General features: G+C 56.6%; 44 protein-coding genes across 68 annotated transcripts in view; 22 read left to right on the forward strand and 22 right to left on the reverse strand.

The window, feature by feature from the left end:
• Positions 1–30,265: 30,265 nt before the first annotated feature.
• On the forward strand, positions 30,266–48,542 carry LOC131094778 (uncharacterized). Its single transcript, XM_058042329.1, is given in 30 exon segments — positions 30,266–30,380; positions 30,383–30,459; positions 30,887–31,027; positions 31,247–31,357; positions 31,533–31,671; positions 32,483–32,583; positions 33,086–33,199; positions 33,408–33,518; positions 34,015–34,153; positions 34,564–34,652; positions 34,807–34,938; positions 35,156–35,266; positions 35,592–35,730; positions 36,144–36,232; positions 36,387–36,518; positions 36,736–36,846; positions 37,172–37,310; positions 37,725–37,813; positions 37,968–38,099; positions 38,317–38,427; positions 38,753–38,891; positions 39,296–39,384; positions 39,773–39,919; positions 40,138–40,248; positions 40,749–40,887; positions 41,308–41,396; positions 41,514–41,690; positions 45,831–45,941; positions 46,942–47,080; positions 48,523–48,542. Coding segments are annotated over 30 exon segments (3,483 nt in total).
• Positions 48,543–50,364: 1,822 nt separating this feature from the next.
• Positions 50,365–52,086, forward strand: GKN1 (gastrokine 1). The gene is given in 6 exon segments (XM_058042330.1): positions 50,365–50,488; positions 50,491–50,558; positions 50,698–50,838; positions 50,973–51,083; positions 51,516–51,651; positions 51,998–52,086. Coding segments are annotated over 6 exon segments (669 nt in total).
• Positions 52,087–54,042: 1,956 nt separating this feature from the next.
• On the forward strand, positions 54,043–88,851 carry ANTXR1 (ANTXR cell adhesion molecule 1). The gene is made up of 18 exons (XM_058042347.1): positions 54,043–54,376; positions 60,663–60,734; positions 61,325–61,396; positions 62,699–62,780; positions 63,662–63,695; positions 64,249–64,328; positions 65,121–65,189; positions 65,747–65,827; positions 68,839–68,899; positions 69,708–69,806; positions 73,235–73,304; positions 73,535–73,613; positions 74,250–74,345; positions 78,322–78,363; positions 82,472–82,567; positions 83,590–83,757; positions 86,686–86,766; positions 88,597–88,851. Exons 1-18 carry the CDS (start codon positions 54,225–54,227, stop codon positions 88,849–88,851), a joined length of 1,689 nt encoding a protein of 562 aa, XP_057898330.1. The 5' UTR covers positions 54,043–54,224.
• Positions 88,852–97,510: 8,659 nt separating this feature from the next.
• Positions 97,511–118,690, reverse strand: GFPT1 (glutamine--fructose-6-phosphate transaminase 1). Of its 2 annotated transcripts, XM_058042340.1 has the most exons (19): positions 118,611–118,690; positions 115,341–115,448; positions 114,655–114,762; positions 113,279–113,404; positions 112,855–112,913; positions 112,504–112,638; positions 111,770–111,831; positions 111,076–111,155; positions 108,494–108,599; positions 107,250–107,413; positions 106,648–106,743; positions 106,218–106,315; positions 105,648–105,768; positions 105,295–105,452; positions 103,453–103,567; positions 103,079–103,206; positions 102,728–102,895; positions 102,011–102,172; positions 97,511–100,841 (listed from the first exon to the last, which is right to left on the reverse strand). In XM_058042340.1, exons 1-19 carry the CDS (start codon positions 118,615–118,617, stop codon positions 100,797–100,799), a joined length of 2,046 nt encoding a protein of 681 aa, XP_057898323.1. In that variant the 5' UTR covers positions 118,618–118,690; the 3' UTR covers positions 97,511–100,796. The 2 variants fall into 2 exon arrangements, with proteins under 2 accessions (XP_057898323.1, XP_057898325.1); XM_058042342.1 differs by lacking the exons at positions 113,279–113,404; positions 114,655–114,762; positions 115,341–115,448; positions 118,611–118,690 and adding an exon at positions 113,109–113,168.
• A 784-nt stretch (positions 118,691–119,474) lies between these two features.
• On the reverse strand, positions 119,475–126,463 carry NFU1 (NFU1 iron-sulfur cluster scaffold). Of its 3 annotated transcripts, XM_058042345.1 has the most exons (9): positions 126,400–126,463; positions 125,070–125,176; positions 124,656–124,791; positions 124,053–124,119; positions 123,491–123,605; positions 123,231–123,294; positions 121,516–121,690; positions 120,939–121,026; positions 119,475–120,726 (listed from the first exon to the last, which is right to left on the reverse strand). In XM_058042345.1, exons 1-8 carry the CDS (start codon positions 126,444–126,446, stop codon positions 120,979–120,981), a joined length of 759 nt encoding a protein of 252 aa, XP_057898328.1. In that variant the 5' UTR covers positions 126,447–126,463; the 3' UTR covers positions 119,475–120,726; positions 120,939–120,978. The 3 variants fall into 3 exon arrangements, with proteins under 3 accessions (XP_057898328.1, XP_057898327.1, XP_057898329.1); XM_058042344.1 differs by having other exon boundaries at positions 119,475–121,026; XM_058042346.1 differs by lacking the exon at positions 126,400–126,463 and adding an exon at positions 126,032–126,337 and having other exon boundaries at positions 119,475–121,026.
• An 813-nt stretch (positions 126,464–127,276) lies between these two features.
• On the reverse strand, positions 127,277–134,090 carry LOC131094788 (uncharacterized protein FLJ45252-like). Its single transcript, XM_058042343.1, has one exon. The coding sequence runs from the start codon at positions 131,470–131,472 to the stop codon at positions 130,495–130,497; it is 978 nt and encodes a 325-aa protein (XP_057898326.1). The 5' UTR covers positions 131,473–134,090; the 3' UTR covers positions 127,277–130,494.
• Positions 134,091–135,115: 1,025 nt separating this feature from the next.
• Positions 135,116–180,494, reverse strand: AAK1 (AP2 associated kinase 1). Of its 2 annotated transcripts, none has more exons than XM_058042339.1 (21): positions 180,317–180,494; positions 163,365–163,483; positions 161,877–161,985; positions 159,628–159,770; positions 156,406–156,527; positions 155,014–155,095; positions 153,453–153,585; positions 152,344–152,447; positions 151,341–151,420; positions 150,517–150,671; positions 150,158–150,438; positions 149,778–149,978; positions 148,963–149,183; positions 148,608–148,765; positions 147,803–147,910; positions 146,209–146,304; positions 141,433–141,534; positions 140,476–140,577; positions 139,635–139,745; positions 138,129–138,233; positions 135,116–137,074 (listed from the first exon to the last, which is right to left on the reverse strand). In XM_058042339.1, the coding sequence occupies exons 1-21, from the start codon at positions 180,477–180,479 to the stop codon at positions 136,980–136,982; spliced, it is 2,790 nt and encodes a 929-aa protein (XP_057898322.1). In that variant the 5' UTR covers positions 180,480–180,494; the 3' UTR covers positions 135,116–136,979. The 2 variants fall into 2 exon arrangements, with proteins under 2 accessions (XP_057898322.1, XP_057898321.1); XM_058042338.1 differs by having other exon boundaries at positions 148,963–149,189.
• A 9,737-nt stretch (positions 180,495–190,231) lies between these two features.
• Positions 190,232–200,245, forward strand: ANXA4 (annexin A4). 2 transcript variants are annotated; one of them, XM_058042555.1, is made up of 13 exons: positions 190,232–190,280; positions 193,622–193,675; positions 194,614–194,689; positions 194,962–195,056; positions 195,318–195,431; positions 195,565–195,655; positions 196,345–196,424; positions 196,848–196,904; positions 197,305–197,398; positions 197,866–197,961; positions 198,397–198,455; positions 199,044–199,166; positions 199,418–200,245. In XM_058042555.1, the coding sequence occupies exons 2-13, from the start codon at positions 193,673–193,675 to the stop codon at positions 199,475–199,477; spliced, it is 948 nt and encodes a 315-aa protein (XP_057898538.1). In that variant the 5' UTR covers positions 190,232–190,280; positions 193,622–193,672; the 3' UTR covers positions 199,478–200,245. The 2 variants fall into 2 exon arrangements, with proteins under 2 accessions (XP_057898538.1, XP_057898537.1); XM_058042554.1 differs by lacking the exon at positions 190,232–190,280 and adding an exon at positions 191,209–191,242.
• A 1,107-nt stretch (positions 200,246–201,352) lies between these two features.
• On the forward strand, positions 201,353–214,984 carry GMCL1 (germ cell-less 1, spermatogenesis associated). 2 transcript variants are annotated; one of them, XM_058042494.1, is made up of 14 exons: positions 201,353–201,528; positions 202,002–202,125; positions 203,465–203,561; positions 204,321–204,418; positions 204,891–205,003; positions 205,469–205,534; positions 205,709–205,793; positions 205,966–206,056; positions 206,312–206,452; positions 208,359–208,428; positions 211,557–211,632; positions 212,332–212,477; positions 212,614–212,701; positions 213,725–214,984. In XM_058042494.1, the coding sequence occupies exons 1-14, from the start codon at positions 201,353–201,355 to the stop codon at positions 213,851–213,853; spliced, it is 1,500 nt and encodes a 499-aa protein (XP_057898477.1). In that variant the 3' UTR covers positions 213,854–214,984. The 2 variants fall into 2 exon arrangements, with proteins under 2 accessions (XP_057898477.1, XP_057898478.1); XM_058042495.1 differs by lacking the exon at positions 206,312–206,452.
• A 619-nt stretch (positions 214,985–215,603) lies between these two features.
• LOC131094878 (hexokinase-2) lies at positions 215,604–240,045 on the reverse strand. The gene is made up of 18 exons (XM_058042470.1): positions 239,964–240,045; positions 232,197–232,359; positions 227,440–227,588; positions 227,204–227,323; positions 226,569–226,664; positions 226,354–226,453; positions 225,821–226,004; positions 224,859–225,014; positions 224,503–224,736; positions 223,731–224,035; positions 223,050–223,198; positions 222,315–222,434; positions 222,133–222,228; positions 221,612–221,711; positions 221,326–221,509; positions 220,944–221,099; positions 220,282–220,515; positions 215,604–219,585 (listed from the first exon to the last, which is right to left on the reverse strand). The coding sequence occupies exons 1-18, from the start codon at positions 240,024–240,026 to the stop codon at positions 219,441–219,443; spliced, it is 2,754 nt and encodes a 917-aa protein (XP_057898453.1). The 5' UTR covers positions 240,027–240,045; the 3' UTR covers positions 215,604–219,440.
• Positions 240,046–257,023: 16,978 nt separating this feature from the next.
• ADD2 (adducin 2) lies at positions 257,024–268,284 on the forward strand. Of its 4 annotated transcripts, none has more exons than XM_058042479.1 (15): positions 257,024–257,097; positions 258,228–258,402; positions 259,106–259,244; positions 259,769–259,920; positions 260,807–260,887; positions 260,973–261,122; positions 261,993–262,136; positions 262,210–262,308; positions 263,395–263,574; positions 264,505–264,759; positions 265,291–265,410; positions 265,493–265,582; positions 265,733–265,883; positions 265,962–266,045; positions 266,777–268,284. In XM_058042479.1, the coding sequence occupies exons 2-15, from the start codon at positions 258,229–258,231 to the stop codon at positions 267,073–267,075; spliced, it is 2,118 nt and encodes a 705-aa protein (XP_057898462.1). In that variant the 5' UTR covers positions 257,024–257,097; position 258,228; the 3' UTR covers positions 267,076–268,284. The 4 variants fall into 4 exon arrangements, with proteins under 4 accessions (XP_057898462.1, XP_057898465.1, XP_057898464.1 ...); XM_058042482.1 differs by having other exon boundaries at positions 265,962–266,036; XM_058042481.1 differs by lacking the exon at positions 257,024–257,097 and adding an exon at positions 257,188–257,211.
• Positions 268,285–269,597: 1,313 nt separating this feature from the next.
• On the forward strand, positions 269,598–272,252 carry SNRNP27 (small nuclear ribonucleoprotein U4/U6.U5 subunit 27). Its single transcript, XM_058042466.1, has 6 exons — positions 269,598–269,651; positions 270,250–270,370; positions 271,027–271,136; positions 271,256–271,335; positions 271,418–271,482; positions 271,941–272,252. The coding sequence occupies exons 1-6, from the start codon at positions 269,615–269,617 to the stop codon at positions 271,993–271,995; spliced, it is 468 nt and encodes a 155-aa protein (XP_057898449.1). The 5' UTR covers positions 269,598–269,614; the 3' UTR covers positions 271,996–272,252.
• A 1,046-nt stretch (positions 272,253–273,298) lies between these two features.
• Positions 273,299–278,314, forward strand: MXD1 (MAX dimerization protein 1). The gene is made up of 5 exons (XM_058042477.1): positions 273,299–273,371; positions 273,460–273,556; positions 276,204–276,233; positions 277,224–277,338; positions 277,795–278,314. Exons 1-5 carry the CDS (start codon positions 273,299–273,301, stop codon positions 278,218–278,220), a joined length of 741 nt encoding a protein of 246 aa, XP_057898460.1. The 3' UTR covers positions 278,221–278,314.
• Positions 278,315–285,315: 7,001 nt separating this feature from the next.
• On the reverse strand, positions 285,316–289,450 carry USP39 (ubiquitin specific peptidase 39). Its single transcript, XM_058042447.1, has 12 exons — positions 289,126–289,450; positions 288,763–288,832; positions 288,599–288,693; positions 288,317–288,453; positions 288,061–288,213; positions 287,662–287,887; positions 287,431–287,508; positions 287,293–287,360; positions 286,496–286,827; positions 285,946–286,081; positions 285,782–285,868; positions 285,316–285,673 (listed from the first exon to the last, which is right to left on the reverse strand). Exons 1-12 carry the CDS (start codon positions 289,448–289,450, stop codon positions 285,623–285,625), a joined length of 1,758 nt encoding a protein of 585 aa, XP_057898430.1. The 3' UTR covers positions 285,316–285,622.
• Positions 289,451–289,591: 141 nt separating this feature from the next.
• On the forward strand, positions 289,592–291,452 carry C31H2orf68 (chromosome 31 C2orf68 homolog). Its single transcript, XM_058042504.1, has 4 exons — positions 289,592–289,759; positions 289,851–289,966; positions 290,229–290,368; positions 291,278–291,452. Exons 1-4 carry the CDS (start codon positions 289,647–289,649, stop codon positions 291,398–291,400), a joined length of 492 nt encoding a protein of 163 aa, XP_057898487.1. The 5' UTR covers positions 289,592–289,646; the 3' UTR covers positions 291,401–291,452.
• A 1,146-nt stretch (positions 291,453–292,598) lies between these two features.
• On the reverse strand, positions 292,599–294,379 carry LOC131094945 (vesicle-associated membrane protein 5-like). Its single transcript, XM_058042539.1, has 3 exons — positions 294,338–294,379; positions 293,709–293,840; positions 292,599–293,148 (listed from the first exon to the last, which is right to left on the reverse strand). Exons 1-3 carry the CDS (start codon positions 294,338–294,340, stop codon positions 292,924–292,926), a joined length of 360 nt encoding a protein of 119 aa, XP_057898522.1. The 5' UTR covers positions 294,341–294,379; the 3' UTR covers positions 292,599–292,923.
• An 839-nt stretch (positions 294,380–295,218) lies between these two features.
• VAMP8 (vesicle associated membrane protein 8) lies at positions 295,219–296,353 on the reverse strand. The gene is made up of 3 exons (XM_058042507.1): positions 296,312–296,353; positions 295,700–295,879; positions 295,219–295,418 (listed from the first exon to the last, which is right to left on the reverse strand). Exons 1-3 carry the CDS (start codon positions 296,312–296,314, stop codon positions 295,275–295,277), a joined length of 327 nt encoding a protein of 108 aa, XP_057898490.1. The 5' UTR covers positions 296,315–296,353; the 3' UTR covers positions 295,219–295,274.
• On the forward strand, positions 296,313–302,698 carry GGCX (gamma-glutamyl carboxylase). The gene is made up of 15 exons (XM_058042331.1): positions 296,313–296,319; positions 296,797–297,024; positions 297,405–297,563; positions 297,898–298,063; positions 298,442–298,520; positions 298,596–298,702; positions 299,164–299,327; positions 299,698–299,957; positions 300,142–300,273; positions 300,616–300,767; positions 301,111–301,280; positions 301,391–301,521; positions 301,605–301,752; positions 302,245–302,434; positions 302,517–302,698. Exons 1-15 carry the CDS (start codon positions 296,313–296,315, stop codon positions 302,671–302,673), a joined length of 2,250 nt encoding a protein of 749 aa, XP_057898314.1. The 3' UTR covers positions 302,674–302,698.
• Positions 302,699–303,065: 367 nt separating this feature from the next.
• On the reverse strand, positions 303,066–307,979 carry MAT2A (methionine adenosyltransferase 2A). The gene is made up of 9 exons (XM_058042402.1): positions 307,797–307,979; positions 306,367–306,444; positions 306,167–306,289; positions 305,976–306,088; positions 305,752–305,895; positions 305,453–305,671; positions 305,025–305,207; positions 304,806–304,939; positions 303,066–304,467 (listed from the first exon to the last, which is right to left on the reverse strand). Exons 1-9 carry the CDS (start codon positions 307,885–307,887, stop codon positions 304,365–304,367), a joined length of 1,188 nt encoding a protein of 395 aa, XP_057898385.1. The 5' UTR covers positions 307,888–307,979; the 3' UTR covers positions 303,066–304,364.
• A 1,189-nt stretch (positions 307,980–309,168) lies between these two features.
• LOC131094820 (histone H2A.V) lies at positions 309,169–313,934 on the reverse strand. Its single transcript, XM_058042393.1, has 5 exons — positions 313,746–313,934; positions 311,028–311,105; positions 310,231–310,344; positions 310,030–310,159; positions 309,169–309,487 (listed from the first exon to the last, which is right to left on the reverse strand). Exons 1-5 carry the CDS (start codon positions 313,932–313,934, stop codon positions 309,426–309,428), a joined length of 573 nt encoding a protein of 190 aa, XP_057898376.1. The 3' UTR covers positions 309,169–309,425.
• A 5,971-nt stretch (positions 313,935–319,905) lies between these two features.
• PURB (purine rich element binding protein B) lies at positions 319,906–320,980 on the reverse strand. Its single transcript, XM_058042536.1, has one exon. The coding sequence runs from the start codon at positions 320,978–320,980 to the stop codon at positions 319,976–319,978; it is 1,005 nt and encodes a 334-aa protein (XP_057898519.1). The 3' UTR covers positions 319,906–319,975.
• Positions 320,981–322,269: 1,289 nt separating this feature from the next.
• On the reverse strand, positions 322,270–323,772 carry LOC131094803 (cytochrome c oxidase subunit 5B, mitochondrial). The gene is made up of 4 exons (XM_058042363.1): positions 323,664–323,772; positions 323,488–323,561; positions 322,893–322,992; positions 322,270–322,544 (listed from the first exon to the last, which is right to left on the reverse strand). The coding sequence occupies exons 1-4, from the start codon at positions 323,755–323,757 to the stop codon at positions 322,432–322,434; spliced, it is 381 nt and encodes a 126-aa protein (XP_057898346.1). The 5' UTR covers positions 323,758–323,772; the 3' UTR covers positions 322,270–322,431.
• Positions 323,773–325,169: 1,397 nt separating this feature from the next.
• On the forward strand, positions 325,170–327,588 carry LOC131094802 (calsenilin-like). The gene is made up of 8 exons (XM_058042362.1): positions 325,170–325,272; positions 326,215–326,339; positions 326,417–326,486; positions 326,569–326,639; positions 326,920–327,027; positions 327,105–327,200; positions 327,285–327,347; positions 327,460–327,588. Exons 1-8 carry the CDS (start codon positions 325,170–325,172, stop codon positions 327,505–327,507), a joined length of 684 nt encoding a protein of 227 aa, XP_057898345.1. The 3' UTR covers positions 327,508–327,588.
• Positions 327,589–328,905: 1,317 nt separating this feature from the next.
• Positions 328,906–330,808, forward strand: LOC131094801 (fumarylacetoacetate hydrolase domain-containing protein 2-like). Its single transcript, XM_058042360.1, has 7 exons — positions 328,906–329,226; positions 329,642–329,858; positions 329,940–329,999; positions 330,087–330,249; positions 330,348–330,456; positions 330,524–330,611; positions 330,688–330,808. The coding sequence occupies exons 1-7, from the start codon at positions 329,048–329,050 to the stop codon at positions 330,748–330,750; spliced, it is 879 nt and encodes a 292-aa protein (XP_057898343.1). The 5' UTR covers positions 328,906–329,047; the 3' UTR covers positions 330,751–330,808.
• A 5-nt stretch (positions 330,809–330,813) lies between these two features.
• Positions 330,814–337,573, reverse strand: GPAT2 (glycerol-3-phosphate acyltransferase 2, mitochondrial). The gene is made up of 21 exons (XM_058042358.1): positions 337,397–337,573; positions 336,772–336,888; positions 336,623–336,696; positions 335,729–335,839; positions 335,494–335,622; positions 334,551–334,650; positions 334,250–334,383; positions 334,075–334,174; positions 333,795–334,001; positions 333,490–333,600; positions 333,264–333,349; positions 333,071–333,165; positions 332,886–332,956; positions 332,544–332,793; positions 332,101–332,249; positions 331,941–332,018; positions 331,515–331,646; positions 331,319–331,439; positions 331,185–331,235; positions 331,032–331,087; positions 330,814–330,962 (listed from the first exon to the last, which is right to left on the reverse strand). The coding sequence occupies exons 1-21, from the start codon at positions 337,409–337,411 to the stop codon at positions 330,846–330,848; spliced, it is 2,304 nt and encodes a 767-aa protein (XP_057898341.1). The 5' UTR covers positions 337,412–337,573; the 3' UTR covers positions 330,814–330,845.
• A 254-nt stretch (positions 337,574–337,827) lies between these two features.
• Positions 337,828–344,564, reverse strand: ELMOD3 (ELMO domain containing 3). Its single transcript, XM_058042332.1, is given in 13 exon segments — positions 337,828–338,013; positions 339,187–339,356; positions 339,795–339,922; positions 340,407–340,483; positions 340,950–341,080; positions 341,662–341,784; positions 342,365–342,488; positions 342,594–342,685; positions 342,889–342,951; positions 343,253–343,322; positions 343,578–343,756; positions 343,813–343,992; positions 344,519–344,564. Coding segments are annotated over 13 exon segments (1,569 nt in total).
• Positions 344,504–349,626, forward strand: RETSAT (retinol saturase). The gene is made up of 11 exons (XM_058042359.1): positions 344,504–344,737; positions 344,928–345,110; positions 345,746–345,990; positions 346,444–346,645; positions 346,939–347,136; positions 347,209–347,328; positions 347,945–348,083; positions 348,200–348,309; positions 348,547–348,713; positions 348,980–349,139; positions 349,481–349,626. The coding sequence occupies exons 1-11, from the start codon at positions 344,563–344,565 to the stop codon at positions 349,624–349,626; spliced, it is 1,845 nt and encodes a 614-aa protein (XP_057898342.1). The 5' UTR covers positions 344,504–344,562.
• Positions 349,627–353,875: 4,249 nt separating this feature from the next.
• On the reverse strand, positions 353,876–357,781 carry TGOLN2 (trans-golgi network protein 2). Its single transcript, XM_058042409.1, has 4 exons — positions 357,668–357,781; positions 355,995–357,340; positions 355,403–355,486; positions 353,876–354,908 (listed from the first exon to the last, which is right to left on the reverse strand). Exons 1-4 carry the CDS (start codon positions 357,744–357,746, stop codon positions 354,903–354,905), a joined length of 1,515 nt encoding a protein of 504 aa, XP_057898392.1. The 5' UTR covers positions 357,747–357,781; the 3' UTR covers positions 353,876–354,902.
• A 4,209-nt stretch (positions 357,782–361,990) lies between these two features.
• TCF7L1 (transcription factor 7 like 1) lies at positions 361,991–375,394 on the reverse strand. Of its 4 annotated transcripts, none has more exons than XM_058042392.1 (12): positions 375,179–375,394; positions 375,040–375,100; positions 374,201–374,331; positions 366,639–366,722; positions 366,253–366,385; positions 365,793–365,895; positions 365,338–365,421; positions 364,901–365,044; positions 363,780–363,939; positions 363,367–363,474; positions 363,091–363,151; positions 361,991–362,955 (listed from the first exon to the last, which is right to left on the reverse strand). In XM_058042392.1, the coding sequence occupies exons 1-12, from the start codon at positions 375,377–375,379 to the stop codon at positions 362,579–362,581; spliced, it is 1,647 nt and encodes a 548-aa protein (XP_057898375.1). In that variant the 5' UTR covers positions 375,380–375,394; the 3' UTR covers positions 361,991–362,578. The 4 variants fall into 4 exon arrangements, with proteins under 4 accessions (XP_057898375.1, XP_057898373.1, XP_057898374.1 ...); XM_058042390.1 differs by having other exon boundaries at positions 361,991–362,945; positions 363,099–363,151; positions 375,179–375,379; XM_058042391.1 differs by having other exon boundaries at positions 361,991–362,936; positions 363,096–363,151; positions 375,179–375,379.
• A 2,876-nt stretch (positions 375,395–378,270) lies between these two features.
• On the forward strand, positions 378,271–387,995 carry DBNL (drebrin like). Of its 2 annotated transcripts, XM_058042407.1 has the most exons (14): positions 378,271–378,365; positions 378,655–378,710; positions 380,268–380,380; positions 380,640–380,714; positions 381,226–381,372; positions 381,801–381,878; positions 382,827–382,978; positions 383,642–383,696; positions 384,151–384,219; positions 384,317–384,419; positions 385,892–385,996; positions 387,058–387,161; positions 387,396–387,501; positions 387,820–387,995. In XM_058042407.1, the coding sequence occupies exons 1-14, from the start codon at positions 378,283–378,285 to the stop codon at positions 387,957–387,959; spliced, it is 1,386 nt and encodes a 461-aa protein (XP_057898390.1). In that variant the 5' UTR covers positions 378,271–378,282; the 3' UTR covers positions 387,960–387,995. The 2 variants fall into 2 exon arrangements, with proteins under 2 accessions (XP_057898390.1, XP_057898391.1); XM_058042408.1 differs by lacking the exon at positions 385,892–385,996.
• A 928-nt stretch (positions 387,996–388,923) lies between these two features.
• AEBP1 (AE binding protein 1) lies at positions 388,924–396,841 on the forward strand. Its single transcript, XM_058042334.1, has 22 exons — positions 388,924–389,091; positions 389,574–390,282; positions 390,389–390,838; positions 391,064–391,126; positions 391,442–391,513; positions 391,617–391,710; positions 391,908–392,014; positions 392,186–392,278; positions 392,415–392,483; positions 392,801–392,875; positions 392,950–393,059; positions 393,239–393,378; positions 393,467–393,551; positions 393,628–393,772; positions 393,861–393,949; positions 394,164–394,287; positions 394,361–394,557; positions 394,860–395,039; positions 395,117–395,456; positions 395,546–395,685; positions 395,759–395,858; positions 395,946–396,841. Exons 1-22 carry the CDS (start codon positions 388,924–388,926, stop codon positions 396,506–396,508), a joined length of 4,113 nt encoding a protein of 1,370 aa, XP_057898317.1. The 3' UTR covers positions 396,509–396,841.
• Positions 396,842–396,908: 67 nt separating this feature from the next.
• POLD2 (DNA polymerase delta 2, accessory subunit) lies at positions 396,909–402,226 on the reverse strand. Its single transcript, XM_058042433.1, has 11 exons — positions 402,062–402,226; positions 401,254–401,494; positions 399,355–399,476; positions 398,735–398,858; positions 398,548–398,662; positions 398,200–398,398; positions 398,025–398,105; positions 397,604–397,761; positions 397,371–397,498; positions 397,193–397,294; positions 396,909–397,117 (listed from the first exon to the last, which is right to left on the reverse strand). Exons 2-11 carry the CDS (start codon positions 401,471–401,473, stop codon positions 396,960–396,962), a joined length of 1,407 nt encoding a protein of 468 aa, XP_057898416.1. The 5' UTR covers positions 401,474–401,494; positions 402,062–402,226; the 3' UTR covers positions 396,909–396,959.
• A 701-nt stretch (positions 402,227–402,927) lies between these two features.
• On the forward strand, positions 402,928–405,249 carry LOC131094854 (antimicrobial peptide NK-lysin-like). Its single transcript, XM_058042436.1, has 5 exons — positions 402,928–403,260; positions 404,148–404,272; positions 404,349–404,477; positions 404,557–404,729; positions 405,166–405,249. Exons 1-4 carry the CDS (start codon positions 403,221–403,223, stop codon positions 404,722–404,724), a joined length of 462 nt encoding a protein of 153 aa, XP_057898419.1. The 5' UTR covers positions 402,928–403,220; the 3' UTR covers positions 404,725–404,729; positions 405,166–405,249.
• Positions 405,250–405,690: 441 nt separating this feature from the next.
• On the reverse strand, positions 405,691–411,769 carry GCK (glucokinase). Of its 2 annotated transcripts, XM_058042434.1 has the most exons (10): positions 411,497–411,769; positions 409,454–409,616; positions 409,195–409,349; positions 408,841–408,960; positions 408,657–408,752; positions 408,251–408,350; positions 407,503–407,686; positions 407,155–407,310; positions 406,335–406,568; positions 405,691–406,251 (listed from the first exon to the last, which is right to left on the reverse strand). In XM_058042434.1, the coding sequence occupies exons 1-10, from the start codon at positions 411,539–411,541 to the stop codon at positions 406,107–406,109; spliced, it is 1,398 nt and encodes a 465-aa protein (XP_057898417.1). In that variant the 5' UTR covers positions 411,542–411,769; the 3' UTR covers positions 405,691–406,106. The 2 variants fall into 2 exon arrangements, with proteins under 2 accessions (XP_057898417.1, XP_057898418.1); XM_058042435.1 differs by lacking the exons at positions 408,251–408,350; positions 408,657–408,752; positions 408,841–408,960; ... (1 more) ...; positions 409,454–409,616; positions 411,497–411,769 and having other exon boundaries at positions 407,513–407,589.
• Positions 411,770–413,009: 1,240 nt separating this feature from the next.
• On the forward strand, positions 413,010–418,333 carry YKT6 (YKT6 v-SNARE homolog). The gene is made up of 8 exons (XM_058042422.1): positions 413,010–413,075; positions 413,982–414,102; positions 415,866–415,948; positions 416,130–416,230; positions 416,591–416,695; positions 416,826–416,891; positions 417,179–417,280; positions 417,661–418,333. The coding sequence occupies exons 2-8, from the start codon at positions 413,999–414,001 to the stop codon at positions 417,694–417,696; spliced, it is 597 nt and encodes a 198-aa protein (XP_057898405.1). The 5' UTR covers positions 413,010–413,075; positions 413,982–413,998; the 3' UTR covers positions 417,697–418,333.
• A 1,021-nt stretch (positions 418,334–419,354) lies between these two features.
• Positions 419,355–438,197, reverse strand: CAMK2B (calcium/calmodulin dependent protein kinase II beta). Of its 4 annotated transcripts, XM_058042556.1 has the most exons (21): positions 438,065–438,197; positions 435,410–435,504; positions 433,121–433,180; positions 432,942–432,996; positions 432,787–432,852; positions 430,453–430,525; positions 429,484–429,586; positions 429,093–429,176; positions 428,624–428,718; positions 428,335–428,457; positions 428,172–428,255; positions 427,318–427,360; positions 426,829–426,903; positions 424,712–424,749; positions 424,563–424,634; positions 423,109–423,153; positions 422,850–422,898; positions 420,645–420,720; positions 420,409–420,503; positions 419,908–420,142; positions 419,355–419,838 (listed from the first exon to the last, which is right to left on the reverse strand). In XM_058042556.1, the coding sequence occupies exons 1-20, from the start codon at positions 438,127–438,129 to the stop codon at positions 419,910–419,912; spliced, it is 1,629 nt and encodes a 542-aa protein (XP_057898539.1). In that variant the 5' UTR covers positions 438,130–438,197; the 3' UTR covers positions 419,355–419,838; positions 419,908–419,909. The 4 variants fall into 4 exon arrangements, with proteins under 4 accessions (XP_057898539.1, XP_057898541.1, XP_057898540.1 ...); XM_058042558.1 differs by lacking the exon at positions 426,829–426,903 and having other exon boundaries at positions 424,712–424,752; XM_058042557.1 differs by lacking the exon at positions 423,109–423,153.
• A 2,256-nt stretch (positions 438,198–440,453) lies between these two features.
• NUDCD3 (NudC domain containing 3) lies at positions 440,454–465,003 on the reverse strand. Its single transcript, XM_058042528.1, is given in 7 exon segments — positions 440,454–440,641; positions 441,157–441,345; positions 445,681–445,824; positions 449,893–450,025; positions 463,536–463,828; positions 464,569–464,860; positions 464,862–465,003. Coding segments are annotated over 7 exon segments (1,188 nt in total). The 5' UTR covers positions 464,888–465,003; the 3' UTR covers positions 440,454–440,530.
• Positions 465,004–472,795: 7,792 nt separating this feature from the next.
• On the forward strand, positions 472,796–481,498 carry SLC20A1 (solute carrier family 20 member 1). 2 transcript variants are annotated; one of them, XM_058042523.1, is made up of 11 exons: positions 472,796–472,893; positions 473,053–473,502; positions 473,590–473,730; positions 473,829–473,914; positions 475,121–475,217; positions 476,757–476,876; positions 478,376–478,624; positions 478,708–479,257; positions 479,503–479,688; positions 479,939–480,023; positions 480,842–481,498. In XM_058042523.1, exons 2-11 carry the CDS (start codon positions 473,193–473,195, stop codon positions 481,001–481,003), a joined length of 1,986 nt encoding a protein of 661 aa, XP_057898506.1. In that variant the 5' UTR covers positions 472,796–472,893; positions 473,053–473,192; the 3' UTR covers positions 481,004–481,498. The 2 variants fall into 2 exon arrangements, with proteins under 2 accessions (XP_057898506.1, XP_057898505.1); XM_058042522.1 differs by having other exon boundaries at positions 472,813–472,910.
• Positions 481,499–482,428: 930 nt separating this feature from the next.
• Positions 482,429–487,556, forward strand: LOC131094842 (cytosolic purine 5'-nucleotidase-like). Its single transcript, XM_058042421.1, has 18 exons — positions 482,429–482,517; positions 482,955–483,028; positions 483,114–483,231; positions 483,310–483,405; positions 483,491–483,582; positions 483,673–483,730; positions 483,844–483,937; positions 484,049–484,102; positions 484,204–484,287; positions 484,442–484,483; positions 484,942–485,049; positions 485,200–485,266; positions 485,351–485,521; positions 485,695–485,746; positions 485,829–485,889; positions 486,011–486,187; positions 486,302–486,403; positions 486,504–487,556. The coding sequence occupies exons 1-18, from the start codon at positions 482,429–482,431 to the stop codon at positions 486,549–486,551; spliced, it is 1,587 nt and encodes a 528-aa protein (XP_057898404.1). The 3' UTR covers positions 486,552–487,556.
• Positions 487,557–487,798: 242 nt separating this feature from the next.
• On the reverse strand, positions 487,799–495,594 carry LOC131094899 (cytoskeleton-associated protein 2-like). Of its 2 annotated transcripts, none has more exons than XM_058042493.1 (7): positions 495,507–495,594; positions 492,722–492,788; positions 490,762–490,940; positions 490,219–490,402; positions 488,936–488,999; positions 488,188–488,335; positions 487,799–487,973 (listed from the first exon to the last, which is right to left on the reverse strand). In XM_058042493.1, exons 3-7 carry the CDS (start codon positions 490,872–490,874, stop codon positions 487,964–487,966), a joined length of 519 nt encoding a protein of 172 aa, XP_057898476.1. In that variant the 5' UTR covers positions 490,875–490,940; positions 492,722–492,788; positions 495,507–495,594; the 3' UTR covers positions 487,799–487,963. The 2 variants fall into 2 exon arrangements, with proteins under 2 accessions (XP_057898476.1, XP_057898475.1); XM_058042492.1 differs by having other exon boundaries at positions 487,799–488,098.
• A 124-nt stretch (positions 495,595–495,718) lies between these two features.
• On the forward strand, positions 495,719–503,584 carry LOC131094951 (cytoskeleton-associated protein 2-like). 3 transcript variants are annotated; one of them, XM_058042552.1, is made up of 9 exons: positions 495,719–495,789; positions 496,501–496,566; positions 497,832–497,898; positions 499,680–499,858; positions 500,218–500,401; positions 501,142–501,297; positions 501,621–501,684; positions 502,285–502,432; positions 502,522–503,581. In XM_058042552.1, the coding sequence occupies exons 4-9, from the start codon at positions 499,746–499,748 to the stop codon at positions 502,763–502,765; spliced, it is 909 nt and encodes a 302-aa protein (XP_057898535.1). In that variant the 5' UTR covers positions 495,719–495,789; positions 496,501–496,566; positions 497,832–497,898; positions 499,680–499,745; the 3' UTR covers positions 502,766–503,581. The 3 variants fall into 3 exon arrangements, with proteins under 3 accessions (XP_057898535.1, XP_057898534.1, XP_057898536.1); XM_058042551.1 differs by lacking the exon at positions 495,719–495,789 and having other exon boundaries at positions 496,493–496,566; XM_058042553.1 differs by lacking the exons at positions 495,719–495,789; positions 501,142–501,297 and having other exon boundaries at positions 496,493–496,566; positions 502,522–503,584.
• A 12-nt stretch (positions 503,585–503,596) lies between these two features.
• Positions 503,597–504,950, reverse strand: LOC131094783 (interleukin-1 beta-like). Its single transcript, XM_058042335.1, has 5 exons — positions 504,910–504,950; positions 504,505–504,851; positions 504,231–504,401; positions 503,976–504,121; positions 503,597–503,816 (listed from the first exon to the last, which is right to left on the reverse strand). Exons 1-5 carry the CDS (start codon positions 504,948–504,950, stop codon positions 503,604–503,606), a joined length of 918 nt encoding a protein of 305 aa, XP_057898318.1. The 3' UTR covers positions 503,597–503,603.
• Positions 504,951–506,940: 1,990 nt separating this feature from the next.
• OGDH (oxoglutarate dehydrogenase) lies at positions 506,941–533,189 on the forward strand. 3 transcript variants are annotated; one of them, XM_058042292.1, is made up of 24 exons: positions 506,941–507,011; positions 510,229–510,477; positions 515,068–515,253; positions 515,677–515,767; positions 519,403–519,447; positions 521,817–521,932; positions 523,035–523,189; positions 523,592–523,738; positions 524,195–524,285; positions 525,157–525,336; positions 526,362–526,490; positions 527,038–527,217; positions 527,375–527,527; positions 528,658–528,760; positions 528,969–529,097; positions 530,002–530,152; positions 530,247–530,374; positions 530,462–530,640; positions 530,777–530,848; positions 531,355–531,477; positions 532,013–532,085; positions 532,470–532,633; positions 532,736–532,890; positions 532,974–533,189. In XM_058042292.1, exons 2-24 carry the CDS (start codon positions 510,256–510,258, stop codon positions 533,092–533,094), a joined length of 3,093 nt encoding a protein of 1,030 aa, XP_057898275.1. In that variant the 5' UTR covers positions 506,941–507,011; positions 510,229–510,255; the 3' UTR covers positions 533,095–533,189. The 3 variants fall into 3 exon arrangements, with proteins under 3 accessions (XP_057898275.1, XP_057898277.1, XP_057898276.1); XM_058042294.1 differs by lacking the exon at positions 519,403–519,447; XM_058042293.1 differs by lacking the exons at positions 515,677–515,767; positions 519,403–519,447 and adding an exon at positions 515,886–515,988.
• A 1,716-nt stretch (positions 533,190–534,905) lies between these two features.
• The window catches only part of ZMIZ2 (zinc finger MIZ-type containing 2), a 5,945-nt gene continuing 1,925 nt past the window's right edge, over positions 534,906–538,925 (forward strand). For both annotated transcript variants that reach the window (XM_058042415.1, XM_058042416.1), the window contains exons 1-12: positions 534,906–535,074; positions 535,360–535,474; positions 535,563–535,765; positions 535,855–536,047; positions 536,128–536,382; positions 536,460–536,633; positions 536,723–536,788; positions 536,863–537,034; positions 537,610–537,754; positions 538,233–538,443; positions 538,519–538,624; positions 538,779–538,925. The exon at positions 538,779–538,925 is cut by the window's right edge and continues 11 nt beyond it. In XM_058042415.1, the coding sequence (XP_057898398.1) occupies positions 535,025–535,074; positions 535,360–535,474; positions 535,563–535,765; positions 535,855–536,047; positions 536,128–536,382; positions 536,460–536,633; positions 536,723–536,788; positions 536,863–537,034; positions 537,610–537,754; positions 538,233–538,443; positions 538,519–538,624; positions 538,779–538,925 (1,837 nt within the window). In that variant the 5' untranslated portion in view covers positions 534,906–535,024. The remainder of the gene's footprint in view (positions 535,075–535,359; positions 535,475–535,562; positions 535,766–535,854; positions 536,048–536,127; positions 536,383–536,459; positions 536,634–536,722; positions 536,789–536,862; positions 537,035–537,609; positions 537,755–538,232; positions 538,444–538,518; positions 538,625–538,778) is intronic.

A 538,925-nucleotide genomic window follows, 5' to 3' on the forward strand; every position in this document is an offset into this window, starting at 1 on the left:
TGGCTTACGAAGTTACCAGTGAGTGCAAGCATGGCAATTCTGACTCTTACTGACCTGGCCTTATTTTCCCTTGGGGTGTGACTCAGGCACAGATGCTGCTCTTCCACCTCAAAACGCAAAGAATCCCTCCTGTAGAAAGTCAGCCAAGGTTTTCAGCCAAGCATCAGCTCATGGGGTTTTGTCTTTTCCAGCTTTCCAAGGACCCCAGGTGACTCTGGGATCTTGCATTACCCTGGATGTCCTGAGTGCTGTCGAGCTGAAGTACTGCAATAGCAATGGCAGTGTCAATTTCCCGGTGAGCAAACCTTAGCCCTTAGCCTTCTTGAGCCAAATGGGGGGAAACCTCATCAGCTGCCCAAAGCCAGACCTGATGCCCTTCTTGCCTGGCATCTCCTGATTGAGACCTTCCTGCCTGAAGGTTCAGATGCCTTTAAAGAACAGTGGGTGAGCAGGAGTTTCCAAGCAAGCCCTTGAGCGGGGATTTCCTCTGGCCAGTACTCTAGCATGCGTCAACCTCTAAAGGCAGCAGATGGCAGCTCTCAGATGCAGCAATGATTCACTGAATCCATGAAAGGAATTCTTCTGGTCTCTCCCCACTGCCACAACCTTGATTCTGGGTCCGTTGGATAAAACTGAGTGCAGGGCTGGCACTCCCAAGGGAGGCACCTCTTCTTCTATTGCAGCAGGGATTTTTCAGAAAATGTGGGTATGTCACTGTCTTCCTTCAAAGGCAAAACCTCTGCTTTCCCTTGGCTTTTCAGACTCAGCAGATTCCCAGCGGCATCTTCAATCACACTCAGGTCATCATTGGTGGCCACTCCCAAATTGTGACCATCAACAGGCAATGGCGTGTGGCCGTCATTGAGCAAAGGAACATCAGCGGGTCCTGGAAAACCATCTGGAACTACAACACGGTGAGTGGCAGGGAGGGGGCTCCTTCAAAAGCATCTAAGGAGTCTGGCTGCTGGTACAGCTGGCCCAGGGATGGCGATTCTTCCTTCATTCTGAGTGTTACGAGTCCACATTTTGGGACACTAACACTCAGAATTCATTATGATTTCCATGATGAATTTATCCCATCCTTAACAGTCAGAAAAAATAGAATTGTGAGTGCTGAATATTTTTCTTTTACAGGGTGTCATTGCAACCAAAGTCAGGCAACAGAACGTCTGCTTCATTTCCATCATGAACAGAAGCGAGATGCCCCGCTTTGATAACCTGGCCCGCCTGGCACAAGAGAGCAGGGTAAGGTTCAGGAGGAGGAGCAGGTTCCTGGACCCAGAGATCACTCACCCATTTCTTCCTGTGCTTCTTCTTTCTGGAGAAGATCCAGTAGTCACTAGTGGCAGACTTTCCTTTCACTCAACAGTAATGCTGGTTAGGAATTTATTGTAGGAATGGTTTGCCAAAAGAAACGGCTGGCATTATTCTCTCCCCCACTTATCTGGAGGATGATGTGCTGTGCAATTTGCTGGGCACACCTGTTCTCTGTAGAGACCTTCAGTGCTTTTGTTGTGCTGCCCCTTCCCCTCAAGTGCCCTAGACCTTGAGTCCTGTAGAACAAGCTCTGCCTTTGAAGCTGTCTTCAAGGCTTGCTAGTGGTCCACAGGCCCCCCCAGGGGATTAAAAGATGTCCCAGTTGGCAATCAAACAGTTGGGAATCAAACACAAGCCCAGAGTCCTCCTCCCCAAGCTACGAATAGGCCTAGCAGGATACAGGTGCCAGCAATGAGCTTGCTGACTGCTGTTTTTCTATGTATAGAACCTGATTGGCATTTTTGGAAGACACACCAAGAAGATCACCTTTGTCACCAATGGACTGGTCAACAACCTCTACTCCTATGGAACTGAGATTGCGGCTATGTGCAGCGGAGTCACCACCTACATGGCTACCGAAGTTCACAGTGAGTGCAAGCATGGCAATTCTGAGTGTTACTGACCTGGCCTTATTTTCCATGGGGTGTGACTCAGGCACAGATGCTGCTCTTCCACCTCAAAACCCAAAGAAATCTTCCTGCAGAATGTCAGTCAAGGTTTCCTACATCAGCTCATGGGGTTTTCTCCTTTCCAGCTTTCCAAGGCCTCCAGGTGAATCTGGGATCATGCATTACCCTGGATGTCCTGAGAGTTGTCGAGCTGCAGTACTGCAGTAGCAATGGCAACTGGAACAACCAGTGGAACAACCAGTGGAATGGCAACTGGAACAACCAGTGGAATGGCAACTGGAACAACAACTGGAACAACCAGTGGAACAACAACTGGAACAACCAGTGGAATGGCAACTGGAACCACCATTGGAACAACCAGTGGAATGGCAACTGGAACAACAACTGGAACAACCAGTGGAACAGCAACTGGAACAACAACTGGAACAACCAGTGGAACAACCAGTGGAACGGCAACTGGACCAACCAGTGGGACAACCAGTGGAACAACCAGTGGAACGGCAACTGGACCAACCAGTGGGACAACCAGTGGAACAACCAGTGGGACAACCAGTGGAATGGCAACTGGAACAACCAGTGGAATGGCAACTGGAACAACCAGTGGAACGGCAACTGGAACAACCAGTGGAACGGCAACTGGAACAACCAGTGGAACGGCAACTGGAATGGCAATGGCAATTGGAATGGCAACTGGAACGGCAATTGGAACGGCAATTTCCCGGTGAGAAAACCTTAACCCTTAGATTTCTTGAAACAAATAGGCGGATCCTGAGCTTCTGCCCAAAGTCAAACATGACGGCCTTCTTGCCAGGCATCTCCTCTTTTGAGAGGGTGCAGACACTGAAAGAGAGCAGTGAGAGAGCAGAGCTTTCCATCCAGGCCCTTGAGCATTGATTTCCTCATACCACTGCACTAGTAGGAATCAAATTCAAAAGGCAGCAGATGACAGCTGCAGATGCAGCAATGATTCACTGAATCCATGAAAAGAATTCTTCTGGCCTCTGCCCACTGCCACTGCTTTGATTCGGGGTCCTTTAGAAAAGAATGGGGGAACCAATGGGAATGACCTCAGGGCCAGCACTTCTTCCATTGTAGCAAGGATTTTTTGGAAGATTTGGTGACATCACTGTCTTCCTTTAAAGACAAAATATCTTTTGTTTCTTGGCATTTTAGTCTCAGCAGATTCCCAGTGGCATCTTCAACAACACTCAAGTCATCATTGGTGGCCACTCCCAAATTGTGACCATCAACAGGCAATGGCGTGTGGCTGTCATTGAGCAAAGGAGCTTCAGCGGGTCCTGGAAAACCATCTGGAACTACAACACGGTGAGTGGCACGGAGCAAAATGCACCCATGGAGTCTGGCTGCTGGTAGAGCTGGCCCAGAGATGGCGATTTTTCCTTTATCCACAATGTTTGGAGTCCACAGTGTGTGGCAGTGGAACTCAGTGTTCATTATTGTTTCCACCTTGATTTGATGCCAACATGAATACTTGGAAGAAACTGAATTTTGAGTGCTGAATGCTTTCCTTTTACAGGGTGTCATTGCAACCAAAGTCAGGCAACAGAACGCCTGCTACATTTCCATCATGAACAGAAATGAGATGCCTCGCTTTGATAACCTGGCCCACCTGGCACAAGAGAGCAGGGTAAGGTTCCAAAGGAGCAGCAGGTTCCTGGTCCTGGAAATCATTGTGCCATTTCTTCATGTGCTGCTTCTTTGTGGGCAGGATCAGGTTGTGTCTTGTGGCAGAGATTCCTATGTCTCAAAAGTAATGCAGATTAGGAGTTTGTTGTAGGAATGCTTTTCCAAAATAAAGGGGCTGCATTATTCCCTCCCCCACTTTCCCAGAGGATGTTGAGCTGTCCATGTTGCTGGGCACACCTGTTCTTTGCGGAGCTCTTAAAGGCATTCTTTGCGCTGCCATTTCCCCTCAAGTTCCATTCACCTTTATGTCCTTAGAATGAGCTCTGCCTTTAGAGCTGCCCTTCAAGGCTTGCTGGTGGTCCCACAGGCCCTCCAGGGTATTGAAAGGCCTCCTGAAAAGCAGTTGGGAATCAAAGACCCAGCCCTGAGTCATCATTGCAGAGGAACAGGCCTAGCAGGAGCCACCTCTCTGCAATGAGCTTGCTGAATGCTGGTTTTTGATGTTTAGAACCTGATCGGTGGTTTTGGAAGACCGAACAAGAGGATCACCTTTGTCACCAATGGATTGGTCAGCAACCTCAACTCCTATGGAATAGACATCACGGCTATGTGCAGCGGACTCACCACCTACATGGCTTACGAAGTTACCAGTGAGTGCAAGCATGGCAATTCTGACTCTTACTGACCTGGCCTTCTTTTCCCTTGGGGTGTGACTCAGGCACAGATGCTGCTCTTCCACCTCAAAACGCAAAGAATCCCTCCTGTAGAAAGTCAGCCAAGGTTTTCAGTCAGCATCAGCTCATGGGGTTTTGTCTTTTCCAGCTTTCCAAGGACCCCAGGTGACTCTGGGATCTTGCATTACCCTGGATGTCCTGAGTGCTGTCGAGCTGAAGTACTGCAATAGCAATGGCAGTGTCAATTTCCCGGTGAGCAAACCTTAGCCCTTAGCCTTCTTGAACCAAATGGGGGGAAACCTCATCAGCTGCCCAAAGCCAGACCTGATGCCCTTCTTGCCTGGCATCTCCTGATTGAGAGCTTCCTGCCTGAAGGTTCAGATGCCTTTAAAGAACAGTGGGTGAGCAGGAGTTTCCAAGCAAGCCCTTGAGCGGGGATTTCCTCTGGCCAGTGCTCTAGCATGCGTCAACCTCTAAAGGCAGCAGATGGCAGCTCTCAGATGCAGCAATGATTCACTGAATCCATGAAAAGAATTCTTCTGGTCTCTCCCCACTGCCACAGCCTTGATTCTGGGTCTGTTGGATAAAACTGAGTGCAGGGCTGGCACTCCCAAGGGAGGCACCACTTCTTCTATTGCAGCAGGGATTTTTCAGAAAATGTGTGTACATCATTGTCTTCCTTCAAAGGCAAAACCTCTGCTTTCCCTTGGCTTTTCAGACTCAGCAGATTCCCAGCGGCATCTTCAATCACACTCAGGTCATCATTGGTGGCCACTCCCAAATTGTGACCATCAACAGGCAATGGCGTGTGGCCGTCATTGAGCAAAGGAACATCAGCGGGTCCTGGAAAACCATCTGGAACTACAACACGGTGAGTGGCAGGGAGGGGGCTCCTTCAAAAGCATCTAAGGAGTCTGGCTGCTGGTACAGCTGGCCCAGGGATGGTGATTGTTCCTTCATTCTGAGTGTTACGAGTCCACATTTTGGGACACTAACACTCAGAATTCATTATGATTTCCATGATGAATTTATCCCATCCTTAATAGAAAAAACAGAATTGTGAGTGCTGAATATTTTTCTTTTACAGGGTGTCATTGCAACCAAAGTCAGGCAACAGAATGTCTGCTTCATTTCCATCATGAACAGAAGCGAGATGCCCCGCTTTGATAACCTGGCCCGCCTGGCACAAGAGAGCAGGGTAAGGTTCAGGAGGAGGAGCAGGTTCCTGGACCCAGAGATCACTCACCCATTTCTTCCTGTGCTTCTTCTTTCTGGAGAAGATCCAGTAGTCACTAGTGGCAGACTTTCCTTTCACTCAACAGTAATGCTGGTTAGGAATTTATTGTAGGAATGGCTTGCCAAAAGAAAGGGCTGGCATTATTCTCTCCCCCACTTATCTGGAGGATGATGAGCTGTGCAATTTGCTGTGCACACCTGTTCTCTGTAGAGACCTTCAGTGCTTTTGTTGTGCTGCCCCTTCCCCTCAAGCGCCCTAGACCTTGAGTCCTGTAGAACAAGCTCTGCCTTTGAAGCTATCTTCAAGGCTTGCTAGTGGTCCACAGGCCCCCCCAGGGGATTAAAAGATGTCCCAGTTGGCAATCAAACAGTTGGGAATCAAACACAAGCCCAGAGTCCTCCTCCCCAAGCTAGGAATACGCCTAGCAGGAACCAGGCAGCAGCAATGAGCTTGCTGACTGCTGTTTTTCCATGTATAGAACCTGATTGGCATTTTTGGAAGACACACCAAGAAGATCACCTTTGTCACCAATGGACTGGTCAACAACCTCTACTCCTATGGAACTGAGATTGCGGCTATGTGCAGCGGAGTCACCACCTACATGGCTACCGAAGTTCACAGTGAGTGCAAGCATGGCAATTCTGAGTGTTACTGACCTGGCCTTATTTTCCATGGGGTGTGACTCAGGCACAGATGCTGCTCTTCCACCTCAAAACCCAAAGAAACCTTCCTGCAGAACATCAGCCAAGGTTTTCTACATCAGCTCATGGGGTTTTCTCCTTTCCAGCTTTCCAAGGCCCCCAGGTGAATCTGGGATCATGCATTACCCTGGATGTCCTGAGAGTTGTCGAGCTGCAGTACTGCAGTAGCAATGGCAACTGGAACAACCAGTGGAACAACCAGTGGAACAACCAGTGGAACAACCAGTGGAATGGCAACTGGAACAACCAGTGGAATGGCAACTGGAACCACCATTGGAACAACCAGTGGAATGGCAACTGGAACAACAACTGGAACAACCAGTGGAACAGCAACTGGACCAACCAGTGGGACAACCAGTGGAACAACCAGTGGAATGGCAACTGGAACAACCAGTGGAACGGCAACTGGAACAACCAGTGGAACAACAACTGGAACAACCAGTGGAACAACAACTGGAACAACCAGTGGAATGGCAATGGCCAGTGGAACAACAATTGGAATGGCAATGGCAATTGGAATGGCAACTGGAACGGCAATTGGAACGGCAATTTCCCGGTGAGAAAACCTTAGCCCTTAGATTACTTGAAACAAATGGGCGGATCCTGAGCTTCTGCCCAAAGCCAAACATGATGGCCTTCTTGCCAGGTACCTCTGCTTTTGAGAGGGTGCAGACGCTGAAAGAGAGCAGTGAGAGAGCAGAGCTTTCCATCTAGGCCCTTGAGCATTGATTTCCTCAGGCCACTGCTCTAGTAGGAATCAAACTCTAAAGGCAGCAGATGACAGCTGCAGATGCAGCAATGATTCACTGAATCCATGAAAAGAATTCTTATGGCCTCTGCCCACTGCCACTGCTTTGATTCGGGGTCCTTTAGAAAAGAATGGGGGAACCAATGGGAATGACCTCAGGGCCAGCACTTCTTCCATTGTAGCAAGGGTTTTTTGGAAGATTTGGTGACATCACTGTCTTCCTTTAAAGACAAAATATCTTTTGTTTCTTGGCATTTTAGTCTCAGCAGATTCCCAGTGGCATCTTCAACAACACTCAAGTCATCATTGGTGGCCACTCCCAAATTGTGACCATCAACAGGCAATGGCGTGTGGCTGTCATTGAGCAAAGGAGCTTCAGTGGGTCCTGGAAAACCATCTGGAACTACAACACGGTGAGTGGCACGGAGCAAAATGCATCCATGGAGTCTGGCTGCTGGTACAGCTGGCCCAGAGATGGCTATTTTTCCTTTATCCACAACGTTTGGAGTCCACAGTGTGTGGCAGTGGAACTCAGTGTTCATTATTGTTTCCAGTCCGGCATTATGCCAACATGAATACTTGGAAGAAACTGAATTTTGAGTGCTGAATGCTTTGCTTTTACAGGGTGTCATTGCAACCAAAGTCAGGCAACAGAACGCCTGCTACATTTCCATCATGAACAGAAATGAGATGCCTCGCTTTGATAACCTGGCCCACCTGGCACAAGAGAGCAGGGTAAGGTTCCAAAGGAGCAGCAGGTTCCTGGTCCTGGAAATCATTGTGCCATTTCTTCATGTGCTGCTTCTTTGTGGGCAGGATCAGGTTGTGTCTTGTGGCAGAGTTTCCTATGTCTCAAAAGTAATGCAGATTCGGAGTTTATTGTAGGAATGCTTTTCCAAAATAAAGGGGCTGCATTATTCCCTCCCCCACTTTCCCAGAGGATGTTGAGCTGTCCATGTTGCTGGGCACACCTGTTCTTTGTGGAGCCCTTAAAGGCATTCTTTGCGCTGCCATTTCCCCTCAAGTTCCATTCACCTTGATGTCCTTAGAATGAGCTCTGCCTTTAGAGCTGCCTTCAAGGCTTGCTGGTGGTCCCACAGGCCCCCCAGAGTATTGAATGCCCTCTTGAAAAGCAGTTGGGAATCAAAGACCGAGCCCTGAGTCATCATTGCAGAGGAACAGGCCTAGCAGGAGCCACCTCTCTGCAATGAGCTTGCTGAATGCTGGTTTTTGATGTTTAGAACCTGATCGGTGGTTTTGGAAGACCGAACAAGAGGATCACCTTTGTCACCAATGGATTGGTCAGCAACCTCAACTCCTATGGAATAGACATCACAGCTATGTGCAGCGGACTCACCACCTACATGGCTTACGAAGTTACCAGTGAGTGCAAGCATGGCAATTCTGACTCTTACTGACCTGGCCTTATTTTCCCTTGGGGTGTGACTCAGGCACAGATGCTGCTCTTCCACCTCAAAACGCAAAGAATCCCTCCTGTAGAAAGTCAGCCAAGGTTTTCAGCCAAGCATCAGCTCATGGGGTTTTGTCTTTTCCAGCTTTCCAAGGACCCCAGGTGACTCTGGGATCTTGCATTACCCTGGATGTCCTGAGTGCTGTCGAGCTGAAGTACTGCAATAGCAATGGCAGTGTCAATTTCCCGGTGAGCAAACCTTAGCCCTTAGCCTTCTTGAACCAAATGGGGGGAAACCTCATCAGCTGCCCAAAGCCAGACCTGATGCCCTTCTTGCCTGGCATCTCCTGATTGAGAGCTTCCGGCCTGAAGGTTCAGATGCCTTTAAAGAACAGTGGGTGAGCAGGAGTTTCCAAGCAAGCCCTTGAGCGGGGATTTCCTCTGGCCAGTGCTCTAGCATGCATCAACCTCTAAAGGCAGCAGATGGCAGCTCTCAGATGCAGCAATGATTCACTGAATCCATGAAAGGAATTCTTCTGGTCTCTCCCCACTGCCACAGCCTTGATTCTGGGTCTGTTGGATAAAACTGAGTGCAGGGCTGGCGCTCCCAAGGGAGGCACCACTTCTTCTATTGCAGCAGGGATTTTTCAGAAAATGTGTGTACATCATTGTCTTCCTTCAAAGGCAAAACCTCTGCTTTCCCTTGGCTTTTCAGACTCAGCAGATTCCCAGCGGCATCTTCAATCACACTCAGGTCATCATTGGTGGCCACTCCCAAATTGTGACCATCAACAGGCAATGGCGTGTGGCCGTCATTGAGCAAAGGAACATCAGCGGGTCCTGGAAAACCATCTGGAACTACAACACGGTGAGTGGCAGGGAGGGGGCTCCTTCAAAAGCATCTAAGGAGTCTGGCTGCTGGTACAGCTGGCCCAGGGATGGCGATTGTTCCTTCATTCTGAGTGTTACGAGTCCACATTTTGGGACACTAACACTCAGAATTCATTATGATTTCCATGATGAATTTATCCTATCCTTAACAGTCAGAAAAAACAGAATTGTGAGTGCTGAATACTTTTCTTTTACAGGGTGTCATTGCAACCAAAGTCAGGCAACAGAACGTCTGCTTCATTTCCATCATGAACAGAAGCGAGATGCCCCGCTTTGATAACCTGGCCCGCCTGGCACAAGAGAGCAGGGTAAGGTTCAGGAGGAGGAGCAGGTTCCTGGACCCAGAGATCACTCACCCATTTCTTCCTGTGCTTCTTCTTTCTGGAGAAGATCCAGTAGTCACTAGTGGCAGACTTTCCTTTCACTCAACAGTAATGCTGGTTAGGAATTTATTGTAGGAATGGCTTGCCAAAAGAAAGGGCTGGCATTATTCTCTCCCCCACTTATCTGGAGGATGATGTGCTGTGCAATTTGCTGGGCACACCTGTTCTCTGTAGAGCCCTTCAGTGCTTTTGTTGTGCTGCCCCTTCCCCTCAAGTGCCCTAGACCTTGAGTCCTGTAGAACAAGCTCTGCCTTTGAAGCTATCTTCAAGGCTTGCTAGTGGTCCACAGGCCCCCCCAGGGGATTAAAAGATGTCCCAGTTGGCAATCAAACAGTTGGGAATCAAACACAAGCCCAGAGTCCTCCTCCCCAAGCTAGGAATACGCCTAGCAGGAACCAGGCAGCAACAATGAGCTTGCTGACTGCTGTTTTTCCATGTATAGAACCTGATTGGCATTTTTGGAAGACACACCAAGAAGATCACCTTTGTCACCAATGGACTGGTCAACAACCTCTACTCCTATGGAACTGAGATTGCGGCTATGTGCAGCGGAGTCACCACCTACATGGCTACCGAAGTTCACAGTGAGTGGAAGCATGGCAATTCTGAGTGTTACTGACCTGGCCTTATTTTCCCTTGGGGTGTGACTCAGGCACAGATGCTGCTCTTCCACCTCAAAACCCAAAGAAATCTTCCTGCAGAATGTCAGCCAAGGTTTTCTACATCAGCTCATGGGGTTTTCTCCTTTCCAGCTTTCCAAGGCCCCCAGGTGAATCTGGGATCATGCATTACCCTGGATGTCCTGAGAGTTGTAGAGCTGCAGTACTGCAGTAGCAATGGCAACTGGAACAACCAGTGGAACAACCAGTGGAACAACCAGTGGAACAACCAGTGGAATGGCAACTGGAACAACCAGTGGAATGGCAACTGGAACAACAACTGGAACAACCAGTGGAACAACAACTGGAACAACCAGTGGAATGGCAACTGGAACCACCATTGGAACAACCAGTGGAATGGCAACTGGAACAACAACTGGAACAACCAGTGGAACAGCAACTGGAACAACAACTGGAACAACCAGTGGAACAACCAGTGGAACGGCAACTGGACCAACCAGTGGAACAACCAGTGGAACAACCAGTGGAACAACCAGTGGAACAACCAGTGGAACGGCAACTGGACCAACCAGTGGGACAACCAGTGGAACAACCAGTGGAACAACCAGTGGAATGGCAACTGGAACAACCAGTGGAACGGCAACTGGACCAACCAGTGGGACAACCAGTGGAACAACCAGTGGAACAACCAGTGGAATGGCAACTGGAACAACCAGTGGAACAACAACTGGAACAACCAGTGGAATGGCAATGGCCAGTGGAACAACAATTGGAATGGCAATGGCAATTGGAATGGCAACTGGAACGGCAATTTCCCGGTGAGAAAACCTTAACCCTTACATTTCTTGAAACAAATAGGCGGATCCTGAGCTTCTGCCCAAAGTCAAACATGACGGACTTCTTGCCAGGCATCTCCTCTTTTGAGAGGGTGCAGACACTGAAAGAGAGCAGTGAGAAAGCAGAGCTTTCCATCCAGGCCCTTGAACATTGATTTCCTCAGGCCACTGCTCTAGTAGGAATCAAATTCTAAAGGCAGCAGATGACAGCTGCAGATGCAGCAATGATTCACTGAATCCATGAAAAGAATTCTTATGGCCTCTGCCCACTGCCACTGCTTTGATTCGGGGTCCTTTAGAAAAGAATGGGGGAACCAATGGGAATGACCTCAGGGCCAGCACTTCTTCCATTGTAGCAAGTGTTTTTTGGAAGATTTGGTGACATCACTGTCTTCCTTTAAAGACAAAATATCTTTTGTTTCTTGGCATTTTAGTCTCAGCAGATTCCCAGTGGCATCTTCAACAACACTCAAGTCATCATTGGTGGCCACTCCCAAATTGTGACCATCAACAGGCAATGGCGTGTGGCTGTCATTGAGCAAAGGAGCTTCAGCGGGTCCTGGAAAACCATCTGGAACTACAACACGGTGAGTGGCACGGAGCAAAATGCATCCATGGAGTCTGGCTGCTGGTAGAGCTGGCCCAGAGATGGCGATCTTTCCTTTATCCACAACGTTTGGAGTCCACAGTGTGTGGCAGTGGAACTCAGTGTTCATTATTGTTTCCAGTCCGGCATTATGCCAACATGAATACTTGGAAGAAACTGCATTTTGAGTGCTGAATGCTTTCCTTTTACAGGGTGTCATTGCAACCAAAGTCAGGCAACAGAACGCCTGCTACATTTCCATCATGAACAGAAATGAGATGCCTCGCTTTGATAACCTGGCCCACCTGGCACAAGAGAGCAGGGTAAGGTTCCAAAGGAGCAGCAGGTTCCTGGTCCTGGAAATCATTGTGCCATTTCTTCATGTGCTGCTTCTTTGTGGGCAGGATCAGGTTGTGTCTTGTGGCAGAGATTCCTATGTCTCAAAAGTAATGCAGATTAGGAGTTTGTTGTAGGAATGCTTTTCCAAAATAAAGGGGCTGCATTATTCCCTCCCCCACTTTCCCAGAGGATGTTGAGCTGTCCAGGTTGCTGGGCACACCTGTTCTTTGTGGAGCCCTTAAAGGCATTCTTTGCGCTGCCATTTCCCCTCAAGTTCCATTCACCTAGATGCCCTTAGAATTAAATCTACCTGTTGAGCTGCCTTCAAGGCTTGCTGGTGGTCCCACAGGCCCCCCAGGGTATTGAAAGGCCTCCTGAAAAGCAGTTGGGAATCAAAGACCGAGCCCTGAGTCATCATTGCAGAGGAACTGGCCTAGCAGGAGCCACCTCTCTGCAATGAGCTTGCTGAATGCTGGTTTTCTGATGTTTAGAACCTGATCGGTGGTTTTGGAAGACCGAACAAGAGGATCACCTTTGTCACCAATGGATTGGTCAGCAACCTCAACTCCTATGGAATAGACATCACGGCTATGTGCAGCGGACTCACCACCTACATGGCTTACGAAGTTACCAGTGAGTGCAAGCATGGCAATTCTGACTCTTACTGACCTGCCCTTATTTTCCCTTCGGGCGAGACTCAGGCACAGATGCTGCTCTTCCACCTCAAAACGCAAAGAATCCCTCCTGTAGAAAGTCAGCCAAGGTTTTCAGCCAAGCATCAGCTCATGGGGTTTTGTCTTTTCCAGCTTTCCAAGGACCCCAGGTGACTCTGGGATCTTGCATTACCCTGGATGTCCTGAGTGCTGTCGAGCTGAAGTACTGCAATAGCAATGGCAGTGTCAATTTCCCGGTGAGCAAACCTTAGCCCTTAGACTTCTTGAAACAAATGGGGGGGAAACCTCATCAGCTGCCCAAAGCCAGACCTGATGCCCTTCTTGCCTGGCATCTCCTGATTGAGAGCTTCCTGCCTGAAGGTTCAGATGCCTTTAAAGAACAATGGGTGAGCAGGAGTTTCCAAGCAAGCCCTTGACGGGGGATTTCCTCTGGCCAGTGCTCTAGCATGCGTCAACCTCTAAAGGCAGCAGATGGCAGCTCTCAGATGCAGCAATGATTCACTGAATCCATGAAAAGAATTCTTCTGGTCTCTCCCCACTGCCACAGCCTTGATTCTGGGTCCGTTGGATAAAACTGAGTGCAGGGCTGGCACTCCCAAGGGAGGCACCTCTTCTTCTATTGCAGCAGGGATTTTTCAGAAAATGTGTGTACATCATTGTCTTCCTTCAAAGGCAAAACCTCTGCTTTCCCTTGGCTTTTCAGACTCAGCAGATTCCCAGCGGCATCTTCAATCACACTCAGGTCATCATTGGTGGCCACTCCCAAATTGTGACCATCAACAGGCAATGGCGTGTGGCCGTCATTGAGCAAAGGAACATCAGCGGGTCCTGGAAAACCATCTGGAACTACAACACGGTGAGTGGCAGGGAGGGGGCTCCTTCAAAAGCATCTAAGGAGTCTTGCTGCTGGTACAGCTGGCCCAGGGATGGTGATTGTTCCTTCATTCTGAGTGTTACGAGTCCACATTTTGGGACACTAACACTCAGAATTCATTATGATTTCCATGATGAATTTATCCCATCCTTAATAGAAAAAACAGAATTGTGAGTGCTGAATATTTTTCTTTTACAGGGTGTCATTGCAACCAAAGTCAGGCAACAGAACGTCTGCTTCATTTCCATCATGAACAGAAGCGAGATGCCCCGCTTTGATAACCTGGCCCGCCTGGCACAAGAGAGCAGGGTAAGGTTCAGGAGGAGGAGCAGGTTCCTGGACCCAGAGATCACTCACCCATTTCTTCCTGTGCTTCTTCTTTCTGGAGAAGATCCAGTAGTCACTAGTGGCAGACTTTCCTTTCACTCAACAGTAATGCTGGTTAGGAATTTATTGTAGGAATTGTTTGCCAAAAGAAAGGGCTGGCATTATTCTCTCCCCCACTTATCTGGAGGATGATGAGCTGTGCAATTTGCTGTGCACACCTGTTCTCTGTAGAGCCCTTCAGTGCTTTTGTTGTGCTGCCCCTTCCCCTCAAGCGCCCTAGACCTTGAGTCCTGTAGAACAAGCTCTGCCTTTGAAGCTATCGTCAAGGCTTGCTAGTGGTCCCACAGGCCCCCCCAGGGGATTAAAAGATGTCCCAGTTGGCAATCAAACAGTTGGGAATCAAACACAAGCCCAGAGTCCTCCTCCCCAGGCTACGAATACGCCTAGCAGGAACCAGGTGCCAGCAATGAGCTTGCTGACTGCTGTTTTTCTATGTATAGAACCTGATTGGCATTTTTGGAAGACACACCAAGAAGATCACCTTTGTCACCAATGGACTGGTCAACAACCTCTACTCCTATGGAACTGAGATTGCGGCTATGTGCAGCGGAGTCACCACCTACATGGCTACCGAAGTTCACAGTGAGTGGAAGCATGGCAATTCTGAGGGTTACTGACCTGGCCTTATTTTCCATGGGGTGTGACTCAGGCACAGATGCTGCTCTTCCACCTCAAAACCCAAAGAAACCTTCCTGCAGAACATCAGTCAAGGTTTTCTACATCAGCTCATGGGGTTTTGCTTCTTCTTTTCCAGCTTTCCAAGGCCCCCAGGTGAATCTGGGATCATGCATTACCCTGGATGTCCTGAGAGTTGTCGAGCTGCAGTACTGCAGTAGCAATGGCAACTGGAACAACCAGTGGAACAACCAGTGGAACGGCAACTGGAACAACAACTGGAACAACAACTGGAACAACCAGTGGAATGGCAACTGGAACCACCATTGGAACAACCAGTGGAATGGCAACTGGAACAACAACTGGAACAACCAGTGGAACAACCAGTGGAATGGCAACTGGAACAACAACTGGAACAACCAGTGGAACAACCAGTGGAATGGCAATTGGAATGGCAACTGGAACCACCATTGGAACAACAACACGAACAACCAGTGGAACGGCAACTGGACCAACCAGTGGAACAATCAGTGGAACAACCAGTGGGACAATCAGTGGAACAACAACTGGAACAACCAGTGGAACCACCAGTGGAATGGCAACTGGAACAACAACTGGAACAACCAGTGGAACGGCAACTGGAACAACCAGTGGAACAACAACTGGAACAACCAGTGGAACAACAACTGGAACGGCAATGGCCAGTGGAACGGCAACTGGAACGGCATTGGCAACAACAACTGGAACAACAATTGGAATGGCAATGGCAATTGGAATGGCAACTGGAACGGCAATTGGAACGGCAATTTCCCGGTGAGAAAACCTTAACCCTTACATTTCTTGAAACAAATAGGCGGATCCTGAGCTTCTGCCCAAAGCCAAACACGATGGCCTTCTTGCCAGGTACCTCTGCTTTTGAGAGGGTGCAGACGCTGAAAGAGAGCAGTGAGAGAGCAGAGCTTTCCATCTAGGCCCTTGAGCATTGATTTCCTCAGGCCACTGCTCTAGTAGGAATCAAACTCTAAAGGCAGCAGATGACAGCTGCAGATGCAGCAATGATTCACTGAATCCATGAAAAGAATTCTTCTGGCCTCTGCCCACTGCCACTGCTTTGATTTGGGGCGCTTTAGAAAAGAGTGGGGAAACCAATGGGAATGACCTCAGGGCCAGCACTTCTTCCATTGTAGCAAGTGTTTTTTGGAAGATTTGGTGACATCACTGTCTTCCTTTAAAGACAAAATATCTTTTGTTTCTTGGCATTTTAGTCTCAGCAGATTCCCAGTGGCATCTTCAACAACACTCAAGTCATCATTGGTGGCCACTCCCAAATTGTGACCATCAACAGGCAATGGCGTGTGGCTGTCATTGAGCAAAGGAGCTTCAGTGGGTCCTGGAAAACCATCTGGAACTACAACACGGTGAGTGGCACGGAGCAAAATGCATCCATGGAGTCTGGCTGCTGGTACAGCTGGCCCAGAGATGGCGATTCTTCCTTTATCCACAACGTTTGGCGTCCACAGTGTGTGGCAGTGGAACTCAGTGTTCATTATGGTTTCCACCTTGATTTGATGCCAACATGAATACTTGGAAGAAACTGAATTTTGAGTGCTGAATGCTTTCCTTTTACAGGGTGTCATTGCAACCAAAGTCAGGCAACAGAACGCCTGCTACATTTCCATCATGAACAGAAATGAGATGCCTCGCTTTGATAACCTGGCCCACCTGGCACAAGAGAGCAGGGTAAGGTTCCAAAGGAGCAGCAGGTTCCTGGTCCTGGAAATCATTGTGCCATTTCTTCATGTGCTGCTTCTTTGTGGGCAGGATCAGGTTGTGTCTTGTGGCAGAGTTTCCTTTCTCTCAAAAGTAATGCAGATTAGGAGTTTGTTGTAGGAATGCTTTTCCAAAATAAAGGGGCTGCATTATTCCCTCCCCCACTTTCCCAGAGGATGTTGAGCTGTCCATGTTGCTGGGCACACCTGTTCTTTGTGGAGCCCTTAAAGGCATTCTTTGCGCTGCCATTTCCCCTCAAGTTCCATTCACCTTGATGTCCTTAGAATGAGCTCTGCCTTTAGAGCTGCCCTTCAAGGCTTGCTGGTGGTCCCACAGGCCCTCCAGGGTATTGAAAGGCCTCCTGAAAAGCAGTTGGGAATCAAAGACCGAGCCCTGAGTCATCATTGCAGAGGAACAGGCCTAGCAGGAGCCACCTGTCTGCAATGAGCTTGCTGAATGCTGGTTTTTGATGTTTAGAACCTGATCGGTGGTTTTGGAAGACCGAACAAGAGGATCACCTTTGTCACCAATGGATTGGTCAGCAACCTCAACTCCTATGGAATAGACATCACGGCTATGTGCAGCGGACTCACCACCTACATGGCTTACGAAGTTACCAGTGAGTGCAAGCATGGCAATTCTGACTCTTACTGACCTGGCCTTATTTTCCCTTGGGGTGTGACTCAGGCACAGATGCTGCTCTTCCACCTCAAAACGCAAAGAATCCCTCCTGTAGAAAGTCAGCCAAGGTTTTCAGCCAAGCATCAGCTCATGGGGTTTTGTCTTTTCCAGCTTTCCAAGGACCCCAGGTGACTCTGGGATCTTGCATTACCCTGGATGTCCTGAGTGCTGTCGAGCTGAAGTACTGCAATAGCAATGGCAGTGTCAATTTCCCGGTGAGCAAACCTTAGCCCTTAGCCTTCTTGAACCAAATGGGGGGAAACCTCATCAGCTGCCCAAAGCCAGACCTGATGCCCTTCTTGCCTGGCATCTCCTGATTGAGAGCTTCCGGCCTGAAGGTTCAGATGCCTTTAAAGAACAATGGGTGAGCAGGAGTTTCCAAGCAAGCCCTTGAGCGGGGATTTCCTCTGGCCAGTGCTCTAGCATGCATCAACCTCTAAAGGCAGCAGATGGCAGCTCTCAGATGCAGCAATGATTCACTGAACCCATGAAAGGAATTCTTCTGGTCTCTCCCCACTGCCACAGCCTTGATTCTGGGTCCGTTGGATAAAACTGAGTGCAGGGCTGGCACTCCCAAGGGAGGCACCACTTCTTCTACTGCAGCAGGGATTTTTCAGAAAATGTGTGTACATCATTGTCTTCCTTCAAAGGCAAAACCTCTGCTTTCCCTTGGCTTTTCAGACTCAGCAGATTCCCAGCGGCATCTTCAATCACACTCAGGTCATCATTGGTGGCCACTCCCAAATTGTGACCATCAACAGGCAATGGCGTGTGGCCGTCATTGAGCAAAGGAACATCAGCGGGTCCTGGAAAACCATCTGGAACTACAACACGGTGAGTGGCAGGGAGGGGGCTCCTTCAAAAGCATCTAAGGAGTCTGGCTGCTGGTACAGCTGGCCCAGGGATGGCGATTGTTCCTTCATTCTGAGTGTTACGAGTCCACATTTTGAGACACTAACACTCAGAATTCATTATGATTTCCATGATGAATTTATCCCATCCTTAACAGAAAAAACAGAATTGTGAGTGCTGAATACTTTTCTTTTACAGGGTGTCATTGCAACCAAAGTCAGGCAACAGAACGTCTGCTTCATTTCCATCATGAACAGAAGCGAGATGCCCCGCTTTGATAACCTGGCCCGCCTGGCACAAGAGAGCAGGGTAAGGTTCAGGAGGAGGAGCAGGTTCCTGGACCCAGAGATCACTCACCCATTTCTTCCTGTGCTTCTTCTTTCTGGAGAAGATCAAGTAGTCACTAGTGGCAGACTTTCCTTTCACTCAACAGTAATGCTGGTTAGGAATTTATTGTAGGAATGGTTTGCCAAAAGAAAGGGCTGGCATTATTCTCTCCCCCACTTACCTGGAGGATGATGTGCTGTGCAATTTGCTGGGCACACCTGTTCTCTGTAGAGACCTTCAGTGCTTTTGTTGTGCTGCCCCTTCCCCTCAAGTGCCCTAGACCTTGAGTCCTGTAGAACAAGCTCTGCCTTTGAAGCTGTCTTCAAGGCTTGCTAGTGGTCCACAGGCCCCCCCAGGGGATTAAAAGATGTCCCAGTTGGCAATCAAACAGTTGGGAATCAAACACAAGCCCAGAGTCCTCCTCCCCAAGCTACGAATAGGCCTAGCAGGAACCAGGCAGCAACAATGAGCTTGCTGACTGCTGTTTTTCCATGTATAGAACCTGATTGGCATTTTTGGAAGACACACCAAGAAGATCACCTTTGTCACCAATGGACTGGTCAACAACCTCTACTCCTATGGAACTGAGATTGCGGCTATGTGCAGCGGAGTCACCACCTACATGGCTACCGAAGTTCACAGTGAGTGGAAGCATGGCAATTCTGAGTGTTACTGACCTGGCCTTATTTTCCATGGGGTGTGACTCAGGCACAGATGCTGCTCTTCCACCTCAAAACCCAAAGAAACCTTCCTGCAGAACATCAGCCAAGGTTTTCTACATCAGCTCATGGGGTTTTGTCTTTTCCAGCTTTCCAAGGCCCCCAGGTGAATCTGGGATCATGCATTACCCTGGATGTCCTGAGAGTTGTCGAGCTGCAGTACTGCAGTAGCAATGGCAACTGGAACAACCAGTGGAACAACCAGTGGAACAACCAGTGGAATGGCAACTGGAACAACAACTGGAACAACCAGTGGAATGGCAACTGGAACAACCAGTGGAATGGCAACTGGAACAACAACTGGAACAACCAGTGGAACAACCAGTGGAACAACCAGTGGAACGGCAACTGGACCAATCAGTGGGACAACCAGTGGAACAACCAGTGGAATGGCAACTGGAACAACAACTGGAACAACCAGTGGAACGGCAACTGGAACAACAACTGGAACAACCAGTGGAATGGCAACTGGAACAACCAGTGGAATGGCAACTGGAATGGCAACTGGAACAACAACTGGAATGGCATTGGCAATGGCATCTGGAATGACAATTGGAATGGCATCGGCAACAACAACTGGAACAACAATTGGAATGGCAATGGCATCTGGAACAACAACTGGAACAACCAGTGGAACAACCAGTGGAACGGCAATGGCAGCTGGAATGGCATTTGGAATGGCAACGGCAACTGGAATGGCAATTTTCCGGTGAGAAAATCTTAGCCCTTAGATTTCTTGAACCAAATGGGGGGATCCTGAGCTTCTGCCCAAAGCCAAACATGATGGCCTTCTTGCCAGGCATCTCCTCTTTTGAGAGGTGCAGATGCTGAAAGAGATCAATGAGAGAGCAGAGCTTTCCATCCAAGCCCTTGAGTGTAAATTTCCTCTGGCCAGTGCTCTAGCATGCATCAAACTCTAAAGGCAGTAGATGACAGCTGTCAGATGTAGCAATGCTCCACTGAATCCATGAAATGAGTTCTTTTGGCCTCTGCTGAATGCCACAGCCTTGTTTTTTGATTTTTATTTTAAATATCTCTTCCTCATTTTATAATACATCTCTACTGCCATCTCTCCCTATACCAGAGCACTTATTCTTTTCTTGGAGGGATTTTTGTAAATATATGTTGTGAGACCTAGCTACTTGCATAGTCTTAAATTATTTTGTGTGGCTTTCTTTCCTCAACAGTCAGATAACAACCAACAAATCATCACTGATGGAGGTTCCCACATCTCCATCTCTGGTGGGGGCTCCCATATCTCCATCTCTGGTGTCTCACAAAGCATAAGCATCAATAGCCAAACACAGAAGGCAATTATGGAGCAAAAGAGCAACCATTTGTCCTGGAAAACCATCTGGAACTACAACACGGTGAGTGGCACAGAGGGGGCTTCAAAAAGTGTACAGTGAGACTGGCTGCTCATGCAGCTGGCCCAGTGACTGGGATTGTCACCTTTATGCTACACTTCTGAGTCCATGATATTGGGTAGAAACTCTCGGCATTTCCTATTGTGTCAATACAAACTTAATTCAAATATTAAACAGTTGGAAAAAACTGAATTGCGAGCGCTGAACAATTTTATTTTACAGGGTACCATTGTAACAAAAGTGATGCCAGAGAGAACATGCTACATTTCCACCATGAACAGGAGTGAGATGCCTACCTTTGCTGCACTTGTCAGAGTGGCTGCAGAGAGGAGGGTAAGAATTTAATGGAGAAGTTACTTGGAATGTTGCTCAGTATTTGAAAGTAAACAGATGTGGAAGCCTATTATTTTTGAAGCCTTTTAAACCATTAGGTGTTTAGAAGTGATTTCTATCACACTTAATTATGTAGTTCAATTTATTTTGAATTACATTTTATTTTAAAAGGTTCAACAATAAGAATAAGCTCTTTAAGGTGAAGATTTCTCATTTTTAATTAATGTTGTAGATATCCTGGGTAATTTTCACATAGTTTGCAATGAGTTTTTATACAGACCTTATGACCCAAGAATGTAGATGTGTGGTAAGTTACCCTTTATAATCTTCCACTCCTTGCATGGTAAAAAACTTAATTTCTTTGGTTTACGTGTAGTTGATTAAGAACAAATATCCCAATAAACTCCAATAAACTGGAAAATTTAAATAATTTCTCAAAATGTTAGCATGAGCTCCACCCACTAAATTAACAGACATTTTAAAAATAGTATCAGCATTTAGCATACTCACCTTTGGTAGGCACTGGCTTCCACTGAAGATTCGGAACTGAGTCCTTAAAAAAATCAAGGCTTTAAAGAACAAGAACAACTAGGGTGCAGAAGAAAACCAGCAGAGTGTTATCAGTAAAGGCAAGCTAAAAGATTCAGCTTTAGCTATAGATCATGGCTTGCCTCCCTTAGAACAAGCTCTGCTTTTGCAGCTGCCTTCAAAGCTTGCCAGGGGTCCCACAGGCCCCCAGGGGATTAAAAGGTGTTCCTAAAGGCAGTTTGGACTCAAACAGCCAGCCCTGAGTCATCACTGCAGTGCTAGGCCTAGAAGGGACCCAGCTCCCAAGAGCTTGCTGAATGCTGGTGTTTGATGTTTAGAACATGATTGGCGGTTTTGGAAGACCTACCAAGGAGATCACCTTTGTCACCAATGGATTGGTCAGCAACCTCAGTTCTTACGGAGCAGATGTCTTTGCTATGTGCAGTGGACTCACCACCTACATGACTTATGAAGTTCACGGTGAGTGCAAACAAAGGAATTCTGTCTCTAAGTGACCTGGCCTTATTTTCCCTTGGGGAATGAACAATGCACAATTGCTGCTCTTCCACTTTGAGCTGCACCGAAACCAAGGGCTTCAGCACTTGCACAAAGGGTTTGACATCTCCAAAGCTCAGGACTGAAACAAGGGCAGAGTCTCAGCCTCCTTAAATGACCTGATCTAAACCGCTACTACCCCTTTCTGTGAAGTTTAAGGTGGCTTCAGTTATTGTGTAGGATTTTACACACTGATATCCTCTGCAATGCCTACACTAAGAGAAAGGGTAGCTCTAAGCACCATTGTTCTCTCATTTCTGTATTATAGACCCAGTGTTGTTTCATGACTTCAAAGAGATTCTTTGTCCATTCAATGATTTCTTATACAGCACCTATGGACAACCTAGTTCCCTTCAAGCAACAAAAATGAGCTCTTATTGATTACCTAAGAATATCTTCCCCCTGAACTAATTGTAATTTTTTTTTTGTTTTTTTAAAGTACCCCAATACAATCAACCCTCATGCACTGCACTCAACGTCTTGAGACTTGTGGAGCTGAAGTACTGCCATGGCAATGGACAGCTCGGAAAATCTTACATTTCTTGAACCAAGATCCAGCCTTCAGAGCTGCTGCCCAAAGCCAACCCTGATACTGTTCTTCCCTGACATCTCTTCTTTCAAGAGTTTTGTTCTTCATGGTTCAGAAGCTGAAACAGATAATTTGTTGACTAGAGCTTTCAATTAAAAATCTCTTGCATAGATGACCTCTGGCTTGTTTCTCATTACTCTACCCTTCAATCATCTTTGAAACTTCCATGGAAATATTTTTATTGTCTCCCTTCTGCCCCATTTGAGCCCTTCAAATGCTCTTTTCATTGCCAGCTCCCAACACAGGACACAGACAAAGAGCTGGGCAAGCCCCAGGGTGTGGATGGTACAAACAAGGCATTCACAGTTAGGACCCTCCTTCCCTGTTCAGAGAAAGATGCCTCCCATTAAGAATCTTGATTCAGGTGGCACAAAAGGCAGAAAGAAAGAAGGGCAAAGCATTGAATTTGCCTTTTTTAGGGGAAGGGGAGTCTCTGTGGAATTTACCATGTTGTTCTTATAGAGCCCTCCATTTTCCAGTGCACAGCAAAAACTGTCTCCAGGGCATTGCCTTGAACACTGACGTGGATGAAAATGTGCTCCAAAGATTCATACACAGTATAAACACAACTGTTGATCCCTTGGGACAGTGTTAAGATTCCCACTCATCTCCTCCCAAACGCCTTTAGTTCAGACATGGACATGCAAAAAAAAAAAAAAGAAAAAGAATAAGATTTCTTCCTTAATGCAGTAATGGTACCTTCAAAATGAATGACTACTTCCATTTTTGCTGCCAGGAACATGTCTCTTTCCTGACAGCAAATTCCAGATTCTCTCTATGAGATCCTCCCAGTGTTCAGTAGCATGAAGTGGACACAAATCAAGCTAGGAATAGAGTCATGTTTCTGCTGAGCTGACAAGAGCACTTGACAAAATGTCAATCCCCATCTACTGCTATATTATAAAGTTACAGAATTCCTCTTAACTTGTAAAAATGCCAGAAAAACCTGACCCCTTATCTGACAGTAAAAACCACTAGTCATCCACTAAAAACCAGGTAAACAGGAGAACCCTGAGCATCAAGTGAAAAGTAAAATTGCAGCATTTCAGTTCAAGTCTGATTAACAAACAGAAATTTAAACATGTAAAAGGACGATTCAATCAAGTTATGCTGAGGTTATATGATCACAATGAACTCTCATGGGTGACACACGGGGCTTTTCTCCAGGTACTTTGCATAAATATTTACTTTATCAGGGAATCAGCAGGTAGTGGGAGAAAAGGTAAAGAGTGAAGCAACACCTCTAAAAACCAACATAATTCTGCACGCTCCCATTTGCACTCAGGTGGGCAGGCCATGCTCTAGATAAAGGCAGTGTGACATAGCCTAGAAAACTGTGGCTCAAGGACAGAATTAATCACATTCCATAGTTAAAAGAAAACCCTCAAGCTCCAGCTTCAAGGATGAAACCAGAAATAATTTCATCAGTTTTACTCTTGCTAGACAGCAAGGAGCAGAAAAAACACATGAAAATGTGTGGACACAGAACGAAACTAGAATTTTCTTACCCTTGGGAGGTTTCTGCACAGTGGGACAAGAATTTACTGTAGAAAAAGAATGCCTTGAGCAGAGCTTTGAAAAGGACACAGAGACAAACCTGTACTGAAAGAAATCAGGGGCTTTTATGCAGAGCCCCATAGAGTACCTGCCCTTTTCCCTGGTACTGCTGTCACTAGTTACATAAGCTGTGCTTAATGGCAAGTGCCTGAGCTGCGCATTTGCTACACAAACTGCTCCAGCACTCAGAAGCTGATGGAAGATGTGGAGGGTCAGGGTTCCAAGCGTGATGCATTTCTATAATGGCCAAATTGGCTTGGATTGGTGGAAGCTGGGGACAAAACTGCTTTCCAACTCATGGCTAATGACACTGGAGGGAGGAGGAATTGTACAGCTTGGTTTGTCTTGTGGAGGGCTCAATTTATGGAATTTCCAGAGGCTAAAAGAGCACTTTCTTACAAAACATACATAACCTAGGAAATAAGAGTTTGATGTGTATTTGGTATATTGGAAGCTAAGGACATAACCTGTCTCCATTTGGCGTCCACAAATCAGTCTGATTAGAAGGCCTATAAATCTTCCCCCTTGGTAGTTTATCACTTTCATTCACTGTGTTTGACACCTGGAGTGAAGTATGAAGTGGATGTGAAACATGAAAAGCTGAGTGCTCTGCTCACAGTGCTGGCAGACTGCTGCACCTCCTCTGCACTCACAGAGCTCCAGCAAGGCACCGGGCAGGAGCACAAGGACAGAGCGTGGCCCAGAGCAGCACAAGTGACAGCTGGGCCACCCCTTCCCAAACCAAGTAAGATCCCCTGGCTTTTCCAGGAACAGCTGCAATAATGATCCTTGGCAATGGATGGCAGAGGAGAAGAGTGTTCAGAGACTCAGATCAGAGAGACATTGAGTCCCCATCAGGCCAGTCTGGCACTGCAGAGGAAGCTTTAGTGTGCAAACCCACCCTGAACTGCAGCCAAGGGCACAATCAGCACAGGGGGACGGGCAGAACTGCTGTCAAATATAAACAACTGGGGAGTTGGGAAGTGAGCTCTGCTGGGACTGCTGCTTCCAGAACCTGGAAAGGCACAGCAAAAAAGCAAATCCAAATTACCACAGGCTCCCGGGCCATGGCTCTCTATATCAAATTCAGAAAAAATTAAAATCTACTTCCTCAATAACAGGGGATATAAAATGCCCCATATCACTGCTCCTCCCTCACACATCATTTGCTACCTCTAGTTTCAGGTCCCTTTCTCAAATCAGCCCTTAGTCCATGATCAGGTGCTACTCTCCTGAAGAGGCTCTGTAAGATTAAAGCCATGTCTGACAAGAAGAAATCAGATCCTGAATGAGCTCAGAAAGGAAGGGCAGCAAAAGAACTCAGCAATTCCTATGATTTAGAACCAACCTTGTGATCTCTAAGGAATCACATAACATTTTTAACGCAGCAAGATTACCACCCCCTTGCTTTGAATGGTGCTTTTGGTCAGAGGCACAACTTCAGGCTGAGTCCTTTGACACACTGGCACAAAGCATCACTGCAAGTTTACTGGGAATCTCTGCTCTGCTTCTGATGATCATTGTTGTTCCTTTACAGGTGGCTGCTCAATACACTGAGCTTACCATGAGCACTTTTCTCTCACCTCCCTGTACGCCATGAATTCAATCAGGCAGGTATCAAAGCCTCCTCTTATCAGAGCACTTCCCCAGGAAACTCGTCATGCTTCTGTGAACACAGGGCACCTGCCAATAAGGCAAACCCATTTTCAGATTTAACTTTGGGATATTATGCATAAAAAGCAAGAGTACACATCAATTAGCAGCAGAGCTGGCCGGGCCTGCCATCCAAATGAAGTTCCCTGTAAGTACACCTATCATTTCCCATAAAAGGGAAGGAAGTTGAGATGCTGGAGTGTGTCCAGAGAACGGCAACAGGGCTGACAGAGGGTCTGGAACACAAGCCCTGTGTGGAGGGACCTGGGGGTGTTTAGCCTGGAGAAGAGGAGGCTCCGGGGAGATCTTACCACCCCCTACAACTCCCTGAAAGGAGAATGCAGCCAGGTGGGGTTGATCTCTACTCCCAGGTAACTTGCAATAGGACAAGAGGCCTCAGCACCAGGGGAAATGTAGGCTGGACATCAGGAGGAATTCCCTCACAGAAAGCATGATGGGCATAGGAATGGGTGCCCAGGTAGGTGGTGGAGTCAATGTCCCTGGAAGGGTTTAAGAAAAGACCAGATGTGGCACTCAGTGCCACGGTCTGGTTGACAAGGAGGTGTCAGGTCATTGGTTGGATTCGATGACCTCAAAGGTCTTTTCCAACCTGGTTGATTCTTTGATTCTGTAAAACTTCAACAGAATTCAGAGGAGATGCTTTAAAACATGCTCCTTCAGCCTTGTAACTCCTCCTGGTACACTGTGTGCTGCATTAGCTTTTCAGCAGCAAATTCCTTCACCTGCCCTCAGCAGCAGAACACACCATACACGTGGCATTACTGGAGGAGGCAATTTACCTTTTAGCAAAGTCTCTTGTTGGCCTCCATGACACATTTGCCTAAACAATATAATGGAAAGGACCAATATTTTTCTTTCCCCTTGACTATTTGCACTGTAGGAAGCCTTTCTTCAAACCAGTGCCTCTCTCTAGCAACGCACTTCCCTTTCCCCATATATTGTTTGCAACAAAAAGGGGTTTTTGTTTAACAGGGCTACGTTGCAACCAAGGTTTTCTCAAAGAACACTTGCATCATTGCTACAACCAGCAAGAGGCTTTGGCTTGGCAGACCCTTTCCTACACCACCTCCAGGAGACAAGGTAGGATGGTTGAAAGTGGGGCAAAAGATTGTCAGTGAAACGCACTCGTTCCTACACACAGGAGCAGGAGAAAAGGCTCCAAGAACCGAAGAAACTTTCTCAGCAGGGCAGAGTCGCTCTAAAAGTTCCTTCAAAAGCTGCATTCCCAGGAATGACCCCTTCCCCCATAACAAAGAAGTGTGTACAAGTTCTGAATTCCTGTGCTGGTTTTCCTAAATGCTGTTTTCTGGCTTTGTTTCTTTGATGCTCAGGGACCTGGGCCTACCAATTGTCAGCCAGAGAGAATCACTTCATTATCTCCAGGAACAGACTCCAAAGCTTGAGCCCATGGAAAATACAAGGCCAGCTCCTGGTGAGTCTGCTACTGGAGTTCCAAAATAAACAAGTGCTTGCTGTATACGTTTAGAATGATGCAGTTCTGTTCTTAAGTGACTTTTCCTGGTAAATTTCCAACACAAAGTTGGAAAAATTTCCACTACAATGTTCTCTTATTTTCTCAGTTTAATCAGCTTTTCTTTTTTTTCAGGATCAAAGTTCTTATCAGGCTCAAACTTCTTATAGCAAGATAATTCACACTTGAAAGTTAAGATAAATTAACTGCCTATTACTTTGCTATATCTTCTACATTAACCATTTAAAATCAGGTGAACTAAAGTCTGTTTTAATAGAGATCAGCATAACTATGCTGTTTTTATTTTAACATCTTACCAACATACCAACAAATTGCAATAGTTTATTTTAGAAATAAGCATTGTCATGCCATTAAGTAGAGAATTTAAACTGATTTAGGTTTTGACTGATCAAGAAAAGAACAAGACTGAAAAAGAGATTTCTAAATATGGGCATGACAGCAAAGACTCCAGTGAGGCCCAGGAGACATCAACACCGCAACTCACAAAATGTCTATTTAACTACACAGGTCTAGAAATATTAGGAGTGTAGAAGATTGGAGTCGCTTACTCGAGCCAGAAAAGATCTGTCTCAACAAGGCGTGAGGCCTGAGCTTCATTTGAATTTAAATTGTGAGCACAACCCATAAGCAATCCACTCATTGTAACAAAGTGTCAGGATTTTATCCAATCTTAAATCTGTTTTTCTGCTCATCCTACAGCAGACAGAATATAAAGTTAACACCTGAAAAACTGTGAACAAAAAATGCTCAAGAGTGACTTGAGTATAATTAAAATGCCACCACACAACCTAATACAGGTGTTTTAATTCCCTCATGTATTTTAAGACAAATTGGCGATTTTGAAAGAACCAGATTTCCGAGGGTTTTTTTTTTTTTACGCAAAATAGATATTCTGATTGGACGCATCACCAGCGGGCCTAATACCCGTCTTGTGAGTAAAAATTACCTCAAGAATTGTACAATAACCAAGCTGCAACAACATAAATGTGCCAGCGAAGCTCTGCCGGGTCCGCTGAGGCGCCGTCGCCTCTGAGGGGCTTTCCCGCCCTTTTTCCTCCCACCCGTGCTCATCTCCTCCCCCCACCAACTAATTACCCAAGAATTGTAAATTAACCAAGCTACAACAACATAAATGTGCCGGCGCCGCTCTTGTGAGTAAAATTTACCTTAAGAATTGTAAAATAACCAAGCTGCAAGGACATAAACGTGCCAGCGACACTCTGCTGGGTCCGCTGAGGCGTCGCCGCCTCTGAAGGCCTTTCCCGCCCTTTTTCCGCTCCCCTCATGGCCCGACGCTGCCTCAGCCCCACTCCCTCCGGCCCTCTTAAGCCGTCCCACACTGCAGCAAAAGCATGAAGGTTTGTTCCTTGAGCAAAGGGTGAATTCTGTGCGGGCAGCATAGGGGTTTTCTCGGTGTTTCTCGTTGGGCAGCAGCGAGGGAGGGAAAGCACAGTTCGCCTCTCATAAATCCACACCGGCGTTGCTGCTTATAAAGCAGCCTGTCGTATGCAATGCCCGTTTGGTGTAGCTGCACTTGCCAAAAATACTGCTTCAGGCTTGCTGATTCACATAGTGAAACTGAGACAAGCAAAATGAGGTCTAAATGCTGTGGCACACACAACAGCATTTAGACCTCATTTTTACGCATAATCTCCCACACCTAACCGTATTGCCTTTTAAAACTGGCTTGCAGCTGAGTAGTTTCAGTGCCATAGAGCCGGGATGCTCACAGAATGAAACTGAAAACTTGGCATTGGGCTATGAGGATGGCTTCAAGGAGAAGCCATGGCAGGAACAGCTGAGGGTATGTGGTGGAGGAGGCTGAGGGGAGATGGAACTCTTTAACATCCTCCAAGGAGCTATGGAGAAGGAGCTCTCCCATCTCTCCTGTCTGTAATGAGTGACATGACCCAAGGGAATGGCTGGAGCTGGGTCAGGGGAGGTTTAGGTTGGATATTAGAAAAATGTTCTTCACCCAGAGGGTGCTTGGGAGCTGGAACAGGCTCCCAGAAAAGTTGTGACAGGACCAAGCCAGATGGAGATCAAGGAGTGTTGTCATTGCATTGCAAAAGTCCCATACCTCCTCAGTGATTTCTCATGGGCAGTTCCTCACAGCACTGACTCCTTCTTCTGCACAGCCAACAACCTGCAGCTCTCTTCACAACACAAGCAACAATCCCCAGCTCCCTCCTTGCCCAGCTAACCCCCTCTTTTATAGCACTCCTCCTCATTGGACACAGTGTGGCCTGTTAAGGGCAGGCCTGCTCCTAATCTCTGGTAATTAGTACAGCTGCAACTCCTCAGCAGTGAGATTACCTTCTGCACTATCTTTATTTTGTCACATTCTATTCCCCCACAAAGGAGTGTTTGGACAGTATTACCAGGTGGGACTCCTGGGGACTGTTCTTGTTCAGGCCCAGGAGCTGGATCTGATGATTCTTGTGGGTCCTCTGTGATTCTGGTAAAACAGTTTTCAGTGGCCATGTTGTACTTGGGGCACGTGTTTTTGTGGGTTCTATGGTTACAAAGAACATAAAGTGCAATTTGGAAAGTGTAAAGGCTTTTATTTATTCAGACTAAGTGAAAGCAGGTTTTTTTGTTTGCTTAAAGCCAAGGCTATCTCTGATTGTAAGTTTGATGTAAAGTTTCAGAAGTAATTAGTACATGTCAGAAAGTTACTGCAAAGCATATTTAATATTTTACTAGAAATGGAGGTTTATCTGATAATTATCAGGTCGAAATTTGCAGAAGTATAATCCCCGTGTTTATCAAGTAGTTACAGCAGGAAATAATTTTCAGTGAAATGCAGCAGGGATACAAATCACAAAATAATTTTATTGCCACATTCACTCCTTCCACACCTAATTCTGAAAACATATAAAAGGTGGAGGGTTCACATTGTTCTTCCTACTTGCAGCAGCATCAGCTCTGCAGTCAGGATGCATCTCTCCGTAAGTATGCATGCTTTTCTTCCTTATGAACTGAAACTTTGATTCAAACCCATTCCTTTATCTCTCTTATTGTCAATGCTTTTGCACCACTGGAGCACTGCACTGGGGCATCAAGCCCTTCCCTGTAATGCCAGAGCAGAAGAAATGGAAAAGCTTTCTCCTCACTCTTGTGAAATACCTGTGTGTGCCTGCACAGCTCTGAGAAACAACTTGAGGTTCAGCTCTTGAAAGAGCAAGTGTTGAATGTGTCTACTTTGAGCAGCCTGGGGTAAAGCAAGGGTGCCTCCCTCTGGGGGCACTGATGCAATCCCAAGTTGAAAGCAAAAAAAGGATCCAAGGAGGACCCTTGAACATCAGATTAGGAAAAGGGAAGGAGGACTCTCATGACCAGATTTGTCAGCCAGAGCTGCAGTTACATTTTGTATTTGTTTTTGATTTCAGATTTGGACTGCAGTCCTTCTAGGACTCGTCCTGACTCCAGCCCTTGCTGATAATGTGAGTACAAATGAACAATTCCACAATGCTGCTCTTTCTATGTTCCCTGCTTCATGAGATATCCTTTTTCTTTCACCACCCCTTTGGAGGAAACAAATTGAAATCTTCTCTGACAGATGAAACTCTGACACTCTCTATGTGGTAGAACTTATTCTAGTCTAGCAAAGATTTTTGTTAAAATTTTAGGAGATCACTGACTAGCTTGAAAATCTAAACATGTCTCATTTTTTAATTGAGTCTCAGCAAATAATTGAAAATCAACATCCTTGGGGTAGAAACCGGGGTCCCCTTCACTAGTGGCCAATCACAGATTGTGATGGCACTTAGCAGAGAGCAGCCCTTCCAATGTAGCAGGGATTTTTCTAACACTGTGGGGACATCACTGCCTCCCTTCAGACTAAACATCTTCTTCCCCTTGGCTTTTCAGTCTCAGCAGGCGGGCAACAACTGCCAGGTCTCTGTTGGTGGTGTTTTCCAAAATCTGACTCTCAGCAGTCTGACACGTGTGGTGGTTATTGAACAAAGGAGCAACCAGTTCTCATGGAAAACCGTCTGGAACTACAACACGGTGAGTGGCAGGGAGGAGGCTTGTTCACAAAGCTCGTGAGGAGACTGGCTCCTGGTAGAGCTGGCCCAGGAATGGGGATAGTTTCCTTATTCTGTACATCTGGAGCCCATGATCTGGGGCAGCAACCCTTGGCATTTGTTCCTGTTTTAACAAAGGATTTTCTCCAGTCCCAAGACTTAAAAAACTGAATTGCAAGTGATTAATAACTTTTTCTTACAGGGTATCATTGCAACCAAATTGGTGCAACAGAACACCTGCTACATTTCTGTCATGAACAGAAATGAGATGCCCAGCTTTGAGAATCTGGCCCACATGGCTTCACAGAATGGGGTAAGATTCAAAATATCTTACTGTAGTTGATATTCATTTTTTGTCTGAGACTATTTTACAAACCTTCTTAATCAATGGGTAAATAATAAGACATTTTATTGCTGAGACTTTTGGTAATATTTTGCAGTTACATTATTCTTTATTATCTTGCTGAATGTTGGTATTTGCTGTTTAGAACCAGATGGGTCTTGGAAGACCTAGCAAGAAGATCACCTTTGTCACCAATGGACTGGTAACAAACCTCAGCTCCTATGGAATAGAAATCTCAGCTATGTGCAGTGGACTCACCACATACATGGCTACTGAAGTTCACAGTGAGTGCAAGCATGGCAATTCTGAGTGTTAACTGACCTGGCCTTTTTGTCTCCTGGGGCATGACAAAGGCACAGATGCTGCTCTTCCACTTTGGGCCAGACAGAAACCAAGGGCTTCAGCAGTTGCACAAAGGGTTTGGCACGTTGGCAGATCAAGGGTGGGGTCACAACCTCCATAAATGTTCCAAACTAAACCCTTACAGCTCCTCTCCAGCAAGCTTAATGGGGTATAAATTGGGCCTGGTGTTTTGGCTCACTCTGCACTGCCCTGAAACACCCAGACAACGAAAAGGGTTGTCCTAAGAACTGCTGTCCTTCTTATCAAAGCTTGCTGAGTTGACCCAGGCAGCCACCAAAGCCTTGTGTTAAACCAAGTGCTTTCCTCCCCTGTAAGTTTTCCCCTGGGGCAACGATCCCATTCCCCAGGGTTAATGAACTACACATGGTAGGTTTCTTCCAGAATGTCACAGCCCATGTGACTGGGCCCATGGATTGGCAGCAGCCTCACCATGCAATGCCCAGCCATTGAGACTCTCAGAACTAAGTGCAATAGAGCCCCAATTTCGGCACAGGAAATCCCTAAGGGTGTTCAAGAACAGGTCTTAGTGAGCATCCCTGGCTGAGCCACAGAGCCAGTGCTCTTTAGGCACTCCAAGACAATCTGTCCCTCATACAGATCAAACATTCCCAGAACAGTAATTCTTCAGAACCTGGCTGGCTCTGAGCAACACTACCATCCTCCTGTAGAAGGTCAGTCAATGTCTTAGGCTTCAGCTCAGGGGTTTTGTCTTTTCTTTTCCAGGTGTGCAAGGATCCCAGGTCAATCTGGGATCATGCATTACCCTGGATGTTCTGAGAATTGTGGAGCTGGATTACTGCGGTGGCAATGGCAACTGGAATGGCAATATCCCGGTGAGAAAACCTTAGCCCTTTCCTTTTCATGTATTAAATGCTGGAGTTTCCAGAGCTGCTGCCCAAAGCCAGACCTGTTGTCCTTCTTGCCTGGAATCTCCTCTTTTGAGAGGTTTCTTTTTGAGGGTGCAGATGGTGAAAGAGAGCCATGGGCCAGCAGAGATTTCCATCCAAGACCTTTGAGAAAGGATTTACTATAGCCAGTGCTCTTGCACACATCAACATTTAAAGCCACCTGATGACAGCTGTCAGATGCAGCAATGAATCACTGAATCCATGAAAAGAATTTTTAGGGCCTCTGCCCACTGCCAAAGCTTGATTCTGGGTCCTGTGGAAAAAATTGAGGCTTCCCAGGGGCAGAACTTGTTCCATTTAAGCAGGGATTTTTCAGAAGTTTTGGGGACAAAGTTGAAATGTCTTCTTTCCCTTGGCTTTTCAGTCTCAGCAGATTCCAGGTGGCATCTTCAACAACACTCAGGGCAACATCTTCAATCACACTCAGGTCATCATTGGTGGCAACTCCCAAATTGTGACCATCAACAGGCAATGGCGTGTGGCAATCATTGAGCAAAGGAGCTTCACTGGGTCCTGGAAAACCGTCTGGAACTACAACACGGTGAGTGGCATGGGTGACTTGTTCACAAGACACTGACTGCAGGTAGAGCTGACCCATGGGACAGCGCTTGTTTCCTTATTCGAACCACTTTGAGTGCAAAATTTTGGGTAAGAAATCCCCGCAATCATTCCTCTTTTAACAAAGGGTTTTTTTCAATCCCAAGGCTTGAAAGAAGGAAATGAGAGTGCTCCATAATTTTATTTTACAGGGCGTCATTGCAACTAAAGTCACTCAGCAGAATGCCTGCTACATTTCCATCATGAACAGAAATGAGATGCCCAGCTTCAATAATCTGGCCCGCCTGGCAGAAGAGAGCAAGGTAAGGTTCCAAAGGAGAAGCAGAGTCCTGCCCCTGGAGTTCATTGATCCATTTCTTCATGTGCTTTCACCTTCTGGACAGGATGAGTTGGTCACAAGTGGCTGGATTTTCTTTGTCTGAACAGTGTGTAGGTTTGGGAATTTTCCATAGGAATGCTTTGCAAGAAAGAAGAAAAGGGTTACACATTCCTTTTCTGATTTTGCATTTCCCTGAGAACCTTGAGCTGTGGAGCTTGCTGAAAACACTTTCTCTGAGCAGCTCTATGAGGTCCTTAATTCTTTTGGCATGTCAGGACCTTAAAGACATTTGCAGGCCTTTCAATACAAAATGTATTGGTCAGCTCAGAACTTTGCATGGCAGCTGCTCTGGGCCAGACTCCCTTTCCCTTTGGGATGTGAGAGAGCATCTCCCTATTCCTCAGGCTTTCCCCTAGGGAATGTGCCCAGCCACAACCACATCCCAGCACTGATCCTGCTGAATTCTGGTTTGTGTTTAGAACCAGTTTGGTCTTGGAAGACCTACCAAGAAGATCACCTTTGTCACCAATGGATTGGTCAGCAACCTCAGGTCCTATGGATCAGATGTCTTCTCTATGTGCAGTGGACTCACCACCTACATGACTTATGAAGTTCACGGTGAGTGCAAGCCAAGGAATTCTAACAGACCTGGCATTTGTTTCCCTTGGGGAATGACCAATGCACAATTGGTGTTCTCCCACCTTGTGTCAGGCAGAAATCAGGGGCTTCAGGAGTTGCACAAATGGTTCAACATCTTAGCAGATCAGGACTGTAACAGGGTGGAGTCACAATCCCCATAAATGACCCAAAACAACCCGAACAGCTCCTTCCCAAGAAGCTTAAGGAGGCTGAATTTTGGGGCGTAGATTGTTTCAGCTGACACTGACTCCCCTGTATGCCCAGTCAATAAAAATGTCTCCCTAAGAACTGTTGTACTTCATGTCAGAGCTGACGGATGATTTCAATGTTAGCCCAGGTCTGAGGCATCAGCTCATGGGGTTTTGTTTCTTCCTTTCTTGCTAACCAAGGAGTCCAAGTCAATCTGGGATCATGCATTACCCTGGATGTCCTTGGAGTCGTGGATCTCAAGTACTGCACAGGCAATGGCAATGGACAGGTGAGAAAACCTGACCCTTACCTTTCTTGAACAAAATTGGGGGGGCTTCAGATGCTTTGGGGACATCACTACCTTTCTTCAAAGGCTAAATATCTGCTTTCCCTTGGCTTTTCAGTCTCAGCAGATTCCTGGTGGCATCTTCAACAACACTCAGGGCAGCCAAACACATGTCGTCATCATTGGTGGCCAGTCCCAAATTGTGACCATCAACAGGCAATGGCGTGTGGCAATCATTGAACAAACGAGCTTCAGTGGGTCCTGGAAAACCATCTGGAACTACAACACGGTGAGTGGCATGGGTGACTTGTTCAAAAAACAAATGAGGAGACTGGCAGCAGGTAGAGCTGTCCCAGTGATGAGGCTTGTTTCCTTATTCTGACCGTATCGAGTGCAAAATTTTGGGTAGGAACTCTTGGCCCTCTCTTCTGTTCTAACAAAACATTTTCTCCAATATCAGGACATGAAAAAATGAAATCCAAGTACTCAGTGATTTTATTTTACAGGGCGTCATTGCAACTAAAGTCACTCAGCAGAACACCTGCTACATTTCCATCATGAACAGAAATGAGATGCCCAGCTTCAATAATCTGGTGCACCTGGCAGAAGAGAGCAAGGTAAGGTTCCAAAGGAGTAGCAGAGCTTTGACTTGGGAGTTCATTGATCCATTTCTTCATGTGCTTTCACCTTCTGGACAGGATGAGTTGGTCACAAGTGGCTGGATTTTCTTTGTCTGAACAGTATGTAGGTTTGGGAATTTTCCATAGGAATGCTTTGCAAGAAAGAAGAAAAGGGTTGCACATTCTTTTTCTTTTTTTGGATTTCCCTGAGAACATTGAGCTGTGGAGCTATCTCCTTATTCCTCAGCCTTTGCCCTGGGGAATGTGCCCAGCCACAACCACATCCCAGCACTGATCCTGCTGAATTCTGTTGTTTGTTTAGAACCAGTTTGGTCATGGAAGACCTACCAAGAAGATCACCTTTGTCACCAATGGATTGGTCAGCAACCTCAGGTCCTATGGATCAGATGTCTTCTCTATGTGCAGTGGACTCACCACCTACATGACTTATGAAGTTCACGGTGAGTGCAAGCCAAGGAATTCTAACAGACTTGGCATTTGTTTCCCTTGGGGAATGACCAATGCACAATTGGTGTTCTCTCACCTTGAATCAGGCAGAAACCAGGGGCTTTAGCAATTGTACAAAAGCTTCAGGATCTTAGCAGATCAGGACTGTAACAGGGTGGGGTCACAATCCCCATAAATGACCCAAAACATACCCGAACAGCTCCTTCCCAGAAAGCTTAAGGAGGCTGAATTTTGGGGCGTAGATTGTTTCAGCTGACACTGGACCCCCCTGTATGCCCAGTCAATAAAATGTGTCTCCCTAAGAACTGTTGTACTTCATGTCAGAGCTGACGGATGATTTCAATGTTAGCCCAGGTCTGAGGCATCAGCTCATGGGGTTTTGTTTCTTCCTTTCTTGCTAACCAAGGAGTCCAAGTCAATCTGGGATCCTGCATTACCCTGGATGTCCTTGGAGTCGTGGATCTGAAATACTGCACTGGCAATGGCAATGGACAGGTGAGAAAACCTGACCCTTACCTTTCTTGAATCAAACTGAGGGGGTTTCAGATGCTTTGGGGACATCACTGTCTTATTCCAAAGGCTAAATATCTGCTTTCCCTTGGCTTTTCAGTCTCAGCAGATTCCTGGTGGCATCTTCAACAACACTCAGGGCAGCCAAACACATGTCGTCATCATTGGTGGCCAGTCCCAAATTGTGACCATCAACAGGCAATGGCGTGTGGCAATCATTGAACAAACGAGCTTCAGTGGGTCCTGGAAAACCATCTGGAACTACAACACGGTGAGTGGCATGGGTGACTTGTTCAAAAAACAAATGAGGAGACTGGCAGCAGGTAGAGCTGTCCCAGTGATGAGGCTTGTTTCCTTATTCTGACCGTATCGAGTGCAAAATTTTGGGTAGGAACTCTTGGCCTGCTCTTCTGTTCTAACAAAACATTTTCTCCAATATCAGGACATGAAAAAATGAAATCCAAGTACTCAATGATTTTATTTTACAGGGCGTCATTGCAACTAAAGTCACTCAACAGAACACCTGCTACATTTCCATCATGAACAGAAATGAGATGCCCAGCTTCAATAATCTGGTGCACCTGGCAGAAGAGAGCAAGGTAAGGTTCCAAAGGAGAAGCAGAGCTTTGACTTGGGAGTTCATTGATCCATTTCTTCATGTGCTTTCACCTTCTGGACAGGATGAGTTGGTCACAAGTGGCTGGATTTTCTTTGTCTGAACAGTATGTAGGTTTGGGAATTTTCCATAGGAATGCTTTGCAAGAAAGAAGAAAAGGGTTGCACATTCTTTTTCTGATTTTGCATTTCCCTGAGAACATTGAGCTGTGGAGCTATCTCCTTATTCCTCAGGCTTTCCCCTGGGGAATGTGCCCAGCCACAACCACATCCCAGCACTGATCCTGCTGAATTCTGTTTTTTGTTTAGAACCAGTTTGGTCATGGAAGACCTACCAAGAAGATCACCTTTGTCACCAATGGATTGGTCAGCAACCTCAGGTCCTATGGATCAGATGTCTTCTCTATGTGCAGTGGACTCACCACCTACATGACTTATGAAGTTCACGGTGAGTGCAAGCCAAGGAATTCTAACAGACTTGGCATTTGTTTCCCTTGGGGAATGACCAATGCACAATTGGTGTTCTCCCACCTTGATTCAGGCAGAAACCAGGGGCTTCAGGAGTTGCACAAATGGTTCAACATCTTAGCAGATCAGGACTGGAACACGGTGGAGTCACAATCCCCATAAATTACCCAAAACAAACCCTACCATCTCCTTCCCAGGAAGCTTAAGAAGGCTGAATTTAGGGGTGTAGATTATTTCAGCTGACACTGAGCTCCCCTGTAATGCCCAGTCAATAGAATGTGTCTCCCTAAGAACTGTTGTACTTCATGTCAGAGCTGACTGATGATTTAAATGGCAGCCCAGGTCTCAGGCATCAGCTCATAGGGTTCTGTTTCTTCCTTTCTTGTTTTGCAAGGAGTACAAGTCAGTCTGGGATCCTGCATTACCCTGGATGTCCTTGGAATCGTGGATCTGAAATACTGCACTGGCAATGGCAATGGACAGGTGAGAAAACCTGACCCTTACATTTCTTGAACCAAACTGGGGGGGCTTCAGATGCTTTGGGGACATCACTGTCTTATTCCAAAGGCTAAATATCTGCTTTCCCTTGGCTTTTCAGTCTCAGCAGATTCCTGGTGGCATCTTCAACAACACTCAGGGCAGCCAAACACATGTCGTCATCATTGGTGGCAACTCCCAAATTGTGACCATCAACAGGCAATGGCGTGTGGCAATCATTGAACAAACGAGCTTCAGTGGGTCCTGGAAAACCATCTGGAACTACAACACGGTGAGTGGCATGGGTGACTTGTTCAAAAAACAAATGAGGAGACTGGCAGCAGGTAGAGCTGTCCCAGTGATGAGGCTTGTTTCCTTATTCTGACCGTATCGAGTGCAAAATTTTGGGTAGGAACTCTTGGCCTGCTCTTCTGTTCTAACAAAATGTTTTCTCCAATATCAGGACATGAAAAAATGAAATCCAAGTACTCAATTATTTTATTTTACAGGGCGTCATTGCAACTAAAGTCACTCAGCAGAACACCTGCTACATTTCCATCATGAACAGAAATGAGATGCCCAGCTTCAATAATCTGGTGCACCTGGCAGAAGAGAGCAAGGTAAGGTTCCAAAGGAGAAGCAGAGCTTTGACTTGGGAGTTCATTGATCCATTTCTTCATGTGCTTTCACCTTCTGGACAGGATGAGTTGGTCACAAGTGGCTGGATTTTCTTTGTCTGAACAGTATGTAGGTTTGGGAATTTTCCATAGGAATGCTTTGCAAGAAAGAAGAAAAGGGTTGCACATTCTTTTTCTGATTTTGCATTTCCCTGAGAACATTGAGCTGTGGAGCTATCTCCTTATTCCTCAGGCTTTCCCCTGGGGAATGTGCCCAGCCACAACCACATCCCAGCACTGATCCTGCTGAATTCTGTTTTTTGTTTAGAACCAGTTTGGTCATGGAAGACCTACCAAGAAGATCACCTTTGTCACCAATGGATTGGTCAGCAACCTCAGGTCCTATGGATCAGATGTCTTCTCTATGTGCAGTGGACTCACCACCTACATGACTTATGAAGTTCACGGTGAGTGCAAGCCAAGGAATTCTAACAGACCTGGCATTTGTTTCCCTTGGGGAATGACCAATGCACAATTGGTGTTCTCCCACCTTGTGTCAGGCAGAAACCAGGGGCTTCAGCAGTTGTACAAAAGCTTCAGGATCTTAACAGATCAGGACTGGAACACGGTGGGGTCACAGCCCCCATAAATGATCCTCAGAGCTCCTTCCCAGAAAGCTTTAGAAGGTTTAATTTTGGGGCCAGAGTGTTTCAGCTGACACTGAGCTCCCCTGTAATGCCCAGTCAGTAAAAGTGTCACTCTAAATGTCACTAGCTGTCCTTCAGGTCAGAGCTGACTGACGATTTAAACAGCAGCCCGGTCTCAGGCATTCGCTCATGGCGTTTTGTGTCTTCCTTTCTTGCTTTGCAAGGACACCAAGTCAATCTGGGAGCATGCATTACCCTCAGTGTCCTGAGAGTTGTGGATCTGAAATACTGCACTGGAAATGGCAATGATCAGGTGAGAAAATCTGACCTTCCCTAAACCAAATGGGAAGGGGAACCTGAGCTGCTGCCCAAAGCCAACCCTTATGCCCTTTTTTCCTGGCATCTCCTCTTTTGAGATGGTCCTGCTCAAGGGTGCAGATGCTGAAACAAAAAATTCGGTCAGGACAGGACTCCATCCGGGAGTCTGAGCATGGATGAACTGTGGCCAGTTCTCCTTAGACCCTCTGCCCAACACCACAGCCTTGATTGTGGGTCCTTTAGAAAAGACTGAGTGCAGGGATGGCACTTCCCAGGGGGCTGCACTTCTTCCACTGTAGCAGGGATTTTTCAGAAGCTTTGGGGATATCAGTGTCTCCGTTCAAAGGTAGAACATCTTCTCTCCCTTGGCTTTTTAGTCTCAGCAGATTCCCGGTGGCAAGGGCAACTCACACCTCGTCATCATTGGTGGCCAGTCCCAGATTGTGACCATCAACAGGCAATGGCGTGTGGCCATCATTGAGAAAAAGGCTGGCATTGGGTCCTGGAAAACCATCTGGAACTACAACACGGTGAGTGGCAGGGAGGGGACTTGTTCACAAAGCATATGAGGAGACTGGCTCCTGACAGAGAGGCAGAGGAATGGGGATTGTTTCCTTATTCTGGCCGAGTTGAGTGCAAAATTTGTGATAGGACTGCTTGGAAATTGTTTCTGTTTTAACAGAGGGTTTTCTCCAATTCCAATGAGTGAAAGACCGAAGTGTGATTTTTTAATATTTTCATTTCCCAGGGTATCATTGTAACCAAAGTCACTCAGCAGAACGCCTGCTACATTTCCACCATGAACAGAAATGAGATGCCCCTCTTTGATAACCTGGCTCACCTGGCACAAGAGAGCAAGGTAAGGTTCCCAAGGTGTAACAAAGTCCTGACCCTGGATTTAACTGGGAAATATCTCCATGTGATTGTATCTGCAGGAGAGGGCAAGATTTTCACATGTGGCAGTATTTTCTTCCTCTCAACAGTAGTGGGGCTTGGGAATTTTTCGTAAGAATGCTTTGCTGAAAAAATAGAGGGGCTGCAATACTCTGTCCCCAAGTTCAACTTTGTCTGAGAATCTTCAGCTCTGCAGATTCCTGGGCAAAGCCATTCACTGAGAAGCCCATCAAGGCCTTTCATTCTCTTGGCATGCCAAGATCTCAAAGTTCTTCACAGACATTTCAGTACAAAACTGCATTGGTCATCTCAGAACTTGCTGTTGCAGCTGCTCTTGGCCAGACTCCCTTTCCTCCGGGGTGCAAGAGAGCATCTCCGTATTTCACAGCTTTCCCCTACGGGGTATGCCTAGCAGGGACCAGATGCCAGCTCTGATCTTGCTGAATGCTGGTATTTGATGTTTAGAACCAGTTTGGTCTTGGAAGACCTACTAAGAAGATCACCTTTGTCACCAATGGATTGGTCAGCAACCTCAGGTCCTATGGATCAGATGTCTTCTCTATGTGCAGTGGACTCACCACCTACATGACTTATGAAGTTCATGGTAAGTGCAAACAAAGGAATTCTGTCTCTAAGTGACCTAGCATTTGTTTCCCTTGGGGAATGACCAATGGATAGTTGCTGCTCTTCCACCTCAAAACCCACAGAAACCAATGGCTTGAGCACTTGCACAAAGGGTTCAGCATCTTTGCAGATTAGGATTGGAACAGGATGAGGTCACCGCCCCTGATTAATGAACCAAACCATACCCTTACAGCTCCTTCCCAGGAAGCGTAACAAGGCTTAAATTTGGGCCCAGAGTATTTCAGGTGACGCTGAGGTCGCCTGTAATGCCCAGTCAAGGAAAAGCATTGCCCTAAGAACTGCTGTCCTTCAGGTCAGAGCTGACTGATGATTTCAATGGCAGCCCAGGTCTCAGGCATCAGCTCATGGGGCTTTGTTTCTTCCTTTCTTGCTTTGCAAGGAGTCCAAGTCAATCTGGGATCCTGCATTACCCTCGATGTCCTGAGACTCGTGGATCTGAAATACTGCACAGGCAATGGCAATGATCAGGTGAGAAAAACTGACCCTTACATTTCTTGAACCTAATAGGAGGGGACTTCAGATGCTCTGGGGAAAGAAACTGCCTTTCTTCAAAGGCTAAATATCTGCTTTCCATTGGCTTTTTAGTCTCAGCAGATTCCTGGTGGCATCTTCAATAACACCCAAGGCAACATATTCAACAACACTCAAGTCATCATTGGTGGCCAGTCCCAAATTGTGACCATCAACAGGCAATGGCGTGTGGCCATCATTGAGCAAAGGAGCTTCAGCGGGTCCTGGAAAACCATCTGGAACTACAACACGGTGAGTGGCAGGGAGGGGGCTCCTTCAAAAGCATCTAAGGGGTCTGGCAGCATAGAGAGCTGTCCCAGAGATGGGGCTTGTTTGCTTGTTCTGACCATTTTGAGTGCACAATTTCAAGTAGAAACTTCCTGCACGCGTTCCGGTTTTAAGAAACTTTTTTTACAGTCCTAAGGCTTGAAAGACTAAAGTGCATGTTCTCAATAACTTTATTTTCCAGGGCATCATTGTAACCAAAGTCACTCAGCAGAACGCCTGCTACATTTCCACCATGAACAGAAATGAGATGCCTCGCTTTGACAACCTGGCTCACCTGGCAGAATTGAGCAGGGTAAGGTTCCCAAGGAGTAGCCTAGTCCTGACCCTGGAGTTCAATGGCCCAATTCCTCGTGTGCTTTTTCCGTCTGGACAGGAGAATGTGGGCACAAGTGGCTGGATTTTCTTTCTTGCAACATTAGTGGGGCTTGGGAATTTTTCAGAGAAATGCTTTGCTGAAACTTGAAAGTTTCTGCACCATTCCCTTCCTCATCTCCACTTCCTCTGACAATGTTGAGCTCTGCAGTTTGCTTGCCACAGCCTTTCTCTGAGGAGCCATTTATGGGCCTTGATTCTCCTGACATGCAAATTCTCAAACTCCTACAGAGATTATTCAGTATCAAACTGCATTGGTCAGCTCAGAACTTTGCATGTCTGCTGCTCTTGGCCACAATCCCTTTCCTTTTGGGATGCAAGAGAGTGTCTCCCTATTCCTCAGCCTTTCCCCTAGGGAATATGCCTAGCAGGGACCAGATCCCAGCTCTGATCTTGCTAAATGCTGGTATTTGATGTTTAGAACCAGTTTGGTCATGGAAGACCTACCAAGAAGATCACCTTTGTCACCAATGGATTGGTCAGCAACCTCAGGTCCTATGGATCAGATGTCTTCTCTATGTGCAGTGGACTCACCACCTACATGACTTATGAAGTTCACGGTGAGTGCAAGCCAAGGAATTCTAACAGACCTGGCATTTGTTTCCCTTGGGGAATGACCAATGCACAATTGGTGTTCTCCCACCTTGATTCAGGCAGAAACCAGGGGCTTCAGCAATTGTACAAAAGCTTCAGTATCTTAGCAAATCAGGACTGGAACACGGTGGGGTCACAGCCCCATAAATGACCCAAACCAAATCCTTGCAGTTCCTTCCCTGGAAGCTTAAGATGGCTGAATTTTGGGGCGTAGATTGTTTCAAGTGACACTGAGCTCCCCTGTAATTCCCAGTCAATAAAATATGTCTCCCTAAGAACCCCTGTCCTTCAGGTCAGAGCTGACTGATGATTTCAATGGCAGCCCCGGTCTCAGGCATCAGCTCACGGGGTTTTGTTTCTTCTTTTCTCGCTTCCCAAGGAGTCCAAGCCAATCTGGGATCATGTTTTGCCCTCTATGTCCTGGGAGTTGTGGATCTCAAGTACTGCACAGGCTATGGCAATGGACAGGTGAGAAAACCTGACCCTTACCTTTCTTGAACCAAATGGGGAGAGGGTTCAGATGCTTTGGGGACATCACTGCCTTTCTTCAAAGGCTAAATATCTGCTTTCCCTTGGCTTTTCAGTCTCAGCAGATTCCTGGTGGCATCTTCAACAACACTCAGGGCAGCCAAACACATGTCGTCATCATTGGTGGCCAGTCCCAAATTGTGACCATCAACAGGCAATGGCGTGTGGCAATCATTGAACAAACGAGCATCAGTGGGTCCTGGAAAACCATCTGGAACTACAACACGGTGAGTGCCAGGGAGGGGGCTCCTTCAAAAGCATCCAAGGAGACTGGCTGCTGGTACAGCTGGCCCAGGGATGGCGATTGTTTCCTTATTCTGACCATTTTGAGTGCACAATTTCAAGTAGAAACTTCCTGCACACGTTCCGGTTTTAAGAAAGGTTTTTTTTACAATCCTAAGGCTTGAAAGACTAAAGTGCATGTTCTCAATAACCTTATTTCACAGGGTGTCATTGTAACCAAAGTCACTCAACAGAACACCTGCTACATTTCTACCATGAACAGAAATGAGATGCCTCGCTTTGATAACCTGGCTCACCTGGCAGAAGAGAGCAAGGTAAGGTTCCCAAGGTGTAGCAGATGCCTGACCCTGGAGTTCACTGCCCCATCTTTCATTTGCTTTTTCCTTCTGGACAGGAGAATGTTGTCACAAGTGGCAGGATTTTCTTTCTCTCAACACTAGTGGGATTTTTTCAGAGGAATGCTTTGCTGAAAGAAGAAGGGGGCTGCACCATTATCTTTCTCATCTCCACTTTTTCTGAGGATGAGGTTGAGCTCTGCAGCTTGCTGGGCCAAGGCTCTCCATGAGGAGCCCTTCAAGGGCCTTAATTCCCTTTGCATTCCAATATCTCAAAGTCCTTCAAAGACTATTCAGTACCAAACTGCATTGGTCAGCTCAGATCTTGGTGTTGCAGCTGCTGTTGGCCAGACTCCCTTTGCCTTTGGGGTGTGAGAGAGCATCTCCCTATTCCACAGCCTTTCCCCTGGGGAATATGCCTAGCAGAAAACAGCTCTGACACTTATCTGGCTAATTGCTGTAATTTCGTGTTTAGAATCATATTGGTTTCGGAAGACCTACCAAGAAGATCACCTTTGTTGCCAGTGCATTGGTGAACAACCTGAGGTCTTATGGATCAGATGTCTTCTCTATGTGCAGTGGACTCACCACCTACATGGTATATGAAGTTCATGGTGAGTGCAAGCAAAGGAATTTTCTCTCCTGAGGAATCACCAATGCACAATTGCTACATTTCCACCTCAAGTCAGTCAGAAACCAGGGGCTTCAAAGGTTTCAACATCTTTGCAGATCAGGATTGGAACAGGGTGGTGTCACAGCCCCCATAAATTACCCAAACCAAACCCTACAGCTCCTTTCCAGTAATCTTAATGAGTCTGGGCCCATGGATTGGCAGCAGCCTCACCATGCAATGCCCATCCATTGGGACTCTCAGAACAAAGTGCAATAGAGCCCCAATTTCTGCACAGGAAATCCCTAAGGGTGTTCAAGAGCAGGTCTTGGTGAGCATCCCTGGCTGAGCCACAGAGCCAGTGCTCTTTGGGGACTCCAAGAGAATCTGTCCCTCATATAACTCAAATATTCCCAGAACAGCAGTTCTTCAGAACCTGGCTGGCTCTGAGGAACACCACCACCCTCCTGTAGAAGGTCAGTCAATGTCTTAGGCACCACCTCATGGGGTTTTGTCTTTTCTTTTCCAGGTGTGCAAGGACCCCAGGTCAATCTGGGATCATGCATTACCCTGGATGTTCTGCAAGTTGTGGACCTGCAGTACTGCAGTGGTAATTTCCATGGCAATGGACAGGTGAGAAAACCTTAGCCCTTCCCTTTCTTGAACCAATTTGGGGGGCTCAAAGCTGCTCAAAGCCAACCCTGATGCCCTTCTTGCCTGACATCTCCTCTTTTGAGAAGTTTCTGCTGAGGGGCCAATGCTGAAACAGAGCAATGGGTCAGCAGAGGTTTCTGTTCAGGAATGTAACCATGGATTGCCTCTGGCCAGTGCTCTAGCACGCATCAACCTCTAAAGGCACCAGACAGCAGCTGTCAGATGCAGCAACGATTCACAGAATGCTTAAAAAGGAATGCTTGCACCCTTGATTCTGGGTCCTTTGGAAAAGACTGAGGGCAGTGCCAGCACTTCCCAGGGGGCAGCAGGGATTTTCCAGAAGCTTTGGGGACATCACTGTCTCCCTTCAAAGGTGGAACATCTGATTTCTTTTGGCTTTTCAGTCTCAGCAGATTCCAGGTCACAACTGCCATTTCTCTGGTGCCTGTGTTTTCCAAAACATGACCCTCAGCAGTCAAACCCATGAGGTGATTTTCCAGCAAAGGAGCGAGCAGTTCTCCTGGAAAACCATCTGGAACTACAACACGGTGAGTGGCAGGGAGAGGGCTCCTTCAAAAGCTCTGCTGGGAGCCTGGCTCTTGGCACAGCTGGCCCAAGGACAGGGCACGTTTCTGTATTGTCACCATCCTGAGTCCAGGATTAGGGGTGGAACCTCTCAGCATTTTTTACTCTTGTGAGTCAGAGTCTATCCCCTCTTTTTGGGTGGAAAACCAAACTGCAAGTGCTCAATAAATTTTATTTGCACAGGGCATCATTGCAACCAAAGTGGTGCAAGAGAGAACGTGCTACATTTCCACCATGAACAGGAGTGAGATGCCCACCTTTGATGCTCTCGTCAGGTTTGCTGCAGACAACAAGGTAAGGTTCAAAGTCAGCAGTTGCTTGGAACATTTTGCTGTATTTGAAATTCCTTTTTTTGCCTGAAGCACTGCTGTTTTCAAAACCCTCTTAACCAAATGGTAATTAAAAGCCATTTTACTGGTTATTTTCTGTGATATTTTTTCAGATACATCATTTGAAGGCTTTCAAAAATTACAACATTCTCATTTGGATGCCTTTAGTGCAGGTTAATTTTGAGTCCAAGTCTCAGATTAGTTAGGTTATTTTTACAATTATTCAAATAATTATTTCAACAGATATTTTATACTACCTTAGTAACCCAGACTTTAAATTCTTTGCTAAGTATGTTTCATAAATTCTCATTCTCAAAGGCTAGAAAAATATTTTTCTTCAGAAGATCTAATTGAGAGAGAAAAAAATATTTCAATTTTATAGAAAAAATCTTTTGGTAAGCTTTCAAACTTTTTGAAGAGGACTATACACCATGTTTAAGTTCAGCGATTCACATTGGCACAGACATTATACAAATTATCTCAGCATTCAGGAGATTCACCTTTGCTAAAAGCTGAAGATTCCCTTGAAATCTGAGAACTGAGTCTGTAAAAAAACCACATTTTCAATAGCAGGAAAAAAACACATTTTCACATTTCTGTAGGGCAGAAGGGAATCAGGATGAGACTTCTCCTGCCAGCCAACCTGAGAGGCGAGGGCAGGGACTGAGCAAATGCCTTGGAAGGAGCTCTGGCTCCACAGAGTGGCCACACTCCTCCTCACAGCGCTTTCCTTGTGCTGCCGCTGCCCCTCAGGCTCCCTGCACCTTGGCTGCCTCAGAACCATCCACCTTTGGAGCTGCCCCAGGGCTTGCCAGTGGTCCCACGGTCTCCCAGGGACTGAAAGTTGTCCCTAAAATCAGTTGGGACTGAAATACCCAGCCCTGAGTCATCCTTCCAGAGCGAGGAACAGCCCTAGCAGGAACCAATCCTGGCACTGATCTTGCTGAATGCTGGTTTTTGTTTAGAACCAGGTTGGCCTGGGAAGACCTACCAGGAAGATCACCTTTGTCACCAATGGATTGGTCAGCAACCTCAACTCCTATGGAGCAGATGTCTTTGCTATGTGCAGTGGACTCACCACCTACATGGCTTATGAAGTTCACGGTGAGTGCAAGCCAAGGAATTCTAACAGACCTGGCATTTGTTTCCCTTGGGGAATGACCAATGCACAATTGCTGCTTTTCCACCTTGACACTGACACGAAGTAAGCAACGAACATGCATCCTTGTAGAAGAGCAGCTCTTGTTATGGAGATGTGTATGAATCTACTGAATCTGTGTCAGTTTCTTAATCACAGAGGTTCTTCTATTGAGGTCAAAGCCAATATTCTTTTGAAATATATTCAAGTAATTCTTTTACTCGGAGCAGTTAATCCTCAGGCACCATCCAAGTACTCTGAGCCTCTCTCCAAGCTGATGGTCTCCAACCCTCCTTTGGAAAACATTCTGCAGCTCAGGCTCCAGCTGCTGCATTCTGGCTTAGCAGTAGTTCCACGTCCTCAGTGCTTGCTTTGCTTTAAGGTTGCTTTGGCAGCTGAAAGGGCTCAATGGGATTGAAAAGGCAAGTGCAATGTGCCAGGTTTAAGGGCTGTCAGTGAATGCACAGAGCACTTAAAATCATCTTAGCCAGTGCCTCTTTTTTTAAAATATTTTTGATGTTGTTTGTCTAGGACCTCAACTGAACCAGGGATCATGTATCTCTCTTGATGTCCTCAAACTTGTGGATCTGAATTATTGTGGTGGAAATATCAAGGCCTGAAAACCTTATCTTTCTTCAATCAAGAACAGAGGATCTGAGCTGCTGCCCACAGCAAACCTTGATGCAATTCTTCCCTCACATCTCCTTTGAGAGATGGCCTGGGGATTTAGATGCTGACACACATCAACTGGTGACCACAACTTTCAAATAAAGTCCTTCATTATGTATTAACTCCAGCTTGTTTCTCATTACTCTACCCTTTTTCATCTAAGAACCCCTCCACAAAAATATTTTTATTGTCTCCCTTCTGCCCCATTTGAGCCCTTCAAATGCTCTTTTCATTGCCAGCTCCCAACACAGGACACAGACAAAGAGCTGGGCAAGCCCCAGGGTGTGGATGGTACAAACAAGGCATTCACAGGACCCTCCTTCCCTGTTCAGAGAAAGATGCTTCCCATTAAGAATCTTGATTCAGGTGGCACAAAAGGCAGAAAGAAAGCAGGGCAAAGCATTGAATTTGCCCTTTTTAGGGGAAGGGGAGTCTCCTTTGTGGGATTTGCAGAGTTGTTCTACTCCTAGAATGAGGCAAGGTTGGGATTCCTATTGCTCAAATCTTTGAAATCATGATTATTTCCTTTTCTGTAACAAAAATGGCAGGATGCCCCAGGTTATCCAGGCGAATACAAATCTGTCTTTAGTGTCAGCACCAGCCATGCCACATCCTCAGGTTCTGCCAGACTCAAATCAGCCCTTAGTCCATAATCTGGTGCACACTGGCACAAAGCATCACTGCAAGTTTGCTGGGAATCTCTGCTCTGCTTCTGATGATCATTGCTGTTCCTTTACAGGTGGCTGCTCAATACACTGAGCTTACCATGAGCACTTTTCTCTCACCTCCCTGTATGCCATGAATTCAATCAGACAGGTATCAAAGCCTCCTCTTATCAGAGCACTTCCCCAGGAAACTCGTCATGCTTCTGTGAACACAGGGCACCTGCCAATAAGGCAAACCCTTATTTTCAGATTTAACTTTGGGATATTATGTATAAAAAGCCAGAGTGCACATCAATTAGCAGCAGGTTTCAACATCAGTTTGTGAAAGTTAACAGAATTCAGTGGCAAGTGTTGGTCTGTTGCTTGCTGCATAGATGAAACCTGCAAAGGAAAATCAAATTAAAAGCCCTTCAGAATGGCACACACAGAGCCCAGGGCTGCAAAGGGTGAGGGTGCAAAGGGTTTAAGAGCATTTAAACACTGACTCATTTACAAGGTGATTCAATGGTGTTTACTACAGTTACAACAAAGACCGAAATATAGATTCTAGATAGCAACATTCATACCCTAATCACTGCTCATGCACCCACACAGGCCCAGAGCTGTTTGCATCTCTATCTGTGTGTGCAAAAGGACCTGTTAAAAATTCCCCTGAGTTCACTGGAAGGGGTCAAATGCCTTTGCAGTGGGTGAGGGTTGAGTCTCCAGGAGTGGGGGATTCCAGCCCAGCCTTCAGGAAATCAGATTTTGACTGCAAACCTGAGGCTTTGTGAGCTGCAGGACACATCCCAGTCCACAGGAGAGGCTTGAGGAGCCCAGTGCAGTGCAGGGCAGCTCAGAGGGCCCCTTAGCTCTGCTGTTGATGGGGTCAGGAGACGGTTGTCCTTCATTGCCAGGAGATTTCCACCCTGGCCTGTCCCAGTTGGTAACAATGGCCCCGCTGCACCCAGGCTGTGATCCAGGTAGATCATGTTCCCAGGCTGTCAGGGCTGAGTGATTGTCCCTTGTTCCCTGCCTGGGTCAGGGAGCCAATGCTCCCGACAGAAGCAGTGTCCCTCCCACGTTTGCCTCTCAGAGCTCCCAGAGCAGTCGTGAAAACCAGGCTGGGGCAAAGCCTGGATGTACAGCCAGCACAAAGGCACTGATGGCTCTTTGGGGTTCCCAGATGGGCTTCCCAGCCGCCCCTCTGAGGCCACAGACCATCTCCCCTTTAATCTGATCTCCAAGAGCAATAATCCCCCAAAACCTGGCCACTGCAGCCAGTGCTTTATTGAGAGAAACACTGCTGGGAATCCACAAAGCTCAATCCCTACCTCCTTTAATCTATCCCAGAATTTGGAACATCAAGAAAAGCTCCCAGGAGCACCACAATGGAAGTTCACACCACTGTGGCACTGGGGTTATGCCTGAGCAGGAGAAACATCATACACGTGGCATTGCTGGAGGAGGCAATAAAACCGATTTATTCTTTTTTCATACCAACAGATTCCTACCTCATAATCATCAGACTCCGACAGATCAAAATTTCCAAAAGTAAAATCCCCATATTGATCAAGTAGTTACACCAGGAAATAATTATCAGGGACATGCAGCAGGGAAACAAACGACAAAATAATTTTATTGCAACATTCAGCCCTTCCACACCTAATTCTGAAAACAAATAAAAGGTGGGAGGCTCACATCACTTATTCTGCCTTCAGCAGCATCAGCTCTGCAGTCAGGATGCATCTCTCTGTAAGTATGCATGCTTTTCTTCCTTATGAACTGAAACTTTGATTCAAACCCATTCCTTTATCTCTCAGAAGGGCTCCTGCCTCTCTGGAGCACTGAGGATTTCTCTGGGGACATCGTGCTCCTCCAGAAGGAGCAGCTCAGCCCCTGGGGTAAAGCAAGGGTGCCTCCCTTTGGGGGCACTGATGCAATCCCAGGTTGAAAGCAAAAAAAGGATCCAAGGAGGACCCTTGAACATCAGATTAGGAAAAGAAAAGGAGGATTGTCATGACCAGAATTGTCAGCCAGAGCTGCAGTTACATTTTGTATTTGGTTTTCATTTCAGATTTTGACTGCAGTCCTTCTAGGACTCGTCCTGACTCCAGCCCTTGCTGATAATGTGAGTACAAATGAACAATTCCACAATGCTGCTCTTTCTATGTTCCCTGCTTCATGAGATATCCTTGAACCTTTCATTTTTCTAAAGCCTTGGGGAGACAACCACTTGAAAGCCTGTGTTCTTTCATTTGTTTTTCTAGCACCAGCAGACTGAAATAAGCAAGAAAATCTCCATTAGTGGAGGCTACCAAATTATGACCATCAATAGGAAGTGGCTGGTGGCAAGTATTGAGCAGAAGACCAACCACGAGTACTGGAAAACCATCTGGAACTATGACACAGTGAGTGCAGGGAGGGGCTTGTTCAGAGCAGCTCAAACACTCAGTAAAAACTGGATTTTTACTTTTTTTTTAATAGGTATGAAATTCCAATATTAATGATTAAACTCCATGCGGTCAACAACTTTATTTTACAGGGCTTTATGGCCACCAAAGTGCTGCCAGAGAGAGCTTGCTACATTTCCATAATGAACAGAACAGAGATGCCCAGCTTTGATGGACTTCCCCAGCTGGCTGCAGACCTCAGGGTGAGATTGAAAAGGAACAGTTATTGGCAAGTTGTACTTAATGCAAAGTGAAACCTTGCTATTTCCAAAAGCAACACATACTTTAAAGACCAGATTTGTCACACCATTAATTAGATAGTTTTATCAATTTCAATGACATTTTACAACAATGTGACTTTCAGCTTTTGAAAATTGGAATACCCTTGTTCAGGTGCTTCCAGTGGAGGGGTTTACATGTTTGGCCAGTGTTGTAGCTCAGTTAGATTATTCTTATTGCATTGTTTACATTGTTTACATTATCACAACGTTATTGTTATTGTTGTTGCTATTGTTGTTATTGTTATTATTGTTGTTATTATTATTTTATAACAACTAAAACGAGGAGTGGGCCTGGAGTTGAGCAGAGCAGGGCACTGATCTTGCTGAGTGCTGGTGTTTGCTCCTTAGAACCAGAGGCACCCAAGACCCCCTAGCAAGGAGATCACCTTCACCCTCATCAGGAGAGCCATCCGTGACCTGGAATCTTATGGACCAGACATCTCCTCCACGTGCAGAGGGCTCTCAACTTATGTGGCCTATGAGGTTCAGGGTGAGTGCAAGCAGAGGGATTCTGTCTCTGAACATTTGTTCAATGCACAGTTGCTGCTCTTGCACCTCAGAACCCACAGCACGCAGGGGCTTCAGCAGTTGTTCAAAGGGTTTGACATCTCTGCAATCAGGACTGGGCCAGGGTGGGGTCACAGCCCCCAGAAATGATCCAAACCAAACCCTTACAGCTTAATGGGGCTTAATTTTGGGCTCAGAGTGTTTTGGCCCCCCTGAAATGCCCAGGCAATAAAAAGGGTGTTTCCAAGCACCTCTGTCTGGGCTTCACCCAGAGCACCTAACAGCATCTTTGCCTCATGGTCATTGTTTTTCTTTCCTTGTGTTTGAAGGACCCCAATTCAATCTTGGATCGTGCCTCAAGCTCGACGTCCTCCAATATTTGGCCCTCACCTACTGCCACAACGATAACTTTGTGTAAATCCTGCCTTTCCTGAGCTGCTGCCCAAATCCAGCCCTGCTGGAATCATTCCCTGGCATCTCTTCTTCCAAGAGATTCCTTCCTGAGGATTGGGTGCTGGAACAGATCAGTTGGTGAGCAGAGCTATCCATTAAATTCCTTCATCATGGAATAACTCCGGCCTGTTTGTCATTACTCTACCCTTTTTTCATCTAAGAGCACCTCCACGAAAATATTTTGTCCCATATTTGCCCTTTCACTGCTCTTTTCATCCCAGCAGAGCCAGAGAGCTGGGTGTGTGTGGCACAAACAGGGAATTCACAGTTTGGACCTTCCTTCCCTGCCTGGGGAAAGATTAAAAACCTAAGGGGCACAAAAGGCAGATAGAAATCAGTGAAAAACAACGAATTTCTCTTTTTTAGAGGAAGGGGAGTCTCCTTTGTGGGATTTAGAATAGCTCTGTCCCTGACACAAAGCAAGGCTGGGATTCCTGTTGCTCCAATCTCTGAACAATTACAGCAGCCCAGGGAAGACAGAAATCCTCTTGGCCACCGAGTGTCAGCCTCGAGTTGCACGGCTGGAGAGCCTGGCACAGAGCATTGCATCCCCTGACAGCCCCTCTGAGCTCGCCAGGTGTTGGCATTTAGGGGATTGGGGCTGTTGGTGTGCCCCGAGGGGAATTTGGGATCCCTGCAGCAATAAAAGCTCGGCTGGAGGCACCAGGGGCTCCCCTGCCTGCTGTGGAGCCTGGGGTGCTGTTTGTGGAAGGAGAGGTGAGTGTACATTGATTTATATTCTCCTCTCCTTGGAGCAGGGGGAGGTCAGGCTTTGGAGTTTGGGGATTTGGGGCAGGCTTTGGTGACCACAGGAACTGCTGGGCACTGCTCAGGAGCGAGAAAAGGCAGGGGAGGAAGCTCTTCACTCCTGAGAAGCTGCCCCAAGGTTTGAAAGGTCTTTAAATCCAGATTCTGTCTGTGTGGGGAACAAAGCTGTCCCTGCACGTCTCTTCTGTCTGTATGGGGAACAAAGATTTCTCTGCACGTCTCTTCTGTCTATGGAAATAAAAATGTCCCTGCACTTCTCTTCTGTCTGTGTGTGGGGCAAAGATGTCCCTGCACATCTCTTCTGTCTCTGTGGAAATAAAGATGTCCCTGCACATCTCTTCTGTCTGTGTGGAAATAAAGATGTCCCTGCACATCTCTCTGTGTGGGGAGCAAATTTGAAGTGACAGGATGGAGGGAACGGCCTTGGGGGCAGGGTTAGGTGGGATTTTGGGTTTTGGGAAGGAATTCCTCCCTGTGAGGGTGGGATTGAATTCCCAGAGCAGCTGAAATCCCTGTAAGTGCCCCCAAGGCCAGGTTGGAGCCACCTGGGACACGGGGAGGTGTGGGACCCATGGTGGGGCTGGATGGGCTTTGAGGTCTCCTCCAACCCAAACCATTCCAGGATTCCCTGGGATTTTGGGGAGAAATATTGGGAGAGGGGCTGGGATGGGGTTCCCAGAGCAGCTGTGGATCCCTGGCAGTGCCAAGGCCAGGCTGGACGGGGTTTGGAGCACCCTGGGGCAGTGAAATTGTCCCTGCCAGAGCTGGGCTGGGCTTTGGGGCTTTAGGTCCGTCCTAACCCAGCCCGGGCTGGGATTCCATTCCGTGCTGCAGGTTTTGCGGCCACGAGATGGCATTCTCCGAGCTTCTCTCACCAAGGAAAAGCAGAGCTTGCCGTTTTCAATAATAACAATAATAATTAAAGGGAAGGGGGGGAAGCCACAAACCCTCCCTGCGTTTGCTGAAGCCCGTGACAAAGCGAGAGGAAGAGGAGGAGGAGGAGGAGGCTGCTCCTGGCAAACAATGGTGCTGCTCCCCCAGAGCTGCCGGGGACACTGAGGGTCGAGTCCCTTTAAAAAGAAAAAAAGTTAAATACAGTATTGTGCATCTTGAAATCCGAAACCGAGAAACAGCGGCGCGAGGGAAACAAGGGGGAAGGAAAGCCTGGCAATTCCTGCGGACAGCTGTTGCGAGCGGAGTTTTCAGGAATACAATTCACACCGAAACCTTCCGGGGCTCGCTGGATGGCTTTTGTGGAGAAACCTGGGAAATAAAGCAGCCTCGGAAGAAGGGATTTTTTTTTTTTTCCCCTTTTTCTCCTGCTCTGTGGATATAATGGCCACTGCAAAGCAGAGCGCCTGGAGGTTTGGTTTGCAGTGCGCCTTGCTCGCCGTTTGCACCCTCACCTGCGACGGGCACGGCGGGCGGAGGGAGCACGGAGGTCCTGCCTGCTACGGAGGCTTTGATCTGTATTTCATCCTGGACAAGTGAGTCCTGCCTGCTTTGTTCGGGCTCTGGGCTGGGATGAGGAGATTTCCCTCCGGGTTTGGGGTTTGCGCGAGTCCCCGTGTCCCCAGGGCACCGCGCGGCTCCCGCTGCTTGCTGTGTTATTGCTGTGGTGGCTCCGGTGCCTAAATCCCTTTGTGCTCCGCGATGGCATCGTGATGGGTTTTACAGGGCGGGAGCTTTGAGTGTGCTGAGCTCGAGCGTGTTGGTTAAAGCAGTGCCTAAAGAGCGCAGAACTGGCCCTGGAGAGACCAATTCCAGGGCTGGGATGTGCAGGGAGTGCAGAATTGGCCCTGGAGACACTAATTCCAGGGCTGGGATGTGCAGGGAGTGCAGAATTGTTCCTTCAGACCCCAATTGCAGGGCTAGGAACATGCAGGGAATGCAGAATTGTCCCTGCAGGGAGTGCAGAATTGTCCCTGCAGCACCAATTCCAGGGCTAGGAACATGCAGGGAGTGCAGAATTGTTCCTTCAGACCCCAATTCCAGGGCTGGGAACATGCAGGGAATGCAGAATTGTCCCTGCAGGGAGTGCAGAATTGTCCCTGCAGCACCAGTTCCAGGGCTGGGATATCGCAGGGAGTTCTGCCCATGCCCACAGCTCCCAGAGAGGGGCTGCTCCCCTCAGAGAGGGCTGAATTCAGCTGCTGGGATGGAGAGCAGCCCATTTAAAGAGCTTCATTTGCCCGAGCTGAGTCACACTTTCTTTGTTTCTTCTGTTAATCAAACGCATATTTTGCCTGTTTAGCTGTTTGTGCTGCAGATAACTTCCTGCCTCACTTTTTCATCACTAACTGTGGCAGTGTCACCTCCTTGGCGCTGCACCAGTGCTGCTTTTCGCAGATGGGGATGGAGCAATGTGGAATCGTTTTGTGCTGAGCTTTGGAAAGCTCCTTACTAAAGCATACAGCAATTAAAAAAAGAAAAGAAAGGAAAAAACCTTTAAAAAATCCTAGCTGAAATGGGTGTCCTGATTTTCTCCATCAAGAGCAGTTCTTTCGAAGCAAAGGCTTGGAAATGGTGGAGGTGCTGCCTGCCAGAGCCATGGCACTGACATTAATAACCATAAATTTCAGAGGCAGGAAAGTGTTTGCACGTTGCCAGAAGCGCTCCCAGACGAAGTTTCTGCCTGATCCTCTGGAGTGTTTTGCAGTAGCTCCCACATTCCATCAGCAGAAATTAGACTTGGAATTACATAACCCTTTATTACAAAATCCTGGGCAAAACCCAGCGCTGAGACGCTGCCTGCTCCAGAGTGCCAGTGCTCCTGATGCTCCACCTTTTAATTGCAAGGACTATAAACCTCATAACAGTGATGTCCAGCTTCCCTTGGTTGAAACCATAAATCCTTGAGGTGATGTTCATCTTCCTTTCTCAAGCTGCTTTTCTCTGCTTTATTAAGGTGTGAGATAAGTGTGTTTCCTTTATATATATTCCAAAGCTATAGTTTCAAGGATACAAGCAATATTCTAAAATTATACTTCAAAAGGTTATTATTGCAGAGCTTTTTATGGATTAAGGAGCAACATCCTTAACGCTTTAATTCCAATGCTCCTAAATCAACAAGGGTTAATTGCAAACAAAATATAGGTTCATAGGCTTTTTCCATGGTTTATTTTCCTCAGTTATTGTTAGAATTGGCAGCTATCCCACTGTCACTCTCCACGCATATGGCAATCACAAATACACACATTGACACGAAACACAGCTTTGCATTTCTCAGATGAGCATTCCTGGTGGAAGGAATGGGCAGGAGCTCCCTTCCAGCTGGGACCCCGTGAGTGCCTGCAGCACTCTGTGCTCTGTCTGCTGATTAATGGAAATTAAGGCACGGCTGCTTGTTTGTTAGTTGTTTTCCTGCACAACCCCTGCCAGCCAGGAGGAGAGGAATGTCCTGAGGGGTTTGTCCTGCTCTGACCTGAGCCCCGTGGATCCGTGCTGGCAGCGAGCTGTGTGCTGTGGCACGAGATATCAGCATTTCCTCCAAGGATTGCATCACCCCTCTGAGCCTCCGTGCTCTGGAGGCCTTTCACAATCGCTCCTGCAGGGTTTGGGAGGGCAGAGGATGCTTTTGGGCTCGTTGGTGTTGGTTTTGAGGAGCTCAGTAAAGGGATGCTGCACAGCTTCTTAGGTAAATGGCATCTCTGGGACTTATAGCCCAAACCCAGCAAGCTTAAGGAGATTTTTGGATCAACACCAGCCCCTGAACCAAGTGTCTCCATGTCCTCCTGCCAGCTGCAGAGCCCATGAGACCTTGGTGTCAGAGTTTGGGCTGGATTCTGTGCAATCCCTCCTGGATTGTGACTGGATAAAGCCACAGGTGCAGAAATGGAAAAGTGGAGTCTAAAAAGTGCAAGAAGGACCAAGTCTAGGGAGGCTTGAGCAGCTTCAGGTGCAGCTTTGTGTTCTGGAGCATCCTGTCCCAGCGAGGAGGAGGAGGGCACTGCTGAAGGAGCCACTGCAGGGTCTCTCTCCACACCTGACAGGTACAAAAGGCCAGAGCAGGTGGCCACAGAAGGTCTCACTCTCCTGTTAAAGAGATTGGTTTACTTGGGTTTTGTAGCCATGATTTTTTCTGAAAAATCCTTTCCTTGGGATTTTTCCTCCTGAAAAGCTGAGAGGCCTCAGGAACACAATGTAAACAATGATTATCTGCTGCTGTGGAATGCAACAGGTGGATCTGTGATTGGTCTCATGTGATTGTTTCTAATTAATGGCCAATCACTGTCTGGCTGTCTCAGACTCTCTGGTCAGTCTCAAGCCTTTGTTATCATTCCTTTTCTATTCTTATCCAGCCTTCTGATGAAATCCTTTCTTCCATTCTTTTAGTATAGTTTTAATATAATATATATCATAAAATAATAAATCAGCCTTCTGAAACATGGAGTCAGATCCTCATCTCTTCCCTCATCCTGTGAACACAGTCACAGGGTTTAATTTCCATCTATTGGGCCCTCCTCCAGAAGAGATCTTGGCATCCTCAGGACGAGCCTTTTCTTCAATTGCAAGTTCACAGCATCAGCCATTCAGCTGCAAAGCCTTGGCTCACCGCTCATCTCGGCTCTTTGGGGAATATGAGGAGAGAACTATTTGAAAATTGGCTTTTCTTATCTTACAGTTGGACTCTAGAAACGCTCATCCTGCTCAGAGCTCTTGGCCTGGCTCCCTGTGCAAAGGGAGTGTCATTTACAGTGTGGCTGCTGAGTGACACAGCTCAGGGAGGTGGCACTGCGAGCTGATGCTGCTTTTGTGAGCTTTGCTCTGGCTGCAGAAATCCTGGTTGTGTTGGGTTTGCCCATTTTTGTTGGTTGTTTTGGGTTTGTCCATTTTTGTTGGTTGGCTTGGGTTTGCCCATTTTTGTTGGTTGTGCTGGGTTTGTCCATTTTTGTTGGTTGGCTTGGGTTTGCCAATTTTTGATGGTTCTGTTGAGTTTGTCCATTTTTATTGTTTTTATTGGGTTTGCCCATTTTTGTTGCTTGTCTTGGGTTTGTCCATTTTTGTTGCTTGTGTTGGGTTTGTCCATTTTTGTGGTTTTTATTGGGTTTGTCCATTTTTGTGGTTTTTATTGGGTTTGTCCATTTTATGCCTAGTGAAGAACATGAGAATTCTGAAGTGTGATTCAGAAATTGCATTTGGGCAGGGGCTGCTGCTCCCAGCTCCTCGTGCCTGCCACCAGCTGGGTCAGGAAATGTGGGAATCTCCTCTGAGGTGATTTTGGGAGGGGAATTTTTGGTCTAAAGCAACCAAAACAAGCATTAATTGGTTTCTGATTAACCAACCTTGCCTCTCCAAGCCTTCTGGAGACTGATGTGACCCTTGCTATAAATTCAGGTGGTTTTTATGCCTCACCACCTAAAGACAATAAAAACTTCTTTTCCAGGCCAGTTGTAGGAAATGATCTGGGCCTGGAGTGCCTGTGGAATTCAAGCTCTCTGAGTTATCCCATCCATCCAGGGGGAATTTGCACCTGGGGCTGAGCCCTGTCTGTCTCTGTTCTATCAATTTGGGGGTTGAGTTTCCTGTCTGAGAGCAACTCCTGATGTTGTCACCCCTCACCTCTTATGATTCTAATTTTCCCACTGCCTGTGGTTTAACTGGTTTATCAAGAGCTTGGCTATTGGTGTTCCTTTGTTCCTTTTTAATAAACATGTGTGTGGGGAAGGAGCCCTTGCGCCATGTCCTGAGGAAAGAAAGAAATGAAGAATTCAGCACAAAAAGCATTTGCTGAGGGTCCTGAGCCTGCTCTGCCTCTCCACTGGCATTAAATAAATTATAATAAATAGCAATAAACCACAGCTTTACATCCTGTGGTTTATTCCTGAGCAGCCTGGCTGGGGTGGCTGCAGCAGGTTGGGGACCTGCTCTGCCTCTCCCCCAGCATGAAATAAATAATAATAAATAGCAATAAACCACAGCTTTACATCCTGTGGTTTATTCCTGAGCAGCCTGGGGACCTGCTCTGCCTCTCCACTGGCATGAAATAAATAATAATTAATAGCAATAAACCACAGCTTTATATCCTGTGGCTTATTCCTGAGCAGACTGGGGACCTGCTCTGCTTCTCCACTGGCATGAAATAAATAATAATAAATAGCAATAAACCACAGCTTTACATCCTGTGGTTTATTCTCTGAGCAGCCAGGCTGGGGACCTGCTCTGCCTCTCCACTGGCATTAAATAAATAAAAATAAACAGCAATAAACCATAGCTGTATATCCTGTGTTTATTTCTGAGCAGCCTGAGGACCTGCTCTGCCTCTGCCCTGGCACTCCCAGAGCTGAGCCAGGACAGCTCCTTTGCCTTTTCTTCCTGGAAAGTGAAAAACCATCTCAAACCTTCACCCTTTCTTCCTCAGGCTGCAGACCAATGAATTTCTGTTGGAGCTGGAACGGTTATTTCCCGTGTAAATATTTCTAATTGTGCTCAATGAATTGAATAAGTGATGACACATTTATTTTCCAACTCCAGGAAAGAATTTTTTTTTCCAATATTAATATTCCAGTGTTCACAGATGTGTTTATGCCAGAAGGGGCATTTTGTGCTGAAAGATTCTGATTAACCTATTTTTTTCCTCGTTCTTACAACATAAAGAAGAATAATCCAACCCCATTACATCCTGTGGTTTATTCTCCTGAGGAGCAGAATGAGTTTGTTTTGTCTTTAGCTGAGGTGTGGAAGGATTAACCAGAGCAGCGGAGATGTGGATTGAGGTGTTTTACTCCTCATGGGCTCTGGCACAGTGGAAACTCTGGAGGAGTTCAGCAATCTGTTCCTCCAAGTGCATGTAATTCTCAGAACACACTTGGGCTGCAAGCTCTGTGTAATGGTTTGGAGGTGAGTGGGTGGAATTAATCTAAAACATTGTGCAGAGGCAGCTCCTCGCTCTCACAGGGTTTATTTGTTTGGTTCAGGCTGTGTTAAAGCCCAGCCTAAGTGCCAAGGGCAGCCCCAAACCCTCGATGGAGTGTGCAGCCATGATATTTTCTGAAAAATCCTTTCTTAGGACTTTTCCTCCTGAGAAGCTGAGAGGCCTCAGGAACAGAATGTAAACAATGGTTATCTGCTGCTGTGGGATGCAACAGGTGCATCTGGGATTGGTCTCATGTTGGTTGTTTTTAATTAATGGCCAATCACAGTGAGCTGGATCAGACTCTCTGTCCGAGCCACAAACCTTTGTTATCATTCCTTTCTACTCTTAGCTTAGCTAGCCTTCTGATGAAATCCTTTCTTCTATTCTTTTAGTATAGTTTTAATATATATTATATATTAATTAAATATTAAAACAATAAATTATATATTATATTATATATAATAATTATATATTAAAACAAATTATATGCTATTATAAAATATTAACAATATTTTATAAAATATCACTAGTGTTATAATGTCATAATATAATAAAATATTTATAATTTTATAATTTACAATTATTTATACTATTTCTAGAATATTAATATTTATAAAATGTTATGAATATAATAATATTATAGAATTATAAAAATATAATAAGTTATTAATAATAATTATATGTTAAGATAATACATCAAGTCTTCTGAAACATGGAGTCAACATTCTCCTCTCTTCCCTCATCCTGGGAATTATTTTGATTTTAAGTTGAGTGGGAAATGTCAGTCCCAGCTGGATGTCTCTGGATGGAGTGCAGTGAGTGCTGAACAGAGGAGATGCCTCCCTGGGCAGTGTGGGGCAGAGCAGTGACCCTGACGTGTCTGTCTGTCTGTCTGTCTGTCACCCCTGTGTCCCCAGGTCAGGCAGTGTCCTGCACCACTGGAACGAGATCTATCACTTTGTGGAGCACCTGGCCAGGAAGTTCATCAGGTAAGGAAAGTTCTGAAATCCCTAGGGAAATCTGGGGGTGCCAGCCCTGTGCTGCTCCACGGGGAAATGTGGTGCACAAAGGGCTCACCCTCCGTTCACTGCTGCTCCCCACGCCCCTGTTCTGTGGGCCAGGGGGAGATAAAACAATTCCATGTATTCCTGCCTGCCTTCCCTGGCTCAGACCTGTGGGAGATAAAACAATTCCGTGTATTCCTGCCTGCCTTCCCTGGCTCAGACCTGTGGGAGATAAAACAATTCCGTGTATTCCTGCCTGCCTTCCCTGGCTCGGACCTATGGGAGATAAAACAATTCCATGTATTCCTGCCTGCCTTCCCTGGCTCAGAGCCTCCAGGCCCTGGGTGAGGAATCCCTGGGCACAGGGGATGGGATGTGCTGTGACAAACCTGACCCACGTTGAGCCCTCCCTTGTCCCCGGGTGCATTTAAGCCTTTCTGGCTTTAACAATCCCAGGTTTCACAAGGATTCCCCGAGGTTTCCCTGGGCTAGCAAAGCCCAGGGCTGAACACATTTCCATCCTGCTGGGCTGGGTGTGATTGTGTCACATTAATTCCCTTTTTTCTCTCCTCCAGCCCTCAGCTGAGGATGTCCTTCATTGTCTTTTCAACCAGAGGGACGATTCTGATGAGGTTAACAGAAGACAGGTAAGGAGAGGTTTAAAGTCAACAGCAGCTCCTGTGTGCTTTTGTCGGAGGAGCAGAGGCTCGGTGCCTGTGGAACATCCTCAGGGATGAAAATCCCTTCCCACAAAAGCAGCTTGGAAGGCAGAGGTGCCACCCACACCCCTGGCTGGGGGGCAATGAGATTTCCCCAGGGCCTGAAGGTGTGGCACAGCCAAAGGGAGTTTGGGGTGGGTTTTGTGGCAATACCAGATTGCCTTGTTTGTCAAGAGTGTCCCTGCCACTCCCTTACAGAGCCCCATGTTAATCCCAGAAAAATCTATGGGATGGATTATTTTATTTTATTTTTTCTTTTTTTTTTAAGTTATTTTTCCTTTTTAATATTTTGCATTGTTTATTTTATTTTTTAAATGTTTTATTTTATTTTATTTTATTTTTATTTTATTTTTTAATTATTCTGCCTTGCAAGGAGAGCTGGATGAGGTCCCTAAATCTCTCTTGCTTCCTCTGTTCACTCCACTGCCACGTGGAGCAGGGATATATGTTCCACATGTGTGGGGTGTGTAAGCCAGCATGTGTTTTACATCTCGGATGGCTGGGATCACATTCCAGAGGGGAGGGAGCTGGCCGCCTTCCTGCAGAGCAGTGCACCCTCACTGCAGCCTGGAAATGTCCCTGAACCAGCCTGGGCATCTCCTGCAGGGCAGGGCTGGGAGGATGGACCAGCCTGGGGAGGCACTGGGTGACTCTGGCTCCCAATCTCTGTGCCCTGCATGCCAGGACAGCCTGGGGGCATCACCCACCTGTGCTTGGTGCCAGGACACCTTGGTGGCTTTGCTCCTGGGTGTCACAGTGCCACCAGGACACCCTGGGTCCATCACCCACCTGTGCTGGGTGCCAGGACACCCTGGTGGCTTTGCCTGTCGGGACATCATGGTGGCTTTCTCCTGGGTGTCACACAGTGCCAGCCAGGACATCCTGGTTCCATCACCCACCTCTGCTGGGTTCCAGAACAGCCTGGTGGCTTTCTCCTGCCAGGACACCCTGGTGGCTTTGCCTGTCAGGACACCCTGGTCCTTTGCTCCTGGGTGTCACAGTGCCTGCCAGGACACCCTGGCTCCATCACCCACCTGTGCTGGGTGCCAGAACACCTTGGATGGCTTTCCCCCTGGGTGTCACGGTGCCACCAGGACACCCTGGCTCCATCACCCACCTGTGCTGGGTGCCAGGACACCCTGGTGGCTTTCCCCCTGGGTGCCATGGTGCCACCAGGACACCTTGGTGGCATTCTGCTGGGTGTCTCTCACGGCCCTGCCTTCCTCGCAGGGAGCAGATCCGGCAGGGCCTGGAGGAGCTGCAGAAGGTGCTGCCAGGAGGGGACACGTACATGCACGAAGGATTTGAGAGGGTAACGGGGCCGGGGGCTGTCTCTGCTCCCCGGGGGCTGCACAACCCTTGGGAATTCCTGCTGGGGGAGAGGGACCCCGTCCCTCTGCAGGGCTGGGGCTGCAAACTCTGCTCATTCCTTTATTTCTGCCTGGGGAAGGCGGTGGCACTGAGTCTGTGTCCAGCAGGGTGGGAAGGGGTCAGTCCCACCTGGGCTGGGTGGGCTGAGGCCACAGCTCACACCTGGGGTGCCCAAAGAACTGCAGACCTTATTGCCTTCTCCTCCTGGGCATGGTTCTGACATTTTTACGTATTTTTACAAGCTCAGGTTTTGACATTTTTACATATTTTTACCAGCTCAGGGCTTTCTCTAAAGCTGAGCTCCTGCACTGCCTCCCACGTGGGGATTTGGGAAGGGTTTGAACTGTTCAAGTGCTGCCCCATCCCTGAAATGGGAGCACACGGACTGAGCTGTTGGTGTATTTGCAGCTGGAATAGCTGATCTGGGGCTACTGAGGAATATTTGGCACTGATGTTTAGGAATATTTATTTAGGAATATTTAGGAATCTTTATTTAGAAATCTTTATTTAGGGATATTTAGGAATATTTATTTAGGAATATTTAAGAATTCTTATTTAGGAATATTTCTTTAGGAATATTTAGGAATCTTTATTTAGGGATATTTAGGAATATTTATTCAGGAATATTTAGGAATATTTATTTAGGGATATTTAGGAATATTTATTTAGGAATATTAGCCTGGGATGTTTCTCCGGGGGAGTGAAAGGGGATGGGGTTTTCAGAGAGGAGAGCAGTGAGACACAGCTCTGGGGCTGCTTTGGCTGATGGATGAACAAACCAATTGTTGATTTATTACTGACAATCTTCTGATCTGATTTCAGGCCAGTGAGCAGATTTACCATGAGAATGTTCACGGTGAGAGCTCCTTCTTAATCCACTGAATTTTTTTTTCTCTTTCTTTTTGATTGATAACTTTAACAGATCTAAAATAAAATAAATGCAGCTTTGCTGTGGGAAGGGTGGGGGTGTCTCCTGTTCTTGCAGGGACCGGTGCAAACAACTGGAAAAATGTCCTTTCCTTCCCTGTAATGGATGTAAAAACTTTCTGGTTTGGAAGGGAAGGCTGCAAAGGTTTTATGATGTTCCTGAAATGTTGCTCAGGGATCTTGAAGATTTTTAGGCCCTTTCCCCACTGTCTTTGTTTAAATCCCAATTGAGCTTTTCGTCACCAGCTGGAAAAGCCCCTCTGGATTTCTGGAACTGAGAGCAGGAATAAAACCAGGTGCTAACTGGGAGCAAATTGGGATTTTGGTGGCTGCAGCCTCATTCCCTGGCCTGGAATGCCACCAGGATGTTCTTGAGATGGTTTAGCAAACCAAAGAATATTTTCTGGGGTGGTTTAGCAAACCCAAGGATGCTTTCTGAGGTGGTTTAGCAAAGCCAGCACTAAGGAGGTTTGTGTGTTCAGGTTACAGGACTGCCAGTGTCATCATTGCACTGACAGATGGGGAGCTCCACGAGGATCTGTTTTTCTACTCTGAGAGGGAGGTAAGTGGCTTTGTTTCATGGCCAGGGAGGCAGGGGAACGCCTGGGCTCGCTGCTGGGAATGCAGAGGATGAGCAGAAGCTTTTCCCAGTGAGAAATCTTCACTTTGGTGCTCTGCAGACAGGAATCCAAAGGACAAGCCCCTGAGCCACCCCAGCTGAGGCTGCTCAGGGGGAAGGAGAGGGGTTAAAACCTCCAGTTCAAAATAAACACAGGAGGAGGAATTGTTCACAGCTGAAAACTCTCAGCGTTTACTGGATTGCTCTGGGAAATGCTGAATATTCTCACTTTCACTTTGCTTTTCTCCCCTCACACAAAGTCAGGGGTGCAGAGTGGTGGCTTCTGCCACATCAGAAACTCCCTCAGATCAGCCAGCCTGGCATTGCCACAAGCATCCCCGGGGTTCAAGCACACATTCTCAGCATCCCCAATGTTCCTTTGGATATTCTCCCTGCAGAGATGAGCAATTGGCCCTTGCCAGTCAAACCAGGGTGACCTAAACTTGGCAGAGGGAATTTCTGCATGGGTTTGCTATGGACAGAGTTTTCCCTCTCAGTCTGTCCAAAGTGCAGCATTAAATCCAACAGCAACAACAAGAATTGGGTTTGTAGAGTAAAACCAACATTTGTCCTTACTTTGTACATCTCACAGAACTTTTCTGCTGACCAATCTCATGGCTCCTGCTTAGCTCTAATCACAGTTCTGCTGTCTCTGAGGCCTGCCTTTGCAGCTTTTCTGTGATTTTAAGGGTTCCCCCACCGTTGGTGACCCTGCTGTGCCCCTGTCCCCTGCAGGCCAACCGCTCCAGGGACCTGGGGGCCACCGTGTACTGCGTGGGGGTGAAGGACTTCAACGAGACCCAGGTGAGAACCCAGCCCTGGCAGCCTGCAGGAGGCTCCTGCTCATCACCACAGAGGTTCTCAATGCTCCTTGAGCCCTTCCAACCTCCACAAAGCATCCCCTGGTGTCTGCCTGGCTCCTCTCTGAACACAGGCCCAGTAAAAAAAATCCCTGTCCTGACAGGAGAGCTGGATCAGGCCAATTTCAAGGAATTTTGGAAGAGTTAAGGTTGGAAAATGCCTCCATGATTATGGAGTCCAACCTGTTTTGGGTTTGCCCTAAAGATCATTAGCCCCTGGGTACCAGTGAAAACCATGTTGTGTCTTGTCTCCAAATCCTTTCTGATCCCTGATCTGAGAAATCCCTGATTTACAAACCAACCAGGCTAACAGGACAAACATTTTCCTGCCCAATAAACCACCCGTGGTTTATTCCCTGTGTTGCCTCGCAGGGGCACCCCAGAGAGAGCAGCTGAGCATTGGAGGGTTTTATTTGCAATCTGGGGAAGCGTTAATTACCTGCCTGCAGGCTAATTGATGTCCCCCTCTGCATTTCTGTTGCGTTTGTCCCCCTGTGGCAGCTGGCCCGGATTGCTGACAGCAGAGACCATGTGTTCCCTGTCAACGATGGCTTTGAGGCTCTGCAGGGCATCATCGACTCTGTGAGTATTGTCACCCCCTGGCTGCACTCCTGAGCTTGGGTTTTCCTGTGATCACCAGAGCCCGCTGGAAAATAATTCACTGCATCACTCAGGCCAAGGGGAGCAGCCTTGGTCTGTGCTCAAATGCTGCTTTGGGGTGGAATTTGTCAATAGGGCCCAGTTTCCCCATTCCTGTGGTGCCTGGGGGAGGCTGGGCTAGAGCAGAGTTACAGAATAAAGCAGGGATTGATTAAAAGGATCTCCTGCATGGATCCACCTTGGGCAGCACCAGAGCCCAGCCAGGGCTGCACCCAGAATGAACCAAAATGGGCACAAAATGAACCCAAGATGAACCAAAATGGGCACAAAATGAACCCAAGATGAACCAAAGTGGAGCCAGGATGAACCAAAATGGGTACAAAATGAACCCAAGGTGAACCAAAATGGGCACAAAATGAACCCAAGGTGAACCAAAATGGGCACAAAATGAACCCAAGGTGAACCAAAATGGGCAACAGGTCACAAGGTCTGTCACTTTTACAAGTTCTGCTCTATTTACATATTGGAGTTGATTTCCTAGTTACAGATTTAGGTTATGAAGTCCCATCCTGCTTGTTTTCTCTCTTCATTCCACGATGTTTATGTTCTTGGGCCTGAGATTTGGGTGGTAGTCCTTGGTCCCCAGCTAGAGAAGGAATTGCTTTGTCTTCCTACCCTGTGAAGAGAGTTTCCCCCCCATTTTTCCCCCCCATATTTTTCCCACAATTTTCCCCCCCAGTTTTCCCAGTGCTCTCACATGCACATGGACCCCAGTCCTGCTCTGTTGCTTTTCCTGAGATCTCTGGGACCATCAGGTGCCGCATTTCATTTATTTCATTTACTTCATTTATTTCATTTATTTCAGAGAGCAGCACAACAACAACAGCAGCACAGCAATGCTTGGCTCCCCAGCCCTGCATTCCCTCCACAGCTGTTTTTAATGAATCCCAGCTCTGCCTCCCCTTCCAGTTGTGATTTTTCAACCTCCAGGAGCTGCTCCAGCTGAGAGGGGAGGGAAAATTCCCATTTTGGGAAGGAGGGAAGGGCACAGGGATGGATCCCTGCAGCAGCCTGGGAGAAGGGAAGAGGTTTTGTGGGTGAAAGGAATGGCAAGGAGGGCATCGATCACCCAGAGAGTAACAGACAATCTCTGGATTCCTGGAAAATCAGGTCCCTCTTCCCTTGCCAAAAGGAGCCCTGTGCTGCAATTGTAATTTTGGTCCTTTTGCACTAATTCTGCACTTTGAGTTAGGATGCGTGCTTGGAAACTCAATCTAAATCAAAATAAATATTGCAGTTGGCACCGTGGAAGTGTTTAGGGGCAGATTTAATGGTCATGTAAAGGGGTTAGACTGGACTGGGAGATCTGCATCATCCAAATGAGACACCTGCAATTCCCCCCTCTGAGCCAGCAGGAATGTTTGTGAATGGCTGGGCAGAGGTCATTTGTCTCAAATTTAATCATGGGGGGCTTTACTTCATTTTAAAAAGTGCTGATTGTATTTTACATTCTCTGTGGTTTTCCCTTACTCTATTTTAAATTCTTCTATTTTAAATCCTCATCTTTTAAGCTCTTCTATTTTAAATTCTCCTGTTTTGAATGCTCCAGTTCTGTTCTCAGCTGCTGACTTTCTCTTTTTCCCTACTCGACAGTTCCTGTACAACCTTGTTGCTGCAAATCTCCTCTCTCCTCACCTGTCAGGCTGCACCAGCTCAGAGCATCCTCCAGCCCCTTGGTACTTTCAGCTCTGCTTTCTCAGTAAAACTTCTGTCTCGATGTTTTAAACCTTCAAATTCCTGGCTCTAGGAGCGGCTTTTGCAATTAGGTGTAAACAAAACCCAAAAATTCTCCTTTCCTTACAGGGTTTGTTGCGTTGGTTGCTGTTCTTCCCTCGCAGATGTTTCAGTTTAAAGTTGGGAAAATAGTTTTGGTGCTGGGTTTGAGTCACCCAAGGATGCTTGGCTGGCGTTTATTGGGCTCTGGGAGCTGAGCACCCCCAGCTATATTAATAATAAAAATAATAAAAATTAATAATAATAATAATAATAATAATAATAATAATAATAATAATAATAATAATAATAATAATAATAATAATAATAATAAATACATAATAAATAAAACCTCAATAAAAATAAATAATAAGTAGTGAATATAAATAATAACCTAGATAATAACTAATGAATAATAATATATAATAAAATAAGTAATTGAATAAATAATAAATAATATTTTAAATAAATAAGAACATAATTAATAAATACCTAAAAACTAAATAATAAAAATAATAAATACTATAAAGAAATAATAGCATAGATAATAATAAATAAATAATAAATAACAAGTAAATAATAACATGATAAAATAATAAATAATACCTAAAAACTAAATAATAAAATTAATGATATATAATATAAATAAATGATAACATAGATAAGAAATAATAAATAAATAAGCCTAATAAAAATTAATAATAAATAGTATATATAAATAATAACATAGATAATAAATACTAGTTAATAATAATATATAAAAATAAATAAATCATTATTAATAAATATTAAATAAAAATGAATAAATAATAAATAATGCCTCTGCCCTGAGAGCCAAGCCTGAGCCAAGCAAATCACTGCAATAAAGTGCTTAAAGGCAGGGCCAGCCCTCCCAAGGACTCTCTGGCTGAACAGTTCAGCTTAAACTGGAGATGTTTGAGTCCACACTTGAGTGATGCCCCCACAGCCCTGGGGGGCTGCAGACAATCAGCAATAGTTTCAGAATTATTGCAGAAAATGGGGCACAAAGGGGCAGGGGAGAGCCTGGCACCCTCGCCCTGGCACGGCCCAGGGGGGCACTGGGACGTGTTTGGGGGGTTCAGGGTGGGCGCCCAGGGCTGGAATTGCTCTGCTGGGTTCAGGGGTTGGTGCCACATCTCTGTTTCCATCTCTGTCTCCGTGGAAACCACGCTGAGGAATTCGCATTTTGTCTCTCTCAGATTTTGAAGAAGTCCTGCATCGAGATCCTGGCAGCAGAGCCCTCCAGCATCTGTGCAGGGGGTGAGTATGAGCCAGCCCATGTTCTCCTTGTTGCCCAAAATACCATGTTCAGTCCATCTCTAACTGCTGGAGAGCACCACATTCACTGATTACCAAATTTCACCTTTATTTTGGGGCGAGTTTCTCTTTCAGGGCAGTTTACGCTGCCCCACTTCTGCCAAGTGGTGTCAAATGGGATTTTCTTACAGAAAAGGCCTGAATTCCTGCCTGAGAGGAAGGAGGGGTTTGTCTTTACAAACTGTGGTGGATAAAACCAGCATTGAGAAATGAAAGGAATAATGGGAAGGATTCCACTGATTGGTGAATGGAAAAAGAATATTTGCTTTTACGAATAAACTTTGGGTTTGCTGATAAATGAAATTGGACGTTAAAGATGGAAGAAGCAATGGGGGAAAACCCCTAAATTCAGTAAGAATTAAAAATGAAAAGGGAGAGTTGTGCATTGGGGGGAAATCTTTGGGATCAGGAAGTCTGGATGTCTCAAGTACCTCAGAAATGGGGAAAAAACCCCTAAATTCAGTAAGAATTAAAAATTAAAGGGGAGGGTTGTACATTAGAGGGGAATCTTTGGGATCGGGAAGTCTGAACCTCTCAAGTACCTCAGAAATGGGGAAAGAGAGAAGGGAAATGTGGCTGGAAATTGGGATAAAAAGGGAGGGTGCATCCTCCAAAAATCAGAGAGACCCCAGGGGATGCCCCATGGGCTCTCCCTTTATTGGAGAAAAATCAAAGGGCTCCTGTGTCTCCTTTTTGCACACAAAGCCCTGGTGTTTGTGGCTGGATTTGCTGACGCTGGGTGTTTTGGCAGAGTCCTTCCAGGTGGTGGTCAGGGGGAACGGGTTCCGGCACGCCCGCAACGTGGACAGGGTGCTGTGCAGCTTCAGGATCAACGACACCCTCACCCTCAGTAAGGAGCACTGAAACTCTCCTGATCTGTTAAAAAAAATGTGGATATTGGTGTGGATATCTAGTACTGGTACCCAGCTGTGACGGGCAAGAACCCTCTGACAGCTTAAAGTTAGAAAGTGTGTGTTTGTTGTGGGATAACTCCCAAACACACACTGCAGTTTACAGGTGATTACAGAGCCCTTTTATCTGTGCAGGTACTGAATACCCAAAATAAAAATACAAATTCATGGCTTTGGTACATCCCATTCCCAACAAGGATATTGATCTGGTACCAATATCCAAAAACTCTCTAACAGTTTAGAGTTAGGAAGTGTTTGTTTATTGTGGGATAGCTCCCAAATACACACCAAATTTACAGGTGATTACAGAGTGCTTTTATCCATACAAGTATTGAATATCCAAAATTCAAATACATATTCATAACTTTGGTACATCCCATCCCCTGCTCCATATGGTAATTAGTTCAAAAGCCATTAAGCATGAGTAGTTTGTCCCTTGAAATGGATCCCTTTCATGGGGAGGGGTCCCAAAATGAGGAAGTAAATGAAATCTTCCTCCTTCTGACCTTTCTGCCTTTTCAATGCAAATTTGACAAATGAACCCTTGGTAGAACGCCCATTCCCTGTCTTCAGTTGGTTTCAGAACAGAGGAGGCCACAATTGTCTTATGTTCCTAAAAAAAATTGTCTTACGTTCCTAAAAACCAATTGCCTTATGTTCCTAGAAGCCATTTATCAATTCCTATATTCTTCTATAAGAACATATTCGTATAATTCTGTATTATAAACCCAGCTAGCCAAACATTGTGCTGACAAGCAATCAATTATTAGTTAACTACCAACTCTTAACTTCATCAAGGCCTACCCATTTATTTTAGTTAACTCCCATAAAGCTTATCTCTGACTAAAACCTTAGCTCCCCTAAAATCCCTAAATTCCTTAATGTTTATGTCTCACTTTGATAGATTTTTAATAGAATAATAATAATAATAATAATAATATAGATTAAAAATATATTTATAATTTTTCCTTTCATTTAGCAGTTCCCTGGTGGGTGGGGCAGGGAATGAGGGAGGCGTTTTGGCCCATCTGAGGTGACACAACCCAAACCCTCTCCCTGAGAGAGCTGAACCAGGATTTTATGGAAACCTCCTGGAGGCTGGAAAGCTCAGCTGCCTTTGTTTGCCTCTGATTGCACCAGGGAGGGGAGGTATTTCTAAAGATAACACTAAGCCAACAGTTCCTGAAACCTTAAATTATCCCAGATGAGGCGCAGCGAGCAGGGCTGGGGCGTGCTGAGGTTAAAGGCATGAGCTAATGGGGTTTTATTGGGATTATTGGCAGGGAAAGGGGGCAGGTGAGGGAGCAGAGACTCAGAACGTTCAGGGTAAAATAAAAGGAACATCTGCAGAAAGCATGAGGGGTATTTGGCTGGGCAGAGCAGTGATCAGAGCAATGTTCAGCAGCAGGCTGTCCCCCTTTTCCTTTTTCCCCCTTTTCCTTTTTCCCCCTTTTCCTTTTCCCTCCCTTTTCTTTCCCCCCTTTTTCTTTTCCCCCTTTCCCCTTCCCTTTCCTTTCCTTTTCCCCCCTTTTCCCCCCCCCCTTTTGTTCTGTTTTTGTTGTTGTTTTGGGGTGTTTTTATTTGAAGCTTTCTCTTTCATTTGAGGCTTGCTCTCAAAGCATCCTGCATACATCGAAGCTTTATTTTTTTTTAATGATGAGGGTCAGGAAATATTCCAGGTCCTGCCTTGCCAGAAGGTCCCGCCCCTGCTGATGGCACAAGGAATGATTTTCTCTTGCTGGGAGTGATGGGTTTTCCAGGCTGCCCTGAGCTGCTCAGGTGCAGGAGCACTGAGCTGGCATTGCAGGAGTGCCAGGTACCTGCTTGGAGGGGCACCCACGGAGCCCAGAATTGGCTTTTTTGGGGAGGTTTGACCCTCCTGCGCTCTGCTCAGAGCCAGTTTGGGTCGTTCTGGGGGGGTTTTACAGGCAGCCCCTCCATGGGGTGCAGGAATCTGTCCTGCAGCCGGGCAGGGGATGAGAATCCTGCTTTGTCTGCTGTCCCCGGGCGAGCTTTCAGGCAGAGTTGTGCAAACCAAGCGGGTGCTCCTTTGTTTGGAGCGCAGCTCATTTCTGTGGCCGAGCACTAAACATCCTCCACACAAACTGATCTGTGCCTGCAGCTCAGTAAAGCTTCCAGAGGGGCTGATGGCAGCGGGCAGAAACAGAAACAAAAACCTGAGAGAGCCCAGTGAAAGGCCTGGCAGGACGAAGCAGCTTTGGTTGTGTGGGTGCTGGCACGGAGCGGGTTTGGCCTCCTCTCCTCAGCAAAGGGAAAGCAAGAGGCTGATCTTCGTTTTCTTGGCGCGTGTGTGCACCGAGACAACGTGGTAAATTGATGATATGCTCATAAATCAGGGTGAGGAGAGCCCAGCTGACGCAGAGGGCTGGGAAAGGGGTGGGCAGCCCCAGTGTCCCCAGTGCCACAGAGCTCCTGAGCATCACCCAGGGCTCCTCAGCCTCTGGGGAGTTTCTCCCATCACTTTTAAAGCAGTGAGGTTCAGGCTGGAAGGTTTAGCTGAGGGTCAGAGGCTTCTGCCTTAAAATGCAGCATTTTCTATAATGTACAGATATCCTAATGTACCTATATCCTAATATCCCTAATATCCTAATACTCCTATATCCTAACTTCTGTAATGTATCCTAATATACAGGAAATCCTAAGGTACAAATATCCTGATTTCTGTAATGTACAGATATCCCAATGTACCTATATCCTAACTTCTATATTGTACAGATATCCTAATATACAGGTATCCTAATGTATCTATATCCTAATTTCTGTAATGTAGAGATAGCCTAATTTACCTATATCCTAATTCACCTATATGCTAAAGTACCTATATCCTAATTTCTGTAAGGTACAGATATCCTAATGTAGAGATATCCTAATTTCTGTAATGTACAGATATCCTCATGTACCTATATCCTAATTTCTGTAAGGTGCAGATATCCTAATGTACCTATATCCTAATGTACCTATATCCTAATTTCTGTAAGGTACAGATATCCTAATGTACCTAGATCCTAATTTCTGTAATGTACAGATATCCTCATGTACCTATATCCTAATTTCTGTAAGGTACAGATATCCTAATGTGCCTATATCCTAATTTACCTAGATCCTAATTTCTGTAATGTACAGATATCCTAATGTACCTATATCTTGATCTCTGTAATGTGCAGATATCCTGATTTACCTATATCCTGATTCACCTATATCCTAACTTCTGTAATGTGCAGACATCCTAATGTCCTCACCCCCCATCTCATTTATGCATCAATGGCAAGGAAATCCCTCATTTAAACTTTCTCTTTGAGGCCCGTGTGGGTGGTGTGGCACTAACCCCCCTGTTCCCCCTCTGCAGATGAGAAGCCTTTCGTGGTGGAGGACACCTACCTGCTGTGCCCAGCACCTGTGCTCAGGGAAGTTGGCATGTAGGTTTTTGCTGCCCCAAAATTCACCTGCCCGTGGGGAGATGGGGCTGGGTCTCATCTCTGGATTCTGTTTTCCTCTTATTTGACCCCAAGCTGCCATCCTCCCGTGCTCAGTGCCAGCTGTGCCCTGCAGCAGTGGCAATTATCTGCACACGAGGATTTCTGAGCACCCAGGGCACCAGACAGGGGGCTGGGCAGGAGCTGCCCTGACCTGTTTCTGCTTTTTCCAGGGAAGCAGCTCTGCAAGTGAGCATGAACGATGGGCTGAGCTTCATCTCCAGCTCTGTCATCATCTCCAGCACGCACTGTGTGAGTTGGGGTCCCTGAAATGCTCCTGGGGGTGCAAAGGGGGCTTTGGACGTGTGGCAGTGTGACATTTTGGGTGTCTTGTGTGCCACAAGGTGGCCAAGCCTTCAGTGAACACCTCAGGCTCCAGGTCTGGGCTGGGACAGGCTTGGGGAGGCTGACCTAGAGCACAGTTTAGGAATAAAGCAGGGATTTATTAATATTTATTATCTGTGGATCCACCTTGGGCAGCACAAGAGCCCAGCCAGGGCTGCACCCAAGATGACCCAAAATGGGCACAAAATGAACCCAAGATGACCCAAAATGGGCACAAAATGGACCCAAGATGAACCAAAATGGTCCCAAGATGACCCAAAATGGTCCCAAATTCCCGACACGTCACAGGCTCTGTCGCTTTTATAATTCTGCTCCATTTACATCTTGGAGTTCATTGCCCAATTCCACTTTAGGTTATTATCAAGCCCCATCCTCGTTTTTCCCTCTCCATTCCGCATTGTTTGTGCTCCTGGGCAAAGATCAGGCTGCCTTGGTGCAGGTTCTGCAGAAATTCCTCCTGCACCAGCAGATGCCAGGTGTGTCAGGGGTGTCTCAGGTGTGTCTCAGGGGTGTCACACTCTGTGCTCTCTGTGCTCTCCCCAGTCTGATGGCACCATCCTGGCCATTGCCTTGCTGATCCTGTTCCTGCTGCTGGCCCTGGCTCTGCTCTGGTGGTTCTGGCCCCTCTGCTGCACCGTGGTAAGTGGCACCAAATCACCAGCACCGGGGCAGAGCTCCCTCTTCTCGTTTTCACCTCTCTGCGAGGGCATCCTGAGGGTCAGCAGCCGGGATGGCTCCCTGTGCTCTGCTCACCCCAAAGCTCTGTAAAACGAGAGGCAAAGGGTGGTGAGGGGTGCCCAGGCTGGCAGGGGTGGAATGGGGAGCAATGCAGGGCTCTCAGGAGTGAGCTGAGGGCACAGGAGCTGCCTTGCACAACAGCCCAGAGCTGCAGCCTCGAGTCACCAAACCACAGACATGGCCCTGGATCCCAGCCCCGGGGACGGCTCCGGGATAACTGGGGATGTGTCAGGGGAAAAAAGGGAAAAAATACACACCAGCCTCTTCCCTCGCCGAGGATAAATCTGTTTCTGAGCGACAAGCACATTTCTGAAGGCTGAAATTGCTCTTGGCACGCTCCTTGATTGGAGAGGAGTCATCGGTGTGCAGCAGTTCTCCAGGAAAGAGCCCGAGCCAGCTCCATCCCTGGAGTGAAGGGGCTGCATCAACAATATAATAAACCCTCACCCTGGGGTTTATCTGGAGCCCAGCATCCCCTGGCCCTCGGCCATGGAGGAATGCTCTTTCCAAATGCATCCAGCTTTATTGGCCTCACAGGGGCTCTGGGATGAGGCTGGAATCCAGCACTGCAGTTTACAGTAGAGGCAATTGTTGCTTAGCAGGTCAGAACAACAACAGCTCTTGGCTGTGCCTGGTGCAATGCACAGGCACAATTCCCCTGGATACCTGTGCAGGATGTTATAAAAATATGGGAGGATTCCCCTGAAACCTGTGCAGGATGTTATTAAAATATGGGAGAATTCCCCTGGATACCTGTGCAGGATGGTACAGAAAATGGGAGGGAGGATTCCCTGGATACCTGTGCAGGATGTTACAAAAATATGGGGAGGATTCCCCTGAAACCTGTGCAGGATGTTGAAAAAGCATGGGAGAATTCCCTGGATACCTGTGCAGGATGGTCTCTCCCTTTACTGGGATGGGAATTTCTCCAAAATTCCATTTCTCCAAATTTTCATTCCTCTAAAATTTCATTTCCTTGAATTTTCATTCCTCCAAAATTTCATTTCTGTCTCTAAGGATAAGATTGTGCTTTTTTTGCAGCTGAAGAAATTGGGACAGGCTTGCTTTAGCTTTTAAGTGTGGAAGCAGCAGATCTCCAAGGAGAAGGCACAGCAGATAGGACAGAAATAAAAAGGAAATGTTCCTTTCCCCAGCTCATACCTCAAATATGAAGCAGTCACAGGACTGAGAGGTCAAAACTATAAATATGCAAGGGGGGGAAAAAAATAAGGAAATTAGTCAGATGGATCGTGGTTAATGCCATTAAAAATCCTTGTTTATTGAGACAGCAAGAGTATGTATTCGGTGTTTTCCAGAGGAGTGAAGGGAATTAAGGACAAAAGTAATCTGCCCAGTTAACAGCACGCCTCCAAGCTCCAGTCCTAATTGTAGGCAAAGTCCTTTATTCCTTATTTTGTGCTGCTTGCTTGGATTTAAACGATGATCTGTCCCGTCCTGGAGCAGAACATCTCTGCTGACAAGAACCACATTGCCCCATTTATCATGTGAAACCCCAGGGACACTCAGCACAGAAAACACCCCAGACACATTCCTGGGATCTGCAGATTCTGGGCTCAGCCTCTGCTGTGCCTGAACGGCCGCAGAAATCCCAGGGCAGCAGGAAATTCATCATTTCCCAATGTTTGAAACCTGCCTGGAGGTGGGCGGTGGCATTGCTGTGCTCTGCCATGGGGTTATCCATCTCAGTGCGAGCCCAAAATGAGGGTCTGGATGGCCCAAAATGAGGGTCTCAATGCCTCAAAAATGAGGGGTTTCAATGTCCCAAAATTAGCATCTCAGTGCCCCAAAATGAGGGGTTTCAATGTCCCAAAATGAGGATATCAGTGCCCCAAAATGAGGGTTTCTGAGCCCCAAAACAAGGAGCTCAGTGTGGGCGTCAGTGCCCCTAAATGAAGATTTCAGAGCCCCAAAATAAGGATCTTGGTACCCCCAAAACGAGGATCTCAGTGCCCCAAAAATGAGAGTGTCTCTGTCCCAAAATGAAGACTTCAGTGCCCTAGAGTGAGGATTTCTGAGCCCCAAAATGAGGGCGTCAGTGTCCCAAAATGAGGGTCTCAAGTTCCCCAAAATGAAGGTTTCAGTGCCCCAAAATGATGCTTTCATGCCCCCGGAGCTGGAGCTGTCAGAACCCAAAGGGGAGAAGGAAAAGCTTTGTGCTGTTTGAAGGCCTGGGCAGCGAGTCAGAAATGAGATTTTTCTTGGTAAGATTTGAACTTCAGCGAGTCAGAAATGATATTTTTTTTTTCTGTAAAATTTGAACTTTGAAAGGTCACACAGCTCAAAGGCACAGAGACTGAACTCCCTTATCTCCAGCCTCGTCCAAATTCACCAACCCCTGCTGCCGATTCACTCTGAGAAGTGCAAAGCACCCAAAAATGGCAGGAATGTCCCTTTTTCCCCCCCACTTTTGGCCTGTGACAGAAAACACTTGATCTGTTTGCAGAAATCAGCCAGTTTGTGTGTGCGTGTGTGCCCATGGGGAGGAATGCAAATGTATGGAAATGAGCCACGGCCTCAATTCCGAGTGTGTAATCTGCACTGGTGCTGGCTCAGGAATTGTGCTTGGACGCTCAGCTGGACCAAAACTGGAGGGGTTGTTCTGATTTTTAACTCCACACCGTTCTGAGTAATTTTCACAGTTTTCGTGTGTTTGGGTCGTTTTCGTAGCTTTCGTCACTTTTGGTCATTGTCATGGTCTTTGTCATTTTTGGTCATTGAGACAGTTTTGATCCTTTTGGGTCATTTTCACAGGGTTTTTTTGGTAGTTTCAATAGTTTTCATGACTGTCCCTGCCCTCCCCTTGGAAAGTCTCTGTTGCTCTTGGAGGCTCCATTGGCTGCAGCTGCTGCCAAGCCCTGCATGCAAAGTTTCTGCATGAAATAATGGGCTCACACCCTCAGCCCTGGGCTGGTTCCTATGGAGAAATCCTGGAGCCTCTCCCTGCTCCATTGCAAACCTCAGTCAGCCATTGATTTAATGCTTATATTTGTATTTATATATTTATATTATATTTATATTGTTATATTTACACTTATATTTATATTTAATCTTCTATTTATATATTTATATTATATTTATATATTTTTATTCATAAATATATTAATATGCGAATATATATTTATGAATATAAAATATAAATATGCATTAATATATATAATATAATATATATAATATAATATTATATTATATTATATATATTATATAATTATACATAAATGTAAATATGCATATACATAAATATATATATATATATATAAATATTTATTCATCTGTTTGTATATTTATATATTTATATTCTACCTATCTGTTTTGGTTTATTTTATATTTATATAAATATTTATAAATTTAATATTTTGTATTTCTATATTTATATTTATAGTTTTATGTTTTTTTAATTTTATATTTATATAGATAAAGAAAGGATTTTTTTTTTAGAAAATATCATAGCTACAGGCTGTCACTGGGGATGTAGATATATATATATACATATATACATATATACACATATATCTATATAAATATGTTTTTATATTTATATTATATCTCTATGGTTAGGTTTGTTTTATTTTTATATTTATATAAATATTTATATATTTAATATTTTCTATTTCTATATTTATAGCTTTAGGTTTATTTTAATTTTACATTTATATAAATAAAGAAAGGATTTTTCAGAAAAATGTCATAGCCACTGGGGATGTCCCTGTGGCTTTGGGGGTCCCCCCGAGTGACAGAGGCACCCCCTGCCCACGCTGTGCTCCCACGGAGGGCTAGAGCAGCACATCCTGCTGCTTTCCCCCGTGCGTTTGAGGAACAAAACACCGATTTATGGTTCTCTTTCTCTTTAATCTTCCAGATCATCAAGGAGCCTCCCCCTCCTCCTGCAGAGGACAGCGAGGTGAGTGACCCTTGGGGGACAAGGTTTTGGTCAGTGTCCTCAGAAAAAGGTGATCAAATCACCCCAGAAAAGGTGATCAAATCACCCCAGAAAGGTGATCAAATCACCCCAGAAAAAGAGATCAAATCACCCCAGAAAAGGTGATTAAATCACCCCAGAAAAAGTGATCAAATCACCCCAGAAAAGGTGATTAAATCACTCAGAAAAGGTGATCAAATCACCCCAGAAAGGTGATCAAATCACCCCAGAAAAAGAGATCAAATCACCCCAGAAAAGGTGATTAAATCACTCAGAAAAGCTGCTTAAACCTGGTAGGAAAGGAGAGCTCAGACCATCCCTCCTCACCTGGCCGGAGCGCTCAGGTGTGATTCACACACACACAGCCCCTGAGCCTGTGTTTAACTCTGACTTTGCTAAAATCTTGACCCGGGGTTTTCTGTTTTGCTCCAAACAAATAGAAGATGGGGTTGATTTCCTGCAATCCATTTTTCGCCTCGCAGACATCCCCCTTCCCTGCAGCAGCAGGGTTACACTTGGATTACAGTTGGATTCTTTCCTTCTCACGAAATCCTTGGCCATAAAAGAAGAAAAAAACAAAAAAAACCCAAAAAACCCAAAAAAGGAATTCTTGCATCAGCAGGTTTGGGAGCTGAAGGCCACAGGAGGAAGGAGAATGCATTGCATACAAGGAGGGGAAGCAGCTCTGCTCTCAGAGGTTTCACTGAACTCTGCTTCATGGCCAAATTTCAGTTTCATAGCCAAATTTGAGCTTCATAGACATATTTCAGTTTCACAGCCAATTTTCAGTGTCATGGACAATTTTCAATTTCATAGCCAAATTTCAGCTTCATAGACAAATTTCAGTTTCATAGCCAAATTTCAGCTTCAATTTTAGTTTCACAGCCAAATGAATTTCAAATGAATTTCAGTGTCATGGCCAATTTTCAGCTTCAGGGCCAAATTTCAGTTTCATGGCCAAATTACAACTTCATAGCCAAATTTCAGCTTCACAGACAAAAGAATTTGAAATGAATTTCAGTGTCATGGCCAAATTTCAGCTTCATAGCCAAATTTCAGTTTATAACCAATTTTCAGTTTTATAACCAACTTTCAGCTTCATAACCAACTTTCAGCTTCATGACCAATTTTCGGCTTCACAGCCAAATTTCAGTTTCATAGCCAATTTTCAGTTTCATGACCAATTTTCAGTTTCACAACCAAATTTCAGTTTCATGTTTGCGTCTCGAGGATGAGCTCGGGTGAAGCTGAAGTTGTCCAGGCTGCAGAGGAGAAGGTTCTGGGACCCTTTAGCGGCACCAAAACCTTCCCCAGCTCCCTGAGCGTCCCCAAAGTGTCACCAGGGGGTGGCCGTGGGGTTTGGAATGGCTCCGGGGGTGGCAGAAACGAGTCCTGAACTAAAATCCCACACTGAAATTCAGTGAGGAATCTCTCACTCAGAGCAGCGGTTGCTCAGCCCTCGGTGCAGGCAGAGCTCTCCAGAAATGCTGAATTCTGACAAAATTCAGGCACTGCAGGGACAACTGTGAAAATAATTATGAGGGTGGGGAGAGGGGTAAGTTGTCCAATTTTTTTTTTTAATTTTTTTTTTTTTTTTTTTAATATCTGGCCAAATTTGAGTCCTTACCCCGAGCGGTCCAGCTGTCCCTTTGGAGCCTGAATTATCCTGGTGTTACCCACAGGCGAGGTTCCCTCGGGTCAGGGTCACAGCATCCAGAGCCCAGCCAGGCCCCTGAGATAAACACACATCTTTGTTTTCTGCAACCCAGCACTGCCCTGAGTGTGCAACGCAGCTCTGAAAAGGAACTGGAGCTCCGTCCAAAGCAGATTGTGGCGCTGGGAGGGCGCCAAGCTCTGCACAGCCCATCCCCAGCATCCTCAAACGCTCCTGGGGCTGCTTGTGGAGCTGGAGCTCCTCAGGTGCCAACCCCAGGTGGAGGAGAGCACAGCTGGGGCAGGCAGGGGCCGAGGATCGCCCCAAATTGGGGTGCTGGATGTGGAATTTGGGTGTTTCCCCTCTCCTGCCTCTCCCAGCCATCCCCAGCTCCCCCAGTGTGGTGGGCACGGAGCCAGGGGGGCATTTTGGGGGCTCTGGGGGCATTTTTGGGGCTGCAGAACCTCCCCTGCCCTGGCAGGGATGTGAACAGCCCCTGCTGCAGCAAACCTGGGGCTCCTTTGTTTGTGGCTGCGCTGCTGTGCCCCGGGCTCGCAGGGCTTGTGGGGAAAATTTCCTAAACCTTGGAATTTCCTGTTGTGAGGAGTCCAGACTGTGCTGGGCTGAAGGGAGAGAAAAGAGAATTGCTGAAGGAAAATATTTCCATGGCTTCGCTTCCACTTTTTTCTCTTTTTTTTCTTTTTTTAATTTTTCTTTCTTTTCTTTTTTCTTTTTTTTTCTTTTTTTTTTTTCCTTTACTTTTTTCTCTTTTTTCTTTATTTTCTCTTTTTTCTTTTTTCTTTTTTCCCTTTTTCCTTTTTTCCTTTTTTCTTTTTTTCTTTTCTTCCTTATTCCTTTTTTTCTTCCTTTTTTTCTTCCTTTTTTGTTCTTTTTTTTCTTCCTTTCTTTTTTCTTTTTTATTCCTTTTTTTTCTTATTTTCTTCCTTTTTTTCTTTTTTTCTTCCTTTTTTTTCCTTTTTTTCTTTTTTCCTTTTTTTTCTTTTTTTTTTTTTCTTTGTTTTCCTTTTTTTCTTTTTTTCCCCCCTTTTTTTTTTTTTTTTTTTTTTTTTTTTTAAACAAGAAAAATCCTCATGGCAAGCTTCCCGCAGAGATATTGAGTTTTTTGGATTGCAGCAAAGAGCCTCAGCAGCCCTGAGGAGAAGAGCCTGGTGCTTGTGACCAGTTGTTCACCCTTGCCTTGGCTCAGGCCACGTTTTGCAGCCCGGTTTCTGTGTTTTGATAAACTGAAATGCTTTTGGTTGCCGTGAAAACCGGAGTTTTTCTTGGATTTTTTTTTCTTCCCCCCCGCCCCCCGCCGCCACCCAGATTTTCAGTTTTCCTGATGGGGAGTTTCAATTTCAAAGTATTTTTGGCTTTTCCAGTTTTGGAAAGCTCCTGAGTTTTGGAGTTTAGCCAAATCCCTGTGAAAAATTAAAGAAAGGAGAAGCAAAAAGAGAGAGGAACCATTTTTCTTTTTCTCTCCACGTTTTTCACAGGAAATACTTCACGTTTTTGATGAACTCTGCTTTTCTGCTTTGCCAGTTCACAGCCTGAGCTGTAGGAATTAAAGGGAAAGGCACTGTCAGTGCACACTCTGACCTGGCAGGGAATTTAAAACACCTTGAATTTCACTGGGGCTTTGGCAGGCTCATTTCAAACAATGATAATAATTTATCGTCAGGCAAGGACAAGGCAGCCTGGGACTGCTCATCCCTTCTCATCCCTTCCCATCCCTTCCATTCCTTCCCATCCCCGCTTGTTTCTTCCCATCCTTGCTCACCCATTCCCATCCCTGCTTGTTCCTTTCTATCCCTGTCCATTCCTTCCATTCCTGCCCATCCCTTTCCATCCCTGCTCATTCCTTCCCATCCCAAAATCTCATTCCTTCCATCCCTGCTCATTCCTTCCCATCCCTTCCATTCCTTCCCATTCCTGTCCATCCCTTCCCATCCCTTTCCATCCCTTTCCACCCCTGCTCATCCATTTCCATCCCTGCCCATCCCTTTCCATCCCTGCTCATTCCTTCCCATCCCAAAATCTCATTCCTTTCAAAGCCTGCTCATTCCTTCCATCCCTGCTCATTCCTTCCCATCCCTTCCATTCCTTCCCATTCCTGTCCATCCCTTCCCATCCCTTTCCATCCCTGTTCATCCCTTTCCATCCCTGCCCATCCCTTTCCATCCCTGCTCATTCCTTCCCATCCCAAAATCTCATTCCTTTCAAAGCCTGTTCATCCTTTCCCATCCCTGCTTGTTCCTTCCCATCTCTTTCCATCCCTTCCATCCCTCTCCATCCCCTTCCATCCCTGTTCGTCCATTTCCATCCCTTTCCATCCCTCCCATCCCTGCTCATCCCTTTCCATCCCTGCTCATCCTTTTCCATCCCTCCCAGCCCTGCCCACTCCCCTGGCAGCTGCAGCCCTGCTGTGTTTTGCAGGAGGAGGATGATGATGGGCTGCCCAAGAAGAAGTGGCCCACAGTGGACGCCTCCTACTACGGAGGGCGAGGAGTGGGCGGCATCAAGCGGATGGAGGTGAGGAGACCCCGGGCAGGGCACCCATCAGGGCCAGGCACAACCAGATCTTTTTGTGGGGCAATATTGGGGAGGCAAACACAGATTTATGGAGTTTAGCAACGTCCCGGTCCGTGCCTGGGACACTGCCACACAGATTACCAGGAGATGGTTTTAGCTCTCCTGGAAAGCTCCCCCGCTGCCACATTTCTCATAAACCACCACGAAGGACAGGCTGAAAGTTTGGGCTGCAGTCTGGAACCAAACCTGCTGGGCTGTGCACTGCTGTTCAGCTGGGGATACCCAGAGGCAGGGCTGTTCATGGAGCAGGGGTGGTACAGCCTGACCCTGAACCTGATCCTGAATCTGATCCTGGCCCTGATCCTGACTCTGACCCTGACCTTGGTTCTGATCCTGGCCCTGATCCTGGCCCTGATCTTGATCCTGACCCTGGTTCTGACCCTGACACTGATCTGACCATAATCCTGATCCTGACCCTGACCTTGGTTCTGATCGTGACCCTGAACCTGATCCTGGTCCTGATCCTGGCCCCAATCCTGGCCCTGATCCTGGTTCTGACCCTGATCCTGATCTGATCATGATCCTGGTTCTGATCCTGACCATGACCCCAATTCCAATCCTGACCCTGGTCCTGACCTTGATCCTGATCCCGACCCTGACCCTGAATCTGATCCTGACCCTGATCCTGCCCCGAATCTTAACCTTGACTCTAATCCTGATCCTGACCCTGGTTCTGATCCTGACCCTGATCCCAATTCCAGTCCTGACCCTGACCCCAATCCTTACCCTAATCCTAATCCTGATCCTGCCCCTAATCCTGACCCTGATCCTGCCCCTAATCCTGCCCCTGATCCTGCCCCTGATCCTGACCCTGACCCTGGTTCTGGTTCTGATCCCGACCCTAATCCTGATCCCATCCCTGCCCCTAATCCTGATCCCATCCCTGCCCCTAATCCTGACCCACCCCTGCCCCTAATCCTGACCCATCCCTGACCCCACCCCTGCCCCGCTGGCCGTTCCAGGTGCGCTGGGGCGAGAAGGGCTCCACGGAGGAAGGTGCCAAGCTGGAGAAGGCCAAGAACGCGCGGGTGAAGATGCCCGAGCAGGAGTTCGAGTTCCCCGAGCCCCGGAGCCTGGGCAGCAGCACCCGCCGCGCCTCGGCCCCACACAGGTGGTACTCGCCCATCAAGGTGAGCCCGGGGCGCCAGGAGCTTCTGCTGTGGTGTGTGCTCACTGCCAGGTGTTGTGGGGTGTGCCCACATCCAGGTGTTGTGGGGTGTGCCCACTGCCAGCTGTTGTGGGGTGTGCCCACTGCCAGGTGTTGTGGGGTGTGCTCACTGCCAGGTGTTGTGGGGTGTGCCCACTGCCAGGGTGGCACCAGCAGATCCTTTTGTTGAAATGACATTTTAAATGTCATTTCCCAGCCCCTCCAGCACTGCCCAGATGGATCCCAGGTGAGTCCCAGGTGGATTTCAGCACTGCCAGGGAAAGCCCAGGTAGATCCCAGGTGGATCCCAGGTGAATCCCAGGTGGATTTCAGCCATCCCAGCACTGCCAGGTGGATCCCAGGTAGATCCCATGTGGATCCCAGCACTGTCAGGTGGATCCCAGGTGAATTCCAGGTAGAACCCAGCACTGCCAGGGAAAGCTCAGGTGGATCCCAGGTAGATCCCAGGTGAATTTCAGCCACCCCAGGACTGCCAGGTGGATCCCAGGTGGATCCCAGCCCCTCAGCACTGCCAGGTGGATCCCAGCACTGCCAGGGAAAGCTCAGGTGGATCCCAGGTGAATCCCAGGTGGATTTCAGCCACCCCAGGACTGCCAGGTGGATCCCAGCACTGTCAGGTGGATCCCAGGTGAATTCCAGGTAGATCCCAGCACTGCCAGGGGAAGCTCAGGTGGATCCCAGGTGGATCCCAGGTGGATTTCAGCCACCCCAGGACTGCCAGGTGGATCCCAGGTGGATCCCAGCACTGTCAGGTGGATCCCAGGTGGATCCCAGGTGGATCCCAGCCCCCCAGCACTGCCTGGCCGTGTGTCCCTGTCCCTTCCCCAGCGCCTGTCCCTCCTGTGTCTGTTCCCAAAGCTGTGTGGCCACCTGGGCTCGCAGGCAGCCCCGAGGTGCCTGTGCCTGACCCCAGCAGGTCCCAGGAGCACTGAGGTGGCCCAGGGTCAGTGCAGGGCTGAGTTCACCACGAATCCAGAGGAAATTCCAGGGCTGGAGCCGTGCACTCCTTCATTTGTCATCGGCCCTGAGTGTTTCTTCTCTCTGGGCTCCAGATCCAGCAGGACTTGAGGCTTTGTTTGCCTTCAGAGCTTGCATATTTTTGTTTTTTATTCCTCCAAGTGACCTCGTGCTGGAGCTGTGGAGGAGCTCCATGCACGGAGAGCACAAGGAGGCTTTCTGCTGCCAGGAGAGAGCTTTGCCATCCCCTGTCTCCAGCCATCATCCTTTCCATGATGCAAACACTCCCTCCCTCCCACCCAGATGTCTCACAGGCTCCCAGGGACGGAGCTCTTGGCTTTCCCCAAAAACCATGGCAGAAACTTGGGACTGCAGAGTAAAAAAAAGGAATTTTTTTATTATTTTTTTTAAAATGCGTTCCATGGAAAGTTGTCGCTTTGCCTCCGGTTTCCTGACGGAGAAATGGAAGGGGAAGGTGCTCATTACTGGAGCTGTCAGGGTGGACAGGAGATCAAGGGCTCGCAGCAGCTCTGCTGCAGAGGGGAGAGGGCTTGGAGCACAAGGGTTGGGGCAGAAGGGTTGGAGGAGAAGGGGTTGGAGCAGAAGGATTTGGAGCACAAGGGTTGGAGCACAAGGGGTTGGAGCAGAAGGGCTGGAGCAGAAGGGCTGGAGAAGAAGGATTTGGAGCAGAAGGGTTGGAGCAGAAGGGTTGGAGCAGAAGGGTTGGAGCAGAAGGGGTTGGAGCAGAAGGGTTGGAGCAGAAGGGTTGGAGCACAAGGGTTGGAGCAGAAGGGTTGGAGCAGAAGGATTTGGAGCAGAAGGGTTGGGGCAGAAGGGGTTGGAGCACAAGGGTTGGAGCACAAGGGTTGGAGCACAAGGGTTGGAGCACAAGGGGTGGTTTCCCTCAGCTCTGGCCCCAAACGCAGGAGAATCTGACAGAGAGGTTTCTTGCCTCTCCCTCTGAGCATCCCAGACTTTCCTGGCTCTCACCTCGGGAAGTTTTCCCCCCACATCCTCTGGAAACGAGTTCCATGCAGTCATTTCTCGTGTCTGCTCCACCCCAGCAGCACCATGCGGACCCCAGAGGGGATTTGGGATGCCTGGAACGGGAACAGAAGGGCTCTGCCCCATGAAAGGGAGTGTGGGTCCCACACCTGGGACCACACAGGAGCCCCCAAACCCCCCAAACGTGAGCTGTGCCCCTCCCAGGCCTGGGGCTGGCACCCAGAGCTGCAGAGTCAGCTCAGGGTGGGGACGCTGAGCCCTTCCCCAGCTCCTCTGGCACGCCCAGCTCACATTGCCACCCTCAGGGGTCCCAGGGCACTCACACGGGCATTGCTGCCCTCGCTGGGGTTTGTCATCCCCGTTTCCAGGGAGGAGTGCTGCTACCTGCCACACCTGACAGATCTAACACACCTGAGTGCTGTTATCTCACACACCTGACAGATCTAACACACCTGAGTGCTGTTACCTGCCACACCTGACAGATCTAACACACCTGAGTGCTGTTACCTGCCACACCTGACAGATCTAACACACCTGAGTGCTGTTATCTCACACACCTGACAGATCTAACACACCTGAGTGCTGTTATCTCACACACCTGACAGATCCAACACACCTGAGTGCTGTTATCTCATACACCTGACAGATCTAACACACCTGAGTGCTGTTATCTCACACACCTGACAGATCTAACACACCTGAGTGCTGTTACCTGCCACACCTGACAGATCCAACACACCTGAGTGCTGTTATCTCATACACCTGACAGATCTAACACACCTGAGTGCTGTTATCTCACACACCTGACAGATCCAACACACCTGAGTGCTGTTATCTCACACACCTGACAGATCTAACACACCTGAGTGCTGTTATCTCACACACCTGAGTGCTGGGCAGGACAAACCCCCCGTTTGTGTCCCCCCAGGGCAAGCTGGACGCGCTCTGGGTGCTGCTGAGGAAGGGCTACGACCGCGTGTCCGTGATGCGCCCGCAGCCCGGGGACAAGGTATGGACCTGCAGAGCCTGGCAGCAATGGCTGCCACCTCTGCCACCTCCTCTGCCACCTCTGATCACTTCTGTCACCTCCCCTGTCACCCCTATCACAACCTCTGTCACCTCCTGTGTGACCCCGTCACCTCCTCTACCACCTCTGCCACCTCTGTCAGTCACCTCTGCCAATTATATTATATATTATATATTATATATTATATATTATATAATATATTATATATTATATATTATATATTATATATTATATATTATATATTATATATTATATATTATATTATATAGTATATTGTGTATTGTATATTGTTCCTGACCAAAAGCTGTAGGAATTATTCTGATTTTGGGCTGTTCAAGGCACTGGGAAATCTCTGATTTTGGGCTGTTTAAGACTCAGTGAAATCTCAGATTTTGGGCTGTTTAAGACTCAGGGAAATCTCGGATTTTGGGCTGTTCAAGGCTCAGTGAAATCTCAGATTTTGAGCTGTCCAAGGCTCAGTGAAATCTCAGATTTTGAGCTGTTCAAGGCTCAGTGAAATCTCTGATTTTGGGCTGTCCAAGGCTCAGTGAAATCTCAGATTTTGGGCTTTTTGGAGCCCTTTCCCCTCCCAGGCAGATGTTTCCCCCATGCACAGCTGGCACAGCTGTCTGGGGCTCTCTGTGTCCCCTCCACAGCAGCTCCTCTGAACCCTTCATCCCTCCTCATCCTCCTCCCCGTGCCCAGCCTGGGCACTGCAGGGAGGGCATTCAAAACCTGCAAAAATCCCCCAAAATCTGCTCCATTTGGCTTTTTATTCCACCAGGAAAAACATTTACTTTGGGAGAGAAAAGAGTAAAAGAGAAAACGAGCTCGTGCTCAGCAGGCCAAAAGCAAAGAAAGGCCCCAGAAATGCTCTGGTGCCTTCTGGGATGATTTCATATCCAAAGGAATGAGTCCATGATACAGTAATGCTGATCCTGACATCCGAGCATTTACAGTGGGATCTCTTGCAGGTGGAACTCGTGAGGGGAGAAAAGGAGAAAATGACAGCTCAGAGGGCAGAGGTTTTGTTTAGAGCCGTACAACAAACTGTAGCTTAGCACCGAAGAGCAGGAGGAGGAATTTGTTGGCTCCCGAGGAGCGCTGGGGTTCGGGGACGCCCTGATGGGGAGGGGATGCACTTCAGGAACTGCATGGGAGGGTCTGAGAGCTCCATCCCATGCCAGGGTGGTGGGACAGGAAGGTCTGAGAGGTGCCAGCCATGCCATGGTGGTGGCCAAGGGTGGTTTGTGAGGCTCTTGCCGTGCCATGGTGGTGGTCAGCGCTGGGGTGGGAGGGTCTGTGAGGTCCCAGCTGTGCCATGGGGGTACCAGGGCTGGGACAGGGTGGTCTGTGGGAGTCCATCCCACACCAGGATGGTGGCCAGAGGTGGTCTGTGAGCTCCGTCCCATGCCAAGGTGGTACCAGGAGTGGGACAGGGTGGTCTGTGAGGTTCCTGCCATGCCACTGTGGTGGCCAAGGGTGGGACAAGGTGGTCTGCGAGGTCCATGGTGGTGGTCAGGGGTGGGATGGGACGGTCTGAGAGGTCCCTGCTGTGTCATGGTGGTCTCTGAGCTCCATGGGGGTGGTCGGGGGCGGTCTCTGAGCTCCATGGTGGTACCAGGGGTGGTCGGAGGCGGTCTCTGGGCTCCATGGGGGTGGTCGGGGGCGGTCTCTGGGCTCCATGGTGGTACCAGGGGTGGTCGGGGGCGGTCTCTGAGCTCCATGGGGGTGGTCGGGGGCGGTCTCTGAGCTCCCTGCCGATGTCAGCTCCTCGCCCCGTAACTCGCCCTCTCCTCCGCTCCGCTGCAGGGCCGCTGCATCACCTTCACGCGGGTGAAGAACGCGGGGGCGCCCCCCAAGTACCCCCTGAACAACGCCTACCCCTGCGCCCCGCCCCCCGCGCCCGTGTACACGCCCCCCGGCCCCGCCCCCACCTACACCGCCCCGCCCCCCCACGCCCCCTCCCCCTCCTCCACGCTGCCCCCGCTGCCCCCCCCGCCCCAGGCCCCGCCCCCCGCCCGGGCCCCGCCCCCGTCCCGGCCCCCGCCCCGCCCCACGGCCTGAGGGGTCCTGGGGGTCCCCCCGCTCCCCCCGGGGCTCTCTCGGTACTGTACCCACCCCCCACACCCCCCGGGACAGCACAGCAGCCACGCCCCCTTCCGGAACCTTCTGGAACCTTCTGGAACCTTCTCCCCTCTGCACCCCCCCCACCTCTGGGTCCCCTGTGCCACCACGGGACCCTCTGCAGGAAGGCACACCTGGCACACCGGGCCACATGGGCACCTGGAGACCTGGGCACACCTGGATGCACCTGGGCACACCTGGACATCTGGGCTCACCTGGGCACACCTGGCAGACCTGGGTGCATCTGGACACACCTGGCTCACCTGGGCACACCTGGGCACACCTGCCACATCTGGGCACACCTGGCAGACCTGGCTCACCTGGACACCTGGACGACTTCCACACCTGGGCATGCTTGGGCACACCTGGAGACCTGGGACACCTGGGCACCTGGACACACCTGCCATATCTGGGCTCACCTGGGATACCTGGCACACCTGGGCACACCTGTGCTCACCTGAGCACACCTGGACACCTGGGTTTTTTTGGGGGGGGTTGGGTATTTTTGCTTTATTTTCCCTTCCTGAACAAGTAGCAGCTGCGTGCCCAGCTCGGGGTGAGGAGGAGCCGTGTGTCCCTCATCATCCTCACTCCCACCTGAGAGCAGCCCTGGCCCAGGCCAGGTGGGAGCCAGGCTGCCAAGAAATGCACTGGCTGCATTTCTGCTGCATTTCTGCTGCATTTCTGCTCTGCCCAGCGCATCCCCTGCGTCCTGCAGCCCCCCGAGCCCCTCCTGCAGCCCAGGGCATCCCCCCCAGCCCCTCCAGTCCTCACAAAACTCCCTCTGGAAATCTCCCAGGACAGAAATCACCTTTGCAGCCGCAGTTCTGTCAGTAGCAAAGGTTCTCATCTCATTTTTTACCAGATACAGAAATGCTTTTGGAAATAGCAGTTCTAGCTTTTCTAGCAAAACAAGGCGGGGGTGGGGGATAAAAAGGAAAAAAGAACCTCTCAAGGAGGAAAGGGAACGGAGGAAAGAGACTCAGCGGGGACCTGGCCTGGCCCTTTGGGCGAGGAGAGCAGGGAGCCCCTGGCAGAGGCTCTGGTGCCTCCCTCTGCCAGGTGAGGTGGGACAGACCTGTGAGTGCTGAGGAGCTGGGGCTGCAGCAGCCAAGGCTGGGCTCCCTTTGGGCCCCCTGTTCTGTCTGTCCTTCCTTTGATCCCCCTGTTCTGTGTGTGCCCCCCCTGATCCCCCTATTCTGTCTGTGCCCCCCGAGCCCCTGTTCTGTGTGCAGGCAGCACGGAGCAGCCCCCAGCCCCACGTGCTGCAGCTGGGGTGGGACCCCTTGGATGGACGGGATTGGGTCGGAAAAAGAGCTCCTGGCCTTGGCTTGCCCTGGTCTGGTTGGTTTGGTTTGCTACGGTTGGTTTGGTTTGGCTTGGTCTGGTTTGGTTTGGTCTGGTTTGGTTGGTCTGGTTGGTTTGGTTTGGTACGGTTGGTTTGGTTTGGCTTGGTCTAGTTTGGTTGGTTTGGTTTGGTTTGTGTTTGGTTTGGTACGGTTGGTTTGGTTTGGCTTGGTCTGGTTTGGTTGGTTTGTGTTTTGTTTGGTTTGGCTTGGTTTGTGTTTGGTTTGGTACAGTTGGGTTGGTTTGGATTGGATTGGTTTTGTTTGGTTGGGTTGGATTTTGTTGGGTTGGGTTTGGTTTGGTTGGATTTGGTTTGGATTGGATTAGTTTGATCTGGTTTGGTTTTGTTTGATCTGGTTTGCTTTGGTTTGGTTGGGTTTGGTTTAGATTGGATTGTTTTGGTTTGGATTGGTTTGGTTGCTTTGGTTTGGTTGGTCTGGTTTGGATTGGATTGGTTAGGTTGGATTGGACTTGATTCATTTGGTTTGGTTGAGTTGGGTTGGGCTTGGTGTGGTTTGGTTGCTTTGGTTGGTCTGGTTTGGATTGGATTGGTTGGGTAGGGTTTGGTCTGGTTTGGTGAGGTTGGTTGGGTCTGGTTTGGTCGGGTCTGGCTTGGTTGGGTGAGTTTTGGATTATTGGTTTAGTTTGGATTGGTCTGGTTTGGATTGGATTGGTCTGGTTTGCTGTGATTTGGTCTGGTTTGCTCTGGTTTGGTTTGGTTTGGATTGCTCTGGTTTGGTTTGGTTTGGTTTGGTTTGGTTTGGATTGGTCTGGTTTGCTCTGGTTTGTCTGGTTTGCTCTGGTTTGGTTTGGATTAGTCTGGTTTGCTCTGGTTTGCTCTGGTTTGCTGTGATTTGGTCGGGTTTGCTCTGGTTTGGTTTGGTTTGGATTGCTCTGGTTTGGTTTGGTTTGGTTTGGATTGGTCTGGTTTGCTGTGATTTGGTCGGGTTTGCTCTGGTTTGGTTTGGATTGCTCTGGTTTGCTCTGGTTTGCTCTGGTTTGGTCTGGTTTGGTTTGGATTAGTCTGGTTTGCTCCGGTTTGCTCTGGTTTGCTCTGGTTTGGTTTGGATTAGTCTGGTTTGGTCTGGTTTGCTTTGGTTTGCTGTGATTTGGTCTGGTTTGCTGTGATTTGGTCGGGTTTGGTCTGGTTTGCTCTGGTTTGCTCTGGTTTGGTTTGGATTAGTCTGGTTTGCTCTGGTTTGCTCTGGTTTGCTGTGATTTGGTCGGGTTTGGTCTGGTTTGCTCTGGTTTGCTCTGGATTAGTCTGGTTTGGTCTGGTTTGCTCGGGTTTGGTCTGGTTTGCTCTGGTTTGCTCTGGTTTGGTTTGGATTAGTCTGGTTTGCTCGGGTTTGCTCTGGTTTGCTCTGGTTTGCTCTGGTTTGTCCCCACCACGGACGGTGTGAACACTGGGACAGTGTAACACAGGATCCCTGTCCCCCACAGATCCTCAGCATTTCACAAACGTCTGGGGAGGAAATTCATTTCCCACAAGACAGCGTCGAGAATTTTTATTTTTATAGTGTTGGTTAGCCAATGAGGTGGTTAATTAATTGGTTAATTAACCAATAAACCTCCTGCTGGGGGGAAATGTAAAAGCTGTGTATTCTCCATGGCATTTTGCAGATGTACATAGAAATTCTCATTCTCCCCAAACTAAGGAAAAAACCCCAACCCTGCAGATTTAAAGAAGCAAAATAGAGCCTAGATCAGGCTAGGAAAAGAAATCAGAATTTTCAAATGCTCCCTTTGTAATCCTCCATTTAAAAGAATAAAAAAACAAGCTCCAAATAATTCTTGTTGTACATATTGTTGCTGCATGCTTACCATATGTTAGATGGAAGCATTTCCTATCCCTTGTGGATAAAAGAACATTTTTCAAGTTGTAGTAAATTATTATAAAGCCAATGACATTTCATGGCATGTTATCGTATCAAGCTGTGCTTGTTGTATTTTTTTTTCTTTATGGTTGTATTGCTTTTTTTTAATATATATATATATATATATAAATGTACAAATATTTCCTGTAGTGACGAGCACCTGTTTTACATGGCATTAACTGGGGCAGCTCCAGGCTGCACAGCCCAATTCTGCACCAAATCTGGGTGGAAAAACCCCAAAAATTCTGCAGAGGATGGGCTCTGGTGACCCACAAAAATCAGAGCACCAAATCTGGGTGGAAAAACCTCAAAATTCTGCAGAGGATGGGCTTTGGTGACCCACAAAAATCAGAGCACCAAATCTGGGTGGAAAAACCCCAAAAATTCTGCAGAGGATGGGCTCTGGTGACCCACAAAAATCAGAGCCCATTTCTGCACCAAATCTGGGTGGAAAAAACCCCAAAATTCTGCAGAGGATGGGCTGGGCTGCCAATGAATGCAAATAAATGCCAATTAATGCCCATTAATGCCAATTAATGCCATGTAAATGAGGTCGAAGAGCTGGGCACCCCCGTGGTGCCCTCTGTACCCTGGGTGACTTTTCCCTGCCCAGCCTTTGAATAAGGCTCAGCCTCTGCTTTATTCTGCTTTATTCTGGTTTATTTTGGTTTATTTTGGTTTATTTTGGTTTATTTTATTTCATTTTCCTCGCCCTTCCTCTGTGGATGCTCCCTCTGCTGCCCTGGTTTTGGAGAGGAGCTCTGGCAGGTTTGAGGTGACTTTTGGGACAGTTTTGTGTGATTTTTGGGAAGGTTTGGGGTGATTTTTGGGACAGTTTTGGGGTGATTTTTGGGAAGGTTTGGGGTGATTTTTGGGACAGTTTTGGATGATTTTTTTGGGAAGCTTTGAGGTGATTTTCGAGACAGTTTTGGGACAGTATTGGGGTGATATTTTGGGAAGCTTTGAGGTGATTTTGGGGACAGTTTTGGGTGATTTTTGGGAAGGTTTGAGGTGATTTTTGGGACAGTTTTGGGTGATTTCTGGGACAGTTTTGGATGATTTTTTTGGGAAGCTTTGAGGTGATTTTCGGGACAGTTTTGGGACAGTATTGGGGTGATATTTTGGGAAGCTTTGAGGTGATTTTGGGGACAGTTTTGGGTGATTTTGGGGTGCAGATAGGGGCTGGTTTGGTGTCTCCATTATGGTTTGCTGTTGGTTGGTGTCAGCCCAGGGCTGTGCAGGGATGTTTCACCCCTCTGTGTGTTGCATGTTCAACGTGTCCTTTGTTAAACCCAGTCATTACTCTTGATTGCTGGCCTTGATGTTATAATAATTATTATTATTAAAGAATACACAAACCTCCTGTGGGCTCTGAGCCATTCCTTGCAATTTTCTGATAATCCTCAGGGGGAAAAAAAGGAAATGTTCACTGATTTTCACAGACTGGTTTTTCATTGTGCTGGGGACTCACACTTGGATGTTTTCCTCCCAAAACCCAGAGCTTTTTGGGTAAAACACTCCCTTTTGGGAAAAACACTGCCATTTTTGGGTAAAACACTCAGCTTTTTGGGCAAAACACTCCCTATTTGGGCAAAACACTCCCCTTTTTGGGCAAAACACTCCCCTTTTTGGGTACAACACTCCCCTTTTTGGGTAAAACACTCCTTTTTTTGGGTAAAACACTCCCCTTTTTGGGTAAAACACTCCCTATTTGGGCAAAACACTCCCCTTTTTGGGCAAAACACTCCCCTATTTGGGTAAAACACTCCCCTTTGGGTAAAACACTCCTCTTTTTGGGTAAAACATTCCCTTTTTGAGCAAAACACTCCCCTTTTTGGGCAAAACACTCCCCTTTTTGGGAAAAACACTCCCCTTTTTGGGTAAAACACTCAGCTTTTTGGGCAAAACACTCCCCTTTTTGGGTAAAACACTCCCCTTTGGGTAAAACACTCCCCTTTTTGGGTAAAACATTCCCTTTTTTGGGTAAAACGCTCCCTTTTTTGGGAAAAACACTCCCCTTTTTGGGTAAAACACTCCCCTTTGGGCTCTGCAAACCAAGGGAATCCCTGCAGATTTTTATTGCTTAAAATCTACAGACAGGAGGAGAACTCCAGTGCAAACACAGCAGCAAACAGTGCCCTCTGGGGGTGCCACCTCCAATTTCTGTCACCTCCCCATTTGTGTCACCTCCCCAGGGTGGCTCTGGGCTTTGTTCAGTGCTCAGCACTCACATTGAGGGGGCTGGGGAGCAGAGACTGGGGGCTCGGGGGGGCCTGGGATGGTGTCACCTTTGGGACATTGCCACCATTTGGGGTGGCATCACCTCGGTGCCAGCGTCACCCCTGGGATGGTGTCACTCTAGGGATGGTGTTACCTTGGGAATGGTGTCACCCTTGGGATAATGCCAACCTTGGGGTGGCATCACCTCGGTGCCAATGTCACCCCTGGGATGGTGTCACCTTTGGGACAGTGCCACCATTTGGGGTGGCATCACCTCGGTGCCAATGTCACCCGGGCAGGTGTCACATCAGGGCCGGTGTCACCCCGGGGCTGGTGCCACCCCCAGGCAGTGTCACATCAGATCAGAGCCTGCTCACCCCTGGCTCTGCTCTCTCTCCTCAGCAGCTCCGGGCTCAGTCTCGGGAGGCAGCGATGCGATCCACCTGCAAAAGGGACCGTGAAACACCAACTGCACCCACAAAGGGACCTGGAAACACTAAATCCACCTGCCAAAGGGACAGGGGGCCCTGAAAACAACAGATCCACCTGCAAAAGGGACCGTGAAACACTAAATCCACCGGCTAAAGGGACAGGCGGCCCTAAAAGCAACAGCTCCACCATCCAGGGCTAGAAATCCAGGGGTAGAATTCCAGGGTTCTGCCACCCTGCAGAAATGAACCCATGAGGAATGGGGTGGATTTCCAAGGGTGGAATTCCAGAGATGGAAATCCAGGGGTGGAAATCCAGGGCTGGAAATCCAGAGATGGAAATCCACGGCTGGAAATCCAGGGGTGGAAATCCAGGGGTGGAATTCCAGGGGTGGAATTCCAGAGATGGAAATCCAGGGGTAGAAATCCATGGGTGGAATTCCAAGATGGAAATCCAGGAGTGGAAATCCAGGGGTGGAATTCCAGAGATGGAAATCCAGGGGTGGAATTCCAGGGGTGGAAATCTAGGGGTGGAAATTCAGCGGTGGAATTCCAGGGGTGGAAATCCAGGTGTGGAAATCCAGGGGTGGAAATCCAGGGGTAGAATTCCAGGGGTGGAATTCCAGAGATGGAAATCCAGGGGTGGAAATCCAGGTGTGGAAATCCAGGGCTGGAATTCCAGAGATGGAAATCCAGGGCTGGAAATTCAGCGGTGGAATTCCAGGGGTGGAAATCCAGGTGTGGAAATCCAGGGGTAGAATTCCAGGGGTGGAATTCCAGGGGTGGAATTCCAGAGATGGAAATCCAGGGGTGGAAATCCAGGTGTGGAAATCCAGGGCTGGAATTCCAGAGATGGAAATCCAGGGCTGGAAATTCAGCGGTGGAATTCCAGGGGTGGAAATCCAGGTGTGGAATTCCAGAGGTGGAAATCCAGGGGTGGAAATCTAGGGGTGGAAATCCAGGGCTGGAAATCCAGGGGTGGAATTCCAGGTGTGGAAATCCAGAGGTGGAAATCCAGGGGTGGAAATCCAGGGCTGGAAATCCAGGGGGGGAATTCCAGGGGTGGAATTCCAGGGGTGGAAATCCAGGGCTGGAAATCCAGGGGTGTAATTCCAGAGGTGGAAATCCAGGGGTGGAAATCCAGGGCTGGAAATCCAGGGGTGGAATTCCAGAGATGGAAATCCAGGGGTGGAAATCCAGGGCTGGAAATCCAGGGCTGGAAATCCAGGGGTAGAATTCCAGGGGTGTAATTCCAGAGATGGAAATCCAGGGGTGGAGTTCCAGAGGTGGAAATCCAGGAGTGGAAATCCAGGGGTGGAATTCCAGAGATGGAAATCCAGGGATGGAAATCCAGGGGTGGAAATCCAGGGGTGGAATTCCAGAGATGGAAATCCAGGGCTGGAAATCCAGCGGTGGAATTCCAGGGGTGGAATTCCCGGGGTGGAATTCCAGAGATGGAAATCCAGGGACTGGAAATCCAGGAGTGGAAATCCAGACATGGAATTCCAGACATGGAAATCCAGGGGTGGAATCCAGGGGTGGAATTCCAGACGTGGAAATCCAGGAGTGGAAATCCAGACATGGAATTCCAGACATGGAAATCCAGGGGTGGAATCCAGGGGTGGAATTCCAGACGTGGAAATCCAGGTGTGGAAATCCAGGGCTGGAAATCCAGGGGTGGAATTCCAGGGGTGGAAATCCAGGGGTGGAAATCCAGGTGTGGAAATCCAGGTGTGGAATTCCATACATGGAAATCCAGGGCTGGAAATCCAGGGGTGGAATTCCAGAGATGGAAATCCAGGGGTGGAATTCCAGGGGTGGAAATCCAGGGGTGGAAATCCAGGAGTGGATATCCAGGAGTGGAAATTCAGGAGTGGAAATCGAGGGTTGGAAATCCAGGGGTGGAAATCCAGGTGTGGAATTCCAGAGATGGAAATCCAGGGGTGGAAATCCAGGGCTGGAAATCCAGGGGTGGAATTCCAGAGATGGAAATCCAGAGGTGGAAATCCAGGGGTGGAAATCCAGGGTTGGAAATCCAGGGGTGGAATTCCAGGGATGGAATTCCAGAGGTGGAAATCCAGAGGTGGAATTCCAGAGGTGGAAATCCAGAGGTGGAATTCCAGAGATGGAAATCCAGGGGTGGAAATCCAGGGGTGGAAATCCAGGGCTGGAAATCCAGGGGTAGAATTCCAGGGGTGGAATTCCAGACGTGGAAATCCAGGGGTGGAATTCCAGAGATGGAAATCCAGGGTTGGAAATCCAGGGGTGGAATTCCAGGGATGGAATTCCAGAGGTGGAAATCCAGAGGTGGAATTCCAGAGGTGGAAATCCAGAGGTGGAATTCCAGAGATGGAAATCCAGGGCTGGAAATCCAGGGCTCTGTCACCCTGGCGTTCCCTGACCACGGCACCCGGGTGTGTTTCAGCCCTGAGCCCCTGCCCTGCCCTGGCCCCCGGGCTCCAGCCCAGCCTCTCCCAGCCAGGAGCTGTGGGATGTGGGTGACACTCTCTGGGCACGGCCAGGGACGGGCTCTGCTGTCCCCGTGATCATTAAATAATAATTCAGTGAGAATTATGGTAGGTGAAACACGAGAAATGAAATGCTGAACCTGACCCACAACAGCCCCACTGTTCAGCCCTGAGCTTTTGTGCTCTGTCCCCCCAGCCCTGAACCTCCCCAGGGGTCACCTCTGTCCTCAGTGCATTCAACTAAAGACCAGCAGCTCCATTTGGTTAATGTAGGGCACTTGATTTTATTCAAAGGGTGAGATACAAAAACAGTAAGCAAAGAGACAAAACCCAAATGATAATAAACACTACAGACAGAATAAAAGACATCTCCTAGAGCACACGACAAACACAGTCTGGTCCCACAGCCCCAGCCAGCTGGATATGTACAGCACAGAATCTACAAGGGACAAATGTGGGTTTGCCACTCAAATCTCTATTTACAGAAACTGAATTGAAGGCAAATAAAGTTTTCTTTCCTTTTTTTTTTCCTTTTTTTTTTTTTTTTTTTTTTTGCCAACCCAAATACTTCTGTTTCTTCTTCTTCCTGTCCTGGTGAAGAGGAGGGACTCCATGCTTTGAGGCAATTTGGTACATTCAGGCAGGATCTAAAATCAGCCACAGCTAAACACTGACCTGCTACTTGAACTATTTAATTTCATCCTCTCCCTCCATCCACCCAACTGTGGGTGCCTGCAGTGCAATGAGCAGAGCAGAGCTCCCAAATCAGCCCAGCTGGTGCCACAATTATCCCATCATTAATGATTTTACTGCACTAAAACTCCCTGCCCTTTGTCTTGTTGCTTAAATAAAATTATAATCTTCACTTGCGGGAGACCTCGGTGGCTTGGAAACTGAATGTTTGGAATCCAAAGTCAGGATCAAACTGGCTGTTCAAAGGGCAGAGAAACTGGATTTTTATTACCTTCCTAGAGAGGCAGGGATGACTGCAGAGGGCAGATTTCATTTAAAAGGGAGGCTGGGGAGGAGCCTTCCTCACCAGAGTCTGCATTTCTGTCATTCCTCTGCTGTTCTGGCTCTCTCAGCAGCTTTTGGGGCAGCAGGAGATGCCCTGCCCAGCCCCGGGCACTGATGGGCTCTGCACAGAAAATCTGGGGAAGAAAAAACTGCCCAGAGCCCTTCTGCATCACAGCCAGGGGGGAAAAATACCCAAAAAAACCTTTCTGGCTGCAGCAAATTCCATGTGCAGCTTAACTGGAGTGTGGAATCGGGGTGAGAACTGCTGGGCAGAAAGGTGGGCTGAGCTTTGGGGAATTAAAACCTCCTCACACCAGAATAATCTGTGACAGCAAAGGGCTCTGGAGGTTTGTGTTTACCTGTGGCTCAATTTTAGAGACAGGACTGCTGAATGTTTCAACCCCTCAGCGAGGCAGGAGAGGATTTCACTGGCTCAGTAAGCAAAACATTCATTTGGGAGAGCAGAAGGCTGACTGGCTGTCAATAAATACCACGAGACACCCTACAAGTCTTTTCCTAAGGGGAAGAGGAGCATCATCCGTTCAGAAATGCAACAGGGGGGCAGAATGAGGTAAGGAAAGGCAGAGAGAGTCCTTTGTGCATTCCCACTGCACCAACAACAACAACAACGACGGGGTGTGGCAGGGAAATCCCTCAGAGAGCTCAGCACAACCACTGAACACTCCCAACTCGGGTCTTTGGTCCCCTTGGCTCTCCCCAAGGTGCCACAGCCTGCACTGAAACTCCTGCACTAAAATTCTCCAGGGCTGGCTGGCCCAATGCTCTGTGCCAGGGGGGACAGAAAAAGGCCCCCCGTCATCCCCTCGTGGGGGTTTTAATGAGTGTTTATTAATTAATATTAATGTGTAATTAATATTAATTAGCAGGCGCCGTTCTGAGAGCAAAGGATGGGGCACTGCACATCCCTGGGCCAGGGGGAACCCAGCCTGGACCCAGCCCTGCAGGGCTTTGGGAGGAGGAAGAGGAGGAGGAGGAAGATGGGGAGCTCTCTGCCACTGTGAGCACTGCACAATTTGTTTTCCCCTGCACTGAAGGGCACAGCTGTGGCAGGGCAGGGCCTCGCACACACGGAGCTTTTGCTGACCCAAAATGCTGCAATTCCCACTTTTTGCTCTCAAGCAGACGCTGGCAGCACGGCGTGCTCACAAACCAACAGTGGGACAGGTTAATAAACACAGGCTCTGGCTCTGAGGGGCTTTTGCAGGCACTCAGCATTTCATTTCATCAATTGAAATTCATCTGGGCACTGAACTGAACTGGAGAGTCCCTGGGGGTTTATAAAACACGGAATTCCAGAGAATCTTTGGGAGCAGCCCCTGTGCCAGGGGAACTGGGCACTGCCCATTTGCCAAAGCCATTTCTCAGGGCAGTAAATCACCTGGAACACCCCCAGCACTGTTTCACACCTTATGGCACGGTCTGACAGTGCCTGTGGAGAGCCAATTCAAATCCCAGCAAAGGGGGAGGAAATTCACCTTTGCACATGAGGAAACACACAATAACTGCCCTTTGGTGACTCTGGAAAGTCAGGTTTTCAGTCCTGAAGGGGTGTTTGCTGTGCCATTCTGAGTATTTTCTGCGGCATTTTGAGTATTATTTTCTGTGGCATTTTTGATTCCCTTCAAGCCTGTCACAGACATATTACCAAGGTAATTTCTTTAGGTAATTCCTTAATTACCAAGGCAATTTTCAAAGGTTATTTCTGTCGTGTTTATGGAGCCTTTTTATGCCCTTCAGGTGTGTTGAAGTCACAGAGCTGGGTCACCCCAGGTGTGTCACATCCAGATGTGTCACACAGCTGGGACACTCAGAACTGTCACATCCAGGCGTGTCACACTCAGATCTGTCACACCCAGGTGTGCTCCCAGTTCCAGGGGAAACCCTCAGCACAGCACAAGCTCCCCTTGCTTTAACAGCCCCAAGCAGCAGCAGCAGCAGCAGCAGCTCAGAGCCAGCCCTGCCACCCCTGTGCCCCCAGCCCTGGCCCTGCTGGGTCCCCCTGGCCACAGGATTGTCACCTGCCCTGGGTTTGGCCGGATTAAACCCCTCTGGAGCAGCAGGGCCTTACCCAGGCTGTGCTGAATCCCCTCCTGCTCCTGGGGCAGAGCTCAGCCCAAGGTTTGCCTGCACTGGTGAAATTCCTGTTGCAGCTGTGTGTCCTGCTGTCCCCACAGGACACTGAGGATCCTGCAGAGCTCTCCCAGCACTGCCTGGGCTCAGCCAGAGTAACCCCTCACCTACAGCACTCAGCAATCTTTAGGAAAACCATTGAACATCTTTCATGGAAGCCTATTGATCAAAATAAAAAAAACAACCCCAGAGCTATTGATGGAGCACGTGGAATCAACGGGACAATCACTAATGCAATGGAATTGTGGTGATCTTGTACACAAACAGCGGTTTACCAAAATAAGATTTACCTAGGGGGCTTTAAAATCGAGTTATTTTGGTACCAAAAAAAGTCTTTTCATTTAATTCCCCTTTGCCCCTATGAGTCAGATGATCTTTCACTCTACAGTTACGGACTTGGCCAGATTTCTTGGAAAATCAACCTGCAGAGAGGGAGGAGAAAGAACAGGCTGGTGAGAATTTACACACTTGGTTTGTTTGTTTGTTTGTGCAGAGCTCTGTAACCTGTGGAACGCTCTGCCTTCCAACTGAAAACAATCCAACACATTTTCACCTTCATTTCCTACCAATCAGTGCAGGGAATAAAACTCCACATCCCTGATTGCTGCAGCCCCTGGGCCAGAACTGAACATGGTGACACCCAGCCCTGCAGCAGCCCCAGCTGTCACAGACATGTTTCATGAAAAATCCTTTCCTTAGGATTTTTGCCTCCTGAGAAGCTGAGAAGCCTCAGGAACAAAATGCAAACATTGATTTTCTGCTGCTGTGGGATGCAACAGGTGCATCTGTGATTGGTCTCGTGTGGTTGTTTCTAATTAATGGCCAATCACAGTCAGCTGGCTCGGACAGAGACTCTGAGCCACAAACCTTTGTTATCATTCTTTCTTTCTTCTTCTATCCTTAGCTAGCCTTCTGATGAGATCCTTTCTTTTACTCTTTTAGTATAATTTTAATATAATATATATAATAAAATATATATTATATCGTAAAATATATATTATATATTATAATAAAATAGATAATAAAATAAATAATAAAATATAATATATTGTTAATAAAATATAATATATAGTAATATATAATATATGCAATTAAAATATAATATAATATAATATAATATAATATAATATAATATAATATAATATAATATAATATAATATAATATAATATAATATAATATAATATAATTATATTATATTATATTATATTATATTATATTATATTATATTATATTATATTATATTATATTATATTATATTTATCCTATTTTGTGATATATATTATACATAATAATTATCATATATATTATATTATTATACATACTATTTCTATTTTAATGATAATATATACCACTCCTGAAACATGGAGTCAACATTCTCATCCCTTCCCTCATCCTGGGACTCCTGCGAACGTGGTCACACCCAGCCCTGCAGCAGCCGTGCAGCATCCGCAGCCTTGCAGCATCCCCCAGCCCCGCAGCAGCCCCGCAGCAGCCCCGCAGCAGCCCCGCAGCAGCCCCGCAGCAGCCCCGCAGCAGCCCCGCAGCAGCCCCGCAGCCCCCCTGCAGCCCCCGGGAGGGTGCAGCACTCACGTCGTAGCCGCGCAGCACGGCCAGGTGGAAGGCCAGCAGCTGCAGGGGGATGACGCTCAGGATGCCCTGCAGGCAATCCACCGAGTGGGGCACTTTGATCGTCCTCTTGTTGTTCTTGATGGTCTCGATGTCCTCCTTGTCGCAGATCACCACGGGCCGGCCCTGCAACACAGGGCAGGGGCTGGGGGGGAGCACAGCTGGGGGGTTCTACCCCGAGGGAGGCACATCTGGAGGGTTCTACCCCAAGGGAAGCACATCTGGGGGGTTCTACCCCGAGGGAGGCACATCTGGGGGGTTCTTCCCCAAAGGGAAGCACATCTGGGGGTTCTTCCCTGAAGGGAAGCACATCTGGGGGGTTCTTCCCCGAAGGGAAGCACATCTGGGGGGTTCTACCCCAAAGGGAAGCACACCTGGGGGGTTCTTCCCTTCCAGTGGCAAAATCTACTGCTTAATTGAGAACCAAGCAGCTTCACATTGAACCAAATTTAGAACCAATGGTACTTAATTTAGAGCCAAACAGCTCCACGTGCCCTGGGGGGTATTTAAGGGTCTAACAGACCATGCCAGGCTTCTGCAATTGCTGCAAGGGCTGCTGTGAGATGCCCAGAGCACCCAGGTGAGCAGTTTCTGTCAAAAGCAGCCCTGCAGACACCCAGGCCAGCAGTTCCTGCCAGGAGCAGCCCCTCTGGAGCCCTGCAGACCCCTCCCAGCCCTCACCTGCCGCGCAATGACCTGCTGCAGGGCGTTCTGGCACTTGGCATAGGTGTGGTCTCTCATGATGATCATGATCACAGGCATCAGCTTGTCCACCAGGGCCAGGGGCCCGTGCTTCAGCTCCCCAGCCAGGATCCCCTCCGAGTGCATGTAGGTGATTTCTTTGATTTTCTGCAGGGGGGCAAAGGATTCATTTACACTTTGAGCCACCTTGTCGTGGTTTTTAACCAGCTCTGTGGATTCTTTAATCCCAGAACCTCAGCAAGGCTCCCTCCCCAGCTGCACCTGGAGCCAGGTGTGGTGCACAGAGGTCTGAAATGTGGCTCTGTGAATTCCTTAATCCCAGAACCTTACCAAGGCTCCCTCCAGACACGTGGCATAGTGGTAGCCCCGTCCCATGATGAGCACAGACTTCTGGTGGTACAGCTCCGTGGCCAGCTTCTGGATCTCATCATCCATGCTCAGCACCTCCTTGATCAGGTCTGCAGGGGAGGGAAAGCCCAGCCTGAGTGTGCTCACACCCCAGTGACCCCCACAGCCAGCAGGGACTGTAAAACCCCGGGCTCAGAGCTGGACTGGACAGCTTGGTGGCCTAGGGACACCTGAGGGAACGCGGCCATGAGGAATTGTGACAGCTCTGCCACCCTCCCTTTGCCCAAACCCAGCCCAGAATGGGTTCCCTTTGCCCAGACCCAGCCCAGCTGAGCTCTCCCTGCCCCAGGCCCTACCTGGCAGCCCCTTGAGCCCCCTCATGATCTCCTTGCGCCGCTCCTGCATGGAGATCCTGTCGTCACACATCATCAGGGCAAACATCACCAGGGACACGAACTGGCTGGTGTAGGCCTGCAGGGGACACGGGAGGTCACTGCTGCACCCCACACGGCAGATCTCAGCCCAGATTTTGATCTCCAAGTGGCAGCTCTGGCTCCCAGAAACGGACCTGGGCTCACCAGGCAGGGCTCACCAGTGATCCCCTCACACCCCAGGGGATTCGGACACAACAACCAAGGTTTTATATTCCATATCCCCTCATTTTCTATTCCATATCCCCTGATTTTATATTCTGCATCCCCTGCTGACTGCCAAGCCCCGCTTTGTGACCAGCTCTGGAGGCTGGGATGGCTCTGGTGGAACCCAGAGAAGCTCTGGAATGGCTCTGAAGGAACCAGAGAAGCTCTGGAGGCTCTGCAGGAGCCCAGACAATCTGCATTTGTTCTGCCTGCTGGGGATTGGAGCTCTCTGCTGGCACAGCACCCAACGTGCCCGGGCTGCTCAGAATATTCTCCAAAGGAAGCTCTGGGCCACCTCAGGGCAGAAACTTCGCAGGTTGTGATTTCCTCTGTGCACAGCTTTGGTGCCTCCCCACATGGCCAGAGGAAAAATGAAAAACGCCATTTCTGTCCAGGCTGAAAACAACAGGACAAACAGCTCCTTCAAGAGTTTCTTGTAAGAGACTCATGAATTTTCCATGATCAAATTCCCCCATGAACTGTTAAACCCAAATGTGGTTTTTGGCTGAATTTATGTAACAGATTGACATCATCTCGCCTCTAAATTTAACTGAGCCAAAGCAGATTTCAGCATGCAGGAGCACTTCACCCAAACGAAAGGCAGCGAAGTGAGTTCTCTCATGCTGCCTCTCCCCCAGCCAGAACAATCCTGTTAGCTGGACACAAACACTGGGGTTCTGTAAAAAACATTTTCCCCATTTGTTAAAGGGACAGCTTTAATATCCCATTTTCTTTGGAAAAGCACACCCAGTGAAGGAGCTACATGCAGACAAAGTTTCCTTTATCTTATCTAAAAAAATAAAAATAAATAAAAATTTAAAAAAAAGGAAAATGAAATAAAAAATAAATCAAAATATAAAATATAATAAAAATTAAAAGTAAAACAAAAACAAATAAAAATGAAATAAAACAACTAAAAATAAAAAATAAATAAAATAATTTTTAAAAATAAAAAATATTAAAACAAAATTAAAATTAAATTTAAATTTAAATTAAAAAATAGAATTAAATAAAACAAATTAAAATCAAATAAAAATAAAATGAAAAATAAAATAAAACAATTAAAAAATAAAATATAAAATAAAATAATAAAATACAAAATAAAAATAGAATTAAATAAAACAAATTAAAATAAAATCAAATAAAAATAAAAAAAGATCAAATAAAAATAGAACCTAAAAGAAAATAAAAATAATAAACTAAATTTTAAATTAAAAATATTAAAATAAAAAAATTAACAAAAATAAAAATATAATTTCAAAAATTAAAAATAAATAAAATATTAAAATAAAATATTAAAATAAAACAAAAATTTAAAATAAAATAATGACATAAAATAAAAGAATGATATAAAATAAAATAATGATACAAAATAATGATACAAAATAATGATACAAAATAATGATACAAAATAAAACAAAAAATAATGATATAAAATAAAATAATGATATAAAATAAAATAAAATAAAATAAAATAAAATAAAATAAAATAAAATAAAATAAAATAAAATAAAATAAAATAAACAACCCAAAGGCAGCCCAGGCCGTGGGGCTCCCCACCTTGGTGCTGGCCACGCCGATCTCGGGGCCCGCGTTGATGTGCACCCCGCAGTCGGTCTCGCGGGAGATGGAGCTGCCCACGGTGTTGGTGATGCCCACGGTCAGGGCTCCCCTCTCCTTGCAGTACCTCAGGCACATCAGCGTGTCTGCAGTCTCCCCTGGGACACGGGGACACAAGGGGGACATGGATGCCTTTCAATAAATCCCTCCTTTATTCTGTAACTCAGCTCTGGGTCACCTTGCCAAGGCACCAAGAGCACCCGCCCAGTCCCCCAGGGAGGCACCAGAGTGTGCCCTGTGCCCCCCCGGGGCAGGGCAGGGCAGGGCAGGGCAGGGCAGGGGGCGCAGGGCACCTGACTGGCTGAGGAAGAAGCAGACATCGTCCCTGAACACGGGCGTGTTCCTGTCCAGGAAGTCACTGGCCAGCTCCACCATGACAGGCAGCTCCGTCAGCTCCTCCAGCACCTGCCGGGTCTGCACGGGAGGGCAGGAAGGCAGGGGTTATTACATCATGGTTATAAAAGCACAAAAAAGCCTTCTAGCTGCCACACACGCTGGAAAATATTACTGTTAAATCCATGTGACAATTAGTGCTGGACCAGACTTTAATTACTCACATTGCCCACACTGCAGTCACCACCAACCCCTGGGAGAAGCAACCTTGTCTTGACACCACCACCAGCTTTATATTTAATAAAAATTCACCTGGGCAGGGAGGTATGGGGGTAAAACTCATTGGCCTGTGGGGCCAACTCCTCCCTCAAATGGAGATTTCTCTAAGTCAGTCTCACAGGTTACATAACCCTGCACATAAATTATGCAATGCTGGGTGTCCTGAGTGTGTCCCAGCCTGAAGAACCCAAATCCCCACCTACAGCCAGGCCCTGCTGGACCCCACCTGGCCCCTGCAGCCCCACACTCACTGCCACTCCTGCGTGGTAGCTGGTGCCACAGGCGATGAGGATCAGGCGCCGACACCTCTGGATCTCCTTGATGTGATCCTTGAGCCCCCCCAGGTTCACTGTGGGCAAGAGCAGAGAGCCCAGTCAGGGTGAGCAGGGAGGAGAGGCTCCCAAAACCACTGGTGCTAACAGAGTGTCACCGTCTCCATCACCAAATGTGCAAAAACCCACCAGAAATGGGACCTTGCCAGCAGCACATGCAATTCTGGAGGCACTGTGCCACAGATTTCATTTCACATGGAATTCTGGAGGCACTGGACCCAGATTTCATTTCTCATGGGATTCTGGAGGCACTGTGCCACAGATTTCATCCCATCCCAGCAAGATTTCCACCCCTCCCTCCCCTGCACCCACTGTGGACACTCAGTGAGGGAGGCTCCAGCTCAATTACCTGTGTAGTCATCAAAGTTGACCCTTCCTCTCATGGTATTAACAACAGATTCTGGCTGCTCAAATATTTCCTTCTGCATGAACGAGCTGAAGTTACCTATGAAGAAAGACAGAAAACAAATTAGAACACTTTACCTCCTGGTAACTCAAATTTTAAATTACTTCCTGCTAGTTGCCATTTTTCCTGTGTACGTAGAGAAAAGCTTGGACCAGCCAAAGATCATTAAACTGATTTTCTGCCAAAACACCAGCTCATGGTGAGAGCTTGGTTCCAGCTTCTGGGAGGTGTCAGGGAAGGGCAGATCCAGACTGGCAACTTGGTGAGGGATCAGTCTGGGTTAAAACCCAGAAGGCTCCAAGCAGGAAAAAAGCAAAAACCTCAGCCCCACAACTCTCCTCATAAGGTGTCAATGACTAGAGGGAAAGTCCCATGACACGTGAGAACTTTTTTCCCCATGAGGATGCTCCAGGCACCAGACCAGGCTGCGGCACCTCCAGAGGTGCTCCAGACCGGAGCAGAGCCTGTCCCCGCTCGGGGCAGGGGTGGCCCGGGGTGAATACAGCCCCAATCGGGCAGGGAGGCAGGCAGGGAGCAGCTCTCACCCTTCATGATCTGCTGCAGCTCCATCTGCAGGGTCTGCACGGCCCGGCCCGGGTGGTCGCCGGCCGTGCGCTTGACGCGGTGGATGGACAGACGGCCGTCCACCACGGCCGCCACGTCGTCGTCCTCCAGGAAGATCACGCGGTTGGTGTGCTCGATGACGGCGCTGCGGGGACACGGGGACATCACAGCTGGGCTCAGCACACCCCTCTGGGGCTGCCCAAACCCTGCCAGGGGCCCAGAGAGCCTGGCACGGAGCCCTGTGACTTTGATTTTAACCCATGTTAAAAATTACCAACCCTACATGAAGAATTACAACCACGACAGTTTAAGTAGAATGACAGCGAATTTATCACATAGAATTTGGGGGGTTTTTAGAATGGGAATTCAGGAGGCAAAATACAGCAATCTGGGCGTGTCCAGCCTTTCTCCTTCTTGTTCTTGGCCTCCATCTCTCGCTGTGATGGTGGCACTTACAGATTGGTTTGGAGTGGAAGCTCACTGTCTGACAGAGGTGATGGGTATTGGGAAGTAATTGTAAATATTGTACATGTAGTTTTTAGTATAAAAAGATAACACTGCCCCAGAGGCAGGCAGAGTGCCTCAGTTTGTCCTGCTGAATTGACCTCAGCTGGACAGGAGAAAGAATTTTATAGATAATTATACTATACTATCCAGATATATAATATACTATATTATATAGTACACAATATATACTCTATTATATTATACTATTAAGATATTATTATACTATATTACATAGTATATATAATATGCTATCTTATACTATACTATTCAGATATCTATTATACTATACTATATTATATATATACTCTATTATACTATACTATTAAGATATCTATTATACTATATTATATAGTATATAACATATACTCTATTATACTATACTATTAAGATATATAACATTTATACTATATTATAATAGCATATTGATGATGGTGCAGAGATCCCTGGAGAATCAACACAATTCTCCTCATAATTAGCACCTGGCCTGCTGATTTAGGTCAGGACTCCCTCAGGTTTCCTATCCCTGGGAAATCTTAATCAGAAATGAGCCTCAAGAATGGTAACGCTCTGTTCCAAGGCCAGTGCTCATTATTTTAACAGCAGCTCTGTTTTGATTAGTATTTGTAAAGTAATTCACACAGAAAACCCCAGCCTCCCCATGCCTTGTTCCTTTAAACAGGACATTTCCACCCACACCAGAGGAGCAGGAAAACCCTACCTGGCATCAGAAGCAAAGTAATACTCCACAGCTTTCTCCTCCACGGGGAAGAGGCAGGTGGTGCTGTCCACTCGGGACAGGTTGCAGCTCCCCTTCTTGTCCTTCCCTAGGAGACAGGAGGCTCAGGGGCTGCCCAGGTGACAGCCCTGGGCACAGGTGACACCAGCAGAGCCCCCAAAGCACGGTACCAACATGAAGCACTATTGTCACGCCTGCACAGCAAAAGGGGCAGCAGCACTTGGGCCCATCCTCAGCTGGCTTGCAAGAGTTTGACTGCTTTTTAATAAGTCTGCAAGTGTGTTACTGGTGTGTCTGAAATGTAGAGCAAAGTATCAGGAGAAAATCCAAATTAATGTTTTGTGTGGCTCCACGGGCAGAGAATTCAAGGTGCTTTATGAGCAGCCACATTTCCCCATTAAACCTGCCCTGTTATCATTTTAAGTTTCCTCTCTGGAATGGAGCAGCACTGCTCCTTCTCTCTCTGTTACCCTCAGCAGTGGGGGAACTCTTTGTGTGCCCACCCTGAGCACCACAGGTGGAACCCAAAGCCATTTCTGTCTGTCTGTCTCAGTGTCAGACACAGCTCAGGAGATCCAGGATGAGGAGCTCAGCCTTGCTCCTGCACAGCCAACACAGGCACCTCAGCTGCTCAGGAAACCACCCCTGTGCTCATCAGGGCACACAGGGCTGAGAGCCAGCTTGGGGAAAAGCTGTGCCCAAAGTTCAGCCTTTCACCAGGGATCCTTCCTGGAGTACTCTGGAAATTCCCAACACTGTCTCCTCCTCACTGCTGCTCGGTGCTGGAGCTCATCAGGGATGCAGATGAGGCACCCAACACCTACTGCTCAGCACCAGCCTACAGCAGAACTATTTGCCAGTCATTGTGCAGGGTATGGGGAGGGAGGGGGTGGATTAATCAGCTTATCTCCCAAAATGGGACCATTGCTGAAGAGCAGCACCACTGGAGTTCCTCCATTCTATATTTATTGCACAACCCTGGTGCTGTTTCACCTACCAGACACTGATCTGATTCAGTGATGCAAGCAGAGCTCGTGGTGCTCTGGCTCCCACTTCTGCAGGTGAAAATGTGAAGGAAAAATACTGCTTTCATGTTGCTACTCAGTGAGGAAGAACCATTCAGAGCCTCCCAGCTCAGTTACCAAGTCAGTAAATGAGGAGAACAGCACCTTTGCTGCTGAGCTGAGGCAGGACAGGCTGATTTGGTGCTGAGAAGGGACAGAGCAGAGCTGCCAGTGGCCACTCCCCACCAGAAACACCCAGACCTGATCAGAACATGCAAATTTGGGTTCTCAAAATAGAGCATTCCCTGCATTGCCTTCCTTATGTGGCACTGCTTTCCTGCACGAGGGATTCTGCAGGTGCAGGCACATCCTCCCCTGCCAGAAAAGGCTCTCCTGCCTCAGATGTGAGCTGGGCTGGCTTTAAAGCCCTTCAGGACAGTGACAGATGGTTCCCCTGATAGATAAATGCACAGGGGAAGGCAGGCCCAGCTCAGACTCTCACCATGCCCAGGGGCAGGACAGGGCTCTGACCACCCAAACCACACCAGGAATTTTGGGCAGTGCTCACAGCAGCCTCCTGCTTTAGCGGGGTTTGTTTTTAGGGTAATTCACCGTTTCCTCCTGCAGCCAGAGCTGCAGGAACACTCAGGACAAGCTGCACTGTCATCAGTTTTTGCACATATGCTGAGCATTATGTCCCAGTGCTGGAAGTGGGATGGGTGGATTTTCCTGCGCGCTGCTCGCGGTGTTTCTGATCAAGAAGGAATTTTGATTTTCCCACATGTTTCACTGCATGGAAAGCAACAGCCACATATTAAAAAGACAATGCATATTTATGATTCCTTTCCTAAGGAGCTGGAGGATTTGTCTGAAATTTTAAGTGTTAGCTTTTTTTCTCTGGTGGGCACCTTCCTCCATTTTTATGGATATTCCATCAAAAGAATGATCCATAGATTGTACAGCTGGAAGTGCAATTGGAAAAAAAAAAAAAAAAAACACACAAACAAACCAAATTTGAGCTATTCAATAAAAAAACCACAGTGTTACACAAATAGATTAATGTTATTGCTAATCAGCCAAAAGGCAGAGCTGCTGGGACTGGCTCTTGCAGCAGGACAGGAGCAGGTCCTGGGGATGTGCTCTGTGGATTGGGGTTAGGGTTGGGGTTTAGGGTCAGGTTTAGGGTCAGATTTAGGGCTGCCCCACCCACCTGTCCTGTACAGGATGGGGATGTGGGTTAGGATTAGGGTTAGGGTTGGGGTTTAGGGTCAGGTTTGGGGTTCAGCTGTCCCCACTCACCTGTCCTGTACAGGATGGGGATGTGCTCTGTGGGTTTGGGTTAGGGTCGGGTTTAGGGTCAGGTTTAGGGCTGCCCCACTCACCTGTCCTGTAGAGGATGGGGATGTGCTCTGTGGGTTTGGGTTAGGGTCGGGTTTAGGGTCAGGTTTAGGGCTGCCCCACTCACCTGTCCTGTAGAGGATGGGGATGTGGTCTGTGGATTGGGGTTAGGGTTGGGTTTAGGGTCAGGTTTAGGGTCAGGTTTAGGGCTGCCCCACTCACCTGTCCTGTAGAGGATGGGGATGTGGTCTGTGGACAGCTTGTGCTCGCTGCGCACGCCGATGAGGAGGGGGCTGCCTCTCCTGCAGGGACACAGGGACAGCTCAGCCCTGGGGACACCCCCACGGCCCCCCCCAGGCCTTGTGCCCCCAGAGCAGCTGCTGCAAACACTGCTGAAACCATCCCGGGAGGAACCTGAATCAGGGATGGAGAAACTCCCCCAGAGTCAGTGCAGCCCTGAGCAGGGACTGCCCTCACTGCACCCCTGAGCAGGGACTGCCCTCACTGCACACACCCACACACAGCTTTTGGCACTGCTGTTGGAAAGTGGGACAGAACCCCTGCACACGAGGCTGGCCCACATTCCAGGCCAAGAGGAGGAATTGTCCAAGTGCTGCCACAGGGGCAAGCACAAAGGAAAAGGTAAAACCGTCTCCTTTCAGATCATCCCCAGAGGATGCCAAAACAAAGCTGCTCCAGAGCAGGTGTGCTACAGCTGGTCACTAAGACATTTCCAAAACATTTCTGGGAGCCTTCTGCTATGACAGTTGGAAAACAAGAGAAAGGACATGAAAAACAACAACCACCCTCTCCCCAGCACATACAGTGTGATGTGAATGATCTCCACTCTAACTTGGGGGTACAGAAACAAGCACCAGGCAGGGGGCAAGAATGTTCCTTCCCATGGCACACTCACCTGGTACCGACTGCCTGCCCAGGGTAATGAACACTCTTGAACACAAGGGCAAAAGCCCCTTCCTGCAACAAGAAACACAAATTTCAGCTGAGGCCCAGGCACTGTTTCAGTGCTCCCAGCACAGAAACTGCTCCTGTGTCTCTGTGGACATGCCCAAGAGGTTTCAGAGATGTTTCCAGAACTGCCTGCAGCTCCAGCCCCCCCATGCTGGAAGGATTTCCCTCCCCTGAGCCTGGTAGTGCATCCTCAGCCACTGAAGGAGCCTCAGACTGCCCTGGCTACCCCAGGGGCTCCTGCTCCTGCTCAGGGTGCAGTCAGGGGACCTGCAGAGGCAAAGATCTGCCAAAAGCAGCCCCAGAAGGGAGGTGCCACAACCCCCCAGCAACAGGAGTTCCTGGCAGGTAACCCAGGGGGGAAACTGTGCTGGGTCCTGCTCCTGCACACAGGCAGGGAGGGAGGTACAGCAGCTCCCAGCAGGGCTCAGCAGCAACCCTGGGCTGATGGAGCTTGGGAAGGACTGGGAGCAGCACAGACTCTCCCAGGATTTCTGGAGCTCTGGGAAGGACTGGGAGCAGCACAGACTGTCCCAGGTTGGGGTTTTGGGAAGGACTGGAAGCAGAACAACTCTCCCTCCCCACTCCCACCAGCCCCGCCGTGCTGCAGCAGCCCCGGGGTGCAGGGGGTGTTTCTGGGCTGTGTGCCCCCGTGCCCAGTGCCCCCCCAGTGTTAGTTACCAGCTGCTGGATGACCCTCTCCACCAGCGTGGAGAAGCTGATGTCGTCGCTGTCGCGGTTGTCGTACATGTACTTGACCAGCTTGACGATGCTCTCCGTGTCCGTCTCCGACTCGAACTCGTAGCCCTTGCTCTCCTGCAGGGACAGCTCCTGTGGCTCTGCAGCCCCTGCCTCCCCTCCTTCCCCTCCTTTGCTCTTACTACTCCCTGCCCTTCACCTTGCCTTTAACTTCTTCTTCCTTTTTTCTCACGCTTTTCCATTTCTCTGCTCCTGCCTTCCTCCCTCACCTTTCCTTTTCCTTCCCTTCTCCCTTTCCTTTCTTTCCCCCTTCCCTTCCCTGTGGTCACTCACCAGGAACTTCTGCAGGTCCTTGTAGTTGGTGATGATGCCGTTGTGGATGACAATGAACTCTGGGGACACAGCAAAGGCCCTGCTCAGCCCCAGCCTGCCAGCAGCTCTCCCGCGACACCCAGGGCCAGCAGCGACCCCAGGAGCAGGCACAGCCCCCCAGGACCCCCAGCAGCCCCCCAGGACCCCCAGCAGCCCCCCAGGAGCCCCCCCAGTCCCACAGGAGCCCCAGCAGCCCCCCAGGAGCAGCCCCAGACCGTTGTTCCTGTCAGAGCGCTGCGGGTGGCTGTTCACCGGTTTGGGCTCCCCGTGCGTGGCCCAGCAGCCCCCCAGGAGCAGGCACAGCCCCCCAGGACCCCCAGCAGCCCCCCAGGAGCCCCAGCAGCCCCCCAGGACCCCCAGCAGCCCCCCAGGAGCAGCCCCAGACCGTTGTTCCTGTCGGAGCGCTGCGGGTGGCTGTTCACCGGTTTGGGCTCCCCGTGCGTGGCCCAGCGCGTGTGGGCGATGCCCAGGTGCACGTCAAACTCGATGTCCAGGTCCATGTCCTGCTGCTCTGCACAACAAAGGTTCATCCTGAGGGGCTGTCCGTGTGCCCCGGGAGCCTCAGCAGGACCCGGGGGATGCAGGACAGCAACGCTGGCAGGGCCAGCAAACCCCACAGGACACAAATCAGGATGGAAAAGGCCTTTGGGATCATCAAACACCAACCAACACCTCAGGGGGTTTGAGGGACACACACAGAAAACATTCCTTGCGTTCCTCGCTGTGCCAGAACCAAAAGCAGCCCCTAAGGGAGAAGCCCAGCCTGGGCTGCTCCTTGCCCTCCTGTCACCTGCACACCCCCATGGTTATTCAGGCACCCCTAACCCCTGTCCCTCCAAAGCTACCATGAGCATCAATGTTTCTTTGGGAAAAATTATTTCTTTGGGAAAAAATATTTCTTGGGGAAAAATTATTTCTTGGGGAAAAGTACTCCTCTTACTCCACGAGTGTTTCCACAATCTCTTTTAAACTGTGTATCCTGATGTTTTCTTTCATGCCTTCTTTTCAAATCTCCCTTGAGGAATGCTCTGTCCATCCCCTGTTTCTGTACCACACACCCCACCTCATCTGGGCTTTCTGGCTCCTGGTTTACACTGAGATTACACTGATTTTACACAGAGATTACACTGATTTTACACAGAGATTACACTGAGATTACACTGAGTTTACACTGACTCACCTCCGCCCTGGGACACTCAGCACTCTGTGCCCCAGGTGAACACAAGAATGGGTTAAAAAGACTCCAATTTCACCAACACAGCAGCTTCTGAATGTGAAGCTGAGAAGAAAAGATCTCCCCACCCTCAGACAGCCTCTATTCGCCTCTCCCAACACCTTCGTGCATCTCTGCACTGAGCTCAGATTTAATGAATTAAGGTTTAAATAAAGGGCAGAAAGAGATTCCTACAGGGAACAGGGGGAGGTTGCTACAGGTTTCTCCTTCTGCCCAAGCTCTAGGTGTGGATAATTATCTCCTGCTAATTCCTCTATCCCCAGCTCAAGGAGCTTTTTGGTTGCTCATTTTGGAGCTTTTCCTGTTTCCCACAATGGATTTCAGGTCTGTTTTGCTTTAGTAGGATGCAAATCATTTATCTTGGAAAAACCAGGATTTCTCTGTGACTTCACACCAATAGCCAGAGGATCACCAGGCTCTTCACAGCTCAACCCTGAGCATTGACACCTCCGGAAATTCGTGTTTGTGGCTAAAACAGGGGATATTCAAACCAAAAACGAGGGAAAGGAGGAAAGGGAGACACTTACTGTGAACCTCTTCATCCAGAGCCTTCACCTTCCCCGTCTGCTTGATAATGTGGATTTTGCCAGCATTGGCCTCCCAGTCTTTGTCATTTCCTCCATCCAGTCCCACACCTGAACCCCCCCGTGGGACATGGAGAAAGAGTTAGCACAGTATTAATAATAATAATGTCATATGATTACTGTAATAGTGTCACAGTATTACTAATACTGCAATAACTTCTGGACATGGAGAAAGAGTGCAGAGGTTTTTGTATTTTCAGGATTTTCAGTATTTTCTGTCAAAAAATTCTGCCCTTTTTGATTCCTGCTGAGCCCTTTCTCCAAGAGCTGGCCTGCCACATAAAGGCAAGAAACCCTTTAGATTAGAACTAAGATTAGATTAGAACTAAGCTTTCGCTTTGCATCATGTCGGTATTTTTAAAACCATTGGGAAACAAAAGAAAAAAAAAAAAAAAAAAAACAACCCAAAAAAACCCCAAACAGACAAAAAAAAAAAAAAAAAGCCCAAACACAAACACCAAGAATGCTTACAGAAATCTGTATATTGAAGTTAATCCGAATCTCTGACCACGGGCACATCCAGTTTGTGTCCCAGCTTTCCTCAGCAGCAGAGGGTGGCAGAAAGCACTCCCAGCACCCCAGGAAAAGCCCCCAGAGCCCCCAGGAGCCCCAGCAGAGCCCAGGGGTACCTGCAGAGTCGTAGCCCCGGTACTCCAGGCGCTGCAGCCCCTTGATGAGCGTCTCCAGGATCTCCCTCCTGGTCCGGGGCACATGGTAGTTCAGGTAAGCAAAGATGCCTGGGGGGGAGAGAGAGGAGGGTCAGTGCCACCAGAACCCGGCTCAGGTGGGCACCAGTGCCACCCCATGGGCACCAGTGCCACCCTATGGGCACCAGTGCCACCCCATGGGCTCTGTGTGGGCACCAGTGCCACCCCATGGGCACCAGTCCCACCCCATGGGCACCAGTGCCACCCCTGGCACACCTCTAAACTGGGAAAGGAGCACTGGGACAGCTCTGAACTGGGAAAGGAGCACTGGGACACCTCTGGAACTGGGAAAGGAGCACTGGGACAGCTCTGGAACTGGGAAAGGAGCACTGGGACAGCTCTGGAACTGGGAAACAGGCACTGGGACAGCTCTGGAACTGGGAAAGGAGCACTGGGACACCTCTGAACTGGGAAAGGAGCACTGGGACACCTCTGGAACTGGGAAAGGAGCACTGGGACAGCTCTGGAACTGGGAAACAGGCACTGGGACAGCTCTGGAACTGGGAAAGGAGCACTGGGACAGCTCTGAACTGGGAAACAGGCACTGGGACAGCTCTGGAACTGGGAAAGGAGCACTGGGACACCTCTGGAACTGGGAAAGGAGCACACAGGACTTTGCATGTGTGGACTGGAAAGAGCAGCCCAAAGCATGTCAGCTCATCAGGCAGCTCTTGAACCACACTGAGATGCACAGAAATAAGTTCTCTCCAGTGAAATCCCTTGAACAATATCATTTAGAATGTAAAGCATTTCCTTTCTTGCTGGTTTGCCTTAAACACCTCAGCTGGGGAACAACCACAACAGGCATTCAGCTGTTCTGACACTCAGCTCTCTCACTGATTTTTAACACTCAGGTACAAATCCTATGTAAAGAATTCCCTATAAAGAGTAGGTCATTTTAACAGAATAACATTCCCAACAAATGGGCATTATTGATTTCTACAGCTGACAGCCACAATACTACTTCTGAGAACTTTATCTTCCTCATGAACTTTTTTGGAGCTCAGGTTCCTTAATTTCACATTCCCAGGCAAACGAAATGCCTTTACCCCTCGCAGGTAAATGACTGAGATACTTGAAGGAATTGCTTCTTGCAATCCTTTCCCTACAAAAGCAGAAAAGCCCTCAGGCTGGCTTTACTCCCAAATTCCTTTTCCTATTACTGTCTGCTCATTTCCATAGACCTTGTTATCAGTACATCCACCAGGCAACTCCAAGGGATCCTTCATCCCAAAACTGCTGCTCAGCCCTGCTGGAGGACCTCCTGGAGTCCCAAAATGTCCCTTTTTCTGCCCTTTTTCTGCTACTCCTGACCCAAATTCTGCTGTCCCACACAATTCTACCATCCCTGACCCCAACTCTACCACCCCAGACCCAGACCTGAACTCTGCCATCCCCTTTGCTCATTAAATCCAGCCATGGCAGATGACAGGTTTACTGATTTACAGAACTGCCCTGGAAAAACCAGTTTCCTGAAGCGTCTCACAGATGCCATTGAACTCTCAGAGCAAAGCACACCCGGCTCACACCTGGCCAGGTGCTCACACTGCAGGTGTGTGACACACAGCCAAGGACAAAGCCAGCTTTTCTCTGTTAGAAACAAACCCCAGCACAGCCAAACAGTGCCCACAGCAGGCACCAAGACACTTGGAGGCTCCTTCCCTTCACCTGTCCAGCAGCACCAGCCCATCAGATTTTTAAGGTCACAAACATGAAGATGAGGCTGAAAACACTGCACTGACAACTCCAGTCTGGGGGCTGGAATCCCTTCAGTGTCACAGACTGAGAAATCTGAGAATTCAGGTAACAACAGCACCATTGTCACATTTATCTCTTTTAAAACCCATCTTTAACCTTTCTGTGTGAATGGGATAAAACTCTGAAGGCAGGATAAAGCCAGGTTTGTCCATCCCCAGCCACAATTCCATGACAGAAATGTTGTGTCTGAGCCCTGCAGCTGCCTGGGAAATCAGGGTCCAGGATACAACCCAGAGCAACCCTCAGAGACAATAATCCCCGGTGCTTTTCTCACTCTTCCCATAAAATGTGTCAATATCCAGGAAGAACTTCACTTGTATCCAAAAGTGGGGAAACGCCTCAAATCCCGAGCACACCTGGGGAACTGCCCGGCGATTCACGGCAGAAAAGACAAAGAGCAGAATGTAAATATTGCACATTTCAAAGGCCAAACCCCAAATACAGCAAGCACGAGGCACCAAAACCACCCCTATTCTTGCAGCAGACTATTTATAATAATAATTATTCTTTCTATTCTTAGCTTTGCTCCGCTTTGTACTTTCAAACACGAATTAACACGGTGTTAAATGTGAGCTGAGGTATGAGCCTCTGACTGATTCTCCACAGCTTGACAGCTTGAAGGCAACGCCGGTTCCATCCCACAAAAACAATGAGAGAAATGGCAACTTGCACATTAAGTGTAAAACGCACAGTCCCGCTGAGAGCATAATTTTGCACACAAAAATGCAGGGAAGGGAAAAAAGAAAAAAGAAGGTAGAGTGGAAAGAAAATAGGGAAATTCCAAGAGAGTGCTGTTGCATAAATTTCCATGGAAAACCAGGAAGGGATAGGAGAAGGATAAATGACATTCCTGTGCGTGAGGGATGGGCAGGGTGGCTGCACTGCCATGGGCAGCGGAGTGGAAGGAGCGGAGAACCAGAACCAGGACCAGCACCAGGACCAGGACCAGACCGGCCCCGGCTCGGGCCGAGCTCGGGCACGGTCCGGCACAGCCGGGCCAGGCCGGACCCCTCCGTGCCACACCGGGCCAGCCCGGACCGGCCTGCGGAGCGCAAATTACCGGAGCAGCAACGCCTAAAACCACCCCCGGCACCGGGTGGGAGCGGCGCCCCCGAGAGCAGCGGAGCCGCGGCTGGAGCGGCCCCGGAGCGCCCCTTCCCCGGGCCGGCCCTGCCCGCCGGAATCCTCCCGGCGTCCCCGGGCACAGCGGCCCTTTGTCCCCACGCTCCGCCGGCAATCGGCCCTTTAAACCCCCGGCACGGAGCGAGCCGCCCGCCGCACTCGGGCTAACGGGGCCGGGCCGCGCTCCCCTCAGCCGGGCCGGCCGTGCCCGCGTCCCCGCCCGGCCGCGGCCTCAGCACGCCCGCCCCGGCGGCTCCTCCCGCCGTGCCGGGGCCGGGCCGGGCCCCGCGGCGCCCCCGGGCCGGTGCTCACCGCACATGGTGCGTCCCGGTCCGCAGCCGCGCTGTCTGTGCCGCCGGGGCCGCGCCCCTCGCGCCAGGCCCGGCGCAGGCCCCGGCCCGCCCCGCCCCGGCCGCGCCCGCCATTGGCCGCGCCGCCCGCCCGCCCCGGGACGTGGCAGCCGCTGCCGGGGCCGCGTCCGCCGCGGGGGCCGGGAGGGGCCGGGGCTGGGAACAGCGCCGGCACACGGGGATGGGCCCGCTGCCCGAGAGACACGGTGATCCCCAGCCCCCTGAGCGGGGGGAGAGCGTTCCCCGAGCCTTGCCGGTATTTCCCAGCCCCACACCGGGGATGCCCGTTCCCAATCCATTCCCGGTATTTCCCAGCCCCACACCGGGGATGCTCGTTCCCAGAACCCTTCCCGCTAATTCCCAGCCCCACACCGGGGTACCCCCTTTTCCCAGACCCTTCCCGGTGTTTCCCAGCCCCGGACAGCGGACGGGAACCGTTCCCCCCGGTAATTCCCACTGGCGCCGGGCAGGAGCGGCACCCACGTGTCTGGAGATCACGGGATGCCAACCGAGGCTGCCGCAGGGAAGGAGCGGCCCCGCAGGCTCCCCGAGCCCGTCACACGGGCGGCATCCTTCCTTCCTTCCTTCCTTCCTTCCTTCGCCAGCCCTGCACTACAACAGCTCCCATTCACAGGCCACAGAAAGAAACCATTAAGACGAATCTGCAAAGCAAACTGGGACAGGCGTAGCTGACCAAGGCGTGACATCCGTGCAGATGGAGACATCAGTGGTGCTGTCTGTCTGTCTGCAGCCACCCCCACCAAACCCTGCTTGGAAACTTATTAAGAGCCTAAGGTTACAAAAGAGAGCAATGCCTTAAGAGAAATGCCATTCATTCTGCTTTATATTACACTAGAGTTTCAATAAAGAACTATTTCCTTCAAAAGCACAGAAAACAACCCACACCATCAGGACACAGAAAATAACTGTATTTTGAGCTTGCTGCCAGAACCTGGCTGGGCACAGAGCAGAGGAGAAGGTATCAGGAACATGAGAAGCCTGGAGCTTCCAGCCAGGATACCTTCCCTGCCCTGCAGCAGGGAATTCTGCCATCAATACCCCCGAGCAGTTCACCAGACACTCAAAGAAAGCATGGTCATTTCACACCGATTGCCAGAGTCAAACAACTGCGGGTGATTACTGAAAGCTGAGGAAATATTTAGCTTATTTAGCTACAATATTTATTTTCAAATTTCTCCCAAGCAATAGGTAGTTTACAGTTACCACATGCTGATGTGGTGCTCTAGAGGGGATTCTCCAGCAGCTGAACTGATCCTGTTTAGGGATTTATCAGTGGAATAATTACCCTGGGAAAGGGAGGAAAGAGGGGAGCACACCAGAGGCTCTCAAGGCAATCCTAAGCCAAACGAGGAGCACAACCTCAGCTCCGTGGTGGCAGCACAGAGGAGGAACAGAATTCCTGGTCACACAGGCAGGCACCAGGAACAAACCATTCCCCCACACACAGAGTAAACAGAGCTCCTTGCACAGCCCCACTGATGTGTTCCAACGTCAGAACAGCAAACACTGCTCTGCCGTGTGTGCAGGACTGCAGGAGCCTGCTCTGCCACGTCCAGGGCAAACAGGATGTGGCAGAGCAGCACAGACACGGGCCCTCCTTCCCCCGTGCTGGGGAATCAGCTGCTGCACGCTGGCTGAACGATTTTACTGCTAAACGAGCTCATTAGTCTTCCTGCGTAAGCTGATAAGGATCATTCTTCTCTAACATTTGCTTTAGAAGGGATGATTTTTATAACAAACCTGTTTTGTTTCTGTTGCTATGGTTTGCACAGTGGTAGTGAGCAAGGAGGTAACTTCACAAAGCCACGGCAGTGTTACAGCCCCCAAAATGAACAGCTGAGATTACAGGTTATCTTTCAGACAAAAAAGTTTGATAGGAATCAGCAGCTTTTTAACAAGACTTGATAAAATGAACATTCCTGAAGCTCCCGTTTACAGAGTAAGGGCAGCCAGTCCTGTCAGTCCCACAAGTTGGGGGAATAAACATTTAATACTGCTATTGCACAAAAAAAAAGCCAAGGATCTTCTGCCTTCTCTTTCTTTCAGTACTGAAGTTTCTGTGTGAAAAAAACAAACAAGAAACACATCACTGTTTTCTGAGCCCACCATTTCTTTCTAAAGACAGCAGAAGAATCTTTTTGTGATCCAGGGCATTTAATAAATTAGTGGGTGAACTGCTTGAACTGATGGTGCACTCTCACAGTAGCTACAACTGTTTTTCTGACAAGGCAGATCTGGTTGTTCCTCAGCACAAAGATGCTTTACGTACAGCAGGAGGTAAATGTTTATTTGGCCACAGATGACGAAGCTCAAGTAGAATTTGCTTCTTTCTCCACGTCATCATCGTCGTCAACAACCTGAAATCAAACCCAGAAGTAGTTTAGATAAACAGGTTAAGCTCTCAGTCCTGCAGGATTTATTACATTAAATCCCTGCTGGGCCCGAGGAGAACAGCAGTTATTCCACACCACTGAACATCGGGCTCAGGAGGAAGGTAAGAAAAAGTGGCAATCCAAAATGCCAGGAGGAAATGAGCTTTAATTACAGGAGCTGGTCAAGCTACCACAAAGGCCACGAAACAATGGCTCCAGAGATCAGATATTTCATGAGAAATCCAAAGAATGTGAATTTCAGGGGACAAAGCTCCTTGCTTTTTATCACACCAAGTCACCAAAGCACAAAAGTGTCAGCAAGTGTGTCCAGCTCTGGGCTCTCCAGCTAGCTTGGAAAACCTGCATCCACACACCCCTGGTTTGCCCTAAAAGGAGCTCTTTGCCCCTGCTGGAAAGAGACAAAGAGCTCATTCTTCACTGAAAATAAAACCTCAGTGATGTCTCCCAACCCACCTGCTCAACGCCTTCCACCTCGGGGATGTAGAACTGCAGCATGTTCTGTATCCCGCTCTTGAGGGTGATGATGGAGCTGGGGCAGCTGGTGCAGGAGCCCTGCAGCTTCAGCTGCACAATGCCATCCTCAAAGCCCTTGTAAATGACATCCCCACCATCCTCCTGCACCGTGGGCCTGAGGGAACACAGCATTAAACCCAGAGCTGAAACAGGGATCCTGCCAGAACCCCTCAGGAAAGCAATATTTAATATTCACAGCAACTGTGGAGACAGAGGGGTTTAGTCACTATTTCTCTACAACCACCTGGTTCACATTTCCAACAACTCCCGCTGTGATGGACTATCTAACACAGAAACCTTTTCTGTAGGCATTGGGATTTTATAGAGTAGAGTGAACAGCCTGGGGCAGAGCTCAGCCTGGAGATTTCAGGGTAGAACAGCCTGGGGCAAAGCTCAGCCTGGAGATTTTAGGGTAAAAGAACACCCTGGGGCAGAGCTCAGCCTTGCCTGGGGATTTTAGGGTAGAACAGCCTGGAGCAGAGCTCAGCCTGGAGATTTCAGGGTAGAACACCCTGGGGCAGAGCTCAGCCTTGCCTGGGGATTTTAGGGTAGAGGAACACCTGGAGGCAGTGGCTGCCCCAGGTGCTGCCAATAAACACCTCAGGGTGTGTCCCCCCAGGGTGCAGCCCAGCTGTCACCTGTGATAAGAAGCCCTGCTTCCATAAGTAAATGTGCAGTTCTACACAATTTACGCAGGACAGAAAACAGCCCCAATTCTAAAAGGTTAATCCTGCTCAGGGTGAAGGAAGCGGCTCCTGATAAGCTCACCCCAGTGCCACGAGCATTTCTGCAGCCCTGCTCCCCCTCTGCCAGCCACAAATGCCCAGCATTGTAGCTCTGTCCCCATAGCAACATTTTTCCAGACCAAGTTAAAACCATCAAGTTACTCTAACAGAAGCTCTTTATACTGATTTCCAAAATAACTCTCTGAGAGCTACAGTCCTCGCAGAAAAATCTGTGAGCCTGACACATTTATAAACTCACCACAGCAAATTATCTCCATTCCAGAAAGCCAAAGATCATGATTTAAAATTCCATTTTTCTTACTTGAATTAACTTTTTGACACACTACAGGACCTTTCAGATGTACATTCCCCCCATCCTGCACCTTCTGACAGCTCCTCTGCATTTAGTTTTGATCTGCTGGACAACAAATGCTCTATGCGTAGCCTGATTGATGGATAATTTCTGAGAATACCCTGCTAGAAAGCTTCTGGTTTCAACACTTAGTGCAAATGTTTGGGAAAGATGTTCCAGCTTATTTCTACTTTTCTTGCTTTGTCAGGAAAATTTACCAGCACCGTGTGTCTGCTCTGAGATAAACAATTTTTTTAATTCTGTGATATCAGTTTATGCAGCTGCTAAAAAAAAAAAAAAAAGTAAAGTTTCTGGTTGCTGCAGTTTGTGAGCCAGGGAAGATGTCACCATCAGATATCACAGACACATAGACATCTTCCCTGCACCTCAAATGTCAAGTTGCTTTTGCTTTCAGTTTGCTTTGGAAGGCAATTAATGAGCACCAAAACACTCCTGAGACTTCATTAGTCAGCACCAACTTCTAAATTCAAGCTGTGGTAAAGCACCAATGAAATCACAGCAGAGTGCAAGGCCAAAATGCACTGAGGGCCAGGATTTTCCTTTGGAATATAAACTACCTGATTCTTGTATCCAGCAGCTCCTTAATCATCAGTACAACTTCATCATCTTCTTCTGAAGCAGCTTGGGAAAAGAAAAATGTGCAAGTCAGAACACTGAGAGAATTCCAGGCTGCAAATTCCTGCCTGCAGTCACCTTAACGGGTTTTAAATTTAAATTCTCCTGCTTGCTTTCCCGAGGGCAAAGTGGAGGCTCTCCTGGATGTCACAACAGCTGAACCCAAAGGCAGACTCAGCCTCCCCCTGAAGATTTGATTTACCTGTGTCTGTCCTGGGTGCCTCATCAGTAACTACAGGCAAGCCAGAGGCAAAGAAATCCATTATGGTTGCATAAATATCTGGTTTCAGTAAGTTCCAGTCCAGGTCTTCACTCTCCTGTGAGGATCAGAAAAAGAATGAAGAAGAGAACGTGCCTGCTGCTGCATTCCCAGAGACTGTCACACTAAAAATGCCACCATGGACTCTCCCAGCTGATGCACACACTGGGTTTATGTTCTCTCACGTCCAGCTTTGCCACAGACGTTTAGTCAGGCTCAGACTGTGACAGCCAAAGAAGGCTCTCCTTGTCTGCAAGCCAAGCAAGTGCTTTTAAAGCATTAGCTAAAAAGGTGTGAAAGCCTCCAAAATACGTTATTATTTGACAGATATTTTTATCAACTCTTTGAAAGATTGTTAACTAACCGATTTATCATTCCCTGAACTTATTTTGTTTTATATTAAAGGCACTCATGGACACTCCTCTGGAGCTCCACTGTGCCTGTCTGGATCTGCTCTGTGGCCATTCCACACAGCTCATCTCAGCTGAATCCCTGCTCTGCTTACCTTGGTGATTGTGATGAAGTCTGGCCCAAAGAAAACACTTTTCACTCCTTCAATCCTGAATAACTGTCTGTTAAGGACACAAGGGGGGGAAAAATGGGCAAAAATGTTTTTCCCAGATTTACAAGCTGAGCTTTAATTTTAACAATTAACAATACGGTTACCCAACAATTTCATCTACAGAAAAAAAAAAATAAACTCTGGTGAACTTGGAGTAAATACAGTGTAAGGCTAAAAAAGTGGTTTTTGTAATTATAGGGGAAGAAAATATATTCTCTTGGAAGAGTGGAAAACATCAAAAATGCAATGAATGAAAGAATCAGAAATCCTACCACAAAAGTATGTGTAATGGAAAACGATAAAAGTGATTTCACAATACCCACTTGAAAGAATTTCTACACATGGAACAGGTGTACGTGCACTGAGCATTGGCATCACTAAATCAAGTGGATTTTGACAAAACTTAAACCATGGAATGACAGAAGTGCACCAAACCATCTGAAATAATTAAATATTTCTCTTCCCTCCCTCCCTCTCCTCCAGGGAGCTTCTGTTTATTCTTTGGAAATTTTTATTCCGAACCTATTTAAAAGGGAATAATAATACCTTGCTAAAGGTGAGCAATAAGCTGCAGCTGGTGTGGAAAACTCCATAGTCCTGGACCCCAGCACTTCCCTTCCTGGAATAAACTTCAAGCTGTTTGGATTTGGTGTGTCCTGGGTTTGAATAAACATGCCTCTCACTGCAAAGACAAAAACAAATAAGAAAAGTAACATAATGAAACCTAAGGAGCTTAAATGGAAGTCAAGTCCTGATTACTCAGCAAGCCCAGGGTGATCCCAGCCCATGGGAACACTGCTGAACACGGGCACATCATCTCACAGGAGACAGCAGGATAAAAGGAACCTTGGCTTAGCCTCTTTTGCTAACATTTATTTACTAAAAAGCAAACTTTCAGCATTACCATGGGACATCAAGCTATACAATGTGCTCATCTGTTCATTTTTAACCGGTATTTACCTGCACGATGCCATATTGCAGATGGAAGAGATGGTTTCTTCTGCAGGAGTTGGTGGAAAGGCTGGCGAGTTGTCAGATTATGACCTTTTAACAGCATGTGACAGAACCTAGAGAAAAATAACTTTAGTAACAGTTTCCAAATTCTACATTTCCACTGTCCCAAAGGAGCTCTGTCTCATGAAATGAACATCCCTACTGTGAGTGCAGGACACAGGAATAGAGAAAAGGTCTAAATCGCGTTATTTGCTTACTTTTGTGGGCTTGGGAGCAGGCAGAAACCACAACAGGATGTGTAAGGAAGGTGCTCTGGAAGCTCCTTTTAGCTAATGATGATTATATCCCATTTTATAGCGCCCAGGGTCCTCCAAATCCCCCCTCACTGCTTGATCTTGAGCCAGCTGTGGGGGAGGAATTTCCTCCTATTTCACAACCCTGAACATACAGGAGCGGGAAGGGTGTAACAGCTCCTCATTGCCTGATCCTGTGCACACGTGGGGCGCAGAATTATCGCTCATTGCAGTACCCTGAGCACTTGTGAGGGGAATTACATCCGGCTGCAGTGTCCTGAGTGTGAGGGGAATTACCCCTCGGTGCAGGATCCTGAGCCAGATGTGAGGGGAATTACCCCTCGGAGCAGGATCCTGAACGGGTGTGAGGGGAATTACCCCTCAGAGTAGGATCCTGAGCCAGATGTGAGGGGAATTACCCCTCAGAGTAGGATCCTGAGCCAGATGTGAGGGGAATTACCCCTCGGTGCAGGATCCTGAGCCAGATGTGAGGGGAATTACCCCTCAGAGTAGGATCCTGAGTCGGGTGTGTGTGCGATTACCCCTCGGTGCAGGATGTGAGTGTGGAATTACCCCTCAGAGCAGGATCCTGAGCGGGTGAGAGGGGAATTATCCTACGGCACAGGGTGTGTGTGGGAAATTACCCCTCGGAGCAGGATGTGAGTGTGGAATTACCCCTCAGTGCAGGATCCCGGGCGGGTGCGAGGGGAATTTCCCCTCACGGTTCTCCCCGGGTGTACAGGCTGAGCACCCAAGAGCTGCAGAACTACCAGCTCGCGGCTGGGAAAGGCTGAGAACGAAAAACAGCCTCCCGCTGCCTGCCAGGAAGAAGCGTCACTCCCGTCCGCGGTGGAGAAAGGAAGGGGAAGAGCAAGGAGCACCCGGGGCGGCCCTGGAGGTCGCAGTGCCGCTAACTGCGACGCGGCCCCTTTTCAGTCGCGTGGGGAAGGGGCGAGAGGGGTCCCCTCCGGGAATAAACCGAGCTCCCTCCGAGAAAAAGCCGCGCCTGGGCAGCGGCAGCCGCGGGCCCCGCGGTCACCTACCGCCCGCCCAGCCCCGCCGCCGCGCAGAGCCGCCGCGCCGCCGCCATCTTGGCGCTCCCCGCGGCCGCGCGGGCACCGCGGCGCCCCCTGGCGGCTGCGCCTGAGGGGGACAGCGGCCATGGCGGCGGCGAGCGTGAGGGAACGGGCGCCGAGCGGGGCTGCCGGGACCACCGAGCGCCGCTCCCGGCACGGCCGGGGCTGCCACGGACGCTGTGCCCGAATGCCTCACACACACAGGGCTCTTAAATCCCCCCAGGCGGGGCATGGCGACTGCAGCACTGCGCGGGGCAGCCTGTGCCAGCGTGGGCAGCCCTTTCCAGGAAGGAATTTTCCTGATTTCCAGGAAGGGATTTTGCCAGTTTCCAGAAAGAAAAATTTTAACACAAATTTCCCCGATTTCCAGGAAGGAATTTTCCCAGTTTCCAGCCTGAGCCTCTCTGGCCCAGCCTGAGCCCGTTCCCTCTCCTGTCCCCTCCTGCCAGGAACTGTGCAGAGCCAGAACACAGCACAAAATCTCTCTCGATGGACATTTACATCAAGAGAGAAATTAAATTAACAAGTGCAGCAAAGCCCAATTAATATTTTGCACTTAAGAGAGTCTTGGCAGCTGAATGATACCGAAAAACACGTTTAACCAGCACACTGTGAGGGCTCAGGGCTCTGTCCTGCCCTGCAGTTCTCTCTGGAATATAAACTGAAATATCCTCTGCTTAAAGCAGCAAGATCAGCTTGACTTCACAGCTGCCAGATTAAACATCCAAACCCAGTTCAGCACTTAGGTAGGAAGAACTCATTAAAACCCAGATTCCCTGTGTCCAGCAGAAATATTTTCCACGGGGAGGGGAGAAGGAAGGCACAATGGAGACGGTGCTTGTCATCAGATATAGTTTTAATAAAATGTACATAAGTTTACAAGTGGAACATTTCTTCATGATTACCAGGAACAGACGATCCCAACCGGAGTGCAAAATTTGAGCCCGGGGATCTGCCAGGCATGGGGGGAACAGAGGGGACTGGGGGACACGAATGTCTCACTGTGGGGACCACGGACACCCCCAGCTCCTCCTGGACACAAAGGAGTTTTCCCAAAGCCAGACTCGGTGTTTGGGATGCTCCACCAGCTGCATCCCACACCAGAGCGAGCCCCCTGCCCTCCCAGCCCGTCCCTTTGGAGGCGAGGGATCAGGAACGCTGATCAGCCTCATCCCTCTGACTGCACAGGGGGATTTCTGGGTGTGTGTGAGGGGATTCACCCACCCACAGCAGAAACTACAGCCTGGGGGTTATTTCTGATCAGGTTTCAGGAATGTGTTTCAGAACTGGAGCAGGGTTTCAGTGTCATGATACTACTGTAAAAGTGCTTTGGGGTCTGTCAGTGTGCTCCAAGGCATTGATTTAACACTGTGAGGAAACAAAAACCCACAAAAATTCAACTCCCCAAAACAAGAGTCTTTGGTGGAAGCTGAGTTAAAGTAACCGATTAGCACTTTGGAGTGATTGAGTTCAGCAATCAAGGAGATCTCACCCGGTTTTGCTGCTGTGTGCTGTGTCACACGGGGTGACAGCAGCAGAGGCGACACAGGGACAGCCCCCAAAGTCCTGCAGCAGTCAGGGCAGTGAGCACAGAGCCAGCTGCTCGCTTTACTCATGCAGAAACTCTGATTAATCACTTTGAACAGAGACTTTAGTGCATTCTGTGGGTGAGAACCAGGAGCCAGTCCCTCTCCCAGCAGGAATCCGGGATTGTCACAGGGGTGTGATAACCAGAGGACCCAGGGCAGTGAACACCTTTTACTACAGTGTTACATACAGAAACCAGTGGTTCTTTTCATAAAACTGATTCAAAACACCCCATTGAGTCTGTATAAGTCTCACTTCATTAAGATCACTGATTGTGTGGCAAATAATTAGCATGATTCTTCCACATTCATTAAAACAGTGAGCTTCAGATGCTATGGAAATTAAATTTCCACTTACAACTGATCACGCTGAGGCTGCAGCAGTGGTAGTGCAGGATTAGGAGGAACACAGGCTGGAAATGAGAACGGTATTAGAGTAACAGGCATTGAAACTGAGTTTTCTGGCCATAACCAGAAGCCCCGTTACCTTATGAGTCACATGCAGAGATACAAACGAGCTGCCTGCACCCCCAGAAGATACTTCAAACCGTTTAAGCCCTGGATGTGCCTGGCAGGATGGTGAGCTCTGGGGCACAGCTACAACCTGCTCTTCGTGTAAAGTGCCTGCAGGAGCGAGGAGCTGCCAAAATGCCAGCTGGAAATGGAGCCTGCCCTGGCCCAGCAGGGCTGGAGAGGAGCCCGCACAGCCCAGGGCACCTTCCCTTTCCCAGCATGAAGGGACAGGCTGAGGCTCCCCAGCATCAGCTCGTGGCGCTGACAGAAGCCACACTGAATTATTCAGAGGCAATTTTTCAAGTAAAAATGAAGAGAAGGAAGGAGAAGCTCCAGCGAGCAGAGGTAACGCCTTGAACCCCCGTGGCTCCCACAGGAGCAAAGCATCTCCCACAGCACCAAGGCCTGGCCTCCCTTCAGCAGCTTCTGAGCACATCCCAGAGCTCAAGGGCAGCTCCTGGCTCAGTGTGCCCGTGACCCTCACACTCACTGCCCTTGAATTCACAGTTTGCTGTCACAGTCATTCTCTGTGTCTCTCACTGATTCCAGCAATAACCGACCTGGGGGAACGCATAATTAAAACTAAAACCACCTTTCGGGTGTATATTTAAACAGAAAACTAAACAACAAAACAGAGTAAAAGCGTCAGCTTTGCTGAAGAAACATGTCAAGGGAAACCCAGAAAGTTCTCTACAGTACTTCTGTTTTCAGGAGGTGGGGATGGAGGGCAGAGAGCCCCACAACCACCACTATGCACCAACACCTAGACAGTCATCCAGTCCTTTGACAGCTGATTTGGTCTGACAGAAGTGGCAATGTGTGTCACAGTGAGAGTTACCATCTAAGGAAATACTGTGTCTTGTGGAAGGGTATAAAAAGAGTTTGCCTTTCCTAACAAATGCCTCAGTTTCTATGCCAGGCTGAGTCCATGCCTCAGTCACCACAGCCCTGCTCTTGGGAACAGGATAGAAAACATCACTTCAGAAGGAGGGCAAATGGATTTTGTTGAGGTTCATCCTTAACCAACAGGAAAGCAATAGGCAGAAGTGACTTTGAGCAGAGCTCTCTGCCAGTATAAACCAGTCTAAGGGGGCTGTGGCCTCTGCTGAGTCACACCACATGAGGTACATACATCAGGACAGTTATGGAGCTGTTTACATCACAAATGTCCCATAAGGTCTACTTTTAATACTGTAAATACACATTTCTCCTTCACCATAAGCAGATTTCCAGGTCCTACACTTTGGTATAGACCAGACAGGAAATACAAGTGTAAAAGTGAAAGCTCTGCCTGATTGTTTGCACGACCCTTTGATTTTCCAGCAACAGAAACAGCCTGATTGCTTCACTGGCTTCAGGACACCTTCCATGGCAGCAGCAGTGCCTGGTGCTCCCATCCTGGGGTAGCAAAGCTGTGCCCTGCCCTGGCTCTGCTCCACCTGCACTGCCCAAACTGGCACCAGACACCCCAGCATGGCTCTGTGGGCACAGAGCCCACCTGCACAGCCACAGCTGGGCACCAGGAATGTCTCTGAGAGCAAAAGTCACAAAAACCCTTTCACCTATGAAATCATGTCCTTTCCAGAGCATTAGCAAGTCCTGCTTAACTCGCTCTGTAATTAATAAACCTTTTAATTCATCTTGTAGTGCATTTCTCCACCCAGGACCAGAAAATATGGAATACTGCTGGTTTGAGAAAAGCATCTAAAAAAAAAGAAATAAATGGAGGGAAGACAGTGAGAGGAGGAAGCTGAGAAGCAACTGGAAAGGATACGAGGATCCTGAGAGCCAGGCATTCGGACAAACATAACTTAAATGCTTCAGCTATATATCACTGCAAATAGAGTTCTGACCAAAAATAATAATTACTTTATATATATATATATTGCTATGTCATTCAGTCCAGCTAAGAGGTGTGAGGCCCCGACGAGGCGCTCCTGCAGGCAGCACAGCCCCCAGCACGTCAAGGCTTCTGCTTGGCTGCTCTGGAAGGGAAGGGCGCCGAGGCAAAGGGATCAGTGCCGGGCAGCTCCGTAGTCCTGGCAGACAGAGGGACCAGGGGCACAGAGCCCGCTATGGCCTGCCTGTTGGTCTGAGACACCACCTTGTAGGCAGCTATGGGCTGCGCCTCCAGCCCCGGCCCGTCCTCGGGGCAGTAGTGCCGGGAGTACTTGGACAGGGACTGCGGACGGAAGGGCTTGCTGGCCACGGGGCCCAGGGCGTCGCCCTGCTCCGGCAGCGCTGCCTTGGCCGGGCTGCCCTCCTGGGCCTCCCCGGCTCGGACGGGGCAGGGCTGCACGCTGCCCGGCTGAGCAAAGCCAGCAGCAGCCTGTGGAGCTCTCAGCAAGCCCACGGGGCCGTGCGCTGCCGGGTCCAGGCCCGGGAACACGGGCTGAGCTCGGCCGTCGCCCCCGGGGCTCAGGAAAAGGGGCGCTGAGAACGGCTCCTTGTGGGCAGCCAGCTCTTCCATGCTCTTCTTCTTGGTGAAAGGGGCCCTCAGAAACACGTCTGCCTCCTCCGGGTGCCGCAGAGCTGCGTTGCCCTTGCAGATGAAAGGAGCTTTGGTAAAGACATCCACCTCATCGGGGACCTTCCTGGAGCTGCGGAAGGGAGCCGTGGCAAACACGTCGGGTTCGTTGAAAACCTCCCCGCTGTGCGACTGGAAGGCCGGGAACAGCGGCTCCCCTGCCCTGGCCTGGGGCTGGGCATCCTCTTTGGAGGCCTCGTGCCTGGGCACGGGCTGCAGGAACCCTGGGCATGGCTTGCCCGTCTCCTCCTCCTCCTCCGAGTCCATCAGTAAAGGCCTGGAGCCGCTGCAGTCCAGGATGTCTCCCTCGTGGTCTGTCCCCTCTCCCTCGCTGCTGTAGAAGGAGCTGTTGCTTGAAGGACCATCTCTGGCCAGGAACTCTGGCTCTGAGTTGTGCTGTTTCACCTGCAGCATCTCGGGCCGGCCCTTGTACAAGGTGAGTCCGTCAGCGCCAGGATCTCCTTTGCAGAGCTCTGGGAACCGGCCTGGATCCCTCTGCACACCTACAAACACAAGAGAAGGGAGTTTCTGAGCCAGCTCAGCAGTCACAGCAAGGCACACTGCACAGGAATGTCACGCTGCTCAGATGGAAACCACCACCATGCATGGAGAATGGGCAGGAGAGGGAGGGCAAATCAATGAAAACACAATGCCAGGGAAGCGTTGGCAACACGGGTACCACTGCTGAGAGGATGGGAGATGTCTGACACACGCATGGGCACACACAGCACCCTCAGCACCGTCCCACCGGGTTCCTCTCCCTCCCACCCCTGACACCACCACCAGCACAGAGAGTTTCCCTTCCCAACGCTGCTGCCCGAGGGAAGCTCCAGCAGACAGACAGGTTCTGTCCTTCCATCCTGCACTGCTGCTCTCCAAGCACACCTACTGCTTGGCCTGGCCTCTCTTCCTGTGGGGCAGCCCACAGATATGTGGAATTGCTTGTGGGGATGCCCCAAAACCTGCTAAAATAACAGGCCCATTTCAAAGACTGAAGGTCAGCTTACAGCTTTCAGTGAATCCTAAGTAGCAGCTGTTTTAGTAGCAGCTATTCCTTTTAACCACTGCCAGACAAATGGTTTTTAACCACTCCATAGCCTGACTTCAGCTCAAGGCTCAGAGCTCCAAAGACCTGGCTGGTTTCTGCATTGGCACAACCAGGCAGTGCAGGGAGAGGCTGTCCTGCCCTTCTCCAGCTCCAGGAGCCACCAGGAGGCCGGGTTTGCCTTAGGACTCACACAGACAAAACAGAAGATCTCTTACCTTCACAGAACTACTGGCAGCTTAGAAGTGTCATTGGACTCGTTAGCAAGAGCATAGGAGAAAATCACAAGAAAACCAAAACAGCAGGAATTGCAGGAAGAACAAGGAGGCTGGGTGGTACCCAGGGTCAGCAAGGCACCAACCAACACACCCTGCAGGGCCAGAACCTCACCCAGGGAAAACTGCCCGGTTAATTGTTCATATTTACACACCCATGACAGCCCTGGGGCACCAGAGACACAGAACATCCCCTCGTCCATCACTGCTCACAAGGAAAGACACAGACCCATTCGTGAGGCATCAGAACCAGCATTTATTGGGAATCTTCACCTGGGTACAGCACACGGCTAACAAAGCACAGGTATGAGCACACTGGAGCAGTCACTCCCCAAAATCCCCTCTCTGTCTCCTGCAGCCCTGCTCTCCACACTGGTTTTCCCTCAGGGGCCGCTCTGGGATGCCAGGAGCAGCACAGCTGCCAGCTGGCTGTGCCACCCTGGCCAGGGGACACTGGGACATTCTGAGCCACAGCTGAGCCACAGCAGGACCAGCTGTGCCTGGCCCAGGGGAAAAGGCATTCAGGCACTCAGCATGGAGAGCAGGGCCACCAAGGGCCCGCCCTGCACCACAACAGCACAGCTGCCTGCAATCTTCTGTCTAACTCGTGCCCAACAAGCCATTTGGGACAGGGCAAGAGAGGGAGGACAGCATCTAAACCCATCTGCTGAGCAGCACACAGCTCTCAATGTGGGGACACTGCACAAGAAGCAGAATGCCTCATTTTGGGAAAAACTCCTTTTTCTGATCTTCTCTCTGCCCATCGATGTGAAAAGGGCACCAAATGCTCAGCAGCAGTTGTCTCCTGCACAATACCAGTAATATTTGATTCCAGGGTCAGCTATACACACTAGGGAAGATTCCAAACTACACTCAGGCTCTTTTTCAAGAGGGAGAACCCTTAAAAAAACCCCTCTGATCACTCAGCACCCCAGGAACACACTGTGCAGGTATTCAGAGCTTTACCCCAGGTGACAGCCCTGGCACCTGCAGCTTCCCCAGCTTCCAAGGTAAACAGTGCCCTGAAGTGGCAGAGCACTGGAATAACCAAGAGGAAGACCAGAAAAGATTTACTCCCTGTTAGCAAGAGGCAGAGCAGTCACCACAATGGTGAGGACCTCACTTCTGGAGCAGAGCCCAAAAGAAAGGTCAGGGGAGACAGAGAAACTCCTGGAGTCTAGAGCTCCCCTTCCAGCAGGAAACTCTCCTGATTTCATCAAGCCAGGGTCAGGCAGGACTCAACACCCAGGAACAGGCAGCTAAAGACCAGCACAGTTACCAGTGAGCAGCATTACTAGTTTGGAACTTCACAGGGGTCAAAGGCTTATCACTCCTTCATTCCTGCACTGTGCAGGTTTTCCTTGTACTCCAATTCCTCTGTTCCAGTTTCTAGAAGCAATCCCATGAAACAAGAATCCAGAACTATCCTCACCCAGCACGGCCAGCAAGGAGGAACAGCACAGCCCCAGAGGTCAGGGACACCTGTGGCACTGCACAATCTGCAGGATTAAGTGTTTGCTCAAAGCCGCTCACAGAGAGACACCTGGAGGCAGATCCAGAGCCTTCAGCTCCAGAGGATGAGGAATTTAATGCTGCAGTTCTGGCACACCAACCCACACCTCACATCCCAGCAGGGATGAACTGTCTGAGCCCTGCAGGAGCAGCCTTATTCTGGGACGTGTCCCCAGAGCAGGGATGTCCCCAGAGCAAGCCCAGCCCCAGCACAGGGATGTCCCCAGCACAAGCCCAGCCAGCAGCCCCTCCTGGCTCCCCAGGGCCAGCACAGTGAGTGGATTTTTAAATGAGGTGGTTTTGCACAGCTTTTAGGCCAAAGAACACCATTATGGCTCCTTTACAAGAAGCTCCCTCTAAAAATGACTTTGCTCCACACAGACTGGCTCAAGCTGCCCTGGGCTGTGATGAGGAAGGCTGGAGGAAGATGAAGATCTCTCACAAAGCCAGGGTTCTCCCACCCACTGTCCCAGCAGGCTGCACAGCACCTGAAACCCTGGCCAAGGAGGTCCCAGAGGATCCTGACAGGACCTGGACAGTCCAGAGCCAGGGAGGTGCAGCTCCTGTTTTGGGACAGATGCTCCCAACACAGTGGGTGTGTCAGAAATGGGGAGGCTGACTGAAGTCATCTGGTCAAAGATGAACAGGAGGGCTCCAAGGGCAGGGGCCCTGCCCAGCCTGAGCCCCTCAGAGTAACCAACACCAACATTCCAACCATTCCTTGGAACCTCTGCCACCCAAAGCCAGAGCAGACCCTGGGGTGAAGGGGAATTGCTCCAGGTGCTGTGGCTGTGTCTGACCCTGACAGGAGATCACCAGAACAGTCACAGCAGCTCCAGCCCTCAGGGCAGAGCAGAACAGCCCTGCTGGGGTGGCCTGAACCCCTCCTGAGCCCTTCAGAGGGGCCAGGACACCTCCCCTGGCTCCAGCCAAGCTACAGCACTGATCCTGCCGCCCAGGGACCCCAAACGTGTCCCATGGGACACAGGGTGAGGCTCTCACACAGCCCCTCGGCTCTGAGCAGCACCAGCACCAACCCAGAGCCAGGGCACACTACAGTTTCTGGAGTTTAAAATGAATCCCCAGTCTCCACTCATCTCTCAATCCCATTCGCTCTGCAAGCACATGGTGAGTATTTTCTGATGGAGGAGGTCAAAGAAAAGTCTCTAAAATATCAGATTTCCACCCACACCCAGGAACAGCTACTTGAAAAAGCAATAAAATAAACATTCACATCTGCTTATTTAATAGCATTATTAACAACCCAGTGCATTTGTCATTTTTTCCAGAACCCTTGAACAAGCGCCATTAGATTTAAAATCTTAAACATTCTTTAAAAGTACTTTAATTCACAGAAATCTTTGTTTCTAATATACAGTAGACGGTTACTTTTTAAAATCCATTCTCTTTTCATATAATCTCAGTATCTGACTATACAATAACTTTCTATCTATAGCATCTTCGTGTTTTCCAGTCCAGCTCGCCTGTGCTTTAGGAATATAAAACAAAAAAATAATAAAGTTCTATCCACAATTTTACTAAGGTCATTTCCATAGTTCTCATGTAAAGCTTCTCTTGGAAAGTGCAGTATACACATGTAATGATACAACACACGTAAGCAATACTTTTATTAGTAAGTGTAGGTTTTAAAAGAAGAGTAATGTAGAGACACAACCGATGGGAGCTCTATGTACAGAATTTGTTAAACTAAGTGTGGGGCTGGGGAGGAGATGGAGAGAGGAGAGGAGGAGTCACAAACGTGGGGTTCTTCCCTTCCCAGCGAGATCAGCACAGACAGACATTCAGTCGCTCGCACTTTCGCACGGGGGAACTGCACCGCCACTAATACAGCTACAAACACAAACACGGGGAGCAGGAAGCCAGGGGAATTCCACTACAGAGGAAGAGTCCTTCTGCTCAGAGAGGGCTTTCAAACACGAGAGAGAAATTCCAGACTCGGTGGGAAGCCGAGGAGAACGAGCTGAGCGGATCCAGCTACGGACAAACCAAGCGAGGGGCGAGGAAAAGGGAGAACCCATCGAGTTGTAGCAGCACTGATTTCAAACCACCTGAACCCAGGGCATGCGTGGTCACAGAGACTGGGGTGGAGAGAGGCCCACAGGAATCTTTGTCTACTGAAACAATGGCTCCATACTGAACTGGGGTGCACTATAGCAGTTACAAGAGAAAATGGAGAACCCAGAACAGATACCAGATGCTCGACTAAAACCAGGATTAAAAATAGACAAACAGCCGGAGGACAATTTGTTTCATACACCATTTACAGTAGGTTGAGGGGAGTTTCTTTTTTTCCAGTCAAACACAGAAAAGAAGTCACAGAAAATACATCTGCTGCTGCCACAGCGCCCTTTTCACCCCAAAAAAGGTCAGTGAAACACTGGTCACAGCCATACTCACATGGATTTGGTTCAAAACCTTGTCACGCTTCACTTAGGGTCATTTCTGCAGCTTTAACAATCTGGTTTTTTTCTTTTTCCTTTTCTCTGTTTTCCCTCCCCCAGGAAGAGCAGTTAGTTCCCAGCAGGATTGTCAAACAGCAAACCAAGAGCTGGGGGCAGCTGGAAAACTCTTTATGTGCACCATCACCAGAGTATGGCCGGGAGGAACCTGGGGCTTCCCCCTGCTCTGAAGCAATTCAGAGCCCCCAGCTGTGCTGCCCCATGTCCTGCAGCTCAGGGATGTCCCTGTCACTGTCCCCGGGGGAACAGAACCAGACCCAAAGCCCAAAGCACAGCTGGGGCTGCACTGCTCACGCCCTGCTCGGGGACAGGAGGCTGGGGCAGGGTCCCAGAGCAGCCCCAGCTCCCTGAGCAGGGCCAGGGGAACCCACAGCGCTCCACCAGCCTGAGACACACCAGGCTACTGCAGAGCTGAGCCAAACCTTCCCCAGGCCACGGGGGGACAGGGAGAGAGGTGGGTGACTGTCTCCTGTTGGCAGGTTTTTCTCTTAAGTAAAGGAGAAAAAAGAAAAGAAAAAAAAAAAGCCCCAAAGAAGCACAAGGAAGGAAACTCTTCTGGCAGGGAAACCGGAGGTGTGGGTAGTTACACAAACTGCTACTGTGTCACTGCTACAGGTCTATGAGCTGATCCACCAGCAGCAGAGACCTGGCTATGTTGGGAAGACTGGACTCAGAGCTTCCACTGTTGTTTCTAGAATGCCCACCTGAAAGTGTGAGAGATAGGAATTCAGTATTGAGCAGGACACACACACACGCGACAGTTTCAGAAGTTCAAGATCAAGAAAGAAAGAAAAAAGTCAAAGCAAAACAGAGAATTTGCTCAAGCTCTTCTCGTTATTTGTATCAGCACAGCAATGAATCCCCTGCTTGCTGTTCACCCTCTGCCCCCAAACCAAACCAGCACAGCAAATCCCTACAAACCCATTCCTGCCACAAAGCTTATCCAGAACCCTGTCCTTGCTAAGGGATCTCTAACACAAATTCAATACTCCCACAGCCCACAGAAAGGACAGGCCAGAATTTTAAATATTGAAATCTATTTTAAGAGCACCTCTGGGTGCTTTGAGCTGCGTCCAGGAGAACTGGGCTATCGTGGGACTGGGACTTGGGTACTAAAGCAGAGACCCAGGGAATGGTTTGGGTTGGAAGGGACCTCAAAGTCCATCTGGTTCCGACCCTGTCTTGGCCCAGCCTCGGGAGAAATCCCTGACTTCCAGAGGAGTTTGTAATGTCTGAACTGGTCCTAACCAGTGTCAGCCTCTGAAAGCCAAGACTGGTGCAGAGCAGGGTTCAGCACATTCCTGCTGAGACCAAAAACGGGAGTTAGGGAAGCCAAAAGGTTCTGTGACCTAACTGAAAAAAAAGGCAAAAAAAGCCTTTAAAAACCCCCCAAAACACACAAAAAAAGTTCTGGATTTGTCTTTACACCTCCCCAAGTAATCACAAAACCCTTGCAGAGGGGTGACTGCAGAGAGGGGACCCAGCTCAGTGACCCTTCCCTGGGCAATGAGAGCCTCAGCACAGCTCTCTGGTACCCCAGGAGGGCTGGGATCTCCAGGGGATCTGGGCCAGCACGCTGAAATCAGCAGCTGCCACAGGCTCTGCCTGCCCAGAGCTCCTCAGGGAGCTGGGACAGGGACCACACTCCCATCTCACAGACTGGAGCCCTGTGCTGCAGCACCACTGCCCCAAAACTCCTTTATAGATCCACTGCTTGCCTTTCTTCCTTCCCTTTTTCACTCCCACATCCTGGCTTACCTTGTGAATTTTTGGATATCAACACTGGAATTGGGTCAAACTCATCTTCTGTCACTTTTTCAGAGCCCTCAGGAGCATCAAAGCCTGATATCAGGTTAGTATCTTCTGCAGCATAGAGAGAAATAAGGGCAAAGAAGCAAAGACAGCAGAGAGGCTGGTTAGAATTGCAGGAGTGTTAGAACATGTTTCTGTTTAATGTTTTCAGAGACAGCATTTAGAAGCAGGAGTTCAATTTAAAAGGTGAAATGAAGCTGGTAAGTGTGGCAGGAAAGAAGGGAGGCAGTGAAACACAGGAGTGGAGGGGATCAAACCAAAGCAAGCAGGAGCCAGAACAGAGCCAGAGCACTCTGAGGGCTCAGCTGCAAGGTGAGCAGAGCCTGGGGGAGCTCCCAGGGGCTGGAGGTGCTCCTGGTGTGAGGGCTCAGGCTGGCTCTCATGCACAGGGACAGGAGAAGGGCTGGGGAACAAAACAAACCACAGAGGAAACTCCAGTCATCCACCTGAGACAAACCCCCGAGCAATGAGCCAACATGAAGGCAGATTTGCAAGGAGTTCACCTGCCTGGAGAGTGCCCAGATGCTGTGAGAGGCTTTCCAGAGGCCCCCAGGGCAGTTCTGGGAGATAATTCCATCACTTCAAACCACATCAGCTGCAGCTCAACACATGGGAGAGGCGCTGCCAACCATCTCCAGAGAGGAGATGATTTATCCGCCTCATCAGGCAATTATGTGTTTTCAGAGCCTCTCACACTCCCTGGGCATCACTCCTTGTTCCTTCAGACACCTCAAATACCCTCCCAAATCTCCTGCATGAAATGTTCCTGAAAGCCCAGCAAGGACACATCAACCCAACAGTTTCCATGAACAGAACATTCCTGTCTGACTCCTGCTGGGAATAAAAGATTTCCACCTAAAGCTGACCAAGACTGAACGGGTCTGGGGAGAGGTGAGGCAAGAAAGCACCTGTGGAGCTGCTCTGTGCTCTGGGGGATCAGACCTAGGGAAAACAACCCCGAGGGAACCCCCTGGCCTTGCCCCTAGGCTCCCATTCCGTTTGCTGTGACACCACAGCTGGACTCAGGAACTTCTCCTGATAAGGACAACGTTCCCTAGGGCTGCAAGAGCTCATCTGCCTGGGATGCTACTCCAAAAACCACAAAAAATTCCTTTTATTCCAAACCCTTATGGCAGATGATTATCAGGCTCCCTTCTGGAATGAATAATGCAGAAAAACCCACCAGTCTCAAATGCCATGTGCAAAAAGCAAACGCAGAGTGCATTCGGTGGGGAAGGGCTGCACACAGAGCCCACCCCCATGGAAAACAACATCACTCTGCACAAGCTCTGTCTTTACAGTCAAGCTGAATAATTGACTTTCCCCCTCCCTTAGTACATCAGGGCACATTCCAAGTTTGAGCAGCTTGGGAAGAAAACAGAGCAGTGGCTTGGGGGCAGTGAAGCTCCAGGTCAGAGCAGCTGTCCCTGTGAAGCAGGAGGGCCAGTTTACCTTTGTGAGGCTGAGCTGAGAAAGCTACAGGAGCAAACTCATCCAGGAGGTCAGCAGCAGGGTTAGAGAGCAGAGAACAGTCAAGCAGAGAGTCTTCCCCAGTGAGAGAGTCTGGATCCAGGTGAGCATCCCAGGGTGGCATTGCACAGGATACAAACAGTGTTAAACTCCCCTTGTGGCCACATCCCCTCGCCCACAGGCAGGGAGGGAGCACAGCTTTGCTGCAGAGCCAGCACAGAAACTGCCCTGCTTGTGATGGGGGAGATCCTGCTGCTCACAGTGAGGGCACAGAGCCCCAAAACCTCAGCAGGGCTCTGTGTCCCTCTGGGCTGAGCAGGGAATCCCACAGGGCCAGGGAAGGGGCACAGAGAGGAGCTGCAGGCCCAGGGCACAGGGAGAAGGGCAGACAGGAGCTGCAGGCCCAGGGCACAGGGAGAAGGGCACAGACAGGAGCTGCAGGCTCAGGGCACAGGGAGAAGGGCACAGAGAGGAGCTGCAGGCCCAGGGCACTCCCAGCAGGGCTCTCTGTCCCTCTGGGGCTGAGCAGGGAATCCCACAGGGCCAGGGAAGGGGCACAGAGAGGAGCTGCAGGCCCAGGGCACAGGGAGAAGGGCAGACAGGAGCTGCAGGCCCAGGGCACAGAGAGGAGATGCAGGCCCAGCCCCTGAGGGGACAGCCGTGGCACCCCCAGCCCCTGAGGGGCACCCCCAGCTCCTGAGGGGGCAGCCAGAGCTCCCAGCGGACAGCAGTGGCACCCCCAGCCCCTGAGGGAGCACCCCCAGCCCCTGAGGGAGCACCCCCAGCCCCCGAGGGGGCACCCCCAGCCCCGGGCCTGACCAACCTGTCCTGTTGGAGGCCACGGAGTCGCTGTGGGACACGAGGCGCTGGGCCAGGGGCGCCTCCAGCCCCGGGATCAGGCTCTCCACAGCCACGGCAGCTTGGCCTTCCCACGGGCACAGCACACACGGGTTGGTTTGCAAGGAAAAGCACAAGGAGGAAACTGAGCAGGAGTTGGCTGAGTCCTTTACTGACCTGCACTGTCAGCTCAAGGGTTTGGTTGGCTTTGAAGCCTGGTTTCAGCTTTTGTTTAATTTGTACAAGCCCAATCTGAAATACCCAGAGGGTGGAACAGCAGGTTGCTAACACCTCCCCTGCAGCTGAACAGGAAGGAAATATCCACAAGATCCTTGTCCAGCAAAAGGAAAGCAGTGACCACTGGAGTCCCCTTGCATTCAGATCGTTACAATTCAGACCACTGTCAGAAACTGCCAAAGCAGAAGTTTTACTGCTCCAGGAGTCCAGTCCTTCTTCTCTGTCAGAGCCACACGTCACACCCAGCCCACAGCAGCAGCTGATGGCACAGCCTGCAGCCTGCCCTCCCTGTCTGCAGGGCACCTGGCATGTAAACCCCAATTCTGCAGCCCCCCAGAGCCCCGACCTGCTGGCAGCTGCTGCTGCCCACCTTCATCCCCAGCACTCCCAGGGAACCCTCCCCTTCCTCCTCCTCCTGCTGAGAGCCATGGGCACAGCCAGCTCAGCGCCTGGGGCACGCTCAAACACCAAATAAGGCATTTCTGCCACCCTCAATCAGCAACTGAGGGAATTCCCAAGAGAACCCCCAAGGAACAGCAGAGCAGAGCAGCCACGAGTCCCCCCTGCTCGGTGCCCACCCCGGAGGGAGAGGGCAGCTCAGGCTCAGCACCACCCAGGGCTGCTCTGGGAGCATGCAGGGGGCACGGGGGGCACAGGGGGCACAGAGGGGCACAGGGGGGCACAGGGGGGCACAGGGGGCAGTTACCATTGGCAGGCTCTGCCGTGCTGCCGAAGGGGTCAGCCAGGGGCAGCAGCTCGGGCAGCAGCAGCGCAGGCTCGGGAGATTTGAGGCCCTCAATCAGTTTTTCTGGGGCAAGCAGGAAAAAGGAGGAAAGGAGGCAACAGTGAGAAAAGCAGAAGAAAGAAGAAGACACCATTAATGAGGGCTGGCTGTGCTGTGTGTGAGCCACAGAGCAGCACCTGCACCACGGGTGGGAAATGGCTGCAGCAGAGCCCTGAGTGCTCTGGGCTGCAGAGTCAGAGCTCTGAACAGAGCCCTGAGTGCTCTGGGCTGCAGAGTCAGAGCTGTGAACAGAGCCCTGAGTGCTCTGGGCTGCAGAGTCAGAGCTCTGAACAGAGCCCTGAGTGCTCTGGGCTGCAGAGTCAGAGCTGTGAACAGAGCCCTGAGTGCTCTGGGCTGCAGAGTCAGAGCTGTGAACAGAGCCCTGAGTGCTCTGGGCTGCAGAGTCAGAGCTGTGAACAGAGCCCTGAGTGCTCTGGGCTGCAGAATCAGCTCTGAACAGAGCCCTGAGTGCTCTGGGCTGCAGAGTCAGAGCTCTGAACAGAGCCCTGAGTGCTCTGGGCTGCAGAGTCAGAGCTCTGAACAGAGCCCTGAGTGCTCTGGGCTGCAGAGTCAGAGCTCTGAACACAGCCCTGAGTGCCCTGGGCTGCAGAATCAGCTCTGAACAGAGCCCTGAGTGCCCTGGGCTGCAGAATCAGCTCTGAACAGAGCCCTGAGTGCCCTGGGCTGCAGAGTCAGAGCTGTGAACAGAGCCCTGAGTGCCCTGGGCTGCAGAGTCAGAGCTGTGAACAGAGCCCTGACTGCCCTGGGCTGCAGAATCAGCTCTGAACAGAGCCCTGAGTGCCCTGGGCTGCAGAATCAGCTCTGAACAGAGCCCTGAGTGCCCTGGGCTGCAGAGTCTGAGCTCTGAACAGAGCCCTGAGTGCCCTGGGCTGCAGAGTCAGCTCTGAACAGAGCCCTGAGTGCCCTGGGCTGCAGAGTCAGAGCTGTGAACAGAGCCCTGAGTGCCCTGGGCTGCAGAATCAGCTCTGAACAGAGCCCTGGGCTGCAGAGGAGCTCTCAGAGCTCAGCCACCCCTGCCCTGGCAGGGACACCTCCCTCGAGCCCCAAGCCCTGCCCAGCCTGGCCTTGGGCACTGCCAGGGATCACTCTCTGTGCCAGGCCCTCACCTGGTTCACTGCAAAGCTCTCTTTATCCTAAACCCCACCAGCTCAGACCCTTTCCCAGCACACTGCACACACCTGATGGGTTTACAGTCAGTTTGCTCAGGCTTTGCACCTGCAGCCTCCACTGCCATGCTGCTTTCACTGCTGCCCACACACCCCTCCAGCCACAAACACTCAGAAAGCAGTTTAGGGAACACCAGAGTTAGGAGAAAACACCAACCAAGGTAGTATCCATAATATCCACATCAAAAATACCAATCAAGAGATGAGAGAGGCAAAGGGGCTTGGGGTTAGAGCAGGCTATTAGAAAGAACTCCTGAAAAGCTGCAAGTTAAAAGGGAGCGGAGGGCAGAGCTGTGTGCCAGGGCGAGGACACGGTGCCCAGCAGGCACGGGGGCACACACAGGGCTGGTACTCACTGCAGGGCTGGCACCCACTGCAGGGCTGCCCTGGGCAGCACCCCCAGCTCAGCAGAGCACACAGCAGAGTCCTCTCCTCTGGGGGGCAGCTGGGGGAGAGAACAGAGCTGTGAAAACCCTGCCAGGGCAGGGGTGGGCAGGGCTCTGGCACTGCCCGGGGCTCTGCCAGGGCTGATGGAGCCGGAGCAGGCACAGCAGCCCTGCCTGGGGCACGGCCCATGCACCAGCCCAGGGAAATGCTCTGCACCCCTCTGGCCTGGGGACATGGGGCTGGGGCTCACACAGCACGGGACGGGAGAGAAGGGGAACGCGGGGAAAGGGAATCGGGGCTCTGCAAACACCACAGAGCTCACGGGACAACACCCAGCAGCTGTGGATGTGGCACCCTGCTCAGAGAGAGAGTGCTAAAAAAGCTCTCCCACAACTGCCCTGGCAGACTGCAGGGAGCTGGAGATACACTAGGAGAGCCAATTGTAATAAACAACCTGCAAGTGTTGTTTTCCTGATATCTGTTTTCTTGTTATTCTCCAAGATGGTTTACAAACGGGCATCTTGTTAATTATTCTTTCAGGTGAAATGCATTGAGTAAATGACCAATCATATTGTTAATTATTCTTTCAGGTGCAATGCATTGAGTAAATAACCAATCATATTGATAATTATTCTTTCAGGTGCAATGCATTGAGTAAATGACCAATCATATTGATAATTATTCTTCAGGTGCAATGCATTGAGTAAATGACCAATCATCTTGTTCATTATTCTTTCAGGTGAAATGCATTCAGTAAACCACCAATCATATTGATAATTCTTCTTTCAGGTGAAATGCATTCAGTAAACCACCAATCATCTCGTTAATTACTCTTTCAGGTGAAATGCACTGAGTAAATGACCACTCAGGCCCACCTGTATCAGGACAGTGTACAAAAGGAGCAGCTCAGTGCACCCTGAGGCCCTTGGGCCACTCAGCCTCTGATAAATCTGTGTCATTTCTTTTTAAACAGTGACAAACAGTGGCTCCTTAAGAGAGCAAAACCAAGCAATTCCAGGCTCACTTTCAAGACTTCAAATATTTGTAAAGCAGTAAATTCTCCCCTAAGCTCAAACTGAAAGCCCAGGCAGGAGAACACTGGATGCTCTTTACACTCATCTAGCTGGATTCTCGTGGTCTGCTGGCTTTGCTGCTTTAAATCATCACACCCCCACCTCATCCTCCCAGTAAATACAGCCATAAATCCATCAGTTCCCACATGAGCAGTTGCCCTTTTGCATCTCCCCAGCTCAAGATGCAAACTCAGATCATTAGTGCACACCCACAGCTGCTGTGCATGCCTAATTGAGCATGTGCAATTACTTTATCTCAATGTGTCATCTTGGTGCAAATAAATCCTCAGCAGCAATACAGTTGTTTATTGCAGCTGCTCTAAACACCCAGGCAGAGCTGGGCACCCAGTTATCTCCTCAGAATTTATGGGCTGGAGTAGAGTTATGGTGATTAAAAACACCTCATCCAGTGAGCTGCTCCCAAAAAAATGAAATACCCTCCCTGCATCAGTCAGTGACCCACAGGGAGCTGCCCTGACCAACAGCCTGGATCAGGCAGTGCTGAAGCCTGAAATAAGCTCATTAAGAACAACTTGGCTCATTTTCCTGCCCATACACAAGGAAATATGTTTTCAGCATGAATATTTAATTCTCCCTTGTTTTAACAGATGTTTTGCCATATTTTTACATCCCTCTTGCCAGCTCCTCTTCCTGGTTACAATTCCATTAACCGCAGCCATTACCCAGGGAGGAAGAGGAGGGACACAGTGACACCACCCCTGCACCTGTGCCCTGCAAGGTGTGGCAGGCACTCAGGTGATGCCACCTGCACCTCCAGGTGCCAAGGGCAGGTGGTTTGTGCCTGAGCTGAGCTTTAGCCAGGTGAAAACCTGAGCTCAGCTCCACGAGTTTGATCCTTTCTGCTGAATTTACAAACAGACCCTCTCAGTTTCCAAGCCAAGGAAACTCTGCAGCCCCAGGCCTTGGAAATATTCAAGAACAAACACGTGAAATTGTCTTTCTTGGGTCCTCCAAAGCAGCAGTGACCCAGAGCTGGGCTGAGGATGAGGACGGGAGCTGCAGTTGTGCTCTGGGGCTCACACTGGGACCTGCTCACACCTTCACAGGGAGAGGCTGCAGGATAAAAACATCCCCACATTCCAAATCCCACCGATTTGCAAATGAGCTCCTAAGCCCTTACATAATCTGTGCTAAAAAGTGTTGGCTGCTGCAGTCAGAAATGTGCACAGAAAAGGCTCAGAAGCAGCACTGCAAAGTAAATGAAATAGCACCAACTGCACTGCAAAACCTTGCCAAATCAGAAAAGGTCACATGGAACTTGTGCTTCTCAAGATGCTCAGATCTGCAACAGACTTTGGAAGCCAAAGAAACACTGACTCTTAGAGGAAAGAAAGATTAACAGTAATAAAGCCTACAATTTCATGGTTGGAAGCCATTTGAAAACAGCTTAAGTCAGAAGCAGGTAATGAATCACCTGGGGATTATTTCTCACAGGATTCTGGAATGGTTTGTGTTGGGAGGGACCTTAAATCATCATTCCATCCTACCCCTGCCTTGGCAGGGACACCTCCCACTGTCCCAGGCTGCTCCAGCCCCAGTGCCCAGCCTGGCCTTGGGCACTGCCAGGGATGCAGGGTGGGCACCCTCAGGGAACAATTCCCCATTCCCATCTCCCATCCATCCCTGCCCTCTGGCACTGGGAGCCATTCCCTGGGTCCTGTCCCTCCATCCTTGTCCCCAGCTCTCCTGGACCCCTTTGGGCTCTGAGGTGTCCCTGGAGCCTGCTCTGCTCCAGACTCAACAACTGCAGCTCTCAGCTCTCCCTCCAGGACACTGCTCCAGCCCTGCCATCCCTTTGGGGATGCTGAGCCCCTGAGGACACCCACCCCCATTTCTGAGATCCCCCAGCCCTGCTATGGGAAACCACCCCCAGTGCCAGCAGAGCCTGGCAGTGCCAGCAGAGCCCGGCAGAGCCTGGCAGTGCCCAGCAGTGCCCAGCATTTCAGGTGTGCCCGCTCTCCACAGAGGCAGGAGATGCAGAGGCCAAAACAAAGGGCAGGACTGTCCCCTCCTCCCCCGGCTCGGGTTACCTGGGGTGTCAGATAACGGGAGAGGAGTGAAAGGATCAGGCACAGTCAGCAGAGCAGGGCTAGAGTCCAAGCTCAGAATGTCTTTCGTTTTTTCAGCTGGTAGAGAAGAGGAAAGGAAAGGAAAAGAAAAGAAAAGGCAGAGTGAACAGAGAAAAGGAGAAAGCACAGAACAAAACCCCAGCACAGGCACAGCCACTCACACAGGCACACTCTGACCAAGTGTGCCACTGAAAACAGTAAAAACCCAAACAAAACCACTGTTACCATGCAGCTCTCCAACACAGTTTGACCCACAGATCCCAGAACATTTCCTGGCAGGGAGGAACTGTTATCTGCCTCCACAGCAGCACAAAAGGTGAAAGGTTTCACAAAGGACACACAGTGTGCAATAAAATCTATCCCAGCAGCCAGGCTGGGACAGGCTCCTGTCTCTGGGCAAAGAGAGAAGGGCTCAAGTGCCCAGCCCAGATTCCCAAGGCTCCTTCCCATGCCAAGCCCAGCACTGGGAAACCAAGGGGCACATTTTGAAGACAGACACTGCAGAACTGACCATGGTACAGCACCACAGAGCACACAGATGCTCCTCAGGCTTTGCAGAAGGTATTTTACAGCTCAACGTGGAGCTGCTGCTGCTCAGCATCACCCACACAGGCTGATGGAACAGCAGAAACTGCTCACAGCTGGACAAACCCAGAAAGCAACTCCCCAGGAGCACTCCTGTGTCAGGGACTCCAGCTCCTTAATTCTCTGGTAAGAACCAACACACCAGGCTCAGTTATAAGCTCTCCTAAATCTCCTTTTATAAATAGAAATAAGCACAAATGGATTTGTCACTCCTTGCCCCACAAAGGGTTCTTCAGCCCAGACTCCTCTCACCAAGGGCTGTTTTGTCTCGGTGGGGAGGCACCAGCCAGAAGGAGCATTGTCACCAGGGGAGGGAGGATCCCTGGCTCCTGGAGCTCCTGGAAGCAGCTTCCCACCTGAGCCTGGCAGGTCTGAGCTGCTCCCAGGGAGAACTGATGCTGAAGGAGTGGAAATGAGCAGCAGCACTCACCAGGGGTCACTGGCATAGAAGGGGCTGCTCACAGCAAAACCCCGGGACACAAGGACCAAAGGAGAACCAGACAAGGCCCCACAGGCAGAGAAACTCCTCAGAGCAGCCAAGGTGGAGCCACACAGCCCAGCCAGGGCAGAAATCACTGCCTCCATCACTGCCCGTGTCAGTTATGGGGCTGTTCTCTCCTCTCACCCTGCAGCAGAGGTGTGACCCTTGTGTCTCTGCTCCTCCACACAGAGCAGCAGCTCTGACCAGCACCTCCCAGCACACGGCAGGCTCTGCTCCTTGTTATGAGCTCCATGGAACTTCCACACACTAAGGAGCTTCCTTGGCAACTCGGGGCTCAGTTTCTTCCCTCACCACAAGCCCCACCTCTGTCTCCCCACAGTCTCTGCCACCCAGCTGTGACATTCCCCCCTCTCCTCAAGTGCCAGCCCCGTTCCCTGCAGCTCTCAGTGCCCATACACTCTGTTTGCAGCATTTTCCTTCCCTTTCAAGGAGGTTCTGGCCAGGAGCTGCCCATGCTCCCAGACTCACCTGGCCCAGCAGGGAAGGAGGAGCCACCGAAGGCATCCGTGGGGGCTGCGGGCTGGAACCCTGGCAGCAGGTTCTCTGTGGAGCTGCCTGCCTTTTCTGGAGCCTTCCCTGCAAAGCACACCCACAGTTAGGGGGGAACCTCGATTCTGAAACTTCTGTTCTATTCTGACAGCAGGCTGCTCATCTGTATTTCCAGGACACTGCTCCACTCAAGGCCCTTGCTGCAGAGGAAGCAGAGTTTAAACTGCAGCTCCCACAGGCACCTGAGTACCAGTCAAAGCAGCTGGTACCTCTGCCTTGGAGGCACCACAGAACTGCCACCAGAAAGCACGTGGAAGGATTTAGCCAGAGGGTTGTAACAATATGGGGCACCCAAGCAGTGCCTGCCCAAAACCACCCCAAATCCCTGAGCATTCCCAAAACCATCCCCAATCCCTGAGCAGTGCCTGCCTAAAACCATCCCCAATCCCTGAGCAGTGCCTGCCCAAAACCATCCCCAATCCTCTGACTAAACCATCCCCAACCCCTGAGCAGTGCCTGCCCAAAACCATCCCCAATCCCTGAACATTCCCTGTCCAAAACCATCCCCAACCCCTGAGCAGTGCCTGTCCAAAACCATCCCCAATCCCTGAGCAGTGCCTGCCTAAAACCATCCCCAATCCCTGAGCAGTGCCTGCCTAAAACCATCCCCAATCCTCTGACTAAACCATCCCCAACCCCTGAGCAGTCCCTGCCCAATCCATCCCCACCCCATGGCACCTTCCCTTCCAGAGCAGGCAGGTGTCACAGCACCCTGGGCACCCACCATCCCCCAGCTTGGCAAAGTCCTTGTTCAGCAGCTCCTCAGCTGTCAGCTTGGAGAAGTTGTCATCATCAAAGGGGTTCCACGTGGACACGTCAGGGGGGTTGTAGACGTTCTGCTGCGAGGTCCTTGGCGAGCCCGAGGGCGTGGTGGAAGCAGATCTGGATGGGGTCACCCCAAACAAGAGCCATTAACCCACCTGAAACCAAGAGCTGACCCCCAAAAGCCCTGGCACCTACTCGACGTGCTGAGGCTGCCCCCCAGGCCCTGGCACCTACTCAGACGAGCTGAGGCTGCCCCCCAGGCCCTGGCACCTACTCAGACGTGCTGAAGCTGACCCCCCGGCCCTGGCACGTACTTGGACTTGTTGAGGCTGGCCTCAGCAGCCGCAGCCTGCAGCAGCTGGGTGGATTTGCTGGCGGGCACGCCGAACACGGCGCTGTGGGTGACGTCGCTGAGGATGCGGCGGTGCCCCGCGCGCTGCGCCTTGGGCGACGAGGGCGGCGTCAGGGAGCCCAGCTTCTGCCCCTGCCCCTGGGCCTGCTGCTGCTGCTGCTGCTGCTGCCTCTGAGCCTGCACCTGCGCCTGCCGGGGGAGGAAAGCACAGGGACCTCGCTCAGAACGGCAGCCAGGGGAGAAAACAGCTCCTGGTGGAGCACACGGTGTGCCAGCCATGGACTGGGCAGAAAACAGCACCCAGTGTCCAGGTCATGGACTGGGCAGAAAACAGCACCCAGCATCCCATGCATGGACTGGGGAGAAAACAGCACCCAGTGTCCAGGTCATGGACTGGGGAGAAAACAGCACCCAACATCCCAATCATGGACTGGAGAGAAAACAGCACCCAGTGTCCAGGTCATGGACTGGGCAGAAAACAGCACCCAGCATGCCAGCCACGGACTGGGGATGGCCCAGAGAGGAAAAACCAGACAAACAAAGGGATTTGCTGCTCTGCAGTGTTGCAGGATTACTGCACAGGCAGAGTCTCTCCCCTTTCTGTGGTGCAGCTCTGGAGGTAAAGCCTCCATTAGGGCTTGGCAAAGGCTGGCTGGGCTCAAGCCTGCTCAGGGTAGAGAGGCTGAGACACAGAGCAGAGGTGGAAGGGCTCAGAGCAGCACTCAGGAGCTGGCAGAGGAGCAGCTGTACCCAAGTCCCAGGGCCCCAAGGTCTCACCCCCTGCTCCTGTGGCTGTGCTGGGGGTGCTGAGCCAGGCTGGGCCTGGGGCTGCTGCTTCTGCTGAGCTGCTGCTGCTGTGGTCTTCTGCTGCATAGCTGCCTGCTGGGCCAGCAGCTGCTGCTGCTGCTGCTGCTGCTGGTAGTAGTTCTGCATCAGCTGCTGCTGCTGCGCGGGCGCTCCTTGCTGCATCACTGGGAACTGGGGAACAATTGCTGCTTGAGAGGCTGCAGGTGTGAAGGACCTAGAGCAAACCCTGCTAGAGGACTGGGGACACACGGGAAATGCCCAAAAGCTGCACCCAGTCCCCCCAAAAGAGCAGGAAACACAGAGCTACAGCCCTGCAGACACAGATGTGAGAAACCTGCTGCACCACCCACCTGCTGAGCCTGCATCATCTGTGGCTGCTGCTGCTGCTGGAAGAAGGCAGCCTGCTGCTGCTGCTGCTGCTGCTGCTGCTGCAGGAGCTGCTGCTTCAGGAAAAGCTGCTGCTGCTGATGCTGAGGGGTGGCCTGGGGCTGTGTGGAGGGCACCTGGGGCTGTGCCTGGGGCGCTGCTGCTGCTGGCTTGGCCTGGGGCTGGGCTGGAGGCTGCTGGGGGGCTGCTTTGGCCTGGGGCGTGCTGGAGGGCTGGGCACTGCCCAGGGCAGCCGGGCCTGCAGCTGGCACAAGAAGCAAAGGCAGGGTTAGGGCAGTGCCCGAGGCACACGGGGCAGGGAGCACACAGACACGTGGCTCACCCTGGGGCTGAAGGGCTGCCTGGGCTGTGGCTCTCTTCCTGGGCGTCAGGGCTGGCTGGATGGGCAGAATGCCAGGGTTGGGCTGGGTCTGTCCTGCCTTAGGTCTCTGCCGGGGTGCTATGGACGTTTCTGTCGTGGGGATGGGGTCTGTGAGCCTGCACAGGAAGGAGGAGAGGGAAGGGCAGTGAGCACAGACACACAGAACACACAGCAGGGGCGAACACTCGCCCACACCTCAGCTGGGTGGGAGTGACAAAGGTGAAACACTCGTGGGCACCCAGGCACAGGGAAAGGCCCTGCATGCATTCACCACAATTAACCCAACACTGTCCTTCTGCCTTCTCTGCCACTCGTGGCATCCTCTGCTGGAGGACAGCTGGGACTTGTCAAAACCACTCAACTTATACCCAACTATTTCCTACAACATATTGCTTGAAAGCACCCAGACTTCTGAATGAGCACATGAAGGACACAGATCAGCTCATGAGCAGCTGGTACCTTTGGGCAGAGCTGTCTGAACTGCCATCTCTGGGTGCACTTTAACTTTGGTACATCCAGCCCAGAACCACTGAACTCTCCTGATCTCTGCTCAGGGTTCACTGAGCTCCGAAAATGCACAGCAAGAGAGAGGAGCAGCCGTGCCCCCAGCCCTCTGTGGTTTAGAGATACCAAACTGATAACTAATGAACCTGATATCAGATTGTTTCTGAGTCAGGGAGAGTAACTGGGCAACTGAAGTCCCCAAGGAAGCTGAATCCACCTTTGCTAATAACCAGCAGAGACAACAGGCAAGAAAAGAAGGAGTAAAAAGCAGGTGGGGTTACCTGGCCTTTGGTTGACTCTTCTTTGCAGCAGCTTCACTTGCTTTAACTGGGTCTGGCAGTTTAGCAGGGATTGGAGAGTTCTGCAGAACCCAAAAATGCCCAATTTGGTATTTCGAGGGCAGAAAACAGAGTCAGAAATAATGTGCAAAAACATCACAATAAAACAGAGAGAACTGGGGATTCCCAAAGCAATTACTCCTCATGTGGACACACAACAAACACCACCACAAAAGGTTCGTGTCATGGGGAGACAGGAGCTTGGGGGAGTCTTTACAAGGGAACAAAAGAGGGCTCGGCTTTTTGACCACTGAACATGGAATATGAACATAAAGCTCCACAGCACCAATTTTTAAAAGACATGTCCTTTTTAAGACATTTCTATAAGACTGTCAGACGACAGTAGTGACAAAATTTATTAATGATGCTATAAAACCACAGGCATAATAGAAGCCAAACTACCTCTTATTTATAAAGACCATAAATAAGCATGTGAACATAGGGGGAAAACCCTAATTTCTATTTATGAAAAAACAACAAAATAAAATGTCTGTCACAGTGTCCATAACAGTGTAAGAAAATAACTGTCCACTCAATTTCCCAGCTGAAGTCTCTGAAGACACAGCAAGAAGGGGCAGATGGAGTTCCAATGCCAAGTCCCAGAACTGCTGCTCAAACCCAAGTGCAGGCCAAATTACACAGGCTATGATGAGAGTGCCTGGAAATGAAATTGCTTTCCCAAGCACGGCCTAATTTTCCATGTTCACATGCACAAGATCTCTTGCTTGGCCTCACACTGGTGACTGGGTGAGGAGGTAAATCAGGGACAAACAGAATGAGAAGCCCTGACTTCTGACCCAAAAAATCCAACCCAAACCGTGCTGTTACAAACAGGACCCTGCTGATGACAGGACTGGGACCAACCAAGAGGACAGAGGAAAGTGCTCAGTGTCCATCAGCTGCCCCCAGCCCCTCCCAGAGCCCCCTCAGGCCTCCCCCTGCCCACCTGCACATTCTGCACTGGGCACTCCTTCTTGGCCAGCTTGAATGCAAAGTAGGAGACCTGATAAATGTCAGGTCTCTTATCAGGGTCTGGCTCGAGCATGTAGCCTGGAGGAGATGGAGAAGCAGAGATCAGAGCAGCAGCACACACAGAGGGCAGCACATCACTGATACCACAGAGGAATTTTCTGTGCTCAGGGTGGGCAGCCCTGGCAGAGGTGCCCACAGACAGCAGCTGTGGCTGCCCCTGGAGCCCTGGCAGTGCCCAGGGCCAGGCTGGAATAACCTGGGACAGTGGCAGGTGTTCCTGCCATGGCAGGGGTGGCACTGGGTGGGCTTTGAGCTCCCTCCCACCCACCCAACTCCACATTTGGTACAACCAGGAGCTAACAGAGTCCTGCCTCCTTCAGAACAGGGCAGCACACCCAGCACGGACCAGGACACATCTCCCACCACAGCTGGGACCCCCAAAACCCTGGGGCAGGGAGGGGAAATGCTGCCTGGCCAGGGAACAGGAACAGCTCTGGGTGGGACTGGGCACTTGCAGGGGAAGCACAGGAAAAGGGTTGATCCTGGAGTGCCAGCAGGGCAGGGAGACAGGGCAGCCACTGCAGACAGCCCTCAGAGCAAGGAAAATACCAGCCTGCTCTGCAAACACATCCAGCTCTGTGTGAGTCAAGACTGTGGCTAGGGAAAGGGAAAAAATCAAAAGCTGTGCTGGAAACAAGAGAGCTGCCCCAGCTTTGCCAAGAGTAGTGCATTGTACACTTAATTACACATTCACTCCAGTCAGTGGGATATTTATAAATCATTTCAGTTCTGTTTCCCAGTTCACAGGAGATGAATTCTTATCACTAGCCTAAGCCACTGTGGTCTTTTCAGTTCCTTATCCAAACAGATTTATTACAGCAGAAATACGTTTCTGCATAAATGGGCTGATTGTGCAGGGCTCACAGCAAACAGCTGTGTGTGCTCCTGCCCTTCCACTGGCTCACTCCAGCCTGGCCAGACTGAAATCTCTGTCAGGATCACTCCCAAAGCAGTCCCAGGTCCCTTTAAGCCCCCTGTGTGCAGGGAAGCCCCTGGAAAGGACAGAGCCCTGCAGGCACTCACGGATGAGGCAGTGCATGTCCTGCGAGTGCCTCGAGTTGTCTGGGATGGTGAAGTTGCCATCACAAATGGCCACCTGGCTCTCCCCAAAGGGCAAGGTGAAGTAGCACAGCTTGTACAGCAAGCAGCCCAGGGCCTGCAGAGAGAGAACAGGGCAGGGATCACACGTGATGTCCATCACCACACGACCCCGAGGGTCACCGAACAGGCAAAGCCTCTCTGCCACGCTCTGGGAGGAAAGAGCAAAGCAACAGCACAAACAAATGGCAACCATCATCATTAATGCACCCATTGTGACAAAGAGAAACCCAAACTGTTTCCAAGATTAAGTCCAAACAACCTTTCAGCTGCTATAAATAAATGCCAGGGAAGTACAGCTCATTCTGCAGGCTGCCAGGTTCTGCCACCCTTCCCTCCACTGCCACGCTGCTTTTGGCACCAAGAGCCACCACCTATTGCAAAAGAAAAACGTTTTTGCACAAAGGGCTAATTATGAAACACTCCCACCACCTCAGAGCGGGGAGCAGGAAACATTTCCTCATCCTAAGAAACTCCCCATCAGCTCATCTCTCTTGTCACAGGATTTCACAATGAAACTGCAGGCTGGCTTAAACAACCTGGACAGGATTTCAGGGGAAGGGAGGCTCCCAGCAGGACAAGCACTGGAACAGGCCTGGAAGCTGAGGCCCCACCACCAAACAATGCTCCAAGTGTCACTGGAACCCAGCTCCTGCCATGCCAGGAACAGCAGAGCCTTTGGATCTCCCCTTTCCAGCCTGCCCCAGGAGGGAGTGCAGATGCTGGTCCTGCTCTGGCTGCCTCGGGGCCCTGTCCTTTCCCCTGGCACACAGTGACCCTGCCCAGGGCAGGGCTGAGGGGAATTCAGCAATTCTCCCTCTTGTAGATGCAGAACTACTGAACGTAGATCAAAACTCTGTTTTTCTGCTTCTACCATGTTACCTCCTAGCTCAGGGCTCCAAAAAACACAAAAATGCTCTCAGTAAGCATCTTAAACACTTTTAAGCACAGGTGATGAACTGCCACTGCAAACAGCACAGACTGTTTCTCACCTGTGTCCCCCCAAAGGAGAGCAGGTGAGCCAGGAATGGATCCCACCACAGCTGGATTCTGTTCCCACCACGAAGAAGGAGCATGGCAGGATTGCCCTGATCACCAGGAGACAGTGCAGAGTTTGGCCTTTGGCCAGTCTGGCACCTCAGCCCTGTGTTACACAGACCAGCACACTGCTGCTGCTGGGCCAGGGCCATTTCATCAGCTTCCCACTCAATTCTGAGCAGAACTTTGATTCCACACACCAACAACCTGGTGCCACAACACCCTGATTTATGATACAGAATCAGGTTTGCCCCACTGAGCCCTGGAGTTTGATCCATCTCTCAATTCAAAGCACACAGGAGGAGCACACATGTCTGCTGCAGCAGGAGCTCATCACACATCACCAGAGCAATTCTGCATTCAGGAACTGCCCAGGCTCCCAGAAAAGCAGGCCAGCCCTGTTTCCCTGCCCTGGCAGTGCAAGGATGCCCAGGGCTTCCATACTCACCCAAATGTCTGCTTTTGTAGTGATGAGTTTGCCACTGTACAGGTTCACCATCTCTGGGGCTCTGTAGGACAACGTTGTGTACCTGCAGGGGAAGGAGGGTCGGGGGTTCAAAGGGGGGATAAGCAGGTTTGTCACACTCCCAAACAACCCAAAATTCACTTTTCCCCTATTCTTTACAAAGAAAGGGATGCTAAAGATTATCTACTGGAAAAATGTTCTAAGAGCATCACCTGCTACACACCTCAAACAGTGAAACACCCCTCAAAGTGCCCTGGGCAGCCAGAACAGTAACCACAGTCCTCTCTAAAGCACAGAATTAAATAACAACCACAGTCCTCTCTAAAGCACAGAATTCACCACAAAATGTGCAGCCATTTCAAGAACAGAACCATCCAAGGATTCAAAGCATTAACAAGGTCAGTAACCAAATGTCCTCTGCAATGCCCTCACTGCAGGGCTGTATCACAGAGATTGTAACTGGATATGTGGCTCCCAAAAATGAGATTTCCACACCAGGAGCCCTGCTCAGAGCCACTGTGGAAGGGATGGGTCAACTGTGTGCCTCAAACCACAGTGAGAATCTGCCTCATCTTAACAGATCACAAAAACAGGAAAGCTGCAAACTGCTCCAGAGATGATGAGGCTCCTCTCTCTAATGAGATTTCCTGCCAGCAGGTCTGTCATTGCTCCTGCTGCTCACCTGAGCACAGGAAAGCATTGCCAAAGGCAAAGGTTTTGTAGGCTTAGGTGTACAAGTAGGGCACTCCAGGGGACTGCAATGCTGGATTAGGAGCACTCTCAGAACTGCACTCAAACAAACCTAGGAAATCCAGGAGGTGTAGCTGAATCCCAGCAAAAAAGAGACATCTGTACCCATTTTAACTGGATTAGCAGGAGTGATGTTAGAACTACAGCAAGGCCAAGGAGCTGGAGCGTGCTCCACCCCTGGCCCAGGGCTCCTGAACTGCAGGTGAACCCCTCTTACAAAGGGGCACCAGAGATGCTGCCAGGACAGCTGGCAGGGCTGGGGCAGGAGGAGGAGCTGGCACTGCCCAGATCGGCCCAGATCCGTGGGGATGGGACTGTGCCAGCCCAGCCTGGGGCTCAGAGAAGCCAAGGAGATGAAGGACAGACAGCCTGACCCTGCTCAGGACAGAGCAGGTCGCTGCCTCGCCGAGGAGGGGCTGCTGCTCTGCACTAATCTCAGCTCCAAAGCAATTACATCGAGCTCAGTTTATTGTTTCACCTTCCCCTGGGCACTCACTCACCTGCAGCAGACACTGCCATGCAGCACAGCCAATCTGCTGCACCAGGCTGAGCAAAACCACCCCAGCACGAGGGAAATCACCCTGGAAACACAAATACTGGGCTGGACAGGCACAGCACACTTACTTCTTGATCTCCTCCTCCACTGCATTCACCCCCTCTGTCTGGGGGTTCTGGAATTTGTTGGTAGCACTCCCAAAGTCACACAGGACGTAGTGGCCACGGTCATGCAGCAGGATGTTTTCAACCTGGAGCATCACAGACAGACACAGAATCACTCAGACAAAAGAATATTCAGGGTTTGGCTTTTTTTTTTCAGATGAGTCAAGGTTTTAAGTGCCTGAAGACATATCAGACATCTCTGACACTGAAGTCTAAAAGTGACAGCAAAGAAAACAGGCATCAAAACTGTCACATCTCCTAAAATAGACATCAAATCATGGAGGCACAGCTGTAACACTGCCTTCCATGCTGCCACCCCTCCCTTCTCCTCCTGCAAGCACATTTCCCTGTCTCTGTAAGGCTCCAGCGTCCCAGTGCCTTTGGAGCTGAAGGCTCCTGAGCTGCTGTGGCCCTGGTCAGGCACCTGAACTGGAGACAGGAAACCCAAACTGCTCCAGATTCACAGAGGCTGTAACTCCTCACAGTCCATGGGGCAGGCAAACAACACACGCTTCCATGTTTATGAAATTAAAACACATCTCCAGGTCTTTGTCTGCATCTCACCTGTCCCTGAGGGTCCCATTCAAAACAAACCTCAGCTCATGCTCACATTTATTCACCTGTTCTCAGAGTCTGCTGGGTGCCCAAATCCCCGAACAGGGGCTGAGACCCCTTTCTTTCAAACATTATTTGGTACCTTCAATCAGGCAACAGAAACCAATAAAATCAGCAGAAACCTTCCCCTGTGCATTAACAAAACTCTACCTTGCACCCACCCAAGGAAATTGCCTGTTCCAACACTGACTGTAAATGTGTGAAACCCTGTGCTCAGATCTTGGCTTTGGCAGAGCATCCCTGTGTTCCAGCTCCTCATCTGTGCAGCAGCACTAACAGCATGTTCTCTGGAGGGAACACACCATTTTTCATGTCTTTATCTTCAATCAGTGTCAAACGCTCAGATACAACAACGAGATAAAACATGCTGCTCATAGAGCTCAAAATAAATAAAAAATCCCCACATGAGCGTTTGCTAACAAAACCCTTTGGAAGCAGAGCTCCCCATCAAGGATGGTCTTTACAAGAAGGAAAGAAAAAGAAGGAGTCAGCATTTTAAGCATCAGAAAATGCAGCCAAATTAGAGCAGCTGGGGGGGAGAAGGCTGGCTTGAACCCAAGGGTTAAACACGCCCCTTCCCCCTGTGCCATCCATCTGCTCTGAATAAAGCCTGCACACAGATGTTCTCCCCAGCACAGCAACGCTGGCCCTGCTATTCCCTGCTATTCCCTGCAAGCACTCCTCCAACACTTCCCCAGGAGCCCTCCCCCTGTATCTGCCTGAGCAGGCTGATTCCTCATCAAACACCCTGGAAGGTTTGTCACACATCAGCACAGGACCATCCAGCAACCAGGTGTGATCAGCAAAATCCAGGAGAAGGAAAAAAAAATAAACACAGCAAAAGGAATCACTGCCACCACTGCCAGGCCAGAGAAACGTGGCTTTAAAAGGAGCATGAAGGTGTCTTCTTGTGGTGAAACACTCAGAAAGGTGCAGCCCTGAGCACACCCAGGGGGGACACAGGATCCTCACTCCAGAAATGCTGGGTGAAGGTTGCTGTCCCCAGCTGGGGACTGTGCCAACAGGAGGCTGCTCTGCTCTGCTCTGGGTTAATTCAAAATCAGAGCCAGGGCCAGTGAAGCTGCTCCAGCTGCACTGGTGTGAATGGCTGAGAGCTCATTCACAGCCTCCCTGCTGCTGGCAGCAGCCTCCAGCTCCAGGGCAGCATCAAAGAGCTGCAAGGCAAAAAAGGGCTCCAGCTGCCTGCAAACCAACATCTGCCCCTCTTCAGCAGGGTGATATTCACCCCAAGAAAACATCCACGTGTCCCTCCTGACGCCCAGAACTTGTCCTGAACTTCTCTGGCCCTTCATCTCTCCTGGCTTTGCAACTGCCCCTTGACAGTGTTCCATTTTAACACAAATAAAGTCAAAATATATATAAATATTAATTCTGTGTTAGTGCTTAGATCCCCAGAGGTCACCATGACACAAACAATACGCTGCTCAAGCAGAAAACACATCTCCAAGCAGAGAAGAGCCAGCCCTGACTCTGGGCACAGCTTAGCCAGATCAGGCCTTGCAAAACCTGGTGGGCTGGACACCGAGAGCCCATTTCAGCTGCAACTCAGGCAACAGCAACACCACAGATCAACTCACTAATGCAGCACAGATGTCCCAGATTGACTCCCCTATAACACACTGAGTTTGTTCTGTATGAACCCCCAGGGGCTCACCAGAAAGGTGAGGGCAGGGTTAATGTCAGCTGGGGAGGCTCCTGGTCCTCATCCTGCTTTCCTGACCTACACAAACTTTACAGCCTTAAATCCAGGACTGATGGTAAGAAATCACCCCTGGTAACAGACACAGAGCTGCTCCTGTATCCAAAGTGACTGAGAGTGGCATCACTGTCATTTCAGACATGCCACAGCATACCAAACCCCGGGGATGTTTTGCCCTGCTCTACCTGGCTCTCCTTGCTACACGTGGCATGTAAAACAATGGCCAGTGGCACAAACAAACATCTGTGAGGGCTCTGAAAATAGAACCTGCCCCACAGAGGACATCTGAATTTCAAATGCACACAGCAGCCTCCTTGCTGGCTGAGTGTTTCATCCCAGCTCCCTGAGAGCAAAGGGAACATCCTTCTGTTTGCTGGGTTACAGGTGGGGGATTTTCCCCAAGCTGGCCCAGCTCTGCTCCCAGCTAAGCACACAGAATTAACAACACACTTTCATGGTCAGAGCTCCAGAGGCCACTTTCCAAAGCTCCTAAGGATTCCTGCCCCAAGGCCAACACTTCTGAAGCGCTCCTTTTAATCTGGAAACAATTCTGTGAGCTACCTTAAATAAAGCAGCGTTTCAGGCCACCGTGAATAATTCATCAGGTACATCCTGGCACGTGTGCAAGCCACAATTATTCACAAACATTTGTGTTTAAGTAGATCTGTAGATGGCAAACATATGGTAGGCAGCAGTGAGAGGCTCTTTTCTGTTTTTATCTCCCAGCAGAGAGGTGTGCTTGTGCCCACTTCCCCTCATTACCAGCAGCAGAAGCACGGCGGCGTGGGCAGCTGGCAGACAGGCAGGAGGGTGCCAGCAGCTCCCTGCTGCAGCCCTGGGGCAGAGCTCACCTTCAGGTCCCTGTGGATGATGGGGGTCTTGCACTGGTGCAGCCTGGCCACGGCCTCGCAGGTGTCGCAGAAGATCTGCAGGACCTCGCTCTCGGTGAAGCCGCTCTGCAGGCGCTGGTTCATCAGGTTCACCACCTGTCCCCCTGCAGGACGCACAGGGAGGGGAGGGGTGTCAAACCACAGCAGGGAGAGTGAGCTCTGACCATCCCAAACCACAGCAGGGACACCGAGAGGTGGGGTTTCAAACCACAGCAGGGACAGTGAGCTCGGATCATCCCCAATGACAGCAGGGACAGTGAGGGGTGGGGTGACAAACCACAGCAGGGACAGTGAGCTCTGACCATCCCAAACCACAGCAGGGACAGTGAGCTTGGATCATCCCAAACCACAGCAGGGACACTGAGGGGTGGGGTGACAAACCACAGCAGCGACAGTGAGCTTGGATCATCCCCAATGACAGCAGGGACACAGCTCTGACCATCCCAAACCACAGCAGGGACACCGAGAGGCGGGGTTTCAAACCACAGCAGGGACAGTGAGCTCGGATCATCCCAAACCACAGCAGGGACACAGCCCTGACCATCCCAAACCACAGCAGGGACAGTGAGCTCTGATCATCCCTAATGACAGCAGGACACTGAGCTCTGGACTAATTTTCTTATTTTTTTTTCCAAATAGGACTTCTTTTGTCTGACTAGAGGAATAAAAGGCTGGATTTGGGGCACCCACAGTCCATGGATTAGTCTGCCTCACGTAAGCAAGAGGAGGGAGCAAGGGAGACACTCAGAAAACACACACGTTAAGTGGCTTGGCTGAAGTTGTTGACAGCAAAAAATTAAAAATCCATCTGTAACAAGGGAAACTCTGCACAAACAAAGGCAAGTTTTCAGGAACGAGTCCTGGATTTGTCTCAGCTTTGGGGTTTTGTTGCTGTAAAGGCCTTTCCAAAACAATCCTGAGGGTTTTTTCTCCTCTAAATGCCCTAGACAGACAGAGAAAATCTCCTTTCTGAGGCTCTGGTGAAGCAGGACTGCATCATTCCACATCACAAGCGCTGGAAAACTTTCGTGGTAGGAAAGAAAAGCTCAGTTTAATGAATACTACAGCTGTGAACATTTTACACCCAAAATGAATGCAGTTCTGCACACAAAGGCACTGATTTGGTTTGGAAACTGCTGGCCACAAAAGGAAAGTAACAAGGGAAAATCAGAGAGTAACAAGCATTGCAGGGGGAGGGCTGCAGGCAGAGCATCTGGCAAGAGCCACGTGAGAAAAGCCACCTCCCTGCAGATGGGAGCAAACTCCTCACAAAGATGGGTTTAATTCATCAGCCCAAAATGTGGGTGCTGCACTGGGGTGCCTGTGGAGAGCTCAGGTTTGTACCTCCCTCACGGTGGGCTCTGCACGTGGGGCTGAGCAGGGATGTGCCAGCACTGCCAGGCCTGTGCTAACAACGGCCTGAAGCTTAAAGAGATATTGTGGGTGATGCCTTCAGCAAAACTGCCCCAAAGGTTCCTCCTCTCACCAGCAAACAAAGCAGCAAAGAGGACGTGGCAGAACAGCAGCCTGCACGGAGCCTGTTCACACACATCTACATGTGTGAAAATGCTACCATGCTCTTGAGTTCAAAGCCAGACAGGCTCAAAAATACCCATTTCCATCAGCTGCCACCACCCAAACCAGTCACAGGCTCCTGAAGTCACCTGGCCAAAACATTATTTTTGCTGAAGGCTCTTCTGCGAGAAGACAGAATTTGAGGCCAGCACATGCATCATGTTCCAAACACCACATCCAGCCACAAAGATCAAAGCTTTGGGACAGATGGAACAGCCTGTCTGGCTACAGACAGCCAAGCAAAAAGGTCAGAGGTAAGAGGAACGCTTTTTGGCCTCGCATTATCCATGTCCTGCTTCTTCCAGAACAATCCTAGCCAGGCTGATGAGGAACAAAGCTTGCAATGAGATTAAAGTGAAGAAAAATTACATTCCTGGCTGCTCTAAGAGGAGCCACTTCTTGTGTGGAGCATCCTAAAGACAACAGCAAGATGTATTTGAGGGTTCTCCTTCCCAGCAGAGGGGTACAGGACCACCCTGGGCAGCAGCAAAGATGGCACCAATCCCACTGGCGGAGCCAACACAGCCCTAGTCCTGGTTTGCTCAGCTCAGAACAGCTTAGGGACAGCTCCTGCTCCAAAGGAAGATGTGCAGGCACAGAAGGACAAACCCCACCCCGTGCCCAGCCCCACTCACCCCGGCAGAAGTCCATGAGGATCAGCACCTCCCACACGTCCCCACTGCTGACTGAGTTGATGCTGGAGTCGATGTAGCCCACAATGTTCTTGTGGCCAGACAGATCCCGCTGCAAGACAGACAAACCCACACGTGGAACAGCCAAATGTACACACGGACCAGCCACATTCACACGTGGAACAGCCAAATGTACACATGGACCAGCCAAATTCACACGTGGAACAGCCAAAATCCCACCGTGGACCAGCCACATTCACACATGGAACAGCCAAATGTACACATGGACCAGCCAAATCCACACATGGAACAGCCAAATGTACACATGGACCAGCCCCATCCACACATGGACCAGCCAAAATCACACCATGGACCAGCCAAAATCCCACCATGGACCAGCCACATTCAGGACCAGCCCCATCCACACCATGGACCCTCCTCATCCTCACTTTCCACGAGCCATCATTCCAAAGGCAAAGACAAGAGAGAGCAGCAGCAATGAAACCCCAGTAAACAAGCTTTGATGTGAGATCTAATCTCACATTTCCCCACACAGCCCAAAGCTTCCCTGCACTATCACAAACTACAGCAGCTCACTTAAAAAGTATTAACCTCATTTAAAGCTACTGCAGGAATCACACACAGAATTGCTACAGGTAGGAGTTTCTGACATCCACCCCAAACCAGTGCCTCGTGCGGTAAATTCACAAAATGAGGATTTTATATTTCCTTCCCCACCTGGCAGCTGCTCTAAATACTCATCAGTATCTTTGAATACAACTTCAAAAGTGGCACTTCCACGTTTACCACGCTGCAAACAAGATTAGGCAAATCTATTTGGATCATCTCCATTTTGTCTTTGTTTAGGGAAGCTAAGTTTGAAACAGTTATTAAAAATAGCTATCCCATCGTCTAAATCCTTGTGTCCAATAATCTGGAGAAATATCCCAGAGCTTATTACAAATACTTTACATTTCAAAAGCCCTGGCAGCAGCTACCCCACAAATACAGTTTTAATCTACCAACCTCAGTGATGCAGAGATAACCTTCATCCCAACCCAGGATTAGAAGATGCTGTGATACAGATTTATCTCAGGATGGAGGTCTGCCATTCATGCACTGATTGCAGTTCAGAGATATCAGAATCATCAGCCTTTTCTCATCAGGTTTAAAAGGCTGAAGTCTTGAGATCCCAACTGAAGATTGTGGGACTGAATTCCAACATCCCCAGCCATGCTCACATCTTCTGCCCTTCCTTTTCCCATTAAGCCATGCAGTTCTCCCCTCCTTTTCCTGGAATTCCCTGTTGTTTTCAGATTTTCCTTGTCCACTGGACAGGAACTTTAGAAATAGTTCAGTACCAGATTTTCACACACTCCAGAGGCCAGGATTTCCACACAGAAGCCATTTTTGCTAGGAAAAGGCAGGGTTTGTGACCTGATGGCACAGAGCTCACGAGCAGAAGGCGCCCAGCCCAGAGCAGGCACTCACCATGATCTGGATCTCCCTCTTGCAGACCTGCAGGTCGTACTCATTATTGACATACATCCTCTTCAGGGCACACTTCACCCCATTGCTCGTCCTCACCAGGAACACGATTGCAAAGCCACCTGTGGAGGACACAAAATCGCCTGCTCATTAACCAAACCCCCCTTTGTTCCCAGCCCTGTCCCTGCCAGGGGAGTGCAGCAGGGACGGGGACAGGGGGACACTGAGCAGCTCCACTATGGAAATGCTCCTTCCCTGCCCCTCTCCCAGCTCTGCCTGCACACTTTTCTCCAGGAACTCACAGGGATCCAAGGGGGAAATCTTCAATTAATGGCCACGAAGTTAACACCTAACATCTCCATAAAAACAAGCAATTACACCAGTTCCTGGTCCTGCCAGACAGTCCCTCATTGCTCCATTAATTCCCATTATGAAGAAGAAAGCTGAAGGACAGCAATGCTGCCTTGGACAGAAATCAGAGCTACAGATCACCCACCGAACCACCAAAGGCCTAAACTTAAAAGGCTCTGCAACTTTGAAGCATCCAAGTTACATTACAAAGCTGATTTGTGCAAGAAGCAAAAGAAACATCTCCCACATGCAGTTTGATGTTAATGCTTTTAAATCAGGACAGAAGAACAAGGGAAAAACCCACAATTCATTCTGTGGTCATTGCTATTAGTAAAGTCAGGATTCCCAGGATAAATGGACTTGTTTCAGATGAAAGCCTTTCACACAGTTCCATGGGTGGGTTTGTGCTCACGGTTATTCAGCACTTGCATGGGCTGCCCCCATCCCATGATGCCACACTTGGGTGAAACTTACTGACCAGGAAAGAATGAAAAAGAGCAAATAACCAGGCAACACTGCTGTGTGTAATGTACAATTCTCCCTGGTCGTTTTCAATGGTTTTTATGACATTACAGCTCCTCTTCCACCTCGACACAGGAGTTACACACACAGGTACCTCGCTGCCAGCACGGGGCTCAGCAGGAACCTCTCCTGGCAGCCCAAGCCCAGTTTTACACACCACAGCCACAGAACCAGAGCAGGCTTTCCCAGGAAACCCCACGGACTTCCAGCAGCAGCCCCAGAAAGATGGGACAGAAAGAAGAAACAAACAAAACAAAAAACCACTCCTCCTCCCTTCCCCCCCCCCCAAGAAATATAAGCATCATCAAGACTTCAATGAAAGGTCTTGAAAACTGCAGCCAGGCTGCAGAATGGACACTCAAAGTGAGGAGAGTGTGCCACGGCCTCGGGATGAAGCAGCCACAGCTGCTCCAGCCCCCTCCAGCTCTGGAGGGGCCTCTGTGCACAGCGCTCGATTCAGACCCAAAAATAACCCTGACTCTCCCTGGAGCTGCTGCAAGTTGAGCATCTCAAATTACAACTCATTTTTAAGGGCTTCTGAACCCACAGCAGCAGCCTCATTGTTCTCCCCGGCCACGTTTGTCTCGTTTCTGGAGAGCAAACCTGCACACCCCGCTGTGAATCTTCAGCCCAAAGGGCGCCTGTGGAAAAGAGCAACACAGCACTGCACTGACTTTTCTTCCCCCTCTTATACCCCACAATGGAGCCAGGAAGAAATAAGGGACCATAACCAACACAATCTCCCCAAACCCTACTTTGCTAACAGCCTGCATTTTTCAGAATCATTGGAGAGATCAGGTTTGGATTTTTTTTTTTTTTTTTTAATTTCAGTACAGTATTTCCATGGATCTCAGAAAAATACTAGAGGGAAAAAAAACAAACCAAAAAAACCCCAAAAAATACCACAAAAACCCAAAGAATTGTTTTTTTTCAAAGTTTATTACAGTCCCAATTTTGGTTTTGGTAATAACAACACTTTTGGGTTTCCCTGCCCCCCAAAGTGAGCTGCTCCACCCCAGGGCTCAGTTCCCTTTTCCCAGCACTGGCCAGCAGGACAGGGCATCTCTGTTTACAGTGCTGTGCTCAGCAGAAAGAAACACGAGCTGAGCAGCAAAAATACATCAAAAATACATTTACCTTATCTTTTAACTGCTGACAGCTGCCTAACCCTTCCTCCTCGCCCACTGCACCCCTACACCACCACCAGCACCTCCTCAGCCTCCAGACCACAACCAATTTCCCCCTCGTTATCCCAGTCCAACCCCCAACTCGGCTAAATCCTGGTAAAGTTGAAAGGAAACAGATCAAAGACAAATTTACAGGCAATTATGATGGAGCCCTGCCAGATGCACATTACAGGACCATTTACTCCTTCTCTCAGAGAGCAGCAAGACAGCGGCAGGCACACAGAGAGGATGATCCTGGGATGAGGGACCCTGTGCCACACTCGGGCACAGCTTAAAGCACTCCAGGCACCAGGAACGTGCCCATCTCCCTGCTGGCAAAGCCTCTTTCCCAGGGCACGTGGGGAAAGCAAAGGCATGAGACCAGGGCAGGCTTCGGCTGCAAGAGAGGAAATAAACCCAGGAGCAAGAGCTGAGCCTGAGAGTCACCTCAGAGGACAGCTTTCCCCTGCACATGTGCCTCTGATTTAAGGTTCTGAGGGAAATTCAACTCTCTTCCCCCAGCAGCCAGCAAAAACTAAAATACCCATTCTAAAATGTGAGAAGTCATTTCTGTGTTCACCCTTGAGACATGTGAATATTGTTGAGCAGGCAGCACACAGGCAGCACTGGGATCACCACCAGCTCAGAGCCACCACCAGCTACAGGGCTCTCTCTGTGGAAATTTTTTTGTGTCTCTTTGGTGTTTTAGGCCTGCCTGAACTGCATGGAAACGTGGTTATCAAGCCACACACTGCTGCCTGACTGCTGCTCTTGCTAAAGGGTTTCAGGATAAGCTGAAAAAATACTGGGAAGTTCCAATTATCTCCAGTCAATACAGATGCCAGAGCAATTTTCCATGCAGGCTTGTGTCAGGGCACTGGCCAGCTGCCAGCCCTGCTGGTTGTGTTTTCAGCCCTTCTGTAATTTCAGCAGGATGCACAGCTCCTCACAGCCAGGCAAGCACTGCTGAACCAGGTGAGAGCAGCTGCAGGTGAGGAGGAGAGAGCTGTGCTGAGCTCCAGGGACTCGTGGTGGATTGGAGATGGAATGTTCCTGCAGCCAGCAATGCCAGCCAGGCACAGCACTGCTGCTGCAGGGCACCAGTGCAGCTCCTGCCTGATCTCCTTCCAATGCTCTGCATGCACACAGCCCAGCACTGCTGCTGCAGGGCACCAGTGCAGCTCCTGCCTGATCTCCTTCCAATGCTCTGCATGCACACAGCACAGCATTGCTGCTGCAGGGCACCAGTGCAGCTCCTGCCTGATCTCCTTCCAATGCTCTGCATGCACACAGCCCAGCATTGCTGCTGCAGGGCACCAGTGCAGCCCTTGCACTGCTCAGATCTCCCCAGACTTGCCCCAGGAACACTCAGCCTCCAGGGACAGCCAGCCGGGCATTTTAAGCTCCAGCTGTACCAGCAGGCACTTAATTTTAAGTGCTCTGCTGAACCAGGCACAAAGCCACTCCATTTGCACAATTCCAATAGTCACTGATCCTTATCCATCAAGAATTATGTCATATTTTGCCTTATCTCACCAGCCACAAGAACTTCCTCAGCTCCTGCCTTCCTAAGCACAAGGGCAGGCTCACTCAGGTTTTGTTTTTTCCCCCCGGTCAGGATGCTGTGATCCAGCTGCAGGAAAGCCACAGTGACTCCCCTGCACGGGGTGTTCCCAGCTCACCGTTCCCAAAGCTTTACTAAAACACTCAGTAATGTGGTTTTGCCCAGTCACGGCCCCAAGCAGCTGTCACACAGACACTGCACGTCACCCATCACTGGACAGCATCACCTGGCAGCACCAGAACCACTTTCTCCCTGCTGCTGTGCTGGGAAGCCATCCTGCACCTCTGGCAGCTCTAACTGGAGCAACACACAGTCATTCAAAAAAAGAAAAAAGTTTTTCCCCAAGTTGTGTATACACAATAGTCACTCCTCTCAACCCAAACCATTCTGTGATGTGATTCTTGGTCCTAAAGCACCAATGGTTTTGGGCATCTTTTCTAGAGACCCAGGTGCCCTGGGATCCTCTGAGCAGCTGGGGCTGCAGAGACCCCAAAAACCCTCCTGTGACTGCTGGAAGTGGCACTGGGACCCCAGCAGCTCCTAGAAAAGCACCACAGTCCCACCAAGCCAGCAGTGCCAGGGAGCAGAGCCAAGGGAAACAGTGCCACTGCTCCTGCCTCGCGCCACGCTCTGCTCTGACCCTCCAACAAGTAAATATTTGCTGCTGGATTTTAATATGGGCTTTTTATTTCAATAATAGCTCCCCACGATTTGCATTAGGATTACAGTGCTATTTTTGTGGCTATTAATCTGCACCAATGTATTCTTTCTGCTGCCTTTATTCCACTCTTCCATTGCCCAGCAGGAGGGTATTGCTGCACATACCTGCTGCAAACACACCATTTCAAATCCCATTTTCCCCCCGTTTTTGTGCCACTTCTGAGCTCTTTGTTTCCAGGACAGGATATTTCACTCCAAATTAAGCTTTCTGTTCCAGCATTATTCCTTGTTATTACTAGATGTGCCCACAAACCAGAGGCAGCACTGTGAAGTGTTCTGTGTGACACATAACGAGGGGCTGGAATGAACAGGATCACTGCACATTGCTTTTTCTGCTTTGTGAAGCATCTGCAACACCTTCAAAGTCACAGTGTGTCAGCACTAACATCTTTACAGACAAATACAACTGCCTCATTTTGTTTTGAAAGTCATTTGAGGCATAATTCAGAAGGCACGGTAATGAGGCAGACTTTGCATTGGGGCTGTAATATCCAAGATCATGAAAATGCCAAATACCATGAAAATCTCCTCTGGATTCCAACCCCAAGTTCTTCCCCTACATGCCAGTGCAGCTGTAACCCACCTTTCCTCCTGGAAGGATGCTCTCCAGTCTTTCCCACTGATCCAGCACCACAAGGCTGGAGGGACTCACAGCAGTGTGGTTGTACTAATGCTCTCCTTTGTGTCTGCATTTTGTTGTTTTAGTACTACATGCTGGAGAGACACGACACTTGGGGTTTGGGATTTAATTAGTGCCTGTGACTCACTCTCCCACCCAACTCCATAATCCTCTGCCTACACTGGGGTATTTCCATGCCATTTCATAGCCATGAAAGTGAAGATTATTCACCCTCAAGCTGCAGGCACACAAAACACACGGTCTGTCCCACGGCACAGGCCTGCATCACCTCTCAGGAGTATACACAGATAAAATAAAGATAAAATAAAGATAAAACCATAACCCAGGCTAAAGAACAGATTTTCTGCACCTGGGGTCAACAGTCAGCACGCTGAGGCACAAAGTACTGACAGGGTATGTCAGCCACAGGGGTAAGGGGACCTGCACAAGTGTCTGCAGGTGGCGGTGGGGACAGAGGTGACACTCAGGACACACCACACACACAAATAACAGCAGCAGGCTCTGCTCCAGGAGGGCCAGAATGTGGATCTCCTACTACACCCAAATGTCTGTAAACAGTGCATGTGTTTGTGTACATGTGTGTTACAAACCAGAGTCCAGCTCTGAATGAGAACAAAACAAACCCTCGTGTCCTGCCCAGCTGAGAAGAGCAGATAATAGCCCTAAATTAAACAGGGCCTCTCTCAGCCCAGCTTTTCCACCTCAAAGGAAAATACAACAAAAACCAACTAAGTAAAGCTTGTTATAAGTCCCTTGACTTACCTAAGCATAACAGTGCCAAGGTGAGGGGGCTGCTTCAGTGTAAAGGGCTGTCCCAGCATCTCCCAGAGCAGAATTTCAAGGAGCTCTCAGTGCCCCCACACTCACCTGAGCAGGCAGTTAAACACACCAAAACCAAACAAAAACCTGGGTGGTTCACTGAGCTTTCAGCTGGGGCTCCATCTGCTCCTTTGGGCTGTTTCCATGCCCCTAAACAGCACTTTAAAAGGTTTCACCCTGGAGTGGAGATAGAACTGCTCTGGGAAACTTATCACATCAGATCTTGAAACATCAACCGCCAATTAAATAGTCTGAACATTTAAGTTTTATCTTGAGGGCAAAAAAGAAAGGGCACACCACTAACTCCAGCTGAAAGGAGCAATGGTCACAGTAACTCAAATTTCAGCCCTGTTCTGACCATTTTAATTGGCTGTAGGAGGCAATCAGAGCCCCAGAACTGCAGGGAAAGTAGATGGCACCCAGATAAAGCAGAGAGGACATCTAGTATTTCATGACAGGAAACCTGAAACGTGCACAGCACCAGGAGAATCAGCTGAATCCTGCATCTCCCCAGATGGAAAATTAGCTAAAAAGGTATTTTTGCAACAAGATCAGGAATTTAATAGTGAACGTACTGTAAAGAAGACTGCAACTGTTACAACTGTAAAGAGTCAGGCGAGCTCAGAGCTAAAGTGAACATACAGGACATACAACTATTTTCTGAGTGTTTCTAGTGATACTTTAGTGGAAGAAACACAAGGGACAGATACAGGTTGTGTGTCAAGCCAGCCAAGGGCAGAATCCTCCTGGCACAGGAAAAACTCTTGAAGAATATTCAAGCTTTGCTGGGCAAATCCTCAGCTCCCCTTCCCTGCCTGCAGAGCAATGTGCTCAGCTTGTTTTCCCCTAGCAAATGCTGGGGCTTCCCAGCCTTCATCCTGCTGCCAGAGCAAAGGGAACTGAGAAACTGGGAAACTGAGGTGGATTCTGTGCTCACCCAGCCCATACCCACAACAGCAGCAGCTCTGACAGGGCAGGTAACAACTCACTGGGCACTGTCCTTCCAATAATCACCATTGCAGGCAGCCAGAAATTCCCCACACAGCTCACACTGGAGCTGGGAAGGCTTTTGCCTGCACAGAACAGCAAGCAGAGGAGGCTCAGGCTGGCCAGCAGAAATCCCTGAGCTCCCCAGGCACGGAAAGCCCAGCACCTGCCCACACAAAATGCAACTGGGACTCAGTGGGAGGCGGGAAGAAAAAGGGGAAAAAACCAAAGAAACGGCTTCAAAGACACCTCCAGAGTCCATCAGACAGCACCCATCACCAGGGCAAAGGTCTGATGCCAAGAGAGCAGAACAGCCCAGGCAAAGCCCTGCTGATCACAAACCCTGCTCACTCCAGCCCCAGAAAGCTGCAGCTCTTCCAGCCCCAGCACTGCCAGGGCTTTGGGCTTTAAATACCACCAGGAAAACTTGAACAGAACATCCAGCACATGCGAGCAAAGGATTCCTCCCCAGGTAAAACAAAGGCTTCAGCTCACACTGAGTTCATGGCTCAGACTCTCAGCCCTACACAGCTTTACCATAGCTGAGAATCCTAATGTGATTATCCAATATTACCAACACAATTATAGGGCCCTTGCTTAATGTCACTGCTGCAATATCTAGGCCATGACAGGACAGATTTAGATTTACAAGCTCCACCCTCTCCTGTTAAACAGGCAGGACGTCACCATGGCTAATGTTGGTGTGGCAGCCCCAGCCAGGAGTGCCTGAACTGTGCAAAATGATGCAGCCAGGAACCCCACACAGCACCAGCACAGCCTCTGCCTCTCCTGATTTGAGCAGAGCAAGACTGGTTGTCTAGGGGCTGTGGCAGTTTTGGGAGCGAGCAGCCAATCTATCAGCTGTGATGCTCACAACAACACACAGACACAAAATAATTATACAGTCAGAGGCATTTTCACTGCATGGACAGCATGGGGAAAGCATAACTGCCTCTTAGTTATGCCTCTTACTTCTGTGGGGCTGCTTTAAAGCCATCCAGCCTCATTTCTTTGCATGTTTCACGACCCCAGCTCATGACAGAGCTCACTCCCCACACAATCCTCCTGCAGCTCCCAGGCAGGCCCATGGAGAAGGACAAACAGGAAGCTGTAAATCACAACACAGCAGAGAAAGGAGGGGAAGGAAATTCATCTCTGCCATGCAGCAGCATTTCAGAAGCCTAAAATAATCACTGGGCCAGATCCAGGCTGTGCATTAAAGGCCCTCTCTTGTCAGAAGCTCCAGTCCAAGGGCAGCAGGAGCTGGGAGCAGCCCAGGCACCCCAAGCCAGGGGCATCAGAGCCTCGCAGCATTTGCAGCATTTGTGACAGCAATTTCATAACCAACAGCAGCTCACTGGAGGCTCTGGCTGCCTCAGCAGGAAGCACGTTGAGGTGTTCACGTGGGGGGATTTGCTGGGCATGTGCTCTGCTGCACAGCCCTGTGCATCCACTCCATTTCTCCCCGACAGGCAGAACCAAAGCTGATAGAACGGTGTTCTATTGCTGTGCAGCAAGACACGCCGCCTCCAAACAGATTACTTGGCAAGGCAGGCTCAGTCCCTCTCTATTGTAACAATTTTAGTCCCTGAACTTCCACTGTAAGCCCGAAAAAAAAAAATAAAAATTAATGGGTCATGAATAACTCAGGGCTTAAAAAAAAAATTAAAAGAATCATTTGTTTAGTTATCAGTCAGCCCTTTAAAAAGCACATTTCAGCTGCTATTATTCCCAGCAGCTGCTAATAGCATCTGAGCCCTTGTTCATCTCCAAGTGAAATTAGCACTGGCATCAACATGCTGTGGAGCATGACGGGCTGAGTGAACACGGCTGGAAATGCAAAGCCAGCAAGAAGCTGCAGCAACTGTAGGCAGCTCAAGAGCTTCCCTGGAAAGGCCAGGGAGCCGTGAATCACATCAGAAAAAAGCAGAACCAGTCGAGCAGAGAGCAGGCCGTAGCTGGAGGTGAAGAGGAGGGAGAAGGCAGGATGAAGGCCAGGCTGGGACTAACTGAGCTGGCTTGCAAGGCAGAGCAGGCCGTGGAGAAGTGTCATGGAAACAGCACACTCCATTGGGGAAGCAATTATGCAAGGATCCTAGGACAGCTCACAGCAACAGACACGTCAGGCATGCAGGAATTCTGGTTCCAGCATTGGGGAATTCTGGTTCCCAGGGCAGCACCCAGACATGCTCCTGAGCACGGCAGCAGAAGCAGAACTCCACATGCTCCATTCAGCATTTAACAGGAAAAAATATCAGCCTACATGAAACAGGGCTTTGAGCTCTCCACACATGCACAGGTGAAGAGGGAGAGGTATGAACTATTTGTCTGCTCATCTGTCAGATGTCTAGGAACAGCAAAAGTTGCAGGGGTCCAGAACCTGCAGTCTTGTGACTGTTACTCACCAAGCCTGCAACCACTGGGGATTGAATTCATCAGTTCAAATGAACTTAAGTAATTGCTTTACGTGTTTATATCCCAACTTAAATAATAAATATATCACTAAATGCATCAGTTGCAGAAAAACTTTCAAAGGTCTTCTTATGTTAAGTTTAAAACAAAAGCAAAAGGTAGGAAACAACCACCTGTCCCCCTCCAAAACTAGCATCATTTTAATTTTTTATAAGTCCAGTACATTTACTCCTGTCACATGTGCTGCTGAGAGCTGGGTGAGCAAGGCTGAGTCTGTGTGTTTCTGTGGATCTCCACAAGATCCTGTGTGTCAGCTTTCACGGCATGGTGAGCTGTACCAACCATCACTGCCTGTTCCTGAACAGGCAGAGAGGCAGCAGCACACCAGTGTGCTCTGGCACCAAGGGAAGAGCCAGGAATCCCCAAGGAGCAGGGCCAGGCTTTGTTCTGTGTTTGCATTATGTGACACAGCGCCCTGGCCCATGATAAAAGTTCCTGGGTGCTATGGTGACATGAATATTAATGACCCTGCGATTAAAACACCAGGCAAGGAGTCGTATTTGCATTTAATACAAGACTGTCCCTGCTCTGCTACACAGCCCTTATCAAATGGCTTCATCTTCATGGGCTTCAGCTTCTTATTTGTGAAATAATTTGATAAACCTTCCCTGGCACCCTCTCTGTGTGTCTGCTCTGCAGAGAGGGGACGGGCACAGGTTGTGGCACAGAGGCACAGGTTGGGGCACACCTCACAGCCAGAGCCTTTGTGTTCTGCACAACAGCTCGGCACTTCAAACTGCAACTGGAAATGCAGCACAGGAACAGCAGGGTAACTCATGTTCACACATCCAAGCACATCTGCTGACTCAGAAGCAACAGGTAGAGGCTGAAAGAAAGGCTCTGACATTCAGCAGGTTTGTTCCTCCCAGAAATGTCCCCAGGGATGACAGGACAGTGCGACCTGCCTGTCCTGCCCTCTCTCCCACACTGTCCCTCCTCCAGCCCTTGCCACCCCACACATCAGGGCCCTGTGATGCATTTCTTCACCTCCTTACAAACACAACCATAGGATCTCAGCACCTGAGTCCCTGCACACACACAGGTGCTGTCACAGAGCCTTCCAACCCCAGAGGGTTTTCTTTAACAATCCCAGGGTATTGCTCATGCCACAGCCATCTGCATACCCCTGGGGTTACACACCCCTTGCCAAAAGTCAGGAAGAGCCATTAGAGCAGAGCCCAGGGCCAGCAGCAGCCACAAATAACCTTCCTGTGGCCATCAGGGAGCATCTCCCATCGATCCAGCTCCCTCTCACAAGCAGCAGCTCAGTGCCAGAGACGTCTTTATGGCCCAGGTCAGAAGCCATTAATCCTTCAGAGGGTCACAACAGGTAACTCAGCTAACACTGAATTAGCAGATAGGTCATGCAGAGAAGGCACAGAAGGCACAAGGCTTCCATTTCTGTGCTTCTCACATCAGCACTGATTTCTTGTGTTCCTTTTAAGAATTTCAAACCACTTTTGAAAGTCCATATCACTCTCATGAACGTCTGAATAGCACCCCTATAGAACCTGGGATAGGGAAGTCACAAAAACATGTATAGCACACCAAACCTGGTGCCTTGGAGAGAGCCTGATGCTCAGTGACAGCCACAGGAACCAGGCACATCATGTCCTCACGGAGCACTCTGCACATCTTTGAGACAAGCCTGGGTTTATTCCACTGCTGCCATTTGTGCAGCAAAAGCACACATCAGCCCTGCAAGCATCACTTTGCTTGCAGAAGGAGACACAAGCTAAGATGATATCTGAACAACAGCTGTGCAATTAGGCAGCCTCAGATCCTGCATTTTGCTCTCACACCCTCGAGAACAGCTTGTCAGATTGCTCTAAGCTCACACAGGCACATTTTGGGGCCCCCTACCACAGGCCTTTGGGAAGGGAAACTGCTGTGTGCCTGACAGTGAATGGAGATCAGCCCTACCTGCCCTCATCACAGCACAGGCAGCTTCCAGCTCAGCTGTGAGGGGATGCACACGCAAATCCCTGCTCAGGGAACTCAGCTGCTGATGGCTTTTTTTATTTTTAATCTATGAGATCACCCGTCACTGGTACGTAATTTCTTTCTGCAAAATCATGAAGCAAAGCAGATGCTATGAGCATCTTGTTCCAAAAATGTCTTTAATGCAATCCTGCAACACATGGCCCAGGGTCCTGGTGTCAGCAGGGCTTCTGCCACAGAGCAAGTGTGAATTTACACCCAAAGCACACGAGTGCCAAGAGCTTCACTGAAATCACAGCGAGGCAGCACTCGAGAGGAAACACAGACTGCAATTAGAGCACCCAGTCTGGAAGGGCAGAGATCAATTCCTGACTTGGCCACACGTGCTCCGCATTGCTTCACCTCCTATCTGAGTTCCCAGCAGCCCTAAAAGGGGTGGAAGGGCACATCCACAGGCTGTGCCAGGGCTCAGATACTCTGGGGAGTGAGAGTTGCTGGCATTAGAGGAGCTGCAGCAGCTCCCCTCTGTCTCACTCTGCTGCATCACCCTGAGGGCAGCTAACAATAACCTTCATTTCATTTAGTGGCAATTCCTGGACCTCCTACAAAAGAAGAAAGTTTCCATAATGACAAAAAGCCACAAATGAGAACTACCTTGCAGTGCCTCACTTAAGCCTTTCCAAATCTTCTCCTTGTGCTTGTAAATCACTGTCAGTATTGTTCCTACTCTCCAGAAGCACAGCAGCCAGTATCTGATCCAAGGAGGTTTCTTTCCAGCATGACACCACCGCAAGGACATCCTGTGCTGTCCCCATCCAAGGAAGGCAGCACCCCTTCCTGGGAAACTTACTCAGTTACCTCTTGTTATCAAAGATAACTCCTCCATAAACCAATTCTGCTTATGGCATGTTCTCCTCAGAGACTCCCTGTCTCCTTCCACATGTAGAACACAAGTAAACACTTAGCACAAGAGCAGGCAAATTAGTTGTGACTTTCCAGAGAAGCAGCACCAGCCCTGCAGCTGGCACGCTGCCTTCCCCACGGGCACAGCCTCAGCCTGCCCAGAACGTCTACCCTGAATAAAGTCACCTTCAAGGGAAGCAGCTCCCAGCCCCTGCCCAAGTGTGCAGCACCCGGCAAGTGCTGACCCCTCATTAGCCATGATTAATGCAGGTGGGTCAGCCTGGAAGGCAAGAAGGGCTAAACCCAGAGTGGATTCCAGCTTGTCTTCAGCACATTTGTAACTTCCCACCTGATCTCCTCGAGCTGCTGACAAGCACAAAGGGGAGAAGGCCCGTGCCACAACAAAAACATTATGCACGTGCAACCAGAGGTTAGCAGCCTTTAAAACTACCAGAACACTTCTGTAAGGCTCCAGCTGGAGTTAAACCATGTATTACCCCCGGCCAGAACCCCAAAACTCGGCTTTCTTACACTGACAGCTTCACGGCAGGAGTGCTGAAACAGAAACTGTGCTGGTTTCACAGGGAAGTTCCTTCCTGGGATGGTGACTGGCTGGGCCAACACTGCCTTTAAAGCAGCTTTTAGCTGCCAGAGCTGCTCCATAAGGAAGCAGACCCCTTCTGCAACAGGCTGCACAAAGCTCACGGGCCAGGTCAGTCTCTGGCCCACACAACTTCTTACACACTTAAATCCACTAACACCTGCTTTTCCTCCCTGATTACATCTCCGGACACAGCACACACTGTCCCAGCAAAAGCTGCGCTGCTAAAAGCACCAAAACACTTGGGATACCTCAGCATTTAGCAAAGAACTCCCCTGAGATCCTTCACAAGTTCCCCTGGTTCTACTCTCAGAAAAACAGACTGCTGGAACACAGAATCAAACATCCTACCTGGCAGAGCAGAGTGCAGAGTACATGTTCTGCCCCACAAGAAACAGGGAAAAAATTAAAAATAAGAATCACGTGTCCCATTCCGAGAGGAGAAACAGTTTAATTCCTAATCCAAATGTCCCTGGTCAGCTGATTAGCAGCTGGCCCTTGGCTGAAGCTGGAAAGCAGTAACTCACAAAATACACTTCAAAGCAATGTCCTGAAACCAACCACACTGGAACTGGGTTGAGGATCACATAAATCTGCAAAACGTTCCTCAGACGGGGTTTGCTTTAAAGTGAAATCATTTCAGAGGAAGCTCACATGTGTTTTCAGTGGCTTCAGGTTAGGGTGCTGCAGGGAAGGAGGTGCCAAGGGAGGGCAGGGGTCAGCAGAAAGCCTCAGCCCTGGGCACTGCAGGGCACAGGCCGGGCACTCACGGCTCTGCCAGCTGCTTCCCACGTGCAGCTCTGCCAAGCACAGTCAGGATGGATCCCACAGCATCCCTCTTTTCAAAACAGAGGGAAAACACAGCTGGCAAACGTAGGATGGTTCTGTGACTTTGCACTGGTTTGTAATATCAATCATTAAATGCTTTCAAATCAACATTAGTTACAGCACACAAGTACCTACCTGAAAAACTCCAGTGAGATATCCTACAATTATTAAACCCAAGTCCCTTACTTAGACTTCAACTTATTGAAGGGGAGAAGACCTTCAAAAAAGTACAATTTTAAAAGCAACTTTTCACAGACCTGCAGAAACTCAGCCTGTACTTTTTGCTAGAAGCAGAGCAAGACAAACAAAACCCTGCTCAAACACGTGCCCCATGGATGTTTACACACCTCGGGTCAGCTCAGCACTCTCACAACACTGAGCACAGAGTCACACAAAACACAGAGGCCCTCAAAAATGGGACACTGGGGCAATCCCCAACCTGGTTCAGCTCACCCGTGCCTTGTGGGACTTTGCCACACACACAGCTCCCCCAAACGCCTCATTTATGGCAACACCCTTCTCAGTGCTCCTGCTGCTTGGATCCCCATCAGAGGGACACCAACCTCCCTAGAGCTCCAGCGTGGGGCTCTGGGATGGGGTTCTGTTGTTTTGGTTTTTCCCCTACACACAGGCAGAAACAAACAGCAGCATCTGATTTGGTCCAACGCTGTTTTGGTTTATTTTCAGAAAGAAAACAGCAAGACAGCAGCCTGACTCAGCCCCACACTGCAAGAGCTCCTGGGTGTTTGTTTCAGCTCTGTGAAACACCATTCACCCCAAAACCAGTGACAACACCCCTGAGCCCATCCTGGGGCACTGTGTAACTAAACCTGGCCCTGCAGACCCCCAGCTCTGCCCTCCCACCACAGATAATCCTTGTGCAAACTTTGGGGGCAATTGTCCAAGAGCTTATTTGTGCTTTTACGTGGATTAGAGCAGGAGAGCTACAAGGACCCAGCTAGGAACCGCCTATTGCAACACCCTGTTTGTAAAACCCCCACTGATTCACCACATCCCAACACCACAACCAACCCCTCAAATTCCTTCTGCATTATTCCCACCTCCTTCCTTCCAAAAGGAGGGGATGTTCCTCCCTGCCAGGCAGGCAAGCATCCAGACAGAGCTACTTTTCAGGGGTGGGGGAGTTAAACCATGCAGGTTTACCAGCAGCGGGTATTTTGGGGGATCTACACCAGAGCCCAGAGGCATGTGGAGCCATTTGGCACCTGGCACGGGCAGTGCTGCAGCCAGGGCACACTCCCCATCAGCAGGGTTGCTCAGCAGAATTCAGGGTGACCAGGTACAGCCAAACCCCAGCACTTCCATTCCAAAACTTGTGCTTCAACTCCATTCGTCGCTTCATTGCTTCTCTCTTTTAAGGCACTTTTACATCTCATTTTTTTCATGTTCCACAGGCTGCACCTAAACACAGCCCTCCCCACTCCCTCCTAAAGCAATTGGGATGAGAGGTGCTTCCTCCCCAGACAGGATACTCCTCCTACAGAGTGCTTCCCAGGGGACTTTTCCTTTCAGCACAAATAGCCAGGAGTTGCCTCTTCAGCACTGCCGAAGCACCACTGCAGCTACAGAGAGGTTTTCCAGGCGTCAGGAGTGCAGGGGCTGGGCTGCCCACGAGCTCCCCAGGTCTCCAGCTGAGTCAGGGAGAAAAGGCTGTTTACCAGCACACCCAGAGCCGCAGCACTCCCGAGCCACGCTGCTCCCCAGCACAAAAACCAGCAAGACAACCTGCAAACAAACCAGCACACCGCCTTGCCCGTGCCCCTTGGAGGCTCCGCTCTGCACACAGAAGGATTTCACACTGTCTCACCGGGAGGGAGGGAGGGACCCGGGCAGCACCTTCCACCAGAGCTCCCTCTGCCTCCACAGCTCCCGGCCTGCATGCATGAACCCAGAGCTGCATCCCACAGACAGCAACCAGGAGATGCAGGGCAGAGCCCCCAGAACCAGCAGCTCCCCCAGGACAGGCAGGCAGGGAAGGGAGGCTCTTCCCCGCCAGGCAATCTGTGCTCCCACCTCCACCTCTGCAGCAGCAGCAGCAGGAGAGCCCGGTGACACACACACGGCTCCTCTTCCCGGGGCAGAACCTGCCAGCACATTACTCATCAGCAAAAAAAGCCTCTGCCTTCCCCGTGCTACCAGGATGAGGCCATCCTGCGTTTAAGGGAGACTGACAGCCTCCCAAGTTGAGCTCATGTGGGTCCTCAGCTCCCAGGGCCAAAAGGGCCTTGGAAATACCAGCCCAGGCAAGCCTATAGTGCAAATTTCAAAGGGAAAAAAAAAAATCACTATAGTTGCTAGGTAAAAGCCTAGCTTCAGTGCTCCTCTCAGCAGAACACATCAGAAACCAAGTCTGAAAAACAGCCACAGACCTATTTTCCTGCACACCGCGGTGAATTCTTACAAATCTGAACACAGGCAGTGTACACAGAGTCCCTTTTCCATTTTAGGGCTCTTTCTGTAAAAGCCAACACAGGTCCTCCCACTCAGCTCTCTCCCAGCAGCTCTGCTCTCCCTCGCCATCAAAACAAAACACTGTTTGGACTAAATCTGCCCAGGATGCTGCGCAGGAGGCACCAGGAGCAGGTCTAAAGAGGCCAACACCTCCCTGAAGGTCGAGGCTAAGGTTACCAGGCAGAGCCGTTCGGGAGGCTCCTTGCAGCCCCAACAAATGAAATGTAAAATGATAGTTGGAGCAGCAGAGCTGGTTACAATTAAACCAATGCCACCAGCAGCTTGCTGCACTGCAAGGCCTGCACACGCCATGAGTTCTGTAACCCCCAGGATTTATTTTTAGGTCTCTAACTGTTTTATTTGGGAAAAAAAAAAAAAAAAAAAAGAAAAAAAAAAGGAAAAAAGGCAATTGGGATCACCACTCCGCCTTGCAGACATCCCACACACAGAGAAATCCTCATCCCAGGTCACAGCCAGTCCTGCTCAGCCTACCTATGTGCATAACAAGGAATTTACTCCAGTGTTTTAATCCTCTCTGCTCGAGGTGGCAAAGGAGGTAACAGCTGAAGAAAGTTTAAGACCGAAGGACGCTGCTTTCTTTATTTACAGCACCTTGTTCTGCACCAAAATATATGACAATTTTGGTACGGGTGGTTCTTTTGGTTTTTTTAACTCCCACTTTAGAAGTAAGAAACAATTAACTTCTGAATATCTCCAAATTCCTAAAGCATTAAAAAAAAAAAAAACAACTAACTCTGCCAAACCCACACTGGATTTACAGATGGGAACACCAGACACATCAGCCTGCAGACACCACAGGACTGCAATTCTGCCAAGGACAATGAAATATTCAGCAATCTGGGGGTCAAGGAGCAGGCTGGGCGCCCGGGACAGCCCAAGGCCTCCCTTCCAGCCTGGGCAGGGGAAAGCCGCATCCACGGAGCGCTCGGAACGGCACCGGGACCTCACCTTCCGCCAGCACCTCGTCCACGGTGACCTGGTGCCGGCCGATGCTGAAGACCCGGCCGATGTAGCCGCTGCCGGGGCCGCTGCTGCCGCCGCCGCCGCCGCTGCTGCCCGCCCCGGGCCCGGAGCCGCCCTGCTCGCGGCGAGAGTCGAAGAACTTCTTCATGTCTCGGGAGGCGGCGGCGGGGCCGCGGGGCGATGCCGGTGTCGGTGCCGAGCCCTGCGGCTCCTGCCGCGGCCGAGGGGGGCCGGCCTGGCGGGGCCGAGCCGCGCTGTCCCCCGGGGATCACACCTGCAAAAGCAGCGCGGATAACGGGCCTGCGGCGTTACCCCCGCGGGCCCCGCCGCGAGCCCGGCCCGCAGCGACCCTGCCCGGTACCTCGCAGAGGGCGGCGGGAGCCTCCATGCGCCCCGCGGGGCCGGCCTGCGCAGCCCCGGTGGGTCACGGCGGGGGCCGCCTGCCGGCAGGGCCCGGGGCCCGCATCGCTGCCTGGCGGCGTCACCGGCGACCACCGAGCGCGTCAGGGACACGGACAGGGACCGACCCCGCCGCCGCCGCCCCCCGCCGGCCCCATCCGACCAGGAAATGGGCCGTCACAGGAAGTCCCGGCTGCCGTCGGGAGCGCCGCCCCCGCGCCTCCGCCAGCGGCAGGGCCCGGCCCCGCCGCCCCGGGCTGTCCCGTCCCGTCCCGTCCCGTCCCGTCCCGTCCCGCAGTGCCCTGTCCCGGGATGTCGCGTCCCGGGATGTCCCGTCCCGCAGCCCCCGGAGCGCCCCACGGTGCGGCGGGACGGGGAGCGGGGGCTCGGCGGGATGGCGGCGCCGCGCGCGGCACGCTGGGGGCGGTAGTTCCCCCTGGCCGGCGGAAGGGGGGCCATGCGGCGGTGGCGACTACAAGTCCCGGCATGCCGCGCGGCTCCGGCCGGCAGGGGGCGCTGTGCCGCGGGGCCCGGGCCGGGGTCGCCCCTCGGACCGGCCGGGACCGGAGGCTGCCCCGGGACAGCGGACGGGGCCGGGGGCTCTGCGTCCTCCTCGCCCGGAGGGATGAGTGCAGAAATCCTGTCCGTGGGGAACCACGGCCCATATTGGGGTGTGCATGGTGACGGGTATTTATGTTTATCTTGAAGTAATGCGCTAAAGTCGATGTTTTTGTGATATAATAATAAAAGGCCACTGCGGTGATATCTTGGGATTAACCTGAAGCACGAGGCTTATCTTCACACAAGCTCTGCTAGCGCCTGCTTTCAGAGCAAAGAAAAAATCCTGAAAGCAGAGATATCCCAAGCCCTTAAAACATCTTTAGTGTTTTACACCTGGTAGCTATGCCTTGGATTTGCTGTGGAATTACAGCTTCCTCCTCCTTCCTGCCTGGCACGATGCTCCTCGGGGGCACTGCAGCTCCTCCAGAGCCCAAAGCCATGGGGTCAGGCTTTGGAAAGGTTTAGTTGAGCTCAGATCTTGGGAAGCTCAGTTTAAATGCACTTTGGGTTCTTCTCAGCATTTTTTTCCTTAGAAATCAGAGGATTTTCCCTGCCTTTGGCATCCAGAGCAGCCAACCCCTCATGCACTATTAAAGGCTGGATTTCAGGCAGCAGAGGGAAATGTTAAAATGGCAAAATTATTTTTTTTTCCAGAATGAAGCACCAGAATGCAAAACCCAAGCAGCACTTGGCTGCCCAATGAATACCTCCATGGCAGCACCACTCTTCTTCCTCCCCTCTGACTGGGATGGAAGAGGAAACCAAAGCATGGTCCCATTTTCCCAATGACCATTATTTCCTGTATTATGGTAATAACTACAGCCATCCTTCTCCAGCCCCTGTCCCCAGGGTAGGCCAGGCCTGGCTGCTTTGGGGTGACTAAAATGTTTATCCTTCACACAGCCCCTGGCCTGGCTTTGGTCACCGGCTTCCAGCAATGCCAGCGAGATGGGATCAGCCTGTTGTAAATGGCTCTAATTGGGTTTTTCCTCTCAGTGTTTGAAGGCTTTTAAGATGCATATGGCTCTGAGAACAGGCAGGTAAAATTGCTCGTGGCAACATTTAGCAATACGCAGATCTGACAGCACATCACTACAGTTGTTTTTCTGCTGAGCCACTGTGCCTCTTCACTGTGGATAATGCTGCATATCTTCCACCATCCTCATCCTCAGCAGGGCTTGAAGGTATGGGCCCAAAAGTCCTCCTCTGACCACCTTCAGCCACCCATAATTTGTAGGGTGGCTACTGGCTGCCCCTCATTTCCAATAGAGCCCCAGTCCACGCAGCTGGAGCTGCAGGGATGGCAGCCAGCACACGTGTGCAAACAGCCCTTTTTCATTTGCAGCCTTCAATCTGCATGGAACATGCTTGGCTGTGCTTTGGGGCTCTGTGATGAATTAACTGCCAGAGCTCAGTACAGAAGGTTCACGTGCCCTTTGGAATAAATATGAGCTGAGTAAGGTCTCAGTTGCTTCTGGCCATTATTTTAATTTTTTTTTTTTTTTAATTTCTCTAACCTGTGAAAATCCCCAGGCATCTCTCAAGCCAGGTAAAACACCCAGTGCAAAAACTGGGCCCCATCACTGGGGATTTCTGGGGACTCTGCAGAACTGAACCATTTCCAAGGAAATTGGGCATCTCCGTATAGTACAGGGAAATGAGTCATTTCCAAGTGAAGGAGATAAAAGCCACTGCATGCAGAGAGCTGCAGATGCACTGCTGAGCCTCCTCCCTGGCTCTGAGGGCTTTTTTCAAGCGTACCTGCAGTGCAGCGCAGGCAGTGTCAGACCCACGCGGGCTGGGGGCTCTGATGCTCGGCCCACGCACACAAACCCACCCACGGCCATTCTGGGGAGCACAAAAAGCAGGAGCCGTGCCCGGCTGCAGGCACTGAGCATAAATAAATAAATATTCTTCATTCCAGGCTGCTGCAATCCCAGTGACCTTCACAGGGATCAGAGGGAACTGAGCCCTAAAGAAGGGGAAAAAGCTGCTCCGTGGCCACAGCACACCCAGGGCCTGCCGTGCTGCGGAGAGCAGCCCCTGACTAACGCGCTCCATCCCGAACGCTGCGTTTTAAGCTGCTGAAATCCCACGACGCGAGGTTTAAAATATCCGAGCCTTGCCCGCCCCATCCCCGCTCCTCCTGCGCCACTCAGAAAATGCACTCAAATCCCTGGGAAGAAGCACATTGATACAGCTGCATCCCTCCCCATCAAACTTTCCGGACAGCTCAGCGTTTTCTAAATAAGAACACAGGCCTGGGCAGGGATGCTGCGGCCGCAAAGGCGAGGGCGCACTGGCCCCTTCTGGAGAGCTCGGGAGCGGCAGCGATGGGGAGCGGAGCTGGCACAGCTTCTCCTGAATTCACCGTAATAATGAGGTTTAATCAGGGCCCCAGCGCTTATCATGATAAGGATGCTGCGAGAGCCCTTTTTACGCAGTGATGAGGGTGTTTCAAAGTATGGGAGGGGATATTCAGATTAGATGTAAGAAAGGGATTGCTCCCCGTCAGGAGGATCAGGGCCTGGCACAGGGTGCCCAGAGCAGCTGTGGCTGCCCCTGGATCCCTGGAAATGCCCAGATCCAGGCTGGACAGGGCTGGGAGCAGCCTGGGACGGTGGAAGGTGTCCCTGCCCATGGAGATTTGAACTTTAAGGTCCTTCCCGACCCAATGCATCCCACAGTCCTATGTCTCTTTAAATACACATTCACTGCAAAAAACTCTGTTAAGCCTCTCACCAGCAAGGAATAGAGCCACTGTTCTATCCTCTCTCTGCCTGTGATTTTCTGGTTTTCAAGGATTTCTTCCCAAGTGCGCATTAGTATGACCAGAAAAACCATCACTGGTCTCCATCACCCCCAGGAAAAGGTCAGTTCTCAAGCACACTGTCATGGAGCTGGGCTTTACTGGGTTCAGAGCTGTGCAGAGCAACAAAAACACTCCATAACTCAGACCTGTATTTCACATGTTTAGGAACTGGAAGCTTCCACCTCCTTGGTGCTCCTGTTTGCCCCTGCAGGACATCCTCACTGGCTCCAGCAATGGCTCTGCTCCCTGTGGCTGGAATCCTCCATCCCCAGCAGTGGCACTCCCACAAATAATGGGGCTGGTTGAGCTCTGCAGGCCCCCAGCCGTATTTACGACAGTCGCGCTTTACGGCCGTATTTACGACAGTCACGCTTTACGGCCGTATTTACGACAGTCGCGCTTTACGGCCGTATTTACGACAGTCGCGCTTTACGACACCTTTTACGACAGTCGCGCTTTACGGCCGTATTTACGACGATCGCGCTTCACGACACCTTTTACGATAGTCGCGCTTTACGGCCGTATTTACGACAGTCGCACTTTACGGCCGTATTTACGACAGTCACGCTTTACGGCCGTATTTACGACAGTCACGCTTTACGGCCGTATTTACGACAGTCGCACTTTACGACACCTTTTACGACAGTCGCGCTTTACAGCCGTATTTACGACAATCGCACTTTACGACACCTTTTACGACAGTCGCGCTTTACGGCCGTATTTACGACAATCGCACTTTACGGCACCTTTTACGACAGTCGCGCTTTACGGCACCTTTTACGACAGTCGCGCTTTACGGCCGTATTTACGACAGTCGCGCTTTACGACACCTTTTACGACAGTCGCACTTTACGGCCGTATTTACGACAGTCGCGCTTTACGGCACCTTTTACGACAGTCGCGCTTTACGGCCGTATCTACGACAGTCGCACTTTACGGCACCTTTTACGACAGTCGCGCTTTACGGCCGTATTTACGACAGTCGCACTTTACGACACCTTTTACGACAGTCGCACTTTACGGCACCTTTTACGACAGTCGCGCTTTACGGCCGTATTTACGACAGTCGCACTTTACGGCACCTTTTACGACAGTCGCGCTTTACGGCCGTATTTACGACAGTCGCGCTTTACGGCACCTTTTACGACAGTCGCGCTTTACGGCCGTATTTACGACAGTCGCACTTTACGGCACCTTTTACGACAGTCGCACTTTACGGCACCTTTTACGACAGTCGCGCTTTACGGCCGTATTTACGACAGTCGCGCTTTACGGCACCTTTTACGACAGTCGCGCTTTACGGCCGTATTTACGACAGTCGCACTTTACGGCACCTTTTACGACAGTCGCGCTTTACGGCACCTTTTACGACAGTCGCGCTTTACGGCCGTATTTACGACAGTCGCGCTTTACGGCATCTTTTACGACAGTCGCGCTTTACGGCCGTATTTACGACAGTCGTGCTTTACGGCACCTTTTACGACAGTCGCGCTTTATGGCCGGTTTTACTACAGTTTTTTTTGCCCATCTTGGCGTTTTTTCTGGTTTTTTCTTGCCAGTCCTGGGGGGTTATTTCCAGATTTCTTCTTGCCCCTCTTGGGGTTTTTTTCTGTGGCTTTTTCTGGGTTTTTTCTTGCCCATCTTGGGGGATTTTTTCTGAGTTTTTTTCTGGATTGTTCTTGCCCATCCTTGGGTTTTTTTCTGGTTTTTTTCCTGGTTATTTTTTTTTTCTTGGTGTTTTAAGTTTTTTTTCTGGTCCATCTTGGTTTTTTTTCCTGGGAGTTTTCTCGCCCATCTTGGGGTTTTTTTCTTAGTTTTCTGTGGGTGTTTTCTGCGTTTTTTTCTTGCCCATCTTGGGGTTTTTTTTCTCAGTATTCTCGCCCATATTGGGTTGTTTTTCTTGGTTTTTTGGTTCTTTTCTAGCCTATCTTGTGGTATTTTTCTGGGTTTTTACTTGGCCGGGACCAAAAACAAAAAACAGCCAGGGTGGAAGGCAGCTGGGGATTTTTTATTCTCAATTTAACAATGAGTTGCAAAACCTGAAAAGCAAAAGTCATATACACAAGGTTAAATACAGTCAGCATGCGCTCACACACGCAGAGACGAGCAGACAGACACAGCCACGTGCTCTCACACATACTCCTTCCACTTACATGCTCACTGTGGCCCTTACCTGAGATGCTGAAGAAGGTGCTTTGACACATCTTCTGGCTGCCGCTCCTTGAGGTAAATGGCAGATCCTGGGGAAATCAGCAGCCTCGAGGACCTGTGAGACAACAGGAAGGGTCAACAAGTGGCTATCTGACAGCTAGGACTTGTCCCCACTCTGGACTGATGAATTTTCTACCCAAAATCCCACGAAAGACAGATGAACAGTAAAGTTGTTATAACTGTTATACCTAACTGTGACTACGTGCCAGGGCAGGGCAGCTCCGATCATAAGTGGTACAGTGTAAGTACAGACAATATAAGCTGACGCATACAGTGCGTCAGGAGTTAGGAGGATGCTCGAGAGGCTCAGCAAGCCTAGAGAAGGAAGTAGACTGCCAGGTGACTGTGGCTACAGCTCCAGACCTGAAGGCGAGCTCCACGGGGGAAAGAGCCGTGACGACGTCAAGTCGAGGAAGGCAGATGACGCAAAGTTCACGAGAATGTGGAGATGGGTAGGAACTGCCCTGCCCTGCAAAGGCTCTGGTGAGGCTGAGGAGAAACCCTCTCCCTTTACTTCCAGGGAGCCTGTCCCACTACAGACCTCTCCGCTAAGCTGACATCAGATTGCCTCCTGTGATAGTAAAGGCTTTTCCCCTTCTCCCAACCACTGGCCCCAACACTTAGCTTTTGTAAGACAAGCGGACAAAATCCATCCTCGGTCGGACGTGGACGTTGAGACGTTCTCAATGTGTGTGCTTCGGTGCTGCCGCTTCCAAGCTGTGGCTACAAGCCTCCCCAGGGTACCTAAGGCAAAACAGAACGGGTGGCTATTGCCCTCAAAAACAGTAATCCCCGGGACTCCTTCGCACCCCTGCCCCAGCTCACCTCAAGTCTTGATTTGACTCCAGAGGCCGCCTGGAAGATACCTGCAAAAAGAAAATGTACACACTTAGCATGCTGCTGCATAACGCTCACCTAGGAATCAGCCTGCCTAAACCCCGAGTCACCTGCCCTCCTCTCTTCCCCGTGCTCTCTAGGGCAGCGACAGCACCTGCAAAGAAACAAAGCTGAAAAGCATGCTGAGATACTGTGAAAACACAACCTCCCAACCCTGACAAGTATGCAGTACTGATACCTTAAGCTTGAACCCACCTGGCATGGGCATGCTGGGCTAGGATAGATGGCAAGCAGTCCATCTAAAATAAAAAGAGGAATAATACATACCTAGAGCTGCACCAGAAACTGAGACCTCAGCAATAACAACTGCTTCGGTACCCTACTCAATGCTCACCTTGCTCACTCAGCCTTGACAGCTGCTCTCTGCCTTGACTTCCTAAAAATAAAGACAAAGAGCAGAGCTGCAGCAGCCACAATTTATGCTTCCTCTGCAGAGACAAACCGTGACTGACCTTCACGGGGGAATCCCCTCACCCGGGATGGGGGGCTCCGCCCTGGATTTATCCTTCTGCAACTAAAAGAAAATTAGGATGAAAGTCAAAGGGCTGCAGGATAACTTATGGGCTCCAGGTATCCTGTGTCCATCCACAAATCCCATCTAGAATCCAACTACACCCCACATGACAAATTCCAAGTCCCTAGGACTTCTCCTATTGCACCAGGCTATGCAGCAGGGCAGAGCAGCAGCTCCAGCACAAATGTGTGCTGAGAGCCGTGACACAGGACAGACAAGACGCGACAAACACTGGGGACACAACAGGAACAGAAAACTCTTAGCAAGGAAAATGGCTGCAAGGACTGAGAGAATGCAAAAGAAGAAGAGTTGAAGATGATGGCGAGCTGATGAGGCTCAGAGAACCCTGGAGGAAGAAGATGCAAACTGAATGATTTATTCCAAAAACTGCAAAGATGGAGGCTCGAGAATCCTACAGTCAGAATCCTCTCCCTAACCTCACATCCTTACAAGTCCTACTCTGCTATAATGGATCATTGCGCAGCATGGCTGTCCGTACAGCTCAGAACAAGACATGACAAGACATCTCACTGGACGCTTCTAAAGAGAGATGCATTTCTGATGCCTGTGTGAGCTCCCCAGTCAAAAGTTCTATGGCATGGGTGCCAGGGCAAGGAACGCTGAGATCACGGATGCTAGGAAAGGTTTCTGAGAGGCCCCTCACAGGGCTAAGATAAGAGACATGAGATATCCAGACAACACACAATACACAAAAGACAAGTGACACGAGACACACCAGGACTGCTCTGCCCTGCTGCACACCTCAGCACTGTGATCAAAAGTGAGACTTTGCTTTTATGGGGCATAAGGGGCAACATCTGGGCTACCCTCATTGCCAGAGCCAACTCAGACCCCCACCTTAGGGAGTCCTGACCCAGCACCCCACGTTCATCCCCTCTGTGGGTCACAGCCCTCTACTTATCTCTCAGACATCTGGGGATGCTGGTCCCTGTCAGGTGCATAGAAAGGCCACCTCGTCAGCTGGGAAGGTCCTGCTGGCACCGGGCCGGTGTCTCTCAGACAGCTAGATTAAAGAGAACCAAACATCAGTGCCTGATCGTGGCACCGCATCGGCCAAAACCCCACCACTCTGCTACTCACCGCGCTCCTAAGAAGGCCCGGCACCTCCTAACCCTGACCCTCTGCCACACATGGAATGCAGCTGCACCTGAAAGAAAGTTACAACATATGTCAAACACCACTGCACTGCATCTTTTGATGCAAGGACAGCAAAGCCACGCCAGCCAGTGATATCCTCCAGCTGGAGATACTGGAGAATAACCACAGCCTTCCCATCCTTTCAGAGATGAAGACAAAGCTGAAAGCTGAGCAGACCCTGCACAAAGGAGAGACAAAGCTTTGTCACCTAAACCCGGTCTAGGAAAATACAGCAACAACCCTTCGCCTTCCTGGAGGGAGCAGCTCCTGGAGCAAGGTACAACAGGGTTCCTCAAACCCCCTGTCATTCTACCCATCCTCCAGAGAGGCTCAGACACTCTCAGTGTGCTCAGAAGCTTCTTTGCCTCTTTGTTTTCCTTTCTGGTCCAGATATTCGTGACTGGATCAGATGGCTTTGGAGCCAGCACCCATAACCAGCCATGATTCCAGGGAACTTGGCTGTGTGATGTGTCAGGATCTGGCTGCTGAATGGAATTCGCTTACATGGCTAACTCCAGGTGGCCAAAAACGTCCACACAAACACTTTGTACCTTCAAGTATTCCTCCTACTTGGTGCCTCTGCCAGGGGGAAAGAAAAGGTTAAACTGTGAAAATAATGAATGGGAGGATTGCTGCAATATTTAGCTAATTTGTAAAGAAAACTAATAACTCGTGGTATTGAATAATTGCTATTGCATAGACCAGTGATTGCAGTGACAGAGCCTCCCAGTCCTGGGGGCTGAAGAGACTGGGAAGCAAACAGAAGGATGAAAATACCCAGGCTAAAAAAAAAATCCCTGGCAATGTAAGATGGAGAAACACAGCAATTCTGCTGGGGGATTAAAACGGGTCCAAAGCAGGGACTGCTGACGTGAGAGAAAGGGCTGAGAATGGAAACTTTCACAGATGTAGGAAAGAGAAAACTTTCTCCTTAGCAACAGTTTATGTGTGCTGGTCCACGCTGGATCCTGGTCAGGGTCAGGTGCCAAGTTCTGCAAGGAAAGAGGCTCTGCAGTGCAAAAGGAGAGGGCTTGAGGCTTGAGCCTGGTTTTTCTGTTCCCCTGGTCCATCCCCTTGCATCAGCAGTAGGTGCTGGGCTCCCTGGAGCTGTTTTGGGAGCAGGAGCTGCAATAAATAACCCACACAGACATGCTCACTGAGGCACAGCCTGCCCACATCCAGGCTGCTAAATTTAGGTTCCTTCCAGCAGAGGAGCATGGGCAGAGAGGCACAGGGATGAGACAGAGCCGGAAAACACCCATGATAATAACAGCACGTTTGGCATCAGAGGAGACCAAAGGTGCTGAGGATAAACACTTGAAAACAAAATGTCTTCTATTGCGAGGCTGATTTCCCTGTGTCAGCCCTGTGATCCTGTCCATGGCTGACCCTGGAAGGTAAAACTGAAGTCCCTTTGCCTGCGGGGTTTTGGCTTGAGGGCACTGCCATTTATGGGGCAAAGTGAGCAATCGTTATGCAAAGAACCATCCTAACTGAAATCACGGCCGTCTGCAATGCAGAGCTCCTGGACAAGGGGTGAGGATGCTGAAGAGCCAGAGGGGTGCTGTGGGAGCACGATACAGGTCAGGAATCCCCACAAACAACACCGGGGAGGAACAGGGCTTCTTGCTCGAGGGTTTTGCTGCCCGTGTGCCCCACGCTGAAAAAAGAGCAAACTGCAAAAGAGCAGTTTGGGGTTTACATCCCGAATGAGCAGAGTGAGGCTTCCCGAGAGCTTCTCCCTGCCCTGGATCGCAATGAACTGCTCAGGGATGGGCAGTTTGGGGTTTACATCCCGAATGTAATGTGAATGAGGCTTCCAGGGAGCTTCTCCCTGCCCTGGATCACAATGAACTGCTCAGGGACGGGCAGTTTGGGGTTACATCCCGAATGAGCAGTGTGAGTGAGGCTCCCCGGGAGCTTCTCCCTGCCCTGGATCACAGCCCAGCGCTCAGAGATGGGCAGTTTGGGGTTACATCCCGAATGTGTAATGTGAGTGAGGCTCCCGGGGAGCTTCTCCCTGCCCTGGATCACAATGAACTGCTCAGGGACGGGCAGTTTGGGGTTACATCCCGAATGAGCAGTGTGAGTGAGGCGCCCGGGGAGCTTCTCCCTGCCCTGGACCGCAGCCCAGCACTCAGGGATGGGCAGTTTGGGGTTTACATCCCGAATGTAATGTGAGTGAGGCTCCCGGGGAGCTTCTCCCTGCCCTGGACCGCAGCCCAGCGCTCGGGGATGGGCAGGGCAGGGCTGGAGCTCCCTCGCGTCACCGCCGCGTGTCGCCAGGGCGGGGACTTGGCCACCCGGGGCAGCCGCCGGAGCTCTGCCCGTCCGTGCCAGGGAGCCGCAGGGACAGCAGGTGAGTGCCAGGCGTCCCCCTCGGCACGGCGGTGCCCGGGAAGGTGCCAACGCCCCTTCGCGGCGGGCGATGCCAGCGAGGGCGCTGCGGTGCCAGCGCTGCCAGCGGGGCTGGGGCAGCCCGGACGGGGCTGAGCAAGGACAGGGGGCAGTTGGGGATGGAGGAAGGGCTGACCTTGCCCGGGCACAGCGGGTGCGGGTTTGGTTCCTGTTTGGTGCCAGGGCTGGCTCGGGGAGCGCGCACGGGCTGAATGGGGCGTACGAAGCTGTAAGAATCATGTTTTATTCCTCCTGAGGGCCGTGGCCAGATAAAGGTCGCTGTGCGGGAGGCTCTGCCATGCCTCAGCTGTGTCGGGCTCGGGGCAGATCCTTTCTGGGGTCAGAGCCCAGCCCAGCCCAGCCCAGCCCGGGCACAGCCGGGGCACAGCCTGGGCACAGCCTGGGCACAGCCCGGGCACAGCCTGAGCACAGCCGGGGCACAGCCCGGGCACAGCCGGGGCACAGCCGGGCCCGTCCCGCACACAGTCCCGGCACGCTGCCCGTGCCCGTCCCGCACTCCGAGCAGCGGGCATTGACCGAGCCCTGGGAAAGCTGGCCCGGCTCTGGGTGTGGGTTGTGCTCGGGTAAACGTGCACCCAATGCAGGAACTCGTCTGACTGGGTTTGCCTGGCAAGGAAAAGGGTCGCAAAGCGGTGGGTTTCCATGCAGAGCAGAGGTGAAGGACTGGCAACGCTGAGAGCTCAAAATGGGAGGGGAAAAGATCTGTGTTTATATCCTCCTGAGCTGTTGGAACTTTCCTTGGTGGTTCCTGTGTGTGTGCTCCGAGCATAGCCAGGAAAACCTGACTGTGTGCAAGCCGAAACTTGAACTGGCCAGCACATGCAATGGTGTCAGCACTTACCTGATAAATCAGGTTTATTCAGCTTTTAGAGGATGTTTGATATGGGCCTAAAACTGGCTGTTTAGCTGATAAAGCCTGCCAGGGAAAGATCGTCCATGGAAAAAAACAAATCGAGTGATGGGAGGGATGCCTCCTACACTTGCACTCTGTCACCTGGGCGCAGTGTTTGGAGCTTGTTCTCTGCCAGCTTTATTGAACCAGGCCTTTATTCTGGGGTGAAGAAATAACATCAGGACCGTAGCACTGGCTGGCTGACGCTTGCACGCGCAGTTTAATTCTCCAAAGCACAGAGTGAATATTGTTCCTGTCCTGGAGCTGTTTTTCCCCGGCTGAGCTGCACACCAGGAATTGTGTTAAGCTGCTGAGCACCGGCAAATCTGCTGAGCAATTGCCTCTCTCTCTGCTTGCCAAAGGGTGGCTTAGGGGAGTTTCATTCATCTGAAGCCCCTGCATGAGGGGTTACAGCCTGGCTGGGCTCTCCCACCTGCAACCTCAGTGCTCATCTCACACAGAAATGCACCAGGAGCAAACCAGCACCCTCAGACTGAGCAGTGGCTTTGCGCTGCTGCCTTCCCAGTGCTCTGCTCTTTCAGTTCCCAGGATGAAGAAATCAGAGTGCTGCAGCCAATATTCAGTGTGGTGTTTCTGCTGTTAATGGGTGTTGCGAGGGGATTCTCCCTGAGTGCAGTGCATGCAGCCTCTCCTCATGGTTTGGTTTCCTTCTGCCAGCTCAGAATTTCCCTGCTTCCCTTTCCCCTACCACTGACCTTTATTTTGCCCTCTAATTGACTTGCTCAACCAGCCTGTCTGATATTCATGCTTATGTGTGCAGACCAGCTCCATCACAAAAACAGCAGTGAAATTTGGAGCCCGTCTGACAAATTGGCTTTTTACTTCTGTAGAAAGATTAGAGAAGAGCAAAGATGACTTTTCTGAGGTCCAGGTCGTTCCGTGATGACTGGGATTTACGATCAGATGAAAGGAGGCAAACTCAGCACTAATAATTGCTGTGTGTGGGTATCTCTTTGAGTCTGCCTTTCCTAGCTCCTCTGCTGGGATGCTGGGATGAACTTGGCTTGTGGGGAAGTGAACCTTGGGCATGAACTGTGGGGAAGTGAACCTTGTCCTGGTACGTGGCATCCTGTCAGGGGATCAGGGACTCAGGAAAATTTGGGTGTGTTCACGCAGAGGCTCTCTGACTGCACACGAAATTGTGAACTGATAACCCTGGGCAGATGGCAAGGAAGCTTTGGGGGTTTTGGAGGGTTTTTTCAGTTAAAACTACAGCCTTTGCCCAGCACAAAGCAGGGCTGGGCACTCAGGGGAGCTGCCCTGGGTGTTCACTTGTGCTGCTCAATCCTGCTTCATTCCTCAAAGAATGGGATGGTTATTTAACCAGCCCCATGAACCTTCGAGGGAAGGTGCACTCTATTAATGATTTGCTAGAAAACTAACACTCCCTGTGTTTTATTATTGCAGCTGTCAGTGCCCTGGACGCAGACAATAACAGATTGACCAGATCTGGGCAGGATGGTGAGTGAGAGTGTTTGCTGTGCCAGGCTGTGCCAAGCCTTTGCCCTGGCCTGATAAAGGTGGGGAGTGGAGCTCAGATAAGGACACAGCAGGAAGAACCTGTCACTGTCTGTCCCTCCAAGGGGGTCAATTTATCACTTCTTTCTGCTTCCTCATTGCAGAGGAGAATGGCCCGCACACACACAGGCTTTTTGCCTTTGGGGAGTTAATGGAAAACCAGATCAGATATTCAAATAATTCAAAGAACATTAATTTCTCCAGATAAAGTTCCTAGGCCAAGCCCCATGCAGACAGACCTGGAACACTTCCAGGGACAAGGGAAACACTTTTCTGCCCATTGAATGTTGAGTGATGCTTTTACCACTGATGATTTTCTTGGGAACACGAAGAGCTTAGCCAGAAAAGTGTATTTCCCCAGAAATTGCAATAGACCACGGGCAGGAGAAACCTGTTTGTGAAGCACCATTTGGGGTAAAACACTGCACTTCCTGGTGTGTTATTTAACAGAATGATGGCCCTTGACTGCTCTTAGAGAAGTCAGGAATGGGGCTTTGCTGGGAACAGCTTCTTCTGTGATTTACATGGAAAACTGCTGGGAAGAAGCTGGACTGAACAGAGATGTCTGCAGTGTGCCCTTATTTAGCTGGAAAACAGATACTGCATGGGCAGCCACATTAAGACATTTTCTCCTTTCAGTTGTTAGCTTATTTCTTATGTGCCTGGGAATCCTTCTGGAACAAACCATTTCATTTTTGGAATGAACGAAACCTGGTATAAAGTCACTCAAGTTTGGAGGGTAGACTTTACTTGCTGTCACTTTCCAAAAGAGATGTTCGCATCTTTTTAATTGTCTTTTGTTTTTTTTTTTAAATTCAGCTCTACTCTGTGAATGTCTCCCTTTGTGACCACTTTTCATAACTCCTCTCCTTTGGCTTTAGGCAACAGTCAAGGGTGTCTCAGCTTTCAGTGCTGAGCATGAAGCACAGGCACTAAGGAAGGCCATGAAGGGACTTGGTAAGTTTTCTCCCTCACTGTTAAACCTTCTTTTTTAGCTCTGCTGGTTGGGAAGGTTTTTACTGGTGTTAAGCCTGCTGGTTTTTAGCTCTACTGGTTGGGAAGGTTTTTACTGGTGTTTTTTTGCTGGGCTGAGACACTCGTGCACACATCAGACCCAGGCTGTGCAAGGGTGTGTGCAAGGCTGTGTGCCCATTGGCACACCCAGTGGCACACACAGGCCTCTGGTCCTGCTGCAGGCAGCCTGACTGGTTTGCTTTGGCTCCTTCCAGGCACGGATGAAGATGCCATCATTGAGACCTTGACCAAACTGAACGTGTCCCAGCGCCAGCAAGTTCTGATCGCCTATAAAAGCACCATTGGCAGGGTAGGTGCTCTCCAGAGATCACTGCTGTGCCTCTCACTGGGAGATGGGGACCTTTTGGGTTGTACCACCTGGGTGAAATGTGAAGAACATCCCAGTCTCCACAAGAGCATGATTGGCACTGAGCATAAACTTTCCTTGGCCAAGATTTTTTGTTCTTGTTCACTTCAGAGAAACTGTTCATCCCAAAGAAAGCATTGAACGAGTTCTTCCTCTTCTCAAAGGCTGAGTCTTTTTCTCCTTTCTCCTCTTTCTGATTTCTAGGATTTGATTGATGACTTGAAATCTGAGCTGAGTGGGAATTTTGAAAGGGTGATCATTGGTTTGATGACTCCTACCACCATGTATGACGTGCATGAACTGAGGAGGGCTCTAAAGGTTTGGAAATCCCTTTTTGTGTTGCATGACTTATGGTCAATTCAGTGTGCGGTGCCATAATTGTATATTAATTATTAATTTCTTATTAAACAAGAGTCCTGGCTGTCACAGTGTTGTCTCTGTGATTCCCTAGGGAGCAGGGACAGATGAAGGCTGCCTGATTGAAATCCTGGCGTCTCGCACCAACGCCGAGATCCGGCACATCAATGAGAACTACAAACTCCGTACGTAGCGCGCTCTGCAATTCCTCACTGGCTCCAAAGCCACCTCTGTGTGTGTGCAGGGGGGTGTGGAGAGGCAGGAGAAGGGTCTGCCAGCAGCAGGGACTACAATTACACCCAGAAATTGAGTTGGTGTAATGGGGTAGGGTGGTTATGTCTGTCAGATGGAGGTCTATCCATGGTGGATCTTTTACCAATTTTATCCTGGCTGTGCTTCTGAATTTTGCCCTGCCCCACTCGATGTGATGGCTGGGTTGCTGTGATGAAAGCCAGGCAGGGAAAAAGGGCATCCTGGCTTGTCCTAGTCACAGTGTGGCCAGCAGGACATGCCTGTCCCCCTCCCAGTGCTGCATTGCTGATACCTCAGCAAATCCTGGGGATGGTTTGGGATATTAGAGAACATTAGGATATTAGAAAAGGTTAGGATATTTAGGATATTAGAGAAAGGTTCTGTACCCAGAGAATGGCTGGGCACAGGAATGGGCTCCCTGGAACAGTGTTCCCAGCAGCAATCCTGATGGAGCTCAGGGAGTGTTTGGGCAATGTTCTTGGGCACATGGTGGGTGGTTCTGTGCAGGCCCAGGAGCTGGACCTGGTGATGCTGGTGGGTCCCTTCCCAGGCAGCAGATCCTGCATTCTGTGCGTTCTGTGGGCTGTCAGTAGCAGCTGTGCCCTTTGTGTGTGCTCTGCAGAGTACGGATCCACCCTGGAGGAGGACATTGTCTCGGACACCTCGTCCCTGTTCCGCAGGGTGCTCGTGTCCCTCGCCACGGTGAGTCCAGGCAGGGCAGCACCGGGGTGAACATCTGCTGGGCATCCCATCTCAAAGTTTGCACACTTGGTGAGCCTGCTGTCAGGCTTGGAGAATTTCCTATAAATCCATTTCCCACAGAGGTGCTTCAAGCTGGCTGCTGTTTCACTTCCCTTGCATTTCACCTTGCCAGCTTCTGCAGGGAGAGCAGCCTCACTCTGCCATGCCTTAATGCCATTTGCTCTTTTTAATAAAGTGGATGGCTGTTTCAAAAGAAAGAACAAATCACATCTGAATCATGTTTTGCTGTATTTGTGACCCATTACTCAATGTCAAGAATCCCATTATACATCTCCAATAACTGGTTTTGAATGGAGAATTTGCAGGGCTGACTTCCATTAGCTGCTCTGTTGAAATGAGTTTTTCATCCTTGTATTACTGCAGGGCAACAGAGATGAGGGAACATTTGTGGATGAAGCCCTTGCTCAACAAGATGCTCAGGTGTGTAGCAATTTGCTTCCTGGCAAGAACTGTCTGGGTTTGTGTGTGTGATGTGTGGTGAGTCCCTGCTGTTTATAGGCCTCTTTTTCTCAAGGTCGATGAGTAAACCTGGAGCTGTGCTAGTCAGCAGTGCCCCAGGTGAAGGCTTGATTGGGAATTAGGAAATATTTTTCCCCCATAGGAGTTGCCCAGCTCTGGCACAGGCTGTCCTGGGCAGGGGTGGTGTCCCCATCCCTGAGGGGACTCAACAGCCACGTGAATGTGGCACTTGGGGACATGAGTTAGCGGTGAACTCAGTGACCTCAGAGGGCTTTTCCAGCCCAAGTGGTTCTATGAAGCAAAAATCTCATTATACACACCCGGTGTTCTCAGTTATCCCCACTTTGTTCATGCCTTGCAGGCCCTGTACGAAGCTGGGGAGAAGAAATGGGGAACAGATGAGGTGCAGTTCTTGTCCATCCTCTGCACAAGGAACAGGTGCCACCTGCTCAGAGGTAGGGCCTCTCTGGTGTCCTGGGCTTTTTCCCTGCTTTGGGGACAGTATTTTGTAGGAGCTTTGTACTTATTTATTAACTGGTTGTGATCCCTTCCTGAGATAACAGATATTCTCAGGGCCAGTAGATTCAAAATGGGGGCTCAGTAAAACACCCATCCAACTTCCTCCGGCCGGTGAATTGGAGATAATGAAGTGTGACTCCCATGGGACAGAGCTAAACACGGAAAATGTCTGCATTAAAAAGCAGTTCTGGAAAATCCTTGCAGCGGTGGCAGGCTAATTAGCAAGAGAGCTGATAATTAAAATGAATTGTTTCTGGGGGGCAGCCCTGATTTAGCTGACAGTGTCGTGGTGATGGCGCAGTGTTTGTACAGGCTGTGAGGAGCTTGATCTTGCAAAGTGATCCTCGGGGGGCACACACACTGCAGCAGCTCACTTGGCTCTGTTATCCAACTCTTCCTCCAGTTTTTGATGTGTACAGAGTGATTGCTAATAAGGACATCACAGACAGCATTAAATCCGAGATGTCAGGAGACCTTGAGGATGCTTTGTTAGCTGTGGGTGAGTTCCCTGCTTCTAATCTTTGTCTACAAACTAATTAAATAATTAAAGACACTTGCCCTGACTGTTTGCACAGCTTCAGGAGGCACATTCTTTCTCACTGTTTTACAAGGCACAGTGTTTTAATCTTTGCAGATGCAAAGACCTGGTTAGAAGGCTCTTTATATTTATAATATCACAGTGCTTTATATTTCTCTGCTTTGGCAGATGGCATTTGCTGTGTGGAAGCCTTAAAGCCTTAAAAATATTTTATTGCTGTGCACTGGGCATGGAGACATCAATTGACAGCAGGTCACTGACTCTGGATGTCTGCACTGTGCTTGTTGAGTTGCACTTTTACAGAATAAATGTCTGCACTGAGAAAGTGCTGGAAGGGAAGAATTTATCCTTCAGTGTTTATTGGTTTTAATTATCTTGTTCTTGTCTCCCTTACAGTAAAGTGCATGAGGAACAAACCTGCTTATTTTGCTGAAAGATTGTACAAATCCATGAAGGTAAAGAGATTTTGCTGTTTCCTCCCCCGCCTCTCCATGCTTAAGTCAACAGCAATTAGAGAAAAAGAAACTGTGTTAATTGGGGGGGAAAAAAAATAAACAAATCAGAGGTTTTCTGTGGAGTTCTTTTCCTTCAGGATGCTCAGAGGTTTTTAGTGGAGCTCTATTCCTTCAGGAAGCTCAGAGGTTTTCTGTGGGGTTATTTCCTTCAGGAGGCTCAGAGATTTTCTGTGGAGCTCTTTTCCTTCAGGAAGCTCAGAGGTTTTCTGTGGAGATCTTTTCCTTCAGGAAGCTCAGAGGTTTTCTGTGGAGTTATTTCCTTCAGGAGGTTCAGAGGTTTTTAGTGGAGCTCTTTTCCTTCAGGATGCTCAGAGGTTTTTAGTGGAGCTCTTTTCCCTAAGGAAGCTCAGAGCTGGTAGTGGATGCCTGCATTAATGCAGAAATGGTCTCGTCAGGAGTGGATGGCAGGGAAGGCCAAGGCTCAGGGCCTGTCCCTGCGTGTCCCTGAGTGTCCCTGCGTGTCCCTGCGTGTCCCTGCGTGTCCCTGAGTGTCCCTGCGTGTCCCCAGCTGCTGCTGTGTCCCCGCAGGGCCTGGGCACTGATGACAGCACGCTGATCCGGGTGATGGTGTCCCGTGCCGAGATAGACATGCTCTACATCAGGAGGGAGTTCCTGGCCACGTATGGAAAATCACTCCACTCCTTCATCAAGGTGAGCTTGGGGTCTTGCACACGCCTGGGTTTGCTAAGCAGCACCGAGGAGACCCTCAAAACAGCATTTGGATATTTCAGAGGAGGTGGGATTAAGGAGACTTTACGTTTATCTGCTGAAAGCCCCCCTGAATGTTCTTGGTTATTGTCAAAGAGGATACAAACCCTGCAATGAGCCATTGATGCTGAAGGGAATCCTGCTTTCCACGGAGCTGCAAAACTCACGGTGTTCCTTTTTCCTGCTCTCTCTAGGGAGACTGCTCAGGGGACTACAGGAAGGTTCTGCTCAGGCTGTGTGGTGGGGAGGACTAAGGAGGCCTGAGGGACCTGCTGGGTTGTGGCAAGCAGCTGATCAGATTTTTAGGTTGGAAAAGACCTGTAAGATCATCGAGCCCAATCATGATAGAGATTTCTTTCTTTTTTTTTTTTTTTTTTTTTTTCTCTCCCAAATGCCTTATTAATTACTCTGATTATTGACTTTGGTTAGTTCATGTTCTGGTTAGGTAGTGGCCATTCTGGCTGACTCTTTTGATACACTTTTATGCTTGGAACACCCATTTGCCTACTAACTGGGCTGGTGAAGCCCAGCTTACACAGAATGCTGTAACCAAAGGTATTAAAGTTATTTCCTGAGCAGCTGCCCCTCTGCTGTTGTGCTCACCAGCAAAATGCATCAATCAACTAAAGCAAACCTGAGAGTGAGAGGCTGCACAGGGAAAAACCAACCTCAATGGTACCTGGAGACTGCAGAACATGGGTCTGCTCCAGCTGTTAAACACAAAGAAACCAAATATCTAAAATACAAGTTTATATATTAACTTGCCTCTGTTAGTGTGGAGCATTAACAGCCTGGCTGTGCTGTGTGTACATGTTGCCTGTAAGTGGGGAAATTGTCACTGGTGATTGAGAAAAACCTTGTTCTGCCCTGGTTAGAGCAGCCCTGTGGATTTTGGTCTGTCTGCTGGATCATGGGAGTATAAATAATTATACTGCAGAGGTGCTGCCTGGGGTGGGTTTCAGTGCCTTGGGTCTGGCTGGGTTTCAGAGCGTTGAAAAATGAATAAAGAATTTGTTTCTGTATTTCCCATTGCGATGGTGTGTTCTGGGGGGGGGGGACGACACAGCAAGTAAATAAATAATAAGTAAATAAATAAATACACTAGTTTTGTCCTGAGGTCCTGGATGGGGAGTGGCTGCAGCGCTGCTTTTTATGCTGATTCATCCACATTCTCTCAGTCTTTGTATAATTTTCCTCCGGTAAGGACTATACAACACATGACCTCAATCTTTGTCTCTTCTTTATCTTCTGGTTTCTGGAAATTGTCCTTTCATTCATGCACTCTACATTCCAGATGTCCAGCCTCAACAACAGGTTTCTCTCCCAGGCTTCGTTCATTGAACTACATCAGAGTTCGTTTATGTCTTAGTAAGTTTTTGTAAGTTTCAGTAAGTTTTTTTGTAAGTTTCAGTAAGTTTCAGTAAATTTCAGTAAGTTTCAGTAAATTTCAGTAAGTTTCAGTAAATTTCAGTAAGTTTCAATAAGTTTCAGTAAGGTTCCCAAGCTTTCTACTAAATCAGCTTATGGGAACTTTGCTGGTTCCCAGCTGGAACTCAGCTGGGAACGCTGGATAGGAGTAATTTAAGAATAAAGCTAGATACAGATATAGAGATATAGATATATAGATGATATAGATATAGATATAGATATAGATATAGATGATATAGATATAGATATAGATATATGTAGTGCTTTATTCTCAAATATATAGATACTACATATACTATAAAAATATATAATATAATATAATAAATTATATATATTATATTACATATTATATATTATATATTTATATTATATATATAAACACATATAAGAAATATATATATATATTTCCTAATATATTTCTTAAATATATATATATATTTCTATTTCTTAATCATTACCTATATATCGATATACGTATATACGGGTTATGTATAAATAAATAAATAAATAAATAAATAACCGACCGGGGGCGGTCTCGCTCGCACGGCAGGCGGCGCAGCAGCAGCGCCCGCCCGCGCAGGCGCGGAGCTGCGGGCCCGCGGAGCTGCGGGGCCGCGGCCGCCGCTCCGGCCGGGGCTGCTGAGGCGCCGCCGCCGCTCCGGCCCCGCTGCGCCGCGGCCCCATGAGGCGGCGGAGCGGCCATGGGCTCGCTGGGCAGCCGCGTGCTGCGGCGGAAGGCCGGGCTGCCGCGGGGCGAGGCGGCGGCCGCGGGCAAGGGCGGCAAGAGGAAGCGCGGCGGCGCCGAGGGAACCGGCGACAGCGACAGCGACGGCGAGGCCGAGCGGGAGGAGCGGCTGCTGCACCTCCGCGGCCGCAGGTCCGAGCGACGGCGCCGGGATGAGGGCGTCCGGGGGGGATGCGGGGCCGGGCCGAGCGGCTGGGGGCATCCAGGGCCGGGCCGGGGGGATGCGGAGTCGGGCCGGGGGCATGCAGGGCCGGGCCAGGAGGATGCAGGGCCGGACCGGGCCGAGGGGATGCGGGGCCGGGCTGAGGGCATCCAGGGCCGGCCCAGGAGGATGCAGGGCCGGGCCAGCGCGCAGCTCCAAGGGGACACCGCAGGTGCCGGCTCGGCCTCCCCTCAGAGCCCGCCGGGGAGAGGTATCGGGGTGGGTGAGGCCTCAAGGGGCTCCCCGGGTCGGGGAGGGCCCGGCGGGCTCGGGTAACGCGGCGGCCGTCCCGGGCTGGGCAGCGCCAGCCCCGGAGCGCGTGGGAGCGGCTGTAGCCGCTGCAACGGGACAGTGTCGAGGGGTGTGTCTCACTGTCCGTGGTCTGCTGTTTTGTTTTTGCCAGGAAAAAGTTGAAAAGCACGTCGAAGTATATTTATCAGACTCTGTTTTTGAATGGGGAGAACAGTGATATCAAAATTTGTGCTCTGGGAGAGGAGTGGAACTTGCACAAGATTTATTTGTGTCAGGTAAGTGGCTCCTTTCTGTGTTTTTAATAAAAGGATGTCTGAGAACTCTGAAGTATGACTGGTAATCTTTTATTTTTTCCACTTTACATTTAGGAGTTTAACTCTTTTTGTAGATGTTAACAGTTAACCAGCTCCTGTTAGCGACAGGAGTTCCTGTTGGGAAGCTGAGCTTTAGGTTCATATTTCAAAAATCTTTTGCTTCTCATACTGCTTAATTATGTTGTTTAATTTTTTTTTTTATTCCTAATCTTGGTGCATGGCCCAGAAAGGATGCTGCTTCCACACACATTTCCTGTTGGGCTGGTGTTGAGGTGGAGTCCTTTGTGTCTGTGTTGTGGGAGCTCGGAGGTGCTGGTGGCTTTGCTGTCTGTGCTGTGCCCTCAAACACCAAGTTCCCTTGTGCCCGTGTCTTGCAGGGGTTGGTGTGAAGCCCTCAGGTGCCATACCTGGACAGGAGCTGCAGTGGCAGCCAGAGCAGGGCTGTGACACTGCGGCACAGGAAGGTGCTCCACGCCTGGCTGCACTTTCTCTGGTGCCACAAGTGGCAGGAAAAGTCAATTCTGAGTTTTTTTGGTGGCTGTTGCTGTGTCAGTGCCCGAATTCCAGAGCAGCTTCAGCAAATGCTTGTGTGGTCCCAGCGAGGGGATTGCTTTCCATTTGGTCAGGGAATGCGGTGCTGTACAAATAGACTTTATTTTTTTGATCTCTCAGGTAAACTTCATTGATAGCATCTCATAATGGGCACATCTGCTGCTGGGAAGGAAAATCAGGAACCCTAGTAGAGCATTATCTTTCCCTTCCTTTGGATGGAAACCTCAAATTCTAGTTTTATGTGCTTTTCACTTAATAATAAAAGGTATATTGCCGTAAATGGTGTGTGTGTCTGTGTCCTTGGTATGAGGCTGCAGCCTTGTACAGTAATTTGTATGTCTTGCATGCCTTTTTTTTTTTTCCACCCCTAACTGGCATTCCCTAATGCCTGCAGGATTTGTTGTTTGCCAGTAACCTTAAGGACTTCGTTTTTGGACTAATTCTGTCCCCACTGGTGATGTGGCTTGTGAGAAAAAGAGCTTATGTAGCTTTTCTGGCCTTTTCAAACTCTTTCCTTACTCTGGTTACGCACACGTAGCCCAAACTTTCCTGTAGGCATTTTGAGTGTCAGAAACAGCAGCTAGAGTCAGCCCCTCGAGTCTGTCAGAATGTTTTAGCTTGTGAAAGCTCCCTTAATCTATTTTGTTCTGCATAAAGGGAAATATTAACCGTGTTGGTGCTGCTTTTGGCAGTTTGAAGTGGGACGAAATCTCTTGGTTGAGTTCTTTTTCTCTCTTCCTTCATACAGTCAGGCTACTTTTCCAGTATGTTCAGTGGCTCTTGGAAAGAATCCAGCATGAATGTCATAGAGCTGGAGATTCCTGATCAAAATATTGATGTAGAAGGTAAGTGGGAGCCTTTCATTTTAACAGAACCCTGAAGGGAGAGCTTAAGTTAAACCTGGTGATGTTCAGAGAAGGCTTATGAGGTTCAGCTTCTCTTTGTGCAGTTTTTCAGCTGTCAAGGGTGCTGGAGAGTTTGTTTAAATCCTGGGAGCTCAGTAATGTGACCGTGTTCACAGGGGTCTGAGGGTGAGGGAGGAGATGAGGATCTGACTCTGTGTTTCAGAAGGCTTGATTTATTATTTCATTATATATATTACATTAAAACTGTACTAAAAGAATAGAAGAAAGGATTTCACCAGAAAGCTAGCTAAGAATAGAATAGGAAAGAATGATAACAAAGGCTTGTGGCTCAGCTCTGTGTCCGAGCCAGCTGACTGTGATTGGCCATTAATTAGAAACAACCCCGTGAGACCAATCCCAGATGCACCTGTTGCATCCCACAGCAGCAGATAACCATTGTTTGCATTTTGTTCCTGAGACCTCTCAGCTTCTCAGGAGGAAAAACCCTAAGGAAAGGATTTTCCATAAAAGATGCCTGTGCCAGTTACAGACCCCATGTTGTGTTTTCAGTCTGGTCAGTTGCTCTAGATGAAGAACCAGCACTGGGACACAGAGAAGGTGTGCAGCGAGGGGTTTGGTTGTGTTTAGGGACTTTAAGGTCGTGTTTGGGTCATGTTTAGGTTGTGTTTAGTGCAGCGAGGGGTTTGGTTGTGTTTAGGTTGTGTTGGGTGCCTCCCTGTGACTGTGTTCCCTGTGCAGCCCTGCAGGTGGCCTTTGGCTCGCTCTACAGAGACGATGTGCTGATCAACCCCAGCCGCGTGGTGGCCCTGCTGGCCGCAGCCTGCATGCTGCAGCTGGTGAGTCAGAAATGCCACAATTCCTTCTGTCCTTACCTGAAAGGAACGCAGCAGTTCAGGGCACCCTCGCCCACGAGGCCGTTTGCACCCAGAGGAATGAATCAGCTTTTCAGCTAAATGGGGAAAAGGCCAAACACAAAGCAGTGGGTTTATTGGAAAATGCTGTGACTAAGGTTGAGGTGTGAGATTAAGTGATTTGTGAGTGATATCTACAAGTAGATTAAATAGGTTTTGGAGCTCGCTTGCTCTACCCTGAGGGCATTCAGTACCCTTTTCTTTCATGGGAAGTGTTCTTTAGGAACGTCTGTGTTTCTGAGGAATGATGTTTAAGTGGTTTGAACAATGTAGCACCAGTCACTGTGGGACTTGGGGGATGGCTCAGGCATGAAAATGTATGTGAACAGCACGGTGTCTGACATTCCTGTTGGGAAGTGAACACTCAGAATGTCTGTGTGCTTTTTCCTCCCTGCAGGATGGCTTAATCCAGCAATGTGGTGAAACAATGAAGGAAACCATCACTGCCCAAACTGTGTGTGGTTATTACAATTCTGCAGGGACATATGGGCTGGACTCCGTGAAGAAAAAGTAAGAATTGCTGTCTCCAAACTGCTTTGGACATTGCTAATTAGCACTGGATTTACACACAGTAGCATAATGACCACGTTAATTGTTTCAATATTTTTTTGGAATAGAATCTTAGAACATCAAAGTTGGAAGAGATCCATAAGATCATCCAGTCCAACCACCCACCCAGCACTTCCACTGAAACCACTAAACCACATAATCCAGAGGCAGATTCACACCTCCAGGGTGGAGGTGGGACTCTATTCCAATGCCTGACCTCCCAAACAGGGAAAAAACCATCAAGTGCCTAATCTGAATTGATTGAGTCTGTCCAGTTCCTTCTGCAAAACCCTTGTGCCCTCCTGCAGATCCACAATCCCACCCAGCTCGGTATTGTCTGCAAATTTGCTGAGGGAGCAGCTGTTGCAGCAATGTTGACACAGAGAAGGAACAAGCAGAGGCCCTAACTCCTTGCTTTCCATGCAGGTGCCTTGAGTGGCTCTTGAACAATCTGATGACTCACCAGAGTGTTGGACTCTTCAAGGAGCTCAGGTACTGGGGCTGCACTTCCCTTATTGGGGCTGCAGGGATGCAGGACAGTCCCTGCCCAAGGCTGGAGCCCACTGCAGATCACTTTCTGGGCATTGCTGGTTGCTTGTTCCCTGCCTCCCCTTCTCCTTTTTCTCTTTTGTGTCTCGCTGACCTGTTACAATTGATTTTTTCCAGCATAAACCTCATGAAGCAGCTGATCAGCTCCTCCAACCTGTTTGTGCTGCAGGTGGAGATGGATGTGTACACTGCTCTCAAAAAGGTGCTTGCCTGGGGCTCAGTGCAGTGAGCCTTTGTGGGGTTGACTGGAAGTATTTAATAGAATAGCAGAACTTTCATAGAAATGAGTGCACTGTGGAAATGTCTCTTATTAGCATGCAGATTTCTTAGCTGAAACGTCAGCTGACTCACTGGAGTTTCTTTGTTTTGCCCAGTGGATGTTCCTTCAGCTCGTGCCTTCTTGGAATGGCTCTTTCAAGCAGGTGCTGTCTGAAGCTGATGCCTGGTTTGCTGAGCGCAGGAGAGGTAGGAGGAGCTGCCAGCCCTTGAACACCAATAATTCTCCATTTTCATGCCAAAAGCCACTCAACAACCCTAATAAAATCAAAGCCGTTAAACACCAATAATAACTTTTTCTAACCAATAATAACTTTTTCTAACCAATAATAACTTTCTCTAACCAATAATAACTTTTTCTAACCAATAAGTAAAGCCTGCAGTATAAACAGGGTGTGGGAAGGACTTGGGGGTGCAAACCACGGTGTGGGTGCTGTGTTGCAGAGTTTGGGGGCGACGTTGCCTTCCTGGAGTCGGCGCAGGGCAGCGCCTTCGTGCCCGTGTTCGCTCACCTGAGGCTGCAGTACATCATCAGTGACCTGGCCTCGGCCAGGATCGTGGAGAGGGACGCCCTGCTGCCCTCAGGTGAGGCAGGGAGGGAGGGCTGGCACAGCTGGGGCCTCACCTCCACTGCTGCCTTGGGTTCCTTCAGCCCAGGGGAGAGAGACACGGAGGGGCTGGGCATGTCCCAGGAGGGACAGAGCTGGGGAGGGGGCAGGAGCACAGGGCAGCTGGGTGGCACTGTGGTGACAGGGAGAGGGGACACAGGCAGCTGGGTGGCACTGTGGTGCAGGAAAGGGGACACAGGCCTGTGATGTAAGGAAAGGGGACACAGGGTGGCACTGTGGTGACACAGAGAGGGGACAAAGGGCCTGTGATGTAAGGAAAGGGGGCACAGGGCACGTGCTGCCTGCAGGAGGATCTCTGTGCTGGGAAGTGCTGTCTCAGTTTGGTGCTCGCCTGCCCCTGTAATCTCTCCATGCCAGGGTGCAGCTGTGTTGAGATCAGAACTTTGGCTCTTCCTTTACAAGGAGGCTGAGATAACTCCTGGGCTGCACTTTGGAGCAGGCTGGTGGCTGCCAGCATTCACTATGTGAGGGGATGCTTTGTACCTGAGAGGCTGCAGGCAGGGCCTTTGCTGGGTAGTTTGTGCTCTGCTGGAAGGTTATTCCAGATGAAATTGTTCTCAAGGAGGTAGAGAAGCAAATCACACTGAGTAGTTGAAAGTAGTACTGTGATTATTTATTTATTTTTATACTCTGGTGTGTAGGTCCTGGGGGGGAGAACTGAAATTCTGTGTTAGGAGTTCACAGCAGTCTGATGTTTGTGCAGAAAAGGTGCAAGAGACAGGAATACATAATGTGTCTGTGTGAGCACAGTGTTTGTTGTTCTGTTTTATTGGTGGCTTGTGAACATTTCCTCAGCTGTGCTTTCCCTCTTGATAAAGCAGCAGCTGAAATGTGAGGTAGGAAATAGATACCTGCAATGCACAAACAGAGAAGACGCTCTCCCTCCTGATATTTCTTCCTTCCCTTCTAGCACATCCATTCTCTGCTCCTTGCCTGTGTAGTTTTCCTTAATTCATTTTTAATTTGCAGTTGTACTTTGGTTGATGCCCAGTTTGCTCCTATCACAGTCTGTACTTTCTCTCTAGAGTCAGTGGGACAAAGGCTGGTTTGAATTTTCCATCCATGATCTGGCCTCTCCTCCCTTCTGTCCCATTCACCGGTTTCCTGGGTTGGTTTGGTCACGTTGGCTCTCCCTGTTCTCTCACCCAGCCCATTTCCCAGAGGTGGTTCTCATTTCTGACCTTGCCCCTTGCCCCATTTGTTATCTTGACTAAGAACTTCTTACACCCTGGCATGTTGGGATCCCTTTTGTGTAACCGCCTGGCAAACCGCTGAGTTTTGTTCTGTTTTATCTCTTGGTTGCAACATTAAATTAACACAGCCAGTAAAATCTTTGTGTGTTCTCCAAGGAAGACATGATTTATGTTTATTCTTAGCAGGGTACAACTTGTGTTTGTTTTACCATATTTGTGTTAAGTCCCTGTTTTCTTTTATCCCTTGATTGTGTTTTCTTCTTCTTCAGCTTGCGTAGAGTTCCCCTGGGGGTTCAGAGCACAGCACCTTCTCCCCAGAGCTTGCTAACAAGCTCCTTGGCTGAGCAGGGCTGTGTGTGCTGAGAAAACGTGTGGAGTTGCATCACTTGTGGCAGCAGTGGGTGTTGGAGGAGATGAGCACAGTCTGGAGTGGCTGCTCGTAGCTGTGGGTGTTTATCCTTTCCCCTGTGCTGGGGCTGGAGAGCACAGGGAGTTACAGGGGGTGGGGTGCACACACTTATTCATAAGTGTAACTTTATTATTTCTATCTAATTGTATTTCTCTATTTCTAATTTTCTAATGTACATGACCATCCCCATTCCCAGCTCCAAAGACAACACCAAGCCTTTTTTTTCTTTTTTTTTTTTTCTTTTTTTTTTTTAATTTTAGAATGGCTGTCCTCTGTTTACAAACAGCAGTGGTTTGCCATGCTCAGAGCAGAACAGGACAATGATATTGGGTAGGTATATTACAGGCTTTAATTTCTCTCTTATGTTAGAAACCTTCCTGCCATGGAAATTTTGACATGAATTATTTGGAGTTCACATTAAAAGGAGGGGGGAAGCATACTTCAGTGCTTTTGAACTGTTGATCTCTGGAGCTCTCAGTTCCCCTGGGCTGGCTGGTCCCCCCTCCCTGAACCAGCAGAACTCTGGAACACTGATCTGCTGGGACCAGAGGGAAATGCTGGGTGGGGGACACGAGTTCTGTACTTTCCTTCATGTGGGTTAATGCTTCTCACTGGCACTTCACCTGGAAATCTGTGCTGAGGCTATGAGAGGGGGAGTTTCTGAGCCTTCCATTTTAAGGATGCTTTGGCCATCAGACTGTTCCTCTTCCTTCTGCTTGCTCTTGGCCGTGCTGCAGTGAGCCAGGTCCTGGATTTAACACCAAAACTATGGCAAAATGTAGCTGGGGGAGTTGGTGCTGCCTTTGTCTGCTCTGCTGGCTCCTGGAGTGCTTTGAGGAGAAAAAATGCCAAGTCAGGCAGCTGCAGAATGCCTGTTACCTCCCCAAACCCAGCAGGCTGACTTGCTCCTTTGTCCTGTCACCCAGCAGGTGACACTGTGGGCAGGGACGTTGTTGGGCTGTAACAGGAGCTTCAAAAAGCCCCAGAGTCTGGTCTGAACAACAGCCAGGATCTTTAGAAAGTTGTTCTCTGAGGCAGCAGTGCTTTGGGAAGTGGCGGAGGCAAGGTGCAGCATTGTGGCTCTCACATTCAGCTCCTGCAGGTGAATTTTGGGTGGCTGTGCCCTGGTTCTGGTGCTGCTCTCGTGGGAAGGGTTTTGCAGTGCTGCTGTGGCTGTGTCTGAGAGCAGTGTCCCCTCCTGGCTCGTGGGGAGACAGGGTTCACAGGAAAGTGAGTCAGCAGAGGCAGTATTTGCTAATTTTGATGTGTTTTGGTAGTTGAGTGCAGTGGGAGCATTGGAATTGCCAGCCACTGCATACACATGCTTCTGGGAAAGGGAGTTCCCACAGAGTGAGGATGATGGGGGTCATCCAGCTTGGAAAACAGCGATTTCAAAATTCAGCTACAGCTGAGGATTTCAATGGCTTTTGGAATGGGCAGAGTATTTCTCCACATTTTTTCTTGCTTGTTTAGTCTTCTCTTTTGTAGTATGGGTTGCTTATTTCTTTTAAGGCAGTGAAAAGCAAAGGTCTCAGCCTCAGAAGGGCAGACATGCAGCTGTTCTTTTGTGTTAGTGCAAATGTTTTGGCCATTTGACCAACGTGTAGCTGCAGGAAAAGAATTCAGGTTTTATAAGCCCATGGTTTATCCAGCTCTGCTGCTCTTCCTCTCACACCTCCTGCCCGTGTCAGCATCAAACACATGTTTTCCCTCAGGGGTAAGGAGGCAGACGTAGGAATCAGAGCAGGACGTGAATCTGACTCCTCAGAGCTGAAGTCAGGCTCTATTTCCATATCCCACCTGGTGCAGGGCATAATTGCACCTGCTTCTTGCAGCACTGGCAGCATGGAAATGGCACTGCCTGGAAACTGTGATGTGGCTTTAGGGAGAGGAGAAGAAAGTGTTTCCTTTTTGCTTTGAGTTTGCATTTAAAAGGATTAAACATCTTATTCACTCTTCAGAATTGGAGAATTTTTTAGTGTTAGCAGTTAGTTTGTGGCTTTGAACTGTAGCTGCTCAGGGTTTACTTGTGTTCAAGTGGATCACTTTTTTTTTAAATTAAACATGTGTTTTGTGGCAGAAGCCAGACAGATCCTTCACGTCTGGGGCTGGAATCACTTCTGCTCTTAGCAGTCTCTTTGGCAGTGTGCAAGAAGGAGGCAGAATGGCTCCACTGTTCCCTGTGTGGCAGCTGGTGGAAGTGGTTCAAGCTGGAGTTCTGCATTGTCTGAGGCTGCTCGAGGCATGGAGAGGGGAATGTTAATGTCAGTCTGAGCATTATGGACTAATGTTTGTGAAATTTGTCACTAATTAAACAGAAATAAATCCTTTATCACCATTACTGCATTTAGGTCAGCCGCAGAACCAGTTCAGCTGGAAGATGTGGAAAGGCGCACGGGAGGTTCCTGGGTGAATTTGTTGAAGTGTGATGAGTTGTATGCATAACCTGTTCTCTGAGCACTTCACCTCCCAGGACTGGGTTTTACAGACACGAGACAAGAGACCTGGGCTGAGCTTACAAAAGATTTAGCTGTGAGTTGCTGTGGAGTGAGCAGCAGGAGGAGAACAGAGGCTGCATCTCTTCTGGCTTGAAGGGCACTGCTGGGTCCTGTGGGTTTGCACTTGAGGCTGTGGGGATTGATGTCACCGGGATTAATAAAGTTCACTGCCGGCCCTCAGCCTGCTGTGACTTGGACACTTCCTGGCAGTGGGTGTTGGGTTAGTGCTGTCGTGGTGAGAGAAGCAAAGTGAGTAACACAACTGTGGAAAATCAGGGCTGATCTCACTCGTGCTGGCTCTGCAAGGCTGTTGTACGTGCTGGACATGGGGGGTGTTGGGTGAGAGGAGCTGGTCTTGGTGTGGGATGACACAGCCCAGGGCTCTGCATCTCAGGAGCTCTCATTTCTTGACACTGAGGGGAAGTGGGGTTTTTTTATGAGCACTGAGGGGAAGTGGTTTTTTTTTTAGTCAAGTTGCATAACCAGCCCCTTGAGAAACCTCTCCCAGTGTCTCGTGGCTGCTGCTTCATAGCACTGCTGTCGTGCAGAGCCCTGCAGCTGTGCCCCACCACTTGTCTCTGGTTGTGTCTGAGAAGTCAGCCTGCTGTGTTTAAAAAACACTTGGGTTTTTACAAGGCTGGGAGAATGCATTGCATTGCAAGGGCTATTATTTTATCTGGAAAAGTTCTTTTGTAGAAGTCCTGCCCTAACTGAGGTGTCACAGCCTGGTTTATATTGCAGTTTTGTAGTTGATGGGACAGTTTGGGATGGAAGAGGCTCTGGGAGCTCATCCTGTCATGCCTCTGCTCAAAGGGTCAGTTGAGAGTCCCTTCCACCTCAGGGTATTCCATCATTGCCTGGTCAGACAAGGTTACCCCAGTCTGTTCATCTTCCCCACATTAAGGTATCACACAAAGCTGTTGAAGTGTCCTTAAAGATGCTGGTTTGGGTTTTTTTCAGGCCTCAAGAAATCAATAAGGAGGAACTGGAAGGAAACAGCATGAGGTGTGGTCGCAAGCTGGCCAAGGATGGTGATGTAAGTGTGGCACGTGGCAAGCTGCAGGGCTGGCGTGGCTGAGACAAGTCAGGCATTTCCAAATCATCTAAGTCCTCATTGGCAAACTGTATCAAAAGGTGTCATGGAGAAAGACACCATTTTTTCCTCCCCAGAGAGAGGGAAGCCATGTCTCTGCAAGGAGCAAGGAACTGGAGTTTCATTGTGCTCTTGTGCTGCAAGACTGGGAAAACTGTTAGTGCAGGCAGTTAAACAGAGCTCTGATCACTCATCAGCTGGAGAAGGAAGTTCTGTAGATAAAATGTGTAACATTCAGAGCCAGGGCCCCTCAGTGACTTTAGGTAACAGGTCTTGTGAAATGAGCTGAGAACATTCATTTTTCCCGTTGAGGTCGCATAACCCAAGGGTGCTCAGGGCATGGCTGGGGCTCACAGATCAGCCCCATTACCCAGAGCTGGTATGTGATACCCGCTGCTGTGACGTGTGTCCTGCCTCTCTGGGAGGCAGCTGACCCTCAGCTGCTGTCACACAGTCCCCTGCAGTGTCCAGCTGTCCCCACCGAGTTGTGTGTCCCAGGCAGGTGCTGGCAGGGATCCCTGAGCCCCCCGAGCAGCTCAGGAGTGACCGCTCGGAGCTGGGGTGGCACAGCACCCTCAGGCTGTGTGTGTCCCCTGTGTGTCCCCCCTGTGTGTCCCCCTGCGTGTCCCCTCTGTCCTGCAGTACTGCTGGCGCTGGACTGGCTTTAACTTCGGCCTGGACCTGCTGGTGACCTACACCAACCGCTACATCATCTTCAAGCGCAACACGCTGAACCAGCCGTGCAGCGGCTCCGTCAGCCTGCAGCCGCGCCGCAGCATCGCCTTCAGGTGCAGCCCTGGGCCCGCTCCCTCCCTGCTGCCAGTCCTGCTGGCGCTGTCACAGCACGCTCCCCACCCTGCCTCCTCCTCAGGAGTACCCGAAATCGGGGAGGCTGAGGTGGTCTCCCCCCTGTGCTGCCCCCAGGTTGCGCCTGGCCTCGTTCGACTGCAGCGGGAAGATGATCTGCAGCAGGACCACGGGCTATCAGATCCTCACTCTGGAGAAGGACCAGGTGTGTCTGTGGGCTGGGCTGCTGCAGCTCAAGGCATGAAAAAAATGCTCAGAAGTCACCGGTGCTTTTGAAGGGGAGTTGCTGCTCCTGTTGGCGTTGCTGATGTGGAATCTCAGGCATTCCTGTTAGAGGTAGTGGGTAATTAGGCTAATTTGTGAAGTGGATCTAGAGTAGGGTAGTGCGAGTGTTGATAATGTGAAATTAGTTCCCATATTAGTGAAATGAGTGCCTGTGGTGCTGCTGTCTGCTGCTCTTCAGCACTGCTGGCATCACCCTCTGCATAATCTGGCCATCAGACTGCTCATTTAGAGGCAAATCCAGAATGTGAAGACTCTCATAAACTGAGGAGTTAAAAGGATGTCTGCATCTTGTTTAAGGGTTGGATTTATTACTCTGGTAAGTAAATTGAAGAAAGCCCCAGAGAGGAGTGGAGTTTTCTTAGAGCAAGTGCCCTTTTCCACCCATTGCTGACAGCAGGATTTAGTGGGGCATGTGTGGGACTTGCTAATCAAGTTTCTCAAATCCCAGCCAGCAGTGATACAAAGGTGGTGAGAACACAGAAAACCTTTCCTTGTCAGTGCCATCCTCACTGGAGGGTGAAGTTTCAGTTTTGAAGTTTCGGTTGTTTTGCATCCTCACGAGGTTGAAGTTTCAACTTTGCTTCCCCAAAACCAGTTCCTAGAGTGGAACCAAAAAAATTGCAGCCCACAAACTGAAGTTTGCTTTCTGTTGTGGAATGCCTGGCTGGTGAAATCTCCCAAGTCTGAGAACTGTCCCTTCCTCCCCAGCATGTTGGAGGGGAAATGTGCTCCAGCATTTCCTGTGGCTGTTCCCTGTGCTGCTAGGAGCTGTGGGCAGGCTGAGAATATGTCAGTGTTATAAACTCGAGGTGAAGGGGAGCTGTCTTTGCTTTATGTTTATATTCTGATCTTAGCCTGCAGCCATTGAGCTGTGCAGAGTGAGCGCGGTGTCAGTGTTGTGCTTTCTGGTCCCCTCACCCCACAAATATCCTGTGTGCTGCAGGAGCAGATCGTGATGAATTTGGACAGCAGACTCCTGACCTTCCCCCTGTACATCTGCTGCAACTTCCTGTACACCTCCCCAGAGAAGAGGGCAGACAGCGAGGCCCAGCTGGATCACCTGGAATGCTGAGCCCTGCCTGGCTGGACAGGCTTACACTGTGGCACAGCCCTGGCCTTAGCGCTCTCCTATGCAGCTCTGACATTAGGTAGGCCAAAACCAGTCATCTTTTTAATTTTTTATAATTTTATTTCTGTTCTGCATCAGGCAGGAGCCATTCCGTGTTTGAGAAGTGTTGTCACACTTGGGCTTTTCTGGGTGAAAACTGAGCCAAACTGGAAATAGGGAATTTGTGTGGATTCACAACTTAGGAAATGACCTGTTGGACTCTGAGCACACATTGTAGGTTGTGTGGGTTTTGTTAGTGTGGGGTTTGGTTGTATTATTTGTTGGGTTTTTAAATAACTGATCTGTAAATACCAGATCCATATTTTGCTTTTTTCCTGGTCCTTTTCTCTTAGGGCCAAATAATGTCTGTAAATGTGACATCTCAACTTTGGTTATTTAACTGCACAGCCTTTCCCACCTGATGGGTTTAAACCTTTTTTTGCAGCTCACACAAACACACATTTCATTCTTGGTCTTGCTCTTAACACTGCAGCCAATAATTCTCTGTCTTTTAGCAGGTTAATTTACTAATAAGGATGTTCATAAATGAATTATTTTTCCATGTACAGCGAGTACTCCAATGTCCTCACCATTACTTGAGTTGTGTCAGCAGCAGCTCTCAGCTGGAGTTCTGCTGAGTGCTGACTCTACTCACACAAACCAAATACCAGTTTTTAAACATTTTCTGTGGCTTGTTGTAGCTGTTACCTTGGGAATACATCCCATGTTAGCTCAGGAACTTGTGACTTTCCAGTGCCTTTTGAGTTGTATGTGTAACACCAACTTCACATCAATTCAGCAAGGTCACAGGATCCAAAGGCAGAGCTGGGAACAAGAGATTCCTCTCCACTTGGTGTGATGGATGAGTCGTGTCATGGTACACTCTGTTCAGTCTTTGTTGGGTTTTATGTTTGTCTCTTACAATTTTCAATTCTTACAGCAGGATTTTTTGATTCAAACTGGGAATTTTTGCCTCGTTAATGCCTATTTTTTTAATGTCAGAAAAATATAAAACCATTTGTACTTTATAACAAGGGTAAAAATATGCTGAGCAAGATAGAAAAACATGGCAAAGTGTCAAATAAATGATTTCAAGTGGGATATTTGTCCATGTGTGTCCTTTCCTGCTGGGAATAGCTTTTTGTGCTGGGTTCAGCACCTCAGTGTGATCTTGTGTTGTGTCACAGCTTTGGCAGCAGAGAGCAGAAGCATTTTCAGCTGTTCAGCTGCTGCAGCATCAAATTTATTTATAGAATTACCTGTATTTAGATACTTAACCCTGGTTTTAATTAGAAGTACCCACTCCTTAAGGTTGATTCCATGGAAAGCAACAGGGGCAGCTGGTTAATGGCAGAGGGAGCAGGTCCCTCAAACCCAGGTGGGTTTTTTGCAGCACATCAAAGCCTGAGCAGTGCAGGGTTTGCACCCCTGCCAGGGCCTGATCCTGCTGTGCCCTCTGGACCCCAGTGGGACCCACCCAGTGTCCCCAGGATGTGGGATGTGGAGCAGGGAACTCATCTGGGCATTGATTTGCCAGGCACCAACCCCTTCCCTTGGTCCCTTGGTCCCTGGGTGTCCCTGTGCCCTCCTGGCCGTGGGCACTGCCAGTGCCAGGGGCAGCCCCTTCCCCGGGGCAGCACCAGGGGTTTGGGGTGGGCTGGGGGGCACAGCCGAGCGCAGGGCCCCACACACACGACACGGAGCCCAGCAGTGGCTGGTGGTTGTTTTTCTCTGGTTTATTGTCTCTGAGGAGCAGCAGTGGTGGCCGAGGGGAGCTGAGCAGTACAACACCACACTCAGGTATGAAAAGTACAAAAATAAGGAAGCCTATATATAATATCGTTGCAGTCAATTGCTAAAATAAATATTGTAAACACAATAGAGAGAACAACATCAGGTGAATCTACAGCACTCGTTTCTGCCAGCAGCCACACAGTCTTTGGCTTTAGGACTCCCCTGCCCACATCCAGGTGCATTTTCTTTGCTTCAGGCCAGAAGGATTTCAGGCTGGTCAGGGATGTCAAAGGGAGACAATTTTCCTCTCTCCAATTTACCTTGAGAACAAGAATTGCCTCTTTTTGCCTTCAGTGCCCATTTTTGTGCCAGAGCAAGGGACTGATGTGCCCAAAACAGGCGTTTTCCTTGTCTGGAGGGGAATGGGGCAAGGGCTCCCCACATTCCAGGTTATTCTGTTGTTACCTTGCTCCTCACAGCCCCTGCACGGTGCACTTGGCACCGTTCTGCACCTCTCCCCTCTGTGCACTTGGACCTTTCACCCCCTTATCTCTGTGACAGCCAGATGGGTTTGGATTGCCTGATAAGAGAGGAGAGGAGGCACCGAGTTATCTCGGGTCAAACTGCACCTGAGCTGCTGCCAGGCCAGGGATCTGTGCCCCACTGATACCACACCGAGCTTCTCCCTGCCAGCCCTGGGCTCCAGCAAGGCAGCAGAGCAGGCAAATTCTGCTTGCAGCTCTCGGTCATTTGCTGATTGTGTTTGTATAGATGCACATTTACGTTAAAAGCCCAATAAAATCCTGTCCAAAGTACCAAGGAGGGGAGAGTTGCCAGGCAGGGCAGGGCAGAGACTCCGCTCCCTGCTGCCTGCGCGGCCAGAGAACATTCCAGCACCCCAGGAAGGCAAAGAAAATGCATCCAGGTGGGAACAACCAAGCACAACAAAACCATCCTAAACCCACAAAGCAGCACTTGTTGCTGCAGGGAAGACAAACCAGGCTGAGCGGTCTGTCCGTCTGTCCCCACAGATAATCATTTGATCTTCCCTTCATATCAACAACTAGGATTTAATCTTCCCTTCTTCATTTTAAACACATTCACAGAACATCCCATGGCGACGTTTTTGGCGCGAGGTTCTGGGCTGGACATCCAACACCTGCAGGGCTGGGGATCCCAAACCCCTCCAGGGATCCCCAAACCCCTCCAGGGATCCCCAAACCCCTCCAGGGATCCCCAAACCCCTCCAGGGGCTCCCCAAACTCCCCTGCAGCCCCAGGGAGGGTGGGCTGCACCCAGAGCTGTCCTGTAATGCTCTGACTTGGGAACATCGCAGACCCTGCTTATTCTGAGCCTAAGCAAAAGCTTTCCAGCATTGGGGGAGCCTTGGAGAGCCAGGGGATGCCCCTGTGACCAAGCCCAGCCAAAAATCCACCACCAGCACCCACAAGGGTGAGGTCCTCACCCCTGTGAGCTGCAGCAGGTGAGGGGATTGTGGTGACCCTGCTCCCCAGTTTCCCTCTCACCCTGTCCTTCCCCTGCTCAAAAGCAGGGCTGCTCAGATCCCCATCCTTCCCATTCTGCCCCCAAAGCTGTAAAATTTCACTCACTAACAGATGAAAACACTATGGAGCTCAGCAGGGGCACAGCTGGCTAAGAGTAAAAACAGCCACTAATGCAACTCTGCACAGTGCAGCAGCTAAAAAGATTTCTGTTCTGATTTTTGATGCTGGTTTTCTGAGGAAAAAAAATCACACAAAACTGCTTGGTACCAGATTAGAGGATTTCTGCATCATCCTTCAAAGATTTATTTGACAGCTTCTAAAACTTCCACTAAACTTGGTTTCTTACATCATTTCTATACACAGGTTTTATTTGTTATAATCGTCTTGAGGCTTATAAAAAAATAAGCATTTAAAATGCCCAAAAGAGTAATTTTCCTTTAAAATTGTGCTACTGAACTTGACCCCCAACACAGAAGAGAGACTTTTGGTAATGAGGTTACCCCAAGCAGTATAAAAATATACATAAAAATAGACAAAACTCTATCCTCCAATCTGAAGGGCTGTTTGTGGGGTTTATTAGTTATATTTTTTTTTTTTTTGTACATCACTGAAATTTCATTAACTTCTGCTAAATATTTACAGAAAACCCCCCCACCCTCTGTCTGCCTCCTCTCACTGAGGCAGAGACTTGCAGCTTCTAGTTCGTCCAGAGTTTTCTGCTGGCAAAAACGGATCCCTGCACTGGGCCAGGGCACACAGGTGATGATGCTGCGGGCACAGGGGGACCTGCAGGGCCCTGGGTGTGTCACCTCCCCAGGGATGTGACATTCCAGGGCACAAAACAAAACCTCTGCTAAGGTTAAACCCAGCCTGAAGCCCACAGCATCCTGCACGCCCTGGCTTTCTGCTTTCCCTTTTGTCCTGCTGGTAAAGTCAGAATGCCCAAACCTCTTCTTGTACAACAGTTCCTCGGGTATTTGGGTCTCTTTCTCCAGTCTACCCCAAGAAAATTTTAAATTAAAAAAAAAATAAAATTACATGACAGGATCAAAGAAAAAAAAAAAAAGAAAATAATTACTCTGTACTCTTCTTCAACGACATGAAAAGGTGACGTTAAAACTAAGTGATACAACCCCCCCCCAAGACTATGTACATAAAAAGACATCAGATCTCTTAAAACATAAATATACAGTGTACAAATCAGGTGCCACCTAAAGGCTGCGGCCGCAGAACTATTTCACAGACACAAAGCAAACCAGACTCTCCACGCCGAGGGCAGACACGGGCTGGGGCTGGGCAGGGGCGACGCTGACCCGCGGCTCTGGGGCCCACCGTGCACAGGGAAGGGCTGGGGGCAAACACGACCTACACACGCCACGTCCTGCACTACTCAGGGCTGGGGAGAGGGCAGGAAACGGGATCAGACCCTGAGTCCCCCATTATTTCCAGGCACGTGCTCTGCTGAGGTGGCTGAGGGGCCCTGTGGCCCCAGAACTTCTCGGGGATTGCTCACCAAGGCTGAGGAGCCCCAGAACCTCTCTGGGATTGCTCACCAAGGCTGAGGAGCCCCAGAACTTCTCTGGGATTGTTCTCCAAGGCTGAGGAGCTCCAGAACCTCTCTGGGATTGTTCTCCAAGGCTGAGAGGCCCTGCAGCTTCTCTGGGACTGTTCTCCAAGGCTGAGGGCCCTGCAGCCTGGCCCCAGAACTTTCTGGGGTCGCTCACCAAGGGAGGTACGCGGTACCTCCAGTGCAGCCACAGCCACGCCCGTGGAACTCTGCACCTTGTGCTTTAAGAGTTACCATGACTTTCATGGAAATAATACAGCCTTGATCAGGGTAAAAGACTAGTGGAGGTCTTTAGCCCAATCTTAGAGGTTTGCTTCTACAGCACGGACAGCTACGGCTCCGACACACATAAATAGGTTCTGTTAAAGTGACAATGCAGTGTCTGAATCATCCGAGTGTTATCCCTACTGCTGCTAGGGGAGGGCCGGTGGTGGGAGGAGAGCTGGGGTGTGACGGAGGTGGGACAGCTCCAGCACCACCTGGAAATGCAGGGAGAAGCCAAAAGGCGCTGTGAGCTTTACTCGACAGCGGGTTTTATGGCATGCAAGGAAACTCCTACGACAACACTTGGTACGGAGCCCACGGCGTCTCCGTCGCGCCGTGGTGCCCCGAGAAGGAGTAAAGCTACGAGTCTGCTTGGAGGGGAGGGGGTGTGTGAGTGTGTGCAGGGGGAGGAGGGAGGGGCTGGGAGAGGAAACGCGTCCTGTTCTGCTGGAACCAAGCTCCGGGGCAAACCTGCTCGCCTCTACCGCTGGCCGGCCTCGCGGATGCGGCAGGCCACGGCCGTGATCAGCGCGGCGCCCTTGCCGCTGCCGTCCTCCGACTGCAGGAAGGTCACTTCACACTTGGGGGACAGCTCCTTCACTGTCTCCTGCAGCACCGTGGAGAAGCTGCGGGGCAAGGAGAGCGAGAGGCTCTGAGTTGAGCGGCCGCGGGGTGAAGGTGTCAGTCCCAGCCCCTAATGCGCCTTCACAGAGCCTCGAGGAGAAACACGGACCCCAGGGGGAGGGATGGGTGGGTGGATGGATGGTCATGGATGAAGCTTAGAAAGCCCAAGTCTCCACACTTGTGTGCCCAAGCCCATGGTTACAACAGAACCGTGCTGTACCTTAACTCAGGCCTGAATCCAGCCCCTTCTCGAGGCCCACCAAGCCCTGGGACTCTACTGAGCCTCAACAGCCCTGACCAGCCCCATCTGGGGGGGAGTTTTCAGTGCCTCGCTTTGCCCATGGGCTCCTGAGCCCTATTTAAGCTCAGCTCAGTGCCTTAGATCCTGTCTGAGCTCCAGTGCCCAGCAGCACCAGCCAACCAGCACAGGCAATTTGTGTGGCCATGAACCTTCATGACCCATTCCCATGACTTGAAGCCCTGGCTGAGCCTGGTCTCCACGTCTGGGTCAGGCCCAGTGGGACCGGAGGAGCCCCTGTCCTTGAGGGAGCAGCTGACTCCTGTTAGGCCTCAAGTTTGGGTCAGCGAGCTCCTGTTAGGCCTCAAGCCCCCAAAACACCTCCAATCCTCCCCCATTCTCCCCCGAACCTTCTCCCCGAGCCCCCCTCTCCCCAGGCAGCACATCCAGAGGCACTCACTGCGGGTGCAGCTTGTAGAGCGTCCCGTCCACGCCCACGGTGACCTTGAGGAAGTCCAGGCCGCGGTTCTCGCGGATCTTGTCCACCACGGCGGCCATGCCGGCGCCGCAGAGCTGGGCCGCGCGCCGCGCCACCACCGTGCACACCTCCTTGACGATGATGCTGTCGTCGCACGTGGACTCCAGGCCCAGGTGCTGCAGGATGGAGCGCACCTGCAGCAGGGCCAGGCAGTCGCTGCGGGGACACGGCGGGAGCAGCGTCAGGGACGGGCAGCCTCCCCTTGCTCATCCTCATCCTCACTCTCACCCTGTGCTCGGGCTCGTGGCAGGGCCTGGGGTGGTCCTGCAGCCCCCTAAACCTCAGCTTTCAGGCCTGGATGTGGCCTGGTGTCACATCCTGATCGGGGAGGCTGTTTCAGGACAAGGCCAGCGGAGTGTGACGCCCCTGCCACCCTGCCCAGGGCAGAGCATAAAGAGCCATCTGTGCTGCCAGCCCCAGGCAGCCTCTCCTTGTCCCTGCACACAACCAACCACGTGGGCTCTGCCGATTCACCCGTGGGGCACCGTCCTGCATTGCCCCGGCTCCACGCCAAGCTCACGTGGAGCTTCTCCCACCAGAATTCCCCCACATTCCATCCCTGCTCTGGAGCTGGTGGAGCTCACCTCTCTATCTGGGACAGGAACTTGGTCTCAAAGATCCCTCTGGTCTTCAGCCTCTCCGAGATGCGTCCCCGGAAGAGCAGCCCTTTCTTGGTGAAGTCCATCAGGATGTTGCGGACGATTTCCCCCAGGTACATCCCACTGATCATCTTCTCATACCTGGGCAGGAGAGGACGAGGGTGGACGTCAGCACAGGAAGGGACACCGGGGCTGGCTGGGGATTCCAGCTCTGCCAGGTGCCCTCTGGACAATCCCCTCAGCAGCATGGGCAGGGGACAAGGGACACGTCGGGGTCCTGCCCATCATCCCCTGCACCCACCAAGGGGCTGCTGGGGCAGAGCCCCCCCATTGGGGCCCCTTCCAGCCCCCCAAAGCCACCACCCACCTCTGCTTGCCAGGGTTGAGGGACAGCTCATCCACGGCCACGTCGAACTCGGTGCGGATGTCATCCAGGCAGCCGCTGTCCCCAAAGGCGCCCCACTCCATGTTCACACACATCCTGCCCTCGTCCCCTTCCACCAGCTCCACGTTCCTCATCTCCTCCATGTAGCAGGCGTTGCTGCCCGTGCCTGTGGGGAGGAGCAGGGTCAGAGGGACGCCAGGACAGCCCCAGGGCAGGGCAGGGGTGGCAGCACGGGGCAGGAGCTGCACAAGGAACGCTCAGTTCTCACCGACAATCAGCCCAACTTCACAGTAGGGATCCTCGTAGCCACAGGTCATCATGGTGCCCACGGTGTCGTTGACCACTGCCACCACGTCCAGGTCGAATTCCTGCAGAGGGATGGATTGCAGGAGTTACTCCTGGAGGGCCTGGAATCCCTGCTGAGTCTGCTCACACCTGGCCTTCCCCAGCCCCTCCTGCCTGCAGGCAGAGCTCAGACCCCTCCAGCTGGGTCAGCCCGGCCAGGAGCAGCCCCTGGCAGGAGCTCGGGGTGGTCTGTGCCGAGGAAACGAGCCGCTCTCTCCTGAGCTCAGGGCCAGACAAGTCTGCTCCAGCCCTGGCCAGGAGCCAGCCCGTAGCCCCAGGGTCTGAAAATCCAACCTCGAGTGATGAGTAAGGGCGGCTGCGAGAATTCCGACACTCATTACGCTGAGCTCAGCCCAGTAATTTGTTTTACAGGCCAATTAATGATGCCAAAGAGAGCCAGGATGTGGGAGCAGCCCAGCTTCTCCCAGCCCTGTGGCTGCTCACCTCTCTCCTGTGAATGGCCTCCTTCAGCAGCCCCACCACGTCCTCTCCCTCGCAGCCCGTCGCCTTGAAGCCTTTTGTCCACTTGAGGAGGATTCCCTGTGGTGGGAAAAGCCCCCAGTGAGTGCCCCTGAAGGGCCAGGCACGGCAGGGATGCTGCCAGGAGGGCTGGGGTTACCCCTTACCTCGTCCAGGTTGTTCTGCTGGCAAGGGAAGGAGAAGGTGAAGCCCAGCGGCAGCGACACGCCCTTCATCCCCATGTACTCCAGGAAGTCAGAGATGCAGTGCACGATGTGGTCAAAGAGCTGCATGAGCAAAGCCAGGGAGAACAGTCACCACCACAGCCAGGGCCCAGCTGGAAGCCTGATTTCTGGGGATTCTGACCCACTCCCAGGCCTGCTGGAGTGTTCAGATCACCCCCAGGACTTTGAACAGAGCAGGATGTGGGAGGCGAGCAACCCCAAAAAGCTCAGCTCACCCTCTTCCCCACCCACAGTGTGGCCAAATGCCTGCATTATCTCCACCCACAGGTGCCTGGAGGGCTGGGGACCAGCAGGGACCCAGTCCCTCTGCAAGGGATCCCCTCCAGCCCAGTCCCCAAGCACTGCCTGGAGCGCTTTGCAAAACCCTTTCCAAACGTGTCTCACTGCTTCTCTTGTGGTTTCCCTATCTGGGAAATGGGGGTGATGCTTATCTGCCCTCGTGGGGTGTGTGGGATCCAGGGAGGCTCACTCATGGCTGGGAATAACACCATTTCCAACCCAAAAACCAGGCCCCAGCTGCCCAAACTGCAGAGCCCTGGGCACAGCTGGCTGCTCCAAGGCCAGGAGAGCACCAGCGCTCCCCACTCCTGGTTTCACCCTCTGGAAAGGCAAAACCAGCAAAGAGGCCGCTTCCCCCGTATGCCTGCCCACACTGACCTCCTCTCCCGTGCCCTGCATGATCTCCACGGGGATGGAGTAGATCTTGTTGTGCATCTCCACCCCGCGCCGCATCCCGTTCCTGACGCGCACCAGCAGCACGCGGAAGTTGGTTCCTCCCAGGTCCAGGGCCAGGAAATCTCCCTTTTCTGCAAAGCCAGAGAGGATCTTCAGAGAGATCCCAGCACGGAGCAGACATGGACCTGCCCTCCTCCCAGGAGAGGGATGGAAATGGAAACGTGGCTGGGGACAGCTAGGAACAGGGGCTGCAGGTAGGAGGAGGATGGAGAGGTTTGCTCCACACTCAGGGTGATGGTGAGGCTTCAAATCATAGACCTGAGCTGGAAGGGACCCACAAAGATCACTGAAGTCCAGCTCCTGGCACTCAGGACCTGCACAAGCTTCAAGCCAAGGTCAGGCACTCGCCCAAGCCACAGGAAGAACCAGGAGCACAACCCAGGATGAGGGTGGAGGGAATCCTGTGGCAGGATTTGTGGCCAGGCTTTGTGTTAAATCAGGTGCAGAACGTCCCAGAGGCTCAGTGCTCTGCCCAGTACCGAACTGGAGCTTTGTGCCACTCCCACCACAAAGAGGAACCGGCCACAGCAAAGGATCCAGCCCCTCCCGAGGATGCAGGAGCTGCAGGGCTCACACACAGGGGTTTCACACAGGACACATCACCTGTTCCATCAGGAGTGGAGCACACATAGGTGGGCAGCATCTTCACTGTCGCCTCCTCGTGCGTCTCCTTGCCCAGCCCTTTCTCCATCTCCATCCTCATCCTCTCCTTCACCTCCAGCAGCTGCTCGTGGCTCAGCTTGAGGGGCTCCAGGATCTTCTGGCGGGCCTGGTGCTGAGCAGCCAGCCTGTAGGCCACGGCCGTCACCATGGCCGCGCCTTTGCCGCTGCCGTCCTCGGAGCGGATGAAGCGGATCTCGCAGTCGGGCAGCAGCTTCCGCACGGTCTTGTGCAGGCGGCGGGCAAAGCTGGGCGGGAGGAGGACAGGGGGCCTCAGTGGGACCCTCTGGGCACACACGAGGGGATCTTTGGGGGCGCTTCTCGTGTGCCGAGCTGTGCGCACTGCTGGCAGCAGCAGATCCCTCTCTGGCCCTGTCCCCAGCACACCCAGAATCCATGTCCCTGTCCTCAAATCCCTGTCCCTACCCCTAGCACCCCCCGATCCTGTCCCCATGCCCATCCCACACTCACTGAGGGTGTTTCTTGTACACAGAGCCGTCCACACCCACGGTGGAGCGCAGCCTGTCCCTGTCCCCATCCCTGTCCCTGTCCCTGTCCCCATCCCTGTCACTGTCCCTGTCCCACACTCACTGAGGGTGTTTCTTGTACACAGATCCATCCACGCCCACGGTGGAGCGCAGCCTGTCCCTGTCCCCATCCCTGTCACTGTCTCCAGCCCCTGCTAACCCTGTCCCCATGCCCATCCCACACTCACTGAGGGTGTTTCTTGTACACAGATCCATCCACGCCCACGGTGGAGCGCAGCCGGTCGCCGCCCTTGTTGTCGCGGATGCGGCGCAGCACGGCGGCCAGCGTGGCCCCGCAGAGCGCGGCCGAGCGCGTGGACACGATCTGGCAGATGCGCAGCGTGGCCACGCAGTCCTCGTGCGACGGCTCCAGCCCCAGCTTGCTCAGGATCTCGTGGGCTTTCTGCAGCCCCTCCTTCTCCCTGGAACCACAAAGGGGGTTCATGCCAAAAGGGGGAACGCAGCTTGTGGGTGGCAGCCTGGGCTGGCTCGGTGCCGCTCCGTCCATGGGCTGGGACACAGGAAAGCCCTGGATCCGACTTACTTCTCAATGGCAGACACGAATCTGGTCTCAAAGTGGCCCCTGGTGAGCAGGTCTGGCGTGAGCCTTCCCCCGAAGAGCAGCCCGTCCTTGGCCATCTTCACCAGGATGAGCCTGACCAGCTCGCCCATGTACATCCCGCTGATCATCTTCTCAAACCTGCCCGTGGGGAGGCATGGGGTGCAATCAGGGAATGGTTTGAAAGCCCTCCAAGGTGAGCAAGTCCAGCCATTCCCCTGCTCTGCCAAGGCCACCACTAGCCCCAAGTGCCACATCCACAGAGCTGTTAAATCCCTCTGAGATGGCGGCACCATCACTGCCCTGGGCAGCCTGTGCCACACCTGACGCCCTTTCAGAGCAGAAATCTTCCCAAATACCCAACCTAAACCTCTCCTCTCTCTCCATTATCTCCCCCTGAGCCTCCTTTTCTCCAGGCTAAACAATGTGTGTTTGGCTGTGTGTGCCACGAGGTGGCCACAGGACGACCTGAAAACCCCTTGGCAGCCTCCCATCCCAAACAGAATCTGGGTAATCCCTTCCCAGAGCAGTTTATCCCATCACTGAGCATATGAGGCCACGTGGACACGACCATCACCCTGCAAAGAGACCTCGTGGCCACCTGAAGGGGCTCAGTCAGTTTGCAGGGTCACCCCCAGGCCACAGGAGCACTGTGGGGAAAGGGAGATCTGCAGGACTGGGATGTGGATGTTCTGTCTGAGCTGGTGGGGACTTTGCTGGGCAGGAAGGGAACAGGAATCATTCACATGAGGGGGTCACAAGGGCAGCAGGTGGGGCAGACAGCCCTGGCTTGGGACAGAGCCCTGGTTTGGGACAGAGCCCCTCTCTGCACCAGTGACAGAGGACACGCTGACCCAGTTAGCTGGGCTGACCTCCCCAGCCCCAGTGACTGTGGGAGGATGGACAATGCTGAGCAAACCACGAGCCCGAGCCAAGAATGTGCTCACAATTGTTTGCCAGGGTTGAGCGAGCCCATGTCGATCTCGCGGTCGAACTCGGTGCGGATGTCGTTGAGCACCCCGTCGTCACCAAAGGCTCCCCACTCCATGTTGATGCACATCCTGCCCTCGTCCCCCTCCACCAGGTCGATGTGCCTCATCTCCTCCATGTAGCAGGCGTTGGTTCCAGTTCCTGGGCCAAGCAGGGGCACAGGGTGAGTGGGGACACGGCCTTTCCTCATCCCCATTATTCCTCATTCCCATTATCCCCCATTCCCATTATTCCTCATCCCCCTTATCCCCCATTCCCATTATCCCTTATTCCCATTATTCCCCATGTCCCTTTGGCCACAGCCCAGTGCACCAAAGAAAGCCAAGAACCCAGCAAACAAACTCTGCACAATGCTGGTTTTCCAGCACTGGTATCCCCCTCTCTTTTTTCCCCCAGGGACCCCCAGGCCTGCAAGAAGCAGGATCTCCCTCTGGCCCTGCTGGAGCCCGTAAAACACCCCTAGAACATCTTTCCCCTGGCTGCAGCTCACCAACAATGAGGCCAACTTCACAGTTCTGGTCATCGTAGCCACAGGTCATCATGGTGCCCACGGTGTCGTTCACCACGGCCACGATGTCGATGTCAAAGTCCTGACGTGGTGGAAAGGGGAGAGGCTGACCCAACAGAGGCAAAACTGACCACAGCACCTGCCCAGAGCCCAGGTGTGCTGGCCAGGAGCCGTGTGCCCCCAGCCCAGGCTCTTACCCCTCTTTTCTTGATGGACTTGCGCAGCAGGGACACCACGTCCCTGCCCTCCACGCTGCTGCACTTGAACCCCTTGGTCCACGTCACGAGGATGCTCTGCAGGGGAACAGCAAGAGGAGGCTTGGGGGTGACCCCTGGCTCCCCGTTATCAGCTCACCAGCTGCGCCATCAGCCGCAGCTTCCGTGACAGATAAAGTTTATGGCCACCAAACAACACGTGAGCTGCCCGCTGCTGCCCCGGCAGCAGGAACGTGCTTCCCATGACCAGCTTTGATTGAGCCCTGCAGCAAAACCTGCTCATGAGCCCAAGGAATGCTCCTTGACCCATCCCTGAGGGGTGGATGGCTGGCTGTGCCTATGGAATGCTCCCTGATCCAGCCCTGTGGGGTGGGGGGCTCACAGTCCCCTGCGGCCAGGGGCACCTGGCCAGGGGCTGAGCTGAGCCCTGGGGGGAGGAGAAGAACTCAGTTCCAAATTTCAAGATTTGAAATCTCCAGCCCTATGGCCGCAGCCCCTTAGGGAGGCAAACACCCGCCCTGCCTTGGGGCTGGGGAAACTGAGGCACTGAGCGAGCTGCCCTGGGCGAGCTGAAATTGGTGTGGGACCCACGGGGAGGGCTCAGCCCCCTCACCCACCTCGTCCAGCTTGGTCTGGTGACACGGGAAGGAGAACGTGAAGCCCAGGGGCAGCTTCTTGTCCTTGATCTGCAGCTTGTCCAGGAAGTTGGCCAAACACTCAGCGATGTGGTCAAAAAGCTGGAAAAAAGGGAAAGAGTGAGAAAAAGCCCCACTGCGAGGGGATGCCGCATCCCCCATGCCCAGTGCTGGATTGCCAGCAGCATCCCCCGGCCAGGAGCCCCCCGGGAGCCCACCTGGACCCCGCTGCCCCTCATCAGCTCCTCGGGGATGGCGTAGATCTGGTTCTCCATCTCCACCTTGCGCAGCCCGTTGTCCGACACCTTCACGCGCAGCACGCGGAAATTGGTGCCGCCCAGGTCCAGGGCCAGGAAATCGCCGTCCTCTGTGGGTCAGCACAAGCACAGCCCCTTCATTCCCCTGTGCACGGAGCCCCGAGCTCACCACCCCCTCCCAGGCACCACGAAAAGCCCAGATTTTTGTAGATTTTTGTTATATTTCATCATTTTGTCCGCTATTCTATTTTTTCGGTATTTTATTGGAGCAGTCGCTGCATTCCCTGCCCCTCCTCTGCCCACATAGAGGATCAGTATTTTGACCATCACCGATGCTTTGGGGCATGAATCCCACCCAGAAAAGCCCAGACCAGCAGGGATCTGAGCTGCAGCCTCGGGCTCCATCAGGAAGGAGGCAGCAGAGCCATTCCTGACCCCACTGATGCTGCTGGAGGCTCCCAAACCTCCATCCCAAAGGGTTAAACCCTGATAGCAGCTGTGGGAACTCCCCAGCCTGGCTTGTGCCGTACTCAAACCCCCCAGCCCAGCCCAGGAATGCCACACGCTCCTGGAACGTGGCTGCAGGAAACCAGGGAGGGAGAAAATCCCAAAGTTTTGGGGCCTCACTGCTGCCTTCTCCAGGGAGAGCGGCTGAGGAATCTCTGCTGCTTTTAATTTGCCATTATTAAACGTGCAGGACAGAATTTCATGCTGGGACTCAGATGTTTATTGGCTCTTATCTCTGTTGTGCTCTCACAAACCCTGAGCTCTGCAGCACTCCAACAAACTGAAACTGGAGCCCTGCCTCTCTCTCTCTCCAAGGCCTTTTAAGGATAAACCGTCCCATTGAAAAATGACACTGAAATTATCTTTACTTTTAACCCAATAACCAACCACCCATGGGCTGCAATGGGGGCTTTTTATCCAATTACACAAAACCACCCAAACTCAGGGAGAAGGAGAAGGAGAAGGAGAAGAAGAAGAAGGAGAAGGAGAAGGAGAAGGAGAAGGAGAAGGAGAAGGAGAAGGAGAAGGAGAAGGAGAAGGAGAAGGAGAAGGAGAAGGAGAAGGAGAAGGAGAAGGAGAAGGAGAAGGAGAAGGAGAAGGAGAAGGAGAAGGAGAAGGAGAAGGAGAAGGAGAAGGAGAAGGAGAAGGAGAAGGAGAAGGAGGGGAAGGGGGAAAAGGGGAGGAAGAAGGGGAGGAAAATAAGGAGGGGAAGAAAGGGAGGAAGGTGAAAAAGAAGGACCAGCCTCCACCCTAAAACCTCCCTCGTGCTTTACAGATTTCCCTATATTCTAAAATCTTAAAGGCTTTTTCCTGTGGTATCACACTCTTCTATCCAAACTCCACGCCCACAATCCCAGCGCTACCACTCGATTTTGGAAGTGTTCTCCACAGCCTCAGCTCAACGCAGAGCTCTCCTGCACCCGGCACAGGAAATCTGAAATTCCCAGCACGCAGGGCTCCAACGAGGCTCCTCCAAGGGCAGCCCCAGGGCCGTGTTTGGGGCAGGGAAAAGCGCCCAGCTGGCTGTTTGGGGGCAGGGGAAAGCCTCTCTCAGCACTCAGAGCCCCGAATGTGCTGTGCTGGCTGTTGTGAGGCACAAAGGGAACAAAACCCGCGGGCCATCGGGGCCACTGGTGTGCACAGAGCAGCAGCACCTGCAGGGAATGAGGCTGGAAACAGCCCCAGCCCAGCTCCATCAGCATCTCCAGTGGTTCCACATGGAAACAGCCCCAGAATGGGCATCTCCAGTGGCTGATCAATACCTGCCGGGCATGGAGAACACCTCAGGAGGGTGATCAATACCAACAGGGCACAGAGAACACCTCAGAGGGCTGATAAATCCACCAGCGACAAGAGGAGCCAAGAGGGACACAGGTTGCTCAGCTCCTTGGGGGTAACCCAGGAGGATCCCAAAAAAAAGAGCAGTTTGGGGGAAATCCCTGGGATTTCCTGGGTGGATTTCTGGGAATTCCTGGGTGGATCAACTTTGCAGGAGACACAGGGCAGGGAAGGCTCCCTTGGAACACTCCCAGCCATGCCTGGAGCACGTGGCGGGTGCCAGGTGTGGCCACTGCCCCAGTTTGGGCTCCCAGGTCTGTGATAAGGTATCAGCCCCGGTGCTGAGCCCACAAGCCAAACAGGCAGGGGAGAGTTGCTGCCAAGAGTCACCCTTTAGATACCCCACAAATCCTGCAGCATCCTTTGGATGCCCCACAAATCCTGCAGCACCTTTTTAGAGAAGAGCTCCTGCTTTCAAAGCAGAATTCCCCCCTCTTATCACCCCACAGAGGGATGGCAAAGCCCCCGAGAGCCAGGGCTGGGCTTTGGCTTAACCTGCAGGTGTGACCTTGCATTTCCATAAGCCCCTCTCATCCCCCTGGAGCTGGGCATTAAACGGGGTCTAATCCCACCCAGGGACACGGGGCAGGACAGGGACATCCCCCAGAGCCCTGTGGCACCACAGGGAGGACAGGGACGCCCCGCAGGTGGATGTTGGCAGCCCTGTGGCACCAGCCCCAGCTCAGAGCAGGGCTGCAGCACAGCAATAACCCAGCCTTGGACTGGGAGCAGCTCCTGGCACCTGGCACAGGGGCCCAGCCCAGGTCAGACTTTGCCCGGGAGCTTTAAAAAGAGGGAAGGAGGAAGGAGGTGGCCCTGGGCACTGAGATCCTCCCCGGGGATCAGGCACCAAGCCCCCAGCCCTGGTTTTCCCCCTCCCCAAAACCCAAGGGTGCCGCTCAGAGGCTGGGTGCAGCTCCAGCTGGACAGGGAATCCCAGCTCTCATTTCCCTGGGGTCTGCTCTAAGCCCCCTCATTTTCCATGGGCAGCTGCAGGGCCGTGACTGCCCCAGCATCCCTCTCATGTGACATTTTCCACGCTGGTGCTCCTGTCTCCCCCTGCCCCGGGTGAGAAATGCCAGCTGGGGCACTGGAGAGGCTGGAAACAGGGCAGGGAGCCAAGGATCCGTCCTGTGAGGGCAGGGGAGAGGCTGCAAGTGCTGACACACGCTCCACCTGCACCCAGCACCTTGGGCTGCACCAGTTCCCGTGCCCAGGGGCGGCTCCTGGCCCTGCCTGTAATTAAAAATATCCTCCAACATTTAAATAGATGGGAATCTCAGCGCCAGGGCAGGCAGCCAGGCCCAGCTCTGGGTGTAGGTGCAGCTGGGGGGCTCTGAGGGTTCCAGGGGCTCAGGGGGAAGGGGAGGCACTTTCAGCAGGGCTGCAGTGAGAGACGGCAATGGTTCCACGCTGCAAGTTTGAATGACAAACTGCATTTAAATTGTTGGGGAAATTCCTTCATGGAAAGGGCAGCCCAGGCCTGGCACAGCCGGGTGGCCGAGGGTGTAGCTGTGATATTTTCTGAAAAAATTTTTCTGTGGGATTTTTCCTCCTGAGAAGCTGAGAGGCCTCAGGACCAAAATGTAAGCAATGGTTATCTGCTGCTGTGGGATGCAACAGGTGCATCTGTGATTGGTCTCGTGTGGTTGTTTCTAATTAATGGCCAATCACAGCCCAGCTATCCAGACTGTCTCAGTCAGTCACAAGCCTTTGTTATCATTCTTCTACTCTATTCTTAGCTAGCCTCCTGATGAAATCCTTTCTTTTATTCTTTTAGCATGGTTTCAATATATATTATATATAAATTTTATGTTAAAATAATAAATTATATATTATGTTATATTATTTTATATATAATAATTATATATGAAAATAAAATATCTATTATAAAATATTGATATTTTATAAAATATTAATATTATAAAATTATTTCTTTTATGACTTATACTTATTTAGAATAATATTTAAGACATTATTAATATGATAATTTATAATTATTATATTATACAATTTATAATATATATCATATATTATATATTATTCTATATTTTATATTATGTTATATTATTTATATATATTATGTTATATTATTTATATTATATTATATTATATTATAGATAATATATATTATTATATATTTTATCTATAAATATATAAATATATAGATTTATATTATATATAAATATAAATATAGTTTATATATATTAATATATTATATTGTTATATATTATATTATATTATATTATATTATGTTATATTATATTATATTATATTATATTATATTATATTATATTATATTATATATAATTAATAATAAATTGTTATATAATTTATAATTGTTTCTAGTAATATTTATAGAATATTATCGCTATTATAATATTATAAAATTATATATTAAAATAATAAATCAGCCTTCTGAAACATGGAGCCGACATTCTCATCTCAGACCCTTTTGAGCCCCATGACAGGAGGGAGCAGAGAGGAGGATGTGCCCGGCTGGAGCGCGGCCTGGGCAGCTCGGGGAGAGGCAGAAAGGCCACATTGTGAGGGCCCTGCAGTGCCCGGGGCCCTGTGGCACTCAGACAGCGCTGGCACCGCTGCCCGTGAAATCTGATGAGCCGGACCCGTGACTGTCTCTGTCCTGCCAGCAAGGGCACGCGAGGGCGGCTTCCCTCCCTCCTCCTCCTCCTCCCTGCTCCCCCGGCCAGCAGGAACTGGGATCCCCTCCAGCCCCAGCACGGAGCAGGGAGCCAGGCCTGTGCCACGCTCAGCACGGAGCGGGCAAGGTGGCTCTGGTGGCAGTGCCACCCCTCCTGTGGCAGCGCCACCCCTGCTGCGGCGCCCCCAGCCCTCCCTCAGCCCCACGGTACCTGTCCCGTCCGGCGTGGACCTCACGAAGGTGGGCAGCATCTTCACGGAGGCCGTGGGGTTGGTGTCTGCCCCCAGCCCCTTCTCCATCTCCTTCTCGAAGCGCTGCGACACCTCCAGCAGGGTCTCGTCCGAGAGCCGCATGTGGTACAGGTACTTGTCCACCTGCGAGGGACACAAAGAGCAGGGATCAGGGTGGGGACAGGGGCACAGGACAGCTCAGGACAGTGCCCAGCCCCTCCTGAGGGCACACAGGGAGCTGGAGAGCTGAATGTGGTACAGGTACTTATCCACCTGCAGGGGACACAGGGACATGGGGTCAGACACAGGACAGGGGACACAGGGACATGGGGACAGGACAGCGCCCAGCCCCTCCTGAGGGCACACAGGGAGCTGGAGCAGGCTCTGGGCCATCCCGAAGCGCAGGGCACAGCAGCTTGGCTGGGATTGCTCATGGCAAGCATCACCCAGCCCTGCTCCTGCCCCTTCCCAAGGCCACCCTGATCCCTGCCCAGGCTGTGCCAGCTGGGAGTGCTGAGCCACAGGCTGCTGAGCCAGCTGCAGGCACCCAAACAGGGGCACCCAAACAGGAACCCAGCTCGGGGGTGACTCAGGAGGCTCTCCAGGTGCAAAGTCCTTCCCAGCACACCTTGACCTTGACCCCCAGGGCCTGTCCTGGGCAGCAATGCAGTGCCCTGTCATTCCTGCACCGCTGAGATCACACCAGGAGCCCAGAGCAATCCCCACTGCAGTGACACGGGTGGCAGCTGCAGTGACACAGGCCAGGCTGGGGTGACACCAGCGCGTGGCTGGGGAGGGAAGGAACCCACCCCACCTTCCAATTCCTGCAAACTGGTGGTGTGGGGAATGCTCCCAAAAACGGCATCAAAGCCTCCTGTCCTGCTGGGCAAGGTGTGGAAATGCTCCTCCCCAAGCAGCAGCCCTGGCCAGAGCAGGGAGCAGGACAGACGGACACTGCCCGCTCCCAAACCGTGCCCTGCTCCAATTAGCGCCACTCAGCGCTAATTAAAGGGCAGCTGCAAGCCCTGAGAATCGAGGAGGAAAGCTCCACCCCGTGTGCTCACCTGTGTGCAGGCACGTAAGGCCGGGTCACCGGGACCAGGTCCGGCCGTGCTTTATGGGGCTGAGCTGCAGGAAATGGGCATTTTGTGGGCAAATAATTGCACCAGGGCCAGGGTGACCTGGCTCCATCCCACCCTGGCATTCCAGGAGTGATGCTGCATCCCCTGAGGAGCAGCAAAACCTCCTGTCCCTTCTCCTGGTGCTCCCAGCTCCTTCCCAAAACCGGGAGCTGAACAGGAGGGAAAGGCCAAGGAGAAGGAAACCTGGAGATTTGCTGGCACCAGGTGTTTGCCAGCCTCTCCTTATCCAGCAGGAAGTCAAACACTTTCCTCCCTGCCCTCCTGTTTGCTTTCACCTGCTGGAAATCCCCTCCCATGTGCCCAGGCTCTGCTCACTGGCACCAGCAAGCTCCAGTTACTGGTCTGGAGGTGGATCTGGGGCTGGAGCTCAGCCCCAGGGTGGGAAACCTCCCCTTGAGCTGTGCCCGGGGTTATCCCCAGAGTTATCAGCCCACGCCATCAGCCCAGAGCACCTGCTCATCCCAGAAACGCTGGCTTGAACAGCAGTGAAGCCCCCCTACCCAAAAATCCCAGAGCAGGGAACCCAGGGCAGGCCCTGCCCAGCACGTCCCCCATGTCCTCCACACCAGAATAACCCAGCCTGAGCAGCAGGGTGACCTCCCCTAATCCCCAAAGCCCTTAAAACCTGGATCATCTTCTGCCAAGGTGGATCTCACCCCACTTGGCAGCTAAAGCAGGTCAGGGCGTACAGCAGGACATCTCCTTCCCCACTGAATCCATCTTTCCCCACCAAGGAAGAGCCACTGGACTCCCCAAAACTCCTCCAAACACCCCAAAACTCCCTGCGGCATGGTTGGTTACCCCAAACACCCCTAAAATTGTAACAGAGATGGGATAAAATGAGGAATTCAGCCTGCAGCGCCAGAGCCTGAGCACCTCTCAGCACAAAACACCTTCCCAGCTGCTTGAGGCTTCTGAAGAGCAGGGAATGGTTTGGGTCAGGTCGCCAATTCCAAACAAACAAAGCATCCTGGAGGGGGCAATTGAGTTCCTGGAAAGCTTCCAGCCTAAACAGCGGCATTTCCTCGAGGAAATCCAAGCAAACTGAGGGAGGGGAGGGAAAGGAAAAGGAAGCCGGGGAGCGCCGGGCATGCCCCGGCCCAGGGCAGCGCGTTAGAGCTGCGGATCACGGAGCAGCTGTGGGGGCCGTGAGCTCAGTGCCGCGTTTCTGAAGCAAACCCCAGCGAATCCCCGTCCCCTGGCCCAAGGCTGTCTCCAAGGCTCGCTCGCTGCCACGCCGGATGCTGGAGCAGAGCCCAGGGTCGCCTGTGCCGGCGGCACCGCTGGGAAACCTCAGCCTGCCCAAACCCTGCTGCTGGGGGGCCAAGCTTAGAGCCCAGCCTAAAGCGCCCCAAAAAACCAGCTTTGATTCCCAGCCTCGCCTCCTGGGCACGCGGGGCTGGGCTGCTGAGGGGCACAGCCCTTCTGGCACCGCAGCAGGAACGGGAAGGGAAGGGAGCTCTGTTCCTGTGGCTCCCAGAACATTCCCATTAATGACCCCGGTTCTGGGAAGAGGAAGCCGTGTGCCTTTTGTTTTCATTTTGATCTGAACCCTGTCCCAGAGCCACGTGGCTGCCAGGAAGCGGGGCAGGAGCGCGTGCTCCCCATCCCTCAGCACCTCATTTTCAGCTGGATGTGACCGATTCCTGGAGATTTGGGGGCAAATCTGAGCACTGGGAGAGATGGAGTGACCGATTCCTGCAGATTTGGGAGCAAATCTGAGCACTGGCAGAGATGGAGTGACCGATTCCTGCAGATTTGGGAGCAAATCTGAGCACTGGCAGAGGGTAGCTGCTTCCTGGGACAGATTCTTCACCTTTTTGCCAACCAAGCCAAACATTTGCTGACTGCAAGGTGACAGAGCAGCGTTCAAATCTGGGGAAAGTTGCAACGCCCCAAACCCACAGCATGCACTGTCACCCCTCTCTCCGGGGACATTTGTGCTGGGAATCATATTTTCTTTAAATTACCTCCCTCCCCATGCCAGTTTTTAACAGTTTTTAACTTGGGGCATGCTGTTCTGTAGGAATCCCTGCAGCTTGAGGGGATGCTGGCTCCCTGGGAGGGGGATGCTGTGCCAGCACCACCCACCCAAATCCCCGGTGGGGTGCGATGAATTTGGGGAAAGCCAAGCAGGGGGAGGCCTGGGGGATCCATTCCCTGCCCCACATGCCCAGTCCCCGCTGCGCTGCCCGTTCCTGCCCCCATTTCCCACCCCAGTGACTCAGGGCAGGAACCGGCTCGTCCCCTCGCCCCGGTGACACAGGGGTGATGCTGATGCTGGGCTGCCCCCACCCTGCTGCTGGCACCCACGTCCTTGTCCTTCCACCCTTCCAGGACAGCTCCGAGCCCACGTGGGCGCCCTCCTCCCTCGCTGCTGCTGCCCGGGGTGACACACGCCCGCCCGGAGTCATCCTCACTGGGTGAGTCACGCTGGGGTTCCTGCTCGGCCGGTTCCTCCTCATCCTCAGCCCCGGGCCAGCAGCTGGATCCGCGCCGGAGGAGGAGCTGACGGTGAGGAAGTGACAGCAGCCAGCAGCCCATCCTCGGGTGACCCCGCTGCCCCAGAGCCCCAGGAAAACACAGCTCAGCCGGGACAGTGCTCTGCCCTCAGTTCTGCAGCTGGAACGACCCCAGCAAAACCCAGCTCAGCCAGAAAAGGCTCTGCCCTCCAGTTCTGCAGCTGGAGACATCCAAACACCCCAGCAAAACCCAGCTCAGCCAGGAGAACGCTCTGCTCTCTGTTCTGCAGCTGGAAACGCCCAGCTGCTGCTGTCTGTTTGTCCTTGTCAAACCCACAGGGTCTCGGCGATGCCTCTGTGCCCCCAGGACCCCCCTGTGCAAGGGAAACTGAGGCAGGGTGGCTCCGGTGGGGAAGGAGACCCGGGAAGGAGACCCAGGGTGGCTCCCCCAAGGTGGGATGAGCTGTGCTGGCCCCGACCCGGCCTGGGCAGCCTCAGGGGAAGATGCGAGCTTGGGTTTTCCAGGAATTTGCCAAAGCCACCCCTGCCACACCAGCAGAGGCGGCCAGCAGGGAGGAATCAGCTGGGTGAAGCTAATCCCTGGGTGAAGCTAATCCCTGGGCAAAGGAAAAATAAATTTTAAAAAGAAAACAAAACTAAAAATTAAAAAAAAATTAATTTAAAAAATAAATAAAAAATCCCCCTAACAAACTAAAAAAAAAAAAACCTAAAAGGGCTAAAAAAAAAAAACTAAAAAACTAAAATAAACCCTAAAAAAAAACCTAAAAAAAAAACTTTAAAAACCCCTAAAAAAAAAAACCAAAAAAAAAAAACCTAAAAAACCTCTAAAAAATTAAAAAAAAAAACTAAAAAAAAAACCTCCTAAAAATTAACCTAAAAATCATAACAAAAAACCTTAAAAAAAAAAAACTCAAAAAATGAATAAAACCCCTAAAAACCTAAAAAGCCCTAAAAAACTAAAAACCTGCCCCTGCTTTCCAAACGCAGGAGAATCAATCCCACCCCCATTTTTTCCCCTTTCGAAGGAGGGATGGGGCAGAGGAGAGGCTCAGCTGCCCTCCCAGTGACGAGGATGAGGATGAGGATGAGGATGAGGATGAGGATGAGGAAGGCCAGGGTGAGCTGGCACATCCCAGGGCAGCGGCGGCGGCACACTTTCAAGCCGGGATCTCTCCAAGGACGCCGCCGAGGTTAATTAAAGTTTGCACAATCCCTTGGGGGTTAGATAAGTGTGGACAGCCCACTCTGCAGGCAGGAGCAGGGCAGGGGCTGGGCAGGGAGGGAGTGTGCCCCCAGACAGGTGGCAGAGCAGGTAAAGCTGCTCCATGGCAAGAATGGACAGGAAAATCCCATTTTTGAGGCTATTTTCAAGGCCTTGAGGCGGACACAAACCACAGCTGTTGGAAAAGGCACTTTTTAACCCAAACTGAGCTCCTTTTCTCCTTGACCCAAAGGGAAATCACATCCCTACCTACAGGCTACCACCTACAATGTTTTCTCCCAAACACAGGGGTTGATAAGAAGACCCAACCAAACAAATCGCAGCTTTCCAAGAATTTCACCGCCTGCGCTGGCTTCTCCCTTTGCCCGGGGAGCTCCATAAGGCAGCGATGATTTTCCAGCCCCGGCGGGGGCAGCCAGGGCGCACAGCTGGCATCTCCCCCGTCTCGCCTCACGGGAGGATTCCCGGGAATTTGTTCGAAAACATCCCAGGAAATCCAGTGGTGGAGGCGGCCGGGAGGGCAGCGCCGCGTCCCGCAGCATCCCCAGCTCACGGATATTTATTTTTCCTGTTTTCAATCCGCGTTTGGGAGGCGGGGGCCGGCTCCTGAGGCTCCTCGCAGGGCACGGGGAAGGAGAATGGCCCACGCCGGCTTTGCCCCTGCATCGTTCCCAGCCATCCCCGATAAGGAAGGCGTGAGTGCGCCGCTGGCCTATTTCTGCCGGGGTTACACAACGCGGCCCCGTCCCTACCCTGGATGCGGCTGTTGCACAACCCCGGGGCCAGCGGCGAGGAGCCGAGCCCGGCTTTCCTTGCGGATCGCTTGGCCTCGGCAACTCGGGAACTTTTCCCTGCACTTTGTATAGGTTGGGTTTGTTTTTTTTTCTTTTTTTCTTTTTCTTTCTTTTTTTTTTTTTTTGGTTGTTATTGATTTTATTTTTTTATTTTGGTTTTTTGGGATGTTGTTTTTTTTTTCTTTTTTGTTGTTTTCATTTTTTTTGTTTTGGTTTTTTTAAATTTTATTTTTATTTTTTTGTTTTGGTTTTTTGATTTTTTTTTTTTTTTTTTTTTTTTGAGGTTTGGGTTTTTTTTTTTACCTTTCTTTTTTTTTTCTTTTTCTTTTTAAATGTCCTGCCCCGGTTTCCTTCCTATCTCACCCCGCTGAAGGGCCAACGTGGCAAGTTTCGCTTCCCCGCGAGCATCTCCAGGGTTATCCCGGGTCTCTCCCAAGCATTTCCCTCGGGGTTTTTTTATTCCCGGGTCTCTCCAAGCATTTCTCTCTCTCTCTTTTTTTTTTTTTTTTTTTTTTTTTTTTTTTATGGCGATTTTTGCACATCCCGACCGCCTCACGCTCGGACCAGCAAATCCCGGAATCACAGACAGTTTCTCTCCACCCCATTCCCAGATGCCAGCAGAGCAGTGCTGGAGCAGCCTGAGCCTCCCACCCGGCATTTCTCCTCCAGGAATAATTTATTTAGCCCAGCCTGAGCGCTGTCCCGGCCAGACAAAGGCCGGGGCCATGGGGAGCAGGAACAGCCGAGCTTTTCCTGTGCCTGAGCTCCGGGGCAGGGGGTGACCGATATCCCAGGGTCAGAACCCCAAATCCAGGATTCATAACCCCACACCAAGGATCCAGAACCCCCAAATCAAGGATTTGTAACTCCAAATCCAGGACCATAACCCCAAATCCAGGATCCAGAACCCCCAAACCAAGCATTCAGAACCCCCAATTAAGGATCCAGAACCCCAAACCAAGCACTCAGAACCCCCAAATCCAGGATTCGTAACCCCAAATCCAGGATCCAGAACCCCAAACCAAGCACTGAGAACCCCAAACCAAGCACTGAGAACCCCAAACCAAGGATCCAGGACCCCAAAACTAAACGAACGGGTCACGAAAAGGCATTTTCCACCCCTGTCAGTGCGGGGACCGGGGGCACACGTGCGCCTTGGGGACACCGCGTGGGGAAGGGGACGCGAGGGACAAGTGCCAGCTCCCTCCGGAGGCACTTGTGCGGGGCTCGGTGTCCCGGCTCGGTGCCCCGGCTCGGTGCCCCGGTTGGGTTTCCCGGTATCCCGGCCCGGTGCCCCGGCTCCCGGAGCAGCCGCAGCCGGGGATGGATGCTCGGCGCCGGCGGGAAGGGCGGCGGACACGTGGAGCGCGGGGTCCCGGCCGCGGCGGGCAGCACAGGCGCGGAGATGCCCCCGATGCCCCCCTTCCTCCCCTTCCTCCCGCTCCTCCTCCTCCCCCTCGCCGCCCGGCCACGCGGGGTCCCGCGGCACGTACCGCACGCGGCCGCGGCCGGGCAGCGAGCGCCGGGGCCTCCGCCCGCCCGGCGCCGCTTCCCCTCCGCTGCCCGCTCCTCTCGCCTGCTCTTCCCTCGTAAAAAGTTTTTTGGGCTTTCTTCTCCTTTTTTTTTTTTTTTTTTTTTTTTTTTGTTTTGTTTTTGTTTTTGGGTTTTGGGTTTTTTTTTTTTTGTCCATTTCCCCTTCTTTTTTTTTTTTTCCGCTTTCCCCCTTTCTTTTTGCTCTTTCTACTCCTCTCCTCTATCCCTTTTCTGCTTTTTCCTTTTTTTCTCCTTCCTTTTACTTTATTCTTCCAACTTCTTTTCCTCATCCTTCTTCCTTCCCTACTTATTCCCCTTTTCACTTTCCTTCTCTCTTCTTTCTCCCTCTTCACTCTCCCCTTCTTTTCCCTCCTTTTTTTTTTGTTTTTACTCTTACCCCTCCTTTTTCTTTTGTTTTTTGCTTTTACCCCTCCTTTCTTTTTCTTCCCTTTTCCTCTCCCCCCATTTTCCCTTCTTCCCCGCCGCTTTTTTTCCCCCCTTTTCCTCTTCACTTTCCCCTTTTCACCTCTCTCCCCTCTCCACTTTTCCCGCTCCCCGCGGGACCCCCCCTCACCTTCTGCGCCTGGTCATGGTTGAGCTCGGTGAAGAAGTAAGCGAGGAGGTGCGATGCGATCATGGCGGGAGCGGCTCGGCTCGGCTCGGCTCGGCTCGGCTCGGCGCGGCTCGGCTCGGCTCGGCTCGGCTCGGCTCGGCTCGGCTCGGCTCGGCTCGGCTCGGCTCGGCTCGGAGCGGTCGGAGCGGAGCGGCCCCGGCAGCGCCGCGCGCTCCCCGCGCCAATCGCGCTCATTGAGGAGCTTCCCCCGCGCCCGTGACGTGGCCGCGCCGCCGCGCCCCCATTGGCCCAAAGGCGAGGGTGTGTGCCCGGCGCGCGCGGGGGGGCGGGGCCTGGCACCGCCGGGGGGGGAGTGAGGGGGCACCGGGGGGACAACGGGGGCACAACGGGGGCACAATGGGGGGGACAATGGGGGGACAACGTGGGGACAATGGGGGGACAATGGGGTGACAACAGGGGGACAATGGGGTGACAACGAGGGGACAACGGGGGCACAATGGGGGGACAATGGGGGAACAACGGGGGAACAATGGGGGGACAATGGGGCATCCGTGAGGAGATAATGGGGGGACACGGGGGAACATTGGGGTGATATTGGGGAGGGCACCGGGGGGGGACATTGGGGTCACAATGGGGTGACACTGGGGGGGACATTGGGGTCACAATGGGGGGGCACTGGGGGGACAGTGAGGGCACAATGGGGGGGCACTGGGTGGGACAATGGGGTGATAATGAGAGGGACAATGGGGTGATACTGGTGGGACACCGGGGGTGCAGTAGGGGGATAATAGGGAGACACTGGGAGGGACATTGGGGTCATACTGGGGGGACACCGGGGTAACAGTGGGGGTGCATTTGAGTGATACTGGGGGGACACTGGGGGGGCTTAGGGAGTACATTGGGTGGGCACTGGGGGCACACGGAGGGGACATTGGGGTGACACTGGGGGGACACTGGGGGTGCACTGGAGGGGTTCATTGGGGTGGGTACAGAAGGGGCAGGGAATGCACTGGGAGTGCACTGGGAATGCACTGAGAATGGACTGGGAATGCACTGGGAATGGACTGGGAGTGCACTGGGTGTGCACTGGGAATGCACTGGGAATGCACTGGGAATGCACTGGGAATGGACTGGGAGTGCACTGGGAATGGACTGGGAGTGCACTGGGTGTGCACTGGGAATGCACTGGGAATGCACTGGGAATGGACTGGGAGTGTATTGGGAGTGCACTGGGAGTGCACTGGGAATGGACTGGGAATGCACTGAGAATGGACTGGGAGTGCACTGGGAATGCACTGGGAATGGACTGGGAGTGTATTGGGAGTGCACTGGGAGTGCACTGGGAATGGACTGGGAGTGCACTGGGAGGGCACTGGGCGTGCACTGGGCGGTGCATTGGGGTGCGGGTGCAGTGGAAGGGTGAACTGGGGGGGCACTGGGGGGCACTGGTGTGTACTGGGGAGCTGCACGGGGAGGGGCGGTGCCCCGGGGGTTACACTGGGGGATACTGGGGGGTACTGGGGGATACTGGAAGCTGGGGGTGTACTGGGGGGTGCACTGGGAGGATGGGGGAGCACTGGGGGGTGCAGTGAGGGTGTCCAGTGGGGGGCTGGATTTGGGGTGTATCACACGTGTGCCGCAGCCCCTGTGTGTGTCTGTGTGTCTGTGTGTCTGTGTGTCTGTCCATGCCCGCAGCCTGCGTGTGTGTCCGTGACTGTGTCCGTGTGTCTGTGGCTGTGTCCATGGGTATGCCTGCAGCCCGTGTCTGTGTCTGTGTGTCCGTGTGTCTGTCCATGCCCACAGTCCGTGTGTGTGTCCGTGTCTGTGTCTGTGTGTCCGTGTCCATCCCCACAGCCCGTATGTGTGTCCGTGGCTCTGTCCGTGTGTCCCTGTCTGTGTCCGTGTGTCCGTGTCCGTGCCCGCAGTCTGTGTGTTTGTCCATGTGTCCATGGCTCTGTCCGTGTGTCCCTGTCTGTGTCCATGTGTCCGTGGCTCTGTCGGTGTGTCCCTGTCTGTGTCCGTGTGTCTGGGTCCGTCCCCGTAGTCAGTGTGTTTGTCCGTGTGTCCTTGTGCGTGTCTGTGTGTCCTTGTCTGTGTCCGTGGCTCTGTCCGTGTGTCCGTGTCTGTGTCCGTGTGTTCATGGCTCTGTCGGTGTGTCCATGTGTCCCTGTCCATGTCCGTGTGTCCCTGTCCGTGTGTCCGTGTGTCCGTGTCTGTGTCCGTGTCTGTGTCCGTGTGTCCGTGTGTCCGTGTGTCCGTGTGTCCGTGTGTCCGTGTGTCCCTGTCTGTGTCCGTGTGTCCCTGTCCGTGTGTCCGTGTCTGTGTCCATGTGTCCCTGTCCATGTCCGTGTGTCCCTGTCCGTGTGTCCGTGTGTCCGTGTGTCCGTGTCTGTGTCCGTGTGTCCCTGTCCGTGTGTCCCTGTCCGTGTGTCCGTGTCTGTGTCCGTGTGTCCGTGTCTGTGTCCGTGTGTCCCTGTCCGTGTGTCCGTGTGTCCGTGTCTGTGTCCGTGTGTCCGTGTGTCCGTGTGTCCGTGTGTCCATGCCCGTGCCCGCCGCCGCTGCCCCGCCCGGTGTGCCCGGCGCTGTGGCTGTCCCTGTCACATGCGTGTGAACGTGCTGGGCCCTGTGCGCCCGTCAGGTCGCATCCATCAGCCCGCGGCCCGTGGCGCCGCCGCTCCGCCCGCGTGTCCCGCTCCCCGTGCGCGGCCACGGACGGCGGGGCTGCCCCCTGCACCCCAAAACCTCGGGAAGGCTCCCTCGGGAGGGTCCCCGCGGCTGGGCTCTGCCTGCAGCATGCCGGCTCCATCCCGGCTCCATCCTGCCTTCCTCCTCGGCTCCATCCTGGCCCCAACCCCGCTCCATCCTGGCTCTGTCCCTGCTCCATCCCTGCTCCATCCTCGCTCCATCCCTGCTCCGTCCCGGCTCCGTCCTGCCTTCCTCCTCGGCTCCATCCTGGCCCCAACCCCGCTCCATCCTGGCTCTGTCCCTGCTCCATCCCTGCTCCATCCCTGCTCCGTCCCGGCTCCGTCTCTGCTCCATCCCTGCTCCATCCCTGCTCCATCCCGGCTCTGTCCCTGCTCCATCCCCACTCAGTCCCCGCTCCATCCCTGGCTCCATCCCCACTCCATCCCCGTTCTATCCCTGCTCCATCCCGCCTCCATCCTGCCTTCCTCCTCGACTCCATCCTGGCCCCAACCCTGCCCCATCCCTGCTCCGTCCCTGCTCTGTCCCTGCTCCATCTCAGCTCCATCCCTGCTCCATCCCTCTTCTATCCCCGCTCCATCCCCGCTCCATCCCCGTTCTATCCCTGCCCCATCCCCGCTCCATCCCCGCTCCATCCCGGCCCCATCCCGGGTTCCCCGGCCCGCCGGTGGCCCGGAGCCGTACGAGGGCCGCGGCACGTCCTGGCCCTCCGGAGCGGCTCCGCTCGCCGCTGCCGGCAGAGCCGGTCGCAGCAGCCCCGGGGCGGCGTTACCCAACCCGTCTGCCCGCTCCCGCCGCTTTCCCAACCCGGCCCGAGCAGCTCCGGCGCTTCCCCCTCTCCGCAGCCTCTCCGCGGCCATTTACATCGTTTTGGTGTTTCTGCTCGGGGAATTGCTGCTCCTTTTTTCAAAGGAAACAGGGGGAGAGGCAACCCGAGCCAGAGGCGAGGCAATGCTGCTGCCAGACACCTTTTCCTGCAGGATCCGGTCCTGCCAGAGCCACCACGCATCCCTCAGTCCAACCCCCAGATCGTGACCTGATGCCTTTCAGCATTTGCACTCAATGATCCTTGTGGATCTCTTCCAACCCAGGATATTCCATTAATCTCTGTCGCTGGCCCTACATTTCAATTCACCCTCTGATCCAGCTTTTTTTTTTTTTTTTTTTTACCCCTGAAAAGGCAAATTCTCCGTGGTCATGTTGAAATTAAAGCAGCGTTTGAGCCTAAAAATAGCTGGACACATCTGTCTGCCTTCCCCATCTGCTGCCAGCCTGGCTGGATGAAGGGAGGGACTGTCTGTGCAAAATGAGGGACCTGTCTCATCCTTCTGTCCCATAAAATCAGTTTATTCAGGGAAAATAATCCCCAACACCCCGTTCATTCCCCAGATAACACCCTAGTCAAGGAAAGACAGGAGGAGCTGCACTCTGCTCAACCAGCTCCTCTAAATAAAGTAATTTTTTTGTTTCAATTTGAGGTTTTTCAGTTGGTTTTGGAATTCCTTTCATGGAATAAAGCTCCCAATGGGAACCCTTTCGAGGCACCCCAGCTCCACGTGGGCCTGTAATAATCCGTCGGCATTTAACGCCGCGTTCCTGGGGTAAAGGAAGCGGCTGATTGCAGGGATTGGAGCTGGAACCGGCTCTAATTTCTCAAATGTGATTCCTCAAGGACGAGTGGCGCAGTAATGACAGCGTGGAGCGGGAGGAAGAGCCGTGCCCAGCGGCCAGAGCAGGGCCAGGGCAGCCCGGAGCCCTGGCACCAGCCAAGCCCCCGTCCCACGGCGTGCTGCTGCTCCTGGGGACCCCCTCAGGAACCCGTAACCCACTCCCACACTGGGGAAACTGAGGCACGGGCGGCTCCAGAGGGACGGGGAACCATCACGGGGCAGCCGGGCTGGGCCTGGAGCTGCTCCAGCAGAGGCGTGAGCTCATCGGGCATCACCTGCCTCGTGATTCACCGGGGCCGCGGCGCTGCTCCACATACCTCCCGACGAGGTTCCATTGGCTGCAGGGGCGCCCACGGCCCCGCAAAGCCGCTGCGACACCGGTGACCAGCCCGTGACTTCGGCCCCCGTCACCCGGCGCACCGGAAACCTCACCGGGAGCCGGGCTGGCCCCGGCGCCGCACGGGGCCGGCAGCGCAGAACCGGTCAGGGAACTTTGCTGCCTTCCTGGGGCGGCCGCAGGACGGGCGGGCGAGCGCGTGACCCCGGGTGGAACAGCCTCTCCCAGCCTCTCCCTGCCTCTCCAAGCCTTTCCCCAGCCCCAGCTGCCCCGTGAAGGCAGAGGGACGTGAGGGTTGTGCCCATCCATCCTTCCATCCATCCATCCTTCCATCCATCCCTCAGCAGATCTCACGGTGCTGGTGCCATTCCCAGCCCATCCCAAATCCCCATCACCCCCACGGACACCTCACCCCAAAAGAGCCAGGGGGACCCCCGGGGCTCAGGCTGGGCTGCCCCCCAGCCCGGCCGCCCCCCAGCCCACCCCTCTGCCGGGGCTAATCCCCAGCAGCGGGCGGAAAAGGGGAGATTAAATTAGATTAGCTGGAGCCGCCTAATTTTAGCGTCCTCACGTGTCGCTGACACACTGCTCCAGCTCTTCCCCTGCTCCCCCAGCCCTGTGTGACCCCCAGAGCCACCGGGGCCACCCGTCAGGACAGGAGGCACCGAAGGGGCTTTGGCTGGGCGGTGGCACCCAGGGTGGGTGGGCGTGGGGGTCTCTAGACCTGTGCCAGGAGGGGCTGGGGGTGATGGTCACACCCTCCATTAGTGACAGCCACTCTCTATCAGTGACAGCCACTCTCTATCAGTGACAGCCATCTGCCTCCAGGGATGGTCACCATTCCTGGCCTGTGGTTACTGTCCCCTTGTGGTCACTGTCCCCTTGTGGTGGCCACTGCCCGCTGGTGGTGCTGACCCCCAGCCTTGGGGGACCCTCCGCTCTGGCACGTCCCCTTTTCCCCCTCCACTCCCAGCTCCTGCCCTGCACGTCCTGCTCGCCGCGCTGCGAGGGTGACCTTGGCCTGGCCAGACCTGCCTCGGGGCAGCGCCAGCTCACCCAGCTGTGCAGGAGCCCTCCAGCCCCATCCAGCATCCCCTGATCCATCGGGCGCTCCACGGGATCGGCCTCGTGACCCCGCAGCGGGAGGAGACGGCTGGCCCCTTCCATTGCCGGGAGCCACGCTGTCCCCAGCACCCCAGGACGGCCCCAAAAATCCCTGAAAGACCCCAAAATTCCCAGCAAGGTCCCAAAATAATTCCCAATGTCCCCAAAGTCCCAGTCCAGCACCCCAAGCCTGGACGCTGGAGCTGGCAGGAGAAAAGATGTCCCCCAAAAGCCACCAGGGCCAAAGGCAGGGAGGGCTGAGGAGCATCCTGCACCCCCCCAGGTGCCACCGGCCCTGGCACAGCTCCGAGGTCAAAAGTGCCGGTCAGGACACGGGACCCTGAGTCACCCTGGCCCGGCATGAGCAACTCCCAGAGCGTGCGGCACTTTCCCAATCCCAGCGGAAAGGGGAGGTTTCTCCTGCCTCCCCGGGGCTCTTTCCGTGGGCACTGCCACGTCCCCGGTGCCACCAAACTGGGGCAGGGACACGGGCACGGTGCCAGGGGCCTCTCCCCAGCCCTGCCCAGGGCAGCCTCGTCCTTTCTCCCGGCGCTGTGGGTGTGAGAAAGCCGGATCCCGGGGGTCTCATGGGGTGGGACGGCCACCCTGATGGTCCTGTGCCATGGCCACTCTGATGGTTCTGTGCCACGGCCACCCTGATGGTCCTGTGCCATGGCCACCCTGATGGTCCTGTGCCACGGCCACCCTGATGGTCCTGTGCCATGGCCACCCTGATGGTCCTGTGCCACGGCCACCCTGATGGTCCTGTGCCACGGCCACCCTGATGGTCCTGTGCCACGGCCACCCTGATGGTCCTGTGCCATGGCCACTCTGATGGTTCTGTGCCATGGCCACCCTGATGGTTCTGTGCCACAGCCACCTCTGGCTCCATGAAATCCTTCTCACCCCATGGCAGGAAATTGCCCACAACTCAGATTTGGGGAAGGCACAGCTGTGACAGAATCCCACTCTCACCCTGTGCCATGCTGGCAGTGCCCAGTGCCTGGGCTCTCCCAGGACCCCTGCCCATCTCAGGCAGCACCAGCAGACTCCTGGAGGGTTGTCTGGGATGGGAAAGGCAGGAACTGCTGGCAGGGAGGAGGAGGAGGATGGAGCTGCAGCCCCTGGTTTGCCCATCACAGAAAGGCACGGGCTGGAGAGAAGGGGTAAAGCCCAAATTGAGGAGCAGCAGGCAGCAGCTGGATTTAGGAACAGCCTGGATGGGCTAAAGGTTAAGATCAGACCTAAAGGACGGAAACCCTGCGGTGCCCCATGTCCAGAAGGGTTCCTGAGCCCAGCCCAGAGCTCTCCTGGGCTGTGGGAGCAGAGCTGGGCTCCCCTGGGCTCTCCCAGGATCCCTGCCCATCTCAGGCTCATCCCTCGCTCCCTGGCAGGATGATCACGGCTCAGAGACCCCAGCCACGTGCATTTCCACCAATTCACTCTGCCAGGCACAAAACTGCCCCAAATATTCCATCCCATCTCGCGCCAGCATCACCTCACCCGGTCAAGGACGGGGATTTGGGGAGCTCCGTCCACCCTGCCATCAGCAATTCCCTGCTGCCCTGACACCCTCAGCTGCTCCCTGACACCCTCAGCTGCTCCCCTGGCACCCTCAGCTGCTCCCCTGGCACCCTCAGCTGCTCCCTGACACCCTCAGCTGCTCCCCTGGCACCCCTCCGTGCTTCACCCGCCAGGCGCAGAGAGCACAGACCCCCCCGTCCCACCGCCAGGTGCAATCCCTTACCTGGGCGAAGCCCTCCTGGTCCGCGCCGCTCTCGGGGAGCGCCATCCCGCTGCCTGGCTGAGGCAGAGCCGCGCCGAGCGGGGTCTGCGAGGGCTTTATCCCCTCCGGTCCCCGCGGAGGGAGCAAGGCCCTGCGTGCCAGCGCCGAGGTCATTGGCTGGGCACGGCGCGGATGGAGACGGGATTTGAGCGGCAGCGCTGTAATCCCGCAGCCCTGGGATGGCACTGGCGGCGCTGGGATGCTCTGCAGAGGGGCTGGGCTGCTGCTGCCCCACCCTGGCAGCCCCACGGGGCACCCCTCTGCTTGGCACCCCTCTGCTTGGCACCCCCGCGCTCCAGAGCCCTGCGCTTGGCACCCCTGGGCACGGCCAGGAGCAGCAGCCAGATCATGGGCTGGGCATGGCTGTGCCCTGCAGGGTGACCTCGGCTGCCCCCAGCCCCAATTCCAGCGCAGAGCTGGACTGGGGAACCCTATCTCAAATGGGGAACCCTCTCTGGACCGAGGAACCCTATCAAAAATGAGGAACCCTCTCTGGACTGGGGAACCCTCTCTGACTGGGGAACCCTATCAAAAATGAGGAACCCTCTCTGGACCGAGGAACCCTATCAAAAATGAGTAACCCTCTCTGGACCAAGGAACCCTATCAAAAATGAGTAACCCTCTCTGGACTGGGGAACCCTCTCTGACTGAGGAATCCTCTCTGGACTGAGGAACCCTATCTCAAATGAGGAACCCTCTCTGGACTGAGGAACCCTCTCTGACTGGGGAACCCTCTCTGACTGGGGAACCCTATCAAAAATGAGTAACCCTCTCTGGACTGGGGAACCCTCTCTGACTGAGGAACCCTCTCTGGACTGAGGAACCCTATCTCAAATGAGGAACCCTCTCTGGACTGGGGAACCCTCTCTGACTGAGGAACCCTATCAAAAATGAGGAACCCTCTCTGACTGAGGAACCCTATCTCAAATGAGGAACCCTCTCTGCTCCCTCCCAGAGAGCGGCAATAAATGGAGGGGCCCCCACAAAGAGGGGTGGGATGGACGCGGAGGGGCCGGGAGCCCCGGGGCGGAACGAGGCCGCGGCCGAGCCGTGCTGCAGCCTCCTCATGCGTGTGCAAATGTGTGCTGCGTGTGAGGGCACACGTGGGGCGGGCACACGTGGCCTCCCCCGAGGCTCTGAGCCGGCGAAGGGCTTAATTGGGATCCGCAGCATCTGCCGCGGCGGCTCCCGGCGCTCAGGGGGAGATTGAGAGCCTCGAGAATCCCAAACACCCGGATGGGGGAGAACGGAGGGGGAAAAGAGGGGGAAAAGAGGGGGAAAGAGGGGACAGAGCTGCCTGGCTCCTCCTCCAGCGCTGGCTCCGTGGGTCCATCCCTACGTGACAGTGGGCACGCAGAGCCCCCGTCACTGCTGCTGGGGAAAGCAGGGTTAAGGCCGAGTCGTTTATTCATTCTGACGGAGATTATCCAGCCCGGAGGGCCCAGCAGCACCAGCAGGCTCCTGGAGGGTTGTCTGGGATGGGAAAGGCAGGAACCGCTGGCAGGGAGGAGGAGGAGGAGGATGGAGCTGCAGCCCCTGTTTGCCCATCACAGAGAGGGACGGGGTACAGCTCAGATTTGGGAGCAGCAGGCTCCAGCTGGATTTAGGAACGGCCTGGATGGGCCAAAGGTTAAGATCAGACCTAAATCTTGGTCCAGGTGCTGAGATGAGCCCCAGCCCTTGGCTGGGTGCTGTGTGAGCTGGTGGGGCAGGGCAGAGCTGAGCTCCAGCCTTGGCCCCATCCCTGTCCTCATCCCTGCCCTGTCCCCATCCCGATCCCTGCCCCAATCCACGTCCCAATCCCAATCCCATGCCCATCTCCATCCCTGCCCCGTCCCCATCTCCATCTTCACTTCCACCCCATCTCAAACCTCTCCCATCCTTATTCCTGCCCCAATCCCAATCCCAATCCCATCTCCATCCCTGCCCTGTCCCCATCTCCATGCCCCATGGGCATCTCAAACCCATGCCCATCCCCATCCCCGCCATCCCATCTCTGTCTTGGTTCCTGTTCCCACTTGGATCCCATCCTGATCCCTGTCCCGATCCCATTGATCCCACTGATCCCATTGATCCCATTGATCCCATTGATCCCATCCCACCCCATCCCATCCCATCCCATCCCATCCCATCCCATCCCATCCCATCCCATCCCATCCCATCCTATCCCATCCCATGGATCCCATCCCATTGATCCCATCCCATTGATCCCATCCCATCCCATTGATCCCATCCCATCCCATCCCACCCCATCCCATGCCCACCGGTGGCAGCCCAGGGCTCCCCCAGACCCCGGTACAGGGACCCCCACCCCGAGCTGTCCCCCCACCCACCTGCCTCGCTCCGCGGCTCTGGCAGCGCCTCCATCCCACGGAAACTCCTTTTATCTGCCCAGATTCCCCTCCCGGGACGGGGAGCTGGGGCCGCTCGGGGCCGGGATCCTCCCCGCGCCGCCCCGGCTCGCACAAAGGCTCCTTCACCGCCCGGACAGAGGCACCTTTGTTCCCCCGCATCCCCTTCCCTCGGGGAGCTGCAACAGTGAGAAACCAGCGATCCGCGCTGGAGAGGGGCGCCGGCACCGCTGCTCGCCGGGATTCACCCAAACCCGGCGGGATTTTAGCCATTATTTGGGTTTATCCAAGCCTGGGCCGTTTGATATCCCCTGGGATGAGCGCTGGGGTAGAGGGGGGTCCAAGCCATGCCCGAATCCTCGGTGCCGATAAATCACAGAATCACAGAAATTCAAGGCTGGAAGAGACCTATAAGATCATCAAATCCAACCCATGTTCTAACTATTCAACTAGATCAACTAAATAGCTTTATTGTGCTCCCTCCTGAGGGATAACCGGGGCACGGCACAAGGGGGGAATCAATAATCCCTGCACAGGAGGGGGATCAATAATCCCTGCACAGGAGGGGGATCAATAATCCCTGCACAGGAGGGGGATCAATAATCCCTGCACAAGGGGAGGATATCAATAATCCCTGCACAGGAGGGGGATCAATAATCCCTGCACAAGAGGGGGATCAATAATCCCTGCACAGGAGGGGGATCAATAATCCCTGCACAAGGGGGGGAATCAATAATCCCTGCACAAGAGGGGGATCAATAATCCCTGCACAAGGGGGGGATCAATAATTCCTTCACAAGAGGGGGATCAATAATCCCTGCACAAGGGGGGGATCAATAATCCCTGCATAAGGGGGAGATCAATAATCCCTGCACAAGGGGAGGATCAATAATCCCTGCACAAGGGGGGGATCGATAATTCCTTCACAAAAGGGTTGGAGGAGCCAGAGCCTGGGATGCAGCAGGGTGGTGATGTCCCCTAGGATGTCCCCTAGGATGTCCCCAAGGTGTCCCTTGGACCCCCGATGTGGCCCCCGAAATGTCCCCCAGGGTGTCCCCAAGGTGGTGCCACGTGTCCATAAACCCCCTTTGGAATACTTCACTCCCCATGAAATATTTTATCATTTCATCCGGGCAGCACGAGGCTGGCAGGGACCGCACTCTCCCGAGACGTTTGGAACCCTTGGAATATTCTATTCTCCATAAAATATTTTATTACTTTATCTGGGCACCACGAGGCCGGCACCAAACCCTCCCAGGACATTTGTGACCCTTGGAATATTCTACTCCCCATTAAATATTTTTATTATTTTATCTGGGCACCACAAGGCTGGCAGCCCTGGACATTTGGGGACCCTTGGAATATTTCACTGCCATAAACGTTTTTATTATTTTATCTGGGCACCACGAGGCCGACAGCCCAGGCAGGCACCGAACCCTTTCCAGGCCATTTGTGACCCTTGGAATATTCTACTCCCCATTAAATATTTTTATTATTTTATCTGGGCACCACGAGGCTGGCACGAGGCTGGCAGCCCTGGCAGGCACCGAATTTTCCCGGGACCCGTGCCAGGAAAATTGGGTTTAATGCCGTGCCAACAGCTGCCCCGGGCCCAGATTAGCCCTGGCACCTTCCTGGCACCTTCCCAGTCCCGGTGCCCGATGTCAGATCCCTAATAACAGCGACCCCAAAAAATAGTGACCCATAAAAAATGTGGGCCCTAATAACTGTGATCCCTTAAAACCACGATCCCTAACGACCCCAAATGGTAATTATTGTAGCCCCCCTAAAACTGTAACCCCAATTGTAATCCCCATCGAAACCCCTAAAACTGTAACCCCTATTGGAACCCCTAAAACCCCTCATAACCCCCAGCCCTATTAACAGTGGCCCCTAACAAGTGTCCCCTAATAACCCCAAATCCCCTTGAAACCATGATCCCAAATGGCCCCAAATTCTGGTTATTGTAACCCCAAAGCCGTGACCCCTGCAAACCCCATTTCCACCCCCGTTCCTCCTTTTCCCCTCGGTATTTAATCCCCCTCTGTCGAACCTGGAGCTTTTCCCCAGCCCCAGAATCTCCCAGGGGCGGTCCAGCCTTGCTCGGGCCCATTTTTGGGGTGACTTTTGCGCCTCCCTGCCCCCAGATTAATTTGTCAGGCACCAGAACGGTGCCCAGATCGGGGCAGGAATAATGGGATTATCCCGAGCCTGCTGCGGGACGGGGAAGCTCATTAAGGGGCATTAAAGAGAGGGAAATTGGGTTTTTCTGAGTTCTTAGGGAAAACCTTCATTAACTTCCATGCGCCTCTCATTTTAAGGTCATTTTGGGGTTTTTTTTGGAGTTTGCTCTGCGCTCTCACTCTCCTTACGGGCACAGAAGGAATCTCAGGGTCCCGGAGCAGGATCCGGGGGCTCCAGGTGTGGGGAAACTGAGGCACGGCAGCCCCAGTGCCCCCCAAATCCCCCGGGATGAGCCCCTCGGAGGGCTGAGGGACGGCATGAGGATGAGGATCCCCCCACGGCCGATAACAAGAAGTGACCTGAGTTTTCTGGGAGGAAAAGGGGCGATTTTAACATTTTTATTTTGCTTTTTGCCATTTTTATTCCAGCCTCCCCGGGTTTTGCGGCATGCCAGGGACTGACACTGCCACCTACCGAGCTGTCACTAAACCTCTTTTTTCCTGCTTTCCCACCCACAAGTGGCTTCAGGAGCACAGGAAGGACCCCAAATATCCCCAAATATCCCGAATATCCCCAAATATCACCATCCCAAACACTCCTCGGTGCGCTTTTGGGGGTCTCTTTTGGGCTCAGGGCTTTGTGGGTTGGGATGGGGAGGGGGAAACTGAGACACAGGAGGAGATTGGGATTTTGGGGTGGTGAATGGGGAAACTGAGGCACAGGAAGAGATCGGGATTTTGGGGTGGTGAATGAGGAAACAGCCAGAGATGAGGATTTTGGGGTTTCTGGGGTCAGGATTTCGGGGGTACAGGCCGAGACAGCGTGTGAGGGAACCCAGGCACAGCCCGAGCTCGTCAGGCCCAGATGGGTCCCACCTGTGCCTCGTTAGCCCCGGGTATTTAAGGGCCCTTTTTTTCCCAAGTTTCTCCCTTTTTGAGGGTCAGCTCGGGGGGTCCTGCTTCAGTCCTTTCGTGGGATGGGGGAGCCCGGCAGAGCTGGGGGGTGGCCGGGGGTCCTGGAGCCCTCGGGGGTCCTGGAACCCTTGGGAGTCTCAGAGCCCTCAGGGGTCCCGGGGCCCTCAGGGGTCTTGAAGCCCTCGGAACCCTCGGGGGTCCCAGAGCCATCGCAGCCCCCGGGGGTCCTGCAGCCCTTGGAACCCTCGGGGGTCCTGAATCCCTCGGGGGTCTCAGGGCTCTCAGGGGACCCAGATCCTCCAGGGATCCTGGAGCCCTCAGGGGTCCTGCAGCCCTTGGAACCATCGGGGGTCCCGCAGCCCTCAGGGGTCTCAAAGCCATCGGAGCTCTCGGGGGTCCTGCAGCCCTTGGAACCATCAGAGGCCCCGCAGCCCTTGGAACCCCCAGGGGTCTCAAAGCACCTGGAACCCTCGGGGGTCCTGAAGCCCTCGGGGGTCTTGGGGGACCCAGATCCTCCAGGGATCCCGGAGCCCTCGGGGGTCCTGCAGCCCTTGGAACCATCAGGGGTCCCGCAGCCCCTGGAGCCGCCGGGGGTCCCGCAGCCCTTGGAACCCTCAGGGGTCCCGCAGCCCCTGGAGCCCACGCCGCCCCCCGAGCCGCTGGAGCAGCTCCTGCAGCAGCGCTTGGGGCCGCTGCCCCGGCCCGCGCCCATCGTCCGCCTGCGCCGCGGCCCCGGCGGCGGCTACGAGCCCAGCGGGGACCCGGCCGAGGTGCTGGAGCGGCGGCAGGCGGCCAACGCCAAGGAGAGGGAGAGGGTGAGCCGCCCCAAAAAGCCCCAAACCCCGCTAAAACCCCGAAAACCCCAAACCCCGCTGAACCCCCAAAGCACCGCCCAGACCGGGGGGACACCGGTGGTGCCACGGGCGGACTTTGATTTGAGGGGTGGGTTTAATCTGGGACGCCCAGGTGAGTTTTGGGAGGGCCTGGTTTGATTCTGTGTGGGTCAGCTTAGTCCTGGGGTCAGTTTAATTCTGAGGTCTCAGTTTAATTATGGGGGAATCATGTTTAGCCCTGTTGAGCCGAGTTTAAATCTGGTTTAAAGGTCCCAGTTTAATCGCGGTTTAAGGGTCCCCGTTTAACCCAGTTTGATTCTGTGAGGGACCCACTTTAATCCTCGCGGGGGCGGTTCAGTCCTGGGGTGGGATTTAATTCGGGGGGACCCCAGTTTTGGTTATGGGCGGGTCTGGTTTGATCCTGCTGAGCCCTGGGGGTGGTCCCAGTTTGGGCCTGGGGGGATCCTGGTGTAGCTCGGGGGTCTCTGGGGTCCCTTTTGGGGTCTCTAACTGGAGTTCCTTTAGGGTCTCTAGTGGGGGTCTCTGGGGTCCCTTTTGGGGTATCTAATGGGGATCTTTGGGGTGTCTAAGGGGGGTCTCTGGGGTCCCTTTGGGGTCTGTAACAGGAGCCTTTGGGGTCTCTGACTGGGGTCCCTTTGGAGCCCTTTTGGGGTCTCTAATGGGGGTCTCTAGGGTCTCTTTTGGGATCTCTGACTGGGGTCCTTTTGGGGTCTCTGATTTGGTTCCCTTTGGCATCTCTAATGGGGGTCTCTGGGGTCCCTTTTGGGGTCTCTAACTGGAGTTCCTTTAGGGTCTCTAGTGGGGGTCTTTGGGGTTCCTTTGGGGTTTCTGAGGGGGTCCCTTTGGAGCCCCTTTGGGGTCTCTGACCGGGGTCCCTTTGGAGCCCTTTTGTGGTCTCTGACCCAGTTCCCTTTGGGGTCCCTTTGGAGCCCTTTTGGGGTCTCTCGGGGGTCCCTTTGGGGTCTGTAACAGGAGCCTTTGGGGTCTCTGACTGGGGTCCCTTTGGAGCCCTTTTGGAGCCCTTTTGGGGTCTCTCGGGGGTCCCTCTGGGGTCTCTGACCGTGCCCCTTTGTGCCCCGCAGATCCGGAACCTCAACAGCGGCTTCTCGCAGCTGCGCTCGCTGGTGCCGCTGGTGCCGCGGGACCGCCGGCCCAGCAAGGCGGACACGCTGCGGGCGGCGGCGGAGTACATCCGCCTGCTCAGGGGGGTGCTGCAGGTGAGACCCCAAAAACCCCCCAAAACATCCGTCTGCTCAGGGGGGTGCTGCAGGTGAGACCCCAAAACTGACCCTAAACCCCCCAAAACATCCGGCTGCTCAGGGGGGTGCTGCAGGTGAGACCCCAAAACTGACCCTGAACCTGCCCAAAACCCCCCCAAAACATCCGCCTGCTCAGGGGGGTGCTGCAGGTGAGACCCCAAAACTGACCCTAAACCCCCCAAAACATCCGCCTGCTCAGGGGGGTGCTGCAGGTGAGACCCCAAAAACCCCCCAAAACATCCGTCTGCTCAGGGGGGTGGGTGCTGCAGGTGAGACCCCAAAAACCCCCCAAAACATCCGTCTGCTCAGGGGGGTGCTGCAGGTGAGACCCCAAACTGACCCCCCAAAACATCCGCCTGCTCAGGGAGTTGCTGCAGGTGAGACCCCCAAACTGACCCACAACCCCCCCCTATAATTGGGGGGCCTGGTGGGGACTTCCCTGCATGAGTTATTTGAGGTTGGGATTAATTTAATAATTAAATTTATTTCTTTTGGGGGAGTTGTTATTAATGGGGGGCACACCCCCCCATTTCTGATACATTATTTTTTAATTCTCCTTTTCCCAGGAGCTCGGTGCTGAGCAGGAGTTGGGGGGCACGGCCGGGGGAGCCCCCGAGCCTGGCCTGGCCGAGCCCCCCCGTGCCCCTGGGGACCCCCCAAACCTGGGGCACGGTGAGTGGGGGGGAACCCCGGGAATTTGGGGGGGATCAGCCCCACCTGGAGGGGGGGGGACAGAACCTTGGGGGGGTTTGGGGGCACCGGGGGAGGGGGACAGAAAATCTGGGGGGGTTCACAATGGGCTCCGGGTTTGGGGGAGCATCTGGGTAAATAAGCGAGGCTCGAAATTACCTTTTCCCCAAAATACTCCAAATATTCTAAAATATTCAATATTCCTTTTTTCCTCCTTTTTTATTTTATTTTATTTCCTCCTTTTTTTTATTTCCTCCTTTTTATTTTATTTCCTCCTTTTTTTATTTTATTTCCTCCTTTTTTATTTTATTTCCTCCTTTTTTATTTTATTTCCTCCTTTTTTTTCCTCTTTTTTTCTTTTTCCTCTTTTTTTCTTTTTCCTCTTTTTTTTCTTTTTCCTCTTTTTTTTCTTTTTCCTCTTTTTTTTCTTTTTCCTCTTTTTTTTCTTTTTCCTCTTTTTTTTCTTTTTCCTCTTTTTTTTTTTTTTCCTCTTTTTCTTTTTCCTCTTTTTTTTCCAGGTGTTTCCTGACGCCCCTAAAAGGGTCTCCCCCGAAGGCCAAGCTCAAGGCTCCAGCCCCCATTCCCCATTTTTGGGGTCACGCTCCTTTCCTGGCGCCCCGCACCCCATAAAACCCACACCCCAAATTAAGGGAGGACAGGGGGTCTGTCCCCCTTAAAACGCAGAGTCTGGGGGGGGGGGTGCAGAGCTGTAATTAATTTCTCTATGAAATTGTCATTAGCAATTAGCTCCTCCCCCCCAGGTAATGGCTTATTAATGATCGTTGATATGACCCCAATTAATTAATTAATAAAGGTGGATTGCGGGAGCGGCAGCGCAGGGTTCGGGGGTGCCCCCGTTGTTTGTTCATTAGCGGGGTTCGGGGGTCCCCCCGCTGTTCATTAGCGGGGTTCGGGGGTCCCCCCGCTGTTCATTAGCGGGGTTCGGGGGTCCCCCCGCTGTTCATTGCCGGGGTCCCCCCGCTGTTCATTGCCGGGGTTCGGGGGTCCCCCCGCTGTTCATTGTCGGGGTTCGGGGGTCCCCCCGCTGTTCATTGTCGGGGTCCCCCCGTTGTTCATTGTCGGGGTTCGGGGGTCCCCCCGCTGTTCATGGCGGGGTTCGGGGGTCCCCCCGCTGTTCATTGCCGGGGTTCGGGGGTCCCCCCGCTGTTCATTGGCGGGGTTGGCTCCGGGGCGGGGCGGGGGGAGGCGCGGGACACGCGTGGTGCGGGGGGGGGCGGCCCTTTGTCAGGATGCTCTGAGGAGGAGGAGGAGGAGGAGGAAGGTGGGTGATGGCAGCAGCCGCGGCCGCAGCGCCCTGGGGGCGGCGGGGATTGGGGGGAGCCTGGGGGACCCCCCCTTCTTTCCTCTGCCCCCTCCCCAAATTGGCCGCACGCAGGTGTGTGTGGGGGGGGCTGCATCCCTCCCCTCCCCCCGTGCTGGGCCTTCATCCCCGGGTGGTGCCGAGCTCATCCTCACCCCCCCCTCCCCCTCCCCTGGGCGGGGGCGATGCTGCGGCCCCCCCGCTCCAGCCCCGCTCCCATCCCGGTTTTATCCCGGTTCCATCCCGGTTTTATCCCGGTTCCATCCCGGTTCTCGCTCCCCCCCCGCCCTGCGGCTGCCGCAGCGGCGCTGGGCGCGGCGCGGGCGGAGGCGGCGATGGATGGATGGGTGGATGGATGGAGGCGGGGGGGGATGGATGGATGGATGGATGGATGGAGGCGGGGGGGGATGGATGGATGGATGGATGGATGATGGGAAGGCGAACCCGGGGTGGGGGCGTCCAAAGCCCCCCCTGCCTTCCCCAGGGGCCAGCGCGGCCCCCCCGGATTTACCGCGGCCCGGTGAGACAGGTGCGCTCCGAGCCGCGAAATCGGGGGGTGCCCCCCTGTTCTGAGCATGGCGGGGGGGGGGGACTGAGGGACAGCCCCAAGGTCTGGAGGAGCGGCCCCGCCCTGTTTTGGGGGGGCCTTGGGGGCAGCACCCCCACAGTGACTGGGGATGGTGACCGGGAGGGGAGGGGAGGGTCCTTGGGGGCCTTATTGGGGCCGGTTTGGGGTCCTTTGGGGGCCTTATTGGGGCCGGTTTGGGGTCGGTGGGCCAGGAACCCCTGCCCGTGTGACAGCAGAGTGGGGCCGAGCCCCCCATAGCGGGTGACCCCAATTTGGGGGAGCGCCCATGGGTGCCCTGAGCTGTGCCCGTTCTCAGCCCCATCCCCGCCCGTCCTCAGCCCTCTCGGCGCTGTCCCCCAGCCTGCCCGCTGTCCCCTCCCGGTGTCCCCTCGCCGGGCAGGGCGGTTCCCCTGTGCCCTTATCAGCGGGCCGCAGCCGCTCCGTGTTTTCGGCGCTTTCTGCCCAATCTGTACCGGGGCTGTGACGCCGCGCGTGTCCCCCCCGTGTCCCCGCGTGTCCCCAGGATGAGCACGGCCGCCAGCCCCGAGCCCCTGCCCGAGCCCCCCGCCCCGGGGCCGCGCTGTGCCCCCCAGGAGGACCCCGAGTTCCTGCGGGCGCGGGGCGGGGCCGGGGACCTGCGCCAGGACTTCAACCTGATGGAGCAGAAGAAGCGGGTGACGATGATCCTGCAGAGCCCGGTGAGTCCCGTGCCGTGTGTCCCCAGCCCCTTCCCGTGTGTCCCCAGCCCCTTTCCGTGTGTCCTCAGCCCCGTTCTGCCTGTCCCCAACCCCATCCATCCGTTCCCGTCTCCGTCCCGCCTGTCCCCATCCCTGTTCCTCTTCCTCAGCCCCATTCCACCTGTCCCCAAACCCCATCCCGCCTGTCCCCAGCCCCGTTCCTTCTGTCCCAACCCCATCCGCTGGTCCCCAACCCTGTCCCACTTGTCCCCAACCTCTTCCTTTACATCCCCCGATCCTTATCTCCTGTCCCCAACCCTGTCCCATCTGTCCCCAAACCCCTTCTTCGTGTCCCCAACCTCTTCTCTTCTGTCCCCCACGCAGCCCAAGTCCCGTCCCTCCTGTCGCCAGCCCTGTCCTTTGTTGTCCCCGCCCCGTCGCTCCTGTCCCCAAGCTCGTGGATGTCACCACACGGTGTCCCCACCTGGCAGTGCCACTGAGCTGCCAGTGCCACCGTGCCAGCAAGGCAGCGGTGACACCGACACCAGGGTGGTGATGCCACCATCACAGTGCCACCAATCCGGTGGTGCCACCATCACCTCTGTGGCACCAAGCTGGCAATGCTGTCCCCACTGCCACCACTGTGCCACCGAGCCAGCGGTGCAGCCCCGGCCCCGATGTCCCCATTGGTGCCACCCAGCCCAGTGTCACCCTGTCCCCACAGTCCTTCCGGGAGGAGCTGGAGAGCCTGATCCAGGAGCAGATGAAGAAGGGGAACAACTCGTCACACGTGTGGGCGCTGCGGCAGATCGCCGACTTCATGGCCACCACGTCCCCTGCCACCCTGCCCACCTCGCCCATGGGTACGTGGGGCCCTCCAGGGACGAGGGGCGGGGTGGGAAAAACCCCAAAACCTGGGGGGACACCAAATCTGGGCAACCTTGGAGCTCCAAATCTCACCAAAACCTTTGGGACCTTCAGGGGCTTTGGGACCACGAAGCTTTTAGGACCTTGAGGTCCCCAAAAACCTTTGGGGTCATCAAACCTTTGAGGCCACCAAAATTTGGGGGACCCTAAACTTTTGAGATCCTGGGGACTCCCAAACCTTTACAATCATCGACTCTTTGGGAACTTGGGGTGCCCCCAAACCCCTCCAAAACCATTGAGGCCCACCAAATCTTTGGAGCCATCAAACCTGGGGGACCACCAAGCCTTTAATGCCTCAGGGACCCCCAAATCTTTTGTGGCCACCAAACCTTGATGTCCAGCAAACCTTTGGGTCCGCCAAACCCTGCCAGCCACCAAACCCATCCCACAACCCTCTTCCCCCACTGAGCCCCCCGTGATTCGGGGGTCCCACGGCTGACGGGGGGTCCCCAATCCCCAGGGCTGGCGTCGGTCACCCCCATCAATGACCTGCACGGGACAGAGGGGCCGGCCCTGGCCAAGGGCGAGCGGCTGATGCGCTGCAAGGTGGGCAGCATCCACCGGCTGCTGGACCTGTACGGCTGGGCACAGCTGGGACACGCTGCTGTCACCGTGAGCACCCAAAAATAACCCAAAATATAGGGCATTTGGGGTTGTTTTGGGGGAATTTGGGGTTGTTTTGGGGGGATTTGGGGTTGCTTTTGGGGGCATTTGGGGTTGTTTTGGGGGTTCAGAGGGCTTTTGGTACCTGCTGGACCTGTATGGCTGGGCACAGCTGGGACACGCTGCTGTCACCGTGAGCACACAAAAATAACCCAAAAAATAGGGGATTTGGGGTTGTTTTGGGGGGATTTGGGGTTGTTTTGGGGGTTCAGAGGGCTTTTGGTACCTGCTGGACCTGTACAGCTGGGCACAGCTGGGACACGCTGCTGTCACCGTGAGCACCCCAAAAATAACCCAAAATATAGGGCATTTGGGGTTGCTTTTGGGGCATTTGGGGTTGTTTTGGGGGGATTTGGGGTTGTTTTGGGGGTTCAGAGGGCTTTTGGTACCTGCTGGACCTGTATGGCTGGGCACAGCTGGGACACGCTGCTGTCACCGTGAGCACCCCAAAAAACAAAAAATAGGGGATTTGGGGGTTGTTTTGGGGGGATTTGGGGTTGCCTTGAGGGTTTGTGGGTTGTTATTTTTGGGGTCTAAGAGGTTCTGGACATTTGAGGTGGGTTGGGGTTTTGAGGGTTTGATGGGTTGGTGTTTTGTGGGGCAGTTTGTGGGGGTTTGGACATTTGAGGTGGGTTGGGACTTTGAGGGTTTGTGGGTTGTTATTTTGGGGGGTTTTGGGGTTGTTATTGGGTTCCTTCGCGGTGTTGGTTTGGGGGGGAGTTTCGGAGCCTTTCTCACGGCTTAGGGGCGATCAGAGCGGTGTGGGTCTTTCGGGAAATGCCCGTTTTGGGGTTTTTCCGGGCTGTTTCTCACCCCACCCCGTCCCCCGCGGCAGCTGCGGGTCAGCAAGGAGCAGGAGCACTTCTTGGTGGCCCCGCAGGGGCTGGCGTGCAGCGAGGTGACAGCGGCCAGCCTGGTGAGCCCCCCAAAATTAAAAACACCCCACAAACGCGGGGCTGCCCGGGCAGGGAGCAGCCCCCTGAGCCCCCCGTGCCCCGCAGGTGAAGGTGAACGTGCTGGGGGCCGTGGTGGAGCAGGGCAGCACCGGCTTCGCCCCCGACGCCCGCAGCTTCAGCCTCCACGCCGCCATCTACGCGGCGCGCCCCGACATCCGCTGCATCGTGCGGCTGCACACCCCGGCCGCGGCCGCCGTACGTGGGGAGCGGGGTGGGAGAGGGGTCTGGGGGCTTGGGAGGCAGGGGAGCTCGTGGGAGATGGGGTTTGGGGGGATTCGGGGGCTCCAGAGGGAGGGGAATGTGGCGGCGTTTGGGGGAGGTTGGGTTTGGGGGGATTTGAGAGCTTGGGAGTTATGGGAACATGGGGGTGCTTAGGGGGGATTTGGGGGGCTCGGGAGTTGGGGGAATGTGGAGATTTTTAGGGGGTGTTGGGTTTGGGCAGGATTTTGGGGGGCTATGGAGTTAGGGGAATGTGGAGGTTTTTTTGGGGAGGTTGGATTTGGGTCTTGGGAGTTACGGACACTTGGGGGTTTTTGTGGTAGGTTGGATTTGGGAGCTTGGGAGTTAGGGGAATGCAGAGATTTTTAGGGGATGTTGGGTTTAGGGGGCTCAGGAGTCAGGGGAATGGGGTGGTTTTTATGGGAGGTTGGGTTTGGGGGGATTTGAGGGCTTGGGAGTTATGGGAACATGGGGGGATTTGGAAGGTTGGGTTTGCATCTTGGGGGTTTTGGGGGGAGGTTGGGTTAGGGGGGTATTTGGGAGGGTGGAAAGGTGTTTTGGAGGGGTTGGGGGATTTGGGGTCTGGGGGCCGGGGGGAGATTGAGGCTTTTGGGGGGATTTAGGGGCTTGGGAATTAGGAGAACTTGGGGGTTTTTGGTGGAGGTTGGGTTTGGGGGTGGAAGGGTTTTTTGGGGGACTGATGGCAGGGTTTCTGGCTGTAGGGTTTTTTGGGTTGTTGGTGTTTTGGGGGGGCTGCAGTTGGGGTTTTTGGTGGTTGGTTTTTTGGTGTTTTTTGGGGCTGTTTGGCGTTCCTCGGCCCCCTGCCCTGTCCCTCCCCGTGCCCAGGTCTCGGCCATGCGCTGCGGGCTCCTGCCCATCTCCCGGGCCGCCCTTCTCCTGGGGGACGTCGCCTACTTCGATTTCCGCGGGGAGGTGGAGGACGAGGCGGACCGCGTGGAGCTCCAGAAGTGCCTGGGGCCCACCTGCAAGGTGAGCGCGCACCTGGGGGGGCGCGGGGGCGGCCCCGCCCTGCCCCGCCCGCCCCGCTGACATCCCGCGGCAGATCCTGGTGCTGCGCAACCACGGCGTGCTGGCCCTGGGGGACACGGCCGAGGAGGCTTTCTACAGCATCTTCCACCTGCAGGCGGCCTGCGAGGTGCAGGTGAGCGCGGGGCCGGGGCCGGGCACGGAGGGGAGCGCGCAGGGAGCTGGGGCGGGCTCGGGTCAGCCGGGGTGCCCAGGGGCATTGCAGGAGCTGGGCCGGGTGTCTGCGCCCCATTTCCATCCCTATTGCCTGAGCTGTGCCAGCTCTCTGCCCCCCATTTCCATCCCTATTGCCTGAGCTGGGCCAGCTCTCTGCCCCTCATTTCCATCCCTATTGCCTGAGCTGTGCCAGCTCTCTGCCCCTCATTTCCATCCCTATTGCCTGAGCTGTGCCAGCTCTCTGCCCCCCATTTCCATCCCTATTGCCTGAGCTGGGCCAGCTCTCTGCCCCTCATTTCCATCCCTATTGCCTGAGCTGGGCCAGCTCTCTGCCCCTCATTTCTATCCCTATTGCCTGAGCTGAGCCAGCTCTCTGCCCCCCATTTCCATCCCCATGCCCCAACCTGTGCCGGCTCTCTGCCCCTCCAGTGTCCCTTCCCTATGCCCCGAGCTGTGCCAGCTCTCGGGCCTGTTCCTCCCCTGTGCCCTGAGCTGCGCCAGGTGTTTGCGCCTCATTGCCATCCCCGTGCCCCGATTTGTGCCACTCTCAGCCCCATTCCATCCCCATTCCCCCCCGTGTCCCATCTCCCAGCCCCGTTCCCCCCGTGTCCCCTCTCCCAGCCCCATACCCCGATCTGTCCCCTCTCCCGGCCCCATACCCCGATCTGTCCCCTCTCCCGGCCCCATACCCCGATCTGTCCCCTCTCCCAGCCCCATACCCCGATCTGTCCCCTCTCCCAGCCCCATACCCCGATCTGTCCCATCTCCCAGCCCCATACCCCGATCTGTCCCATCTCCCAGCCCCGTTCCCGTCCCATCTCCCAGCCCCATACCCCGATCTGTCCCATCTCCCAGCCCCGTTCCCCCCGTATCCCATCTCCCAGCCCCATACCCCGATCTGTCCCCTCTCCCAGCCCCACACCCCGATCTGTCCCCTCTCCCAGCCCCGTTCCCCGATCTGTCCCCTCTCCCGGCCCCGTTCCCCGCCCTGCGCCGCCCCCGGGGGTGCCCGCGGCGCCCGCCCAGCCGTGCCCGGTGCCCGCAGGTGTCGGCGCTGGCCAGCGCGGGCGGCGCGCAGAATCTGATCGTGCTGGAGCAGCAGCAGCAGCGCGGCCCGCAGGGGCTGAGCGCCGTGCGCCGCGCCGGGGCCGCCTTCGGGCCGCTGCACAAGAGCCGCCTGGGCGAGCACGAGTTCGAGGCGCTCATGAGGATGCTGGACAACCTGGTGAGCGCCCCACCCGCCCCGACACGGGCGGGATAAAGCGGGGTTTGTCAGGGGCTCGGTTCCTTCCTGCAGGAAGGGCCGCTGCTCTATTCAGAGTGTATATATTCATATATATTTATATATAAATATATTACATATTTATTTATATTTTAATATATTTGTTTATATATTTGTATATTATATTTACTTACAGATATTTATGAAATTTATATTTATATTTGCGTATAAATATTTTTATATATTTATATATAAATATATTAAATGTTTCTTTTTATTTGTATATATTTATATACTTATATATTTTCATATATTTATATACTTATGTATTTTAATATATTTATATACTTATGTATTTTAATATATTTATATACTTATATATTTTAATATATAAATATATTTTATTCATATATAAAATTTATATTTTTATTTTTATATGTAAATATATATTTATAGATTATATATTTATATATTATTTATTTATAGAAATACTTTAACTATATCTTTATATGTTTATACTTATATTTATATATTTATATTTACACAAAAATATATTTATTTGACATATGTTTATATTTATATATAAAAAAAAAACGTGTGTTTATATATAAATGTCAGAGTGCACTGGGTTAAACCTAACCGGCCAGCAGCGCAGTGAAACCCAGTTCAGTGCTTGGTAAGGGCTAGCGAATATAACAATATTTTCTCTCTTCTTTTCAGGTAATTTTACATATCTTGTCCACTGACCTATAGTTTAGGTGCAAAACATTCTTTCACTAAAATAGGTTACTGCGCTAGCCGTTTTCTCATTCCACTAATTCTTGTTGATGGGAACTCATAAATCACTTTCTTTATAATAATTCATGAGACAAAAACATTCTCCTAAGCCTCGGTTTGCCCTGTGTGCTGACTCCCCTCTCCCTGCCTCCCCAGGGCTACCGCACGGGCTACACGTACCGCTACCCGTTCGTGCAGGAGAAGAGCAAGCCCAAGAGCGACGTGCTGATCCCCGCCACCGTCACGGCCTTCGTGTTCGAGGAGGAGCCGGCCGGGACCCCCGCCCTGCGCCAGCACGCCCACAAGCAGCAGAAGGAGAAGACGCGGTGGCTCAACACGCCCAACACCTACACCCGCGTCAGCCTGGCCGAGGAGCAGGGCAGCGCCGGCGCCCAGAGGACAAAGACCACGGTGAGGGGCACAGGGGGCCTGGGCACGGACGGACAGGGAGGTGGAGGGGGTCCTGGGATGGACCCCGCGAAAATCTGGGGTGTAGGGAGGCCTGGGGACCCCCTGCGTCCTGTAATAATGGTTATTTTGAAATATCGCCGCCCCATTCTTGTGGGGCCGAGTGCTGTTGGCTTTAGTGGGGTCTTCCCTCTGTGCAAGATGCATTTATTGGGGTCTCCTCCTTTACTGAGGCCTTCCTTCTATGCAAGATGCATTTATTGGGGTCTCCTCATTTATTGGGGTCCACCTCTATGCAAGATGCATTTATTGGGGTCTCCCTATACTATTGGGAAACTTGTTTTGGAGTCTTCCTCCTTCTATGCACGATGCATGCAGTCAGGTCTTCCTTCTGTGCCGTTTATTGGGGTCTCCCTGCATTTATGGTGCTTCCCCTCTACATCGGGGTCTCCCCTCTATACAAGTTGCATTTGTTGGGGTCTCCCTTCCATCCCGGGCGTCTCCTCTTCCCCAAACCTGTCCTTGGGTTTGCAGTGGCTGCGGGCAGACGAGGTGGAGAAGGGCAGCAGCGGGACCCCGATCCGCATCGAGAACCCCAACCAGTTCGTGCCGCTCTACACGGACCCGCAGGAGGTGCTGGAGATGCGCAACAAGGTGGGCAGGGCAGGGGGACAGCGGGGTCTCGGGGGGCTCAGCCCTGTCCTCAGAGGGGATTCAGCTCTGCCCTTCCCCACAGATCCGCGAGCAAAACCGCCAGGACGTGAAATCAGCTGGGCCCCAGTCACAGCTGCTGGCCAGCGTCATCGCCGAGACCAGCCGCAGCCCCGTACGGCACCTGTGTCACCTTTTGTCACCTGTGCCACCCCATGTCACCCTGTGTCACCCCATGTCCCCGTGTGACCCTGCATGTCCCCATCTCTCCGGTGGGGGTGACACTGCCCCAGGGAGGTGACACCGCTCTGTGGCTCTGTTTCAGTCCACCGAGAGCCACCTGGGGGACGCAGAGGCCAAGGAGGGCGGGCAGGAGGCTCCCCCCGAGCCAGAGCCCCCCAACCCCTTCAGCCAGCTGACGGACCAGGAGCTGGAGGAGTACAAGCAGGAGGTGGAGAGGAAGAAGCGCCTGCAGGGTAGGAGGGACCCCCGGAGCCCCCCAGAGCCGCGGGTGGCACCGAGGGGACCGAGGCCAGCGTGTGTCTCTGTGGCAGGCGAGAAGGACACGGCTGCAGAGGACAGCGGGGCTCCCCCCCCAGAGCCACCCCCGCCCACGGAGCCCACGGAGGGTGAGTGGGGTGACGAGCACCCCAAAACGAGGGAAATGCGGGCTGGGGTCCCCGTGAGCAGCAGGAGTGGGGGCACCAGGGCGGCTGTGGCTGTCGCCTCGTGTCACCCCGTGCTGTCACCCCGCTCCGGAGGGGCCGAGGGGAGCGTGGCAGGAGGACGCGAGTGGTGGCTGTGCGGTGGCTCTGTGGGGCGCAGGGGACAGCGCTGTCCCCCAGCCCAGACCCCACTGCTCCCACCCACAGCGGGTGCCGGGGCGCGGCTCGGGGCTGCTGGCTCTGCCATGGTGTCTCGTGGTGTCCGTCTGTCTGTCTGTGTGTCTCCACAACGTCTCCTTTCTCTTTCCTCCCCGTGTGCCTGTCACCCAAGGAGTTATCCCTGAATCCCTGGCGCCGTAGTAAGTACGGAGAGGCCACCCCGGATGGACGAGGGACAGGGGCTCGGGGGGATCTCTGGTCCATGGAAATCCCTTAGGAACCCCCGGGGAACCCTCCCTCCCTCCCTGGTGTCGCTTCCTGCTTCTCCTGCTGCCTCCTCCCGGCTCTCCATCCCACATCGCTTGTCCCGCAGGGAGGGGGCGGCTCGGGGAGCGGTGCCTGCGGCAGGACAGGATCAAATCCCAACCTTCTCCTCTCGGGGAGCCCAAATCCTGCTCCTGCCCAGGCCCCACGGCACATCTGGGGGGACAAACCCCCCAGAGCAGCGGTGCTGCAGCCCCAATCCCCCGCTCCCTCTCCCCAAGGTGACAAGAAGGCCGATGGTGGCCAAGCCCCCCCTGATTCCACTGCCAAGAAGGAGCCACCGGCGGTGGTGAACGGGAAGGACGAGGAGCAAAGCACCGAGGAAAACCTCGGCAAAGGGGGGACAGACCGGACAACCACCAACGCCGACCAGGACGCCCCCAAGGAGAAGGAGACGGTGACCAGCAACCCCGTGTCCCCCGACGGTTCGCCCTCCAAATCACCCTCCAAAAAGAAGAAGAAATTCCGGACCCCGTCCTTCCTGAAAAAAGGCAAAAAGAAGGAAAAGATCGAATCCTGAGCGTCCCTGGGGATCGCCGAGACCCCGGAACCCGGCTGCCTGCCGGGCACGAGGCACCTCGTCCCCCCTGTCACCCCCTCTGGGGGCTGCCACCGAGCTCAGAGAGACCGTGCTCCCGTCTGGGGAAGCTCCCGCTGCACCTCCCTGCCCCTGTCCCTCCTGGGCTCCGGCCCTTCCCACCACCGAGGGCTGCGCTGTCTCACCGGGGCCCAGAGCTGCTTGGTTTGAGGAAGAAAAGGGTGTTCCGTGGTTATTCTCTTCACCTTCTGTTTCGCCCCTGCTGGAATGGTGCTGGCTTCATCCCCAGGGAAAACTGTCCATCGCTTCGCCAGGAGAACGGGATTGCTTTTCCCGAGGGAGGAGATGAGGTTTTTCCTCCCTGGGTTGTAAACCTTCCTCTCCGTGGGCTCAAGGACCACTTCCATCCCCTTCTCCTGGTACCCCCAGCCCGTGTTTTGCCCACCCAAGGAAGAGCAGCAGGATTTCCCACCGCTGGACAAGCCCCCACCTCACTGCACGACCCGCACCTGGGAAAATAGGGAAAAAAAACCACCCACACCCCTCCGGGAATTGTCTGTGTTATTTAAAAACTGAGCAAAGCTCACTCACTAAGTGCTACTTCGGGATGAACACACGCTGCCAGCTCACAGCAACCCCGGCCACGCCGGCCCCCTGCTTTTCCCAGCTCTGGAATTCCCAGCACACGTTCCGTTCCGTCCTTCCTGGCGTTCCCTTCCCTGCCAGCGTTACAGCCCGTGCTCCCCACAGCCCTCCCAGCGCTGGCATTCGGGGATAAACCACCGGGATCAGCCCCAGATCCTGCCCCTGTCCTGGGGCGCTCCCCCTGAGCCTTGCTGAGTCCATGGAGGTCTGGAACCATCCCCCCGTTTGGGGCTCCCCCAGCCCGGCAGGGTTTCCCCATGTGCCATCACTGTGGTTTCAAACCCTTTCCCTGCTGTGAGACGGCTCCTGGGGGTTGGATCCCCGCTGGAAGGGCAGGAGCCTCATGGAACAGGGGGTGGAAGCAGCAGGGAGAGCTCAGGCAGGGATCTTGGGTTCCTGGAGTTTGGGGAGAGCCTTTGCCCTGCCCAGTGTCCTCCCAGAGGTCCCCACCCCACCCCTGCAGGATGGGGGGCACCCAGGGGACACGCTGAGCCCCCAAACCCTGTCACTGCAGGGGCTGCTCCTCACTGCCACTGATTCTGAGGCCATTTTTGTCACCTGCGTGACCCAGGGCAGCAGAGCCTGCAGGGACAGCCGTGTCACCTCCCTGGGGTAGCACTGTCACACCTGGGGGCAATTCCTGAATGACAGCACTGCCACTCCCCCAGCCCAACCCGGGGGCTCCCCCAGGGGTTTTGTTCCCACTTGGTCCCTAAAGGTCTGTCCCCAGGGCCTTGGTCACCCCTTTTCTCCCCAGGGTTCTGTCCCCAGGGCCTTGGTCACCCCTTTTCTCCCCAGGGTTCTGTCCCCGGGGCCTTGGTCACCCCTTTTCTCCCCAAGGCTCTGTCCCTGGGGCTTTTGTCACCCCTTTTCCCAAGGGCCACTGGCTTTGCAGGGGACCCCGGGGTTGACCTCCCCACGCATGAAATTCCAGGTAGAAAGGGATGAAGGCTCCAGTGCCACCATCATCACCATGATGGAGGGGAACAGAGCCAATATCATATCCCAGGACCACCCCTCGGGTAATCCCCCCAGCCCACCTCCCTGCCGCCCCCTCCCCTCGCTCCAGCAAGGCTCAGGGCAAAGCAAATCCCCGATCCGGGCTGGAAAACAGAGGCTGATCCCGCCGAGGCAGCGGGGACGGGCGAGTCCCGCCGGGCTCAGCACCTCGCTGCCCACCGGGGCACAAGGGGCGGCTGCTGGAGCCCCGGCACGGCACCGGGAGGGGGCATGTCCCTGTCCCTGTCCCCCCGCGTGTGACAATCGCGGCCGGGAGCGCGTGGAACGCCGGTGTAAGTAAATAAATAAATAAACCCCGTGTTTGGCACCCGGCAGCGCTCCGAGCCTCGGGGGTGGACGTGGGGATGGGATGGGAAGGGGATGAGGATGGAGGTGGAAATGAGAATGAAATTGGGATTGCGACTGGGATGGGACAGGGTGGAGGTGGGAATGGGTGTGCCGGACACCGGGAAGGTCCCCGCAGCTTCTCACAGAGGCCCCTCGTGGACCCCCCATCACCGAAGCCGACACGCTCGGGACGGGCACCGGGCCGGGCCGGTGGAGCAGCGGCCTGCGGAGGGCGACGGTAACGGCCCCGCCTTCCTCCCCTCCCCTTCCTGCCCTCTCCTCCTTCCAGCCCTCCTCTTCCTCCCGGCTGTCCCCTCTCGTTCCGGCCTGGGCGGGCTCTCGGGCCGAGCGGCGGGACCGGCCCGGTGCGTCCCGATGCGGTGCTGACCGGCCCCGCCGGCCCGGTGCCCTCAGCCGGGTCCCTTCATCCCGTTCCCCTCAGCCGGGTCCCTCGGGCCCGGTCCCCTCAGGCCGGGTCCCTCGGGCCGGCGGCGCCGTGGGAGCAGCAGCGCGGGGCTGAGGGGCGGCCATGGGCCGCAGCCGCTCCCGGTCACCGCCGCGGCGGGGTGAGGAGGCACCGGGGCACCGGGGGGAGCCGGGGAGGTCAGGGGGAACCCGGGGCGTGGGGAGATCGGGGTTGAAGGGCCGGGGGTAGGGGGGACTGAGACCCTCAGGGCGGGGAGGCCCCGGTTCCTCGCTCTGGGGATGAGCAGAGACTGCCTCCCTCATCCTCCTCTTCCTTCTCATCCTTCTCTATTCCTTCTCTTCTTGTCTGCTTCCTTCTCCTCCTCCTCTTTTCCTCTTCCTCCTCTCCTTTTCCTTCTTCTCCCCCTCCCCATCCTTATCTCCTCCTCCTCCTCTCCTTCTCTTCCTTTCCTCACACCCCTCTCCACCTGGCTCAGGTTTTGGGGACCATCCTCCGTCCCCTCCTGGCTCAGGTTTTGGGGACCATCCTCCCATCCTCCCTCCCCTCCTGGCTGATCCCCCCAGATCATTCCCCCGCTCCATCTGGAGATTTGTCCTGCTGCTCCCTCCCTCCTGCGGGTGCCCAGGGGGTCCCTGACGGGGTGGGAAGGGCAGTCCCGGGTCGGGGCCGGGGTTTCCGTGGGGTTCCCTTTGGGGAGCGGGCAGGGAGCAGCAGCTGAGCCTGCCTTCCCCGGGCAGAGCGGCGGCGCTCGCGCTCCACGTCCCGGGACAGGGACCGGCGGCGGCGGGAGCGATCGCGGTCCCGGGACAGGGACAGGAGGAGGAGCCGCTCCCGCTCCCCGCACCGGAGGCGATCCAGGTGAGGCTGGGGATGGTCCAGGTGAGGGCAGGGACCATCCAAGTGATGGCAGGGACATCCAGGTGATATCAGGGATGATCCAGGTGAGGGGCAGGGGCATCCAGGTGATATCAGGGATGAATCAGGTGAAGGGAGAGACATCTAGGTGATGGCAGGGATGATCCAGGTGATGGCAGGGATGATCCAGGTGATATCAGGGATGATCCAGGTGAGGGGCAGGGGCATCCAGGTGATATCAGGGATGATCCAGGTGAGGGGCAGGGGCATCCAGGTGATGGCAGGGATGATCCAGGTGAGGGCAGGGACATCCAGGTGATGGCAGGGATGAATCAGGTGAGGGGAGAGACATCTAGGTGAGGGTAGGGATGATCCAGGTGAGGGCAGGGACATCCAGGATGATGTTTGGGATGATCTAGGTGATGGCAGGGACATCCAGGTGATGGCAGGGATGATGCAGGTGAGGGTGGGGACATCCAGGTGATGTCAGAGATGATCTAAGTGAAGGCAGGGATGATCCAGGTGAGGGCAGGGGTGATCCAGGTGAGGGCAGGGGCACCAGCCTGGGGTGGGCACAGCTCGGTGAGGGCACCCTGGGTGGCCTGGGGACAGCAGCAGCTCCAGGTGGGAATTGCAGCCCCAGCTCTGTGCCCCAGCAGGTCCCCGCGCCGGCACCGCTCCAGCTCCTCGTCACCAGCACGGCCCAAGGAGCGCCGGGACGAGGAGAAGAAGGAGCTCAAGGACTCCAAGAAGGAGCGGCAGATCACAGGTGAGGGGGGATCTCCGTCTTGGAGCACCCCTGGGTGTCCCAGGGCCAGCCCAGGGACACCTGGGTTTTTGGGCATCCCAACATCCGTGTTTGCTCAATCCCCGATTTTCTCCCCCCAGAGGAGGATTTGCAGGGCAAGACAGAGGAGGAGATCGAGATGATGAAGATGATGGGGTTTGCCTCCTTTGATACCACCAAGGTGAGCGCCACTCCAGGGGCTCTGCGGTGCCAGCTGCCCTGTTTGGGGGTAATCCATGGGATTTTGGGGCGTTTCTCCTCAGGGGAAGAAGGTGGATGGTGCTGCCAATGCCTACGCCATCAACGTGTCCCAGAAGAGGAAGTACAGGTGTGTGTCCTGCTTTGGGATGGAGAGAGGAGGTTGTTTGGTGAGGTAGCTGTGGCCACGGTCTCACCCTGACCCAGCTTCCAGGGAAAATGGAAATTTGGTGAGGTTTAGACTCAGAAGCAGAGGTGAGAGCTCTCCAGATCTCCCTGGGAATGGGGAAATCAGGAGGATGAGGAGTGAGGGGCACCTTAGGAACAGCTGGGATGTGCCCAGCAAGGATCAGAGCAGAGGAAAGTGACCCTGCTCGCCTGCTTTGTCCCCAAAAACCACCCTGATTGTCAATTCTGCTCCCTTTCTGCTGGCACCTGGGCTCCTCTGCAGCAGCTCCTCACTGGGAGCCCTCCTGCCCTCCTTTTGCTCAAATCCCTGGGGAGTTGAGTTCCCATGTGGGTTCCTCTGGGTGTTTTTGTCCCGATTTCCCCAGATTTGGGGCTGACTCTGGCTCCATCCTCGCCCAGGCAATACATGAACAGGAAAGGAGGATTCAACAGGCCCCTGGATTTCATCGCCTGACGCTGGCACAGGCTCCCACCACGGAAGGATTTCTCCTCCCTGCACTCTCCTGGGTGGCTTCTGTGCTGGATTCCAGTGGAATTTGGGTTATTCCTAACAAATCCCACACCCAGACCCACCACGAGTTCCCAGATATTTGTTTGTTGTTTTTTTTTTTTACAACAAAGGTCAGTTTCTGGCTGGGATTTTTGCTGTGTTTTCCCCTGTTTTGGTTTGTTTCCCTGTTAATAAAACCCCAGATGTATTTTTTCCTTCAATTTCTATCATTCAGAGATAAAGTAGGGCCTGCATTCCCCCTTTCCCACAAATCCTTGGGGTTGACATGGATTTTGGGGAGCCCACATGGGGGCAGTGGGATTGGGGTGCTCTGGGTTTTGGGAGGGGATTTGGGTGCTCTGAGCCCTGCCTGGGGTTGGGGGTGGTTCTCGATTTGGGGGTCCCTACACAGGGGGACCCTGCCCGGGGGGTCTCGGTCCCCATCCTGAGTGTCTGTGTCCGATGGTCCCTGTCCCCATCCCGGGGTCCCTGTCCCTGGGTTCCCTGTCCCCATCCCGAGGGTCTCTGTCCCTGTCCCCATCCCGAGGGTCTCTGTCCCTGTCCCCATCCTGGGGGTCTCTGTCCCTGTCCCCATCCCGGGGTCCCTTTCTGGGGGTCCCTGTCCCCATCCTGGGGGTCTCTGTCCCTGTCCCCATCCCGGGGTCCCTTTCTGGGGGTCCCTGTCCCCATCCCGGGGGTCCCTGTCCCCATCTCGGGGGTCTCTGTCCCTGTCCCCATCCCGAGGGTCCGTATCCGGTGGTCCCTGTGCCCATCCCGGGGTCCCTTTCTGGGGGTCCCTGTCCCCATCTCGGGGGTCTCTGTCTCTGTCCCTGTCCCTGCTTACGTTGCCCGACGTACCCGAGGCCCCGCCCCCTCCCCCGTCCGGCCTCGCCATTGGCTGAGCGGCAGGAAGTGAGTCAGGGCAGAGCGTGCGGCCAGCGGGGCGGGGCCGGTCGTGTGGGCGGGGCGCCGCCGGGGAGGGTCGGGCCAATGGCAGGAGGGCGTGGCGCTCTCGTCCAATAGCAGCGGGTGGGGGGCGTGTCCTCAGGCGCGGCCACGCTCCCTCTCCGCCGCTCGTGGAGGCGCGGGGCGGGGCCTGCCCGTCATCCTCCAATCAGCGGAGGGGCCGGGCGGGGCCTGTCCCAGCCTCCGCCAATGAGCGGCGCTGGGGGCGTGGCGCGCGCGGGGTCTGGCGGAGCGGCGCTCGGGGCGGGCAGAGGCCGCCGCTCCCCCCCCGCCGCCGGTCGCGGCCCGTCCCGGCCCCGCCATGGCCGCCCCCCCCCGCCTCGGCATCCAGATGCTGCTGGAGGCCGCCGAGTTCCTGGAGCGGCGGGAGCGAGGTACCCCCCGCGCCGCCCCCGCGGTGCCCCCGGCGGCGCCCCCGGCCGGGCCCCGCCGTGACCCGCGCCCGCCGTTGTGTCTCCGCAGAAGCCGAGCACGGTTACGCCTCGCTGTGGCCCGGCGGGAAGGACGGCGAGGCCCCGCGGCGCCGCGCCAAGGCCCGGAGGAGCGGCGGCGGCGGCAGGTGACGGCGGCACCGGGCGGGGCGGGGGGACCGGCCCGGAGGGGCCCGGCCGTTGTGGGGCCCGGCCGGGGCAGCTCCGGCCCCGCGCGGCCCCGCCCGGCCCGGGGTGTCCCCGCTGGCTCCGGGGGGGGGACGGGCCCGCGGGGCTCCGTGTCCGGTCAGGCCGCTGCTCCCGGGCCGGCCCGGGGTCCCCGCCCCGCTGCCGCTGTCACCGGGGGTGCGGCAGGCCCGGGGCACCCTCCTGTCACGGCGCTGCTCGGTGCCTGCCGGTCCCCCTGTGCCCAGGTGTGCCCCGGGCCCGGGGCTCCCGTCCCCGCTCTCCCGGCTCGGGGAGGCCCCGCTGGCACCGGGCCGGGCCGGTTCCCCGGTAACCCGGGCCCTGGTGGGGCCGTGCCGGGGGTGTCACCGTGCCGGGGCACCCTCCTGTCCCCGGTGTGTGTGACAGACCCCGCTGCCATGGGCTGACCCGGCCCGGGCAGCTCCTGTTGTCGCTGGGTGTGTGACAGCGCTGGGTGCGGCTCTGCTGTCACCAAAGTCCACCTGTCAGCGGGTGTGACACCGTGGGTGGCACCTTCCTGTCCCGGGGTGACCGGCCCGGAGAGCTGCTGCTGTCACCGAGCGGGCAGGGCTGGCGGGGACCCTCGTGTCACCTCCCGAGTCACCCCAGACCCTCCCCTGGTCCCTCTGTCCCTGTCCCCCGCTGGTTTCAATCCTTTTCTCCAAGCTGCAGAACCCACACTGAATTCCGGAGCGATCCCCGCACCCGGAGCCTTCATCGCCCCCTGCAATCCCCTCCCCGCAGCTGCTCCCGGCTCCGGGCCGTGTCCCCAGCCCCATCCCGACACGTCCCCAGGTGCCAGGGAGGGGCCGGCGCTGGTGGCAGCACACCTGTCACCTTTTCCTGCTCGGGAGCGCTCCCGCCTGCGCGGCGCCGCCGCCCCGACCTTTGGCAGCTCGCGGTTCCCCGGTGCCCCGGGGCCGGGCCGGGCTCGGGAGCCCCTCGGGGGGCGGAATCCCGCGGGCTCCGGGGGTTTGTCCCGCCTGGACTCGCTGCTTTGGGGATATTTGCTTTGCTTTGGGTCCGCCTGCTGGGGTTTTCGGCAATGAAACAACACATTCCGAAGGGAAGGCTGGTGATCAGCTGAGGTTCAGAGTGCTGGGAACCCAAACCAGTGGCTCTGTGGGGAGCTCCACCTGCCCCGGGGTGAGGCTGCCGGCCCCTCTGTCCCTGTTTGATTTATCCAGAGTTTAAATCCATCAGTCCGTTCATTTTTTTTCCCCTCTAAATATTGGTGATGGTGAACGAAGAGAAAAGAGCCATTCCAGGAAGGATCCAGGCAGAAAAGAGGATGGATTTGTAATTAGCGGTTGTGGAGGTGATGGGAGCTTCACCCCTGTCTGTACCTGTGCTCAGGAAGTGTTTGGATAATTTAGAATGAAGGGACAAGCTCATAAAGCTGCAGCTCATGGCAGCCTCTTGGTAAAGGGCTGGGTGTGAAACATTTATCCAGGGAGGAATGGAAGGGAGGCCCTGCCCAGGAGCTGAGCCCTTCCAGCGTGCCAGGAGAATCCCTCTGGAGTTGGAGATGTCTCTGCTGGGATGGGACATTTCTGGGGACATGGGAGATGGGGCCCAAAAGCCCCTGGAGCAGGGTGATCCAGCAGGAAAGGCTGGAGAAGGGATGGAGACCTGGGGGAGCATCTCCCACTGCTGTGGTGGTGACATCCCTGCTTTTACCTTGGGTGACATCCCTGATTTCCCTTTGGTGACATCCCTGCCTTTCCCTTTGGGACATCCCTGCCTTTCCCTTCTGTGCCATCCCTGCCTTTCCCTTTGGGACATCCCTCATTTTCCCTTTGGTGACATTCTCGATTTTCCCTTTGGTGCCATCCCTGCCTTTCCCTTTGGTGCCATCCCTCCTTTCCCTTCTGTGCCATCCCTCATTTTCCCTTCTGTGCCATCCCTGCTTTCCCTTTGGTGCCATCCCTGCCTTTCCCTTTGGTGCCATCCCTGCCTTTCCCTTTGGTGCCATCCCTCCTTTCCCTTTGGTGACATCCTTGTTTTCCCAGCCCTCCCAGGTCCCCCAGGGCCATGCCAGTAGAAATCCCCATCCCAACAGCCCCTGGGTTATTCCCAATTTATATTTTCAGGCACATCACGACATTTTCCCCAAACTGGAGTGGAGCTCCTGGAGGTGTTGGGAAGTCAGGGCAGGGAAGCAGCTCCTCCCGGGGGCTGTGGTTTCCTCCTGGATTTCAGTGGAGAAAAAGCCAGTCCTGGATTGTTTTCCACATTTTCCCAGCTCTGTGGGATTTGGGAGCTTCAGGGGGGTTTGTTGTGGGTTTCCTGTGTTTGGGGTCTCCTCTGTGCTTTTTTTGAGGGAAGGCTTTTCCCAATTGATATTCCTGGTTTGGGGGACAGGGATGAGCTGTAGATCCCACCCCCAGCTCTAAAACTCAGGAGTCTCAGGTTTAAAATCCCATTTTATGGTTTTCCTGACCCTTTTGCTGGCACTCACCACGCCTGGGTGGGGAGCTCCGGGGTGTGCAGCTTTTGCAGGGAGCCTTTGCTAATTCCCACACGTTAATCCCAAGTGCTAATCCCCAATCAGCCAGAGGAGTTAATAACTCCTTCCTTCTCTTCCAGGTCGACACACAATGAGATGGAGAAGAACAGGTGAGTGCTAGGGGGTGTCAGGAGCTGGGCAGGGGGCAGTTATTGCTTTTCCAGGGGTGTTCCACCATCCTGAGATGGCTTGGGAGGGAAGGAAGGGGATAGAGGACGCCAAGGACGCAAGCATTCCCTGTCCTTGCTTGTTGGGAACCACCTCCATCCCCACAGCCCTGCTTGTTCAGGAAAATTATCTTTTCACAGGCTCATCTTTGAGCCAGCTGCAGTTTGGGATTTACCCCGAGTAAATCCCACTATTTTGGGCTGTGTTGCCATCCCGAGGCCCTTTGGGTGAGGAAATCCCTGTTGCCTCCCAGCATATCCCAAACAAGACCAGCAGGTCCTTGCAAAATCCCTTTGGAGCTGCCCGGGATCAGGCGGTTCAGGGACGGGTGTTGCACCCCCTTGCCAAGGACCTGACCTACATCCCGGGGTTGGGAATGGGCACGGGGAGGCTGCGACCTGCTGGGAGCAGGGGGAAACTGGGGAAAAAAGGAAATCCCTTTTTTCCAGCAGAAAAAGGGATTTCCTCCAGGAGCTGGAGCTTCCCTCCTGCCCTAACCTGGTAAAGCAGAGAAAACCCAGATGTTCCAGGAAGAGGGAGGATTCCTGGAGAACAGCCAGTGCTCCTGCAGGGATCTGGGGCTTTTGTGTCCAAAACCACCCTGTTCCTGCTAAAAATAGGGAAAGGAAGCACTCCCAGGGGATGTGCTGCTGGGTGTTAGCCGGGGCAGCCATGGAGGAGAATGACCAAAAGTGGGCATTCTCACCCAGAATCACGAGGCCATTTTGCTGCCTGGGATCCCCCCCAGCAGCCAGCAGGGATCATCCAGGAGCTTTTCCTTTCGCCTGGCTGCATTCTCTCCCAGTTTCTGGCATCCGCGGGCGCTGGGGAGGCTCCTGGTGGGGTTCAGCCCCCAGCACCCCGTTTCCCCCCAGCAGCGGGGTGGGAATGGCCCTGGGGAAGCCTTGGCAGCTGTGTTCCCCCCTTTGCAGGCGAGCCCAGCTCCGGCTGTGCCTGGAGAGGCTGAAGGGGCTGGTGCCCCTGGGGGCGGCGGCCGGGCGGCACACCACGCTCAGCCTGCTCACCAGGGCCCGGCTCCACATCCAGGTGAGCCCAGAACGGGATCCAGCACCGGAGCAGCGTTCCAGGATGGGGCATGGGCTGGGAGGGGGCTGGCATGGGGCTGGGGTGACTGGGAGAGTACTGGGATGGGGCTGGGGTGATGGGGACAGCATTGGGATCATGGTGGGATGATGGCGGGAGCACTGGGATGGGGCTGGGGGTAACTGGGGTACTTCTGAATTGGACTGGGATGACTGGGAGAGCCCTGACACCGGGCAGGGATAACTGGGAGAGAGCCAGCATTGGGCTGGGATAACTGGGAGGGTTGGAATCCTTCCGGCTCCATCCACATCCCAAGCACGCTGAGGATGGGAGCCCCTTGGGAGCCGGGGTGAATTGGGTGGGAATCCCGGGCGGTTCTGAGGGAATCCCGGGCTCAGGGTGCCCTGTCCCGGGTGGTCCCGAGGGAATCCCGGGCTCAGGGCGCCGTGTTCCCCGCAGAAGCTGGAGGACCAGGAGCGCCGAGCCCTGCACCAGATCGAGCAGCTGCAGCGGGAGCAGCGGCACCTGCAGCGGCAGCTGGAGAAGCTGGGCATGGAGCGGGTCCGCATCGACAGCATCGGCTCCAGCGTCTCCTCCGAGCGCTCCGACTCGGAGCAAGGTGAGAGCCCGGCGCGGGGCGCGGCCGCGGGCAGCCCCGGCCCCGCCGGAGCCCCAACGCCGCCCGTGTCCCCGGCAGAAGAGATGGACGTGGACGTGGAGAGCACGGACGACCTGCCGGCCGAGCTGGACTGGAGCAGCAGCAGCCCCAGCGACTCGGACGAGCGCAGCAGCCTGCAGAGCCTGGGCAGCGACGAGGGCTACGCCAGCTCCGGCGGGACGCGGGCCAAGGCGGCGGGCGGCAGGAAGCTTCCCGCGGGCGTGTAGGGAGGGAGCGCTTCCCTGGAACGGCACCGGCCGGCACAGCCACAGCCACAGCGACAGCATTCCCTGCACGGAAAGCCCCGCCGGCCCGCCCGCTCCCGGGGCTCCGTTTGCACCGCCCGCCCCCGGGGCTCCGTTTGCACCGCCTGTTCCCGGGGCTCCGTTTGCACCGCCTGCTCTGCTCCCGGATCTCTCCGTTTTCTCCCGGGACTCCTCCCTGCCCGCCCGGCAATAGCAGCGGCCTCAGGAGCCTGCCCTGGATGCTCCCCGGGCCGTCGCTGCCCCGTGTTCCCTCCGTCCTCAGGACAAGCTGGGGGTTTTCGGGAGCAGGTCCCGCACGCAGCCGGTGCTTTGCGAGTTCCCGTGCGCGGGACCGGGAGCGGCGTTCGGGATCAGTCGGGGCCGCCTTGCCCGACTCTAAACCTTCAGGGACGCCTCGCCAGCCCGGGAGCGCCCTGGGCTCCTGTGCCGCTCCCGGAGCGGGGCACGGCCCTGCAGAGCCCGGAATGCCCTCCCCATCCTCTCGGGGACAGCTTCTCTACCTCGGAGGGAGCCGGGGCCTCTCTCCACCCCTTCAGCACAAAGATGATGCCTCTGCTCAGCAATAACCCCGCGGCGTTCTCCCCTCCGTCCCGCCGGCATCGCTCCGGGCTCCTGGAAGGTTCCAGAAGCGAGGGCGGTTCCCGGCCGTGGTGTGGGTTCGTGTCCCAGCGCACCGCACGGAGCTTTCCCTCCCCTCTTGGCCTGTGGAGGCGCGGAGAGCTCCGCTCGCAGCACCTTCCCCTTGCCCCTGCCCGCTCCCAGGCGTTCCCAGCCCCCGGGGCCGGGCGGGGGTCCGGGGACCCCGCAGGGCTGGGATGGAGCCCGGAGCCTCTGCCGGTGCCTCTCAGGAAATGCCGGTGCTGCGGGGCAGCGGGATGCGCCGAGCGGTGCTGGGGATGGTGGGCAGCAGGAGACCCCGGCGCTTCTCCCTCTCCTGGGCCCTTTCCCCTTCCCTTCCTTTTTCCTTTCCCCTTTTGTTCCTTTCCTCCTTGTTCCTTTCCTCCTTATTCCTTTCCTTTTCCTTTCCTTTTCCTTTCCTTTTCCTTTCCTTTTCCTTTCCCTTCCCTTCCCTTCCCTTCCCTTCCCTTCCCTTCCCTTCCCTTCCCTTCCCTTCCCTTCCCTTCCCTTCCCTTCCCTTCCCTTCCCTTCCCTTCCCTTCCCTTCCCTTCCCTTCCCTTCCCTTCCCTTCCCTTCCCTTTTCCCTTCCCCAATCCCATTCCTGTCTCACATGGGAACCCACAGGCCCCACAAGTTGCCCAAATCCCCTCAGATTTTGCCTCTTTTTTTCCATGTGCTGGCTCATAAGAGAGGGAAAAAAAAAAAACCAAACCACAAGGAATTTTCCTTCAAAGCTGCTGGAAATTTTCCACCCTCTGGCGTTGTCACAGACCCTGGGCACCTGAGCTCAACCCCTGCACCGCCAAAAAGAGGGGGGAAAAGGCAAAAAGGTGGAAAAGACAGAGAAAAAGAGGAATAGCAGCTGCTGGGGCGGCTTCGCCTCCAGCTGGGGAATCCCAGGTGGTTCCCAGCTCTGGGCAGGCCCTTCCAGAGGTACCAGACGTTGATTTTTGGTCGGTTTTGGGCGTTCTGAAGGTTTGGCCTCAGCACAAATGAGGGGTTTTGGCAGCTTTGTGCCTTTCTGGGTTCCCAATGCCTTTTGTCCCCTTTTGTCCCCTTTTTCCCCTTGTCGCCCAGGCTGCCCCTGCCAGCCCTTTGCCCTGTGGGGCTGAGCTCCGGGACCCCCAGAGCTCTGCACTGGCCCGGAGTCCCCCCGAGTGCCCGTGGTGGTGCCAGCCTTCTCCTGGAATTCACTGATCCACCAGCATTCCTATCAAATAAGCTGCAGGAAGGACTTTTTTATAGGTTGTGACGTAAAAAAATAAAAAATAATCCAGGGAGTGGGGGGAGTCGGATCGGGGCACGGACGGGTGGGAACCAAACCCCCCCATTTTTGGGGCTGGTTTTCCTTTCTTTTTCCTCTTGGAATGCAGATCCCAAACCACCAGCTCCCAGGAAGCACCAAAATGTCCTTTTCTTTTCATCCTTGATTTGTCCAGCGGAGCCACCCCCCCGTCTCCACTCGAGCTTTGTTATTCTTTGGGACACTTCTGATTATTTGTGCTTTTCCCCTCCTTTTTTCTGTTCTTTCTGCTCTCCCCAAGCAGTGGCTCCAGCCCAGCTGGGACGGGCTCAGCTCCCGTTTCCTGCTGTAAATGTAAATATCCCAATGTTGTCCCACTGCAGGGCTGAACCCCCGTGGCAAGCCAATAGAATGGTGCTTTTTTTCCTTTTTATTTTTTTTCCTCCTTTTTTTTTTTTTTTTTTTTTTTTGTTATTGTTGGTTTTTTTGGGGGGGTTGGGTTGTTTTTTTTTTTGTTTTGTTTTTTGTTTTTTTGGTGTTTTGGTTTTTTTTAATTTTGGTTTGGGGTTTTTTTGTTGGGTTTTTTTTTTGGGTTTTTTTTTTTTGTTTTTTTTTTTTAGGAATTCCGTGTTTTAGGAGATCTTTTTGCCGTGTCCATGGATATTTCTGTCTTGTTTGATTGTTAGGAAATAAATTATTTGGTTACGAAAGAGCCGGGATTGCTGCGGGAGGGGAGGGGACACCGAGGGTGGTGGCACAAGGACCGGGGGTGGCACAAGGACAGGGTGGCACTGGGGTGGCAGAGGGACACGGGGGGGGCACAGGGTGACAGAGGGCACCTGGAGCCATCCCAGAGCCTCACCTGGGCCAGGTGCCCCACCCCTGGGGCCACACCTGCCCTGAGGGCTCTCGAGGGACAAGTGGGGTCAAGGGGGGGGCCGGGGAGGGACCTGCCGGGAAGGGACAGGGAGGGGACAGGGGGCACAGGGAGGGGGTGGCACAGGGCTGGGAGCGGGGCAGCACTGGGGGGGACACGGGGGGCATGAAGGACACGGGGGACACGGGGGACACGGGGGACACGGGGGACACGGGGGTGTGGGGACACGGGGAGCCCGGTGTGGAGCCCAACAGGGAGCTCAGGGACAGCCCTGGGGACGCGGTGGGGACACGGGGACATTACAGGGGGTCCCTGCCGGGGCCCTTGAGAGGGGCCCGGGGCCAGCGCAGAGCGGCGGGCAGTGCCCCGCAGTGTCCCCGTGGGTGGGTGGGTGGGTGCGACACACCTGTCCCCGTGGGCTGGCACCGTCCCAGCGCCACGTCCCGCCCGCCCCGCGGGGCTTTAAGAGGCCGCGGGCTCGGCCGTGCCAGCGCTGTCCCCGCGCTGTCCCCAGCCATGGCCCCGGCACTGCCGCTGCTCCTCGCCCTGCTCGGGACCACCCCAGGTAGGGCCCGTGCCCCCCACACCTGGGGCGCCCCCAGAGCCGGGCACCCCCAGAGCCGGGCACCCCCAGAGCCGGCACCCCAAAGCCGGGCACCCCAAAGCTGGGCACCCCCAGAGCCGGGCACCCCCAGAGCCGGGTGTCCCCAAAGCCGGGCACCCCCAGAGCCGGGCACCCCCAAAGCCGGGCACCCCAAAGCCGGGCACCCCCAGAGCCGGGTACCCCAAAGCTGGGCACCCCCAAAGCCGGGCACCCCCAGAGCCGGGCACCCTCTCAAGGACCCTGCGCTGAAGGGCCGGGGGCACAGACCCTGGCAAAGGGGGCAGGGGGCCCTTGGGTGGGGTCTGGAGCCCTCTTGGGGTGTGGGATGGGTACGGGGGTGTCACTGGGGGTCCCTTCCCCCCGGGTCCCCCCGGGAGGGCAGGGGTGGGTCTGGGGGCGCTCTGTGCTCGGAGGTGGGCTCACGGTGCCAGAGCCCCCCGGGATGGGTACCGGATGGGGAGGGTTCACTGAGGGGTCCCCCCATAAGCGCTGCTGTGGGGCGGGGGGGCTTTGGGGGGTGCACTGGGGGGGTCCTGGGCTGCCAGGCCCCCCCGGCCGGGTGCTGACCGTGGCCGCAGGTTTGGGGGCGCCGGGCGGGGGCTGCGGGGTGCCCCCCTCTGCCTGGTGCCAGGACTGGGTGACGGCGCTGCGCTGCGGGGCCCTGGGGCGCTGCCCCCGCCTGGGCCAGGGACCCCTCGAGGCGCTGAGAGACCCCCTCGAGGCACTGGGAGACACCCCCGATCTGGTGAGAGCCCCCCCCCGTGTCCCTCCAGCCTCCCCTCCGTCCCTGTGCCCCCTCCCCGAATGTCCCCAGACCTCCAGAGGGGCCCCAGTCCTCCCACCGTGCTCCCACACCAACGAGGCCACAGCCATCCCCCATGTCCCCATGTCCCCGTCCCCCTCGGTCCTCATGTCCCCGTCCCCCTTGGTCCCCGTGTCCCCGCTCCCAATATCCCTGTGCCACCACACCCCCATGTCCTCATGTTCCCCATGTCCCTGTCCTCCTCTGTGGCCATTCCCCAATGTCCCCATGTCCCAGACCCCCGTGTCCCTGTGTCCCGGTGTCCCCATGTCCCAGACCCCCGTGTCCCTGTGTCCCCGTGTCCCCATGTCCCTCTGTCCTCTCCTGCAGGACGCCTGTGCCGTGTGCCAGCAGCTCTTGGACTCACTGCGCCACATCTCCAGCGTGTCGGCCGTGGAGGTGCCACTGGGGTGGGGACAAGTGACACTGGGGGTGTCACCACGGGGGCCACAGGCACAGGTGCCACCAGGTGTCACAGTGGGCGCCAGCAAATGCCACTGGGCACAGGGAGGTGCCACCGATGTGACCGATGAGGTGGTGGCTGCCACCGAGAGTGCCACGGTCCCAGATGCCACCATGCGTGTCCCTGTGGGTGCTGGGACAGTGGGTGAAGCGATGGCGGGTGTCACCGGGCGCTGAGGTGACAGGGTTGGTGCCATTGTGTGTGCCATGGCCACAGGTGGCACCCGTGGGCAGCAGCGGTGACGGCTGTGGCTGGGGTGTGGTGGTGGTGAGCACGGCAGTGGTGGCTGTCACTGTGGGTGTCACTGTGGGTGTCACTGGGTGTCACTGTGGGTGTCACTGGGTGTCACTGTGGGTGTCGCTGTAGCTTTCACTGTCCCTGTCTCTGTCCCTGTCCCTGTCCCTGTCCTGTCGGTGCCCTGGTGCAGGTGGTGTTGGATGACTTGGTGGGGTTGGCGTGCCCCCATATACTTGTGGTGGAGAGCCTGTGCAAGAGGGCAGTTAATGACCTTGTCCATCGCTTCCTCCAGAACATGCAGCACCTCGTGAGTGCCACCGGGGCACACGGGAGGGGCTCTGGGGCCGCGGGGGCAGCGGGCACAGCGTGGCACTCAGGGCCACCAGGGGGTTGGGGACAGCGGGGTCACACTGCGTGCCCCGCAGGACTCCTGGAGTGTCTGTGCCAAGCTGACCCTGTGTCGTGGAGAGCCCGGGGTTGTGCCCGTCCTCGAGGGGCCTGGCAGCCGCCTGCAGGTACGGGGACAGCAGGGAGGCACGGGCACAGAGTGCCCACAGTGGGTGCAGTGTCCCAGCAGTGGGTGCAGTGTCCCCTCTCCCATGCAGTGTCCCCTCAGTGTCCCCTGTCCCCTCAGTGTCCCCTGTCCCACAAGGCTCCGGGCTGTCCCCGGCAGTGTCCCCTCTGGTTGTATTGTCCCCTGTCCCCTCAGTGTCCCCTCTCCCATGCAGTGTCCCCTGTCCCTGTGCAGTGTCCCCTGTCCCGGCAGTGTCCCCTCAGTGTCCCCTGTCCCTGTGCGGTGTCCCCTCTCCCCTGCAGTGTCCCCTGTCCCCTCAGTGTCCCCTCAGTGTCCCTGTCCCGCAGGGCCCGGCGCTGGCCCCGCTGTCGCTGTCGCTGCCGCTGCCGCGCTGCTGGCTGTGCCGCTCGCTGGTGGCGCGGGCCGAGGCGGCGGTGCCGGTGCGCTCGGTGGCGGCGGCCGTGGCCGGGCTGTGCCGGGCGCTGCCGCTGCCCGTGGCCGGGGCGTGCCAGTGCCTGGCCGAGCGCTACGCGGCGCTGGCCCTCGAGGGGCTGCTGGGCCGCCTGGGGCCGCGCCTGCTCTGCCGCCTCTTCCTGGCCTGCAGCGGGGGGGACGGCGGGGACGGCGGGGACGGCGGGGACGAGGGGACGCTGCCACCGCCGCGGGTGCTGGAGGCCATCGTGGTGCGGCTGGCAGACTGTGTCGGGGACGAGGTGAGGGGGACACGGGGGGACGGGCCCCAGGAGGGGACAGGGTGGCACAGCACTGAGGGGACACGTCCGGGAGTGTCACAGCCTTTGGGGACACATCCTGGGCTGTCACAGTCCTTGGGGACACATCCATGGTGCCACAGTCCTTGGGGACACATCATGGGCTGCCACAGCCCTTGGGGACACAGCCTGGGTGCCACAGCCCTTGGAGACACATCCCGGGCTGTCACAGCCCTTGGGGACACATCCATGGTGTCACAGCCCTTGGGGACACATCCTGAGTGTCACAGCCCTTGGGGACACATCCTGGGTGCCACAGCCCTTGGGGACACAGCCTGGCTTGCCCTGTCACCCCTGGGGACACAGCCTGGGCTGTCACAGCCCTTGGGGACACATCCATGGTGCCACAGCCCTTGGGGACACATCCTGGGTGCCACAGCCCTTGGGGACACAGCCTGGCTTGCCCTGTCACCCCTGGGGACACACGGCGCTCCCCAGGCAGTGCCACCCTCCCTCCAGAGGACAGTGCCAGGGCGCACAGGGCACAGCCTGGGGAGGGCAGCCCCTCATGGCCGTGTCCCCCACAGCAGCCCAAGAACGCCACTGTCCCCGCGCTGTCCCTGTCCCTGGGCCCCTGTGCCCTGGGCCCCATCTTCTGGTGCTCGGGCCCGGAGGCGGCGCGGCGCTGCCAGGTGAGTGGGGACAGGGGGACACGGAGGGGACACGGGGGGACACGGGGGGACACGGGGGGCTGCCACCCCCTGCACCCCCACTGACCCCCGGGCCCCCCGCAGGCCGTGCAGCACTGCAAGGACCACGTCTGGCTCTAGGGGGGCACCAGGACCCCCCAGCTTTCCCCAATAAAGCTTGGATGCAGCTCTGCCTGAGTGTCCGGGGGTTTGGGGGGCTCAACGGGGGTTCGTGGGGTGCTGGGGAAGCAGCAGAAACCACAAACGCCCCCAAACCCAAAGAAGAGAAGAGGTGAAAATGAGTTACAAAAATAATGGGTGGCATTTACTGGGATGCACACACCTACAGGGGAGACTGGGGATGTCCCTAGGGGAGTTTTGGGTGTCCCCAAGGGGGTTTTGGGTGTCCCCAGGGGGTTTCTGGGTGTCCCAAGCAAGGTCTGGGTGTCCCCAAGGGGGTTTTGGATGTCCCCAGGGGAGTTTTAGGTGTCCCCAGGGGGTTTCTGGGTGTCCTCAATGGGGTTCTGGGTGTCCCCAGGGGGGTTTTGGGTGTTCCCAGGGGGGTTTTGGGTGTCCCCAGGGGGGTTCTGGGTGTCCCCAAGGCTCTCAGGCTCCTTGCTGTTGATTCGTCTCGTCCTCCTCGCGTCGCTTCCAGATCTGCAGGGAGCAGGAGGCGTTTGGGGGGCACAGGACACGTTCAGGGGTGTCAGGGGACATCGAGGGCGTGTCACAGCACATTCTGGGGGTCCCCCGTGTCCCCCTCACCTGGATGTAGGCCTCGGACAGGGTGATCATCTGGGGCAGGATGTCGGTCACCTGCAGGTCCTGCAGCTCGTACCACTTGCCGGTGCCCTGCCAGGAGCCGGGAGGGGCCGGGGTGACTCGGGGGGTCCCTGCGGCCCCCCAGCCCCCCGGGAGGGGACACTCACGTGGTGCAGGACGTGGATGCGGTAGGAGCCCTCCGAGGGCTTGCCGTCGTGCACGATGTTGGCGATGAGGTCGTAGGTGGTGTGCGAGTGCGCGGCCTGCACCTCCTCGGACAGGTACTCGCGCAGGTCCACGTTCCTGGGCACCACAGCACCCTCAGGGCCCCCCGGCGGGTGTGCTGCCCCTCCTGGGCCCCTGCAGCGCCCCCGGACCCCCAGCACAGCCCTCACGCATCCACAGCCCCCTGCCAAACTCCCCGACGCCCCCAGGGGCCTTCAAACCCCTTCGGATGCCCAAGAACCACCCAAAGCCCACCTGCACCCCTACCAAGCCCCCCCAGACACCCACACGCCACCCTGGACACCCTCAAAGCCCTGGACACTTCCACTCCCCTGGCCCAGGTGCTCCCAAAGCCCCTCCAGATACTTCCAGCACCTCACAGGCATTTAAAACCCCCTAGAGCTGCCTGCAACCCCCCCCAGATACCCCGAATCTCCTCTTGGACCCTTTTAGCCCTCCCCAGCAGCCGCCAGCCCCCTGCCCAGGGCTCACGTGATGGGGAAGTTGACGATGGTGGGGTTCTTCTCCACGAAGAAGTTGTTCTTGGTGAAGCGCTTGATGCAGAAGATGAGGTAGGGCGGCAGGCGCGTCAGCTGGAAGCGCTTCAGGAAGTTCTCCTTGTAGGTCTTGTACTCCTTCTCGGTGCTGCCGTTGAACTTGGCCAGGATGCTGAACAGGGGCACCTGGGGGATGATCAGCTGCTCCTTCTCGTCCTTGTAGAGCGGCGCCGTGGGCAGGTCCAGGGTCAGGTACAGGAACGTGGACTCCACCATGCGCTCCTGGTACTCGCTGTTCTGCAGCAGCTGCGCCTTCTCCTCGGCGGGCTGGGGCACCCGAGGGGCACAGGGCAGCCCAGGGGGCACAGGGCAGCCCAGGGGGGCACGTCAGCCTCCTGGACCCCGCATTCCCCCTGCACACATGAGCCCTGCGGGATCCATCACACCCCAACCGGATCCATCACCCACCCCCTGGATCCATCAGCCCCACTGGACCTTCCCACCACTCGTTTGTATTTTGGCCCCACCTAAAACCCCTTTGTTGTAGCCAAAGACCCCCACCATACCCCAACACCCCCCCGTCCCATCCTTCATTTAACCCCATCACACTCCTCATTTGGCCCAGGCCCGTGTCGTATCCCCACCACGCCCAAACCAGCCCCTGCCACCCCCCATCTGACCCGACACCCCTTTTTCTGACCCCGACACCCCTTTTTCTGACCCTGACACCCCATTTTCTGACCCTGCCATTCCCACTGCCCCCCCAGACCCCCCATTCCCCCGCAGTCCCACCAGGTCGGGGTGTGGCAGCTTCTTGGTGAAGATGCGCATGGAGCCCTGGAACACGTCGGTGACGATGGCTGCGGGCACACGGGGGGCTCAGAGGGGGCCCTGCAGCCCCCAGGGCCCCCCAGAACTCCCCCCACTCACTCTTCTTCTTCCTCTTGGTGCCGCCCAGCGCGGCGTGCAGCGCGTTCAGGAACCAGGACAGGAACTCCACCCCATCCCCTGAAACGGCACGGCTGGAGCTGGGCCTGGAGCCAGCTGGGTCTGCCCCGAGCCCAGAGACCCCAGACCCAGCCCTGTACCCCAAACCCAGCACCTCCCACGCCCAGCTCTTCCCCCCAAACCCAGCACTGCCCCCCAGGAGCCCACCCTCACCCTGCTTGGTGATCTGGAAGTTCTTCTTGCTGCAGAGCACCACGGCCTGCAGCATCTCGTGGGGGGACACGTGTGCCTTGAAGTTGCGCGGGTTCCAGAGCTTCCTCATGAGCTCCCCGAAGCGCTGCACCAGCAGGAACATGATGTCCCCGGGCGGGCGCTGGATGCGCCGGTAGTTCTCCTCCTCCAGGAAGTAATTCCTCAGGGGGGGCACGTTGGACAGGGCCTGGGGGCACAGCAGGGGGGTTCAGCCCCGGGACCCCCACGGGAGGGGAGCCGGGGGGTTTGGGTGGGGAATCCCAGAGAAACCAGAGCTGGAAAGGAGACGGAGCCGGGGATGAGCCCTGGCAGCCCCACAGAGGGGCGTGGGGACCCTGCCTGTGGCCCTGTGGCTGTCACCTGCAGCACGGCGTTGGCGTAGTCGTTGGCCTTGATGTTGTTGAGCCCCACGATGCCGGGCAGGTACGTGGTGCCGTCGTAGGCCCGCGACAGCTTGGCCTGCTTGTCCAGGTGGGCGATGTGCTGGGCCGTGAACGTGGGCTTCAGCACGTACTGCGGGGGCAGAGGGAGCCCTCAGAGACGGGGAGCCCCTCGCCCGAGCCCCTCGGATGGATCCCACCCCACAGCCCCGCCCCGGGGCGCCCCGGGCCCGCACCGTGATGTCCTCGAGGGAGGAGTCGATGATCTCGTAGTTGTCGGGCAGGCAGTAGAACTTGAGCGTGTGCAGGTTGAGGAACACGTGGTGGCTCAGCTGCACGCTGTGGATGTAGGCGTGCGACTTCAGCCCGCGGCCTGCGGGGACACGGGCACCGCCATGGCACCGGGCACGGCACCGGGGATGGCACCGGGGATGGCACCGGGCTGTCCCCGGTGGTGTCCCCGTTGTCCCTGCTGTCCCCAGGCTGTCCCCAGCAGCCCCAGAGTGTTTGTCCCTCACCCTGGAAGTATTTCCCACAGACGAGGCAGGCGTAGACGTTGATGTGGGACAGGGAGATGGAGCAGAGCTTCTCAAAGTCGAAGTCCAGCACGCTCCTGGGGGGACAGCGCCGTCAGGGGGCTGGGGGGCCGCGGGGGGCACCCCAAAGCAGCCCCGGCACCCACTTGTTGATGGTGTCCAGGTAGGGGCAGTGCCGGCTGCGCTGGTCCTCGGGGTCGAAGCGCCCATAACGCACTGGGGAGGGTGGCAGGGTGTGAAAAGGGGGCACAGGACCCCGAAAACATGAGGATGATCCCCCCCAAGCCCCCCTCTGTGACATTTCCCTGGGGCTGAGCTCCAGATCCCCCCAGTGCCTGCAAACCCTGCCCAGAGCTGAGCTCAGCACCAGTGACCGTGGTGACCTCCGGTCCCAGAAACACCACAGACACCCCACTGCCCTCCTAGAGCCCCCCCAGACACCCCCAATATCCCCTCACACCCCGTGTCCCCTCAGCCCTCCGGTCCCACCCGTTCGCCCCGGTCCCCACCGGCGGGCTCGGGCTCAGGGTCGGAGTCTCCATCCGGCTCCCGCTCCCTCTTCACCCGCACGGGCGCGGCGGGCCCGGCAGTACCGGAGCCCCCCCAGACGCTGCTCCCGGTGCCGGTGCCCGGTTCTCGCTTGACGCGCGCGAGATCCACCGGCAGCGCCTCCGCCGCCTCCCGCCGCGCGCGCTCCCGCTCCGAGTCCCGCCGGCCCCGCGAGCGCTCTCCGTCGGCGTCGCGGCGGCTGCGGGAGGAGGCGCGGGCGGTGCTGGCCCCGCGTGGCTCCCGGGGCTCCCGGGACTCCCGGTCCCGCCGCCCGCGGCTCGACATGGCGGCGCCGCTGTGCGCTGTGCGCATGCGCGGCGCGGGGTAAAAACGTCACTGTGCGTCGAGCACGCGCGGCCGCCGCTCTGGGAAGAGCCGGTACCGCGCCTGCGCGCTGCGGCGCCCCCTGGCGGCTGCGGGCGGGCCCGCGGGGCTCTTAAAGGCGCCGCGTCCCGGTACCGAGCCCGCCGCCGGTACGGGGATGGAGGCGGCGCCCGCCACAGCGGCGGCCCCGGGCTGGCGCTGCCGGCCGGGGGGACGGCTGGACATGAGCCACGGCTTCGTGCGTCACATCCGCCGCAACCAGCTCGCCAGGTACCGGCACCGGCGCGGCCCTCCCGGGGCCCCCATCCCCGGTGCTCCCGGTTCCCCTCACCCGCTAATCCCGCTGTCCCGCCGGTGCCAGGGACGCGTACGACCGTGCGGTGCGGCAGGCGCGGGGCCGAGCGCGGACGAGGCTGACACCGGGCCCGGCGCGGCCCCGGCGGCCCGACCAGCAGGTGTACCGGCCGCACCGGGGCGGTGAGCGGGGATCGGGGATACCGGGGGGACCGGGGGGGAACGGGGGGGAACGGAGGCCCGACCAGCAGCTGTACCGGCCGCACCGGGGCGGTGAGCGGGGAACGGGAACCGGGGGAACGGGGGGACCGAGTGAACCGGGGGAAACCGGGGGGGACCGGAGGAACCGGGGGGACCGAGGGTGGGGATGGGGACCCCGGGGGACTGGGGGTTCCCGGGGTTTGGAGCCCCCGGTGTCCGCGCTGAGGCGGTGCCGGTGCCGCAGGCGGGCCCGGGGGCGATGCCAGCGCCGGTTCCCCCGCCGAGGGCAGCGGGGCCGCCCCGGAACCGGCGCGGGGGCCGCGGCTCTTCTGCCTCGAGTACGAGGGCGACGACGGGCGGGTGACGGCCGTGATCGTGCACCAGGTACGGCACCGGCAACGGGACCGGGGAACGGGGGGTGCCCGGGATGGGGGTGCCCACGGGACAGGGGGGGTCTCCTGGGGGGTCCCGGGGCAGGGGGGGTGCTCGGGGGGTGCTGTGGGGCAGCGGGGGTGCCGTGGGGGGGTCCCCGGGGACAGTGGGGGTACCCCATGGGGACAGTGGGGGTCCCTGGGGACAGTGGGGGTACCCTATGGGGACAGTGGGGGTACCCCATGGGGACAGTGGGGGTCCCTGGGGACAGTGGGGGTACCCTATGGGGACAGTGGGGGTACCCCGGGGACAGTGGGGATACCGTGGGGACAGTGGGGGTACCCCGTGGGGACAGTGGGGGTACCCTATGGGGACAGTGGGGGTACCCCGTGGGGACAGTGGGGGTACCCCATGGGGACAGTGGGGGTCCCTGGGGACAGTGGGGGTACCCTATGGGGACAGTGGGGGTACCCCATGGGGACAGTGGGGGTACCCTATGGGGACAGTGGGGGTACCCCGTGGGGACAGTGGGGGTACCCCATGGGGACAGTGGGGGTACCCCGTGGGGACAGTGGGGGTCCCTGGGGACAGTGGGGGTACCCCATGGGGACAGTGGGGGTACCCCGTGGGGACAGTGGGGGTACCCGGGGACAGTGGGGGTACCCCGGGGACAGTGGGGGTACCCCGTGGGGACAGTGGGGGTACCCTATGGGGACAGTGGGGGTACCCCGTGGGGATCCCCGGAACAGGGGGGTCACCCTGGCGGGTCCGTGGGGTCACCCCGTGGGCTGCCCGGTGCCCCGGAGCCGCGGCAGGCTCCTTTGCCGGGTGGCACGGCTGGCACGGCTGGCACGGGTGACACGGCTGGCACGGCTGGCACGGCTGGCACGGCTGGCACGGGTGACACGGCGCCGCCCGCAGGGGGACAGCGCGGAGGAGGTGACGCGGCGCGTGTGTGCCCACAGCCCCCTGGAGCCCCCCCTGCGCAGGGCGCTGTGCCAGCGCGTGCAGGACGAGCTCAGCAAGCGCCGGGGCACGGGGTGAGGCTGCGGGCACGGCCCCGGGCGCTGCCGCCCTGCCCCGGGACCCGCGCCGGCCCCCGGGACCGCCGCCGTCCCCCGGTGTCAATAAAGGTGCTGCGAGGCTCCGTGTCCTTCACTGCTCGGGGAAACTGAGGCACGGCGGGGTGTGTGGGGGGGTGTGATGGCTGCCAGGCCTCTCCCAGGTGCCACCGTGTCCCCAGGGCGCCCTCTGCGTCCCCTCCTGTCCCCAGCCCAGGTTGGTGGCACTGGGGCCCAGGCCAGGTGTGCTCAGGGTGTGCCCAGGGCGGGTTCTGTGGGTTGTGGGGTGTCCCCAGGGTGGGTCGTGGGGTTTATTTGTGATTTCAGGGCCTTTTGTTGTTGTGGGGTCACCCTGAAGCTCACCCCATGCTCTGCTTCTGTAGGATCTCTTGGTATTTATTTATTTATTGTAGGGCCATCCCAAAGCAGATCCTGGTGTTTATTTATTGTGGGGTCTCCCCAAGAGTCCATCCTGCTGGTTTATTCTTGTGGGGCATCTTCGTATCAGATTCCACATTCTTAGTTCTTGTAGGGTCACCCCGAAAAGATCCTGGGTTTTATTTAGTGTAGGATCTCCCCAAAACAGATTCTGGTATTTAGTTATTGTGGGGTCTCTCCAAACTAGATCCTGCTGTTTATTCATTGCAGGGTGATCCCAAAGCAGATCCTGATTTTTATTTATTGTAGGGCCATCCCAAAGCAGATCCCGGTGTTCATTCATTTTAGGGTCTCCCCAAAATAGATCCTGGTGTTTATTCATTGTAGGGTGATCCCAAAGCAGATCCTGGTGTTCATTCATTTTAGAGTCTCTCCAAACCAGATCCTGGTGTTTGTTTATTGTGATCCCAGAGCAGATCCTGGTGCTCATTCCTTGCAGGGTGATCCCAGAGCAGATCCTGGTGTTTATTTGTTGTAGGATCTCTCCAAACCAGATCCTGGTGTTTATTTATTGTGACCCCAGAGCAGATCCTGGTGTTCATTTATTTCAGGGTGACCCCAGAGCAGATCCTGGTGTTCATTCATTTTAGAGTCTCTCCAAACCAGATCCTGGTGTTTGTTTATTGTGACCCCAGAGCAGATCCTGGTGCTCATTCCTTGCAGGGTGACCCCAAACCAGATTCTGGTGTTTGTTTATTGTGACCCCAGAGCAGATCCTGGTGTTCATTCCTTGCAGGGTGACCCCAGAGCAGATCCTGGTGTTTGTTTATTGTGACCCCAGAGCAGATCCTGGTGCTCATTCCTTGCAGGCTCTCCCCGAGGTCCACGCTCCAGGTCTGGGCTCTCGCTCTCCCCACAGAGCCGCTGTGCTCGCTGCGCTGTTTCCCTCGCGTGGGGCTGGCTGGGTTTTTGGTGTGGGGTCTCTTCAGAGCAGATTTTGCAGTCGGTTGGCTGTGGGGTCTCCTGGAGGCTGTCCCGCCGGTGTGTTAGTGTCACTGCAGGGTGACAGTGCTGTCCCTGCAGGCGTCCCCCGAGCCCGGCTGTTTCTCTGCCGTTTGTTCCTTGTCCTCAGAGGGTGCCCGCGGTGCTGGGGGGGTGCTGGGTGCCGCCCTGCGGCGTGGGGACAGCGCTGGTGGCAGCCCCGGGGGACGCCCGCGCCAGGGCCAGCGCCAGGGCCAGCGCCAGGATGAGGAGGAGGAGGAGGCCGAGGCCGAGGGCCACCAGGTGCCACCGCCGGTGCCTCCTGCGCTGGCGCCGCGCCACCGTGCGCGTGGTGCGGGTGAAGGCCTCGCTCTGGGGGACACACACGGGGACAGTGCCAGGGGCTGGGGGACAGCAGGGGACAGACAGACACCCTCACAGCCCCTCTGCTGCCCTGGAGCCTCTCCTGCCCAGCTGGCTGTCCCCAGAGTGTCCCCAAGCTCTGGGTGCCCCAGGTGTCCCCAGCCCCTGGGTGTCCCCAGAGACTCCCCGAGCCCTGGGTGTCCCCAGCCCTGTGTGTCCCCACAATGTCCCAAGCTGTGTGCTCCCACAGTGTCCCCAAGCTCTGTGTGTACCCAGAGTGTCCCCAAGCTCTGGGTGCCCCAAGTGTCCCCAGCCCCTGTGTGTCCCCAGAGACTCCCCAAGCCCTGTGTGTCCCCACAATGTCCCAAGCTCTGTGCACCCACAGTGTCCCCAAGCTCTGAGTGTCCCCACGGTGTCCCCAAGCCTTGTATGCCCCCACAGTGTCCCCAGCCCTGTGTGTCCCCTCCGTGTCCCACCGCCTGTCGCAGGTGCTGTGCCCGCCTCTGCCCGGCTCCAGGTGTCCCCCCAGTGCCACCCCCCTGTCCCCGGCTGTCCCCCCCGTGTCCCACCGCCTGTCGCAGGTCCTGGGCCCGGCTCTGCAGCTGCTCCAGGTGTCCCTCCCGCTCCAGCGCCTTGGCCACGTTCTGTCGCATCAGCTCCGCCACCTCCTCGGCCTCGCGCTGGCACCGCTCCAGCCCCGCCTGGGGACACGGGACAGTGTGGGGACACGGGGGGACACGGGGGACGTGGGCGCCAAGGGGACACGGAGGGGACACGGGGACAGTGTGGGGACACGGGGGGACACGGGGAGAGCACCGGGGACGTGGGCGCCAAGGGGACACGGAGGGGACACGGAGGGGACACGGGGACAGTGTGGGGACACGGGGACAGGCAGGGACAGGGGCACCGCGAGGGGGACACGCACGGAGCTCGGGGACAGGAAACCGTGGGGACGGGGCCACCGGAGCACGGGGACTGGAGAGGGACACGGGGACACCGGGACCACGGGGGACACGCAGGGACACGGAATGTCCCGCGCGGGCCACCTCCCACCGCCCCGGGGACCGCGTCCCTCCCTTCGGCGGGGAGAGACCGACACCGGCACCGGCACCGGGGCATCCGAGCCCGGCGGCTCCCGGGGCCCCGAGCCCGCCCTGCCCCGAGCAAAGCGAAAGCGAAAGCGGCGGCCGGGACTCACCATGGTCCCGGTTCCGCGGGCCGGGCTCGGTGCCGGTACCGGTGCGCCCGTTCCTGTACCCGTCCGGCCTCGGGCCCCAGCGGCCGCCCCCGCCGGGAGGGACCGGGACCGCCCCCCCGGCACCCTCGAGTGGCCGCAGAGCGGGACAGCCCGGGACAGCCCGGGACAGCCCGGACACAACCCGGGACAGCCCGGCCACAACCCGGGACAGCCCGGCCACAACCCGGGACAGCCCGGCCACAGTGCGGGGACAGCCCGGACACAACACGGACGGCGCTCCTCGGGACCCCCACTCCCCCCTAGCCATGTCCCCATGTTCCCCCTGTCCCTGCAGCCCCCCTGTCCCCATGTCCCCCCTGTCCCCAGGACCCCCGGACTCGTGTCCTTGGCCCTGCCCTGTCCCCAGGAAAGGCACCCCACCCGTGTCAGTGTCCCCCAGTCCCTGCAGATGTGGGGCCAGGCCAGGACCCCGTGTCCGAGTCCCTGGGGACCCCCCCGTGTCCCTGTCCCTGTCCCTCCCCTCCTCCCCCCTCCCCGGGCTCCGAGGGTGGCAGTGCCACCACAGTGTCCTTTGTCCCTCGGTGCCTGGCACGGCCCCCGGCGCCCTGGCACGGCACCCACCCCCCCCACACACACACACACATCCCTTCATGCCAGTGTCCCCACACGTGTCCCCTCCCTCGTGACCCCACGGCAGTGTCCCCACATCCCCGGGGCCTGTGTCCCCCATATTCCTGTGTCCCCATGCCTGTGTCCCCCCCATGTGTCCACATGCCCATCTCACCATCTGTGTCCCCCTGTGTCCCCCTGTGTTCCCCCATGATCTCCCATGTCCCCCCGTGTCCCCAACCCCACACACACACACACGAGTCCCTCTGGCTCTCCCCTGTCTGTATTTGTGCCCTGTGGTGGCCATGTCCCCGTGGGGACGGTGGCCCTAGGTGGGGATGGTGCCGGTGGCCAGGAGGATGATGAGGACGAGGATGATGACGCCCACGAGGCCGAGGATGATGAGCAGCTTCACGTTCTTCCACCAGTAGCGCCGGGCCATCTTCTGCGACGTGGTGCGGAAATGCTCCGACTGCGGGGACAGGGTCAGGGACCTGGGGACAGCCCTGGGGACAGCCCTGACCCCCTGGGGACACCCATGCCACCCTGGAGAACCCAAATCCCATGCAAGGGACAGCCCTTGGCCCCTGGGGACACCTCTGTCACCTGGGCACCCCAGCTGCCACTCCAGGGACATGGGCTGAGGTCCTGAGGGCAGCCCTGCCACCCTGGGGACAATCCTGCCCACCCTGGTGACATGGTACCCAATGCAGGTACCCCGTGCCCACCCTGGTGCCCCCCGTGCCCCCTCACCGTGGCCTCCAGGTCCTGGCTCTTGCTGTGCAGCTGCTCCAGGTTCTCGCCGCGGGCCAGGATCCTCTCCAGGTTCTGGCTCATGATGGTGGTGACCCCCTGCACCTCCTGCTGCAGCGCCCGCACGCGCCCCGAGCCCCCTGCGCCGTCTGCCAGGGGGGCATCCCCCGGGACCCCCGCCTGCGGAACGGGCATGGGCTCAGGGGGCACCCCGGGACCCCCGGCAGTGACATGGCACCCCGGGACCCCCGCCTGCGGAACGGGCATGGGCTCAGGGGGCACCCCGGGACCCCCGGCAGTGACATGGCACCCCGGGACCCCCGCCTGCGGAACGGGCATGGGCTCAGGGGGCACCCCGGGACCCCCGGCAGTGACATGGCACCCGAGACCCCCGGGACCCCCGGCAGTGACACGGGGCAGGGCTCAGGGGACACTCCCGGGACCCCCCACGACACCCCATGAACACCCCACAGACACCCGGCATCACCCCGGCTGCTCCGCCGCGCACAACCCGGTGCCCCCCACCCGCCTCCGGTGACCCCCGGTGCCCCCCGCACTCCCTCCCCGGTGCCCCCCCCGTGACCCCCGGTACCCCCGGTGCCCCGGACCCACCATGGTCCGTCCGGCCCCGCTCGGCTCCGTTCCGGCGGCGGCCCCGGACCCGCCCCGCCCGCCCGGGGCTTCCGGGAGCGGCGGCGGCGCCGGGGGCGGGCGCGGGGCGGGCCGGGGGCGCGGCGGGGTCAGGGCGGGGTCAGGGCGGGCCGGGGGTCGCGCAGAGCCCGGGGGGGTTCGGGGGGTTCGGGGCGGCCCGGGGGTCCCGGTTCCGGTCCCGGTTCGGGGGTACCGGGGGTGGCGGGGGTGGGGCTTAACGGGGGACAAGGGGCGGAGTTTAACAGGGTGTGGTCCTGTTGCCCCGCCCTCCTCTCCGCTGATTGGCTGCCGCGGCCGTCACGTGCGGCGGGCGGGGCGGGGCCGTGGCGATGGCGGCGGCGGCGGCGGGTGCGGAGCGGGGCGGGGGGCGCGGGACCCCCGGGGAGCCCCGTGATCACCGGGACCCCCCGTGACCCCCGACCCCTGACCTGTGACCCCCCCGGCAGGCCCGGCGCGGCGGCGGCGGCCGGAGCGGGGGGAGGCGGCGGCGGAGCCCCCCCCGAGCCCCACCGGGACCCCCAAATCCCCCGGAACCGGCACCGGCACCGGGCCCGGGCTGGCGCGGCGGCTGCTGGGGTTCGAGCTGCGGGAGCTGACGCGCTGGCACCGCTTCGTGCGGCTGCTGCACCGGCCGCAGGACCCCGCCGCGCTCGGCGCTTTCCGCGCCGCCTTCGGTCAGCGGGGAGCGGCACCGGGGGGGAACCGGGCTGGGACCCACCGGGAGGGCCGGAGGTGCTTCGGGGACACGGGGAGACCGGGGGATGGCGGGACCGAGGGGCTCTGAGGGGCACCGGGACAGGGGGACCGCGCACGGGGGGACACCGGGGGGCACCGGGGAAACGGAGCGAGCAGGGGCTCGGGGGGACCGGGAGGGCTCGGGTGATGGGGCTCGGGGCCGGGATCCGGGGGTCCCCCGTCCCCGGGGCCGGCGGTGTCCGGCCGTGACACGTCAGCACCGGAGCAAAGGTCCGGCGATGTCCGGGCGGGAGGAGCGGTCAGTGACCGAGTGCCCGCTGACCGCCGTTCCCGTGCCCGCCGTGCCCGCCGTGCCCAGGGCTGCTGATGGCGCTGGACGTGCCGCAGGAGCGCGGGCTGGGCCACCTGGACCAGCGGTACCTGGACGGGCTGGAGGTGTGCCGCTTCCCGCTGCTGCCCTTCCTGGCGCCGCTGCCCCTGGACTGGATGTACCTGCTCTACACCGTCATGTTCCTCGGTACGGGCACCGGGAAACCGGGGGGGAACGGGGCAGGAATGGGGGGAACGGGGGGGGAAATGGGGGTGGGAATGGGGCAGGGATGGGGATGGCACTGGGGCAGGAACGGGGGTGGGATGGGGACAGGAATGGGGATGGCACTGGGGTGGAATGGGCACTGGGATGGGGACAGGAATGGGGATGGCACTGGGGTGGAATGGGCACTGGGATGGGCACTGAGACTGGCAGGGGAGTGGAGGGAGGCTGGGGGCAGGCAGCAGGAGGGGACAGGGGGCACTCTGGGGACAGGGGGCACTCCGGGGACAGGGGACACACCGGCACCCTGTGCCCGCAGGAGCCCTGGGCATCATGCTGGGCTGCTGCTACCGGCTGAGCTGCGTGGCGTTCCTGTGCCCATACTGGTACCTGCTGCTGCTGGACAAAACCTCCTGGAACAACCACTCCTACCTCTACGGGCTGCTGGGCTTCCAGCTGGCACTGCTGGGCGCCGACCGCTACGGGTGGGCACCGGGGGACACGGGGGGCACGGGGGGACACAGGAGGCATGGGGGGACACGGGCACTGACCGGTACGGGTGGGCACCGGGGGGCTGCAGGGGCACAGGGGATCCCAGGAGCAGCAGGGTGCTGACAGGGGGCTGGGGTTCCCATGGGGTGGCACAGCTCCTGGGGTCCCCTGTGGCATTGGGGTGGCACAGCTCCAGTGTCCCCATGGTGCTGTGTCCCCAGGAGACGTCCCTGTGCCTCTGTGCACCCACCTGGTGGGACAGGTGCTGCTGCCAGGCCTGGCTGTGTCCCAGCGTGTGCCCAGGGCTGTGGCAGTGGTGGCACACTGGGGACAGTGACAGTGTCCCCCCGTGTCCCCCCGTGTCCCCCCAGCTCCGTGGACGGGCTGTTCCGGCCCCAGAAGCGCAATGCCCACGTGCCGCTGTGGAACTACGCCCTGCTGCGTGCCCAGGTGGGTGTCCCTGCCCCGAGACCCCCCCCGGGACCCCCGGGAGCCCCCCAGGACCCCCTGACCGTGCCCCCCCAGGTGTTCATCGTGTACTTCATCGCGGGGCTCAAGAAGCTGGACGCTGACTGGGTCGGGGGCTTCTCCATGGGGACCCTGGCCCGGCATTGGCTCTTTGCACCCTTCAGGTCAGGCCAGGGCAGGGCAGGGGCCAGGGGGCGAGGGGTGAGGATGAGGAGGGTGAAGGGGGTCAGTGAGGGTGTGGCAGAATTGAGGGGTCCAAGGTGAGGATGGGGAGGGGGTGATGGGGAGGGGATGAGGATGAAGGTGGGGCTGGGAGATGGGATGGGATCAATGGGATGGGAATGGGATAGGATGGGATCAGTGGGATAGGTTTTGGAGAGTTATGGGGTTGGAGCATGAGGTTAAGGAGGTCTGATGATGATGATGATGATGATGATGATGATGATGATGATGATGATGATGATGAAGGGGAAGGGAGGGGGTCTGCAGGCCTGTGTTAGGATGGGATGAGTACAGGGGAATGGGTTTGGGTTGAGGATGAGGAGTGTGACGGTGATGGGGCAGGCTGAGGAGGAGGAGGGTGAGGCTGGGGCGGGGCCGATGCCGAGGAAGGCTCCGTGGCCAGGCTGGTGCTGTCGGAGGAGCTGACCAGCCGGCTCGTGGTGCACGGCGGCGGGCTGGTGCTCGACCTCTCCGCCGGCTTCCTGCTCTTCTTCGACGCCACGCGGCCCCTGGCCCTCGTCTTCGTCACCTACTTCCACTGCATGAACTCGCAGCTCTTCAGCATCGGTGAGGGGGGAAAGGCACCCCCAGACCCCCCTGTGTGCCCAGGGCACCCCCAGAGCATCTCCAACCTGGACATGGCACCCCTGGGCACCCCCAGCCAGGCTGATCTCCCCTCCACAGCCCTCAATGCTAAACAGGGGTGCCCAGAGACCCCAAAACACCCTGGCCCTGTGCAAGGATCCCCCCCCAATGCTAAACAGGGGTGCCCAGAGACCCCAAAACACCCTGGCCCTGTGCAAGGATCCCCCCCCAATGCTAAACAGGGGTGCCCAGAGACCCCAAAACACCCTGGCCCTGTGCAGGGACCCCCCCCAGTCCCAGCCAGGGGCACCCCCAGCCCCGGGTGCAATGTCCCCCTAACTGTCCCCCCCAGGGATGTTCTCCTACACCATGCTGGCCACCAACGGGCTCTTCTGCCGGCCCGAGTGGCCCCGGGGGCTCGTGGCCCGCTGCCCCCGCCGGCTGCAGGCCTGGCTGCCCAGCACGGAGCCCCCCCAGCCCAGCCCCGACTGCCACTACGGGGGGAGGAGAGCCCGGGGGGGCCTTCGGCCTCGCCAGCACCTGGCCGCGGCCTTCACCATCCTCTACGTGCTGGAGCAGCTCTTCCTGCCCTACTCGCACTTCATCACCCAGGTGGGCACGGGCAGGCCTGGGGAGGATGGGGAGGAGTTTGGGAGGCACAAGAGGGGACTGGGGCATGTGGAGGACATTTGGGGGGCAGTTTGGGTGGCAAAGGGGGGCTGGTGGTGGGTTTGGGGTCCCTGTCCCCCAGGGTGGGGACAGCACTGTGCTCTGTGACCCCCCCGTGTCCCCCCAGGGCTACAACAACTGGACCAACGGGCTCTACGGCTACTCGTGGGACATGATGGTGCACTCCCGCTTCCACCAGCACGTCAAGATCACCTACAGGGACGGGCTCACCGGGGAGGTGGGCTACCTCAAGCCAGGGGTGAGTGACCCCCGGAGCTCCCAGACGCGGGGGCTTCCCCCGTGGGCCTCAGTTTCCTTCATTCCTTATTTTCCCCCTGTGCCTCTGTCTCCCCATCACTCATGGAACAACCCCTGAGCCTCGTTTTTTCCTATTCTTCATTTCCCCCATCCCTCATTCCCCTATGCCTGTTTCTCCGTGCCACTGCCCCGTGCCTCAGTGTGCCCGTGCCTCAGTTTCCCCCCGTTTCCCAGGCGTTCACGCAGAGCCGGCGCTGGCGGGACCACGCCGACATGCTGAAGCAGTACTGGTGCTGTGCTGTCCCTCAGTGTCCCCGTGCCTCAGTTTCCCCCCGTTTCGCAGGCGTTCACGCAGAGCCGGCGCTGGCGGGACCACGCCGACATGCTGAAGCAGTACTCGGCCTGCCTGAGCCGGCTGCTGCCGCGCTACAACGTCAGCCAGCCCCAGATCTACTTCGACGTCTGGGTGTCCATCAACGAGCGCTTCCAGCAGAGGTGCCACGCGCGGGGGACAGGGGACACGGGGATGTGGGAAACCAGGAGATACGGGGGACACGGGACACAGGGGACAGGGCGGACAGGACTCGTCGCTGGGTCTGGGCTGGGAGCTGTGGGTGCTGCTGCTCCTTTCAGCTGAGGTTAGGGTGGACACAGGGTTTGGGGGAACACAGGGACACATGGGGGTGCCACAAGGGGGTGGCTTGTCCCCACAGCTGTTGTGGGCCCCGTGTGCTCTCAAGGTTCCCTGTGCCACGAGCACTGTCACTGCCAGCAGTGGTTTGGGGGCACACCAGGGATCTGGGGGCACTGCAGGGTTTTGAGCCCTGGTCCCCCTCAGGCTCGTGGACCCTCGAGTGGACCTGGTGCGCGCCCCCTGGTCCCCCTGGACCCCCACGCCGTGGCTGCTGCCCCTGCTCGTGGATCTGTCGCCGTGGCGCCAGCGGCTGCAGGAGCTGGAGGCGCAGCTGGACGGACACACGGACACCGTGTTCATCGCCGACTTCCCCGGTGCGGCCCGGGGCTCCTGGGGGTGGGGGTACAGGGGCCACGGGGGGGTCGTGGGGGGCACAGAGGGGTCCAGGATTTGGGGCGGGGGTACAGAGCCAGCTGTGTCACAGGCCTGCACCTGGAGAACTTTGTGAGCGAGGACCTGGGCAACACGAGCCTGCGGGTGCTGAAGGGGCAGGTGCTGGTGGAGCTGGTGGAGCAGCAGCAGAACCACTCCCTGCAGGAGGGGCAGGGCATGCAGGTGAGGGGCAGGGCATGCAGGTGAGGCTGGGGGCTCCCCGGGAGGGTTTTGGGGTGCCCGGGGGTGCTGACAGCCCGTTGCAGCTGCCAGCAGGGCAGTACCACAAGGTGCACACGGTGTCCCCGGAGCCCTCGTGCTACATGTACCTGTACGTGAACACCACGGCCATGGAGCTGGAGCAGAACCTGACGCGGCTGCGGGAGCTGCGGGAGCGCGTGCGCAACGGCACCGGTGAGACTCCCAAACACCGGCGGCGGGCGCTCCTGGGACCCCCAAACACGGAGGGCTGGGCACCCCTGGGACCCCCTAACACCCAGCCCTGGGCTCCCCTGCCTCCTCACACCTGGGAACCTCAAAATCCTTGAGGCCTTGCTTCCTGGGCCCCCAAAATCCCCATCACATCACACCCTGGGTAGCACTGGGGGACCCCGAAAGCTCCATCAGCTCAGCCCCCGGTGAGCAGTGGGCTGAGGGGATCACGGAAGACCCCAGCACTGTCACAGGTCTGGGGGGGACAGCAGAGTCCCCAAACTGCAGTCCCCTCATTCTCTGGTGAGCCGTAGCGTGGGAGGATGGCAGGGACAGCCAGGCCCTGCCACTGACCTGGGGGATCACGGGCACTCCATAACCCACACCCCAGCACTGACCTGGGGGGACCACGGGCACGCCGGTGCTGGGCTGGGGATCGCAGACAGCCCATAACCCGCAGCGCTGTGCCCCCAGAGCAGGCCCCGCTGCCCCCCGAGCTGCGGCCGCTGCTGGGGGAGCCGCTGCCCGCGGGGGCGCCCCTGGACCCGCTGGTGTCGCTGTTCCTGCGGCGGGAGCAGCGCCAGCAGCGCCGGCAGCGCGACTCCAGCCTGGCCCAGCGCCTGCGCCGCTTCCTCCGCAGGAAGTTCTTCCTCTTCCGCCGCAGGTCAGCCCCAGAGCCCCCCCTGTCCCCCCACGGTGTCCCCGTGGTGTCCCCAGGGCCCACCGTGCCCACCGTGTCCCCGCAGTGCCCTGATGACAATGATTGCCCTGCGGAACCTGGCGCTGGGCCGCCCGGCCCCGGAGCGCCTGGCACAGGAGGTGGCCTTCGCCAGCTGGCGCGGCGAGGAGGAGGAGGCTCGGCCCGAGAGCGACGGGGGCGCCCCGCGGGGCCCCGAGCTCTGAACGCCCCAAATAAATGCAGTTTTGTAAGCCAGAAATGCTCCCGTGCCTCAGTTTCCCCCGGTGCCCCGGATTCTCCCCGTAACTGCTTTCCTGCCCTGTGCATTCCCACTGTGCCCCTTTCCCTTCGTCTCTCAGCCACATTCCCTTCCTGGTTCTCCATCCCATCTCCCCCAAGCTCATTTCCCCACTCCCATTATCTCCCCAAACCCCAATTTCCCCCATACCTGTTGCCCCAATGCTCATTGCTGCCTTGTACTCCACTTATTCCAGCACCTGTTCCCACACACGCTTTCTCCCCATCTCCTCCCCCAAATCCCACCTTCCCTTGCACCCCAATTTCTCCATCCCCAGTGCCTCAGCGGCCCCCGAGTCCCCCACACACTCGCGGTGGCTCCGTCTAACCCATCGCTTTTATTGAGATTCTTTTTCTTTTTGAGTTCATTTTTGGATTCAGTGGATCAAAACATTCGGACGAAACCTCCCGAAAATAGTAAAACCAAGGAAAAAAAAAAAAAAAAACCCAACAAACCCAAAATCTCCTCCAGGGCAGGGAAAGCCGCCGCTGCCCCCCCCCAAGGCACTCTGGGGGCCGGAGCCCGGGCGGGCAGTAAACAAGCCGGCTTCTCTGTACCACACCGGCCACGGCGCCGCGCCCGGGCACCCCCGGCGCTCCAACAAACCCAATCCCGCCCCGTTTCACCCCAAAGCGCTGGGGCAGGGCGGGGGGAGGGCAGGGGAGGGGAAGGGGGGGCTTTCGTGGGGGATCAGGAGCTGCCGGCTGAGCGCGGGGGCTTCTCTGTACTCACGCCCCCGCCTCGGCGCACAATAAATACACCAAACCTTCAAGTATCAAGCGCCAAATGCCCCCCCTTGGCCCCCAAAATCCGGACACAGTTTGGGGGGTGGAGGGGTTGTGCAGTTGGGGAGTTGTTTCAGCTTTTGGATTAAAACCCCAAAAAAAACAAAAAAAAAAGAAAAAGAATGTAAAATGTTTTCCTCTGGTACCGAACCCTCAGGGGGGGTTTGGGGGTCTGTTTTAGCGTGTCCCCCCCGAAATGTGCATTTTTGGAACAAAAAGAGGTTAAAAATGAGGGTTAAGAACCAAACCCAGCACCAGCGAGGTCCCAGGGGCGTGGGGAGGTGGAATGGGAAGTGTCTTCCCCACCAGCGGGACTGGGGGAGCCAAAATGAGAATCCTCCCAGTGGAATGGGGACTGTGGGGGGACACAGGGGGAGCCAGAACGGGGGGCTGTGTGTCCCCCCCTGCAGCAGGATGGGGGGACGGCGGGAGCCAGAATGGGGGGTCCCCCCGATGTAGTGGAATTTGGGAAAAAGAGGAGTGATAAAATGGAGCATCCTCCCACAGCAGGACTGCTGGGACCCAAATCGGGGTGGCCCTTGCCACAGTGGGGGCACGGGGAGGGTGAGAGAGGGCACTTGGGCCTTTTTCCCCATCTCACAGCTCGGAGTGAAGAGACATTTGTTAAAAACCATCCAGAGGGAACTGGGGGGGGACACGAGGGGGGCTCCAGGAGAGGCACGTGGTCCCCACACAACCAAAACGATGGTGAGAGACAATGGGGGGCCGGGGAGCCTGGGGGGGGCCGGGAGCTCTTCCCCCAGAGCCCACGGGCTTCTCTGTAACCTACGCCCGCGGGAGTGGGGGGAAAAGCCCTAACAATGCTCTTTGCTCAGTATTTTAGTTTCTTGGGCACTTCCCAAGGGAAACTGTCCCTACCAAAGTGGCCATAGGCTGCGGTCCTCTGATAGAGGGGCTTCTTCAGATCCAGATCCCTGGAATACACAATTCCCGACTCAGTGAGGCTGCCCCGGGCTCCTGCCTTCGCCCCTTCCTTCCCTGCCTGGCCGGGGGTTCCGCAGCGGCGCCTCCGCCCCCTCCCCGCCCCGCGGGGCGGTTGGAGCTTCCCGGGCCGCGCCCCCGGGGCTCCGGAGCCGGGGAAGCTCCAAGCGCTCGGCTCCGGCGGATACTTACCCCGTCCGCGCCCCGAGCGCGCCTTCTCCGTCCGGCCGAGCGGCTCCGCGCCGGGTCCAGGCGCCAGGCGGTCCCCGGGCTGCTCCGGGAGGGACCCCCGCCCGCCCCGCCCCCCGGCACAGCCCCCCGCGCCCGTTACCTGACGATGACCCCGGGGCGCAGGTCGAAGTTCTTCTTGACGATCTCCAGCAGCTCGCGCTCGCTCTTCTGCGAGGTGCCGTAGTGGAAGATGGAGATGGACAAGGGGTGCGAGACCCCGATGGCGTAGGACACCTGTGGGGGGATATGGGGCTGTGGGTGAGGCCAGAGCCCGGAGCCCGAGAGGGGGGATTGGCACCCGCACAGAACCAGCACCCACCTGGACCAGCACCCTGCGGCACAGCCCGGCCTTCACCAGGGACTTGGCCACCCAGCGCGCGGCGTAGGCGGCCGAGCGATCCACCTTGGTGTAGTCCTTGCCCGAGAAGGCGCCGCCGCCGTGCGCGCCCCAGCCCCCGTACGTGTCCACGATGATCTTGCGGCCGGTGAGCCCCGCGTCACCCTGCGGGACAGGGACAGCAGCGTCACAACCCTGGCGTGGCACCAGCGTCATCCATCACCGAGCTGCGAGCACTGTCGTGTTACTGCTGCCGCCGTAACCGTGCCACTTCTGCGCCATTCTCACTACCACTGAAACTGCCACCACCGTGCCACCGTAAGCGTCACCGTGCTGTCACCAGCTCTCAGCACCACACCATCACCGTGCCACCGCCACCAGCACAGTGTCACTGCTGCCCCGGGCTGCACCTGGGGCCCGCCGATGACGAAGCGGCCGCTGGGCTGCAGGTGGTAGATGGTGTCATCGTCCAGGTACTTCGGGGGCACCACGGCCTTGATGACCTTTTCCTTGAGGGCGTCGCGCATCTCGTCCAGGCACACGTCCTCGTCGTGCTGCACCGAGATGACGATGGTGTGCACCCGGATGGGGATCACGGCCCCGCGGTCCTGCATGTACTGCACCGTCACCTGTGGGGACACCGCACCAATCAGAGGTCAAGCGGGGACACGGGGCTGCCCGGGGCTCTGTGGAGCCACCGGTGCCTCACCTGCGTCTTGGAGTCGGGGCGCAGCCAGGGCAGGGCTCCGCTGCGGCGCAGCTCGGCCAGCTTGGCGTTGAGCTTGTGTGCCAGGACGATGGTCAGGGGCATGCACTCCTCCGTCTCGTCCGTGGCGTAGCCAAACATCAGCCCCTGTGGCACAGGGACAAGGGGGTCACACCCCGCCCAGCCCTGGTCACTCCACAGGGAGCCCACGGCGGCCCCGGGCTCACCTGGTCACCAGCACCGATGTCCTCCTCGCTGCGGTCCAGGTGCACGCCCTGGGCGATGTCCGGGGACTGCTGCTCCAGGGCCACCAGCACGTTGCACGTCTTGTAGTCAAACCCTGAGGGGACAAAAGGAGCTCGGGTGAGCCCGGTGCCAGCCCGTGCTGTCGCCGAGGCCGTGGCAGCCCGGGACGCACCTTTGGAGGAGTCGTCGTAGCCGATGTGCCGGATGGTGTCCCGCACCACCTTCTGGTAGTCCACGTTGGCCCGCGAGGTGATCTCCCCCGCCAGCAGGATCATCCCGGTTTTGGCCACCGTCTCTGAAGGGACAAGGGTGATGTCAGCGTGTTGTCACCTCCACGTCACCCACCGGCTGTGCCCTGGTGCCCTTACTCACCACAGGCCACCTTGGCATCGGGATCCTGCTTGAGGTGGGCATCCAGGACAGCATCGCTGATCTGGTCACAGATTTTATCTGGGGACACAGAGAGCAGGAGGCGTCACGGCGGCGTGGGACAGCCCAACACAGCACAGCCCTTCCTTCCGGAGCCTCCAGCACGGGGATCAGAGCCCCATGAACCGGGAGCCCCCCAGGGCACACACAGCCCTCGCCTTGTCCCTAATCTGGAATTCCAGGCATGTCCCAGTTAAGCTCCAGCTCCAACTAAGGCTGAGCCCTGTGGCACCGCTGAGGGGATCAGACCCGTGTGCCAGCTTCCCAAATCCGCAGCACGCCAGCTCCCAGCAGCTCTGCCTCCAGCCAAAGCTGCTCCAGCCATAGCGCACCAGACACCAGCTCCCTCCTGCTCCCGGTGGGTTCGTGTGGGTGCGGGGTGTCCCAAGGGCCACCCGTGTCCCCGGGACTGCGGATGTCCTTGGCAGCGACCTTCCGGGCAGGATCTGGGCGAGGACAAGGCAGCGCCCCGCTGGGCGAGGGGAGGAGGATGCCCCGGATGCTTTTTGGTGGGAAAGAGGGAGGAATCAGATCTCAGAGCCTCGTCCCTCAGGCAGCGTGGGGAGAGTCCCAGAGCGGGCACAGGTTGTGCCATGGGGTTGGGGGTGCTGGAGCCAGAAAGAGCAGAGCTGTGGGGCGCTGTGGGGCCCGAGTGGGATCCGGAGCTGATGGGAACTCGGGGGCTGCTCAGCGTGCTCTGGGTGCCCGAGTGCCCGGAGCGGAGAGGGTTTAGGAGTTCTGGGTGCGCCCAAACAGCGGGCACTGGGCGTTGGCAGCCGCCTCCGCAGATTAACGGTCATGTGCCCCGAAACGGCGAAGACAAAGACCGGGAGAGACCGGCACCGGCTTGTACCGAGCTTGGGGGGCTCCAACCACCGCCCCGCTGCAGCGGGAGGGCACATCCGGGGAGACCCACGGCACTTCACCACCGGCCGGGCGGCACCGTCGGGGGCCGCGGGCTGGGCTGAGGGCGGCCCTCCGTGGGGTGCGTGTGTGTGGGGCTCACCGGGCATGTGTTACCGCCGCCATCCGCGCGGGGACGGGGCCCACGGGGTGCGGGGGCACCGGGAGCTGCTTAGTCACGGCTGAGTCACGGCGGCACCGGCTCCCCCCCGCCCCCCGTGTCCCGCCCCACGCGGGCCGCACGTGCGCGCCGGGCCCGCAATGCGGCGAGCGCGCGCCCGCCTCACACTGCGCGCGCGCCCGCCCGCGTCACCGCCCGCCCGCCCCCCCGGCCCACCCTCATTCCCCTCCATCCTCATCCTCACTTCCTTCGCCTTCATCTTCATCATCATCCTCCTCCTCCTCTCCCCCTCCCGCCCCCGGCCGCGCCTGCGCAATCGCCGCCCCGCCCAGCCCCGCTCGGCCCGCACCTGGGTGCCCCTCGCCCACGGATTCGGAGGTGAAGAGGAAGGTGCCCTCCTCGATGAACACCTCGTGGAAACCGTTCAGTTGCCCGTTCATGGCGGCGCGATGGGCGGCGACAGGCGAAAGGGGAGAACACAGGAGCAGCAGAACACGAGCGCGGCAGCGATGGACTGAACGCGGCCCCTACCGCGCCGCCTCTAGTTATAGCCTCTTCGCCCCGCCCCGCTGCTGCTCCAGCCAATGGCGAGCGTCATACGGGCCACGGGGGCGGGGGGCCAGAACCACTGCAGTCGGGCAGGGGGAGCACGTTACGTAACGCGGAGCTTGAAATCAATCTCCGGGGCAGCCCCTAGCGCCCCACTGCCAGCCGGGCACTTACCGGAGTTAAACTACCGGTTAGGCCGTCTCCTCTGCCCCGCATGGCGCAGTGGTGCGGTCGGACACCGGGGCCCCCGCCGTACTCCCCCGTGGTATCCGCATGGTGCCTCCCGCGCGGCCCGGCAGCTCGAGGCGCGCGGCGGCGCACGCATGCGCCCGGCGATGGCACGGAGCGCGCATGCGCAGTGCTCGGCCCGCGGGCAGCGAGGACGGCCCCGCCTCCGGCCGCCGCCATCTTGCGCAGACCGGCGTCGCCATTGTGCGACCTCGGGCCCGCCGGCACCGACCCCGGCCCGGCCCGGCCCCGCCTGGCCCCTGCCCCCGTCACAGCCGGTCCCGCGGCTACCCCAGGCGCTGCGGTGCGGCGGGGCGCGCCTGAGCCCGGGCACGGCCCTGATGGTGCCCTCGGCCGTCAGGGCCACTTGACGCCTGATGCAACCGGCGCCCGGTGTTGCCAGTGCAGGAGCCGGCCCGGCTGCGGCTGCCCCCGCCACCGCCTCCAGGCCCGGCCCGAAGCGCCCCCGTATGCAGCTGCTACATCCGGGGCTCGGTGCGAGCTTGGGCAGGACCCACGTGGGCAGGACAGAGGGACAGCCAGGACTGACAGAGCCGAGCAGTCACAGACTGACTGACAGACAGACGGCCCGGAGGGATGGAGATGGGGCCCCCACACAGCCAGACCTGTCTGACAAACACGCACACCCCATTCGCTGCCCGCTGGCACCCCCGGCCCAGGGACAGACGGACACACAGACACCACTCAGATGGGCGGGAGGGACACACAAACGCTCCTGTGTTAGGCCAGGACAGACAGACACCTCCATGGCTGGACAGACGGACAGAGCCGGCCATGTGCTCCCGGGAGGCGGGGCCTTGCGACACGCCCCACCCACCGCATATTTGCATAGTGGGCGGTGCTTGTCCCTCTCCGGTACCGGGGAGGTCACGAAGCCCCCTCCGAAAGCCCCACTTCCCTCCCACCTCTGCAGACAGTCTGGATTTTTGTAAAAAATGGTTTATGGGTTCCATTTTTGTATAAAACGCGGGGGCAGCCGAGCCACTCGCCCACCCCCAGCTGCCGCCCCACAGCCCGCGGTGTGTCCTACTCAGAATCTAAACCCATCCCAATGCTTCCTCTACAGTCAATCCTCTATGCTCTTCCCTTCAACTATTCCTTAAAAAAATCCCTCGTGTCCCCGAGATGTTCCTGTGCCCAGGTACAGTACAATGACGGGGGATCCGATGCCGCGCTCCCTCTACGCCGTTTTCTGCTGTCCCTTCTTTCCAATCAGAGACTTGTGGATGTGAGGAATGACACCTGCAGAGAGAGGGGAGGAGAAATCCTGTGAACCCACCTGCAGAGTTCCCAACAAACTCCAAAAAACCCTCAACTCCCCATTTTGTGAACATCAAGCAGATCCCCCTCAGTGTGAATAAAGGGAAGCAGCGAGCCCAGGTGCTTATGCCAAATTCCTGTTAAATTCCCCTCCTTGCCCAAATCCTTGTCTGGTTTCCCCCGTTCCCTCCTTGCCCCAGTCCCTGTCTGGTTTCCCCCGTTCCCTCCCTGCCCCAATCCCTGTCTGGTTTCCCCCGTTCCCTCCTTGCCCCAATCCCTGTCTGGTTTCCCCCGTTCCCTCCCTGCCCCAGTCCCTGTCTGGTTTCCCCCGTTCCCTCCCTGCCCCAGTCCCTGTCTGGTTTCCCCCGTTCCCTCCCTGCCCCAATCCCTGTCTGGTTTCCCCCGTTCCCTCCCTGCCCCAATCCCTGTCTGGTTTCCCCCGTTCCCTCCTTGCCCCAATCCCTGTCTGGTTTCCCCCGTTCCCTCCCTGCCCCATATCCCCCCCAGCAGGGAGCCAGCCCCACCTCCTCCGGCGATGGTGGCTTTGATCAGCGAGTCGAGCTCCTCATCGCCGCGGATGGCCAGCTGCAGGTGCCGGGGCGTGATCCGCTTCACTTTGAGATCCTTGGACGCGTTCCCGGCCAGCTCCAGCACCTGCGGGAGGGCGGGAGTGGGTGGGAGTGCCGGGCGGGGGGCTGCAGGGCTGCACAGGGAGGGGGCCCTACCTCGGCCGTCAGGTACTCGAGGATGGCCGCGCTGTACACGGCTGCCGTGGCGCCCACGCGCCCGTGGCTGGTGGTCCGGGTCTTCAGGTGCCTGTGGATGCGGCCCACTGGGAACTGGGGGCAATTAGCAACCTCGTTAACGGCCACAGCCCCCACGGTGTGCATATTTACACCCTGCACGGCTGATGTGGGCTGCAACTCTCCAAACAGATCACTAGCCAATTTATTTATTACTAGTTAATAGCTACTATTAACATATGTTATAGTAACACATGATACGGTTATGATATATATTGACATATTATTATTATAATATATATTTATGATATATATGTATCTCATAAAATATAATTTACTAAAATGTATGTAAGTGTATCTGTGTATATACGTTATATCTTGTATAGCATAATATATATAAAATGGGATATAAGTTATACCTAAAATGTGTATGAGTTATACCTTGTATAGTATAAAATAATTGTATTTTAATTATAATAATTATTAATTTAAAATATTGTAATGAAATATATAATAAAATTATTTAAAAATATACATTATATAATAATATAATATAAAATATTATACCACTTATTATAACATAAAATATTGTAATATGTAATATTGTAATATAAATATTATAATGAATATAATAATATAGCACTTCTCCCAATTAATCCTCCCAGTCTCTGTGTCCCACCTGACAGCAAAACCCCCATGGCTCCATGCCCCTCCCAGTGCCAAACCCCCCTGTCTTTGCCCCAAATCAGAGGCGTGGGTGCCCAGCACCCTGAGCATACCTGCAGCCCGGCCCTCTGGGAGCGCGACACGGCCTTGGCCTTGGCCTTGCCGCTGTCCTTGCCCGCCTTGCCGCCAGCCTGCGGGAGAAAGGGGCCCGTTAATTAATCTAATCAGCCCCTGAATCCAAACAATCTCGTTAATTCTAAGCCAGAGGGACCCGCTGCAGGATAAGCTGGCAGCTCCCTGGCAACTCAGGGCTGCTCGAACCACGCGGATTCAAGGGGATAAACAAGGGAGGGTTTCAGGGTGCAGCAGCTGCTCCCTCACCCAGGCGCTCATCCTGCTGCCACCACTCCCACTATCGTCCAGAAAATGCCAAATGGGGGGGAAACAGCCCAAAATCCCATTGCTCAGTTTTCTTCCAGTTGTGAGCCCAGTTTGTTTACAGATTCGATTTCTCCCCACGCTGACACTGGGCAGGACACTGTTCGTGCACATGGGAACGTGAATCCTGTGGGATTTGGGGGTAATTCCCATCCTACTGCAGAGTGGGAAACCACCAGGAGCCCCAGAAATGGTGGCTTTAATGAAAACCACGTTGGGAGGGGTGGAAATGCCAAAGCCCAGAGTTTGGGAGTTGCTGAGTAACAAGGAAGAGAGAACGGGCTCTCCCATCCGCTGCCAGGAAATCCACAGATTTCAGGGACATGGGAAGCCCCTATGACATCATTAATCACTAATGAGAGCTGTTCCTAACGAAGGTGAGAGCTCTGGGTGACGCAGGAAAGCAGAGGGTGCTGCACCCTCCCCGTGGGAAAGACGTCAGCAACCCAAAATCTGCTCCAGGTAAACAAAATCAGGGGTAAGAATCCCCAAACACAAGTTTTCCAGCCCACAGAAAGACAAGGGAGCCTGTAAACACCCTGGATATTCACAATCCCTGTTTTTCTAGAACATACTGATCCCACAGTTCCCATCCCCTCTAAAAAGGAGGAATTTTGGCTCATGGTGAGGGAGCTGAAAGGATTCAGACACTCCAGAAGAGCAAGTGGAGCACGTTAATCCTCAAAAGAGGATGCTGGTTAACCTGGCAATGTCCAGGATCTGGACAGGTGGGAGTTAACACAAGGTTCAGTTCAAACACTGGAAAATAAATCAGTCACGAGGGGGCATTAATTAATCCCGAGGTGATTAAAGCAAGCAGAGGGGCGAGGCCATGGGGGACCCAGCAAATCCCCTCCGTAGGAGTTACTTTCATCAGGAGAAAACATTGCTGCACCAAGCTGCTGAACTCAAGGGGGGCGTTCTGGGGGTGGGAAGGGAGATCGATGGGAAAGGAAGGGGGAGGCAAGGGGGATTTGTGGATATTTCCTTGCTCCAGGAATAACAAGCAGCGTTGGGAAAAGCACTGCCTGTTCCCTCTGCGGGCTTTTATCAGACAGCTGTGAATTTCCCACTGCCCCAGCAGGTTTTCCAGCTCGGAGCCGCCTGCCTGAGACATTTTCTCAGTGGGGTTGACTACCAAGAGCAAGAACCGCGAGGTTTGTCCCGATGGGAAGCTCCCCCAGCCCAGGTGGCTCCTGCTCCCTATGGGAGATCCCCCCACTCGTGCTGGGAGTGCGGGCTCCTGGATTCCTGCAAACCGAGGGGACAATCCCCAGCAATTCCCTCCTCACCCTCCACCTTGGGACAATCCCTGTGGCATCTCCATCCCTGCTCTCCACCACAGCCCCTCGCTGGGAGCACATTCCCGTGCTAAATCCTCCCTGGCTCTGACCCGCTAGCTTCTTCACGGCAGGCAAACTTGCCTTTTTTTTTTTCTTTTCTTATTGCTTCAAACAGGATAAAATCCCTGCAAGCAGCAACTTCTTATCTCGGGCCGCACATTCCCAGACATCCCCGAGCACAAGTTCTTGGCGGCAGCCGGAGTTGCATAACCCAACGGTGTTTCCATTACCGCGGAGGGACCGGGGCTCTCACCGCCGGCTCCGGAGCCCCCAGGGAACCCGCCGAGCCCACCTGTGGATCCGGAGAACCCCCCGAGCCCCCTGCGGACCCACAGAGCCTCTCCCGTGGATCTGCGGAGAACGGCAGAACCCCCGCGGCTGCACAGACCCGCCGGAACCCGCCCGTGGAACCACGAGCGCTGCCGCTGACCCGCGGAACCCCCCAGCGACCCTGCCGACCCACGGAACCCGTAACCCGCATCCCCCTGCCCGCCCCGGCTGACAGCTCCACACCCGGCTGCTGCCCCCGTTCTCCCTGCGGGCCCACAGCACCGGGGCACCGGGCAGAACGAACCCCCGTTTCTCCCCCCGGGACCGGGCTGTATCCCCGGGAAGCGGGCGGAGATGTGCCCGTGTAAACCCGGAGGAGGCACCGGGCGGCTGACAGAGCCAGCTTGGGCCCCTCGACCGACGTTTCCCTCACGACAGCCTCTTCCTGCCGTCCAACCGCCCCACAACCGGCACAAACCGCGGCCGAGGAGACCCCGGCCGCCACCGCGCCGCTCTGACAGCGCGGGAGGGCACTGGCGGGGCCGGGCTTGGAGGGCAGCACAAACTCCCTGCCCGGAAACCAGGCGGCAGCGGGCACGGGGCACCGGGGCAGCGCCGGGCCGGACCCAAGGTCACGGACCGGGGCCCGGCCCCCTCCCCCCGCCCGGCCTGCGCTGACAGCGGCGCACATTGGCGGCCCCGCGGGGCCCGGCTCTGCCCGGCCGCGCTGTCCTGGCCGGCCCCCCGAGTCCCGAGCCGCACCGCTGCCCCTGCCCTCACCATGGTACCGCCGCCGTCGTCCGAACCCCAAAGCCACCGCCGCGCCCGACCCGCCTCAGGAGCCGCCAGACAATGACCCGCCCGGGCGGGGGCGGCGGGCCGCGCCGCGTCTCCACCAATCACCGCCTCCCATACTAGTTTGAACATCCCGCGGTGCCCAATGGGCGAGCCGCTTCTTTTCTCGTCCATCGCTGGCTCCGCCCAGCGGCTCGTTTAACGGCTGTGTTGCCTTTGCACACGGCACGCAGCGGGGTGAGGGCGGGGCGCGCTCGCGTCGGTGACGTCACCGCCCGGCGAATAGCGATAACGACCGCCGCCACGAGAGGCGGGGTTATAATGATGGACAGCTCACCAAACCAATCGAAAGCGGGTGCTGTTTCCCGCCCATTCAATCGCTCCGCCCCCGGTCGTGTTTGTGTGAGGGAGCCGGGAGGGGGGGCCGGATCGTGAGGGGAGCGCGGGGGTTTGGCGGCTCCGGGGGCTTCGCTCCTCCGGCGCTGCTCGGGGCTGAGAGGGGACACCCGGGCCCGCCGGTGTCTCTGGAACAGTACACAAATAACTCCGCGCTGCCCTGTAGGATGAGTGAGGAGGGCAGCGGTCGTGAGGTAACACGGACCCCGCCGTCCCCGGGCCGGACTGGGGGCTGGGGCGGACCCTGAGAGGCCGGAGGGTCTGTCAGTGGTGACGGCGGTGTGGCCAAAAAAACCAAAAAATCACGGCACTGTTTGGGGGGAAGAGGGCCCCTTTTCCGAGCAAACATGTCACAGCGAATAAAACCTCAGTTCCTCATGACGGGCCCCGTTCAGTGCCGAGTGGAACCTCACTGTGGGGCGAGCTGAGCTCGTAAATGGAACCGGGGATTCACCAGCGAGGGTCAGTGCCAGGGCAGCGTCTCGGACCTGGTGGACCCCACACAGGGGAGCCCCGCACAGCACAGCCCGGGCCCCTCAGCCCGGCTGCCCCCGGTGCGGCCGCTGCCCCTCAGCCATGGGGTGTCCTGCCGGCCGGGCCTCAGCTTCCCTCCTTAGCGGGCGGGGTAGAGAGCCGCGCACCGTGCCCGCTCCTCCTCTCACCGCCGGGGGGCTCCGGTCCCCTCACCCCGCTCCGCCCGGGGGAGGCTGCACCTGTTCCTGCTCCCCCCGGCTGTCCCGGTGCCAGTTTCCCTGCACTGGGCACTGCCAAGGCGGCCCGCGCCCCTCGCTGCAGCTGCCGGGGGGCTCAGGGTGCGCCCACCCCTCATGCCGCAGCTGCCTCCGCACCCCGGGAGCGCCGCACCTGCCCCGGGGTGCAGCAACTGCCGCGGGCTGCGCCCCTCCGGGCTCCATCCAGGGCCCCCCGGCTGTCCCCGGGGCCCCTCCAGCTGTCCCCAGCTCCCCCGATCCCCGGGGCCAGCCGGGGGGGCCGCAGCAGCTGCGGGGTGCGGTGGGGCCGGGGATGGGGCCGGAGGAGCCGCTCCCCGGCCGCGGGGGTACGCGGGCCGCGGGCTCGGCACGGGGAAGAGCCGCGGGGCGGGCGGGGGTCGCGGCGGGCCCCGGTGGCGGTGACAGCGATGGCGGTGACGGCGGCTCATGCGCAGGCGGTCCCCGCGTGTCCTCAGATGAGCCCGAGCCCGCAGGGAGCCGCAGCGCGGGGGGCGGGGGCTGCGGCAGCGGCGGCCGGTGGGGACACGGCACGGGCACGGCGGGGACACGGCACGGCGCCCCGGGCACGGCTCCGTGATGGCACGGCCGTGGGACGGCACACGCACCTGACACGCGGCACGCAGGCGTGTGCGTGGCACGCAAGGCTTTCGCATCTGTGCACACACACCTGCCTGAGCCATGGCACACACACCGCACACGGGCCGCGCCAAACCCTGCCAGCCTTACACCCGCACACAGCAGGCAGCCATGTGATGGCACAAATGGCTTACACACACTTTACATACACCCTCCCACAGCAGGCAGCCATGTGATGGCACAATGCCGTATACTCACTTTACACACACCTTACACACGGAGCCGTGTGCTGGCACGCACACCTCACACACACCCACACACACGTTATGCTGTGCACACACCATGAGCTGTGACACACCATGCCTACGCCACGCCAAGCCTCCTCCCTCCCCACCGTGCTGGTCCCCAGCTCCCCTGAGCGAGGCGATCCCCTCAGAACACCCCAGGTTCCGTTTGTGGGGGGCATCCTGCGTGTCCCTGCAATGCCACAGGGTGACCACCCCACCCCTCACCACCAGCACCACCCTGCAGGGCCCACCACGGCACCCCCAAGGAGCAAGTCGGGCCCGGGCTGGTTTTCATTCACTTTTCCGCATACTTTATTTGTTACAAACATACAATTCTTTAAATATAGACTGTAAAACTCCATTTGCAAAAATCTGCTACGTCAGGAGTGCTCGGAGCAGGAGGAGTTCGTCGCGTCGGCCTCGTCTGCGCTAGTGGTAACACCCAGGACCTGCCTCCGGCCCCTGGAGCCGCCCCGCCGGCCGCAGGGAAGGGACACGGGGGCCCCGGCCCCCCCGGCCGCCTAAAGTGCAGGTTTGCTTTAGTTTTTGTTTTTCTTTCATTAAAAAAATAACAGGAATAAAACTTTCTTTTTTTTTCTCTTTTCGGCAAAGGGACGTCATGGCGAGCGCTCGGGGAGGGAGGCGGCGCTCCTGGGATCTGCTGCTCCGAGGAGGATCCACTGCTCGGAGGAGGATCCAACATTCACGGGATCCAGTTCTCAGGGGATCCAACTCTCCGAGGAGGATCTGCTGCTTGGAGAAGACCCCAGCTCGAAGAGGAGGGTCTAGTGTTTGGAGGATCCAACTCGCAGAGGATCAAGCTTGGAGGAGAATCTAGCACTCAGAGAAGGATCTGGTGCTGAGAGGATCCAGCTCCTGGAGGATCCAGTTCTTGAAGGATCCAGCTCTCGAAGGAGGATCGGGCACTCAGAGGATCCAGCTTTCGGAGGATGCCATTCTTGGAGGACCCCGCTGTCAGCGAACCCAGCTCTGGGAGCGCGTGGCTCTTGGAGGAGGATGCAGTGCTCTCCCCACCGATGCTGTCCCAGCCCGTGGCTGGGCTGCCCCGTGTCTGGAGCCGCTCTCACCGCTGCTCCGAGGCCCGAGCCCCGGCTGGGATGGGGCTGCAGGCCGTGCCGTGCCGTGCTCCTCCCCGGCCGTCCCGCCCACATCTGGCTGCTCCTGCCAACGCCCAACCCCGGCAACGCTGGCTCTACCGGCTCCGCGAGGATGAGGAGGGCGAGGAGGGCGAGGGCCTCGCCCTGCAGGAACAGCTGGGAGCATCCACGGAGCCCACACTGGGAATACCTGCTGAGCTCCCTGGTGCACCACCCTGCCTACCCCCAGTGCTCCCTCAGCTGCTCTTTTAAAATCTTTTCCAGTTTTTTGCGATTTTTTTTCCACATTTTGCTTTTTTTATGAGAGGCCAGTGAGGGTCTGGGTTGGTTTTGTCACCAACATGAGGAGCCATGGCATGGCCCCCCAAACCAGCCCCCACTGCTCCCAAATCGCCTGGAAACACGGCAGGAGAATCCAAATTTTCTTTTGTATTTTTTAGGGCAAAAAGAACGGAAGCTGTTTGAACTTGCCCTGGAAGCACCACCCGCTCCAGACCCAGCCATTTGGGGTATTTTCCAGTGGGTTTTGGGGCGCTGTACAAGACTTCCAATATTCTGTCTGTACAGCCATCATCGCGTTCTCCATCAGCCCCTCTGGGGCAGCAAAGCTGGAAGTACCAGGAATTCGGGATATTTCTCCCCCTATTTGTGGTTTAAAAATAAAAATTAAAAAAAGAGAAAAAAGCAATTTGCCCATTTCCTACAGAATTCAACCCAAAACCCAACCGAATCTGAGCTATGTACACACAGCCATGTCTATACACACAGAGATGGGAAGGGGGTCAGGGGAGATGCCGGCGTTGTCCCGCTTTCCTGGGAAACTCCCAACGCCTCCTGGGGGGCTCCAAGAGAAAAAATAACCCGAAACTGCCCCCCAAGATCCCCGCCCCCATGGCCGCTCCCCTCGCTCCAGCTGGCACCTCAAATCCCCTTTTTCCCCTATTTTATCTCGTTTTGGCTGTTTTTCTCCGCTGTCTTCCCCCGACGTGCTCTGCTCTTCCCACCCAAATGGAGCTGTGGGAGGTTGTGTCCATGGATCCAGCGCTTCTCTGGCCAGGAAAGGCTCCCTGGGCCAACGCCGGGAGCTGCTTTTTTGGGTTTATTACTGGATTTAGGTGGTTTTGCCTTGCTTTTTTTTTCCTCTTCCACGTATTTCTAGCCAGCTCCCCAGAGCTGGGCCGGGCTGGCAGCAATTCCGCCGCTCTCCCAGAGTAGAAATAAGGCTAAATCACCGCAATTCAGCCAAAAGAAAGAAACCCAAAGGAATATATATATATTTTTATATATATATATATATATATATATATATCTCATCCTCTTCAAAAATAAAAGGAGAGGTCCCGCGGCTGGACGCCGGTGAGTCCCGCGGAGCTGGGAGCGTTCTTCCCCCCAAATCCGTCGTCGCCGTCGTGGTTTATGGATTTTTCTCCGTGGCAAAGAACACAGGACCAGGAGGATGGGTGGATACAGCAGGAATTCACCGGAAAGAGCTGCCTGAGGGTACAAAATACAGTACAGGACACATCGGCCATCGAGGAAGGACTATTGCTCCCGAGTGAGTGAGTGAGGGATCCGGGTCCTTTGCGACGGAGAAGGCTTAAAAACGGGATAAACGGAAGAAATTCGCTTTAAAAATCCCTTTAAAAAGAGCGACGGCGGCGGGACCGGCGGGAGCAGCGGGATGGGGCCGGGGGCCGGCCGGCCGGACGGATGGACAGCGGCGTGGGGGCTCCCCAGGGCTCTGCGGCCGTTCCTCACTTCCCAATAAATATGGAGAGAGGGAGATGCCAGATCCGTGGTAATAAATTAAGGAGGCAGCTGATTGGGCTCCCAAAAATGGATTAAAAGGAGAAAAAAAAAAAAAAAGAAAAGTCCTACAAGTGGTGAAACCGTTGGAGAAGAAGAGGCAAAACTTTGGAATGAGAGCGATGGAGTTCAGAGTTATGGGAAAACGGGGTGAAAAACCGGAATTCTGTACAGGGCAGGACTGAGCCGAGGGAGTGAAAAAGAATTAAAAAAAAAAGACTATTTGAGAGTGGAAAAATGTGTTTAATAGGAGGTGGCTGGAGGGACCAGGCGGCGCCAGGGCCGGGCCCAGGGGGGCAAAAAAAGACAAAAGGAGGCAAAAAATAACAATAAACCTCCAAAATCCACCCCCAAGGTGCCGGGGCCGGGCGTGGCCACGGATTTGGGGCCGGAAAATCCAATTTGGGTGAAGCCAAGGGGCGGATTCCGGCGGGTCCTGGTGAAACGGGGCCGGAGGCGCCTTATTTGGAGAGAAGGGGAAGATGGTTCGCCCCGTCGAGTTTTTCCTTGTGCTTTGTGCCGGCGCCTCCCCCTTCCCGGCGGGAAACGGGGAGGGGGGGAAAAACGGTCAGAAATCGGCAAAACCGAGGAAATCTTCCCTAATGGCCAGGGAGCCGCCAGCTCGGGGCGGGTTCCAGTTCGGGCGCCTGGAGTTTGCATCCCGAAAAAAAAAACCCAAAAAACCAAAAAGAACCTCCCCCCACCCAAAAAAAAAAAAAAAAAAAAAAAAAAAGGTGGAAAGAGGAGGAAAGGAAAAAAAAAAAAAGGAAAATGAAGGGAAAATCACAAGCCGAGGGAACGGCCGTTGGTCCAAGGTGCCTCCGCTGCCCCCCCGCCCCCGGCGCTGCCGCCGCCGCTCGGCTCCGGGGCCCTCGCGTGCTGGTTTAGATGGGGGGGCACCGGGAGGGGAGGGGGCTGCGGGTGACCCCCTGCCCCCCCAAAGCAGCGAGTCCTGGGGTCCGGGGGGCCCCTGGTGGGAGCCGGGGAGGGGCCGGGGGGGCCGCGGCACGGTCGGGCCGGTTTCTCTCTCTCCGGTGGCGGCAGGAGGGGGGGCTCGGGGGCTCGGGGACCCCCGCGTCCCACCGCTGCTGGGGGGGGCTCGGGGACCCCTTCGTCCCGTTGCTGGGAGCGGGGACCCGGGGGGTTTGGGGACCCCTTCACCCCGTCACTGGGAGGGGGAAGGGGGGCTCCGGGACCCCTCTGCCCCGTCGCTGGGAGGGGGGATCGGGGACCCGCTCGCCCCGGGGCTCGGGGGGGATGGTGGGGGGCCGGCGTCGGGGTCGAGGGCTGGGGGGATCGGCTCAGTCGTCGTCCACGTCGTCGCCGTCGGAGTCGTCACCGGCGCCGCTGCCGCTGCCGGGTCCCGGCGGGCCGGCGCGCCGGTCGTAGAGCTTGTCCCGCTGGCGCTCCTGGATGTCGCGCATCTCCTCGGCGTAGCGGCAGAAGGCGCCGCCGAACTTGGCCCAGGCCTTGTAGGGGACGGTGATGGCGTTGCGGTAGGACGGCTTCACCTCGCTGACCCGCAGGAACACCCCGTACTTGTTGCAGCCCACATCGAAGAAGAAGCGCTTGGAGTCCACGGTGATGGACGTGCCCTCGGGCAGCTCCCCGTAGAGCCCCCCGCCGCCCGGGCCGCCGCCGCCGGGGCCGCCCAGCTCGTCCTCCTCGCCGCCGTAGTCGTCGATGAGCTTGGCCAGGGCGTCGCGGAACTCGATGAGGCCCTGGGCGGGCAGCGCGATGGTCTGGCCGCTCTGCAGCCCGGGGGGGCCTCCCGCGAACCCCCCCGGGCCGCCGGGGCCGCGGTTCACGGTCTGGCGGATGCGCAGGAAGCGCCCGCGCTGGTTCTCCTTCAGGTCCAGGTAGTACTTGCGGTTCTCCCGCACCAGGAACTCGCTCTTGAGGGCGCGGCGGGGCCCGGCGCCGTCCTCGCCCGGCGGCCCCGCGGCCTGGGCCAGCTGCTCGGGGCTGGACGGGCCCAGCTGCGCGTAGTGCTCGATGAAGTCGCCCAGGTAGTCGCGGAACTCGGCGGCCACGGCCATGGAGAGCGTGAGGCGGCTCTTGGAGCCGCCCGCGCCCACCTCGGCGATCTTGAGGAAGCGGCCCTTGGCGTTCTGCTTCACGTCCAGGTAGAAGCGCTTGTTCTGGATGTCCAGCCGCTTGGACGCCAGCTCCTGCGTCTCCTGCTCGGGGCCGGCCGCGCCGCCGCCGCCGGGCCCCGCGGCCGGGCCGGCCCCCCCCGCCCCGCCGCGGGCGGTCCCGAACCCGCCGCCGCCGCCGCGCTCGCTGCCGCTGTCCCCGTCCGCCATCTTGTCCGCCCGCCCCGCGCGCCGCCCGCTTCCGGCCCCGCTGCGACACCGCTGACGTCACCGCCGCACCGCCGCCGTCACGTGCGCCAGGGGCCCCGCCCGCCGCGTCCCCGCGCGCCCCCGGCGAAGCTCCGCCCCCTCTCTAGGCCCCGCCCCGAAGCCCCCTCCCCACCCATTCATTCCATCGCTCCGAGTCCCGCCCCCAACTGTCAGTCACCGCGGCCACGCCTCCCATTGGTCGCGGGGCCCGGGTCCCGCCCCGTCGCCCCCTCCCCTCAATTGAGTGCAGCGTTCTGCTGCCCGGCTGTCAATCACGGCCACCGCTCGCTCCTATTGGTCAACGCAGTCCAGGGCCCCGCCCCATCGGCTGTCAGTCATGGGCAGTGGCACCTCTTATTGGTCCGTGAAGCCCCGCCCCCAGCTCCTCCTTTCATTGAGCGCAGATTTCCACCCTCCCCTGCTGTCAATCACGGCCTCCTGCTACCCCCATTGGCCCGTGGTGTCCAAAGCCCCACCCTCACCTGTCTCTCACTGTTAGCTCAGCTCCTATTGGCCAGCGAGGCAGACAGCTCCGCCCCCTCCAGCCGGGGATGCATGATGTCATGGCCAGTCAGCGTGACATCATTGATGACATCATGGCTGGTCAGCGGTTCTGTGGCCACACTTTGGACGGGCAAACTCCAAAGTCTGCCCCGAGATGGGCCTGGAGGGCAGAACCCACCAGAACCTCCCGGAACCCCCCAGAACATTCTGGAACTCCCCAGAACTCACCCTGACCCCCGGCTGGGAGGAACTGCCCAAAGGGAGTCCTCGAGTCCCAGCCGTGGCCACCCCTAAGGGACACCCTGGGACCACACAGGCTCTCTGGGGATCACCTGGGAACCTTCAGGGACCTCCTGAGGTCCTGTGGTCCTTCCCCAGGAGACGCAGCCACCGGCGCCGCGCCGGACGGGCACCCTGGGACCCTCCTGGGTGACACCCATGGGACAGGCCAGCGCACGCCCGAGGGGACAAACGGCCCTGGGGGGTCTCCTGTGTGTGTGGGAGGGGGGGTGATCTGACCAGGAGACTGTGGGGCCCCCAGGAGGCTCTGGGACCCCCTCAGTGCTCAGGGATCCCAAAGGGGACAAAGCCACCACAGAACCCACTCAGTGTCCCACCCCCAGCCCCAGGGATGAGGGACAATAATATGGGGTCCCCTCACCCCAAATTCTGCCCCAAGGTCCCCCTCAGACCCCCCTGTCCCCTCCCAACCCACGGTGACGCCCCCAGCACAGACACAGCCAGGCTCTCCACACAAACTCTTTATGGGGGGAACTGGGGGGTCCAACAGAGCCCCAGGAGGGGAGGGAGGGGGGCCCCATCCCCTGGGCGGGGCAGCTCAGTTTGGGGCGATTTGGGGGTCCCCCAGCCCTCAGAGGGGCAGCAGTGTGGGGGGATCTGGGGGCCCCTCAGTGGGGCAGGTCGTGGGGGATCAGTTTGTAGTGGGCGCCGCAGGAGGGGCAGCGCTGGGGCTCGCCCTTGTGCAGCCAGAACCAAACCACGTAGCTGTTGTCCTCCTCACCTGGGGGGACAGGGACAGCGTGGGACACACGGACAGGGACAGGGGGACGGGGACAGCGTGGGACACACGGACAGGGACAGGGGGACGGGGACGGCGTGGGACGGAGCACAAGGACAGAAGGGGACGGACAAATGGACAAGGGACAGGAATGGACACACAGACACCGGGACAGGCATGGGTGGGAGGATGGACACACAGACAGGAAAGGGACAGACAGATACAGGGATGGAGGAACACATGGACAGTGAAAGGACACACACATGGACGCGGGGACAGACGGACACGGGGACCGTCAGATGCACGGACACAGGGATGGACGGACACACGGACAGGGCCGGGAGCACTCACAGACGCAGCCCACGATGCGCTTGCTGGACACGGAGGGCACGAGGTTGGGATCCTGCTTGGTGCCCGCGTAGCGCTTGGGCCGGAACATGCTGTACGGGTCCTGGAGGGCACCCCCGGCTCTGAGACCCCCAGAACCACCCCAGAACCCCCCGAGGGCAGCCTGGCCCCGCGAACCCCAAACCTGGCATCCCCAGCTCCACCGGAGAGCCCCTGTGCCTGAGAGACCCGCACCTCTGAGCCCCCAGGACTCCCCAGCCCCAGACCCTGCAGCCCTCCAAGGGCACCAACACTGGAATACCCCCCCCAGATGAGCCCCCCACCCTCCAAACCCCAGGGACCCCCAGATCTCCTCACCCCCGATCCCTGTGACCCCGCCCCCGCCAAGGGCACGGGAACCCTGAAATAACCCGACCCCCCGCCACCCCCGAACCCCGCAGAACACCGTGAGGCTGCCCCTGACACCCATCCGCCAATCGCTGCCCCTCCAAGGGCAGCCGAACCCCGAAACCGCCCCGGAGCCCCCCGGCATCCCTCGGGCCACCCCCGCCCTCCGGCTGACCCCGGCCCCAGCCCCACCGCGCTCCCCGGCACTCACCAGCCCCTTGTTCGTGGCCTCCATCACCTTCCGCTCCAGGCCGGTCGCCTGCTCCTCATCGCTGGCCAGGTTCCCTGCGGGGCTCCGTCACACCGGGCTGCACACACACAGCCCATCCCGCCCCGCTCCCCCCGCCGTGCCCCCCGCCGCACCCCCCGCTCCCCCGCCCCGCTCACCGGGCACGCCGAGCTGGCGGGCGGGCGCGGCGCGGGCCGAGGCCGCGGGCAGGAGCCGCAGGGCCGCGCTCACCCGCAGTAACCTTGAGGCCATGGCGGCGAGACTGGCGGCACTTCCGGCACGGGCGGAAGCGGAAGTGACGTTGGGCGGGACGGCGGGAAGGCCAGATGTAGCGGAGCGGCAGCACCGGAGCCACGCCCACAAACACAGAGCCCCGCCCCTTGCCGGAGACCCCGCCCATGCACCACGCCCATGTGGATGGCTCCGCCCCTGTGGTGGCCCCGCCCCTGTGTGCCACGCCCTGGTGCGGCCCCGCCCCTGCGTGTGGCCCCGCCCCCAGAGCGGGTCCGGGGGTCCCGAGAGGCGGGGCTGAGATTTGGGATGGGACAGGGACACCCCGAGGGGACGGGGACACTGTGGGGACAGGGACAGTCCCGGGGACACAGGGACACTGTGGGGACACAGGGACACTGTGGGGACAGGGACACCCCGAGGGGACGGGGACACCCCGAGGGGACAGGGACACTCTGGGGACAGGGACACCCCGAGGGGACAGGGACACTGTGGGGGGATAGGGACACTGTGGGGACAGGGACACCCCGAGGGGACGGGGACACTCTGGGGACGGGGACACTGTGGGGACAGGGACACTCTGGGGACAGGGACAGCCCCGGGGACACAGGGCCACCCCGAGGGGACAGGGCCACCCCGAGGGGACAGGGACACTGTGGGGACAGGGACACTGTGGGGGGACCGGGACACCCCCGGGGACACAGGGACACCCCGAGGGGACGGGGACACTGTGGGGGGACAGGGACACTTGGGGACAGGGACACCCCGAGGGGACAGGGACACTGTGGGGGGACAGGGACATTGTGGGGACGGGGACACTGTGGGGACAAGGCCACCCCGAGGGACACAGGGACACTCTGGGGACAGGGACACCCCCGGGGACACAGGGACAGCCCGAGGGGACAGGGACAGCCCCGGGGACACAGGGACACCCCCGGGACACAGGGACACCCCGAGGGGACACAGGGACACTCCCGGGGACAGGCCCGATGTCCCCGGGGCTGCGAGACACCCGGCGCGGGGAGGGGACAGCCCCGCCGCCCGCCCTCCGTGCCTCAGTTTCCCTGCCCTCGCTGCTTACTCATGCCCATCGATCCCATCGATCCCCCGGCCCGGGGGGGCACTCTGGACCTTTTCCCCCCCCCGGTTCCCGCGGGACCCTCCCGGCGGTGCCCCCGGCCCCGGGGTGCTGCGGGGAGCGGGGGGAGCGGCCCTGGACCCCCGCCCCGCAAAAACCCCGAACTCGTGCGGGAAAGCGCCAAAGCCGCGGGGCGGGGGGGCAGGGTGCCAGGGGAGGAGGAGGAGGAGGAGGAGGAAGAGGAGGAGGGGAGGAGGGCAGGACGGGCACGGGCAGCACCCGCCCGCGCTGCCGCAGGAGCCCCGCAGGGTTGGGGACCCCCGGAGCCCCCCGCGCCCCCCGTGCCCCCGGTGCCATGGGCATCCAGGGCATGGAGCTGTGCGCCGTGGCCGTGGTCATCCTCCTCTTCATCGCCGTGCTCAAGCAGTTCGGCATCCTGGAGCCCATCTCTGCCGAAGGTACCCCCCGCCCCCCGAGCACCAATTAGCGATAATTAATGAGTTAATGACGGCTCGGCCCCACTGCCCCGTGCCCTCCCGGAGCAGAGCCGGGTTTGGGTCTGGGGTCCCCTCGGGAGGGTCGGGGGGAAGGATGATGATTTGGGGCTGGGGGGGAGCGGGCAGAGCCCCCAAACCCCCTGAAGTGCCCTGGCCTGGGGGCACCCCCAGAGCATCCCCAAAACACCCGGGAATGGGGACCCCCACCGCAAATACCCGGGGAATGGGGACCCCCACCCCAGAGCTCTCCCTCGCCCCTTTAACCCCCAGGAACGGGCAATGGGGACCCCCGGTGACCCCCAAACCTTCCCAAGGAGGGCCGGGAGGGCTCCGAGCTGGCACTGACCCCAACAAGCCCCCCGAGGTGGGGGTCACGACCCCACAGTGACCCCCAAAACCCCCTGAGATTGGACACAGGGACCCCAAACCCCCCCGAGATTGGACACAGGGACCCCCAAAAACCCTGAGATTGGACACAGGGACCCCCGTTATTCCCCCCAGGTCCCCCGAGACCCCTCACCCCCTCTGACAGCCCTGGGAACGTTCGGGGCTCCCAAGCCCATCCCAAAATTGCTGGAGGGCCCCGCAGGGGCTTCCCGAGCGGGAATTATTAATGAAGCATCATTTATTAATTACCTCGCGCCGGGCCCGGCGGCCAAGAGGCGGCTCGGGAACGTTCGGGAGCCCCGGGAGCGCGGGGAAAGCCCCGGGAGCGACACCCGCGGGGCCCCGGGGAGCTCCGGGGCCGTGGGGGAAAGGGGGTCCCTGAGGGGCTCCCTAAAGAGGTCCCTAAGGGGGTCCCTAAGGGGGTCTTTTCCCGGGGAGGGTTTGCGGTCCCTAAGGGGGTCTCTGCCCAGGTTTGGGGGGTCCCTAAGGGGGTCCCCGCCCCGGGTCTCCCCGCAGACAGCGGCGATCCCGACGTGGAGCTGCCGACGGCCCGGCACCCGCCCGAGGGGCTGGAGCAGCTCCTGGCCCGCACCAAGTTCACCAAGACCGAGCTGCAGTCCCTCTACCGAGGCTTCAAGAACGTGAGTCGGGGGTCCCGAGCCCCGAGCCCCCCCAAACCCGCGGGGCCCCGGGGTCACCGGCGCCGCTGCCCCGGCAGGAGTGTCCCAGCGGGCTCGTGGATGAGGAGACCTTCACGCTCATCTACTCGCGCTTCTTCCCGCGCGGCGGTGAGCCGGGGTCGCGGGGGGCCGGGGCGGTACCGGGAGCCGTACCGGGGCGGTACCGGGGGTCACGGTCCGGTCCCCGCAGACGCCAGCTCCTACGCGCACTTCTTGTTCGACGCCTTCGACGCGGACCGCAACGGGGCTCTGTGCTTCCAGGTGGGCATTCCGGGGGGAACGGCGGTGCCCGCGCCGTGATTCATCACATCCTCCTTCCTCCTCCTCCTCCTCCTGCTCCCGGCTGTGGCCGGGTAAAAATAACGGGATCAATAGGGCTGCAATCCCCGGGGCGGCCGGGATCGATGGGGCGGCGGCGGGCCGGGGTCAGGGCGGGCCAGGGCGGGTCAGGGTGGGCCAGGGTCGGTCAGGGCGGGTCAGGGTGGGTCGGGGTCGGTCAGGGCGGGTCAGGGTCCCTCCCGCCGCCCCCCCGTGCGGGCAGGATTTCGCCGTGGGGCTCTCGGTGCTGCTGCGGGGCACGGAGCAGCAGAAGCTCAGGTGGACGTTCGACCTCTACGACGTGAACAAGGACGGCTGCATCAGCAAGGAGGTGACGCTGGGGGACAGCGGGGGTGGCGGGGTGGGGACAGGCGGGCGGGGGCTGCCAGCGCCCTGTGTCCCCCCCAGGACATGCTGGAGATCATGAAGTCCATCTATGCCATGATGGGCCAGCCCGCCGCGGGGCACAGCGCGCCCGCACAGCACGTGGAGCTCTTCTTCCAGGTGAGAATGTCCCCAAGGTGTCCCCAGGGCGTCCCCAAGGTGTCCCCGGGGCCGCCCCGCTGAGCCCCGGCCGCTCCCTTGCAGAAGATGGACAGGAACGGGGACGGCGTGGTGACCTTCGAGGAGTTCCTGGCCGCCTGCCAGGAGGTGAGGGGCTCCGGGGGGCACCATCCTCATCCTCCTCATCCAGGACAGGAGGCAGATGGCAAAAGGGAGACGAGAGAAGGGGCACACGGGGTCTCTGCTCTCTCCTCGCCAGGACAAGGACATCATGAGCTCCATGCAGATCTTCCACAGCGTGCTCTAGACCCTGCTCCCCCCGGAGCTTTTCTGCTGTTTCAGACGAACCAGAGGCAGGAGAAGCCCAGCATGTGGCTCCCAGAGACGGGACAGGACAAGGACAAGGACAAGGACGGCGCTGCCACCCCAGACTGACCCATTTTGGGGGGCTGAGCCCCCCTAGACACGGACCCCCCCCTTGGCGGTGCAGGGACTGCACAGACCCCACCCCAGGGACTTGGGGACCCTGGAGATGGGAGCCCGGCTGTGGGGGTGTCCACAGGGCAGCCGTGAGATGGAGCCCCCAGACACCGACCCAAAGCACAGCCCCTGCTCCCCGGCAGCGTGGGGAGGGGGATTTTATAAATAAACCAAACGGTGACGACTCAGTGGTGAAAAGGAGCCAAGGGCGACGGGAGGGACGCGCGGGGTCCCGGGGGCCCCTGTGCTGCTCTCGGGCCCTGCCCGTGGCCGGTCCCGTCTCCAATTCCCACTCCCCGTCTCGTTCCCGGTGCCTCTCCCATTCCCATTCCCGGTCCCGTTCTCGTTCCCCGTTCCGCGGCCCCGCCCCTCAGCTCTCTCCTCTCATTGGCTCTCATTGAAAATCTGGCCCCGCCTCCCGCGCGCTCCCATTGGGCGGCCCGAAGGGGGCGGGGCCTCGGCGCCGCGACCTTGACGTGTCACGTGACGGGGCGGGGCCCGCAGCGCCCCCTGGCGGAGCGGGGGAGGAGCGGCGTGTGAGACCCCCGGGACTGGAGGGGGGGATCCCCGGGAACGGGGGGAATGCCCGGGAGCGCGGGGGTCTGGAACTGGGGGATCCATGGGAACGAGGGGAGCGCGGGGGTCTGGAACTGGGGGATCCATGGGAACGAGGGCATCTGGAACCGGGGGAATGCCCGGGAATGGGGGGGGTCTGGAACTGGGGGATCCCTGGGAACGAGGGCATCTGGAACCGGGGGAATGCCCGGGAGCGCGGGGGTCTGGAACTGGGGGATCCATGGGAACGAGGGCATCTGGAACCGGGGGAATGCCCGGGAGCGCGGGGGTCTGGAACTGGGGGATCCATGGGAACGGGGGGAACGCGGGGGTCTGGAACTGGGGGATCCATGGGAACGAGGGCATCTGGAACCGGGGGAATGCCCGGGAATGGGGGGGTCTGGAACTGGGGGGATCCATGGGAACGGGGGGAGCGCGGGGGTCTGGAACTGGGGGGATCCATGGGAACGAGGGCATCTGGAAACGGGGGAATGCCCGGGAATGGGGGGGGGATCCGCGGGATCGGGGCTCTGTGGGATAAATGTGGGATCCGCGGGATCGGGGCTCTGTGGGACTCGGGGCTGGGCTGGGGGCGTTGTGGGCCCGGTGGAGAATCCCTTGGGATCGGACTGAGTGGGTGAGAAACGGGGGGAATCCCCGGGGTCCGGGTTTGGGCAGAACCAGGGGGATCCCTGGGATGGAGGGAATCGGGGCTGGGGGAAGGTGCCGGGACCGGGAGCGCGTCCCCGGGACTGCGGGGGTTCCGGGGATCCACCCCGGGGCCGGCGTTCACCGGGCCGGTGCCGCAGGCGATGCGCGGGGCGCTGCGCCTGGTGCGGTTCCGGGGCGCCGCGGGCGGGGGGCCCCGGCTCGGGCTGGAGGAGGCGCCCGGGGGGGACCTGGTGGATCTGAGCGCGGCCGAGCCCGACCTGCCCCGCTCCATGCGGGAGTTCCTGGAGATCGGGCCCCGCGGGCTGGAGCTCGCCCACAGGTGCGTGAGGACAACGGGCACCCCCAGAGAAGGTGGGGGACCCCCAAAAGTGACCCCAAGGAAGGTGGGGGACCCCCAAGGTGGGCGACTCCCAGCGGTGGAGGAGCCCCCAAAAGGAGAGGGAGCCCCAAAACGGGGGTGAATCCTCATGGATCCCCCCAGGAGTGGCCACCCAAATCTGCCTGCTGCTTTGGCTGACCCCAAAGCGGGTCACCCCAACAGCTGGCCCCCCAAAGGGTGGGAGGCACTCCAGACCGTGAGTGATCCCCTCCCCATGATGCGTGACCCCCAAGAGAGCCTGACCCCAGCGTGGGGGCCAAAAGCAGAGTCCCTAAAGCACAGCAGGCCCTCCTGGAGCCCCCCAAAGCGTGTCCCCCAGTCGGGGGTGCCCCAGACGCCCCCCGTGTCCCCGCAGGGCGCTGCAGTCGGGGCAGCACCGCGTGTCCCGGGGGGCTGCGCGGCTGCTGGCGCCCCTGGGGGACCCCCAGAAGGTGATCTGCGTGGGGCTCAACTACCACGACCACTGCCGCGAGCAGGGGGCCAAGGTGCCCCGGGAGCCCCTCATCTTCAGCAAGTTCCCCAGCGCCATCGCCGGGCCCTTCGATGACATCGTGCACCCCCAGGACACCAGCGTGGGTAGCCGGTGTCCCCCCGGTGCCCCCCAACGGGGACAGCCCCCCGGGATGGCGCTCCCAGCCCCTCTGTCCCCGCAGGAGCTGGACTGGGAGGTGGAGCTGGCTGCGGTCATCGGGAAGAGGGGGCGGCACATCGAGGTACCCCCGACCCCTCCCCACTCTGGGGCCCCCTGGCAGCGTCCCCTCCCTGGCAGCGTCCCCCCTGAGCGTCCCCGCCGTCCCCAGGAGTCGGCGGCCCTGGAGCACGTGCTGGGTTACACCGTGGCCAACGACGTGAGCGCCCGGGACTGGCAGATGCGGCGCAACGGGCGGCAGTGGCTGCTGGGCAAGACCTTCGACACCTTCTGTCCCCTGGGGCCCGCCCTTGTCACCAAGGAGGCGGTGCCAGGTGCGGCAGGGACGCGGGACCGTGCTCCCCGTGTTTGCCCCCGCGGTGGGGGCACGGTGGCACTGTCCCCGTGTGCCCCGGCCCCGTGTCCCCTGCAGATGTGCACAACCTCTGGATCCGCTGCAGCGTCAACGGGCAGCGCATGCAGGACAGCAGCACCCAGCACCTCATCTTCGGGGTGCCCGCGCTCGTGGCCTGGGTGTCCCGGTAGGAACGGGGGCCTGGGGACCCCCAGAGCCCAGGAGGCCGTGTCTGACCCCCCCTGTGCCCCCAGGTTTGTGACACTGGTCCCTGGGGACGTCCTGCTGACGGGGACCCCTGCAGGAGTGGGGGTCTTTCGCAAACCGCCCGTTTTCCTGAAGGTGAGGGGAAATGGGGGCCCGGGGGGCACACGGGGACCCCAGTGGGGACAGGTGCCACCGTGTCCCCCCCTTGCAGCCTGGTGACGAGGTGCAGTGTGAGATTGAGGAGCTGGGCACCATCTGCAACAGGGTGGTGTGACGGCCGAGAGGAGCCCAGGTCCCACCTCCCCCCTGTGGGTCAATAAATCCACGAGCCTCTGCTCTCTGCGTTTATGGGTCTGGGGGGTCTGGGGGCTACAGCTGCGTGAACTGCTGGATGAAGGCTGCCAGCTTCTCCCGGCTGGAAGCAGACTGGAAAGGCTGGGAGAGCTGCAGGGCGGGTCCCGTGGGGGTCTGCAGCTCCTCCAGCACCTGGGGGGCACAGGGAGGTCAGGAGGGGAGGCAGGGAGGGAGCAGCAATGCTGGGGGAGCTGTGCTTACCCCCATGTCCTTGAAACTCTGCAGGGAGCTCAGGGCCAGGCTCCTGTCGGGATACCCTGTGGGGAGAGAGATGCCAGGGAGCCCCCAATGCCACCTCTCAGTGCCCCTCAGCCTGGTTTGGGGGGCACTAAAGCCGGACCCCCCCCGGCTCACCATCCTCATCCTCGGCCAGGAATTCCAGCAGCGCCTCCACGTAGTCCTGCTCTGCAGTGGGGAGGGGGGGGTCAGATGCCGTGCCTCAGTGTCCCCAGGGAGGCCCGGGGGGTTCCCCAGGCCGGGGGTCCTACCGGGCTGGGGCCAGGGGGGTCTCTGCAGGAACTGCACGGCGCGGCCGTAGGTCTGCAGCACGGGGCTCAGCAGGCGGCAGAGGAAGAGGAGGAAGCCGGGGAAGCCCTGGGGCCCGCGGAGCTGTGGGGGTGACAGGGCCACGTTTGGGGGACACCGCCCTCCCGCAGCCCCCCAGCAGCGGGACAGCCCCGGTACCTTGTAGCACTGCTTGGGCACGCCGAGCTCGAGCTCGCCGTCACTGTCGCTGTCATCCGTGAAGAAGCCCAGGGACTGTCCCTGCCCGAGGCGCCGCGGGGCCACATCGCAGCCCCAGCGCTCCTCCTCGGCCTGCGGGGACGGCAGTGCCACCCCCCTGTGCCCCTGTGCCCCATGGAGGGACAGCAGTGCCACCTCCCCTGGCAGCCACCCTGCCCCTGTGCCCCACGGGGGGACAGCAGTGCCACCCCCCTGTGCCCCATGAAGGGACAGCAGTGCCACCTCCCCTGGCAGCCACCCTGCCCCTGTGCCCCACGGGGAGACAGCAGTGCCACCTCCCCTGTGCCCCATGGAGGGACAGCAGTGCCACCCCCCTGGCAGCCACCCTGCCCCTGTGCCCCATGACAGACCCCCGGGGTCACCCACCACCTCCTCCTCCAGCAGCCCCCCGAGGATGAGCTTGTCCAGGACGTCCAGGCTGTGGCAGTCAGGAGGCCGGCAGGGCTGGGGACACAGCACAGGGGTGACAGGCCAGCCCCGTGTCCCCAGCAGGGCTGGGGGTCACAGCCCAGCCCCGTGTCCCCACCTGGAGCCCCAGCAGGGTGGGGGGCAGCAGCTGCAGCAGCTCCAGGATCTTGTGGAGCAGCTCGTCCCGGCTCAGCACGATCTTGGTGAGGCTGGAGGGCGGCCCCAGCACAGGCAGCATCTCCAGCACCAGGGCACGGATGGCACAGGCTGAGGGCACAGGGCTGGCACCAGTCCCAGAGTCACCGAACAGCCCAGTGCCCCTGAGCCCTGGCATCCCCAATGCCCCCATCCCCAGGGTCAATAATGCCCTGCCTGCCCCATTTCCCCAGTGCCCCTTACCCTGGCAGCACTGAATCCCCCATGTCACCAACCTCCCTGGCATCCCCGATCCCTTCTGTCCCAAATCCCAACGTCATTGACCCCCACGACATAAACAACACCCCTGGTGCTCCTCAGACTGCAGCCACCACCCCTTCCGGTGTCACCGGTGTCCCCGCTCACCGCCCACGGCCTCCCCGGCCAGCTGGTGCCGGACCCCCCCTGCCAGCTGTCCCAGCCGTGCGCGGGCCGAGGCGCGCGGGGGCTGCAGCAGGCGCAGGGGGGGCTGCAGGCGCTGCAGGGGCGGCAGCAGGCGCAGGCTGTGCAGCAGCAGCACCCGCAGCCGCCCCGAGCAGCTCACGGCCCGGCCCCGCAGCAGCAGCTGCTCCAGCAGCTTGGAGAAATCCCACATGAGCTGGGGCAGCAGCACCACCTGGGGACACGGGAGAGGGGATCCCCGCTGGAATGGTGCTCTCAGGGCGATTCCCACTGGGACAGGGAGGTTCCATGGAACCCTTCTCCCACCTCCTGGTAGCGGTGCAGCAGCAGCGCTGCCGTGATTCCCACGGCTGTGACGGCAGAGCAGGCCCGGCAATCTGCAGTGGGAGAGAGGCCCTCGTTATCCAGGGGGGGTTTATTAACCTGCCCCCCATTCCCGAGCAGGGAACGCCATCCCAAGGGATGCAGGGACCCCCCAGCCCCCTCCTCACCGCTCAGCACATGCAGCCCCAGTGCTGTCACCAAAATCTCCTCCTCTGTCCCCGAAGTGGGGCCCGAATTCCCCACGCTCCCCACATGCAGCGGGCTGGGCAGGATGAGTTGGGATGAGAGGGTGAGGAGAGAGCCGGGGGCAGAGATCCAGGGCAGAGGGGAACGCTGCCCCCCAAGGGCTCAGCTCCTCACCCCCTGCCCAGGATGGTGGGAAGCAGCAGCTGCTCCGGGGGACTCCCTCTGAGCATGGGCCCCACCAGGTTGTTGTCCACAAACTCCTGGGGATGAGCACGGAGGAGCCTGTGGGTGCTCCCAGCCCTCAGCAGCAGGAGCTCAGCCTGCATCCCTAGGGCTGGGAGCAGCACAGACACCCCCAGGGCAGGATGGGTGCAGGGGATGGGTGCAGGGGATGCCGTACCCGCAGGGAGAAGGGCTGAGAGAAGTCCACGCGGGCGAAGCCATGGTGCCGGCAGCACAGGGCCTGGAACGCTGCCCGCAGACACGAGCCCAGCCCCAGGGGCTCCGGGGGCTGCCAGGACAGGGCACCGAGGGGTCAGTGGCACATTCGGGGGATGCCAGCCCCGGGGATGCCCCCAGAGATGCGGGCCCACCTCTCCCCAGGACCGAGGGAGCAGCGTTTCCCAGGGGTTTGGGGAACGCTGATCCCCGGGGCAGTGCCAGGGATGAGGGGAGCAATGCTGACCCCCCGAGCCCCGCTCTCACCGCTGCACGCCGCCGCAGCCCGCCCGGAGCCAGGTCGCAGGCGATGCCCACGGGCACCAGCAGCGCGTCGGGCACGGCGCCGTCGCGCAGCGCCCGCAGCAGCCGCAGCAGCCAGCACCGTGCGGGCTCCGCCAGCCGCGCGAACCCCGACGGCTCCTCCAGGAACAGCACCAGGGGCTGGCGGCTCCGCAGCACCTCCTGCACGTACTGGGGAGACACCGGGGCTGCCGGGGGCTGCCAGCACCTCCCCGAGCGCTCCGGGGGCGTTCACGGCACCTACCGCGTCCAGCACGGCCCCGGGGAGCCCCTCGTCCCGCTCACTGCACGGCGGGGCCAGGCCCGAAGGCAGGAAAATCCCTCCCAGGCGCTGGAGCAGGGACCTGGCGAGGCAGGGACACCGTGGGCACCCCCGCGAGGCCCGGGATGCCCTGGGAGCGCCCCTGGTGCTGCCTCACCTCAGGCGAGGGCTGGTCCTGGTGCTCACGGCCACCCTGGGCAGCCCCACGCCCTGGGACAGCAGCAGGAAGGACAGCAGGGGCCCGTCCAGCGGGGACTGGTGGCTGCACAGGAACACCAGCGGCACCTCGGGCTGCAGGGAGGCATCCCGGGGTGAGTGCCCGGCGTTCCAGGGGCATCCCGGGGTGAGTGCCCAGCGTTCCAGGGGCATCCCGGGGTGAGTGCCCGGCGTTCCAGGGGCATCCCGGGGTGAGTGCCCGGCGTTCCAGGGCCGGGGAGGGCCCAGCCCGGGCTCCCTACCGTCCTGGCAGCTCGCAGCACCATCTCCAGCTGCGCCCGGTGCACCTGCACGCTCAGGAACACTCGGGTCAGGAGCTTGGGGAGCAGCCAGTGGCACAGCCTGCGGGAAAAATGGCAATGAGGGACTCTGCCAGGGGCAGGGCAGCCCCAAAGCCCCGAAATCCCTGCTCAAAACTCCCACTTTTATCACACGTGAAAGGCTGTGTGTGATGAGATATCCTCCTTTCCACTGGCAACCAGAGCTGCCACTGGGAATCCTGCATTCCCTCCATCTTCCTGCCCCACTTTGGGACCCCCAAATGCTCTCATTCCAGGGGGAATACCTGCCCTTTAATGGCTCAAAAGTACTCTTTATTCCCACTGGATCAGACAAGCAATGAAGCCCCGGATTCCCAGCAGTCAGCGATGGGATGGGAAACGGAAAAGGAAAAGGAAAGTTTTCTCTGCTTCCCTCCCTCCTGAGGGGTTTGGATTTTCCCACTCCAGCTCCTCAGAAGGAACTGGGGGAATGGCTCCAGGAGCCAGAGAGGACCCCGAGGGCAGCCAGACAAAGGATCCCAAAATATCTCCTGAAATATGCCAGCACATCCCCCAGAAGGATCCCAGGAAACCACTCAACGGATCCATGTGCATCCCCTCAAAATCCAGAACACCCCAAAATTCCAGGAACCCACCCAACGGATCCACGTGCATCCCCTCAAAATCCCAGAACACCCCAAAACCAATCCCAGGAACCCACGCAACGGATCCACGTGCATCCCCTCAAAATCCCAGAACACCCCAAAACCAATCCCAGGAACCCACCCAACGGATCCACGTGCATCCCCTCAAAATCCCAGAACACCCCAAAACCAATCCCAGGAAACCACTCAACAGATCCATCTGCATCCCCCCTGAGGGATCTGTCTCCTTCCCCCAGAGAATTTCCCCTCAGGCCCCTGACCTCAGCAGCAGGGGGGACAGTGGGGCCTGGATTTCCCCCAGGATCTGGCAGATGTCCTCCTTGCGGCACTGCTGGGATCCCTCATCCCCTCGGGGGCCAGGCTCCGGGCTGGAGGCAGCATCCCGCACCCTGGGGACAGCAGGGCAGGGCGAGCCCCCAGCACCGCGTGTCGGGGTGCAGGGAGCCCCGCTGGGCTCCAAAAGGACCCCCAGGACTGGGGGGGGCCCCCACCCACCTCCGGCTGCTGCAGATCCGCTGCAGGAGCTCCCCGGGGCTCTCTGCTGGAATCTCCCACTCCCAGGCGGCCAGGAAGCCACAGATCCTCCGGACCAGCCAGCCCCGGAACCTGCAGGGGACACACGGTGACATGCCGGGGATCAGAGTCCCCCCCTGTCTGCCTCTCTGCCGGAGTCAGGACATTTGTCCCCATTTCACAGCTGGAAATGGTGAGGCACCGGGGAATTGGTGCTTCAGGGTGCCCAGCAGGAAGGAAAACTGGGATTCAAACTTAAGATTCCCAAATTGCAGAAATTTCCCAATCCATCCCCAAATCTGTGCTGAGGGGAGGGTGGGAGGGAGCTTGGGGACATCCCAGAGCATGCAGGAAGGGCTGGAGTGGGACAGGGGAACTGCATTCCCTGTGATCCCAATGGATTCCTCCAAGCACTCCAAAGCTGGGAACATTTGGAACTGAATAGAGGAAAACGACCCGGCTTGGCAAGGAGAAAAGCAAAACATGGATAATCCAGGGATTACTCCCTAAAGGGGAGTGGAGCTAAAGCGATCTGGCACCTCAAAAATGAAAATATCTGGAAATGGCTCTTGCCCAGAGGCAAAGGGGGGATAACCACAATTTTGCCTTTCCTGGTATTTTTCCTTCTAGGGGGAAGTGCCTGTTTTCCCTTTTCCTTGCGAGCCAGAGAGAAGAACAACCCTCCACCTCCCCGACCTTCCCACCAAGACTCCAAATAACAGCATGATCCCCAAATCCCCAATCCCACAACTGCAGCACAGCCCAAACCCTCGGAGCCATCACTTCCAGCCTCCCAAAACCAATTAACGAGCTCGGTTTTGGTGAAACATGGGGGGGAAAGTGTTTGTGCAGGACACAGAGCCCCCGGCCGCTCACCGCGTGTCCGCCTCCGTCAGGCGGCTGGCGTCGCGGAACCCCAGAGGGGCCAGCTCCTCGGGGTAGAATCCATCCTGGCAGGGAAAACGCGATCAAGCCCCGCAGGAGCAGAGCCCCGGCGCCCCGGGACCCCAGACTGGCTCTCCTACCCAGCTCCGGGGCGTGCAGGTCTGGCAGGAGCGCCCCGAAACCGGCCGGTGGTACTTGCCCAGGAAGGGGATGCACATGTCCAGCTTGGGGCACGAGGGGACGAGCCACGGCTGGGTCTGAGCAGGGGAAGGAAAATGGGAATGGGCACCTGGGAACGCCAAATGTGGGGGGATACACCCCAAAACGCGCTTGTGATGAGGGGGGTTTGGTGAGTAATGGAAATAATAAGGGAATTTTAGCTGGGACAAGCTGGTGGCACTTTTTGGTGACTGTGTGGACCCGGATCAGCCTGGAATGCAGGGGAATTAACCTGGTTCTGGGGGATCAGCACCCCGGCACTGGGTTTTCCCTCCCTCACAGACACAGACCCAGTGGGATCAGCTGGGAAATGTGGGACTGAGGGGGCTCAGCCCTTTCCATCCCCAATTCCAGGGTCAGGGGGTGCCCTGGAACTCTGGGCTTCCAATTCTTTGGCCCCCAATTGGGATCCCCCTTCCCTTTCTGAGGAGTGGGGCTAACAAATCCTATTTCCTAAAAAAGAAGGGGAAAACGAGGAGACCCTGGTATGATCTGGAGGGGATTCCTGAGGGGCGGGATGGTGGCACAGAGCGTGGTGTCACATACCCTGGGGGGTGTCATGGCTGCTCGAGGTCCTGGCTCTGATCGAGGGTCCTGGGAAAAACCCTGCAGACACAAACAAATTCCTGTGGAATTGGGGTGTTTGAGGCGTTACTCACCCCACATCCCCAGCAGGATTTCAGGATTTGCCCCTGCCCACCCTCACGGCCCGCCAGGCCCAGGTGTGGGGGCAGCTCCCCCGCACAGCCCCGCAGCCCCTCGGGGTCCCCCGGCCCGGCCCCGCTCTGCCCAGCCCGGGGGCTCTGCCCAGCCCGGGGTCTCGGCCCAGCCCGGGGGTCTCGGCCCCACCGCCCCCGCGGCCTTTGGGTCACGGCCCCGGCCCCGCTCACCGCAGGCCCCGCGCTCCGGCTCGGCCCCGCTCCGCCCCCGGGCGGCCCGGCCGGAACCGGGCCCGGCCCCGGCGGAACCGGCCCGGGTCAGCCCAGCCCCGGTGGCCCCGGGGGGGTCCCCACCACCCCGGCACCACCAGCCCCGTCCCCGTCCCGTCCCCAGCCCCGTCCGTCCCACGGCCCCGAGCCCACGGGGTGCAGCGGCCTGGAGAGGCCAAAGCGGCCCCGGGTGACCTGCGGAGGGGCGGGGGCCTCGCACCTCCGGGACCACCCCTGGAAAAGGGTAAAAAAAAAAAGGAGAAAGGAGGAGGGAAAGGGAAAAAAGGCAAACAAACAAACTAGGAAAAGAGTGGTGGAGCCTCTTTCCCTTCTAACCTCTTTTTTCCTCATCTTTTTCTTCCTCCTTTTTTCCTTCTCCTATTTCTTTGTTTTCCCTCTTTTTTTTCTTGTCTCTTTGGTTTTATACCATCCATTTTAACTTTTCTCTCATCTTTTCTATCCCCCCCTTATCCCAGATCTCAGACACCACTCCCAAATGTGTTCCCACAGGTGCAGGACTGCCCCGACCCCTCACCACATCTTTGTTGATCCAAAACACCTGAAAACGATTCCCCCTCCAATTTCCTCAATAACTCAAGATCAAGACAGCAAACCCCAACTCCAGGCTGCTTTTTTCTCCATTTATTTTATTTTTTTCTCCATCCAGGAGCATTCCCAGCCCCTGGGAACCATCGCCCTCTCAGGGGGGCTGGGGCCACAACATTCCACTTCTCCAAACCCCTCATTTCTCCCTAGATCTGGCTTTGGGGGCTGCTTTTCCCCATTTTCAGGGGCCTGGGGACATTCCCAAGCACTGGCCCTGATCTCCCAGAGGGAATAACCCTTCCCCTCCTCCTCCTTGGAGCTCTCAACCCTCGTTTCACTCCTCCAGAGCACCTTTTCCACCCCAAAGTGACTCTGGGCACCCCCAGTTCTCCTTTCCTTCCCTCAGACACAGAGTCCAGTGGCAAACCCAAAACTCTCTTTCCCACCAGATCCCTCGTCTTCCCCTTTAATAACTTTTTTGGGTGCTGACAGCCCACAGTGACCCTGGGGGTCTGACACGGCCCCCCAAAGTGGGGGTCACCCATTCCTGGCGCTGCTGGGGCTGGGATGGGACCCAGGAACCCAGCACCACCTTCCAGCTCCACCTGGGCAGGGTCAGCACCCAGGTGGGACCCTGGATTTGGGGTGGGGACGGGGACTATCCCAGCAGCAGGCTGGGTGGCTCACAGAATCCCCTGCTCTACCACCTCCTCCTCCTTTGCTTCCAGAAAGCTCCACCTGGAGCAGGCAAAATCCCGGCTCTGAGACCTCTCCTGGCCCTTGCTGAGCCCCCAAACCAGGGGCTCGTGTGTGTCCCTCCAAGGGCTGATCCACCAGCACAATTCCCTGTGCAGGTCCCACTCCGTGCCAGAGCAGTCAGGCATCTCCCTCCAGCTCCACGCCAGGGTCACAAATGCTGCTGAAGTGGATCTGGGAGGAGGGAGGGGAGGGAGGCCGAAGGCCACGGCTCAGGTAGGCTTCCAGGGATTTCAGCAGCTGCCTCGGCTTCTTTTTGGTGGATAATTCCAGCTCTGGAAAGGGCAGAGGGGAAAAAGGCTGAGGGGAGCAGGCCTGGATGGTGCCAAGGGTCCAAAACATCTGGTGTCCTGTCATTTTCCCTTGGGAAAGGGCATGCTGGTGCTTTCCTTGGGAGGAGGGAGCACAGTGCCAGCCTGAGCACCCTAAAATTGGGGTGCAGGGGAGATGGGGTAAAGCTGGACCCTGATTTCTGGGGGATACACTGCTCCCACTGACAGCATTCCTCTCTGGAGTAAGTAATTCATGGACAGGGGCTAAGCTATGGTGCCCAGCAGGGACTGTCCCCATGTGTCATCCACCCTGAGCATCCCCCCGGGGTGGAAAATGTGAGGAAAACCACCCCCGGGATAGGGAAAACTGGAAAAACCTCAGCGTGGGGATTAAACTGGGAGTGTCCGTGGGCAGGGGAAGGAGCAGCCGTGCAGACAAACCCTTGAGGAAGAAGCCAGCGTTGGCCACGGTGCCGTGCTGCTGCTCCCAGAGGCGGGAGAGGCGCAGGAAGGCGGCGGCGTAGAGGTCGTTGAGCACCGCGATCACCTGCTGCCGCCGGTTGCACTCCCTGCAGGGGGAGCACAGACATTTCTGACAGTTCAAACCACTGGAAAAGTCTTTAAAAATCGGGTTTAGGCCCTGCTGGTCTAGCTAAGAGAGCGACAGGTTGGAAGTTCCCATGCAGAACAATGTTGGGAGTGAAGAGTCTGTTAACATGGACAGCTGCTCTTGGAGAGAAATAGAAATCTGCACTTCCATAAAAATTGATCTGTCCCACGAGAATCCACTAAGTGTAAACACTTGTAGATGGAGAGAGTCTCACACGCACAGGCACTTTTTAACCAATTAATTGATTAGCAAGAAAACTACCAGCCAACAGGAGCTGCACATGAGATATGTGGAAACTGTGTAAAATGAGTTATGCGAATAAAGAAATGGCTTTTCTGCATGAAGAAATGGAGAGCCCTCTAGTTATTATTACAGCCACCTCCTGGGCAGGCAGGGGAACAGCCTGGGATGCAGCCTGAGAGCCCAACCCCAGCCCTGCTCACCGGGAGAGCCGCTCCTCCTGCAGCGCCTGGATCACGATCCGCGTGATGTTCACAGACATGATGCAGAAGGGAAAATTCTGGAGAACAACCACAACCCCAGCATTAAGGAAGCTCAGCTGGAAAACCCTCCTCCTCTCTGGCCCTTTGACACTGCATCCATGCATCCGTGTTATCCATGCCCTGGGATAACAGCCCTATAGACCAAGGCCTGGGTGGATGCTGAGGGCTGAGCCTATCTTGTACCCAGGCTTAAACCCGGACTATAATGTCTCTACTCACTCCCATTTTCCTGTTGCCCAACTCTCCAGCCTGTTTATCCTGCTCCAAGCCAGTATCAGATCCCTAAATTCCCATTCCCAACATAAATACAGCTCTGCTCCAGCCTGGATCGGGGCTCTTGGGCACCACCTTCTTCCCCTCATGAGGACAAGGTGGTTCAGCATCCCAAAAAAAACTCAGAAGAGAAGGTTTTGGTTCTTCCCCTTCCCAGAGCATGGGGAATTCAAGGGAGACCCCCTGTCAGGGACGGGGGGCAGATCATGCCTGGGTTTCATGCTGGGAGAGCTGGAAGATCTCCCGTGCCAGCGGCAGCGTCCGGGAATCCAGGACAAAGAACAGGATCTGCATCAGCCCCAGCATTCCTGTCCCACGCAGGTCAGTGCCAGGATCTGCACCTGGGAGGGTGAGGGACAGCCTGGAGTCACCCCCTGCCCCCTTCCCACCTCCGTGGGGTGTTTATTCCCTGCACTCCCTGTCCCTGCACCTCCAGAGCCCAACAATGCTGGGATCCCAACAATCCTGGGATCCCCTTTCCTGAGGGAAAGCTTGCAGGGATTTCCCTGATGGAGCCATCACCTGGGCGTTAACCAGCCCCTGCCCCACCCCACCACTCCCACACCTCTCCAGGAATTACCAGCCTTTTTAGGAACGTGGTACTGGGATGACCCTGCCAACCAGTTCAGATGTCATACTGGGGCCAGTTTGATTTAATTCTTCTATGGACAAAAGGACTGAGAGTGCCCCGGGGAATTTTGTAGGGATATGGAGTGGGAGGATCGGGGTGATCAAAGCCTGGGGTCAGTCTCGGGGTCCAAGGAGGACATTGAGGTGCTGGAGATGCCCAAGGGAGGCCAGTGGGGCTGGCTCTGGAGCACAGGGAGCGCCTGAGGGAGCTGGGATGGAACGGGCCGGTTCCAGGGGAGGTTTGGGTGGATTTTGGGGATGCCCCCAGGCACAGGGCTGCTCCCTGCCCTACCCTGGAAGCCCAGCTCCTCCCAGTGCGCCCCGTAGCGCGGGCAGCCCAGCCTGGAGCGCGTCAGCTGCCGGTAGATGGTCTGCAGGATCCGCATGTGCACCCGCTCCGAGTCATCCAGGGCACCTGCAGGGAGGGAGCCAGCACCCGGCTGCTCACAACACCCCTGGCATCTGTCATCAACCCCTCAGTGCCCCAACAACACCCCTTGGCCCCCAGAATCATTCACTGGCGCCCAAAAAACATCTCATGTCCTCCAAAAAACCCTCTCATTACCTAAAAACGCCCCTTGGCACTGTAAAACCCTCAGCAGCCAAACCCATGCCCCATGGCACCCTAAAAATCCCCCTCATTTCTCAAAACCACCTCTCAGCACCCAAAAGATGCCTCTTGGTGCTCAAAAGATCCCAAACTCACCCCTCAACACCCTTAAAAACCCAGAAAGTGTCCCTCAGTGCCCAGAACCAAACCCACACCCTCGTAGCACCTAAAAAGCACAGCTTGGCACCTTCAAAAACCTCTCGGTGCCCAGAAAAGGCCACTCTCCCGCCAGACTCACAGGCCCAGGGCTCCCATGTGTGTGTGCCCCCTCATGCCAAGGCAGCGCGTGATTCCCACCCCGTCGCCCCCGCACCGAGGGGCAGAAGGGCGGTGGAGGCGGAGCTGTGCCCGTGGGGAGCGGGACGGGATCCGGCGGGGCACTCACACTGCGCCATGGCCAGCGCCAGCTCCTGCTCGCCGCGGAGCTGCGGGCGCAGCCGGGGCGGCCCGCCGAGGCAGCGCAGCAGGGCGGCCAGGACGCCGCGGCGCGCCGGGGCCCGGGCCGAGCCCTGCGGGAGAGAGAGGAGCCCGGAGCGCTCAGGGCCGCGGCCCGGCGCGGGGCAGGGGCCGGCGCCCCTCTCCCGGCGAGGAGCGGGGCCGGAGCGCGGCCGTACCCGGCTGCAGGGCAGCTCCGCGCTCTGGAAGTGCTGCAGCGCCTCCGAGAAGGAAATCGGAGGGGGGGGCGTGCCCGAGGTGCCCCCCAACCCTGCAGGGAGGCAGGGAGACGGTCAGACCCACGGAGCCCTGATTTCGCCCCGAATTAACCCCGGCTCCGGGAGAAGGAAGCCGTGGGGAACAAGGGGGAAAAGGAACCGGCCGCCCCCTCCTTCCCCTCCATCCCAAATAACGCCCCCGCTTCGCCCCCATCCGTCCGCGGCTCCTTTCCCCCTTCCCCGTTAGTCCCAGTACCTGACTGGATCTCCTCCAGAGCCTCCCACTCCTCCTGGGCCTGGCGCTGCTCCTCGCTGATCCCTGCCCGAGGGAAGGGGTGCTGGAATCAGATCTGGGGGGCAGGCACGGAGTGGGGGGCTTCCCTCAGCCCCCAGCCCCGCTCAGAACACCCTGGGGCTCTGTTTCCTCTTTTGCAAGGAAAATCCCAACCGGAGCCACCCCACAAGGTTTGTCTGGGGTGAGTTTGGGGAACGATCCGGGACCAGACGGATTTGACTGAGATTTGACCGAGACATCTCCCCTGCTTGATCCCTGGGGCTGGCCGGTGACTTTCCCACCAGGAAACGCCAGGACCGATCCAAGGGAAGCAGGAGAAGCTCACCAGGCGCTGGGGGCTGCCCGTCTGCGAGCACCAGCTCCTGCAGGACACCTCCCTGCCCCAGAGCTGGCATCTGAGGGGACAGAGGGAACAAACACAGCGTCACCCCCGCGGCAGACCCCAAACTCCGGCCCACCCCAACCCCAAGCTTTCCCTCAGGGAACAGCCCCCGAGCCCCCCGGCTCAGGCCCCTTCAGGGAGGATCTGCACCCTCAGGAGGATTTTATGTGGTTGTAACGGCAGAAATGGAGCGATGGGGGGAAGTGGGGGGCTGGCACCCCTCAGGTGGGGGTCCCGCGGGTCTCGGCTCGGGGGGCTCCGGCCGGACACGCTCGGGACGGGACTTGCCGGGGGCACCACGCGCTGCCGCTCCTCCGGCCGCTCCTGTGGCCATTCCTCCGGCCGCTCCCAGCCCGCGGCGCCGCTCATGGCCTGCGGGAGAGAAGGGCTGGTGGCAACGGGGAGCGTCCCGGCGACTGACACCCCCTCGGGAGCCCGTCCCAGCCCCTCAGGAGTCCGTTCCAGGCCCGTTCCAGACCCGGTCCCGCTCCAGCCCCTCTGACCCCTCAGCGCCCCCAGCCCGAGGCCGCCGCACTGCGCAGGCGCAGCCTCGCTGCACGCCGGGAGCTGTAGTCCGCACCTCCGCCCGCTAGGGATGGCGCGTGGGACTACAATTCCCGGCGTGCACCGCACGACGCGGAAACGGGGGCGCACGGGGCGGAGGCGTGACCAGGTGGGTGGGGCTAAAGTGGGTGGGGCTAAAGTGGGTGGGGCAGGGCGGGGCCCAAGCGGCGGAGCTGGAACGCGGCCGGTGCCCGGAACGGGACTCGGGGCTCCCGGAGCCTGCAGAGCGGCGACCGGACCTGGCGACACCAGTGCCACCGCCTAGTACCAGTCCCAGCTCCCAGCATGACAGTGCCACCTCCCGGTGTCGCCAGCTCTCAGTGCCAGCTCCTGGTGCCCAGGGTCAGCTCTCACTTCCCAGTCCTAGCTCCCGGTGCCCAATGCCACTTCCCAGCTCCCCGTGCCCAGCCCCAGCTCCCGGTGCCCAGTCCCAGTTCCCAGTGCTCAGGACCAGCTCCCGGTGCCCAACGCCACTTCCCGGTCCCAGTTCCCGGTGCCCAGTGCCAGTTCCCAGTGCGCAGTCTCAATTCCCAGTGCCCAGGACCAGCTCCCGGTGCCCAACGCCACTTCCCGGTCCCGGCTCCCAGTGCCCGCCCCCGCTCCTCCCCGCGGTCCCCCCGCCCCGTGCCGGAGCCACCCCCGTGCCCGCTGTTCCCGTTCGTGCCGCCGTTCCCGGCTCCCGCAGCACCATGTGGCTGCAGGCGCTGCTCTTCCTCGCCGCCCTCCTCCTCCTCCTCCTCGCCCTCCTCTCGCTCGTGCTCCTGCGGGGCTCGGGCAGCCGCAACCCCTTCGCCACCGACAGCCGCCGCCCGCCGGGCCCGCTCGTCACCGACAAGGCGGTGCGCAGGACCGTCGTCAAGACAGGTACGGGACCCCCGGGGCCACCGAGCCCCCCGGCGGGGTTAGACCCGGGGTGGCATCGCCAGCCCAGGGTGGATCATCCCCGGGACGGGAGCACCCCGGGCTGCCATTAGCTTCCCGGAGCGACATGCCCCGGGGTGGCATTGTCCCCGGTGCCGCGGGGATGCCCCGGTGACACCCCCGTGTCCCGCAGTGTTCTCGGCGGACAAGGTGCCGCCGGAGCTCGATGCCATCGTGGTGGGCAGCGGCATCGGCGGGCTGGCGGCCGCGGCGCTGCTGGCCAAGGCGGGCTGGCGGGTGCTGGTGCTGGAGCAGCACGGCAAGCTGGGCGGCTGCTGCCACACCTTCACCGAGAAGGGCTTCGAGTTCGACACCGGTACCGTGTTCGGGGCCCCCGAATCCCCCCGGGGCCCTGGGAGGGGCAGGAGACACCCTCAGGGTGGGAGCTCCCCTGCACACAGCTCCTGTTACACAAACCATTCTGCTGCTCTTCGCCCCAAAACCCCCAAATACCAAACCCCCCAAATTCCCCACAGCTGTGTGGCAGCTCCCCTCTTCATGTTACACAACCCATTCTCCAGCTTTTCACCCCAAAACCCTCTGGGTGCAGGACACCAAGGCCCCTGTGTGGTTCCCAGCATGGGGAATGTCACCTCAGGACGTTTCTTGCTGGAAAACTTCTCGTGGTGAGACAAAGTCCAGCTCTGCGTGTCCCCGAATCTCCAGGCTTGATTATTTACAGCAGAGATGGATAGCAAAGTGTAACAAAACTCAGAATTACCAGCTAAAAACACTGTTGTCAGTGCCATTCACCCCAGCTGGGAGGCAGGTGTATCCCAGATTTCCCCTTCCCCTTCCACATGGAGCTGGTGGGGTGGGGATGGATAAATGAGAGGTGGGTTTGGTGTGTCCTGGGGTGGGAAAATGAAAGAGAAAAGAGGTGAAAATAAAGGGAAAAAGAGGAAAATAAAGGAAAAGAGAAGACAATAAAGAAAAAAATGCCTATTTTAGGGATCCACTATGTGGGGCAGATGCAGGAGGGCTCCCTGATGCGGTTCCTGGTGGACCAGCTGACAGATGGGCAGCTGGAGTGGGCCCCGCTGCCGGCCACCTACGATGCCGTGGTTCTGGGGGACCCCCAGGGCTCTGGCAAGACCTTCCACATCCACTCTGGGAAGAGGGAATATTTCCAGAGGCTGAAGGAGCAGTTCCCCGGGGAGGCCGCGGCCATCGACGAGTTCCAGCGGTTGGTGAAGGTGGGGTGACACCAGGGGAGCCCGGGTCTGGGGGTCACACAACGAGGGGAGCCCCCCTGGCACCCCCAGGGAACGATGGCATCACCCCAAAAGCGCCGGGAAACACACCAGTCTCAAAATCGGGCTAAATCACCCCTTTCTGCCTCAAAAATGCAGCATGCAGGAGATTTCTTTAAAGAAGAAGTTCTGTAAGGAGTTGGGGCAGAGGTCTTTGAGGAAGCTTTTCTCAAGAACCATTTTTTGGGGGAAGTTTTTGGGGAGGAGCTCTCTGGAGGAGTTTCAATGGGGAACCTTTTTGGTGTAAGCTTCTCTTGAAGGAGGTTTTTGAGGGAAGGTTTTTGAGGGAGCCAGTACTCACTGCCCTTGCCCACAGCTGCCCAGTAGTGAATTTAAGGGTAAAAACTGCTTTGCAGCACCTTTGGGGTGTGTCTGAGCCCCTGTTTGTCCCTGCAGAGCGCCGGCCATGGGGTTGTGCTGCTGGGCATCCTGAAGATGCTCCCCAGGTTCCTGGCCAAGCTCCTGGTCTGCTCCAGGCTGCTCCCGCGGCTCTGCTCCTTCTCCCAGCTGGCCTCACGCAGCCTCAAGGAGGTGGTGGATGGTCTCACCCCCAACCCCGAGCTCCGGGCTGTCCTCAGCTACATCTTCCCCACCTATGGTAGGTGACCAGGGGGCCCTGGGGTGACGTTAAACCCTTTAGAAACAGGAAAAAGGTAAGAACCCCCTTTTTTGGAAGGTTTGCATGAATATCCTGGTGGATGCTTCGCCAGCATCCTGGTGCCCAAGTCACTGTCAGGTGACACGTCCCCATTGCTCATCTCCATCTCTTTCCCTCTGCGTTGCTCATCTTGCCCGTGGGCTGACAAGGGGATGCACAAAGCATTCCTCATCCTAAAACACTTAGGATAAGGTGCAAGCCCATGATGTGCCCACACCCACCCCTTTCCCCAGGTGTGCTCCCCTCCAAGGCCAGCTTCTCCATGCACAGCATCCTGGTGAACCATTTCCTGCACGGCGCCTGGTACCCCAAGGGCGGCGCGGGGGAAATCGCCTTCCACACCATCCCCGTGATCCGCAGCGCCGGAGGAAACGTCTTTGGGAAGGCGCCGGTGCAGAGGATCCTGCTGGACGCGCAGGGCAGAGCCTGCGGTGAGCGCGGGGCTCGGGGCGCTCCCAAGGGGGCTCCTTCCACCAGCGCCTCATTCTGGATTCCCCCGGCAGGTGTGAGCGTCAGGAAAGGCCAGGACTCGGTGGATATCTTCGCTCCCGTGGTCATTTCGGATGCCGGCATCTTCAACACCTACGAGCGGCTGCTGCCGGCGGAGGCGCGGGCTCTGCCGGGTGCGGCGTCAGCGCCGGCTCCGCCGCCGTTACGGCGCTAATGCCGCGCTGAGCCCCGGGGCAGAGCCGATTTACCAATTAACACTGCGAACCCCCCGGCGCTCCCGTGCCAAGCCCTGCAAACCCGGCCCCGGCCGCTCCTTTCTCCACGGGTTCTCATTCTGCTTAAATTAACCGGCCCGAATTGGCTGTGGTTTGCTGCGGGGATCCCCTAAAATACACAGTGCAGGGCCCCGAAATTCTTGGGAGTTGGTGGAATGTCCTAGAAGATCTTCTGGAAGGGGCAGGGATGAGGGGAAGGGGACAGAGGTGCTTGGGAAGGGGCACAGTCGGGTAGAAGGGTCACATTGGGTGAGTCACAAGTGGAAAGGGCACAGCCAGGTGGAAGGGTCACAAGTGGGTGGAAGGGTCACAAGTGGAAAGGGCACAGTCAGGTGGAAGGGTGACAGCCAGGTGGAAGGGTGACAGCCAGGTGGAAAGGGGATGCTTTGTGTGGGTGGGAAGGGTCAGGGTTTGGTGGGAAAGCACCAGGATTGGAGAAGCCACTTCTCTGTATCCAGGAATCCTAGAAAAGCCTGATTTCCCCCCTAATTGCCCTTTTCCCCCCACGCTGCAGAGATCCAGTCCCAGCTCCACATGCTGACCCCTGGCGAGGGCGGCTTCACCGTCTTCGTCGGCCTCAGCGGCTCCAGGGAGGAGCTGGGGCTAGAGCCCATCAACTACTTCATGTACCCCGGGCACGACCTGGATGGAATGTAGGTTTGGCTTCGCCTGGGATGTGCTTGGCTGAGCGTGAGGAGATGGATTCCTGGGCAGTGACTCAGGGGCAGCTGTGCCCCGAGCCCCAGCTCAGCCCTTCCCTCTCCCGCAGCATGCAGCGCTACCTGGCCTCCTCCAGAGAAGAAGCTGCCAACAACATCCCCCTGCTCTTTGTCACCTCGCCGTCAGCCAAGGACCCCACCTGGGAAATGAGGCACCCAGGTGAGGCTGACACTGACCACTAACGCTTGTGAGGGGTTTCAAAACTCCTGATGGGGTTTGGTGATGCCAAACAAGGAGTTTCCCCTCAGCCACTCCATGGGCAAAGCTGCTGAGCACGGGGCTCATGGAATGCATCTGGATGAAGGACAGGGAACCCCAAGGACCTGGGGACATCCAGTGACAGGGTGGGATGAGGGTGGGCAGAGGGACAAGCACCCCAGCCTTGTCCTCCTGCAGGTAAATCCACGCTGGCCATCGTCACCTTCGCCAGGTACGAGTGGTTCGAGGAGTGGAAGGACAAGCAGGTCCACAAGAGGGGGGATGACTATGAGGACCTGAAGAAGACTTTTGTGGATGCCATCATGCAGACTGTCTACAAGCTCTACCCTCGCATCGAGGGCCGGGTGAGGAAACGTGAGCTTCAGGGGTCCCAAACTCAGATTCAGGAGTCCCAAACTCGGGTTCAGGGGTCCTCCCCTCTACCTAGCCCATGACTGTGGAGTCATGGAATGGTTTGGGTTGGAAAAGACCCTAAAGCTCATCCAGTTCCACCCCGTCATGAGCAGGGACACCTTCCCCCAGAGCAGCTTGCTCCAGTCCCCATCCAGTCTGGGCAGACCTGGGTGACCATCCCAGGATGACCACCCTGTCCCTGTCCCTGTCCCCACAGATCGAGTACCTGTCCGGTGGCACTCCCCTCACCAACCAGCACTACATTGCCAGTCCCCACGGCGAGTTCTACGGCGCTGACCACGGCATCCCCCGGCTGCAGGCCGAGGCCATTGCCACCGTGCGGGCAGACACGGCCGTGCCCAACCTCTACCTGACAGGTGACAGGGCCACCGGGGTCCTCAGAGCAGGACAGCTCCGGGGGAGAACCCTGAAATGGAGCAAAGCAAAGAGCCGCTGTGGGGCAGTGGGATACTGCCTGGAAAAGCAGAGTTCCAGGGGAGGGGGGAAGGCTGTGCGCCCCCAGCTCTGCGGGCTGTCCCCTGCCCAGGGCACGGGGGGATCTCCTGCTGGAGACAAGGGAAGGGGGTTGTGGTTCAGAGCCCAGGGACAGTGCGGGGCAGCTGGAAGGTGATGCCCAAACCCACACTGATGCTGGCTGGGATGGAGTGGGGACTGAGGGCTGCTCTCAGGGAACCTCATTGCTGCTCCCTCCTTGCAGGGCAGGATTTGTGCCTGGGGGGCTTCATGGGGGCCCTGCAGGGAGCCCTCATCTGCGCCAGCACCATCCTCAAGCGCAACCTGTACGCGGACGTGGCGCGGCTGAAGATGCGCCTGCAGGCCGCCAGCAGCAAGAAGGGAGACTAGAGGCTGCCATCCCCCAGCAGGGCCCCTGCTCCCCAGCACTGCTCCCCAGCACTGCTCCCCACCTGCCACACACCCGTAGCAGACCCGTCTCTGTGCCTAGCTGAGGGATTTCATCCAGGGCGATGCCGTTCCCGTGCCCAGACAGATTGTGTTGGAACTCACCCCCCCTAAAAAATGCATCCCCTTCCACCATCACGTCAGTGCTGGTCCCTGGCCATGAAGGGAGTGCCCGGGAGCTGTTGTGGCCAGGAGAGAAGTCAAGATAACCCCAAAAGGGGAGCACCAGCAGCTCCCGTGGCTGCTTGATCCCATTGTGATCACTGACCCCAGCCAAAGCCCCCAGCCAAAGCCCACCTCCCCCTGCAGCCCCCAGCCAAAGCTCACCTCCCCCTGCAGCCCCCAGCCAAAGCCCACCTCCCCCTGCAGCCCCAGGGCTGTCTGAGAGCCTGCAGGCTGTCCAGTGCTTCCAGAGTCATTCCCCAGCCCCCCAGAATTCCCAGTGTTTGGGTGCTGCTCTCCCCCACTGCCCCAAGGCACAAGCTCATGCTCCTTTAGCAGCAACAAAGTCCTTCTGTCTGCTGGTAAAAGCTTGGGAACGGGATGAAAGTCCTCTCCAGATGGGAAGGGAGGCACGTGAGACTGGAAGTAATAAAATAGTGATCATGAAACTGGGGTTTGTGCCTCATGATGGGTCAGTGGGGCTGGGGGTGCTGAGGGAGAAGGGGAAGCGGAATGGAATGTGCTGATGGAGCATGGAAGAACATGGAAGCATGGAAAAGCAGAGGCCAGAGGCAGCTGCTGAGCAGGAAGCGGTGTGACCGAGCAGGGAATAGTGTGACCGTGCTGGAAAGGAGCCCTGGAAAGAGGCTTGAGGGCTGATCTGGCAAAGAGGATTATATCACTGAGCAGAGAGATAATTCAGCGATGGGATGGGATTTGCAGAGAAGGTGAGCTCTGCCAGGGGAGATCACCCAGAGCCAGCCCCTCGAGGAGCCCAGGGCACAGCAGGGAACTGGGGAGGCGGCTCTGGCACCTCCAGCCCAGCTGAGACCCAGCCTGGGGGCACTGCAGAGCTTCCCCCAGCTCCGCTCCAGCACCAGAGGGATGTGGAGCTTCTGGAGCGAGTCCAGGATGGGGAAAATGGGGGGCTCACCTGGAGAAGGCTCCAGGGAGAGCTCAGAGCCCCTTGCAGGGCCTGAAGGGGCTCCAGGAGAGCTGCAGAGGGACTGGGGACAAGGATGGAGGGACAGGACCCAGGGAATGGCTCCCAGTGCCAGAGGGCAGGGATGGATGGGAGATTGGGAATGAGGAATTGTTCCCTGGCAGAAGAGCCAGGTCCGCTTCCCAGGGACCCTCGGCAGAGCAGAAGCATCTGATTTAAGCCCAGAACAGTGCAGTGACACCCAACCTTCCCCCTGCAGCTCCAAGGAGACCCAAACCTGCCTCTCCTCCTGCTTTTCTCACCCCAAGGAGCTCCAACCCTGCAAATGCCATCTCAGTCATGGTGGTGTTTTAACCCACACAAACGGTCCCAGGCCATGGAATCTGTCATGCAGAGGCGAAGCTGATGTGTTTGCTTGGCTGGTGCCCTGCCCATAAGGAAAATACCTGCTGTGAGATCAGCCCAGGTTCAGCTGTTTGCCCAGGAGGCCGTGCAGGACTCCTTTCAGGAGAGGAAGATGAGATCAAACAAACCCGGGGAGGTTAATGGGGTTTGCAGGCTAGGGGGGCAGAGTGGAGCTCAGGGAGGGGCTGCAGGAGCATTTCACAGAAGCCTGGAGGGGCCTGGAGGGGCTGCAGGAGCCTTTCACAGAACCCTGGAGTGCTCTGGGCTGGAAAAGCCCGGACACCACCAAGTCCAACCGCCAAGGCCACCAGTGCCCCGTGTCCCCAGGTGCCACATCCACACAGCTGCTAAAAGCCCCCAGGGATGGGGTCTCACCCTGGCACAGCTTGAGGCCCCTTCCCCACATCGTGTCCCCTGTCAGCTGGGGGAGAGCTGCACTCTGCAGAGCAGCAGGAGGGCGGGAGGGCACAGCCCAGCCCTGTGCCCACTTTCACCCAGTTTCTCATGCATGAGAGCTCCTCCGCCCTCGGGGCCTCTCTGCTGAGCTGCCTCTATCACAGTGTCTCAATCCTGCCCCGATAAGAGGGCCCAGCCCAGCTGGCAAAGCGTTCCTGATTTTATTTGGCATTATTTCCACCCGTGGACTTTGGCTCGGGGGCAGCCACCCCTGCGTGGCCCCACGGGCACTGCCCAGCCCCGGGGTGCCCCCGGTGCTTCCTGCACCAGGACAGGACCTGCCCCGCCTGCCAAAGCCCTCTGAGACCCGGGTGGGAGCAGGCAGGGGGCTCCTGAGATTTTGGGGGTTCACCCTGAGCACACAGAGCCGTGCTCTGAGCCCCTGGCAGCAGGGCTGGCAGCTGGGGGGTCTGAAAGGTCTCTCCCAACCCCACATCCCCATGGGAATTCTCCTTTGATCCCCCATTTTCACCCTTATTTCCTGCTGCAAGCTGTGAGTAAGGCATTCCCAGGAAAACCAGGGGCTCTCCCTGCTGCCAGCCGGGACTGGAGAGGGGGGAAGGCGGGATTCGCTCCTGGCAGGGAAAGCAGGCGGGGGAGAGGAGGGACTTTGTCCCAAACCCTCCCCGGAGCGCCCTCAGCGCGCCCCGGGCACCTTCTCCTCCTGCTCCACACCTCTCCAGCGGCCGCTCCAACCACCTGGGACACGCCGGCATTGCCCTCTGGGGCTCTCTGCAGGACAAGGCAGAAATCCCAGGGCAGAGCTCAGGACTAAGCTGTGTCCAGAGCAGTTTAATCTCCTCTTGGGCCCTGACCTGAGGGCACCCAGCGGAGCTGGGCTGACACTGGGCCCTGGAAAGCAGACTGGAAACTTCAAATCCGCTCTGGCCCGGGCCTGTCTGGGCTCCTTCCGGCCGCACACGGGGCTCTGAGCACAGACAGCTCCACAAAAACAGGGCTTTTTGTAAAAAAATCTTATTTTGCATAAAGAGGAGCCACCCTGCACCTTTGGTGCCAGGTGTCAATGAAAACCGTGCAAAGAACGTGCAAGAAAAACAAAACCAAGAGAGAAGTGAAAACTCAACCTTTTGTGTCTTTTTTTAATCCATTTACTGATTTCACCACACAGAAAATTAAAAAAAAAAAAACAACAGTACAAAGAGCTGTAAAAAATTCTGATCCTTCCAAGCAAGGTGCATTGCACTGCAGCAGAAAACAAATCATGTGCTGGCCCAAGCCTAAACAGTAGGAATATTTGGCAAAAACCCCTCTGTACCAACAGACACACGTGTCCAAAGGGAAAAGGTCCTGTGCACCTTGATCCCTTTGGGACACGTGGCACAAACACCATAAACCTCAACAAAGTGGAGCAGCCCCAGGGCTTTGGGGCAGCCCAGGCAGAACACAGCAGCCTCAGAAGTGCTGGTGGGGAGATTTTGGGGGAAAACGCCCCGGTTCAGCCTGCTGTGAGCCCTGCCTGTCCCCAGACCCTGAGGTGTGTCCTCACCACCCCAAGGAATGCTCGGCTCAGCCTGGGATCCATGCTCCAGGTCCAAATGATCCCCTGCCCTGCTGGCAGCAGGGTGGGATTCCAGCCTGGAGCAAGAGAGGGTTTGAAACAGCTCCCAGGACAGAAAAGCAGGTAGAAGGTGAAAAAATAAAAAGCCTTTCTAAATTATTATTCAGTTAAAAAACCCACACAGCAGGACGAAGCCAGCGTAGAGCACTCACACTCCAAAAAGCACACACACACACACTGCAAGGCCCTGGCCAGAGCAGCACAAGAGCCCCACACGCTGCAGTCTGTGCCCAAAAGGCAGAAGTGTCCCCCTCCCCAAGGGGCTGACCCCAGCCTGGCTGGTCCCCCAGGGGCTCTGCACCAGGAGGTTCCCACCCTTTCCCCCAGAGCTGCATTCCCAGCCCTGTTTCCCTTTCCCTCCCTCCAAACACCTCCTGCGAGTCCTTTCAGCACCCTGGGTGCTTCCTAGGGGAACCCTGAGAACTCTTCAAAGCCAAGAGGGACTCTGGGGCTTGCCAAGAGCCAGCAGAAAGGGACAGGATGGTTTCAGGGTCTGCAGAAGGCCAGGCCCCCTCTCCCCTCTTGGAATGAACTGTTAGCAAATCAAAACTAGAGCTGCAGCTTTCACAGTGACCAGGAAACAGCTCTGCCCTTGTCCAGGGTGCCCACGGGGCGAGGAGCCGATTGTTCCCAAGCCTGGCAAGGCCAGAAAATTTTAATTTAATTTTTTAACCATTTAACGGGAATTTAACCATCCTGGGACTCTTCCATGCAGTCAGTGCAGGAGTGGCACACGCCTGGCACCCGATGTGGCGCAGCTGGAGCTCTGGGCTCCCCAAATCCTTATTTTTCTGGGAAAATCTAAATCAGGAGCTAAGCAGGTGCTTTGTGCCCTCTCCAGAAACATCCCAGCTTGCAGAAACCTGTGGGGAGCAGAGCTGCAGGAATGAAAACCTCACAGGTGTAAGCGGGGCACCAACCCTTGGGCTGACCAGCACCAGTCCAGCACTGGAGGGACTGGGAGCCTCCCTCATCCCAAAGCCCTCAGGGATTGGCATTCCCTCCTGACCAGGGCAGGAAGCAACGCTCCCATCTGAATCCCTGAGCCAACAGGGCACGGATTGCCCAGCCTGACCCCCTCCTCCACCACCACACCACCACAAACACCCCCAGTGTGCACAGCTGAACTGGGAGCACTGGGAGGGAAGAGACCTGCATGGAGCACGAGGGGTTTGAGCTACAAAAACTGCTTCAGCACAGCCAGAGGTGCGTGTGAGAACGGGAATCTGGGTGTGAGGCTCATCAGGGAGAGAAACCCCAAACCTGAGCCAGTGCTGGGCCAACGCCAAACAAGAGAAGCCAGGTGCTCCCAACCTGAGCAGCCAAACCAGCAGGTGGAGAAGGAGGGGCAGGAGGAGACCGGGGCAGCTCCGTCCCCAGGAAGGGACAGTCCCGTGGCTCATTGTGCAGCACATCCTCAATTCCCCCCAAAAGGAGGGGTCAGTCCAGCAGACGGCAAATCCCATGGCACTGGGACACAAATCCTGGGTCTGGCTCTTCCAGCAGCCAGGCGCCCAGGGGGAAAACAAGGCAGCTGGGAAAGGAGCAATTCAGGGAAGTGAGAGGTTTTATCAAGGTGCAGGTGCAAAACAAAAAGCGTCTGCCCTCCTTCCTCCCCGTGGGCTGGAATCCAGCTGTGGCAGCACTGCATCCCCGCCATCCTCTGAGCAGGAATCAGATCTGGAAAGGCAAAAGGAGAGGCTGGGACTGCCTGAAAGCTCACAGTTACTCTGCTGCTCCCCAGCTTGAGAGGGCTGAGAAGCTCCCAAAGCAAGCACGAGCTCCTGCCTTTGCTTTCCTAACTTTGCTATGCTAGAAAATAGTTACAGGCACATCTGAAGGGCAAGAGGTGGAACAAGGTCTCAAGGGAGAGAAGAAAGGGATCTCTCCACAAATCCTACCCTTTTCCCTCTGAAATCCTCTCTGACAAGTCATTAGATCAGTGACAAAGTCATCCAGTGCAGCCCAGCTCCCATCTGTGCCCTGGGGCAGCTCTGCCAGCACTCCTCAGTCTCACTTTCTCCATTTCCTGGCAAAACTCTGTTTCTGCACCAAACTGGGCTTCCCAAACTGCCTCAGCTGGGCCTTTGGGACCCTTTCTAATGCAGAGGGTCAGTATTTTGTGTTTCCAACACCCACCAGGCACACCAACCCCATTTTGGGCTGGCTCTCACCTTCTGATCCAGTCTCTGATAATCACCAGATTTGGGCCGCCGACCAGTTTTGGATCTTTTTCCTTCCAGAGCAAAAGCAATGATCTTTGGAGAGAGAAAAACAGAGACAGGGTGAGTGGAACAGCACCTTCCAGCACAGGCTCACCTCTGCATTCTCATTTTCCTGCTCCCACAACCCTTTTCCTGTGACCAGGCACTTGAAACATGTAAATGCCAGCACTCAACCATTCCCAAGACGGATAACGAGGTTTGCCAACAAGCACAAAACAGTAAGAATTTTCTTTTTTTTTTGTCCTCCCTCGAAACAGCTTTATGTGAGGAAAAACAGCCCCAACCTTGTAGTGCTGCTACAGAAATCTGTCAGCAGAAAACTGTCAGAGATAAGATGGAGGGATCCACACCCCTTTGTGGTTTGCACCTCTCAGCTGAAACCACCAGCAGAGCTGAGAACACCCAGTTCCCACCACATCCAGCCCCATTCCTGGTCACAGCAACCCTCCCACGCTGTGGGACCACAGGAACGTGGGCCAGACTGGGAGATACTGGTGTGGAAGCAGTCAGGAGGAGGGGAAAGGGCTGGCAGGGCGCTCACCTTGCGTTTGTTGTGGTAGGCCACGTACAGGGCTGCCACAATGACAGCCGTGGTCACCAGGTAGGCAAAGAAGTGGCTGCTCTCCGAGCGGGGCCTGGGCAGGGAGGGGACACTCCTGTCCCCGTCCTGTTCCTGGGAGGGGTCGCTGCCCTCCTCAGCCTTGGCCGCCTCCTCCAGGGTGCTCTCGTCGTTCTCCAGGGAGCTGTCGCCGTCCCCAGCGGGGGCAGCAGAGTGTGGCACGGCGCTCTGCTCCTCCTGGGAGCTCTGAGCACTGTCCTGGCCGTGGGGCTGCTCGCCAGCAGCACTGCCCTGGCTCTCAGCCGGGGGCTGCTGCCCTCCTTGCCTGCTGGCCCCGTTTGTGCCAGCCTGGTTTCTGTCATTGTTGTCCTGGTTGGTGCCACTCTGGGTATTGGCCTGCTCCTGGTTGGTGCCATCCTGGTTGTTGTTGTCCTGGGTGTTGCTGTTCTGGTTGGTGATGCCATTTGTGTTCTCGCTCTCCTTGCCATCAGTTTGCTTGTTGTTGTTGCCCTGGTCCTTGTTGCTGCTGTTCTGGTCGGTGCTCTGCTCGGGGCTGCCATTTGTGCTCTCACTGCCCTTCTCACTGCCGTTCTTGCTCTTGTCATTCTTGCTGTCCTGCTCCTCGGTGCCCCCTGCCTGGCTGCCAGCCTGGCCGTTCTCATTGACACTGTTCTGCTGATTGTTTTCACTCTGGCTGCCGCTTTCACCGTTAGTGCTGGTCGCTGTGCTGCCCTGGCCACCAGTGCCACTGCTCTGGCTGCCTGTGCCTGCAGTGTTGGGCTCTTTACGGCTCTGGCCATCACTGCCCTGTCCATCACTGCTGGTCCCTGCCTCGCCCTGGCTGCCAGGGCCACTGCCTGGCTGGCCCTGGACACCAGTGCTGCTGCCTGCGTTGTCCTGCCCCTCACTGTTTGTCTTGCCTGTGTTACCACTGTCCGTGTTACCACTGTTGCTGCTCTGGCTTCCACCTCCTTGTCCCCCGCCTCCTCCTCTGCTGGTTCCATCACTGCCTTTTGTACCTTGGCCCTCCTGAGCAGTCTCTGTGTCGCTGCCTTTCTGTGGCTCCTCTTCCTCTTTCTGTTTCTTCTGTTTGTCGTCGTCGCTGCCGTTTCCAGTCACGCTGTTGTCCTGCTGTTTGTTTGCCGTGTTTTCACCCGTGTTGGTCCCGCCGCTCGTGTCTGGTTGGGCGTTGCCATTGCCGGAGTTACCGTTGTTTTGCTGCCCGTTTCCATTCCCTGGGGCTGTGTTCGCTGTGTTGCTGTGGTCCCCGCTGTCACCTGCTCCGGCTCCCTGAGACGCCCCGGGAGATCCGCCGTTCTGCGAGGCGTCTGCAGCGGCAAACACGGGAGCACGGTCAGGGGGCACCGGGACCCGGGGGCCACGGCACCGGAGCGGGGGAGCCCAGAGGGGAGCACGGGGACGGGAACCTCGGGGGAGCGGGGGTTACCGAGGGCGGAGGGGGCACCCCGCTGAACCCGGGGGGAACGGAGATCAGGGGTTACCGAGAGTGGGGGGGGAAGAACCCCGGTGACCGAACGCGGCGGAACCCCAAGGGCGGAGGAAGCCCCCAAACCGAGCGCGGTGCCTCACCCCCCCCGGCCCCAGGGTTTCGGTGCCCCCTCCCGCCCCCGCGGCAGTGTCCCGGCGCGGCGTACCGGCGGCGCAGAGCCCCAGGAGCAGCAGGAGCAGCACCGAGAGCACCGAGAGCAGCGGCAGCGCCCGCGGGGCCTCCATGGCGGGCGGGCCCTCAGCGCCGGCTCGGCCGCTTCCGGGCGCGGCTCTCGCGAGAGCGGGGAGGGAGCGGAGACGGAAGTATATTTGCATATTTGGGCGGAGCCTATTTGTGCGGGGCGGGACTTGCTGAGGGGCGGGGTTGTGGGCGTGACCGTGGGTGGGGCGGAGCTTGATCCGGTTGGGGGCGGGGCTTGGGATCCCCTTTGGGAGGCGGTTGGCGCCCTCTGGCGGTCACAGCCGAATTTTGGGGTAAAACCGAAGGGTTTGGGGTAAAACCCGCCGGTTCCGGGTCTGTTTCCCGGCCCTGAGAACCCGGGGCGGACAGACAATGAGAGAGGCAGTGACTGCAGCCCCAGACCAGCTCTGGAGTGGGCGAGGCTGGGGACAGCCGGCAGGAAATCAGGGCTGCTTTCTTTTCCTTTTCCCCTTCCCTTTCCTTTCCCCTTTCCTCCAGGACAAGCTCTGCAGAACCTGCTGGTTTTGGATAACCCGCTCTTTTTCGGGTATTATTTTATATTTTTTATTATTTTGTATTTTTTTAATACCCTGTTGTTTTTCAGATATTTAAAATTTTTTGGATACCTGTTACTTTTCAGATGCTGCTTCATTTTTTGGATAACCTGTTGTTTTTCTTTTTTGGCCCAGGCAGGCTTGTCTTGTTCCACAGCAGCGATTCCCAGCAGAGCAGGAAACTGTCAGCAGGCACCCAGGACTGTTCACTTCTTTCAGTTTGTCTGGTTTAGACGGTTAAATCTCCCTTCTCGGGGCTGAATATCCAGGACTCTGTGCAGGGATCACACTCTTCCATGGGCCCATGGCCCGCTGCAGTTTCTCCTGAAACAGAGGAAAAACACCACATGGAAACCAACACAGAGAATAATCCTGCTTGGCGTGTGGCGGGAGATGCGGCTGAATTTCTCCTCTCATGGTTTCTTTTTCCCGATCCCCGGGGAATCTCAGCTCCATTCAGCACATTCCAGCAGCCCCTGCTGCCCGTGCCAGCCTTCCCAGGGAGACCAGAGCAGCTGGCCCAGCGCTTTTTGGGGGATTTCGACAGAAAGCCGAGGCTGTTTCTCATGCTCGGCACCCACCCGCCCCCTGGAAGCGCAGAGCGGCTGAGCTCAGGCCGAGTTTGTGCCCACGGGGTTGGGATTCTGCCCCAAGCGCCGTGGGCAGCGCAGGGTCCAGCTCTGCTGAGGATGAGGAGGAGCAGTGACCTCCCCTCGCCTCCTGTCCATGGATCCCGGGGTACCCCAGGCCGGGAGGGACCCCAGGGTGCAGCCCCAGGACCCCCCAACACCCGAGCCCGTTCTCACCTGGGCACAGCTCCATCCCACCTTCAGCTTTGGGGCGCCCCCTGCTCTCACCGATCCCCGCAAATTCACTTTTTGGGGGTGGCTCTGTCCCGGAGCAGGCCGGACGCGCAGATCTGGCCCTAATTAGCGCTAATTGGGGTGTTTGCGCCGCGGTCCCGAGGTCTGGTGTCAGGATAATAAAGTCCTCACCTCGCCCGACGTGTCCGCATCCCCCAGCCCGCCCCGTCCCCCCCGAGGGCTAATCTGCTCGGGATAAAGGATCAAAAGGAGGAACAATTAGCAAATGGAAGAATTTAATGACGCTAATTAAAATGTATTAAGTGTAGCCAGTGCCTCTGCAGCAGCTGCTCTGGCAGGAGCCCCGAGGACAGCGCGGGAGCCGCAGCCTCACCCCGGACATCTGGCCCCGAGGAGGAGAAAAGGGGTTTGGAGCAACCTCGGAGCCCGTGCTGCAGCCCCTAATTAGCTCCATCTCGGCAGGAGACCCCCGGGACCTCATTAGGCTTTTCAATTAGTGCCCGGCCAGCCTGCAGGGGGGCAGGGCTGCGACTAAACCAGCGGGAGGGGGTGGCAGGAGGAGCCCCGCGGCCAGAAAAGAGCCGGGAGAGCGCCCAAGGTGTCCTTGGAGCAGCCGGGAGAGCCCCAGGTGCTCCCAAGGTGTCCTTAGAGAGCCTGGAGAGCGCCCAAGGTGTCCAGAGAGAGCCAGGAGAGCGCCCAAGGTGTCCTTAGAGCAGCCAGGAGAGCCCCAGGTGCGCCCAAGGTGTCCAGAAAGAGCCTGGAGAGCCCCAGGTGCTCCCAAGGTGTCCTTGGAGCAGCCAGGAGAGCCCCAGGTGCTCTCAAGGTGTCCTTGGAGCAGCCAGGAGAGCCCCAGGTGCTCCCAAGGTGTCCTTGGAGCAGCCAGGAGAGCCCCAGGTGCGCCCAAGGTGTCCTGAGAGAGCCAGGAGAGCCCCAGGTGCTCCCAAGGTGCCCCAAAAGCTCTCCTCGATCCCCTTTGGGCACATCCAGAGAGCCAAACCCTGCTGGAGCATCCCAGGCCTCCCTCATCCCGTGCTGCCGGCTCCATTTCACCCCCCAGCTCTGAGGAGAGGTTAAATCATAAGGAACATCGCCCAAAACCTGTCCAAAGCTGAGCGGAGCCACCAGAGCTCCTGGTCACACCATCCCAAATGGAAATACGCTGGATTTTTTCAGGGTTTTTTCCTACAACAAAAAGACAAACCCCAGAGTTTCCCTCTTCTAGAACCAGGGAATGGTTTAGGTTGGAAGGGACCTTGAAGGACAAATCCAGTCCCCTCCCGTGGGCAGAAATAGCTCCTGTATCCCAGAGGAGAATAAAATAAAATAAAAAAACATTTTCCAAGGACAGCCACTGTGATACCTGCATTTTCACCCCTGTGGGCAGACACACCCTCTGTATTCCAGAGGACAATAAAATCCAGAAAGGACCCAATTTCTGTGCACAGCCACCCTGAATCCTGCATTTTCACCCTGGTGGGCAGACACAGCTCCTGTGGGAGCACTCCAGAGCACAATAAAACCCAAAAAGGACCCAATTTCTGTGCACAGCACTGCTCCCCTGTGTCACCTCCTGCCCAGAGCAGGGCCTGGGCACCAACAGCCCCTGGCAGGGCTCGCCCCAGCCCGCCCCAGCCCCAGAGCAGCACCAGGCAGTGGAACAGATGTTCCCTGTCCCTATGGGAAAGCTCTGAGTCAAACAAAGGAATATTCTCCTGCTGAAGCCCAACATCTGTCTGGGGCTGTCTGGCTCTGGCTGGGGTTTAATCCCTGTGGCAGGGCTCTCTCCATGCCTCTAATGCCCCATGAAATCCAATCCAAGGGGCTGCTTGTGCACAGCCTGCTCCTGGCGCTGGGGAGAGCGGGGCCGGGCATCCTCCTCACCAAAAATCACTTTCTTTGGAATGGTTTCTCTCAAAAAAGCTCAATTTTGGCTCTTTTCAGGCAATGGCCATGCACGCTCTGGGTGCACCCTAATCCCCTCAGCCCCAGCTGTGTGACACGTGGCTGCTCCTCCCCAGCTCCAGGCCAGAATTCACATAGGTTTTCCTCTCTGAAAGCGAGAAATTTAAATAATTTGGAAATTTAAATAATGGAAGCACCTCCCATATCTTGGCTCTGGCAGCTCTGGGATGCTCCAAGCTGGCGATTCCAGCTGCCCACATGATGGTCCTGGGCTGGATAGAGCAGCCACGCTCCCGCTGGAGCTTCCACAGGGTTTTGGAGCTGGCCCCAGGTGTGTCCCCAAGGGCTCAGGTCAGTGTCCATAGCTGGGGTCGGGTTCAGGTGGGGGTTTCTGGAGTTCTGCCCAGCTCTGGTATGAAAATCCTCCAATCCAGGTGTTTCCTGCTGCAGATATGGATGCCAACACCTCTCACATCTGGAAAACACAGACAGATCCTCCTCATAAATTAACTCCAGGCAGGTGCAGCTCCAGGTCACTCTGCAACAGAGACAAAATAGTGAGTTCTGGGGGGAAAATTGAGGTTTTTTTCCTGCTGAAATACAAGGAGAGGAAGAGTCCTGATACACCCAGGTATGGAGCTGACTGAGGACCCCAAATGGGCTGAAATTCAATTGAGTTGGTTTTCTGTTGGTTGTTTTTCATGCCTGGTTAGGAAGAAGCAGCGCCAGAGCACCCAGTACACACCAGTAACTCCCAGTCCCCGGTTTCTCAGGCACTGGTTCACCCAATTTCCCCTGTCCTGATGCCTGGGTGACTCTAGCAAGCTGTGCCCTCTTGGTGGCACCCCAAAATCCCCCTGAGCCCATGGCCAGAGCTGTTCAGGGATGCTGGAGCTCGGGAGCAGGAATTCCATCCCCAGGTATTTCCCAGGGAAAGTGGCAGAGGAAAAGAGGTGAGAGCTCCCCGCACAGACCACACTCACACCGCCGGCTGCAGCTGCAGTTTTTATTTCCTTTTGTGAAAAATAACAGGATTTTTTGAGGTGATAAAAACACAACCCCTCCCGGGGCTCAGCCCCAGGCCCTGCCCAGCGCAGCAGGAGCGCGGCGGGCAGGAGCAGCACCGACGGGGCAGCACCAGCCCCGTGCCAGGGCACGGAGCAGGGTTTGGGAGCAGCTGGAGCGTTCCTGCCCCTGGATCCGGGATGGAGAGCCAGTTCCAGCCCACGCCTGCCGAGTCTGGGGCTGGCACCACCGTGAGGGTCCATCCCCGGGCCCCACGGCAGCGACGGGCATCAGTTCCTCCCTCAGAGATCCCCCTCGGCGGCACCTTCTGGAGGGTCTATTCCATCATTTTTTAATCTTTTTTTTTTTGTTTTCTCCTTTTTTTTTAATAAAAACAGTCTTTAGGTTGACCGCTGGCAGCAGCTCTGAGCAGAAAGCCCCTTCCCTCCAGAGCCTGCTCCCCAAAGAGTTCAGAAAGGTCAAATATTGACCAATAACGGTTTTGGCTGCGTTCGAATCTTGATTGTGGCTTCTGCAATGTACAGCGGGGAGGGGACGGGGTGGGGAAGGACAGGAGGGGAGGCTGGTCCCTCAGTCAGCGGGTTTGGTGACCAGGGACAGCGGCTGCGTCTGCAGCGCGGCCGGCATGGCGCCGGGAGGGGAGGCCAGCAGGGCCGAGGGGGCCCCCGAGGCGAAGGGCACGGGCCTGGAGAGCAGCGAGGAGGAGGAGGAGGAGGAGGAGGAGGAGGATTTGCTGAGCTGGGCCCGGGCCTCGGGCTTGGTGGTGAGCGAGAGCGGCTGGGCCTGCTCCGAGTGCGTGGCGGCCGGCGCGGCCGGCGAGGCCAGGGCGGCCGACGGCGTGGCCGGGGAGTCCAGCATGGAGCCGTGCGACGAGGCCGGGCTGGGGCACGGCTTCTCGGGCAGGAAGGGCACCACGCAGGGCTTCTTGCTCCGGGCGGGCAGCGAGCCTGCGGGGACAGGGACAGCGTGAGGGGCACAGGGGGCCTGAGGGGACAGGGATGGCGTGAGGGGACATAGACAGTGTGAGGGGGACGTGAGGGGACAGGGACAGCGTGAGGGGCACTCACCGTCGGCATCGGGGCCCTGCTGCTGCTGTTGTTGCTGCTGGGCCAGCTTCTCGCGCTTCCGCTTCTTCTTCTTGCCCTGAACGAGAGAGTTTCAGCTCCTCCCGCGGCTCCCGGCCGCCACGGGGGTGCTGGGGTGGGAAATGTGGATGGGAGAGCACGTGGAGGGGACTGAAACCGTCACACGCTGCCCCAGCAGCCTGAATTCTGCCCCAAGCACAGCCAGTCCCCTCCCAGCACAGACAAACCCCAGGAAGGGGCTGGGGTCCCCATGGAGGTGGGGTTCACACGTACGTAGTTGTCCCTTGCTGACCAGGTCGGGTAGAGCTGCGAGTGCAGCTGCCGCTCCTTCCGCGCCAGCTCGTAGTACTTGGCCTGCTCCTCCCGGGACAGCGAGTGCCACTGCAGGGACAGCACGATGGGGACACCAGAACCGCCCCAGGGACCCCAAAACCAGGCTGGGAACCCCCAAACCCACACTGGGAATCCCAGAGCTGCTCCAGGAACACCCAGACCCATGCTGGGGACCCCAAAGGTGGCTGGAATCCCCAAATCCACAGTGCTGACCCCAAGCACCTGCTGCCCACCCCATCCCAGGTCACCAGGAGCTCCCTGGGGCTCCTGGGCTGGCAGTGCCCAGGTGTGGGGGCTTCCCAATCTGGCAGTACTCAGGTGTGGGCCCTGCAGCGTCCCTGTCCCCTCCGTACCCTCCGTCCCAGGATCTGGTTGATGGCCGCGCTCTCCTTCAGCGTGCACTCGGCCACCACCTTGGCCCTCATCTCCTTCATGTACAGCATGAAGGCGTTCAGAGGCTTCTTGATGTGCGGCTTCTTCTCCTCCTCCTTCTTCACGGCCACGGGGGATTTCCTGCCGTGGGAGGAGCGGGACAGGAGGGTCAGGACTTACTTTATGAAAAATCATGGACGCATTTTATGGAAAATCCTTTCCTTCGGATTTTTTCTCCTGAGAGGCTGAGAGGTCTCAGAAATGGAATGTAAACATTGATTATCTGCTGCTGTGGAATGCAACAGGTGCATCTGTGACTGGTCTCATGGGGTTGTTTCTGATTAATGGCCAGTCACAGTCAGCTGGCTCGGACTCCCTCATCAGTCACAAGATTGCATTATCATTCCTTTCTATTCTTTTATTATAATTTCTTTCTATTTTTTGCTAGCTTTCTGATTAAACCCTTACTTCTATTCTTTTAGTATACTTTTAATATATCATTTTAATACATCAATATATCATTTATATATTATGTTATTATATTAATATATGGGATTATAATATATCGATATATATACTATGTTATACAATATAGTATATTGTAATACATTAATATACTATATTATATTAATATATAATTAATGCTACATAACATATAATATATAGTATATAATATATAGTATATAATATATAATATATATTATATTATATATGTATAAAATATATAGTATATAATATAGTATATATATTATATATATTATATAGTACAATATACAATTTTAATATATTTAATTAAAATTTAATTTTAAAATTAAAATATAAATTTTTAAATGTAAATTTGTAATACTTAAATTTAATTGTTTAATTTTTAAATTTAATTTTAAAATTATTTTTTTAATTTTAAATTTTAATCTTTAAATTTAAATTTTAATATATTATATATTATAACATATCATTTTAACATAATATACATCACAAAATAATAAACCAGCCGTCTGAAACACGGAGTCAAGATTCTCCTTGCTCATTTTGGGACCCCTGTGAGCAGCAGCCTGGGTCAGGACCCCCAGGAGCACACCCTGTCCCCCCTGTCCCCACTCACGAGGTGCCGGCGGGGCTGGAGCTGGGCTGGGGGGGCTCCTGCTTGACGATGGGGGAGACGATGGTGGGGTGGGGGATGCCCGAGGGGTGCAGCCCGTGCGCGGGGGGCGGCACCACGTGCGGCGAGAAGCGGCTGGACATCAAACTGCAGAGGGGGGGACAGACAGCAGGGGTGGGACAGACGGACAGAGACCCCCCAGCACCGCCCGGGCTCAGAGAGCGCCTGCCCCAGCCCAGCCGGGAACCCCGAGAACGTGACAGAACCCAAAACTCAAACTGGAAACCCCAAATCCGTGCTGGAACTCCAATCCACCCTAGAAACCTCAAATCCGCCCCATAAACCCAGCCCCACCTGGACATGGAGGCATTCATGAGAGACCCCAGAGACCCCAAATCTGCCCCAGAGACCCCAAATCCGCCCCACAGACCCAGCCCCACCTGGACATAGAGGCGTTCATGGCCAGGGCAGGGTAGGGGTGCCGGAAGCCCCCGGCAGGGATGGAGTACACGGGCTGTCCTTGCCTACAAAAACACGAATTCTTTGGGGAAAAAAAAGTCCTTTTCCACTTCATGAGCACCCTTGGGCTGCTCTGCCCATCTGCAGGATCCCCAAATTTTCCAGCAGCACGGAGTCCCTCCCTTCCCACCCCGACAGGACCCCAGATTCTGCCCCAAGCACAGCCAGCCCCCTCCCAGCACCCCAAATTTGGCCCCCAAGCACAGCCAGCCCCCTCCCAGCACCCCAGATTCTGCCCCAAGCACAGCCAGCCCCCTCCCAGCACCCCAGATTCTGCCCCAAGCACAGCCAGCCCCCTCCCAGCACCCCAAATTCAGCCCCCAAGCACAGCCAGCCCCCTCCCGGCACCCCCAACCCCAAAGCCCCCCGTCCTTACTGTGGCACGAGCCAGCCCAGCGGGGGTGGCAGCTGCCCCACGGCCCCGGGGGACAGGGGGTAGTAGGGGGGCAGCTCGGGGGGGTGCGGCGGCCGTGGGATCCCTGTGAGGGCAGAGGGGGGTCAGAGCAGACAAGGAGCCCCCCGTGCCCCCCAGCACCTTCCGTGAGCACCACAGATCCCACCGAGCACCCTGTGCCCCCCAAAACACTTCCATGAGCACCCCAGATCCCACTGAGCACCCCAAATTCCCCCCAGATCACCCCAGATCCCCCTTGTGAGCCCCCTGTGCCCCCCAGCACCTTCCCTTGGGCACCCCAGATCCCCCCTTTGAGCACCCCAGAGCCCCCCTCTAGATGTGTCCCCCAGCCCTGCTCACCCCCAGGTGCCCCCCAGGTGTCCCCCAGAGGTGTCCCCCAGCCCAGCTCACCCCCAGGTGTCCCCCCAGCCCCGCTCCTCACCCGTTTTGGGGTCGATGTCGGGGCTCAGGTGCCCGGGGGGCGAGCCGGGCGGGAAGGGCTCGCTGCTGTAGGTGATGAGCGGCGTCAGGGGGTGCATGTGATGGGCGTGCTGCACCACGGGCACCTTGTTGGACTGCGGGGAGAGAGGGCAGGGCAGGGCTCAGCCCACGGGAGCGGCCCCAGGGAAGGTGTCCCTGCCCCAGGGAAGGTGTCCCTGCCCCAATGGAGGTGTCCCTGCCCCACTGAGGGTGTCCCTGCCCCCTTGGCTCTTTAAGGCCCCTCCCCAGCCCAAACCACCCCCGAATCCCCGCCATGGAATGGGAGAGGACCATGGGGATGCTGTGAACGCCCCCCCAGGGGTCTGGGGGCTGCCCCCCGTCTCTCACCAGGTGGGCGGGCGAGGGCGAGCTCCTGTCCTTGAGCGTGGCCCCGGCCGGCACGTCCAGCAGCGGCCACTTCATCTGCAGGTACTGTGGGAGGAGGGATGGACACTGCCCTGCAGGGACCCCCACGCAGCCCCCGGGCCCCAAAAACCAAAAAACCCTGCCCCGAAAAACCCTGCCCAAAAAAAAACCCCCTGCCCCAAAACCAACCCAGCCCTGGCCCCAAGACACCCCCAGCCCCAAACCCCCCCAACCCTGGAACATCCCAGTCAGCCCCAAAACGTTCCCACAGCCCTCCAAAATAACCCCATCCCCAAAAGATTCCCCAGCCCCAAAACCTCCCCCCAGTCCCCAAATCCTCCCCAGCTCAGAAACAACCCTCTGACCCCAAAATATCCCCCGGCCTGGCCTGCACAGCCAGCCAGGGACCCCCCAGCCCACGGGCAGAGGGGTTCCGGGGTTTTTCTCCCAGTCTGGGTTAGGAGCCTGCTGTGACACTGGGGTGTCTGCCTGGCACCCCAAAAAGGGGCTCTGTGCGTGTTTGGGGGCCCGAGGCACCAGAGGGAGGGTCCCTGGAGATGCCAGGGCTGCAGAATGTGGGAATGTGGGAACGTGGCGGCAGCAGCTGCTGCAGGAATTTCCCCAAACACAAACCTGCCCGAGCCCTGAGCCGGGGCAGCTGGAACCCAAACCCAGCGTTAACCCTTCCAGGACCCCCACCCAGGGCCCCCTGGCACGGCACAGCCCCAAAGCCGAGGGGTCCCCGAGCCCCCAGCCCCAGGCCGGCCCCCTCCCCACCCCGAGGGGCTTTCTGGGCTGCCCTGTGAGCAGAGGAGATGCCAAGGGACAGCACTGGGGGAAGTTTTGGGGACAAAAGGCTGAATTCTCATTTTGGGAGCCTGGGGAAGGGAGAGGGAGGAACAGGGGGGGACTCTCAAAATGTACAAGGAGGGGGGAGCTGCTGAACGGTTCAGTGGTGATGTGGGAAAATGACAAAATGACCCCCACTCCCTCCCCTTCCCCTCCTCTTCCTCCCCATCCCCTGGCTCCAGCTGGGACACAGCCCCCACTGTCCCCCCACTGTCCCCCCACTGTCCCACAACGGGGACCCGAGCTGGGAAACAGCAGCAAAAAAAGAAAAAAAAAATAAAAAGAGGAAAATAGTTGAAAATCGGTCACATTCCAGAGAGATTAGAGCCAGCCCTGGGTGCTCGTTAGCAGCCAATTAAAAGCAGGGGTAACCCCTTCCCTGCTGGAGCCCAGCCCCCCGGGAGCCCCCAGACCCAGGGGAAGGGGCCGGGGATGCCCCGATGTGCAGCTGGGGGCGTCCACCAGAGGATTCCCACTCCTCCTGCTCTGCACAGGCTCCAGCCCAGCTGTGCTGCTGCCCTGGGCAGGGGGAGAGCCCCGGTGGGTCCTGCTGTGGGTCCTGGTGTGTCCCACCCACAGCTGCAGGTCCTGGCAGCTCCATGTGCCCGTGTCCCAGAGGGGTTTGTCACCCTCCTGCCCAGGGTTCCATCACCCAGCTGTGTGTGTCCCAGCCCCTCCTGTCCCTCTGTCCTGGTCCCAGCCCCTCCTGTCTGTCTGTCCTGATCCCAGTGTCAGTGGGTTGTTCCGGAAAAAAACCCCACCCAAATTTGGCTCCAGGAGTGACAGGGAATGGGATTTTGGAGAGAAATGGGGATGCTGGGCTCGATGCATCCCCCAGTTCCTCCAAAACTTTGTGTTTGGGCATAAGAAGGTGGGAAAAAAGACCCCAAATCTGCCCTGGCAGAAGGGTCTGGGGCTGCAGGCAGGGATGCTGCGATGGGGATGGCACCAGTGGGGACTGGGGGAAGCCCCAAAATGGGGAAAAAAGAGAGGGGAAAGGGCAAAAGGAGAGGGGAAATGGGGACCTGGCCTCTCGCCCTCCTGAGGCAGGACGGGGCGTCCTTCACACCCCAACAAAGCCCCCCAGCGCCAAGAGCCAGGCAGCAAAGCCAGCAGCATCCCGGCCCCACAGCTGCTGCAGTCCCCGGGATGGCTGGGGAGGCAGAAATCCCAATTACAGCTGGATTTACAGCCCAGGCAGGCAGACATAAATCTCTCCCCCACCCCCGCCATCCATCCATCCGCTTCCCAGCCCCATAATCTCCTCCAGATGTTGCCCATGAGCACCAGCATGACAAATCCCAGCCAGGGGACTCCTGGGAGGGTCTCCTGCACCCCCACATCCCAGGGAGAATCCCAAAAATCCCCCAAAATACGAGTTATTGTTCCATCAGCATTTAGGGTTTCTAAGGGTTTTAGGGTTGATGCAGGAGACATCTCCACATTCTCTTTTGGGATTTTTTGGGTGACAGCAGCCACGCTAAGGGTGTCCCAGCCGGGGACGGGGATTTTGGGGTGGGGATGAGGGTTTGTGACCTCCCAACAGCAGCTGTTTGTCCGTCCCCATAACACAGGCACCGGATGGGAAATGCCAACGGGGCTGGGAGATGAAAAATAAGTCAAAAACAAAAACAACTCAATGTGGGATGAGCTTGGAGAGGTGGCACTGGTGCTACCTGATCCCCATCCACAGATCCCACGTCCACACCCTGGGTGGCATCTGAGGGAGAGCTGGGGCCCAGAGGAAGGTGGGATGGGGTGGGATGGGGTCCATGGGATGGGATTGGGATGGGATCCATGGGATGGGATCCATGGGATGGGATGGATGCTGTGGATGAGGCTGCAGCACTGCAGTGGGCACAGCCCAGGGTGGTCCTGGGTCCACCCATGGGTGCCCCGAGCCTCTCCCACCCACAGGGGACCCCAATCATAGCCCCAGCTCCCCGTCCCCACAGCCAGTGGCCCCAGAGCCCGCTGCTGGCCCAGGCTTTTGTCTGCAGCTCCCTCAATGGATCCATTCATGGCCTGCATCCTCTGGGGGACCCCAGCAGGAGCAGCAGGCTCAGCCAAAGCTCCAGCACAGCCAGATCCCTGTCCCAGAGCTTCCAGAGCCTCCTGGAGCTGGGCATGGCACCAGCACAGCCAGATCCCTATCCCAGACCATCCTGGAACTGGCCATGGCACCAGCACAGCCAGATCCCTGTCCCAGAGCTGCCAGAGCCTCCTGGAGCTGGGCATGGCACCAGCACAGCCAGATCCCTGTCCCAGAGCTGCCACACCATCCTGGAGCTGGGCATGGCACCAGCACAGCCAGATCCCTGTCCCAGAGTATCCTGGAGCTGGGCATGGCACCAGCACAGCCAGATCCCTGTCCCAGAGCCTCCTGGAGCTGGGGATGGCACCAGCACAGCCAGCTCCAGTCCTGCCCCTCCCCTGCCCTCTGCCAAGCCCTCACCAGCATCCCTAGCATCCCCAGGGACTCTCAAGATCCCCAATATTCCCAGGATCCCCAATATCCCCAGGATCCCCAGGCTGAACACAAGGTGAAATCCTTGCCAAAAACACCACCAGGAAAGAGGCAAACCGAGAAGGGGCACATCAGCCCTTGCCCTCCTCCTCCGTGCCCTTTCCCCAAACTCCCAGAGAGGAAAACACAGCGCGACCGCTCCCGGTTCCAACCCCTTCTTCCCTCATCCCTCCTCTTCCTCCGTCCAGGATGCACCGGGCACTTCCCCCCGGGTTCCTCTTCCCCGCCCGCGACTCGAAGGAAGGAAAACTAATGAAAAGCAGCTGCTGGGAATTCCAGAAGGATGATGAATGCGCCTCAGTCCCGGAACAATCCCAGGGCCGAGCAGAGGCGCCCCGAGCGCTTACTTCATCGCTTTAATTTGGGAATCGTGTTAGAAAAGGAGGGAGGAGGGAGGTTCGGGGGGTGGGAACCTCCCGGAGGTCTGCAAGCCCCGCCCAAGGGGTAATTAGCCGAAGAGCATAATTAAGGAGCGGGATAAAGGGGCCATTGTGTGCGGCAGCTCTGCGCAGTCTGCGAGAGGGAAACTGAGGCACGGGGAGGGCTCGGCGCCGGATCAGCCCAGCAGCTGCGCACAGCAGCGAGGACAAGCCAAAGAGCGGGGACAAAACAGGGTTTTCCCTTAATATTTACCAGGTGGAGAAGGAGGGCGGCGCTGATGGGGGGCAAATCCCAAATAAAGCAGAAAATCCCGAATTAGTGCAGCAGGAAGGAGGAGGAACTGGTCCCAGGATGCTGAGCATGGAGCGGGCCCCCACGCCAGAAAAATCCCCCCATTCCAACACCTCCATCCGCATCCCAGCGCCAAAATCCCTCCAGGCTCTGCCAGAACCGCCAGCGAGACCCGCCCGGCTTTTGGAGCAGCCCTTCTCCCTGCCAAAAATCCGTATTTTAATCGTTTTCCTTGGCAGCAGCGCAGTTAAGGATCTATTTTCTTTAGGAGACAGATAGGGCTCTGTATCCTCGGGAATTCATCGCAGGAGTGGCGCAAAAAACGCCGGAATAGGTCCAGGTTATGGATTTTTCCCTCATTTATTTTGGGATCGCAGCCTGCCTCAGCGCATTAATTACACCGAGGTGCATTAATTACACCAGCACAGCGTCGGGAGAGCTGTTTGGATGGAATTCCACGCCTGAGGAAGGTTTGGATTTATTTAAATCCTCGCCTCCAGACTCGAATTCCTGGGGTTAAACTGGTTTTCTTGGGAATGGTGCCAATCCTGTGCATGGTCGCTGCTCCGTGCCTGGTTCCCATCCACTTCCCAAGCAGGAGGAAGATGCTGGGATGAGGTTTTGCCCAGTATGGATCCATCCCATTCTGGGTTTGGGGTAAAACCCATCAGCTCCACACCACCCTGAATAAATGGATCCATCATGTGGCAATGGGGATTTGCATCCATCCAGCTCGTGCACATCCAGAGTATTCCCTCTCCATCCACCTTGGGTTGTTGGGAATAATCCCAAGGAGCCAAACACCGCCTCACAGGTCCCCAATTCCTGACTGGAATTGAGGAAAATTGGCAGGAACGCTGCTCCCAACAATGCCATCGTCAGATTCCAACAAATTCCTTCACCACCAGAGCAGAGCCCCCAAAATTCTCCCTGGGCAGAAACTGCCAGGAAAGTGATTCTGGGGACCACGGAGACTTCCCAAATTCCAGGATCCCAGCTGGAAGCATTCCAGGAGCAAAGTGAGTCCACAGAGATTGGAGAGCAGCAGCATCCATCCATTGGAGCTTGGTGGGTTGGCACAGGGACGTGACTTCTCCTGGTCTGGAGCGTGGAAAGGCACCGTGCAACCAGATTCCTAAATATTTCCCAGATTTCCATAGATTTTGGAGTGGAGAAATGCAGAATTGCCAGTATTCCAAACAATCCCTCCAGCTGTTGGTGTGTCAGATCAGTGCTGGCACCTGCAGACTCATCCATCCCCAGGGTCCATCCATCACCTTCCTGGCCTCCTCCTCAGAGCATCTCCCAGCCACGGAGATTATCTGGGGATTGGGATTCTTCTCCTAAAACCTTTCTTCTCCCTTCCATCCACGGCCCCTGGGTGGGTGCCACGGCCTCTGGGATGGCTGGGTCCTGCAGATCAGCTCCAAACCGGGGCAGAAGCAAGAAGGAAACAGGGCAAGGACGGTTCCCAGGGCAGGCTGTGCCTGCTGCTGCCACCCCAGAGCTCCGCGTGTCCAGGCCCATCCAGGGCACTTGGGTTGGGAGCTCGGTGCCCTGGGGCCGCGCTGCGTGTGGGGACGTGGGGCTGGACCCAGGGGCACCGGGGGCTGCTGCCAGCACGGGGCTGGGAGGCTGTGCCAGGGTATACCCAGATGCTGCGTCCAGCTGTGCCTGGGTGTATCCAGGAAGGATCAGGGATCCTGTGTCCAGCTGTGCCTGCATGGATCCAGGAAGGATCAGGGATCCTGTGTCCAGCTGTGCCTGGGTGTGTCCAGGTGCTGTGTCCAGCTCCATGGAGGATTCTGTTCCCAGAGGCTGAGGTGTGGAGTGAGGAGGCTGAGCCTGCGAGGATGCAGGGTCAGATCCAGGATGCTGTGCCCAGATGGATCCAGACCTGGACCAAGGATGCTCTGTCCTGACTCTTCTTCTGTTTGATTGAGGATGCTGAGCCTTGCTGGGTCTGGTTCAGGGTCAGGATGTGTGTCCAGATGGATTCAGCACAGAGTCAGGGATGCCTGGAGGGATCAGGAACAGGATCCAACAGGAGATCAGGCACGCTGAGCCAGCAGGAGCTGGTGTAGGGTCCAGGATGCTGCACAGAATCACAGGGGCTGTGCCCGGCTGGATCCAGAGCAGGACCAAGGATGCTCTGTCCTGTTTGGCTGAGGATGCTGAGCCTTGCTGGGTCTGGTCCAGGGTCAGGGTGCTGTGCCCAGCTGGATCCAGTGTGGGATCAGGGACACGGTGCCCATCTGGGATCCGGGGGATCCCTGTGCTGCCACACTCACAGGAGGGGCTGGTGCTGTGCACAGAGCTCTGCTGCTCTCCCGGGGGATCCAGAGCCTCACAAAACTCCCCCGAGCCGCCCCCAGCATCCCCACACACCCCTCACTAAGCGGAGGCCCCATTCCGTCGGAATTCAGCCCAAATCCGCGCTTTCCCAAGGCCAGCCATCCCCCTGAAACATCCGGGAGGCGACACCCGCCCCAGCCCCTGTTAATTAATCCCCTTTCTGGGATTCATTAAATCATCGTTAGTGGCCGCTTGTGACGGATCCCGAGCCCAATCCCTGCTCATTATCCCGGATTCCCGGCCAGTGTTTGGCATCGCGGTCAGCCCTGCCTCATCCCCAAAACCTCCTAATCCCAGGAGTGACAAATTGGGAATACAGCCTTTATCCAGCCGGGATAATTAGCTTATCTGCCCTCCCCATCCCCGGATTTGCACTTCACGGCCGCTCCAACCAGTTGCTTCCAGGAAAGCAAAAGTAGGAAAACCCTGAAAATGCGGAAGCCCCTCCGGGGGAACCGGGGGGGTTCCAGGATTCCGAACCACCACAAACATTGTTATCCCGTGTAAATTCCACACAGTCCCCTGTGGATCCGCAGAAACAGCGTGGAAAAGCATCACCGGAGCGAGGAATACACCTGGATAACCGGGAGCGAGGGGGTGCCACTGTCAGCATCCCTCCCCGAGGGGTCGGGACCCCCGGAGGGCTCAGAATTCCCTCCTCCCCTGGGGGGCTCTGATTTCCCCCCAGGATGGCCCCGTAGGAACACCTTGTGTTCCCAAAGCGCCTCCACATCCCTCACATCGCTCTGGGACGCTGCCCGGGACGGTCTGGGGGTCGAGGGACCCTGCTGAGGGGAGGGGGTCGCTCCCCCTCGCCCACCCCCCCCCAGTTCTCGCTCAATTTGCTTAATCACTTCTCCCCCCGCGGCCAATGTTGGCCCATTAACGGCTTTAAAACGCGTTTAAATGAGAAAAGCAGCAGCTCAGGGTCAGGTTTCGGGGCGAGTCCCCCGGAGCGAAGCCCCCCCAAACTCCCCACCCCCCTCTAAGCTCCCCCCCAAAAGGGGCGAAGTGAGCCAAAACTAAAATAAATAAACCAAATTTCTTTTTGTTAGCATCAGGTGGTCGCTGTCCTGCAGGACGGGCTTGGGGGGCTCTGAGCCCCCGCGAACGGTGAAGGGACGGTCCGGGGGGCACTTACGGTGCGGGCTCCGCCGGGGGACAGCGCTCCGTTGGCGAGGTAGGGGCTGCCCAGCTCCGGGAGCATCAGGAACGGGTACCCGGGGTACGGGGGGCCCTTAAAGAACGCCCCATCCTGCTGCCGTCTGACCACTGCGGGAGAAGGGAGGGGGCGTCAGCGGGCGGGGGGCGCGGGGGCACCCTCGGGGATGCCCAAATCCATTGCGGAGGGTCGCGGGTTCCTCCGGGGGTCTCCGACGGAATTTCGGGGGAGTCCTTGGTTCTCGCGGAGGGTGGGGGGGTCCCTCTGGGGGGCCCAAGTCATTTGGGGGGTTCCTCGATTTTTTAGGGGATCCCTGATTGTCTAGGGGGTCCCACTTGGGGGGCAGCTGGCGCGCCCCTCTGGGGGTGCCCAAGCCCCTTTGGGGGGGTCTTTTGGGGGATCCCCGCTGGGGAGGGGCCCGGTCAGGTCCCTTTGGGGTGTCCCTGGTCCCTTTGGGGTGTCCCTCGTTCTTCCGGGGGTCTCGGCTGCGCGGGGCAGCCCCGGGGGCGGCGGCGGCTCCCGGTGCCGATCACTGCCCCCCGAACGGAGCCGGCCCCGGGGGCGTCCCGAGCCACGGGGGCACCGATCACCGATGCATGCCCGGGGCCGGTGACCGGGGCGGGGACACACACGGGGGGGACACACACGGCCCGGAGGGGACCCGGCCCCGGGGGACACCGCGGGGAGGAGCGGAGGACACGGACACGGGGGGGGCACACGAGGGGTCCCGCCCGCGGCGGGGGCGGAAACAAAGAAGTTGGGAAGTGCCGGCGGCTCCCGGGGGATGCGGCGGGCAGCGGGGAGGGGGGGTCCGGTACCTTCTGCCAGCGAGTCCCGCGGCTTCTGGAAACTTTCCCGGGGCGGCGGGGGCCGCTCCGCCTGCGGGGAGAGGCGGTGAGCGGAGCGGGGCCGGGCGGGGGGCGCCTCCCCCCGGCTCCCCGCCGCCCCCCGCCTCACCTCGGGGCCGGGGCCGGCCGCGCCGCCGGGGCCCCCCCGGTTCTCGGTCTCGCTGACCAGCGAGGACTTGAGCTCGTCCAGGTCCCCGTGGGCCGAGCCGCGCCCCGCGCCCTTGTCCTGCTCCTCGCCCTCGTCCTGGAAGGCGATGAGCTCGTCGGGGGCCCCCAGGTCGTCCCCCCCCGTGGGTTCCAGCTGCGGCATCGTGGGGTCCCGCCCCGGCCCCGCCGGGCCCCGCCGCCGCCGCCGCCACCGCCCGGAGGGTCGGGAATGCGCGGGGCGGCGGGGCGGGGAGGAGCCGGGATGCAAACCGACACCGGGGGCCGGGCAGGGGCTCGCGCCGCCCCGCCGGGCCCGCTCCGCTCCGCGAGGGTCCCGCGCCGGCCCCGCACCGGCCGCGCTCGGTGCCGCCGCCACCGGGGCTCCCCGCACGGTCCGGGGCCCCCCCATCCCGACCGGGGCTCCCCGCACGGTCCGGGACCCCCATCCCGACCGGGGCTCCCCGCACGGTCCGGGGGCTCCTAGCACGTTCTGCGGCCCCCCCATCCCACCCGGGGCTCCCCCACCCGGCCCAGGGTGCCCCAGTTGGGGTCTCCCCATCCCACGCGGGGTGTCACCTCCCAGCCGTGTCCCCCGTCCCACGCGGGGTGTCACTTCTGACACATCTGAGCGTTCTCAGCTTACTCGTGGTCCCCCCATTCCGTCCGTGTTCCTGACACCCTGCCCTGGGGTCCCCCTCATGCCCTGGGTCCCTCCATCCCTCCCAGGGTGTCCCCTCCCGTCTCGGTGCTCCCATCTCTGTCCCCCATCCCACCCGGGGTGCCCCCATCCCATCCCTGTGCCCCCATCCGTCTAGGGGTGCCCCCATCCCACCTATGGTACCCCATCCCACCCATGGTACCCCATCCCATCCCTGTGCCCCCATCCGTCTAGGGGTGCCCCCATCCCACTTATGGTACCCCATCCCACCCATGGTACCCCATCCCACCCATGGGTGCCCCCATCCCACCCCAGTGCCCCTGTCCCCCACCCCAGGAATGCTCCGGGGACGTGCCCACCCCTCCCCACGCTGGGAGAGGATCCTGCCATGATGGGACAGACTCATCCAAAACCCCTTTTCCTCCTTTTTTTTGTACAGGGCGGGCTCGTTGCCGCACGGCCGGCGGGGTGGCACCCAGCGGGGCTCAGTGCATCACCCCCGAGGCGGCATCGTCCCGCTGCCATCGCCCGCAGCCCGGCCGTGAACCCCAGTCCCAGGCACCTCCAGCAGCCCCCAGACCCCCGGCCCGCAGCCCCCGCCGCCCCCCGGCCGCGCAGCCCCTCGCTCTGCGCCACAAAGCTCCTTCAGTTGCTGCGCCTGAAATAGTCGATGAAAAGGCTTTTGTACGGTCGGGATCGCTGGTGACCCCGGTCCCCCCTGCCCAAGATTCCCAAGGAAAAGCGGGAGGCAGCTGCGGGGGGCCGTGCCGGCTGGCCCTTCCCGCTCCCGGCCCTCCAGATGTTTTATTGCCCTGCGTTTAATTAACATTTCCAGCCACGTGCTCAATGGGGAGCTCACATCTGCCCCTTCTTCCCGCACCGCCCCTGGTTTGGGGGCTCATGGAGCAGGGGTGTGGATGTGTCCGGGGGTCTGGGTGAGTCCCGGGATGCTAAAAAATATAAATTATCGCCTTATGCATTATTTTTGCCCGTATTTCCCGTAAATTATTCGGGATGAACCCTCGAGGCGTGAGGAGGTGGCTGGTTCCCAGCAGGGCACGTGTGGGGGTGAACGTCCTGTGCCACCCAGCGCCCCCCAGGTGCCCCAAAACTTTGCCCTCCTGTGACGCCCTAAATCCTAAAAAAGGCAGCCCTGCAGTTTTGGGGTGTTTCCCAACATTTTTGTGGGTCCTACAAACACGGGAGAGCCTCCTCGGTGGGTTTCATCCACGGGTAGGTGAGACCTGGTGTTCTGGGGATCCGTGGGATGGGGGCTCCGTGGGGCGGGGGATCCTTGGTCCCACTAGGAATTCTGGACACCCTGGGACCCCCGGGTACCCCAGGACCCTCATTCACTCATTCTCCACCTCCCACTCCATCCCACCCCGCCAGCAGCGGGCAGGGCAGGGGGACAACGAGCCGCGAATGTGCCATCAGCGCCCTGGGGACAGCGCCCGTGCCTCGGGTCACCTCCCGGGACCCCCAGGATCACCCCTTCGGGAGGGCCAGCACCCCAGCGGGGTGAGCGGCACAATTTTGACGATTTGGGCTAAAATTGAGCCGCATTTACACCCCAGAAAGGTGCAGGCTCCGAGGCGCTCCCCGATGTGCCCCCCTCCCCAGGCTGGGAAATGAGGGAAATCCTCGGAAATGGCGAATTTCGGTCCCGGGGGCTGCGTCTGCCTGCTCGGAGAGGGGGTCTCATGTCGGGGTCTGTTGTTTGGGGGCGGGGTCTCCCTGTTGGGGGGTGGTCTCCCTTTGGGGGTGGTCCGTTATTTTGGGGGGGTCTCCTGTCGGGGTCTGTTGTTTTTGGGGAGGGGTCTCCCTGTCGGGGAGGGGGTCCGTTATTGGGGGGCGCGCTCCGCTGTTTGAGGGGCGCTCTGGCAGGGGCGTGGTCTGTCCATGCAGGGGCGTGGTCTGTCCGTGCAGGGGCGTGGCCTGTACATCAAGGGGCGTGATCTCACAAGGGGTGGGCGCGGTGTAGCGTCTCATGGGCGTGGCTTGGTGGGGTGGGGCTGTCCGGGGCGGGGCCGGGCGCTTCCGGGGCGGGGCCGGGGACATGGGCGGGGCCGTGCCGGGGGCGGTGGCGGTAGCACCGGCGGGGCGGGGCCGGGGTGGTGCGGGGGGCGGGGCCCGTATTACCGGCGGGGCGGGGCCGGGGGCGGTGCGGCAGCATCGGGGGGGCGGTGCCGGTATTACCGGTGGGGTGGGGCGGTACCGGGGGCGGTCCCGGCAGCACCGGCGGGGCGGTGCCCGGGGGCGGTCCCGGCAGTACCGGCGGGGCGGGGCTAGGGGCGGTGCCGGTATCACCGTTCCTGGGGGCGGTGCCGGTGTCGCCGTTCCCGGGGGCGGTCCCGGCAGTACCGGGGGCGGTCCCGGCGCTGCCGGCGGGCGGAGCGGGCGCGGCCATGGCGCTGAACCTGGCCAAGAACGGGCGGGCGCTGCAGGAGGCCTACGGGAGCGTGGTGGCCGCGGGCAGCCGAACCGACTGGTGCGGGACCGGGGGCACCGGGGCGGTACCGGGATGGGGATGGAGATGGAGGGGATGGAGGGGATGGATGGGGAGGGGGTGCTGCGGTGGGGGATGGGAATGGGGGATGGGGAGGGCAGATGGGGTGATGGGGAGGGGATTTGGGGGGATATGGGGTGGGTGAGAGGGGTTGTGGGGGGCTCAGGGGGGTCCCCGTGGGTTTCTGCGCCTCAGAATGTACCAGGGGTGTGCGAGCACCCCAGATAAGCACTAAAGCTGGCTGAAAATCCCATTTCTGCCTTGATTTTAGGGCTCTGTTCACCTATGAAGGCAACAGCAATGACCTGCGAGTGGCCGGCTCCGGAGGTGAGGATTTGGGGGTCCATCCCCTGTTTCCAGGGTTTGAGGGCTGATTATGGGGACCATCCCCTGTTTCAGGGTGCTGGGGGCTGATTTTGGGGACCATCCCCCTGTTTCCAGGTTTTTGGGGCTGATTTTGGGGACCATCCCCCTGTTTCCAGGGTTTTAGGGCTGCTTTTGGGGACCCTTTCCTGTTTCAGGATTTTGGGGTCCATCCCCTGATCCTGGCTGCTCCTTGTGTTTGAGTCCCGGGTTTGGGCAGGGCCCCTCGCTCCCAAAGCCCCTCGTGCCCCGTTCCCTCCTTCCTGCCATTCTTTTCCCTTTGTTTTGTGTCTGAGACACCCCTGCCTGGGGAGCCTCAGCCTCCAGGAAGCAGCAGCTCCACGTCCAGGCTGGGATTTGCATCCTCTCATCCCTCCCCAGCTTCTCCCTCACTTTCCAGGAGCTTTTCCCAGCCCGTGGAAGCTCCTGGGTCTGGTGGAGCACAGGCGTTTGGTGCTGGGGAGATTTGTTGAGGAAGAATCTTGCTGGGTCCCAAATGAGGATTTTTGGGGTATTTTTTGGGGAGTTTTTGGGGTATTTTTTGGGAATTTTTGGGGAGTTTTTGGGGAGTTTTGGGGGCTGCAGAGGGCGTGCCCCCAGCTCCCCCCAGCATTCCCTCACCCACCAGCTCCAGAGCTCCAACCCCCAGCTTCCCTGCCGGGTGTGGAGCCAAATTTAGAGGCAGCCCATGAATGTTTAATGGGCAGAGGGAAACGATCCGGGTGGTTCTGCAGAGCAGGGCAGGGCAGGGCGAGCTGTGCAGGCTCCCTGTTCCTGCCAGGCTGATAAGGAGCAGGGGCTGCTCTCCCACTCCCCCAGGCTCACACAGCCCGGCGCGGAGGGAGGATGGTTTTGGGATGAAAGAGTGCATTTTTGGTGGCTTTCCTCCTTTCCTGTGGTTTGTTGGTGCAGTGGGAGTGACCTGCTCCCTTCCCATTGCCCCTGCCTGAGCCCCGAGTGGGATTCTCCCTTTGGGGTTCACTCCCAGCTCCCCAGAGCAGCTCTGGGGCCTCTCCAGGTGGGTGTGACAGGGAGAGGGAAGCAATGAGGCCGGAGTTTCCCCGTGGTGCACTAACAGGACCTTGCCCCTGTTGGTTCCTGCTCTGCTTCCCATCTTGCAGAGCAGGAACAAGGCCCAGCCAGCTCCTCCCCAGCCCCGTTCCCCCTGCCCGAGTGCTGCCGAGCGTGGCTTTGTGCAGGAGCCCGTGGGCAGAGCTGGCGTTGGAGCTCCTGATGGCTCGGGGGGTGTCGGCAGCTCCTTCCCCCTGTCCCTCACCTGGGGGGGGTCCTGGATCTCAGAGCCAGGCCTGAGCAAGAGGAGCGGGGCGATGAAGGCTGCTGGGGCTGGGTTTGGGGGGAAAGCTCAGGTTCTGTGTTCTCAGAGCAAACCTGGGCTGGGGGCAGCCCCACAGCTCATGGGGAGCGGGGCTGAGAAGGCTCTTGGGGGGCTCTGGGGGGGCTCTGGGTGCTCCCCCAGGCCCAGGGCGGGCTGGGCTCACCCTGTGCTCCCTCCCGGGGCAGAGGGGGGCCTGGAGGAGATGGTGGAGGAGCTCAACAGCGGGAAGGTGATGTACGGCTTCTGCCGCGTCCGGGACCCCAACTCGGGGCTGCCCAAATACGTCCTGGTCAACTGGGTGAGTGGGGACACCTGGGGACAGCTCTGGGTGAATGGGGACAGGCCTGGGGACAGCTCTGGGTGAATGGGGACAGATGGGCACAGCTGGACAGACCTGAGGATAGCCCTGGGTGAGTGGGGAGACAGCCCTGGGACAGCCCTGAGGGGCTCAGGGGGGCTGGGGAGGGGCTCAGGGGGGCTGGGGAGGGGCTCAGGTGGGCTGGGGAGGGCCTCGTGCACCCCAAGGGGCTCAGGTGAGCTGCTGGTGTCCCCTGCAGACAGGTGAAGGTGTCAATGACGTGAGGAAAGGAGCCTGCGCCAACCACGTCAGCACTGTGGCCAACTTCCTCAAGGTGTGAGCCTGCTCTGCCCTCCCTTCAGTGAATGTTTTGGGTGGGACGGCCCTGAGACCACCCCGCTCTGCCCCCTGCCACCCTCGGGGGCACAGGGGCACGTCCCAGGGCGAGTGGGATGCAAGGAAGGGAGCTGCATCCTTGCAGCAGAGCCCCTCGCCCAAATGATCCCCTGGGCATCTCCTCCTGTTCCCTGCCCTGGGAGCTCTGGGGCAGCTGCTGGGTCTGGGGGCTCCAGGGCTGAGCCCCTGCTGGGTCTGGGGGCTCCCAAGGTCAGCCCTGAGCCCCTGCTGGGTCTGGGGGCTCCAGGGCTGAGCCCCTGCTGGGTCTGGGGGCTCCAGAGCTCACCCTGAGCCCTTGCTGGGTCCCTGAGCCCCTGCTGGGTCTGGGGGCTCCCGGGGCCCACCCTGAGCCCCTGCTGGGTCTGGGGGCTCCAGGGCTCACCCTGAGCCCCTGCTGGGTCTGGGGGCTCCGGGGCCCACCCTGAGCCCCTGCTGGCTCCTGTGCTCAGGGCGCTCACGTCACCATCAACGCGCGGGCCGAGGAGGACGTGGAGCCCGAGCTGATCATGGAGAAGGTGGCCAAGGCCTCGGGGGCCAACTACAGCTTCCACAAGGAGAGCAGCAAGTTCCAGGACTCAGGGCCCCAGGCGCCCGTGGTGAGCTGGGGCAGGGGGCTGCTGGGGGCTGCTTGACCCCACGGGGGAAGGGGCATCGACCCCTCTGTGGGCTGCTCGGCCTGGGGAATTAAAGGGTCCAGGGGGAACCTGGGGACCTTTCCAGCACCTGAGGGGGTTGTGCCCACCCAGTGCCACCCCTGCCGTGGCAGGGACACCTCCCACCATCCAGCCTGGCCTGGGACGCTCCAGGGATGGAGCAGCCTCCTGTGCCAGGGCCAGCAATTCTCCATTTTTGGCAAGGTGCACATCACTCGCCTCACCCAGCCCAGCCCTCCTTTAAACTGTGGGGCAAAGCATCACGTTATGGAAACTGCTCAGCTTCTTCTCAGGGAGGTCCCAGGCCGGGCTGCTTTGGGCTGATTTGTGACAAAAGGTGCCTGAAAGGTGTTCTGTCTGTGTCTGCTCAGGGCTCTGTGTACCAGAAGACAAACGCCATGTCTGAGATCAAGAGGGTCAATAAGGACAATTTCTGGGCCAAAGCAGAGGTGGGTGAGCATGGGCACGGGGTGTCTGGGGATGGCTGCAGGTTGTTCTCCAGTGTTATTCCAAGTCCTGCTGCTGCCCTGGGTGCTCCCCGAGCTGCTCCATCCCCTGTGTCTCCCCTGGGCCTGGCTCGGGGCTGGATCCAGCTCCCAGCCAGCCCCAGCTGGGCGGGGAAATGGGAGTTTGACTCTGCAGGGCTGCTCCCTCTTCCCTGCCCTTGCGCCTGGGGTTTTATGGGGTTGAACAATAACCTGTGAACCTCCCGACTGGGAAAGTGCCCTGGGATCCACCAGGGGCCCCAGGACCTGCTGTGTGTGCCCCCCCCCCCCCCCGGGATGTGCCGTGTCCTTGGGGTCCACCACGAGCCCCAGGGACGTGCTGTGTGTCCTTGGGATGTACTCTGTGTGTCCTCCGGGACGTGCTGCGTGTTCCCCAGGGGTGTGCTGTGTGTGCCCAGGGACGTGCCATGTCCTTGGGACCCACTGTGTCCCCAGGGACGTGCTGTGTGTCCCCAGGGACGTGCTGTGTGTGCCCAGGGACGTGCTGTGTGTGTCTCCTGGACCCGCTGTGTCCCTCCAGACCTGCCCTGTGCCCCGGGCTGCAGAGGGACGGGGGTCTTGGAGCCCTGGCAGTGGGACCCCCAGCCCTTGTGTGCCCACTATCCCACACCCCCCCGTGCCCAGCATCCCACCCCCCTCTGCCCAGTATCGTGCCCAGTGTCCCCAGCCCCATGTGCCCAGTGTCCCCAGCCCCGTGTGCCCAGCATCCCCCAGCCCTGCGCCCCCAGTGTCCCCAGCCCGTGTGCCCAGTGTCCCCAGCCCAGCGTGCCCAGCATCCCCAGCCCCTTGTGCCCAGTGTCCCCAGCCCTGCGCCCCCAGTGTCCCCCAGCCCCGTGTGCCCAGCGTGCCCAGCCCAGCGTGCCCAGCGCCGTCCGTGCGCGGTGCCCGCAGAAGGACGAGCAGGAGCGGCGGGAGCAGGAGCGGCGGCGCGCGGAGCAGGAGCGGCAGCGCCTGGAGCAGGAGCGGCGCCAGCGGGAGCTGCGGGAGGCGGCGGGGCGGGAGCGGCTCTGCCAGGCCCGCGACAGCGAGATCGACGCGCACAAGTGAGCGGGAACGGGGGCTCAGAGCCCGCCCTGCCCCCGGGGTGCCCCTGCCCCTGTCACTGCCCCTCCGAGCTGCCCCCAGCCCGGCAGGGTTTGTTCCACACGGTGCCCGTGCTGGGATTCCTGTAGGAAATCTCCTGGAATAGAACAGATTGGAGGGATCTGATGCAGCTGGGATTCCTGTAGGAAATCTTGAATAGAACAGATTGGAGGGATCTGATGCAGCTGGGATTCCTGTAGGAAATCTTGAATAGAACAGATTGGAGGGATCTGATGCAGCTGTGCAGGGAGCGTCTCCCTGGCTGCTCGTCCAGCATCACCCCGAGCCTCCCTGCCCATGGATGCTGCCCCAGGGCTCCCCCAGTTCTGCTCCCCAAACCCCTGGCCCTGTTTTGGGGTGTCAGAGCTCCAGGGAGCCCCGGCCCCGCGGGGATGACTCCAGGGAAACCCACCCAGCTGCCCTATGAGGTGTTCCTGTCCCCAGGGAGGAGATTTCCCTGGAGTGACCCCAGTGCTTGGAGCAGCTCCTGCTCCTCTCCTTGAGGGTGGCTGCAGCACCTCATCTGGCCCTGCAGTGAGGGGTGGCCTTCACAGGCTGTTCCTGGAGCTGGGATAGTGGGGTGAGGTCTCAAACGCTCATTTTGAACCCATTTGTCCCCACAGGAGACTGCAGCAGCAGCAGGAGGCCGAGAGCAGGGACAGGGAGCAGCAGCAGTGGGTGAGCTCTGTGCTGGCCCCAGGCCAGGGTGGGGGGCACAGGGCGAGTGGAAATGGCCCCCAGGCTGCCCAGGGGAGGTTTAGGTTGCACACTGGGGAAATTCCTTCATGGGAAGGGCTGTGCAGGGGTGGAGTCCCCGTCCCTGGGGGTGTCACAGCTCTGGGGATGTGGCACTCGGGGACACGGGGCAGTGGTGGCCGTGGCAGTGCTGGGGAGCAGCTGGACTCTTCTCTCAGGGGTTTTCCCACCCAGAATCATTCCCTGACCCCAACAGGGAATGTCCCTGACCCCAGTGGCTCCAACTCCCTGCTCCCAGCCCAGAATTCCCTCATCTTCCTCCCGGACCCGGGCCTCCCTGGGGCCCGATGGGGGCAGGAGGGCTGGAGGGGGGCAGGTGGCTCTGGCAGGGGTGGCCCAGCCCTGTCCCCATCCCTGTCTCTGTCCCCTGGTGCAGAAGGAGCACGCCGAGGAGGATGAGGCTCGCCGGGGCGTCAGGAGGAGCCAGTCGGTGGAGAAAGCCCAGGTGGGGAATTCACCTGTCCCCGGGGCAGGGGGGGCTGCTGGGCCCTGTCCCCCATGTCCCCGGGCCCTGACTGACCCCGTGCCCCCTCCCCGGGCAGGAGGCAGCCACACTGATCGCGCAGAGAGCCGTCAACCCCCGCGACATCTTCAAACAAAAGGAGAGAGCGGGGCCGGGGGACACGGGGCTGCCAGCACAGCCAGGTATGGCCTGGGGACAGGGCTAGGGGGCTGGGGACACTGCCAGGTACGGCATGGGGACAGGGCTAGGGGCTTGGGACACAGCCAGGTATGGCATGGGGACACAGCCAGGGGGCTGGGGACACTGCCAGGTATGGCATGGGGACACAGCCAGGGGCTGCCAGCACAGCCAAGTATGGCCTGGGGACAGGGCTAGGGGCTTGGGACACTGCCAGGTATGGCATGGGGACACTGCCAGGGGCTGCCAGCACAGCCAGGTACGGCCTGGGGACAGGGCTAGGGGCTTGGGACACAGACAGGGGGCTGGGGACACTGCCAGGGGGCTGGGGACACAGCCAGGGGCTGCCAGCACAGCCAGGTATGGCCTGGGACACTGCCAGGTACAGCCTGGGGACAGGGCTAGGGGCTTGGGACACAGCCAGGTATGGCCTGGTGGTTCAACCTGTTAACCCCAGGAAACCATCATTATCGCAGTCTGTCCCCACTGAATGAAGTTTCAGACCCAGATTTTTGCGCTGCCCCAGCCAGGCAGAGCCCTGTGCTGTCAGCAGGAACTGATCTGGGCTGATCTCTCAGGCAGAAATCAGGAAGTTTGCAGGGCAGAGCTGAGAGCAGCTGAGGAAGTGGCTGTGACCCCCGTGACACGCCTGGGTGAGGCCTCTGCCTCCTCTTCCTCATCCTCACCCAGCCCCCCCCAAAGCACCTTGGATTGATCCCAATAATCACTTCCACTTGGTGACAGGAGCAGGGATCCTGTGCCTTGGGCAGGCACACCCTGGGGGGCAGAGGAGAGGATGCCAGGCTGGGAGAGTGTCTGTTTTGGTGGTTGAAAATGTCTTTTTTGGAGGTTTTGATGGTTGAAAATATCTTTTTGACCATGAGGAGAGACTGACTTAGAGGTGTTTCATGGAGGAAAGGCAGGTAAATGCCCTGGAGTTGATCAGAGATAAGGGCAGGCAGGAGCCCTGGTGCTGGCAGGGCTGGTGCAGGAATCCTGCTCCGCTTTTGTTTGGTTTGGAGGTGGAGATGAGGCCACAGCAGCCCAGGTGCCTCCTGCCACAGGAAACAGGACCCACTTTGCATCGTCCCCTCCCAGTCTGCCCGTGGCCTTCCCTCCCAGAGCCACGCGGAGGGAGAGCCAGGGGCTGCAGCTCTCCCTCCTCCACAGAAATACATTCATTTATTCATTCATTTCATTTTTAAATTTCCCCTTGGCTGCCGCCGCAACCGCTTGCCAAACTTGTTTTCCACAGCCAGGGCTGGAGCTGGAAAATCCTGCTTGGGAGGGCGAGGCGGCAGCGTGGGGGTGCCCTGGGGGTCCCTCCCTGAGCAGCCCCCTCCTCTATTTGTGTGACTCAGTAGTGCGGGGGTCCCTCCGTGAGCAGCCCCCTCCTCTATTTGTGTGACTCAGTAATGCAGGGGTCCCCAGGGGGTTTGGGGGTCCCTCCGTGAGCAGCCCCCCGCTCTCCCCCCAGGCAAGCTGCGCAGCCCATTCCTGCAGAAGGAGCTGGACCCCGGCCCAGCCTCCCCCAGCAGGGACGTCTGGGGGTCCCCCCCGGCCTCCCCAGGCCCTGCAGCAGGTTGGTGCTCACTCCCTGCTCTCCCCAGGGCTGTTCCCCTTCCCGCTGCGTTTCTCACAAATTTGGGCATCTGGAGATTCCGTTTGGGGTTTGGGCTCTGCCTGCAGCCAGGGCTGAGGGTGGTGCTGAGGATGAGGATGGTTCCTGCTCGTCCTCGGGTGCCAAGGCCAGGCTGGGCACTGGGTTTGGAGCTCCTGGGACATGGTGAGGTGTCCCTGCCCATGGCAGGAGGGATCCTTTGGGTCCCTTTCAGCCCAAATCATTCCAGGGTTCTCTGTGCTGATTCACACTGGATATTGGGGGTAAATTCAGACTGGATATTGGGGGTAAATTCAGACTGGGTATCAGGGGTAAATTCAGACTGGATATTGGAGGTAAATTCAGACTGGGTATCAGGGGTAAATTCAGACTGGATATTGGGGGTAAATTCAGACTGGATGTGAGGGTGATGAGCCCCTGGTGCAGGTGATGCCATGGATGTCCCTGGCAGCGCCCAGGCCAGGCTGGGCAGGGTTTGGGGCACCTGGGGCACTGGGGCTGTCCCTGCCCTGGCACTGGGAGATGTCCCTGCCCAGCCATTTCCCAGTGCTCTGGGCAGGCATTGGTTCCAGGGCAGGGCTGGCTGTGCCCAGAGCTCTGCCCGTGTGCTGTGGGTGGCACTGAGGGCTGGCCCTGTCCCCAGACGGGTTGGGCTGGGCTGAGGTCTCAGAGAGCGCCCAGCTCCCCACCAGGGCCGTGCTGGGCTCCAGCCCGGTGTCCCCAGCCCGGTGTCCCCAGGCAGGGAGCCGGGGCCAGCCCAGCCCGGTGTCCCCAGCCCGGTGTCCCCGGTGTCCCCGGGCCACTGGCACCACTAGATGCTGCTCTTGGCCAGGGCTGCGCTCCGGCCCCTCCCTCCGTGGCAATCATCCATCCGGAGCCAGTTCATCCCTCCCCTGCCGGGGGTGGATCTGCGCTGTGTCCGTCCCTCTGCTCCCCAGACCCCTCCTCACCCATCCCTGCCTGGGCAGGGGTCCCCAGGGTTCAGGGCTGGCCGTGGTGACAGAGCCCTGCTTCCTCCTCAGGACGGGACTCTGGCTACAGCTCCGGCGTGCCGGGCTCCCACGGCGACGAGAACCTGTACGAGGAGCCCCCCGAGCCCGCGGCCATCTACGAGGAGCCCCCCCAGGTGGGTCTGGGGGCCGGGCCGGGTGGGGGAGTGCGGCTGGTCCCACCCCGGGATGAGCTGGGACTGAAATCTGAGCTGAAATCACTGGAAATGGGGGAACCCCAGGGGTGCTCAGGATGCCCCTGTGGGCAGCAGGGGCTGCTGTGTCCCATGCTGATGGCCATTCCTGGGCATTGTTCTCTCCCTTCCCGCCGTTCCCCTGCTGATTCTGTCCCCTCTCCCTGCTCTCGTCAGGAGCAAGCTGCCGATGCCAAGTACGACTACAGGGAGGAGTACCAGGAGCCCCCAGACCTGGCGGGGAAGGGGCTCTGTGCCCGGGCCCTCTATGACTACCAGGCTGGTGAGACCCCTGAGCCGCTGCTGCCCCTGTCCCCAGCCCCTCCCCAGCTCTCCCAGAGCCCCTCAGGCCCTGCAAGGGTCTCCCTGGAGCCTTCCCTGCCCCAGGGAACATCCCCAGCCCTCCTGAAGCTCCCTCAGGCCCTGCAAGGGTCTCCCTGGAGCCTTCCCTGCCCCAGGGAACATCCCCAGTCCTCCCAGTGTGTCCCCATGGCAGAGGGGCTCCGGCCCTGGGGCAGCTCCACATCCCCATTGCCCTGTGACCCCGAGGCCGGGGTGGCTCAGGCGCTCTGTCCCCACTGTCCCCCGTGTCCCCTCACAGCTGACGACACCGAGATCTCCTTCGACCCCGAGAACATCATCACCAACATCGAGATGATCGACGAGGGCTGGTGGCGCGGCTTCGGCCCCGACGGCCACTTCGGGATGTTCCCCGCCAACTACGTGGAGCTGATCGAGTAGGGGGTGCTGGGGGGCCCAGACCCTCGGGGCTGCTCCAGACCCTCAGGGCTGCTCCAGACCCCGAGCCCACCCAGCTCCAGCTGGGCTCTTCCAGCGACACGTGGCTTTATTTCTGTATTTCTTTATTATTTCTTTATTTCTCTCTCTCTCAGTGAAGTGCCATTCCCCAGTCCCTCGGCAGTGGAGCTGCCCCCCGTCCCTCAGGGTGGGAAGGAAGGGTCCCATCCCACCCTGAGCCCTCCTCCCTGGCTCTGGGGTGTGACAAATCCCTCACGGGAATTTTCAGGGAACAGATTCAAGAATTACCTCCCTCCGTGCCTCCCTCCCCGTGGCCTTGGGCCTGCCACAGCCACACTGGACGTCCCCAAGCTCATTTCATTGCAGAAGCTCATCAGAGCCATTTTGGGGTCCTGCAGGGTCTGACATGAGCAGGAGTGAATCCTGGCCCTGCAGCGCCCTGAGCTCACACGTGTGCTCACCCTGTGCTCTCCTCCCTGCTCTCCCGCATTCCCTCACCCCAGACCTGCTCTGGGGTTTGAACGGGGAGTGAAATCCTCCCCTGCAGCCTGGCCAGGCGCGTGGGACCCCTCCCCACCCCAAACTCACTGTGAACAAGGAAAAGCCCAGCCCAGCCCTCCCTTTGGGGTTCCCTGCCCTGCTGTCGCTTTAGGAACAAAAGGAGAGAAAGGCTTGGGGGGGTCCCAGCTCAGCCCCCCCTCTACAGGGGCCGTGGGGGCTTCTCCGAGTCCTGCCCGAGCTCCTTCTCCTCCCTGTGCCCCGGGCCCTCCCCAGCATCAATAAAAGGGCTTTTCTTTGGTGATGGCTGCAGCAGGCTCCTGCTGGGGGCTGGGGAGGGCTGCAGGGGTTTGGGGAGGTGCAGGGGAGCCCCCCAGCCCCGGGCAGCCCCCCCAGCCCCGGCAGGCCCCAGCATTGCTGGGCAGTGACTCACGGCCGGGGGGGGGACATGCATGTGACTGCCACGTGGCCCGGCCACCAGCGGGGCCCGGGGAGCCTGCGGGGCCGGGACGAGGGGGACACACCGGGGACACCCCCCGGGCAGCCCCAGGGACCGCTGGGGCGGGCTCAGCCCAGCCTGAGCCCCAACCCTGCCGGCTGGGGGGGTCACACGCGTGTAACGTGTGTGCAGAGCGTGTGCCCTGCATCCCTGGCATCCCCTGTGTGTGTGTGCAGAGTGTGTGCCCTGCATCCCCTCTGTGTGCAGAGAGTGTGCCCTGCATCCCAGGCATCCCCTGTGTGTGCAGAGAGTGTGCCCTGCATCCCCTGTGTGTGCAGAGAGTGTGCCCTGCATCCCCTGTGTGTGCAGAGCGTGTGCCCTGCATCCCCTGCATCCCCTGTGTGTGCAGGGTGTGTGCCCTGCATCCCTGGCATCCCCTGCGTGTGTGTGCAGGCCCGGGCAGTCCCAGGCGTGTGCAGGGTCCCTGTGCCCTGTGTGCCCCGTGATCCATGTGCAGAGTGTGTGATCCATGTGCAGAGTGTGTGATCCATGTGTGTTCTCTGTGTGTGTGGCATCTCATGTGCTGTGTGTACAGGGGTGCTGGGGTACGGGGTTATCGGGGTGTGGGGGTGCAGGCGTTGCCAGGTTTGTGGGTACAGGTGTTCAGGCACCGCCATGTGGGGGTGTCGGGGTGCTGGGGTACGGGGGGTGCCGGGTTTAGGGCACAGACACCGGCTCTGCGTGTGCCTGTCCGTGCTGGGAGCGCGGGGCCGGTGTCGGTGCCAGCCCCGGGGCCGGGCTGGTGGCACCGGTGTCCTGCCGGTCCCCGGGCCGTGCGAGCGCTGATGCAGCGCCAGCCCCGCCAGCCGGGCCCCGCACGGCGCCGGTGTGGGCTCGGTACTGGTCCCGGTGCCGGTGCCAAGCAGCGCGGGTCCCGGGCAGTCCCGGTGCTGATCCCGGTGTCGGTCCCGGTGCCAGTGCGGGTTCCCGGCAGTCCCGGAGCGGTCCCGGTGTCGGTGCCATCCCGGTCCCGCCCCCGGCCGAGCGCCGCCCCCCGCCCGCCCTCGCGGGGCTCTCGGGGCTCTCCGGTACCGGGCCCGGTGCGCGGCGCGATGGTCCCGGCGGGGCCGCCCCGCTCCTGCCTGCTGCTGACGGCCGCGCTGCTGCCGCTGCTGCCGGTACCGGCACCGGGAGCGGCCCCGGCTCCCCCCGCGCTCACCGACGCCGAGATCGAGGAGTTCCTGCGGGGCTTCCTCGCTCCCGGCGACGGCGGGGACCGGGACGGGGACCGGCACGGGGACGGCACCGAGCTGGGCTTCGGCCCCGAGCTCGGCACCGGCACCGGCACCGGCACCGGCACCGGCACGGGTGAGTGATGGGCACCGGGATCCCGGGATCCGCACGGGCTCCCCGGGCCGGGCCGGCCCCGCCGCGCTCACCCCGCCCGGCCGCCGCTCCCCCTCTGTCCCCGCAGGCGCTCCGGGGCCGCTGCCCGAGCCCGGGAAAGCCAGGAAGGGCAAGAAGGAAAAGCCCCCCAAGAAACCCAAGGAGAGACCCCGGGGGCCCAAGAAGGACAAGGACAAGGACAAGGAGCGGGGCAAGAACAAACCCCCCAAGAAACCCAAGGAGAAGCCGCCCAAAGGCTCTGAAAACCCAGCGAAAGGCTCAGAAAAAAACCCAAAAGGGTCTGAAAAAAACCCAAAAGGCTCTGAAAAAGACCCCAAAAGCTCAGAAAAGCCCCCCAAAGGCTCCAAAAAGCCCAAGGAGAAGCCACCCAAGGCCACCAAAGCCTCTGGCAAGAAGCCACCAGTGGCACCGAGCCCCCCCAGTCTCCAGCAGCCCTGGCAGGGCAGGGAGGATGGAGAGATGCCCGAGCTCCTGGAGCCTTCGCACAAGGAGGAGGAGGAGGATGGAGGTGTCCGAGGTGAGTTTTGGGCGCGCCCATCTTGCCCCTGGGGGGGTTGGGGTGGGGGTCTCATCCCAGCAGAGCTTCACCCGCACCCTGGCAGCACCCCAGAGCTCTGTCCCCGTGGGTTTCCCCTCTGTGCCCCCCTCTGTCCCCCACTTTCCCTCCCGCTGTGGGGCTGTGGGGCAGGACAGGGCCTGGGGTGGCCGTGCCAGCCCCTCACTCTGTCCCTGTCCCCGGCAGAGCTGGAGGAGCCCCCGGAGGAGCGCTGGGGGCCGGGCCGGGAGGACTGGAGCCCTGAGCCGGGTGAGTGCCCAGCCCCAGGGCCACCCCTGTGTCCTGGGGACACTCCTGGTGTTGGGACTGCTTCCCTGTCCCCAAATGTCACCTTCTTGCACCCCAGTGTCACATCCCAGCTCCCTAGGGAGCTCCTGCAATACAGGCCACCTGCCTGTCCCCAGATGTCACCTTCCTGCACCCCTGTGTCACCTTGCTTTGTCCCAGCGCCATCTCTCTGCTCCCAAGTGTCACCCCCTGTGAGCCCCAGCGTCACCTCCCTCCCGTTGTCAGGTGCCACCTCCCTGGTGTCCCCTGCCTCACCCCCGTGTCCCCTCTCTGCAGAGGTCCCCGAGGAGCCGGAGCCCCCAACCCTGGACTACAACGAGCAGCTGGAGCGGGAGGACTACGAGGACTGTAGGGAGCTGGGCTGGCACGGGGGGCACTGGGAGGGCACTGGGGGCACTGGGCACGTCCCCCTGCCCCCAGCACACACCAGTGCCACCCTCCGTGTCCCCAGTCGAGTTCATCCGGAGGCAGCAGAAGCCCCCCAAGCCCCCGGGCAGGAGGAGACCCGAGCGGGTGTGGCCCCAGCCCGAGGAGGAGACACGTACGTGGGAGGGGGGGACGGGGCTGGCGCCCCGCGGGGTGACCCTGGGGACAGGCCCCAGCCTTGGGAACCCCGGGTGACACTGCAGGGACATGGGGACCCTGTGGAGAGCCCCGCAGGGACGTGGGGACCCCGTGGGGGACCCCTCGCTGCCCCCCATGCCCAGCAGAGCCCCTCTCCCGCCCAGCAGGGCCCGAGGAGCGCCCCCCGCGCCCCCCCCCCGCAGCCGCTCCCGCCGCCCCCCCCGCCCGGCCCCGTGACCGAGGGCGACTACGGCGAGGGCTTCGAGCCGCCGGACTACGACGGCTGTGAGTGAGGACGGGCGGGACGGGGAGCCGCAGCACCGCCAACACACACCGCAAACACCGCAAACACCGCCAACACCCCAAACACCGCAAACACCCCAAACACCCCCATCCCTGCCCCCATCCCTGCCCCCCGCCCCCACAACGCTGCCCAGCCCCTCCTGTGCCCCCCAGGGTCCTACGGGCTGCCCCCCCCCACCAAGCCCCGCGAGGAGCACCCGGACAAGGACCACGGGATGGAGACGGACGAGGAGAAAACCAGAGCCTGTGAGAGGGGTGGAGGGGCTGGGGGGTGGGCAGGGGGGACACGTGTGCCCCAGGGTCGGTGGCAGAGCCACAGGGAGGGTGGCATGTCCCTGGGACTGGTGTCGCATCCTTGGGACTGGTGTCACCTCACCAACAGCGAAGCCCAAGAAAGAGGAGGAGGAGGAGGAGGAGCGCTGGGCGGAGGAGAAGGGCCAGGACCGCAAAGGTGGGTGCCAGCCCCCATTCCTGCCCCCTTACACCCAAAGGTGGGTGCCAGCCCCCATTCCTGCCCCCTCACACCCAAAGGTGGGTGCCAGCCCCCATTCCTGCCCCCTCACACCCAAAGGTGGGTGCCAGCCCCATTCCTGCCCCCTCACACCCAAAGGTGGGTGCCAGCCCCCATTCCTGTTCCCTCACACCCAAAGGTGGGTGCCAGCCCCCATTCCTGCCCCCTTACACCCAAAGGTGGGTGCCAGCCCCCATTCCTGTCCCCTCACACCTGTCCCCGTCCCTGCCCCCTCACTGTGCCTTCTCCTTTACCAGGAAAACCCAAAAAACCAGGAGGAAAGAAGTGGGATCCGGATGAGGAGGAATGGGCCCCTCCAGCAGAGAAGAAAAGTGAGTGTCCCCATTGCTGGGGTGACAGGGACAACCTGGTGGGGGGTGCGCCCCTCACCCCCTGCTGTCCCCAGGGTGTCCCCCGATCGGGCTGGAGTCCCACCGCATCGAGGACGACCAGATCCTGGCCTCGTCCATGCTGCGCCACGGGCTGGGCGCCCAGCGCGGCCGCCTCAACATGCAGGTGAGGAGGGGCACCCCCAGTGCCCGCCCCACAGTGACAGCCCCAGTGCCCACCCCACGGTGACAGCCCTGCCCACGCCCCACGGCCACGGTGACAGCCCCAGTGCCCGCCCCACGGTGACACCCCTGCCCCAGGGGTCGCAGTGACACCCCCTGCCCACGCCCCCTCGCTGTCCCCAGGCGGGCCCCAACGAGGAGGATTTCTTTGACGGCGCGTGGTGCGCCGAGGACGACAGCCGCGCGCACTGGCTGGAGGTGGACACGCGCCGCATCACGCTCTTCACCGGGGTCATCACCCAGGGCCGTGACTCCCAGATCCAGTACGGCCGCCCGGGGCTGCAGCCGGGGATGTGGGAGGGGGCAGCAGCGTGGGGACCCCCGCCCCAACCTGTCCCTGTCCTCCCGCAGCGATGACTTTGTCACCAGCTTCTACGTGGGCTTCAGCAATGACAGCCAGCACTGGGTGATGTACAGCAATGGCTACGAGGAGATGGTGGGGACTGTTCTGGGGGAGTGACGGGGCAAACACGGGGAGGGAGCCCCTGGGGTACATCCCTCCCTCCTGGCAGATGTTTTATGGCAACGTGGACAAGGACACGCCGGTGCTGAGTGAGTTCCCCGAGCCCATGGTGGCGCGCTACATCCGCATCTACCCCCAGCGCTGGAACGGGAGCCTCTGCCTGCGCCTCGAGGTCCTGGGCTGTCCCCTCTCGGGTAACGGTCACCCCAAAGCAGCCGGGGGGCCACGGGGGTGGGACCTCTGCAGCCATCCCCCGCTGCTCTGTCCCTGTCCCCCCCACAGCTGTCAGCAGCTACTACAGCCAGCAGAACGAGGTGACCTCCACGGACAACCTGGACTTCCGACACCACTCCTACAAGGACATGAGGCAGGTGGGCAGGGCTGGGGGCAGGATCCTCTGCAGGGGATGGGACACCCCCGTGGTGGTGGGATCCTCCACGAGGAGTGGGCACGGCATTCTCTGTGCTTGTGGGCACTTCCATGGCGGTGGGCATCTTCATAGGGTGGGACCCTCCATGGGCATGGAATTCTCTGCAGCTCTGGGCTTGTCCCCCCAGCACTGCCCCATGTCTCCCCACCCTGCAGCTGATGAAGGTGGTGAATGAGGAGTGTCCCACCATCACCCGCATCTACAACATCGGCAAGAGCTCACGGGGGCTGAAGATCTACGCCATGGAGATCTCCGACAACCCGGGCGAGCACGAGACGGGTGAGGGAGCTGTGAGGGGCCGGGGCCCCCAGCCAGGGTTCCGGGCGTTTGCTGACCCTGCGGGGCCCTCCAGGTGAGCCTGAGTTCCGCTACACGGCGGGGCTGCACGGCAACGAGGCGCTGGGCCGGGAGCTGCTGCTGCTGCTGATGCAGTTCCTGTGCAAGGAGTACCAGGACGGGAACCCCCGCGTGCGGGGCCTGGTCAGCGACACCCGCATCCACCTGGTGCCCTCCCTCAACCCCGACGGCTACGAGCTGGCCCACGAGGCGGTGAGGGGCCATGGGGCAGTGCCGTGGGGCAGTGGGGGAGGATGTGGGGTGCTGGGATGGGCTGTGGGGCAGTGGGATGGGATGGGATGGGATGGGATGGGATGGGATGGGATGGGATGGGATGGGATGGGATGGCAAAACAGTAGGATACAGCTCCCCCCTCACAGCTCACCAGTGCCTTGGGCTCCAAGCTGGGCACCTGAGCTGTGTCAGGGAAGGGGATGGGAGCAGGAGTAGTGAGATGGGATGTGGGTGGTGGGACACAGCCCCCTGCACTCACCAGTGTCCTGGGCTGCCCACAGGGCTCTGAACTGGGCAACTGGGCACTGGGCCACTGGACAGAGGAAGGCTTTGACCTCTTTGAGAACTTCCCCGACCTGGCGTCGGCGCTGTGGGCAGCCGAGGAGAGGCGGCTGGTGCCCCACCAGTTCCCCAACCACCACATCCCCATCCCGGAGCACTACCTGTCCGAGGATGCGGCGGTGAGTGCGGCACAGGGCACAGGGCTGGGGACGGGGTGGCAGGGGGTGACACCTCATGCCCCGTGCCCACCTCACAGGTGGCAGTGGAGACACGGGCTGTGATGGCGTGGATGGACAAGAACCCCTTCGTGCTGGGAGCCAACCTGCAGGGCGGGGAGAAGCTGGTGTCCTTCCCCTTCGACACGGCCCGGCCCAGCCCCCCAACGCCGGCCGCTGCCCCCCGCCCGCTGGACTACGAGGACGAGCGGCCCGAGCTGCAGGAGACCCCCGACCACGCCGTGTTCCGCTGGCTCGCCATCTCCTACGCCTCGGCACACCTGAGCATGGCCGAGACCTTCCGCGGGGGCTGCCACGCGCAGGACGTCACCGACGCCATGGGCATCGTGCAGGGCGCCAAGTGGCGGCCCCGGGCTGGCAGTGAGTTGGGGACAGGGGCCTGGCTGCCCCCCAAGCCGGCCACCGGCAGGGGAGCGAGGGGCTGGGCGGGCGTGTCTGTGCTCTTGCAGGTATGAATGACTTCAGCTACCTGCACACCAACTGCCTGGAGCTCTCCGTTTACCTGGGCTGTGACAAGTTCCCCCACGAGAGCGAGCTGCAGCAGGAGTGGGAGAACAACAAGGAGTCTCTGCTCACCTTCATGGAGCAGGTGTGTAGTGGGACGTGACCACAGCTGCCCCAGCTGTCCCACACAGCTCCACTCATGCCTCTCCCTCACCCAGACCCACCGGGGAATCAAGGGTGTGGTGACAGACCAGCAGGGAGAGCCCATTGCCAACGCCACCATTGTGGTGGGGGGCATCAACCACAACGTCAGGACAGGTAGGTGCCGTGAGGAGCTGGCAGGGCGCCGGCAGCACCGTGCCACCCCCGAATTGCTGGCAGCACCGTGCCACCCCTGAATTGCAGCCAGCGGCGGGGACTACTGGCGCATCCTGAACCCGGGCGAGTACCGCGTGTCAGCGCGGGCCGAGGGCTACAACCCCAGCGTCAAGACCTGCCACGTGCTCTACGACATCGGGGCCACGCAGTGCAACTTCGTGCTGTCGCGCTCCAACTGGAAGCGCATCCGGGAGATCATGGCCATGAACGGGAACCGGCCCATCCGCCGCGTGGTGCCGGGCCGGCCCATGACGCCCCGTGAGCGGATGCGCCTGCGGCTGCGCCTGCGGCACCGCATGCGCCTGCGGGAGCAGCTGCGGCTGCGGCGCCTCAACGCCACCACCACCACCACGGGCAGCCCCACGGGCAGCCCCACGAGCACCGGCAGCACCGCCCTGCCCTTCCCCTTCAGCAGCACGGCCTACACGCCCTGGAGCCAGGAGCCGCCCACGGCCGGCACCTGGGAGATGGACACCGAGACAGAGGTGGTCACCGAGCTGGTGACAGAGACGGAGGGCTGGGAGCTGCACACGGGCACGGCGCAGCCCCTCACCACGGCCGAGACCTACACCATCAACTTTGGGGACTAGGGACACCACAATGACCCCTCTCTGCTTCAAGCCACGGTCGGACGCTTTGGCTTCCAACACCTTCCCTGAGCCCAGGCAGCTGCTCCAGGTGGGCTCCAGCCCCCCACCTTGCTGCTTCCAAGGACTGCAGGCATTGTTGCCAACAGCTGGCTGCTGTCAGGGACATGCTGCCCCATCCCTCGGAGCCGGGCAGTGCCAGCCCACTGCCCGTGTCCCAGTGGGGTGGCAGGGGTGGTACTGCTCTCCTGGGCAGGGCCCATGGAGGTGGGCACAGCCTTTCTCCCTTCCATACAGTTTTTGTTACACAAATAAATCAAGTTATATTGGTATGAACATCTGGTCCCTCCGGTGCTTCCCCAGCTCTGTCGCCCTCCCAGACAACAGAGAATGACAGCGAGTGCCAGGACCCCTTGAGGGGTGGGGGCTTGTGCAGTCTGTGCCCTCCCTGTGGTCAGTGTCCAACTTCCATGTCCCCGTCCTCAGAGTCAGCCCCGAAGCTGGAGAAGGTGATGGGCTGGCAGCTGAGGTCGCGCAGGTTGACGAGGCAGGCGGTCTGCGTGGCACTGAAGTCTGGCACCGTCACCAGCAGCACCCGCTGCCCCTCCTTCCCTGCAAGCACAGGTGGGTGTCAGGCAGAGGAGCCCCCCGCAGCCCCAGAGGGTCTGGGGGTGCTCTGAGACCCACCTTGGAGCACCTTGGACTGGAAGCGGGGCGCGTTGCCGCAGAAGTAGACGTGAGGGCACTCGGTGAGGATGAATGGGTCGGATTTGTAGAACGGGTAACAGCCTGGGGAAGATGGGAATTATTGGGGGAGCCCCTGGCAAAGCCCTCCCATTCAACAACCCCCCAGCCCTCACCGTACCCAGGGTGTCTGGGGCCGTGGGGCTGATGTGTCCCGCCAGCAGTGTCCACTCCAGGATCTCCAGGTAGTCGTCCATGCTGCTGTACTTGAAGATGTCACTGATGTTCTGTCCCGATGTCCCTAAAAACCTACATTAAGGAGGAAAGAGGGGGAGCTTGAGATGCTGGGCGTGCTGGGACGTGTCCCTCGGCCCCCCGGCACTGAGAGCCAGCAGAGCTGGCAGGTTTGCCCACCTGACCCCATCCAGGCTGGCCTGGTAGGGGTTGGTGACGAGGCGCAGCGTGGCGTAGGCGCTGGCCAGGGGCAGCATGCAGCGGTGCAGCGGCTGCTGCGGCAGCGTGTAGTTGGTGGGGTCGAACTCGCCGGGCATCACGTCCACGGGCACGGAGCTCTGCGGGCAGAGTGGCATCAAAGCCAAGGGGGCTCAGGGCAAAGCCCTGGTGTCACTGCTGCTCCTTTTCCCCAGGACACCCTGCTCGGCTCCACCGAGGATCCCAGGAGAAGGATTTGGAGCTGCCTCCCCATGTAGGGTGCTCAGAGGGAAGCTGGGTGCTGGGGAAGGGAGTTCTGCCACCCTGCACTGCTACCCCGCCTCAGGAACAAGACTCCCTCCCCCAGAGGAACCCGACTTCCTGGCCAGCCCTGAGCACTCACACAGAGCTGCAGCAGGATCTCATCCAGCATCTTCACAGCCTCCACACTTGCAGCCTGCGTCTTCTTGGTCAAGTACTTGGCCTGGGTAAGTAGGCAGACAGTGAAGGACAGCCCTGCACCCCGTCTGCCCCCTCCCCACACCCCAGGCGAGGCTGCAGCCCCCTCCTTGCCGTACCTTGTTAATGGTGTCTCGGCTCTGGGTGTTCTGGCTCAGCAGATTCCCGGCCAGGATGACTCGTGTGATGTGGGCAGCACAGCTTTGCTCACCCTCTGCACCCAGCTGCCCTGTCACCACGTCCACCAGCAGCTGAGTGCTCAGCAGGGCCTCCCCACTCATGCTGCCCAGCCCCAGCCCCGAGGCCAGCAGCACGAACCTGCAGGGAGGGAGAGGCTCAGCGTGCCACACTCCCAAACCGAGGGGCTCAGAGAGCTGGGGCAGGGGGCCCTGACCCCCTGGCAGCCCCCCTGGCACAAGGATGCAGCAGGGACAGTGCCAGCCCCAGTGCTGCTGCTGCTGCCTCACCGGTCGGAGCTGGGCCCGCTCCAGGGCAGCGGCGGCGGCAGGTCGGCCAGGCAGTGATCCTCCACCAGGAACTTGCCATCCTCTTCCTCACGGCCATACACAGCCACGATGGTCCCTGTGGCACAGCAGGCAGGCACTCAGCCCCAGGCAGCCCCTGCAGAGCCGCCGGAGCCACGCTGCCCCTCACCTGTCACCAGCCTCTGCACGTCAATGGCTCCCTCCAGCTTGATCCTCTGCAGCTCGTCCTCCAGCATCAGCTCGTCACAGGGCTGGATGTACTTGGGCAGGGGGGGCTGAGGCACCAGGTTATGCTGCGAGGGCACAGGGACAGCTCTGGGGGCCTCAGCAAGGACCAGCAGCCTCAGGGACCCTCCCCAACCCCAGCCCCTCACCACCAGTACAGCGAGCACCCCAGCTGGGGGAGCTGGAACCCCCCGGATGGGCTGGTTTCACTCACTGAGATAGAGTGGTGGCAAGTGGGTAGGGGGACAGATGGACAAGGGGTGGGTTTAGACTGGATATGGGGAAGGAATGTGAGGGTGGTGAGGCCCTGGCACAGGCTGCCCAGAGCAGCTGCAGCTGCCCCTGAATCCCTGGAAATGTTCAAGGCCAGGTTGGACAGGGCTTGGAGCAACCTGGGCCAGTGGAAGCTATCCACATACGTTGGCACCAAGGTGGCATCCAGGGCCAGGCCAGTTCACCGCCAGTGCTCTGGCTACCAGGAGCACAGGGAAGCCACGGTGAGCTCTCAGGTGTGCTGGCACAGCCCCCTGAGCTGCGTGGAGGAGGAGGGGGTGAGCCCATTACCTCCTCGCTGATCTCCTGCAGGATGGAGGGCTGCAGCTGCATGGCCTTGAAGAGCGTCCCCACCACGCAGCACTTCTCTCCCTCCTGCAGCTCCGAGAGCCTCCGCAGGGCAATGTCCTCCCCTGTGGAGACACGGGGGTCAGCTCAGTGGCCCCGGGCTGCAGGCAGGCAGGGGCAGGGCTGGCGGCAGCAGCTGCAGGGCCCCGGTGCTGGGGAGTGCTGGGGAACGTTGGGAGCCTCCTGCCTTTCCTCTCCTCTCCTCGAGGCACGGCGCCCAGCAGACATGTGTGGGCCAGATGGGGCCGAGGAGCATTCCAGAGCCTGCGAGCCTGCAGGCATTTCCTCTGTGCTGGGGGGAGAGCTCGGCACCGTGCTGTGCTCAGCTCCCACCAGCAGCTCAGGGCCCTAGGAAGGTGCACCCTGGGCACGGGGGCTGCTGCTCCTGCTCTCCACCCAGGGGGTGACCCAAACAGATCACTCAGCGCCCCCAGACCTGACCCCTGCCAGGGCCAGATCCTCTGGCCCAGATCCTCGCTGGAATTCAGGATCCCCATCACTGCCAGAGAAGGTCCTGGCATGCTGACAGGGCCCTGGGCTTCAGGCAGGGATCCACAGGGGATGCAGGCTGGGAGAGGAGCAAAATCTCCCTCACCACAAGGTGAGACCAAAACTGGGCACACAGAGGTGCTCCAGCTCCATGCAGTGTGTGTCTTCCCATGCAGGATGTGGCTGTGGGACTGTCATTCCCCATCTATCCCAGCCTGTGAAGTCCATCCTGAGCCTGAGGCCCTGGAGAAGAGCAAGGAACTTGCTCCTGGTCTCCCCTCCCAAAACAACGCTGCCTGCCCCAGCTCCTCGTCCTATCTGGGTGACATTTCTCCTCCCCAGAACCCCACTTTGCTCATCATGCGCTGCTGAACGTGACTCCTGTCCCAGGGAGAGCGCCCCGCTGCCATCCCTGGCACCCCGCACTGGAAACAAGGCTTCCCGAGCCCAGGAATGCAAACACTCTGAGTCAGAACAAAAACAATCCCGGTGAAGTTTCTTATTTTTGGCTCAAGCTCCCCAAAATGTGTGTTTGGGGGGAGGGGGCTGTGCTCTCCAGATTTCTGCCTGCAGGCGCTTCCTGCTGGGAGACAAAACCCCAAAATCTGGTCCCATCCCAGGGCTCGGGGAGGTGGAGCTTTACAAACCACCGGGTCCTGTCACACTTGGCAGAGCCCAACCAAGGAGGGACATCGGCAGTGGGACCAGCACTGGCTCTGCCTCCACACAGCCCACGGGGCTGGGGAGAGCACGAGAGCTGTGCTGGCCCAAAAGCTCCCACTGAAGGGGTTTTTGCCCATAGAAGGGCAAAGCTGAAGGAAATTCGATCTCAGGCCAGGGAGGGGGGGCAGAGCCCCAGCAGCGTTGCTTCATCCCGCGGATGGAAACTCTGAGCGAGGGTCCCACCCGCAGAACCACAACCCCCCAGGACAGGAAACAGCCCCCCCAGCACAAACAGCACCTCTCACCCCCCCTGCACCCCACTTCCTGGCCTGGGCCCCCAGCCCCACCCTGACAAACCTCACGCTCGGCTCCTGCTCCCCAAAGCCTATGGGGGGACGTGACCATCGTGGTCTCCCTGTCCTGGGGCAGTTTTCTTCCCTTCCCTAAGGCAGTGCTTTCCCTGAGCAGTGTGTTCCCCAGGGCAGTGCCTTTCCCCAGGGCAGTGCCTTTCCCCGGGGCAGTATTTTCTCCTGGGCAATGTTTTCCCTGGGGCAGTGCTTCTTCCAGGGCAGTGTTTTTCTCAGCGTTCCCCCGCTCCCCCGGGCAGTGCCTTTCCCCAGGGCAGTGTCCCCCTCTCCCCCGGGGCAGCGCGTTCCCGTTCCCGTTCCCGTTCCCGTTCCCGCCGCTCACCCCAGCGGCCGCGGGCGCGGCGCTCCAGGCAGAGCCGCATGCCGGCCAGGCGCACGGCGTACACGTGCGCGTACTGCCGGCAGAAGCTGCGCTCGCCCAGCCGGAACGGCTGCGACAGGTCCGAGTAGGCCGCCACGGGCACCCGGGGAAAGGTGGGGGGCTCGCGCGAAGGGGGGGCCAGCAGCCCCTGCGCCGTGGGGGCGGCCCGCTCCGAGAACATCCTCGGGGTGCAGCCACGGGTCTGCAAAACAAACCGGGGAACTGAGGGTCAGGGTCCGGCCCGGCCACCACTGTCACCCCAGGGAACAACAGGCCCCCCGAAAATGATCCTTCCACCCCCAAAATACAAACCGCGCCCGGGTCTGACCCTCCCTGTGCACGCTGCAGCGCTCGGCCCCCCTCTCCTCCCACCCAGGGCATCCCCAAACTCATCCCGGCCCCGCTCTCCTCTCCACCCAGGGCACCCCCAGACCCGTCCTGGTGACCGCACCATCCTCTCCCACGATCTCCCCCCGAGGAGGACGCCTGAAGCCCCCACAGAGCGCACCTGGGCCACCGGCTCCCCGCAGGCCCCTCTCCCAAAGGGACCCGGGCCCTGCACAGCCCCCTGGCCGTGCCCAGCAAACACAGTCCCTGGGGCACGATCCCCCTCCCCGCGGCACCGGGAGCCCCCCAGACCCGCAGCCCCCCTCAGGCTGCGGCCCTCACAGGACCCCCCCAGCCGGGTCTCCCTCGCTCCCAATCGGGCACAGCCGCTCGGCCGCGGCCCGGGGCTCCCGCCGGTGAGGGGTCCGAGGCCGATCCGTACCGGAGGGGGGTCCAGATGCCGGTCCGTGCGGGGTCAGGGTCAGGGGCCGGTCCGTGCGGGGTCAGGGGTCAGGGGCCGGTCCGTGCGGGGTCAGGGGTCGCAGGCCGAGGGTCGCCGCCGGTACCGGGGCCCGCCATGGGGGCGGGGCCGCGGCGGGAAAAGGCGCGAGACCGCAAACACGGAAGCGGTGCGGCGCGCGGGGAAGTGACGTCAGAGCCGCCGCGGGAACGGCGGCGGGCCGGGGGCGGCGCGGGGCGGGGGGGGGGCGACATGACGGGGACCGGGACAGCGAGAGACACCGGCACCGACCCGAACCCATGGGGTGGAGGGCACGCCGGCACCCACGCGAGGGGACACCGAGCCCTTGCGCTCCCCGGAGCCCGGGGGGGTCCCCGGAGGAGCCGGGACGGACCCTACGGTTGGGCCCCGGGGGTCCGGCCGGTCCCTCCCCGCCCCAGCTCTGGGGCAGCGGCCCTGACGGGCGAGGTGGGGGGGCCGAGCTCCCGGTGAGGCTGGAGGGGCTGCGGGTGCCGAGCTCCCCGTGTGAGACTGGGGGTGCCGAGCTCCCCGTGTGCCCCCGTTGCAGGGCTGGGGGTGCCGAGCTCCCCGTGTGCCCCGGGTGAGATTGGGGTGCCGAGCTCCCCGTGTGCCCCCGTTGGAGGGCTGGCGGTGCCGAGCTCCCCGTGTGCCCCGGGTGAGATTGGGGGTGCCGAGCTCCCCGTGTGCCCCGGGTGAGACTGGGGCTGCCGAGCTCCCCGTGTGCCCCGGGTGAGATTGGGGGTGCCGAGCTCCCCGTGTGCCCCCCGTTGCAGGGCTGGGGGTGCCGAGCTCCCCGTGTGCCCCCGTTGCAGGGCTGGCGGTGCCGAGCTCCCCGTGTCCCCCGGGTGAGATTGGGGGTGCCGAGCTCCCCGTGTCCCCCCGTTGCAGGGCTGGGGGTGCCGAGCTCCCCGGGTGCCCCCCGAAGCCCTTCCCGCGGGGGTGGAGCTGTGAGGCAGGAAGGGCCCTGCGAGCAGCTGTGCACGGGTTTTGGGGTTTGGGGTTTTGGGGTTTCGGTCCCCCACCCCCACAGCCCGCGGCCCCGCTATAAAAGGGGTCGGCACGCAGGCAGTCACCACGGCCACGCAGTGTCACCGGCTGTCACCGGCTCAGCGGGCTCACCATGGCTGCCACCCTCGTCCTGCTGCTGCTGCTGCTGGGAGGTACCAGGACCCTCCCGCCTCCCCGGGGGCACGGACAGGACACATGGGGACAACGGGGATGGCAGCCTGTGTGACTGAGCTGGGGGGCTGGGGTCTGTGTGGGGAGCCGTGTGTGCCAGGGATGGGGTCTGTGCAGGGGCAGGCACTCAAGGGTGTGAGGAGGGTCTGCATGTGATGGGGATGGGGTCTGTGCAGGGACAGGCACTCAAGGGTGTGGGGAGGGTCTGCGTGTGATGGGGATGGGGTCTGTGCAGGGAGGGTCTCTGTGTGATGGGGATGGGGTCTGTGCAGGGACGGGCGCTCAGGGGTGTGGGGAGGGTCTGTGTGTGATGGGGATGGGGTCTGTGCAGGGAGGGTCTCTGTGTGATGGGGATGGGGTCTGTGCAGGGACGGGCGCTCAGGGGTGTGGGGAGGGTCTGCGTGTGATGGGGATGGGGTCTGTGCAGGGAGGGTCTCTGTGTGATGGGGATGGGGTCTGTGCAGGGAGGGTCTGCGTGTGATGGGGATGGGGTCTGTGCAGGGACGGGCGCTCAGGGGTGTGGGGAGGGTCTGTGTGCGATGGGGATGGGGTCTGTGCAGGGAGGGTCTCTGTGTGATGGGGATGGGGTCTGTGCAGGGACGGGCGCTCAGGGGTGTGGGGAGGAGGACAGGGGCACAGGCAGGAGGGATGGTGGGGTCTGATGGGAACAAGCACCTGGGGGTGGCGGGGATGGGGTCTGCCTGAGCACCCAGGGATGATGGGCACGGTGCCCATGCTGACACTGGCACCCGGGGACAGTGGGAACAGGCAGGCAGGATGGTGGGGACGGGGCTGAGTACCTGGGGCTGGTGGTTTAGGGTCTCGGCACCCACCCTGCGGCCACGCTCACCGTCCTGTCCCCCTGCAGCAGCTCAGGCCGCGGACCCCCTGCCCTGCCAGGGTGACCCCATCTCCTGGTGCAGGGACACGGCCACGGCCAAGCGCTGTGGCTGGGAGCAGCAGTGCCAGCACCTCTGGGACAGCCTGGCCCTGGTGAGACCCCAGCCCCGAGCACTGCCAGGGCCACCCGGGGGTGCAGGCAGCCCTGAGGGTCTGTGTGTCCCCACAGGGGGACGTGGCTGACGGGGACGGCGTGGCTGACGGGGACGGCGTGGCAGAGGGCAGGAAGTTGAAGTGCAGCCTGTGCACCAAGGTCCTGAAGAAGATGCAGGATCTGGCAGGTGACGACCCCGACGAGGTGAGGGGTGATGAGGGGCTGGGGGGCCGGGCTGGGGGCCCTGTCCCTGCGTCCCCCTGACCTGTGGTGGCTTTGGCAGTCGGCGGTGCAGGCGGCGCTGCAGAAGGGCTGCCGGGCGCTGGGCCGGAGGCTGGGCAAGCAGTGCCAGCAGCTGGTGAGCAAGTACCAGGATCAGATCAGCGAGGGGCTGCAGAACGGGGACATGCCCAAGGACATCTGCACTGCCATTGGCCTCTGCCGCTCCTGAGCACGGTCAGTGCCCACCTGCATCCTGATCCTGCACCCCACGGGCTGATCCTGCACCCCACATCCCCGTCCTACATCCTGCACCGTGTACTCTTCCCTGCGTGGCACTCCCACACCCCCTGTCCTGCACTGTGCCCTGCACCCTGTAACCTGGTCCTGAACCACATCCTGCACCCGTATCCTGATCCTGCACCCCATGTCCCAGTCCTGCACTGTGTCCTGAGCCCTGCATCCTGCACCCCACATCCTGCTCCCATATCCCCCCTCTGCATCCCTCACCCCGCACCTGCTGGAAGGGTGGGAGTGTTTCAGAACCTTCCGTGCTGCACTCTGCAGGGTGGGGGTGAGCCAGGCCGCCCCCAGTGCGCTGTGCAGCAGGGGGAGGCTGGAGGAGCTGCTTCCACTGGCCCCTGACTCCCCCTGCTCTTTCCTTTCTCCACAGGCACAGCCCCGAGTGCCCCCAAACCCGATGCCCCTCCAGCCCCGATGGCCCCACAGCCCAGCCATCCCCCTCCCCACAATAAACTCCCTCCTCTGGCTCCAGGGTCTCGTTTGTCTGCCCTGGGGGGACATGGTGACAAGGGTGAATGGCACCAGGCACTGGCAGGGGACAGCCTGCCCCCAGCAGGGCCAAGGTGACACCGGAGGTGCCAGCAGTAGGGTGGGGATGTGTCCGCTGTGGGTTCCCTTCACACACCCGGGTGGTGCTGGCTGTCACTGTCCCCTCCCTGTGCACCCCATGCCTGGCACTACATCTGTCCCTGCACTCGCCACTGTCATTTGTCACCCGCTTGTCACCGGTGCAGCCATGGGCTTGGGATCCTCCTCCTTGCTGTCCCAGCTGAGCACGGGGCATCCCTGCTTCAGCCCCAGGCAATCAGAGCACAGGGAATCCCACACCCAATTCTTTTTCTTTAATTCCAGCCAATTGGAGTGCAGGGAATCTCTTCTGTTTGACCCCCTCCATCTGGCCCATTTCTGGTGTACTCCGGTCACCCTCTGCACCCCAGGGATCACTGGTGGGGAGCTCCTCTACCCTGACATCCCCCCCAAAGTACCCCAGAGAGCCCCTCATCTCTAGGCCACCCCCCTGGGGGGGCTTTCTCCCAGCAAAGGGGCTGGGGTGCGCTGGAGCCCCCCTTGCTGCAGCTGTGTGAGGATGGGGGAGGGAGGTGAGGGCACGGGAAGCTCTGTGGCCACCCCATAGATGTGGGGCAGCCCCATGGGGGTCTCTCTGCCAGCACGGGGAGAGAGCAGCACTGGCCAGAGCGGCCCCAGAGAAGTCCACACACACCCCGTTTATTGGGTGCCGGAGCCGCCTCCTCCCCGCGTCCGTGTCAGCTCCCAGAGGAGCGCCGGCCCCGCCGTCCCCCCGAGTCCAGCTCACTGCCCCATCATGCAGGCCATCTTGCAGGCCACGGCCGAGATGAGGGCGGCCCCGCGCCCGCTGCCTTCCTCGGACTGGATGAAGGTGATGTCGCAGCCGGGCGTCAGCTGCCGCACCGTGGCGTGGAAGTGGTCCTTGAAGCTGGGGAGGGGAACGCGGGGTCACCGCTGGGGTCAGGGCTTGGGGGATGAAGGGAGGGACGGGGGCGTCGCCGGGGTCCCCACCTGGGATGGAGCTTGTAGACGGAGCCGTCGACGCCGACGGTGATCTTGAGGGTGTCCTGGCTGCGGCTCTCGCGCATGCGGTTGATGACGCCGGCCAGCCCGGCCGAGCACATCTGGGCGGCGCGCGTGGACACGCTCTCGCACACGCGCCGCACGATCTCGCAGTCCGTCCGCGACGGCAGCAGCTCGAAGGCTGACAGGATGTTGTAGATCTGCTTGCGGTCGTCGGAGTCGCTGGGGTAGGGGAGGAAAGGGGGTCAGCAATGGCTGAAGGGTGGGGAGCCCGGGGAGGCAGCTGCAGGGGGAGCCTCACACGGGACAGTGTATGGGGTCCGAGGATGGGGAACCCCAACTGGGCCAGTCAGAGCGGGTTGGTGTGGGGTGATGGCATGGGGGACTCCAACATGGGGCTGCTGTGGGGTGATGGGACAGAGGGACCTGGAAGTGGGCCCCCCGTATGTGGGGTGATGGGATATGGGGACCCCAATATGGGACAGAGCAGGCACGTACGGAACGGTGGGATCGTGATGGGCCCGTGACAGGGGACACTGGTTTGGGTGGCAGAACACAGGGACTGGACAGTCAGAGTAGGCTGGTGTGGAGTAACAGGATAAAGGAGCCCAAAATGAGGCGGTGAAAGCAGACTGGGATGGGATGATGGAACAGGGGATCGATCCCCTGTGGGACAGCCCAGCGCAGAGCGAGAGCACAGACTCCTCAGTGTGCCTGGAGCAGTGCAGAGTCAGAGCACAAGCCTCCCAGTGCCTCCCAGTGCTGTGCAGCCTGGCAGGCAGTTTGGGGGTGACCCGCAGCCCTGTACCTCTCAATCTGGGACATGAAGCGGGTCTCAAAGGTCCCACGAGTCTTGAGCTTCTCAGAGGCCTCCCCGTTGAAGAGCAGGTTCTCATCCACCAGCTTCAGCAGCACCAGCCGCACGATCTCCCCCATGTACTTCCCCCCGATGATCTTCTCGTACCTGGGGGGGGGCACAGGCCAGGGGGCGGCATCAGAGCTGGGATTTGAGGGCTCACCTCCCAGAGCAGCCCCTCTTTCCTCCCCCTCCCTGCTGGATGTGTTCATGGCCCAGGGCGGAGGGTGCCCTGCCGGGGCTGAGGGACGCGGGGACGGGAGGGACGCCCAGAGGAACTGGATCTCTCCTATTCCTTACAGTTGCTGACCGGGGTTAAGGGAGGTCTCGTCCACCACGCGGTCGTACTCCAGCAGGAACTCGTCCAGCTCCCCGGAGGCTCCAAAGGCCCCCCACTCCGTGTTCACACACATGCGCCCCTCGTCGCCCTCCACCAGCTCCACGTTGTGCATCTCCTCCATGTAGCAGGCGTTGCAGCCCGTCCCTGCCAGGAACTGGGCATGGGTCTGGGCAGGGGGGCAGCGCTGGCACCCCCCACCACAGCCCCCCATCCCAGCTGGGATAAAACTGGGACGGTGCTGTGCAGCAGTGGGGAAGAACTGGGGGGTCCAGACGTGCCAGGGCAGGGGTTGGGACCCATATGGAGCCTGAGGGATGTTCCTCAGCCTGGTGACTGGCACCATGGTATAAAACTGCTTCAAAGGTGACTCCAGGACATGGGGAAGAGGTTTCAGACTAAAAGAGGGGAGATTTAGATTGAAGAGGGTTCAGACTAAAAGAGGGGACATTTAGATTGGATACCAGGAAGAAATCCTTCCCTGTGAGGGTGGTAGGGACTAACACAGGCCAGAGTCTGGGGCCAGGGCAGCCCCTTGGGGACCAGCCCTGTTACGATGACCACCCCCTTTCTCCCAAAGTCAGCAGAGAGCCACTGCCACCCCCATGTCATTGGTGTGTCCCCCCAGAAGGACGGGGCAGCAGCAGGGCAGCGGGCCCGTGGACAGCTCCCTGTGCCCAGCCACGTGTCCCTGTAGAAGGGGCATCTTACCCACAATCATCCCAACCTCGCACCGGTGATCTTCGTAGTAGCAGGAGATCATCGTGGCCACCGTGTCGTTCACCATCGCCACCACGTCCATCTCGAAGTCCTGGGGACAGGGATCAGTGTGGGCTCCTGGGGGGCCCGGCTGTCCCCAGACAGGTGGGTTTGGGGTGCATGGTCCCCAAGGGTGAGGGCCTGGGCACGTGTCATGCACACGTGTGTGCACACTCATGGAACAGCCCTGCCTAGAGACACACAGGGCTCCAGCAGCCACATCTGGGGACAGCTGAGCTCCCGTGGCTCCTTCCTGGGGACACAGCAGGCTGCAGTGGCCCTGTGGCAGGCAGAGGCAGGCTGCAGTGAGCCTGGCAGGGACAGCAGGGGTGGTGCCAGCACAGGGGGATCCTCTCACCCCTCGCCGTTTGATGGCGTCCCTCAGCAGCCCCACCACGTTGTTCCCTTCCGCGCCCGAGGCTTTGAAGCCCTTGGTCCAGTTCAGGAGGATGCCCTGCAATGGGGGTCAGACCGAAATGGGGCTGTGCTTTAGGTGAGCCTGGGGACCCCCAAGCCCTGGTGCTGCCCGGACACCCCCTCACCTTGTCGATGTCCTCGTGCCGCACGGGGAAGGAGAAGGTGAAGCCCAAGGGCAGCTTTTTGTGCTTCATCTGGTGCTTGTCCAGGAAATCAGAGATGCACTCGGAGATGTAGTCGAAGAGCTGGAAGACAGAAGGTCCAGGCTTTCCCGAGGGATGTCCCCACCCTCCCACTGCCCTTGGACAGATGCTGTCCCCCACCACGGGTTCCCCAGGCTGCAGGGACGGGTGTGTCCCCTCAGGTGTTCCCTCTGAAACACACACAACGAAAGGGACTGGGATGGGATGGGATGGGATGGGATGGGATGGGATGGGATGGGATGGGATGGGATGGGACACCCCGTGTGCTCCACTGACCATCTCAGCCGTCCCAGTCATGGCATCCTCCGGGATGGAGTACATCTGGTGCTTCGTCTTCACCTTCCACTGCCCCTCCTCCCCCTCGCCCACCTTCACCAGCATCACACGGAAGTTGGTGCCGCCCAGGTCCAGAGACAGGAAATCTCCCACCTCTGCAGAGCCAGGAAGAGGAGACAAGGTGACGGGCTCTTGGAAGGCTCAGCCTTGCACGCGGAGCTGCAAGGGTGGCACACAAGGGGCTGGAGTGGCACCGTACCAGAGCCCTCGGGGGTGGAGCGCACGTAGGTGGGCAGCATTTTCACAGAGGCTTCCTCGTGCGTCTCCAGCTTGAGCCCTCGGTCCATCTCCTTCTGCATGCGGTACATCACCTTCTTCAGGTCCTCCTCCTTCAGGCGGAACTCCGACAGGATCTGCTCCACCTGCACACAGCACAGCGTCAGACAGGCACCAGGGATCTGGGATGCAAGGTGCCTGAGCTGCAAGAATTCCAGGAAACTCCAAGTTTCCCTTCCCCCGGCCCTGTTTTCACACGGCCGCCCTGAAATGACATATCCTGTCGCTCTGCTATTCTCCCACTGAGCAGGGAATCGATAGAACTGTCATGAGGCACCAAGGCCCCTTCTGGTGCTGCCTGCAGGACACCACGGTCAGCTCTGGTGTCCGGGCTTGGCACTGGGCTGCTGCCATCCCTGTCACCCAGCTGAATTGTCTGGGTGGCTGTGCACCATTCCAGCAGTGACCTGGGACCTCCCATCCTGATGAATCCCAGAGTCACTCCCGCAAGGAGCGCTCCTGGCCATGCCCTTGAGCAACACAGCATCTCCCACCAAGGACGTGGGATTCTTTTATGGTGAAGATGCTGGTGTGTCCCCCTTGCTCCCCTGGGAGCATCCCTCTCCCTGTACCCCACCGGGAATCGTGGGCACCCACCAAACGTGGGGCTAAAATGGGGCAGAGGGCAGGCAGGCAGGAATGCTCCTGGGGATTGCTGCCTTGTCTCGCTGCCAGGGAGAGCCGCAGGGCCCACTCCAGGGAAGCACCTAGCAAGCAGGATCCGTGTTTATCCTGTCCGTAGCAACCCAGGGCTCGGCGCAGCCTCCATTAGGCGGCAGGGCTGGGGCCAGGTGCCCCGGCTGTCAGATGGAGCGGGGCCGGCGCTCCCTCCCGGCCAGCTGCAGCCGGCAGCATTAGGGCTCATTAGCCACCGCCGCTTCCCGGCACACAGGTGTTTGCCTCGAGGCTGCTGCTGTTTCCCGACAGGTTTTGGGGTAGGGGGCTCAGGAAAGCGTTTGGAGCGTGCCAGCTCTGGGGGCGCCCCTTGCCGTGGCTCAGTCCAGCTGCCCTGGCACATCACCCGGGCCCCAGTGCCGTGGCTGCAGCACGGAGCCCCCGGAACGGGGCTGGGCTCCCACGGCGGGGAGGTTTGCCCTGGTCCTGAGGGTGATTGGCCAGAACGATTGGAAAAATCCTGCCAGGAAAGCTGGAGCTGGATCCGATCAGCCCTCCTGGGCTGTTGGCTGCAGGTATTCAGTGCCAATCCATCCGGTGGCACCACTTGCAATGGGAATCCCCAGTCTGCCATGGCTGGAGGGTCCCTGTCCCAAGGCTGGCACTCGGGAGTCCCAGTTTTATTTCTCCAGTGTTTTTCCCATCTCAGCACCACATTTCCCTGCTCATCTCTCCCCTCGCCTTCAAAACCATGGGTTTGGTCCTTCCCTGGCAGGATTTGGCTCTTCCCACATGACGTTATCTGGCTCTCAGCTTCCCATGGAAATGGTGTGCTCCAACACATCCCACCGAAGGGATGGAGCTGGGAACCCTGTGGCTGCTGGCTGCAGTGGCCAGTGACACCCATCTCTGCTGGTCCAGCATGTGATGAGTCCCCTCAGTGTTCCCTTGGTGTCCCCTGAGCTCAGTCCATCTGGGAGAGGATGCTTCCCACAAACAGCTGGTTCTTGGCTGGCATGAGCCCTGTGCCACCGTGCTGGGTGCCACAGTGACAACGATGACAGCCAGCTGAAGGAGGTGACAGGCCCCATCCCATCCTGGGGATGTTGGGAGAATCCCAGCCCAGCAGAACGTCCCACAAATGCTCCCAGCTCCATCAGGAGCCCTCTGTGCTGTAGGGCCTGTGCTGTTCCGGGGTGACCTCAGGGATGGGGCTGCCCTGGTGCCCTCCCCAGCAGCCATCCTCCTCTGGGCTGGAGCCTGGGGAGCTGCCGGGAGCACCAGGGGAGGCTGGAGCCCGGCGAGGCTCCGCACTCCTCCCGCCACCGCCCGGGCCCCCGCAGCGCCTCACCTTCTCCTTCCTGCTGCTCTCCATCCTGGCTCGGTGATCCAGCATGGGGGCAGGCGCGGGCTGGGGCGGGCTGCGGGCCGAGCCGTGCCCCCCTCGGCCGCTGTGTCCCCACCGTGGTGCCGGGCCCGGGGCAGCGCCCTGCCCTGGCCTGGAGCGCGTCCGCCGGGCCCCGCGCTGCTCCGTGCCGCGTCCCTCGCTCCGTGCCTCGCGGATGCTCCACTTTCGCTGCCTTATCTCATCCGAGGGCCCGAGCGGCCCCGGCGAGGCGGTCCCGGCCCCGGTGCCGGTCCCGGCCCTCAGGCGGAGCGGCAGCGAGCGGGCCCCGGGGCCGCGGCGGGGTCAGCCCTGCGGCCCCACATGCTCTGCTCGGCTCCGCTCACGCTCTCCGGGGCTGCCTCGGTGACTGCGGCCTGCCTGGGGGTCCCAGCCCGGCGCGGGGGGCTCCGGCAGCCCTGGGGACCCCTGGTGTGCTGGCCGGGCTCGGCCGCGACCCTCCCCGCCGCACCCCGCCCCGGGTCAGCCGTGTCCCCGTTGCCGTGCCAACGGCTCGATGGTGGCGGCAGGCACTCCAGCGGCCGGCTTGGCAACCGCGCTCCCATGGAGACCGGGCACGGCCGGGGGCGAGGGCGGCGGGAGCGCTGCGGGCCCCGGCCCGGGACGGCGCCGCACCCCCGAGCCGGCACCGCGGGGATCCGGGATGGTGCCGGTGTGGGCACGGGGATGGGGCACCCCGGCAGCCCCGCGGCACGTCATGCTCCCGGTGTGGCGGAAAGAGCGGAGGTCCGAGTGGGACGAGGGGCACCCCGGGGACGGGTGACCCCGAAAGCGCCGGCGCTGCTCTGGGACACCCCGGGAGGCCCGGACTGTGACAGCCCTGGGTGCTCTGGGCGGGCACAGAGTTTAGGGTGTCGGGGCAGGGCCTGGGGGATGCAGGGTCACCCCACAGCACCCCCTGCCCCGCCGGGGTCACAGGAGGGCCCTGGCAGCCCTGCCCCTGTGTCACCAACCACGAGGGCTCCCCGCCCCTCTGAGGGGTCCCAAACCCGCGGGGGGCTCAGCTCCTACATCCCCACCACGGAGGGAACCCCACCCCGGAACAGAACCGCCCCGTGGAAGGGTCCCCACTCCCCAGGGCGGCCCCCAGCACCCGGGGAAGGCCGTTCTCGCTTCTCAGAGACGGTCACCACACTGCGGGGACAGGGCGCCACATAGGGGACCCCCGCCCCACACCGGGACCCCCGCCCCAGGGAGAGACCACGCCCCACAGAAAGACCCCGCCCCACGGAGCCGGGCAGGCCCCGCCCCGCGGCCCCGCGAGCCACAGCGCCCCCTGCTGTCCGTCCCGAGGAACGAGCGCCGCTCCTCGGGAGGCGCTGATTGGTCGCCCGGCTGACGCCGGAATGCGGGGAGGCGGGCGCTGATTGGCCAGAAGGTTGAGGGGGCGGAGCGATCTTGGCGCGTGCGCGGGACGGGAGGCGTCCCGTGGCAGAGCCGGCACTTCCGGCCGCCGCGTTCCACTTCCGGGTCGCGCCCATCGCCGCCCGGCCGCCGCCCGCGCTGAGCCGCGACCGCCGCCTCGGTACCGGGGGAGAACGGGGGGGAACGGGGGGATCCTGGGCGTGCGGGGCCGGCTGGGCTGCCCGCGGGCCCGGGGCTGCAGGGGTGGTGCTGGGAGTGGCCGCGGTACGCTGGCTGGAGGGGCTGGGCTGTAGCGGGGGTTATACTGGGGTGAGTTGTACTGGGTTATACTGGGCTCTGCTGGGCTGGGTGCTGGGTTGCGCTGGGCTCGGCTCTACTGGGTTATTTTCGGCTGTACTGGGTCACATTAGGATGAGACTTATTGGGGTATTCTGGGTTATACTGGGGTAGATTATATTGGGTTATACTGCGTTATACTGCGTTATACCGGTATGGGTTATATTGGGGTGGGTTATACTGGGTTATACTGGTCTGGACTATATTGGGTTATACTGGGGTGGTTTTTACTGGGCTGCACTGGGCTGGGTGCTGGGTTATGTTGGGCTGGGCTATAGTGGGTTATACTGGGCTGTACTGGGCTGTACTGGGGGGGGGTTTACTGGGTTGTACCGGGCTGGGTGCTGGGTTGTGCTGGGCCAGGTGAGGACTGGGCTGGGCAGGGGTCAGGGTGGGGAGCCAGGGGGGCTCCGGGGATGGGGGGCTCAGCTGCCTGGGCCGCCAGGAGGGTCCGGGGGAGCCCCAGGGGGGTTTCAGGAGGGTCCGGGGGAGCCCCAGGGGGGTTTCAGGAGGGTCCGGGGGAGCCCCAGGGGGGTTTCAGGAGGGTCCGGGGGAGCCCCAGGGGGGTTTCAGGAGGGTCCGGGGGAGCCCCAGGGGGGTTTCAGGAGGGTCCGGGGGAGCCCCAGGGGGGTTTCAGGAGGGTCTGGGGGAGCCCCAGGGGGGTTTCAGGAGGGTCTGGGGGAGCCATGGCCCCCCGAGGAGCCCAGCCCAGCCCCTGCTCTCCCCCCAGGCCCCCGAGCCGCCGCCATGAGGCTCTACAGCCTAAGTGTCCTTTACAAGGGTGACCCCAAAGTGCACTTGCTCAAAGCTGCCTACGACGTGTCCACCTTCAACTTCTTCCAGAGGTCCAGGTGGGGCTGGGCAGCTCGGCCTGGGGGGCTGCTGCTGCTAGGGGCTGCCTCGGGAGCCCCTCGGGCAGGGGGACACAGCCCTGGGGGTTTCTGCCCCACTGGGGCTGCAGTGGCAGCGGGGAGAGGCTTTTCCTGGGGAAAATACCCCAGAGCTCTGAGCCCACAGGTCCCCAGGGCAGCCCAGGGGGGAAATCGGGGCTCAGGGAGCGCCCTGGGAGGGGGCTCATGGGGGTCGGGGGGCTGCAGCAGCCCCTGAGCACCGCCTGGAGCTGTGGGACAGAGCAGGAGCATGCTGTGGAGCACACGCAGCAGTTGGGAAATCCCGCAGGGACCCAAAGTCTCCGTGCCAGGGTTTTGTGGAGCCCCAGGCGCGCTGGGCTCCGTGACTGCAGGGGAAAAGGGGAAAGGTGAAGCAGGACTGTCTGGAAAAGCTCCTCCGTAGCCAGATGTGCAGCAGTGCCAGCTCACTCCCAACACAGCTGCAGCCCTGGTTTCCCAAATCCCCAGAAATTCCATGTGGGGTGCCCCCAGCAGGCTGTGTCTGTGCCCTGGGAAAACTCTGGGGTTTTGGGGAGGGGGTCTGTGCCTGCCAGCTGCTCCCAGGGTTTGGTGCCTGGCCCAGGCGTGATGGCTCGGGTGTGTGTATCGGGGCTGTGGAGAGCTGGATGTGGGGTGAGCAGGGCTGTGGAACCTGCTGGGCAGGAGCTCCTGCCAAGGAGCTGGGCAGGGTCAGAGGGAGGCGCTGAGTGGCCCCTTCCTTCTGGAGCACTGGGAATAAACCCACATTTCCCAGTGGGAATCAGCCCTGGCATCCAGCTGGCTCCTGGAGGAGCGTGTGAAACCTCCATGGGGTGAGGGACACCCTGGGGCCACGGGGGCTGGGGCTGGCAGCAGGACCCTCCTCGTGGGGAGAGGAGTCAGTGCTGCCCCTCTGATGGAGCAGGGATGGTCAGGGGTCCCTGGGCCGGATCAGGATGCTCAGGAATCCTCGGGCTGGGCTTTCCCTGCCCTGCAGGGTCTCTGTGGAGCTGGTGTCCAGGCTGGGAGCAGTGCAGACCCCTCGGGGATGCAGACTGGGAGTTTCCCCTCTGGAGCTGCTCCCAGCAGTGGGGGCTGTCACAGAACCAGTCAGCCCCCCCAGTCTGTGCCCAGTGACATTTCCCTGGCACCTCCAAGCAGGGGCTGTCCCACTCGTGGTGTCTGGTGAGCTCTGTGCCCCATGCCTGGTAAAAGTCCCTTCCTGGGGTGGCTCATCCCAGCCTGCCAGCACGGGCTGTCCTGCAAGCAGCTTCATTTGGCTCCTGCTCATTAATTCTGGCCTCCTTTCCTTGCTGAGGGGTGCTGAGGGCTCACTGAGGAGCCTGCTGGACGGGCCTGGGCCTGGGCTCTGGAATGTGCTCCAAATTAGAGCAAGCCTGGCTTGGGGCTGCTCCTGAGCTTTGACTCACAGCGTGCCCGGGGGCTCCAGCCCAAATAACTCCATCCAGCCCAAACAATCCACCCCTCCAACCCAAATCACTCCACGATGCAGCTGCTCAGCAGGTGCTGGCCAGGCAGGGCCAGGTTCAGTGGTGGCTTTGCTCTCTAAACCCCCCCAAAAGCAGGTTCAGCCCAGGACAGAGGCCGTCCCTGCGCCTGGGGGTGCCCTTGGGGGTTGGCACTGCTCGGGGGGCAGGGTTTGATACCCAGCACGGCGGGGGCTGTGGCACAGCAGTGTCCCCAGGGTGTCCCCAGGGTGTCCCCAGCCCTGCCTGTCCCCACAGCGTGCAGGAGTTCATGACCTTCACGAGCCAGCTGATCGCGGAGCGCTCGGCGCTGGGCAGCAGGGCCTCTGTCAAGGAGCAAGGTGAGAGCTGCCCCTGGCCCACCCCGGGGAAACGCACCCCAAAACAGAGCCTGGGGAGGGGGCAGCACTGCTGGGAGCTGCAACAGGGCCGGGGGGCGCTGCTCCCTCCCTGGCAGGAGCTTCCTTGGGTGCTGGGAGGGTTTGGGTGCTGCTCCCTCCCTGACAGGAGCTTCCTTGGCAGAGTACCTGTGCCACGTGTACGTGAGGAGCGACGGGCTGGCTGGAGTGGTGATTGCAGACAATGAGTATCCCCAGAGGGTTTGCTTCACCTTGCTGGACAAGGTGAGGGCTCCTCCAGCCCCCTGCCCTGGCACACCTTTTGGGCACTCGGGGCTGGCCATCTCAGCCTGGACATCATTGGCCAAGACTGCTCACATCTCCTGCTGGGGCTCCTGCCCCTTCCCCAGCTCTGTCCTGTCTCTGGACACACTCCAGCCCCATCTCTGGAGTGTTCAAGGCCAGTTGGGGCAGAGCTTGGAACAGCCTGGTCTGGTGGGATGTGTTCCTGCCGTGGCAGGGCTGTGGATGATTGTGAGGTCCCTTCCCAAAAACCTTCAGATCTCCTATTTTGATGAGCAAAGCCCTTCCAGCCACTGTGGCCCTGCAGGTGTGGCTCCTCACTGCTGCTTCTTCACCTGGCAGGTGCTGGAGGAGTTCTCCAGGGAGGTCAGCAAGATGGACTGGCCCTCAGGGTCACCTGCCACCATCAGCTACTCTGCCTTGGATGGGTACCTCAGCAAATACCAGGTACAGAGGGCTCCCTGGAAATGGCAGGGCAGGTGTGTGGGCAGCTCTGGCACCTGCTGGGACCCCCCTGGTGTCCCTGTGGTGGTGCCAGCCCCAGCACCATCCCCCTCACGGTGCTGTTTGTCCCCAGAACCCGCGCGATGCTGACCCCATGACCCGAGTGCAGGCCGAGCTGGACGAGACCAAAATCATCCTGGTGAGGCTGCGGGGCTGGGGCTGCTGCCTGCCCGGGCCTGGGGCACCTTTGGGGTCCCCCAGCCATGCCCAGACACCTCCCTGGGGCCGGAGCTCCCTTTGCCTTCCCCCTTTTCCTCCTGGGGCTTTTCCCGGCTGGCAGGACGCAGGCTCTGCCCCCTGCTCCTGTGCCCGTCTCGCCTCCTCTCTGTCCCATCTCCCCTGGGGCTGCAGGGCCGGGGGGGCTCTGGGAGGGTGGCTGGGGGTGCTGTGAGCCCCCCCGGTGCTCAGCACTCCTTTCCCTGGCAGCACAACACCATGGAGTCCCTGCTGGAGCGTGGCGAGAAGCTGGATGACCTGGTCTCCAAGTCGGAGGTGCTGGGGGCACAGTCCAAAGCCTTCTACAAAACGGTGGGTGTGGAGGGAGACCCCTCCCCAAGGGGCTGGGAGGGTGGGGGTCATCCTTGGGGGGCACAGCTCGGGGGGCCAGACAGGGATCCCCCCGTGGTGCTGCAGGCTCTGGGCCTGGGGGGAGCCTGGGTGCCCCAGCCGCAGAGCCCCCAGCCCCAACTGCAGCTGCAGAGCCCCAGCCCCAATTGCAGCCCCAGAGCCCCCAGCCCCAATTGCAGCCCCAGAGCCCCCAGCCCTTCCCGGGGGTGCCCTGCACCCTGCCCAGCGCTGGCACCGGCTCTGGCCACGTGCCCTGTGCTTTGTCCTGCCCTGGCAGGAGGGGCTGTGCGGGACCCCCAGAGCCCCGGGGGGGTCACAGATGCTTTTCCTTCTCTCGCCAGGCCCGCAAGCAGAATTCCTGCTGTGCAATCATGTGACGTGCAGCCCGGGCTCTCCAGCTCCGGACCAGCAGCCCTGCAGCCCCCTCCAGAGCCCCCCCAGGGCTGTTCCTGGGGCTGGGCCGGGGGTCCCCAGCCCCCTGGGCTGATGTGACTGTTGTCCACCTTGCGGGGACACCGAGGCTGGCACCGGGCCGGCACCGGGGGGCACACCAAGGCCCCCACCCTCGCTGTGCTGGGGCAGCTGGGACCAGGGGGCGCCCGGCCACGCACCGCCCTGCCTCCACAGCCCCCCGGGCCTGCAGGAGCCCCCCAGTGCTGGCCGGGGGCTGGGGGGGCAGGCAGAGCCCTGCTGCCGGCCCAGGCAGCTTTTATGTATTTGTGTCCTGAGGGTGAGCTGGGGGTGGGATATGGGGGGCAAGGGAGGAGGATTTTGGGTGGGGGGCAGCTCCTCCCCACGCTCTGAGCCCGGAGCTGTGTCCTGGTGCTGGGGAGGGGGGAATTCAACCCCTGCACCTCAGGGCCCTGCCCTGCTCCCACAGCCGGGGCCTGGCAGCCCTCGCTGCCTCCTCTTCCTCCCGGCGGGAAGGGGAAGGTGAAGGTGGGGCTTGGGCTGTACCTGGGGCTGTGTCTGTGCCCCGGCTGCAGGCCGGGGGATAAAGTGTCTTTGGCAGTTGTTGCTGTTCCTCTCTGCGGCGTCCTGGGCACCCTGGCAGGGGTGGATGCACCTGGCCTTCCCTCTCCACCCCTCACTCCAACGATCATCGGTTTTTCCTCATAATTTATTTGCAGTTTTCCCGAGACAAAAACGAAATCAGAGTCATCTTTTACACTTACAAGGCTCAGAAAGAAAAGACAAAGGGGATTTTTTTGGGGGGAGGGGCATGGGGGGGGATATGCTGGGGAGGGGGAGACAGAAAAAGAATGAGAGAAAAGGGGAGGAAGGAGAAAAATTTGGCAACGATCCACCAGCATTCATGGGACAGGAACAGCTCAGCTCCTCAACATACAGCGTTAGCGCCCGAGGGTTGCTCCCGCGCAAAGGGCATGCAGAGAAATCATCAGAATAATTAAAAAATAATGAATATCCCCCGCCCGCCCGCCCCGCCCGCTGCCCCCAGCCAAACCAGCCCTCAGCGTGGTGGGGATGCCCTGGGGGACGTGGGGAGCGCCCGGCGTGGACGGCCGGGGGGCTGCGGGGCCGGGAGCCCCGGGCGCGGGCCGCGGGAGGGGGTGCAGGGTCTCCCCGTGCTGGGCGCCCGGCGGAGCAGCCTGTGCCCCCTAAGAGACCCATTCTCTTAGTCTAAAGTGCTTTCGATGCTGCGTCAGTGCTGGCTGGATCGTCCTGAGCCCCCCGCCCCGCCCCAGCTGCCCTCTGCCCCCCGAGCGGCGCCCCCGGCCCCTGCCCGCGCCCCGGGCTGGCGCTGCGGCGGGGCTGCTGGGCCGGGGCAGCGGGCCGGGGGCTCGGGGGGCTGCGGGCGCCTCCCGGGGCAGCCCCCGCTCCCCGCGCAGCAGCAGCGGCAGCAGCGGCAGCGCCCGGGGTCGGCTCGGGCCCACGGGCGGCGCTCCCGGGGCCGGCACCGCGCCGGGCTGCGGGGGAGAGAGGCTCTGCGCGTCCCCCCCGCCTCACCCACCCCCCGGCGGCCCCCCGGTGCTGGGGACCCCCGCGGGAATTCAAAAATAAATAGCTCTCTCTATGTACAGGGGCTGGGGCAGGACAGAGCAAAGCGGAGCCCAAAGAACAACATCCACCACCAGCGACAGCAACACGCCACGAGCACAGCCGGGAGGGGGCCCGGGACCCCCCGTCCCCCCCAGCAGAGACGGGCCAAGGGGGGGGGCCGAGCCCCCCAGCGCCCTCGCCTGTGGCCGAGCGGCTGGGTCGGGTTTGGGGGTGTGGGTGGGGTTGGGGATTGGGGGTGGCTTTCCCCCCCCTTTTTTTTCTCCCTTTTTTTTTTTTTTTTTTTTTTTTGTGTGTGGTCTTCATAATTTTGCCCTTTTTTTTTTTTTTTTTTTTTTTTGTCTTTTTGTTTTCTGCAAACACAGGCACCGGAGGGGGGAGCGGGGCCGGGGTAGGGGGGACAGGCATGCGGACGCGTGCTCGGGGGGCCGCAGCTCCGGCTGCCATCGGCTCCCATCGCCGTCTCCATCGGGCTGGAACCAGGACAGCCACCGCCAGCTCTGCGGGGACAGCGCGGGGGGTGAGGCACGGCCGCGGCTGCCCGCGCCCCGGCCCCGAGCCCGGCTCACCTTCACTGCAGCGGGGCCACCGGGGCCCCCGAGCCGTGGAAGTGCACGTTCTGCCACTTGCCGTCGCGGCGGTGCCACACGCGCGTCTCCTCGGACTGGCTGGTGCGGGGCCGGCCCTGCCCGTCGATGTACTGCGTCAGGCGGATGTAGGCGATGCACGCCGCGTCCTCCCCGATAACGTGAACGTGCGGGTTCAGGATGGTCGTGTGGATCGGCTTGTTGTTCTTGGAGAGCACTGCGGGGCGGCCGGGACAGCGCGGCTGGCACCGGCACCGGCAGGGAACGGGCAGGGACGGGGACAGGGACGGGGGCAGTGCAAGCGGACAGATGGCCCAGCAAAGGAGGGCTGGGGACAGGCAAACAAGGTGACCAGGACGGGCAGGCAGTGGGCAAGAGACAGGGGACAGGGAAGAGGCAGGAGGGATCGGGCTGGGCTGGACAGGGCCTGGAGGGGCAGGGCAGGTGAGACGGGCAGGTGTCGCGGGCAGCTCGGGTACTCACAGTTCTCGAAATAGAAGCGGTGGAAGTCCATCCCCTCCACCAGGTTGCCCAGTGCCTCGGGCTCAAAGGAGGTGAGCCCCGGGTCGCAGATCTTCCTGCGGGCGGCAGGTGAGAGTGGCCCCGCCCGGCTCCACCCACCCAGCCGCCCCCGGCCCCGCCCGGCTCCACCCAGCCGGCCCCGCCCCGCCCGCCCCCGGCCCCGCCCGGCCCCACCCAGCCGGCCCCGCCCCACTCACGCGTAGGCCTCGAAGTCGCCGTTGTTGACGGCCTCGATGAGCTGCTCCGTGATCTTGATGATCTCCTGCTTGCGGGCTGGGGGCACGCCACTGTCACCGCCACGCCCCAGCCCCGGGGACACCGTCCGGGGGGGGGTGGACACGGGACATGAGGGGAGGCTTGGGGACAGACACAGGGACGGACAGACAGACCTTGGGGGCAGAAAAACCTTGGGGACAGACAGACAGACCATGGGGATGGACCACGGGGACAAACAAACACAAGGACCTCGGGGACAGACAGACGGACCATGAGGGCAGACAAGACAGGCCACAGGGACACACACAGGGACCTCGAGGACAGACACAGAAACTATGGGGACAGACAGACACCCCTTGGGGACAGACAGGGACCGCTGTGCTCCCAGGACCCCCACAGCTCTGCCACACCAGTATTCACAAGTCTCACTGCCAGCCCAGTGCCAGCCCTGCATGTCCCAGTGCCATCCCAGTGCCTGCTCAGCCTGTCCCAGTAGTTCCAAGTGTCTCCCAGCACTGCTCCTTCAAGTCCCAGTACATCCCAGTGCTGTTCTGGCACATCCCAGAACAGCCAGTTCCGCACTGGTGTTTCCCAGTGCCAGCCCAGTGTGTCTCAGTGCCATTCCAGTGCATCCCAGTACCCTCCCAGTTCCATACAAGTGCATCCTGATACATCCCAGTGCAATCCTAGTGCATCCCAGAGCTGCTCGTGTGCTCTGATGCTTCCCAGTGCATCCCAGTGCCAGCCCAGTGCATTCCAATACACCCCAGTTCAATCCCGCTGCATTCCAGTGACAGCCCAGTACACTCCAGTGCATTCCAGTATCCCCCAGTCCCATCCCACTGTCACTCCAGTGCATCTCAATTAATCTTACTACCATTCCACTGTATCCTGGTGCTCCCCAATCCATTCTTTTGTCACTCTAATGCGCCCCAACCACCTCAGTGCCGCTCCACTACATCCCAGTGCATCTCAGTGTCACTCCTGTGCCCTCCTAGTGTATCCCAGTGCCACCTGTCCATTCCAACACCGCCCATTTCCATCCCAGTATGTCCCAGTACACTCCAGTTTCTGTCAACGACTTCTCACCACATCTCAGTGCCAACGTTCTGTGTCTCACTGCTATTCCAGGGCATCCCAGTTCAGCCCAGTACAGCCCAGCTCTACCCAGAGCACCTCCTGGTACCATCCCAGTATGTCCCAGTATCATTGCAGTGCATCCTGGTGCCATCCCAGTGCCTTTTCAACTAAACCCAGCTGCCATTCCAGGGCCATTCCAGCGTGTCCCAGTCTATCCCATTTCCACCCAGTGCACCCCAATGCCTCCCAGTACCCTCCCAGTGCAGCCCAGCATGCTCCCAGTGTATCCTGGTGCCATCTCAATGAATCCTGGTGTCAGCCCAGATCAATTCCAGTGAGTTGGAACACTCCCAGTGCATCCCAAAACGTCCCAGTGCCATCCCAATGGATCCTGTTGCCATCCTAAACCCCACCCAGTGCATTCCAGTGCTGCCCCAGCACATCACAGTGCACCAACTGCATCTTGGTGCCATGCCAGTCCACCCCAGTTCATCCCAGTGCAATTCCAGTGCAATCCAAGGCATCCTGTGCCAATGCATCCCAGCTCTATTCAATGCATTCCATCCAGCACGCTCCCAGTGCATCCTGGTGCCATCCCAGTGCATTCCAGTGCCATCCCAGTGCATCCCATCACAGTCCCAGTGTATCCCAGTGCCATTCCAGTGCATCCTGGTGCCATCCCAGCTCCGTCTCAATGATTTCAGTGCTGCTCCAGTGCATCCCAGTGAACCAAGTGCATCCTGGTGCTATGCCAGTGCCATCCCAGTGCCATTCCAGTGCACCCACTGCATCTTAGTGCCATCCCAGCTCCACCCCAGTGCATTCTAGCACATTCCCAGTGCATCCCAATGCATCCTAGTGCCATCCTGGTGCATTCCACAGCTGTCCAGCACAGTGCCATCCTACAGTGCATCCTACAGGTCATCCCAGTACCATTCCAGTGCACCCCAATGCATACTGGTGCCATCCTAGCACCACCCCAGTGCATTCCAAGACCCTCCCAGTGCATCCCAGTGCCATTCCAGTGCATCCTAGCACCACCCCAGCTCGCTCCCAGTGCATCCCAGTGCATCCCAGTGCAGCCCAGCCGCCCCCACGCCCGTCACCTTTGGTGTCCTCGTCCTCGATGGTGGTGTTGGTGCTGTCGGAGGACTCCTGCTCGCGGGGCGGCGGCGGTGGGGGGGAGACACAAACAGGGGGTCAGAGCTGGCCCCGGGGGGCACGGGGAGGGGGGACGAGCCCGGGGGGCTCGGCAGGACCCCGGCGGGGCCGGACGGCGCGGGGGGACCCCGCTGCCCCCGCGCTCCTGGCACCCCCCCGGCCATGGCTGATGCGGGGGATGGAGGCGAGGGCGGGCAGCGGTACCTTGGCGCCGTCCCCGGGGTTATGGATTACGGTACTTTGAGGCTCCTACAGGAGAAGGGAGAGAGACAGGCGGGGTGGGGGAAGCGAGAGCCCGGAGGGGACAACGAGGGGGGACGACGGATTGAGCAGCACGTGGACAGGGGCGAGGAGAGAGACCCAGACCGGGTTTGGGAAGGGGATAGAGAGGGGGGAGAGAAGCAGAGAGTCATTAGTCCAGCAAAGCCAAATGGTTTAATTCACAGACATGGAGGGGGAAGAGAGGGGAGAAAGAGGTGGGCAGAGCCGGGGGAGAGACGCAGTGAGGCCAAAAGGATGGGCTGGGCTGGGGGGCAGCTCCGTGCCCCTGTCCTGCATCCCGGTGCCCATGGGCTCCACTCACCGTGCATCTCAGCATCCTGGGCATCTCCGTGCCTGAACCCCAACCATCCTGCTGCCTGCATCCCGAGCACTGCCCGTGTCCTTGCGCATCCCTCAGCGGGCACCCAGACCACTGCTGTGCCTGCATCCCAACCGTCCCTGTGTCTGCATCCTGAGCATCTCAGTGCCCACATCCTGAGCCACCCCAACCACAGCTTCCTGCTGCCCATCCCACCCTCAGTGTGTGGGGTGGACATCCCTTTCTCCATATCCTGCACTCACTGACCAGCCAGGCACCCCTTCCCCAGTGCACAGCACTCTGTGCCAGCTGGGCATCTCCCTGCCTGTATCCTGCCCTCATGGTTCCATGCCCTTGCTCTGCACCCCTTGTGCCATAAAGGTCACAACGGGCACACCTGCCCCCACATCCCGCACCTACCTTGCTGTTGGCACTGCCACAGCACCCCCAAATCCAGCACATGCTGCTCTAGACAGCCATGCCTTTACCCTACCGTGCCCGCTGGTCTGGATCCTGCACTTACCTCACCTGCGAGGTCACAGTCAGCAGCCCCATCCTTGTGACCTGCACCTGCCTTGCCACTGGCACTGCAGGGCATCCCCACGCCCTGCCCTCCACCCACCTGTCCATCTGTGTCACCAGGCTGTGCCTTGTCCCCATTATGGGGCAGCTGTGCCCATACCCTGCACCCACCTTGCTCCCATCCTCATGCAGTGCACCCACCTTGCGGTGCCCACGTCACAGGACACCCTCACGCCCTCGTCCTGCACCCACCTTGCTGCGCCCACGGCAGGAACATCTCTGTGTCCGTGTCCTGGACCCACCTTGTCCCTGCACGGGACACCTGCATGGGCGTGTCCTCAGCCACGCCGCTGTCCCCAGGGCCGAGGGGGACACGGGGCTGTCCCTTCACCCACCTGCTCTGTGCTGCGGGGTCCCCCTGCGCCCCCGTCCTGCACTCCCCTCTCCACGCTCGGGACCCCCCTCCCCAGGAGCGGCCGATGGGATGGGATGGGATGGGCTGTGGGATGGATCCCATGGGACGGGGGATTTGGGGTGCGGGGCGGGGGGCACCTACCAGAGCGGTGGGCGGGAGGGTCCCCTTGGGGCTGGTGACGCCGGCGCTGCCTTTGGTGCTGTTGGTCTGGGGCTGCAGGGACAGACGGGGGGCTCAGTGCCATGGGGGAAGGAGCCCCCCGGGCCCCCCCAGCCCCTCGGGCCCCTCACCTTGACGCCGTCCGCCTTCTTGTTCAGTAAGCTCTTAGCTGCTGCGGGGGGAGACAGGGTCAGTGCCCCCCTGCACGAGGGGCGCCGCAGGTCCCCCTGCCCAGAGCCCTCCCGGCCACCCCGGCTGACCCCACCCCGGGTGCTGGCAGCACCAACCCCCGTGCCACGGAGGGGAACATGCCAGCACGGGGCTGTCCCCAGCCTGGGGGAGGTCCCCATTTTAGAGGGGTGGTCCCCATGCAGGGAGGGGTGTCCCCATTCTAAGGGGGCTCCGTTTTGAGAAGTGTCCCCATGCTGGGGGTGTTCCCTTACAGGGGGGAGTCCCCATGCTGGGTGGGGGGTCCCCATCCTAGGGAATCCCCATTTTGGGGGGGTTCTCCATGCTGGGAGGGGTGTCCCCCACCTGGAGGAGTCCCCAGCCTCAGGAAGGTCCCCACCCAGGGAGGGGTTCCCCAACCTTGTGGGACCATTCTCATCCTGGGGGGTGTCCCCCTCCTAGTGGGAGGTTCCCAAACTCAGGGGGGGTCCCCGAACTTGGGGGGCTGTCCCCACCCTGGGAGGGATGTCCTCAACCTGTGGGGATCCCCATCCAGGCAGGCTGTCCCCATCCTGGAGGGAAGGGTCCCCAAACTCAGGGGGTCCCCACACTGGGGGGAGGAGGTGCCCCCAACCTGAGGGGGGTCCCCATCCTGGTGGCCCCCGCGTGGGGGGGCAGGGCTGGCTTACCTTGGAGAAATGCAGAGAGGAAAGCGAGAGAGAGGAGTGGGGAGGGGGACAAGAGAGAAACGGGGAGGGGGGAAAGGAGGAAAAGGGGAAAAACATAAAAAAAGAACATAAAAAAGATGAGTTGAGTACAGGGGGCGGGGACAGCCGCCTGTGCCCCCCTGTCTCCCTGGAGGGGGACAAGGACGGGCACGGGTACGAGCATCTGTCACTGCTACCACGACCTCTGGCCAGAGGGGAACAGGGCTGACAGGGACGTGGTGGGGCACGAGTGCTTGTGGGGGTGCGTGGAGGGCAGGGGCCGTCACCTCGAGCATCCTCGTCATCCCTCCACACTGAGGGACCCTCCCCTGGCTGGCAGCACAAGCTGGGGGGAGATGTGTGGTGACAAGCCCAGTGGCAGCAGGGCGGCGCCCATCGGCACCAGAGGAGGGGGACATGACCCACACATCCCTCCCCTGGCCCTGTGTCCCCCAGGGGCCCTAGCAGGGTGTCCCCAAGGGTCCCGGTCCCTCCTCTGAAAGCAGGCGGGCGCTGAGAGGTGGGGGTTTAAACCAGAGCCGAATTGGGGGGCCGGAGGGGGGGACCCCTGGCAGGGGGGCCAGGGGCAGCCCTGGGTGAGGGGGTGGTTTAAGACCCGCCGAGTGTTTCACGGCACCACAAACACCGGCTGCAGCTCTCAGAAGCCGTGGGGAGGCACATGCATGGGGGGACATGCATGGGGGCACATGCATGGGGGGCCATGCGGGGGGGCACATGCAAGGGGGGACATGCGGGGTGGGGACGCAGGGGGGGCACGGGGGGACACGGGACATGCAGCTTTTTGCCCCCCCCTTCATGCACCGTGTGCCCCCCCTGTGTGCATGGGGGGGTGGGAGCAGTGGGGAGGCTCAAAATCACCCCAAAACCATCCCAAAATCATCCCCCCACCCCAGCTCCCTGTGCTCACCCAGTGTGGACTGGGGATGGCACCAGGCGCACCCGGGGATGGCACCACCTGGGGATGGCACCTGGGGCTGGCACCCGTGGGTACCTGGGGACGCCGCCTGTGTGCCCCCGGGGATGGCAGCAGCGTGTCCCCTCCGGGCTGAGGCCGTCGCAGCCCGCCTCGGGGGCGGGGGCGTTCAGGGACCCCTCCCCGGGGCCGGGCGCGGGGGCAGCGGGGGCAGCGGCGTCTCTCGGTGCCAGCAGGGAGGGAGCGGCTGCGGGGCAGTGCCGGGGGCCATGCATGCGCTCCGATTTCCGAGGAGGGCACCCGAAACCCGTTGGGGAGGTGGGAGGCAGGGAAGAGGACGGGCGGGACAAGAGGGGGGCGACGTGGGGATGGAGGGTCCGGGGACACACAGAGACCAAGCGGGGCCGGGGGGCCGGGGGCCCTTTGCGGACGCGTCTACCTTGTTCCACCAGCCCCAGCGGGGCCCCGGCAGCGGCCGCCGACATGGTGGGAGGAGCGGTGGTCTGTCTGCCCACTGCCGGAGGGCCGGAGAGAGAGAGAGGGAGCGGAGCTCCTGTTAGGGGGCGGCGGGGCCGGCCGGGACCCCCGCCCTCCCCCCCCCCAGAGAGAGCTCTCGGGGCGCCCCTCACCCGGCCCCAGGCCTGGGGGGGCTGCGGTGTCCGTGCCCCTGCCCGCGGGGACACGCGGGGACCACCGCGCTCTACCTGCTGCCGTGTGTGCGTGGGGCGGGGGCGCCGCCGGCCCCACCGCGGCTACCACATGCCCCGTCCTCACCGATGGGGAAAAAATGGGTGGGGGGGTTAAGGAAGGGAGGGGAGAAAGAGAGAAAGACAGCGAGATAGAGAGAGGGGGGCACCGGCCCGGGGGGGGGGCGTGGAGGGGGCACTGCGGCCCCCGGCCCCCCCGGCCAGGGCGAGCCCCCCCTTACCTGAGAAGTTCCTGGTGGCCAGCATGGTGGTGAGGATGGCACCCTGCGGGGAGGGACAGCGTGAGCCGGAGAGGGGCTGGGGGGCCGTGGGGTGGGCGAGGGGCGGGGGGCAAACGGGCGATGGCATGGGCGGTGCAGGGTGGGGCCCACAGGGCTGGCACTGCCACGCATGATGGGAAGGGACTGTGCCCCATGGAAGGGCACAGGAAGGCCCTGAAGGGCATGGGGGCAGGAAGATGCCGGGTTCTGCCACCGTACTAGGGTACCAGGTGCTGCCACAGCGGGCAGGGCAGGGAAATGTCCCACAGTGGGCAGGGCAGGGGTCCCACAGCGGGCAGGGCAGGGAAATGTCCCACAGTGGGCAGGGCAGGGGTCCCACAGCAGACAGGGCAGGGGTCCCACAGTGGGCAGGGCAGGGAGGGTCCCACAGTGGGCAGGGCAGGGAGGGTCCCACAGCAGACAGGGCAGGGGTCCCACAGTGGGCAGGGCAGGGAGGGTCCCACAGCGGGCAGGGCAGGGAGGGTCCCACAGTGGGCAGGGCAGGGAGGGTCCCACAGCAGACAGGGCAGGGGTCCCACAGCGGGCAGGGCAGGGGTCCCACAGTGGGCAGGGCAGGGAAATGTCCCACAGTGTGCAGGGCAGGGGTCCCACAGCGGACAGGGCAGGGAGGGTCCCACAGCAGACAGGGCAGGGGTCCCACAGTGGGCAGGGAGGGTCCCACAGCAGACAGGGCAGGGAGGGTCCCACAGCGGACAGGGCAGGGAGGGTCCCACAGGAGAGCCCCATGGAAATGAGAGGCAGGGTGGTGTCCCCAGCACTGCCCCCAGCCCACAGCTCCCCAGCAGCCCCCTCACCTTGAGCTTCCTCCGGGCGTTGAACTTTTTCAAGCACTCCACTGTCTCCTGCCTGTGCATCATGGAGGCCACGGTGGAGCGTTGCTGCGGGGACAGGGGCGTCAGCACCGGGTGCCGGGGCAGCGCCGTGGGGGTGCCAGGCCCGGGGGACCCCTGCACTTACGCAGACCCACGGGTGCTTGAGGGCCTCGTGGGCTGTGATGCGCTTGGCGGGGTTGATGGTCAGCATCTGGTTGATGAGGTTTTTGGCTTCGGGGGTGACCGTGTCCCACTCAGGCGAAGGGAACTGGGGGAGCACGGGGACAGGGGGGGGACAGCTGAGGAGGGGCAGCCCCATGGCCCCCACATCCCCACACGTCCCCAGCCAGCACCAAAGACAAACCCACAGCTGCAGATCAGCTGCGGCTCCCAGAAGGTTCCGGAATTAATGGGCCGGGGCACCGGGCACTTACGTCGTAGGCGCCAGCCTTGATCTGTTGGTAGAGTTTGTGCTGGTCCTCGTCCCAGAAGGGCGGGTAGCCCACCAGCAGGATGTACAGGATGACCCCTGGGCCGGGGAGAGTGGGGTTAAGGGATGCAGGGACCCCAGACCACCCTGGCTCCCTCAAAGGTGTCCCCGTGACAAATCAAGCATTCCACACGTGGGCTGTCCCTGTGCTGCCAGGATGGCACAGGCAGTGTGGCACTGCCAGGCACATGGCACGGGATGGCCCCGGGATGGGGTCAGAGCTGGAACACGAACTGGGACCAGCACAGAAATGGGATGGGGAAAAGGGCGATACTAGGATGGGCATGGGCTAAGACTGGAATGGAGCCTGGAAAGTGCCAAACGGGAGTGGGATGGGATCAGAAAGGGACTGGGCAGTGATGGGGCAGGGATAGGATGGGATTGGGCAGGGACAGGCAGGGACTGGCTCGTACCACATGCCCAGATGTCCACGGGTTTGCCATAGGCCTCTTTGCGCAGCACCTCGGGGGACAGGTAGCCAGGTGTGCCTGCAAATCCTGGGACAGGGACAGAGAGAGCGTGAGTGAGGAGAGACAGATGAGCCACAAGGGGAGAGGACAAGGACAGGACACGGCACTGGGACGTGGGGCAGGGATGTGCTGGGCAGGGGTGGGCAGGGAGCAGGGTGCAGAGGGCACAGGGCAGGGACAGGGTGGGTTTGGGATGGGGCTGGGGTGGGCTCGGGGCAGGGACAGCAGGAACAGAGCAGGGACTCAGGGGATGTGCAGGGACCCAGCAGACACAGCACAGGTGCCCAGAGCAGTGGGCAGGGGCTGTGGGGGACAGGGGGACACCAGCACTCACCAAACCAGGCCTGCTGATCCCCCTGCACCTCGATGGCGAGGCCAAAGTCCGCCAGCTTCACTGCTGCCCCTTTGCACTTGCTGGCCAGGAGCAGGTTCTCGGGCTGCACAGGGAGCACCAGCACGGGGCACAGACGGGGGGACAGAGAGCAGGGATGCAGCAACCACAGAGGGGCTTTACTGCTGCCCTTGCCCAGGTCCTGCCCTCGGCTGGCTCTGTGCTGTGGGGCTGCGGCCGTGGGTGCCCGCTGCCAATGGTGCCGCTGGCACAGCCCCACAGCCAGCTCAGGGTCCGCCTGTGTCTCACTGGCCTCAGCCCAGCATCCCCCCATGCCACCATCCCCGTGTGTCCCCATGTCCCTCTGTTCCCCCTGTGTCCCACCATCCCCCTGTGCCCCACTGTCCCACCATCCCCATGTGTCCCTCTGTCCCCCCGTGTCCCTCTGTCCCCTTGTGTCCCACCATCCCTGTGTGTCCCACTGTCCCCATGTCCCTCTGTCCCCCTGTGTCCCTCTGTCCCCCCGTGTCCCACCGTCCCTGTGTGTCCCTCTGTCCCCCCATGTCCCTCTGTCCCCTTGTGTCCCACCATCCCTGTGTGTCCCACTGTCCCCCTGTGTCCCTCTGTCCCCATGTCCCTCTGTCCCCCCGTGTCCCACCATCACCCTCCGTGTCCTGCCCTGTCCCCCAGCCAAGCTCCAGCTGCTCCCCCCCCGTGCCCCCATCCATTTCCATCCCCACAGCTCACACTCCCCCTGGGGCAATGGCAGCTGGGGGCTGCAGTGGGACCCCCCAGCAGTGCAGAACTGTGACACAGCTGGGGGACAGGTGTGCACCCCAGGAAAGGTGGATGGGGATCCCCAAAGCCCCAAGATCCCAGTGAGCCCCAGAACCCGCCAGGCCAGGGCAGCCCCGGGTTGTGGGGACCCCAGGAACCGGGCAGGGGATGGATGGGGGTGGGGGACACACTTACCTTGAGGTCCCTGTGGACCACCCCCATCTGGTGACAGTGCAGGACAGCCTCCAGGATCTGCTGGATGCAGTGGCTGCGTGCAAATGGGAGGGGGTCAGAGGCACGCTGCCCCCCGCCTGCCTCACGCCCTGCACACCACCTGCACCCCCAGAGCAGCCCCTGTCCCTCTGCACCCGGGGGAGCTGACAAAAACCAGCGGTGACCTTGGATTTGCATGCAGGAGAACCTCTCTGTACCCCTGCCGGGGGCTCAGCCCGGGGGCATCACCCCTGGGGGGTCACACAGAGGGGTTACCCTGGGGACAGCCCCACCTGGGGTGGCTCGGTGCCTAGGGGACACCTGTGGGGACGTCACAGCCTGAGCAGGGGTCATCCCTGAGCGTGCCATTCCTTCCTGGGGGCACATCCCTGTCTGCGAGTCATCCCTTGGGGTCACCCCTGGGGTGTCATCCCAGGGATGTCACTGCAAGGGGGTCGCTGAGAGGGGTCACACCTGTGGGATCATCCCCTGGGGTCACACCTGTGGGATCATCCCCTGGGGGTCGCTGAGAGGGGTCACACCTGTGGGATCATCCCCTGAGAGTCACACCTGTGGGATCATCCCCTGAGGGTCACACCTGTGGGACCATCCCCTGAGGGTCACTGAGAGGGGTCACACCTGTGGGATCATCTCCTGGGGGACACACCTGTGGGATCATCCCCTGAGAGTCACACCTGTGGGATCATGCCCTGGGGGTCACTGCCTGGGGTCACACCTGTGGGATCATCCCCTGGGGGTCACTGCCTGGGGTCACACCTGTGGGATCATCTCCTGGGGGACACACCTGTGGGATCATCCCCTGGGGGTCACACCTGTGGGACCATCCCCTGGGGGTCACTGAGAGGGGTCACACCTGTGGGATCATCCCCTGGGGGTCACTGAGAGGGGTCACACCTGTGGGATCATCCCCTGGGGGTCACTGCCTGGGGGTCCCTGCCTGGGCTCACCCCCCAGCGCCCACCAGGTGAGCTCCGCCCTGGGCACAGAGCCACGGGGGCCACCCCAGTGGTGTTTCTGTGCCCCCCCGTCCCCCACGGGAGCCCCCCGTCCCTGCTGCCGCCCAGACACGGGGGTCCCCCAGACAGGACTGACGGGGAGGGGGGAACAGGGGATGGGGCGGCGGATGGAGACGAGACAAGAAAGAAAGAGGGAAAGAGCGAGGGGATGAGAGCCTGAAATGGGGGTGAAGGGGGGCCCCGCTGGCTGGGGGAGCGGGGGCACTGGGGGGCACCTCCCTGTGAGGGGGGGGCAAAAAAGGGGGCTCAGGGAGAAAAAAGAGTGAGGAGAAAGGCCCAGAGCAGAGCGGGGTCCTGAGGAGCGGAGGGGGCCGGGGAGCGGGGGCAGCGCGGGCGGGGGCAGCGAGGGGGAAATGGCCCCCCCGGCCCCCCCCAGATACTGACCTGCGGCTCCCTCTGCTCAGGGGCAAAGTGATGGGTGGGAGGAACGCGGGCAAAGAGCTCATGGACACAGTGACTGCAAAACAGAACGGGGGGCGGGCGGGGCGGGGGGGGCGGGGGAAGGGCAGGAGAGGGCAAAGGGGGCGAGGGGGGGCAGGATGGAGGGGCACGGGTGGGAGACGGGGGCGGGATGGGGTCAGGGTGAGGTAAAGGGGGTGGGAATGGGGGGCAGGTTGGCGGGGGGGGGATGAGGTAAAGGGGTGGGGGCAAGAAGTGAGAGGCCGGGGTGTGGGGACAGGTTGGGGGCAGAGGGGTGGGAGAAAGAGGCAGGAGAGGGGCATGGGAGGATAGGAGGCATTTCGGGGGCAAGGACGGGTGTGGGAGGCAAAACAGAGGGCAAGGGCCAGGGGGGCAGCGAGCGGAGGGCAGCGGTGGGACGGACGGACACACAGATGGACACACGGACACGCACAGAGCCCGAGCAACGAGTGATGGGAGACGAGAGGGACAGAGGGATGGGGGAATGGATGGAGGAGGTGAGGGGCACGAGGGGCACGGGGACGGGGGGGGCGGAGATGGGGGGAACGAGAGAGGGGGAGAAACAAATGTTGTGAAAGCCCAGAGACCACGGGGGGGGCACACGGCGGCACACAGGGCACGGGGCTGGCACGGCACCGAGGGGCCCGGGGCCCCCGCCTGCCCCCGGCCCCCGGCACGGGGCTCGGCAGCGCCGGGGCTCGGCGGCAGGGGGGGAGCGCGGGGGTGCAATATGGGGGTGCCCCAGCCGGATGGAGGGGCTGCCCCCCCGCCTGCCTGGCTGCGCTGCCCCGTCCCTGCAGGGCACGGCGCACGGGGCACGGGGCACGGTGCCCGGCGCTGCGCGGGGCCGAGCGCTCACCTGGCATCGGCCTCACTGTAGTACTCCCGCGCCACGATGTCCTCAAAGAGCTCGCCGCCCGTCACCCTGGAACACAGCCGGGCCCCGCATGAGCCCGAGGGCCCCCGGCATCCCCCGAGCCCTCCCGGAGCTCCGGGAGCTCCTGCCGCACTCACAGGTCAAAGACGAGGTAATGGAAGCCCTCCTCGGAGATGCTGTCGTGGAGCCGCACTGTGGGGACCAGATGGGGACAGGCTCAGCCTCAGGCGCCCCCGAGCCCGGGTCCCCTCTCCCAGCCACTGCCGGCGCCCCTCGGGGTGCCCCAGCGGTGCCAGCCCCGTCCCCGGTCACTCACCGATGTTGGAGTGCTTGAGCAGCCGGCAGATCCGCGCCTCGCGCTCCAGCTTCTGGTGATCTAGGGGGGCACAGGTCAGGGGGGCCCCTCCCCGGCCCTGCATCCCCTCACCTGCCCGGCCCTGCATCCCCTCACCTGCCCGGCCCTGCATCCCCCTCACCTGCCCTGCACCACCCTCACCTGCCCGGCCCTGCATCCCCCTCACCTGCCCTGCATCCCCCTCACCTGCCCTGCATCCCCTCACCTGCCCGGCCCTGCAGCCCCCTCACCTGCCCTGCATCCCCCTCACCTCCCCGGCCCTGCACCCCCTCACCTGCCCGGCCCTGCAGCCCCCTCACCTGCCCTGCAGCCCCTCACCTGCCCGGCCCTGCAGCCCCCTCACGTCACCTGTCCCCAGCCCAGCCCCAGTGAGAGCAGCCCAAGATGCCCCTGAGGGAGCCACGTGGCTCTGTGGGTGTGCAGGTATGCACTGGGGGGGGGCGGCACCTGTGAGCTTGTGCACGCGTGCCTGGGTGTGCAGGTGTGTACAGGTATGGGTGGGCTGTGCACGTGTGTACAGGTAGGGGTGGGGTGTGCATGTGGATACAGGCATGCACAAGCTGCAGGTGTGCACAGGTGTGCACATTCACGTGTGGGCCCGTGTGTGGGGCTGTGCATGCCGGTACACAGGTACAGATGGGAGGGCACATGTGTGCAAGCACCTGTGGCTGTACCTGCGTGTGGGTGTGCAGGTGTGGTGGGTATCCCTACCCTGCAGTTGTGCACACACGCGGGTGTGCCTGCGTGTGGATGTCCCTCTGTGCACCTCTGTGTGCAGCCAGACAGCTCCGTGGCTGTACCTGCGTGCACAGGTACACGTGTGTGTGTGGCTGCACCGTGTGCATCGCTGTACCTGTGTTTGTACGGGATGTGGAGTGTGCAGCTGTTCCCCCGTGCGTGGTGGTTCCTGCATGTGCAGGTGTGTGCACATCTGTGCAGCTGTGTGTGTGTGCAACTCTACATGTGTGTGCCTGCAACAGCCACTGTATGAGTGCACATGTGTACCTGTGTGTGCAGCTGCATTTCTGGGTGTGTCTGCATTCAAGGGCACACAGACCTGCGCACAGATGTGCACACAGCTCACACACAGGTGTGTGTGCACTGCTCACACCTGTGCACACAGCTCCAGCCACAGACACACGTGTGCACACACAGAACACTCACACGCCCCCTGTGCCACTCTGTGCTGCCTCTTATCCAAGTGCACACCCTAAACCTCCACACCCCCACACGCTGTCACACATCCCACACCTGCAAACACCTGCACACACCTGCACACCCCCACTGCCGAGCTGTGAGCACACCCCACCCCACCCCACAGGCACCCACTCTGCTCACAGCTGTGCACACACAGCAGCGCTCACCCTCGTGTGCAAGCACACACTCACACACTGTTGACATGTGCACACCTGCCTGCACACCGAGCACACACACTCAGGTGTGTGTGTACCCCCACTGCTCATTGTGCAAACCCACCATCACACACACCCCCATGTAGACACACCTGTGCACACACACGGCTCACACCTGTGCATGCACACCCTCCTCCCCATCCACTTACACCTGTGTACCTGCAGGGCACCCATACCTTAGGGACAGGTGAGGTTCTGAGGGGCCTCGGGGGAGGCAGCAGGGGGTAACGGGGATGGACAGGGCCAGACCCCACCCCAGAGCATTCACCCCTCCCTCCCACCAGCACCACTGGGGTCACAGCTGTCACACCTGCCATGGGCACCACAGGTAGCCCGGCTGTCGTGGCACCAGGGGTACCAGAGGTGTTACAGGTGCCATGGCCACCAGGGGTATCAGATGTCACAGGTGCCATGGCCACCAGGGGTACCAGGGGTGTCACAGGTGCCATGGCCACCAGGGGTATCAGAGATGTTACAGGTGCCATGGCCACCAGGGGTATCAGAGGGGTCACAGGTGTCACAGGTGCCGTGGGGCCGTCCCAGGCGCCAGGGGTATCAGGGGTGTCACAGGTGCCATGGCCACCAGGGGTACCAGGGGTGTCACAGGTGCCATGGCCACCAGGGGTATCAGAGGTGCCATGGCCACCAGGGGTATCAGATGTTACAGGTGCCATGGCCACCAGGGGTGTCAGGGGTATCAGAGGTGCCATGGCCACCAGGGGTATCAGATGTTACAGGTGTCACAGGTGCCGTGGGGCCGTCCCAGGCACCTGGCCTGTCTGGGAGTGCCCCGGGGTGGCAGAGGGGTGCCGGCAGTGCCAGGCTCCCGGGGTCCTACCTCTGGCAGAGAGCTTTTTGGTGTTGATGATCTTGGCAGCGTACTCATGGCCAGTGCAGAGCTTGACGCAGCGCCGGACGACCGAGAAGGCTCCCCTGGGGAGGGCGAGGCTCAGCGCGGCCCCGAGCGCCGGGGGGCGTGGGGGCGGCCCCGCCGTGACTCAGCACGCGGGTCGGGGGGCTGCGCCCGCCGTGACTCAGCACGGGGGGTGAGCCCCGGCCCGGGGGTGGCGGGAGGGCCCTGGCACACGGGGCCCTGGCACACGGGGCCCTGCCGGGGGTGGCTTTGGGAAGGGGGGGGGGGGGGCTGGGAGCCACGGAGCATCGCGGGAGGGGGGGTCGCAGGAAGGATCCAGCACCGGCAGCTCGTTGCCATGGGAACAGCGGGTGGCCCGGATGGCAGCGGTGGCCGTGGTGGCGGCGATGGTGAGGATGGCAGTGGCGGTGACAGCGGTGACAGCGGTGGGGCTGGCAGGGGGCACAGCACCCAGCTCTGAGTATGGGGAGCTGCCAGCCACCAGCTGTCCCCCCCAGGGACAGGGACAGAGATGGGAAAAGCAGGGTCGTGCCCGTGCCAGGCAGAAGCACCGGCAGCCCCTTCAGGTGCCATCAGCTCCTGTCCCCCTTCCAGGACCCGTGTCCCTGCACGTCCCCTGCCTGTCCCTTGCTGGGGGGGCCAAGGCAGCCCCAGGGCACGCAGAGGAGATTCCCGGGAAGGATGGGGACATGGCTGGGGCCAGCACCACCCCAGGCCTGCCATGGAGAGGGAGCCGTGTGGGATGTGTGCCCTGGGAGGGGAGCGGGGCCTGGCTGTCCTCTGCCACCGCCCCATGTCCCCATGTCCCCAGGCACCACGGGCCCCATGCTGGCCAAAACAGGGGGATGCTGTCACCGCCAGGGGAAAAGTGGGGGCTCCCAGGGCCCTGACCCCTCCCTTCCCCACGTGGCCCCCAGGACAGGCGACACGGTGGGTGCCAGTCCCTGGGGGGGGCACGCTGTCCTGGCCCGAGCCGTGCCTCAGTTTCCCCCCGGCGAGAGCAGTACCCCCCCCGGTGATGGGGGGACACATGCGCGATGGCTGGCAGGCTACACCGAGAGATGGGAAGGGGGAAACAGGACCACGTTGCCATGGCAACCAGGATGGGCTGGATTTTGGGCAGACCGAGAGAACAGCCCCCGATTGGCACCATGTTCCCCCTGCTGGCACCCCCAAAGGGACTACAGCCACCCCTGCAAAACCTTCCCCCCATCTAGGGAGGGGGTGCAACCCCTCACAAAGGGTCAGACCCCCTCCCCGCTCCCCTCGTTTTACCCCCAGCTGATCCCTGCCCGTGGATGGGGGGGAAAACTGCATCCCCATGGCCCTGGGGGCAAATGAACCCCCCAAAAGAGCTCCTCTCCAGCTCCCCACAACACCCACCCGAGGGGGGCACGATGGGGGGCACAGCCGGGGGGCCTGGAGGGATTCAGGGCAGCAGAGGGGCCCTGGGAGTCTTTGAGGCCCGGGGGGCCCAGGAGGGCTGGAGTCTGTAAGGACCCGAAGGGGGAGTGGATTTGGGGAGTTATATAAGGCCCAAAAGGGTCTAATAGGGGATGGGGGGAAGAGGGTCTAAAAGGACCAGGGGGGAGAGGGATGGGGGGGGCAGGGGGGGTCTGTGGAGATGGGGGAGGGCCTGTGGAAATGGAGGGGCTGGAGGGATGGGGAAATCCATCAAGATGAGGGGCAAAGGGGTCCTGAAAAGGGAGGAGGATCTAAAAGGAGCAGGTGCCTATAAATACTCAAGGATGGAAAATTGGGGGGGGGCGCAAATGGGGGCTGTAAGGACTCGGGAGGGGGGACTGGGGAGGGTGGAGGATTTGGTAGGGACTGAGGGGGATATAAGGACTGGAGGGGGTGGGGGTTTGGGGGGGATCTGGAGGGATGGGGATCTATAAGGACCAGGGAGGGGGGGTCTGAAGGATGGGGGGGCTCAGTGAGAATGGAGGCAAAGGGGCTTTAAGGACGGAGGGGTCTGCAGGAGGCAGGGGCAGGATTAGCAGTGCTGGGGGAATCTGTGAAAATGGTGGGGGTTGAGGAGGAATTGGGGGTCTGTGAGGATGGAGGGTCCATGGGGTCAAGGGCAGCTCTAAGGACTGAGTGGGGGTCTCCAGGGACAGGAGATTGGGGACTGCAGGGGATCGGGAGGGATGGAGGAGGGCTCTGGGGTGACCGGGGCCAGGGGATGAGGACAGACGGGGGAGCCTAAAGGTGAGGGTCCATGAGGATGGGCAGCAAGGGGGCTGCAGGGACCGGGGAGGCTACGGGGAGGGGGGCCCAGAGGAGCCGAGGGGTCCGGGCAGCCGGGGAGGGCTGCAAGGCCCCAGGAGGGGGCGGTATAAGGGGTGGGGGCCGTTGGGGGGGGCAGGGCCAATACCGGGGGGAGGGCAGTACCGGGGGGGGGGAGCTGGGCAGGGCCGGTCCCGGGGGGGTGGGCTGGGGGGGGGCCGGTCCCGGGGGGGGCGGGGGGGGGCCAGTCCCGGGTGTCCCATCCCGGGGGGGGAGGAGGGGGGGGGGATGCGTCACGTCTGCACCGAGCGGCTCCCGGAGCCCCGGGCAGCGCCCCCCGCCCCCGCCGCGCCCCGGGGCCGGGGCCGGGGCCGGGGCCGCCGCCCTTACTTGCCGATCTCCTCGTAGAGCTGGTACTCGTCGGTGAAGCGGGTGCAGGGCACGGTGGTGGCCATGCTGCCGCCGCGGCGCGCCGCAATGAGCCGCCCCGGCACCGGCTCCGCTCGGCTCCGGCTCCGCCCGGCGCGGGGGGGCGGGGGGAGGCGCCGGCCGGGGGAGGCTCCAGCCCGGGACAGCCCCCGCCGCCCCCCGCCCCGCCCGGGATCCCCCAGCCCCCTCCCGGCACCCCCGCCGCGGAGCTGCCCCCGCACGCCGGGGGATCCCCCCGCCCGCCGCGAGCGCCCCGCGACCGGACCCCCGAGCCGGGACCCCCTTACTGCAAACTGCCCCGGCAGAGGGAGACCAGGCCCCCACCCCTAAAGGCCCTTCCCGAGAGTCCCCCATAAATAACCCTGTGTCCGGGCTCCCTCCGACCGATCCCCCCAAGGACCCCAAATCCACACTCCCCGCAACAGGACGCAGACCCAGACCTCTCTCAAGAACCTCACAATCCCCCCCAAAGGAATCCCAACCCGCAGCCCCTCCGGATCCCACATTCTCCCCCTAAACAGCCCCAGTATCCAGATAACCCGCTCAAAGACCCCCCCCATCCCCGCCCTGCCTTCTCCCCCCGCGGGGAATCCCCCCGTTCCCCCCAACCCCAAGCGCCCTCCTCCCGCACCACTGTCACCCCAAACAACCCTGCCAGGCTCCAACGCCTCCCCGAGCACTGCACCCGGCAGGGGTCGGGGCGGGACAGAATCGCCCCGTGCCTCCCCCAAGGGCACCTTGGAGCCCCCCGGTGCCGCAGCACAGCGCGGGGGACACGCAGGGGCCGCCCCGGGGGCAGAGCGGCCGCAGGGCCGGGGGCAGCGGCGTCCCCCCGCCCCGGAGGGTGCCTGGGCGGGCGGTGGGCGCGGGTGGGCGGCGGGCGGCTGGCGCTGCCGTTGCCATGGGGACCGCGGGTGGGCGGCGGGGGGCCGGGGGGGCCCGGTGAGCGCATCGGCACCGGGAGATGCCGGCACTGGGTGGGTGACACCTCGGGCGGGGGCGGCATCCCCAGAGCACCCACCGTGTGGAACCCAGCCCGCCGTGGGGATCCCAGAGCCACCCCCCTGCCCCACGGACACGAAAATCCAGCGCCTCTCCCCAGGGATCTCACACCACACCCCGAGGAGTCCAAAATCTAGCCCCCCTCCCGCGGGATCCCACATTCCAACACCCCCACACCCAAGTAACCCCATAAATCCGGCCCTCCTTCGGGTATCCTACACCAAGCCCCTCCCAGGGATGGCAGAATTCACTCCCTCCACCCCCAGGAGTCCTATATCCACACCCCGATGGACCCCCAAAAATTCCACTCTCCTCCAGGAATCCCATATCCACCACAACACCCACCCCAGTGTCTGGAGCCCGTGCTGGCAGACAGACAGACAGACAGACAGACAGACACCCCGGGCTCGGTGCCCCCGTCCTTGTCCCCTAAGCAAGGTGATGCTGGAGAATCGGGCACACTCATCTCCCCTGGTGGCACCGAGTCACTCACAGGCCCCTCGGTGACATGTCTTTATTGCAGGCTGGGGGTGAGGGGTGGGCAACGGGCCGGGGACCCCCAGCCCACACACCCCGGGGGGAGGGCTGGTGGAAGCTGTGAGAGCCAGGCTGGGCGTGCTGGGGCCTCCTCTCCCAGGCAGACCCCACCCTCAGACAGACCCCCAATTACCATGCCAGGGAAACCCGTATGTTTCAGGGGCTCCTGCCCAGCTGCTGGCCATGAGGGGTGGGCCTGCAGCCCCCCCAAACGCCAGTGCTGTGGGGAGCACCCCTGCTGCTCCCTGACACAGGGGGAGCAAACCCCAGCGGATGGCTGTGGCCTCTGCCCACTCCCGGGTGTCCTGACCCCGTCCAGTGAGGACGTGAAGGAGGGGGAAGCCAGGAGAAAGCCTCCCCCGGGGCAGCATGGCCCCCTTGGGACACCCTGGAGTGGGGCTGGCGAGAGGATTTGGGGGTGCCAGGTGGGCAGGGTGCTGGCAGAGGCAGGCAGGGGCAGGCTTCCCCATCCCCACTGCCCGTACCCAGCACCCATCTCCACCTGTGAGGGGCAAAGCTGCCCCGTGCCAGGGCAGGGAGGGCTCTGCATCCCCAGAAACCCCAAAAGCAGTATCCTCCTCCACCAAAAACAATAACTATGCCACCCAACGCGACCCAACACGCTCCCTCTATTCCAGAAAAACATGGAGCAGCTCGAGGTGAGGGGAGGGGAGAGGAGGGGAGGAGAGGGGTCCTGGTGCCCAGGTTGCCGTGGTGACAGGATGTAAATCTGCCCACTTCCTCAGGCTTCCCCTCAGAGCACGGACGGGCTGGCAGCGTGGATCAGTGAGTCCCGGGCACTGGCGCTGGCTGGGAGGATCCTGGTGGGCATCCAGGGGCGGGCACGTCGCCTCTCCCCGCTTTATTTCTCAGTTGTTTTTGCCGCTGTCAAAACTGGACGGCGCCGGGGGAGATGTTGAACATGGAGGGGTCGAATTTCTGGCCACGGAACGGCGAGCCCTCGGTGTCCCAGCCCTTCTTTAACATCTCATGCACCTTCTGCAAAGAGGCGTCCGTCAGCCCGGGGTGACGCCACGCTGCTCCCCGCGCCCCCTGCTCTCTGCAGCTCATCCCACAGGCCCTGGGGCTGCGCGGCCACCTGACCCGCGGGAAGGGGTGTGGGCAGCAGTGCCCCTTCCTGCCTGGCTGGCAGTGGTCACTGCCAGGGGGGGCACACACCATTTCTGTGCCCAGACAGCGCCCAGGGCAGCACCAGGCAGCTCCTGGGTCGGGCTGAGCCCAGACCCATGTGGGTGCAGCCCTGAGCAGGGCCAGCTGGGGAAAGAGGCTCAGGGATGTGGGGCCCACCCCTGGCTTACGGGCACTTGCCAGGGTGCCAGGAAGGGGAAGGCAGGAGTGCATGGCAAAAGATTGATCAGCAGAACCTGACCCCCCCCAAATGTTAGTGTGGGGGGACAAATGAAGAGCTCTGAGATGGAGCAGAGCCATGGGGCCCCTTTTCCTGGGGATGGGACCCTTGAAAGGCCCGGTGGCACAAAGCAGCCAGCACCTACCAGCTCATGGCTCTGGGGCTTGCCCTGCAGCTTCTGGTGGTAGTCAAAGGTGAGGCGATCCAGCACGGCGTGCTCCTCCTCGTCCACCGTGGCCATGGAGCGCTCCTTGTTGATCTTGTCGATGTCGATCTGCTCCTCGCCCTCCAGGATGGCATTCCACCAGTACTCATCCCCCTTGTTCAGGCTGATCTGGGGACAAGCTGTGGGTCAGCGAATGGGGGGAGCAGCCCCTGTCCTGGCCAGGATGTGGCTGGTACCCCTGCCCACCTCACAGCTCCATGGCAGGGATGCAGAGCTCGGCTGACAGCAGCATGGCGCTTGCCCACCAGTGGCAGTCAAGCTCACACTAATCCAGCCTCACAGCTAGCAGAGGGGTGGCATGCTCGTGCCTCCCTCCCCCAGCAGCCAAAGGCTTTGCACAACCCTGCTGTGGGCCCCCACAGCCCCAGCTCACACCCTGAGGATGAAATCTCAGCCCACGCTACAGCTCCAAGTTGGGACCAGTGTCCCCCAGCAGTGGCTGGGGGTGACACTGGCCTGGGGCCACACGGTCAACACAGCAGCAGTGTCAGAGCCCAGCACTGTGGGATGAGGAGGCTGTGTCTGGTGGAGTGTGGGGTCAGGGACTCTGGTGTGGCAGTGCAGCCATCTTGCCTTTCCCTAACCTAGAAGGAAGCTTGGCCTCAGCTCCCCTGGCTCTGGCTGGTGGGTGGCAGCACGGGTGGCAGAGGAGGCAAGGACATCACCTGCTGCTCTGTGCCACCCCTGCTGACTGCCAGCACCTGCTTCCCGTGGCACCACAGCTCAGCAGCAGCCCCGGAGGGATGGACAAGAAGAGGGGATATCTCCCTGCTCCAGCCAACACCCTCAGCGGGAAAAGCCATCTTGATGGCAGTGCCTTGAACAGAGCTGGCTGGCCAGCAGGGCTGTGCTGAGGCCAGCAAGGGGCATCCTGCAACGGCAACTCCAACTTGCTTTCAGCTTTTCCAGGAAGAGTGGGCTCCTTCCTCCCATGTTATTTTAGCACTAATCCCAGCAGCAGGGCAGATTTATGGCATTCGTCGGCCTCTGCAAAATCATCAATAAAGGCAGACAATACAATTTGCTCAAACCTCCCAGGAAGCTCAATAGCTCCGGAGGGGAGAACACGGACAGCCATTCCTGTTACGGAGCCAAGCTTCTCCGTGGTGTGAAGAAAAGGAACCAATTAATACAGGAGGGGGTGGCTGGGGTTTAATCCTTCTGGGAGAGCAGAGCCGGTAAAATATTCCAGCTTGGGGAAGGCGTTAGTTTTTCCAGCTAGACAGGCATGCTTGTTCTCTTTTTAATTGCACAGTTCCACTTTGGAGGGGAGGGAGAGCCACCGAGGGTTTGCTCCTGGGCTTCCCAACCCTGGGTGGGCAGGTGGGGGAGCCCCCAGAACATCACCCTGAGACAGAAAGCAAAGCAGAAGGGCAGCAGCCCTGACTGTCCACACTTGCAGCAGGAGCACCCTTCGGGCTCCTCAGGTTTGGAACAGGAGGGATGACCCCATGATGCTGCTGGCAAGCTGTGAACTTCCCCAGTGAGGGCTCTCAGCAGTACGGGGAGGGCAGGGCTGAGCACCATGAACTGCATCCCCTCAGCCTCATGGCTCACAGGATGGCAAGCCGAGACTGCAACAAACGTTCAAGGCAGGACTTGCTGACAAAAGCCCAAGCGTGGAAAACAAAGGCTGAGAGGAAGAGAAAAAGAGAAGGAATGGGAGAAAAATCCTCCACAACGAAAATAATACCAAAAGGAGTTGTGCACAACACCCAGTGGGGATTGCTAAAAACAGCGAGGTTATTTTAATCTCACTTTCAACAAGCAAGCGGGTGTGACAGAGAAGGGAGAGCACAGGGATGACACCCAGGACCAGGGTACCGTGCAGCATGCCACAGGCAGGGGCACAATCCTGGGACAAAATCCTGACCAGGAGCAATGGACAGGGCCCCCCCTCTACGTCACCAGAGCACTGAGGAACAATGCCAGCTGGATTCTGCTGCCGTGCACACGGGTGTGCCAAAGGATGAGATGAGAATCATGTTGGTGTCAGGCTGGGCTCCAGCTGGGAGAGCTCCATGGAGCAGGAGGCGGAAGGCAGAGTGGTCTCTGAATGCTGGTGAGGGGAGTTCTGGGGCTGCTGGAGTGTGAGTGACATAATGAAGATGATATACGAATAAGAACACCAGGCAGGATGGGGGAAGCAGAACTAGGATGGGTTGTAAGGCAAAAACATCTCCCCATGATAAGAGCTGGAGGAGAAGGGAGTCTGCTGGTGGCACGGCTGTGAATGGCATCCCAGAAGGGAGCTGGGAGGAGGCCAGGGAGGCTGAGGACAGTGAGAAAGCTGTTACTGCAGCCACCTGAAGAATCTGGGGATCTTGATGATCCCTGACACGCCCTGCAAGAGGACACAGGACTCAACAGCCTCTGCACAGAACTGAGACCTTTTCAGACAGACAGGACCAAGCAAGAGATTCCACCTGCTTGGCACCAAGACCAAGTTCTGCTGCAGGGATCACCTCAATTCACAGACCATGAACATGCAGCATGGACAGGGCCACCAAGGTGCCCCAAGCAGTCCCCAAAGCAGGCAGGATCTCCTTGGACTACCCCAGCGCTGGCACTGGGTGAGTTCAGTTTTGGCTACATCCACAGCCTGCCAGAGAATGCCACCCCTGGGTCCCACAGGGAAGCCAGGCAGCACCTTGGAGCTTCTTGCAGGAGGGAGACAGCCCAACTGCTGCATTTGAAGCTCACAGGGAGCAATGGGGCTCAGAAAGGGTCCATATGCCCCATAAGCCCCAAATAAACCCCAATGGCCCCATCTGGGCACTGAATGAAGCAATGCCTTCCCACAAGGGTGGGTGTCCCCTGATGAATGAATCGGGAGGAGGCGCAAACCACTCCTGGCTACTCAGCGCATGGAAAAGGAGCTGCTCTTGGGCGAGGATTACTCACTCTGCTCCAGTTACCTTACAATTCTTCAAGCGAGATCTCATCCCACCATCAATATGTTGGCAGCCAGCTGGAGATCCTCACAAGCCTGGGCTCGTGCTGTTCGAGGCAAGAGCCAGCTCTGGGGCTGGGGGCGACGGCCCCCTCTGCTCCCCGCGGCCGCCCCGGGAGGCACCGAGCCGTGCCCGGCCTCTGACGGGCACTCAGGAGACACTGCCTCCCTTGCTGGCGCTGGCAACACCCACCAGGGACTTCCAGGCTTCCATCCACACTGTGGAGCAGACACCCATCGGGCCACCTCCTCTTCAACGGGTTCATGCCTTTCCAGGATTATTGCTGTGTCCCAGATCAGCTAATTTTCAAGATGTTTACGAATATTTACAAAATGCAGGCTAAGGATGCCACTACCACATCCCTTCAGTGGCCTAGCAGCATCAGAGAAGCTCCTCTCCCTTGCAGGGACCTCACTCAACCTTTTGGCACCAGCCTGTCACTCGAGGTACATCCCTGTGGATCAGCAGTGGTCGGGTGGCACTGTGCAGCCTCCCCAGACACCATTCACGGGATTCCTGACTCTGGCAGCACATTTCCACTCCATTTTCCACTGTGAGGGCTTGGATTTGGGTGCTCATCTGCTGCCACCCTCGTGCTACAGGGAGAAAGGCTTAGAGCCAGCTCGTTCCCTCCCAGGAGACAGCACGTGTCCTCTCCTGGGTCTCACAACAGCTTTGTTACTCCTGAAACTCTCCTGGAAAAGCCTCTGGGTGGAAAAGGATAGGGCAAACAAAGATGGTCACAGGTAGCAAAATCCTGCTCCTAGCACAATCCTGGCCCCCAAACTGGCATATAAACTTTGGAAACTGTTTGACACTCAGGATCCCAGGGTGAAGGGCAGAACTCCTGCAGCAGCTCCAGCTGTGAGCACAGCTGAACTCACACCCTCAGCCTGAACATCTAGAGCACTTCGGAAATGAGGCTTGGGGCTGGGAACCCACCAATAACACATAGCTGGGCATCAGCTGCCCTGAGACCTCCTTGACAGGGATGATTTGGGACAACAGACCCACAGCAAACCACAGGCCCGCTGGAGGCAGAGGAGCCACAGTGCCCACCTCAAACAAGCAGGAATCCCACGACAGGACAGAAAGGAATGGTGAGGAACAGGCACCTGCCAAGATGCTGGGGCTGGAGTGGGGCCAGGAGAGTTGGAGGGCAGGCTCAGCACGGCCAGTGTGCAGGACCAGCAGTGCAGTGCAGGGCCCCATGCTGGGATTGAGGACAGAGACCACCCTCAAGTGATGGCTGTGCTGCCTGCCCTCAGCTGGAGCTGGGGACCCCTTTGCCCAGCCCACACCCTGACAGGCAACTCAGGAGTAGGAGGCAAGGCACAGCACACAGGCAAGGGCAGCATGAGCCAGAAGTTGGACAGGCAAAGCCAGACACATCTAGAGCTGGCTCCAACTTCCAGCTGCTCCAGTTTCCTGGGTTAAGTGTGGCAGAGCTGCGAGCCAAGCAGACACAGCTGGTGTAGACCACCCTTACCAAAATACACTTCCCAGGCTCCAGGCTCCACAGGGAACTCTCTGTGTTGATCTTGTGGGTGAGCTTCCCTTCCATGAGGACGTGTTGGCTGCTTCCCTCCAGCACTGCTACACGAATGGCACCACTGCTGATATCCACAGACACCTGGAAACAAACACAGACACGATAATCCGGAAGGCTCCTGCTTCCCTTCTCACTGTGCAAGCTGGGGTTTGGGGTCAAGTGCACTTGCAAGGGGATGAGAGAGAGAAGAGCTTCCAGTCCTGTCTGTAGCAGCAGGGTGAGAATCCCACTGTTCTCTCACAGCAAAGAGCAACAGTTTGGAGGAGAGAGGGAGCCTCTTCAGGGAAGGAAAAGCAGTACAGCCAGCAACCGGGGGTCCCCTGAAGAATTCAAGGCAGCTGGTTCTACCCTGTGCCTCAGTTTCCTCTCAAAGAAGACCAGTAATGCTACAGGCCTCTGAACAGCATTCAAAGGTTGGACATCTACTCGCTGTGAGAGAGCTCTTTAGGGTTTGCCTCTCTGCCACCATGCCAAGCTGGGCATGAATGTGTGTGATCCTGATAGCTGAGCAGGGGCTGATAGTGTCGGGGTTCCTACACTAGGGCTGCAGTTGGTCATCCCCTATTTGCTGCACCATGCTGAAAGCTTGCTCCTTGGCTCTGCTTCTGCTGCTGGAGGCAGCCCTGGGCTGAGCCCAGGCCTCCCGTCGGGCGTGTGAGGAGGGGCTGTGCGCAGGAGGAATGCTGCAGCACGCTTTCCTGGCTCCCTGCTACAGGGGCAGCTCCGTCCCCAGGAACGGGGCCAGCGCCCGCCCACAGCAGCCATATGGGGAACCCTGCTCCGACCTGCCATGCAGGTGACATGGCTGTCCCCCGGGGAGACAGAGGCAGGCTGTGAGAGGCACGCCGTTCCCCTGGTCTCTGTGGAGACCATATGTTCTCTCCTGTCCCCTCCAGCCCCGAGGTGCTGCCAGCAGAGCCCGCGCCAAGCCAGGGGATGTGGGGAGGACCTGGCTGGGAAGGGGCAGGATTGTGGCCCCCTGCGCTGGCCCGAGAGGAGGAGACTGCAGTGAGATTTGCCTGCATTCTCTCCCAGAGTTCCCCCAGATCTTCCTCCTGCTCTGCAGATCTCATTTGAAATGTTATTACATTATCCATTACCTAGGAGACTTCCAGCAGCTCACTAGCTCCACGCAGGCAGAAGACAGGCAGAGCTGCTCCAGCCAGGGAGGGAGGGCGGCTGTGTGTGACTGATGTCACCGGGGTACAGCCCCCAAAGCTGCTGTGTGCTCCGGCAGGGGCACAGCAGGCCCAGCACACACAGCGCAGGCACTCAGCTCCCGTGGCAGCTGGCAGCAGGACCGTGCTCACAGGGGACTGGGGACGGGACAGGAGGACGGCAGAGGACAGCAGGCTGTCCCCCGGCTGGGATGAAAACACCTCCAGAGGAGGTGCTCCCTCCATGGAGCAGCTCCCTCAGCCCAGTGCTGGCACCTTACTGCAGAGAGGCAGGGGGATGAGGCTCTGCCCTCCACCACCACCATCTGCTCAGGCTCCTGGCTGCAGGGACAGAGCTACTGGTGCTGGCCCTCAGCACAGGACAGGGCCTGCCCAGAAAGGACCAAGGGGAAAAAGGCAAGGTGATTCCTAAGCTGGAGACATGGCAGGCACAGGTCTGTGGCAGGCATTGTGTCTGTGGGTTCTACATGGACAAAAATAAGCAAATATGAGAGGGTTTTATTCACAGGTGGCTGCAAAAGGTATCTGGTGGGACCAAGGGACACCTTTTAGGTAGCTCTGGGACCAGCAATGAGTTGAGAGAGGGAGAAGAGAAACCCAAATGGAAGAAGTCTGGGAAGACTTCACCTGGCCACTTTGCTGTGCAAGTAGACAACATGAGAAGCCATTCCAACACTGCTTCTACCTGCACCTAGCAGGAAGGCCCCACCCAGCACAGCAGCCCCCCAGGAGTAGGGACAGGGGCAGCACATGCCCTGCTGGAGAGCCCCTCCGTGCATGGAGGGACATGTTTGAGAGGACTCAGGTGTGCACAAGGTGGTACCTGTGGACAGCCCTCACCTGGGGAAGGCCAAGAGCAAGCCACAGTACTCGGCAGCTCTGAAGCTTCCTGTGCCTCCCCATGCGCTCCCTGCGAGTACCTCTGCTGCCCAGAACACCTGGCTGCCCCAAGGAAAGCCAGCTCTCGTGGTGTGCTGTGGCCTTTTCACCACAGGGATTTCTGTGCACACCGCGCGCCCACGCCCGCCCACGCAGCTCAAACGAGCAAATACAAACTGAGAGAGGAATCGAGCTTGTCTCCTTTTGAGTTCAGCAGAGAGAGGCCTGGAGTCATCATCTCTGTTTGAGCGCTCAGATCCAGGGGCCTCTGCTGCGCCCACAAGTAGATCAGAGCGGGGGGACCATGGGGGAAGATGCTCTCACCTACCCAATCACCCATTCCAGCTCCAAGGACACCTGAGCTCCAAACAAGGAAACCTTAAGCTCACCAGAGCAAAATGTGCCATAGCAACAGCCTGAAACCCAAAAAGTGTCATAAGGAAGACTGTGAGCAACATTAGAGTTGGGTGCACTCTGAACTCAGGGACCAAATGCGGAAATTTTTTATCTTGCCTTGGCAGGCAGAAGCCAAAAACCTGGTAATTTTTTTAAAATATGAAGTTGTCTGAATGCAAGAGAATGTTGCTCTTGTGCAAGTACCCATGAACACGTCCAAAGTACATGGAGCTTTTAAATTGCTCTGAGTCCTCCTGCTCTGGCCAAAGCCCCAGCCTGTCTGTTCTCATTCCCTCGAGGCTGGGAATACACAGAATCATTTGGAAATGGAAACTCAGCTGCCAAGAGGAGCCCCAAGGAGGATGGATGAACAAAACACCAGGAAAGAGAGTGCGAGGAGAAGGGAAGTCCAGCATCTGAACAACCAATTGCTTCAAGAGGGCAGCGTGGGCAAGTACTGGGGCAAGGGTGGGCAGAGCCATGCCACGGGCACAGGGGAAGGGGGTGCCTTAAAGCCCCCCTGCCCCTTCTGAGGTGCAGGGACTCTTCCACAGCCATGGCACAGTCTTGAACCAAGGAAAGGTCAGGAAACCATATCCTGTCTCCACTCCTGTGAGCTCCTGCAGGCTCCTGAACCTCTCCCTGGCCAAGGATGGAGCAGACAGAGCCCTGTGTGGGGTTTTTGGAAAGAACACAACTTCCCTAGTCAGGGAGAGGAATCGTGACCAAAGTTTGATGCAGAGGGATGGAATATCCATCTGGACACCCCAGAATCCTTTCAAGAAACACTCTGGGTTTGTTTTAGAGACCCACTGGGAAAGATGCATTTTCCTGGTGCATCCTGCTGTGCCTGTGACAGCCGTGTGCCCCCTCACCCCTCTGGCCCGGGCTGCTGCCGCTGCTGCCAGTGACATTCCTTGGCATGCTGAGGAGCTGTGTAGGCTGAAGCCAGTGACAAACTCCAGCGTGCTCCTTTCAGCCACCCTGGAAGCAGAGAAGAGCAGAGGTGGGGGAGCACAGGCTTCCCAAATGGAAAAATACAGAGGGAAGGGCAGCATTTGGGAAAGAGTTCTAGCTGCAGCTAAGGCCAGCCATGGGCACACTCCCTCTGGGTCCCTGACCGGGAGGGAACAGAAGGGGTGCAGGAAGAACAGCATGAGCACAAGCAGAACAGGGGAGCTCCTGCCTGAGCCAAAGACAGGAGAGACCTCTCTGTGCATGAAGCCAGCCAGGAGGAGGGGCTGGCCCGCAGCCTCCTCCCCAGGCCGGCTCCCTTCCATCTAGAGCAGGTCAAGCCACACAGGGGCTGTGCCTGATCCAGCTCCCCAGTGCCAGAGGAGCCGTTCCAGCAGCTCCTGCTTCCAAACACAAGGCAGAAGACACTCAGAGCCAGAGGAACAACTGAGGAAGGGCATCCATCCCCAGCCAGGCTCCAAAACACACGTGTGAGTATGCAGGTAGTGGAAGCAGAAAGAAAAAGCACAGAAGGGGTGAGGCAGTGCCAGGGAGCCTAGCTGAGATGGAGCAGAGGACAGTGCAGCACAACAGGAACACGGACAGGCTGTGATCTCAGTCCTCACCAGACTCACACTGTGGAACATGGCACAGCCACATCTTGGTGCTTCAATCCAAAACACGGTCTCCCAGGAAAGCTGTGCACCCAAATGCTACAGAGACACCACTCACATCACTTTACCTGCTTGCCTTTGACAATGTGCTTGGGCACAGGCACTTTAATTTCCAGATCACTGTAATCTTGGGACCAGGTGTAATTCTCTCGCACAGCTCCGTTGTAGCTGTCAGGGTTTGTCTGGAACTGCTCCTGTCTGCTGTGCAGGGAGAAAGGGGACACAGGTTAAATGTCAGAAAGATCAGAGCCTGGAGAGAGCAGGAAGCCTGAGAACAGCATGCAAGAAACCAAAAGGGAGGGCATAGCTTCCGCTCGGTCCTCCTAGAGCATCTCTCCCTCATTGCTGGCTCTATGGAAGGCAGCAGGTCCAAGGAAGCAGCCCCAGGACAGAGGGACTACAGCCACCCTGCCCACTGTGGGTGATTCACAGTCCCATCTCCCCAGTCTGCTGCAGGGACAACAACCCTGCTGAAAGGACAGGTGCTGAGACACACGATGGTTTGGCTGCCCAAAAGGTGCAGAGCTGGCCCCCAGTGCGTCCAGAGCACCTTCCTGGCCACCTCTGCTCCAGTGCAGAGCTCCTTGTTCCCTCCTCTTCCCATCACAGCTGGAGCAGGGACACTGGCACGTGCTGGGTGTGAGCTGTCCCCCAAGCCACTGTCATGGCTGCAGAGGTGGTGGCCTATGGTTGTGACCTGAAAACACAGCAGTGGTTCTCCTCACACTGATTTTAACGTTTGGGAAAACCACCAGCTGTTATGAGCAGGGCAATTGCTCACAGAGAGGGGATGGAGCTGGGGACCAGGATGCCTCAAGAGCCATCCCAGGGTGCCTGGACAAATGAATCGTGAGCAACACACTGAGCACAACACTGTCTCTTTCAGCTGTGGAAATGCCAGAAAAGCTGAGGAGATGGCTGTAGGGGTAAGATGGAGTTTATCACATCAATAAGCAATAATCAATACTGTGTTTCCAGACAAGAAAGGAGATCATCACACCTATATCCCTTTAAACTGCTGGGCTGGGGATCTATTCCACTGAACCCTCACAGAGAGGGCTTTCAAATAAAACCAAATCTCTTCTAAAGATAGCTGTGGTGCTAACAAAAGGCAGAGTTATTTTAAAATGTTTTGATACCCACCTAGGCTTCAATGTAGAGCTGGATAAACATGGGGGTCAGGGACTTACATGAAGGGGGGGCTGGTGAGGAGCAGCCCCCGGGCACAGACAGCTTTGGGGAGCCTATCTTCCCGTGCCCCTCTCCCCTCCCGGCACCCGCACTCTGGGGGGCCCTCACCAGCACGGAGTGGGGCTGGCTGCAGCAGCACGGTGCCCTGAGGGTTATGTAAGAGCCATCTATTTAAATTAAATTAGGCTGTAAGACAGCCGGAGGGGGCTGTCGACGTGGCTGCACCTCCCCATTTTTTTTTCTCTATGGTTTCACGGGGTGCACCAAGGGTTTCAGCTGCCCTGCTCCACGGCGCACCGGGGTGGTTCTGATCCGCTCCCAGGCCCTGAAGGCGCTGCTGGCACTGGCAGCTCCCAGGCTCCCAGCCTCTGCTGGCTATTTCAGGGGGCATCGCTTCATTTTCGGGCATCTTGGCCTTGGCTGGCAGTCGCCCATTGGGTGCCCATTGCCATGGAAACAGGGTTGGCATGGCAGCGGGCTGCTGCGTTGGCTCCAGCTGTCGCTTCCCAGCCGCCCCCGGACTGGAGGAGTCAAACAGGCTGGAGGGCGAGGAGCCCGGGCTGCAGGCGGGCAGGGGCTGCAGGGCAGGGGCTGCAGGGCAGGGGCTGCAGGGCCTGCCCCGCGGCAAGGGAACCTGCTGAAGCGCACAGGCACGGCCCCGCGTTGGCTCACGCGTGCCCTGGTCCCGCCTAGGAACGGCCCAGTGCTGGAACGCAGCTTGGCTCTCGGGGCACAACATCTCGGAGACCACTCTGCATCGGCCTCTGGCAGCGAGGAGGGTCTGTGCAGCCCGGGGCAGCCTGGCTGGCTGCATGCCCTCACAAGATGTTTACCCATGCTGTGGCATCTGCCCAGGCACGGCACAGCTTCATGGGACTCCTGCCCTCCATCCAGGCTGGCCACAAGGCCACACGGTGAACCAGAGGACAAATCTGACCCAATTTCAAACCCAGCTGGGCTTTTTTCCTCCTAAGAGAGTGTTTCCTTCTAAGCAGTGTTGGCCACTTTCTGTTCTTCTGTGACCTTCAGGGGCAGCAGCCATGGAGGGGGTTCGACACCCCACAGTCCTACCTGCCCCACCCTTCAGGTCTCTGCAGCCTCCCTCCATGACAAGCCCAATTTTCTGGCTCAGAAGCCACGCTGGCCAAGGCACAGCCCAACCTGGCTCCTCCCAAACCTGCCAGCAAGCCACCTGGAGGAAGCTGGGAATTGCCACCCCAAGTGTCAGTGGCTCCTTGCAATCACAAAAGAACCAGACAAGAACCATCAAACAGCTGTTTCCCCTGTTTCCTCCAGACCTCTCCTGGGAAAAACTCAAAAGGGAGCAGGAGGAGGCAGTGGGCTTATGCCCAGCCAAGGCTCATGAGACCAGATGCAGATCATCAAAGGTGGGAGAAATGCACTGGTACAAAGGCACAAACGGTGAGATGCCAGCTGCAAATGCCACACAGCCTCAGCACGGATAAAACCAGCAATCACTCACTGTCACAAAGCCACCAGGTCTGCTCTGGATGTGCCTTCTCCTCAGAAGAGAGAGCAGAGCCCAGCCAGGCAGTTCTGGATAGCCCCTCTGGGAGATTACCAAACGCAATCGCGCTGCCTACGAGGGCACAGGTGGACTCACCAGCCCCACAGCCGGTGTTAACTGTGCAACAGGGAAACTGAGGCAGGACTTGCTCTGTCCAACGTCTCTCTGCACAGCATAGGGACTGTGCAGGGGACAGCAGCCTTACTCCCAGGCCAACTGTCCCTGTGGGACAGCTCTGTCCTTCTCCTGCTGCTAGAGTGCCAGAACTGGAGCACGGCCGGCTGAAGGAGGGACATGTCACCACCACCTCTGCCATCACGTGCAGCTCACTGGACAAGCTCAGCCCCACTGCCTCGGCCCTGCAGCCCCCCACCCAGCTTCAGGGGGAGAAGTTCCACCTGAAGAGTGCCTAAACCTCCCTCCAGCCATGGCTGCTCGTCCTGGGGAGGCGAGTTCCAGTGCCATCACTTCTCCACTCCTCTCCTCCCCAACTCCCAGTCCAAATCCCTCCAGGTGTTTACCCAAGACACCACCAACCTCTGCTTCAGCTCTGTTTCCGATGTTAAAAATCCATGCATGGGCTTTGTACCCCTGAACAGGATCACGGGGGGACTCACGAAGCCTGGATAATTTCACTGCCAGGGTAACTGCCAGCTCTGGAGCCATGGAGGATGCAGGGTGGTGAAGTCAGGCCGCAGCCTTGTTAGGCACTGCTGACAAACGGCTGACAGCTCTACCACCTCCTGGAGCAACTCTTCCTTTCCTGGACACTTTCCAAACAGATCTCTGCCTGGTCCAACTGTGCTTAGCACACACCAGTGGCACTCCAGAATTGGACCCTGCTCCTTGGCTGGGAGGCAGCTTCCCTCACCATTCACAGGAGACAGCTCTGGCTCACAGCAGGTTGAGCCAAGCCATGCCACCATGCCGGAGGTGGCTCTCCTGGCCAAAAGCATCTGCCACGTTGTCCCAAGAGCACCACTGTGCAGGGCGTGAGAGAACCTCCTGCACCAAGACCACGGTTCCTGCTCCCATCCCAGAGCCAGCAGCTGAAGAGAGAGGTCAGATCCAGCCCACAGTGTGGGTTGGGTGGTGATTGTCCAGCAGTACGGCCACTCCTGGTGTGATGGTCACTCACCAGACTGCCTGAGCGCCTGCTGGGCTGGGGCAGGTGGTGGCAGGACTGAGGGGAGGGAGGGTGACAAAGCACCAGCTTTTAAACCCAAGGGTTTGGCACTGCGTGCACTTGGCTGCCGGGTGGTGGGGATGGTGGGGGTGGGTCTATGTGTTCTGTCTTGTTCTATTTTTGCTCGCAATGTGTCATTTTGGGGGAGGTGAAACCTTTAACAATGCACCGTCGAGAAGCAGCCGATCTGTTCCCCACTCCTCAGAGCCACATGGCGCAGCCGCTGCGTGTCCCTGGCACTGCAGCCACTCCCTCCCTACACCCTGGGCAGCCACACGAGGGGACGGCACTCCCTGAGAGGTGGCAGTGCTGTCCCTGGTGGACGTGCTGGATGTCAAGCCCCATTCACAGATGCCTGGGCATTTCTTGCTCTGGGATTCCCAGCTCCGTGGGTTGGTGACGCACGATGAGCTGAGCAATGTGGAAATGGCAACAGCAATCCTGGCTCTGTGGACAGTCAGCTGAACACGTTTCTGTCCTTGGAGCTCAACAGCTGCAGCACCAACTCTGTGAACACTGTGCTGGACACAAACAAAGAGCAGGAACCAAACACACCCAAGGATCTGGTTGGTTGAGCTGAGAAGAAGCAGGGCAGCTCACTGAGTTCCTCTTCACTGAGGAATTTTGGTGCAAGCATGCAGAAGTTGAGGAAAAGTATGAGGAGCAGAGCTGGGAAAGTGTCATGGGAAGGAACTGATATCTCATAATGCCAATGGACCCCCTTTTCCCCCCACAAGAAGGAAAAAATTCTAAGGATTTTGAGAACAACTCAACGAAGGTGATCCTCTCAGCCTGGAGCAGTTCAACTGCAGGTAGCACAGGGCTGCTGGGAACCAGCACCATGTCAGCAATAGCCATCCTCCTGCTGTGGCAGCACTCGGGTCACCCTCCTAGGGTGGCCCATCACAGCCCTGGCAGCTCCAGGCATCCACCACAGATCCCTGCTCCCTCCTGGGGAAGCTCCTTGCACCACAGCTGCATCCTGCCCTCCCAGCACTAGCGCGGCTGCAGGCAGCCAGCAGGGCAGAAACCACAGAGCAGTGCCACCTAGGCAGGCAGGCGGATGGCAGAGCCCATTCTGCAACGCTGCAGAAAAGCCACGCTCACCCAAAGACACCAGCACACACAACAGAATACAGATTTGCTGGAATGCAGATTTCCAGAACTTCTGCCTACTAGCCTTTCAGATGAGAACCAAAAGTGCTCAAGATACAGGAAGGTCTGTGCACCCCAAAAAGCTCCTACCAAGCTTCAGCCAAAGCTAAAAAAAAACAGCTTCTAAGATTTTGAAAAGGGTAAAGTGTGTCCTCTGCTCCTCAGGGTTCCAGTGTGGGTTCTGTAGCAACAGGCAGGGAATCCAGAGGTTTAACCTCATCAGAAAGCTTCAATCCCAAAGCTGCAGGGACTGTGGGCACAGAAAATCCCAGCTTTGCACTCCTTCTGCAAGCAAGCTGCAAAGGAGCCTCACTCCCACCTCCAGATTTAACATCTTTTGGCATCAAAACATCAGGACAGTTGCACTTTCTGTCTCTGGGCTCTGCCTGGGAAGTGCCAGGGTAGGAAAACGTAGACTGCAGCTCCCAGACCTTCCTGGGGTCCAGGAGGCACCCAGGGCTCCTCAAAGGCTTCTCTGTACCACCACTTCAACTAATGAGGGCTCCGGCACAGCATTAAGCAAGCTGAATGCCAAATCCCTTCCTTTACAGTTCAAGTCACACTGCAGTCAATAAGCTCCAGGATCCCCTCTGATCCCCTGTGATCCATCCCCATCCTCTGTGACACTTCTTGTCCAGCAGCAAGCTCCAGCCCTGAGCAGCAGTGGTCCAGGGCCCTCCCAATCCTCAGGGTTTCTTCCAACCCAGGTGTATTTGGTTTGCTGGAGAACCACTCAAATCCAGTTTTGGAAAGTCTTCTTCACCCCCGAAGTGAGCAGAGGTCTGTCAACAGTTCCCCATAGCCCATTATCCCTGGGGTCCTCAGCACACATCCCCAGGACTGCACTGTGCAGCTTGATGATCCTGCTCTCAAACACACAAAGTGAAAAATACCAGCCGGGGCCTTCCCCCTCCCTCTGACACCCGAGGCACAGCCTAGCCAGGAAGTGCAGCCCAGGCTCAAGCCTGCAGTGCCCACCACCAGCCTTACAAGGACCACGCAATCATGGAATTATTTCCGTTGGGAAAACCCTCCGAGACCAAGTCCAATTGTGTCCCCAGCACCGTCAAGGCCATCAAGGCCACCACTAACTGGCGTACCCAAGTGCCAAATGTGCATGTTTGTCAAACCCCCCAGGGATAAGTACTCCATCATCATGGCCCTGGGCAGCCTGTGCCAGGGCTGGGCAGTCCTTTCCATGAAGAAATCTTCCCAATATCCAAACCAAACCTCCCCTGGCACAACTTGAGGCTGTTTCCTTTTCTCCAGTCCCTTGTTCTCTAGGAGCAGAGCCAGATCCTCTCCTGTCAGACAGTTGTCAAGAGTAAGAAAATTCCTCCTGAGCCTCCTTTTCTCCAGGATAAGCCCCTCCAGCTCTCTCAGCTGCTCCCCATGTGCCTTGTACTTCAAAGGTCACCTCACCTTCAGGAAGCCTCAGAGCTTCAACTTACCACCAGGCTGGGACCAGCAACCAAAAATCAAGCCCATCAGGACACATCCCCCTAGATTCCATTGTGTCACCAAGCCCAGGTGACACAGTGGGAAGGGGTCAAGGCTCCTCCTGGGTACCAGGTGCCCACATGATGCCTTTGCTGCTCTACCCAGCAGCCAACCAACAAATGCACCTGCCTCCTCTGCATCTGGAGCCCCCACCAGCCCCACCGAGGTGCTCTGCCCCCCTCCCTGCCGGGGGAGAGCCCTGCTCTTTTCCAAGCTGGCTCACTTCAGGAGAGCTCTGAGCCTTCCCTTTTGCATCCCGAGTTATTTACAGAGCTGTTCCACAGCGCCAGCTTACTGACATTAGGCAAGTGGAAATGCCACCACCGGCTTGCAGAAGAGTGCTGGAGCGCTGGCACCAGGGGGCTAAATTTCACTACTTCTGGGATATTTAGGTCAAGGACAGCAGGACGTGCCACCGTCTGGAAAAGACCCCTGGGATCTTTATTGTTTGCAGAGCTTATACAACCTTGGGCTTCAGAGATCTCCGGAGGGAGAGACCTGCAGGCAGCCAGCCAGGCTGCCCTGGCAAAGGGGGATAAGGCCAAAAGAACCTGGTGGGATTGAGCTGTGGGAATAGAGGACAAGGTGACCTCTCGGACCCCTGCACCATCAACAGAACCTGGCCCAGTCCAGATAGTTTTCCATGTTAGGCCCCTTTTGGTGAACACTGCAATATTAAACCAAGCAAACAGTGATTGCTTTTTTACCTAAGAATTGGGCACATGCTGTCCCTTGGTTTCCAGCCCTGGGATTTTCTGCTTGTTGAGAGAAAAATTTATAGGTTTTAATTTAGTTATTTTTGGTCCCAGGACCTAATTTTGGAGCTCAGTACCTTGGTAGGGCAACCAAATGCCTTAGCAGTTCAGCACAGCACAAGGAAGCTGGCACTCTGCTGCTGATCTCACCTACCCAACTGGAGGGGCCCGGTTCTCCATGAGAACACTGGAAAATTGGACCCTGACTGCTCCTCATCATCGAATAATAATCCCCCCACAGGGCTGAAGGACCGAGCGTTTAGAAAGGCACTGAGCCACTCTGTATCCGGGTAGGGTGAAAGCGCAGAGAAAGTATCACTGCACCGCTCATTCTGTTCTTCTCCTCTTCCCCCAGCATCTGCTGCTGATGGAGACAGGATATGGGGCCAGATGGAGCTCGGCTGTATCAGGTCAGGCCGTTCTCTGAGCTCTGTCTGACTCCTGCTCATGACAGGCCCTGGCCGTGCTGGAGGAATTCCCTGTGCACAGCCCCACGTGCATAAGAGGAATCGGAACCAGGACAGATTCTCCTTAAATATGGATCAAGATCAGCTCCTTTCTAGGTCAGGCTGGAAAAACAGCATGGACTCTGAGGTGAGCTCCTCAGGAAAGCCCATAGGAGCAGCAGGGAAGGAAACCAGTTTAACTGGCTTCTGGTCTGGACAGTCCCAGACAAAACTGCTGAGCACCTAAGGGTTCCCCTCCCTTTGAGAAAGCTTGGGACAACGCAGTCTCTGAGTCCAACAAAACCAGCCTTGAAGTTAGCAGCATGCAGCAACATCTCCTCTTCATAGCCCTGCTCCCCCAGAAAGGGTGACCAGCAGTGAAATTCCTGTCCCCGGCACCTCAAGGAGGATGCAGCCATGCCAGGAAGCCCATCCTGCAGGCACCTCACAACAAAATGCCATCTGGGCTTCCAGCAAAGCCAAGCCGTTGCTAAGTTGAGTTAGACTCACACAGGCGCCTCATGGAAATTTCCCAGAGCACTGCTGTGTCATCCCAGGGACGCTCCCAGTGCGGCCCACAAAGGGTTAACTCCAGGTGGCTAGGGGTCTGGGAATGGGAGTGGTGGGTCTCAGGAGAGAGCTGGAATGTCAGGAGTTAGCTCACCAGATTAATGCATTTTGGTTCAATCTAGCCAGGGAGTACCGCAGGAGCTTTTGTAGGTCACTGCTGAGCCCCTGCTCCCCTCCCAGGGACAGCAGAGCAATGCCAGGTAGAGCAGCCCGGTGGGGGGCTCACCTGGACCAGGTGAGCGGGGCACCCAGCGTGGCCAGAGCTCTGCTGCTCAGCAGCAGCCTGTCTGCCCTCCTCCTCGGCATTGGCACTGTGTGCACAGGGTGAGCAGAGCCCCTTCCCCAGTCACAGGCTCCGCAACACCTGAAGGGTCTCCTCCAAGGAGCCATGAAGAGCCCCCTCCTCACCTCAGCCCACTCCTCTTGCTGCCCCTTTTCTCTCCACACCACAGAAGGTGAATGGCTGAGGCCACAGACACCCCAGGGCTTCTGCCCCGCACGTTGCAGTGCCCAGCAGCAGCCAAAGGGTTCCTCAGGAATGAGGCACTTGCACATCCTCCTGGCCCACCTGGCATGGTGTTCTGCGCCCCAGAGGCCCTGCTTCCTGGGTCTCCATACCCAAAGATCCTCCTCTCAGAGACCTCGCCTGCCCAGATCATCTCTAAGGCACAGACCAGAGCTGCCCCATCCTGAGCACACCTGGCTGGAGCACCTGGGAGAGACACAAGAGCTGGAGGGAGAAACACATGAAGGTGAGACATTCACCATCATGCACAGGCTTCCAGGACTGCCCTTCCCAGCCTCCTGCACCACCTCCTACCCACACTTGGAGTAAGAGAAGGGACTCACAGGACAGGGGCATGAGAGCTTCCCCCCAGTTCACACTGGGAGAAAGCAAGGAGCAGAGGGAAGCCAGGAACCAAAGTCGTAAAGCACAAGCACAGGCCGGGCTGCGCAGTGCCACACGTGGGCTGCCAGGCTCTATTTTAAATGCTGTGTGGCAAATATATGCAGGATGGAATCCAAGCTGGGGGAAGGGGAGGGTGCTGGGCAGCAGAGGTGTTCAAAATTAGGAGCTGAGCTCAGGCAAGGATGGCTTCTGGGAGCAGATGGGGGAAGAGCCAGAGCTGGGACTGTGCAGCTGCAAGGCGAGGAAGAGCAGCCCCATGGTGAGGTGTGAGGAGGGCTGTGTCCTGCTGCACTCCTGGCAAGGCAGGGACAGCAAGAGAGCTGCCACAACTGGGGCAGCTGCAAGAGGAGCCTGGCTTCTTCTGTGGCATAGAGACCTCTGTCCCTTTGGCACAGCTCTTGGCACAAGTGTCACCCCAAAGACACCTCAGTCCTCGGTGTATTTACACCAGCTGCTGCTGGGTGATCTGGCACAGCAACGTGCAGCAAAAAGGAATTGATTCACCCGCCTTTCACAAGTGAGGGAGTTGGGGAGACCTGGCCGAGCCCCAGACTGAGCCCTGAAAACCTCCACACCTGCAAAACTGGCTTGATTCATCTGGATCAACCCGGTAAAAGCTGCTACCACCTCGCTGTGCTTCATAAGATGTTCCCAACCAACAGCCCAGCACCCGGCGCAGCGCGAGGCTCTGATGGGAGCTGGCAGATCTGGGATGGTACCTGCCCTACATTTCCAGAGCCGTCAGGTTGACAGAATGAGCAAGTTTTTATATAGCTTCTAGTGGCAGCGGTTTTCTTCACCAGCGGCTGGAGGGGCGGGGGGAAGGAAGCGAGATGGAAAATATTTTTGTTTAAGCTCTTTTCTGCATTCCTGCTGCCAGAGTTGTGCATTACTCATGCGCCCCTCGTAGCCAGGCTGGTAGCTCTGGGTTTTGCTCAGAAGGAAGGGGCTGTGGAGAATTAAGCAGTTGGTTAAATTATTAATAGTCTGTCGGGGGGTGCCCGCCCGGCCCCCAGTGCCTTTCCGGGGGCTCCAGTGCCCCCCAGAGGCATCGAAACCAACTACAGCGGGACAATCCGCACGCTCCCTGCCCTCCTTCAGCCCGCACACACCCCCTGCTCCTGGCCTGGAAACCACGAGACTCCTGCGAGGGGACTGGGACAGGGCCACCTGCACCGGGTCTCACCCACCACGGGTTTAAAGTGCCCCCCAAGGGCACCAAGGGGGCTGCAGGTGTTCCACCCCACCAGCAAGTTTGGGGTGGTGGGAGCAGTAGGAGAAGAGGGAGAAGAGCCCACTGGGGAGGGCAGAAGTTGCAGTGGCAGCAGCAGAGCACACCCAGGGGAGGGCTGCCACGCAGGGCTCGGTGCTCAATGCCACAGCTGCAGGCTGCAGAACAGCACCTGAGCCTGAGGTCTGACAGGGGCCAAGCTGCAGCAGTGCCAGGACGCACGCAGAGGGTGGCGCTGGCAAGGGTTGAGTTTTAACCAGGCTCTCAGCAGACACAGCGGAAACCATCCCTCTTGGCTCCACCACACTCGCTGTCAGACCAATCCTGCTCTCACACGAGCCCCCACCTTCCTTCCTGATCCCTCCAGTTTCCTTCCTGCAGCCCTGACGTTTGTTTCAGGCAGCTGAACTCTCCTCACACCAGCTGCTGCCCCACAGCCAAAGCCCTGAGGTGAAACTTCTCGGGGCAAACCACAGCAAACGTGGCCTGAACAGGGACAGGAGCAACTGGCACTGAGCCCAGCCCAGCTCCCTCTGCTCACAGCTTCACTGGGCCTCCAACCTCTCCCTCTCTCCTCCTCTGCGAGAAAGCTGGGCTGGACACACCCAGGTCTCTGCTGTGCACTCTGGCAGGGCTTTCTTTGACTTGCTAATTTTGCCCAGGGATTGGGGTCAGACTGGCAGCCCCGGAGAAAATCCACCTTTACCAAGAGAGCTCCAGCACAGGCACTGCAGATGATTTCATTTTTGGCTTTTGGCTTATTTTTACCCCATGGGATGCACATCAGTTACTCACAAGCCCTTTCTCCTCCTCCACTGGGCCAGGTGACTCAGCAGCCACCTTGCCTGCCCCCTTTCCCCCTCCCTGTGGTGGCCACTCCAAGGCTCTTCCCCAGCACAGCTCCAGCCAAGGCTGCAGAACCTGACTCCACACTGTCCTAGAATAATGCAATCATGGAATACCCTGAGCTGGATGGAAGGCACCCACGAGGATCATTGAGTGTGGAGAGTCTGGTTCAAGCATGGCTCAAAGAAAGAGGCCATGAAGGCATACAATTGAGGGAAAAGTAAAAGGTAGTTGTCAAGCAATTCCCAGGCTTGATTCTATAAACAATTAGGCTCTCTCAAGCATCACTTTATAAACAATAAGATTCTCAGACAGTCTTCCCATAACAGGCAAAACACTCTGTCCTTGGGCTCTCTGGGAAAAGATAGCTTCCTGGAAGTTTTGGGAACTTTTCATATCACAGTGAGAACGCTGTCCTGTTTTCAATAAACAATCATAGGTATTGTAAAACAACAGGAGGGGTTAAGAGTTTTCTCTGTTAACCTATCGTGAGCTTGGATTTTGCAATAAGCATGAAGTTAATTGACTGTTATATAAAGTGGCTGATTTAATCAATAAATCGAAGTCAATGCTGATCAATGACAAGGTGGGTTGGCTTCCTTCGCTTTCAACGATTGAGTCCAACTCCTTGCACAGGACAACCTCAACAATGCCACCATTTGCCCAAGAGCGTTGTCCAAATGCTCCTTGAGCTCTGGCAGCCTTGAACACAGAGCCTGTTCAAGTGCCCAGCCATCTCCTGGGGGAAGAACCAAACCTCTCCACTCCTGCCACATATCATCCCACTGTCCCCAAGATTTTGGTCCTCAGACTGTCCCTTCCACTGTCCCTTCCATATGCCAAGGCATATGGAATATGCCCCAAAGTCTGAGCTCTGAATTCTCTATCCCCTTACAGGATTTGGGGTCCTCCAGTGGTCCACTCCTTTCGGCAGCTTGCTCCAAAACTGGCTGGGAGGAGGGAGCTCCAGCCCAAGCTTGTCTCCTCACCAAGCACCAGGGGACAGCAGGGATGAGGCACAGCAAAGCCCCACACATGGTCAGGGCCGTTGTGGGGATCAGAGAGGGTTGGCACAGCCACCACACGGGTCTGGCCACAGAACACACCAGGCAGGGGAGGAGGAGATGGAGTCTGCACAGCCAGCTCACAGCATCACCCCCGACCTGGTCAGCAAAGAAACGCAGCAGTCTGAGCCTCAGCGAGGCATGAGGGCCCTGAGGAAGGGCTGGGCAGCTCTGACCTGGCTCAGGGTCAGGCTGATGCCAGGGAAGGAGGAGTGGAGCCTGTACAGGACCTGCATTCAGGTTCAGAGGGGCCATGCTGGCCCTCCACAGCCCACAGCTTGCTGCTCAGCAGAGCCAGACTGGGAGTGTCCCAGAACCTGTGGAAAGACTGTGACACAAAGACATTTCTGCACAAATGGAGGCTGCTTGGCACTGCTGGAAAGCCACCAAGCTAAAGAGAAAACTCTGCAGCACTTGCTTGATCCTCAAAGCTGGCCCTGCTCTGAGCCAAGGGCTGGGCCAGAGATCTCCAGAGGCTTCTAAAGCCCTTTGGTGCTGCAGCTGCCAGGCCTGCCAGCAGGTAACTCACAGGTACTGCAGGTGTCTGTGCACACTCCCAGCATCAACCTGCAGGCATTGCAGGTATCCATGCACACTCACAGGTACTGCAGGTGTCTGTGCACACTCCCAGCATCAACCTGCAGGCATTGCAGGTATCCATGCACACTCACAGGTACTGCAGGTGTCTGTGCACACTCACAGGTACCGCAGGTGTCTGTACACACTCCCAGCATCAACCTGCAGGCATTGCAGGTATCCATGCACACTCACAAGTACTGCAGGTGTCTGTGCACACTCACAGGTACTGCAGGTGTCTGTGCACACTCACAACATCAACCTGCAGGTATTGCAGGTATCCATGCACACTCACAGGTATTGCAGGTGTCTGTGCACACTCCCATGTGGCTTCTGGGACGTCTCCCAGCACGCCAGGGAGTCCAGCACTCACAAAAAGGCTGCAGGACTTCCTCATGAGCCTTAGCAGGTGCCAGAAAAGGGACAGTGCACACCAAAACCAGTTTGTGGAGGAGCTGCATGGCCCAGCCCAGCTTTGTGGGGCCATGTACAGGATATGCCACCTCTCCTGCTCAGAGCAGAGTGGGAAACCCTGAACCTCCCCCAGGACAACAACTGCTGCCCTGCTGTGGGGAGTTACACAATGCCTCCAGCCTTGGAAGCCTGCAAGGGAAATCCTCACAGCCTCCCAAAGGGCTGAGTACCTGCACAGCAAAGCCCAAACCCAAAAAGGCTGTGCAGGGAACAGTGGATGCCCTGCCCAGGGTTCTGCCTCCCCCCACCAGGAGCATGAAGAGAGTGAGAGAGCCTTACGTGGGCAGCTCTGCTGGGGCAGCAGCCCCTGGGGGCTCCACTGGCGGCGGGCTGGGGGCTGCAGCACCCTGGGCTGCAGCTGGCTCCTGCGTGCCTGCAGCTTCCCCAGCATCTGCTGCTGGGATGTGCTCCGTGGTCTCCACCTCGATCTCCTGAGCCGCAGGACACAGCTTCACCCTCTCGGCGGCTGCGGCTGCCTCCTCTTCCTCCTCCTTCTTCCTCAGCTTGGCCTCGAGCTCGCGGCGCCTCTTCTCATCGTCCTGCCTGGCCATGCGCTCAAACACCCGGAACGCCTGGGGGGGAACAGCAAGCACGGGCAGCAGCACAGTGAGCAGCACTGCCCAGACAGGGACAGGAGCAGCATCACACGCCTGGGCACCTGCTCCTTCCTGCCCCGCCTCTCTCTGCACCACACACCCACCCCGAGCTGCTGCAGTCACCACAAAAACAGCTCACGACTCTTCGGAAAGTCCAATGGCCGCATCAAGCACGCCTCACAAAGCCCTGGGGGCATTTTGGAATTGTTTCTAGGGTTGTATTCTCAGAGCCAGCCTCTCCCTGGCCTGGGAAGAGGGCTGGTTACTCCAGGGAAAAGAAGAGCAGTGAGATTCAGCTCTTGGCTGGGAGGGGGCTCCAAGGAAGCCTCCCGTTACCCCATATTCCAGGCTCGCCCAGGGACCATTGACAAGCCGGCACTCAGACAAAGTTTCCAACAGGCAGGCAGGATGAGCTGGCCCGGGAAAAGCTGCAGGACAGCTGAGCTAGCACTGCCTGTGCCCAGGCAGACAGGTGCAGGAGAAGATGTGATCCCAGCAGAGGCAATCCTAGCCCTCAGCTGGCCTCCAGCCCAGCCTGCCCAGTGCAGCTGGAGGTCAGACGTGACCCACAACTGCCCGGAGCTAACCCCGCGGCCGGCCCGATACCAACACCGCCCAGCCGGGGAGACACGGCCCGTGCGGCTCGGCTCCGCGGCAATGAGAGCCCCGGCTGCCGGCAAGGCCAGGCCGCGCCATCCCCCGGGCCCCGCCGGTACCTGCAGGGCCATGGCCTGCGCCGCGCCGGGCGGGAAGCCCAGCCGGTCCCCGGGCCGCAGAAGGAGCCGGTAGAAGTCGGTCTTGCGGTAGAGGAAGCCGAAGAGGATGCGCAGGAATTCCTCCACGTTGCCGACATGCTGCAGGATGCCCAGCAGCGCCTGGTCGTACATGTCAGTGAGCGCGGCCTCCATGGCGGCCCCGGGCCCGCTGTCACGGCAACGGGTTCGGCCGCACTTCCGGTCCGCCCGGAACCCGCCCCGCGCACATCTATTCCGGCCGCCGGGAGGCCCCTCCCGCCCGCTGAGGGTTCCAGGGCATTCCCGGCCTCCGGTGGCACCGCTGGCACCTCCTGGCGCCTCCCAACAACGGCAGCGGACGCCCAGACCCCGCGCCCTGTGTCCCGGTGTCCCGTTGCCCGTGCCCTCCGTGTACCCCGTGCCCCCGGCCGCCCCCTCCCCTCGCCATTCCCGGCTCTCCCCGCGGCGGGGCGGGGCTGCAGCTCCCGCTCTGCGCCTGCAGGTGGCGCCGAGCCACGACGCCGCCGCTCGGGGGCGCGGCAGGGCCGGGCGCGGCACCGGGCGCGGCACCAGCAGCGGCACCCGGAGCGGCACCGGAGCGGCACCCGGAGCGGCGCCGGGAGCGGCGCGGGCCGGGCCCGGCGGGGCGGCGGGCGCGGCACCCGGAGCGGCACCGGAGCGGCACCGGGCGCGGCACCGGGCGCGGCACCAGCAGCGGCACCGGGCGCGGCACCAGCAGCGGCACCGGGCGCGGCACCCGGAGCGGCGCGAGCCGGGCCCGGCGGGGCGGCGGGAGCGGTTCCCGCGGCAGCGGCTGCGTTCGGGGCGGGGGGAGCTCCCGAGCCGTCCCCTCGCTCCGGTCCCGCTCTCTGGCCCGGTGACCCCCGCCACTGTGACCCCCCCCCCCCCCCCACTGTGGCCCGTGGGTTCATCCAGCCGTCCACAAAGGACGCACCGGATCAAAGCTACCCAAACCAAAACCGGTTCCGTCAGCCGCTCCCCTTGATCAGCACTGCGACCATCCAATCATATTTATTATTATAATAAATAATTATTATTTATTATATAAATAAATATACTTATTTAGTTATTTTGATAAATAGAGAGACTGCGCTCTGTGCTGCTGGGAGCCAAGGTCAGCCAGTTTGCTCCCAGTTTCAATCTCAGCCCCCAAGTTCTGTTTCCTTTGCTTTCCTGAGCGTGCTCCTTACTCCCTGAGGGGCCGAGTGAGCAGCTCCCTGTGCCAGCTGACAGCTGCCACTCCTTTTTGGTGACTGATGTGGGGCACCGAGGGTTTGGGATCACTCCCAGGTGTTATCAGCTCCTGACTCCTCCAGGGGAACTCCAGGAAGGGTTTGGTCCCTGCTCAGGGCAGGTGAACACCTGACACCCTCAGGCACTCCCAGGAGCACTGGGACTTGCTCTGCACACAGGTAAAGCCCCAGGTGGCCTCTGCAGAGTTTTCTAGAGCAGCTCCAGAGAAGCCTGTGTGTGCTGGGGCAGGGCTGAGTCTGGTAGCTCTGCCTGAGCTGTCTCCAGCAGCTGGGGAACATTTGGGGGGAGATGGCAGTGGAGATGGGGAACAGGAGACACTGCCGTGGAGATGGCAGAACGTTGCTGGTGGAACCCCCTGAGGTCACAAAGGGCCCTGTGGAGCCCAAAGGCAGGCCCTGCAGGTGTGCAGGGCAGGCGGGTGTCACGGCTGCTGCACCAGCAGCAGCTGCAGCATGGCACGGGCACGCTGGGCCCTGGCTCTCAGCCTGCTCCTGCTGGCCCTGCCAGCCCGGGCAGCTCCGTGGCAAGCAGAGCCCGTGGGTAGGTGGCAGCCAGGCCGGGGGTGCCCTGCAGAGCCCCGCGGGCAGCAGGGCTCGGGCTTGCCCTGACTCTCCGTCTGTGTCTCTGCAGCGCAGGAGGAGGAGGAGGAGGCGCCTGGAGAAGGCCTGGCAGGCCCCGGGGAGAGCGCCGTGCGCACGGCAGGTGTGTGGGGGTGGCTGTGCTTTGTGCAGCCCCACTGTGAGACCCCCGAGGCCCCAGCACAGCCCAGGGGATCCCCCCTCACAGCTGGGGCCCAAAGAGGTGCACGCTCCTTGGCACAGGAATGGGTTTTGTCCACTCCAAGGGTCGATTGGTCAGGCAGCTGTGCTCCCTGCACTCCCCCATCCTCTCTGTCGAGCCCCCTGAGTCCCGACCACGGGGACAGCTGCATCCTTCAGCAAAGATGGGCAAGTGCAAGAGGAAATGTGAAGGATGCCCAGGATCAGGGGGCACAGCCTGGGTGTGCTGTTCCATCAGGACAGATGGTGCTCCAGGCTATGGGGGGAGCTCCTGGGGGAGTCTGGGCGCAGCTGTGGGCGCGGGCAGGGCGTTCCCACCTTCTCAGCTGGACCCTGCACTGGAGCTGCCCTGGCACTGCAGGAGTCACTCATCACTGCTGACCGACTGCACGGCCTGAGGGCTGCTCACAGGGTATACTGGCGGCAAAATGCAACTTTATTCTCTGCATCAAGGTCCAGAGTATCAAGATGGAAGGGGACAATCTTCCGTGGAGACAACCAAAGTGCTGCATGACATCCTGAGGGAGCTGAAGACGATAGTCGGAGGTGGGCACAGGTCACTCCTGAGCAGCACAGTCGGGCAGCTGAGGTCTTGGGTGCATGGAGGGGCACACCAAAGACCCCCAGCCACACTCAGACCCTCACGGAGGGACCCTGTGGGCACTGGCGAGCTGCAAGGGTGGCCCAGAGTCTGTACTGCCAGCTGTGTCTCCGGCTGAGTCCCAGGGGCTGTGTTTGCCCCAGTCAGATCATCCCTGGCCAGAGCACAGGAGAAATTGTGGGAAGAGTCCCCAGGAGCAGGGAGCAAAGGCAGACACTGGAAGAACTGGGTCAGGGGGGTTATTAGCAATGCTCTGAGGAGAGGGAGGGTGCAGAGAGTGGGGACCTGCAGGGCCTTTGGGAGTTCCCTTGGTTTTGCTGAGGAAGCGTTGCCACCGCAGGATATTCCCTTGCTCAGGGCTGTGACCGTGTTCACAGGGGTCTGGGGGTGAGGGAAGAGACAAGGATCCAGCTCCATGTTTCAGAAGGCTGATTTATTATTTCATTTATATATTATATTAAAACTATACTAAAAGAATAGAAGAAAGGATTTCATCACAAGGCTAGCTAAGAATAGAAAAATAAAGAAAGAATGATAACAAAGGCTTGAGACTGACCAGAGAGTCTGAGCCAGCTGACTGTGATTGGCCATTAATTAGAAACCACTCTATGAGACCAGTCACAGATGCACCTGTTGCATTCCACAGCAGCAGATAACCATTGCTTACATTTTGAGGCCTCTCGGCTTCTCAGGAGGAAAAATCCTAAGGAAAGGATTTTTGCTAAAAGATGTCTGTGACCCAGAGCTGCCAGCGAGGCGGCAAAGAACACTTGGTGGCAATGGCAGCGCTGTGGCGCGAGGGCCAGCGGCGTGCGGCACGCCCCGACGCGCAGCGCTGGCCCCGCAGGAGTGAAGAGCCTGGCGCTGAGCGGTGCCATCAGCCGCAGATCGGCCGGGGACGGCGGCGCCGAGCTGGGCGCCGGGGACGGCGAGGCGGAGCCCGACACCCCCGTGCTGGGCAGGGCAGACGCCGACGCCGTGGATTCCAACTCCTTCCAGACCTACTGCATCGAGGGCATCGTGGCCATCCTCGGCTCCATGGTGCTGGGGATGGTGCTGTGCTGCGTGATCCACGTGTGGAGGAAGAGGAGGAAGTGAGCTGTGGGGCGGAGGCGAGCTGCCGGGGCAGCGCGGGGGGGCCCGAGGCGTTTGCAGCTCCGGCGAGCGGAGGCTGGTGCCGTGGGCCGGCGCGGAGCCCTCCGTGTGCCCCGCGCGGGGTGCCCGCGGCCCGGGGCGCCCCGGCTGCTCCGCACCCTCGCACCCGCCCCGTGCCCTGCAGCTCCCTCTGCCCGCAGGCGCCTCGCAGCTGCCTGAGCCAGCTCAGGGGGCCCAGGCAGCCCGACAGGAGCCAGCAGAGTGTTTGGAGAATATTTGTGTTCATAAATAAAGAGCAGCAGCACAATCAGTTGTGTTGTACTGGCAGCAAACTCACACGGGTGCCACTGTGGGTCCCCTGGGTACCGAGGGGGTGAGGGGAGCCCCACAATGCCACTGATTCTAATTGATTCTAATTTGATTTTCACTATGTGTATTATCCATGCTGTAAGCAATAGAGTGACCCTGGACATGACCCTTCGTAGTGCTTTTTGCAAATTCACATTAATTCCACCTGAATGTGAGGAAGAACTCTGTGCAGGTGGCCATTCACTGGGACAGATTGCCCAGGTTGTGGAGTCTCACCCACTTGTGATATTCCAGGACTATCTGACCACAATTCTGTGCAGTGTGCTCTGGATGACCTTGCTTGAGGAGGGAGGTGGGACCAGATGATCCCACTCTTGTCTCTTTCAGTCTTACCCACAATGTGATTTGTGTTCACTAATGCCTTTGCCAGAGACCCACCAGCACGCAGTGAGTGGAAGGGGTCTGCCATGCAGGTGAGATGGTTTCATATGCTTGGGCACCATCCCCTGGAGAAATGCATGGCAAGGAAAGGAGCTGGGGCTGACTTTGGCAGGGCTTTTTCCATCCCAGCTTACTGGAACACCAGGAAAAGGTGGGCTGCCTGTGCAGGTGTCCCCTGTGGAGCTCTGCCTGTGTCTGGCTACTGTCCAGAACACGCACTGAGTGCCTCCCAGCCTCCAGCAACTCACAGACCCAGGAATATTTTATATCTATTCTGTTCTATATCTTTTGTCACGACATATTAACACACTGTGGTTCATGCATTTATTCTGAACCAGCTTTCCTGTTGCTCCAACAAACCAAACTATTCATGAATCTGGATCGTGTGAGTTCTCACAGAACACGACTGCACTTTCAGTGCCCAGCTGGTGGCACAGGGAGGGGCCATGCAGGCACATGTGGCAGGGGCGACAGCCGTGGAACAACTTTTGGGGTGACGTAAGGAGACAGAGATCATTCAACATTTAAGTCCTGGGCAAAATGCTTGACTCGGGAAAATGAATTTTAATTTATTACCAATTAACAACCGAGTAAGACAACGTGAAGTAAGAGGATCAGTCAGGAGTGGAGCCCGGGTAGGCAGGGACACCAACAGCTGCAGTGCTGGGGGTTGCTGGTGACACCTAAGAGGTCCAGAGTGTGCCAATGAGTGCTGGGATGCCCAGTGATGCTGTTGAGCACCCGGGCATGTCCAGGGACCTGCAGGTCCAAGCCAGCACCGGGACTGGGAGTGGTGACGCCAAGCAGGTGGATTTCAGGGCACGCTCAGCATCCATCAAAGGCTCCCAGTGCAGGAGTTACAGACTAGTGTTACTGGGGTGGGGGATGCAGCCTCTGGCTCTGTAGGTGAGAGGGCCACAGGCTGGAATGTTTTCCAGGGCGTTTCCCAGCAGCTCCCAGAGTGCTGCCTTAATTGCCTTAATTGCCTCCAGTGTCACAGTGCCACCGCTCAGGGTGGGGCTCACTGCAGGGGTGAGGCTGACAAAGGTCTGAGGGTCCCCTCCCAGCGCTGGGAACCTGCAGTGCACTGTCCTGGGGCCGCCCAGGTGCTCCTCCCCAGCACATCCTTGGCCCCGAGTCCATCTCTTCAGTTCTGTCACCTGTGCAAGGTTTGTACCCCTCTGTGCCCCCTGCAAGGCCCTTCCACGCCTGGTCCCACACCTGCACACTTTGTGCTGTGCCCCATTGTGTCGCTTTGATGTTTTAAGATTTTCTAAGCCTTCTGATGTTGACATTCTTGTAGCGAACTTTCTCACACACTTTCTCTAAATAACTCGTTGTTTTGCATTCCTTTATGAAGAAGTTGATAGACTGTGGTTTGTCCAGTGTCACCCTCCAGTCCACTATCACTCTTAGAAAACTGTAAATGCTAGAGTCAGAAAATAAACTTCCCTTTTTTCTTCACCTTGAGAACAGTGGAGTGCACTTGTATTCTTTTGTGTCCTATAGTGACATCCCATGTTTGGTGCTGCACCCCATGTACCTGTGGCTGCACCTGCATGCCCAGTGCCGCTCCCCAGACGTGCCCCTACCCCTGCAGGGGTGCAGACACACCTGGATCCCTTCCCAGCTTTGGGGGTACAGGGTTATGGCATCTGGGGGCCCACAACATGGATCCTACCAGCTTCATCCAGGGACTCCTGCCAGTTTCCTCCCCAGTTCACGCACCTAGGGCAGGAATGTGGAGTGGGGACAGGGGAAAGGTGTGGGCTCACGCCTGCTAATGCTCTGGGGAGCTGAGAGTGCAGGGGTCCCCAGGCCGAGGTACACATCCCTCCTTCCCCCAGGCCCAGCTGTGGCTCTGTGCAGGCAGTGCGGCACGTGGCCCTGGGGACACAGGGCCCACGGGGACACGGGCTGGACTCTGCCCGGGTGACGCAGGGGCAGTCATGCAGCAGGGCTGGGGCAGCCTGGCCGCTTCCCGGGCACCAGGGGCCACCTGCAGCACTGCGTCCCCATGACGTGGTGGTGTGCCAGCCCCAGGTGCTGACCCGTGCGGCGGCACAGCCCCTGGCCACACACCCCAGCTTCCCGTGCCGGCTGACCCCTGCCCCGGGGCTGCCTCTGAGCACTGAGCCGTGCTTCCTGCTGGGCAACGATCACCCCAGATGGGAAGGGGAGAGGGGCTCCCCCAGCTCAGGGCACACGTGTGCCCCAGTGTGGGCCTGGGCATGTGGGGCTGGCTGTGCACACACATCCACAGCTGCTGCACGCCAAGGGGCTCACCGCTGCCGTGCCACCCAGGCTGGGGGGACCCTGCACGACCTCCTGGGAACCGCCTGGGACCTTGCAGGATCCCCTGAGCTGACACACTCAGCTGTGGATCTGGTGCTGTGGTTGATCCTGGGGGAACTGGTTTCAGTCCCCACCTGTGGTCCTTGCCAGGCCGGTGGGGACTCCTGGGCCGGTGCTGGTCTCAACCAGTGCAAGCACTAGGCCTGTGTGTGATGCCAGTTCAGAGATGGAGTGGGACTGAGCACACTGGAGAGGGACTGAGCACACTGGAGAGGGACTGAGCCACACTGGAGAGGGACTGAGCCACACTGGAGAGGGACTGAGCCAAACTGGAGAGGGACTGAGCCACAATGGAGTGGGACTGAGCACACTGGAGAGGAACTGAGCCACAATGGAGTGGGACTGAGCCACAATGGAGTGGGACTGAGCACACTGGAGAGGGACTGAGCCACAATGGAGTGGGACTGAGCCACAATGGAGTGGGACTGAGCCACACTGGAGTGGGACTGAGCCAAACTGGAGTGGGACTGAGCCACACTGGAGAGGGACTGAGCCAAACTGGAGAGGGACAGAGCCACACTGGAGTGGGACTGAGCCACAATGGAGTGGGACTGAGCCACACTGGAGAAGGGACTGAGCACACTGGAGAGGGACTGAGCCAAACTGGAGTGGGACTGAGCACACTGGAGAGGGACTGAGCCACACTGGAGTGCCAGCCCCGTGGCCAGTAGCTCCTTGCCCACCTGGGCTGGCTCAGGCTGGTCATGCTGGAGCTGAGCAGAGCAGTTCCATACCTGGGCCAGCCCCACATCTGTGCCAAAGCGAGTCGAGCTGTGCTGCAGCCCAGCCTTGGCCCTCACACCTGCTGGCCTGTGCCCGTGCCACACTGGAGCAGAGTCCACATCGGTGGCAAGCCGTGCCAGATGTGCCCGGCCAGGCCATGCTGAGCCAGCACCGGTGCCGGGCCATACTGTGCTGGTGCCGGGCCATGCCATGCCATGCCATGCCATGCCATGCCATGCCATGCCATGCCATGCCATGCCATGCCAGTCCTGGTGCCATGCCATGCCGTACCGGTACCGGGCCATGCCGTACTGGTGCCGGTGCCGGGCCATGCTATGCCATGCAGTGCCGGTTCCGGTGCCGGTTCCGGTGCCGGTTCCGGTGCCGTCCCTCCCGAGGCACACCGGGCGCGCACGTGGTTCTCCGGCGCGCTGCCCGCGCGGGGGGGCGGGGCCGGGCTCGGTCTCCGTGCTCGGCGCTGCCCAATGGCGGCGCGGCCCCGCCCCTTCCCCCGGAGCGCGGGCCAATGGGCAGCGAGGGCGGGGCGGGGCCGGACAGGGGCGGGGCCGCGGTCACGCGGGGGCGGGGGGCGGTGTTAAAGGCGCCGCGCGCTGTGGCCGCCTTGGACCGGGCGGCGGCACCGACGGGCACCGACCGGCACCGAGGGAGGGCAGCGGGGCCCGGGCGGCAGCGCATCCGAGCGGCACCGCACGCGGCTGGGCATTTCCGGTTAGCGCGGCGCGGCGGTGAGCGGCGGTGACGGGCAGGGGCGGGCCCACGCACGCATGGCGGCGGGAGGGGGCGGTGGCGCGCGCGGGAGCGGCCGTTGCCGGCGGCGGGAAGGGCCGGTTCCGGTGCTCGGCCCGCTCAGCTCTGTCCTTCCCGCAGGATGAGGAGCGGCGCGGACCATGGCGCGGCAGCCGGCCCCCAGCCCCTGCGACCCACGGGCCCCTAGGACGTCGCGGTGTCCCCGAGCCCTATAGCGATCCCTCTATTTAATTTTGTACCTAATTTATTAACCCATCGCCATGGAGCCGACCCCCGCGGTGCCCGCCGCCCCGATGACCGACTTCCTCTGGATGCTGGTCCTGGGCTTCATCATCGCCTTCGTGCTGGCCTTCTCTGTCGGTGCGAACGACGTGGCCAACTCGTTCGGCACGGCCGTGGGCTCGGGGGTGGTGACCCTGCGGCAGGCCTGCATCCTGGCCAGCATCTTCGAGACGGTGGGCTCCGTGCTGCTGGGGGCCAAGGTCAGCGAGACCATCCGCAAGGGCCTGATCGATGTCGAGATGTACAACTCCACACTGCTGATGGCAGGCTCGATCAGCGCCATGTCCGGTGAGGAGCGGGGAGGTCACGGTGGAGGGGCACTGTGTCCCGGGATGCCCTGGTGATGGCTTTCTTAGCAGGCTGCTTCTTCTCCAGGATCTGCTGTGTGGCAGCTGATGGCTTCATTCTTGAAGCTCCCCATTTCTGGAACCCACTGCATCGTTGGAGCCACCATTGGCTTCTCACTGGTGGCCAAAGGGCAGGAAGGTGTCAAGTGGTCTGAATTGCTGAAGATTGGTAAGTGCAGCAGCAGGACCACCCCAGACACGGACCCCGTGTGTCCCTGGGCTTCCTTTTCCAGCAGCAGGATACTGATTGTGCCTCCCACTTTCTAGTGTTGTCCTGGTTCATCTCACCCCTTCTTTCGGGCATCATGTCTGCTATCCTGTTCTTCCTCGTCCAGAGGTTCATCCTCTGTAAGGTAAGGGCTGTCTGCCCTGTTTTCTGATGCTCTGGGGCTCTGGGCTGCTCTCAGTGGGCTTGTTGGTTGGCTTATGGCCACCAGTATTTCTCCTGGCACATCCTGGAGTGTCTGTGTTGGCATCAGGGGAGCCCTTTGGGAGCTGAAGACTGAGAAAATGGGGCCTGTGGCCACTCCACAGAGTGGACTTGGAGGGTTTGGGGCATCACCTTCCCTCTGAAACGTGGGAGTTGTCTTGCCTGGCTTCAGCAGGAACAGCCCTGTTTCCCAGTAATGAAGTAGTAGCTCAGAATTGATAAGACCAGAGCTGTCAGCTGGGCTTTTCCAAAATCCTGGTGTAAGGGGTTTTTTTTCTATGGGGTAGGCTGCAGGTAAAGGTGTTTATCCACAGCCATGGCATTCCTCAGCTAGCAGGGACAGAATTGTTCCCGAGGCTGGGGAAACCACATTCCTGAGACCCCAACTATGCAGAGAAACTCCAGTATTCTTTTCTGCATATCTCACGTTAAATTCCTTTAAGTTTTACCTCTAACAATTGAAGAGATGTTAAGATCTTATCAGTGGCAGCCCTTTAGAACAGCTCAGCGTCACCACTGTCACAGTAACCTTGTGTAACCAGCCTCCCAAAGCGTGGCTGGCCCTGTCACGCTCCGTCCTGGTGCTCGGGCTGCTTGGCATTCAGGGAGGCTTGGTGTGCTTGTCCTGATGCCAAATCCCAATTGCTGGGCAGCAGCGGGGATTAAACACTCCTTCGGCTGGGGTGAGGGCCTTGCTGCCAGGTATGTGGTCCAATAAGCTCCTTTGTGACTAATGGACTTTTTATTTTGTTCAAGTCAGCTGAAAAGGGGCAAAAGCTTTGGAAGTTATTGGAGAGTTGAAAGAGAAATGTAAGTGGAGGTGGCACTTTGGGGAGCCAGGGAAAGGATTCAGAAGCCAGGTAGCGATGAGTTGTTCCAGGCCTGGGAGTGCTGGAAGCCTTGGCTGGGCCTGCCCTAGCTCTGTGGGGAGCCTTGTGGGATCCAGGTGTTGTGGGACCTCCTGCCCTCCATGTGACTGGGGGCTGTTCCCTAAAGGCTGTTGGGAGCTGTTGTCTGTAGGCGACTGAGGGCACAAACCCCTTCTGGAGAGGATCTGTTGCTGAGCTGCTCCTGGGCTGCTGCACAGTCCCCGGTGTGCCTCTCTGCAGCACTGCTCTGTGTTTTCCAGGCAGATCCTGTTCCCAACGGCCTGCGAGCTTTGCCCGTCTTCTACGCTTGCACTGTGGGAATCAACCTCTTCTCCATCATGTACACTGGGGCGCCCTGTAAGTGCACAGCAAATGCTTCAACCTGAATTTTGAAATTCTTTCCAAAGCCTCCATTAAATGCACGATTTACCCCTTTTTTGCTTTACAGGGCTGAGATCTCCTAGAAGGCGGCTGGCCTGTGCCGGTTACGGAAGGCGGCAGGCTAGCCTGCACTGTCTGGGCTAGGTAGTTGCCCAGCCAAAGAGACCTGCTCAAACTAAACTCCTCCAGACCTTTCTCCTTAGACTTCCCAGGATTGGCCAATAACATGGCTTCCCCTTCCCTTCTCTTACCTGTGCTAAAACTCAGGTATCTGCTGGCTGCCAGCAGTGGGGCTAGGAGCAGGGATGGGGCTGTGCCTCCTGCTTCATCCTGTCCCTAAAATCGAGCTAATTACTCTTGTCCAGAAGAGCTGGCCTGTGTGCTGCAGAGTCTGAGCTTCAAGTGGAAAAGCCAAGCTAGGATGCTGTGTGGCAGGGGACAGGTCAGGAGCAGGACTGAGGGAGGGCTCAGCAGGGACAGGTGGATTTGCCCGCAGAGCCAGAGGCTCCGTCACCTCCGTTGTTTGCTGGGATGACTCGGCCTGAGCTGTTTTCTGGTGTCAGCGTGGGTTTCCTGTTGTGGAGGAGCCTCTGGAGGTGGGATGCGGGCAGGCAGTGCTGGCTCTGGCAGGGTTTGCTCTGTAAACAGTGGCTGGAAAATTTTTTTGAGGGATGTCAGCTTCCCCTTGCCTGGGCTCTGCAACGTGGGGGAGAGGAGGACAGGCCTGCAGTGGTGCTGCTGGGGGCACTGGGGCTGCTCCCAAATCACTTGATTAGTTGGCATGTCCAAAGTGGATCTGTGTTTATCCTGAGCCCTGAACTGCTGAGTGAGCTCTAGGTTGCTTGAGCACAGGGTTTGCAGGCAGACCTGTGCCTGCTGGAGGTGTCTGGACTGCTTCAGGAGCAATAAGGCACTGCCTGCAGCAGCAAATGCAGGGTTTGGATAGTCACAAGCACTCGATGCCCTGCCTGGGCTTGTGTGATGCCAGTCCTCTGCTCAAAGTCAGGCTGCCTGTGAGAATGCTCCTAAGTGGGTCATGTATCACCTCAGATGCCATGAAGCCCAAATTGCCATTGACTCCTGGAGCAAAAGAGCTGCCCTCCCAGCAGCTGCAAGGGCTGGAGAACTCCAGGGTGGGAGCAGCCCAGCGTCTGTGTCCTCTCCAGAGCAGGGAAGCAGCACTGGCGCTGCAGCAGCCACACTGGGAGGTGTTTTTTCCTTTGACATTGCAGCAAATGAGGAGACAAGAGCTGTGTGGAGCCTGGGGCATGCACCACTCTGTACAGGGCTTGGCTGGGGGAAGGGGCTGTGAAGGGTCAGCTGCTGATGGGAATGTGACCTGTGGGGCTGAGAGCATAGGTCAGTCATCCCTTCCCAGCAGTGCTTCTCCCTGGCCGGTGGATTAGCTCAGGGCTGTTGCAGGTGATGGTGAGCCTGTGCCTGGGAAAACCAAAGTCATATATCGAGGAGGGTTTTGCCCAGAGGTTTTCAAAGATCCGTTGTTTTATTTCCTAGTGCTGGGCTTTGACAAACTTCCTCTGTGGGGTATCCTCCTAATTTCGGCGGGGAGTGCTGTTGTCTGTGCTCTCGTCGTCTGGTTCTTTGTATGTCCGAGAATGAAGAAGAAAATCGACCGTAAGTACCACGTCCCTCTGCAATCCTCGGGAAGGGCACGCTCTGGCTAACCCACTTCTCTTCCCAGTGGGAGATCCCATTAGCTCTGGGGCTGTTATTAACAGAATCCTCCTCTTCACTCAGGGATTAACCTGCTCTGAGTCACTGGGGCACGCAGCGGGCTGGGCTCTGCCTGCTCCTTACCCAGGCACCCAGACCCTCCAGGAGCAGCTGTTGTGCTGCTGAGCAGTGTCTGGGGCTGACTGATCTGCAGGGTGGTCTCTCCTGGAGCTGTGGGCAGTGTCAGACAGCTTGTCCCACTCTAATAGAGGAGAGAGAAGGCAAGAGACAACGTGCCTGTTGTAACCTTTAATCTTCTCATACCTGCTGAGCAATCCTTGGCCTGGCTGATGCAGATCACAAGTTTAAAGCTGACGAAATCCTTTGCCTGTAGCAAAAAAACCCAAAACACTCTATTGAAAGGCATCCAAAGGATCAGCCTGGAGCTCTGCCTCCAGAGCAGTACTTGGAACTGCATGTGGTCCTGAATATCAATGATGTGTGCAGGCTGGGGCCTTGGGAGTTGGTGATGAGGGGATGTCCCTGTTGTGCTGGTGTAATTGGGGTGCGACTAACAGCTTTATGGCTGCTCTTGGCAATTCTCCAGCTGTTTAAGTTAACTCCTGCCTGTGAGGTGAGGTGGGCTCTTCTGCCTGTCAGGCATGCTATGCTTCCTGCCTGCCCACAGCATCCCTGCGAGGATGTGGGCATGCAGGGAGAGACAGCTCTGCTAGGACTAGATGCCAGGATGGAGAGTTGATGCCACAACCCAGCCCTTGAGGCAAACAAAGTGACAGGGAAATGGTCATGTTTATGACAAGAAGGTGGTTTTGGTTGTTGTCTGAAGGAGCTGACCTCATGTTTTCACCTGGAAAAAACATGCTTTTACTGTTAGAGGCGGAGAACAGCCTCAGGTTCCACAGCTTGGTGCTTCTGGTTTGGCTGCCCAGGGTGGACAGGAAACCAGGCTGCCTTTTGGGGGTGGAGGCCAGCTCCTGTTTGGGTTTGTCATCCAGTGGAAGCTGGAGAGGAGCCCAGGCTGGAGCTGCTGGGCTGGTAGAGGAGCTGGGCTCTTCTGGGCGCCTCTCTGTCAGCTTCAGGGGTCATAGCCGCTCCAGAAGTGGGTCCAGAGCATCCCACTGCCCACAGAGATGGGACAAACATGGCCCAAAGAGGAACCTCTGCACTAGACATTACCGACATAAAAGCCCCATAATGGTGTTCACCACACCTCGTGTGGGTGGGGGTGTCTAAAAATAAGGGATGAGCTGGCTTAGATGGTTTGGCTGTTGTGCCCGGGACAAGGTGTGACTGTCCAGCAGTTTCCAAAGTTCAGGATGTGGAGGCGCTGTAAATTTTATTTGGCTGCCATAAATCTGAGTGGCAAGGGGTGTGGGCTTGCTGCTGGCATTCGGTGCAGTGGTGGAAAGGGGTTTGATGGCGGCTGCCCCTCTTTGCAGGAGAGATAAAATCAAGTCCTTCTGAAAGCCCCTTGATGGAGAAGAATGTTTGCCCAAAGGAGGAGCAAGAGGAGGCCAAGATGGCCTTGGAAGATGCCAAGGGCCCTGCTGCTGATGCAGGGTCAGCCGTCCCGCCCCGGGCAGCGGGGGAGGAGAGGATGGTCTCCTTCAACCTGGGGGAGCTGGAGGAGGCCCCAGAGCAGGAGAGGCTTCCCAGCCTCGACCTGAAGGAAACAAGCATTGACAGTGGTGAGTAGCAGGGGGTGATTGGGGTGCTGAGAGTCCCCCAGCCCAGGTACCCGTGGTGCTAACCCCGCTGTCCCCCCTGGCAGGAGCTGTGCGGCTGCCCAACGGCAACCTGGTGCACCTGAGCCAGGCAGTGGGCCACCAGCTGGGCTCAGGGGGGCAGTACCAGTACCACACTGTGCACAAGGACTCCGGCCTCTACAAGGAGCTGCTGCACAAGCTGCACCTGGCCAAGATGGGGGACTGCATGGGGGACTCTGGGGACAAGCCCCTGCGGCGCAATAACAGCTATACCTCCTACACCATGGCCATCTGTGGCATGCCCCTGGACTCTCTGCGGGCCAGGGACGTCGAGGAGGGGGAGAAGCTCAGCTGGTCTGTGGTGGACACAAAGAAGAGGGTCCGCATGGACAGCTACACCAGCTACTGCAACGCAGTGGCGGACGCACACCCGGCTGCAGACGTGGACCTGAACACAGCCCAGGCAGAGCTGGGGGCTGCTGACCGCAAGGGCAGCGCCGGCTCCCTGGAAGAGTGGCACGAGCAGGACAAGCCTGAGGTGTCTCTGCTCTTCCAGTTCTTGCAGATCCTCACAGCCTGTTTTGGCTCCTTTGCTCATGGTGGCAATGATGTCAGGTCAGTGGAGTTGTGGGAGCCAGGGAGGCTACTAGCTGGGGCTAGTGCTCACAGAATCATGGAATTACAAAATGGTTTGGGGTGGAAGGGATCTTAAATACCTTGTTCCAACCCTCTGCCATGGATGTGTTCCTCTTGACCCGGTTGTTCTACGTGCCATCCAACCTGGCCTTGAACACTTCCAGGGATGTTCTATCTTTCCAAGAGCCTCTGGCCCTCTAGACCAGTTCCTCTTTCTCTTCCAGCAACGCCATTGGGCCCCTGGTTGCACTCTTCCTGGTCTATCAGACGGGCGATGTGGCTACCAAGGTGGCAACTCCCATCTGGCTGCTTCTCTATGGGGGTGCAGGGATTTGCATTGGCTTGTGGGTCTGGGGAAGGAGAGTCATCCAGACGATGGGGAAGGACCTGACTCCCATCACACCATCCAGGTAAGGGCTACCATGGAGCAGAGGGGAGGCTCCGTGCAGCCTAAGAGCTGCATTCTGCTCCAGGAGCCCCTTTCCATTCTCTCCTGGGGGTTTCAGTGGTGGAGCTGGGATGTGTGGGGCTCCAACACCTTGCTGCATCCTGGGGGGTTCATCTGGGGGCTGCAGAGCCAAGCAGTGCTGCCTTGAGCTGAGCCCACGGTGTTTTGGGGTATCCAGTGCCCCCATTCCGATCTGCTCTCTGTCCCTGCAGCGGCTTCAGCATCGAACTGGCCTCAGCGCTGACGGTGGTCACTGCCTCCAATGTTGGCCTCCCAATCAGCACAACCCACTGCAAGGTAGGAGGGCTACCAGGGGCATGGCTTTGGCTTGGTGTGAGCACAGAGTTCCCAGCTCTTGGTGCTCACAGGGCTGAGCTGTGTGGGAGGCCCCACTGGGCCACTGGCCACTGTCAGTCCCAGCTCTGCCGCTTGCATCTCAATGTGAGGTGACAGCGGCTGCCCAGCCTCGAGGTGGGCCCCTGGGGCACTTGGGAGGTGATGGCAGAACAAAACCCCTTTCATGGTCCCCTAGGCTCTTGCCAAGAGGCCATGGGAACCCGAGTGCTGCGGGATCCTGGTCCCGTCACCCCTCTGTGTTACAGAGCTTGCAAGGGTTTTCAGGGTGAAGAGAGAGGCGAGAATGTTGACCTCATGTTCAGAAGGCTTGATTTAATATTTTATGATATATATTACATTATTAATGTTCTAAAAAGAATAGAAGGAGAGTTCTCAGAAGCTACTAAGCTAAGAGTAAAAAAGGAATGAATAACAAAAGAGCTCGGTCTTTGATTGGCCCTTAATTGTACACATCCAATGTGGGCCAATCACAGGTGCACCTGTTGCATTCCACAGCAGCAGATAACCATTGTTTACAATCCCTTTTCTGGGGCCTCAGCTTCCCAGAAGGAAAAATCCTAATGAAAGGATTTTTATGAAAAGATGTCGTTGACACCTCTGGGCTGGCAGCTCCTTGCCCTGCACTCCCTGCCTGCGCTCTGTGCGGTGCCCACAGGCCGGGGCAGGACCCAGGGCTGTGCCCGAGGGGTGGAGGAGTGCGTGTTTGGGGGGTGCAGAGGGCTGCTCTGGTGCTGAACGTGCCCCGGCTCCTCGTGCAGGTGGGCTCAGTCGTCTCGGTGGGCTGGCTGCGCTCCAGGAAGGCGGTGGACTGGCGCCTCTTCCGAAACATCTTCATGGCCTGGTTCGTCACCGTCCCCATCTCCGGCCTCATCAGCGCTGCCATCATGGCTGTCTTCAAGTTCGCTGTCCTGGAGGTGTGAGGGACCAGGGTCCCACTGCTCCTGCTTCCCACTGCTGTCCTCCCTCAAGGAGCCACCGAGGCTGCCTGCTGTGGGGTGGCAGCTGCGCCCATCTGCGCATAGTGCTGTCACTGAAGTATCTTTTTTTTTTTTTTTAATATAACTGTCTTGGCGCTAACACTGTGGGGGTGCACTGCCAGGGCTGTATGTGCCCCCAGGTGACCCTCCTGATCTGCTGTAGCTGTAGATAAGCAGTTACTGGGGGCCACTTTCTCACTTCTACCGATCCCCTGGCAATGATTTTTGGGGGAAGGACAGAGGTTGGTCCTTGCCTGCCCTGGAACAAAGGGCCGGGGAGTCGTGGGGTGCCCCTCTTGCAGGCTGTGCAGTGTTCAGCTTTGCCTCCATTGCGTAGTGCTGTGGACACCATCCTGCTCGGGGGCCCGGGGGAGCTGCCCTCTGGCCCCCTGTCACTGCTGCTACCTCGGACTTAATAAAGATTTCCTTGGGATGCCAGTGCTGCCTGTGGTTCTGGGGATTTTGGACACGGCGGGGGCCCCAAATGCTGCCCCACAGCCCTCGCTGCCTTAGCCCTGAGCCCCAGGAGGGAGCTGGGGACAGAGATAAGAGCCCCACGTGCCGCCTGTATCACGGGAGGGGCGGTAAACAGCCCTGCGCTGGGGTTATCGGCGCCCTGCACCTGGGGGCGGCTCCAGCCCGCTGTGGGGAGATGTGTGGTTGTGTGTCAGGCCTTATCCGTGCCTCACAGCCCTGGCACAGCAGCTGCTCCGCTGCCCCTCCATGTGCCGTGGGCTGCTCCCTCCCGCCTGGGTCAAGGCCGGGCCGGGCCCCGCGTCAGCGGCTTCGGGGTGTCGCAAGAGCCCCGGGAGAGGGGCCGGGGCCTTGGGCACACGGAGGGTTCGGGGGGCGCTGAGTGGGGCCGTGAGGGAGCTCCGGGCAGGGGCAGCACACGGAAGGTTCGGGAGGTGCCGTGTGGGGCCGTGAGGCAGCCCCGGCCGGGGGTCGCTGCGTCCCCCGGGTGTCCCCCGGCCGGGCGTGCCCCATCCTCCCGATCCCCCCGAGTGAGGCCGGGGCGGCTCCGCGGGGCGGCTCTGGGGCGGCGGCGAGGCCGGGCCCTGACCCCGGTTAATGATTCGCCGCTGGGCAAACAGGGCCCGAGGCTGCGGGCCCAGCCGGGGGGCGCGGGGACAGCGAGCCCCGGTGAGGGGGCGCGGGGAGCGCTCCCCGTGTGAGGGGCACAGACGGGAAGGGGTGTCCGTAGCCCGGGGGGAGCACGGGGGAACGGCTGCCCCGGCCGGGGGTCACGGCCCCGGGGTGCCTCGGCCCCGTGCCGGCCGTGCCGCCCGAGGCGGGGCCGGGAGGGCGTTTCCGCAGGGCCCCCCGTTAAAGCGGCGGCGGCTCGAGGCGGCGGCGGAGCCGGTGGCGATGGGCAGCGAGGGTCAGCGGGGCCCGGCGGCGGCCCGGGGCCCCGGGCAGGGCGACCCCCGGGCTCTGCGGAGGGACTGCCAGCACCGGTGGGCTGGGGACCGCGGGGGCACTGCGAGCACCGGGGGGCAGCAGCAGCGGGGATGCGGGGCGAGGGCTGCGGGAGGACAGGTGGGGAGGGGAGCGGGACCCCGAGCAAGGGCCCCGGGCCTCAGGTACGGGACCCTTGCCGCAGCGGGAGGGGGCAGAGGCCCTGGTTGCCATGTCGACATGCTGGGGTGGGAGCAGCTCCGAACGGGGGCTTACTGTTCTCCCTCCCTCCTCCAGCTCCATTTCCAGCTCCACAGCCCGTTTTTCTGCTCCAATAACTTGCTGTGGGGGCCCTGGGCCGGGATGAGCGCACAACCGTCCCAGAGAGCACTGACCAGGCACTGGGATAGGGACACACGACCCCATCTCTTCCTCTGTGCCACCCCCAGCCCTAAACCTCTCCTCACCCCATAACTCTCCCCGTGGTCTCCCCCAGGATCTTCGTCAACCGGAGCCTGGCGCTGGAGAAGATCAAGTGCTTTGGCTTTGACATGGACTACACCTTGGCCAGTGCGTTTTGTGGGGACCCTAAGGCAGGGTGGGGCAGTGGTGGGATTCCCCCAGCCCCTGCCCACATCCCCCTTCCCCCCTGCAGTGTACAAGTCCCCTGACTATGAGGAGCTGGCCTTCGCTCTGCTGCTGGAGCACCTTGTTGCCATCGGGTACCCTCCTGAGATCCTGGCCTACAAATATGACCCCACCTTCCCCACCCGGTCAGTTTGTGGAGGGGGTCCCAGGGACGGGAGGGGAGGGCAAGGCAGCCCCCCAGCACTGACAGCTGTATGGTGCAGGGGGCTGGTGTTCGATGCCCTGTACGGGAACCTGCTGAAGGTGGATTCCCACGGGAACCTGCTGGTCTGTGCCCATGGCTTCCGTTTCCTCAAGGGGTGAGTCTGGGAATTCACCACCCCTGAGGCAGGAGGGCATTGGAGGTCCCCCAGGGTGGAGTGCAGCTCCATGCTCCCTCCCCAGAGCCGAAATCCTGCACTATTACCCCAACAAGTTCATCCAGAGGGATGACATGAAGCGCTTCCACATCCTCAACACCCTCTTCAACCTCACAGGTGAGTGAGAGCCCCCATTGTCCTGGCCCTCCCACCACCCTGGGGTGCTGTCCTGCCCTGCACCCCTTCTCACGGCCCCCTCCCTCACAGAGGCCCACCTCTATGCCTGTCTCGTGGACTTCTTCACCAACTGCTCCAGATATGTCAAGTAAGAGGGAGGTGGTGGGCGGGGGCTTGGTGTTGGATCAGACAGGTGTCGATCTTGGGGAGAGTTTCCCTTAGCAGGGCAGCCCTTTCACATTCCCTTCCTGCCTGTTGCAGCTGTGACACTGGCTACAAGCACGGGAACCTCTTCATGTCCTTCCGCAGCATGTTCCAGGATGTGCGCGAGGCCATGGACCACGTCCACCTCTCGGTGGGTGCAGGGGGCAGGGGGCTTGGGCTGGTGGGTGCTGGCAGTGCTGGGGTTTTCCCACCACACACCCCCTGGGAGCTTTTGGCCAGCCCCACCCCATTCCTCCTGCAGGGCTGCCTCAAGGAGAAGACGCTGGAGAACCTGGAGAAATATGTGGTGAAGGATGTGAGTTGTACAGACCCTAGGGACCCCTCTTCACTCTGCCCCCCTCAGTCAATTCCTCGTGCCACCCCCACGCTCCCCCTCACTGACTTGCCCCTCACTAGCCCCGTGTGCCGCTGCTGCTGAGTCGCATGAAGGAGGTGGGGAAGGTCTTCCTGGCCACCAACAGTGACTACACCTACACTGACGTGAGTAGGGGTGTCCCTGTCCCCCACCTGCGTGGATAACTGCCCTGCACGGTCCCCCCTGCCCTGCATAGGGGAGGCAGAGGGGCTGTGCTGAAGCACAGGCAGGGTCTGCCTTGCCTGGGGGCAGCAGTGATGATGCCAGATGTCCTTGCAGGCCATCATGTCCTACCTGTTTGACTTCAGCAATGAGGACAAGGTGAGTCTGTCCCCATTGTGGGCTGCCTGGGTATTGTAGCAGCAGGCCCCTGAACAGGGTAATAATTAGCATTGACTCCATGATTCCAGAAGGCTGATCAATCACTTTCTTATACTATACTGTATTATACTGTGAGAAAACCCATCACCCTTCAGACAGTCCAGACAGTCCGATAACGGCTTTTTCCAGATTGAATCCAAACAACATCACCGCAGGCCAGTTAAGAAATCACCCCTTGTTAAACAAATCTCCACAGCACATTCCACATGTTCACAACAGGTGCAGCAAGTGAAGATAAGACATGTTGATCATTCTTTTCTCTGATCTTCTCACAGCCTCCCCCAGCACAGTGCCTGGGAAAGCTGTGCCTGCTGCTCTCCGTGGAGAGAGCCCCAGCCACAGGTGGGGGGGCACAGGGTGCCATCAGCACCCTCCTGTGACCCCCTCCCCGTCCACAGGCTGATGTCCCACAGCGGCCCTGGAGGTCTTACTTCGACCTGATTGTGGTGGACACGCGCAAGCCCCTTTTCTTTGCTGAGGGCACTGTCCTGCGCCAAGTGGACACGGTGGGCACCTCTCCCCTGCTGCAGGAGGGGTGGGCACTGATTGGGCCCTGAGGGGCTCCTGTGGGCACAGCAAGGTGGGTTCACGGCCGGTTGGCCACCAAGCAGGCAGAGGTGACAGTGTCCCCATCCTGGGGTGCTCTTGTCCTGTAGGACACGGGGAAGCTGCGCATTGGGACGTACACGGGCCCCCTGCAGCACTGTGCTGTGTACTCTGGTGGTAAGCACCCAGCTGGGCTCTCTACGCTCTGCGGGCAGCAAGGGGGACGTGCCCACCCCCCACCCTGACCCCTGGCTGTCACAGGCTCCTCAGATGTGGTGTGTGACCTCCTGGGTGTGAAGGGCAAGGACATCCTCTACATGGGGGACCACATCTTTGGGGACATCCTGAAATCCAAGAAGCGGCAGGGCTGGCGCACCTTCCTGGTGGTGCCCGAGCTGGCCCGAGAGCTGCAGGTCTGGACAGAGAAGAGTGGTGAGCAGTGCTGGGCTGGGGACACTGACTTTACCATGCAAGGGGAGGTGTCTGGAGCCTCCTACACCCCTGGATGGCCAAACTGCCTCAGTGGGCCATGCCCAGACACTCTGTTGGTCGTGCTGGGCAGTGGGTGATGGCCCTGCACTGAGCTGGCCCTGTTGCCCTTGCAGAGCTGTTTGAGGAGCTGCGGAGCCTGGATCTCTTCCTGGCCGAGCTGTACCAGTGAGTTGGTTGGGGTGGGAGACAGGCAGGGGTGGGAGCACACCCTCCAGGTGAGCCCTTAGCTGGGTCTGTTCCGTTGCAGGCACTTGGACAGTGGCAGCAGTGAGCGCCCAGACATCAGCTCCATCAAGCGCCGGATCCAGGTGACAGCCAGGGCACTGTGCCTGCTGGCACACAGCTTAGCTCACCCCCCTGCCACAAATTCCTCTGTGGAGGGCCCCCCAGGAGCTGCTGTTTGCCCTGACCGTCCTGCTGCACCCACAGAAAGTCACACATGAGATGGACATGTGCTATGGGAAGATGGGCAGCCTGTTCCGCTGTGGCTCGCGTCAGACGCTCTTTGCCAACCAGCTGATGCGCTACGCAGACCTCTACGCTGCCTCCTTCATCAACTTCCTCTATTACCCCTTCAGCTACCTCTTCCGGGCTCCCCCTGTCCTGGTAGGCAGCCCTCAGGCCCTGCTGGTCACCCACTGTGCCTCAGTTTCCCTCGCTGCCTGAGCGGGCACGGGGCTGGTGCCAGCCTCTCTCTGTGAGCCTTGTCCCCCCCCGCAGATGGCTCATGAGTCAACAGTGGAGCACTCTCACCGGGACTCGGGGGATGCCAGCACTGCCCTTCCTCCCTGGCTGGCCCAGCATGGTGACCCTCACCAGCAGGTGGGTGGCAGGAGCACAGGGGCAGAAGGACACGGGCATCCTGCCACGCTGACGCCCTTGGGGTCCTGTGCCCACTGAGCCTCTTTCTGCACTGCCTCAGGTCCTCCAGGACTCCAGTGGGGAGGAGGAAGATGATGGAGAAGCCTGAGCACACCCCAACTGCCATGCTGCCCACGGGAGGACATTCAGTGGCCCTGGACCACTTGCGCTCATGGCCAGCTGCCACCTGTGGTGGCCACACAGGATGGCCGGTGGCCCTGACTCCTGGTCCCTGTCACCTCTATCCCCTGTCCCTGGGCAGTTGGGACCTTCTCCTGACTCTGCCCAGAGCCAGGAGAGGCTCCCCCGCCCAAGTCTGCTAGCTCCTGCCCGTTTAATTCATATCTGTCTGGTGCCCCTTGAACTCATTCCTCTCCCACCAGCTCATTGCCAGCATGGGGGCATCCAGCACCAGGGTGAACGGGCAGTGCCACTGCTGCAGCGTCCCTGGCAGCCCCACTGCAGCAGTTGGGCTCCCAGCACCGAAAGCCCCCTGCCCTTTTAGCCTCTGGGCCTGGCCACAAGCACCGCAGTGCTGGATGGATGGGGTGGGGCTCTGCAGGTGACACCTGCTGCAGGGGAACCCCGTGCACCTGCTGTTCCTCTTTTCTTCTTTCTACCCTTTTCTATTTATAAAACGCCCTCAAAACTCCTGGCACTGCAGAGACATAAAGTTGGTTTTAAAGGAAAACTGTTTTGTCCCTGCACCTGAGAGCTGGGGACAAAGGGCAGTCCGCCAGTCCTTGTCCAGCAGCTGGGGCAAGCACAAGCCCCTGGGGAGAAGGTGGCAGCCCCGAGCTATCCCCAGCTCTGCAGAGGGGCCAGGCCAGCAGCACTGCACAGAGCGGAGCCACCCCGTGCCATAACTGCTCTGAGGCTTCTGCCAGCATCCCTGGCTCAATGGCGATGCTGAGCCAAGGCTGGGGTTGGGAGAGAGCAGGAGAAGATCGTGATGGGGCCAGGAGCACGGCCTGCTGGCACTGGGGGGTGAGAGCAGGGCTCCCCCACCCTCCACAGCTGCACGGTGGTCACTGTTCACATCACCTGCCTAGCCCCTTGCCAGTCTCTTGCCTGGTACCTTGTACTGCTGCCTGCTCCAAGTGTAGGCACACACATCTCCTCTGCAAACTTTAAAAAATATGCATTTTTTATTTAAAAGCATGTTTTAAAAAAAATTTGAAACATATAAAAATGTGTTAAAAAAATAATTTTTAAAATATTTTAATATTTTAAATATTAATAAATATTTTAATAAATATTTTAAATATTTTAATATTTTAAATAGGTTTTTAAATAATGTTTTAAATTTTGTTTTAAAAATGTGTTAAAATAATAAAACAAAATTTAAAGCATTATTTAAAAACATGTGCAAAGAAAATTTAAAAACTTGATTTTTATTTAGTTGCCAACCCTCGGGGGCTCTTAGGTGGATAAGAACTCAAGCCCTCCAGCTCTGTCACTTCAGGCAAAGCCTTGTTCCTCCGGAAGAAGAAGCGTGTCTCCTCCTCGGCAGCCACGATCTCACTGAGGGCTGAAACCACAGGGTCATGGTCCTTTAGCATCCCTGGATAGACACTCCGAGCCCTCTCAATCCTCAGGGAACGCCGCACAGGAGTTAGAAATTTAAATTCTCCGTGTTCAGGCAATTCCCTTCCTCTGTGGGGAGAAGAGCCTCAGGTAAACCCTGCAGAGGACCACGGGCATGCAAGGGTGTGTGCTGCCTGGAGCAGGAGGCTCAGCCTTACCTGGTTGCTGATGTAACCAGTAACTTGACTGAGGGAGGGAGGGAGGTCATGTGCCTCCCCACCAGGCCCGGAGTTGATGCTAAAGGACGCCTCTCAGCGGGACAAGGTGTGATAGGCGCCCGAGGAGGGGCTTCTTCTTCCTTTGCTCCTGGCAGAAAAGGAAAAGTGTTGTTATATTTCTAGAGTCCCATACCTTCCTTTGGTGTTTTCTTATGGCTGTAGATCTTCACAGCACAGACTCCTTCTTCTGCATGTTGCTCCTTCTTAGTCAGGGCTCCTTCCAGGCTCTCCCTGACTGGCCAACCCACCCCCTTTTATCCCAGCTACCCTCACAAGCCACAGCTGCAGCCCAATGAAGGACATTGCAGCTGCAGCCCATCAAGATCAACTGGGACCTACCAGGGCAAGGCCTATAGACAGATATTGAAGTACAATACAGATATTTTACTGGGACTCAAAGGCCACCTCTACTACAGAAAAAGGCAGCACAGTTGCAGCACTGGCTAGGGGTTACACCTCGGCACTCTGGACAGGGGCAAGGTGCCTGCCTGCAGAGGCTTGCAGGGCCAGGACCCTCCCTAGCCCAGGCAGAAGAACAGTGTCCCATTTTTCAGATCAGGATTCCAGAGTTTCACCACACTCCTTAAGAGGGACACGAGGTGCCGGGACAGACTGTAAACCGTGTGGCCTCCAGGCTGGCAACACCTGGGAGCGCCCATGCTCATCAACCCCACAATGCTCAGGTTACCTTCCAGTTTCTGGCCTGCATCCTTCAAAATAGTGAGAGCAGTTTCTCGGAGATCTTCAACTGGCTGCAGGAAAAGCAGAACATGGGTCAGGGCAGCTCTGGCATGGGAATGGAGACCAGAGTTAGAGATGAATGGGAGGAAAGGCTTTTGCTGCTCAGCCTGTGCTGAGGATAGGAAGAGGCTGCAGTATTCCCCTTTGCCCAGTGGGATCCATCAGCACCCAGCTGGCCAGGTGCCCACCCTGCATGGGCACATCCTGCAGCACGGAATGGGACTGGCAGCTCTAAAAGACTTTTTCACCAGTGACTAATGCTGCTAAACTCATTCCAAAACCCGGCCCCTGGATCTCCTGGAACCCTTCCAGACCAGACACAGGGAACATTCACCTCAGCCCCAGTGCTAGCTGCTTGTCTGTACAGCTGCAACACATCAAAGGGGCCACTCCGGGCCAGCAGCTTTGCTTGGCAGATCCAGAATTTGGCAAATTTCTCTGCCTGGGGCACAAGGGACAGCACTGTTGAGATCTCCTCTGCATGGACACCCTGCAAGGAGAAGGGTAAGGGTCTGAAGGAAGGTGTCCATGGCATGGATGAGTGTGTGCACCAGGAGGAAGCAGACCGTGCCTGACCACAGCTCACAGCACTCTCCAGGAGGAGGCTCTCAAAAGTCTGGCTTTGCAAATCTCCTATCTCTCCCTTGGATAATTTGGTCTAGTATTCCAGAGGGGTGTCAAAGGAGAGAATGCAGTGCTGGCATAATTGGGGCCAGTAAACCCTGGAGCAGGGCTAGTGGTCAGTGTTGGTCTGGTCTCTGCCTTCTCCCAGGCAGCTCACTATTGTATCCATATTGCTGTTATTATATTTCTAGAGTCCCGTACCTTATGAGCAGTTCTTCCCAGCAGTGTTGTTCCTGCTTCTTCCCCAGGGCTCCTCCAAGGCTCTCCCTGACCAGAAAGCCCAGCCCCTTTTATCCCAGTTATCTTCCTTTGCTACAGCTGCAGCCCAATTAAGTATATCACAGCTGGAGCTCATTTAGAACAACTAGGATTGGGGCACAACCACTTACACAATGCCTATATTTTACAAGGACTCCTACTACAGCTCACTGCCTGCCTTTGGCCTACCCATAACTTTACGAGCACTTGTATTTTCCTATGTTTCCCCTCTTGCCACTGAACACTTGTTACCAACCCCTCTTAGCTACTGGAGGGAAATGGCCCTGGTCCCCAGGCACGCTTCAGGAGAGGAGAAGCTCATTCAAGCAGCTCCTTCCCTATTCTCACCTCCTCAATGAGCTGCAGGCACTCAGTTAATATGCTGTTTGCCTGGGCTCGGAAGTGCTGCTCTTGTTTCTCTGTTGGCTTGCCCTTTCTGCAGGATGGTATCACCGCCTGCTTCTGAAGCAACCTCATTGGCGGCCGCTTGTATACCCTGCCTTTGGCTGCCAACCACTCCTCCAGCTGTTTCCTGTCCAAGGACAGAGAAATCACAGTTACCACAGCAGACAGTGTCCTCGGAGTATTCCTTTAGCCAACTTCAGCTGCTTAAAAAGAATCAGTATATCTATCTCAGAAACACACCTGAGCTCTGGGACTGGGAGAGGAAATCTCACTCAAGCCAAAGCCTTGAGGCTGGAGCAGGAGAGTGGCCACACACTTTCCTTGCACTTACTGAAGTGGTGGGAGAGAAACCCAGGGTGCCACCCAACATTATGCCCAACCCCTTCTTTTTAAGGCCATCAATCCCCCCACAAGCTTTTGCTCATAAAAGACTTTGGACTCCATTTCCAGCAGGATGGTGCTGGCTCACTCAGAGCTGCCCCTTACCTGCGCTCATCTGTAGTTCCCGGAGTCCTTGGAACAGGCCGAGCGTGCATGTCACTTGCCTTTGGCAGCTCTGGTTTAAGCTGCAAAGGCTGGTTATTTGTATTTTGTGACATGCTTCTTTATTTTTTCAAGGCTTTCCTGTATTTATCCCGAGCTGGGTCTTCTTTAGTCTGATGGTTCTATAAAAGAGACACACAAAACTCAGGATGAAAACCTTCCAAACATTCCTCCTTCCCCCAACCAAGTTCCCAAGGCATCACAGTAAGACAAAACCTTGGACTCTCAATTCAGTTGCCTGAGCCCCTCAGATCACCAACTCTCAGTCCATCACCATCCTTCAGATAATCAATTCTCAGTTCATCAAGAGGAGAGGAGTCCTTCTTGTGCCATAGGCTTCCCCTGGAAACCCAGTTGAAACTTTGTGTGTTACCATGTCACTCGTGGCACTGCCCAGAGAACATCTGCCATCCTGACATCTTCTGTCCATGTCCATGCTCTCACCACTGCACACGGACCAGAGCTGCTTCCAGGGTTTTCCTTTTAAGGGTGCTTTGTCCAGTTCCAAAAAGAGCACAGTCTCTCCCCTTTTGGGACACCTGTCCCCCCCAAATTTCACCCTCTGGGGCCGAGGGGTCTCAACACTGAACTCTCTTGGCTCTGAGCCATTGCCTCCCCCTGGATGCAGTCTCTGTGTCACAGGAAACGTGATTCTGTCCATGGCTATACAAGAAAAGTCCAGCCAAAGGCCACTGCATCATCTCCTGCCACCTAGAATTCTTCTCAACTTCTCTCGGACATCTTTCACTTGCACAAACTTGCATCACACTTGCCCATTTCCTGCTATTCATCCCTATCTCTCTTCTCATTTAGGAGGAGGATCAGCATTTGTAAGGTTTCAGTCATCCAATAAAAGGGTTAAAAATCTCAAGCTCTGCCTGTCCAGAACTCCCACGCGACCCTGCCGAGCGCACCCTCCCCTTCTCCTTCTCAGCCACCTGCTATCAAATTCCAGGGTGGCACAGGCACAGGCACCGGCCCCCCCCGTCTCTCTCCCCTGGGTGGGGATGGGTCCCGATGACTCTCCAACGACCCTCCACCCTTCCATCCTGCAAGGGCCTCTGCACCTCCCCTCTCTGTCCGAGGCCCTACCTCACCCGGCCGCACGGCTTCCCCTCCTGCGCCCGGCCCGCAGCTGGGCAGCGCAGCTCCGAACCTTTCCCTGACCGGAACCAAAGAGAGCTTTCCTGGGAGTCCTCTGCTTCTGACCTCCGTGTTCTCACAGGCCTTTCCATGTCCTCAGTGGCCACTGGGAGAGTTATGCCTCTCTCTGTTCAGAGGATTTGTGATTACCACATGGCAAAGCAGCTGTCAACAGAACAATAACACAACAGCCACCCGGACACAGGCAAAGGAGCAGTCTCCCAAACTAAAACTCCTAACTAAGCTAAACTCCTTTGAAAAACACCTAGTTTGATTAATTGTCAGCTACTTAGCAATCTGTGATATGTCCCCCATTTGGAGTCAGGATCTCATGACCCTGACTTGGGGATGTGGCTTTCAAAGTTTTCTGAATTGCAGCCAGGATGAAAAATTGTTATGACTAAAGTACGTTCTCTTGTGACCCTATTAAGCAGTGATCCTGAGTGAGACCTTTTGAGCTCTCTTCGACTGCTGGGGGCTGTGACCAGCATCTCCTGCTGAGTGAGGCTTCTCAGAGCCAGCAAACTCTCACATTTGCTGTACTTGGAGGAACATTTGTGTTCTGGTTTCAGATTGATTGGTTTCAGATTTTAGCTTGCTTTTTCTCTATGTGCTTTAACCATCCAGTAAGTAAAGTGAAGCTTGACAATGAATTTTGTTGTGCTTTCACTTTAATATTAAACCTGCTTTGGCCTTTGCCAGTCATTCTTTAAGCAACCACTCACTTAAAGCATGAAAGATTCAAAAGCTTCCTACTTACATGCTTGAGTTTAGAGACCAGTTCTGAGGGTGGGTTTCGATGATAAATCCTGTTCTTTCAAGTGGGTCTGTAAAAGTCCAACAAGTTACCAGGTTATTTAACAAATTATCAGGCTATTTATAAGCCATAAAAAAAGCAGAGGAATTAAGTATCTAACCCACTGCTGGTTGTCTGAGACACAGGAGCTTAGGAGCAGCTTTTAGAAATCAAAAACCTGTCAAGGAATACTGAGAGAGCAGGAGAAGAGCGTGATGGGGCCAGGAGCACGGCCTGCTGGCACTGGGGGGTGAGAGCAGGGCTCCCCCACTCTCCACAGCTGCACGGTGGTCACTGTTCACAGCACCTGCCTATCCCCTTGCCAGTCTCTTGCCTGGTACTTTGTGCTGCTGCCTGCTCCAAGTGTAGGCATACAGTTCTCCTCTGCAAAGTTTAATAAATATGCATTTGTTATTTAAAAATATATTTAAAACAAAATTTAGATATTTGATACTGTCATGGTTTAAGCCTGGCACAATGCCAGTGCCCCCACGAGGATACCTCTCTCTGGTATCTGCTGTGAGATGTGATGTGACCTGGAATAAGAACCGCAGGCTCTTGCTTAAAAGAAAGAAAAAAAATGTTTATTAACTAGACTGGACGTGGAAGAAAAAACACACAAGGAAAATGAAAATCTTACAACAGCATTCTCCTCCCGCCACCAAATTCCCAATACCATACATCTTCCAAAATCACCAACTCTTAGTCTGGCACCACCCTCCAGAACACCCAATTCTCAGTTCATCCAAAAGGGAGGAGTCCTTCTTGTAGACATGGTATCTTCTTCCTTTCCATGTTCAGTGGTCTCACCACCGAACTTGGAACCAAGCTGTCTCAAGGGTTGTCTTTTAAGGATGCATTATCCCACTCCAAAAGGCACAGTCTCTCCTTTCGAGACATCTGTCCCCCCCATATTTTTAGCACCCCCTGGGGCCGAGTGGCATCCACACTGCACTCCTCCTGGTTCGGAGGCCCGGGTCCCCCTTGAATAGAGCCTCTGCAGCGCACGGAAAAAGTCCATAGCTATACAAAAAGCGTCCAGCACATGCTACTCCATCACCCTTTCCACCCCCTGGGGCTCTTCTTTCTCTCTCTTGCTCAGACCTTCCTCTCCTTTACTCAGTTCCTTCTTCACCCTCTAAATTCATATCTTCTCCAGGGGAAGGGTAATGCTCTGCTAAGTTTTCATTATCCACAAAGGGGTTAAAAGCACTTACACTCGGCTGGACACCTTGCGGGAGTTTCCCCCCACCAGTCCTTCTCTGCAGCCGTGCGGCCCTGCTGCAGGCACATGTTTATAGAATTTCAAGGTAACAAGCACGGGCTGCCTCCTCTCTCTCCGTCTCCCGAGGGGGGGGCCGGGTAGAACACCTCTGGTGCTCCTCCATTCCTTCCATTCCTCCACCCTTGGGCCCCTCAGCGTCAGGGCACCTTCCCCAGGCCACGCGGCTCTCCTCTCCCCCAGCCAGCAGCAGACAGCTGGGCAGAGCAGAGCTCTGACCTCTTTCACCGCAGGAGCCCAAGAGAGCTCCCAGGTGCGCACCTCTGGTTTTTAACCCCTGTGTTTTCGCAGAGGCAGATCTAATTTTCAGTGGTCGTACCAAGTACCAATCTTAAAATCTGAGCATCCATGTGGAACAGCATGGTGCAGTATAGCAGTTACGAACAAAAATTCTGCCAATTTTTCTGTGAGAAAAAGGTTATCACTGTTGCTGCCGAAGTTCTGCTTGTTATGTTATGGTAATTACGGGTCGTTGTTGTTAATAGTTGTTTTTGTATCAGTAAAAGCCCTGGCTGGGGCGAGTTAACGGCCCTTCTCTTAGACAGGGAAGGGTGGGGTACCTCCCGAACAGTGAGGAGAAGAGACTTTGGAGGGGAGGGATATGCAAAACAACTCTAAGGACCAGCATGCTGTGTGAGACCCCTGCTCCAAACGTACTGAGAAAACCCCCAAAACAACGAGCCACCTAAGAGTTGAGAGATTGGAGTGATGTCTGGACGTGAGGAGCAGAGTGCTGAGCCTGCAGAGTTGCGGAACACCTTCGGAGTCCCTCTCGCCCTGAGCACAGGAGTCGTCCCCGGCGCCGAGAGTGGACGGGAAGGAGTGGGAAAAAGCAACGATGGACCATCAGAACGCTTTCATAAGCTCTCAGTGGGACTAGACCCTCAGCTTTGCCCTTAACGGACAAAATTGTGCGTATCCTTCTTGTCTGAGTTGCTCTGGGAGAGACGACGGGAAGCTGCAGATCCGCCCGAGCTGCCCAATCCCGAGCTGAGGTCTACTTATCCTGTTTATTTCAGCATGGCTAGATGTGGCATAGCATCACACACCGTGCCATAGTGCTGTCAAAAATAGCTTAGAAACAGTTGTAAATAGTTGAAAGATTGTTAAGCATGTACTGTTTGTTTGGTTATTATATTGTACAAGGGCAGTTGTAAGAAATATGGTACTCACCGTGCCCTAACATACCTCAGTAAAGTACACCATAAGCCAGCCTGGACAGAACTGTAATAGCTAATCAAATGCCTTAAACCTTCCTGCAAATGAAAGTCCAAACAGAAACCAACCCAAACGGACAGAAAACAGGATAAAAAGGGACATCTGACCAAGTGAATCCGTGCCGCTCCACCTGGAACATCGGGGACATCGCTGCTCAAACAAACCCAGCACCGGCGCTGCAGCATCCCCCACGGGAACGTTCCATCATACTTTAGGCCTTATTTTAAATGATAATAAATGCTGAAATACCTTTCGTTCCAGGCGCGTATCCCGTTTCTAATAGCACGGCGTAGCACAGCGTGGCCCGGCTCTGGACGGCACGATACGGCCGCTCACGGCGCGGCATCTATCACCGCGGGCAAAGCCCCGCCCCGACCCCGCCCAGCCAATCACAGAGCCACGGCCGGCGCTTAGCTCTCCTCATTGGTCGCTTTGAAGAAGGCGGTGGCTAATAACGGCAGCGCCAAGGTTGTCGGGAGTGCCGGCGGCGGTTCGGCGGCGGCGCCCGGGACGGAGCGGGCGGGAGCGACGGGTGAGGGAGCCTCGGGTGAGGGACTCTCGGAGCGGGGTCTGAGGGGCGGGAGCGGCGGGTGAGGGACTCTCGGAGCGGGAGCCTCGGAGCGGGGTCTGAGGGGCGGGAGCGGCGGGTGAGGGACTCTCTGAGCGGGAGCCTCGGAGCGGGGTCTGAGGGGTCCCGGTGCTGGGGGTGCGGGTGGCCCAGGGGCCGTGGCGGCGGAGAACGGAGCTAGCCGGACCTGCGGTGCGGCGGAGCTGCGGACCCCGTGGGGCGGGTACCTTGTGGGGAGGCCCGAGTTCTGTGGGAGCGCAGAAGGGGCACAGATGGCCGGTGGGAAGCTGCTGAGGGCGGGCGGTGTGAGTAACGATGTGTGAATCCGCGGCAGGTGCCCACGAAACGGGCCCAGGGACGCGGTCTGGGAGGAGTGGGAGTGTGCTGGAGGGTCGTGCTGCTCTTGGGCTCAGTGGAAGCCTTTCCTTCTGCAAACTGAGCCCTGCCCAGCTGAGGGGTTGAGTGGCATCACACTGTGAAGGTCGGGAAGTTTAAGTGGCAACGAGCCTCTGGGCAATAGCATGTGCAAGGGAGTTTCTGGGAACAGCATTGCCAGGCTCCCCAGGCAGGGAGGTGTGCAATGTAGTGTTTGAGAGTAACAGAAATCCAATGTCATGAGTTCTTAAATACTGAGACTGTCCTGTGTGCAGTGCATTTCCTGCCATCTCTTTGCAGCAAACTGAGGAGCCAGCTGCAGAACTGCCAAGTAGCCAAGGAAAGGCTGAAATGCACAAGTGCCAAGTAAGTTAGGAGGATGTTGGGCTTGGATGAGATGATATGTAAAGGTCTGAGGTATAGCTGGCTCTCCCCACTGACCAGTGTCTACCTTCTCTGGCCTGTGTACAAAGAACCAGCTCCTGTCTGGGCTCTACCCTGGCACCGGTCTGTCGTTACTGGCAGCAGGAGCAAAGGAATGGTTTGAGTGCTGGCGTTTCCCAGTGGCTGATGGTGTCTCTTCTGCATATTTTATGAAACTCTGAAACTTTCTCATCTCAGCTCCTGGCTCTGGCAGTCTGGGAGCCTCCAAACCCGCTACCTGCCAGACCACTGCCTGCAGGAGTGTCTTGGTTTGGAAAGACAGGTGCCTGCTAAGGAAGGCAGGAGCCTCCCCTGAAATGGAGAATGTAAACCCTCCTCATCCCTCCGAATTGCTATAAAGTTTAAGTTAAGGGGCTCTCAGGCAAAAATGTGGGAGCAGAAAATAACAGTTCTTTAATACGAAAAAAAAAAAAGGATAAAATAAACAGTGCAGTACACTAGAACAACACTGACAGAGTCAGAACCCAACCTGACACCCTGTGGATCAGGATGTTGGTAGCAGTCCCATTGGAATTGTGGCTCAGCCCTCCTGCAGGGTCAGGGGTGGTTCTGTTGGAGCAAGGGGATCTGCAGAAAAGGATGTATTCTTCCTCTGAAGATCCAGGGGAAGAAGAGACAGCAGCTGTTCCTCTGGGGAATCCCAGGGAGAAAGCCGTGCTGGTGATTCAAAAACTTCTGAATTATATGTGGATAGCAATGCTTGGCTCCTCCCTCTGGGCTCACATCTCCCAATGGGATGTTATAGTTCTTACAGTCATGCAGTGGCATTCAATAGTCTGTTAGCAGCAGATGTCCCCTCCCAGGGAGGTGTGATTGTGGTCACTCAAAGAGAGAGATAAAGCAAACTGCCCACTTGACAAAAGATAATCTGCCATACAGATGGTAATTGAAAATATCTTGCATGGCAATCTTCAACAAGGAATAATTTTGGTAAATTTTGTTGTCCATAGAAGTTTTGTGACAACCTTGGATGTTAGTGGCTTGCTTTTCTGATGCCACACAAAAGAAAATTAATAGTATGTGGTAGTACTCCTTGACAGGTTTTTGATTTCTAAAAGCTGCTCCTAAGCTCCTGTGTCTCGGACAACCAGCAGTGGGTTAGATACTTAATTCCTCTGCTTTTTTTATGGCTTATAAATAGCCTGATAATTTGTTAAATAACCTGGTAACTTGTTGGACTTTTACAGACCCACTTGAAAGAACAGGATTTATCATCGAAACCCACCCTCAGAACTGGTCTCTAAACTCAAGCATGTAAGTAGGAAGCTTTTGAATCTTTCATGCTTTAAGTGAGTGGTTGCTTAAAGAATGACTGGCAAAGGCCAAAGCAGGTTTAATATTAAAGTGAAAGCACAACAAAATTCATTGTCAAGCTTCACTTTACTTACTGGATGGTTAAAGCACATAGAGAAAAAGCAAGCTAAAATCTGAAACCAATCAATCTGAAACCAGAACACAAATGTTCCTCCAAGTACAGCAAATGTGAGAGTTTGCTGGCTCTGAGAAGCCTCACTCAGCAGGAGATGCTGGTCACAGCCCCCAGCAGTCGAAGAGAGCTCAAAAGGTCTCACTCAGGATCACTGCTTAATAGGGTCACAAGGGAACGTACTTTAGTCATAACAATTTTTCATCCTGGCTGCAATTCAGAAAACTTTGAAAGCCACATCCCCAAGTCAGGGTCATGAGATCCTGACTCCAAATGGGGGACATATCACAGATTGCTAAGTAGCTGACAATTAATCAAACTAGGTGTTTTTCAAAGGAGTTTAGCTTAGTTAGGAGTTTCAGTTTGGGAGACTGCTCCTTTGCCTGTGTCCCGGTGGCTGTTGTGTTATTGTTCTGTTGACAGCTGCTTTGCCATGTGGTAATCACAAATCCTCTGAACAGAGAGAGGCATAACTCTCCCAGTGGCCACTGAGGACATGGAAAGGCCTGTGAGAACACGGAGGTCAGAAGCAGAGGACTCCCAGGAAAGCTCTCTTTGGTTCCGGTCAGGGAAAGGTTCGGAGCTGCGCTGCCCAGCTGCGGGCCGGGCGCAGGAGGGGAAGCCGTGCGGCCGGGTGAGGTAGGGCCTCGGACAGAGAGGGGAGGTGCAGAGGCCCTTGCAGGATGGAAGGGTGGAGGGTCGTTGGAGAGTCATCGGGACCCATCCCCACCCAGGGGAGAGAGACGGGGGGGGCCGGTGCCTGTGCCTGTGCCACCCTGGAATTTGATAGCAGGTGGCTGAGAAGGAGAAGGGGAGGGTGCGCTCGGCAGGGTCGCGTGGGAGTTCTGGACAGGCAGAGCTTGAGATTTTTAACCCTTTTATTGGATGACTGAAACCTTACAAATGCTGATCCTCCTCCTAAATGAGAAGAGAGATAGGGATGAATAGCAGGAAATGGGCAAGTGTGATGCAAGTTTGTGCAAGTGAAAGATGTCCGAGAGAAGTTGAGAAGAATTCTAGGTGGCAGGAGATGATGCAGTGGCCTTTGGCTGGACTTTTCTTGTATAGCCATGGACAGAATCACGTTTCCTGTGACACAGAGACTGCATCCAGGGGGAGGCAATGGCTCAGAGCCAAGAGAGTTCAGTGTTGAGACCCCTCGGCCCCAGAGGGTGAAATTTGGGGGGGACAGGTGTCCCAAAAGGGGAGAGACTGTGCTCTTTTTGGAACTGGACAAAGCACCCTTAAAAGGAAAACCCTGGAAGCAGCTCTGGTCCGTGTGCAGTGGTGAGAGCATGGACATGGACAGAAGATGTCAGGATGGCAGATGTTCTCTGGGCAGTGCCACGACTGACATGGTAACACACAAAGTTTCAACTGGGTTTCCAGGGGAAGCCTACGGCACAAGAAGGACTCCTCTCCTCTTGATGAACTGAGAATTGATTATCTGAAGGGTGGTGATGGACTGAGAGTTGGTGATCTGAGGGGCTCAGGCAACTGAATTGAGAGTCCAAGGTTTTGTCTTACTGTGATGCCTTGGGAACTTGGTTGGGGGAAGGAGGAATGTTTGGAAGGTTTTCATCCTGAGTTTTGTGTGTCTCTTTTATAGAACCATCAGACTAAAGAAGACCCACCTCTGAAAAAATTCAGGGAAGCCTTGAAAAAATAAAGAAGCATGTCACAAAATACAAATAACCAGCCTTTGCAGCTTAAACCAGAGCTGCCAAAGGCAAGTGACATGCACGCTCGGCCTGTTCCAAGGACTCCGGGAACTACAGATGAGCGCAGGTAAGGGGCAGCTCTGAGTGAGCCAGCACCATCCTGCTGGAAATGGAGTCCAAAGTCTTTTATGAGCAAAAGCTTGTGGGGGGGTTGATGGCCTTAAAAAGAAGGGGTTGGGCATAATGTTGGGTGGCACCCTGGGTTTCTCTCCCACCACTTCAGTAAGTGCAAGGAAAGTGTGTGGCCACTCTCCTGCTCCAGCCTCAAGGCTTTGGCTTGAGTGTGATTTCCTCTCCCAGTCCCAGAGCTCAGGTGTGTTTCTGAGATAGATATACTGATTCTTTTTAAGCAGCTGAAGTTGGCTAAAGGAATACTCCGAGGACACTGTCTGCTGTGGTAACTGTGATTTCTCTGTCCTTGGACAGGAAACAGCTGGAGGAGTGGTTGGCAGCCAAAGGCAGGACATACAAGCGGCCGCCAATGAGGTTGCTTCAGAAGCAGGCGGTGATACCATCCTGCAGAAAGGGCAAGCCAACAGAGAAACAAGAGCAGCACTTCCGAGCCCAGGCAAACAGCATATTAACTGAGTGCCTGCAGCTCATTGAGGAGGTGAGAATAGGGAAGGAGCTGCTTGAATGAGCTTCTCCTCTCCTGAAGCGTGCCTGGGGACCAGGGCCATTTCCCTCCAGTAGCTAAGAGGGGTTGGTAACAAGTGTTCAGTGGCAAGAGGGGAAACATAGGAAAATACAAGTGCTCGTAAAGTTATGGGTAGGCCAAAGGCAGGCAGTGAGCTGTAGTAGGAGTCCTTGTAAAATATAGGCATTGTGTAAGTGGTTGTGCCCCAATCCTAGTTGTTCTAAATGAGCCCCAGCTGTGATGTACTTAATTGGGCTGCAGCTGTAGCAAAGGAAGATAACTGGGATAAAAGGGGCTGGGCTTTCTGGTCAGGGAGAGCCTTGGAGGAGCCCTGGGGAAGAAGCAGGAACAACACTGCTGGGAAGAACTGCTCATAAGGTACGGGACTCTAGAAATATAATAACAGCAATATGGATACAATAGTGAGCTGACTGGGAGAAGGCAGAGACCAGACCAACACTGACCACTAGCCCTGCTCCAGGGTTTACTGGCCCCAATTATGCCAGCACTGCATTCTCTCCTTTGACACCCCTCTGGAATACTAGACCAAATTATCCAAGGGAGAGATAGGAGATTTGCAAAGCCAGACTTTTGAGAGCCTCCTCCTGGAGAGTGCTGTGAGCTGTGGTCAGGCACGGTCTGCTTCCTCCTGGTGCACACACTCATCCATGCCATGGACACCTTCCTTCAGACCCTTACCCTTCTCCTTGCAGGGTGTCCATGCAGAGGAGATCTCAACAGTGCTGTCCCTTGTGCCCCAGGCAGAGAAATTTGCCAAATTCTGGATCTGCCAAGCAAAGCTGCTGGCCCGGAGTGGCCCCTTTGATGTGTTGCAGCTGTACAGAGAAGCAGTCAGCGCTGGGGCTGAGGTGAGTGTTCCCTGTGTCTGGTCTGGAAGGGTTCCAGGAGATCCAGGGGCCGGGTTTTGGAATGAGTTTAGCAGCATTAGTCACTGGTGAAAAAGTCTTTTAGAGCTGCCAGTCCCATTCCGTGCTGCAGGATGTGCCCATGCAGGGTGGGCACCTGGCCAGCTGGGTGCTGATGGATCCCACTGGGCAAAGGGGAATACTGCAGCCTCTTCCTATCCTCAGCACAGGCTGAGCAGCAAAAGCCTTTCCTCCCATTCATCTCTAACTCTGGTCTCCATTCCCATGCCAGAGCTGCCCTGACCCATGTTCTGCTTTTCCTGCAGCCAGTTGAAGATCTCCGAGAAACTGCTCTCACTATTTTGAAGGATGCAGGCCAGAAACTGGAAGGTAACCTGAGCATTGTGGGGTTGATGAGCATGGGCGCTCCCAGGTGTTGCCAGCCTGGAGGCCACACGGTTTACAGTCTGTCCCGGCACCTCGTGTCCCTCTTAAGGAGTGTGGTGAAACTCTGGAATCCTGATCTGAAAAATGGGACACTGTTCTTCTGCCTGGGCTAGGGAGGGTCCTGGCCCTGCAAGCCTCTGCAGGCAGGCACCTTGCCCCTGTCCAGAGTGCCGAGGTGTAACCCCTAGCCAGTGCTGCAACTGTGCTGCCTTTTTCTGTAGTAGAGGTGGCCTTTGAGTCCCAGTAAAATATCTGTATTGTACTTCAATATCTGTCTATAGGCCTTGCCCTGGTAGGTCCCAGTTGATCTTGATGGGCTGCAGCTGCAATGTCCTTCATTGGGCTGCAGCTGTGGCTTGTGAGGGTAGCTGGGATAAAAGGGGGTGGGTTGGCCAGTCAGGGAGAGCCTGGAAGGAGCCCTGACTAAGAAGGAGCAACATGCAGAAGAAGGAGTCTGTGCTGTGAAGATCTACAGCCATAAGAAAACACCAAAGGAAGGTATGGGACTCTAGAAATATAACAACACTTTTCCTTTTCTGCCAGGAGCAAAGGAAGAAGAAGCCCCTCCTCGGGCGCCTATCACACCTTGTCCCGCTGAGAGGCGTCCTTTAGCATCAACTCCGGGCCTGGTGGGGAGGCACATGACCTCCCTCCCTCCCTCAGTCAAGTTACTGGTTACATCAGCAACCAGGTAAGGCTGAGCCTCCTGCTCCAGGCAGCACACACCCTTGCATGCCCGTGGTCCTCTGCAGGGTTTACCTGAGGCTCTTCTCCCCACAGAGGAAGGGAATTGCCAGAACACAGAGAATTTAAATTTCTAACCCCTGTGCGGCGCTCCCTGCGGACTGAGAGGGCTCGGAGTCGCTACCCAGAGATGCTAAAGGACCATGACCCTGTGGTGTCAGCCCTCAGTGAAATCCTGGCTGCCGAGGAGGAGACACGCTTCTTCTTCCGGAGGAACAAGGCTTTGCCTGAAGTGACAGAGCTGGAGGGCTTGAGTTCATATCCACCCAAGAGCCCCTGACGGTTCCCAGCAGGAGCAGGCTGCCTTGTACACATTCCCCTGACTGCTCTTGCTGCCCCTCAGATGTAGGGGGGAGGTTTTGGCACAGAATAAGTATCTCTCTGTGGTCATTTGGCCAGAAATGAGATTTCTGGGATGCTGTGATCACTACCACCAAACCACCAATGTGGTCAACCACCAATGTTTGACCACCTGATAAGACATGGTGTGATGTGACATTGTATTATATAGCGCTCCACATGGTACTATGTGATATCATGCCACACCTTGTAATGCCATGCTGCTCGTTGTCCTGCTGCCCACCATGCCATTTGCTGGCCATAGCTGGGGCAGAGGTGACAGTTTCAGGCAGCTGCCAGGGATCCACTATGAGATGCCCACTTCAGTCACCTCCCAGCTGTGGTGCGGGCATGGAGACAGAGTAGTGGAGGGTCCTGCATGGGTCACGGTGGTTCCTGGGCTGTGGGGTGGCCCCCCATGCCCTGGATTTTCACCCAAAAAGCAGCCAAAGCAGAAGGATTTTCCCATCTGTAACTCCATCCCCCATGAGTAATGAGCTGAGCCATGCTGTCCTAGAAAACTTTTTATTTCCACCTCCATCCACATACAAGTTAAAAGCAAAAATAAATAAGGGGTACAACAAGTAAGTACCAAAGCAATGGGAAGACACAATAAATAAATACATATATATAAACTGGGGTGGCTCGAGCCCATGGGGCCCAGAGCTGCTATTTCACATGAAATAGATGAGGAGAGAGGTTGTGTCCCAGGGGTTGTACTTAGTACATACAGCCTGAAAACCGGTGACTGCCGGTTGGGTTGGGTTGGTGCAGGGTCTTCAGCGCCCGCTCAGCTCATAGGTAGCGATGTTCACCTGGTCTGGGGTGTTGGTGATGCCCACGGGCTGGCGGGGCTGCAGGGATGTGCAGATGAACCAGCCAGGGAAGGCGGCCGACTCGAAGCGTGTGGTCCCCTCAGCTGGGCTGTCCAGGCGGTAGAAGATGAAGCGGGTCAGCTCCACGCTCTCAATATCCCTCCTGATGTCAGCTTCCTATAGCCAGAGGGGTGAAATGGTGGTCAAGGTTGTCCATTGGTTGACTTTATGAGTTAAAAATTAAAAGTTCTCTCCAAAATTTGCCCTGAACCAAGACAAAGGTGGAATGGAGCCCCCAGCCCCACAGAGGACAGACTGCTGGGACCCCTTGCTCACCTCCAGCTGCAGCACGGGCTTGGTGCCACTCATCACACATGACATGTAGAGCTGGTAGCCCTTGATACCCAAGGCCACCGGCACCCTCCCAGAGCCTGGAGCGCCCTGCGATGACCGGGGACGGTACAGAGCAATGTTGAGCTTCACTGCAGAGAGAAGGGACAGGTAAAGGGGTGCTCCTGGGCTTGTGGAGTGGCTTCTGGGTGGTCCAGGGTTTGGGGACAGGGACATGGGGATGGGACCATGTGCTCTCACCTTTCTGTCCAGCAGAGGGTCCCTGTAGGTGCAGGGCCACCAGCTGGGTGGGTGACTCCAGTACGAAGCACTTGTGGTCAATGTCCAAGATGTCGAAGGACTGGGAGCGAGTGTAGCGGAAAACGGGTGCCCTGGTATAACTGCCCTTGATGCACTGGAAGGAGACAGGCTCTGTGGGGAGAGAGACAGTCAGGAGGATGCTGCTCTCAGGTCCAAGAATGTTCCCCAACAATATCCTCTGGCTGGGGTGCCAGCCCTGACATCACCCTCATACCGAAAATATCATCCAAGAAGCTGCCAAGGTCACTGTCTGCAAAGTCCTTGCGTGCCGGCTGCTTCAAGAGCTTGGTCACAGCCACCACCAGGACGGCAGCCTGGCGAAAGGTCCTGGAAAGGGGTCCTTTTGTCACTGTCACCTGGATGCCCACCCCAGGCGATGTCCCCTCCAAGTCCAGCCGGGTCTTCTGCGGAAGAAAGGGGATGTAGGGTGAGAGCCTGGCTTCCATACAACACGGACCCCACCACTCCCACCACCTCAGCCTTACCTTCTGCGGGCACAGACAGCTGGGGCCATACAACGTCTCCTCATTCAGGCTGAAAGGCAAAGGGACGTGGTGAAGTCAGGGTCAGGAATGCAGCCTCACATCCCCAAAGTCCTCTCTGGCATGTCTATTCTTACCTGCTGCTCTCCAGCGTGTCCAAGTCAGGGACGAATGCCATTGCCGCCACTGACTGAAGAGTCCTGGGCTGAGACTTCACAGCACCTGCAAACTTCTGAGGCGCTTGCCTGCTCCTGCCTGTCCTGCCTGCAGTGCTGCTTGGCTGCTCTCTGAGCCCAGCGTCAGCACGGCTGCTTTTCAAGAGCCTGTAGAAGGAAGCACCGTCAGAGTGGGATTTCCAGGTTTCGCAATGCCTGGTTTTGCCCAATTACTCTGTTGAGACTGGAGGGCTGAGGGGGGCTGGTTGCCCCCAAGCAGTGCAGTGGGGAGGCAGAGCATGGAGCAGAGCAGGGGATACTCCAGGACCAGATATGGGTCAGAGCTGGGGATGATCCAGAGCTGGGTTGTGGGGCACAGCAGAAGGATGCTCCAGGGCTGGTGTGTGGGGCAGAGAGCGGAGGGGTGTTTGGCGTTGATGTGTGGGGCCTGTGACCATGTGCTGATCTGCCATTTGGTTGACACAGCAGGGAGTTGGAGTCAGAGCCAGCTCCGACCCCAGTCCCAGCGCCAGCCCCAGCCCAGCTGTGACAACACTGTCACCGTCAGGGCCGGGGACTGTGGGTGTCCCGGACGTGGCCGGTGATGCAAGCGCTGCCTCTCCACCATTTCCCCACAGCTTCCTCCCGTACTGCCCAGACACCTGGTGCCACGGCCAGCTGTGCCTCCTCTGTCACCCCTCTTGTCCGCACTGCCCCAACATCAGTGGGTGCAGGACCCTGCTGAAATAAATAGGGAAGGAGATCTTTCTCCTTTTTAATGCCTTTATTAAAAATCAGCTCGGGTGGGGAGAACTGACAGATTGCGCTCAGACCACTGCTGCTCCCAGGAGTGGCACGGAGGAGGAAGAAGAGTGCAGCTGTGTCTGCTGGTCTGCAGGCAGAGCTGAGGCTTCAGAACACCAGAGGAGTCCCAATTTTTGGGTTTGACATTCGAGGTCCTCTTTCTAGCCAACATCTTTTAGGTTAGGGTGAGGGGTAAAAAGGGTCTTAGCGGACACCGGATTCAGTTCCTCACGTCTAGGCATCACTTTGAACTCTTAATTCCACTGTGTCTTGAGTTTTTCCTGCTAGATTTGGTGAGGGGTTTCCTCATTTGCATGCCAACCCCGATGTCCCCTCCTCTTGGTAGTCCCGGGTGCCAAAGGGGGATTACTAACCATCAGGAACAGGTAATTAAAGGAAAACTATTAACAACAGAGGATTACAACATGAAATTATTAACAACAAATAGTTAGAACTCTAATGTGGCAGCAATTGGCTTGTGAACTCTGTAACCTTTAATAAATGGACAACTTTTCTACTCATAACACTGCTGTCCGCTCAGTTTCTTGTGACCTGGGGACATGGCCTTCAGAGACATGGCCTTTAGGGGCCTTCCTCATCCTCACATCCATCCGGTGTGCTGGAGATTGCGCCATGCTGGGAGGGCCGGGGATGTGCGTGGCCAGGCTTGCGTGGACTCGGGCTGTTGCGGTGTTTTCCTGGCACCCGTTTCACTTCCTGAAAGTGCCATCCAGCCCTGCACACTCCCGTGCCCGAGACTGCACCACCATGACTCACTGCCAGGAAATTGCCAGAAAAGCAGAGTTCCCAGAGCACCTCCTGTGCCCTGCTGGGCATCCCACATGGCTGGATATCCCCAAAAGCCTGAGGTGCCCCAGAGCAAGGGGTTCTCCACGATACAGTGGTGGTCCCAGGGCATGGCAGAGGCCCCCAGGGCACGGTTGGGGTCCTGAAGCCATGGTGAGAGTCACCAAGCCGCGATAAGGGCTGAGACCATGAACCACGGTGGGCGTCCCCGGGCCATACAAGGTGTCCTGGCCGTGGTGAGAGTTCCCCGGCCATGCCGGGGGTCCCCGGCCCGTACAGCGGCCCCCGGGCCCGGCCCCCCCCACCACTGCACGCCGGCCGGGGCCGGCGCAGACGCATTGGGCCGGGATCGGAGGGCGTGGCAAAAGGGCCGCGGTGACGCGACGTGCTGACGCAGGGGAGAGGCGGGGCGGGAGCGGCGGTCGGTGCCGCTGTCAGAGCCGGGACCACGAGCGGGGCGTGCGGACACGCCGGTGAGTTCCGCGGCAGGGCCGGACGGTGGGGCCGGACCTAGCCGGGCGGGAGGGCCGGAGCCGGGGCTGCAGCCGGGGCCGCAGCGGGCCGGCGGTCGCGCCGGCGGCCGCGCTGGGCCGGTAGCCCGCGGTCGCGCCCCGGTGTCCTTGGCGCCGCCCGAGCGCCTGGGAGGAGGGGAGCGAGGGGGGCGGGACTGCGGGCAGACGGGCTGCCCTGCGGCCAATGGGAAGGCTCGGCTGTTCTCTTCGGGCCTATAGACGGCGAGGGACGCGGAGCCCGAGCGGCGGCGGCGGGCGCTGATTGAGGGGCGCGGGCGCAGGCGGGCCTGGCGCTCTGTGGGGGGCGGGGGTCCCGCTGCCCCTTCCCGCGCGCCTCACGGCGCCTCACGGCGCCACGGGCCCTCCGCGGGGCCGCTCCGGTCCGTCCACGCACTCGGGAATGCCGCCCGAGCTCGCGGCGCCTCCCGACATCACTGGAGGGCTCTGCTGGGCCGGCCTTGCAGCGGACACGGAGGGTCTGCCCCGGCCCCCGCCCGCTCTGAGGCCCTCGCCTGCCGCGGGCCCGAAGGTGCCCGGTGCTGGATCAGCTGTGTCTACAGCCGGTGGCGCTGGCCCCGCCGCTTCCTGGAAGGTGGAACTTGTGCTGTTTTTAACCTAGAAAGTGTTCCTAAGTCGCAGTCCTTACCAAGCACCCGCCATCTGGGCCGCCGTCCTCATCCCGGCTGCGGGTGGGTCACATTTAGTACTTTAATCTGTTTATTGGCGCACTCCAGCCGTCATCTGTTGTGGGCATTCCTGAGGTGTGACCTTTTGGTGAGGTTTGGGCTGTGGCTGGCTGCCTCTCCATATGCTCCTCAGGCGTCACTCCCAGTGTGACCTTTGCATTCCTGTGTGACCCTGATATCCCTTATCTCAGACTTGGTTTCCTACGTCCTTGCTTCTGGTTCTCTACTTCGATCTAGCTTGCAATCATCCCAGCTCCAAGCTTGCCTGTCTCTGTCCTAGGGTAGAAAGGCTCCTAGTTAACCTTTCCTGCAAGAGACCTTCAAAGAGCAGCTAGTTCTGCTCGCTTTGGGTCAAACTCTGGCATTAACCTCACTGTTTTCCAGAGAGGTCACGGGATGCTGCTGAGTGACAGCATCAAAACTGGATATGAAACTGGAGATGATGATGGTGCTACTTCTGTCCTAAAGCTTTTTCCCTGCCATATGCATGCCTGTGCTCTGGCACTGGATTCAGTTGGCTCTCTGAAATATCATGGAATGCTTTGAGTGGGAAAGGATCTTAAAGATCATCCAGTTCCACCCCCGCCAATTAGCAGAGACACCTTACACTACCCCAGGTTGTTCCAAACCCCATCCACTCTGGCCTTGGACACTTCCAGGGATCCAGGGCAATCTGTACCAGGGTCTCACCACCCTCACAGGGAATAATTTCCTCCCAATATCCCATCTAACCCTGCTCTCTGGCAGTGGGAAGGCATTCCCCCTTGTCCTGTCATTCCAGGCTCTTGTCCCTCCTCAGCTCTCCTGGAGCCCTTTTAGAGACTGCGTGGGTCTCTAAGGACTCCCTGGAGCCTTCTTTTCTCTAGGCTGAACATCCCTGACTTTCTTAGCCTTTCAGAAAAATAACAGTGTGTGTTTTGCTGTGTAGATCTGATGAGGGTGAACTGGGAGAATCCCCAGTGCTGTGGCACTTGTGGTCCTGCACCTGCTGGCCTTTTTTGCCAGGTGTTATTGTGGGCAAGGTGGAAATGACAAGTGGTTCCCTTTATCCTATGGGTAAATCTGTCAAACACTTTGTCTGAATTCAGATGATTCTGGGTCTTCCTCAGGCTCTTTGAACCAAAGTGTTATAGTTTGCAATGGGGAGTCTAGCCCCTGCCATGCTGGGCAGCCAGAGCTACAGAATCAGTGAATATGCTCAGTTGGAAGGGACTCACAAGGATCACCAAGTCCAACTCCTGGCCCTGCACAGGACCATCCCAAGAGTCACACCCTGTGCCTGAGAGCACAGCCTAAATGCTTCTTGAACTCTCAGGCTTTGACCACTCCCCTGGGGGGGCTGTTCCAGTGTCCAAACATCCTCTGAGTGAAGAGCCTTTTTCTAATATCTGACCTAAACCTCCCTTGATGCAGCTCTCGGGCCCTGTTGTTGGTCACTACAGGGGAGAGATCAGTGTCTGAACTAGATTCAGCTGGAAGGCTGGCTAGCAAACTGCTGGCTGTGACAGTGTGTTGTTTTCTCTAGTCCCTTGTGAAATTTCATTTTAATCTGGTGAACCGTGGTAACTGCTTTGCCATTGGGCTGCTGCTCGTTGGACTGGTCTGTGCTATGGAAACCAGCCAGCTAGGTCACCTCTAGCCTTGGGTCCTGCCTCTTGCAGGAGGAGCTGGGTGGAAAGGGCAGCTCCAAGAAGAGTTGCTCCAAGTGCCTGCACTTCCTTCAGGGTGATTTCCAGTGCTTTCCTTGGGCTACTGTGGTTGGTAGGATGTGTGTAAAACACCCTGGCTGACCCCAGGCCTCCCAGTAAATGCCCTGTGGAAAGCTGCAAGGTGGGACCTCTCCAAGGTCTCACACCAGCTCCGGGTTACTTTTCTGAGTTCTCTGAGCAGGGGAGAGCCCCTCGCTGGGTCTTTCACCTGCACTGATGTTCTTGGGTCTGGGCTTTTGAGGAGCAGCAGTCCTTCTTGGAGCCCAGTTCTCAAGTGCTTTGCACTACTCTACCCCTTCATTGCAAGCAATTTTCCCTGTACACAGTTTCTTACTAGCTTTACCCTGGTGCGCATCACAGCAAATTAGGAAGAAAACCTCAGCCAAGCAGAGTGGTCATAGAAAGGAAGCCTAGACCAACCTGGGAAGGAGAGTGATGGAAGAAACTGAAATCAAGAGATGTGGGTGGCTTTGGTGTGCAGTGGCTCATTCGAGGCTGGTGTTGGGTACCCACCAAGCAGATTTGCATTGCACTGTTGTGACAGGGGAGGTGATGGTACCATGCTGCCAGGGATAGGAGAGGCAGACCTGGCCGTGCTGAGTGTACTGAGCAAAAACTGCATTTCCAAGCCATCAGAGACCTCGCTGTGGGACAGGGTGGATGGATTAATGCAAATTAAAAACTGATTCTAAGCTTGATTCTCTGTGCTCGGGTCGGGGGTGGTCTCTGTTCAGTGCTCTCCTGCAGTAATTAATAACCCACTTTTCTGTTCTCCCTCGACAGGAGTTTGCGTGAGGCAACAATACAAAAATGCTTAACTTAAGGACTTGTGCAGCAAAACTGAGGCCGTTGACGGCCTCACAGACTGTAAAGACAATTTCCCAACACAGACCGGCAGCACCCAGGACGTTCCAACAGCTCAGGTGCTACAGTGCACCCGTGGCTGCCGAGCCATTTCTGAGTGGGACTAGTTCAAACTATGTGGAGGAAATGTATTATGCTTGGCTGGAAAATCCCAAAAGTGTACATAAGGTAAGGATCAACCTTGCCAGGACGTCACCTTCACTTCTCTGTGTGTCTGAACAGTGGGTGCAGGTAAGTGCCACCTCTTGAGGAGTAGTGAATTCGTCAGTAGGGGCTGGATGTTTGTGGATGGTCCTTCTGCCTCACTTTGCCCAAAAGAAACAGCAGTGATTCCTGGAGCAAGAAGCAAGAGGAGCTTTTTCTGTTCAAGAGGAAACGCCGTGGGCTTGGGACATGGGCATCATCCTGGATCACAAGCAGATACAAGGAATGGCTTCTGGGAATCCACTTGCTGTATTTTTTCCATCTCTGGTGGCTCATCAAGAGGATTGATTCTGGAGTGGAGGATGGGAAAAAGGGGCATGGAGGGTATTCTCCACATTGTGACTGGTTTCCTTTTTGTCTCAGGCATGGGTGGTATTCTGTGTTGGGGCAGACAAAGCTAAGCTTGGCTTTGAGCTTGTGTGTGTAAAGCCAGATTGCTGATCTATATACTTGGCCCCATTCTGGCCTTGTCTCTTGTGTGGACTCCACCTTGTTCCAGTGACCTGTTTACCAAGATTCCTTCCCAGCTCCTCTCTGCACTACTCTGTCCTCTCTGCACTTCTTGATGGGACCCCTGATGCTGAGCTGCTGTGCTCAGGCTGGGCTTGCAGCTGTTTCTGGTCATGTTGGCTTGCAGGCCATCAGCCTGTGTGCCCTGCCCAGGGGAGGAAAGTCCTACTTCTGTCCTTGATGAGCATTGGCCTCTGTCCTGCCAGGTGGAGGGTCAGATCCTAGGCTGGAGCTCTTGGAAGGAGTCAGGCTGTCACGGGGCCTGGCTGAGGTTTTTCTGTCCCTGTGTAGCACAGAGACCAGCTGCTGTGCTGTGCTGTGCTGTGTCCCACCAGGGAGGAGGGACATGTTCAGCTGGGAAGAGCTGGAGTGTCTTTGCTGTTGTCACCAAAAACCTCTGAGGCTTCCTGCTGGTGCAATGGTCCTAGCTGAGCACACTGAATTCATTTCCTCCATGTACATACCAGGGGTTTAAACTGCAGAACAAGTTCTTGCTTAAAATAGGGAAGATAAAAAGTAGGTTATTTTAGGGCATTTTCTGCATGGAATCCTTTAGCTGAGCTCCGGTTTTCAAGCCCGATGAGCAGAGTTGGATAGTAATAACGGTAAAATAATAAAAATTAGAGAAGAGTGGGAGAAAGAGGAGGTGAAGGCATGGTGGATGGGTGCCAGTGGGCTGCCACAGGGTCAGTCAGTGCTGCTTGCTCCTGGGACTGCTTCCCCTTAAAAGTGGGGACACCATCCTCCTGCCTCCATTTGACCAGCTTGGGTGCTTGGTACAGCCCACACTGTCTCCCCATCCCCTAAGCAACATGATGGGTGCTTCAGGGAAGGTGGCCAAACAGCTGTGGCTGCAGGTGAGTGCTACCTGCATACATCTCAGGTAGGTTCAGCCTCCCTAAGCAGCAGCCTTGGAGTTTGGGTTGAACTGGGTGACAGGGACACAGCTCTCCCTATGGATCTGTACATTAAACAGCCCTTAACACAGACCCTTTAACTTGCCAATGTTTGAGATTTTAAATAGAAAGAGGTTTGATGACCCCATCACCCTCAAAAAACTGAGGGTGCTTGTCTGGGTTGATAAAGGACAAGCAATGCGCATAGCATGAACCCATTGCTTGCTACTTGACTGCCTGCTCTCAGCAAAGATTAAATTTGCCTTACATTTGGTTCAGGATACTCCTCCTCCTCCTGCAGCCTTAAGTTCTGATGTTCATCATCTTCTCCCTGCTGGAGCAGGAGGTGCTGCCAGACCTGCAGACCATACCAAGCAGGGTTGAGGCTTCTGGAGCCTGAGCTGCAGGTGGAAGCAGTGTCCCTTAGTGCCTGCGGTGGATGGGAAATGTCATCCCTCTTCCCTCGTTCTGCATGCCTGACCTCCAAGCTGAGAGACTGGGACATGACAGTATGAGCCCACACCCTTCTTCAGAAGCTGCATTTGGTGGAAGGTGCTGGTTTGGCTTGGTGAGCTGGTTTGGGATTGTTCTCAATAGAGGAGCCTGCCCTGAGCTCCACTCACAGAACTGAGCTCAAGATCCCTCTAAAGCCTAAACTGTCCTGGTGTGTGGCAGGCAGCTGGTTCACCAATCCCACCTTGCCAGTGCATGGAGGAGCACTGGGAAAGCCAGCCCAGGCTAATGCTTTGTGTTGCAGCTGTGGGACTGTCTAAAAATGCCCTGAATCTGGCTCTCTTGTACCCAAAATGTGTATCTATGTATCTTATATCCTGTACGCATCTATACAGGGTATAAAAGTGAGTGGAGCGCTCACAGAGCTGCGCCTCTGGGCCCAGAAAAGCTGCCACTTTTCTGGGCCATGGGCACAGAAAAGTCAAAGGACAATAACCCCATGAATTTATTACTAGTGTTACCTTTGGCAAGTGCTGGATTACGTTCAAAGTTCTCCTTCCCATGATAAAGCAGGATAACTCTGATGGGGCAGCCTCTCCCATGGGAGGTGGGAGCTCCAGAGGCACCTCTGTGCTCCTCAGAAACCCATGGGATAGCCCTTGGACTCTCTTGAATTCACAACCACATCAGCAGGTTGAAAGCTGATGTCTTTATGGCCCTTATCACAGCCTAGCCTGCCCTGTGCCATCCAGACATCATTCTGTGGAGCAATAAAGCACTCAGAGAAAGTGCCACACCTTGTTTGCAGAGTTTAAAGTGAACTTTTCCTTCCAAAACAGAAGCTAATTGCAACTCCAAGAGAAATGAGTGGCAGAAGGGAGAAGGTTATAAAGGCAACATCCCTGGCTCCGTCCCTGTTCCCATCACCCCCCTCTGATGTTGTCAGGTGCTCCTTTTCTCTTGCCTGTCTTTATTTGCCAGTACATGAACCAACCTTAAACTGTGGAGCAAAGTCTCCAGCCAGGTTCCTCTCCATCCCAAGGGCACAGAGCCCATCCCTGGGTGCTTGTCCCTCCGTTTGCAGGAGCTGATGGCTTTGGGGGCACCCAGGAGCTCTGTGAGCCTGTGGAAGGAACAAAAAGCAAGTCTTCCTCTTTTCCCACTGGAATTTCCTTTAGCAGTCAGAACAGGGTTGGTGTTTTCTGTCTTCCTTTTTTTTTCCCCTTGGGGGAGTGATTGTTTATCAGTAACAGTGTCAAAATGTTCCAGATCTTATTTATGTTCCTTTAGCATGACCTGTTTCTAAATTTATTCACCTTGTGCAGTCATGTGATGAGACAATGGGATGTTTGGGTAAATTGGGACTGGAAATACCTTCCTGGGGCATGTGATGGGTGCTGCAACCGGAGGAGCTCCGGGGGGAGCAGCAGTGCTGGGGTGACTCCAGCAAAGGGCAGATTTTCAGTCCTTTCCACCCTGCTTCCAGGGGACTAAAACTGTTTTCTGCCCCAAACAACCCCTGATTTGAGGGCACTTTTCTGCTTGATTTAAACTCTCTGGGGATGGCTGGGCTTTGTGCATCTCTGATTGCCAAGGCTGTATTTGGTGCCCTCCAAGGTGCAGAATGCCAAGCTCCCAGTTGGTGGAGAGACCCTTGGGCTGAAGCCAGCATGCAAATCCCACAGTATTTGTTTGCTGTAGTAGCTTCCTGGGTCTGTGCTGGCACACAGCTGCTGTTCTGCTGTGCCCTCATCCTTTGCCATCATTTAGTGGCACATGAGATGAGGCATACACCTGATGGGAGGATGTGCGTTGGATTTAGTTTGGCCAGGCTCTCTCCTTCCCCAGATCTGTTGGTGCTTCTACAAGGAGACTGGTTAACTTGAGTTTGGCCTGGGATACTTCCAGACTTTTCAGACAGCGCTGGAAAAGTATGGCAGTACACCAGGTCTGTCCAGGGCTTTTTTCCCAGTGTTCTGATTTGTTTTCTTAACACCTAGAAGTGCCCATCTGCAAAGGGAACAGGAGCAGAGGAGGCAACTGCCTTGTTCTGGGCATGGGAGAGCTGGTATGGGAGTACCTCTGTAGTGCTATCATTGGTGTCACCAAAAGGATGGGGGAAAATTGAAGAAGAGATAGAAAAATAAAACATTGCTGGTTGGGGGCTGAACAAGACAGCTTATGCTGGGATTTAGGTCTCTGGCCATTCAGATCATGAAAAGAGGAAGAGGTGTACTTGATTACAAGGCAGAAATACTTTTCAGAAAATATTGGGGTATTTAGAGAGCAGTGGCCTCCTCTGAGGAGATGGAAATGGGCTGGGAGTCCGGGATGGGGCTTGCTGCTCAGAGCAGTGGTTCCAAGAGCAGAGCCAAGGGATGGGGTGTCACTCTGTCCTGTCCTGGTGCTACTGCCAAGGGAGGGGTGGCTCTGGTGTTGGCCTCATGCCTAAAGAAATAATCCAGATAGATGGGAAGTGGGATAGTGATGCAGCTGGAATAGTCGAAGAGCTTGCTCTTTTGTTCAAGGCAGGTGGGTGCTTTCAGCAGCAGCTGCATGGAGATGAGGTACAGAGGAGAGGCAGTTCTGTCCCCTGCTTTGGCAGTGAAGTGGAGACCTCTGTAACCTTGGCTGGAGGAGGTGTTTGGACTGCAAGTGAAGACCCTGGTCATCTCTCTTCTTTCCTTTTTCCTAGTCATGGGACATCTTTTTTCGCAACGCCAATGCTGGAGCTGCTCCAGGCACTGCTTACCAAAGCCCCCCTCCGCTGACCAGCCTCTCCACCCTGTCCCAAGCCCAGTCCCTGGTTCAGGCACAGCCTAACGTGGATAAACTGGTGGAGGACCATCTTGCAGTGCAATCTCTCATCAGGGCATATCAGGTAAGGGGACTTTGTGCCGAGGAGGGTCACGTACTTTGCAGAGGGGCTTGCAGGGGCTGAGGTGGGTGGGAGTTAGTGCGAATGATGCACATGTTTGCATGGAGAGCACGCAGGATAGGAGCTGGGCTGCCTCATAGGAGCAGCTGATCTGTTGGGGCAGAAGCTCAGCTGATGCTTTATTGGCCAATAGGAAGATTAAAGCTATTGTCATCCAAACAGGGTGGCAGGGAGGGGGAGCTCGTCTCCACACTGGGTGGTTTGCTGCTGTCTGGAATGCTGCCCCAGTGCCATGGGCTCCTGCCATGCTTAGCAGTGGCGTGGAGCACCCACCCTGCTTCCCTCTGTTGCTGACAGAACTTCCAAGGAAAGGAATGTCTCTTCAGTTAACTTGTTTTATTGATTAATCTGTGTTGTTGCTTCCAGGTCAGGGGTCACCACATTGCAAAGCTTGATCCTCTCGGCATTAGTTGTGTAAATTTTGATGATGCGCCAGTAACTGTTTCTCCAAACGTCGGTGAGAATTACTCTGCAAATTAATTCTAATGTAATTTAACTTTTTTACCCCTCCCTTCTTTTGTTTTTCTCTCCTTCTTGGTTCCTGTTCTCCTTTCCATTCCTGATGCATTTCATAGATTCGAGGGCATCATGTAGCACAACTCGATCCACTGGGCATCTTGGATGCAGATCTGGACTCCTCCCTTCCAGCCGATATTATCACATCCACAGACAAACTGGGTGAGGGCTTTGAGAGCAGTTGGTGCTGCATTGCTTGAGCTCCCCTCTCTTTCACAGCTTCGTAGGTAGATTGCTTCACAGGCCAGGGGTCTGAAGTTTCCTTAGTAATGATCACTCTAAAATTGTGGTTGCTGGTAGCAGCAGCAGTGCAGTCTTGCCACCCTCCGGCTGTCACTCCAGCACTCAGCTCATGTTTCTTCAACCAGTACCACCAATCAGTGTTATCACTGATCTTGCTCACCCAGAAGCAAAAACCCAGAAGGGCTGGAAGCAATTGCATCTTCTAGAAATGCAAAGCAGAGAGGTTTTTTGTTGGTGAGAGCTAGAGGTCTGTTCTCTCAGCTCCTCTTGCTGCCCTTGGGGACCCTCAGAGCTGGGGGTGAATATTCTGGGTTCATCTCTGCAGGGCTGAGGCTGCCCTCCTGAACTTCTAGCTTGCCCCAGCATCTGTAAATCCTTTAATTGCCTTTCATCCAAGATGGAGCTATGAGTCCCTACTGGTGATCATAACAAGGAAGCTTTGGGATGCATTCCTGTCCAAGTAGAGAGGTGAAAATTCCAATGTGTTTGAGTGAGAGCTGCATGAGTGTTGTACATAAGTGTGTGTGGTTCCCAGGACTTGAAATCCTGATCTGAAAGTGCTTAAACCCAGCACCTCTCCATGTGCTTTAGAGCCGATTTCTGTAGTTTGCTACCATTCTCCTAGCCAGGATGAGGTTGCTGAACTCTGTCACCTCGCTGGTGCTTCCCAGGGTGGTTCCCTGGCACTCCAAGTGCTCCAGAGGCATGCTCATGCTCCTAACGTAGAGTAGAGCAGCAGTGATGATTACTAACCTTGCCAATGGACACAGCCAATCAGAATGCACGGTGCATGTAAACCTTCTTGATTCCTTATTCATCTGCCAGCACAGGGACACCAGCCCTGGATCTGCTGGACCTTCGGACAGGATTACATGTACCAGGAGCGGTAGGGAAGGGATTAGGTTTTGGTTGGACCAGTTCCCTGGATGATGAGGAAGCTGCTTCATCCCATAGTTTGGACTCTGACATGCTTCTCTGGAAGACCAACCCTTGGATGAACCTCAGGAGCCATCCAGCTCCAGCTGGGAGTGTGTCCTGTGCCTCTTGCCATTTTGATGGCAAGAGGTGGGGAGATGATTGCTGTGAACCCAGCTGTGGGAGAAGACACGTGCTCATAGTTAGCATTGTGAGGAAAGCAGGAAGACTTTTTAGGTGAACTTAAAGCCACTCACCATGGCTGTGTAACTCAGTTGTTACGGTGTACAGCTGTAACAACATCTGAGGGAAGCAGTCCAGGCTCCATTTTTCCTGCTTCTCCAGGGTGAGTTGCCACAAGCCAAGCAGTATGTCCCAGTGTGGCTCACAGTCAAGCATTCAGGTGTAGATAGTCCATAGGCATTTGCTGGAAGGAACCTCAGCATGGGATCTCTTGTGTAAGAGCAAGCCCTTAAGCTTAATCTCTGTTCCTTTGTAGCTTTCATATTAAAATGAAAGCCACAAAGGAACAGTGGGTAGCGGTGTTGATTTGCTTCCCAGGAATCCATGAATTCATAGAAATAATGAGTCCTGGGAACAAGATATAATGGTGGCAGCTGCCAGCTCATGCTGGGGTTGTGTCTCATGGTAGAACCCCATACTCATGTGGCTAGATCTCGGCAAAAGACTTTGTTTAACTTGCTATAAGTATTATTTATGCTGAGTAGATTTTCCCTTGATATTCTTGGAAAACCTCATCTAGTCAATCCTAGCTGTAACTGAGTGAACTTAGCTTGCAAATAGTGTTCAGGAAGTGGGGAAGGAGCTGTGGTGATGCAGAAGACAGAACTCTAGCTGGGCCTAAGGTTGGGTGTTGCCTGCTTGTGGCAGAAAAAGCCAATATCTAAGCAGATCCTGCTGTCTTTTTGCTTTGAAGGAATGGGTAGCACTTGACAGGGTGGTTAATAACAGGACTGGTTTGGTTTTGAAACTTGGAAACAATCTTGTTTCTTCTTTCAGAACAGCAAAGTCCTTTAAAGGTCAGCTTTTGTGGTGTGATCACAGTTGCCAACAGTTTAAGTGGCAGTGCTGTGATTCAAATGAGTTGGATGGTTAATCTCAGAAATTGATCCTTCTTCTCAACTGCCTTTTGTTTAGCAACTGGTTTGGCTCTGGTTTGGAAGCTCTCTTTGGATTAAGCAGTGTGATATCTGGGGAAAATGTCAGAGGGAGAAAACCTGCCCAGGGCTACTCAGTCTGAGCAGTGGTGGGGCCACTCCTTGGAGTGGAATTGGAGCCACCCAATTCCCCTTTCTCTTGTCTTTTCTATTTAAAAAAAACCAAGTAATCTCATCCTGGTCTTTCACTGCAGCTGGTCTGGCATGGTAAGTGTGTAAAACAAGGACAGGATGACTACAGGAACTCAGTATGACCCTGAAAATGGAAAGAAAGAAGCACACTGAAATCTGGATGGTGTATGGAAGGCTGTGTGTGTCTAAGTGTCTGTCTGTCTGTCTTCTCCCCATGGAAGACAGCTGCCTCTGCCTCATGCCAAGGGGAATTGATGGAAATCTTCCTCCAGCTCAGGAAGAGATAGGCGAGCCCCTGCACGGACCTGGGCTTGAGGTCCTCCCACCTTCCTTTTCCCCATTTTGGGAAAGTGTCTGATTTTCCCTGCTGACCCAAATGACAAGTGTTTCCAAGGCCTTTTTGTAACCTAGGTGAGATTGAGGCCCTTGGATCACCTAACCTAGCTGGGCAGGCAGCTCTGGTGCTGCATGTTTGCCCACTGTTGCAGCGTGCTGGCACTCCTGCCTGCACCAAGCATGCTCCAGAGAGGCGGATGTGCATGCCTGCTCTGTCGCTGTCTTCCTTAAGAACTGCCTGCTTGTCAACACCCCAGTCTCCTCCTCTGTGCAAAGGCAGCATCCTTAACTCCGTGGGTTGACCTTGAAATCCTCCCAGTAGCATGAGCAGAGCAAACCCTCTGGAGCAGGTGTTGGTGGGAGGCAGCTCCCAGCTTCTGCAGAGGGTCCCACTCCCTGTGATGCAGCTTGGCAGGATGCTTTCGGTCGTGGCAAATGAAGATGCCAGGCCACCCTCTCTTCCATCAAGGTGCAAGAGGAGAGATCTCAAACCATGCAGCTCAACTACTCCCCAGTGTCTGATACCCCCTTCCCCTCCTGCTCCTCTCTCCTCTCATCAGACTTCCCACCAAGATTCCTTTTCTGCCTAGTGTATAGTCATCCTCCATCCCTGCCCTTTTGCCTCTGACGGATTTTGCCTGTATTTTAAATACTGTATTTTTTTGACTTGTGCTTTCCATGACTAGTTTTCACAGTTCCAGATTTTTTACTAACTTTGACTGCATCTCTCTGTCTTCTCCCTTTCTGCATTCCCCCTCCCTGCCCTCCCCAGACCTCGCAGTGTTCAAGGAGCGGCTGAGAGTGTTAACAGTAGGAGGTATGCAATTAATGAGCCCTTAACCCTCTGGAGTGCAGGACTTTCTTTGAATAGGTTATTCTGGGCTTGAACTGAGCTGGTAAAGTGGACCCCTCCCGTCTCCCACCACTCCTGAATTTTGTGGCATGTTTAATTTTTAATTTCTACTCAAAGTCTTGATGTAGGTGTGTGGTTAGTGACACTTTGTCTAGTATAAATCCTCAGTTTGAGCCTTTCTGGCCTTTTCTATACTGTGTTTGCATGCCTGGCTTGCTAGAGTATGTTTTGTTATGAATAATAATTTTACAAGGCCTCAATCTCCCTCATTGGTTCAAGACTCCTAAAAATCCAAGCTGTCTTCTGCTGGTTTTGTCGCAGGGAAAATTTGGCAGCTCATCTCTTGTCTTCCTCCATCTGATGGTGTTGCTGCCTATAAATACCAAGTGTTGTCAGAGCTGTCAGGCTGCAGCAAAGAAGAAGCAAAGATGCTTAGATGTCCTAAAACTCCTTGTAAAATCTGATACTCCCCAAAGTGTGCCAGAGTGTCTTCAAAGCATCACAGCAGAACAAGCCAAAGCCCTGTGGTGCATGTCTGCAAGCTTCAGCAAATTACTGAGGATTCCCTGGAACCCTTCAACAGGCAGTTTGTGTGGGATGCTCCTTGCTGCCTCTCTCTGGGATTTCTGTTTGAATGGGAACCAAAGAGAAACCTCAGAGACATGGGGCCAAAGTCTCGACTCCTGTCTCGTTCAGTGCTCCTAGGCATATCTCCGGAGCAGAGCTGCTGGGGCCTGGCTTCATTCCCTCTCCTGGGACTCCAGTGTCCCAGGAGCAGAGGGGATGAACAGCAGTGGCAGCCAGGAATGTGTTTCACGTTTCTGGACTTGCCCCTCAAGGCTTCACAGGAATGAGCCATGACCAGCTCTGTCATCATGGAATCACAAACTGGCTTAGGCTGGAAAGGGCCTTTCATACTGCCCAGTCCCCTAGACCAGGTTGCTCTCCAAGCCTGGCATTGAACACTTACAGGGATTGGCTGTCTGCAGCTCACTGTCCATTCCTGACCAGACAGCAAGGGATAGACTTTTAACATGAAGTTCAAGGAAGGGGCCAGCTCAGGAGGGGCCAGTTTTTGCCTCCCATTCCCCCGAGGAAGGTGGGTTACACTGCTCTGCCATGCTTGGATGGTGTTCTCCATCCCCACTTTAAAGGAACAGGTCCTCTAAAAGCTCCCTCTCTAAAATCTGGGGTCCTGGGCTGGTTTGGAGGAAGCTGGGAGGAGTGGTATGTGTGTCTACTGCAGCTCCTGCCCTGGGGTTAGGAAACACCTTGGGACCAGGCCCGGTTGGGAGTGCAGGAGGGATGAGCAGGAGCCTGAAAAAGGGCTGTAGACCGACTCCTTCATCCACGTTCCTGCTTCAGAAGGGTCACGGGACTCTCCAGTTCCTGGACCTGCTTCTGCCTTTCTGCATTGGTTTAGCAAGGTCAGCACTGTCCCTCCTCTTCTGTGCCTCAGTTTCCCCAGAGACAACCATGAGCTTCAGTGGGTAGAGAGGCACCTCTGATGGCTTTGGGGTACAGCGGGACTCACCTGCAGCCCTAAATCCCAACCTCCAGTTCTTGAGGCCTGCTTGGCTCCTCTCCAGGCCCAGCTCATCTCCCCACAGCCCCATACCATGAGTAGGAGCTGCCTCCAAATCATCATTTGCCAGCACCAGAGGGTGGAGGTTTGCTGGGCAGAGCTGGGCAAAAGCTCTAATTAAAAAGCTGTTGGTTGGGGTGAAAGGGTACCTGCGCAGCCGAACCCCTGAGTGGCTGCTGGCCACCCTGCTCCTGGGTTGAGCTATTCAGGAGAGTCCATCAGAGCTCTGTTGCCTGTTCTCTTTCTTGCTTCTCTGTCTCTCCCTCCTTGGGGTTTTGTCTGTTTGGTTGTGTCTGTTTTAACTGTTTCCTTCTCTGCGTTGACTCTCCCTTTTTAATTCCTGTCACATGCCGACACCTCTGGTGTGCTCAGTGACTCCTCAATTCCTGTTTCTTTTCTCTCACCTTTGTTATAATTTGTTGCGTGTTTTTTGTGTTCTTGGGGCTCCAAGCTCCCTGACTCACCGTGGATTTTAATTGCCCATTTCCATGCGTATACATTGCTTTGTGGTTCATTTCCTGCGGTGCCTTCTGTAATAATTCATTGTTTGGTGTTCAATGTCTTTTTGTTTAATTATGGCTTGGTTTTTATCCATATAAACCTCCTTCATGTTTATTATTTTTTTATGCTGCTTTTTTTTGTCCCTTCCCCACTTCTCCCAAATGTACCTGGTCCCTGTGTGACGGTATCCACGTCCCTCTTCCTTCCTTCTTTCTCTTGCTTCTCCCACCCGTGACAAATCCTGCAGGCTTTTATGGTCTGGATGAATCTGACCTCGACAAAGTTTTCCACTTGCCCACAACCACTTTCATCGGGGGAAATGAATCGGCTCTTCCACTCCGGGAAATCATCCGTCGGCTGGAGGTGAGAAGGGCAGGGGTCTCACCAGGTCTGTGTGCAGCCAGGGGCTGGGGCAGAGCAGTTGTCTTTGGAAAGTCCTGGGTCAGCCTGCACATTTCAAGATTTTCAGTTTGGGAACTGCTTCTCAGCACTCGCCCCACTCACAAGAGTCTCCTCGAGTAACCTGCTTAGCTGTGATTGTCTCCAGCTTTCTGCTGCATTGCAGCAACGCACTTGGTTTGCCTAAGGTGGAGCAAGCCCCAGGCAACTGGATACTGCCTTTTTTGAAACCTCTCCAGCTATGCTTTCCAGTTTGAAGCAGCAGCTGGTGCTTGCAGAGCACAGGAGTGGGCTGGAGGCCAGTGATCCCCTCTTCAGGCACTGCAGCAGTGTTGCTGTCCTGCATGGGTGTCCTTCAGAGGGTCTTGGTGCAGGTTTGAGACCCCTGGGGCTGGGACTTCCAGCTCATACAGCCAGTTCCCCTTTTCTGCCAAATTTCATCCCCTCCTGTGCTTGGACTGATCTCAAGCAGCTCTCAGGCACACTGCTCAGATGGTCTCTGCTGAGACTAGTTGATCTTAGGAGAAGCAAAACTTTGCCAACATCTTAGGCCATCTGCAGGAATGGGCTCCTCATTGTGGGAGGACCTTCTGATTCTCCCCTGCCCTGTGATATGGGATTTTGGACTGCTCACATGGTGGTGCCATGGAGAGGGAAAATCTCTCCTCTGAGGTGGCTGTAAAGGATTTGAGGGACTGATTGTGGGCCCCTCCAGGAAGGGGAATTAAACAGCTTGATGCTGGGTCATGTGCTGGCCTGCAGCATCCTGGAACATGTCCTGCTACATCCCTTTTCCTGGGAATACAACTCAAACAAGGCTCCTAAAGTGGGGCTGTTGCAGGGCTGGCAGCTGGGTTCCCCCAGGACCCCCTCCAGCTGCCAGGCGTGAGGGTCGATGTCTCTGCTGGCACAGAAAGGCTCTTTGGCTGAAAGGGTGAAGGGGGAAATGAAGAGCCCTTGGCCCTGTGATCCAGTGGGGCTACAAGTGCCAGTCCTTTGGGGGTTTGAGGTGCTGAAGCCCTGGCTGTTGCTTGATGGCCCCTCCTTTCCCTCCCTGTTGGAGCAGATGGCATACTGCCAGCACATTGGCGTGGAGTTCATGTTCATCAATGACCTGGAGCAGTGCCAGTGGATCCGGCAGAAGTTTGAGACCCCAGGCATCATGCAGTTCACCAATGAAGAGAAGCGCACGCTGCTGGCCAGGCTGGTCCGCTCCACCAGGTACCCTGGGAGGGCTTCACCTTCTCCATGTCTTCCCCAGGAGGTTTGCTCCCAGCCAGAGTGATGCAGTCACCAGCTGAGTCACATCTTGACATCATCTGTCGCCTTTGTGAGCAGGTTGACGCCACTGAGCTGCCAGTCTGGCAGGCTCAGGTGCTGGCAAACAGCCTGAAAATGTGGATGATCCTGAAAGAAAAGGTCTAAAAATAAGGATTAAGTGCAGCATGGTGTTGGAGTGGGGGGAAATGGCCAGCTGAACTCTGTGGGAAGACACTGAAGTGACTGTTGTGTGCTGCATGGTACCAGCTTGAGCATCAGCCGGTGCTGTGGCTCCCTTGGTGCAGTCCCTGTCCGTTCCCTGGTTTCTGCCCTCAGTGATCCCTCCCTCCCTTTGCCTCTTAGGTTTGAGGAGTTCCTCCATCGGAAATGGTCTTCAGAGAAGCGTTTTGGTCTGGAGGGATGCGAAGTGCTGATCCCAGCCTTAAAGACCATTATTGATAAGTCAAGTGAGAAGGGAGTGGATTATGTGATCATGGGAATGCCCCACAGGTAACCTTGCCTCTAGCCATGGTGCTGCCTGGTGCGGGTAGAAGGTGGGGGGATGCTGCTGGGGTTTGCTACTGGAGGGCACACTGGTTTCTACCATCACCAAATTGATCTTGGTTAGTGATGAACCTCAGCTGGAGAGGTCAGGCCTTGGCTGCTCTCTGCTCATCAGGATCTTTCCGGCTTAGTAAATTCATTTGGAGAGTGGTGGTGGCTTGAGGTCAGACCTGGAATCATGCTGGAATTCCAGCACCTACCCACTCTGGGGCATCTCAGCAAGTATGTAGGATGTGGTGTTGGCCAAACCATCCCTGTGCTGAGGGATCTTCAGACTCCTCCTGGTTTGTCCCTGTATCTGGGTGACCCCACAGCCATCACAGGAGGTGTGGCTTGTGGCAGTGGGGGTTGTAGATCACCATCAGCACTTAATGGCTGTAAGCTGTGGCCTTGCTTTTGCAGGGGACGCCTGAATGTTCTTGCCAACGTGATCAGGAAAGAGCTGGAGCAGATCTTCTGCCAGTTCGACTCCAAGCTGGAGGCTGCTGATGAGGTGAGCTTCTCTCCTGCCTGCAGCAGGCTGCTGCTGCCTGCCCCTGAGCACTCCCCAGGGGCTGTGGCTGGATTGTGCCATTGCTTCTGGTGTCACTCAGTGGCACCGGTGTTGCATGGATTTCCACGTTGCGAGCACACCTGGGTCATGGGAGCCTTTGTAGAGCTGCCAGTGCTGGTCTGTCCTTGCCTGTCCTCGGGGTGACATGTGCCATTGTCTCCAGCACAAACTTGGCTCTTGGCAGCTCTCCAGGGCATGAAGCAGCCTTGGGGTGTTTGCTTGGGGTGGCCAGGAGCAGAAGTTTATTTGTGCCCCTGGTCCCCATCTGGGGTTCTAAAGCAGCTCCAAAAGCAGCTCTGTCACTGCAATAAACTCATGCTCCAAAGCTTCTGCATCATAAGCTGGGATGATTTGGTTTTTGGGAAGCTGGGCTGGATGGATCCTGCCATGACCTTCAGTGGGATTTCAAGGTGAGAAAGCAGCAGCTTGGGGCCTCGAGGTGCCCTGATGGGCTGCCTGGCTGCATATTGGGAATGGTGCATGGCCATGCTGCTGCAGTGTGGGTAGAGCTCAGGCAGGCGTTACCTGTTATTCAGGGTCTTTGCCCAACCTACCACACTTGCTTCATCCCCCACACCTTCAGCTGTGTTTCGATGGGCTGGGTGCATGTCTGAAGTTGGCAGTGGTTTGGCACCTGGCACAGGCTTTCCTCGGTGCCAGTTCAGCTCCTGCAGTGAGTGCCTGCTGCACTGTGGCAGTACCTGCAAAAAATGCCTCCCTCTTCCAGCCTTGAGGTCAGCACTCCTCTGTCTCCTTCCATGCCCCAAAAACCACTCATGCCCTGGGGTGACTCTCTTGTCCCCTCCACCAGGGCTCTGGTGATGTGAAGTACCACCTGGGAATGTACCACCGGCGGATTAACCGCGTCACTGACAGGAACATCACCCTTTCCTTGGTGGCAAATCCTTCTCATTTGGAAGCAGCTGATCCTGTTGTTCAAGGCAAGACTAAGGCAGAGCAGTTTTACTGTGGGGACACGGAGGGGAAGAAGGTGAGTGCTGCTCAGATGTGTGTAATGACGTGGCCGAGGCTGGATGGATTTTGGTGGAGACAGGCTGGTGGGAAAGTGAAGTAACTTGTCTGCTTTGTGTTTGATGTGCCACTTCCCCTGCTGTCACTCTGACTTTGCTCCTCATCCTTCCCTTCTGTTTTTGGAGATAACTTTGGGAGGGGCTTGCCCACCCTAGGTTCCCATTGCTGCTTTCTTCATCTCTGAACTGAGCCGGGCTATGGGCACAGCAAATGCACAACCCCTGACTGGGAGACAGGGACATGAGGGGAACCCCAAGGCAATGCAGGCACCACACCTTGGAGGGCTTGGCAGCAGGATCTCAGTGTGACTAGACATAACCATTCCTGGGACTGGGAAAGTTGGAACTGGCAACAGAAGGCAGTTCTCCATACCCCGGTGGGAAGGGGCTGTGGGGAGCTGTTTGCTGTGTGATTCATTGCAGACCTGTCTCCAATCCTAAGAAGTGGAAGAGTGAGATCCAAAGTGCTTCCCTCCCTCCTACACCCCAGGCGCTGGATATAAATAGACTGATCCTGTCCTTGCCTGGCAGGCGGTGTCCTTAGCCAGCCCCTGGGATGGTGACAAAATAACATCAGTGGCCCTGGGGCTTCTGGGCTGAAAGTGTGAGAGAGCAGGGCTTCTTTTCTTCTTCCCCCAGTGAGAAAAAGGCTTTGCTTTGGGGTGTATGTATTTGGGAATGGGATTGCTGCCCAGCTGGGGCATACTGGGTATTGTTTTGCTGTCTGCTCAGGGTGCCCCAAATGTGTTGCCCTTGCTGAGGGGTGGGGAGCTGGGAGCTGGTGGCCACAGTCTCTGCCCAGTGGTGTGTCAGCTATGGCTGACTCCCCTCCCATCCCCTGGGAAAGCACTGGGTGTGTTAATGAGCAGCTCTATGTCCTTTCTGGGACATAAAGGTGAAAACTCATGGGGAGGAGAGCTGGGCCCTTTCCTGGTGGTGTCCTGCTCTCTGTCCCTGATGACCACCACGGCTTCCCCTCTCCCAGGTGATGTCCATCCTCCTGCATGGAGATGCTGCATTTGCAGGGCAGGGCATTGTGTACGAGACATTTCACCTGAGCGACCTTCCCTCCTACACCACCCACGGCACTGTCCATGTTGTGGTCAACAACCAGGTGAGGAGCAAACACCCTGTGCCTGTGGGTCCCTGGCAGAGCTGTTGTTGCAGGCTCTGGGGCAGGGAGTAGCTAGAACCAGCAGCAGCTGTTTTCCTGCCAGTGTTTGTGGTAGGAGCCCTAACCTGGGGTCAGCAGGGGGTACTTCTCACCCAGCTGCTCAACAGCAGCAGCTTTTGAGCCCAGTCTGGTGCAGAGGTGATACAACCTGATGCTCAGTGTGTGAGTCTGACAGGGCTGATCCTGTCTACTGCGACAGAAACCAGAGATGTTTCACTGGGACCAGCGTGTCCCCACAGCTGCAGCAGGTACCCAGATGTGCCACTGTGTCCAGACACAGCAGACAGGCAGCTTGTGCATCTGCAGCCCAGCTGCAGCAGCTGAGCTGCCCTTGGAGCTGTGTGACAAGTTTCCTGGGACACCAAAGCAGCTGTCTCATGCTGAGCCAGCTATGATACCAGTGTTCAAAGAAGGAGCTCATATGAAAGCTGTATCCTAAATGCAGTTGTTACCACTGTGGTTATCCGTCTGCCCTCACTTGCTACAGATTGGCTTCACGACAGACCCGCGGATGGCGCGCTCCTCGCCGTACCCCACGGACGTGGCGCGCGTGGTCAACGCGCCCATCTTCCATGTAAACGCCGACGACCCCGAGGCCGTGGTCTACGTGTGCAACGTGGCAGCAGAATGGCGAAGCACCTTCCACAAGGACGTGGTGGTGGATTTGGTAAGGAATGTGGCACAAGTGCTGAAGCTGGGACTCAGCCAGGGGTGTGCTTGGGTGCCTCCTGGGCTATTTGGGACCCTCCCTCACGTGGCCTAGGTAGCTCCCAAGTGCTTTTGGAGCGGGAGATCACAGGCAGGCATCTTTCCTTTCCTGGCAGGTTTGTTACAGGCGCAACGGGCACAATGAGATGGATGAACCTATGTTCACGCAGCCCCTGATGTACAAACAGATCCGGAAACAGAAGCCAGTGTTGCAGAAATATGCAGAGCTGCTGATTTCCCAGGGGGTGGTAAATCAGCCGGAGTATGAGGTACCATCTGCGGGGCCTGAAAGGGGAAAACTGCTAGTGGCATCTCCAGGGAAAACTACTTATGTGGTTCAGACCTGGTTGTGAAGGCCCACGTGGGCCTACGAGAACCACGTTCTTGTGCTTGTAACCTAAAGGTGGCAGAGCTGTGCTGGAGTTATATTGAAGTGAAGGGAGACGACCATCTGATTGATGAGCATCGAACTCCGATTTATTGATCAATCAGCCACTTTATATAACAGTGTTAATTAACTTCATGCATATTGCAAAATGCAAGCTCACGATAGGTTAACAGAGAAAACTCTAACCACTCCTTTTGTTTTACAATACCTATGATTGTTTATTAAAAACAGGACTAGTGTTCCCACTGTGATATGAAAAGTTCCCAAAACTTCCATATCTGTTCCCAGGAAGCTATCTTTTCCCAGAGAGCCCAAGGACAGAGTGTTTTGCTTGTTATGGGAAGACTGTCTGAGAACCTTATTGTTTATAAAGTGATGCTTGAGAGAGCCTAATTGTTTATAGAATCAAGCCTGGGAACTGCTTTACAACTACCTTTTACTTTTCTCTCAACTGTATGCCTTCATGGCCTTTTTCTTTAAGCCATGCTTGAACCAGACTCTCCACAGGGTTGGGTGTGCGCTGCAGACCTGGCAGCAATGGAGTTCAGAGCCAAGGCTTGTCTTTGAACTGTGCCAGCTCTGAAAAGTGCAGGAACATCTAGTTCAAGGTTCACCCTGTGATCAGTGTGGAACAGGTGATGCAGCTCTGGGCCACTGCAGGCAGGTCCCAGTGCTCAGGATTGCTGTGGCCACGGGTATCTGGGGCAGATCCTGTCCTGGTTCTGCTGCTTGGGCAGCTCATGACGCAGAGGTTCCACCAGCCCTGCTTGCCCTGGCACCACCTTTCAGCATCAGTAGGGTTGGACAGCTCTGAGCATAGCAGATCTATGCCTTGGGGTACAGGGCTGTGGCTGTGCTCTCTGAGGCTGACTGCACAGCTTTGGGACTTCTATGACGGGGACCACCTCTGCCTTCCAGCACCCTTGCAAGCTTACCAAGGTCCTCAGGCTCAACACCCTCATTTGGAGATCCCCCATTAATGTTTTTCTGCCTCTTGTTTCTGCCTTTCAGGAGGAAATTGCCAAGTACGATAAGATTTGTGAAGAGGCCCATGCCAGATCCAAGGATGAGAAGATCTTGCACATCAAGCACTGGCTGGACTCACCTTGGCCAGGTAAGGCAGTAGCGGTGATTGGGAGGCCAGAGCAAGGCACCCGGCCTATCTAGATCCATGGCAGAGATTTTCTAGTAAGCCACCCCACAGGGGAGGTTAGAGGTGCTCTTCCCGTTCCTGGTGTCCCTACTTCTGCTTGAGGGTGTCCGTGTCCTGGGGTCTTCCCACAGATCTGGCACACCTGATGGTGTTTCTCCTTCTCTGACAGGTTTCTTCACTTTGGATGGGCAGCCCCGGAGCATGACCTGCCCTTCCACTGGCCTCAATGAAGAGGACCTGACACACATTGGCCAAGTGGCCAGCTCGGTGCCAGTGGAGGATTTCACTATCCATGGAGGTAGGAGCTTGTGAAAGCTGTGCCAGACCTGGGCATTTGTTCCAGAGAGCTGTGAGATAGGGCTGAGATGTGGCCTGGAAGGTAGGGACATACTGGACTGCTTCAATATGGGTGGGCGGCGGGTCAAGGGTGGGGATCCTCCCCCTGGGTGCTGCATTCTTGAGACACTGCCTGGAGCTTTGGGGGCCCCAGAACAAAACCTGGACCTGTTAGAGCAGGTCCAGAGGAGGCCTTGAAAATGATACCAGTGCTGAAGCCCCTGTGCAGGAGTTCCTAGATAGCTGAATATGTCTAGCCTGAAGGAAAGAAGGCTCCAGGGAGACCTTAGAGACCCTTCCAGTGCCTAAAGGAGTTTGCAGAGAGATGGAGAGGCACTTTGCACCAGGAGTATGGAGTGACAAGACAAGTGGGAATGGTTTCCCACTGCCAGAGGGCAGTGTTAGATGGGATATTGGGAAGGAATTCTTCCCTGTGAGTGTGGTGAGGCCCTGGCACAAGTTTCCCAGGGAAGATGTGGCTGCCCTGGAATTGTTCAAGGCCTGGCTGGACAGGGCTTGGAGCAACTTGGTCTACTGGAAGATGTCCCTTGTAGTGCAAGAAATCCCTATGGCAGGGGTTGGGCTGGATGATCTTTAGGGTTCCCTCTCACCCAGACTCTTACAAGAACTTGTTCATGAGGGAGCTGTGGGTAAGGGAAGTGAACCAAGGAACAGCTCTTCTTTGGAGCTGATCCTTCCCTGCAGCTCTGCTTTCTTCATCCATGATTCATGCCTCCAGAAGAGGTGAATCCATTCCTCTGCCCATGGCACTGTCACTCTGTCAGTCTGTGGGCTGGTTGTGGAGCAGAGCTGGTGTCCCTGGAGCTCTGTCCTGTGCTGGCTGTGAACCAGCTCTGTCCTGGCAGGTCTGAGCCGTATTCTGAAAACCCGTGGGGAGATGGTGAAGAACCGGACCGTGGACTGGGCCCTGGCAGAGTATATGGCATTTGGCTCCCTGCTCAAAGAGGGCATCCACATCCGCCTGAGTGGCCAGGATGTTGAGAGGGGGACATTTAGGTAAAGCCCTGCTTTGGAGGCTGTAAAGGCAATTCCACCCCTTCTGGGAGGGATCCAAAGGCTGATGATGAAGTTACTCTTCTCCCTTTTCCAGCCATCGCCACCATGTCCTGCATGATCAGAATGTGGACAAGAGGACCTGTATCCCCATGAACCACCTCTGGCCCAACCAGGCTCCCTACACTGTCTGCAACAGCTCCCTGTCAGAGTACGGTGTCTTGGGTGAGTGAGTAGGTCTGTGCTCATTGCCCAGGGTGAGGCCGCTCTGGAAGGGTAACCCAGCCCTCTCACTGCTCTTCCATTCCTCAGGATTTGAGCTGGGCTTTGCCATGGCCAGTCCCAATGCCCTGGTGCTTTGGGAAGCCCAGTTTGGGGATTTCCACAACACTGCTCAATGCATCATCGACCAGTTCATCTGTCCCGGGCAGGCCAAGTGGGTCAGGCAGAATGGCATTGTCCTGCTGCTCCCCCACGGCATGGAGGGCATGGTAAGGACTCCTCTGGCTCACCCCGAGGTGAAACCCTGCACAGCAGTGGCGCTGCTCATGATGTGGCAGTGCCTTACTTGGAGTTCTCATGCTTGCCTTGGCCTGCAATGACCATCCCCCTTCTTGGTCCCCGTAGGGTCCCGAGCACTCCTCAGCCCGCCCAGAGCGATTCCTGCAGATGTGCAACGATGATCCCGATGTGTTCCCTGTGAGTGGTGGCCCCCATGGTGGTGTGGTGCTCAGCCTGGCCCTCCTGTGCCCCGGACTGGGCTCGGTAGAGGGCAGCAACACCCGTGTGGACTTAGCACAGTGGGAACTAATGGCAGGAGGCTTAGGATGCCTTGGTCTCGTGCTGGCCGGAGGGTTTGGGGAAAGGATCTGAACCTGGTGCCCAGGCTGCACCTCCACGGAACCTGGGGCCATGGCATAGTCCAGGGGAGAGGTGGCTCTGAAAGTGGAATGAGAGGGGGTTGCTGGCCACCCCCATGGCCAGACTAAGGTGGAAGGCACAGCCCTGGAGCCTCTCCCAGATCTCTGTGGGTCTCTGTGCTCGGGAGAGTGAGGGAAGGGAGGGAGGGAGGGAGGGAGGGAGGGAGATAGGGAGGGAGGGAGGGAGGGAGGGCTGGGGCCTACTCTTCTGCCTGCTGCTGGAGCCACAAGGCCAAGAGGTACTTGTGTTTCCTGAAATCCCCTCACCCGTGCTGGCCAAGGCAGAAGCTGGATGACTTTGATGTGCGTCAGCTCTATGAGTGCAATTGGATTGTCGTGAACTGCTCCACTCCAGCCAACTTCTTCCACGTCCTGCGGCGCCAGATCCTCCTGCCCTTCCGCAAACCGGTCAGTGCCAGCAGCTCCGTGCCCAGCTTGGTGCCCAGGCAGGGCACTGTGCTCCTGCCGGGTGTTTCCCTGGACTGGGACTGGGCTGGGGGCAGCTTCTTCCTGCACCTTGGGCAGCTGGCTGCTGCCTGGCCAAGGACCTCATGGTGCTCAGGACTGGCTTGGCACTTGATGTGCAGCTGCTGTCTCGTGTGGGCTGCAAGGGCTGTGTCCCCTTCCCAAACTCCACGGGGAGGTCAAGGCTGTTGGAGCCAACAGACACTGCTACATACCTACCTCAGCCAGTTCCAGTCAGCTCCAGCCATGGGACAGGCAGGTCCCTGGTAGCCCCTCTGCCTCTTCCCCATGGGACATCCCGACTGGGATGGTTGGTGCTGTCGGGAATGGATGCCCAATCTGGCAGAGCACTGCAGCTGAGTGAGAAGCAAACCTCTGGCAGCTGCTCCCTTGCTCAGGATGGCCAGGGGAGGGCAGACAGGGGAGGTGTTTCTGGCAGGGCTGACCGCCTTGCTCTGCCTCTTCTTCTCCACTCCAGCTGATAATCTTCACTCCAAAGTCGCTGCTGCGCCACCCCGAAGCCCGCTCCAGCTTTGATGACATGCTGCCAGGTACAAGAAGTACAGAGCTGCCTGTGTGCCCCCCATGCTGCTCCGCAGAGTGAAGGGCAGGAGTCTGTGGCCTTGGGTAAAGCCTGCCTGACTGCAGCCGCCCCATGCTGGAGGCTGGCTGAGTGAGGCCATGGCCTTCTCCTTGGCACATCAGAGCCTCATTAGGACTGAGCCTGCCACCCTTGGGAGACTTGGCTCCGTGGGGCTTCCTCCATGGGAAGGGATTTGACAGCCCCAAGTGGCACGCGATGGTTTGTGGTGGGAGTTGTTCCTGGGTGAACTGACTCTGCCTCTCAGGGTCCTGGCAGGGGCTGGCATGGGATTTGGGTGCAGTGGCTGCTGGCACAGTGCTGTGGCTCAGGGTGCTGTTCTCTTTCTTGGCAGGCACCCACTTCCTCCGTGTCATCCCCGACAGTGGCCCTGCAGCCCAGAACCCCGAGCAGGTGAAGCGGGTGCTGTTCTGCACCGGCAAGGTGTACTATGACCTGACCCGCGAGCGCAAGGCCCGGCAGATGGAGGCCGATGTGGCCATCACCAGGGTGGAGCAGGTGAGCAGCGTCCTGCCAGCACCGTGCCTGCGGGCTGGGGGTTCTGCAGCCCCTGAGACACTGCCCCACATCTCCTGTGACACCACTCTCTGCCCCCCGCAGCTCTCCCCGTTCCCCTTTGACCTCCTCCAGCGGGAAGCCCAGAAATACCCAGCTGCCGAGCTGGTGTGGTGCCAGGAGGAGCACAAGAACCAGGGTTACTATGACTATGTCAAACCCCGCCTTCGCACCACCATCAACCGTGCAAAGCCTGTCTGGTAAGGATGCAGGGGCTGGCTCAGAGGCTGGGAGGGAGCTGGTCGGTACAAACCCTTCTCACGGCTCACCTTCTCCCTGGCAGGTATGCAGGGCGGGAGCCAGCAGCTGCCCCTGCCACTGGCAATAAGAAAACCCACCTGACAGAGCTGCAGCGGCTCCTCGACACGGCCTTCAACCTCGATGCCTTCAAGGACCTGGCCTGAGCGCCGGCGCGGCATAGCATGCTCCTCTGTCTGTCTGTCCGTCTCTCTGTCCTTCGCTCGCCTCCCCCCCTCAACTACAGATCTTGTCAACCCCATACTGGTGCCTCGAGTCCTTGTCTGCCTCATGCCAGGGTGGCTCTGGTGCAGCCACCCTGGGGAGCATGAGGGTCTGGGGGCTGCCTGCTGCCATGGTGGGTAAGACCCATGGCCCCCCAGAATGTCTGCTCCCTGGGGCTCTTCTCTGGGGGTGTCCTGTACCCCACAAGAGGGGCTGGTCCCCACAGCTCTTCTACTGTCCAGTGCAGTGAGTCAGGTTCTTCCCAGTTCCTCTCAGTCTTCGACTTGCCCGTGTGCAGCCACTGCCTCTTGAAGGCAGGACATGGGGCATGTCCTGAGGGCCCAGGCAGGTGTGAGTGTGCTGTGCCCATGTCTCAGCTTTGCCTGTCCTCGGGGAGCATGTTCTTCCCCTCTCATCCCCCAGCTCTGAGCCCCCACAGGGACAGACAGGGCTGGTGCTGGGTGCCGTGTCCTCTCATTGGAGATCCTGAGTGGAGTCGAGGGAGGTGATCTCCGTAACGGGGCTCATTGTTGGCACCTCCCGAGCCCACCGCGTCCTCCCGCAGGAGCCCTTGGGGGATGGGGGCGATAGGGCAGCCCCAGCTGGGACTCGCTGTCGGTGTCCCCAGAACCCACCGCCGCTTTTCGGGTCGGTAGGTCTTTCAGTGCAGGGGTGAGGTCGGGGTGTACGCGTGCCACGCCCCGCCGCATCCCCCTGGCTGCGCAGTCACACACCGGGTCGCACACGGTGTCCCCGCGCGCACACCGGTGCCAGGTGCCACATGCGCGCGCGTCTGGCGGTGCCGCCGCTGCGGTCGCGCTCCTCGCGCACACGGGGCCGCGCGCTCCCCCAGTGCCCTCGCCCCGCTCCCCGCCGCGGCCCGGACCCTTCGGCGCTCGGCTACCCGCGCCTGGCCGGGCGGGGGCGGGGCCTGCATACTGATGAGCGCGCGGCCCCATTGTGCGCGGCGGCGTCCGGGCCCCGCCTCCCGGCCCCGCCCCCCGCGGAGCTGCGGCCGCGCGCGGCTGAAGATCCCGCGCAGCCTCCGCGCAGCCGCGCGCGCCCCGCGCCGCCAGGGCCATCTTGGGCCGCCGCCGCGGTGAGAGCGGGAGCGCCGGGCGGGGGGACGGGGCGGAAGGCGGGCGGGGCTGGCGGTGCCCCCGCGGGCCCCCCCCGCCGTGCCGGGGGTGGTGGGGGTGGTTGCCATGGCAATGAGGGGGCCCGGCCCCGGGGCCTGTCCCTGCGGTGCCGCCGGGGAAGGAGCGGAGGGGGCTGTCACCTCCGGCGAGGGGCGCCGGGGGCCGGTGCTTCCGCGGTGGCGGCTCCCGGGAGCCGGGGCAGGCCCGCCGCGGGTGTTCCACTCTCCTTGTCTTTCCTCGCGGCAACCCCGTCTCCGCCGCCCTCCCGCGGCGCCGGGAGGAACCGAAAGCGCCGGTGACCCCCGCGGCCCCCCGCTGGCGGGCCCGGCTGGAAATACCCCGGGCAGCGGGGCGCAGTGCCGGGCCGGGGCCGCGTCCCTTCCCCGGGAAGTCCCCGTGGTTCCACCCGCCCGCAGGCGCGGGGGAAGCCCCCGACGCCCGCCGCCCCGGGGAGCTTTGACGCCGCGGTGGCCGGCGCGGAGCGGGGGGGCGGCCCGGAGCGGGGGCGGCGCGTGCCGGCCGGTGCCCCGTGCCAGCCGCGGGCCGGACGCCGAGCCCCGGCCGCGGAGGCTGGGGGGTCGCGAAGCCTACGGGCTGCCCCCCCGCCCCGGCCTCTCCGGGGGCGGCCGCCCCTCACCCGCCGCTCCACTGCTTCCCGCAGCCCCAGTGACAGACGGTGCCGCCGTCCCGCAGTGCCCGCCGCGGCCTCGGAAGACCCAGCCCACACCCGCTGATGAGCTCCATGAACCCCATGAAACCCTCGCTGCCGCCTGCGCCCCACGGGTGGGCGCCGGGGCAGCGTTCCTCCATCCATCCATCCATCCATCCATCCATCCATCCATCCATCCATCCATCCATCCATCCATCCATCCATCCCTCCCTCCCTCCCTCCCTCTCTCCCTCAATCCCTCCATCCCTCCCTCCATCCTTCCATCCATGCGTCTATCCATCCCCTTGTCTGTCCCTCCATCCCTTCCATTCTTCATCTCTCCATTTCTTCAAGTCCTCCATCCCTCCGTCCTTCCATCCCTCTGTCCTTCATCTTCATTAATTTGTTTTTCTTTCTAGTGATGGTTCATTTGCATACGAGGCTGTTCCTTGGCAACCAAGCACCAATCAGCCGCCGGGATCCCTCTCCGTGGTAACCACTGTCTGGGGTGTCAGCAACCCCTCCCAGAGCCAGGTACCAGCAGTACCCCCACCGCAGGCCTCCCTCGCACCTGGATGCTACTGCCCCTGCCTGACCCACTGCCTCCCATTGCGCCCTCCAGGTTTTTGGCAGCCCCATGGGCCCTGGGGGAAGCAGCTCAAGCACTCCACTGCTGCCTGGCATGGCAGGCACCAGCTCGGGCATGAGCTCCCCACCATTCCTGCCACAGCAGCCCTTTGCTGAGGGGGCCCCAGGGAAGGGCTATGTGCAGCCCAGTGTCTATGGGCGCAACACCTACTCCAATGGGCCGGGATTCGCTGCCAGGTAAGGCCAGCCCTGTTCTTTGTGGTCTGGCATGTGCCCTGCTGCAGGGAGGGCCACTGCATTCCCCTTACTGCTTCTCTGTTCTTCAGCTACAATGGTGGCCCGAGTGGCCCTGGAGGGATGGGGCTCGCCTCGCATGCCAGCCGGGCCACTGCTGATTTCACCCAGGCAGCAGCAGCTGCTGCTGTGGCTGCTGCTGCTGCCACAGCCACGGCCACAGCCACGGCGACGGTGGCGGCACTGCAGGAGAAACAGAGCCAGGAGCTGAGCCAGTATGGTGCGGTAAGAACCTGGATGTGGCAGAACTGGGGAGCTGACAGCCCCCCTGGCCTGCTCTGACCCTTCTGTCTTTGTTGCTGCAGATGGGCACAGGGCAGTCTTTCAGCAACCAGTTCCTGCCCCATGCTGGACCCCGTGGCCCCAACAGCATGAGCCCAGCTGGCATGGCAGGTGTTGTGGCCCCTTCTGGTGTCTCCCCTGTGAGCATGAGCCCAGTGCGGGCGCCCGGGACTGGCCCCCTCTATGGTGGGCAGCGAGTGCCTCAGCACACCTACCCTGGACCTCCCCAGAGCCAGCAGCTGCCCCGCCAGGGCCTCAAGCGGGGGTACTCCAATGAGGTGAGTGCCGCGTTGGTGAGGGCTATGGCATGTGGTTGGGCCCCTTCCCCACTGGTGCTGACTCCCTGGCCCCACAGGGATACCCACCACAGCAGTACCTCCAGGGCGGGCAGTACGCTGCAGCTGGTGCCCAGTATCCCCCCAGCGCCCCCCAGTCCTCCGCTCCGTCCCCCTCATACCCTGGCCACAGGCTGCAGCAGAGTGTGGGCCAGTACCTCTCCACTTCAGGCAGTGCTGGACCCTATTACAAGGTACCACAGGGGAACGTGGGCAAGGGGTGGAGGTCTGGGTGTCCACCATGCCCCGGTGCCAGCCCCTGGAGACCCTTCTCCTCCCATAGCCAGCTGACCAGTTCAATGGGCAGAGCGCCAGCTTCAGCACCTACAGCCAAGCAGCCATCAATGGGGTGAGTGTTGCAGCGGGCGGCGCGGGGGCTCTGCTGGCCTGGCTGGACGCTGAAGGCACGTGCTGCCTCTACAGCCGGGCCGGTCACTGCCGGGCTACCCCAGCTCGCCACTGGCCGGGAACCCCACGCCGCCCATGACACCAGGCAGTGGCATCCCCGCCTATGCGTCCCCTGGGCAGGATGTCAAGTCACCCTTCCTGGCAGACATGAAGCCCAGCGTTGCCCCCCTGCACCCGTCCCCTTCAGGTGGGTGTCCCTGCTGCGGGTGAGGGGGATTTTTGCAGAGATCACCCCCGTGTGTACGGTGCAGACCTCGCTCCTGACAGCTCCGTGGCCTTTTCCCCTTAAATGGAAGGTGGGAGGGAATTCAGAGAAGAGGCGTGCCCACTGCCAGGGTTTGGGGGCTGATTGAGGCAGGAGCGGGCTGCCTGTGTTTAGTGGGAGGGGCTTGCTAAAAGGGTGTGGCCTCAGGGGGCGGGGCTTTATAGGAGTGCTGATTTGGTGGGGGCTTCTGCTTTTAGGGTGGATCGGGAGGGGCTTGGCTATGGTGCGGTTTCCTGGAGCGAGCGGGAGGAATCTGCGGTGGGGTGGGCTTCCTCCAGAGGGGTGGGAGGGGGGTGGTCCCCAGGGGTGGGGCCGCTTTCGGTGGGAGAGGCTTCCTGTATTGCCCGGGGCGCGGTGTCCAGGGTGGGCAGGGTCGCGTAGGTTGGGCTCCCTGCAAGGTGGGTCCTTGTGCGGTGGGCGGAGCGCGGCTGGGGCGTGGCCAGGGTGTGGCTGACGGCCGGGGAAGGTGTCCTTTCCCTGATGGAGGCGTCCCGCAGGGCCGGCCCCCGGCGAGGAGTTGCGGCTGACCTTCCCGGTGCGGGACGGCGTGGTGTTGGAGCCCTTCCGCCTGCAGCACAACCTGGCTGTCAGCAACCACGTCTTCCAGCTCCGTGACTCTGTCTACAAAACCCTCATGATGAGGTGGGGATGCTGGGGGGCACCTTCTGGAGTGTCACACAGTGCTGCTCGGGGGGTGCTCTATGGCACCGTGTGCTGTGGAGTGGGGCTATGCTGGCAGCACAGCTGGGCACTGCGTGTGCCATGTGGCACGGGGATGTGTGGCCTGGTATGGCTGGGCACAGCACTGTCCCTGCATCACGGTGTGAAGTGTGGCTTGGCACAGCTGTACTGCCGTGGTTCAGCGTGGTGTCATGGTGTTTGGCACGTTGTGCCACAGCCTGGTGCTTTGGGGCATGGCTTGGCATGGCACGGCATGGTGGGATGTGGTGTGGCTGGGCACAGTGCTGTGCTGCTGTTGGGGTTTGTCACAGTGCCATATGACTCAGTGTAACATGGAATGGCTTAGCACTGCATGGTTTTGCATGGCTCAGAGCAGGGAGCAGCATGGTGTGGTGACACATGTGGACACACCCCCTGCCCACACCCTGCCTGTCCCCAGGCCTGACCTGGAGCTGCAGTTCAAGTGCTACCACCACGAGGACCGGCAGATGAACACCAACTGGCCGGCCTCCGTGCAGGTGAGCGTCAACGCCACGCCGCTCACCATCGAGCGTGGTGACAACAAGACCTCCCACAAGCCACTCTACCTGAAGCACGTCTGCCAGCCTGGCAGAAACACTATCCAGATCACTGTCACCGCCTGCTGCTGTGTGAGTCACCAGGAGGGTACCAGGAGAGGGAGGGTGCTGGCTGGGGCCGCAGCTCAGCCTCCTGTCTCTCCACAGTCCCACCTGTTCGTCCTGCAGCTGGTGCACCGGCCCTCGGTGCGCTCGGTGCTGCAGGGGCTCATCAAGAAGCGCCTGCTCCCCGCTGAGCACTGCATCACCAAAAGTGAGCACCTGGGGCCTAGCAGGATGCACTGTGGCAGGGAGGCCACAGCAGGATGGGGGTGATGCTGCCGTGTTGCCCAGGTGCCACCACGGTGCCACCCCCGTCCCAGGGTCCTGGTTCTGACCCTCGGTGCCCCTCGCCCTCACCTTCCCAGTCAAGCGCAACTTCAGCAGTGGGACCATCCCAGGGACACCAGGGCCCAATGGTGAGGATGGTGTGGAGCAGACAGCCATCAAGGTGTCCCTCAAATGCCCTATCACCTTCCGGAGGATCCAGCTTCCAGCCAGGGGTCATGACTGCC

This window comes from Melospiza georgiana, chromosome 31, assembly GCF_028018845.1.
Source record: "Melospiza georgiana isolate bMelGeo1 chromosome 31, bMelGeo1.pri, whole genome shotgun sequence".
Taxonomy (NCBI): domain Eukaryota; kingdom Metazoa; phylum Chordata; class Aves; order Passeriformes; family Passerellidae; genus Melospiza; species Melospiza georgiana.

Excerpts from the sequence above, each read along its gene's own strand:
- ANTXR1 (XM_058042347.1), top strand. The coding sequence starts at position 54,225 with ATGGCCACTGCAAAGCAGAGCGCCTGGAGGTTTGGTTTGCAGTGCGCC. Across the intron at positions 62,781-63,661 it reads TGCACGAAGGATTTGAGAGG|GCCAGTGAGCAGATTTACCA; the intron begins GTAACGGGGCCG and ends ATCTGATTTCAG. Across the intron at positions 65,828-68,838 it reads TGCAGGGCATCATCGACTCT|ATTTTGAAGAAGTCCTGCAT; the intron begins GTGAGTATTGTC and ends TGTCTCTCTCAG.
- GFPT1 (XM_058042340.1), bottom strand. Across the intron at positions 112,639-112,854 it reads AGGACCTGCAGAAGTTCCTG|GAGAGCAAGGGCTACGAGTT; the intron begins GTGAGTGACCAC and ends CTGTCCCTGCAG. Across the intron at positions 100,842-102,010 it reads CCGTGCTGCGCGGCTACGAC|GTTGATTTTCCAAGAAATCT; the intron begins GTGAGTGCTGCA and ends CCCTCTCTGCAG.
- NFU1 (XM_058042345.1), bottom strand. The coding sequence starts at position 126,446 with ATGGCGGCGGCGCGGCGGCTCTGCGCGGCGGCGGGGCTGGGCGGGCG. Across the intron at positions 124,792-125,069 it reads TGCAATATGGCATCGTGCAG|TGAGAGGCATGTTTATTCAA; the intron begins GTAAATACCGGT and ends TTGTCTTTGCAG. Across the intron at positions 121,027-121,515 it reads AGGTGGAAGGCGTTGAGCAG|GTTGTTGACGACGATGATGA; the intron begins GTGGGTTGGGAG and ends GTTTGATTTCAG.
- LOC131094788 (XM_058042343.1), bottom strand. The coding sequence starts at position 131,472 with ATGCTGCAGGTGAAACAGCACAACTCAGAGCCAGAGTTCCTGGCCAGA.
- AAK1 (XM_058042338.1), bottom strand. The coding sequence starts at position 180,479 with ATGAAGAAGTTCTTCGACTCTCGCCGCGAGCAGGGCGGCTCCGGGCCC. Across the intron at positions 156,528-159,627 it reads TCATCCACAGGGACCTGAAG|GTTGAAAACATCCTGCTGCA; the intron begins GTGAGCTCTGCC and ends GTGATGCTCCAG. Across the intron at positions 153,586-155,013 it reads CTACAAAAGCAGACATTTGG|GCCCTGGGCTGCTTGCTGTA; the intron begins GTGAGTATGGAA and ends CTCTCTCTGCAG.
- ANXA4 (XM_058042555.1), top strand. Across the intron at positions 195,057-195,317 it reads ATAAAAGCACCATTGGCAGG|GATTTGATTGATGACTTGAA; the intron begins GTAGGTGCTCTC and ends TCTGATTTCTAG. Across the intron at positions 196,905-197,304 it reads TTGCTCAACAAGATGCTCAG|GCCCTGTACGAAGCTGGGGA; the intron begins GTGTGTAGCAAT and ends CATGCCTTGCAG.
- GMCL1 (XM_058042494.1), top strand. The coding sequence starts at position 201,353 with ATGGGCTCGCTGGGCAGCCGCGTGCTGCGGCGGAAGGCCGGGCTGCCG. Across the intron at positions 211,633-212,331 it reads AGCTGGCCAAGGATGGTGAT|TACTGCTGGCGCTGGACTGG; the intron begins GTAAGTGTGGCA and ends TCTGTCCTGCAG. Across the intron at positions 212,702-213,724 it reads TCACTCTGGAGAAGGACCAG|GAGCAGATCGTGATGAATTT; the intron begins GTGTGTCTGTGG and ends TGTGTGCTGCAG.
- LOC131094878 (XM_058042470.1), bottom strand. The coding sequence starts at position 240,026 with ATGATCGCATCGCACCTCCTCGCTTACTTCTTCACCGAGCTCAACCAT. Across the intron at positions 232,360-239,963 it reads ACCATGACCAGGCGCAGAAG|GTGGACAAGTACCTGTACCA; the intron begins GTGAGGGGGGGT and ends TGTCCCTCGCAG. Across the intron at positions 226,454-226,568 it reads AGTCCATCAAGAAAAGAGGG|GACTTTGACATCGACATCGT; the intron begins GTAAGAGCCTGG and ends CCACCACGTCAG.
- ADD2 (XM_058042479.1), top strand. The coding sequence starts at position 258,229 with ATGAGCACGGCCGCCAGCCCCGAGCCCCTGCCCGAGCCCCCCGCCCCG. Across the intron at positions 262,137-262,209 it reads GCCTGGGGCCCACCTGCAAG|ATCCTGGTGCTGCGCAACCA; the intron begins GTGAGCGCGCAC and ends ATCCCGCGGCAG. Across the intron at positions 266,046-266,776 it reads GCCCACGGAGGGTGAGTGGG|GTGACAAGAAGGCCGATGGT; the intron begins GTGACGAGCACC and ends CCTCTCCCCAAG.
- SNRNP27 (XM_058042466.1), top strand. The coding sequence starts at position 269,615 with ATGGGCCGCAGCCGCTCCCGGTCACCGCCGCGGCGGG. Across the intron at positions 269,652-270,249 it reads CCGGTCACCGCCGCGGCGGG|AGCGGCGGCGCTCGCGCTCC; the intron begins GTGAGGAGGCAC and ends TTCCCCGGGCAG. Across the intron at positions 271,137-271,255 it reads GAAGGAGCGGCAGATCACAG|AGGAGGATTTGCAGGGCAAG; the intron begins GTGAGGGGGGAT and ends TTCTCCCCCCAG.
- MXD1 (XM_058042477.1), top strand. The coding sequence starts at position 273,299 with ATGGCCGCCCCCCCCCGCCTCGGCATCCAGATGCTGCTGGAGGCCGCC. Across the intron at positions 273,557-276,203 it reads AGGAGCGGCGGCGGCGGCAG|GTCGACACACAATGAGATGG; the intron begins GTGACGGCGGCA and ends CTTCTCTTCCAG. Across the intron at positions 277,339-277,794 it reads GGGCCCGGCTCCACATCCAG|AAGCTGGAGGACCAGGAGCG; the intron begins GTGAGCCCAGAA and ends TGTTCCCCGCAG.
- USP39 (XM_058042447.1), bottom strand. The coding sequence starts at position 289,450 with ATGTCGAGCCGCGGGCGGCGGGACCGGGAGTCCCGGGAGCCCCGGGAG. Across the intron at positions 288,694-288,762 it reads TACCTGGACACCATCAACAA|GAGCGTGCTGGACTTCGACT; the intron begins GTGGGTGCCGGG and ends CTGTCCCCCCAG. Across the intron at positions 286,082-286,495 it reads ATCGTCAACTTCCCCATCAC|GAACGTGGACCTGCGCGAGT; the intron begins GTGAGCCCTGGG and ends TGTGGTGCCCAG.
- C31H2orf68 (XM_058042504.1), top strand. The coding sequence starts at position 289,647 with ATGGAGGCGGCGCCCGCCACAGCGGCGGCCCCGGGCTGGCGCTGCCGG. Across the intron at positions 289,760-289,850 it reads CGCCGCAACCAGCTCGCCAG|GGACGCGTACGACCGTGCGG; the intron begins GTACCGGCACCG and ends CGCCGGTGCCAG. Across the intron at positions 289,967-290,228 it reads GTACCGGCCGCACCGGGGCG|GCGGGCCCGGGGGCGATGCC; the intron begins GTGAGCGGGGAT and ends CCGGTGCCGCAG.
- LOC131094945 (XM_058042539.1), bottom strand. Across the intron at positions 293,149-293,708 it reads CCCAGGACCTGCGACAGGCG|AGCGAGGCCTTCACCCGCAC; the intron begins GTGGGACACGGG and ends TGTGTCCCCCAG.
- GGCX (XM_058042331.1), top strand. Across the intron at positions 297,025-297,404 it reads CGCTTTCCGCGCCGCCTTCG|GGCTGCTGATGGCGCTGGAC; the intron begins GTCAGCGGGGAG and ends CGCCGTGCCCAG. Across the intron at positions 302,435-302,516 it reads TTCTTCCTCTTCCGCCGCAG|TGCCCTGATGACAATGATTG; the intron begins GTCAGCCCCAGA and ends GTGTCCCCGCAG.
- VAMP8 (XM_058042507.1), bottom strand. Across the intron at positions 295,419-295,699 it reads GCCAGGACCTGGAGGCCACG|TCGGAGCATTTCCGCACCAC; the intron begins GTGAGGGGGCAC and ends CTGTCCCCGCAG.
- MAT2A (XM_058042402.1), bottom strand. The coding sequence starts at position 307,887 with ATGAACGGGCAACTGAACGGTTTCCACGAGGTGTTCATCGAGGAGGGC. Across the intron at positions 306,290-306,366 it reads CGATGCCAAGGTGGCCTGTG|AGACGGTGGCCAAAACCGGG; the intron begins GTGAGTAAGGGC and ends TTGTCCCTTCAG. Across the intron at positions 305,896-305,975 it reads ACATCGGTGCTGGTGACCAG|GGGCTGATGTTTGGCTACGC; the intron begins GTGAGCCCGGGG and ends CCTGTGCCACAG.
- LOC131094820 (XM_058042393.1), bottom strand. The coding sequence starts at position 313,934 with ATGGACGAGAAAAGAAGCGGCTCGCCCATTGGGCACCGCGGGATGTTC. Across the intron at positions 310,160-310,230 it reads TCGAGTACCTGACGGCCGAG|GTGCTGGAGCTGGCCGGGAA; the intron begins GTAGGGCCCCCT and ends GCCCTCCCGCAG. Across the intron at positions 309,488-310,029 it reads AGCCACCATCGCCGGAGGAG|GTGTCATTCCTCACATCCAC; the intron begins GTGGGGCTGGCT and ends CTCTCTCTGCAG.
- PURB (XM_058042536.1), bottom strand. The coding sequence starts at position 320,980 with ATGGCGGACGGGGACAGCGGCAGCGAGCGCGGCGGCGGCGGCGGGTTC.
- LOC131094803 (XM_058042363.1), bottom strand. The coding sequence starts at position 323,757 with ATGGCCTCAAGGTTACTGCGGGTGAGCGCGGCCCTGCGGCTCCTGCCC. Across the intron at positions 323,562-323,663 it reads CCGCCAGCTCGGCGTGCCCG|GGAACCTGGCCAGCGATGAG; the intron begins GTGAGCGGGGCG and ends GGAGCCCCGCAG. Across the intron at positions 322,545-322,892 it reads GCGCATCGTGGGCTGCGTCT|GTGAGGAGGACAACAGCTAC; the intron begins GTGAGTGCTCCC and ends CTGTCCCCCCAG.
- LOC131094802 (XM_058042362.1), top strand. The coding sequence starts at position 325,170 with ATGGGCATCCAGGGCATGGAGCTGTGCGCCGTGGCCGTGGTCATCCTC. Across the intron at positions 326,487-326,568 it reads GCGCTTCTTCCCGCGCGGCG|ACGCCAGCTCCTACGCGCAC; the intron begins GTGAGCCGGGGT and ends CGGTCCCCGCAG. Across the intron at positions 327,348-327,459 it reads TCCTGGCCGCCTGCCAGGAG|GACAAGGACATCATGAGCTC; the intron begins GTGAGGGGCTCC and ends TCTCCTCGCCAG.
- LOC131094801 (XM_058042360.1), top strand. The coding sequence starts at position 329,048 with ATGCGCGGGGCGCTGCGCCTGGTGCGGTTCCGGGGCGCCGCGGGCGGG. Across the intron at positions 329,859-329,939 it reads TGCACCCCCAGGACACCAGC|GAGCTGGACTGGGAGGTGGA; the intron begins GTGGGTAGCCGG and ends CTGTCCCCGCAG. Across the intron at positions 330,250-330,347 it reads CACCAAGGAGGCGGTGCCAG|ATGTGCACAACCTCTGGATC; the intron begins GTGCGGCAGGGA and ends TGTCCCCTGCAG.
- GPAT2 (XM_058042358.1), bottom strand. Across the intron at positions 332,019-332,100 it reads CCACCCTGCTGGGGCTCCAG|CCCTGCCGGCCTCCTGACTG; the intron begins GTGGGGACACGG and ends CTGTGTCCCCAG. Across the intron at positions 331,647-331,940 it reads GGCTGCTGGAGGAGGAGGTG|GCCGAGGAGGAGCGCTGGGG; the intron begins GTGGGTGACCCC and ends CCGTCCCCGCAG.
- RETSAT (XM_058042359.1), top strand. The coding sequence starts at position 344,563 with ATGTGGCTGCAGGCGCTGCTCTTCCTCGCCGCCCTCCTCCTCCTCCTC. Across the intron at positions 348,084-348,199 it reads GGGCACGACCTGGATGGAAT|CATGCAGCGCTACCTGGCCT; the intron begins GTAGGTTTGGCT and ends CCTCTCCCGCAG. Across the intron at positions 349,140-349,480 it reads GCCCAACCTCTACCTGACAG|GGCAGGATTTGTGCCTGGGG; the intron begins GTGACAGGGCCA and ends CCCTCCTTGCAG.
- TGOLN2 (XM_058042409.1), bottom strand. The coding sequence starts at position 357,746 with ATGGAGGCCCCGCGGGCGCTGCCGCTGCTCTCGGTGCTCTCGGTGCTG. Across the intron at positions 357,341-357,667 it reads CCTGGGGCTCTGCGCCGCCG|ACGCCTCGCAGAACGGCGGA; the intron begins GTACGCCGCGCC and ends TTGCCGCTGCAG. Across the intron at positions 355,487-355,994 it reads CCTACCACAACAAACGCAAG|ATCATTGCTTTTGCTCTGGA; the intron begins GTGAGCGCCCTG and ends CTCTCTCCAAAG.
- TCF7L1 (XM_058042389.1), bottom strand. The coding sequence starts at position 375,379 with ATGCCGCAGCTGGAACCCACGGGGGGGGACGACCTGGGGGCCCCCGAC. Across the intron at positions 374,332-375,039 it reads GCGGGACTCGCTGGCAGAAG|TGGTCAGACGGCAGCAGGAT; the intron begins GTACCGGACCCC and ends CTTCTCCCGCAG. Across the intron at positions 366,723-374,200 it reads CCCCCGGCGGAGCCCGCACC|TACCTGCAGATGAAGTGGCC; the intron begins GTAAGTGCCCCC and ends CTCCTCCCACAG.
- DBNL (XM_058042407.1), top strand. The coding sequence starts at position 378,283 with ATGGCGCTGAACCTGGCCAAGAACGGGCGGGCGCTGCAGGAGGCCTAC. Across the intron at positions 378,711-380,267 it reads GCGAGTGGCCGGCTCCGGAG|AGGGGGGCCTGGAGGAGATG; the intron begins GTGAGGATTTGG and ends CTCCCGGGGCAG. Across the intron at positions 380,381-380,639 it reads AATACGTCCTGGTCAACTGG|ACAGGTGAAGGTGTCAATGA; the intron begins GTGAGTGGGGAC and ends TGTCCCCTGCAG.
- AEBP1 (XM_058042334.1), top strand. The coding sequence starts at position 388,924 with ATGCATGTGACTGCCACGTGGCCCGGCCACCAGCGGGGCCCGGGGAGC. Across the intron at positions 391,127-391,441 it reads GGACTGGAGCCCTGAGCCGG|AGGTCCCCGAGGAGCCGGAG; the intron begins GTGAGTGCCCAG and ends CCCTCTCTGCAG. Across the intron at positions 394,558-394,859 it reads ACGAGCTGGCCCACGAGGCG|GGCTCTGAACTGGGCAACTG; the intron begins GTGAGGGGCCAT and ends GGCTGCCCACAG.
- POLD2 (XM_058042433.1), bottom strand. The coding sequence starts at position 401,473 with ATGTTCTCGGAGCGGGCCGCCCCCACGGCGCAGGGGCTGCTGGCCCCC. Across the intron at positions 398,399-398,547 it reads AGCGGGCCCAGCTCCGACCG|GTTCGTGCTGCTGGCCTCGG; the intron begins GTGAGGCAGCAG and ends CCCTCCCTGCAG. Across the intron at positions 397,762-398,024 it reads AGATCCTGCTGCAGCTCTGT|AGCTCCGTGCCCGTGGACGT; the intron begins GTGAGTGCTCAG and ends CTCTGCCCGCAG.
- LOC131094854 (XM_058042436.1), top strand. The coding sequence starts at position 403,221 with ATGGCTGCCACCCTCGTCCTGCTGCTGCTGCTGCTGGGAG. Across the intron at positions 404,273-404,348 it reads TCTGGGACAGCCTGGCCCTG|GGGGACGTGGCTGACGGGGA; the intron begins GTGAGACCCCAG and ends GTGTCCCCACAG. Across the intron at positions 404,478-404,556 it reads CAGGTGACGACCCCGACGAG|TCGGCGGTGCAGGCGGCGCT; the intron begins GTGAGGGGTGAT and ends TGGCTTTGGCAG.
- GCK (XM_058042434.1), bottom strand. The coding sequence starts at position 411,541 with ATGCTGGATCACCGAGCCAGGATGGAGAGCAGCAGGAAGGAGAAG. Across the intron at positions 409,617-411,496 it reads AGAGCAGCAGGAAGGAGAAG|GTGGAGCAGATCCTGTCGGA; the intron begins GTGAGGCGCTGC and ends TGCTGTGTGCAG. Across the intron at positions 408,753-408,840 it reads GGCACGAGGACATCGACAAG|GGCATCCTCCTGAACTGGAC; the intron begins GTGAGGGGGTGT and ends CCCCCATTGCAG.
- YKT6 (XM_058042422.1), top strand. The coding sequence starts at position 413,999 with ATGAGGCTCTACAGCCTAAGTGTCCTTTACAAGGGTGACCCCAAAGTG. Across the intron at positions 416,696-416,825 it reads GGTACCTCAGCAAATACCAG|AACCCGCGCGATGCTGACCC; the intron begins GTACAGAGGGCT and ends GTTTGTCCCCAG. Across the intron at positions 416,892-417,178 it reads ACGAGACCAAAATCATCCTG|CACAACACCATGGAGTCCCT; the intron begins GTGAGGCTGCGG and ends TTTCCCTGGCAG.
- CAMK2B (XM_058042556.1), bottom strand. The coding sequence starts at position 438,129 with ATGGCCACCACCGTGCCCTGCACCCGCTTCACCGACGAGTACCAGCTC. Across the intron at positions 432,853-432,941 it reads CATTACCTCGTCTTTGACCT|GGTGACGGGCGGCGAGCTCT; the intron begins GTGAGTGCGGCA and ends GCTGTGTTCCAG. Across the intron at positions 427,361-428,171 it reads ACGCCCGGAGGAAGCTCAAG|GGTGCCATCCTCACCACCAT; the intron begins GTGAGGGGGCTG and ends CCCTCCCCGCAG.
- SLC20A1 (XM_058042523.1), top strand. The coding sequence starts at position 473,193 with ATGGAGCCGACCCCCGCGGTGCCCGCCGCCCCGATGACCGACTTCCTC. Across the intron at positions 473,503-473,589 it reads CTCGATCAGCGCCATGTCCG|GATCTGCTGTGTGGCAGCTG; the intron begins GTGAGGAGCGGG and ends CTTCTTCTCCAG. Across the intron at positions 480,024-480,841 it reads TCAGCACAACCCACTGCAAG|GTGGGCTCAGTCGTCTCGGT; the intron begins GTAGGAGGGCTA and ends CTCCTCGTGCAG.
- LOC131094842 (XM_058042421.1), top strand. The coding sequence starts at position 482,429 with ATGGGCAGCGAGGGTCAGCGGGGCCCGGCGGCGGCCCGGGGCCCCGGG. Across the intron at positions 483,406-483,490 it reads GGCTTCCGTTTCCTCAAGGG|AGCCGAAATCCTGCACTATT; the intron begins GTGAGTCTGGGA and ends CTCCCTCCCCAG. Across the intron at positions 486,404-486,503 it reads ATGGTGACCCTCACCAGCAG|GTCCTCCAGGACTCCAGTGG; the intron begins GTGGGTGGCAGG and ends GCACTGCCTCAG.
- LOC131094899 (XM_058042492.1), bottom strand. The coding sequence starts at position 490,874 with ATGTCACAAAATACAAATAACCAGCCTTTGCAGCTTAAACCAGAGCTG. Across the intron at positions 490,403-490,761 it reads GGAACTACAGATGAGCGCAG|GAAACAGCTGGAGGAGTGGT; the intron begins GTAAGGGGCAGC and ends GTCCTTGGACAG. Across the intron at positions 488,336-488,935 it reads TGCAGGCCAGAAACTGGAAG|GAGCAAAGGAAGAAGAAGCC; the intron begins GTAACCTGAGCA and ends CTTTTCTGCCAG.
- LOC131094951 (XM_058042552.1), top strand. The coding sequence starts at position 499,746 with ATGTCACAAAATACAAATAACCAGCCTTTGCAGCTTAAACCAGAGCTG. Across the intron at positions 499,859-500,217 it reads GGAACTACAGATGAGCGCAG|GAAACAGCTGGAGGAGTGGT; the intron begins GTAAGGGGCAGC and ends GTCCTTGGACAG. Across the intron at positions 502,433-502,521 it reads CTGGTTACATCAGCAACCAG|AGGAAGGGAATTGCCAGAAC; the intron begins GTAAGGCTGAGC and ends TTCTCCCCACAG.
- LOC131094783 (XM_058042335.1), bottom strand. The coding sequence starts at position 504,950 with ATGGCATTCGTCCCTGACTTGGACACGCTGGAGAGCAGCAG. Across the intron at positions 504,852-504,909 it reads GACACGCTGGAGAGCAGCAG|ACTTCACCACGTCCCTTTGC; the intron begins GTAAGAATAGAC and ends TTCCTGACCCTG. Across the intron at positions 504,122-504,230 it reads ACCCTCTGCTGGACAGAAAG|TGAAGCTCAACATTGCTCTG; the intron begins GTGAGAGCACAT and ends TTCTCTCTGCAG.
- OGDH (XM_058042292.1), top strand. The coding sequence starts at position 510,256 with ATGCTTAACTTAAGGACTTGTGCAGCAAAACTGAGGCCGTTGACGGCC. Across the intron at positions 523,739-524,194 it reads ATCATGGGAATGCCCCACAG|GGGACGCCTGAATGTTCTTG; the intron begins GTAACCTTGCCT and ends TTGCTTTTGCAG. Across the intron at positions 532,891-532,973 it reads AACCGTGCAAAGCCTGTCTG|GTATGCAGGGCGGGAGCCAG; the intron begins GTAAGGATGCAG and ends TCTCCCTGGCAG.